This window comes from Lontra canadensis, unplaced genomic scaffold, assembly GCF_010015895.1.
Source record: "Lontra canadensis isolate GAN:19392208 unplaced genomic scaffold, GSC_riverotter_1.0 scaffold25, whole genome shotgun sequence".
NCBI lineage: Eukaryota > Metazoa > Chordata > Mammalia > Carnivora > Mustelidae > Lontra > Lontra canadensis.
This window is the reverse complement of record NW_022631019.1, coordinates 20,166,223-20,633,815: the sequence shown is the minus strand read 5'-3', so window position 1 is coordinate 20,633,815 and position 467,593 is coordinate 20,166,223. Positions and strand designations below refer to the sequence as shown.

The 467,593-nt window shown below is 44.0% G+C and overlaps 12 protein-coding genes and 2 non-coding genes across 33 annotated transcripts in view; 4 read left to right on the top strand and 10 right to left on the bottom strand.

Moving 5' to 3' along the window:
• Positions 1-19,347: 19,347 nt before the first annotated feature.
• On the bottom strand, positions 19,348-27,401 carry MED18 (mediator complex subunit 18). 8 transcript variants are annotated; one of them, XM_032863920.1, is made up of 3 exons: positions 27,249-27,401; positions 26,530-26,672; positions 19,348-20,249 (listed from the first exon to the last, which is right to left on the bottom strand). In XM_032863920.1, exons 2-3 carry the CDS (start codon positions 26,600-26,602, stop codon positions 19,696-19,698), a joined length of 627 nt encoding a protein of 208 aa, XP_032719811.1. In that variant the 5' UTR covers positions 26,603-26,672; positions 27,249-27,401; the 3' UTR covers positions 19,348-19,695. The 8 variants fall into 8 exon arrangements, with proteins under 8 accessions (XP_032719811.1, XP_032719813.1, XP_032719812.1 ...); XM_032863922.1 differs by having other exon boundaries at positions 26,530-26,688; positions 26,852-27,395; XM_032863921.1 differs by having other exon boundaries at positions 26,852-27,395.
• A 34,590-nt stretch (positions 27,402-61,991) lies between these two features.
• Positions 61,992-81,082, bottom strand: SESN2 (sestrin 2). Of its 3 annotated transcripts, none has more exons than XM_032863918.1 (10): positions 81,010-81,082; positions 70,521-70,586; positions 69,054-69,251; positions 68,349-68,531; positions 68,029-68,241; positions 67,331-67,481; positions 66,727-66,845; positions 66,173-66,363; positions 62,726-62,870; positions 61,992-62,146 (listed from the first exon to the last, which is right to left on the bottom strand). In XM_032863918.1, the coding sequence occupies exons 1-10, from the start codon at positions 81,061-81,063 to the stop codon at positions 62,060-62,062; spliced, it is 1,407 nt and encodes a 468-aa protein (XP_032719809.1). In that variant the 5' UTR covers positions 81,064-81,082; the 3' UTR covers positions 61,992-62,059. The 3 variants fall into 3 exon arrangements, with proteins under 3 accessions (XP_032719809.1, XP_032719808.1, XP_032719810.1); XM_032863917.1 differs by lacking the exon at positions 81,010-81,082 and adding an exon at positions 77,435-77,901; XM_032863919.1 differs by lacking the exons at positions 68,349-68,531; positions 81,010-81,082 and adding an exon at positions 77,435-77,901.
• Positions 81,083-100,503: 19,421 nt separating this feature from the next.
• On the bottom strand, positions 100,504-102,762 carry ATP5IF1 (ATP synthase inhibitory factor subunit 1). 2 transcript variants are annotated; one of them, XM_032863915.1, is made up of 3 exons: positions 102,607-102,756; positions 102,432-102,514; positions 100,504-100,760 (listed from the first exon to the last, which is right to left on the bottom strand). In XM_032863915.1, the coding sequence occupies exons 1-3, from the start codon at positions 102,691-102,693 to the stop codon at positions 100,616-100,618; spliced, it is 315 nt and encodes a 104-aa protein (XP_032719806.1). In that variant the 5' UTR covers positions 102,694-102,756; the 3' UTR covers positions 100,504-100,615. The 2 variants fall into 2 exon arrangements, with proteins under 2 accessions (XP_032719806.1, XP_032719807.1); XM_032863916.1 differs by having other exon boundaries at positions 100,724-100,760; positions 102,427-102,514; positions 102,607-102,762.
• Positions 102,763-105,169: 2,407 nt separating this feature from the next.
• On the top strand, positions 105,170-131,091 carry DNAJC8 (DnaJ heat shock protein family (Hsp40) member C8). 2 transcript variants are annotated; one of them, XM_032863914.1, is made up of 10 exons: positions 105,276-105,295; positions 107,961-108,062; positions 117,272-117,400; positions 118,326-118,382; positions 122,496-122,562; positions 123,077-123,171; positions 124,708-124,779; positions 127,918-128,009; positions 129,139-129,214; positions 130,265-131,091. In XM_032863914.1, the coding sequence occupies exons 3-10, from the start codon at positions 117,329-117,331 to the stop codon at positions 130,385-130,387; spliced, it is 654 nt and encodes a 217-aa protein (XP_032719805.1). In that variant the 5' UTR covers positions 105,276-105,295; positions 107,961-108,062; positions 117,272-117,328; the 3' UTR covers positions 130,388-131,091. The 2 variants fall into 2 exon arrangements, with proteins under 2 accessions (XP_032719804.1, XP_032719805.1); XM_032863913.1 differs by lacking the exon at positions 117,272-117,400 and having other exon boundaries at positions 105,170-105,295.
• On the bottom strand, positions 109,399-109,527 carry LOC116871419. The gene has a single exon (XR_004383390.1). It is a non-coding gene; the product is annotated as a small nucleolar RNA SNORA70 (small nucleolar RNA).
• A 42,365-nt stretch (positions 131,092-173,456) lies between the features above and the next one.
• PTAFR (platelet activating factor receptor) lies at positions 173,457-176,719 on the top strand. Its single transcript, XM_032863912.1, has one exon. The coding sequence runs from the start codon at positions 173,496-173,498 to the stop codon at positions 174,528-174,530; it is 1,035 nt and encodes a 344-aa protein (XP_032719803.1). The 5' UTR covers positions 173,457-173,495; the 3' UTR covers positions 174,531-176,719.
• A 43,293-nt stretch (positions 176,720-220,012) lies between these two features.
• EYA3 (EYA transcriptional coactivator and phosphatase 3) lies at positions 220,013-325,278 on the top strand. Of its 4 annotated transcripts, XM_032863908.1 has the most exons (18): positions 220,013-220,170; positions 259,101-259,201; positions 268,281-268,324; positions 272,342-272,421; positions 277,020-277,086; positions 279,586-279,722; positions 286,547-286,684; positions 292,585-292,670; positions 295,537-295,720; positions 297,711-297,847; positions 303,078-303,161; positions 304,626-304,715; positions 306,984-307,042; positions 309,585-309,745; positions 312,616-312,730; positions 313,789-313,910; positions 322,467-322,567; positions 324,558-325,278. In XM_032863908.1, the coding sequence occupies exons 2-18, from the start codon at positions 259,169-259,171 to the stop codon at positions 324,636-324,638; spliced, it is 1,719 nt and encodes a 572-aa protein (XP_032719799.1). In that variant the 5' UTR covers positions 220,013-220,170; positions 259,101-259,168; the 3' UTR covers positions 324,639-325,278. The 4 variants fall into 4 exon arrangements, with proteins under 4 accessions (XP_032719799.1, XP_032719800.1, XP_032719798.1 ...); XM_032863909.1 differs by lacking the exon at positions 259,101-259,201; XM_032863907.1 differs by lacking the exons at positions 220,013-220,170; positions 259,101-259,201 and adding an exon at positions 265,865-265,955.
• A 5,418-nt stretch (positions 325,279-330,696) lies between these two features.
• XKR8 (XK related 8) lies at positions 330,697-336,871 on the bottom strand. The gene is made up of 3 exons (XM_032863911.1): positions 336,481-336,871; positions 333,872-334,068; positions 330,697-332,284 (listed from the first exon to the last, which is right to left on the bottom strand). The coding sequence occupies exons 1-3, from the start codon at positions 336,771-336,773 to the stop codon at positions 331,572-331,574; spliced, it is 1,203 nt and encodes a 400-aa protein (XP_032719802.1). The 5' UTR covers positions 336,774-336,871; the 3' UTR covers positions 330,697-331,571.
• Positions 336,872-337,609: 738 nt separating this feature from the next.
• Positions 337,610-360,136, bottom strand: SMPDL3B (sphingomyelin phosphodiesterase acid like 3B). Its single transcript, XM_032863906.1, has 8 exons — positions 359,799-360,136; positions 350,132-350,345; positions 346,797-346,894; positions 342,673-342,816; positions 341,337-341,509; positions 340,576-340,756; positions 340,353-340,486; positions 337,610-337,975 (listed from the first exon to the last, which is right to left on the bottom strand). Exons 1-8 carry the CDS (start codon positions 359,857-359,859, stop codon positions 337,610-337,612), a joined length of 1,371 nt encoding a protein of 456 aa, XP_032719797.1. The 5' UTR covers positions 359,860-360,136.
• A 14,753-nt stretch (positions 360,137-374,889) lies between these two features.
• RPA2 (replication protein A2) lies at positions 374,890-391,409 on the top strand. The gene is made up of 9 exons (XM_032863905.1): positions 374,890-375,152; positions 375,394-375,500; positions 378,728-378,829; positions 378,960-379,073; positions 383,619-383,693; positions 384,355-384,471; positions 388,756-388,863; positions 389,059-389,153; positions 390,801-391,409. The coding sequence occupies exons 1-9, from the start codon at positions 375,143-375,145 to the stop codon at positions 390,883-390,885; spliced, it is 813 nt and encodes a 270-aa protein (XP_032719796.1). The 5' UTR covers positions 374,890-375,142; the 3' UTR covers positions 390,886-391,409.
• Positions 391,410-396,111: 4,702 nt separating this feature from the next.
• On the bottom strand, positions 396,112-412,279 carry THEMIS2 (thymocyte selection associated family member 2). Of its 4 annotated transcripts, none has more exons than XM_032863903.1 (6): positions 411,083-411,214; positions 409,792-409,932; positions 406,741-407,151; positions 400,328-401,406; positions 398,046-398,199; positions 396,112-397,488 (listed from the first exon to the last, which is right to left on the bottom strand). In XM_032863903.1, exons 3-6 carry the CDS (start codon positions 407,051-407,053, stop codon positions 397,433-397,435), a joined length of 1,602 nt encoding a protein of 533 aa, XP_032719794.1. In that variant the 5' UTR covers positions 407,054-407,151; positions 409,792-409,932; positions 411,083-411,214; the 3' UTR covers positions 396,112-397,432. The 4 variants fall into 4 exon arrangements, with proteins under 4 accessions (XP_032719794.1, XP_032719795.1, XP_032719793.1 ...); XM_032863901.1 differs by lacking the exon at positions 411,083-411,214 and adding an exon at positions 412,155-412,279 and having other exon boundaries at positions 396,118-397,488; XM_032863904.1 differs by lacking the exons at positions 400,328-401,406; positions 411,083-411,214 and adding an exon at positions 412,155-412,279 and having other exon boundaries at positions 396,114-397,488.
• A 20,572-nt stretch (positions 412,280-432,851) lies between these two features.
• Positions 432,852-451,674, bottom strand: PPP1R8 (protein phosphatase 1 regulatory subunit 8). Of its 3 annotated transcripts, XM_032863898.1 has the most exons (7): positions 451,539-451,670; positions 449,622-449,682; positions 444,307-444,460; positions 442,779-442,999; positions 441,048-441,192; positions 437,149-437,213; positions 432,852-434,310 (listed from the first exon to the last, which is right to left on the bottom strand). In XM_032863898.1, the coding sequence occupies exons 1-7, from the start codon at positions 451,592-451,594 to the stop codon at positions 433,957-433,959; spliced, it is 1,056 nt and encodes a 351-aa protein (XP_032719789.1). In that variant the 5' UTR covers positions 451,595-451,670; the 3' UTR covers positions 432,852-433,956. The 3 variants fall into 3 exon arrangements, with proteins under 3 accessions (XP_032719789.1, XP_032719790.1, XP_032719791.1); XM_032863899.1 differs by lacking the exons at positions 442,779-442,999; positions 444,307-444,460 and having other exon boundaries at positions 451,539-451,674; XM_032863900.1 differs by lacking the exons at positions 442,779-442,999; positions 449,622-449,682; positions 451,539-451,670 and adding an exon at positions 445,231-445,380.
• LOC116871429 lies at positions 447,993-448,158 on the bottom strand. Its single transcript, XR_004383399.1, has one exon.
• Positions 451,675-459,156: 7,482 nt separating the features above from the next.
• The window catches only part of STX12 (syntaxin 12), a 43,731-nt gene continuing 35,294 nt past the window's right edge, over positions 459,157-467,593 (bottom strand). Inside the window, exons 8-9 of the mRNA XM_032863897.1 lie at positions 462,190-462,272; positions 459,157-460,691 (exon numbers count right to left, since the gene is read on the bottom strand). Of these exons, the coding sequence (XP_032719788.1) occupies positions 460,599-460,691; positions 462,190-462,272 (176 nt within the window). The 3' untranslated portion in view covers positions 459,157-460,598. The remainder of the gene's footprint in view (positions 460,692-462,189; positions 462,273-467,593) is intronic.

The following is a 467,593-nucleotide window of genomic DNA, read 5'->3' as shown; positions in this document are numbered from 1 at the left end:
ATGACCTGAGCTGAAGGCAGAGGCTTAACCCACTGAGCCACCCAGGCACCCCTTCATAAACTATTCTTTTTCTGTCATTTAATTCTACTTAAATTTGCCGGTAAATTATCTTTAAATTTAATTAGAAACTAAAGCTCAGAATTTTTGGTATCAAGATATACTTCTTTTAATTCTTACTTTATATCAATGTAAGAAAGAAAAAAAAAACAACAACAAACAAAACTACTTCACAGAAGCCAGTGTCAAGCAAATAAGTGACCCCATTAAGTATGGGATACAAGCTGCACTTAGCAAACTGGAAGAAAAAAGTCCCCAGCAGGAGGCAGCCATCAGCCCTGAGCCATGTGAACACTCTGCGGTCAGGGAGGTATGTAGACTTATTCGAGATGTTCAGATATGGCCACAGGAGAAATCTGTGTAGCTAAAGAAGTGTCCAGAATTGGCTCTGTGACACATGGACTGGGAAGATCACTGCTGTGTTCAAACATATGGATATTTGCATTTCCCTCTGCTTATTTACCCTCTGTCTCAACATAAAAATGCAAGAAAAGGAACTAATATTTATCAAGTGCCACTTTGTGTATTGTATATTATTGTCTCAACAATTCATTTAGTACTATAGAAATGAGTTCAGAGAGGTAGAACTTCTATTACAGCAACTATAAAAAGTTACTTATTATAATTATCTTGTTACTAAATAATAACTATAGCTTCCATTTATTGAGTGCATGCGATGTGCCAGGCACTGTGAAGGGCACTTCTGCACTTCTCATCCATTACTTCATAACCTTGATGACAACCCTATGGTTCAGGGGCTATTACCCATTTTACAGAAAAAGAAACAGATGTTCAGGAGGTTAAACAACTTCCCAAGGCCACACAGTGAGCAAGCAGCATCTGTTCACGTGTCTGTCTCCCCACCAATCACTGTAAATTTCTTGAGAGCAAGCATTATGTCTTATCCATCTCTTATTCCTAGTCTCTAACACTGCCTGGCACGGAGTAGGCAGAATCCAGTAAACATTTGTCAACAAATGAAAAAGAAACAGTTTCCCAAGTTAAGTGGTAAAGCCACCATTGGGATTTACACCTTCTGCTTTCAAGTCTAGAGTGCTTTCCATAATTAAATCCTGATTAATCACTCACATGCTTCTTTTACTCTGGAAAATTCTATTAGACACTTTCCATGTGAGTATGATAGAGCAATTCCATTTCCCAGTCTTTATCTTAAAGAAATACGAGCACATGTGTTTAAGGATGTATTACTAGGGTATGAATTGCTAGTATTTCAGAAAAAAATTGAAAAATAAATGTCCATCAATGGAAGTATGATTAAATGGCATATCTATTCTATAGAATAGTGTACAACTTTAAAAAGAGTAAAGGCAGCCAGAGAAGGACATATACCATATGATTTCACTCATATGTGGAATTTAAGAAACAAAACAAGCAAAAGAGGGAAAAAAAGAGAGAGAAAGATAAATCAAGATACAGACTCTTGGGGCACCTGGCTGGCTCTGCCAGAAGAGTGTGATTCTTGGGGCGCCTGGGTGGCTCAGTGGGTTGGGCCTCTGCCTTCGGCTCAGGTCATGGTCTCAGGGTCCTGGGATCAAGCCCCGCGTCGGGCTCTCTGCTCAGCGGGGAGCCTGCTTCCTTCTCTCTCTCTGCCTGCCTCTCTGCCTACTTGTGATCTCTGTCAGGTAAATAAATAAAATCTTAAAAAAATAAAAAAGAGTGTGATTCTTGATCTTGGGGTGGTGAGTCTGAGCCCCACGTTGGGTGTGGAGATTACTAAAAAAAAAAAAAAAAAAAAAAAAAAAAATCCCAAAAAACAAAAAACAAAAAAACCAGACTCTTAACTATTGAGAACAAACTGATGGTTATTAGAGGGGAGGGGAAATGGGTGAAATAAGTGACGGGGATTAAGGAGTCCACTTGTAATGATGAGAACCAGGTGATGTATGGAAGTGTTGAATCACTATGTGCACACCTGAAACTTATATAACACTGTGCGTTAACTAACTGGAAATAAAAAAAATAAAAATAAAATAGAGGAAGGTAAACTTCTGATGGAGAAGAATGAACGTAAGATTGTATTAAGTAGAATAAACAGGTTTCAGAATGTTAAGTATAGCTTAGAGTGCATAACAATAATACTGGCTTCAATATTTGTTGTGTACCTTGTTTCAGGCACTCTCCGAAGTGCATTACACAGATTCCCATATTTCACTGAAACTAAGATATTGTTTATCGAATGCTTATAATTACTTGGACCTGTGCTAAACATTGATTTCAAAGATAAAGTCAATGGCTATAACTTCTCATAGATCTAATTTTCCTATCTATCCCCTCCCCTCCCCTCCCAATCCCACTAAAACTTCAGTAAAGAATTGCATTAAAGCATAAAAAATGGGAGAGGGGACAATAAATACAATAGAATTTTGGATGTGGAAAAGCAGATAAATGAGGGTTCTGGCAGACCCAACAATGCTGAATCCTGGACCAGGTGGGCTCAGTTGGAAGACCATGTGACTCTTGATCTTGGGGCTGTGAGTTGGAGCCCCACATTGGGTGTAGAAATTATTTAAAATCTTTTTAAAAGGATAAATACGTAATAATATAAAATAATAAAAATTTAAAAAAGAAAATTAGTGCACCAGCCAAGGAAGTGCAATAGCTGAATAAAAGTTCCATAAGAAAGATTATTTTAAAAAGAGTTGAGTTAATCATGAAATCATTTGAGAACATTTCCTAAAAGTTTCCAGATTATCCACTGTGTGCCCAGCACAATGAATGAGAATAGACCCACATTAAGACTCACCACTATGAAATATCAGAACTCCGTAAATAAAGACAAGATTCTATAAGCTTCTACAGAAAAAGAAAACTGGTCCCATATAGATCATGGATCAGAATGGCTTTGGCTTTTCAACAGCAACATGGAAGTAGAAGCAAAGGGAGGAATGTCTTCAAAATTCTGAAAGATGATTTTCATCCTAGGATACTATGCCTGGTTAAACCATAGACACCATCATTAAAACATGTGGATAAAGACATAATCAAATACATAAGGGGTTAAAATTTTTACCTCTTTTAAAAATTTTATTTATTTTAGTGATATTTGCACCCAACATGGGCTCAAACCCATGACCCCAAGATCAACAGTCAGCCAGGCATCCCTAAAATTTTTACCTCTAATGCATCCTTTCATGAGAAGCTACTGGCAGACATAGTCCACCAAAACTAGAGGTCCAACAAAGATAAAAGTTATGGGATTCAAGACACAGGAGAGCCAAGGCAGGGGAGAAGCAAAGGGAATTCCAAGAAGCAGGAAGGAACATTCTAGGATGACAACTGTGCTCCAGATGTAGAGGGCTACCTATCCAGATGGGAGCACTCTAACTCAAGAGAGACATACTGAAGACAGTTGCATTCAAGAACTCTCAAAGTTGAAAGTGTAGAGCCCAGGTGAGCGTGGCTCTGATTCTTACTTTCATTCAGCTTTTCTGGAGCAGTTGGTGATGAAGATCATATGCTCCCCAAACTGGGTAATAATGTAAGTGAAAAAGGGATAGTAATGCTGTAGCTTTGGGGCTAAAGATGCGGTTTCCAGCCTCTGGCCAGGCCAGTGCCCTCCTGCCCCCAGAATCATCCTGAAGAGCCAGTCTCTGAAAGGGGATGGGCTTCCTGACATCGATTATCAGAGTACTCAGACAGGAAACAGAGTCCAAAGGAACTGGGTCTGGTTTAAGTTACTGTAGAGACGGAGGGAGTCACCTTTCTAGGTCTTCCTCTCTTGAGTTACTCTTCACAGTTGAATCTGAAGGTCCTTAAAGGTCCTCTGGGACAAGAATTAATAATTAAATAGAATTAAATATCTCCTGTGCCACATGGAGGGATGATCAGAGGTGGGCAGGGAGACCTTCCTGTAGGAACCACCAACAGCAGATGACTGAGCGGTATATTGTAAACCAGATTATCTAGATTCTTCTGTTACTTGATATCACTGGCTTGAAAAGATAGGTGGGGAGGAAGGAAACATAGAAGAAAAGGAAACTTAGAGACATAAAAACCAAATGTAACATGTTGACCTCTTTTGGATCCTGACGCAAATGAACCAATCATAAAAGGACAATTAGGGAAATGTGAATAATAACTGAGTATCACGTGATATTAACTGGTGTTAATTTTGTTACATATAATAATGGTACGCTCTTGTTTAAATATTAAGTTAGAGATGCATACTAAAATATTTCAGCAAAGAATGGCATGCTATCTGGGATTTGTTTTAATATTCTCCAGGAGGGTGCCTGGGTGGTTCAGTTGGTTAAGCACCCGCATCTTGGATTGGGCTCAGGTCATGATCTCAGGGTGGTGAGTTGGAGCCTGGCATCTAGTTCTGCACGGGGAGTGGAGCCTGCTTAAGATTCTCTGTCTCCCTCTCCCTCTGCCCCTCCCCAGCCACTCACGTGTGCTCACTCTTTCTCTCTCTCTCACAAGAATAAAAAGTGTTGTGGGGACAGAGAGATGAAATAACATTGGTGAAGTTTTGGTAATTGCTGAAGCTGGGTGATTGGTAAATGGGGGTTTACTATACAATTCTTTCTTTTTTGGGGTATGTTTGTAAGTTTCCATGATATAATGTTCAAAAACAGGGGAACACAATCGGTGCAGAAAATTCATGAATACAGATAAGCAAAATGGAAAAAAATATTATGCATAATCCTACCATCCATTAACATTTTGTAGCTCTTTCCACTATATATACACACACGTATATATGTATTTTAAAATTGGGATCATACCTGATGTATTTAATATTCTTGTTTGCTACTTTATGTATCATGAACATTTCCCCATGGATTGCATTTTCTACAACAACATTCTACGTACACAGATTTATTCTACAGAGTTGTGTAGTACTCTATGATGTAATTGTTTTCTACTATTACTGTACAATATATTGGTTCTTTTGAGGTGTTACTTGAAATTATGAATAACACAGCAAAGGGTATCAGCCTTAATAGTTTTCCTGGAAAAATTTCCTAGAAGAGGAATGGTTGGGTCAGATCTTAGTTTACTTGTACAAATTAAAGGTGGAGGACTCACTGTCCTCCCAACCACCTCCTGCTTTCATTCATTCCCATTCTTCAACTACTTCATTTTTGAAATTGTACTCTTTTTTTTTAAAGATTATTTATTTATTTATTTATTTATTAGACAGACAGAGATCACAAGTAGGCAGAGAGGCAGGCAGAGAGAGAGGAAGGGAAGCAGGCTCCCTGCCAAGCAAAGAGCCTGATGTGGGGCTCGATCCCAGGACCCTGGGATCATGACCTGAGCCGAAAGTAGAGGCTTTAACCCACTGAGCCACCCAGGTGCCCCTCATCTTTATTTATTTTTATTTATTTTATTTATTTATTTGAGAGAGAGAGCATGGGGGGATGGGGTAAGGGAGGGGCAAAGAGAGAAGCAGACTCCCCGTTGAGTGTTGAGTCTGACAAGGCCCCCATCCCCAGACTCGGAGATCATGACCTGAGCCAAAGGCAGATGCTTAACCCACTGAGCCACCCAGGCGCCCCTGAAATTGTACTCACCTTCCAAGACCTACTTCTAACCCTGAAGTCCTTATGAAATATGTCCTCACTTCTCTAATTAGATTGCCAGTTCCTAGAAAGCAATAAAGAGGGGTCCAATTTTGCTTCCATCTGTAAGAGCTAATTTCCAAATGCCTGAAAATGATTTGCAGTTTTAGTGAATAGGGTTGCCAGGAATAGTGGTTCCTAAACCAAAGATCTTCACATTCACCTAGAGAGATTAATAAGGGAAAAATAGAGATTCCTGGGTCCACATCCCAAAGATTCTGATAGGGTGGGTGGGGGATATTCAGGTGATCATCAGGTGTAGCCAATGCAATTTTTGAATCACTTTATTTACTTACTATTGTTTCTACATTCTCTTTATTGGATTATTCATTATATCTTCTTGTTTCTTCAAGTGTCATTTATTTGAGTTCCTTCAGTATTTGCATCCTAGGTGACCCATGTCCATAAGATGTCTACAAATGCCGCTGAACTCTTTTTGTGTACAGAGTAGAGCTCTAAGTTCTTATCACCTGAGCCTCCTTGGGCCTCAAGGAATAAATCACTCCCAGGCTCCCAACTGCCAGGTCTTATCTGGTTAAATGATCCTGTCCTTGGAGATATCTCCTAAGAATCTTGACACAGATAAGGAGTATCCATTACACTTACCTGTTCCTACTTTGGCCACCAATGTCGCTGCCCAGGGAGGCTCTTTGGGTTCTTGGCCTGGGTTGGGACTTCACCAACTCTGATGTCCTTGCTAGTTTGTGTCCACCTCAGAATAACAGAGCAATTCTTCAAGATCCACATTGTAACAAAGACAATAATATCTATCTTGAAATATTGTTGTAAGAGTTTAAAACCCTTTTTTGAAATATAAGGGTGCTAGAGACCCCTTTCAAAAAAGGGTGCTAGAGACCCCTCTCCTCCACCTTTTCACATTCTGTCACCTGGGCCCCATAGCAGCTCTGTTTGAGACTTGGAATAAAACAGGAAAACAGTTTTTTTGTTTGTTTGTTTTTGTTTTTTTATGTATTTGACAGACTGACAGAGAGAGCACAAGCAGGGGGAGGGGTAGGCAGAGCTGAGCAGGGAGCCCCACGGGGGCTCAGTCCCAGGACTCAATCTCAGGACCCTGGGATCATGACCTGAGTCGAAGGCAGATGCTCAACCGACTGAGCCACCCTGGTGCCCCAGAAAACAGTTTTAATTTACAGTCCCTTATTCTATAGGACTCAGACATAGGCAGGTTCTCAATGCTAGGTAGGGGGACATTAGACTCTCTTCCCCCTGAAAGCCTTTCTGTTCCTCCCCAACAGTATAAGGTCACCAAATAAACTCATGCAAATGGTAGGAGCCCTACTGAGCAGCTGTTGAGTCTTAAGATACGTCTGAAGGCAAGCTTGGTTAAAATCCAGTTCCGCCTCTCACAGCTGTGACCTTGCCCATGTTTCTCTGAGATCCTCATTTTTCTCACCAGTAAAATGAAGACAATAATATCTATCTTGAAATATTGTTGTAAGAGTTTAAAACATGATAGTTTTTGTTTTTAGCACAGTGCCTACAACATAGTAAGTGCTTCATAAATGGGAGTGATGATTATTTCCTGTAGACCACCTGCCTTTTAAGGTACATCTATCTAATAAAGACTGACTTTCGGAAGTGGGCCCAATCTCTGGTCGGTCTGGGACCCCCAACAGTATTTTGAGTGATTCCTTAAACACAGGACACACCTGGTACCAACAAATGAATATTATTTACTTCAAGGTTGTCATCACCTTGGAGGCAGCGCGCTTATGCCCAGGAGGTTTCCACTCTCCAAACCTTTACTGGGACGCCCAATTCAGAAATAACTTCAGGGCCTATGACACAGGCTCTCTGCCAGCAAATCATCTTTGTTGTTGTTGTTGTTGTTTTTTGAGTGAGAGGGAGTGAGTGGTGGGAGAGGGGGGGCGTACAGAGGGAGAGGGAGAGAAAGAATCCTAAGCAGACTCCGTGCCCAAGTGCCCAGCACAGAGCCCAATGTGGGCCTTGATCCCACAATCCTGTGATAATGACCCGAGATGAAATCAAAAGTTGGAGGCTTAACTGACTGCCCCACCGAGGTGCCCTGCAAATCTTCTTCTTCCATAAAGACAAATTCCAGTTTTGAAGTAATCAGAAGTGGGGTGCCTGGATGGTTCAGTTGGTTAAGCATCTGCCTTCAGCTCAAGTCATGATCCCAGGGTCCTGGGACTGACTCCCGAGTTGGGCTCCTTGCTCAGTGGGAAGCCTGTGCTTCTCCCTCTACCTGCTGTTTCCCCTGCTCTCTGTCAAATAAATAAGTTTTTTACAAGTTTTTTATTATTATTATATAAAGTGTATTATTATTATTATTATTATTATTATTATTATTATATGTAGCTTTTCCCATGCATTCTCTTATTCTCTCAGCCTGGATTATCAGAAGTGGCACTGTTGAAATAAATATTTTTTTAAAAAGGCAGGGGGTGCCTGGGTGCCTCAGTCAGTTAGGCATCCAACTCTTGATTTCAGCTCAACTCATGATCTCAGAGTCATGAGATCAAGCCCTGCAAGGGGCTCTGAGCTGAGCATGGAGCCTTCTTAATTTTCTCTCACCCATGAGATCATAACTTGAGCCGAAATCAAGAGTCAGATACTTAATCAACTGAGCCACCCAAGTGCCCCAGAAGATTTATGATTCTTAATATTTACTTCCAAATTGCTTTCCAGTAGGTTTTTACTAATTTATAATGCCACTAGAAACACTTGAATAATACCCGTTTCACTACATCTTTAAAAAGCACTTAGTATTTAAAAAAAAAAACAAACCTGAAAAGCACTTAGTATCACAATTTTAATAAATTAGGAGGAAGAAAAATATTCCATCCAAACCAATTTTGAGGCCAATTGGTTTGACTTCTCCCATCCCCCCCAAAAATCCAAAAAATTATACGAATAGCAAAAATTTGTTAATAAGTGTGTGATTTCTCAAAATAAGTACTTTAAAGGGAGCCATTTATTTAGATGTTTATCTTGATATATTTGTGTGTGTGTGTGTGTGTGTGTTTTAATTAATCTCATCACTTCACATTCACACCTCCAAGGAAAAACATAGACATGATTTTAGTCAACCTGACAGAATACCAGTGTGATGACTCATATCCTGTTCACCTCTAAAGTTCAGTGTTGCTTCCATATTGCCGGGCCCCACTTTGCTAAGGACTTGCTACTGCCTAAGGGCATTCTGGATGCTGGGTCCATCTCTCCTCTAAGAAAAGGAGAGATCATCTTTTAAAGTGAAAGAAGACTAACCCCCTTTCATACTCTTATACCAGCCATACCAGCTAACAAGAAGGGCACAGACAGGGTAGAAAATTCTCATCACCCTGACTCCCCTACTAAAGAAATTGATCTTTTTTTTTTTTTTTTAAGATTCTATTTATTTATTTGAGAGAGAGAGAGAGAGAGTGGGAGCAGGAGGGAGGAACAGAGGGAGAGGGACAAGCAGACTCCCTGCTGAGCTCAGAGCCTGTTATGGGGCTTGATCCCACAACCCTGAGATCATGACATGAACTAAAACCAAGAGTTGGAGGCTCAACCAACTAAGCCACCCAGGCACCCTATGTGTTGTTTTGGTTTTAATTATCGTTTTTAAGTTACTCAAGCCATATATATTTATTGTAAAAAAAAAAAAAGGCAAAAACAGCTATAAAATATACCGTTATTTCCAACACCAAGAAGTAGCTCGTAACATTTTGAAGTATGTACTTTCATACCTTTTCCCCCATGTATATGTTTTGTAAGTAATAGCATATCATACACATTGTTTTTAAACTTTTTTCTCACATAATAATAATTACAGGTTATATCTATAAATGGGACAGGTATAATTCTAAATATTCTTATGCATAACTCATTTAATCCTCATGATAACTATAAGGAAGTCAATATTAATATTCCCATTTACTGATAAGGAGACTGAGGCAGAGAAATTAAGTAATTTGCTTAAAGTCACAAGTTAGTAAGTATCTGGATTATTTTTCCATGTCATTAAACTCATTACTACAATTTATTTTGCATGACTGCAAGATATCTCATTTGTGAATAAAGTATCATTTATCCCACCTCCTTTTATGAGACATCTAGATTATTTCCATTTTTTAGGCTATACACATCACTAAGATGACCAGATTTAATAATTTTTTTAAAAGATTATTTATTTATTTGACAAAGTGAGAGACAGAAAAATAGGGAACACAAGCAGAGGGAGTGGGAGAGGGAGAAGAAGTCCTGCTGAGCGGGGGGGCCTGATGTGGGCTTGATCCCAGGACCCCGGGATCATGACCTGAGCTGAAGACAGATGCTTAATGACTGAGCCACCCAGGTACCCCTAAGATGACCAGTTTTAAACTACATCTTTGTGCACATCCCTAGTTTTCTTTTCTTTTCTTTTTTAAAAGATTTTATTTATTTAGGGACGCCTGGGTGGCTCAGTGGGTTAAAGCCTCTGCCTTTGGCTTCGACTCTGCTCAGCAGGGTCCTGGGATCATGACCTGAGCGGAAGGCAGAGGCTTTAACCCACTGAGCCACCCAGGCGCCCCCCTAGTTATTTTCTTAGGCTAAACACTCTCAGGAACAGTTGCATCAATTTTTATTTCCTCCAAAAAGGTGCTCCTTTCTCTATGTTCTCCGTGACATTGAATGTTGTAAATTTTACCACACGGTAGCGGTTTTAAAATTCATTTTACCAGTTCTGAGAAATAAGTTCAAGCACTAAAACCTGAGTGATTTCTCTAGAGTGAAAAAGGCCAGGGTCTAACACCTCCCCCTTTCTATAATCTTCTCCTGTTTTTTACAGATGCTAAACCTTATGGCTTACACACCAAGTCATCATCTCAGAGGAATGAGGAGTGTTAACCTGGGACAAACCAGCTTACAGAGGCAAGATTCTTGTGGCATACAGCTCAGCATTCACTAAGTCATTCACTCATTTATTCAATAAATATTTGAAAGGTCATTACATGAGTAATACTAAGCTAGGCAAGGGTCATGGGGTTCACAGAAATAAAATAAAACATTGCTAAATAAAACCCTTAGCACATTACTTGATACTTATTAAATGATCAAGAAATCAGTAATTATGCCAGGCAGCATGCTAAATTCTCAGTGAGTGGTTATTTCATTTAAGCCCTACAACAACCTCTAGGAACTGGGTTCTTTTATCATTCCCATTTTGCAGATAAGAAAACTAAGGCCTAGAGAGGTCTACCCAGCTCGAGCAACATACTTATGCTGGAATTCACATTTGAACTCAAGACTCTAGAGTTTTAACCGTTATGTTATACTATAAAACCCAGTTCTTCCCTGTAAGAAGCATACAGTCATGTTAATAATACTGAAACAGAAAACAGCTAACAAGTATTAAGCACTCATATGCCAAGCACTTCATTACGTCTTTATGCATACTGATCATTTAATTCATATGACAATTCTATGAGGAATCCTTCCTTCTATGAATCCTGTTTTACAGATAAGAAAATAAACATTCTGAGAGTTTAACTAACTTGGCCAAGACACTACTAAATGGTAGCGCCAGAAGCCGAGATACATAAAGAATTACTATAGGGAGGGGCGCCTGGGTGGCTCAGTGGGTTAAAGCCTCTGCCTTCAGGTCAGGTCATGATCTCAGGGTCCTGGAATCAAGCCCCATGTCAGGCTCTGCTCAGCAGGGAGCCTGCTTCCTCCTCTCTCTCTGCCTCTCTGCCTACTTGTGCTCTCTCTGTCAAATAAATAAATAAAAATCTTTTTAAAAAAAGAAAAAAAGAATTACTATAGGGAGAACATCGTGAATTGTGAAACAAGTGATGCTACTTACTTACCATCAAACGTCAGAAGTCAGAGGAAATAGACTTTGTGACCTTCTTGTGGTCCAAGACAGAAAGGGAAAATCCTGGCAGCCGTCAGGCCCTGTGTTGAAAGCCTTTACTCAGGTTAGTTCACTGGATCTTCTACGTGATGAAGGTAGTCTCAGTTTGACAGATGAGGAAATAGATCTCGGGGTGGCGCAATACATGCAAGGTCACATAGCTAGTGAATGGCATGGCTAGAATTGGAACCTAGCTGTCACACCAGCCTGAGCCCTTAACCTTAACCACTCTCTTACATGCTTTCCATTGATCCTGTTTGTTTGTTTGTTTGTTTAAAGATTTTATTTATTTATTTAACAGAGATCACAAGTAGGCAGACAGGCAGGCAGAGAGAGAGAGAGGAGGAAGCAGGCTCCCCGCGGAACAGAGAGCCCGATGCGGGGTTCGATCCCAGGACCCTGAGATCATGACCTGAGCTAAAGGCAGAGGCTTTAACCCACTGAGCCACCCAGGCGCCCCTGTTTGTTTGTTTTGATCCCGCTTTTTGATTGTGCAGGAGGCACATAGGCAGAGAAGAGTGGGGAAGGCAAAGAGGAAAGGGTATTAAGAAAGATAATACTGGGTGGCTCAGTGGATTGAGCCTCTGCCTTTGGATCAGGTCATGATCTCAGGGTCCTGGGATCAAGCCCAGCATCAGGCTCTCTGCTTAGTGGGGAGCCTGCTTCCCACCACCCCCTGCCTGCCTCTCTGCCTACTTGTGATCTCTGTCTAATAAATGAATAAAATTTAAAAAAAAGGAAAAGAAAGATAATACATATGCAAGAGTGTTAAGGTATATCCAAGGAAAAGGAAGCAGACCTGCTTGGTCATTCATCTGGGGAAGGAGATCTTTGTTCATATAACTTTTATGACTATACAAACTGTATAAATGTCTGTTTCTGCCATTATAAATGGGAGCTATTAAAGACAGGGACTGTATCATAGCCATTGTTGTAACGCAGCATCTAGCATAGCGCTTAGCTTGTAGTTCCAGCAGAGAGGTTGGAAAAACAGGGAGTGGTCACTGCATAGATCTCTGCATGGTAATTAAGGTAGTCCACAATTCAAATATCCTAAACAAAATAATAGGTACTCAAATCCAACAGGGTATTTAAAAGATAATATCATGATGCTTTGGAGTGATCCCAGGAATACAAGGATGGCCCAATAGCAGAAAGTCTGTCAATATAATTCATCACATGGACAGACCAAAGAGTAAGAATCATGTAATTTTTCATCATACTTAACAGAGACATTTGGTGCAATAGCATTAAAAACAGGACAATGGGGCGTCTGGGTGGCTCGGTTGGTTGAGTGACTGCCTTTGGCTCAGGTCATGATCCCGGAGTCCCGGGATCGAGTCCTGCATGGGGCTCCCAGCTCCACCGGGAGCCTGCTTCTCTCTCTGACTTTCTCTCCATTCATGCTCTTTCTCACTGTCTCTCTCTCTCAAATAAATAAATAAAATCTTAAAAAAAATAATAAAATTAGGATGATGTAGTGGATGCTCATTATGACCACTAGTGTTGGCTAGAGTACTGAAGAGTCTGGCCAATTCTGTTAGACAAGAAAAAAGTGAAAGAGGTATGTACTCTTTCCGCTTGCCACTCTTGCCAATGATATGACAGTCTGTATGAAAAACACAAGATAATCAGCAAGCAAACTATCAAAACTATAAAAGACTTATCTTAAAAAAACTCAGGGTGCCTGGGTGGCTCAGTTGGTTGGGTGACTGCCTTCGGCTCGGGTCATGATCCTGGAGTCCCGGGATCAAATCCCACATCAGGCTCCCTGCCTGGGAGGGAGTCTGCTTCTCTCATTGACCTCTCTCCTCTCATGCTCTCTCTCTCTCTCTAATAAATAAATAAATAGGAAAGATATTTTTAAAAAAATCAATAGTTTTCTTTTATACCAGGAGTATTTACCTTAAAAATGTAATAAATAGATAACATGATTTATAATAGCAAATAAGCTAGTCTATGGAGAGGATCAGCAAACTTTTTCTGTAAACAGACAGATAGCAAATAGTTTCTGCTTTATGGGCCGTGTGATCTCTGTGGTGGCCACTCAGTTCTGTCATTGTAGTACAAAAGCAGTCATAGACAACATTTAAATGAATGTGGATATTCCAATAAAACTTTATTTACAAAACCAGACAGCAAGCTGACCTGCACAGGTGTAGTTTGCTGACTCCTGGTCTACAGAAATTGGCCTAAAAGCAATGCCCAAGAAGTTTAGTAAAAATTTTCTTCAGGGGTGCCTGGGTGGCACAGTTGGTTGGGCATCTGACTTTTGGTTTTGGCTTGGATTATGGTCTCAGAGTCTTGGGGGCATAGGATCGAGCCCCATGTGGGGCTCTGCACTCAGTGTGGAGTCTACCTGGGGCTCTTGCTCCTTCTGCCTCTCCCCCACTCTGCCTCTCCCTCCTGCTCTCTCTCTAAGAAATAAATCTTTAAAAAATTTTTTTTTCAACTCTATTCAGAGAAATGAAAACCTGAATAAATGTCATAAGTGGGAAAACCATAGCAGCCTAAAGATTTTATTCATTTGTTTAACAAATATTCAGAGTGACTACCAAAGGTCAGACATTGTTTTGAGTGCTAGGGACACAGCAGATAACAAAACAAAGCACTTTTCCTCATGAATCTTACATTCTAGAAGAGAAGCAGTAAGTAAATAATCTGAAGTTGGATAGTAATAAATGCTATGAAAAAAATTAATAAGATAGATAAGTGAGGTGAGCTACTGTGCTACTTAGGATGGTCAGGGAAGGCTTCTCTGACATTTTAGCAGAGATCTAAAAGAGGTGAAGGAAACCTGCCACAGTGAATTATGGGGAGGGTTTTCATGCAAAGATGTCAGTTCTCCCCTAAATTAATCTATATATAGTCAATGAAACTTCAATAAAAATTCTAGTAGTAATGGTGAGAAACGGAAACTTATTCTAAAATGACTATGAAAGAAATAAAAATAAAAATGATACAATAAAAAAATAAAGTGAATATGATAGAATAAAGGTCTACGAAAGCTAAGTCTATTTTGAGAGGGAAATAAAAGTCAGGCTACCTGTCCTACTGGTAGAACTGGCCCTACAACAAAGCCTCGGTAATAAAAACATTGTGTTGCTGGCACTGAAATGAAGAAAAAGACCAATGGAATAGAATGGAGAGTTTAGAAAGAAAGTATAGACAGGGGAACTTAATATATGATAAAGGTGGCTCACAAAGCATTAGAAAGACTATTTTTCAATGGTGATAGAAAAACGAATTCACTGTATGGAGGAAAAAAAATCTGGATTTTCACTTGAAATTATGTTAAAGGTAGATTCCGATGAAAGACTTGAGTGTCAGAAATTTAAACTATAAAGCTAAAAAGGAAAAACTGTTACCTCTGGGTAAATAAAGACTTTCTAAACGAGATTACAAATCATAAAGTCAAAATTTAGGGCATATGCTTAACTAACAATATCACATCACAGACAAAGTTAACAGGAAGGTGACAGACTGGGAGAAGGAACTGTGATGTTTAAAACAAACATGGAATGTCTAGAATATACACGTAATTTCTACCAACCAATAATAGAGGAAACCAAATAGAAAAACAGGCAAAGGATATAGGCACCTTAGTTTCACAGTGAGTTTCACATTGTATAGACTAAGAAGTCTATACAAAGTCATATATAAAAGGCATATTTATTTAAAAAAATTTTTAAGTACTCATTTATTTATTTTAAAGATTTTATTTATTTATTTGACATAGTTCACAAGTAGGCAGAGAGGCAGGCAGAAAGAGAGGAGGAAGCAGGCTCCCTGCAGAGCAGAGAGCCTGATACGGGGCTGGATCCCAGGACCCTGGAATCATGACCCGAGCCCAAGGCAGAGGCTTTAACCCACTGAGCCACCCAGACGCCCCTAAATTTTTTATTTTTTTATTAACATATAAGGTATTATTAGTCCCAGGGGTACAGATCTATGAATCGCCAGGTTTACACACTTCACAGCACTCACCATAGCACACACCTTCCCCAACGTCCATAACCCCACCAGCTCTCCCTACCCCCTTCCCCTGGCAACCCTCAGTTTGTTGTTGCGAGATTAAGAGTCTCTTATGGTTCGTCTCCCTCTCGATCCCATCTTGTTCCATTTATTCTTTTCCTACCCCCCAAATCCCCCACGTTGCCTCTCAACTTCCTCATATCAGGGAGATCATATGATAATTGCCTTTCTCTGATTGACTTATTTCGCTCAGCATAATACCCTCTAGTTCCATCCATGTTGCTGCAAATGGCAAGATTTCATTTCTTTTGATGGCTGCATAGTATTCCATTGTATATATATACCACATCTTCTTTATCCATTCATCTGTTGATGGACATGTAGGTTCTTTCCATAGTTTGGCTATTGTGGACATTGCTGCTATGAACATTTGGGTGCACGTGCCTAAAAGGCATATTTAAAAAGGCTCGAATTTGATTAGAACCAAGAAATGCAAATCAAAACAGCCAAAAGCTGCCACTTGATATCCTCCAAACTGGCACAGGTTATAAGGAGGATGTGGGTATGAGTTCTTAGGCACTGGTAATAGGAATGTGAAATAGCACAGCCCTTCTGAAAAGATACCTGGCAATGTTTGGCAGATCGAGCATGCCCACAGGTAGGTGGTTCAGAGGAATATTCCACCTCAATCTGTACATTTGCTTATTGTAGTACTTTTTATGGTAAAGAGAGTTGAGGGTAATCCAGGTTTCCATCCTCAAGGGACTGAATGGGCAAAAAACATGGATGGAGGCAAAGTGGAGATGTGACTGGCTTCCAGAGCAAGACAGTGGAAATTCAGGCTCCACCATTTACTAATTCTGACTTTGAACAACAGAAATAGAAAATTCGAGCAAGTTCTCTTTGTCTTCCTCTCATCAGTAAAATGGGAGTTAATAATATCTACCTCAGGGCTATTGGAAGAAGTATGTGAGTTAAAACATTTAAAGCACCTGCCAGAGTTAAGCACTACTCGAGTATTAATATTCCTGTTAGTATGAAAGCACATGTAAGTTAGAAGTTATGAGGTAGGTTTTTTTTTTTAAGATTTTATTTATTAACTTGACAGAGACAGTGAGAGAGGGAACACAAAAGGGGGAGTGGGAGAGGGAGAAGCACTCTCCCTGCCAAGCAGGGAGCCCAATGCGGGGCTCCATGTGAGGCTTGATGCAGGGCTCGATCCCAGGACCCTGAGACCATGACCTGACCCGAGCCGAAGGGACATGCTTAACGACTGAGCCACCCAGGCACCCCGAGGTAGGTTTATACATGGCAACAAGAGCATATCACAAAAGCAATGTTAATTTTTTAAAAGTGAAAAAAAAAAAAAAAGGCAACATGTATAGCACAGTGTCATTTGTGTGAAGTAAGTATGTGCATATAACTCTACATATTACCAGGCAGACAACAGAGACATACATTAAACATATCAAAATGGGAGGAAAGTGGGAGTGAGAGTAGAGTTTAGGAATAAAGGGGAAGAGTACAAAACCAGAAGGGGCCTTGCCTGAATCATTATGCTAATATGCCTGTGAAGAAAGGAACAGGATTTACCCATTTATGCAATCCACAACTGAGGGGGTGGGGGAAGCTATCTTGAAAACATTCAGGGGAAAGCCAAGAACAGGTTCCCAGAGCCAGAGAAATAACCAGCTCCCCAACTTGGAAGCCACCCCATCTTAGAATTTATCATCATGTGAGATCACTCCATCCTTACGGTTTAAGGCAGCTTGGGATGGCTTTTCTTTTTTTGGGGGGGGGGTGGCTTTTCTGTTACTTGTAGCCCAAAGCATCCTAACAGAATATTCATATCATCTTTTAAGCAATGCCAAAAACAACTGATTTGTCCAATGTAGCTCAACAGGGGTGTGATGTAAGTGGATATCCCAGAAAAAAATGAAAATTCTGAATAACCTAAAATTTTTTAGCAAACCAAACTCTCTCCAGTGTATTAACTCTAGAAGTATTAAAATGAGCTACAATCGATCCCACGAAGAACTGTTACTTAAAAAAAAAAAACAAAAAATATTGGGGCATCTGGGTGGCTCTGTTGGTTAAGTCTCTGACTTTGGTTCAGGTCATGGTCTTGGGGCTCTGGGATTGAGCCCCCCTATTAGGCTCCCTGCTCAGTGGGGGGTCTGCTTCTCCCTCTCCCTCTGTCGCTCACTCTAGCTCATGCACTCTCTCAAAAAAAAAAAAAAAAATCTTTAAAAAAAGAAAAAGAAAACTTGAGCACCTAGCTGGCTCAGTCGGTAGAGTGCACGGCTCTTGATCTTGGGGTCATGAGTTCAAGCCCCACATTAAGCATAGAGCTTACATAAAAAAATAAAAGAAAAAAAAAAAGAAAATTCAAACTAGTTACCATTTATCATCAAATGGGAAAAACAAGTTTTCATAGTCATACCCAGTTTTGGCAACATTTTTGGGAACCTCATTTACAGCTGGTGGGAGTGAAAACTGGGACATTTCTGGAAGGCATTTGGCAATGCATGGCAGAAGTCTTAAAATAGCGCTTACTGTTTGACTCAGCAGTTCCCTAGAATTTATCCTAAAGAATAGTCATAGATGTGAACAATGATTTTATTAAAAGCACTAGCATTACAGGATTTTTTTTTTTTTTTAAGATTTTATCCATTAATCTTAAGAGAGTGAGTGTGGCAGCAGGGGGAGAGGCAGAGGGAGAGAGATAATCTTAAGCAGATTCTGCCCCCAGCATGAAGGCCGCATGGGGCTCAGTCCCATGATCCCAAGATCACCACCTGAGCTGAAACTGAGTCACATGCTCAATAAACTGAGCCACCCAGGTACCCCTAGAGGATGTTTTTAAAAGCCAAAAATTAGGAACAAACTAAAAATTCCAAAGTAGGGGAATCAATGAGTTATGGAAAATCCACATGATGGGATACACATAGCAATTATAATTATCAATATTTACATACCATCTCTGCTAATTAGTATCTGTATAGCCCAGGAAAAGCTAATTAATCTCTGCCTCAATTCCCTATTTTAATGGGGTTTTTGTTTTTACAGAAGAGCACTATAGCTTAATGTCCTGAAAAGGTGATTAAACAAACAAACAAACAAACAAACAAAAAGAGAAGGGTATAAACTAATATTTTATAAAATAAATATATCTTGGGGCACCTGGGTGGCTCAGTTGTTAAGTGTCTGCCTTCGGCTTGGGTCATGATCTCAGGGTCCTGGGTTTGAGCCCCGCATCAGGCTCCCTGCATGGCGGGAAGCCTGCTTTCTCCCTCTCCCACTCCCCCTGCTTGTGCTCCCTCTCTCGGTATGTCTCTCTCTGTCAAATAAATAAAATCTTAAAAAAATCAATCAATTGGTTAATCAATCTCATATATATAAATTTATAAAATAAAGACTAAAAGGACATATAACAGAATATAGTATATCTTTTTGAATTATAGGATTACAGGTTTTCTTATTTTTGTCTGTATTTAAAAATTTTTTGGAGCACCTGGGTGGTTCAGCTGTTAAGCGTCTGCCTTCGGCTCAGGTCATGATCTCAGCGTCCTGGGATTGAGTCCCATATCAAGCTCCTTGCTCGGCGGAGAGCCTGTTTCTCCCTCTCCCACTCTCCCTGCCTGTGTTCCCTCTCTTGCTGTGTCTCTCTCTGTCAAATAAATAAATAAAATCTTTAAAAAAAATTTTTTTTTCAGTGAACGTGATACTTTGGTTAAAGGTAAAAACTATCAACCTCTATCAGAATTAAAACTAAAAACTGTCATTTTTTTTTTTTGGTTGTTCCAGCTGGTAGGGAATCCATCCCAAATTAGCAGGGTGATGAAGAATTGGAATCACAGATGTTTCTCTTCATAGCTTTTATTACCACACAGTACAAGCTCGCAGTCTTATACACAAACAGCAAAACAAGTAAAAGATTTTCCTTTCTAAAAGCTAATTTATTCCAGTTTCCCTTCCTTATACAGAAGGACTGGATAGAGTCTTGTTATCCTAAGTCTTTCATTTGGAAAGCCTGTCACAGAGGTGAACTTGCGACATGAGGAAAACTGTACAGAACCAATGAAGTCCTTATTGTCCTCCTTTCTGGGGGAAGAATGCCCGGCTGGCAGTGGTGAAATGGAGCCTTTATAACATCTTCTTTTTTGTAACAGGTGAGGTCAGGCCCCAGTGGCAGAGAGACTGTCTTAGTCACATGAGCCTCTTGGGGTCTATTTTCTCTAGGTGAACCAGAGGTTTCAGCTGCTCGGCAAAGTTCCTCATGTCATCAGAGACCATGTCCTGACCAGCTGGGGCAACAACACTTAGTTCCACAAGATAGGAAAGTGATAAGGCCTCGGTGCTGTCTGTGTTTCCTGGCACCAGGATGCGGAAGATCTTGTACACCATAATCTTCATGATACCCTTACGGAACAAGTGACCCTTGGCGACAAACTCATGGTCCATGCGGAAGCCCATTTCCATCAAGAAGTCAGTGAGGTTCTCAGATGTTGCAATGTCTACACAATTGCGCACCAGGGCATGGCGGTTCTTGTCTCCCATTTCTGGCTGTCCCAGGTAGCGCAGATGCCAGGGTGCTCCTCCCCTATCCATAGAACGCCGGGCCCTGAGAACAAATGGACTAGCCTGCTGGCCCTTAAGGAGGAATACCATCTCATGGTCAAGGAAAGTCTCGGGTTCCATATTGTCGCACAAACCACGAAGGCGGTGGATAAGGCTTTCCAAACTGTGATCTAGAACACTTCCTGAAGAAGGAAAGAGTATGGTTGAGTCCCATCTTTCATTTTGGGTACTGGGATTAGCAAAATATTGAAAAAACTTAAATGAAAAACCTCAATGGTTTAGTGCAATGTTTGTAAAGCATAGGTCCAATATATGAGATTTCAGAGGGGTTATGCTGCCACGGCAGCATATGAGAAAGTTTATGAAAAAGTTAACCCTCTTTCAGTTTTTTGCATTATCTTAGTTGGTACAGGAAAGCCTTTAGGCCTTCCCTAAAATGCTAATCGCCAGTGGGCTTTGGGCTCAGAGGCCTGAACAACCACAGTATCTATCTAGAATAATAATAACACTCCTGTCATTTACTTGAAAAGTTATCTTCTATTTCTAGCAACACAAGTTTTCTATCCATATTATAACATTTCCTTTTTATGTAACATATTTAAATACAAAGGAATGAAATGCTCCATAGAAATACACTGATCTTTGCTCTCATCTTGTTGATCTTCCTAGCGGCATCTGACATAGTTGTCAGATTATACCCACCTTGAAATCTACTCTTCCCTTGGCCTCTGGGACACAACTCTTCCCTTAGTTTTTTGCCTAACTCATTGACCATTCCTTTTAAGTTTACTTCGGTGGGTCTTTCTCATCTTCCCTAAACACTGGAGGATCCTAGGACTCAATCCTGGTCCTCTTTATCAACAATCTCTTCCTTCCAAAGTGAACTAATTTGGTGCTATGGCTTCAAATATCATTTACGCCCTGAGGACTCCTGTATTTATCTCATGAGCTATAGACTCATATATCCAACTGTCTCCTTTATCTTCGTGTGTTCATATCCGATTGCTGGCTTTTCCTCCACAATCTTACTCCTCCTGCAGTCTTCTCCATTACAGTAAATGCAAACTCTGTGCTTCCAGTGGCCCAGGCTCCAAACCATAGGATCATCCTGACTCCTTTCTTTCCCCCATATCCTACATCCAATCCGTAATTTTTAAAAAAATATGTGCAGAATCCAACCATGTTTCACTTCCTCATTCATTTCCATCTAGTCCAAATTTCCCTCATGTCTTACCTGGTTTTTGCAATAGCCTGCTTCTACCCTCGCCTGCTTCTTCTCTTCTGTACACAACAGCCAAGAGGTCTTTTTGAATATAAGGCAGATAAGAACAGTCCTCTGCTTAGGACCCTCCAATGGCTTCCCGTGTCATTCAGAATAAATCCTAAAGTCTTTACGATCGTCTACAAGGTCCTATACATTGTGGACTCTGCTACCAGTCCAACATCATTTCCTTCAACTATTTCCCTAGATCATTCTCTCCAGCTACAGTGATCTTCCTATTATTTCCTGAAAATGCCAACTACTTAAAAAAGTATTTCTCTTCAGAGTCTCTTTCCATAGTCCCAACACTTAGAAAATTTTTCTCACCGGTAGCTGCATGCCTCGCCCCATCACTTCCTTCAGGTCTTTGTTCAAGTGTCACTTTATCAGAGAGGTCTTTTCAGATCACCCTGAACAAGATAACACATGTCTCTCCAATCTCTTTCCACCTCCCTGCTTTAGTTTTCTTTAGCATTATCACCTCAATTCTTCAGTCATCTTTCAATATATCAGTTGTATACTGATACTTTATTCATCTTTCTCCCTCCACTGATGATACTCCAATGCTAGTAACGTATTCAAATATTTATTGACTAAATCTGTTAAAATAAATAAGACTATATATTGTTACTATGGTAAATATTGATAGTGAGATTCAAAGAACTGAATTTTTGAAAATGGGGAGTGTTGTAGGAAAAGCAACAGATCAGATCCCAGTAATCACAGGACAGAAGATCATGGGAGCAGAGAACAAGTCCTACATTCAATACATTGTACCCTACATTCAGGACAGTATCAGAGATGTGTTTGTTCATTCCTCAAACATCTTTTCTTAAATATTTTATTTATTTACTGGACAGAGGGAGTGGCAGCCAGAGGGAGAGGAGAAGCAGGCTGCCTTCTCAGCAGGAAACCCAGTGTGGGGCTCGATTCCAGGACCATGACCTGAGCCAAATACAGATGCTTAATGGACTGAGCCACCCAGAAGACCCCATTCCTCAAACATTTGTCAGTGTTGGTTCATTCAACCTATACTTCTTGAATGCTATTCTAGGCACTATGCTAGGAAGTAGGGGTCCATGCCCTAAGGGAGATTACAACTTAGTGGGGTAAACAAAAAATAAGTAAGTAAGCAAACGGTAATACAAGGAAATAAAAGGAAGATGCGATAGAGAACAACTGGTGGGGATGGAGAAGAGAAGACCTTTCTGAGGGGCTGGAGTCAAAGAAGGTCTCCCTAAGGGGATGCAACTAGGCTGAAAACTGAAGAATGAAAATGAGACGGTTCTGTGAAGAGCTGGAGAAAAGTGCTGGGCCAAGGGGATCTTCAAGGGCTAAGGCACAGAGGTAGGAAAGGGCTTGGGCAATTAAAGAAAATGGAAAGGTATCAGTGTTTGCGCGTGAAGTGCTCTGAGTGAGAAGGAAGATAGAACCAAGTGAGGATTTGCCTGGGCCACAGCAGTGCAGGCCTGACATACAGTTCATGGTGAAGGTGGTACTCTACCCAAAGGTCACTGGGCAACTATGTGCTCCGCACTTTATTGTCAACAAAACAGGGAAAGACATGACTGCATTTACATTTTCAGAGGCTCATTCCAGGAACACTGGTATGGACTCTTCAACAAGACACAGTCATGAGGCAAAAAAGTGTAGCTGAGGGGAGACTGGTCCAAATGAAGAGAGACTTTAAGAGAAACAATTATCAAATGTAATGCATAATACTTGATTGCATCCTGTTTAAAAAATACATTCTGGGCACAGTTGGGGAGAAACTTTTGAATATGGATTAGATGTTAGGTGATATTAAAATATATTATTAATTTTCTTAAGATAATAATGATGGTATTAAGGTTATGAAGAAAAATATCCTTGTTTTTTAGATAGGCTTACTGAAGAGTTTAGGAATAAAATGTTACGAGTCAGAAATTTTCTTTTCTTTTAAGATTTTATTTATTTGAGAGAGAGAGAGAGAATGAGAGGGGAGAGGTCAGAGGGAGAAGAAGACTCCCCGCTGAGCAGGGAGCCCAATGCAGGGTTTGATCCTGGAACTCCAGAATCACAACCTGAACCGAAGGCAATCGCTCAACCAACTGAGCCACCCAGGTGCCCGCAGAAATTTTCTTTAAGAACAGCAAAAGCGGGGAATGTGGCTGGCTCAGTCAGTGGAGCATGTGACTCTTGATATCAGACTTATAAGTCTGAGCCCAAGGTTGGGTGTAGAGATTACTTAAACATACAGTCTTGGGATGCCTGGGTGGCTCAGCTGGTTAAGCCACTGCTTTCAGCTCCAGTCATGATCCCAGGATCCTGGGATCGAGTCCCAAATCGGGCTCCTTGCTCGGCCAGGAGCCTGCTTCTCTTGTTGCCTCTGCCTGCCACTCTGCCTGTCTGTGTGTACTCTCTCTCTCACTGACAAATAAACGAATAAATAAAATCTTAAAAACAAAAACAAACAAAAACAAAAAACATACAGTCTTAAGGGGTGCCTAAGTGGCTCAGGCAGTTAAGCGTCCGATTCTTGATTTCGGCTCAAGTTATGATCTCAGGGTTCTGAGATCAAGTCCTGTTTCGGGCTCTGTGCTGGGAGTGGAGCCTGCTTAAGATTCTCTCTCTCGGGTTGCCTGGGTGGCTCAGTGGGTTAAGCCTCTGCCTTCGGCTCAGGTCATGATCCCAGGGTTCTGAGATACAGCCCCGCAGAGAGCCTGCTTCCCTTCCTCTCTTTCTCTGCCTGCCTCTCTGCCTACCTGTGATCTCTCTCTGTCAAATAAATAAATAAAATCTTAAAAAAAAAAAAAAAAGATTCTCTCTCTCCCTCTCCCTCCACCAACTTCCCGCCCCTCCCTCTCTTAAAAAAAAAACTTAAAAAAATAGTGAAAGAAAAAAGATGAAGCAAATATGGCAAAATGATACAAACTGAAATCTAGAGGATAGAAATGGACTGTTCACTATATTAGTTTGAATTTTTAAATAATAAAACAATTATTTAAAAAGATGACTACCTGGGACGCCTGGTAGGTCCCCTACAGCAGGTACTCCATAGTATTAATGATGTCTCCAGTGACGGGCAACATGGTGATCAGAGGTGCCGCCACACTGTTTAAGTTGAAGACAACAGAACTGGTTTAGGAGTCTTCAGTCAGGTAAAGCACAAGAAACACCTGGAGAAGTGCTACATTGTTACCAGGCTCAGTTGGTGGAGCATGTAACTCCTCCCCACTTTTTTTTTTCCTAAGATTTATTTGAGAGAGCACACATGGAGAGGGATAGGGGGAGAGGGAGAGAATCAGACTCTCCACTGAGCGCAGAGCCTGACATGAGGCTTGATCCCAAGACCCTGAGATCAGGACCCAAGCCAAAATCAGCAGTGAGACACTCAACAAACTGAACCACCCAGGCACCCCTAGAATGCAACTCTTGATCTGCGCATCCTGAGTTCAAGCCCCACGTTGGGGGCACAAAGTTTACTTTAAAAAAATAATAATAAATAAATAAAAAATAAAAAGATGACTACCTGTTGGTGTGGGAAGAGACAGAGATAATCAGAAGTAGAAACGATTTAATAAGTAAAAGGTTACTAAAATAGTTCAAGTCCCAGATGATAAACCAGTGTAGGGCATTGCCGATGGAGAAAATACGTATTTAAAATATATGTTGAGGGGCGCCTGGGTGGCTCAGTGGGTTAAAGCCTCTGCCTTCGGCTCACGTCATGATCCCAGAGTCCTGGGATCGAGCCCCGCATCGGGCTCTCTGCTCAGCAGGAAGCCTGCTTCTCCCTCTCTCTCTCTCTGCCTGCCTCTCTGCCTACTTGTGATCTCTGTCAAATAAATAAATAAAATCTTAAAAAAAAATAAAATATATGTTGAGGGGCACCTGGGTGGCTCAGTCAGTTAAGAGTCTACCTTCGGCTCAGGTCATGATCACAGGGTCCTGGGATCAAGCCTTGCGTCGAGCTTCCTGCTCAGTGGGGAGCCTGCCCTTCTCTCTCCCTCTGCTGCTTTGCCTGCTGTGCTTTCTCACTCTCTCTGTCAAATAAATAAATAAAATCTTAAAAAAATATATATGTTGGAAGTAAAATGAATATGACGACTTAGAGATGGACTAGATGTGGGGGTAAAGTGAAAAGCAGAGATTGACTCCTAAATGCTTGGCTCATGCAACTGGTGAATGACAGTGGCACTTACTGGGTTGGGAAAGACTGAAGAAGAGGTAGCTTAAGAAGTGAAAATTAATAACCTAATGTTGTTCATATTAAGTTACCAAATGGATGATCTGAATTAAAGTCTAAACTCTTGCACAAAACATTATCTGACCTCCTGAAAATCACTACTCTCTCTGGATCTTGAGTTCTCCTACCTGGGCAAGTTATTTTACCTGTTTTTTTTTTTTTTAATTTAGATTATTTTTATTTTATTTTAAAGATTTTATTTGAGAGAAAGAGACAGAGAGAATATGAGTGAGGGGGGAGAGGGAGAGGGAGAAGCAGAGAACTGAGCAGGGAACCCAATGTGGGGTTTGATTTCAGGACCCTGAGATCACAGCCTGAGCTGAAGGCAGATGTTCAAGGACCGAGCCACCCAGGCACCTCTCAAAGCAGGATTTTGAAGAGATATTTGCACCCCCATGTTTGCTGCAGCAATATTCATGATAACCAAGAGGTGAAAGCAACCCAAATGACAGATGAATAAAGAAAATGTAGTATATCCACACGATGAAATGTCATTCAGCTTTAAAGAGGGGGATCCAGTCACATGCTACAGTAGGAATGAACCTTGAGGACATTATGCTAAGTAAAACCAGTCAGTCATAAAAAGACTGCATGAGTCCACTCATATGAAATATATAAAGTAGTCAAAATCAGAAACAAAAAAGAAAGGTGATTGCTAAGAGCTGAAGGGCAGGGGGGCGGTGAGGAGAAGGAGCAATTAGTGTTCAAAGGGTATAGAGTTTCAGTTCTGCAAGATGAAAAAGTTCTAGAAATTAGTTATACAACAATGTGAATGTAATTAACACTACTGAACTGTACACTTAATTTAATGTGTTTGTGTCTGTGACCATAATTAACGTTTAAATTCTTTTTAAAAAGTTGTTATCTATTGAGTGCCAGAAATCATGCAGGCTGCCTCTGTATAACAGCCTCTCATCCCCACAGATGATGAACAGAGAGAGGAAAACAGGTCATCCAAGTTGCCTGGCTCACTTACCCTGCAGCAGGTACTCCATCATATTAATAGTGCCTCCAGTGACAGGCATCATGGTGACCGGAGGTGCCTCCATGCTGTCTGATTAAGTTGAAGACAACAGAACTGGTTTCAGAGTCCCCAGTCAAGTAAAGCAGAAGAAACACCTGGAGCAGTGTTACACTGTTAATACATTAGAAGGGCAGAGAAACAATCGATCTGCTTATGTCACTGGCCTTGATATCAAAAGTTTCATTCATCCATTCAAACTGTTTCAGTAACTACTATAGGCCAGTTTCAGGAACTGATACAGAAATATACAAAGGAGTCGTGGTCGTGGACTTACAGCACAATCTTCTAGTCTCAATATCTGAAATCTCAAAGTTTTCTGTGCAATCTTGAGGAAGTCGTCAAACCTGGGACTCAATGTCCTCCTTATAAAAAGGGGCCAACGATATTTAACCCCCAAGCCTTTGTGGCTCGGGCATGGAACAACATTCAGAACTAAGAGGTGACTTAAGAGACTTTGTCTACTCTTCCATCTATAGATGAAGACACTGGGACTCGGAGAGGGGCCCAAGGGCACACAGCAAGTCAGTGGCAGAGTTTGGATCAATCTAGAATCTAGGCGTTCCACCTCTCTGAAAATGCCTTTCAAAGAGAGCGAGGCGGCACCATGAAGTTTTTTTAAAAGAATGGTTTAGGTCCCCTTAAGCCAGCATCAAAGACGCGTACCCACTTACACTAGAAACACGCCTCCGAGCGCACTCTAGTCTCTTCTCGTAAAGTGGGTAATATATCCACCCCAGTACCTCGGAGATTTTAAACAATTAACCCCGAGCCCTAAAATTAAACCCCTCTGGAAAGTGCAACACCTCCTCCCCGTCTTTCCACTTCCGGCAAGAAGCGGACGTCACGTAAATCTTGACACCGGTGCCCTACGATGTAAGGGTGCCGAGAAGGGATAAAAATCTCCCTCTTTGCAGCCTCGCAAATAGAAGCGCATGCGCGAGACGTAATGCGAGACTGTATGGAAGATGGCGGCCTCCTTTGAAGGGTCTCCTGGGATTTACGAGGGGGCTTGAGGTCGTGGGCAGTCCTCTAGGAAAATACATTTTCAAGTTTGACGATCTGGAATGTTTTAGTCTAGGAAATCTCTTGAAATTGACAGGGGCAAAAGAAAGCCTGGGGAAGGGAGCAGTGGAAAACTGGGAAAAGAGAGGCTTACAAAACGGATTTTTTTTTGTTGGGGTACCTGAGGGTGAAAAGACACCGTTTACTGCGAAGCGTAATGTTCTGAACAATTAGAGAGTTCAGCAATACACTTAATATTTGTTCACTTTACCGTATATGTTTTACTTAATTTGAAAATATAGGGAGATAAATAAATCAATGTTTATTGAATGCTAATATTTGTCAAGTATATAAGCTGCGGACAAAGTGAAGACTAAAGTGAAGTGAATGAGATACTCTTCTGGAGTAAAAAAATTAAAGGGACACCAGAAACTCAGTGGCTAAGATAAACACTGTTTTAGTGCAGTATTTTACAAATTTAATGCAAAAAATGAACAATATATCAATTTTAAATTTGATCCTTACAGCAGCCCTATGAGTCAAGTAGAATTATTACCCTAATTTTACTGATGGGAAAACCCAGGCGAGTTGTTAAACAACATGCGAAGGAGAGGAGGGGCTCTAGTACCAATGTAAGCCATTGACTTCAGAACCCTCTGTCTTAATTACTGTACTGTACTGGCACTTCGAGCTCTAGTCCCTTTGCTGTAACCTTCCCTACCTCCCATTCATTTTTTTAAAAATATTGAACATTTTTTGGAAGTCTATAGACTGTTCTAGACATTTTGTTAGCTGTTAGCTCCATCTCTACCCTCAAAAGGGTTTATAGGTAAGTTGTTGGAATCAGAAGATTAAGCTGAGTCTGTACCATGTAATTTGATTCAATAGGAAAATGAGATATCAGGAACTCAACCCCTTTGGAAGCAAGCAGGACACTTGGTCCATCCTGGGGACATTAGTGAAGGATTCCAGGAAATGGTAATCAATGCCCACTTGAAGGATCAACAGATGTTAGATAAAGAAGGGAGAAAAGAGAAATTCAGGTGAAGGGAACCGCATGTTCAAAAGGATATGGAGTTAAATAGAATTAGGGTATAGAATCTGAGGTTAGGGGCTGAAATATTTAAATGAGTAAGGACCAGACCCTGGAGGACTTTTTGTGCTAGACTTAAAGAACATCTGTGAGTTTTAAAAAGATCACTCCGGCTGCAAGGTGGAGAAAAGCTTAAGAAAGGAGAACCTGGAGAAAGAAGACCAGTTTAGGAGCTTTGGCACAACTCCAGCTGAGAGATAATTATAGGACAAAAGACAGATTTTAAAAATATAGAAGAGAACGATTTGATGACTAACCAGAGCTAAAGATAGAAGGAGTCACAGGTGTCTAGATGTCTACCTTGGGTGGACATGGTAGTGCTTTTTTTTTTTTTTTTCCTGAGCTAGGAAACACAAAGCAGTGTGGGTGAGGCAGGAAAGATGAGTTCATATGCAGATATATTGAGCATGAGGTGTCTATGAAACACCCAGGTGCTGGTGCCCAGACAGAGTTCAAAGGAGAGAGAGAACTGAGCTGGAGGCAGCCCTTTCAGAGTCAGAGTCTCACAGATGGTAGCTAAAGACATGAGAATAAATGAGATCACCCTGAAAGAGTGTGTAGAACCTTGCACAGAACTCTGATAGTTATTAAGGCCACATATACCCCAGGACTTAGGATGTGCCCCCTGATCAGTCTGGTGATTCACAGTGTTGGGCAGAACAACAAGCTCTCAGTGCTATGATGATTGGAGGAGGTTGTAAAATTGCTGTTCCTCTTTTTTCCTATACAGACACTAACTTCAGAATGGAAAGTCCAGTGAATTATGGGTTTTTTGAGGCAACACGGTATTCATTCAAATTTTAGCTGATATTTCAAAGTAGAGTTAAATTAAAAAAAAAAGATGGATTGGAAATGGGTGAACAAAATGTAAAACTTGGACAAAGCCTAGGAGTTATAGGCATGGATTTTTCTGATAAGGATGTCATGACTAGGGGTGCCTGGGTGGCTCAGTGGGTTAGGCCTCTGCCTTCAGCTCGGGTCATGATCCCAGGGTCCTGGGATCAAGCCCTGAGTCGGGCTCTCTGCTCACCGGAAGCCTGCTTCCCACCCCCCGCCCCAACCTGCTGCTCTGCCTACTGGTGATCTCTGTCAGTCAAATAAATAAATAAAATCTAAAAAAGAAAAAAAAAGGATGTCATGACTAGACCCCAGAATGGAACTCACTTCTGTCCTCTGCCACTCTCCAGCTGTGCAGCCTTGGGCAACTCATTTCCTCTCTCTGGCCCTCAGCTTCCGTTTTGGTGAAACAGAGATAAAAATAGTACTTTTTAAGGTGGAATTTATAAAAATAGAATGAGATGTTTATGAAACACTGGGCATAGTGCCTGACTTATTGTAAGCAAGCAATAAATGGTAGCTATTATTGGTATTATATCTTGTATCTCATTTGTGCAAGCACATTCTGTCTTATTGGATATATTTGTGTATGCCTAATCTCCCTAGTACAAACTGTAAACATCCTGAAAGGAAGAATCATTATTTTCTGTACATATGTGCGTCTTAGGTTGGGCTGCTATAACAAAATGCCATTTACTGGGTGGTGTATAAACAACAGAAATTTATTTTTCATAGTTCTGGAGTCTGGAAGTATGACATTAGGGTATCAGCATGGTTGGGTTCTGGTGAGAGCCCACTTCTGGGTTGCCAGTTGATGACTTCTTGTATCCTTATGCAGTGAAGAGCTAAGCAAAGGAAACTTCTCAGGACCTTTATAAGAACACCAATTCCATTCATGAGGGCATTTCCATCATGACCTCCTCTAATACTAAGTATTCTTAGTACTATTTCCAAAGGCCCCTACTCCTAGTACTACTATCACAATAGAGGATAGGGTTTCAACATATGAATTTGGGGGGGGGGCACAAGCATAATGATGTACTTTATATGTAGTAGGTTTTCAAAAATTTTGTTGAACACATCACAGTAGCTACTGATTATTGAACTATTTCTCTACACAACAGCTTGACACTATATGTGTGTAGATATGCCAAATACTGCTAAAATATAGATATCACCATCTCCACGTTACAGAGGAGAAAAGGAAGTTCAGAGAGGTAATGTGATTGGCCCAAAGCCAAATGCCAGCAAATGGTAGAACTCATATTCAAATTCAGTTCTTTCTGACACCAAGCACGTCTTTCTATCGTGCTTCCTTCTGAATTCCTGGGCTTTTTCTCTACAGTGAGTTTCCCTAATATGTACAGTTAGTGGTCTCAGAGGAGGAGGAAAGTTCATACATTAATGCTTCCCAGACAGTCATTAGGCCGGACTCAAAGGATGAGGACCAGTTCTTGAGTAGTCTTCATCAGGACAATAGACAATCAATGTGAATTGCAAGCACACGTACCCATACAGAATTCCTTTATCAGCTCTCTAGAGTCGCCTGATGGGAATTAAGGTAGATCTACACCACCGTTACATGCAATGCTAGGCCTTCAAATTTAGTGTTATAAACTAATATTTGCCCAGGAGCGTCCTAACGTTTATTGGCTGCTTCTTATATGCATAGCCCTTTGGAAAAGCTGGAACCGTTGCTTTTCAACCGAATTAATTCCAACATCCTCATCAGTTCACGTCGCTCCTTTACTCCGAGTAAAATCCAAAGTCCTCCTATGCCTCCATGATCTGCCCCATCACCTGTTATCTCTTCGACCATATTCCAACCATCCCCATCTGTGCCTGCCCCTCACACCCACTCAGCTCTAGCCACGTTCTTCTGTCTTTTACTTGAACGTGTCAAGGATACTCCCATCTTAAGTCTTTTGCAATTGTTGCGCAGTCTACCCCCCCATTTCCTGCTGAATTTTTCTCCATTGCACATTTGACTAGGTGAATACTGCCTGCTTACCGATTTGTTTATGTCCCCCACCCCACCCCGTTAAAATCATAAGCTCCACAAAAGCAGGGGCCTTGCTTTATTAGCTGCAGTATCCCCAGATACGGGAATAATGCCTGGCACTGCACAGGCTCTTGATAAATACTGTTTTTGTTGACAGAATGAATAGTAGAGAAGTAGAGAACAGAGGTTAGCCGAGAGATTATTAAATGATTTTCTTGGTCTCCTATATTTAGTCGGCACTGGATTTGGGGTTGGGAAACCAAAATCCTTAAATTCCAGGCTGTTGTTGTCCAGTGTCCAGCCACAACCACATGTGGTTCTTAACCACTTGAAATCTAGCTAGTTAGAATGGAGACAGGCTGTACGTGTAAGATACACACTGGGTTGGGATGACTTTCTATGAAAAATATGTTCAATATCACAATATTTTTTAATCTTTTTATCACAGTATTTTTTTATTGATTACATGTTGGAATGATATTTTGGGTATTTAGGATTTGACATAATATGTTATTGAATTTAATTTCCACCTGTTTTGGGGCACCTGAGTGGCTCAGTCAATTAAGCATCAGACTTCGGCTCGGGTCATGATCTCAGCGTCCTGGGATCAAGCCCCTCATTGGGCTCCTTGCTCAGCAGGAGCTTCTCCCTCTCCCTCCACCTCTCTCCCTGCTTGTGCTCTCTTGCTCTCTCTGTCAAATAAATAACATCTTTTAAAAAATCCCACTTGTTTTTTATTACTTCTAAAAATGTGACTACTAGACTAATTTACATTATATATATGGCTAAAGTTATATTTCAATTGGATAGCACTGTTGTAGGATCTAGATTTGAAAGTGTGGCTTCAGAGCCAGATAGATCTAGACCTGAAACCTGGATATTGCTTATGTGGCCTTAGGCAAGTTATTCAACTTGTTAGGCCTCTGGCAGTGCCTGACACATACTGTGTGTTGTAGGTATGCAATGAATCAGAGTCATTATGAGGAGAATGGTTTAGGAATGGTTTAGGAACTGGGGAATGTTCAATTTGGAAAAAACTTGAGGAAGGTGGAATGTAACTTCTGTCTTCAGGTATATGAAATTAGGATAAGGCCAGCAAGGAGAGAGCGGAGAAGAAGACGAAGGGAGTATCTGACATTTATCGAGCATCAGAAACCAGAGACTTTATCCATATTTATCTCATTTAAATCTCACCGTACTTAAACCCATTTGATGGATGAAGGAGAAGTTAAGTTACTCGCTAATAACTGGTAGAGTCAGAATTAAAACTCAGAACTGTCTGCCTCCAGAGATCTTGCTTTTTGTCCTAAGCCACTCTGCTCTTAAGAAAAAGTTTGACTGGGTTCCATGAGTGGTTTAGTCAGTTCAGTGTCTGCCTTCAGCTCAGGTGAGAGTCAGGCTCTCTGCTCCGTGGGGAGTCCAATTCTCCCTCTGCCCTCTGCCTCTACCCCTGCTCATGCTCTCTCTCTCTCAAATAAATAAATAAAATCTTAAAAAAAAAGAAAAAGAAAAATTTGACTGATATTGTGTAGTCGCAGAGGACAGGACTAGAAACGCTGGGTGAAAGTTACAAGGAGACAGATTTCACCTCTGTATAAGGAGTACATACAGGCATCACAGTGCCGGTGTCCAGTAATGAAACGGACTACTTCGGTGAGAAGTCAAGTCCCTCTCAGCAGAAATATTGAAGCAGAGATTATGGTAGGAAGAATTCTTGGCTGGAGTGGGAGCTTGAACTATTCCATCGCCTTGATTCTTAGACCCTATCCATTCCAATTCACGGCTTTTCCTTAATAACAGAGTTCCAAGCAATTGAGAAACACTTCTATCTACATGTACAGATGTATTATAAGATAAAGCCTGATAAACAAGGACACAAAGTACCTCTTCAAGTTGAAAAATATGGTAGTTGAACCCTATGATTTCATAATTCATAGAGACACCTAGCCTTAGTAACACTTTGCCTTTGGATTTTTTTTCATATTATGAAAACAATAGCGTCGTTATTAATAGTAACCACCAACAGCAAACACCCAGTGACAAATAATAAATGATACAATTCCTGCTCTTCAGGAGTTTGGTTTGCTGAGAGTCCAATAAAACATCCCAGGTGATTTTGTGTGTAGTAATCTTCACTAGTTGCTGACTCAAGAACTCACCTCCCTACCCCACCCCTGTATGACAGGGAGCATCAAACACTTCATCTTCTTAATCTCAAGGCGGGGACCTAAGAAAGTTTGGTGCAGAAGGGTAATTGGCCTATTTACCTGCTTCTTTCCACTTAGCCCAGCCAACCTAACCCCGGTCTCTGGTTGACCAGGTGTTGAGGTGCCCCAAGGGGATAAGCTATAATAGTTAATGTATTACATGTATCCATAAAAGATTAAAGATTAGCCTTATTTTAGCTGAACTGTAACTGTCTGTTTGGGTTTTTCCCTCCCAGGTCTGTCTGGGGAAGTCAGTGTGGTTTCTGCCTGAGGATAATTAACCCACTGGGTCTCGAATTCCCTAGATGGAGGCCCTTTGATAGCTTTCCTTCAATGCATGGTTACTGGGTACCATACCAGACTCACTTTTTGTGAGTCTGGATTGCTCATTTACTCCTCGTACCAGCCTTCGGAAGCAAGTTGTGTTCTTCCAGTCCCATAGCTGCAAGAATTTTGAGTCTGCCATATGCTCTTTTTAGAAGTAAAATGATTTGTTTCTAGTCCCCTAAGATTTCATCATCATTAACCCCATCCTTGGGTCAAAGGGTCATATACCATCATCTGTGCTATCAATTCAAACATTTCCTGGAGGAGACTCTGTATACAGCCCAGAGGATATGAAGAAGCCCAAGGATACTCTGTGGAGAAGCAGAAGGGCATGGGTTGATGCACTCATGCTTAGGGTTTAAGATGGGTCCTGGAGGGACACCTGGGTGGCTCAGTGGGTTAAGCCAATGCCCTCGGCTTAGGTCATGATCCCTAGGTGCTGGGATCGAGTCCCACATGGGGCTCCTTGCTCGGCAGGGAGCCTGCCACTCTGCCTGCTTGTGTGCTCTCTCTCTCTCTCTGACAAATAAATAAAATCTTTTCTTTTTTTAAAGATTTTTATTTATTTATTTGACAGACAGAGATCACAAGTAGGCAGAGAGGCAGGCAGAGAGAGAGGAGGAAGCAGGCTCCCTGCTGAGCAGAGAGCCTGATGCGGGGCTCAATCCCTGGACCCTGGGATCATGACCTAAGCCAAAGGCAGAGGCTTTAACCCACTGAGCCACCCAGGTGCCCCCCAAAAAATCTTAAAAAAAAAAAAAAAGATGGGTCCTGGAGTCAGACAGTTTGGGTTGAAATTCGATCACTGGCAGGGTGCCTGGCTGGTTCCACTGATAGAGAATACAACTTGTGATCTCAGAGTCCTGGGTTTGAGCCCCACTTTGGGGGCAGAGTTTACTTAAAAAAATTTTTTTTAAAGATTTTATTTATTTATTTGACAGAGAGAGATCACAAGTAGACAGAGAGGCAGGCAGAGAGAGAGAGGGAAGCAGGCTCCCTGCTGAGCAGAGAGCCCGATGTGGGACTCTATCCCAGGACCCTGAGATCATGACCTGAGCTGAAGGCAGTGGCTTAACCCACTGAGCCACCCAGGCACCCCCACCAAAAAATTTTTTTTAAAATTTAAACTCTATCATTGTCTAGCCATGTAAGCTTGGGCAAATTACTTTGCCTCTGTGAACCTCATGTCCTCATCTCTTCAATGGAGAAAATACTAATACTTTCCTCTACAGTTGTTATGAGGATTGACTGATACACCTGGCAGATGTCGAGTATCATTGAAAATTACTATCATAGTGGGATTCGGACTCTATCAAACATGGGTTAACAGACAAACAGGGGTCACATCTGGACTCAGCTTCATACTGGTATGTGGCCTTGAGCTGTTACTTGATTTCTCTCAGTTCATTTCTTAATCTCTAAAACAAGGAAATAATCTACATGACAAGATTGCTATGAAGAGTATAGATGATATATACCCATAGAGATATGGGGTACCATTGCTTAGCATGTAATAGGTGTTTTCAGACACTGCCTTCAAGTAGTCTGGCTTAAAAAGAGAACTAATGAAGGGTGCCTGGGTGATTTGGTCAGTTAAGCATTTGACTCTTGATTTCGGCTCAGGTCATAGTCTCAGGGTCAGGGGATCAAGCCCTGTGTCAGGCTCCACACTGGGCATGGAACCTGCTTTAGAGTCTCTCTCTCTCTCTCTCTTTTAGAGAGGGAGGGGGAGGAGCAGAGAGAGAGAAAACTAATGAAAAGAAAATTTTAAGGAGAATTGGTGTGTCTCTGTATGGACATAACAAGATAAATCATGGCATAATTCAGTCAACACTTACTGTGCACCTGCTGTAGGCCAGGCATTGTTCTGGGCTCTTGGAATATAAGAATAAGCAGGACAGCCTAAATCCCTCCCCTGACAGAGTCTATGTTTTAGTTGAAAGAAATGATAAGGAATTGTGTTTGATTGGCTTTCCCCCTTGCTCTTAGGGTATTTTCTTCCCATTTCCTTGGGTGAAGGAGTGACAATGTTGCAATGACAAAAATCACCATGGCAGAGAAAAGCTGAGAATAAACAAAGGAGAAAGTGGGCACAGGGTCCTTTGTAATGACTAAATTAACCAGAGCTAATTCCCAACATCGTTGTCCTTCCTGCTTATTGACTGATCCCGTTTGTTTGTTTATAGTGAATGGAATTATTTCAGTTGGCAATTATGCACAAAAACCCCATAGAAAGCCCCACCTTGGCATTATCTGCAGATGCAAGAGTGGTTGAGGACAGCTCCCACTATAGTGAGAAAAAGAGAACTAGTGATAACCCTTAATGATTCACAAAAGCATGGCTATCCTCAGTTCAGCAAGTGCTTTTAATTCATTTCAGTCCATTCTGCCTCCATCAGTAGTAAGAGAAAGGAGGAAAGGCAGTGTAGCAAAGGACAAAGAGGCGGACATACCTCACCTAGGCTGAGATGCCAACTCCACCTCCTATCAGCTGGATGACCTCAAGCAGTGACATCCCCTCCTATGGCCATTGTGAAGATAAAAGGAAATGTGCAAGACACATCTAGCATAGTGGTATGTACTGTGACTGGGTTGCTGGCATTATGGCCCTCTCAATTTTATGGATATGGACATGGCTCAATGGAAATCATGAAAAAATTGTAAGCGAGAGCTGACACTTTCTGAGAAATCTCCAAGTTGGAAGAATTCTTCATCACTGTTGTCTGTTCTTCCCCCAGGAGAGGCAAGAGTGGGCTGTGCAAGGAATGGAGATCATGCCAAAGGGGGTGACTTAGGGAAAGATCTTCTCACATGAAATCATGGGCTCATAGACTCAAAAGTGAGCTTTCAGACTCATCAGTTCAGCTTCTACTCCATCTCCAGACAGAACAAATGGGGAAACCAAGGTCCAAGGAACAGAAGGGACTTGCCTAAATGACTCAGCATAGAACGGCAAGTCCAAAACAGTAGCTAGACTTTTCTCTTGAAATTTCCTTCTGAACTGAAGCTCTTTAGTCGTACAGACTTGTAGTAGATTCTTGACCCTGCCCTAACTAGCTGTGTGATAGAACATCTCAGGTGTTCGGCATCTGCATTTATAAAATGAAATAATATGATTGACTTCATTGGTTTGCTGTGAATATCAAATTATAGAGTGCACATAGAATGTATAATCATTTAAATATGTGTACATTTCCCATTTTACAGACGAGGAACTGAGACTTGCCAAAATTTCCCTTGGTTCTCTCTAGTCAAAGAGAGAGCCTAGATGAGTCGAAGAACCCTCTGGCTGAATATTGGGTGGGCATAGGGTGAGCCAAGATCTCCTTCTACCTGTCACCGTGGGCCACCTTTCTGTCCAGGAGCTCAGGAAGACACTAGCCACCCAGAGTGACCTTCCCTGATCCTGCCAGCTCAATGCACAAACAGGTTGTGAAACAGCTGGGCAGTGACTCAGCCTGGGGGCCTGTTGGGCTGGTCAGCGCGGGCAGGCTGGGGCTGTTTGGTTGAGCCTTGAAAGGACATCATGTCTAACAAACACATCGTCTGTCAAAGCCCTGATCAGGGTGCCAAGCAGAGACTGTGAACTCTGGTCCCTGAGGCGTCACGGATGACCGAACTGCAGTGCCTGGGTTGTATACATCTCCTGGGTTGTTATTCTGGCCTAACAACCACCCAGGGTCAATGCTAGGAAGAGGGGAACGTGTTAGGAATAGGAGCTCCTATTTCTCAAGAAGCAGTCTGATGTGGTGGCCAGGCCCTGAGCTTTTGGTATCCACATTATGCAGACTTTAGTTCAGATCCTGTCTCTGCAGCTTATTATCCTTGTGACCTTGGGCAGGTGGCTTACCCTTGGTAGACTTCAGTTTCCTTGTTCTATAAAATGCCCATTTTTGCAAGGTTGTGTTTTCAGAAAAAAAAGATGCAAATTTCCTGGGACATAGGAGGCTCTCCATAATTTTTTTTTTAAAGAGTTTGTTTATTTATTTGACACACACACACAGAGAGAGAGAGACAGTGAGTGAAGGAACACAAGGAGTGGGAGTGGGAGAGGGAGAGGCAGGCTTCCCACAGAGCAGGAAGCCTGATGCTAGGCTCGATCCCAGCACCCTGGGATCAGGACCTGAGCCAAAGGCAGGTGCTTAACGACTGAGACACCCAGGCGCCCTCTCCATAAATTGTTAATAAGATCCTGTGCCAAAATCTTCCTCTTTCTCTACTCTAAGTTAAAATTGTTCCTCCTGAACGATGGATTTTTATTGTAGAGGTACTTTCCTACTCAGCCACAAGTGGTAAAATAGCAATGAGTACAAAGTCCCACAGATCTATGCCCCAAGCCAGTTTTTTCATTGCTATTCAAATGATTACTGGATTCATTTCCTAATATTAGAAGAGCAAGAGACATTTGAACCTGTCAATGTTACCTTATATGGCAAGAGACTTTGTAGATGTGATTAAATTTAGGATATAGAGATGGAGAGATTATCCAGGTATGTCCTAAATATAAGCATAGGAATCCGTATAAGAAAGAAAATGAATAACTGACTACAAAAAAGGAATATTTGACTACAAAAAAGACAATGTGGTGACAAACTTAGGGGTCCGAGCGACAGCACTGCAAGCCAAGTAGTGGGAACAGCCACTAGAAGCTGGAAGAGACAAGAAATGAATTCTCTGGGGAGCCTCCAGAAAGGACCAGCTCTGCCCATAAGACTCATTTCTAAGGACTCCTGGCTGGCTCAGTCAGAAGAGTATGTGACTCTTGATCTTGGGGTCATGAGTTCAAGCCCCATGTTGGGTGTAGTGATTACTTAAAGAAGTAACAAATAACTTTAAAAAAAAAAAGGACTCATTTCTAACTCTGGCCTCCATAACTGTGAAAGAATACATTTCTATTGCTTCAAAGCACTAAATTTCTGATAATTTGTTACAACAGCAACAGGACACTAATCCAGGCTTGTGGTTGTCTTGTGAGTTGTGAAAAATAATTCTTGTGGTATATATTCACACCGTGGAATATCATTTGACAATAAAAGGGAAAGAAGTAAAACAAAATAATAAAATAAATAAAAAGGAAAAAAGTATTGACAATGTTATAGTGCATGGATATTAAGAACATTAAGCTAAGTGAAAGAAGTCAGTCACAAAAGGATTATTTATTGTATGGTTCCATTTATATAAAATGATTAGAATAGGCAAATCTAGAGGGACAGAAAGTAGATCAGTGGTTGCCCAGGCTGGGGGATGTGGGGACAGAGGGGTGATGGCAAAGAGGTGCAGGGTCGCTTTGGGGGTAATGACAACATCCTAAAATTAATCTTGGTATCATATGATCACACAACTCTGTGACTATACCAAATTATGTAATGTAATTCATGTGTGTAAGCCAAATCTCAATGAAATTGTTAAAAACTACACCAAGAAGCTAACATTTACTGAACACTTAGCAGACGTTGCTATAGTTTAAGTGCCTTCTCATTTAATTTGGGAATAATAATAATCATGTGGTAACAACTAACCGTAGCACTTGCTATATGTCAGGCACTATTTTTTTCTTAAAGATTTTATTTATTTGAGAGAGAGAGAGACAGAGCATGAGTGGGGGGTGGGGCAGGAAGGGTAGAGTGAGAGGGGGAGGGAGAAGTAGACACCCTACTGAGTGGGGAGCCTAATGACAGGCAGGACTCGATCCCAGGACCCTGAGATCATGACCTGAGCCAAAGGCAGCCACTTAACTACCTAGGTGCCCCACTTTTTAAAAGTCTTTTACACGCATTAATTCCTTTAATCCCCATATCAACCCAATAATGTAGATACTGATATGGCTCCGTCTGAAGATAAGAAAACTGGAGTACTGAGAACTTCAATAACTTGCCAAGGCCACACAGCTGTAAGGTAGTAGAACCAACACTTCATCCCAAGTCACTGGATTCCTGAGCCCAAGATCTTGACAGCTGGGTTTGCCCACACTAACACCTGCACCATGGGAGGTGGCCCCTTGGCTGGCTGATCTGATCAGCGGAACTTTCCAGTTCCCAACTCCAGTCCTTTGCACTGCTTAGCTGCACTTCCTGAATCTTCATGATAAATTCCCTTTTGTAGCTAAAGCTTAGCAGATCTCTGTTCTTTGCACCCCAAAGAGCCCTGATTCAGAAAATGGCAGACTCCACTCCCATCAGGGCAGAGCAGGGGTTTCCGGAGGACTTGGTGAGCACTGAGTGTGTTCTGACCTGACACCCAAGGGGACCAGAGACCATGAAAGACCTAGAGAAAAGACGAAGTGATTCAGCATCTCCCAGGGCCAGCCGCTCAGCAGCCCTCGCTGTATGTATCTCAATGTGTAAAGGCCCTTAATTAAAAATAAGTTATATTGTGCGGATTTTAAAAATGTCTGATTACTCAAGTTCATTTATAGGTAATAGTGTATGGCAGTTAAAACCCGGACCTCTGTGCTTTAGAAGACAGTTGAGCAGTTTCTTAAAAACTAAATGTACAACTACCATACAACCCACCAATGGCAAGCCTGTTCATTTATCCTGGAGAGTGGAAGACTTGTGTTAGGACAAAAACCTATGTTTAGAGTAGCTTTATTGGTAGTAACTATAAAGCGGAAACAACCCCCATGTCCTTAGTGAACAGTTACACTTGTGGTGTGTCTGTAGAATACCACGCAGCACAGAATACTACTCAGCAACGAAAAGGAATGACAAACTGATACAACAAAAACCTGAATGAATTTCCAAAGAATTATGCTACATGAAAAAAACCAATCCCAGAAGATTACACTTGGTACAATTCATTTATATAACATCCTTGAAATGACAACACTATAGAAATGGACATCAGATTATTAGTACCAGGCATTAAGGAGGGGTTGGAGGTGGAAGGGAACTAGATGTGGCTATAAACGGGCAACAGTGGGGAGCCTGGCTGGTTCAGTCTGTGGAGCACTATGACTCTCAGTCTTGGGGTTGTGAATTTGAGGTCCATGTTGGGTGTGGAGATTCTTTAAAAATCAAACCATGGGGTGACTGGCTGGCTCAGCTAGTTAAACATTCAACTCTTGGTTTTAGCTCAGGTCATGATCTCAGGGTTGTGAGATCAAGCCCCACGTCGGGCTCTGCATTCAATGGGGAGTCTGCTTACGATTCTCTCTCCCTGTCTCCCGCTGTCCCCTCCCCTGCACTCTCTCTCAATCTTTCTCTAAAATAAATAATAAATAAATAAAATATTTACAAATAAAATCTTAGGGTTGCCTGGGTGGCTCAGTGGCTTAAGCCTCTGCCTTTGGCTCAGGTCATGATCTCAGGGTCCTGGGATGGAGCCCCGCATTGGGCTCTCTGCTCAGCAAGGAGCCTGCTTCCCCCTCTCTCTGCCTACCTCTGCCTACTTGTAATCTCCCTCTCTGTCAAATAAATAAAAAAAATCTTTAAAAAAAAAAAAAGGGCAACATAAGGAATGGTGATGGAAATATTCTGTATATTGACTGTATCGATGTTGTGATACTGTACTATAGTTTTAAAAGATGTCATTGTTGGGAGAAACTGGGTAAAGGGTACATAGCCTCTCTTCGTTTCATATCTTTTTTTTTTTTAAAGATTTTGCTTATTTATTTGACAGACAGAGATCACAGGTAGGCAGAGAGGCAGGCAGAGAGAGAGAGAGAGAGAGAGGGAAGCAGGCTCCCCGCTGAGCAGACAGCCCAATGCGGGGTTCGATCCCAGGATCCTGACATCAGGGCCTGAGCCCAAGGCAGAGGCCCAACCCACTGAGCCACCCAGGTGCCCTCTTTGGTTCATATCTTAATGAATGAAATGTGTGTGAACCTATAATTATCTGGAAATTTTAAATTTCATTAAAAAAATCTTGGGCCCTGTGTTCAAATTATGCCTCCATTATTTTTTATTAGCTCTGTGACTTAGGATAGGTTACGTTTCCTCTTGCCTTCAGCTTTTACTTGTCTTACAGGTTTGTTATGATAAACAAATGATATTACACAATGCTAAGTATGCATTATAAATGCTAAGTACGGTACCTGGTGTACTGTAAGGACTCAATAAACATTAGTGTGATTACAAAAATATCAGAAAAATATTTTAAAGAACCATGAATTCCACCACCGTTCATACTTGTATCAATTTCAATTTTTTTAAAATATTTTATTTATTTATTTGACAGAGAGATAGAGAGCACAAGTAGGCAGAGCAGCAGGCAGAGGTAGAGGGAGAAGCAGGCTGTCCATTGAGCAGGAAGCCCGATGTGGGACTTGATCTCAGGACCCTGGGATCATGACCTGAGCCAAAGGCAGCTGCTCAACCAAGTGAGCCACACAGGCGCCCCTCAATTTCAATGTTTTTAGCTGCAAATGAAATAAAAAAAAACAACCACAGTGAAGTACCCCTTCAAGTGTGCCTGTAATAAAAAAGTCTGTAATTTATTTTATTTTATTTAAAAAAAATTTTTTTAAGGTTTTATTTATTCATTTTACTGAAAGGGAGAATACAGGCAGGGAGAGCAGCAGGCAGAGTGGGACAGAGAAGCAGGCTCTCTGCTGAGCTAGGAGCTGGATGTAGGACTCGATCCCAGGACCCTGGGATCACGGCCTGAGCCAAAGGCAGCTGCTTAATGAACTGAACCACCCAGGCATCCCAAAATGTCTGTAATTAAAAAAAAAAAAAAAAGGAAAATGTTGGTGAGAATGTAGAGAAACTGGAAACCATCATACATTGCCAGTGAGACTATATATCGTTTTCCCTCTGTGGAAAATAATTTGGCAGTTCCTTAAAAAGTTAAACATAGAACTACCCAATGACCCTGAAATTCCACTGCTGGATATGTACCCCAAATAACTGAAAACAAGCACTTAAACAAGTGCATGCACCCACACGTTCGTAGCAGTAATAGGCACAGAAACCAACAGGTGAAAACAGCCCAAATGCCCATCAGGGGGCAACTATATAAACAGATTGTGGTATATACATATAATAACATTTTATTCAGCCATAAAAATGCATGAAGTATTGAAACATGCTACAAAATAGATGAACCTCAAAACACATTATGCTAAGTGAGAGAAGCCAGACACAAAGGGCCAGATAGTGCATGATTCCATTTATATGAATTCCTCAGAATAGATAAATCCACTAAGACAGAACACAGAATGGTGATTCCAAGAGGCAAGGGGAAGGGGAAATGGGAGGAACCACTTAATGGGGAAGGGGTTTTACCCTGAAGTGATGGAAATATTTTGGAATGAGAGGAAAGTTTTTGCACAACATTGTGAATTTACCAAAGGCCACTGAACTAGGGCACTTAATGTGGTTGATTTTATGTTATATGAATTTCTTCTCAATAAAATTTTTAAAAAACAATAAGCTCTCAGAATTATTTAGGAAAAATCTATTATCTCTCGGATTATGGAGTCCTGAGGTAGAAAAGCTCTAGAATTGTGTATTCCAGTAGCTAGAAGATTTCATCAAGGACCCAGGTGCTTTCTATGTCTGTTTTTCCATTCTGAGCTTGTTAGCATTCCCCTCTCCATAGTGGGGAGACAGTGGCTACAGTTCCAAGTTCTGCATGCAGACGTAACACCTAGTCCCCTTAGACTGTAGTGGAACAAAGAAAGGATATCCATTCCCATAAGTAGCTCTCTCTTGTTTTAAAATATCTCAGTAAAAAGCTTTATTGAGATAATTCACATACCATACATTTCACCCATGGAAAATAGACAACGCAATGATTTGAAATATATCCACAGATTTGTATGACCATCATCACAGTCAATTTTGAACATTTTTCACCTCAAGAAGACATTTAGCACCCATAAGCCATCACTTCCCATTTTCCCCTAACATGCTCCCCCATCCCCAACCCTAGGCAACAACTAATCCTAAACTACTTTCTGTTCCTACAGATTTGTCTATTCTGGATATTTCAGGTAAATGGACTCATACAATAGTGGTCTCATGTGACTGACTTCTTTCACTTAATGTAATGTTTTTAAGGTTAATTCATGTCATAACATGTATTGGTACTTCCTCTGTTTATATTGATGAATTTCCATTATATGGATTTTCATTATCCATTCATCAGTTGATGGACACTTGGGTCATTTCCACTTATTAGCTATAACAAATGATGCTGCCATGGACCTTTGTGTATAAGGTTTTGTGTCAGTAGATATTTTCACTTCTCTCGGGTGTATAATGGAGAGTGCCATTGTTGGTCCATACGGTAACTCTGTGTCTTACCTTTTCAGTAGCTGCCATATTGTTTCCCCAAGTGACTGTACCATTTTATATTCCCACCAGCACTATATGAGGATTCCGATTTTTCACATTCTCTTCCATAAGTCTTTTTTTTAAACTAATAAGAAACATTTCCTGGAAGGCCTCCAAAAGACTCACCTTTCTGTCTTATTGCCCAGGACAATCATTCTGTTCTTGGCTGCCCTGAAAACAATTACTAGCATGACTGACTTAGAGTTAAGTTTTCAGCTAAGCTCTGGGTATGGACATCTTCCCTAAAAGGTAAATGCTTGAACAAACTTGGGGTTCAATGGACAAAAAAGAAAGAAAAAAGAGGACTTTGGGTACGTAACAATATTCTGTTATAATGTCTTTCAGCCCTGTTTCTTACAAACATATGAATATATGTAGGGAAAAAAAGAGGTCATACTATTTATATTATTTTGTAACTTGATTTATCACTTAATGATATACTAGATATGTCTTCCATATAATACATATTCATATGTAACATGATTTTAATGGCTGAATGACATTTGTGAGTGCTTTAAATTCTGTAACTTAGAGAAGCCATTCTAAGTTTGTCTTGGCACACTTACCATCAGATTCATAGAAGAATTTAAGTACCAGCTCAGAGAGAAAGAGATGGATGCTTGCAGAGACTAGTTTCTTGGATCCTCTGTCTCTTTAACTCCTGGCAAAAACTAAGGTGCCCCCTCTCCCGGAGAAGAGGGATCTGGTAGGTGCTCCCTTTACTTTCCTACACTCTCACTTCCATTCTCTTCACCCCCTAGGGATCTTGCTTCAGGAGTTGTCCAATCTCTTTCTTTTCTCTTCTTCTGGGCTGTTTCCCCACTCCCTTTCATGTGTCTTAGGGACTTATGTAGAACTCCCAAGAGTGACATTTGAGACCTGCCATAATTGTTCTTAATCAGAATTCTTCTGGTTGCAAGGGACAAAAAGCCAACCTCTTGTAACTGAAGAGGATGGGTAAACACTTCAGGCATGCCTGGATTTAGAGACTCAAAGACAATCATAAGGTGTGCCTGGGTGGCTCAGTCATTGTGCGTCTGCCTTCCGCTTGGGTCGTGGTCCCAGGGTGCTGGGATCGAGTCCTGCATCAGGCTCCCTGCTTGGGTGGGAAGCCTGCTTCTCCCTCTCCCACTCCCCCTGCTTGTGTTCCCTCTCTCACTGTGTCTCTCTCTGTCAAATAAATAAATAAAATTTAAAAAAAATATCATAAAATACTAGTGTCTCTCTAACTTGCTATCTCTCTGTCTTTCTCTCTCTCTTTAATCTATAAACTTGATTTTCCTTTCTCTTAGCTTCCGTGGTGAAACAGAGCTTCTTTATCCCCAAGAATTCCAACACAGGTGGTGGGGAGGGTTCTTGTTGATCCCTGTGGTTCTGTGTCCATCCTTGTACCAGTCACCGCTGTGTTCTTATTGGCTAGACCAGACTCGATCATACATCCACATCTGGATGTATAAAAGTGGGGGTCAGGTCTACCAGAACTATATAGAATGAGAGGAGGGTAGTGGTCTCTAAAACAAAACAGGAGCGTACTGTTCCCAAAACGCATGAGGGAGGCCAGGTGAGCGAGTAAACGGTGACATCCTTTCTAGGATATTTGGCATGGTATATGGTTTGTTCCCACCAGCGCAGCTATGGGGGCTGTTTAAAACTCAGTATCCAGGGGTGCTTGAGTGGCTCAGTAGGTTAAGCCTCTGCCTTTGGCTCAGGTCATGGTCTCAGGGTCCTGGGGTTGAGCCCCACATCAGGCTCTCTGCTCGGCGGGGAACCTGCTTCTCTTTTCTCTCTGCCTGCTTCTCTGCTTACTTGTGATCTCTCTCTCTCTGTCAAATAAATAAATAAAATCTTAAAAAAAAAACCCCAAAATTCAGTATCCATTCCGACCAGTTGCTGCCTATGCCCTTCTGGTTTCTAACTATTTTGAACATTACCCCTGCCATTCACACTGAATAATCTTGCTTTAATTTATTAACTTTCTCAGCAAGGTCATCTATTCCTTTCCCCATACGCACACATCCTACGGCCCCACCCAATGGTCACAGTTCTCAGGACGGTACTCTGAAGGAAGAGTCTGACTGTCTACTTTCAAGCCTACCCATCTTCAAAGACCACCAGTTTGGGACACCTGGATGGCTCAGTCAGTAATGTGTCTGTGTTTGGCTCAGGTCGTCATCCTGGGGTTCTGGAAGTGAGTCTCGCATCAGACTCCTTGCTCAGCGGGGAGCCTGCTTTTCCCTTCGCCCACAGCTCCCCCAGCTTGTGCTCTCATTCTCTCTGATTGATAACTAACTAACTAACAAAAATCTTTAAAAAAAAAGAAAAAAGACGACCGGTTTAATTACCATTTCCTCCATGAAGCCTTCCAGTCCACCCCCACTTAGAACTGATCTTTGAACCGCCCTATCCCACCTGAAAGTTCTTTATTAACATCTCTCTCATGGTCCCTTCACTTGGAATTAGACTGGAAACTGTCTTTACCTCCGTTATGAGACTCTAAGCTTGTTGAAGACAAGCTTCTTCATCTTTCTAGTTCCCAAAAGCCTGTTACAGTGATCCTCTGTCACTTAATTAGTCTCAGGACATTGGGCAAAGCCCTTGAGCTATTTGGTCCTTGGTTTATTCTTTTGTAAATGGGGTAATAATAGCCCCTACCTCACAGTTTTTTCCTGAGAACTGGAACACACACGTACATAATTTATTGAGCACATACTATGTATGTCAGAGTCATGATGTGCCTTATAGAGGGCAAATACTTCGTGCTGGCAGAGCTGGGACTCAAACATACTTTTCTAAATAGACTCTGCTCCTAACCATTATTCCAAATGGCATCCCGCATAGGAGAGGGATAGTGCCTTGGACACACAGGAATGCAATGTATGTTGCTAAATGCTTGATTCTGTTGAACTGAATCAGATTCCCTTGGCTGCACTTCCTCCTGCACTGTGGTCTGTCCCTTTTCAGTTCATCCTGCCTGTGCCATCAGACCACGTGACCAACCCCCCCCCACCCATGGTGGGGGGGGCGGGAGGGGAGGGCACTTAATTCCTGCTGACCTAGAATGTGTTTTCCCAGCACTTCTGTAAACTGGGAGGAGCCATGGGTTGTAAATCCTGGATCTGGGACAACCCAAAGGTCTTTGTTTGCAATAACCCAGACAACAGCTGGAACTCCAGCCTGGGGAGATGCTGCCTGGTGGGGGAGGGTAAATGTGTGAGTCTGCCCATCCTCCCTACACGGAGAAGTCCAAGGTCCAAGGCTGCAGGTCTCCTGTCTTGACCATACTGCTCACGTTTTGTGAATTTCTGGTAGTAAAACCACTTCTTCCCTGTAAAACCACTCTGCAATAGGCTTATGGCTAGTTATTTGTGAAAGGGACCATGGGGGATCTGGATCCACCGAACTTACACTCCTGCTCCTGGGAATATCTCTCCCCCAAAGTTATTTGTTTTCCATTTACCAAGCAGTTGATATGCGCCAAGTGTTGTGTTGAACATGTCATGTGCATGATTTAATTCAGGATTTTTCAGTCTCGGGACTATTAGCAGCTTGGACCAGAGACATCTTTGTTATAAGCAACTGTTTTGTGCATTGAGAATGTTCAGTAACCTCTCTGGCCTCTACCCACTGGATCCTAGTAGCACCCTCCCTTCTGTGACAACCGAAAAATGTCTCCAGACTTTACCAAATGTCCCGTGGGGCAAATCATCCGAGGGTGAGAAACCCTGTGGAATTTACTCCACAATACACCGTGGAGGGGAAAACAGATTGCAAAACAGACTGTTTAATATACTGCCATTTTGTTAGCATATTTAAGCATGGAAGGAAGATCTAGAAGAAAAATTCTACAAAAAAGTAACAGTAGCACTCTCCAGGGGTGGATTATTAGCAACTTTTATTATTTCTGCTTATCTGTATTTCCTGATTTTTTTCTATAATGAAAGCACCTCTTTTATTTGTTTCTTGTCTAGTTCCACAAAGAAATTTAGAGTTTACTTACAGGACATACATGTAATAAAATAGTGAATGATACTTTAAAAATTTTAATGGAACAGATTAAAGAAATCAGAAATAAACTCACATATGTTGAGTCCATCAATTTTCAAGAAAGGTAAGAAGACAGCTAAATGGAGAAAAGATAGTCTTTTTAGCAATAGTGCTGGAACAACTGGATATTTGAGGGAAAAAAAATGAACTTCTACCGCTACCTCACGTCATACACAAAAGTGAACATGAAATGAATCAGAGATCTAAGTGTTAAAGACAAAATTTCTGGGTCAAAAAAAAAAAACAACCAAAACCACAGGGCAACATTTCTGTCACCTTGGGTTAGGCAAGATTCCTTAGATAAAATACAAAATGTTTGAACATAAAAGAAAGTGATATATTGATCTTCATCAAAATTGCAGTCTTCTGGTCTTCTAGAGAATGAAAAGGCAAGCCACAGTCTGGGAGAAAATATTTCCAGTTCATTTATCTGACAAAATGTAAATCCAGAATACCTAGAATATATAAAGAACTCATATTACAGGGCACCTGGGTGGCTCAGTCAGCTAAACGTCTGCTTTCCACTCAGGTCATGATCTCAGAGTCCTGGGATCGAGCCCTTCCTGCACTGGCTCTCTGCTCAGTGGGAGCCTGCTTCTTCCTCTGTGCTTTCTCTGTCTCACAAATAAGTAAAATCTTTAAAAAAAAAAATCCTATCACTGAATAAGAAGAAAAACAACCCAATAAAGAAAATCAGCAAAAGATTTAAGAAGATATTCAGCAGATATACATGATATACATATAATCAAAACATATATGAAAAGATTCTCAATATCATTAGTCATCACAGAAACACAAAGTAAAAGTTATGAGCTGCTTGGGCACCTGGCTGGCTCAGTAGGAAGAGCGTGGGACTCCTGATCTTGTGGTCCTGAGTTTGAACCCCACGTTGGGTTACTTAAATAGATTAAATTTGGGGGGCACCTGGGTGGCTCAGTGGGTTAAAGCCTCTGCCTTTGGCTCAGGTCATGATCCCAGGGTCCTGGGATCGAGCCCCACATCGTGCTCTCTGCTCAAGCGGGGAGCCTGCTTCCTCCTGTTCTCTCTGCCTGCCTCTCTGCCTACTTGTGATCTCTGTCTGTCAAATAAATAAATAAAAATCTTAAAAAAAAATTAAATTTAGGGGGCACCCGGGTGGCTCAGTCAGTTAAGCATCTGCCTTCAGTTCAGGTCATGGTCCTGGAGTCCTAGAATAGAGCCCCATGTTGGGTATCCTTTTCAGCAGAGAGTCTGCTTCTCCCTCTCCTCCTGCTCCTTCTCTCTCTCTCTCTCTTGCTCACTTTCTCTCTCAACAAATAAAATCTTAAAAACACAAATATTAAACAAATAAGTAAAATTAAAAAAAATAGATAAAAATTAGGAGCTACTCTTCCACACCCATGAGAAAGACTTAAGTTACAAAGTCTGACCATACCAAGTGCTGACAATGAGGCTGAGCAACTGACACTCTTTTATGTTGCTGGTGGTACTACAAAATGAAACAGCTATTTTGAAAAATGATTTGGCAATTTCTTATAAAATTAGTTATACACTTACCACATGTCCCAACAATTTCACCCCCATGTTTTCACTCAAGAGAAATGAAAACTTATGCCTACACAAATAACTGCTTTATTCATAGCAGACAAACTTGCAGAAAACTCATATGTCCACCAACTGGGGAAGGAATAAACACATTGGGATATAGCTATACAATAGTGTTCTACTTGACAATAAAAAAAATGAACTGCTCATACAATATGATGAATTCACACAACATGATGAATATCAAAGACATTAGGCTAACTGAAGGAAGTCAACCACAAAAGTTCGAGAAAAGTCAAAACTACAGTGACAAAGCCTATCAGTGGTTGCTAGGGGATGGGGGTTGGGGGGAGGAACTGATAGTAAAAGAGCCCAAGGAAATTTTGTGGAGATATTAAAACATGTTGTATCATGATGGTGGTGATGATTACACGATGGCACACATGGTCAAAACTCAAAGAACTGTACCTGTAAAACCAGCAAATTTTATTTATTTATTTATTTATTTATTTATTTATTTATTTATTTATAAACATAGTTAATTTTCTTCTTCTTCTTTTTTTTTTTAGATTTTATTTATTTATTCGACAGACAGAGATCACAAGTAGGCAGAGAGGCGGGCACAGGGCAGGGGAGGGGGTGGGAAGCAGGCTCTCTGCTGAATAGAGACCCCTGATGCAGGGCTCGATCCCAGGACCCTGAGACCGTGACCCAAGCCGAAGGCAGAGGCTTAACCCACTGAGCCACCAGGCGCCCCAACTTTATTCTTCTTAAACCACAAAATAGAGTCTGCGGTTGTACAAACATCACTAGTTACAGTCCTGCCAACGGGTCCCAGCTGGGGCCAGCAAATTTTATCGTATGCAAATTACACCTTAAAAAGACTAAAAATTCTGTTGCTATGACATACCTATTAGAATGACTAAAATGAAAGAGACTGACTGTACCAAGTGTTGAAGAGGATGGGGAGCAACAGGTACTCTCGAATATTGTTGCTGAGAAGGTAGAAGGTTACAACCACTTTAGAGAACAGTTTGGCATTTTTTTTGTGAAGTTAAACATACATTTACCATACAACCCAGCAATTCCACTTCTAGGCATTTACCCAAAAGAAACACAAATATATGTCCACGAAAAGACTTAGAGTTGAATATTCATAGCAGCTTAATTTCCATAATTGGAAACAGGACAAATGTTCACTAACTGGTGAAGAGAAATGACTTGCGGTGCATTCACGCAGTGAAATAGCACTCAGCTACAAGAGGAATGACCTACTGATACAGAAAACTCATTGATAGACTTTTAAAAATGTTGCACTTTAAAAAAATGGGGCACCTGAGTGGGTCAGTTGGTTAAGTGTCTGCCTTCAGCTCAGGTCATGATCCCAGGGTCATGGGTCCAAGTCCCACATCGGGCTGCCCGCTCCGTGGGGAGTCTGCTTCTCCCTCTGCCTCTACCCCTCCCACCCCCCATGCATTCTCTCTTTCTCTCAAATAAATAAATAAAATCTTAAAAAGATAAAAATGTTATGCTGAGCAAAATAAAGAGTACATAAAAATATATATTATAGGGGCGCCTGGGTGGCTCAGTCGGCTAAGTGACAGACTCTAGGTGTTGGCTCAGGTGGGGATCTCCTGGTTGTGGGATTGAGCCCGGCTTCAGGCTCTGGGCTCATCACGGAGTCTGCTTCAGATTCTCTCTCCCTCTCTCTGCTCTTACCTCCACTCATGCTCTCTCTCAGTCTAAGATATATAAATAAATCTTTAAGGGAAAAAGTACATACTCTATAATTCCATTTATATGAAATTATAGGACAGGCTAAACTAATCTGTACTTGAATGCAAAACTAAAAGTATTGGCAAGATAGAGCCATTGAAGATATTTAAGCAGGGATCATCTGGGTGCCTCAGTTGATTACCTCTGCCCTGGGCTCAGACGCTGATCCTAGGGTTCTGGGATCAAGTCCCATGTCAGGCTCCTTGCTCAGCCAGGAGCTTGCTTCTCCCTCTGCTTCTTCCTGCTGCTCGTGCTCTCTCTATCTCTCTCTCTCAGATAAATAAATAAAATCTTCAAAAATATATTAAAAAAAGATATTTAAGTAAGAGAATAATGTATATAAGGCTATCTCTTAAGACTTAAAACTTGTTTGATATAATTACAACAAGAAAAGACAATTTGGTTTTCTTTTTCATATAATTTGTTGATATTTTTCGCATTTTAAAAAGTGTTTGGAGGGGCGCCTGGGTGGCTTAGTGGGTTAGGCCGCTGCCTTTGGCTCAGGTCATGATCTCAGGGTCCTGGGATCGAGTCCCACATCGGGCTCTCTGCTCAGTGGGGAGCCTGCTTCCCTCTCTCTCTCTGCCTGCCTCTCTGTCTACTTGTGATCTCTCTCTGTCAAATAAATAAATAAAATCTTAAAAAAAAAAGTAAAGGTGAAAAAAATAAAAATAAAGGTGAAATGAATACTTTAAAAAAAAAAAAGTGTTTGGAGGGACGCCTGGGTGGCTCAGTCGGTTAGGAGCTGCCTTCAGCTCAGGTCATGACCCCAGGGTCCTGGAATTAAGTCCCACATCAGGCTCATTGTTCAGTGCAGAGCCTGCTTCTCCCTCTGCCTATACCTCCCCCTGCTTATGCTCTCTCTCTTTGACAAAAAAATAAATAAAATCTTTTTTAAAAATTTTATACCTTTTTTTAAAAGATTTTATTTATTTATTTGACAGGCAAAGAAGCAGGCAGAGAGAGAGGAAGGGAAGTAGGCTCCCTGCCAAGCAGAGAGCTTGATGCAGGGCTCGATCCCAGGACTCTGGGATCATGACCTGAGCCAAAGGCAGAGGCTTTAACCCACTGAGCCACCCAGGCACCCCAAAAAATAAAATCTTTAAAAAAAAAAGTGTTTGGGGGCGCCTGGGTGGCTCAGTGGGTTAAAGCCGCTGCCTTCAGCTCAGGTCATGATCCCAGGGTTCTGGGATCGAGCCCCGCATCGGGCTCTCTGCTCAGCAGGGAGCCTGCTTCCTCCTCTCTCTCTGCCTGCCTCTCTGCCTACTTGTGATCTCTGTCTGTGAAATAAATAAATAAAATATTAAAAAAAAAAAGTGTTTGGGGAAAAAAAAGAGTTGCTATGATTTGGCCCAATAACATGGCCCAGGCATAATGTTTTAGCATTAACTATCTTCAATTTAGAGTGAACACTTCTCCTGCTTATTTACTATTTCTTTGTTTGATATGATTGTCTTCCTATTAGGAGACCCCAAAACAGAACTTGACCATTTTTCCTCATTTCTTCCTTCACTTAACATCTCTTTGAAATTACAGAATCATTCTTAATTTGTGTATCATGAAATTAAAGGAAGAGATCAGAAGAAAATGGATAATGACTATTGATCCCTAATGCTTTCTTTTAAAACATTTCTTTAGAAATATTTTATTTAAAATATTAAAATATTTAAATATTTCTTTAGAAATATTTAAATTAAAAACACTGCTTTGTAGATAAGTCATCATCTCTCAAGAAGCAATCAGGTTATCCATGTTATCTCTTATAACTTTGTAGGTAGAGTTTTTATTGACAAACTTTTCTCTAAATGGGCAAATTGTGATTATTTTAAATTATTGTCTCCAATTAGCTACTGTCAATTTATCTAATGACTTCTGTGTTCATTAGCAAATGCCCCCAAATGAAAATATTCTCTTAAGCCTAATGAAGTAATACATTTTTTGCACTTATGTTTTGGTTCTAGTGTTTGAATGTAGAACTTCATGATTTGCTAAGGAAAAAATGAGTGATTAAGGAAAGGAACCTGTAGTGATAGGAAGCAGAGAGTGGTTGTATGCGGAACACATGGAAGGGGTTTGGGGATTCGCTGCAAAGGGTCACACTGGAATGTGATTTGGGTGATCATTGCATAGGTGTGTGGTTTGCCAAAACTCATGGACCTGTGTGCATTTAAAACTTGTGTGTTTTATTGTATGCAAATTATACTTCCATAAGTTTGATTTGAAAGGAAAAATAAATCAGGGTAGGGAAGAGCAGATTAGAGGAGAATATCAACCAGAGGGGGAAGACTGTAGATCTCAGAGAGGTGGGAGCGTCTTGCTTTGACTAGTCCATGGCTTTGGCTCTGAGGTTTGCTTCTCCAAAATCTTATCTATCTGGGGCGCCTCGGTGGCTCAGTCAGTTAAGTGTCTGCCTTCTTCTCAGGTCATGATCCCAGGGTGCTGGGATGGAGTCCTGCATCAGGCTCCCTGCTCAGCAGGGAGTCTGCTTCTCCCTCTCCTTCTGCCCCTCTCCCTGCTGCTTGTGCTTGCACTCTCTCTCTCAAATAAATAAAATCTAAAAAACCAACAACAACAAGACAAAATCTTAGCTATTTTTAAGGCTTAGTTGAAATGCCGCTGTTCCTAGGAAGTTACCTTGGCTTCCCCAGCCCATGGTGATTTATCTTTGACATCAATGCTGATTCTGCATATTCATATTAAAAAAACCCTCCATCAGTGAATGTGATGCTTTCAGTTTATTAAATGCTTTCAGCCCATTATGTCAGCTGATTCTCACCTCACCACCAGTCAGGGCAGGGATTAATTTTTCCATTTAGAGTTGGAGAAACTAAGGCTCAGGAAGGGAAGTAACTTACCTAAATCTTACAACCACAAGTTAAACAGAACCTGAACTAGAACCCTGGCTTCCAGGACTTCTTCCCCTGGAGTCTAGAACTCTCACTAATTTGCTTGGGAAATTCCTGGACACTCTTAATATTGTTAGATCGCAGCTTCCACGGCTGTCAAATAGGTGAAATCCCTGCCCTTCCTATGTACTAGGCTTGTGGTTAGGATTGCCTTGAACATCATTGGCCGACAAATAAGTGCCAATAAATATTTAATGCAACTAACCAATATTTACTGAGCACTTAATCAGGCACTACGGTAGATAGTGGGGATAACCGGTGAAGGAGGGGATGGGTGGGAAAAGAGATGGCGGGGTAGAGTCAGGTTGAAGAATGGGAATCAGCTCAGAAGTCCAATGAGGTGATGTTCAAGGTGAAGAGTGAAGATTTAGAAGGAGCTAGGCACACGGTCTGGGAGAAGAGCATTCAGGTCTTTGGAATTCTAGATTACCTTGCATTTTGCAACTCCCCTTTCCCAGATGAGCAAACTGAGACTGTTAGTCTAAGCAAATGGCATTGACCCAATCCCTGTCTTCCAGTGAAGGGACCAAACAGGAACTCTATCAACATTTTCTCACTTGATCCTAACAACTATAATTTTCGATGGTAACGTCCCCATTTTATAGGTGAGGAAATGAAAGAAAATCATCAAATCTAATAGACGTACTTGGCTCTGTTTATTTATATGACTCTGTCTTGTTCCAGATGGACTTGCACTCAGATGGGAGCCTCATCTGTCTGGTTCCAAAGTCCAAGCTCTTTCCCCAACATCAGACTGACGCAGCGTGTCTGAGAGCTGGCAATGTAACAACCAGCCAGGCAGAGACAGCCAGAGCAGAGGCCAAGTCCAAAACATGGGGGAGGCTGTTATCTTTGGACCACCTCCCCTCCCCCTCTGGCCAGATCCAGCAGTAGATGAGGCATCCTGGTGGGTAGAAATCCATACTCCCCATATTTTATTTATTCAGGCCCCACTACCTGTGAGGTCCCGCTCTCAGCTCTAGAGATGAAGCCATGGACACACTAGACGAAAACTTCTGCTTCCACTGGCCTTGCAGTCAAATGGGGAGGTGGGTAAACAAACCACATGAATGATTCCCATACTAGACAGAAAAAAATGCCTTGGAAAAGCAGAAGGACTTGGTAAGCTTAGGTTAAAGAAGAAAGATGGGGGGTGCCTGGGTGGCTCAGTGGGTTAAGCCTCTGCCTTTGGCTCAGGTCATGATCTCAGGGTCCTGGGATCATGATCTCAGGGTCCTGGGATGGAGCCCCGCATCAGGCTCTCTGCTCAGCAGGGAGCCTGCTTCCTCCTCTCTCTCTGCCTGCCTGTTTGCCTACTTGTGATCTCCATCTGTCAAATAAATAAATAAAATATTAAAAAAAAAAAAAGAAGAAGAAAGATGGGATACTCAGGGTGGAGATGGGGAGCCAGAGAAACCTTTCTGGATGAGGGGACTTTTGAGTCTAGGTTTAATGATGCCCATCCGTCAAATGGAGCTAATAATAGGCTCTATTAGGCAGGGTTGTTGTGAGGCGAGTAAGGTCATGGTCGTGAAGTGCTTAGTGGAGTGCTTGGCACACAGGAAGTCCTAAATAAGTCTCACTACCTTCTCCTAATAAATATTATCTATGGTCGTAGTTCAGCCGCCATAACAAAAATACCTTAGACTGAGTGGCTTAAACTGCAGAAATCTCTTTCTCATGTTTCCGGAGTCTGGAAAGTCCAAGATCAAAGTACCAGTCAATTTGGTTTCCTGGTGAGACCCTTGTCCGGGTCATGTCCTCATGGGCCCCGGTGGGGAGCAAGTTCTCTCCAGTCTCTTCTAATTAGGGTGTTAATCCCACCATGGTGGGGCGGGGCACGCTCATGAACAAATTACCTCTTCAAATACCATCGTGCTGGAGATTAGGGTTTCAACATATGAATTGGAGGGGGACATGAATATTCAGTCCCTAACATCTTTTTTGTACTGCACGACAAAATCACCTCTGAAGACTTCTCATGGCCCCAATTCCAACAAGCCCAGGAAAGCCACACAGATCTGCCCCAGGCTTCCTTCTTAGCCTTGCCCTTCCTCACGTCCTCCCTGCTCCCCCGCCCCCGGTCCCAACCAGGATGCCTTCCTCCAGCTGGTCCAGATCTACCCCCAGGCTGCTTCCTCTGCCAGAAACCTTGGCACCACTCTCCTCTCTTGCCTCCCCTCCTTGGCCAGCCCTTCCTTACCCGTCAAGTCCAGGGTACTTCCCTGGGCGCTGCTGCGAGTGTGGCCGTCCCACGGCATACTCTCTCACACTCCCTGCACTTTTCTCTTCCCTCCAGCCAGACTCATCACAAACACTTGTGTGATATTTGTCTTTTCCACTGGACTTAGAGGCCCCCGAGGGCCAAGACTGCATCTGTCTCGTTCGTGGGCACAGCCAGCATCCGGTAATGTCTGGAACAAACTCAGCCCTTCATAACGTTGGCCTGGCTCCTCCTTGAAATGTGAGCTCAGATGTGCAGAACTGGGACAGAAGGGCAGGGTCCCCGCCACGCCGCCCCCAACCCCCCCCCCCACCAGCAGCGGTCAGAGGTGATTCAGACGTGAGGGTTAAGAATCTCGCAATCACCAACCGAGCTGTGGCTTCTCTCAGGAGCGGGGCAGACATGGAGAAGATGGGGTGCTCAGGCAGTGTCCTTAACCTTCTCCCCACAGACGGGAAGTGACTGGCCCAAGGTCTCCAGCTATGGGAGTGGGGATGGGAGTGAACATGTATTCTGGCCCTTTCATGCTGCAGCTGTTGCCTCCAACCTCAGGAAGAGAAGGTCGAGACAGGAAGTGGTGGGACTGACATAGGGTGGTGACAAACCACGACAAGGATCTGAAGGTTCAGGTTGTCTCCCCTCCCTGCTCTGTAGGCGGAGCCGACAAGTGGACAGACTGGCAGGTAGAAATTTGCACGCAGGAGGTTTATCAGGGATCAAAAGCAGGTGGCATGGGTCGGGCTGGGGCACAGCGTCAGCACTGGCCTCATAAAGGGAGCCCCAGAGCTGGGACAGTCGTTCAGAGTGGTTTCAAATGGAGGCATGTGGCCAGGCCTTTGTACACCCCTCTCCTGTTCATTGGTCATGGGAGGCCGACCGGACTGCCTGGCAGGGCTGGAACCATCAGTGAGGTCGCTCCCTTCAGTCTAGGGTGGTTCCCAGAGAGGGACCCCACAGAGATCCTGCAGCAATGGGGTGAGGGTACAGAATGTAACAAGGGCCGCCGTCTGGGCCGCACACTGCAGCAACCATTAGCAGGAGTGTCGATTAGCAGTTTTCTAACCGCTCCACGCAGCCCTCGGGTTCCGAGAAGGTGCAGCGGGTGAGAAACGGCTCTTCTTGGCTGTGTTTTGGTTTCTGCGAAGGTCCATCATGTTTCCTTGGAAGAAAAAGTTCTGCTGCTGGTTTAGAAAGGCTTCTATAACACCTCCCGTTTCTCCTTTGAGGCGCGGATCACAATTAGAATTTAAATAATTAGTTGTGTACTAATCCAATCTGTCTCTTCCTCGGGACAATAAATTCCCAAAGGGCAGGAACCATGCTTGTCTTGTTCGCTGCTCTATGTCCAGCACATTTACGTAATAGGGCACAAGATCTGTTGAATGAAAGGATGCTCCCAGCATCGGAATAACGGGAAAGTTGCTCAAGCTGCAAATGTCTCAGCTCTGCCTCCAAACACTGGTCCTCTAAGAGGTTCCAAGTTGCAAAAAGTTGGAGAACCACTTCATGCCACCTGTCCCAGGGCTCTGGTGAATGTTGAGAACTGCTGGAGTGCGCTCACCCAGCTCCTGCCTCTACCCAGTATCAGCAGTCCTCAATCCCAGCAGGACTTCAAAAACCAAACATAGACTCGAGCCCCAAGCAATCGTGAACGTACTCCAACCTGGACAGGTGTGCCTGGGTCTCGGATCACAAGATGCAGAACCTAAAACAGATTCATTTGATCCAACCTGAAGCCCAGAGTTTTTAATTCCACATGCAAATTAATTTGAACATACTTTTAAAAAATGCAGATTCAGGGCCTAAGGAGTTGGTGGGAGCGGGAAAAACAAGGATCTAGAATCAGACTGACAAGGGTTCAAATCCTAGGTTGGGTTATGTTGAGCAGATATCTCAATACTGAATGGCCCCCTGGTGCTAAGTGCCAGGCACCTATGCTGTGCTGGGTGTTTTTCATTATTTAATCCACACAACCCTCCTGTGCCCATAGGTATTGAGAACTGAACTAATTTGTTTATGGTTGAGACAGACATTAAAAATCAAAGCTGGAATTTGAACCTGGGTGTAACTGTTAAGTTGGTGTTCCGCAGACTTTCACTTGACGTTCCTTTTTCACATCTGTTCCCACCATGGGAACACCACTCCTTTCTCACTGGGTTGTGAAGATTGAGATATTAAATTTGAAAACATTTGGCAAGGGTGCCTGTGTGGCTCAGTCAGTCAAGGATCTGCCATTGGTTCAGGTCATGATCCCTGGGTCCTGGGATCAAGTCCTGCATTGGGCTCCCTGCTCAGTAGGGAGTTTGCTTCTCTCTCTGCCTTTCCCTCTGCTCGTGTGCACACTCTCTCTCTCAAATAAATAAAATCTTTTAAAAAAAATTTTAAAAAATGAAAACATTTGGCAAAAGTCATTCAGTAATGCAACCTGGAGAAGAACCGAAGACATATTGCCTCTATTTTTATGGCAGAGGAAACTTGAGGCCCTGTGAAACTAATCAACCCTCTCCCCTAATCCAGGGGTAGTAAGTGGCTAAGTCAGGACCAGAATCCAAGTTTTCTATTCCAGCCTGGTCTGTTCTCTCACATTCTCTCAAAAGACTTTAGAAGGAAGAACAAGCAGATAGAACACCACAAAAAATGAAGAGGGTAAAGGGAAAGGGAACATGGAGTTAATCAGGGGAGGCTTCCTGGAGGAGACCCAGTTTTCATTTTTTGACAGCAGTGTTTAGAGGAAGTGGGTGGCCAACAGAAGAGGTCTTGGTTCTTAGTCATAATGTGGTTTCCCTGATATGCTTACTAGAGTTCCCAGTGCCCAGAGAAGCTTGACCAAGATCACACAGCTACTAAATGGTGCTAGTACAATGAGGAGATCCCATTTAACCCTTCTCAGCTGGTTCTGTCTCCTTGGCACTGGAGAAGTGATGAGAAGCAAGGAAGCATACTGTGGTTGGGCAAGGCACACGCTGGGTTCCCAGAGATTCTCAAAAACCTCCCTCTGCAACAGGGGGACCCCATAGCGGGAAAAGCAGCAAGTTGAAATGCTGAGGCCTCAGGGTCAGGCAGACCCTGGTTGGAATCCCGGCTCCACCAATGAAGACCTATGTGGCCTCAGCACCTTCACTTTATACCCCTGGGTCTAAATTCTCTTGTACTTTCAGAAAAATAGCCTCCAAATACCCAGCCCAAGGCCAGGCTTAATAAGAAAAGTAACATGGCCGTTATTCTTCCGCAATGCTGGACCAGCCACAGATGAGTGGTGGCCTGGGCACCCGTGGGTCAGAATAGACTTCTAATACCAACCACTCCCAGAGCTGCAAACACTGGACACAAGTGCCCAGCAGGGTAGGGTAGCTGAGGTCAGGTCCGTGATACAACCCCAGCTCCCTGCTGATGCTAAGAGATGAACCATGACCTTTGCAAATGGAAAAACAGCCCGTTGACAAGAAGTACAAAACAAAACCTTGGTGAACTTTTATTTTTCATCATACAGAACTGGTAGCAAAGCCAAAGATTTCTGCACTTGAATACTAGATCCCCCTCCCGACCCACCCCGGGGGACATTTACAGAGTCATCATGTCCCTTCTAGACTCCAAACCCCAATGCTGGGGCCTCTTCCCTCCTGCCCAGGTTCACTGCAGGGAGGGCTCTGAGGCCCACAGGGGGTGCCGGTTGCTTCCCCATGCCTGCATGGGTGTGAAATGTGGCACACTGACCAGGCTCCTCTCCAACCCTTCTCCAGAGAGGAGGGTCAGAAGCAGCAGCAGCATGTCCCCTGCCTTTCTTCAGTCACCTCCCCGCTGGGCAGAGAGGAGGCACATACTGTCAGAAGAGGGGCAACGGACGTCATCATTCACAGCTTATTTGCTACAGAAAAGTGCCTGGGATCGGTCCTTGGCTGCTTCTGCCTCCAAGCAATCCACCTAAAATCAAGGCAGGGATGGAAACGGGGATGGGGGATGGGGTGGGGGGTTTGTCCTAGGAAGGCAGCTGGGAGAGACTGCCTGCAAGGCCGGGCTATCCCCAGAGGCCTCTTGAGATTCTGCAAGATTTACAGTTTGCTGCTGGCAGGTTGGCCTGAGCAGCCCAGAGTGGACTCAGACATCACAGGGAGTCCCGGCCCCCCGTTTGCAACTATCTATGCAGAGGTCGAAGAGGTTTGGCAACATAGCCATGGTCAGCTGGCCAGTTTGGGCAGGACCCAGACAAGAACCTTGGGGTCTCCTGACTCTGACCCTGAAGCCACCCAGAAAGGCTCACTTGGTGGACAAGGTCTGTGGCAGCGCCGTGGGAGACAGGAGAGTGGGGTGCCGGCCTCTGCAGGGCTGGCGCGGTTCTGGGGAGAACAGCTTTCTCCCGGCGCAGTTTTGGGGAGAACAGATTTCTCCCTGTCCTCCTCTCAGGCATTGACTGTGGCTATCGAGGTGAGGTCCCAAAGAACCTCCCCCAGAAAGAACCAGAAATAGAGCACTGGTAATACTCCCTTCTCTTCGGAAGGCAAAGGGACACATAGACACCCCAAACTCTCTAGAGATAATCTACTTTTTTGAGGGGCTTGGTTTCTCTTCTGGGGCCTCCTACCAGTAGGCAGGGGGGAAATGGGTAAGAGGGTGAAGGGGAGGTCAAAGGTCAAAGGTGCTAAACCAGGGTTAGGGCCACCCGGGAAAAGGGGTGTTCAGACTGCCTGTCAGAACAGGCTTTTGGGGAGCAGAACACACAGTCCCTCTGTGACACTGACTTTCACATTGATGGGTGAACGGCAAGGGAGAGGTTTCAAGATTTGGGAGCAAGGGAGGAGGAGGAAAGGCAAAGCTGCTTGGAGTGTCAGTCCCTGGAGGTACTTGTCCCTCTCCTCTTCGGCCCAGCCAGAGACTTCCCAGGCCAGGAAGGCCACAGAACTGGTGATGCCTGTGGCCCAGACTGCTGGGTACATGCATCTGAGCTCAGCTCATTTCCCTTCCTGAGCCTTCTGCCTCTGAGGTCAGGGGCAGGAAGGAGGGCATGGTCCCTGGGGATCTGCTAGTCCCCTTCCAGCTCCCAGGGGTAGAACTGTGATCCCAGAGTCAGTGCAATGATTCTGTCCATTCCAGTGAGAGAAAGGGAGGGTACGGCTCAGGGGCTGCATGTTGCACACAGGCCCACCTCCAGAGTGGGGTGGGAGGGCCTGGGACAGAGAGGGATCAGGTCCGTCTCCAGAGAAGTCCTTGCAGGGAGGAGGATGCCCCCAGGGGCAGCTGCTCGGGGCGCAGATCCTGCTCGCAGTCAGGTCATGTAGCGGGTGATGGCACGGAGGGCGTAGAGCAGGGCGGCCTGCATGCGGGCCTCCAGGAGCAGCAAGTTCACGTGGACCTGGGGCACAGACAAGGACCTGTGGGCAACTGCTGTCACTCCTGGCCATCCCCAACCTTCCCAGACCACCACGTGCCTGGACCACTCGCCTTTCCTTCTCTCCCATATAGACACCCTGATTGTTCCTAAGGCTCCGAGCACATTGGTACAATGGCAGCTGAGGAATTTCCAGCCCATTCATCCCCAGCCTGACTCATCTCTTTACCTCACAAAATGAAAAACAAGAGCTGGCCCTGGGCACTCATGTTCTCATCTCACCCTCACAGCAACCCCAAAATGCAGGCAGTGTTTGCTCTCACGGTAAAGATAACAAGCTTAGGGGGCAAAGTGACTGGCCCAAGGTCACCATGCTACTGAGTGATACAGTTTGGATTTGAACCCAGGTCCTCCTGGCTACCACTAAGGACCCCATGAGGCACAGTCCCATTTTATAGGTGAGTAAATGGAGTCGGAAACCACACAGTGGAGTAGGACTTGAAGCCAGGACGGTACACCCAGGCGTCCAAAGCAGCAGAAGGCTCTGTCTGGGTTACCATATCGGGTCCTGACCACCCCCACCCCCCACCCAACACACCGTACCTTCTCTGAGTGGCGGAAGTGCCTCCAGAAGAGGTTGTACATTCTTCGCGTGGTCTTCTCGGGGTAGCAGGCCACGGTCTTGATATAGACCTTGAGGTTCCGTTCCAGGAGCTGGTTTACCTCCCCGTAGTCATAGTCATCATATCTGCATGGAAAGGCCCCAAGAGCATCACTCTCCAAGTGACTCCTCTCCCCTACCCCCACCCTAGAGAAGGAGGAACAGAGTGTGGCAAGAAAAAGCAGAAAGTAGGAAGCAAGAAGGAGCTTGGTTCCTCTTAGAAAAATAGCTGATGTCATACATCGCAGGCCACTAGATTGGCCGGGGACCACTCCAAAGAATGTCGAGAATGAGCTGCTGTATTGAGTATGAGCTGTGTGCTGTATGGATGCGTACTCAGAGAATCCTCAGAAATACTAGATATGCTGTATACAGAACTATTACACATAATACACTGCTTTTATCAGGCCCATTTTATAGCTGAAAGGGAGATTCAGAGAAGTGAAGTCATTTGTCCTGGGAATGGAATTCAAACCTAGCGCTGCCCAACTCCAAGGTCATATTCACTATAGGAAAGGCCATGGATGGGACAGTACAAAGGATTTCCCTGGAGAAGGAAGAGAGAAAGAGAAAAGGAAGTGGTACTCATTTCACGGATGGGCAAACTAAGACCTGGAGAAGGTAATTAACTTGTTCTAAGTCAGAGAGCAAGTTGGTGACAAGTCTAGAAGCCACTTTGTCACTCTCCAGCCCAGTAAGCCAGTGAGTCATCAGAGATCTGTGTGGATGGAGAAGATTGGTGGAAAACTGGAGGACAGATTCAGTAGACAAAGGCACAGGAGTGAGGACCATGTTGGAGAATGTGGGGCGGGGGAGACCCTGACCTGTGAGCTGGGCAGAAGCAGCCTGGGCCACATTCTAAGATGCCTGTCTCTCCTCCAACTCCCCAGGACTGGAAAACTGTCAATGACCGGCAAGAGGACACTCAATTAAGCACAACTGAATCTACTCAGTGAAACAGAATTTACAGCTAGGAATACATAAACACACATTTTTCCACAGGGACATGGACCTTTCTAAAAATTTTGGACTTTTTTGATGCTTGGAATAAGCCATTAAATGAGAAAAGCCAGACCATGTGTTCATTAAAATATGCCCAGATTTGATTACATGAGTAAAATAAGTGAAATGAGGAGGGAGAAAAATCCTGTGTTTGTAAATTATGTCTTTTTTCATTATTTGTTTGTGGAAAAAAGATAGGAGAGAACTACTTGACAATAATAAGAGTAGGCAGGATCATGGATGATTTCTATTTCTTTTTCTTGTTATTTCTGTTTCCTTTTTTTTTTAATTTTTAAAAGATTTTATTTATTTATTTGACAGAGAGAGAAACCACAATTAGCAGAAAGGCAGGCAGAGGAAGAGAGGGGGGAAGCAGGCTCCCCGCTGAGCAGAGAGCCTGATGCAGGACTCAATTCCAGGACCCCAGGATCATGACCTGAGCTGAAGGCAGAGGCTCAACCCACTGCCACCCAGGCACCCCTGTTATTTCTGTTTTCTAAATTTACTATAAATCTAGTTGTTTCTCTTTGGAAACATCAAACATACATTTTAAAAAATGTAATAACCATCATAACTCCAACTACACAAAGCAACTACATTAGAGAGAAGAAAGCAACCGAGAAAGAATGTCACAGGATGTGGATGTGGTTGTGAAGTAGCTGAATTTGGGGAAAGGTTTTTTTTTTTTGGTTCCTTAATTCTTTGAATTTCCCACAATGTTATCAGTGAGATTTCTTCAAATAAAAAAAAAAAAAAATCGTTCTGGGGGCACCTGGGTGGCTCAGTCGGTTAAGCGTCCGACTCTTGATCTCAGCTCACGTCTTGATCTCAGGGTTGTGGGTTCAAGCCCTGCATTGGGCTCCACCCTGGGCATGGAGCCTACTTAAATAAATAAATAAACAAACAAATAAAATTGGGGGGGTGGTGCCTGGGTGGCTCAGTCAATTAAGCCTCTGACTCTTGATTTCAGCTCATGTCATGATTTCAGGGTTGTGGGACAGAGCTCCAGGTTGGGCTCACACTGGGCATGGTGCCTGCTTAAAGTTCTCTTTCTCCCCTTCCCTGCCCTCCAAAAAATAAATTTAAATTTTTTTAAAAAAATTGGTCTGTGTATATTCTTGACAAGTAATTTCACACTTAGGGCTCATCTACAAGGACTTAGTGTGAGGCTAGTCAGTGCACATGATGTTTTTAATAGTGAAAAACAATGAACTAGTTTTAACGGGAAAGTGGTTGAGTTAGGCTACATCCATAACGGAACACCACACAGTGGTTAAAAAGCATAAAGGAAGGGTACCTGGGTGGCTCAGTTCGTTAAGCATCTGCCTTTGACTCAGGTCATGCTCCCGGGCTCCTGGGAATGAATCCCACATCAGGTTCCCTGCTCAGTGGGGAACTTACTTCTTTCTCTGCCCCTGTCTTCCCCCCTGCTCATGCTCTCTCTTGTTCACTCCCTCTCTAAAATAAATAAATAAAATCTAAAAAAAAAAAAAAAAAAGCATAAAAAGATCTATTCATCCTGACAAGGAAGGCAGTTCACAATAGATTATTAGGTGAAAAAAAGCCAGTTGTAGAATATATCAAGCATGATTCTATCAATTTAAAAAATCTACTTAAAAAATCAGGAAACATGGGGCTCCTGGGTGGCTCAGTGGGTTAAGCCTGCATGGGGCTCTCTGCTCAGCAGGGGGCCTGCTTGCCCTTTCCCCTCTGCCTGCCTCCTTGCCTACTTGTGATCTCTCTGTCAAATAAATATATAAAAAACCTTTAGAAACAAAATCAAGAAACACTTAGGTAACGAAATGAAAATGTAATTAATCACACACTATCCAGAGACAACCATTATTAATTAACATTTTAGTGTGTAGCCTTCCACACATTTTCCATGTACACACACATTTTTAGCAAAAAAAAAAAAAAAAGGAGGGAAACAAAAGGAAGATTCTGGTCGGTAACCAGCTTTCTTTCTTCTCAATACATTTTGAACAATTTCCCATAGCAATATAAAGAGACCATTATTATAATTTGTAATAGCTGTATACTTCTTCACTGGGTGGATATAACGTTATTTAAAGTCTCCTACTGATGTGCATTTATGTTGTCCTTATTTACTGTAAGAGACGAAGTCCCATTTGGAATGGAAATACACTCTCCCTTCCCTCTCTCTCTCTCACTCTAGGGGGTGGGATTAAAGAGTTTCATCTCCAAGGTTCAAACAGTCCACACATCTAGTATCATTTATAATCAGCAACGAAATAAATTTGCTTTGAAAAACAGTATAGGCAAGAGGAAGGGAAAATGAAAGAACAAAATAGAAAAGGAAAGAAGCTCTTGAGCTCAGCCTGAGGACTTGTGCACATGCACTGGATGAGGGGCCGTGAGCTCACCTGATACCAAACACACAGTGGATGTAATTCCAGATGGCCCTGCGGAGCACGGACGTGTCCACCCCACTGTGCATGGCGATGGTGTTGTAGGTGAGGCTGTAGGCTGCCTGGAACTTCTCATCCAGCAGCTGCCCACCCTCTGGGTAAAGCCGCTGGATCAATGAATAGCCGTGGTCTTCCCAGGTGTAATCCTGAAAAATGTGGAAAGGGGTCAGGGAGTACAATCTTAGGGGCCCAAGTCTGGCCACAGGGACCCCATTCTCTGGAGCACAACTTTGCTCTCTATAACGTCCCTTTCCCGCCCCACAAATCTAACCTGCTGCTTGGTCTGGGCCTAAGAAGCCATGGAGAATCCACCTTGGTGATGGTCTTCTCCCTGTGATCAGGATCCCCTGAGCTTAGGGCACAGATGGGCCCTGTCATGATCTAGGGTCTTCTGTTTCCCTCATGGAATCTTGAAGGAGAAGGTGCCGGACTCTCCAACCACTCCACCCATCCAGCCCCTGCTTGTTTGTAAACCCAGAGTGATACCAAGAAGAGCCCGGAGGGCCTACCTGGGCACGGAAGGTGGGGGGCGCCTCAGCCCCTCGCCGGGTGAAGTCCTCATATCCAAACGTGGGGTCCTCCACAAAGCACAGCATGTCTGGGTGTGGAGAGGGCTCCAGGAAGTCAGCTAAGGATGTCAGAGAGAGGCCACAGTGAGGCAAAGGCATGGAGTACAGGGTACCTACTCGTGATTAATCACCTGGTGGCTGGAGGGAGATGAGGCAGGCCCATGGACCTGGGGATGAGGCCCCTGGTAATAGTAACAGCAACTCTGGCAACACTAGTCATTTGTGAAGCCATTTACTCTGTGCTAAGAGCTTTGCTTCCATTGTCCCATTTACCTCACAAACCAATTCTTCACATGGGAGGAGACGGAGGCCCTGAGATAGGAAGTAACTTATCAGGGGGTCACACTGCTAGAAGGGCTGACAGGTCACCATTCTCACCCAGATCTGACCCTAAAGCCCATGCTCGGAACCTCTTAGAAGAAGTGGTTGAGACACGGCCACCTTCAAAATATAAGCGTTGCCATGCACGGAGCTGCCTACTCCCCAGCAGAGATGGTGTCAGAAGGGGGAAGACCCTGGACCTGGGATGCCTGCAATCCTGTACCTGAGGGAGTCACCAGAAGGCTCTCTGACTTCTCCAGCTCAAAGCGGCTCTCCATCTCCTCCTGGGATGCTCCCTCATCCCGTAATAGGCTCTCCTGCAGCTGCCTCATGCGTTCCATCAAAGCTTCCACGTCCCGGGCAGCCTCAAAGCCCTGGAGGAGGGACCCAGCAGTGACCGTTTACTCCTCGACCCCAGGAAACCCCACACATCCTCCCCACAAGCCAGGCCTTCCTGAGTGATCGCAAAGGCCTACTGCCTCCTGAGGCAGCCATGGAGCTGGGCGGCTCGTGAGGCCTGTGTCTTCTAAAGCAAAGTTTAAGAAGATATGGGACAGGCCTGTCTTCTCTAAGCATCAACTTCCTGCACAGGAAAGGGATTGTTAAAGTATCTATAAATTTATATTAAAACAAACAAGGCCGCTTTATAGGATAAGAGGCAAACTTTGTATCTGTAAAGGGCTAATACCCAGGAGACGTTAAGCCTCTGACACAACATGCTGAGGGACCCACCATTTACTCCTCACCACCGCTGTGAAGTAGGGTTCTTTAGCCTCATTTCACAGATGAGGAAACGGAGTCTCAAAGTCAACTAACTTTTCTGAGGTCCCTCAGTGTGAGACAGGGAAGCAGTGGCTTTCATCTGAGGACCAGAGGCCATGCGAGCTTCCTCTCCCCACAAGACCTGGACCCATCACTTACCCCAGAGCTGTTCAGTGGGTCCCTGCTTGGGGGGCTGCTCTGCTCACTGGGGGGTGAAGGTGCCTGGGGGGCAGGGCTGCCTTCGGAGTCCCCCTCAGGGAGGATGCCACAGCCAAATACGAAGGAGGCCAGTGAGTGGCAGTGGGTGAGCAAGACCAGGGCCTGGATGAGCTCGGCCAGAGACCAGCTGTGCTCGCCTGTCTTCAGCAAGGCCTGGAGAGGAAAGAAGGGCAGACTTGCTCAATGCCTGTCCCTGGGCTAACTGCCTGACATGCCCCAGCCCGGCCCCCGTGCTCCCTGTGCCTCTCTGCCCACGGCACCTGGATGTGCTCCTTGGTGATGAGCCACGGCCGGTGTGCCAGCAACTTGTTGATCTCACTGAGCTTGCGTAGCTTCTCGGGGGCCCGGTGGAGACCAAGCAGCCACTCAGGGTCACCACCAGTCTGCAGAAACTCGGCCATGTGGGAACCCACCAGGTAGGAACACTGGTGGCGGGCAGCAGCCTGTGGAAAGGGTGGACAGAGCCTTGTTCGGGGTGGATACCCCATGGAGGGAAGAATCTCGGGCCTCACTATTGCCAGAGAGGCAGGACACTTAGGTCCTAACCCCAGCTGCACTAGTGTGCTGTCCTCCCGTGGGCAGGTCACCTGACTCTCTCATGCCTCAGTTTTCTGATTCTGACTAAAATGCCTCTCTCTGGGGCACCCGGGTGGCTCTGTTGATTAAGCATCCAACTCCTGATATCTGCTCAGGTCTTGATCTATCTCAGGGTCGTGAGTTCAAGCCCCACACTGGGCTCCATCCCGGGTGTGGAGCCTACTTAATTAAAAAAAAAAAAAAAAAAAAAGCCTCTCTTCAGAATCCAGAATTCTGTGGATGATCAGATAGTTAGGGCTTTCCTCTGCTCTGGGCAGCCTCTCCTCCCAGCCTCTGAAATGGGTTCAAGAAGCGCCCAGCAAAGAGACCTAAAAACCAAATCCCCCCACGTGGCCAACTGTACAAGGGCTGGGCTCTGAAAGGCTTACCATGATGGCAATGTAGTGGCGCCAGGAGCTGGCGAGGGGCCCATCTGTGTGTAGCAGGAGGTAGTGCAGGCGCCAGAAGCAGGTAAGGTAGTCAGGGTGCAGGCCCATCACCACAGCCAGGTTGTCCACCCGCCCCGAGGACATCAGTGCCTCAAGCCTCAGGTGCTGCTCCAGGCTCTCTGGTCCCTCCTGAAGGACCTGCCAAACCAAGGCGAGAGGGTGGGTTCCTGGCCCGCTCTCCGCACCAAAGAGACCAACGCACTCATTGTGTTGGGACTGTAAAAGCCAAGAAACCCAAAATGACCACCATGTCCAAAAAAAAAAAAAAGGAAAATAGGGGAGGAACAGATAATTCATTAAGTGATTTCCTTGCTCAGGTTACAGATCTAGCAAATGACAGAACGTGGATTCAAATCCAGATTACCAAAAAGGCCCATTTATTTCCTCCATTATAAAAGAGGACCGATTATTTACAAATGAAAAAATAAAATATGAGAACAATACTTGAGTTGAAAATTCTGGGCTAGATACAAATAATCAGCAGGTGGTTGTTTGCTTTCCATTTACAAAGGGTGGAGAGGGAACTGGGGGGGGGGTGTAGGTTAGACATTTGTTAACAGCTCATTAACTACCTGGCTACACATTTAGGAGAGCAAACAGGATGACAAAACAAAGCATTTATTTTTGTTCACCGAAGGCCAAAGAAATAGGAGGAAACTTATTTTTAGAATTTTCCTGGGCATGTATTTCAAAGGTGTCCCTGCCACCATCAACCCCATCCTAGAACGTCAGCTGACGGCAAGGATTTTTGTCTGACTTGTTCTTTGCTGTATCCCCAACACCTACAATAGTGCCTGACACAGATTAATCATTCAACAGATATCTGTTAAATAAATGAATGAATGATCTGACTCGGTGGATGAAAGGTATCTCTTGTATTAAGTGACAAAAATAAAGAATATGGCCATAACCCCCTCCTCCCCAAATGTTGTAAACCATGACCTTGGTTCTGTATGACAAGAAGTCCAAGAAACAGTGATAAATGTTAAGGAACAGTGATTACCTTTGTGGGAGGCAAGATTACAGGAGACTAGAGCTTTCTGAGGCATTAAAATTTTTCTTATAATGAATATAATATTACTCTTCAAGTTGAGAAAAAAATGTCATATATGTATAGTCGAGGAGCAACAGTTAACATAGACAGTTCTGTCTTTTTAAAGAATAGGCCTTGCTCTGGGGAATCAAAAGTTTGTTCATTACCTAGCTGCGTCATTATCACTTTATCTCTTTGAGCCTGTTTCTTCCCAGCAACGTCTGATACGCGTGCTTCAGAGAGCTGTTTGTGGGTTAAATGAGTCAGGAACATGAAGCTGCTATTTCAAGAGACAGGAAAAGACCTCCACCCACACAATGTCCCATGTCCTTTCTTCCCAAGAACCAAGAAGTCCTTACCCCCTCCACGCTTACCTCCTCTACCGGGATGAAGGCACTGGGCCCTCGGGGGCCTCGCCGAGCCCGACTTTCCCTCTGCTCCTAGAAGGAATCACATCACGGTTACTGGAGGTAGAAGGGAGGACTAGGAGTAGAGTTCTCTCTTCAGCTTTCTCCTTCTACCCAACAGGCCATGCTGAGCGTTTTTTGTTGTTGTTTTTAAATTTCAAAAAAAAAAAATTTTAAAGATTTATTTGACAGAGAGAGAGAGATCACAAGTAGGCAGAGCAGCAGGCAGAGAGAGAGGGAAGTAGGCTCCCCGATGAGCAGAGAGCCTGATGCGGGGTTCGATATCCCCAGACCCTGAGCCAAAGGCAGAGGGTTAACACACTGAGCCACCCAGGTGCCCTCACGCTGAGCTTTTAAAACCATCCTTTTGGTGCACCCTGCATGAAGGAGTCAGGTGGGAGATAACCACCTGCTGGCAGGTGGAGAAAGGGTAAGCAAGAAGGCTCACCCCACAGGCTGAGTTCTTCAGGAACTGGGAGCCCTAGTTTTGGGTGGGAGGAGCGTGGGGAAGGGAAATATACAGCCACCATGGTGCACATCTTTAGGAGGCCACCCTTTGAGAAGCCCTGGAGATCCCAAGAAACCCCCTCGTTTTGCATCCTGTAGCCAGATTAGCAAGCACCTTAGATTCCTATGGATCCTAATCGAAGCCCCAGCTGTCTTCTATGGTCACTTCTCTATCCCTCCCACCACCAGCACCTCATAGACTATAACCATCTCTTGTCTGGACCCCACCTCCACCCCCCAGCCAACAGTCTCACCCATGGTCTCCCTGCCCCCACTGCCTTGCCCTCTCCTACTGATACTCTCCCAAATTAATGAATAAAGAAAACATCCTGCCTGAACGACACCTCTAGAACGAGGAGCCCATGCAGTGAGTCCATGACACTGGTGGTTTCTAGGAGGGCAAACTTTCTGCAGCCAAAGGAATATTTCTTAAGTGCAAATTTGAGCAACCAGCTTAAAACCCTGCCTCTAGCTCCCATAACCTTCCAGGGAAATGAGAGTTTCAGGCCTACTGTGCTCCCACTGGTCACTCCTTTTGCAAAACTAACTCACAGTCTTCCAGGGTCTGGAAACCTTCTTCTGACCCTAGGCTGTGACCCTACAATTCCTGGTGCTTTTGCTTCTGAAAACATTGTCTTGCGATTGTCTGATTCAGGTCTCCCTACTGCCAGGTCACGTTTTGTGGAGAGTGGGGCCAGGTCATTCATGCCAACCTGTGAGGGTTGGTATGAGAAAGCAGAGAAAGCAGAGCAGAGTAGAGGGATTCAAAGCAGGGAACAGAAGGTTGCTGGTACAACTATTCTAATGCCTCTTTGGACACCATCAGTCACGTACTCACTAAATCTGCTCCTCGTCTGAGAAGTGGGGTTCAGAGAGGATGTTTTATTTATTCATTTGTTTTGGTTAACTGGGAAGGGGACTCTCAGTACTGGCCTCAGAAACAGTTTACCCAAACCAGAGTCACCCTCACTGAACACAGACAGTGTGCCCCTAACTCTCCCCTCCTCATTGGAAACGAGACTGAGTATCCATCCCCAGGTGTCCAGAGGCTAAAGATTATAATTGAACCTTCCTTCTCACCAGGCCAAAAGACCCCAGAGGGAGGCAGAACTCTGGGACTCTCAAAGACTACACAGAAAGAACAAAGGGATCTGGAAGTCCCAGGTCCTGGTACCAATTCTACTACTAACTTGCTGTGTGACTTTGAGAAAATGACCTAGACTCTCTGGGCCTTAATCTTGGACAGAGAAGGTAGCTGGGCTAATTGCTCAGGCCCCTTTCAGCCCACACTTCTGGGTGCTACCAGGGCTGGCTGGTCCAAGTCCAGCACAGAGATCCCAGCAATCTCCAAGTACTCATTCAGCGTCCCTCCTCCCTCACCAAAGAAAAAAAGGTTAACAGCTCTGTCTAGTGGGAGATAAGGACTGCTGACTCCACAACCCGGACCTCTCCCTCAGGGGACCTGAGGACAGATAGAAAACCACAGCCTGGGGAGGGCAGGAGACAGTTGGGGAGGGGGACCTGGAGGGCCCCCCAGGGTACTGGTGAAGCACAGGGAACAGCCTTGGGAACCCCTTCATACTTTAAAACTTGCCTCAGGACTGGTCAAGGCAAGGAACTGATACCTGTGGGTTTCCAGGTGATAGGTCTGGACCCACCATATTCAGTCCTGATGATGATGATGGTGATGATGGTAACAGCCATGATGATGATTGTAGAGTACATTTAAAAGATATAGGCTCGGGGTGCCTGGGTGGCTCAGTGGGTTAAGCCACTGCCTTCGGCTCAGGTCATGATCTCAGAATCCTGGGATCGAGCCCCACATCGGGCTCTCTGCTCAGCAGGGAGCCTGCTTCCTCCTCTCTCTCTGCCTGCCTCTCTGCCTGCTTGTGATCTCTCTGTCAAATAAATAAATAAAATCTTAAAAAAAATAAAATAAATAAATAAAAGATACAGGCTCTTGGCCTGGGATACCTGGGCCCATGGGTCAACTCCATACCTATTATCCGCTACCTATGGAGTCTATAGTTTCCTTACCAAATAATGGGGATAATAGTACCCACTTTCACTGGGCAGTCATGAGGATTTAATGAGATAATGCCCCATAGCCATTACCTCAGTACCTCTGTTGCCAGAACACTTAATAAAAGTCAGCAGTTGGCAATCGTTAACCTCCACCTCCTTGTAATTTCAAATAAGGGCTTTTCAGCAGGAGCAGCACAAAACCCCTTTGAGAAGCTTTTAAAAAGATGCCAGTGCCAAGGTCCCACCTCCAGCAATTCTAATTTAACTGGGTGGGGTCCAGCATCATTTATAGCCAGGGTGGAGGGCCCCTGTTTCCCACCCTTTATCGATCATTTTCTCAAGTGTAAGTCACCGTGCTAAGTGCTTTCCAGGTGGAACCAGAATTAATTTGTTCATTCAACAAATATTTTTGATGACTACAATGCAGGCAGCTAGAGAACAGGAATGAAAAGACAGTCTCAGCTTTCAGAGAATTTATGATCTAACGGAGAATGACAGATGATGAATAGGGTTTCAAAGCACAGATTGTATAAAGTAAATGAAATAGAGCAACGAGAGAGTGTATGATGGGGTGGGGGTGTACCATATATTAGTCTGAGGAGACAGGGAAAGCTACAGGGGAGGTAATCTTTGCGTTGATATCTAAATACCAAATATCTAAATGAGTTGATGAGAAGGCAGCAGGGCCCATAAAGATCTAGGGGGCCAGCATTCCAGCCAAAGGGAACAGAAAATACAAAATCCTGAAAGCAAGACCACATAGATTCCAATCCAGAGCTCCAATACCCTGAAAGCTTCTCTGACCCTGACACCCAGAACTTCAGGGGAAGCAGACAGGACAGGGTCCCACTGCCAAGAGATGATGCCTCCAAATCAGCCCTCTCCTATTACCTGGGGTCGGAAGTCATGACAGCCAATGGTAGGTAGCACCACTGATTACCATCAGCCAGGCATTTCACCTGCTCTTCGATGTCGGCCCGACTCCTCCTCCTAGGGCTCCCATTCTACGGATGATGATTAAGTCTCAGAGGGGTCAAGTCAGGCTTTGCACCTGTGGTTTATTACCAGGAGAAGCTCCTATTCCCTGCCCATGTTCCTGGGGATCCACGGCTCCCGGTCACGGCACCTGGATACTGTTTTTTTTCTCCCTTGGAGGGCACACACTGGATCTTCAGTAACAATGAAGTCAGACAATGCTGTCGGGAGCACTGAGCAGGGAAGGCTTCAGGCAAGTTGTAAAAAGAGGATAATCACCCCTCAAGCTCAGTGCCTGGCGCCTAATTTAGACACTCGCTCAATGTTATCTTTTATATTAGCTCGGGCATCTGCACACGGGTTCCATCTACTCTTCATCAGTTTTGGGGTGGGGGGGTGGGGGTCTCTATGTTGCACCCACGGAAGGATTAAGAGTCCAAAATTTAAGCACCAGCCCACAAGTGGCCAGCCTGAGATGTGAACTTGGTTCAGTTTGGCTTCCAAGGGTTCTGTCCACCACCCACAACAGTCTCTTGGAGCAGCCCCAGACTTTATTCTCGGTATCCTATCCAGAGCCTGCAACCCCCATCCCAGGACTCAGCTACACACACCTATAAAGTCCCACCGCCAGCTGGGAAGGGGCAGAGACTCCCAGCACTCCACTCCTCGGACAGCTGTCTGCAGAACTCAAGTACCTGCCTGAGTTTACACGGGAGAGGGAGACCCCGTAGCCCAAGCAGCCTGCTACCTCCAGCCTTGGAAGGAGAGGGGGTGATCAGAGCCATGGGCTGGGCCCTAGGCTAAGTGCTTTTACACAGATGATCTGGCTGATTTCTCACAACTACCCTGAGGGAAACAGGGCTTATTTTTCCTTCTTCAGAGAGAGCTCACTGAGGCTCCTTTGGAGTCCTGCTCCAGACGTGCACAGCTCATATCTGACTTTGAAGCACGCACAGGTCATGAGGGTCAGTTAAGCCAACAGGGGGTTAAGAGGAGCATTTACTAGGGGCGAAGAACCACTTTGGGGATGTGACCTACAGAGTGTTTCTAGTCTAGCACAGGAGACATGCAAAACGCTGATCACATGACTGTTACATTATAATTGGGATTAACGCTCCAGCCTCTGAGAAGAGGGACTGAAAGAAGGTATGTAGGAAGGACTTATTGGGTGGGGGAGGGAAAGCTTCCCTGAGGAAGTGATGTTTGAGGAAGTGATTCTAGAGCCCAAGAGGGCTCTAAATACATACTACCAGTCCTAGAGTCAAGTCCTGGAGTCCTTGACCCCTTTAGGTTAAGGGCATGTGGTGAAGTGATGGGACTTGAGGGGTCTATTTATCTGGGTGTCCCTTGGGCATCGGGCTCTGTTAAGTTCAGTGCCCTACTGTCTTCTAACGATTCTGCATAAAGCAGGCATCTTCCCAAGGTCCTCTTTTCCTTGAGAGAGAAGAGTTATGCGGAAAGGGTTCAGATATCACCATCTTTCCCTTGCTGACAGGTGGCTTCCATCTAAAGGCCACTCCCTTACAGCCTACCCAGACCACCTGGGGCACTCTCTTCTCCCCAGGCCACTTCCCAGAGAGGGATGGGCCAACTCTCCCCTCAGGCAAGAGGGACAGGTTCAGGCACCCCATTGTGACACACTCTGGGGAAAGGGAAATGACCACATTCTAACGATACCCAGCATCTCTGACTCAGTTACTGTGTTTCAGGCACTGTGCTTTAGCTTTTGCTTGTATCCTGTCATTTCTCCCAACAATCCTCAGAGATGCTATCAAATATCCATGGGAAGAAACTGCAGACGGGAGAAATGATCACTTGGGCCAGGTTACACAGAGAGTGAATGGGAGGACTGGGATATGAACCAGGCACCTCCCCTCTAGTGGCCAGGGATCCTCAGTGATGTGTCCCCCTTCACCAGAAAGAAATGGACTCCGAGTAAAGTGACTGGGTGCCACTGGGCAGAGAAATGACAGGAGTGGGTTTCATTCCTCCCCCTGGAGTTCTCAAACCATGATGTCCGGGAAGGGGTGTCTGGGTGGCTCAGGTCATGATGTCAGAGTCCTGGGATCAAGCCCTGCATTGGCCTCTCTGCTAAGCAAGGAGCCTGCTTCTCCCTCTCTCTCTGCCTGCCTGCTTGTGATCTCTCTCTCTCTCTGTCAAATAAATAAATATTTTTTTAAAAGTATTTTAAAAATTTAGAAACATGATGGGGAAGGATATACAAGCTCACAGAAAACCCAGGACATGAACCATCCACCGCTGGAGGTAAGACTTCCTAGAAACCAAGTGGCTCAGACAAGTCAGCGATTTTCCCAGGGTCACACAGTTAAGGACTAGCACTTGTAGCACTCCCAGGCCCAGCAATACACTTGCTCCAAGCTCCAGGACTGGAAACTAAAACAAGCAAACTCTCTGTAGTGCCAAGCACCCTAGGGAATCCTAGAGAAGCCCAGGCCAAAGAATGAGTTACTTGGTGGGACCAGTGACGGAAGTCTCTCCACAGCCCCTCCTGGGCCTCAATTTCCTCATCCTGGAAAACGAGGCTACAGCGTAGCTCCTATTTTGCTAGTTTAGTCCTGAGGACTCAGAAAAGGCAAAACCCGGAGACCGGCATCTGGTAGATGCTTAAGAAATGGTAAGATAGATGTGTCGGTGGTGGTGAGGGGGTTGGGGAGGAGGCAGGAGGTGTGTCAGATAAGGCCCAGCCCATTCCTAGCTTCACCGCGAAGAGTCCCTGCGAAACAAACTTCTGCGACCCCAGACCACTTAGTAGGGCGCAGCCTAATGCGCGCTGGCCGCGCCCAGAGTTTCTCTCCTTATCCCCCAGCTTCGTTCCGCCGCCAGAACGCCCGCGCTCCCCGGCTCCAAATCGGGGGTGCAGGTGTGGGTGGGGGGCGAGGTCTACCTTCCCTGGCACGTCCCAGGTGCCTCAGTGCCCGCACTGGGAGACTGGAATGGGGACGTATCCTAGAAAGAGTCCTCCGCGCGCCAGCCCCAGCCTAGAGGAAGGGAATCCGCGGAAGGGGGCGGGGAGGAGGAGTGGTCGGGCCGCAGCCGCCGGGATTTGCCTGGACTTGAAGATTCTCCCGTCAAGAGCCCAAACCTAGGATAACCTCGAGAAGGATCCCCTCTCATTGGCCAGGAGTCCGAGGGAGCCAAGGAAGGTTCCACAGCGCCGGGGGGAGGGGGCGGAGAGGGCCGAGACAGCCGGTTGATGCAACCCCATTCCTAGGTTACGCGCTCCGCTTCCCCTCCCCGAGCCCGGGCCGTTGTGGAGGGGTGGGGGGTGCTCACAGACTCAGGTCGGGACAGCCCGAAGCTCGGCTGCAGCTCGGGGCTCAAAGGAAGAGTGGCGTCGCTCGGCCGCTGCTTACCTCTCCGGCCCCGGGGCCGCCGCCGCCGCCGCCCGGGGCGAACGGCAGGTAGCCCTTCAGCTCTGCGCGGCACTCGGAGTCTGCAACGATCATGGTGTGTGCCAGGATCCGGCCACGGCTCGCCGGTGACCCGTGCACCCGAGGGGGTTTGGGACGGACGCACACAGGAAGCGGGGACTGGGGGCCGCTGGGGAGGTTCTAGAGCCCCGGGGTGTCTCTCGGGGTTCCAGAACACTCCGAAAGCCCAGAATCCGGACAGCGGCTTCTCCGCCGGACTCTCCCCTCCGCCGGCTTCTAGAACGGTGAATGGCCTCGGGAGCCTGGGATTGGCCTCGGCCCAGGGGTTTTCACGGCCCGGAGTGCCTCGGAAGTCCGCAGTGGCCACGGCTGCTCGCCAAACCAGCGCTCTTCAGCATCCCCGCCGCGGAACTGCCAGCGCTCGCCCGGCTCTGACACTAGCAGCGCCGCTCAGCCTGCTGCGGTCCCCGGGGGAGGGCGGGGACACAAAAGCCCCGCGCCGCAGCCAATCAGATGCCTGTTTCCCGGGGAGGCGGGGGCGACACTGTCCCCTGGAGCCGACGGCTCGGCCAATCGGCACCGGGAAGCGCCCGGGAACTCTGGGAGCTGTAGTCAGCCCCGGATGAATGCTGCAAACTTTTGCAAAAGGGGTTAGTCAGATTGTTGGCAGTATCAGCCGAGAGTGACAGCCAAGAGAGTCATTAGGGCTGCGTGATGAAACGGAACTTCACCGGGCTGGGCCGGTGAGCCGGGTGTGAAATCCCTCCCAAGTACGTTCTTCAGCTTTTCAGTTCCTGCAGGGACTGGTTAGGGTTAGGAGAGCTGGTGCTAAGTACAGAGCTGAACCCCAGATCTTTGGAGATTAGAGGGCACAGCCTTGTCCCCCTGGCCTCCGGGAGAGCTCCACCTTAAAATGTACCAGGCACGGGGAATCCATCTTAATGGTGAAGTCCCTGGAAAAGCCATTCATCGAAAGTTTCTTGGCAACCCCATGTCTAACCTCAATCCCTATGTCGCAGTTTCCTTTCGTTTGCTTCCTCGGGGCCTCCTCCAGTCTTGTCTTCCATCCCTGCCACTCCCTTTCTAGAAACTTTGAGACAAGGTGTTCTCCTGGGTCTTTTCTCACATCTCTCTCTCTCTCTCTCTCTCTGGCCACTCCTCCTCTGACTCCCTAGAACGTGGGTGTTCCCCAGTTTCTGTTTTTATCCCTCCTCTCTCCAGACACTCTGGCCCTCCCTGATCTCATCCACTTCCTGGCCTTCAGCGCTCCATCTGGGAGTAAGCTACTTCTACCAGCACCTCAGCACCTCAAAATGAATTCGTCTCCTTCCCACAGTCTCTTCCTTCAGTTTTTCTTCAGACCTCCACTTTTTGCTTCCATTTTAAAATCACTGTTTATCCTGGATAGAGAATCATGGGTGGGCTAGATGACCTCCAGTTTTCCCTCTTGAGGCTTTCTGAGACTAGGCTTAACCATTCTAAGGATGACCCTCTGATTTGGTCTCCTGCCTCCAGCTCTTGGAAGAGGGAAATGAATTTCACCCTCTGCTGGGCAACAAAGGCACTTGGGCTGGGGCTCTATTATAACATGTATCCTGCTCTACTTTATATTGTAATTTTCTGTGTACATGTCTTATCTGACCCTCTTGATTATAAGCTCCTTTAGGGCACAGTCCGTGTCTTGACCTCTTTGTCTCTGCCCTATGCCACCAAGGGTGTCCTGCTAATAATATGCCCTTGGTGACTGAATCTTTTCTTGAATTGAATTCCCCTCTAAATTAGCATATGTAAGACTCAGATTTCATTTTTTATTTGAAGATTTTATTTATTTTGAGAGAGAGAGAGAGAGAGAGCATGAGCAGGGGGAGGGGAAGAGGCAGAGGGACAGAGAGAATCTCAAGGAGACTCTGAGCGGAGTGTGGGGCCTGACATAGGGCTCCATCCCACACCCTGAGATCATGACCTCAGCTGAAATCAAGAGTCAGACACCCAACTAATTGAGCCACTCAAGTGCCCCCAGATTTCATGTTTAAAATCTACTCTGTAATGTCAATGTTTAAAGATTTATTTATTGATTTGAGAGAGAGAGGAGTAGCAGAGGAGTGGGAGAGAGAATCTCTAGCAGATTCCCTGCTGAGTGTGGAGCCTGACTCAGGGCTCAATCTCAGGACCCTGGGATCATGACCTGAGCCAAAATCAAGAGTCAGACACTCAACCGCCTGAGCCACTCAGGTGCCCCTGTAATGTCAATATTGAGATCAAAAAGTTTCACTGGCATCTCATCAGCTACAAAATAAAGGTCAAACCTCTAGATTGACATTTTATATCTGCCAAGATCTGCCTCAATCTACCCTTCCAGTCTTATCACCTGCCACATCCATGTTTCTTGTTTGGCCTTCAAACCTTTCTTCCAGTAGTTCTTTCTGCAAATCTCTGCCCACTGAAATCCTACCCAGCATTCAATGCTTTCATGCGTGTTTGTGGCCTGAATGAAGACTTCAAAATGCCACTTCCTACAGAAAGGTTGCTTTTTCAGCTCAGCTGAAAAAGAACTCTTCCACTCCTCCACTTCTTAACACATTGTTTCTACCTCTTTATACCACTGATCTCCAAATTTGATGCAGCCTTGTTATCATCTCGGTGTGTCTTACCCCTTCCTTCTAACTGACAATAGAATATGTTACTGATCACTTTTGCAAAGTGTGGAAATTTGAGCTCAGAAAGGTAGAGCTTCATGTCAAGGTTGTACCATATCTTCTTTTGACTGCACCAGGCTGTGTCAGAGCTCCTTTGAGGTAGTGTCTAACTGCCTTTGTATCCCCCATTAGCAGGCAGTGGGTCCTCAGCAAATATTTTTGAATTAATAAATGAGTGACTCCATAGAATAATCCCTTAGAATCTTCAAGAAAGCCACTAAATCATTCCCATGACTTCACATACCAAGTTAGTGATTTTGTGAAAAGGAAACACAAAGGATACTGATATTCTCAATTTGATGCACTTTTGTGACCCAATCTCCAAGGAAGGAAAGTTCAGAAAAGGCACAGATACTACCATTTACTGGGCTCCAACAACAGTCCAGGATACATCTAATATTTCATGTAACTCTGACCACAACCTGGTGAGGTGTGCTTTATGCCCATTTGACAGATGAGGAAACTGAGGCTCAAGAGGTTTGTCGGCCAGGATAGCTTAAGAATGTGTCAAGTAAGGATTTCAAACCCAGGCAGAAATGACTCCAAAGCAAAAACTATACACACCAAGGACGAGAGAAGGACCTGAATTGTAAGAAGCAGGCTGGCACAAGGGAAGAATGCAAAAAGCAGAATTACAATATATTAATTGAGCACACCCCTCTTTACAGGACAGCCTCCATGAAAAGCCAAGTCACCATCTGACAGTGGCTTAGAGCAATTGAAATTTGAGCAAAAGAATCCAGTGAGAAAATGAATCACTGAACCAGCTCCACTCAGAACAAATCTGCTGGTCAGGGCTCCCGCTTCTTCCCTCTCTCTTTTACTCAGTAAATATTTATTGGCAAGCTAGTGTAGACCCACCTCTGTCCTGGGCTCTGGAAATCCAGCAGGGAAGCCTCTTGCCCAGCAGGGCATGGCCTGGTGACACAGGCTGGGCTTACTCCTTCCCTCCCCCACACCTTGTATTTTTGGTTCAGTTAAGATCTCCACCTCCTGTTGCCATACTCACTCGACTCTTGCATCAGCTATGTTGAGGCCACTGATTGGCCAAAGCTTTTTTTTATTCTTCAATCACATTCCAGCCCTGAAGATACATCTAGATTGGATTTGAAATGTTTTTGAGGTTTCTTCAGCTTCAGACCCTCTCTCAGATTTTAACTCTAATGGGATTCTCATCTGTTCTGTGTTCATTCTTCCTGAGTTAATTTTCTAATCCCAAATTCTGGAATCACTCTGCTATAATCATCTTGTACCCTGACCATACCTGAGGCTGTGATTTATCACCCCATCTGTAATTTTGTGAGCTCTTTTTATTGTTTTCACCGCCCCTCCCCCACCCCCACTTCGGAATACAATTCCTGCCTTTGGGGAGCTTTCAGGAAAGAAACCTAACTCCGACTGGTTTGATAAATCAGACCCACCCTCCATGTCTCATTCACACATTTAATTACTCTGTAGGTAGGCATTGTGCTAGGTGCTTAGGAAGATTCTTCTGGCTGACAGGTCCTAAGCTGTGAAACCTTACAACCAAAAGTGCAATTGTCCTTAGGAGTTGTGCATTAGGGGGTAGGACCCCACAGACTCTAGGAAACGTAGCCAATTGTCTCCAAAGACCACTATCCAGGAGTCAGGCACCTAGGGTGCTAGTTTTTAGCTAGGCAATCCAAGTGACTTTGGGGTTCTTTTTTTTTTTTTTTTTTTTAGCTTTTACAATTTGTTTCCTCATCTGTAAAACAAAGGTACTGAAATGAGCTCCAACCCTTCAGAGCCACTGTCGAGAGAACTCGTGTTGGGCAATGAGCATACTTCAGTTTCATCAATTGTGTACTGTGGACAGAAACTATCAGATTTCAAAAACCTCACCCCTCTTAATAAATAAAACACAAAAACTGACCAGCTGGGTGGTTTGGGATAATTCCCGAAGAATTTCAGTTTGCTTTCGTCGGCTGAGTGAGCCCTCGGCGCCCCCTGCTGGCAACACTCTGCTACAGTTCAGAACGGACTGGGCAAAAGGATGGATTGAGGGTCACCCTCAAACCATTTTGAGTTTATAGGATCGTCAGGTCCCATGCCACCGCCTAAAGGTCCTGAAAAGAGTCCAAGCAACAGCTAAATAAAAATCGTGTGGTTGATGAGGATTCCTCCGATGCCAGCAGAGGCCAGACTCCCTAAAGACCTCCCAGCCTGAATGTACTTCCCGTCGTTTTGGCTTACTCTTTCATCTCACAGGCAGGAAGCTTGAGGGCCCCCAGAAAGTTGATCACAGGGCAGAGGCAGAACCTTTGTCAAGCCCCCACTGCAGGGCCACTTGCACCATTGTAGGTTACCCTGGGAGCCTCACATTCCCAGAAACAAAACAAAACAAAACAAAACTAAACTAAACTGATTTTACTCTTCTGTTCTCTCCCTCTTTCCCTTTCTCCTCCACTCCTAGAAGTCCTGCACTTCCCATTTTCAGACAGTCGCCCTGAGGTCTGTCCTTGGCCCTTGTCACCATCCTGTCCCATCTCTTCCTACTGAAAGACTTCTGTACCCACTCCCCCCAGAAAATAAGTTGGACTTGGAGTCAGGATATAGGGATTGAAGTTTCCAGTTCTAACCCTTTCTAGCTGTGTGAACCTAGGCAAGTCACTTCACTCCTCTGAAACTCAAGTTTCCTGCTGTATAAAATGGGGCAATCAAATTTACCTCGAGGTTGTTGTGAGGATGAGAGCTAATGCATACAAATTCCTTAACAACGCTTGACGCAGATCAAGTGCTCAATAAACTGTAATTATTATTATTTACGTGTTACTGTTCTTACTTTAAAATATCTGACTCAGAAACTGGCAGATAGTGGGTGCTCAAGAAAGGTGATCTAACCATTAAAATTTAAAACTCTGGAGCACAGAGACTGGCATTTAGCAGGAAGTGGACTAACGGTGGTTAGTATTTTGACCCAAACGCGCAGTAGTGTCACAATCCCACATTTTCGCTCAGCAGTTTTTTTCGCTCGGCAACAGGCTCCCCTTACGTAAACAGCGGCAACTAATGAGCAGGCAGATGGGCGGGGTTACATCGCAGCCAATAGCAGCGGCGGGCAGGCTGGGCGTAGGCGGGTTTCCTGGCTGGTTAAGGAAACTAAGCCCGGAGGCTGTTTGAGGGGCGGGGAGTATCTTCAAATCTCCTGACTCTGCCTATCAACTGAGCTGTGATTGGTGCAGGCCCTGCCTACCCGCCCCTCCCTCCATCCAGCCCTGGCTTCCTGCAAGGGGGCAGAGACAACTCTGTTTGCTTTCCGTTTCTTTCTTGTTTTCTCTTTCCTTTTCTTCTTTTTAATGAACGTTTGGTTTTAGTTTTCGTGTTTCCCCTTCAAATTGTAAGTGACATATGTTATTGCAAAAATTTTAGAAAATACAGAGAAGTATAAAGGTAAAAAAGAAATAATACGAAATGGTATGTTTTCCCTTTTTGATTTTTCAATGTTTTTTAGGCTTTCTGACTTAAAACTGGGATTACTCCTGATGGTGGTTCTATTGTGGTAAAAGCATAAAACTGGAAGCGATCAAAATGTCCTTCAAGGGTACTGATTAAAGTAAGATAATTTCGCCCACACAATGGAACAACTTGCAAAGAAACAGAAGGAGGTAGCTAGCTATGTGAAATCTGAAAAGGTGTGCAGGATTTAATGTTAAAACAAAAAACAATCTGCACAATGATAAATGTATAGAGTAATCTCATAGACATCTATATGAGTCACAGAGGCAAAAACTGTGGAAAGATAAACAGTTTGTAACACAGTATACAGTTGCCTCTGGGGTGCAGGGGGAATAGAGAAATGAAGATTCTTTATACACTTTTTAAAGTTTTTTATGACAAGATGTATTATGTCTATAACTTAAAAAAAAAATTCTTGATTAATTGATTGGTTAGTGAGGGGGAGCAGGAGGGACAGAGGGAGAGGGAGAGAGAATCTTAAGCAGACTCCCAGCAGGCTCCCAGACCAACCTGGAGGGCACCCCCCACCAACTCAGTGATGTATCTCACAACCCTGAGAACATGACCTGAGCTGAAATCAAGAATTGGACCTTAACCAAATGAGCCACCTAGGTGCTCCACCCTCCCCAAAATTCCTTTAAAGAGAGAGGGAGAAAACATCCTAAAAAGAAAGAAAGAAAGAAAAAGTGCTAATCCCACTACCAAGAGAGAACCAATGATAACATATTGGGTTTTATTCTTTGCATATGTTTATTACATATTATGTATTACTATTATATGTATATTCTGCCTTTTGTTTATGCTTATATTTGTAGTATATAAATTATTTATAGTAACATGGGTTGCTTTTTCCACTTGCTACATTTCACGATATTTTCATAATATTTAATATGCCTTAAACATAATTTAAAAAAGTTTTTTTTAAGAGTTTATTTATTTACTTGACAGAGAGAGAGGAGCACAAGCAGGGGAGAAGCAGGGGCAGAGGGAGAAGAAGGCTCCCCACTGAGCAGGGAGCCTGATGCTGGGCTCCATCCTGGGACCCAGGAATCATGACCTGAGTGGAAGGCAGATGCTCAACTGACTGAGCCACCCAGGTACTCCTCCTTAAACATAATTTTTAATGACTTTATTTGAGAGAGAGAGAGAGAGAGAGAGAGCAAGAGCGCTAGCAGGGTGGGAAGGGGAGGAGCAGAGGGAAAAGGAGAGAGAGAATCTCATGGAGCCTGATATGGGTCTTAATCCCACAATCCTGAGATTGTGACCTGGGCCAAAACCAACAGTCTGTTGCTCAAATAACTGAGCTATCCAGGGGCTCCTTTAATGAATTTTTTTTTTTTTTTAAGTAAGCCCTCTCTGCAATTGAAGTTTGAACTCATAAGCCCAAGACCAAGAGCTGCATGCTCTACCAACTGAGCCAGTCTGCACCCCAGACATAATTTTTTAAAAGATTTTATTTATTTATTTGAGAGGGAGAGGGAGAGCATGCACACAAGTGGGAGGGGCAGAGGGGGGAGAAGAAAGAAATTGAAGCTGACTCTGCACTTGAGCTTGGAGCCTACATGGGGCTCAATCTCACAAGTGAGATCATGACCTGAGATGAAACCAAGACCCAACTGACTGAGCCATCCAGGTGCCCCCAAACATAATTTTTTTTCCCCAAACATAATTTTTAATGGTTGCAGAATGCTTATGCGTGATATAATTCATTCCTTGATCTCTGCTGCTGGAAGATTAGGATTTTCATTCCAATTTTTCACTGTAATATATCAAGATGAGATAAAGCTCTTAGCATAAAAAGTGTTATATTTTATCCCTGATTCATTCCTTAGGTTAAATTTCTAGAAACAAATTCATGAGTTGAAGGTTATGAGCAAATATATTAATGACTCTTAATGCTAATTGTAAAAACTTCAAGAAGTTTATTTTTAACATTATTGATGCTTGTCTTAGCTCGGGCTGCCGTAACAAAATTTCATAGACAGGGTATCTAAACAATAGATATTTATTTTGTCACCATTCTGGAGGCGGAAGTCTGGATTAGCCTGCCAGCATGGTTGAGTTCTGGCTCTCAGATGGCCACCTTCTTGCCGTGTCCTTCCATGGCCATGAGCCAGCAAGTAAGCTCTCTGGAGTCTTATAAGGGCGCTTATCTCATCATGAGGACCCCACCCACACATCTTCATCTAAACCTAATTATTTTCCAAAGGACCCAATTCCAAATATCATTACATTACATTACATTACCAACACACAAATTTTGAGGGGATTTCGGTCCATAGTAATGTCTATGATGGAGCTATACTGCGATTCAGGCAGGAGTACAGAGCCGAACACTGCCAGGATCCAACAGGTGAGGAAGATGGAAATAAATATAAATTGCTCAGACAAGCAAAGAATCCTAACATAGTCTGTCCACATCACTACTGGACAAAACTCTTCATGGCCCTCATTGTTCAGGTTGTGTTTGGACATACAGTGGGTCATATTTGGTCTGCCGAAACACATTGTTCAGTCCTCTGGGCTTAACAAAAAATTGAATAAGTTGTTAAGCTTTAAAAGCTAGGAGATTTTTGTAAAATCCCCCAGTTGGGAATTACCTTAGGAAACAAGTAAGATATGTTAACAATGGGCCTCCATTCCTGGTGCCACCAGTAGGACTGAGTACCTGGGCTTGTCTCCTCCAGCTCTCACTTCCCATAACAGTAACACACAGACCACTTGACTCATTTATGTTACTAGCCTGGGAACCTGACTTTGAGACCTTAGGACAGGGTCAAGATTCCTTAACATGGCATTCAAGGCCTGTGATGGTTTTGTGCCTTCCCTTTCACCGTTACTTGCTTCTATTGTTCACTTTTGCCCAAACACACCTTATTCAAGGTTAAAGTTTAAGGTCGTGGCAGAGTGGGAATTAGAACCAGGGTTTCTCATCTCACTCTTTTAACTCCCTCATCTGGTTCTTTACTCATTAACTTGAGGTGTTTGTTTTTTATAAGACTAGGCCAAAGCAAGCCAGTTGGCATAAAACCAAATGGAATATAAAACAATAACAACAACAACAACAACAACAACAACAAATGGAATAGAATGTTCAGAGGTGGAAATTTTGCAACCAGATGTGCAATATCACCAGTGTCTTACTCCCTCACTCTGTTCCAGCTATACTGACTACTTTGCTTTGACCACGGTAAGCCACTCATGTCTCAAAGCCTTTGCCTTTGTTATTACACTTCAGCTTGAAATGTTCCATATCTTCATAGCTTATGCTATTATGTTTTTTCATAAATTTTATTTATTTTTAAATTTATTTATTTTTATTAACATATAATGTATTATTTGTTTCATGGATATAGAGGTCCATGATTATTCGGTCTTACACAATTCACAGCACTCACAATGGCACATACCCTCCCCAATGTCCATAACCCAACCAGCCCATCCCTCCCACCCCTCCTTCCCTCCAGCAACTCTCAGTTTGTTTCCTGAGATTAAGAGTTTCTTATGCTTTGTCTCTCTCTCTGGTTTCGTCTTGTTCCATTTTCCCCTCCCTTCCCCTATGATCCTCTGTCTTATTTCTCAAATTCCTCATATCAGTGAGATCATATGACAATTGTCTTTCTCTGATTGAATTATTTTGCTTAGCATAATACCCTCTAGTTCCAACCATGTCATTGCAAATGGCAAGATTTCGTGGATTTTTTTTTTTAAGATTTTGTTTATTTATTTGACAGAGAGACACAGTGAGAGAGGGAACACAAGCGGGGAGAGTGGGAGAGGGAGAAGCAGATTCCCCACTGAGCAAGGAGCCCAATGTGGGGCTCAATCCCAGGACCCTGGGATCATGAGCTGAGCTAAAGGCAGATACTTAATGACTGAGCCACCCAGGTGCCCCAAGATTTCAGGGGTTTTTTGATGGCTGCATAATATATCATTGTATATATACACCACATCTTCTTTATCCATTCATCTCTTGATGGACATCTAGGCTCTTTCCATAGTTTGGCTATTGTGGACATTGCTGCTATAAATATTCAGGTGTGCGTGCCCCTTCAGATCACTACATTTGTATCTTTAGTGTAAATACCCAGTAGTGCAATTGCTGGGTCATAGGGTAGCTCTATTTTCAACTTTTTGAGGAACCTCCATACTGTTTTCCAGAGTGGCTGCATCAGTTTGTACTCCCACCAACAGTGTAGGTGGGTTCCCCTTTCTCCACATCCTATTAATCATTTTTTAAAGTAATCTCTACACCCAACAAGGGACTAACTCATGATCACAAGATCAAGAGTCACATGATCTTTCAACTGAGCCAGCCAGGCACCCCTCTTATTATATTCTTTAGTCCCGTATCTTATTAGGACACTCTATAAAGTGACAACCTGATCTGATTATACTACATAAAATAGTTCAATCTCGGCCATTTTATATCCCCTTACCCTGTTTATTTTTCTTCCACAAACTTGTTTGTGTAGAACTTTCTTCTACAAACTTGTTTAATTTTTGCCTTTCTCACATTATGAAAACTCTAGGAAGGCAGGACTTTGTTTGGTTTTCTGTTGTATTCTAGAACCTAGCACAGTGCCTGGAATAAAAGAGGCATTCAATAACTGTTTGTTTTAATATATTAATGAATAAATAAGTGCATTATACACGCCTAGAAGAATCCTACTATTTCACAGACTAGGTGATTTTCAATTCATTACATCTTTCTCCCACAAGTTATGGAAACTTTGTTTTTAGGACTAGAGATACTGAGAATGGAATGAGAAAGTTAGAGGCACCAACTAGAGGAACACTTCTAGCATCGTCAGGAAACTGATGGCAGTGCCAGAATCTTCTGACATCAGTCTGTTTGGAAGGACGGAGGAAGATACACTAGGCATAAGAGCATAGGGATTAAGTTGATAAGAAACATTCAGAATGGATTTCATCAGGGTCTTTGAGTTAATGATCACGGTAGACAACTCTTAAGATGTTTCCCTGGCTTACAATCCAACTTATGGAAACTACTCCATATACAAGAGGGGACTATAGCCATGCTCTCCTGGCCCTGGCCCTTTAGACTAAGTGGGATTGTCTGACTCGAGCTGGGCCTGAGTCATTCCCAAGAGTTGGAAATTTGCAAAGTAGACTCTTTCTGGATCTAAGTCACAGTTCTGATCAACAGCTGTGTTAAAGAGCAGATTACTGTGGGTGCCGGGGTGGCTCAGTCACTTAAGTGACCAACTCTTGATTTCAGCTCAGGTCATGATCTCCTGGTTGTTGGATTGAGCTCCATGTCAGGCTCCATGCTCAGTGCAGGGTCTGCTTGAGATTCTCTCTCTCTCCCTCTCCTTCTGCCCCTCCCTCTACTCTCATGTGTGCGCTCCCTAAATAAAATCTTTTAAGAATGCAGATTGCTGGACCTTGCTTCAATATTCTAATTCATGAGACCTGAGGTAGAAGTTAGAATTTTTCCATTTTGGGGGTGCCTGGGTGGCTCAGTGGGTTAAGGCCTCTGCCTTCGGCTTGGATCGTGGTCCTAGGGTCCTGGGATTGAGCCCCACATCGGGCTCTCTGCTCGGCGGAGAGCCTGCTTCCCTTCCTCTCTCTCTGCCTGCCTCTCTGCCTACCTGTGATATCTGTCAAATAAATGAATAAAATCTTAAAAAAAAAAAAAGAATTTTTCCATTTTTAAAAAGCACCCCCAGTGATCAAAAATGTTAGAGCTGGGAGCTAGAGGAATTGTTCTGTCCACTAAAACAGCCACTAAACTGGCAAAAATGGTCAGAATAAACATTTTTGGAATGCTGGAATCTGATCAAATATGTATGGCAACCAGGAGACAGCTTAACAAAGATAGAGGCTGCTAAATTTCAGTGTTGAAAGAAATTTTTGTCAGGGGTACCTGGGTAGCTCAGTTGGTTAAGTGTCAACCTTCAGCTCAGGACATGATCCCAGGGTCCTGGGACGGAGTCCTGAGTCAGGCTCCCTGCTCAGTGGGGAGTCTGCTTCTCTCTTTCCTTGCCCCCAGCTCCTGCTCTCTCTCTCACACTCTCTCTTTCTCAAATAAATAAAACCTTTTAAAAAAGTAAAGAAGGGGCGCCTGGGTGGCTCAGTGGGTTAAGCCGCTGCCTTCGGCTCAGGTCATGATCTCAAGGTCCTGGGATCGAGTCCCGCATCGGGCTCTCTGCTCAGCGGGGAGCCTGCTTCCCTCTCTCTCTCTCTCTCTGCCTGCCTGTCTACTTGTGATCTCTCTCTGTGAAAATCAATAAATAAAATATTTAAAAAAAATAAAAAATAAAAAATAAAAAAGTAAAGAAATCTTATCAGGTACTGACTGATTGCTGAGATAACAGAATAGCGACATCAGGGACCACACATGACAAAGAATGCATTCCCTGTAAGGATAGTTTGGAAAAGCCACTAAACAAACAGACCACTAGAGGCCACACAGGTAATTATAGCTCAGCAAGAGAGGTGTGATGGTTAGTCTTATGTGTCAGCTTGTCTGGGTGCGTAACATTTGGTTAAACCTTATTCCTTCTGTGACTGTGAAGGTGTTTCTAGATAAGATAAACATTTGAATAGAAGACAAGCAAAGCAGATCAGCCTCTCTAATATGGAGGTGCCCCCAACCAACCGAGGGCCTGAATAAAACAAAAAGGTTGACCTTCACACAGATAAGAGGAAGTTTCCTCCTGCCTAGCTGCCCAGAGCCAAAACAGCAGTTTTGCCTGCCTTTGGTCTTGGATGAGAGATATACTACCCTGGGTCTCTAACTTGCTGATGCAGACACTGGGATTTGTCAGTCTTCATAATTGTGTGAGGCAATTCCTTGTAATAAACTTCTTTCCATATATATATATATAGAGAGAGAAAGACCCTATTGGTTCTGTTTCTCTGGAGAACCCTGAATAATATGGATTTTGGTACTGAGAGTGGTCCTAGAACAGAAATTTAAAGATGAGTTTCTGAATTGATTCTAGGGGTTCTGGAATTGGCTTTTCACTCATACTAGGCTTAAAGACACTAATGACTATTTCTAGTAGTAAAGATTGCACTGATAGTCCATGGTATGATCTGGCAATAGACATATGCAAAATACTACCACTAGATACTTTAAAGATTTTATTTATTTATTTGACAGACAGAGATCACAAGTAGGCAGAGAAGCAGGCAGAGAGAGAGGAGGAAGCAGGCTCCTTGCTGAGCAGAGAGCCCGACTCGGGGCTCGATCCCAGGACTCTGGGATCATGACCTGAGCCGAAGGCAGAGGCTTTAGCCCACTGAGCCACCCAGGTGCCCCCTCTAGGTACTTTTAATCAACTACTTATAAGCAGTAAAGATCTGAGTGACTGTAGATATGACACTTTTGAACTTTCCTGTCAAATTAAGAAATAAAATGAGGGGGCGCCAGGCTCTCTGCTCAGCGGGGAGCCTGCTTCCCCCTCTCTCTCTGCCTGCCTCTCTGCCTACTTGTGATCTCTGTCTGTCAAATAAATAAATTAAATCTTTAAAAAAAAATACAATGAGATTGGCTGGTTACCCCTAGTGTCACTGGACAATGTCGGGGGAGAAAGGGATGAGCGCGGGGATGCAAATTAACACATTCCCTGGTATCTAGTATGTAGCTATTGAGCTGGCAAATGCTTTTCTCTCCATACCTGTTGAGAAGAACCTCCAGAAACAGTTTGCTTTTAGCTGGTATGGTGGCTAATTTTTATGTATTGATTGGACTGGACCACAGGGTACCTGCATATTTGGCTAAACAATTTCTAGCTGAGTCTATGAGGGTGTTAGGGTGTTTCCAGGTGAGATTAGCATTTACTCAATACACTGAATCAAGCAGATTGCCCTTTCCCATGTGAATGAGCACCATCTAATCCACAGAAGTCCCAAAGAAAACAAAAAGGCAGAGGAAGGGAGAATTTTCTCTTTTCCCTGACTACTTAGCTTAGTTTGGACATAGGTCTTCTGTACTTAAACTAAAACTTACTCTTGGTTTTCCTGATTCTCAGGCCTTTGACTTCAGGCTAATACTACACTACTGGCTTTTCTGGGTCTCCAGTTTGCAAATGGCAGATCATGGGATTTCTCAGCCTCCATAACGGCCAAGCCAATTCTGTACATGCTATTGGTTCTGTTTCTCTGGAGAATCCTGACTACTATATACAGCTGGTCAGGCCAGCAATAGACCCTCACTGTTCTCCCTCAGGAATATACCAGTTCTCCAACTCTATGTCAAAATTTGATTCAAGGAAAATTGATCACTGTCTTAGCCCATTTGGGCTGCTATAACAAAATGCCATAGACTGGGTAGCTTATAAACAACAGAAATTTTTTTCTCACAGTTCTAGTGGCTCGAAGTCCAAGATCAGACAGTATGATTAGGTTCTGGTGAGCTCCCTTTTACGGGTTGCTGACTGTTGGACTTTTCATAGTATCCTCACCTGGCAGAAAGTGAGTGAGAGAGTTCTCTGGGGTCATGTTTATGAGGGCAGTAATCCTACTCTAATCACTTTCCAAAGGCCCCACCTTGTAATACCATCACATAAAGGGTTGTAATTTCAACATATGAATTTTGAGGGGTACGAACATTCAGGCCATTACAGTCACCTTTCCCTTCCATGAGCTATCACACTGGTCTATTACATTGATGACATTATGCTAATGAGACCTAGTGAGCAAGAAGTAGAAACTAATCTAGACTTATTGGTAAGACATTTGTGTGTGAGAGGGTGGGAAAAAAATCTGACCGAAATTCAAGAGCCTTCTACCTTTGAGAAATTTCTGGGGATCCAGTGACATGCGGCATGCTGTGGTAGCCCTTCTAAAATGAAGGGTAAGTTGTTTCATCTTTCCCTCCTACAACTAAAACGGAAGCATAACCCTTAGTAGGACTTTTTGTGGTTTGGAGGCAGTGCTCTTCATTTGAGTGTATTAGTCCAACCTGTGTGCTGAAAAACCTGACGAGCTGCTCATTATGAGTCGGGGTCAGAGCAAGAGAGAAGACCAGGCTCCTCCATTTGGGTCATACTTGGGTTATCCAGCAGATTCAATGGTGCCTAAAGTGTCAGTGGCATATGGGGAGGCTGTTTGGAATCTTTGGCAGGCCCATATAGATGAATTTTAGCGTAGGCCCTTAGGGTTTTGGAGCAAAACTCTGCTATCCTCTGCTGAAATTTCTCTCTTTTTGTGATATAGCTCTTGGCCTGCTCTTGGGCCTTAGCAGAAATGGAATGCTTAGTCATGGACCAACCAAATTACCATGATACCGGCAGGGCGCATCATGAACTGGCTATAAAGCTGGGCATGCACAGCAGCATCTTATCATCAAATGGAAGTGGCACAGATATATGATTGGGTCTGAGCAGACCCAGAAGGCACAAGTCAGTTACATGAAGTATCCCAAATGCCTGTGGTCCCACTCCGGTTACATGACTTTCTCTTTCCCCACCTGTATCTGTGGCTTCGTGTGGAGTTTCCTATAATCAGTTTACATAGAAAGAAAAGACTCAGGCCTCGTGTGTAAATGGTTCTGTGCAATATGTAGGCACCAACTGAAAGTGGACAGCAGTGGGACTATAGCCCCGTTCTGGGACATCATGAAGGTCAGCAATGAAGGAAAATACTCCCAGTGGGCTATACTTCAAAGTGAGCCCCAGGTTGCTCACTTTTTTTGGAAGAAGAAATAAGGCTAGACATGCAATTATATACTGGTTCCTGGGCTATGGCTAATGCTTTGGCTGGATATAAGGGATTTGGAAGGAATATGATTGGAAAATTGATGACAAGAGAATTTGGGGAAGAGGTATGTAGATAGACCTCTCTAAGTGGGCAAAAAAATGTGGAGATATTTTTGTCATATATGAATGCTCACCAAAGAGTAACCACAGCAAATGAAATGTTAATAATCAAGTGGACAGGGACGCCTGGGTGGCTCAGTGGGTTAAAGCCTCTGCCTTCAGCTCAGGTCATGATCCCAGTGTCCTGGGATCGAGCCCTCCATCGGGCTCTCTGCTTAGCAGGGAGCCTGCTTCCCCCTCTCTCTCTGCCTGCCTCTCTGCCTACTTGTGATCTCTGTCTGTCAAAAAAAAAAAAAAGAGTCACCTGTTTAAAAAAAAAAATCAAGTGGACAGGATGACCTATTATGTGGATACCAGACAACCTTTTTCTCCAGCCACCCCGTCATTACCTAATGGGCTCATCCACAAAGTGGCCATGGTAGCAAAGAGGGTTGATATGCCTGGTCTCAGCAATATGGACTTCCACTCACCAAGGCCAACCAGGCTACAGCTACTGTTAAGTGCCAAATCTGCTAGCAGTAATGACCAACACTGAGCTTCTGATATGACACCATTCCTCAGCGTTATCACCCAGTGGTGGTAGGTTTGTTACATTCCATCATGGAAGAAGCAGTGTTTGGTTCTCACTGGAATAGACACCCTGGATAACAAAGTTGTCTTCCTTGCATGCAATGCTTTTGCTAAAACCATCATCCATGGGTTTACAGAATGTGTTATGTACCATTATAATGTTCCACACAGCATTGCTTCTGGCCAAGGAGCTCACTTGGCAGCAAATGAAGTGTAGCGATGAGCCCATGTTAATGGAGTTCACTGATTTTACCATGTTCCCTACCATCCTGGAGCAGCTGGCTCGATAGGACAGTGGGATGGCCTTTTGAAGACTCAGTGCTAGCTGTGTGGCTCTATCTTGCAGGGAGGGGGCAAGGTTCTTCCAAAAGCTGTATATGCTCTGAGTCAGCAGGGCTCAATCTCATGACCCTGAGATCATGACTTGAGCTAAACCAAGAGTTGGATGCTTAACTGACTGAACCACCCAGATGCTCCTTGAATAGATGTCTCTTAAAGAAGGTATACAAATGGCCAATAAGCACACAAAAGATGCTCAGTATCGTTAGTCATCAAGGAAATGCAAATCAAAACCCTAATGTCATACTCTTTTACAACCACTAGACAGGTAGAATCAAAAGGCTGAAAATAACATATTTTGGTGAGGCTACAGGGAAATGGGAACTCTTGTATGTTGCCGATGGGAACATAAAAATGCTGCAGCTGCTGTGGGGAAAAAAGTTTGGCAGTTCCCCATAAGTTGAACATGGAATTGCCATATGACTCAGCAATTCCACTCCTAGGTATGTTTCCAGAAGAACTGAAAGCAGGTGTCCAAACAAGTACTCCTATGTGAATGTTTTAGCAGCACTATTCATAATAGCAAAAAAAAAAAAAAAAGAAAGAAAAAAAAAAGAAATGAGCCAAAGGGCCATCAACTGATGAATGGATAAGCAAGTACTCCATACCATGGAATATTACTCTGCCATAAAAAATGAATGGAGCACTAAAAATATGCTACATGGATGAACGCTGCAAACATTATGTTAAGTGAAAGAAGCCAGATTCAGAAGGTCACATCTGTGATTACATTTATGTGAAATGTTCAGAATAGGCAAGTTGTTAGAGTCAGAAAACAAGACTAGTAGTTAGGTGGATGGGGGGAATGAAGAGTGACTGTTTAATGGATATGGAATTTTTTTTAAAGATTTTATTTATTTATTTGACAGACAGAGATCACAAGTAGGCAGAGAGGCAGGCAGAGAGAGAGAGGAGGAAGCAGGCTCCCTGCTGAGCAGAGAGCCTGATGTGGGGCTCGATCCCAGGACCCTGGGATCATGACCCGAACCGAAGGCAGAGGCTTTAACCCACTGAGCCATCCAGGTGCCCTGGATATGGAATTTTTGAGGTGATGAAAATGTTTCAAAAGACTAGAGGTGATGTTTGTACAACATTATGAGTATACTAAATGCCACTGAATTTTATACTTTATATGGTTAATGATTAATTTTATGTGAATTTTACCTCAATTAAATAAGAGTGATGAGTAAGGGAATCTGTGGGGTCTTGGTAAGTGGAAGTCCGTATTGTGAGGTTGTGCCAGGTGGCACCAAGTGAAGCAGTGGCATGTGTGTCCCCGTGCTTCTTTGTTCCTTTGCCTGCTTGAAAACTTTTGGTTCATTTCTAATGCTTGAAGTTAAGACTTGTCAACGTGGGATACAAGTAGTTTAAGTGTTTTCTGCTCTAATAAAGGAGTCTACCTAAAAAGAAAAGAGAAAGGAGGAAGAGAGGGAGGGAGAGAGGATGGAAAGAGGGAAGGAGGAAGGAAGGACTGAGGAGTAGGACATAGCGAGGAAGCTTATAAGTGGCCAACCCAGCCCTCGGAAGATTGGTAGAAACTAGCACCCTACCGCCAATTCCTCCCCATCACTCCCGGCATCCTCCACATGAACAGGCTGAACTATTGTCAATTCCCAATAACTCGCGGTATCTCTCAATGCCAGACTTCTTCAAATGCTGTCACTCAGACTTGAATGTCACCCCATTCTTTTTACCTGGCCTGTTATACCTCTTCTATCATGAGGTCCCTTTGAATCCCAGGTCTGGGTGGAATGCCTGTCCAGGGTCCTTCTTCCAGAACTCTTCATTCACTCCCATTAGAACACTTCCCACATTATTTAACCACTTATTTTTCCCAATAGGCTATGGGTTCCACAAAGACAGGAGCTGTGGGATGCCTGTCTGGCCCAGTGGGGAGAACATGCAGCTCTTGGTCTCTGGGCCATGAGTTCAAGCACCATGTTGGGTGTACAGTTAAAAAAAAAAAAAGATAGGAGCTGTGATTGTTTCGTAGTTGTATTCTCACTGATACCAAGTGGCCAGCATATAGTAAATGCTAAAGAATATTTTTAATGAATACATTTTAAAAATCTGAACGTGGAATATGTAGATTATACAGCAATGCATATTCAAGAACAATGGAATGACCCAGGGTCCTCTTTATAGGAATTAAACAACAGGTGACCCAGAGTAGATGCCACCCTTAAACTAGAGTGCACTGCTTGATGAGCAGGGTATGGGCTGAATTTTAATCTTCCCTGGCCCCTTTAGTTAGGTGTCCTTATCCGGCAAACAACCTGCCCAGCCATATCAACCGATCCGTAGGGATCCTTTAAACCAGTGGGTCACAGCTCTGGTCACATATTGGAAAAGGGGGGGGCGCATTTTGAAAATACCCGAGTTCACACCTTGGTCTCAGAGATATTGGTCCTGAGACTTTGGCTTAAATTTAAAACTGTCAGGTATTTCGATGTGCTACCTGGGTTGGGAATTACAACTTCGGACTTTCTGATGTGAAAATTTCAAACTAGACTCCATCGCAAACGTGTGTTTGCATCATCTAGGCAAGCACTGACATACTGATAGGGTTCCTGATGCAACCAAAATGCTAATGCCAATGCCAACACTAACCAGTGGCACTTCTACATTTACTTCCTGGGGTTTTCACCATTACCACTCATTCCCAGATCAGGTGTGCCCCCAGCCTGTCCCACGTTTTCAGGGAAGAACTAATAATGGGCGGCTGAACCACTACACTGGGATTGCAACCTAAGTCTGTAGGAGCAGGAGCTTTTCTTTTTTCTTTCTTTCTTAAGATTTCTTTTATTTATTTGAGAGAGAGAGAAACAGCATGGGTGTGCGCAAGCAAGGGCGAAGGGGTAGAGGGAGATGCAGACTCCCCATTAAGCAGGGAGCCTGATGCAGAGCTCAATCCCAGGACTCTGGAATCATGACTGATCAAGACAGATGCTTAACTGCCCCTGTGGGAGCAGGAGCTTCAAAGGAAAAGTTCTTGCTCAGTAGAAACCTGGTTGTTTCACCTTGAGAAACTTCACAATTCCCTGCTTCGGTTACTTTGCTTATGAAATTGGGTGATGAGCATTAAGGAGGGCACGTGATGTGATGAGCACTGGGTGTTATATACAACTTATCAAATTACTGAACACTACATCTGAAACTAAATATGTACTATATGTTGGCTAATTGAATTTAAATAAATAAAAAAAAGAATGGCCTGGATCTGTTTGCCAGAAGTCTCATGAGGTTTAATGAGCAAGTAATTGTGACATATTCATAAATATATATTTTTGTGTATTTGTTAAATAACTTCCATAACTTCATTGTGTAAAATTCCACAGAAATCTTAAATCACTCCAATGATTTTGACACAGATGGTTATGAAGCTGCTTCAACAATCTGCTCTTGCAGTTGTCAGAGCTTCTCTGGTCCCTGCCTTTCCTGAGTTTTGTTTAAGTTTTCTTGAGATTCTGAGACAATAGCAACTGTTCTTTAAAAAAAATCTCTTTTTCTCCATTGTAAGCCAGACTGTGCTGGTTATCTGTTACTTGTAAACGAAAAGGATTTTATTCCAGGAAATAGTATGTTCTCAAATGTTAATATGGTTTGTACAATAATAATTTTTTTTTTAGATTTTATTTATTTATTTGACACAGAGAGATCACAACTAGGCAGAGAGGCAGGCAGAGAGAGAGAGAGGGAAGCAGGCTCCCTGCTGAACAGAAAGCCCGATGCGGGACTTGATCCCAGGACCCTGAGATCATGACCTGAGCCGAAGGCAGCGGCTTAACCCACTGAGCCACCCAGGTGCCCTGTACAAGAATAATCTTAATGTATCTTTTTATTCTGAAATAGCATTCACATGAAGAACTATATTATATGTATTTTTATAATAATCTGCTTCTATAAAAGTGTTCTATGCCCAAGAATGCCAGCAAATGTCATGAGAAACTATGTGAACAGTGTTCCTCAAACTTCAGTGGACTTTAGAATCACTTGGGGAAGCTTGTTAAACAGATTTCTGGGTTCAATCCTCAGTTTTAGCCATCTGTGATGGAGCCTGAGAACTTGCCTTTCCAAAAAGTTCCCAGGCAATGCTGATGCTACTGACTTGTGGGCGTTTAAGGACCCCTGCTATAGGGATCCCTGGGTGGCTCAGTTGGTTAAGCATCTGCCTTTGCTCAGGTCATGATCCTGGGGTCCTGGGATTAAGTCTTGCCTGGGGCTCTTTGCTCAGCAGGGAGCCTGCTTCTCCCTCTGTCTGTCATTCCCCCTGCTTGTGCTCTCTCTCTCTCTGGCAAACAAATAAAGTCTTAAAAAAAAAAAAAAACCCACAACAACCCTGCTGTAGTATTTTCCAAATTCCAAGAAACACCTGGGGAATCTTATGACCTGTGCTATGTGTCTGTGGTTACTGGTTTAAATCACATCAATTGAGGTGCCTGGGTGGCTCATCGGGTTAAGTCTTTGCCTTTGGCTCAGGTCCTAATCTCAGGGTCCTGGGTTCAAGCCCTACATCAGGCTCTCTGCTCAGCAGGGAGCCTGCTTCCCCATCTCTCTCTCTGCCTGCTGCTCTGCCTACTTGTGATCTCTGTTAAAGAAATAAATAAAATCTTAAAAAAAATCACATAAATTATTTTAGGATTTTAAAAAGATATATTTATTTTTTATTTTTAGATCTTATTTATTTGTCAGATTGAGAGAGAGTACAAGCAGGGGGAGAGGCAGGCAGAGCAGGAAGAGGGAGAAGCAGGCTCCCTGCCACGCAAGGAGCCTGATGTAGGACTTGATCCCGGGATCCTGGGATCATGACCTGATCCAAAGGCAGCCCCTTAACTGACTGAGCCACCCAGGCGTCCCTTCGAAAGATATATTTAAACAAATATATTTAAGAGATATTTTTATTTTTTTGTAAATATTTTATTTGACAGACAGAGATCACAACTAGGCTGAAGAGCAGGCAGAGAGAGAGGAGGAAGCAAGATCCCTGCCAAGCAGAGAGCCCGACTCGGGGCTTGATCCCAGGACCCCGGGATCATGACCTGAGCAGAAGGCAGAGGCTTCAACCCACTGAGCCACCCAGGCGCCCCGAGGAGGTATTTTTAAACTGTATTTTTAAATAATATTTGTATCTTGCTTTTATTATAGCAGGATAGAAAAAATTAACCACCAGTATGTCACAACAAAAAGACCATGAGTTACCACTTTCATGAGTTTAGGTCATCTTAAATTAAGCTGCTCCAAAAATTATTCATTTTATCTTCCTAAGAATTCAAGCTTACTCTTCATCTTCCACTTTTTGCTTGCTTTATTTGATCATTATTAGAGTGATTTTAATTTAAAATCGATCTCAAGAGCAAATGTTATACTCAGGAACATCCCTTCTAACAGATCTATTGTGGATTAGAAGTCATGAGAACACTATCCTCTATAAACTTAAGGGATTTTTTAAGGCTTTTAGTAGGGCCAGGTAGGGGGACGCTCACAAAAATGCAAAATGGAAGATGTTACTTGTTCAATTAAAAATTTTAACTTTTCAAACTTTGTACTGTTGTAAAGTTAAAAAAAGAAGGCATGTGACTTGTCATTATTTTTTGCACTCCATCTTTGAGGTAATCTTATTGCTGGCCACTTGAATCTCAGCATTCACATGTCAGGAGTGTCTATAAACTTTCCACTAGCTGCATCCACACTGGACATGTGTTTTGGAAACAGACATCTAGTATCTTGTTTGCAGGAGTAAGGTCAATGACTTGTCTGAACTTTTGTCAATGATCCTGAAGGCCTTTTTATAATGGGGTCTCACAATAAAGACTGAGCAGAGAGCCCGATGCGGGGCTTGACCCCAGGACCCTGAGACCATGACCGAGCGGCAGGCAGAGGCCTAACCCTCTGAGCCACCCAGGTGCCCCTGATTAATTTTTTAAAGATTTATTTATTTGAGAGAGAAAAAGAGAAAGCAAGAGAGTACGCATAAGTAGGAAGGCAGAGAGAGAGAGAATCTCAAGCAGACTCTGCCCTGAGCAGGGATCCTGAAGCGGGGCTCAATCCCACGACCTTGAGATCATGACCTGAGCCCAAATCAAGAGCTGGAGGCTAAACCAACTGAGCGGCCCCTATGTGATTCATTTTATAAGTCCAGTAGTACTTTCCAGAGGGTGGAAAAAGGCATTAGACACAATTCATTGATGACAATTTATTATAATCTGTTGGCAGCACAGATAGATATTAATAAAGCCAGAACTATGTTTCCACAGAAGTGGGCGATGATATTCTATGGGAACTGCACACATTTAATCATCGTCGTCTTTTAGATGTTTGATCTTCTTCTTGTGCCGCTCAATTTCTTTCTGCAGACGCTCAATTTCCTTTACATGATGGGTGATCTCCTCTTCATGGTGTTTCTTCAAGGCTGCCAGTTGTTCTTTAGTGCGTGCTCTACAAGGATACAGTGGCTCTGCATTAAATCCCAATCGTTAACCCACAGAGACCTCTAAGCATAACGTATGATACCTAGTGCAAAGAACAGGAGTCCCAATCCCACTAGAATCTGGTTGGTCATCCTCTTCTACCTGCTCAAGCCCCACTAGTGAAAGAATACTCCATCTTGAGATATATCCACCTTAAGAATGACCAAAATGATTCCATTTTCCTGGTGCCAGTGCCTGAAATTTCATTATTTATGAGTTATTCCTTTCAAATTTCTCTTTAGAAAACTCCAAAGAGGTGTAACATTAAGTCTCATATACCTTAGGATAGGAAGCACCCAGAGATCAGAATCCCTTTTTTTCGGGGTGGGGGTAGGGTGGGCAGAGCAAAAGGAGGGAAGGATGGACAAAAAAACATATCCTATCTCAATTTATCTAGGGCTTTCTTTGCCTAGGGAAATGCATGGCTCACTGTAAAGGTCAAAATGAAGGGGGAAAAGTACTTGGAAGTCCAATTTAGGTCTCAAGAAGGGACATTCAAATGTTGGTTTGGGCACATACCGGCCTCAGTTTTCCTTAAGTGTAAAATGTTGATGCCAAATTAGATGGTATCTAAGGGCTGTGCCTTGGTTCTCTGGTATGGCAGGCGCCATGCTGATCGTTCTTAAGAGTGAGCAATAGAGGGCAGAAGTTAAAAGCTAGACCAAAGCAAAAGAGGCAGAAGTGAGATTAGGTCCACACTGCTCCCCACTGTGGACAGAAGTCAGTAAATGATAATTTAGGGCTAGGAAAGAGTCCCTTGGGCAAACTGCTCTGTACTCTTATGCAGGAGAAATTTATCCAGTCCAGGGGTTGGGCTGGGCTGGGTTGGGCAGGGCAGGGCTAAAGTCTCCAAGAAGTAGGAGCGGAGGGTTCCAACTAGGAGCTGCTGCCTTGGTTGGAAGCACTCTGGCGGAACTGAAGACTTGGGGTCTAGAAGTGGCTGAGGATCTGGAGAGCCAGGGACTCCATGGGGAGGAGAAAATAGAGAGTAGAAGGGTTATGGGTGGTTGAAGGCTGAGGGAATCAGGCTCAGGGTGTTTTCAAGTATTGGGCAGTGGGACCTAGACATCTTGGAAAAATCTGGAAGCCATTTTACAAGACCGGGGAGAACTCCGTGGGTGGGCATGGTAAGTGATTCAGGAAGAGTTCTGGAGACCCGCGGGTGTAAATGGCTTGGGTTTGGGCCCCCAGAACTGTTCGGCAGCACACCGGGAACGCCCTATAGGTGGTGACAATCAAGACCTCAAGTGTTGGGGGTAATGGGTTCAGGGCCCGCTAGTTCTATTGGGGGACGGGCGCCCAAAGGACCAGGGAGGGACGGGTAGGGCTACTGGATTTTTTTTTTTTCCTTTTTAAAGATTTATTTACCTATGAGAGAGAGAGAGAGAGAGAGCGCGCGCGAGCGAGAGAGCGGTGGGGGAGGGGCAGAGGGAGAGAGAGAATCCCAAGCAAACTCCCCTCCTAGCACAGCGCCCGACCCCTGGCTCGATCCCACAACCCGAGATCACGACGGCAGCGGAAACCAAGAGTGGGCTGCTCAACCGACTAAGCCACCCAGGTGCCCGGACGATTATAAGTTTAAGAAGGATCGGAAGGCCCCGAGAGATCTGGACTGGAATCGCGGCTCCGTGGACCTCACCGGAAGTATCGTTCCTCTTCAGCTTGCTCTCTCTTTCCAAAGGCCCCACCTGCCTCCCGGATTGAGCCAGCGCTGGAGTCTGACTGCGGAGAGAGATGGGAACGTCGGTAAAGGTGCGAAGGGGAGATGGAACCCGCGCTCAGGGCTGGGGCTGCGGACACTACCGCCGGCGTACCCGTTCGGAGCTGAAGCCTCGGGCTTGCATGGCCCTAAAGCCCCCCACGCCCAGCCAAATCCGGGCCGCCGAAGTCGCGACAGCCATTGTTGTTGGTGCAGGACTTCTCCAGTCACCCGCGGTCGAGCCTCTCCGCAGGCGCTAATGACTCTGGGAGCTAGGCAGCCAATGGTTTCGATGGAGAGGCGGGATGAGCCCAGGAGTAGCGAATTAGGAAGTGGAGGAGGCGGGGTTCCTGCAGCTCGCAGCGAGTCCTGAGCGAGAGGCGGGCCTATTCTTAGCCAATCACTAGCAAGGTCCTTGGGGCCAAAGGCCTGGAGACTAATAATGGAGTTAGGGACGGTGTGAGAAATCCAAATCCGGGCTTTTGGATCCATCAGAGTGAGGACCCATCAGAGCGAGGCATCCCAAAGGAAGCCTTCCCTTTCCTGGACTACTAGCATCGATAAGATATCTAATGTAGGGGTTGGGGGAAGAGGGTATGTCCAGGATGCTCCAACTTAGCGTTCTGGGGAAAAATTTTTATAAGTGTATGTGTATGTAGTCTCTTAAGAGATGTCAGTGTTCTGTTGTTGCACTGACATTTCACTCAAGTCGCAGTTTAAAAGTCACTTCAGAAACAACCCCCGACCTCCTTAGTCATTCTATTACAGCTACGTTTTGTTCTTTCTCCCTCTCTCTTTGTGCTTTTCACCATTTGAAGAAGAGCTTTGGTCAAGTAGACACTGAATTAATATTTGTAAAATGTATTAATATGTAATTGAACAGGCTTGATCACTGGACGTTTGGCAATGTGATGTAATGAAGTGGAAAAAGCTTAAGTAGGAGTGTGGGGGAAGTTTTTGCCATGACCTTCCTTTCACCATCTAACAAATGTGAACAAGACCATAGTGATTATAGCCTTTTCCTAAGTCATTTTTTTTTTCTCTCTCTGGGCCCAGTTTTTCTTCCTTTAGATGAGAGCGTTAGGCCAGACTATCTTATTTGTGATTATAAAAATACCTTCTTTGCTTTCTATGAAATTGTAGAACCGTTTTTATTGATCATCTTTTGGTTGGAAAAATACCAGCCCTAGTTTGTATGACTTAAATGATAGGAAATGCCTGCAAGGCACATTTTCAAATGTTCGTGGCAGAAAACTTGGAAAAATACAAAAGCAGAAGGATAGAAATAATAATCACTTTTAAGCTCACTACCCAGTGGTAATAATTTCCTGTGTTTCTAGGTGATATTTAAGTGCCATTCTAGTTTCAGAAACTGATCTATTTTTCAGGAATTGCTGTTTCTTGATTATCTCCTAGACTAGGCACTCAAGGTAAGGTCTTACTGAGTTTGTGCAAAGGATTGTGTATGGGGCGCCTGGGTGGCTCAGTGGGTTAAAGCCTCCGCCTTCAGGCTCAGGTCATCCTGGGATCGAGCCCCACATCCCTCTCCGCTCAGCGAGAAGCCTGCTTCCTCCTATCTCTCTGCCTGCCTCTGCCTCTCTGCCTACTTGTGATCTTTGTCTGATAAATAAATAAATAAAATCTTAAAAAAAAAAAAAGGATTGTGTAGGCTCTAGGATTGGCTGTAATTAAAAAAAAAAAAAAAAAAAAAAGGAAAATAACCAGTGTTGGTGAGGATGAGGAAAACCTGTAACCCCCCATACATTGCTGGTGGGAATGTAAAATGGTACAGCTACTGTGGAAAATAGTTTGGCAGTGGCTTAAAAAGTTAAATACAGAATTAACATAAGACTCAGCAATTTCGGGGCGCCTGGGTGGCTCAGTGGATTAAGCCTCTGCCTTCGGCTCAGGTCATGATGTCAGGGTACTGCGGGCGATCAAGCCCCACATCGGGCTCTCTGCTCAGCAGGGAGCCTGCTTCCCTCTCTCTCTGCCTGCCTCTGCCTACTTGTGATATCTCTCTGTCAAATAAATAAATAAAATCTTAAAAAAAAAAAAAGACTCAGCAATTTCACTTCTAGGTATGTACACCCTGCCCTAAACTGACACTCAAATACATGTACACACGTTCATAGCAGCATCGTTCACAATAGCTAGAAGGTGGAAATAATCCAAATGTTTATCAATTGATGAATGAAAACAAATTGTGGTATATTTATGTAGCAGAATAACATTCAGACATAAAAAGTAATGAAAAAATAACACATACTATATTTTGGATGAACTTTGAAAACACTATGCTCAGTGAAAGAAGGCAGACACAAAAGATCACATATTGTATGATTGCATTTATGAGATGTCCAGAATAGGTAAAGCCATAGAGACAGAACACAGATTGCTGTAAGGGGTTGAGTATAAGGGGGAATGGGGAGGAACTACTTAATAGGTGTCAGGTAAACTTTTGGGGTGATGAAACTGTTTGGAACTACACAGAGTTTGGTGGATGCACAACACTGTGAGTGTAATAAGAGATACTGAATTATTCATTTTAATTATATGTTGTGTATATCTCACCTCAATTAAAAAAAGAGTAGTTAGAGATGTCTGGCTAGGTTGCGAACCCTTTAAGAGTCACAAGTAAGGGGCGGGGCTAGAGAGGCGGGTCTGTAAGTATCACAGGAGGCTGCGCTTGCGCAGGGGAGTCACGTGGTTGCTGGGCCGGGGAAATGGCGGCTCCAGGAGAAAGCGGGGCTTCGGCTGGCGGAGGGAGCACCGAGGAAGCATTTATGACCTTCTACAGTGAGGTGAACACCGAGTGAGGAGTAGTGGCCCCGGGGTGACTCCGTCCGGTCCTGCTTTCCCAGCGGGCAAAGGCGGTGGTCTTTCTGGCCTGGACCGTTGGGCGGCTCCTCCTGTCTGGCCTTCGGGGAGGCGGGGGGCTGGGGGTGTGTGTTAGTCTCTGCCTGATAGCTGCTTGGGGAATCCCTTGGGCATCGAAAAAGGGGCCAGGGTCCGACGTCTGCGGGTAGACGACGAGTGTGGCCAGCGAAGTGCCAGGGCGCGTGCAGAGGTCCCCAAGTCCGCGGAGTCAGAGCCTGGTAGGGGCTGGCAGAAGCTGGCGTTCTTGGGGGCGACTTAACTGTCTTGGGCCTCATTTTTGTTCTAAACGGAAGCACTCTTCCCTCTTAGTGCTCTGTAATGAGTTGTATTAGTGGTTATTTTTGCCATTCGCGAACGCCAGGCATTATGCATCATGCCAGGTAGGCATTATCTCTGTTTTATAGATGCTGAGGTTTGGGGAGGTGAAATAATTTGTTCTGGGTCCTAAAGCAAGTAACAGCTTGGTATCATGTTAGGACTGGAGTCAGTTTGGTCGAAGCCTCGATTACTGTTGCATTTCCAGGACCTAGGACATAGTGATTGCTTGGTAAATATTTGTTGAATAAGTGAAAGAAAAGCATACCATTTGGAGTCAGAGGACCTTGGATTGGATTTTTGAAAGGCAGTTAATTGGACTGTGGTTGAATTTTTTTCAAGGCATTTTTTCAGATTCTCCATTTCCACTTCTGTAAAGCGAAGAGAATATTAAAACGAGTTTTATGAAGGTTAAACGAGTTAGTGTTTCAGAAAGGGTCTAAGAGTTAAAGCTGAAGATGGACCTCTGTGAATTGGCATGGGTTTGAGGAATGGAATTTTGCCCCTCTAGGCTGTGAGCTACTCAGTTCAGCACTATGTCACATTTATCTTTTATCTTTTATTTTTAACAGTGTTTGTTACATAGTAGTTTCTCCAAAGTATTAAATTTAAAAATGGAGTTAGTACAACTTTTATAGTTTGTCCTTTTGAGATGCCCAGTTAACTTGAAAATATTGATAAACTGGTACCAAAATTTATTGACCTCTAATGACTGCTCTGCGGTTGCACAGGAAATTGTTTCACTTACCATCTCTTAGTTGAAGAGAGAAAGAAAAGAAAAAAGAAAAGCAATCCTGTTTGTTTGAATTGAATGAGAGAAAGTACCTAAAGGAGGACCCTTCAGTCATCATTCAATCAGTGTTATTGGGTACCTGACACGTACTAGTGTACTGTTTAGGTGCTAGAGGTATGTTGGTGGACAACAGAGAAAAATCCTGTTTTCTTAGAGCTTGCATTGTATAGAGAAGGATAAGCATAAGCAAACATGTACAATGTAGTGTCAGGTAGTGATAAGTGCTATGAGGAAAAATAAGTCTGAGAAAGGAGATAGAGTATGGGGAGTAGGGAGTGGCATGCTATCTTAAAGAAAGTGAAGAGGGAAGATACTGAGAAGGAATGGCTTTTTATGTTACTGAAATTATTTCCAAACTCCTTTTGGCCATAGGAATAAAGGTGGAATATAACATACCAGTGATACATTTTAACTAGTATTACAGCTTTGACAGTGGCGCCAAGGATGTTTACCTGGCACTGCTTGGTGCTTGTTCTCCTTAGCATTGTCTTTGGGTCAGGGGTTTTTCTTTTTCTTTTCCTTTTCCCTTTTCCTTTCTTTAAGATTTTATTTATTTATTTATTTGGGTGGGGAGGGGCAGAGAGAGGGAAAGAGAAAGAATCCCAAGCAAACTCTGCATTGAGTGCAGAATGGGACACAGGGCTTGATCCCAGGACCCTGAGATCATGATCCAAGTGGAAATCAAGAGTTGGGTCCCCAACCGATTGAGCACCTGGGCCAGGGATTTTCCTAACTCTATTTGAGTTTGGTAAGCAGAGTTACTTACCTCTCCCATATACTTTTTTTTTTCTTTTTTAAGATTTTATTTATTTATTTGACAGATCACAAGCAGGCAGAGGGGCAGGCAGAGAGGCCAGAGGAAGCAGGCTCCCTGCTGAGCAGAGAGCACGATGTGGGGCTCGATCCCAAGACCCTGGGATCACGACCTGAGCCGAAGGCAGAGGCTTTAATCCACTGAGCCACCCAGGCGCCCCTCCCATATACTTTTTTAATGCTGTTTTCAGTATGTATTTCAGTGTGATTGTATTTTTCTTAAATAAAAAGTTATAAATTAAATATGAACAGCACAGGTACATTTTCCATCATTACAGTGGAAGCTTTTTGAAAGTTGCGGCTGTGATATATTTATGTTTGAATATTCTTGGTTCCTCAAACTGTTGCAGTTAAAATTCTTGTTTGCAAGTTGAGTAGTTGGGAACAAGTCAGTTAACCTCTCTAAGTCTCAGTTTTCTTATCTGTAAAATGGGGATAATAGGAATATTTACTGTATAGGATGGTTGGGAGGAATAACTATGTGTCAAGTTTTTACATTTTTAGAATTCAGTAAATGATAGCTATTGTAATTATTCCCAAAACATTTGGCAAACTGTCTTCCACATGTAAACAAATGTTTGCTGAACATGTCAGTAGCTTCTTAAGATGACAATTCAGAGTTTATTATTGAACTTTACTAATAAAATTTTTATCTCCCTTCATTTTAGGTGAAACAGATAGAGAAGAGAGATTCAGTTCTAACATCCAAAAATCAGATTGAAAGATTGACCCGTCCTGGTTCTTCCTACTTCAATTTGAACCCATTTGAGGTGAGCTGTCTCATGTTGCTGCGGCTTTGTGATGGGGGAGCTTTGCATACCTGCAGACCGACTTACAGCAGAACACACAATTAATTTGTCTTATAGTTGGAACTGAGATTTGATGGTTTTATTGTGAGCAGAGGTTGAGAGGCATAATGTTAAGGAAAATGAGATGGTCTTTACCTTGTTACATATTCTCCATCTTCTACCAACCCAGATATATAGGTCTTCATTTTCAGATGTGAAGGGATAGCTAGCCTTGACAAATTTAGGATCTTGATTTAGTTTGCTTATTACAGCTTTTCTGTTTTACTGCAGTAATAAGTATTAAAAACTCAATGACCAAAAAATGATCATAAGGTTGTAGACAAGCAAATATACTTCTTGGGTTTCCTTAGTTTTCTTATTTTATTTATTTATTTATTTAATTAATTTATTTTTTAAAAGACTTTATTTATTTATTTGACAGACAGTGATCACAAGTAGGTAGAGAGGCAGGCAGAGAGTGAGAGAGAGGAGGAAGCAGGCTCCCTGCCGAGCAGAGAGCTCGACATGGGGCTCCATCCCAGGACCCTGGGATCATGACCGGAGCTGAAGGCAGAGGCTTTAACCCACTGAGCCACCCAGGCGCCCCATTTTATTTATTTTTAAAAGATTTTTATTTATTAGAGAGAGAGAGAGAGAGAAAGAGATAGCAAGAGAGAGCATGAGCCGAGAGGAGAGGGAGAAGCAGTTTCCCTGGGAGTAGGGAGCCAGATGTAGGGCTCAAGCCCAGGAATCTGGGGTCATGACCTGAGCCAAAGGCAGGTGCTTAACATCTTGAGCCACCGAGGTGGCCCTCGTTTTATTTTAAAACTTTTCTTAATTATGAAAGTAAACCATATTTCTTTTTTTTTTTAGATTTTATTTATTTATTTGTTTGTTTTTGACAGGAAGTAGGATATATGGGAGGGCATGAATAGGGAGGGGTCAGTGCCAAGGTTCTCATGAGTGCAGAGCCCTCCGTTTGTCCAAGGGACCACGATTAGGGACGTATTTGACCCCACAGCCATCTGGGATAAGCTGCTTTTCAGCCATCATGTCTTCAAATTTATCCACATTAAACTTAGTAAAACCCCACTTCTTGGAGATGTGGATCTTCTGGCGGCCAGGGAACTTGAACTTGGCCCTGCGTGGAGCCTGAATCTCTGCTCCTTGTTCTGCAACTTGCTGTGGATGGGCATGATGACTTGGCTAATGTGGACCCTGGCTTCTGTGCCCTGGGGCTTTCCGTAGCACCCTGCATACCTCTCTACAGCCTAGCTTGGAGATAGCATGAGGTCAGACCTCCATGTTCACTGGAAGGGACTGTCTCCAAGGTCCCTTAGGGAAACCCATACAATCAACAGGCTGAATAACCAAGGAGGCTACTGTTTGCAGCCGTGGCATACTGGACCTCTATGGAGAAAGAGCACAGTCAGCTTAATGGCTGGACAGATTTGTTTACTTAAAGATTTTATTTATTTATTTGTCAGAGAGAGAGAGGGCACAAGCAGGGGAAGTGGCAGTGGAAGAGGGAGAAGCAGGCCCTCCGCTGAGCAAGGAGCCCGATGTGGGACTTGATCCTAGGACCCAGGGACCATGACCTGAGCCAAAGACAGATGCTTAACCGACTGAGCCACCCTGGCATCCCAAGATTTTATTCATTTATTTGACAGAGAGAAAGAATACAAGCATGGGAGTGGCAGGTAGAGAGAGAGGAAGAATGATACGGGCTTCCATTCCGCTCAGGTCATGATCCCAGAGCTGAAGGCAAGTGCTTAACCAACTGAGCCACCCCGGTGCCCCAGTAAACCATATGTCTTATAAAGATTTGAAATATAAAGAAAGCAAGAAGGGGCACCTGGGTGGCTCAATGGGTTAAGCCTCTGCCTTCGGCGCAGGTCATGATCTCAGGGTTCTGGGATTGAGCCCCGCATTGGGCTCTTTGCTCAGTGGGGAGCCTGCTTCCCCCCGCCCCGCCTGCCTTTCTGCCTTCATGTGAACTCTGTCAAACAAATAAATACAATCTTAAAAAAAAAATTTTAAAGAAAGCAAGAATAATCACGTGTAATCCCACCTAAGAGAAATACCCACTCTTAATTGTTTATACATCAGGTATTTTAAATGTTTTATTCTAGGGGCACCTGGGTGGCTCAGTTGATTGGGCAACTAACTCTTGATACCAGCTCAAGTCTTGATCTCAAGGTCATGAGTTCAAGTCCCATGATGCTGGGCATGGAGCCTACTTAAAGAAAAAAACAAAGTTTTATTTTAAAACAAGGAGGATGATGCACTTCATTCTTAATATTTTAAATGCTGTACTATATAAAATACATATTTGTGTACATTTCTTTTTTATGATTGATTATTTTTTTAATAAAAGTTTATCCTTAAGCGTACAACAGGATTTAAGACAAAACTTCATTGCAGCTATAGGTAGCAACAGATGCTATGACAAGGAATCTAGATGTTTAAACAGGAATGGAATTAAAGATCATCATTGCCTCTGGCACAAGGAACAGCTTACTTTTTGCCAGTTTTTTTAATTCCACGTGTAGCTGGGGGGCCTTTACCTGTGGCCTTTGATTTTAGCTCCTCAGGTTTCTTTTGCTCCTCTTTCTGTTTCTGCTTGAATGCTGTATCTTCCTTGTCCATCTTTTTGTCCTATTTCTTGGGCTGCTTCGGGAGCTTTCTCTCCCCACCTTCACAGCTGGACATGGTGCCTGCCGCCCCTTCCCCAGACCTTGTTACTAGAAGCAGTAGATACATTTCTGAAAGTCTTTATAATTATTATTTAAGTAATTCCTTTATTGTAGGATATTTAAACTAGTTTCTAATAGCTTACCACTAAATTTTGGCATGAATATTGTTACAGCTTATAAAAACACTGAGTATTAAAAACCTTTTTTTTTTTTTTAAAGATTTTATTTATTTATTTTACAGAGATCACAAGTAGGCAGAGAGGCAGGCAGAGAGAGATAGGAGGAAGCGGGCTCCCCGCTGAGCAGAGAGCCCAATGCGGAGCTCGATCCCAGGGCCCTGGGATCATGACCTGAGCCGAAGGCAGAGGTTTTAACCCACTGAGCCACGCAGGCGCCCCAAGAGTTTTTATATTTTAAAACAATCTCAGATTTGTGGAAAGGGTAGGAGTGTACCGTGAAGACTTTCTTAGACTATCTGGTACTAAGTTGTCCATATTGCTGCCCTTTTGCCCTGCAGTACTTCGATGTATTTTTCCTATAGATGACACTCTCCTCCTGAAGCACAATATAACCATAAAAATCAGGAAACAAACACCGATAACATTGTTACCATGTAGTTCTCAGACCCCATTCAGTTTGCCTGTTGTCTCAGTAATGTCCTGTGTAGCAAAAGGATCCAGCCCAGAATCAACTGTTAAATTTAGTTGTCATGTCCCTTTAGCCTTCAGCCTGGAACAGTTCCTCAGCAATTCCTTAACTTTGGTGACCTTACTGTTTCTGAAGATTATAGGCTAGTTATTTTAGAGCATATCTCTCAATTTGAGTTTTGTTTGATGTTTCTTCAACTGGATTCAGTTTATGCTATGTTGGCAGGAGTATCACAGAAGTGATACTATATTCTTCTCTTTGCAACTTATAAAGTACATGATATTTCCATTAGCCTTATCCCATGACTAATGATGTTAACCGTACCACTTCAAGAGGTAACAGCTATATTTATTCATGAAGTTACTTTTATCCTTCTTTGTAATAACTATTTTATGGGGAGGTACTTTGAGACTCTGTAAATACCCTCTCCTTATCAGAGTTTCAATTTATTCATTTATTAGTATAGATTGAGGCTTTCCTATTTTATTCACTGTGTTATATTTTGATATTATTTATTTTATTGATCAGGTTGTCCCAAATTTGGTGAGTAGGTTACCTTTCAAGCCAGATCCTATCTTTCAAAATGTCTTCATCATTCTTTGATTACTAGGCACTCTTGTACTTTTCCTCACTCCGCCTAAAATAAATCGTTTTAGTGAGGAGCTCTGGTTCCTTTTAGTGAAGGATGTATTTAGAAGTCAAGATAGGGGTGCTAAGTGTACTCATTGCTGTTGGGAATGTCACTGCCCCTAGACCCTCTTGGTAGATAGGGCCAAGGATTGGGTGAGTGTGTGTGCATGTGTGTGCCCACACGCTGGTGCATTTGCATACATGTGTATATACATGTATTTGCATCCAATTTCAATCTAACACTACAGAGTTTATTCTTATTTTTTTCCCTTTCCATGCTTGTGGTTCCTTTTTGTAGTGATAATTTGAGCTCTCCTTATCATAAATATATATATATATATATATATATAAATTTTTTTTTTTTTTTTAATTTACTTAATCTCCGGGGTGCCTGGGTGGCTCAGTGGGTTAAAGCTTCTGCCTTCGGCTCCGGTCATGATCCTAGGGTCCTGGGATTGAGCCCCGCATCAGGCTTTCTGCTCAGCAGGGACCTGCTTTCTCTCCCTGCCTGCCTCTCTGCCTACTTGTAATCTCTGTCTGTCAAATAAATAAATAAAATCTTCAACAAAAATTTAATTGATCTTCCTATTTGCATCTGATCTCCCAGCTGCCATTCCCTCCCTCTTGTGAATGCCCTCCTCACCCTGCTTTATTCTGACACCAACACTAGGCTGCCTTACTGAGCAAAAACCCTTCCCACCATACCTGAGCTCAAAACTCCCATGCCAGCTTACCCTTCTATGTAGGTGCGTTCCTCACCCAGCCCAGGCTCCCTGTGCTTGCCCTCTACCCCTGGGGAGTCCAGCATCCTCCTCATCAAGCAGGCGTCTTCCTACCCTGCTCTGGGTTTGACACCCTGTGTTAGGCTAACTTCCTATGAGAACACCCTCCTCATCTTACTTGGGCTTTAACTGCATGCTCCAGGTCACCCCTGTGCGTGGAGGTATCTTCACTCTGCTCAGTTCCAACTTCCGCACCAGCCTACTTCGATACAAATGCTCTCTACATCCTGCTTGGGTTCTGACACCTCTTGTTGGGCTGCCTTCTTACAGTGGATGCCCTCCTACATGGAAACCCACCTCACCAAGCACAGGTTTCCCATGCCAGGCCATGCCTTTGTGAAGATGTTCTTGCTTGGGCTCCTGTACTCTGTGCCAGGCCACCTTCCCTTGTGGACCCTGCTCAGTCTCAAATACCCAGTGGCTCTGCTTCCATGTGGAAGCCTTGCTTATCCCCCTTGGGCTCTGATACCCTGTACTTGGCTACCTTCCCATGTTCAGTCTTACTGCTTAGGTATTAACACCTTATGCCAGGCTGCTTGTCCACTGAGGTGCCCTTCTTAACCCACTTTGTACCTCCATGTCTGGCTGCCCTTTTGTGTGGATACTCTTCTCACCTGTTTGTGCTCCACCACTGTGTGACTGGCCACTACTCCCTGTGTGGTCACCACTGTCTTCATCCCAGATGGGCTTTGGCACTGCTCTGGGAGATTTTGATGCCCCACCCAGAGAAGATGTCTACTAGTAGATGTCTAAGTGCCTGGCCTCACTTAATGTGTTTGTATTGTATTGCTCAGAAAGGGAAGGGGAAGATGGAAAGCTTAAAGAGTACTTTTGAGGGGCACCTGGCTGGCTCAGTTGGTAGAGCCTGCGACTCTTGATCTCAGGATTACGAGTTCGAGCCCCATGTTGGGTGTAGAGTTTACTTAAAAAATGAGCAAAATCTTTTATTTATTTATTTATTTAATTAATTTTATTTTTAAAGATTTAAATTTATTTATTTGACAGAGAGAGAGATCACAAGTAGGCAGAGAGGCAGGCAGAGAGAGAGGGAGAAGCAGGCTCCCTGCTGAGCAGAGATTGCTCGATTGCAGTACCCTGAGAACATAACCCGAGCCGAAGGCAGAGGCTTTAACCCACTGAGCCACCCAGGCACCCCATAAACAAAATCTTTTAAAAAAGTACTTTTGATTTGATTTTGGGAAGGGCATGGAGAAGATATTTGTTTGAGAAGTGATAAAGAATTTGATGGTACCTCCTTTTTGTTTAACCATACTCTTAAATTGTACGTAGTATCATGAAAAGGGGACATGTGATCATGTAACTTACCCATTTATTTGTTAAGGTAATTCATGTTTCCTCTGGAGATCTGATTGACAAGAAGTGACAGATTGCTGGGACCAGTATAAAGGCTTGGATTTTAATGCCCTACTAGTTACTGTGATTCTGGAAGTTACTGCCCCGTAGCTCCTGTCCTGATTATAGGAAGTATGTTTGAGTGTATATATACATTATGCATACATATACACACGTATGCATAATGTATACAGTTGACCCTTGAACAATGCAGGGATTAGGCATGTAAACCCTTGCACAGTCAAAAATCCATGTATAACTTTGGACTCCCCCAAAATTTAACTGCTGATAACTACTCTTGACCGGAAGCCTCACTGATAACATAAAACATCAGTTAACACATATTTTGTATGTTGTATGTATTAAATACTGTATTCCTATAATAAGCTAGATAAAAGAAAATATTAAAATCATAAAGGAAAATATATTTGTAGTAGTATACTGTATTTATTGAAAAGAAAGTCTGTATGTAAGTTGACCTACACAGTTCAAACCTGTGTTGTTCAAGGGTTGACTGCATGAGTGTGTGTGTGTGTGTATGTATTTGAATATATACATCTTCACACAAAGATATGCTAAGCTTGACACACTGGGGAAGATGGGACATTGTGTTTGAATGGGCAGGACTCCATGACTATCCATTAGAATATTTGTCTTTTCTATTTTCTACACATGTGCTGGCTTCTTTATAGGGTGGACTTCATTGGCATAGTCTTCTTATAAAGTTGCTTTTTTGACTCTAAGTCAGAACTTTAGGTGTTCCTGGTGACCCAGGAATTGAGTGACTTTGCTTCTCATGCCGCAACTATTGAGCCATCTGAATGAATCCGATTTTTCTAGAGAGGTAAGCCGCCTGGTCTTCTAGTAAGGAGAGTAATGCAGTCATGGCTGTCACCTCAGTTGTCAGCTGAATTGTGAATGGTCTTCCTAGACACTGTCTTACTGAGCAGCAGGCAGAAAAGGGAGGAAGGTAGACTGGGAGTCTGAGGGCTCTTCTCAGAAGTCCTTATACAGGGAGCATTTTTTTCCTTCCTGCCATCTCTGCAGCTCCCTATTTGGACACATGTCTAACCTTCAGCCATTACGCAAACATCTTTTTTTCTGCGCTCTGCAGTGATTCTTGGGTTGAGGGCCCTTCCCCACTTTCTTCCCAAAGCTTAGATGAACCTGTGTCCCTGCTCATTCCTATGCTTTTTGTGTTCCTTATTTTGATATAACTTAAAGACGCCAGCAGGGAGCATCACCGACTTTTATTTTTTTCTGTCTTATTAAGTACCTGGGAAGGAAAGGTATTTCTCTCGAAGAACTCTGGTACTTGCATGTTATTAACAGGTCATGGAGGTCAGATGGGACAGAGACTGGATTCCTGTTTGAAGCGGAAGATCCCAAGGGAGGCTGTTATAGATTGAATTCAGAAACTTGTATAAATGTCAGGCATTTTTGTTAATGTGAGATGATTAGTTAACCCTCTGAGGTATAAGACTGTAGATTCTTCATTGTAGTATCCCTAAAGCCTGAGACACAGTAGGAGGTCAGAAAACCTTCCAAGAATCTGAACAGATCTGTGGGCTTCCTAAGAACCATATCGGTAATGTGGCATTTATCTTGTTTGTTTGTTTTGTTTTGTTTTGTTTTTGTTTTTGTTTTTGTTTTTCCATTTATCATGTTTGGAAGAATTACTTATTACTTGTCTCTTCTCCCCCTGATGGATGTTAAACTCCGTGAGATTAGTAGCCCTTTGTGCTCCAAAAATTTGTACGGAGTGGGAAGCTGGCTTCAGAGAGGGTTGGGCCACAGGGATAGGCCCACTGTTTTCTTTGTATTTCCACATATGGCACCTCCAACTCTTAAAGATAGGAAAGGGGTTGGATTAGCTTTGAAGGCACCCAGTGAATATTTGTTGCCTGTGATCACATGTGCACTTGTGATAGAACTCTTGGAAAAATAACTTCAGGCTGGTATGTGTGTGTTTGTGCGTGTATATATACATACCTTCTTCATTTTTGCCAAATCATCTGAAAGTGAGCTGTAGACTTGTGAGGCTTCATGCCTAAATAATTTACACACATCTCAGAACAAGAACAAATCTCTGTGTAACCACAACACCATCACGACACCTAAGAAAAACATTAATTCATTAACATGATCATTCTAATGGAGTCCACACTCAAGCAGCCCCGTTTGTCCCCCAAATCTCAGTTATCGCTATTTTATTTGTTTAACTTGGGAACCAGTCAAGGTTTATGAATTGCCTTTTGGTATGGTTAGCTCTGGGCTGTAACTTTATTGGAGGCTTTTTTGGTGTGTCAAAGTGGGAAGTTTTCTTTCTCATTCATAATTGACACCTGGGGTCTGTTGGGTTTTGGTTTGCTCCAGTACATTTCTTTTCCCCAGAACCAAGGTAAGGTAAAATTCTCTTCTAAATATTTGTGTAGGTACAGCTATTTCCCTTTGTCTGTAAATCTTTTATGGCTGCATACTTCCTCTCGAGTGACTTTTCTCCCGATTCCTTTCTCCCTTGGGAAGTCATGAGCGGACACAGGGAATCTTGAAAATTCTTTGCTTTAAAGTTCTTCTTTTCCCTCACCCTGAATGCATGTCTGCCTAGCATTGGAGAGTGGGTATGCTTCTGTCATAACCTTCCAAAGTCTGGCAAATGCAGTGGTGTTCAGCTTCACTGTCTACCAATAACTTTATTACTATAGGTGGGCTGTTGGAATGTTTTGAAAGCTTGCAATAATCTTGACGTTACTTGTTACCAGGTTTTTAAAAAACACTGCAAGCATCTGACTGAGCTTGGTGGATTACTTTGCAGTTTAATTTCTAGTATGTATTTTTCCTTTCAAGGTTTATTTTCACTTTTTTCCTCTTTGCTGCTGCTCCCCCCCCGCCCCCCCCCCGCCACTACTAACTGATCCCTAGTTCTGCTAACTTCAAATGTACTTTTTTCTAAATGCCATCATTTCTTGCTGATGCTTCTCAGACTTGAAAAGATTCAGATCATTTGGGGATCTTGTTGTACTGAAGTGGGGCCTTCTCTTCTGAATTTCTAACAAACTCTTCTTACCCTCTGCCCTTTCAGGACCTTCCTCTGGCCTTGAATACCAAGTAAATAAATGCTAGGTGCTCTGTTGAATCCATGGACTACACTGTGAAATCATCTGCTTTAATTGTATATAACATTCCCTTCCCCCAAAGCACTTATTATATGGTAATTAAAAAATATGTTTTCCCTGTTTATTTATCTTTGCATTTCTAGTACATAGCAGTGTGTTCAGCAGATAGTAGCTACTATATAGATGTTTGAATGAATGTATGTATTTGTGGTGCTGGGGTGAGGATCTTTGATGAGGACTGTCTACACCAGCTTACCTAGGCTTGGAGAGGAATGATTAAATTTATTTTTAAAAATCAAGGTTCCTTGAAAAATACAGATGCTTCCATTTGGCTGTACCTCAGTTCTAATGAGTTGGAATTAGACTTTTCTAGAGTAGGGCCCAGGCATCACTCACAGGTCTTCACAGGCAATTCTGATGTTCACTCGACTGAGAGCCATTGGCCCATGTGATTTACAGATATAAAATGGAGCCCAGTAGACCTTTCTGGATTGAAAATCAGGGAGCCAGCCTGATTTTTCTCCCTATTGCATGTTTATGCTTTTCCCACATTTGCAAAGACAAGTAGGGGTGGGTAGGGGGATAATTTCCATAATGAACGAAGGGAAAATGCAACATGATCTGGAAACATGTCTCTGTGTATAAGGTAAATTCCGCTGATGGAATAAAAGTAGCTACTGTATTGAGAACCCTAAAGTGGTGTAACTATTATTCTGTTACTGATTTGCTCATTTATATTTCTTTTTAAAAATATTCTATTTTTAAAAAATAATCTCTACACGCAATATGGGGGTCGAACTCATGACCCCAAGAACAACAGTTGCATGTTCTACTGACTGAGCCAGTCGGGCACCCCTCATTTATATTTCTTGAGCATTTTTTAGAACTGTGTGCCAGGTACCGTTCTGGAATGCTGAGTACTGTTCTAGGTGGTGATTATAATATATACAATTACTCGATACCTGTTAAATTCATAAATTCTTTTAATCTCTTTTACAGTGTTGATTTTGATTCTTTCAGGTTCTTCAGATTGATCCTGAAGTTACAGATGAAGAAATAAAAAAGAGATTTCGACAGGTACAGTACTGTTCCCCTGTAATAGATGGAGTTTGATTTGGGAGTACAGTAAGCACATGATTCTCTTAGGTCTTCTATTATGACTTATGGGCCAAAATTTAATTTTTTTAAAAGATTTATTTATTATAGAGAGCATGCATGTGTAAAGGTGGCAGAGGGTGGCATGGAAGGGCAAAGGGAGAGGGAGAGAGACTCTCAAGCAGACTCCCCACTGAGTGGGGAGCCCGACACGGAGCTTGATCTCACAACCCTGAGTTCATGCCCTGAGCCGAAACAGAGTCGGACGCTTAACTGACGGAGCCACCCAGGTATCCCTTAGCTTTTCTTTCTTTACCCTTAAGGCTGTGTAACTCTTAAAAAAAAAACCAAAACAAAACACACCTCATAGTGACAAAATTCGTACATCACTTAAAGACCACGGCTTGCCTCTGACACTCACACTGCCGGCAGTGGTAGATTTGTTGGTAGGCTGTAAAGCCCGGCGACAGCTGCATTTAGAGACTTGGGAAGGTTACAGCAGGAGCGTGCCCACTCTCAAACTGAGGCATGTGGTTGGGAGTCAGAGCGCAGAATAGAACAAATTTGACTTCTGAATAGAATGAATTTTATATCCAAATGAATCTTTCCAGCCCCTTAATCAGGAGAAATATAATATAGAACAGTAGAACTTAATTCTCTGCCTTCCCAGGGAGAATATGTTAAATGATTTGTAACAGGGTTTGTTTTTTTTTTTTCTTTTTTTTTTTTTTTTAAATTTTATTTACTTATTTTTAGAGAGAGAACACACGCAAGCAGGCTGAGGGAGGGAGGAGCAGAGGGGGTAGGAGAGGGAGAGGAAGGATTCTCAAGCAGACTTACCCCTGAGCACAAACCCTGACTCAGGTCTCTATCTCAAGACCCTGGGACCTGAGCTGAAACTGAGAGTCAGATGCTGAACCACCCAGATGCCCTTCATAACAGTTTTTAAATTGTTTAAGATCTCCTTCCTCAGTTATTTTATCTTTTGCAAACTTAAATAAGTACCCAAGAGATACCTGGTTTCATACAGAGTGCTTTCTTCCCAGTCTGATGTTTCATAACCCGAGCTTACAAAATTTTATAGTAGCCTTTTAAAAAATGCTTCCAATTTTGATAGCTGAGTAATCTCCAGCCTTTTCTTCTAGGAGTTAAATAATCATACTCTTTGTAACCTGTCTTTACTAATTGGATTTTCTGTATATTTCATGTCTTTTTTTTTTTTTTAAACTTCACCCAACTTTTTTATATCTCTTATGTTCTTCATATTTTAAGAGGACCTAACCAGTGCTAAATATAATTCTCAGTTCCTGCAGGACATACTTTTTTTTTTTAAAAGATTTTATTTATTTATTTGACAGAGAGATCACAAGCCAGCAGAGAGGCAGGCAGAGAGAGAGGGGGAAGCAGGCTCCCTGCTGAGCAGAGAGCCCGATGTGGGGCTGGATCCCAGGACCCTGGGATCATGACCTGAGCAGCTTAATCCACTGAGCCACCCGGCGCCCAGGACATACTTGTTAATATCCAGTGTTGTGCCTGCTTCTTTGATACTGTAATTGCCCCCACTTTGCTGACTCATAATCATCTTCTGATCTACTATTAAGCCAAGATTTTTTTTTTTAAATATTTTATTTATTTATTTGACAGATAGAGATCACAAGTAGGCAGAGAGGCAGGCAGAGAGAGAGGAGGAAGCAGGCTCCCTGCCGAGCAGAGAGCCCCATGTGGGGCTCGATCCCATGACCCTGGGACCATGACCTGAGCTGAAGGCAGAGGCTTTAACCCACTGAGCCACCCAGGCGCCCCATAATTTCCTAGCTTTTTATAGAGTTCTACTCTGCACCTATATTCAGCTTTTTTTCTTTTTCTCTAAAATTTCAAGCTTCCTATTGTAATGCATTAGCAGTCTTTCCCAGTTTAATATAAACAAGCATTCAGATCCATAGTCAGAACAACTATTTATGTAGCTGTACAAAGAACTCAATAAGAGTTCTTAGTCATTAATATGATCTAATAGTTAAGAGTGTGAGCCTTCGGGGCACCTGGGTGGCTCAGTCAATTAAGCATCTGACTCTTGGTTTTGGTTCAGGTCATGATCTCAGGGTCGTGAGTTGGAGTCCCACATCAATCTCTGTGCTTAGCGGGTGGTCTGCTTCTCTCCCTTTCCCTCACTCCGCTCATGCATACATGTGTGCGCTCACACTCTCTTTCTCTCAAAGAAAGAAGAAAAAGTGTGGGCCCTACACCTGTTTGACTTGGGTTCCAGTCTTGGCCATAGCCTTTATAAGCAGTTTGAACAAGTTACTTTCAACCTTTCTGTGCCTGTTACCACATTTGTAAAATGCACATAATGATGATAATTATATGCTAACTGTTGTCAGTGTGTGTTAGACAGTATGTTAAGTTTCTTACTTGTATTTCATCCTTAAGAACCCAGTAAGACAGAGGTACCTGGTATTTTCCTGTTTACAGAGAAGGAAACTGGCACAGAGATAGGCTAGGAGAACTGCTCAAGGTCTTAGAGCCGGAAGATGACTGAAGTTGGAATTAGAGCTCAGGATTCTGGCTCTCCAGTAATCCTGGATTTAGCATTTGATTCCCACTTGTATCATTCCCCCAACACAGTCCCACTGTTCCAACTAGTTGATTTTGGTCTGTCAATGACAGTAGGTCAGTGATTCTTAATCCTGGCTGTCGGAAAATAACACCTTGGAGATTTTTGCTTTTTATTTTAACTTTTTTATTATAAAAAACTTAAATTATATTTTAAAAAGGAAGAGTAGAACAGTGAACACCCATATACTCATCATCTGTGTGTAACGGTTCACCCCATTAACTCTGTGTTTTTGGCTGAATTGTTGTAGGTTACAGACAACACGCTACTTTACCCCAAAAATGTCATCATGTGTCCCCCCAAGAAAAAAAAATTTCCTTGCATTTCTTACTTGTCATACCTAGCAAAATTAACACTCCAGTAGAGGTCTAGAAAGTACAGTTGCCAGAGACTCATCAGAGGTTCTGAGGGTAAAAAGTAGACCTGTGGGGCGCCTGGGTGGCTCAGTGGGTTAAGCCGCTGCCTTCGGCTCAGGTCATGATCTCAGGGTCCTGGGATCCAGCCCCGCATCGGGCTCTCTGCTCAGCAGGGAGCCTGCTTCCTCCTCTCTCTCTATCTGCCTCTCTGCCTGCTTGTGATCTCTCTCTGTCAAATAAAATCTTAAAAAAAAAAAAAAAGTAGCCCTATATTTTTAAAAAGCTTTACAGGGTTGTGGGCACCTGGGTGGCTCAGTCATTTGGGCATCCGACTCTTGATTTCTGCTTGGGTCATGATCTCAGGGTCGTGGGATCAGGCCCAGAAGGGTTCCACGCTCAGCAGGGAGCCTGTGTATCCCTCTCCTCCTGCTCCCTGCTCGTGTGCGCGCTCGCGCGCTCTCGCAAATAAATAAATAAATAAATAAATAAATAAATAAAATCTTAAGGAAAAAAGGCTTTACAGGGTTGGAGCGCAGCCAGAACTAAGAACCACTACTTTTTTTTTTCCCCAAAGATTTTATTTTATTTCCAGTTAATATACAGCATATATTAATTTCAGGTACAATATAGTGATTCAGCTCTTTCACGCATCACCTGGTACTCATTGCAGGGCGCTCCTTAGTCCCCATCTCCTGTTTAGCTCATCCCCCTGTACTCACTCCACCCCCCAACAAGAGAACCATCACTTAAAATTACAAGTTCTTTTAGGAAAGATCATGTCTCATATGTGCTTTAGCCTCTTCAGTGCTTGGTATAAGGGATGTGATAGGAACCGGGTGCTTCTCAGTTTCTCTTCTGCAACCTCATGGCGTCCTGCTGATGTGAGACTTTTATTTGTTCTTAAGTTTGTGATTAAAACCCTACATGTCTCTCAGCTGTGCATTGACCTTCTGGTGAATTTTAAGGACCAGTATTTCTGCACATTTTATGATATTTATTAAATTGTTGAAAAAGCTTCCAGCTGACCGTGTTTTTTTTCCATAACACCTTAGAGCTTTTGGCACAGTGCAGGTGAAGAGTGACTAAATGTTCCTCTCGTTGACAAACCTACCTTTCCTCTTATTTTAGTTATCCATATTGGTGCACCCTGACAAAAACCAAGACGATGCTGACAGAGCACAAAAGGCTTTTGAAGGTATTTGTAAATTTACCTGCTTCCAAGAACTGTTTTATCAATGCTAGGGACTAACTGTTCCTTGTCCTGGATCAAGAAAGGAATGTTACAGTTTTGTCTTCTGGTCATGAAGAAGCTGTGGTTTTCAGTAGAACAATTGTTCCAAAGCAGAATGTTGCTGTTTAAGAAATAGATCTTAACTTTGCTTTGTTAAAACTTTTACGTGCCAAGACTGTTACTACGTAGGATCATTTTTCTTTTTTGAACATAAAAAAAATAACTGGCAGTATTTTATCACTGAATTAAGTCTAGATGTGGTGTATTTAGTCTTGAGGGTATATTTAATTTTTTCCAAGGCTCGCAAGGAAAGTCATTGCTATAGTTGTATGTTTTTTAAATTAGTTTAACGACAATAAATAATGTAACAAAGTAGGGGATGCTTTTAGATGACACAAGTCCATTTTCACTGCCTGAGTATAGTTCAGACTTTCAGAGGGTGTTTGCAGAAACAGTTAATTTCAATGTTTTGCATTAGCTGTGGACAAAGCTTACAAGTTGCTACTGGATCAGGAACAAAAGAAGAGGGCCCTGGATGTAATTCAGGCAGGAAAAGAATACGTGGAACACACTGTAAGTATTTATAGTGCTGCCGTGTTTACAGGAAGTATTAGCAAGCCTTGGGCACCTTGCAGGAGGGTTAATGTTAACATAGCAATACCTACTGGCATAACTTTTGACCTCTTATCTGGTCTCCGAAAGTTTGCTGTGGTGCTCATGAATAGGGTGTGCCCTAGAGCTCAGGATGTGGAGTGGCTAGGAGGCTGCCCTTCCCTCTTTCCTTGCCAGCCCCAGGCTGCACAGAGAGGTCCTCTCTTGCCCTCTCCTCACAGTGTTGTCACATTACCCAGTTCTGAGAGTGGAAGAGTGGAGCAGCCATGATGAAGATTTTTATTCTTGTCTCTGTGAAGGGGTTGGAACGTGGGCTTGAGAAAGATTGGCAAGGGGTCGTGAGTAAATTTTTTTAAAAATAGGAGGAGGTGCGTATCTGTATTAATAATAGGGTTTGGGAAGGATTCAACTAAAATAAGTTCAGTTATAGTTGATTTTATTTTTTTGCATTGCCTAAATCTCCCTAGTGGTGGGAAGTGTTAAGATGGCTTATGTGAGGTAAGAAAGGTCTTTGTTTTAATTTTTTACTTGTTGGGCAAGAATTGTGAGCCCATTTGTAAGAGCTGTTTCAATTGGGAGTGAATATGAATGTGACCTTTTCTTTGAAGTGCTTTGGAATCTGAAACAGAACTGTATAACCAATAATAATAATAATGAGTCCAATTTAGATGAAGAAAATGAGTAAAAGGAGGAGAAAGATGGCCATAACTAGGCCTTGTTGGTCATACGTTGGAAGTGGTACCTATAGGCCAGATTTTGGTAGAAATCAGAAAAGGACCTGACAAATTCTCCTTAAATTCCTGTGGTAGTTACTTTTTCTCTGTATTTTGCCTATAAAGGAGCCATCCTCAGGCTTTTTGGCCACAAGGTGGCAGTAGGGTTGTTCTGAGCTTGGAAGGCGCTGGCTTTTCGCTGGAGCAGTAGTGTATGATTATTAGAGTAATGACATTCTTGTGTGAAGGAGTATATGTAATTTGTTTTTTAGGTCTCAGTGGTGGCCAACGCAATAAAAAAAATCAGTTAATATGATTGGTTTAAGGGGGTTTCACAGTGAAAATGATCAGTAATGCAGTTGTTGAAATACCAGAGAACCGTTAAGCTTAATGCCACAAATTTGGTAGCTTGTTCTAAAACTTGACAAATACATTTTCTTTGCTATAAACACAACTACCAGCTGCGAAAGAGAGTTGGATAATCTGTTCAATGTATCCAAGGCTTTTTGGCTCTGGCCTAGGATCTGATGAGTTGGGGACAAGTTCACTGCTGGTCCCCTCCCATCCTTCCTGGTGGATTGGATTTTAGATGAGGTTTAGAGGAAGGACCCCTGGTTCGTAGTTCTCCTTTGATTGCATTGTTGTTGTGGAGGGGGAGGGGCAGGGGCTCATTTTATTTCCACGTAAACCTTTGGTCATGTCTGTACCTGCAGAAGGTGCATGTGCCATTTTTGTTTAGCTCAATGGATAGTCTCAATTTTTTGATGAAAAACATTCTTTTTAGGTGAAAGAGAGAAAAAAGCAATTAAAGAAGGAAGGAAAACCTACAAATGTGGAGGAAGACGACCCTGAGCTGGTGAGTGAGATTTGGGAAAAGCCACGTTGTCCCCTGAGCTTGAGCCCACCGATTGCTGGGTTCAAGAGAGGGAAGCCTAAGGAGTGACGCATACGTGCTGGAAACATTTTGTTTTAACTTAAAATATTTAAATGTATGTCCCTGAACCTATTTTTAAGCCTCGCCCTGTTTTTTTGTCATAGGGCCATGGCCTTTTCCTTCAGTGTGTATCTGCTGATTGGCATTTGCCATTGACTTTATTTTGTAAAACACACACAGCATCAGCCATAGTTTGTATTTCTAATGCTTTTTTGCAGTACGTTGAAACTTAGGTATTTGCGAAACAAAACTTAGGTATTTGTGAAGCAAAACCCAAGAGCAAAATCCTAGCTGTATATGAGTCATTGGTTGTTTTGTTTTGTTTTTGCATAAAGAGGAACAATAGCTTCATTGCTTTGCCGGGTAAGGAGGCTGCAGCAAGCTAAGGCCTTCGGAAGTGCAAGCCCACCTGGATGATTTGTTTTCCAGTCTTTATTGGCTGTCTCAACCTGTACCTAATTTCACAGCAGTATTTTAATGTATTTTTTTATGATTATTTTTTCTTTTTAAAGATTTTATTTATTTATTAGTATGTGCACAAGCAGGAGAGCAGCAGGCAAGAGGGAGAAGCAGGCTCCCTGCTGAACAAGGAGCCCGATGCAGGACTCGATCCCAGGACCCTGAGATCATGACCTGAGCTGAAGGCAGACACTTAACCGACTGAGCCACCCAGGCATCCCCCAATGCCTATTTTTAGGGACTTAACATTTATTGAGTCTTTCTAAAGCATTCCACTTAGTTTTAAAAGGAAACCAGCATTTATTTGTATAACCATATTCATCAATTTCTGTGATATTTAAATCTCATAGTAGTTGTTGCAGCTGGCACAGAGCACTTTGGGAGTAACCACAAGTGACTCGAACTAGCTAGTGAACGGCTTTCCACCAGCCATGAGTGCTCACTGTGCTCCAGGTGATAATTTACAGAGAAACGGAGAACATTGCTTCATCCATTGGGTTTTGTTTTTTTTTTTTAAGATTTTAATTTATTTACTTGATGGACAGAGATCACAAATAGGCAGAGAGGCAGACAGAGGGGTGGGGAAGCGGGTTCTCCGCCAAGCAGAGAGCCTGATATGGGGCCCGATCCCAAGACCCTGAGATGGTGACCTGAGCTGGAGGCAGAGGCTTAACCCGCTGAGCCACCCAGGTGCCCCTACTTACCTTGGTTTTAAAGATTTATATGAGAGAAGCTGTCTTGCTAGGGAAGCTTGCCTACAACTCCTTGCTTCAGTGATTTTGCTGACAGTGACTGGCCCCGTCTTCTGTGTGGTAACACTGCTTGTGAATTGTGAGGTCACCTTTTGCACTAGCCACCTGTTTTGAATTTACTCTGTCCCAGTATTTCAGTTTTTTCTTCTCAGTCTTATTTTCTCTTCCCTTTCCTTTAATGATCTCTGGTCTTTTTTGAAGACCCTGTTATAAATACTCCTTGGTCCTCCTGAGTTTTTAAGAACCCTAACTTATAAGTTGTCTTTTTTTTTCCTCCCCTGATTATAAAGGAACACATGCTAATGATAGAACATTTGGAAAAAGCAGAAGAATATAAAGAATTCAGTCATCAGTAACCATCCGTCCAAGAGAGTTTGGAGCCTTTAAAGATACTGAAATACTCTTACAGATGCCTTCACTCCTTTGATGTTTGTCCTTATTAGGGACTGGGGTTTGTCAGTGTTGCTTTTATTGAGCAGTGGCTGGCAGATAACAGTATTAAAAAGAAGTGACAAATTCTGGGGCTCCTTTACTTCCCTTTCTCTTCGTATATTACTCTTTTTTTTTAAAGATTTTATTTATTTATTTGACAGAGATCACAAGTAGGCTGAGAGGCAGGCAGAGAGAGAGAAAGGAGGAAGCAGGCTCCCTGCTGAGCAGAGAGCCTGATGCGGGGTTCAATCCCAGGACCCTGGGATCATGATCTGAGCCGAAAGCAGAGGCTTTAACCCACTGAGCCACCCAGGCACCCCTGTATATTACTCTTTGCTCCAGTGTCTCTGCTTTTGGGATTCAGGCTCTGTGAAATCTGCATGATGGATTAGTTTCTATTTTTCTTTGTATTTTGGGGGGAAAAAGTTTTAAAGATAGTTCTGTTTTCTGTCTTACATTGTGTAATTTTTTTCCCCATCTGCGCATTACTTAGAGTATAAGTTCGACTGCATACAACTGAGACCCAAAATGATGGTGGTTTGAACAAGACAGTGATTTGTTTTCTGTCCTGTGTAATATAGTCTTTTTGGGAAGATGGCCTCTGGTACGGCAGCACTGGACCACGTGTCATCCAAGGACTCATTCTCCTCTCTGTGGCTCTGCCAACAAGGATGCCGCCCCCTCCTCACAGTCCAGAATGTGTCATCACCTCACCCATGTGCCAAACAGCAGAATAGAGGAAGGGGACAAGGAAGGATACATGTATTCCCTCTAAGAACATTCTAGGAAATTGCTGCATCATTTCTCTTTATGTCCCATTGGCTAAAACCTAAGTTACATGGCCACACCTAGTTATAAGGAAGCCTAGGAAATATGGGCTTCTATGTTGGGTGACCAGGTACCTAAAGATAAGGGATTTTACATGGAAGAAGAACAGATGATGGCGAGTGGGGGACACATAACTAATAGCTCTGACAGTTCCACTGTAGTCAGTAACTGACTCCTGAAATGGGTCTGCTTGGTAGCAACTTCTAGTACCTGGCTGGGAGCCTGGCACAGAGTAATTTATAAGATATTTGCAAAAAGAAAGAATGAAAGTTATTTTTTCGAGGTTCTTTGGAAGAAAGGGTCCTCCCACATGGTTGTGATAAGCAGGTAGAAGTTTTTTTCTCTTCAGAGTTTTTACACCAGAACAAGTTTCTTGCGTATCATCCTCATGGTGAAAGTGGAAAGATCTCCTAGGCGATTATGTTACTTATCTCCCAGGAGGGAGCATCATTAAGTAGTTCTCTCTGAAATCTTTCTTCCTTGCCGGTTCTAACATGCTTTTTGTCTGGGGCTCTGTCTACAAGTGCTTGATTCAAGTTACTGGTAAAATACTGACTTTTATTTTCTTTCGTTCTTAATTTTCTTGTAGTTCAAACAAGCAGTATATAAACAGACCATGAAACTCTTTGCCGAGCTGGAAATTAAAAGGAAAGAGAGAGAAGCCAAAGAGATGCATGAAAGGTATGCATCAGACTATTTATTTAATCCATCTAAATACCTAGATTAACCAAAATTGGTCTTTGGGATTTTCTTAATGAAGGATTTTTCTAATCAAGGAATTATATAGTATATCATTTAAGAAACTGTGTAAAATAGTTATCTGAAACAGCCAAACTTTGGAATCCCTAGGGTAAGAAATTGTCTCTGACTTTTGGAATATATTAGATAGACCTGTCCTTAGGTAGTTTTTAATCAAGAGTGCTGTGTGTTTTCTTCCTGATTTCCTGGAGTTTATAGCGTTATTTATTTATTTTTTAAAGATTTTATTTGTTTATTTGACAGAGACAGTGAGAGAGGGCATACAAGCAGGGGAGGTGGGAGAGGGAGAAGCAGGCTCCCCACTGGGCAGGGAGCCCAATGCGGGCTCAATCCCAGGACCCTGGTATCATGACCTGAGCCAAAGGCAGACGCTTAACAACTGAGCCACCCAGGCGCCCCTATATGCAGTTGCTGAGGCCAGAACCTTTTGTGTGACTAGTGGCTGCAGCTTTGGCGAGTCTGTAGTATTTACTGTGTAGTGTAATCCCTTACGGTATATTTATTGTCCCCAAGTATGATTTCCCTTGCTTATCAGAAATCTTGAGGTTAACTTGATTTATGTATTTTGTATTGTTGATTAGTGTTTAGCAGTAACCATGTTTTGCTAGTTGAGGTTGTGTGAAATGTCCTTGTTTTGGGTTTGGGTCTTGTCCAGAGATCCTCTTGAGTAAGAACCTCTGCTGTTGTTATGGTCATTCTACTGAAGTAGGCCGGCCTGGGTTCTCGAGACGGCTTTCTCCCAGACCAAACCCTGAACCTATAGACAGAGCCCATAACCTACGATTGGTGTTGGCTGGGCCTTGGCAACACGTCTGTCTGTGTAAGGAGGGTATTTATATCCTGCCCTGTAGCCCTGCCTGTGGTCCCATCTGTGTGCTTTAGATGAAACATTTGTGAAAAGGCTCTGAGCCTTCTCCAGACAGTCATTTTTTAGAGAACCCTAGGGAACTGATTTACTCTATATACTTGCTTCTGTGGGGAGATTGCTTAACCTGTATGGTTAAGAGGATCTCTAAGTATCACGTAAATACTCTGGTATGGTTCTTCCTAGGAAGCGACAAAGGGAAGAAGAGATTGAAGCTCAAGAAAAAGCCAAACGAGAAAGGGAGTGGCAGAAAAACTTTGAGGTAAGTTTCCAGGGTGGTTAGGGATTCTCATTCCAGACTAAGAAAACTTCCCAGCATAGAGACTTGGTTCCTGGGGCACTGCCGGGACTGACTGGGGCAGAGGAACAGAGAAAGAGGAGCAGGAGCTTTGGAGAACGAGTCCTAGCTCAGCTGCCTGTGCGCTCTCTGGCCTTGGCAAGGGCAGGGAGGGTCCCTGAACAGCATCTTAGAGATTATGGAACGCACAGCTGCCAAGTGGGCTCGAGAAAAATGCTTTGCCCGTTTAGATTAGGCAGTAGTCATGGAGTGGTGCCCTCCTTAAGAGGTCTGTTAGCAGCAACTCGAGGTTCTTGTTACCCTGATATCCCGGCTTTTGAACTTGACTCCTCTTTAATACCCTGGTTACATTTTTCAGGTACGCAGCCAGTTTCCTGAATTGAGCCATGTTCGGTGTCTTTTCTTCTGTAACATTCAGGTCTCAGGCTAGGGACTGGTTAACCAGAGTGGATGACTGTTTTCTGTCCCCCTGCTTGTATGCAGGGAGAGAGAATGAGTAGGTCTCCTGATAAGCCGGGAGAGACCCTAGTGGCCCTCTCAGCGTAACTGGCTGGTCACTGTGCTGGCTTTGAGCCTCTGTCCAAGGTTCGTGGGGCCGAAGGCAGGTGCGGTGGGAAGAGCGGCCGTGCTGCTGGCTGTGCGTATGACCTTGAGAAAGGGATCTGACCTCTGAACCGCAGGGTTGTCATTTGTGAAATGGTAGCAGCGCTGCGTGCGGCAGGCAGCTGGTTCGTGGGCCCTGGAAGTAGCAGCTGCTGACTCTCCAGCCCTGAGATCCCCAGCAGATGTTGTGATGATGTCATCCTCTTCTTCTAGCTCATAGCTGGTCCTGCTTGCTGCGGGTGGGATGCCACTTTTTGTGGGCCTGTGGCAGTGGGAGGAAAGTTCTGCTCTGTTCTACTCTTGGTTTATTCCAGGGGGCTGAGCCGGGCTGGGCTCTGGGGATGGCAGAGCAGGTCCAGGCCCATCTTCTCGTTCACTAGTTCCCTCATCCCAAACCTCCTTTGTGCTCAGGAAAGTCGAGATGGTCGTGTGGACAGCTGGCGAAACTTCCAAGCAAATACAAAGGGGAAGAAAGAGAAGAAAAATCGGACCTTCCTGAGACCACCGAAAGTAAAAATGGAGCAGCGTGAGTGACCAGCTGGGCTCACCACCACGGAACCTTCCCCCAGCGTCTCCCCTCCTGCTTTGAAGGACTCATTCTTTCCTCCCATTGCCACCCCAACATAGAGTAGTAGTTGCTTTTTGTCCATTTTGTTTTCAATACAATTTAATATCAATCAGAGTAATTCTTTTGTACATTGAAATGAGGGGCTCAGTTTAAAACGAAACCTTCCCCCACCCCCTACCCCTAGATCAACCAGGATTGGAAGGTGCCGCTGTGAGTGTTACCTTCTCTTCCCACAGCCTGTAACTTAATGTTTTGTACTTCACTGAATTGTGATGGTTAGAAACTTCGTGTATAGTTTGTGGAAATTATCCAATTAAACATATTGCTTAAAATGGTGTTGCCGTGACTTCAGAGACAAGCCTGGGCCCACCTTAGGAACCCCCTTCGCTTCAGTTGCTTGCTTCCAAGCGTGGCATCCTTTGAAGCCCCAGATCAGACCGGGAAGGCAGCGGGCACCCAGGGCAGCTGCTCAGTGCCCCGACCTCCTGCGGTGTTCGGCATGTGCTCTACCTTCTAACTGACCATTCTGCGTGGCATGAGGCTCCGAGCCACCCAAACCTGTTCACTTTCCAAAGAGCTAGCCATCTCCCACCCACTATTGTTGTGTCCTAGCCTGTCTGCATTCGTTAGCGGTCATATTCTGTACATGGAATAAATTTTTATACCCTAACCATCGATGTACTCTTCCTTAGGTACTACTCCAAGGGTGGGGCCCTTGGCCCGACTGAAATGCTCTGGAGTTCCACAGAGCTGCTCCTCACTGCTCCCTGCCACTTAATGGCTGTGCCTTCGTTTCTTCATCTACAAAATGGGAATATAGGTCAGTGTGGCAGTTTTCAGGGAGGGTCAGCGATGGCATATATAAGTTTGCCCTCGTGGTGCTCAGAGGGTGTTATTAATACACTGTTATGTGTAAAATGAGTTTGCTGATGATGTCAAGAATTAAGTGAAGTAATATATGAAAGCGCCCAGCTTGTAGTGTATTCTCAAACGTCCTGCTGGCTGTGAGACAGAATCCACTCCTGGGTGGGATACAAGGTGGAAAACAGAAGGATGACACCTAAACTGAAGACAGAGAAGCTGGGTGACTTAACTACATGTGACGCCATGTTTTGTAGATAAGCAAAGAGGTACAGTAATCACGAAGGCACACCGTCTTGTATTGAGACACTGCACGTTTGACTTGCTTCTCTGTGGGAGGGGACAGAAGCTGGGGTGTCTTGCTGTCCTTCTGAGTGCAGCTAAGCAGTCGACACCACAGATGAACCTGAGCACAGAGTGGGGGTGTGGCTCTAGCTGGAAGCGGACAGAGGTAGAGGGGGGCCCATACTCTGTCACCCTGCCGAGTGACACAGGTCCAGAGGGAATACAGACTCGTGTGTAGGGAGTAGCAGTGTCTTCTTGCAGCCAGGCCAAATGCAGCCCGCCTCACTCCCGGATGTGTGTGGACACACCCGTCCCTTCCTCGGGTTCTGTGGTTGTCCTGCTCCAACTGTTTTCGAAAGCTTCCGAGGGCTGGGCCTGGGCTTTGCCCCCAGGAAGCTTGTGCCAGCAATCAGTGGTGGGTGTCCTTGCATTCTACAGATAGGCTGGCGTAGAAATAAAATGTGAACTCCAAGGGGCCCTGCTGCCTGCCTCAGACTGCTGGGGCCCATGGGTGAGGGGGCAAGTGCAGAGATCATGAGAAGCACGTGTGTCCACTGTTCCGAGGAGGGTGCCTTTGGTCCTGTTCTTACCAGCCAAGGCATGTTTCCTGGAGGAAGTGACATTTCTTTTTTTTTAAGATTTTATTTATTAGAACGAGCAGGGGGGGAAGGAAGCATACTCTCCACTTGAGCAGGGAGCCCGATGTGGGACTCCATCCCAGGACCCTGGATCATGACCTGAGCCCAAGGCAGATGCAACCGACTGAGCCACCTAAGTGCCCCGGGAAGTGACGGGAAGTTACACGTCTGATGCATCCGTTAGGAATGTTTCCAGCTGCATGGAATAATTAGCATAAACAAGTAGGAGAGTATTTTGCTCACGAAGTCTGGTGGCAGGCAGTTCCCGGTCTCGGTCGCAGGCCCCACAGTGCTACCAAGGAACCAGTCTCTTCTGTGCTTCCCCTCCATTCTCTCAGCAGGCCTGTCATTTTATCTGTGCCTAATCTCATAGAAGGTTGTGGCAGCACCACATCTCATCCCAACTGCGAGCAGAAAGAAGTCATCCAGGAAGCAAAATTTCCCCCAAAACATGTCATTCTCTAGAAGATGAATCACATGGCTACCTCCAGCTGTAAATTTCGGAGAACGGTTAGGAAGAATGGGCAGGCTGCAGACCAGGAGTTGCCCCTCAGGAGCGGGCGCCTACTGTTCCCAGTGAAGTTTTGTTGGTGAGGAAGGAGGAAAGGGAGATGGACTGCCAGGGACTGCCAAGTGTCTGGCGCAGGTGGGCCGGGACTTGAGAAATGTTGTTTCAGGTGGAGGGAACAGTGTGCCAGCGGAGTCCGATGCTGTGCTTATGATGAAGTTCTAGAACCTAGGTGAGGTTCGGTGGGCTGAGGTCCGGAGCCAATGACCAAGAAAGAATTCTTGAGACATCTTTGGTGCAAAATGGTGGTTTATTAAAGCACGGGGACAGGACCCGTGGACAGGAATTGCTGCTGCCCGTTATCCTGAGGAGTGGCTGATTATATACACAGGAGTTGGGTAGGTGAGAACAAAGGGGGTGATGTTAGTCTCTAAGGAATTTTGGAAGCAAGGTCTCCAAGACCTTGAGGGGCTAGCTATTGTTGGGAGAAAGGTTATTTATTACTAGTAGTAAAAATCTTCTTGTGAGACCCTTTAGATGTATATCAATGGGCCATATGCTTGGGAATGATTCTTGACACTATCTTAGAGATCTAGAGATAAAGTTTCACATTTCTCCTATCAGGTGTCCTTGTTAGTGAGATTTGGGTTTAGAAGAAATTTAACTTTATGTAGGGCTTGAGGAACTGAGTTATTTGCTTCTGGAAATTGTGCTATTGATAAGGTAACTTCTTTGTTTGTAGATCCCTAGGACATTTGTAAACCAAGGGAGACTCCTGTCTTGTAGGATTGTGATTTCTGCAAGTTAACTATTTGTTTCTCGCTTATGGCAGTCAGGGGTGCCTGAGGAATGTCACACACATTACCGAGGGGAGCGGGTGGAGAGGGGGTGCAAGGTGCCAGCTTTTGCTTTGTCCTCAGCCAGCCTCCTGCTCCCTCATCACTTAGAAGTGTAGAAGTGGGCGGAAGTGAGGCCGGGGACCTCAGAAACTCCTGTGAAGGAATTTGGGTTTCAGCCATGACATCCTACATTCCCAAAGGCACTAAAGCCTCCCCATTTCCTTTCTGGCACACGGTAGAGGCAGACCCATTTGAAGATGGGCCGTGCTCCCTGCCCATTCCCATAAAACTGTTCAGTGTGATTGTTAGGGTGATGACCCGCCTGGGAGAGGGGTGTGCTTTGGGCAGTGAATTGAAACAGCAGGAGCCAAGATGTCTCCATCGCAGGGCTGTGGCTGTGGCAATTTCCCCAGACCCTTCATCTGTGAGCAGGTTAAGGGGCTATTGGGGCAAGAAAGGCTCACTGAAGGAGTGCCAGGGCCCAGAGAGAATGACAGGCTGGGGGAGCCACTTCTGTCCCTCCTGCAGTTTGCTGTGAATAATGGAGCAGAGAGCCACTCCGCCTCCTCACATCTCCCCCTGCTCGGACAACGGCTGCCTGTGGGACCACGGAGGTGAAACGGAAGGACCCAGACAGGGAGGGTTAGAATCCCGGCATGGGGGGTGCAGCTCAGCCTCAGCTTCCTCGGGGGTAGAGTGGGAATAGTGTATATATATATATATATAAAAATATATATATATGCATATATATATATATATGTATATATATATATATATTTTTTTTTTAAGATTGTATTGTATTTATTTGACAGAGATCACAAGCAGGCAGAGAAAGAGAGAGAGAGGAGGAAGCAGGCTCTCCACTAAGCAGAGAGCTCGATGTGGGGCTCGATCCCTGGGGACGCTGGGATGATGACCCCAGCTGAAGGCAGAGGCCTTAACCCATTGAGCAACCCAGGCGCCCCGGGAATAGTATCTTTAGAAAGAGTTGTGACCACCTAAATCATCAGTCGTTGCCCCCCAAACCCTCCCAATCACCCAAACCCTCCCACCCCTCCCCACCCTACCCCACCCCAGGGGCTGTGGCTCTCAGCCAGGCCCCACCTTCGAGCCTCTCGCTTGGCTTGGCTTCGCTAGGGCCCAGGAGGAGGTAGGAGGAGGTAGGGGGAGGTAGGAGTAAGCGTGGGAGGCTGCGGATGAGTCCTGGCCTGCAGCGAGGGTGGAGAGGTGCAGAAGGGAAGTAGGATCCACCCTTCTCCATTTCCTCCCTCTCCCTCCCCACACCGCCCCCACCCATCCTGGCACCCCTTGCTGGAGGTCATCCCTGCTTCTCCCCGTGAACTCAGGGAGCAGGGGGCCGTCTGACCCTGAGTGATGAGGCAGGAACTCCGAAAAGGGCTTGGAGGCACCTCAGTCAGTATCTGCTCTTCCATTCAGTAGCTTTGCAAATCCTCGAACATCATTTCACCTCTCTGGGCTTTAGCTTCCTCGTCTTTGATAAAGTGAGGGTCAAAATACTTTCTCCATTCCCGTTCTACTACTACGAAGTCTGGTGAGTTTCTGTGTCTTATAAGAAGAACAAAGCTTGTAAATGGAGGCAACAGGCCCGCATTTGGCTCTGGAGGGACTGTAGCCTAGAAACTTCTCTGAGCCTCCGCTTCCCGCCCCGTTGCCCTGAGAGTTAAGGAGATCAGGGCAACCGAATGCGTGGTGCCCAGAGGGCTGTCCTCCCTGCCCCTCCTCCAGCACGGCTGCCCCAGGGATCCGGAGCCAGAGCAGAGAATGGAGCACACCTGGGAAACTTGGTGAAAAGAAAGGCTCTGGCCTCTCTGAAGATTCCCAATAAGGATTCAGGGCTGGGGAGACGGACAGCTGGATCTCTGGAAGCTCCCTGTTCCCTGTTCCCTACGATTTCACGCACATGTGGAATATAAGAAACAACATAGGAACACAGCGGGAAAGAAAAGAGAGAGACGAACCATAATACAGACCCTTAACGATAGAGAACACGCTGAGGGGGTGCTGGAGGGGAGGTGGGTGGGTGTGGGTGGTTGGATGGGTGAGGGGTTTTCGGGATGTCACTCGTGATGAGCACTGGGTGTTGTAAGTGATGAATCACTACACCTGAAACTCACATATACTGTTGACTAACCGGAATTTAAATAAAAACTTGGAAGAAAAAAATAAATACAGAAGTAAAAAACAAAAAAACGGTCCGTCCACGTGAGGAAGTGGATGAGTGGAGGGTGGAAACGTGGGTTCTGTCAGGGATGCCAATGGCCTGGCGCTCTCCCTGTGCCTTGGTGGGGAGTAGGTGAGCGTAGCTGGAAAGTGCCTTTGGGTGCCAGAAGGAAGTCCCTGGCTTCTTCCGAAGTTCCTTCAAGCCTGCTCTGCAGGATGGGCTGTCCACCATGGAATCATTGGGTGCTTGTTAAAAATTCGTTTCCTGGGCCCCATCACCAGCACCGCTGGATCAGAATCAATCTCTTTCTCTCTTTTTTTAAAGATTTTTTTTTTTTTTTATTTGACAGAGATCACAAGTAGTCAGAGAGGCAGGCAGAGAGAGAGAGAGAAGAGGAATCAGGCTCTCCGCTGAGCAGAGAGCCCGATGTGAGGCTCCATCCCAGGACCCTGAGATCATGACCTGAGCTGAAGGCAGAGACTTGAACCCACTGAACCACCCAGGTACCCCTGGATCAGAATCTCTTAATGATTAATCTCTTAATCTCTGAGAAGCTGTTTTTGTTTAAACCTTCATTTTTAATACGTTCTTCAACTGAGTCTGATGTGGAGAGAGGATTTGACCCCCAGTTCTGGGACACAGGTTGAAACTTGGGTAAATGAAGTGATTTTCATTTACTGAGTTCTTGTTATAGGCCAGGCATCATATTAGGTATAAAGTAGGGAGTACTTGTGGCATCACCCAGCAGACTGAGGCTTGGAGATTCTCACTAGAGGCTTGAGTTGAAGACCAGAGGCAGCAAACCCCAGGCTAGTGGATTCTTAGAGTTGGTATTTGAGAATGTCTGTCCCCTAGTGCAATGGCCTAGTTTGCTTTTTGTCTGTGCCCGGATACTTTTGCTTCCTGCTAAGCCCAATCAGATATTTTGGTGGATGAGGTGGAGACAAGGAGTGACTTTCAGCACAGAGACCCACAGGGTTGAGGCACTTCTAGGCTTTTGACAGAACTTCGGTCTTCGGCCTTGGTCAGACGAGAGACTCCTCAGAACACGGATCTGTCTTCTCCTTCAGACTGGCGGCTCACAAGGGCAGTGATGGCTGTGTCTCCCTCTCAGAGGGGTGGATTCTTTTTTTTTTTTAAAGATTTTATTTATTTATTTATTTGTCAGAGACAGAGGGAGAGAGAGTGAGCGAGCACAGGCAGACAGAGAGGCAGGCAGAGGCAGAGGGAGAAGCAGGCTCCCCGCCGAGCAAGGAGCCCGATGTGGGACTCGATCCCAGGACGCTGGGATCATGACCTGAGCCGAAGGCAGCCGCTTAACCAACTGAGCCACCCAGGTGTCCCGAGGGGTGGATTCTTAAGGCAGAATTTCCTCTTTTCCAACAGACTGGGCATCCCTTAGGGCAAGTCTGTCTCCTCCTTGGTTGGGGGCATCGGTGGGCAGGCTCTGTCACACCCGTTGTACTGTGGCTCCCTGTGGGCACGGCTGGCTATGTGTCCCCTCAGATAGGGGTATCTTCTGAGAGGAGCTTTTGGTCTTTTCTGTCAGCTTGGGCTCACTGGAGTTGGGGCTGTGACCACTGAAACTCCTGAAACCACTGAAACATGGCTGACAAACCACTGAAACATGGCTCCTGAGGACAGGGCCATGTCCGCTCCCAGCCTCAGGCTGGGGGCTCCTGGGCAGGGTTGGAACCTTGTCTAGGTCAGTGCTCATCTCCCCCTCAGACAAGAGACTCAGTTTCTCTGCCAGCCTAAGCCCAACACTTAACTGCCAGAGAGGCTCCGTATCAGAGGGACCAGCCGAGGGTTGCTGGCTGAGCTGACGCGCCGGGAGACTCTCTGGCTAGGTGTGGGTATTCCCAGTGACTTCAGGGTGGGGCCCTCGCCCACGGACCTGGCTTCCTTACCTTATGTCCTGCCCAGCAGAGCCCGCAGGCAGACCTCCCCTAATTCTTCATTCGGCTGTTGACTGGGGATTGGAGCATAAAGTGAGTCACACCCCTGGGTCTGGGCCTGCCTTCTGCTTCTTTCCTATTCTCTACCCCAGTTCCTGAGTCTTCTGAGAAGCTGACCAGGAAACATGCTCTCAGTGGCCCCCATCTCTCCCTCAGCCTGCTGCCATCCCTTAGACCACTGTTTCTGCTGTTTCTCAGGTAAGATTCTGATGGCCTGGGTGCGAGGGTCAGGTTGGCTGCTTTGTCTAGCTGCCCCATAGAATCCTTAAGCCTGGTCAGGCCCTGGAGGGGTCCATAGACCTGGGTTATGTCTGACTTTCCTCCCACCAGCACACCCCCACAGACATACAACCCTCCTTCATCACCACAGACTCAGCACACATCCTTCTACTCCTCACAGACACTTAACACGCAACCACCACCAGACACAGCATTCACACACAGCACACGGAACACCCCCTCAGCACCCATGGACATAATTCATGGCCCTTTGCAAATGCCTAACACACAACAGACCCTTGACATCTACTGAGAGAAACCATGACCTTTCACTACACACAATGTACAAACTGTCACAACAACATGCTGTCCCCTCATGTGATGTGTATTGTCACCCACGGGATGAAACACAATCTTTACAGACAGACGACACACTTGGGGGCTGGCAGACATGACATAAACCTTCGAAGGACACAGAAAGCCAGACAGGAAAGACCCTCGGCTCACTTTCTGCAAACAAACCTCCTCCACACAGACACACAAACACCTGCCCTACACACACGCACGCACACACACACACAGAGGCAACCACAGGTATGTATCACAGAAACTCTCCTCACCCCTAAACCGGTCCCCAAGACCTTTGGGTGCTGCTGCTCAGTGGGGACAGGGGCTGGGGCCCTGTCAGCAACACCATCCCCACTTCTCACTTCCCACCTCAGGTCCTGCTTGCGTGTCGGGGATGGCGGGGGGGGCACAGACAGAAGAAGTGTTAGGGGTCCTGGCCACAGCGTAGAGCATGACGAGAGATGCCACTGTCCTAAAGGGCTGATTCCTGCTTCCTAATGGTCCCAGGATTCAGCTCAGCCTGGGAATGAGAAAAGCTGGCTAGCATTCATCCCATGACCATTGTGGGCCAGAGATCCCACTCCATGCTTGGACAAGCATTATCTTATTGAATGAAGCATTCATTACCTTTAACAAGTAGATGCTGTTATCCTCATTTTATAGCTATGTTTTGATAGATGCTTAGAGAGGTTAAGAAACTTGCCCAGTATGCCATGGCCAGGAGACAGCAATGGAATTTAGATATAGGTACATCTGACCCAAGAGTCCACCTCTCTTTAATTTATTATTATTTTTTTAGAGTGGGAGGGAGAGGGACAGAGGGAGAGAATCCCAAACATGCCTAGTGCAGAGCCTGATGCAGGGCTCAATCTCATGACCGTGAGATCATGACTTGATCGGAAATCAAGCTTAACCCACTGAGCCACTCAGGTGCCCCCTCTTTAATTAATTTTTAATTAACTTTTTATTGTTTAAAGAGGTAGCAAGTAAGCAAGTAAAGAGTTCCATAGCCCTGGCCACATCCCTGAGGCTTCCTTCTGGGCCCAATGAGGTGACCCTCTTACAAGCTGGGGGAGGGGAGAAGGTGTGCTGTGGCAGGTGGGCCCAGGCTGGAGAGGGAGCAGGTGGGGACTCAGCCTGATCAGGGGAGGGAGAAGGTGTAGGAGAAGAGGGAGGAGAATGGGGACTAGCTTCGAGGCACTGTCCTCTACAGACCTAGTATCCTTGGGAGGTTGGGGTTGTGGGCCTCACTTTACAGACAAGGGTCTCAGGCTCAGGGGGCCTGGCTGTTGAGTGGCAGAATGGGGATTCAAACTCCCAAAGTTTGAGGGAGGATGAATAAGAGAGAGAGTGCACACACATGAGCCAGAGAGAATCAGAGAGGGAAACTGAGGTTGTGGTAAAGAGGAAGAGAGGGAGGGGCGCCTGGGTGGCTCAGTGGGTTGATCCTCTGCCTTCGGCTCAGGTCGTGGTCTCAGGGTCCTGGGATCGAGTCCCGCATCGGGCTCTCTGCTCAGCAGGGAGCCTGCTTCCCCTCCTCTTTCTCTGCCTACTTGTGAACTCTGTCTGTCAAATAAATAAAATCTTAAAAAAAAAAAAATAAAAAAAAAAGAGGAAGAGGGGGTTCTGGGCTGCCAGGTGTGGGGGCTGGCATCCCAGAGAGGGGTCTTAAGGAACCTCCTGCTCAAGTTAGTTTTTGGCTCTCAGGGGCCTCTGGTTTTGTGATAACCTCCTTCCCCTACGCATGACACTTTCTCTAGTCTGTTCCTTTGCGATATATGTCTGTCCTCGTGCTTATACTCTCTGTCTTAGTTACTGGAACTTTCCAGTAAAACTCCATATACGATGTGGCATGTCTCTCGACTTACATATATAAATATGACAAATGCCTGTGTACCCACCACCGATTAAACAGGACGTACTGGTGTAATGGAAGCCTCCTGTGTCCCTCACCAGTCCTGCCCTCTCCCTTCTCCCCAGAGCCAATCATATCCTGGATTTGCTTTTATATATCGATGCATATATATTGTGTTCACCAGCAGTGATCAGGTTTTAAGAAATAACAGCATGCTGTGTTTATCCCTCTTCAGCTTGCTTTCTTCATTTAGCATTATGTTTATAGTTCATGTTATTACATGTGGCTCTGCCCATTTTAACATATGTGTAGGATTACATTGCAGAAATATACAAATGTATGTTTCCTTGTATTACTATTAATAATTAATATTATAAGCATATATAAATATAATATAATAAATAAAGTATCTATTATATGGATATAATTGTAATTAACAATTAATAAAATATTAATATTTCCAGTGTGTACCTAGGAAGGATGTGCACATTTTTAATTTTCTTATGAAATTAATTTCCAAAGTGGTGGTGCATTTGTATTATCTTTTTTAGTAGTGTGATAACAATTTCCATTGTTTTACATCCTCCCAAGGACTTAGAATTGCCAGACTTTAATTTTTTCTGATCTGGTATTTGTTTTTTTTTAATTTGAACTGATTTTCCAAAATGTTGATCAGATTTTTATGTTTCTTAGCCATTCAGGCTTTTTCTTCTGTGAATTGCCTACTCCTTTCTTGACCTGTTTTTCTATTGGTCTTGTCTCTAAGTGATTGACTTGAAGGAATTTATATTATATTATGCTTGAATGGGCGCCTGGGTGGCTCAGTCGTTAAGCGTATGCCTTTGGCTCAGGTCATGATCCCAGGGTCCTGGAATCGAGCCCCATATTGGGCTCCCTATTTAGTGGGGAGTCTGCTTCTCCCTCTGACCTTCCCCCCTCATGCTCTCTCTCACTTTCTCTCCCAAATAAGTAAATAAAATCTTAAGAAAACATATTATGTTGCAAATTCCTTGGTATATGTGTTGCAAATATTTTTTCCTGATCTGTGATTTCTCTTCTCCTCTTTTTTTTTTAAAGATTTTATTTATTTGATAGAGAGAAAGAGATCACAATTAGGCAGAGAAGCAGGCAGAGAGAGAGAGGCGGAAGCAGGCTCCCTGCTGAGCGGAGAGCCTGATTTTGGGGGGGGGGCTTGATCTCAGGTCCCTGAGATCATGACCTGAGCCAAAGGTAGAGGCTTAACCCACTGAGCCACCCAGGCACCCCTCTCCTCCTCTTTTTATCACATCTTTTGATGTACACAGTTTTAAACCATATGTGGTCAGATTTATCCAATATTTTTTCGTTATTTATAATTTTTGTGTCTTAATTTTAGAAAATTCCCCCTACCCTTATAAAGATATTGTCCTCTATTTTCTTCCAAAACTCTTTGTATTTTGCTTTTCATAGTTAGGTCTTTATGCCTGTTAGTGTGAGGTGGTGATCTAATTTCATTATTATTTTTCCCCTAGTGAATAGCCACTGATTTGCACCAATATCTACTCTTCTTTTATTGATCCATAATGGTAACCCTGTCATATGTCTGAAGTTTCCATATGTGTGCTCTCTATTTCCGGGACCTCTATTCTGTTTCTTCTGTCGCTTATCCCTCTGTTAATACCAGCCTGTCATAATACTACAACTTTATAATAAGACTTGACATGACAGGGAAAGTCCTATCATTTGTCCTTACTGTTCATATATTCTTTTTTTTTTTAAAGATTTTATTTATTTATTTATTTGACAGATAGAGATCACATGTAGGCAGAGAGGCGGGCAGAAAGAGAGAGAGGAGGAAGCAGGCTCCCCACTGAGCAGAGAGCCTGACATGGGGCTCGATCCCAGGACCCTGGGATCATGACCTGAGCTGAAGGCAGAGGCTTTAACCCACTGAGCCACCCAGGTGCCCCTGTTCATATGTTCTTATTCTGCAAACATTTCTTAGCTAGTCTTGAGTCTTTATTTTCCATTTGGAATTTGAGAACCAATAGAAAGAAACCTATTGGGATTTTTCTTTTCAAGTGCTTTACATATGCGATTTCTTTTCTTCTTCCTTCAGCTCTAGTGAGACATAACTGACAAATACAATTATAAGATATTTAAAGTGTACATCATGGAGGGGCGCCTCGGTGGCTCAGTCAGTTAAGCATCTGACTCCTGGTTTCAGCTGAGGTCATGATCTCAGGATTCTGAGATCAAGCCCCAAGTTGGCCTTGGCACTCACCGTGGAGTCTGCTTGTTCCTCCCCCTCTGCTCCTCCCACCTCTCTCTCTCATAAATAAATAAAATCTTTAAAAAAATAAAGCATAAATCATGGTAATTTTGTATATGGATACATTGTGAAAGGATCCCCACTACCTAGTCAATTAACACCTACTGAGATTTTGATTCCACTAGCACTGAATTTATAGATTAAATTGAGAACCTGGGGCGCCTGGGTGGCTCAGTCAGTTAAGCCTCTGCCTTTGGCTCAGGTCATGATCCCAGGGTCCTGGGATCGAGCCCTGCATAGGACTTCCTGCTCGGTGAGAAGCCTGCTTCTCCCTCTCCCACTCCCCCTGCTTGTGTTCTCTCTCTCACTGTGTCTCTCTCTGTCAAATAAATAAATAAAATCTTAAAAAAAAATAAATCGAGAACTTATATCTTTATGATATTGACAGTGCCATGAATGAATATGTTCTATCTATCTGTTCAACTACTTCTCGTTTATTTAGTTTTCAATGATTTTATAATTTCCTCCATCAAGATTTTGTACATCTTTGGCCAAAAAAAAAAAAAATTGCCAAGATAGGTTTCTTGCTATTACAAATTGTGTTTTCTTAAAAATGAGATTTTATGGGGACATTTGGGTGGCTCAGCTGGTTGCGTGTCTGACTCTTGATCTCAGCTCAGGTCTTGATCGCAGGGTTGTGAGTTCAAGCCCCACACTGGGCTCCATGCTGGGTGTGGAGCCCACTTAAAAAAAATGACATTATATGTTGATTGTTTAAGGTACATGATTGATTTTTATATATTGATTTTGTGTTCAGAAATCTTGTGGAAGGTTTTTGTTTTCCTTTGCAAACAATCACAGTGCCTGTGAAAATGACAGTTTTGCCTGTGCTTTCAATCTTCATCACCTTTTAAAAAATATTTCATATTCCTCATAACAGAATGAGCTACTCATGATGATTCCCAGGTTGCAGATTAGGAAACTGAAGCTTGAAGAGTAACTTGGCTTTTCAAGTTCACCCAGAGAGTTGGTGGCAGTCAGGTTGTGAACTCTAGTGTCCCTGATTCTAACGCCCATGCTCTTCTCCCCGTGAGACCCTTCCTCCCACATCAGCCTCCATTACAGATGAGGAAGAGACTGCTCACAGAAGCGAGGTGTCTGCATCACTCTGAGGGCAGGACAGATTGAGAGAGAAGAAGGAAGTTGACAAAACCTTTTGACAACTGTGCAGGACTGGATTAGCATTTAGGGAAACCGGGTCCTAATTCCAGCTCTGCCACTGACCAGCCATGATACCTTGGATAAGTCACTCGCTCTCTCTAACCTCATTCACTGGTCTAATAAGCTTTATCAAGGAGCACCGGCAATGTATCAGGCTGTATTCTAAGATAATGGGATACGATAATAAACAAATAAATTCCTGCTCTCAAGGAACTTACAATTTCGTTGGAAGATAGTTAATGAGCAAAGTAAATAACTAAAATACATGGTGTGTTACGTAAGTGCTGTGGAGAAGAAGTAGGAGCTGAGGTCAAGTCTTACTGGGCATTGTCGGCATTTTAAAGGATGTTGGCTTTTTTTCTTTTCTTTCTTTCTTTTTTTAAAAAGATTTTATTTATTTATTTGAGAGAGAGAGAGAGAGAGTGCATGCACACAAGCGGGGAGAGGGGCAGAGAGAGAAGCAGGCTTTCCACTGTGCAGGGAGAATGACTTGGGGCTCGATCCCAGGACCCTGGGATCATGACCTGAGCCGAAGGCAGAAGCTTTAACCCATTGAGTCACCCAGGCACCTCTACTTGCAGTATTTAATTTATCCCTTTAGTTACATACAGCAATTTATTATTTTGTACATTTTGCTTTTTTATGCTCCCAAATCTCATGAAACAAATTTATTCCAACTCTTTATGTGCCTTGTTGATGCCAGAGTCTTTATTGTTCTTATTCTTCTCTGTCACTCAACAGCGTTTTCCAGGTTACATCGTTTTCACTTTCATGTACATTGTATGAGACCCAGCGCCTGACACCCTAATAAGATGCCGTCGTAGAAAAATTACATCCCAGGACGCCACTGTCTGTTATGTAACATTGGGACAGTTTTTTTTCACCCCACTGTTGTTCTGATCTCTAAAATCCAAACAACGGCTGGACAGCTCTAAAAGACAGATGACAACACCCCCCCTTATAAAAGATTGAAAACACTTACTGATATAATGGATCCCACTGACCACCAGCCAGCCTCAACAATTGTCAATCCATTTTTCCACTAAGGTATGTCCTGTATTATTTTGAAGCAAATCCCAAGTATGTAATTTTATCTGTAAATATTTTGTATGTGTCTCTAAAAGGTAAGAATTCTTTTTAAGATAACTGTGAGCAAGGAACACTAATTGCTTAATCTAATTGAGTACCTGATAAATGTTAAAATTTTTGATTGTCTCATAAGTTTGCTTGCTTTCTCTTTCTCTCCCTTCCTTCCTTCCTTCCTTCCTTCCTCTCTTTCTCCCTTTGTCTCTTTCTCTCTGTGTCCCTCTCTCTTTGTCCTCCCCCCCCTTTTACAGTTTGTTTGAATCAAGATCCAAAAAAGGCTCACACAAAGCAACTCGTTGCTGTATTTCTTAATTCTCATTTAATCCATAGGTTCTTCCATCATCCTTCTTCTCCCTTAAAATTTATCTGTTGAAGAGGGGCGCCTGGGTGGCTCAGTGGGTTAAAGCCTCTGCCTTCAGCTCAGGTCATGATCCCAGGGTCCTGGGATCGAGCCCCACATCGGGCTCTCTGCTCAGCGGGAAGCCTGCTTCCTCCTCTCTCTGCCTGCCTCTCTGCCTACTTGTAATCTCTGTCAAATAAATAAATAAAATCTTTAAAAAAAAAAAAAAATTTATCTGTTGAAGAAACCAGATTGTTTGTCTTGTGCACTTTCTCTTCTCTGAGTCTGCCAAGTGTATCCCTATGATCTACTCTTTGGCTGTATTTCCTGTAAACTGGGGGTTGAACTCGCTCATTCTACTCCCTTGCCAATACTCTTTCATAGGTCATGGTGTGATTTGGGTGTGTTCAAACAGCAACTTTATTAGAAAGTTTTTCTTTTTTTAAAAGATTTTATTTATTTATTTGAGAGTGAGAGAGAAGGAGAGGGGAATCACAAACAGAGAGTAGGGGAAGAGGAGAGGGAGAGGCAGGCTTCCCACTGTGTAGGGAGCCCCAATGTGGGACTCGATCTCAGGACCCTGGGATCATGACCTGAGCTGAAGGCAGCTGCTTAACCGACTGAGCCACCCAGGTGCCCCCTAGAAAGGTTTTTTTTTTTTTTTTAAAGATTTTGTTTATTTATTTGACAGAGAGATCACAAATAGGCAGAGAGGCAGGCAGAGAGGGGCAGAGGCAGGCTTCCCGTTGAGCAGAGAGCCCGATGTGGGGCTTGATCCCAGGACCCTGGGATCATGACCTGAGCCGAAGGCAGAGGCTTAACCCACTGAGACACCCAGGTGCCCCTAGAAAGGTTTTTAAACACACAAAAAAAATGAGGCAGAAGAGTATAATAAATCCCTATACGCCTGTATTCATTTCCAATAGCTGCTGTCACAAATGACCACAAGCTTAGTGGCTTGAGACAATGCACATATATTTTCTTACGGTTCTGGAGGCCAGAAGTCAAAAACTGGTATCAGTGGAGAAGGAGTCCTCTGGACTGTGCTCCCTGCAGAGGCTCCAGGACTGAATTTGCTCCTCCCCTTTTCAGTGTCTGATGGCTGCTGGAACTCCTGGCTTGTGGCCATGTCATTCTGCCTCTGTGGCCACACTGCCTTCTCCTCTTCTGTCTGTAATCAAATTTTTCTTGGCTTCTCCCTCTCTCTTTTTTTAAAAGATTTATTTATTTATCGGAGGGAGAGAGAGAGAGAGAGGGAGAAAGACAGGGGGGGGGCACTCATGGGCAGGGGGAGGGGAAGATGGAGGGAATCCTCAAGCAGTTTCCTTGCTGAGCAGCAGCTGGACACGGGGCTCAATCCCACAACCCCAAGATCATGACCCCAGCTGAAATCAAGAGTCTGAGGCTTAACGGACTGAGTCACCCAGGCACCTCTTGGCTTCTTATTCCCATACTGGTGATCACATTAAGGCTCACTTGTGTTATCTAGGATAATCTCCCCATCTTAGGAACATTGATTGAATCACACCCGTAAAACATTTGCCATATAAAGTAACATCTACAGGCTCCAAGGACTGGGACCTGATACATTTGAGAGCCATTATTCAGCTGCTACAACACCCATCACCTCGATTTATTATTTTGCTCCATGATTTCCCTCCTGTCCTTCCTTCCATTTTTCCATCCTTCCTTCCTTTTTTCTATCCTTCCTTCTCCTTTCTCTTTCCCCCATTCCCGCCCTTTCCGTTGCCTTTTCTTTCTCTTTCTCCTTATTTTGCCGTAATAGTTTAAAGCAATTCCTCATAAACGTCATCTCTAGATATTTCCATATATATGGATAGTTGTTTATAGAAGCACACCACTCTTATCACTTCATACAATTAACAATAATTCCTTAGAATCATCTAAAATTCTGTCCATATTAAATTCTCCCTGATTTTCTCAACTATGTCTGTCCTGGATATTGTCTGTTTTCCCCTCCAGATCCCCTAACCACCCTTCTCCACCTTACTCTGTGCTCCTGGAGGCTGATCTGTATGGACTATATACCCATGTCCCTTGCTTCTGGTTGAACTCAGCCAAGGGCACGCGCCAGTAAGACATCAGAGGGTGGAAGGAGAGAGAGATCTGGGTATTTATTTCCCAGTTCCCTCTCGCCATCTCAAAGGGGACTGTGGCAACTTCCTATCCAAGGTCACACCTCCTGCCAGGCAGCCCTGTCTAAATAGCTATTCTTCCAGGAACTACCCGGTCTCTTGAACCTTTCAGATGATAAGAGCGCCCGCTCTTGGCAGCCTTGGTGTACTACACTATTCCTTGTGGTTCTCCAGCCCTTCCCTTATCTCTGTTAAGGACTCCCTTTGTCCTCAGATCACCCATTTGAAAGTGCGTCTCTTTTCAGGGCCCTAAATGATACTTATGTCTTTTTTTTTTTTTTTTTTTTACATTTTTCTTGTTCCCATTTATTCCCACTTCAGCACAGTGGTTAAGATCTAGAGTGGGTTATGAAGCCTGATTATCTAGGTTCAAATCCTAGTTTGCCAAGTATATGCTGTGTGGCTTTGGACAAGCTACTCAGTTTCTCTATGCCTCAATTTCCTTGTCTCTCAATTGGACCTAATAATAAATACACCGACTTAACAGGAATTGTAAAGCAATTACATAGGGTGCAACGGCCAGAAACACAATAAATGCCCCCCATGTGTTAAATAGCTCATGATTATTGTGGTTAGCACTTTTCTTATTCCTTGAACGCATTCCTCTTGAATCCCTTTCCACCGTGTTCTTGTGCGGGTGTGAATTTTTTGTTGTTTTTTAGTCCTTCATTCTGAAATAATCATAGATTCGTGAGAAGTTGCAGACTTCTCACGAATCTATGAATTACACTGAGGGAGTTCCTGACTCTTGATCTTGGGGTTGTGAGTTCGAACCCCACGTTGGATGTAGAGACTACTTAAAAGAAAAAAAAAAAGTACACAGCGGTCCCAAGTACCCTTACCTAGTTTCCCTCCAGGCTTGATTAGGCTCAGATTTAGGTATATTTTGAGTAGAACTGCTCGAATTTGCTAACAGAATGGATGTGGGTGCGACAGAAAGGAGGAGTAAAACGTTGATAATCTCTGCCTACCTTCCCTGTTTTTTGATCATCTCAAAAGAGGTACTGAAACATGCCTGAACATGCGTAAAGGCCGATTGGAAAACAGGCTGAACCCAGTAGTCCTGGATTTGAGACAAGTGTCCTTGGAGTCTGTGGTTAAATGGGAACTGGTGGAAGGTGGAGCCCCTCCCCCCACCAGGCTGACGTCTCTCATGGAGTGTGGTGGCTGGAGGGTAGCTGAGAAGGTGAAGCCAATTTGGGGAAAAAGGATCCAAGCTGGGGAACAGAACAACTAGGCCCTTAGCTTTTCAGTTCGAAGGTTAAATGCAATGACCATGTTCTCTCATGTCTCAGGGCACTGAAGACAAGTGATGCCTCTAAGGGAGCTGGGGAGGGATGATCAAAATTGGCCTCTTCACAGTCCCTCACAGGAGGCTTGGGCCACACACTGGGATGTGAGGAGAGTGTGCCTGGTAGATGAGCATAGAAAAGTGTGAGTGAACAGGCAGGAGGAAGGAAGGGACCAGCGGGTGTGAGTAAGGGGTGACAGCTTTGGGCACTTGAGTGTGTGAGTGTACGTGTGAATGGAAAGATGTGATTGTGAGTGGGTGTGTTTGCACGATAGTGTGCATTGAATGTATGTGACTGTGCAAGCATTAGACGTGTAAGAGGTTTGAGCTTTTCTGCCGTGTGTGATGGGGATGGAGCTGGGGTGGGGGCAGAATATTGGCTCTAGTCCTTCAGGGCTCAGGTACATGTAAAAAGTGATTTGGGGGCGCCTGGGTGGGTTGGTCAGTTAGGTGGACACCTAACTCTTGCTCTCAGCTCAGGTCTTGATCTCAGCATTGTGAATTCAAGCCCTGTATTGGGGTCTTAAAACTTAAAAAAAAAAGTGATTTGCCTTTTGAGATACATTTTTGTCAGTAGTGGGACCCCATTCAGCAGGAGGGGGCTAGCCCAGACATGCAGGGCAGAGCCGAGGCTGACCCCTGAACAGGGGGGTGTCAGGACTCTCTACCCCTGACTCGGCTTTGTACCTGCCTTGCACTGGGACCTGCTAGACCCCTTCCCTTTCTGCGTAGAAGGGAGTGGGACTGGCTGACACGTGAACACCTCGCTTTCGGAGGCACTGTTTCCTACAGTGCTTGGTGTCTGGTGGTGCTTAATCAATGTTTACTCGCTGAATGAAAGTCAGTCAATGGACTGGAAACTGAGGTGGGGGGCTCTGGCCCCTCCAGCACTGAGGCACACACACCAAGCCTCCCAAAAACTTTCTCCCACTCGCACTCCCTCACATTCACGAACTCACCTGCTTTCACCCACTCCATTGCCACCCCCTCCTTATTCACCCTCACTCACTCCTGGGGCCTCACAGGACGGCCACGCTCCTGCCTGGGGTCTTCTGATGCCTGGTGTCCCCCACAGTGCCCATGACTTACTGTTCCCACGGGATCCCCAGGCTCCTTGCTTCTGCATGACCAGGGCTGTCCAGCCCAGTCACCCGCAGACCACGGCATCTCTTCTAAGCTCCTCCCTTCTCATCCTTTTCTTTTTTTTTTTCTTCTTCCTCTTCTTCTTCTTTTTTTTTTTTTTCAATTTTATTTATTTGTTTGAGAGAAAGAGAGAGAGCACAAGTTGGGAGAGGCAGAGGGAGAAGCGGGCTGCCCACTGAGCAGGGAGCCTGATACGGGGCTGGATCCCAGGACCCTGGATCATGACCTGGGCTGAGGGCAGACACTTAACTGACTGAGCTACCCAGGTGCCCCCTCTTTTCATCTTTTTCACTTTCTCAATGTTTCTCCCTCCCCGCCCTCTCTCCTTTTCTTTCATTTTTTCTCTCATGCCCATACACAGACACACACACCAGGCACACACTCACGGCCTCATTGCGTTTGCTTCCAATTTCCTTGGTTTCTGGCCTCCGGTCTCCTCATTCCTCTCATGCTCTCTGTCTGTGTTTACATCTGTCTTTCTCCATGTGCCTTTCTCCCCCATCTCTCACTGCCTTCCTGGCTGTCCCCCTCTCTCCCTCTCTTGATTTCTCCTCTCTTTTCTCTTTTCCTTGCTTTCGTGCTCAATCCCTCTCTCTCTCTCTCTGTCTCTCTTGAGACTGTCTGCTCTGAATTTCTGCTTTCTCTCCTGTATCCCAGCTGCCTGGCCCACCCATTGCCCAGCCAGCCCCCGGCTCTGTGGGAACCCTCTGACCAGTGGTCAGGGCCCGGCCACCCAGCTTGGAGGTTCTTGGTGCCACCCGTTGGAGGAGCCCCAGGGTCATGGCATTTCCTCCCTGTGGGTGACTTGGCAGTGGTATGCTCTGTTTCCTCACTTCTGCAATTTCCAGATAGCGCCGAGGCTGGGTCTGCAGACAGACGGACACTGAGATCCTGCTGCTGTGGCCGCTCAGCCTTCCCTGATTCAGGTAAGGGGGGGTCCCAGCGCTGTCTAGGCGAGGAGAAGACGTGTGACAATGTCCTCAGGAGACCAAGGTTGTGCCCCTCACCTGCGCCTGAGCAAAGGGATGACTCTGTTCTGAAGGGACTATTTTGGCATTTTCCTCGGGTCCTGGGTCTTGTGTTTAGAAAGGATTCCTCGTGACCAAACTTGCCAGGAGACGCAGCTCCCCACTTTGGTTGTCTGAGGCCAGGGCCGTGCTGAAAGTGACCCCAGAGACCTCACGGGGTGCTGACAATGGTGATGGGGGTGCTATCTAGGACTCAGGAGCTGAATGCCATCTGCTTGACTAGCTACATGTGGTGTCTTGGTCCAGTCATGCTCCTTCTGCGGCTCAGTCTCCTGCATTGTCGATGGGGATAAGAAGTTCAGGGTCTGGTACAGGGCGGGGTTCTGAGGAGCTCATGCGGTGCCAAGTGTTCCTGAGGGGTGATGAAAATAACCAGGTTATTGGTACCAAGGGCCTGGTCTGCAGCAGGTTTCCTCCAGCATGTCCCAGCAGGGGAGGGACAGGGCACAGGGTGGTGGTCTCTCCTTGTCCCTGGCTGTCAGGAGGTTCAGGTGTACCACGGTCGCTGTCCAGATACTTGTCTCCCTGTGGAGAGTGAGGCAGTCAGCAGTCTCTCTTTGAGCATCCAGGCAGCTCTGATTTGGCTCTGAGCAGGCAGCTGTGTCCCAGGTACTTGGAGCATCTGTGCGTGTGTTCGTGCATGCGTGTGTGTGTGTGTAGGTGCTAGGGAAACAACAGAAAGAAATGTTCACTTTTAGGTACTGACAATGCAGCCAAAGAAAGAAGTCTGCTCTGGACGTGAGGAAATGGCCCTGGGCCAGAGGTGGGCCCCTTGGGATTGGCCGGATTTTGATATTAGCTCTTGTATAGGGCTGGGACCTTGGCAACTCAGGAGCCTCTCTTTCCGCTTTGGTAGCTGAGGGTTCCAAGTCTTGACCTTTGGGTGTGTGGGGGGATGATGAAGTAAGAGGCCGGGTGGGAAAATGCTTTGTCAGTCGTGAGATGCTGCACAAAGTGAACCAATGTGTTAGTACTGAGGTCGACACCATAACCCTCACTGTAGGTGCCTTAGGGACGAGGAATTTGTGTGGTTTGTTGTTTCATCCTTACCCTTAGCACAGTATTTGGTGAGCAGTCTAATCTTAGACTACGAATTGAACAGACAGATGATAAAGGAATATGCTGTACTTAAAAGAGAATGGACAGCAAGCCAGAGGCCCAGCATCTGGTCCCAGTTCTGCCCCCAATCTTGTTGTCGCCATGGGCAAATCTTTTCTCTTCTTTGGGCCTCAGTTTCTCCCTCTGCTCAAGGAAGGTTTGGGCAAGGGATTATGGTCCATGGCGCTAAGGACAAAATCAGCCTCCAGGACTGAGTTCCTGCATCTGATTGGGATCGGGGTGAGGGGTGTGATGAGAGGTCCTTTCTCGTTGTCCTTTTACAGGCCCGTCCTTTTACAGTCCTCCACAGGCCTGTGAACAAGGCCTCGTGGAGGAAAGGGGGTGCTTCTCTCTGTCAGCGGCAGTGCTCCTTCCCCCACCCGCATGAGTTTGGCCTGGGAGGGGGGCCACCAGCTGAGCAGCAGTGTGGGAGCTCGCTTTGACTGGTCCTGGGGGAGTGTGTCTGGGTTGGGCCCCATGGAAGGGCCAATGCTGGGGCCCCAGCACGGCCACCTCCCTGGCCAGCCCCCACTGGGCTCCTTGGCAGCAGTGTGGGTGGGGACAGAAGCTGCCGCTGTGTCTTTGCGTGAGCGTGTGCATGTGTGTCCGTGGCCGTGTGGGTGGTTCTGAGGCATTGGCCTCGGCCGTAGTCACATGGGCCTGGAACATGACCAACGTGCAGGAGGGTCTGGTACAGCCCAGCAGTTCCCAGAAGCAGAATCAACAACCAAACCAGCTGTGAGGTGGGTATACCTATCTGCCCTCATGTCTTCAGCCAAGGAGGATCCAAAGGCAGAGTGTGTGTGTGTGTGTGTGTGTGTGTGTGTGTGTGTGTGTGAGAGAGAGAGAGAGAGAGAGAGAGAGAGAGGGAGAGAGAATAGGTGGGGGGGAGGACCACTGCTCAGCAGTCCCCCCACCTTAGTTCTGTAGGAGGGGAACCCTGAGGGCGGATGGCAGCTTGTCAAACACCTGTGCCAGCCCCTTTCTGGTTTGTAAAGTCCGTTCCCATTTACCAAGGGCTTTACCGTTGGCAAACCCTTTATCACTCCTACCCATCTTGTTTTCTTTTTACAACAAGGCTTGAATGCTTGGAGTTGCCCTCCCCACACCCTCTGCAGCAATTCTGTCCCCCACTCCCCACCCCTCCAACACTCCCCCCTGCCCGGCCCCCATGGATTTGTCAGATACAGATCACAAGGCTCGAGCTGGAAAGAGACTCACTCGCTCAAGGTGGTGGGGGCCATGGCAGAGACCAGAGAACAGATCCTCCCATCCCAAGTCCTGTGGTTTCTCTTCAGCTCCCTCTGGCCGTGGCTGGTTTGGTGCACAGCTGTTTGGTTCACTCATTCATTCATTCAACAAACATTTTCTGAGGGGAGGGGAGGAGCCCACAGTTACTGAGCAATGATTACTTGCATAAACTCCTTCATTCTGTTCTTACGACTACCTGGTGAGGAAGGTTTTTGGATGCTGTTTTGCAAATGAGGAGAGGGAGATGCTGAGAGCCAAAGAACAGCGAGGGAAGAATAGAGCCCCATGTAGATCCTGGTTTAGGGGACTCCAAGGCCCAGGCCCTGTGCCCTGTTTTCTCTTGGGGCGGACCCAGCTACCCACGAGGGTACCAGCAGGATGCAGGAGTTCTCCGGGCTGGAAGGCGTAGTCCTTTGGTGTGATTCCTGAAGTAACGGAGGGGTAAGCCCATAGGAGGAAGTATCTGTCCACTCCCTCCTTCCTGCCCTGGCTTACTTCCCAGAAGCAAGGAGGAGGGAGGGGGAGGGGACTCACAGATACCATCTGGATATTTGGGAGCTGCAAGGAAAGAACCAGGCGAGGTTTAGGATCCCCAGACTCCACAGGGATGTCCTAGACCAGCTGAGCAGAGACCAAGTCTTGCCAAGGCCATATATATATCGCTGGGGTCAGGGAAGGGCCCTCTGTGAGAAGGGAGATTGGGAAAAATCTGATACCCAGGCTATTCCCACCTCAAGGGCCCTAGACCTTGTCCCTAACCTCTCCTAGACAAGGAATTCCATTTATCCACCCAGAAATGTGCCCGACATGGTGCTAGACTCCTTGTATTCAAAACTGTGGGACGCCCAGAATTCCCCAGAGGACAAAATACTTGCTCCCTCAATTTCCCCCTTAAATTCCTTTGCTTCTTGGAGAAATGGTAGTGAAAGCACTCCAGGAGGGGAATCTTCGAAGAGTATAGCCAGGCCAGGCCCTAAAAGCCAAGCAACAGCGGCGGTCAGAATAGGAGTAACTCATTGACGGGGCATCTTCTCTATGCTGAGCACTTTAAACGTTTACCTGCCTTCAACCTCTGGCTATCCTGTGAGGTCAGTGTTGATATTATTCTCATTTTGTACATGAGGAAAGTAGGACTCACAGAAAAGAAATGATTAAACTGTCGTGTTTGAGAGGACTCCGGAAATCTAAGGGCTAGGAGTGACTGAGGCTGGTGTGTGAGGGTTTGGAAGTGAAAGATGAAGGACAATGTGACTCTGGGGGTGTGTGTGTGTGTGTGTGTTTATTAGTAAATATATATTTCTTTCTTTTTTTTTGAGACAGAGAAAGCACATTCACGTGAGTGGTGGGGAGGGACAGAGAAGGAGGGGCGAGAGAATTCTAAGCAGGCTTCCATGCCCAGGACTGAGCCCAACACAGGGTTTGATCTCATGACCCTGAACTGAGATCATGACCTGAGCTGCAATAGATGGATGCTTAACAGACTGAGCCACCCAGATGCCCCATTAGTAAATATTCCTTGAGGGTTTGCTGTGGAGGAGGCCCTGTGGTCCATACTGGTGAAATGCCAGAAGTCTTGAACCCAGGGAATTCCCAACCTAGGAAAAAGAAAACAACGGCCGTTATAATGCAGTGCAATGTATTGTGTTATGGAAACCACAGGTGGCCCCTCTAACTGTTTGGGTGGAGAAGTAAGATTAACAGTAGCCAGCATTCCTTGAGCTTTGATAATGGATCAGGCATTTTCTATTTTATCCTTACAACAATCCTATGAAGTCTTCTTATCAACTGGTGGCATTTTGCCAACTGTCACTAGCTGCCATAAAAAGATGTGACTGGTCCCCGGAATCTTTCAGAGCTAATGATACATCTGGAAGCCTGATGTGGGTGGCTTTGGGTTGATGTGGGCTTGGTGTGAGCAGTCGCAATGACTGTGCTGCTACCTTTTTTAAAAGATTTTTTATTTGTTTATTAGAGAGAGAGAGAATGAGAGAGGAAGAGAGAGAGAGAGCACAAGCAGGGGGAGCAGCAGGCAGAAGGAGAAGCAGACTCCCTGCTGAGCAGGGAGCCCAATGTGGGACTCGATCCTGGGGCTCCAGGATCATAACCTGAGCTAAAGGCAGTTACTTAACCAACTGAGCCACCCAGGCACCCTCGTGCTGCTATTTTGAGAAACATTTGATCTGATATAATTAGCAAACTGGATTTCCTGTAGATACGCTTTTTTAGAGCTGTTGATTGTGAACACCTTGAATTGTGCTAAGCCCTTTACACACATTAGTCATTGAATATTCGTAGTACTCTGGGGAGATATGTGCTTAGAATATCACCAGTTCCATTCTCAAAGAAAGGACCTGAGGCTCAGAGACTGATGTGCTTGGCAATGGTCACAGCTAGGAGAAGATACAGGCTGAATTCGAACCCAGGTCTGCCTCACCAGAGTCCAGGGTCTTTAAACCGCTGTTCTTTTCAAACATTTTGTATCTTTTTCTCACTGGATGCTCACAAAAGCTCTGTGTATTTTTGCCCCCATTTTATAGATGAGGCCCAGAGAGGGTCAACAGCTTTACCAAAGTTGCGTAGTGGTAGGTCTTAAAGCTGAGTCCTATGATTTTATTTTATTTTATTTTTTTTAAAGATTTTATTTATTTGTCAGAGAGAGAGAGAGAGCACACAAGCAGGCAGAGGCAGAGAGAGAAGCAGTCTCCCTGCCAAGCAAGAAGCCTGATGCGGTACTCGATCCCAGGACCCTGGGATCATGACCTGAGCTGAAGGCAGCAGCTTAACTGACTGAGCCACCCAGGCGTCCCGAGCCCTGTGATTTTAAGTTAAGAACATACAATATACTTTCAAATCTACCATTGCTGGGGTCCATTAAGAAAAAAAAAATTTAAAGATTTTATTTATTTATTTGTTGGAGAGAGAGAGAGAGCACAAGCAAGGGGAGAGGCAAAGGGAGAGGGAGAAGCAGACTTCCCACAGAGCTGGGAGCCCAGCTCGGGTCTCAATCCCAGGACTTGGAGATCATGACCTGGCTGAAGGCAGACACTTAACCATCTGAGCCACCCAGGACAGGAGCCCCACCTTTTAAAAAATAGTGTATTTGTTTATTTGAAAGAGAGCACCAGAGAGTGAAAGAGAGAGAGAGAGCACAAGCAGGGTGAACAACAGGCAAAGGGAGAGGGAGAAGCAGGCTCCCTGCTGAGCAGAGAGCCCAATGCAGGACTCAGTCTCAGGACCCTGGGATCATGACCTGAGCCGAAGGCAGACGCTTCACCAACTGAGCCACCCAGGTATCCCACGAAAAAAAAATTTTTTTAACTGGGGTAAAAACACATGACTTAAATTTCCCTTCTTAACAATTTTTAAGCAAATATTATGGTACTATTAACTTTATGCACATTGTTGTACAGCAGGACTCTAGGATTTTCCATCTTGCCTGACTGAAACTCTATAGCCACTGAACAACAATTCCATTTCTCCTTCCCCCCCCAGTCCCTGGCAACAACCATTCTACTTTGCATTTCCTTCACTTTAATGACTTTAGTTACTTCATATAAGTGATGATTTTAGATGATGCTTCATATAACAACTCAGTATCTGCCTTTTGGTAATTGGCTTATTTGACTTAATCATATCCTCAAGGTTCATCTGTGCTGAAGCACGTGACAGGCTCTCCTTCCTTTTGAAGGCTGCATAGTGTTCCGTTATACATACACACCACGTGTCGTTTGTTCATCCGTCTGCTGACGGACATTTGGTGGCTCCCACCTCTCAGGATTGTGAATAGTGCTTCTATGACCGTTGGGTGTGGGAATATTTCTTCAAGATTCTGTTTTCAGTTCTTTTGGAAGTGGAGCCAGAAGTAAGATTTCTGGGTCACGTAGTAGTTCTATTTTTAATTTTCTGAGGAAACTGTACTGTTTTCCGTCCTGGCTGTATCATTTTATGTGCCCACCAACGTCCACATCCTTACTAGGACTTGTTTTCTCCTGCTTTTTTGATAGTGGTCATCCTACCAAGTGTGAGCCGCTATTTCACTGTGGTGCTCACGTACACTCCCCGGACGATGAGTGGCGTTGCCCATCTTTTCATGTGCTTGTTTACCATTTGCGTATCTCCTTTGGAGAAATCTGTTGAAGTCCTTTGCCCCTGTTAAAATCAGTTACTCTTATTTTGCTCTTATTGTTATTGTGTTGTTAGAGTTCTTTATATATTCTGGATATTAGCCTCTTATCCAGTATTTGGTTTGCAAATTTTTTCCCTTATTCTCTAGCCTGCCTTTTCCCCTGTTGACTGTTTGCTTTGCTACAGACGTTTTAAAGTTTGCTGTCCCCCCGTATGTCTATTTTTGCTTCTGTTTCTGGCATTCCTGGTGTTGTATCTGAGAAATTATGGCTCACTCCAGTGTTAGGAAGCTTTCCTTCTATGTTTCCTTGTGGAAGTTTTACATTTTCAGATCTTATTTTCTGATCTTTAATCTGTTTTTTAAAATTATATTTATTTATTTGAGAGAGATAATCAAAGAGAGAGAGCATGAGGGGAGGGGAGCCTCAGAGGGAGAAGCAGGCTTCCCGCTGAGCAGGGAGTCGGATGTGGGACTTGATTCCGGGACTTCAGGATCATGACCTGAGCCGAAGGCAGTGGCTTAACCAACTGAACCACCCAGGCGCCCCTTTAATCTGTTTTGAGTTAATTTTTGTGTATGGTTTAAGAGAAGTATCCATCTTCATTTTTTTGCGTGTGGATCTCCAGTTTTCCCCTCAGCACTTGTTTGGAGAGGCCCTTGGTTTCCCATTGGGTCATCTTGGCACTCTTGCCAAAGATCATTTGACCATATGTGAGGGGGGTTATTTCTGGGCTGTCTGTTGTTCCACTGGTCTGTATAACTCTCTCTTTATGTCCATACCGTGCTGTTTCGTAGTATGTTTTAAAATCACAAAGTATGAGGCCTCCAGCTTTGTTCTTCTTTCTCAAGAGTGTTTTGACTCTCTGGAGTCTTTCCAGATGAGATTCCAACTGAATTTTAGGATTTTGTTTTCTGCTTCTGCAAAAAATGTCACTGTGATTTTGACAGGGCTTTGAATCTATAGATGGCTTCTGGAAGTATGGACGCCGGAACACTATTGAGTCTTCCAGTCCATGAATGAGGATGTCTGTCCATTTATCTGTGTCTTCTGTGATTCCTTCCAGCAATACTTTTTAGCTTTCAGTGTACAAGTCATTAGCCTCCTTGGTTAAGTTAATTCCCAGTATTTTATCCTTTTTGATGCCATTATAAATGGAACTATAGTCTTAATTTCCTTTTCTCTTGGACCCATTTTTATTCTTTTAAGATTTTATTTATTTATTTGAGAGAAAGAAGACGTGCAACCCATTTTTATTCTTTTAAGGTTTTATTTATTTGTTTGAGAGAGAGAATGTGTGCGAGCAGGCGGAGGGGCAGAAGAACTAGCAGGCTCCCTGCCAAACATGGATCCCGACTTGGGGCTCTATCCCAGGACCCTGAGATCATGACCTGAGCTGAAGTCAGATGCTTAACCGACTGGAGCCACCCAGGTACCCCTCTCTGACCCATTTTTAAATCTTTATTTTACCAGAGAGGAAGTGGAGACTCAGAGTCATGGGGTGAGTTTAGTGTTTGAACCAGAAGTTGCTTCTAGCTCCAGCACTGCCTGGTAGGAGTGACAAGAATGCAGAGCAGACCCTCCCCTCCCTTTGCCCCATTCTTGTTCTCAGGTGATAGGATGGGTCTGGGAGTGGATAAGTTGGACAATGAGTGGTTGGCTTCCAGCAGGGGTCTTGGCTTATCTTAGGAGATAGGATGGGTCTCTATGGAGTTCAAAATCCCACCTGCTGCTTCTTAGCTGTGTGACTATGGACAAGTCTGTTTCCTTCTCTGGTTTCACTTTCTTCTCTGGAAAGATGGGGATGTTGTAAAACTCATCTCACGAGGCTGACTTGAGGGGGAAATGTATTCGTGGGTGTGTGGAGTGTGTATATTTAATCCAGCACCCTGAGCATAGGTAGGCTGACTGTGACACCCCTCCAGTCATGCCCTACACACAGGGCAAGGGGTTTTTGGATCCACATGTAAATGTCCATGTAGAGCCTATGTCCCTCCCTCAACCCACTTCTAGCCCGAGCTGTTTTGGTGATTGTACCCCAAGGCTTGCAGCCCTGCAGGGAGCTGCTGGTGCAGGAGATCTGTGTGAACTTGAATGTGAGCTTATAAATATTTAGACATTTGTACTTAAAAAAAAAAAAAAACCCCCACCTATTTATTTATTTATTTATTTGAGAGAGAGAGAGAGAGAGAGAGAGAGAGAGCGTGCACTCCGGGACAGAAGGAGAGGGAGAAAAGCAGACTCTCCACTGAGTGCTCAGCCCCTATGGGATGGGGGAGAGGTTGGGGGCCGGACAATCCCATGACCCAGGGAGGATGACCTAAGCCAAAACCAAGAGCCAGATGCTCAAACAACTGAGCCACCCTGGTGCCCTGGCATTTGTACTTATGACCCTGAATGGCCCCACAAATATTAGGAGCTGGGCTGACTGATAAACCCAACTTTCCAACCCATGGTCCACACTGGAGAAGTAACCAGCACATACTTCCTTTTGCTCAGATCCAAGTGGTCTGTCTCCTCTGACTTTTCGGCTGAGAATGGGAGACCATGTTCCCTGGAGGCATGGTGTTCCCAGGCAGTATAGGAATGGTAGGGGGTTGGGACTGAATGTTATGCAGGGTAGAGGATGGGATATCCAGAGGCAGAATTCTTCTGTCTCCATGAATATTTATATCTCCCTTTGCCTACCCCTTGTTTAGAGCTGGGCCTGGGCTGCTGCCCAGACTTGAGGCATCAGGGAACTGTGCCCTCGTGTAAGATTGATCGGTCTAAACTGCTGCTGACCTCTTTCCCTCCAAATGCTCATTCTTTTCCTGACCCATTGAAAGGTTTGTTGGTATTAGCATAAGACCCTGTCTGGAGCTGACAAGGAAGTCAGTATGTGGGTTAGAGCCCCTGGGACTGTGGTGACTATAGTCCCTTCCCCTGACTTCATATGGGTGAGCCAATGGGGAGAAGGAGGTTTGGCCATTGTGACTACTTTGCATGCTTATTTTTGGAACCACTGGTAGAACTATAAAACTTTATAGATGAAGAAACTGAGGCCCGGAGAGGTGAAGTCACCTGCCCAAGGTCACATAGCAAGTAAATGGCAGAGCCAGGTATGAACCCAGGTCTTTCTGACTCTAGAAATGGGTTGTTCTCCCCATCCTACTGTGCCTCTCTCAGAGAGACTGGGCATGTTTCCTTCACACCAGTGTCTGCTGAATAGTCTTCAGAGGTTTGACATTCATTCATTCATTCATTCACCAGTGTCAATGTCTGACACTGGAGATATAGAGATGAAAAAGATTTAGTCCCTGCCCTCTAGAAGCTCCAGACTTCTAGAAATGGCCATAGAAATCAGTAGTCATAACACATTGTATCAGCTGCTATACTGAGGAATATACCCAGTGCCATGGTGACCCAGAAGAGAAGGCAACTCATTCTGCCTGGGGCAATCAGGGAGGGCATTCTAGAGGAAGCATTCTTTAGATTGGGTCCTAAAGGAAGAGTAGGAGTTTGCTAGGTAAAGCAAGAGGCAGGAGACATTCTCAGTAGGTGGGACAGCAGCATGTGCAAAGGCACTGAGGTCTGAGAAGAAATGGATTTTTTAGAGAAGCGGCAGGAAGTTCAGTGTGGCTGGAATACAAGGCATGTAGTCCAAGGGGCTGGAGGGAGCTTGGATTTGATTCTGGGCAATGGGGAGCCATGGAAGGTGGTAGATTAGTCGAGTATGCAGCTGGGAGCGTGCTGAATCACAGCCCCTCTCCAACTTCAGCATCCCCACGAGTCCCCTGGGAATCTTGTGAAAATACAGATTCTGATGCAGCAGGTCTGGGGTAAAGTGTGAGAGTCTGTATTTCTAAGAAACCCAGCTGATGCTGCTGGTCTGAAGGTGACGATTTGAGTAGTGAGGCTGTAGAGGGCTCACTTGCTCATGGGGTGGTTGTTCTGGGGAGCGGCCAGCTCCTGGTGCTCTTCTGTCTCGGAGTAGATCAGGCTTCTCTCATCTTCTCGGGTCAGCCGTCCTGCAGCTGTCACAAAGAGGTCACAACAAGGTCAAAATTATTGGTAGTCAGCCATCTGTTGACTCAACAAACGCTTACCAAGCCCCTGTTCGGGCCACGGGTGTGCTGGAGACAGAGAGAGGAATTGGAAGTGCCACTTTGTGGCCCATTTCACCACCCTCTCTTGCCTCCAGAATGGGTTGTCTGTTTGTCCTTTGTCCCCTACTGTCTATTTTCTGTCCAGCAACCAGGGAGTTTGAGCACATTTCTCCCCTGCCTGACACAGTCCAGCGGCTCTCCAGTGCTCCTAAATAGAATTCCACCTCCTTATCACGCCTCGGGAGCCCTCTGGGGTCAGTTGCCCTCAGATCTCATCCAGTGCTTCCCGTTTCTCACTTCCCTAGGACCACATGAAGCTTACAGTTCCTTTAACACAACGAGTTTGTTCCTATCTTAGGATACAATGAACTACTCCCTCTGCAGACCCTCCGCACATGAGACACTTGACCTAGAATACTCTTCTTCCACATTTTCTCTTGACTTGTTCCTTTGGGCATTTTAGATTTCAGCCAGGATCAAATAGGGGTTTTTGCAGGACCCTAAAGCTTATATAATCTGGGGGACCCTCTTGAAGAAAAGCAACCAAATTGCAAATACACAAATACACAAGACCTAGGAAGGGGCCTTGAAGTTTAAGCTTCATTGACCTCATGGTAAATCTTACTTAAATCTTACTCTGGTTTTGTTTATAGGTCACCTCCTCCGAGAAGCCTTCCCTGATCACTCTATTTAAAGCAGCCCCTCATCCAAGCTTTGTCATGTCATTACTTTTATTTCTTTTATTGAATTCATCATGATTTGAAATTATTGTGTTCTTTTATCTCTCTATTTGTTTTGGTCTGTTTTCCTTGACTAGAATGTAACCTTCTCAAGAGCGGGAGTCCTGCCTGTTTTATTCCTGCAGTATCCCCAGCAAAGTGCCCAGCCCCCAGTGGGATAGCTGTCGGGTGAATGAATAGACGTGTCCTCTGCCCTCCAGGAGTTGCCATCTAGTGTGGTAAGAGGACACAAAGGCAATTTCAATGGTATAAGAAGCTGTAAGCTATGGGAACTCAGAGGATGAACACTTAACCCGGTCTAGGGGCAGAAAGCAGGGTGTGAGAGAGGCAGGGAGGCTTAGGAAGATCTAGCTGCAGGGAAAGAGGCCAGCACAGTCTTAAAGGGATCATTAGGCAGCCAGGCAGAGCCAGGAAGGGAAGCATGAACAAAGGCATAGAAATCTGAGCTCCCAGGCCCAGAAAAGACCCAGCTGGTTCCATTTTGGTTGATGTCAAAGGGTCACACGGATGCAAAGGGACAGCTGGGTGCTAAGTTTGGGATGGAGGTTAAGGGAGTGGGAGTTACGTGAAGACCAGGATCTGGGAAGACAGCAAACAGTGGGAAGAGCCGGGTGATGGGTACTAGAGGCACTCAGGGCAAGGCCTTGGGCAAACGCAGGGATTCTGCCCAAGACCCCCACACTGAATCTGACTCTATGTCTGGAAGGAAGAGGCCTAAGCTGGGCTTCCTGTGAGGGGCATGTAGACTGGGGAGGCTCTAGGCCCCGAAAGACCTGATTACGTATTGTTACAAGTTGGATTCACAGGGCAGCTGACTCTGAAATGGAAATTAGCATGTAGGCGTGCTTTTCCTGGACTGTTTTAAAGCAAAGTTGAGATACTGTATAATTCTACTATAAGTATTTCACTACGTGTATTTAATAGATAAGGAATTAAAACCTATAAAAATATAGAACCGTAATATCATTATCACACCTAACAAAATTAACACTGATTTCTTAATTCCAGCTAATACTGAGTCTGTTTGAGTTCTTCCAATTGTCTGAAAATTCGTTTTTACAGTTACTTTGTTTGAATCAGGATGCAAACAAGGTTCACAATTATTTGCTCAACTAAGCTTCTTTTTTTTTTTAAGATTTTATTTATTTATTTGACAGACAGAGATCACAATTAGGCAGAGAGGCAGGCAGAGAGAGAGGAGGAAGCAGGCCTCCTACTAAGCAGAGAGCCCGATGCGGGGCTTGATCCCAGGACCCTGGGATACTGACCTGAGCCGAAGGCAGAGGCTTCAACCCACTGAGTCACCCAGGCGCCCCAACTAAGCTTCTTGAATGAGAATTTAACATTCCCCCCTCCTTGCTTCTCCCTCATTCCTCAACTCGTGCTTTGGACGCTGCTCTCCCCATGACTGGAGCTGGATTTCTCTGTTGCCACATGCTGCTTTTGCTTTTCTTTTTTCATTTTTGAAGATTTTGTTTATTTATTTGAGAGAGAGGGAGTGTATGAGCAAGGGGAGGGGCAGAGGGAGAGGGAGAAACAGACTCCCCGCTGAATGGGGACCCCGACGTGGGGCTCAATCCCAGGACCCAGGGATCATGAACTGAGCTGTAGGCAGATGCTTAACGGACTGAGCCACCCAGGTTCACCTACTTTTCTGTCTGTATCATACTTGATCTCCCTGTGGCTTTTCATGCTGCTTGCTCCCACTTCCATGCACTGGAAATGTTCTCCAGCATGGCACTCCTACCTCTCTCTTCTGTCCCTGCCTGCTTCATAGGTTTCCTCTCCCCCTCTAAGTTCTCTGGGGAAATGTGGGGCTCTTCAGGGTTTAACTCTGGATCCTTTGGAATTTCAGGGCACCCCAGATGTGTCCCCAGCTGGATTCATCCCCTGCCATCCCCACACACTTCCTCCTCAGCATCACCTCCATGAAGATGGGTATCATCCCAGCCCCAATCATCTGGGCCAGAAACCTGGCAGTCCTTGACTCCTCCCTTTCTATCAACCCATCTCCCGTCCATCACCAAGTTCCATCCACTCAATCTCCCAAAAACTCTGACAACCATCCATTTCCCTCCATTTGCCCCTTCACGGTTCAAGCCTCCTTTGGCCCTGCAGACAACTGCAGTGTCTTGATGTTCTTTTCCTGCTTCTAGTCTGAAGCCCATCTGGTTCATTCTGTACACAGCGGTCAAAGTCCGCTTTCCCAAACCCGGATCCAGTGTTGTCCCTTTCCCGTCCCATACCCTTCCGTCACTCCCCATTCTCTACAAACTCCTTCGCCTAATATTCAAGACCTTTCTTGAGTTGACCAATATACATTTACTTTGTAGGCCCTATCTCTTCTCACCATCCCTCCTCTCCACCACACACACTTTAAGGTTTAGTAGACCAGGTGTCTCAAGTTCCCTGAGGACAAGGTCCAGTCTCTCTTCCTCTTCCAGGATTCTGCACACACTGTCCCTCTGCCTGGGGCTCCTCAGCTGGCTAACTCCTTCTTGTCCTTCTGCATAGGCAGGAGGTCACTCCTGATCCCCAGGTCTGAGTAGGGGCACCATCTCAGAATTACCCCGACTCCTGGAACCTCCACCATCATAACACTTGCCAGCTGTCTACTCCTGAATCTCTCTTTGGCAAAATAGGCTGCGAGCCATGGGAGAGCAGAGACTGTGTCTGTTCTCTGAGGCCCCAGCATTCTTTCCAGGGCCTGGAGCTGTGGGGGGCTTGTCCAGTGAGTACATGGGTGAGGGACCAAATGGGAGAGCTGGTTTCACCTGGGTGTGTGTGCCCCAATCACAGAGTGAGGAAAAAAATTTTAATTAATGCAAAAAAAAATTTATGATGAACAAAACACTACAATTTTCAATGAGGACAGGATCATAATAGTGCCAAGCAGACCCATTTTAGAACCTGGGGCAAAAAGAATATTGATTTCGATTTTTTTAAGATATTGCATTCAAATAGTATTTATCTTTTTTTTTTAAGATTTTATTTATTTATTTGACAGATCACAAGTAGGCGGAGAGGCAGGCAGAGAGAGAGGAGGAAGCAGGCTCCTCACTGAGCAGGGGGCCCGATGTGGGGCTCAACCCCAGGACCCTGGGATCATGACCTGAGCCGAAGGCAGAGGCTTAACCCACTGAGCCACCCAGGTGCCCCATAAATGGTATTTATCTTGATCACTGAGGTTTTCAGTGTCCCCTTATATTTTGCTCTTACATGAACTCCTCTACAAACCTTACCCCAGTCCTGGTCCTGGTGGGAAGGCTTTCTCAACAGGCCTGGACAGGCATGGCACAGGGGACAGGGCCCAAGCAGATGTCCTGGGTTGGATCCTCTGGCTGTAGACTCTTTCCAGTGGAGAGTTTCCCGCACCCCACTAAGCTGGAGCCTGAGCCCAAGAGGAAGGGACCTACTTAGGGGTAGCGTTGGATGGTGAGGATGGGAAAGGGTGTGACTTCCTCAAATACCCAGAGTGAACACCACGCACTGCCCAGCCATGGACTGCCTCCCCGCCTTTCTGAGGTCCCAGGGAGAGGATCCCCCAAGGCATTGAAGGCCCAAGAGGGGAAAGAAACAAGGCCAGTCCCAGAGAAATGGGCACTTCAGGCTCAAAGGAAAGACGAGGGGGCTGAGATTATGCAGCAATGATTTTATTTATTTATTTATTTTTAATTTAAGTTTTCAGTTTTAATTCCAGTATAGTTAGAATCCAGTGTTATATCAGTGTCTGGTGTACAATATAGTGATTCAACAACTCTACTTTATTCAGTATTCATCATGGTAAGTGCACTCTTAATCCCCATCACCTGTTTCACCCATCCCCCCAAGCCCCCCCTCTGGTAATCACCAGCATGGGCTCTATAGCTGAGAGTCTTCTTTGGTTTGTCTCTCTCTCTCTCTTTCTCTCTTTTTCTTTCCTCTTGTGGAGCAGAGACTTTAAAATCTTTTGGTCTTAGCACCTCCTTAAAAATTATTGAGGACCCCAGAGAGCTTTTGTTTACATGGGATATATCTATCAGTATTTTCTTTTTTTAAAAGATTTTATTTATTTATTTGAGAGAGAGCGACAGAGATAGCAACAGAGATAGCGAGAGAGAGCACGAACCAGGAGGAGAGGGAGAAGCAGGGCTGGATCGCAGGACCCTGGGATCATGACCGGAGCTGAAGGCAGACACTTAACCCACTGAGCCACCCAGGTGCCCCCCATCAGTATTTTTCATATTCAAAATTAAAACTAAGATTCTTGAAACATTTTTAAAAATACAAAACCCAGGGACGCCTGGGTGGCTCAGTTGGTTAGGCAGCTGCCTTCAGCTCAGGTCATGATCCCAGCGTCCTGGGATCGAGTCCCACATCGGCCTCCTTGCTCGTCAGGGAACCTGCTTCTCCCTCTGCCTCTGCCTGCCATTCTGTTTGCCTGTGCTCGCTCTCTCTCCCTCCCTCTCTCTCTGACAAATAAATAAATAAAATCTTTAAAAAAAAAAATACAAAACCCAGGGGCGCCTGGGTGGCTCAGTGGGTTAAACCTCTGCCTTCGTCATGATCTCAGGGTCCTGGGATCAAGCCCCACATTGGGCTGCCTGCTCAGCGGGGAGCCTGTTTCCCCCCTCTCTCTGCCTGCCTCTCTGTCGACTTGTGATCTATCTCTGTGTCAAATAAATAAACAAAATCTTTTTTTTTTTAAGATTTTATTTATTTATTTGACAGACAGAGATCACAAGTAGGCAGAGAAGCAGGCAGAGTGAGAGAGGGAAGCAGGCTCCCTGGGATCATGACCTGAGCTGAAGGCAGAGGCTTAACCCACTGAGCCACCCAGGCACCCCTAAATAAATAAAATCTTTAAAAAAATACAATACCCAGTAATAAGCTCATTCCATGTTAACACAAACAACATTGTTAGCAAAAAATTAGCTAACAATTTCAAAACAAATAATTTAGAGTGGCCTTGATTTAGATTTGGATGCAAATCTGTCTAATGATGGGTTTAATACAAGACAGCTAGATCTCATGTCTGCTTCTGCATTCCATCTATCCTGGTATGTTGTTTGGTTGGAGTACATGAAGATCTGCCTTTACACAGATGCATAATTATAGTGGGAGGGATATTTTAATGTCTTTTTCAGATATTAATGATGTTCTTCTTTGATACTACATCAAAGCTCCATAATGGTATTTCTAAAAAAAGCCAGTTGCAATGTGGAACCTCAGCCATACCAGAGAACCTTCTGTAATCCGGTGTGCAGCCGTGTTTTGATCTGTCTTGCCCTTTGATTCTTTTACCCATGCATAATTTTGAAACTGACCTTCCTCATTTGGAAAATACCGGTTCACTAAGTTAAGCAGAATTTCCAAACACGGACCTTTCACTGTAAAATTTTTTTCGTTAGTATCGCCACCAATCTCATCCGAAAATTCTTTAAGGATTGGGAAGCTGTCAAACTCATGCAGGCAGATACAGCTTTTCCGAAGATGCTAATTTTCTTCAAAGTTCGAATTTTATCATTGGCGATGAATATTGTTGTTTGTTTTCCTTGAGGCGATGGGCTCCCTTTGTTCATATCTGAGCAAACATGATACCCAAGTTTGGAAAACCATAGCGGGCCAGTCATTTTTTTTCAAGTGATAGTGATGATCTATAAAAAAGTTCAACTTACAGCTCAGTTGCTCAAGGGCTTTTCCTAGAGACAACCACTGACTTCAGTGTGCAGAAGCATTTCCCATTTTGACACCCAGAATATTAAAAAGATGGGCACTCAAGATTTAATAAAATTAATAATTCCCTTGTTTTATCAAGGAAATCAAATTCTTTTTTTTTCACTGAGTAGTGCCTGGCTGTGAAAAATACAGCTCTTACTCCCATTTGGTGCCTCTGCCTTGATTTGTGCTAAGGAGCCAGAGGTTTTCTTCACCCCTTACCATCAGCGCAAATGTCAACACAGTGAAAAGGGGAAATAATGTTTTGGTATTATTGTGATAATATATATATTTTTTAAGATTTTATTTATTTATTCAACAGAGAGAGACACAGTGAGAGAAGGAAGAGAAGCAGGGGGAGTGGGAGAGAGAGAAGCAGGCTTCCTGCCCACCAGGGAGCCCAATGAGGGGTTTGATCCCAGGACCCTGAGATCATGACCCGAGCCAAAGGCAGATGCTTAACCCATTGAGCCACCCAGGTGTCCCTATGACAATACTTTTGACCTCATGGATTCTCTGAAAGTTCTCAGGGATATTCCCTTCTCTTCCCTCATTTCTGTGGACCACCCTTTGAGAAGTATCATCCTAGAGCCTTGGGATCAAATGGCAGGACCACGTTTAGGAACGGAAAAGATCCCAGCCTAGTAGAAGTTAGCAATTTCACTGCTGTGGAAGCAGCATAAAACGATGTAATTCACAATGTGACTTGAGGCTGAGTTTTTTGTTCCAAAAGGAATCACAAATATTTATAGGAATAATGAAACCTACATTTATTTAATTTAGCATACACCACACTAAATGGGGCAAAGCACAAAAAGGTTCTCAGTCATCAAAATTCCAGTTAGAGCCAGTTGGTTCTCTTTTCCTTTTTCTTTTTTTTTTTTAATTTACATATTTGAGAGAGACAGAGAGAGAATGGAAAGGGAGAGGTCAGAGGGAGAAGCAGACTCCCCACCGAGCAGAGAGCCCGATGTGGGACTCGATCTGGGGAGTCCAGTATCATGACCTGAGCCGAAGGCAGTTGCTTAACCAACTTAGCCACCCAGCCGCCCCTCTTTTTCTTTTTAGTTGAAGTATAATTGATATACAATATTCTATTTGTTTTGTACAACATAGTGATTTGACAACTGTGTTCCGCTGTGCTTACCACAGGTGTAGCTACCATCGGTCACCCTATGACGTCATTCTAGTCCCATGGGCTATATTCCCTATGCTGCGCCTTTCATCCCTGTGACTTGTTCATTCCATGACTGGAAGCCTGTACCCCGCCTTCGCCCATTTTGCCCATCCCCACACCTCCCGCCCCTCTGGCAAGCATGGCTCGTGCCCTTTATTTATGGGTCTGTCTCTGCTTTTAGAGCCAGGTAGTTCTTTAAACTCACCTGTAAGAATCTAGAGGCTTCTTCCAGTGTTTCCTCTGCTCCAGAGCTCCCAAAGCGATCCTTGTAAACACCGAGGTCTCTCACCCACTCCGTTACTGGTTCATGGTGCTGGGAAGAGTGCTGAATAGACAAGGCCCTTGTTCTCTGGGGCTCACAGTCACGTGGGAGAGTGTTTGAACCACAGAAACACGACCAGGATCACAACTGGGCTAGGGTTTACAGAGAAGTACAGGGAGCTTGGAGGCAGGACTGGACCTGGCCTGGTGAGGGCCTCTCTGAAGGTAAGGTTTGAAGCACGAGCTAGAATGGCCGGGTAGAAATGGGGTGTGGTTGGGAAAGAGGGTTCAAAGCGTAGGCATGGGTGTAGCTTGCAGGCAGAGGCAGGAAAGGTCTGAGCATGTTTGAAGACCCACCAGGGAGCTCCATTTTGACTGGACCCTGGTGGGAAGAGAGCAGGAGATGAGGACAGAATGGGAGTAGAGGTCAGGGCCAGGGCCTCCAACGCGGTCCTTTTCTCAGTTTCTACACCGTGCTCTGCTCCTTCCTGCCTCCGTCTTGGACCCATGTAGATGCCTCTGCCTGGAACATTCTTCCTCTCTCAGGTCTCCAAGGAAATGTCGCCGCTTTTCTAAGTATATTTGTTTGTGTTCTCCAGATCAGCACCCCCTTTTATTTGTCTAGCAACTCTTGTTTGCTTACATCCTTTTTGTCCATCTGCCCTGTGAGACTCAGTTCCCCGAGTGCTGGCCGGTGCCGTCACGTTCACCCCGTAGCCTGTGTGGGCCGGCCATGTAGTTGGTGCTCAGAAATGTTTGCTGGTGGAATGTGTGAAGGAACAAACACACACAGAGCTGGGTTTGAGATCCTGGCTCCACCCTTTAACAGCTGTGTGACCTTGAACAATCACCAAACACCTGATACTGTTTCCTATTCTGTAAAATGGGGTTTTACTTCCTATCTCAGAGGGCTTTCGTGAGACTAGAATGAGGTAGTGCTCGGGGAGCACCTGGGTCCGAAGGAGCGTCTTAGTCCTAATTCTGTTCTCTTTTCACTGTTCTGGGACGTATGATGAGCCTTGGGCCTTGCTTAACCCCGTCTGGGTCTCCTGCCCTTCCATTCCCCCCACCCCTGCCAGCTGCAACACAAAATTCAGAGTGGCTTCTAGCTTCCTGTGCTGGCAACAGAGTGGGAGAAACAAGAGAGGAGGGAGCCACTGGTTTTGATGGAAAGTGAGTGGTGGTGAGGATGCTGTTGAAACAGACCAGATTGTGGGTAGTGGGATTAGGGTGAGTTTAATCTTCTTTTATATATATATATATATATATATATATATATATAGAGAGAGAGAGAGAGAGAGAGAGAGAGAGAGAGAGAATGGTGGTGGGGAGGGGCAAAGGGAGAAGGAAAATCTTTTTTTTTAATTAATTAATTTTTGAGAGAGAGAGAGAGAGCGTGCACACATGAGCGGGGGGGAGGAGCAGAGGGAGAGAGAGAATCCCAAGCAGACTCCACACCCTGGGCACAGCTTGACTCGGGGCTTGATCTCATGACCCTGAGATCATGACCTGAGCCAAAATCAAGCTGGACGCTTAACTGACTGAGCCACCCAGGTGCCCCTTTAATATACTTTTGTAAAGGCTTTTTGTTTTGAAATAATTTTAGGCTTCCAGAAAAGCTGCAAAATAGTACAAAGAGTGCATGTGTGCCCTTCGCTCCGCGTTCCCTAAGGTTAACAATGTACAAAACCATAATGCAATGATCAAAACCAGGAAATGAACATTGATATTATTTTAATTATAGACCTTATTTGAACTTTACCAGTTTTTCCACTAATGATCTTTTTTTGTTCTTGGATACAATCCAGGATCCCACATTGTATTTAGCTGCCATACGTTTCCTTAATATCCTCTGATCTATGGCAGTTCCTCAGTCTTTCTTTATTGCTCATGACCTTGACATTTTTGATCAGTCATTTTGTATAATGTCTCACAATTTGGGTCTGTCCGATGTTTTCTTGTGACTAAATTGAGATTATGCACTTCCTGCGAGAAAACCGCAGAAATGATGTTATAGCCTTTTCAGTGCATCATATCAAGGGTACCTGAGGTGGGTGTATGTCTTACTCATGATGAGTGCATCTTAATCATTTGATTTGATTAGACAATAATACTCAGCTTCTCCACTGTATACTTTTCTTCATCTTTTTCTTTTTTTTTTTTAAAGATTTTTTAAAAGATTCTATTTATTTATTTGTCAGAGAGAGAGAGAGAATGCACAAGCAGGGGGAGAAGCAGGCAGAGGGAGAAGCAGGTTCCCTGCTGAGCAGGGAGCCCGGCCTGGGGCTCGATCCCAGGACCCTGGGATTATGACCCAAGCCAAAGGCAGATGCCCAACCAACTGATGCCACCCAGGCATCCCTAAAAGATTTTTTTTTAAGATTTTATTTACTATTTGACAGAGACAGACACAGCGAGAGAGGGAACAGAAGCAGGGGAAGTGGGAGAGGGAGAAGCCGGCTTCCCGCTAAGCAGGGAGCACGACGCGAGGCTCGATCCCAGTACTCTGGGATCATGACCAGAGCCGAAGCCAGACACTCAATGATTCAGCCACCCAGGAACCCCAAAAGATTTTATTTTTAAGTAATCTCTACACCCAACATGGGGCTCAAACTTACAACCCCGAGATCAAGAGTTGCACGCTCCACCAAATGAACCAGCCAGGCGCCCCTATATTTTTCTTTTCATTAAATTCTTTCTTTTAATTGTTAAAGCAACAAATGCTTCCAAAAAGTTCAAAGGAAGCATGAAATAGGTAAACTTCCCACCAAGCCTATCTCACCGTCCCAAAGGTTACTTATCACTGTCTGCTCTTGAAGCTCTAGCCTTCTTGATCACTTTCTAGATGTCATATACACATATATATGCATATATAATCCCACAAATTTAAAAAATTTTTTTTTACTTAACAATATTATCCAGGGAAAACTTTCCATGTTAGTACAATCAGATATAACTCATTCTTTCTAAAAAAAAAAAAAAAACCAAAAACAAAAAAGCCAACTCATTCTTTCTAATGACTGGCTAGTATTTCATCTTTGGGTCACCCTAATGTAATGCTCTGTATTTTTTATATTTTGTATGAACATGTAAATAATAATAAATTTACTTAAAATAATAATAATAATAAAAAATATTACATAAATTATATAAAATAGAATATTTATTTTATGTATTATGTTTTCATGCATATAATAAATATATTTATTAAAGAAAATAAAATATTTTATAAAATAACATAATATTTATTTATTTATCTAAAAGTTTATTTATTTATTTATTTGACAGACCGAAATGACAAGTAGGCAGAGAGGCAGGCAGAGAGAGAGGGGGAGTCAGGCTCCCTGCCAAGCAGAGAGCCCAATGCGGGGCTTGATCCCAGGACCCTGGGATCCCAGGGTTCAGCCGAAGGCAGAGGCTTTAACCCACGGAGCCATGCAGATGCCCCTAAAATAACATAATATTTATTATTTTAAGAATATTCTACTCCCAATGTGGGGCTTTAACACACTGACCCTGAGATCAAAAGTCACATGCTCTAATGACTAAGCCAGCCAGGAACCCCCATAAATTATTTTTTAAAAATTTTTAAAGATTTTATTTATTTGTCAGAGAGAGCATGAGCAGGGGGTGTGGCAGGCAGAGGGAGAAGCAGGCTCCCTGCCAAGCAAAGAGGCCAATGTGGAACTCCATCCCAGGACCCTGGGATTGTAACCTGAGCTGAAGGCAGACGCTTAACTGACTGAGCCACCCAGGCATCCCCCGCCCCCATAAATTTTTTTTTCAAGATTTTATTTATTCATTTGACAGAGAGAAATCACAAGTAGGCAGAGAGGCAGGCAGAGAGAGAGGGAAGCAGGCTCCCCGCTGAGCAGAGAGCTCAATGCGGGGCTCCATCCCAGGACCCTGAGATCATGACCTGAGCCGAAGGCAGAGGCTTAACCCACTGAGCCACCCAGGCGCCCCCATAAATTATTTTTTAATATAGAACATCTACCATCAAAATTTACATTTCAAATTTCATCAACAGAAAAACATTTAAGTTGTTAGAAAAGTAAAAATTAAGTTAAAAATTAAAAATATTTTAATATAAATTTTCGTATATTCTATCATCAGGAATAGATTATTGAAAACCTTATGTGAAAATAAGCTACTAAATGGAAAGGTATATTTTAAAATGGAGCAAGAGAAAAGAAACTGAATTGCCATTGATTTCATTGAATCTCAGATGCCATTCATTTTAAAAACACACCATTGTTTTATGTAGAAAAAAATTCTGCCAATTAATTGGACGATACTGCCAAAATGTGCAAAATGAGTCTTGGGATTGATTAAATAAGACAGGCCCTTTTGACCCTTCATTAACCAGAATTCCTATGTGGTCTTCCAGGCAAAGGCAGGATTCTACGACCGGCTGCTCCTTCCAACCATGGAGATAGGGGCAAATAATTCCTCTCGCGTGGACTCTGAGTTCCGATATACCCTCTTCCCAATTGTTTACAGCATTATCTTTGTGCTGGGGGTCATGGCCAACAGCTATGTGCTGTGGGTCTTCGCCTGCCTGTATCCTTCCAAGAAATTCAACGAGATAAAGATCTTCATGGTGAACCTCACCATGGCTGACCTGCTCTTCTTGGTCACCCTGCCCCTGTGGATCATCTACTACCACAACCACGGCAACTGGATTCTCCCCAAATTCCTGTGCAACCTGGCTGGCTGTTTTTTCTTCATCAACACCTATTGCTCTGTGGCCTTCCTGGCTGTCATCACTTACAACCGTTTCCAGGCGGTGACCCGGCCTATCAGGACAGTTCAGGCCACCACCCGCAAGCGTGGCTTCTCTGTGTCCCTGGTCATCTGGGTGGCCATCGTGGCGGCGGCGTCCTACTTCTTCGTCCTGGACTCCACCAACGTGGTGCCCGACAAGACCGGCGCAGGCAACGTCACACGTTGCTTTGAGCATTACGAGAAGGGCAGTGTGCCCGTCCTCATCATCCATGTGTTCCTCGTGTTCAGCTTCTTCCTCGTCTTCCTCCTCATCTTCTTCTGCAACCTGGTCATCATCCACAGGCTGCTCAGGCAGCCGGTGCAGCTGCAGCAAAACGCGGAGGTCAAGCGCCGCGCTCTGTGGATGGTCTGCACGGTCCTGGCTGTGTTCATCATCTGCTTCGTGCCCCACCACCTCGTGCAGCTGCCCTGGACACTGGCTGAGCTGGGCTTCCAGAACAACAGCTTCCACCAGGCGATCAATGATGCCCACCAGGTCACCCTCTGCCTTCTTAGCACCAACTGTGTCTTGGACCCCATCATCTACTGTTTCCTCACCAAAAAGTTCCGCAAGCACCTCTCTGAGAAGTTCTACAGCATGCGCAGCAGCCGGAAGTGCTCCCGGGCCACCTCGGAGACTGGCACGGAAGTGATCATGCCGCTCAACCACCTCCCGGTCCCTTCCCTCAAAAAATAGTCGCTGACTATTGGGGCCAAGCCCAGAGCCTTCTCCTCTGTGGACATCGGGGGACTGACCTGGGGGATGAAGGGGTCTCTGTTGTGGTCTGGGTACAAGTGGCCCCTTCAGTATGGAGGCTACCTCGCCAAGGGGAGGGGGGTGATGGCAGGGCCAGATTGCGGGGAAATACAGGACTTGAAAGTGCCCCCTTCGGCCACATAGGGGCACACGTAGCATAACCTTGGCTTGCGACCTCATCCTGAATACCTGAGTCTGAGAGCTCTCCAGGGAATGTCAGGGCCGGGGGCAGACCTTGGGGGCAGATTCTGAGCCACCCTATTCACCCTCCCAAGGCAGCTGCCCTGAGTCAGTATAGACTGAAGTTTAGGGCAACTACTACCTTTGCTACTATAAAGGCAGAGAAGGGGTGTTGGGGAAAGGGATCCTCCCCTGGTTGTCTGGTGGTGTCTCCGGGGAAGACTTTTGAGCTAGGATAGTGCCATCTTGCCTCCATTCAGAGGCACAAGATCTTTGTAACATGTGACTCAGTGGAACCTTTTCCCACTCATCCAACAGCCTGTCCTGAATGGTGCCAGAGAAGGTAAGACATTCACAGGTCAAAAGGTAGGAGGGGGAGGTTGTCTCCGAAGGCAAATGTGTCTCTCTCCACAGGTCTTGCCTCAGGCTTCATTCATCAGCTCTGGGGGAGTGGGAGAGGCATGGTCACATCCATCTGTCTCAACAGTGGATCCTGATGAATTACCTCCTGCAGGGCAGGTCCCCACTCTGGGTGGGCAGAGACCCCCTTGAAGCTAGATTGGGGTCATCCGCAGCTCCACACTGCTCAGAGTTTCCATGAGAAAGCGCACCTGGGCGGAGAAGCACCTGTGTGGGCGGGGCCTCTAGAGTGGGAGGAGCCTGTCAGGTCTCACCTACCACTTAGCTTTCTGGGGCAGGGAGGTGGGCTGGCGGTGTGGGGAGCCCTCCTAATTTAGCTTCCACAAGGTGAGAAGAGCAGTTATAGTCCCAAGGGCCAGCAGGCACTTTGAATTTTGGGTGCAGAAGAGAGGTCTCTCTTCTCTTGAAGACCTCTAAATGCCTCTTTGTCATTTTTGGCAAATATATCCAGATGAGCTTTCCCTCACACCCTGAGCAACTGCAGTGTGAATCTGGTAGCCACAGACCCTCCTTGCTCGGAGAAGCCTTCCCTGGTTTCCGGAGCCCCGTAGTTCTTCTGAAACATCGTCCTCCCTTCCAGCCACGTCTCCATAAAGTGAGATCCTTGTTTCCTATTTTTCTTATCTACCGGGCTGATTCTGACAAATGCTTCCCCATGGGCCAGTAACCTGCTTGGGTCTGGGATAGTAGTTGAGGCTGAACTCAGCCTATGGTGACTAGGTGGAGATTGCAGCAGGACCGAGCTTTGGTGTCACACGGACCCAAGTTCAAGTCTTGGCTTTGTCACTTCCACCCAAGGGATTGTGAGCTGAATTTCCTACCTCATAGGGTTGTTAGGTGTCATGAATACTAAGACAGATACCTCTTGGTCATGGTGATTGCTCGTCCCAGATTCTCCCTTTTTCTGAGAATGCATTCCCCTTTACCCTCTGATAGGAGCTGAATGGATGAGACGTGGGGATCTGGCTCTAGTTGGGCCAGTCAAGTTCTCTGTCTCAGGAATAAGCAGCCAGGCTAAGAGGTGCTGTTTTGGGCTCTGCAGGTCACTAACCTGAAGACGTTCAAGTCTGGAGCTGTGACTGTGTGTGCCTGTGTTTACATGTGTGTGTCCATCTCTGTGTATGAGGTGGAGTGGGGGAGGGTGGATGACCTGCTCAGAGAGAAGATGGAAATGTGCAGAGCCAAGAAGAGACCAGAGGGAGACCAGAAGCCTGGAGAGTGGAGGGCAGGTGCTTCCGGGGCCTGCTGTCCTTTTCTTCCAGACCAGACCCTCTCAAAGCCCAAGATCTGCATTCCTTCCTTTGTGTCCTGTGAGATTCCCTCGTCGGGATGCATTCTTTTGTTTTGCTTAAGCCTATTTGAGTGACTATCTGTGACTTGCATCCCATCTCTGAATAAGATGAATGCTTAGATGCTAAAGCACCATGTTTCTTGCATTTTAGTCATTTGTGTACATACCTCCATACACGGTTTTTCAATATCCATGTGCCATCTGTATGTTTTCTTAATAAATATTTTCCCTAAATTGAGTCACTTTTTATCTATTTACCCAAATGTCCATTAACTGGTGAATGGATAATGAAGACGTGGTGTGTATATATACAATGGAATATTACTCAGCCATCAAAAAGGATGAAATCTTGCCATTTGCAATGAGGCAGATGGAGCTAGAGGTTGTTATGTTAAGTGAAATAAGTCTGAGAAAGACAAATACCATGTAATTTTACTCATATGTGGAATTTAAGAAACAAAATACGTGAACATATGGGAGGAGAAAAGAAAAAGAGGGAAACAAATCATAAACGACTCTTAATGACAGAAAACAAACAGGGTTGATGTGGGGAGGTGGTTGGGGGAGGGCTAGATTGGTGATTGGATATTAAGACGGGAACATGTAATGATGAGCACTGAGTGTTGTATGTAAGTGATGAATCATGGAATTCTACTCCAGAAACCAATAGTACACTGTATGTTAACTAAATAGAATTTAAATAAAAAGTTGAAAAAAATAAAGCTTTATTTAAAATGAGGCTTTATAACTAAATTAAAAATGAAAACCAGTGGCACCTGCCACACATAGAAAATGAACATAAAAATAAAATACAACTATTTTTTAAAAAGATTTTATTTATTTATTTTGAGAGAGAGAGAGAGAGCATGTGTGCTCGTGTGCATGGGGGCACATGAGCTGGGGGATGGGCAGAGGCAGAAGGAGAGCATCTCTAGCAGACTCCAGGCTGAGTGTGGAGCCCCACTTGGGGCTTGATTCCAAGACCCTGAGATCATGACCTGAGTGAAAACCAAAAGTTGGATGCTTAACTGACTGAGCCAACCAGGTGCCCCAGGGACCACCATTTTTATGTCTTAATTACTGTGGTTATCAAGGTTTATCCACTTCAGTGTCTGTCTTCCAGATCCGGGGGCAGTACCTGAATCTTAACCATCTATGTATCCACAATTTCTCACACAAGGTCTAGAGCTGAGATCTATCTGTCTCCAAAGCCTACTGCTTCCCCCAGGTGTAGCATCAATAGACATATTGACACATACATGCCCTTGCTTTGAAAGGGTTAAAGGAGGCAGTTGCCACCTCTGGGCCTGCGTGCTCTTCCACCTTGGAAGGATACTTTTGCTCTGACCACTGTTAAATGCTTGCTTATTTATGAAGAAGAAAAAAAAGAAGAGAGGGTTTAAGGAGACTCTTGAGAGACAGATGGGGAAGGAATTTAACACACATTTTGTCAAAGTTCCATGGCCATATTTTAAAAGAAATGTCAGGGAGTTTCAGAAGATCAGAACATTGTGGAGCTAGGAGGATCCAGTCCCTTCATCTCACAAAAGGAAACGTGGGACTCAGGAGGGCTAAGTGATCGAAGAAATTACACAGCACAAAGCTGCGGTAAACATGGAGCTGGCTGCTCGCCTGTGTCTTTTCCTTCTTGGTGACAGGATTATGGAAAAAGCTGAGTTGCAATTTTTTTTTTTTTTAAGATTTTATTTGTTTATTTGAGAGGGAGAGAGCATGCAAGAGAGCATGAGCGGGGTGGGGGAGGGGCAGAGGGAGAAGCAGGCTCCTTGCTGAGCAAGGAACCCGACGTGGGCCTCGATCCCAGAACCCTGAGATCATGACCTGAGCTGAAGGCAGACGCTTAACTGACTGAGCCACCCAGGCACCCCTGAGTTGTAATTCTTTTGATGAAATACCACCAATTAGGATTTCCAAGCCAACTTTCGTGTCAAGAAGGCCTCTTCCTGCCCTGACCTCAGTCTCACACCAGTGATCTCAGTTGGAGGGTGTTGATTGAAGCAAGATGTGGTCTCTCACCTCATTCAGAAGAGTCACAGACACAAGAATGGTAAGTGTAGGGCACAGTTGATGAGAACTGGGCGTATTTATGCTTGTTTTGACTCATCTATGTTATATTTGTCCTTGAGACTTAAAGCTACAAACAAATAGAACAGAACCCTCTTGTAAAACACCTGTTGGTTTTTTGTTTTTTGGGGTTTTTTTTGCAGGTGTAGTGTAGCTGAAATACAAATTTTGCTTCCCTTGACAACCTGCCAGCAAGTCATCCTTCCACCTACCCCATCACCCACCTAGTCATCCATCCATCCATCCATCCATCCATCCATCCATCCATCCAGGTATCCCAAAAAAAAAAAACCATATAGAGTACCTATTTTGCCCCAGTAACTATGCTAAGCACAGTTTTTACCTGTTGTCTTAATGAAACCTCACACTCCCCACTGAAAGGTAGCTGATTTTAACCCCCTAGAAATGAATAAAATAAAGACTGACGGAGTAAGACAGTGGCTGCCTCCTAGATACTCGGTACAAAAGGAAAGGGACTTCCTTTTTGTCGAGCCCAGATATTTGCTTGTCGCTTTCCTAAGTCTTATCTCAGTGAGTCCTTATAGCTTCTGTACAGAACTGATATTTTCATGCCCATTTTGCAGATGGGGAAATTGAGGCTTAGAGGGGTCCAGTGATTTGTAAGAGCTAGCGAGTGGTGGAATAATCTTCAAACCCAAGCTGCCTTAGTAGCTGTGGGTCCCTTGCCTTCTTTCCTCCCCTCTATGTGACTGTACCCTCACCCAAGTCCCTGTAAGCACTGTCCTGGCTTTGGTGTGCGCTGGGTTAGAGGTTCTTCAGGGCCACAGAAGCTGGTGAGGGCCCTGCCTTGCTGTTTCTAAGGCTCTTGTGCTCCCCGTTAAGGCTGAAGCCCTGAAACAAGGACTGTTTTCAGGGCCGAGACCCCTGGGATCCATTAAGGGCACTCCTGCCAGTAGATGATGTATATGAATGCAGTGTTTCAAAGAGCTTCTGAAACCAGAGTGTCATTGTCGCTCAAACTAGAAGGTGAATTCAGCAGTGACCTGGATCCTGCCATTTCTGTAAGAGGGACAGGGGTGACCACTTACTGTGTGCCAGCCACTGTGAGGAGAACTTCACGTCATCACCCAGGGATAAAACGGACTCTTCCCTCTGCCTGAATTACTTCTCTCCCCCGGTATCTATATGTCTGGCTCTCTCCCTCACTTCCTTCAAGACGCGCACATGTCCCCCTCTCGGTGAAGCCTGCCCTTGACCACTTTATTTAAAGCAGAAGATTCAAGAAAGAAGTGATTCTCAAGGCCACGCAGTAAGCAGCTGGGTCTGTCTGGCTGCAAAGACCATGCACTTTCCATTCGAGCGCACTGACCTTCGTAGGCTCCTCTCATGGCGTGGATGGTGTCCGTCTGTCTGTTCTCTGTATTCATAGGTCTGATCTGCCATTTGTCTATTCATTCTGTTAAGATTCCATCTATGAGTGGAATCATTTGGTATTTGTCTTTCTCAGTCTGTTTCACTTTGTTTAACACTCTCTAGGTCCACCCATGTTGTCGCGAATGGTACGACCTATTCCTCTTTGCTGGACGCCTCTCTTGTGCATTTTTCTCTCTGAATGTCTGTTACTTTCTGTCACCACCTTTCTTCAGTCTGACTCCCTACGACAGCTCAAGAGCGCTCAAAAAGTATCTTTAACTTTGTTTGCATCCTTGGAAAATGTAGTGTTATCCTCTGTGTGTATTCATTTGAAATTTACATGAAAGGCACAATTTAGATAAGTTGGGCTATGGACCTCCTTCTGTGTCTCCAAGTTGTCCCACTCAGCATCGTTTCCACAATTTCACTATGGTGAAGTGAGCACATTGGGTTCACTGTTGCAAACATCTGCTGGGCCCTCCATCGTGTGCATCTACGTTTTACTTACCTGTCCCCCTGGCGATGGATGGTTGGGTTGTCTCTCCCGCTTCCTTTACTATAAACAATGCTGTAAGGAGATCCTTCCAGACGCTCCCCCATGGACCAATGAGAACTTCTCTGGGATGAAAACCCAGGTGTGACATTGCTAGGGCAGAGGCTTCACACCTACCTAATTGGGCTTAGACCTGCCAAATCACTTCTAGAATGGCTACACGGGTCTACACTGACACCCAGAATTACAGGAGAGTTTCTATGTCTCCAAGTCCCCACACACACTCAGCATCGTTCCACTTCTAAATTGCTCGTAGGTTTTAAGTAAAATATCGTTTTGGGTTTGAATTTCTCTCAGATTATTAATGGGTCTCTAATCATGTACTCATTAGCCATCTGAATTCGAATTCATACCATTCTGCTTCCAAAGCCTGCCCAGTATCACATGGTGATCATTAAAGTGGCCTCTGGGACCACGTTGCCAGGGTTCAGTTTCTGTGACTTCCCCTGGTCTGTGATATTCACCTCTCTGGGCCTCTGTTTCCTCATCTGTAAAATGGGCATAATTTTATTATTGACATAATAGGATGGTTTTGAGGATTTAAAATTTCTTAGAATAGTGCCCAGCATGCAATAAGTACCTGCGAATGTCATGTCCTGTCTGGGTAGATTGTGTCATTCTTCACACAGGCTTTCTGTTCATTCCAGGTCATAACCTTGTTTCCCCACCCCTGCTCATAAAGTTCATATTGTGTAACCCTGAATTTTCCTCAGGAATGTGAAACCATAAAAGAGAAAACAGAATGTAACTTGTTTGGCTTTCTTATTTAACTTCGCAGGTTATTCTAACGGACTTTTAGAGGGCATTTTAAGAATTGTCACATGCATGAGTCAGGGGATTTTGGCATTCAGAAGGAAATGATGATTCAGTTCCTTAAAAGAAAGTGTGGGTGGGGCACCTGGGTGGCTTAGTGGGTTAAACCTCTGCCTTCAGCTCAGGTTTTGATCTCAGGGTGCCTGCTTTCCCCTCTCTCTCTCTGCCTGCCTCTGCCTACTTGCCATCTCTGTCACATAAATAAATAAAATCTAAAAAAAATAAAAAAGAAAGAAAGGGTGGGTCATCAAAGCACAGTATTAACAGAGTTAAAAGGCAGCCCACTGAAGGACAGACATTGTCTGCAAACCATGTATCTGATAGGGGATTTATATGCAGAATATAGAAAGAGCTCCTACAACTCAACAATAAAAAACTAAAACTCAATTAAAAATATGGGCAAAGGACTGAACAGACATTTTTCCAAAGAACACATACCAATGGCCAAGAAGCACATGAAAACATGCTCAACGTCACTCATCATTAGGGAAATGCAAATCAAAGCCACGGTGAGTTGAAAACAGGAAATAACAAGAGCTGGCAAGGAATGAAACTCAGGTGCCATGCTGGGGGGAAGGGAAAATGGCGCAGCTACCGTGGAAAACGGTACTCAGTTCCTCAAAAACTTAAACACGGAATTACCACATGACCCAGTAATTCCAGCTCTACCCAACTCTACCCCAAAAGAATTGAATGCAGGGACTCTAGCCCTAAGGTCCCTAGCAATAATATTCACGGCAGCCAAAGGTGGGAGCAACCCAGGGATCCATGAGGGATGAATGGATATATAAAAGGTGGTACACACATGCAAACGAATATGACTCAGCCTTAGAAGGGAAGGAAATTCTGACACACGCTACAACCTGAATGAACCTTGAAGACATTATGATGAAGGAGAGAAGCCAGACACAAAGGACAGACATTTGTATGATTCCACTTAGAGGAGGGGGCTAGAGTAGTCAAATTCAGAGACAGGAAGTGGAGTGACGAGCGCCATGGCTGAGAAAGGGAGGAATGGGAAGTTATTGTGTAGCAGGTATGGTGTTTCAGTTGGGGAGATGAAAAAGTTCTAGAGTTGGGTGGTTTGTGTGGTTTAGAACAATATGAATGTACTTAATGCCACTTTAAGTGAATACTTAAAAACTGACGAAATGGTAACTTTTATGTTGCCCGCCTCCCCACCCAGACTTTTTTTTTTTTTTTTTAAAGGGAGGACAAGGGCGCCTGGGTGGCTCAGTGGGTTAAGCCTCTGCCTTCGGCTCAGGTCATGATCCCAGGGTCCTGGGATGGAGCCCCACATCTGGCTCTCTGCTCTTGTGGGGAGCCTGCTTCCTTTCCTCTCTCTCTGCCTGCCTCTCTGCCTCCTTGTGATCTCTGTCAAATAAATAAAAAATCTTAAAAAAAAAAAAGTTTTCAATAGAGCCTTATGTTTGCTGTTCAGTGGTCCACTATGGCTGGCTGTCATGTTGGTAGCTTGAAATCAGCCCTGTTGGGAGTACTTATACCACAGAAATGAATGAGTGCTACAAATCTTTTGAACCTCGGCTCTGTCACTGGCTCTGTGATCCTGGGCAAGTCACTTCAGCTCCCCAGCCTCAGTTTCTTTCTCTGTAAAATGAGTCTAATAAATACCAGTTCCTTTCTCTTCCCCTTCCTTGCAAGAGGATAATTTGACACTTGGGATGGGGCGTTGGTTGTTCTTGGATGACAGGGTGCCTGAGTAGCCCAGGTAACTGCTGATACCCACCCCCTTCTCTTTAGCTGGCCACAATGCTGCGCTGGGCTGGTGTTGTCCAGAGAAAGCAACTGTCCAGAAATAATTCCACAGGCACTTATTATGTACCCCAGGGAGAGGAAGGGGAAGACTAGAAAGGAAGGAGGTAGCTATTGCTCTCCACAGTTCATTGTTTCATTGTTCATATTTGACCTTATGACTTGATAGTGGCTCCTCACATTATGGTTGTTTCACAACAAATGAACCTCAGCTACAGCAGCAGCCAAAATTCAGTCAGCAAGGCAAGATGTGGAGTGGGGAAGAATGTGGGCCTTGGAGTTAGAGCTAGACTTGTCTCCCAGTGCTGTCGCCACTGGCGGTTTGGTGTTAGGTAACTGTATGCCTATCACTGAGCCTCAGTTTCCCCACCTGTAAAAATGGAGATCATGACAATGACTGCACACATGTATTAGAAGTCTCGGGGGAGGTCATGGAGAGAAAACCATGTGACCTCTGTCAGGGACCATGACATGTGTCATCAGATGTGAGTGACTAACCGCAGCGACATTGTTGGTTGCCTAATACCTATTCTCTCCCTCTTCCAAAATAGAAGAACCCCAATTTTATTTGGCGTAACAGTGTATCTGGCCTAAAGATGGCATTTCCTTACAGCTAGGGGTAGCCTCGTGACTAAGTTCCGGCCAATGGGATGTTAATAAAAACAGTTGCTAAATCTGGAAATGCTGCTTCAAGAGAGTTGACTCCGCTAAGTGATCCCCTTCAGCATTTTCCTCCTTTTCCCTTCTGGCCTGGAATTTGGTGCCACAGCAGCCATCTTTGACCTTGAACGGATCTTGAAAGTAGAAACTATCGGGACGCCTGTGTGGCTCAGTCGGTTAAGCATCTGCCTTCGACTCAGGTCGTGATCCCAGGGTCCTGGGATCGAGCCCTGTGTCAGGCTCCCTGCTCAGCGAGGAGCCTGCTTCCCCCTCTCCATCTGCCTACTGTTTCCCCCTGCTTGTGCTCTCACTCTCTGTCAAATAAATAAATAAATTCTTAAGAAAAAATAGAAACTATTTGCTGAGATGGTAGAAAGAATGATATAAGGAGCCTGGGGCCATATTGGGGCGGTACTATTTCCCGCTGTCTATTGCCTACCTCTGGACCATTTTTATGGGAGAAAGAAAGAAAATTCTCTCTTGTTTAAGTCTCTGTTATTTGGGGTTTTCTTTATATGCAACTGAATCTAACCCATCCAGATATTACTGGTTGGAACATGGAAGACATAATTGGAGAGGGTCTGCCTCTTATCGAGCACCTGCTATGGGTTCGTATGATTTATACTTTTACGTAGTTTAAGTCTTCTTACTTGACGTCTCAGAAGCATTGGACTCTGTTGACCTTCCCCTTCGCAAAACTCTCTCATGCCCTGAGTTCCATGACCTCACATTCTTCCTGGTGTTTGCAGAGTCTCTTAAAAATTTTTTTTAAAAAATTTTTATTTGGGGATAGTCAATACACATTATTATATTAATTTCAGGGGTACAACTTACTGATTTGACAAATTTACACAACATGTTGTGCTCACCACAAGCGTGGCTCTCTTCTCTCCTGTTACGTTGCTTCTACAGTATCACTGATGTGTTCCTTATGCTGTGCCTTTTATTCCTGTGGTTTATTCATTCCGTTCCTGGAAGCCTGTATCTGCCACTCCCCTTCACCCGTGTTGCCCACGCCCGCGCCCCTCTGGCAACCATCAGTTTGTTCTCTCTGTTAGAGGTCTGATATGCTTTTTGCTTATTTATTCATTAGGTTGTGGTTTTTGGAGTTTGCTCATTGTGGAATCTAATTCCGTGATGAGGAGAATCATAGGGTATTTGTCTTTCTCTGTCTGACTTATTTCACTTAGCATGATATCCTCTAGGTGTACCCATGTTGTCTCAAATGGCATGATCTCCTTTTTTTATGGCTATGGAATATTCCATCATCTATATATGATGTGGTCTTTCTTGATTATCAAGGGACAGAAATCTCAACTTATGTGGGACAGAGGCAGAAGGAGAGGGTCTGCTCCCTATTTCTCTACTCTTGTGATTTTCATCAACTTTTCTGTTTTTTTTTTTTTTCTTTTACTCAAACTTGCCCTGTTCTCTTTCACTGGTTAATCATGGATATTCTGTGCAGTCTGGTGGATTACCTGTGACTCAACCCTCATATCCCTATAGACCCATTTTCAGCCTCCTGGACTAGATCATATTCTTTTTTCTGTCTGTTTAAGAAGCAGCTCCCTGCTGAGCAAGGATTCCGATGCAGAACTCGATCCCAGGACCCTGGGATCCCGACCTGAGCCGAAGGCAGACGCTTAACCGACCGGGCCACCCAGGTGTCCCTGCACAGGAGCATATTCTACCAATATAAACTCTCACTGCATTCCATTACAAACATTATAGGTGGTATATTTCACCTAAGTATGGCTAACACAATTCTGATTTCCCATCTACTTCTGTACACATTTGATTAATATTTGTTCTCCCCAACACAACAACCACCACTAATTTGTAAGCTCTAGCGGAGCAAGGGCCTTGTCTGTGTCTGTTCACCATTAAATCCCTAGCACTTTTTTTCAATAGGAATTTAATGTCTCTTACAAACATTGATGCATGTGCTCATTTTCGTATCTGGACACTGAGGCTCGTTCCAAGGTCATACAGGTCATACAAGCATCACGGGAGTAGACTGCAAATCTGCCTCCTAAAACTGCCTTTTACTCTTTTCACTCTACTGTCCTCTGAGATGGGGGAAGTGTTGGAATTGTACCACTTCTGGGTGTGCAGCTCTAGAAACCTTATCTGATTCCTGAATTCTTTGGAAAGGGATCTGAAAGTTCCTGTGCACTGTCAGACCCTCCTCTGGAAGATGGTGACGTAGAGATGAATCAACCCCAATCTCTCCCCTCAAAGTGCTCAAAATCTAGTCTGTTAGAGTTCTAGGTCAAGTCAATCAGTTTTAACCCAGTAAGATTTCCTCTCCTCGGACATTATCCTTACTACATTAGTTAGACTTTTTGGATGCGAGTAACCCAAATTGACTCTAGAATGGAACTTACTGGAAGAATATCAGATGGAGTCCAGAATTGAAAGGAAAGCAGGATAATCAGCCTCAGAAAACAGGAGGGCGGGCAACTAATGGAGCCAAGTTCACACTCCAAGAACTAGCTTGTGAGATCAATGCCATGGGCCCTGGCAATGCCACTGTCCCCACTGTGATTACTCCAGCTATCCTTCTGTCTCTGACAGTGCCCCTCAATATTCAAAGACATGAGTGAAGGATGCCTGGGTGGCTCAGTCAGTTGAGCGTCTGCCTTCGGCTCGGGTCATGATTCCAGGGTCCTGGGATTGAGTCCTGCATCAGGCTTCCTGCTGGGTGGGAAGTCTGCTTCTCCCTCTCCCACTCCCCCTGCTTGTATTCCCTCTCTTGCTGTCTCTCTCTCTCCATCAAATAAATAAATAAGATTTTTAAAACAAACAAAACAAAACAAAACACCCCCCCGCAAAAACCTGAGTGGAAGCATCCCACAAATCGAGCTTTGATTGGTTACTTGGCCTGATTCCAGCTGCCTGGATTCAGGGGAAGGAGGTAATTGTTCCTTTCAGGGAAGGATGGGAGTTGACGCTCAGAGCTCCTGACACTGTTGCCCTCATTTCCCTATGGTTATTGGGTGGCACAACGGTCAAAGGAACTCTTGAGAGGTCATCTATACATCACATCGCTGGACAATGATCAGCTGCTAAGTAGCAGGGCTGTGACCTGAATCTGAGTCTAGGTGGTGGAGTAGTAATTAAGGTTCTTTGTTGCAAGCAACAGACACCACCTCTGCCAATTTTCAGGGAAATTATTTCAGGGAATTTAAAAGGGAATTTATTGGAAGGATGTGGGCAGGGCTCAGAGAATTTGTGCGTAGCTGGAGAAGCAAGTCAGGGGACATACAGGAAGCCAAGGAGAGGTCAAGGGCCCAGGATTAGGTTGCAGATACATTTATCCCCAAGCGCTGCTTCTACCAGCACCATGAATGACCTCCAATAAGATCTCCTAGCTTGGCCACACTGTCTCAAAACTCAAAATTCTCAGGAGAAGGTGTTTGATGACATTAGTTTCCATTTTGGCCCTGTCCTCCAGGGCAAGAAGAAGCATATGGTTCCTTTAGTGAAATGGGTCATTTGGAGTTATTTTCCATCAACACCGCAAAGGAAATTAATGCATTGGAGGGAGGGCAGTATACCAGGTATCCATCATTGCAAGGACAGCCCATAGTAGACAATCACGTGCTTCAGAAGCTTGTAGCAATAAGCTCATACATCTGGTTGTCAGCTGGGCAGCTCTGATGCTCTCTGATGGTTGGACTTGTCCACGTGTGTGGAGGTTTGTGGGCGGCTGGTTGATCTAGTCTGATCTCTGGCTCTGTAGGCATGTTTTCATGGATAATGGCAGAGGCACAAGAGGGGCAAATCTTATCATACAAACAGTTTCTAAGGCCCAGCTTGTATCACATTTGCAGACACTCTATTGGCCAAAGCAACTCACATGACTAAGGCGAGCCTCAGAGTGAGGCAGCACTGCAAGCTTCCATGGCAAAGGGCGTGAATAGAGGGAAAGGGGAAGAATTGGTGCCATTTTTGCAATCCACCAAGGGAATGGTGTGTGCCACTATGAGGAGCCAGGAGCCAGTGTCTATGGCAGATACTGAATTCCAAGTTCTCCTCCCGTTCCACACCATCTGGTGCCCCAGGCAAAAATGCTTTTCTGTGGGATGGGACTCTGTTCCCATTCAATGGTATCCCCAGAGTGTCAGACTGGTGAGAGCAGGGATTTTTGTCTGTTTTTTTTTTTTTCACCACAGAATCCTGCTGCCTAGAACAGCACCTATTATGTATGAGGTGGTTGAATGAAAATTCCACTGTGAATCTACCTTACGTATCTCACCAAGGCTTTTTATTTTGGTGAGGAGCCTGTATGCTATGGAGGAAAGACTTAGATTGGAGACATACCAATCTGGATTAGAATCTGGGCTTTATCATTTACTATTGGTAAACTTGGGCAAATTCCTCAGTCTTCCCAAGCCCCGGTTTCCTATAGTGGAAATCTCTGGGGGTCACTTCTCAGCGCAATCTTTCCATTTTCTAGTAATTGTCCCTCACATCTTCACATGTGTAGTGTGATCAGGCTTCTAGTATTAGGTGACCCCGGACCCCTCTCTTGACCCTATCTCAACTGATCCAGGACGACGAATCTGACCCCAAAATGGGCCAACCTGAGCCTCTTCTCCAGGAATTTGGAATTCCAGTTTTAGCCTTGTTGACCTCTTAAATGGAGGAGATAGGAACTCAGGGGGTCGCTATGGCCATTTTCCGCTAGAGAGAGCTGGTCTATGGCAGGAGAGAGGAATAAAGCCATCATTCCAGATTATTTCTTAGGCCTAGCCAGTTGTCAGACAGCTAGGTAGGTAGCTAGGTAACCATTGCTGTGATGGTTTAGGGCATAGTCTCTTGTTTCAAACTACGTTGGTTGAGATTCTGGCTTTATCACTTATTAGCCATGTGACCCTAACTGAGGTATTGAACTTCTCTGTGCCCCGGTTCTCATCTGTAAAGTTGGAATGGTAGTAGGACCTACTTTATGGGGCTGCCATAATGATTAGATCAAAGGTCATAGAACAATGTCTCTATGGGGTGAGCACTAAGTGAGCACTACTTACCATTATTCATGTCCATGGATTTCAGGTCACATCCTTTGATCCTTAAACTTAATTCCCTACCTTTTCAGGAAAACCTCACTTCAGTGGATTGTTGATTCCAATGCAAAGAAGCTGAATGAACATCTTTTCACCTGTGCAATGGGGAAAGTTGAGAATTGGAGTACTTAGAGTGGTAGGGAGGGTTCAATGAGATGAACAAAACTCTTGGCACGCTGTAGATAGGTACTCGGTCTGCATGGTTCCTGTCCTTCCTGCCTCAGACTTCAACCATGTTCACTGCCTCACCTTGGCCAGATGGGGGCCAAGGGTGGGAGATGGTGCTCCTGGTGTGGGTGGTCTTGCTTACAGCTTGGTTTGGCCCCTTTCCAAGGTCAGTCTGACCTGCTCTGACAAAGTACTTGCAACCGCACATCTTCATCCTTCATTCTGTGCTCAGAGGAGTGAATCCGTGATCCTGAGGTGGTTCCTGATCCTGAGGTGGAATCCATGATTCCTTCGCTCAGGAAGACTTCATGTCTGGATGCACTCTAGATCTTCTCATTGCTAGGGAAGTGGCACAGGGCATAGCAGCCCTTGAGGGGAGGGGGCAGAGTGCTGAAACCACCCTTCATCATTTGTCCCCTGCTGGCACAATCCCTTTCCTGGTCCTTGGGAGCTACAAAGGAAAGGGGAAAGGCATGCCACTGGCTTAGGAGTTCAGAGGCAAGCGGCTTGGAGATGTGGACAGGAAATTCTTGATTCATGTGATAATATTCTGGGGTGGAGAACAAGTCCATGATGGGGAGGTTTTCTTCATCTGGGCTGGCTTCCTCAGCCTTCTAGCTCTTTCCTTTGAGGCCCCTTTTCTAAGTCCGCCCAGCCCAGCCCAGCCCCTGGGCCAAGCCCAGCAGGAGGTATGGGTAAGTGGGGTGGGAAGTTCTGGAGCCAGTTTTGTCTCCTGCATCCGTTTTTATCTGGACAAGCAGGAGGGTGATCTGCAGAGAGGAGGTAGCTGCTGTCATTGTCCCTCCCCTGCCCCTTCTCTCCTGTGAGGAAAACTGTTGTAGGCATGGAATAGTATTGGCAGATGATTCTGAAGACCCATAAATCTCTGGTCCCAAGATGTTGCCATGTTGGCCCAGTCCTGGGCTAGGATTCTGCTTCAGTTTCCCTACCTAGTTCTCCAGCTACACATGAACATAGCTTCAGACTTTCCATATTGCCTTCTTCTTAGCTCCACTAGTCAAGCATCTGCCCAGGCCACATCAAGTCCCCCACCTTCTCTTGGATCCCAAACTTGGGACTGCCTGACATCCTATCCAGGATGTGTCACCAGAGCTGGGTCACCCCTAGACCCATCTTGCCAACATCCTCCCTACCTCCACCAGCTCAACATTCCCGATGCCTGAGCTGACTGCTGTCATTATATTTTGAGTCTTTATCAAAGAGACAACCTGGGGAGGGAGTGTGGGTTCTAGAATCGGACCCTCTGGGCTAGGATTCTGGGATCATTTTCGCTAACTTGTATGACTTTGAGCTGGTCACCTCTTTCTGAGTCTCAATTTGCACACCTGTCTAGGAGTCTAATGATCCCCTACTTGGAGTTGGGAGGATTTCATGAAATGGCCTAGCCGTAACCCTTAGCATGTTCTGGAGGCTTGAGAAATGGCTGTCCACTGGCCCTCTTCCACATACCACTGCAGAAGGGAAAGGAGTTCTGGATCATCATTACTCTCTAATGACTAAAGTCATCCCTTCCCTGAAGCTTTTCATAAACTTATTATCAGATCAAGATATCGGCATTGTGCTGAGGGTTGGGCCTGGGAACAGGAAACTGCACTGGAGCAACAGGTCCCTGATGTCAGATTGGACAGAGACAGCAAAGCAGTGGTGGAGCATGTGACCCGGGAAACAGAGTGCCTGGGTTGAAATCCCAGCTTTAATTCTGTTGAGCCATTGGCAAACTACAGTACTTCCCGTACCCTCAGTTTTTCCCACCTGCTATATGAGGGGTAAATTAGCATGTGCTGCCTAGAAGCATTTTAAGGATTAAATGAGACAATCTGTGTCAAGTGCACAACATGGGACTTGCCACAAAGTCAGCACTAAAACATCTTTGACATATAGGTCATTTCCAAGTTTTTGCTACTTGATTTCCTCTTTATTTGATTTAATTAGGAGAAAATCCCGGGAGAAGAATTACTGTCTCCTAAAATACATCGGCAAATTGCTTTCAAAAGGGTTCTTCCAGTTACAATGTCACCAGCAAACTGTATAAATACTGGTTTTTTTTAATGTCTTCACCAGCACTGACCGTTTTAATTTTTTCAAGTTTTATATGAGATTTCTCATAATTAACTTAGTTTTTTTTTTTTAAGATTTTATTTATTTTTTTCACAGAGAGAGACACAGAGAGAGGAAACAAAAGCAGGGGGGGTGGAGAGGGAGAAGCAGGCTTCCTGCTGAGCAGGAAGCCCAATGCGGGCTCGATCCCAGGACCTCGGGATCATAACCTGAGTGGAAGGCAGCCACTTAACGACTGAGCCACCCAGGCACCCCGATTTAGTTTTTGTCCTCTTGACAACAAAGGTGAACAGGGTGTGTCAATATGTAAAAGTTTATTAGAATTAGGGAGGGCTACTTTTTCTTTGAAGAAGGAACTTAGAAAAAAACATACGCATGGTTGGTAAATATCTTGAAAATTGAGGATGTTCTTCTTCCTGTCAACTGCTGCTACTTCTCTTTTCTGAAACACCATTTCTATATATTTTGTTCAGTTCCCTCAGCTTCAATTGTAGGTCTGAAATGTGCAAAGGCCCCGAACGATGATGATGATTTAACAATTTTTGATGAAACTTCAGATCAATTTCTATATCTCTTTTTTAAAAAAGATTTTATTTATTTATTTGAGAGAGAGAACAAGAGGGGGGAGGGGAGAGGCAGAGGGAGAAGAAGAAACAGGTTCCTCCCTGAGCAAGTAGCCCTATGCCAGGCTCAATCCCAGGGATCCAGGATCACGGCCTGAGCTGAAGGCAGATGCTCAACTGACTGAGCCACCCAGGTGCCCCTCTATGTCCCTTTGAACATGCATTTTATCATGACAATTTTCTGATTCAGGAGAAACTTAAATTTCTCTACAAAATTATTGAAGGTGACCAGACTCAGTTTCTCCACCTGTAAAATGGAAGGGAGGTTGGGATGAAGCCATCTTAAAAGGGCCCTACCTTTGAAAGGGAGCCACTTCATGGGCCTGCCAAGACAAGCAAGAACTTGGTTGGTAAAACATGTCTTGGTGGGGGAAGGGGGCACCTGGGCGGCTCAGTCGGTTAAGTGTCAGGCTCTTGATTTCGGCTCAGGTCCTAATCTCAGGGTTGGAGATTGAGCCTTATGGCTGGGTCTATGCTGAGCATGGGGTTGCTTAAAATTCTCTCTCTCCCTCTACTCCTCCCCGCTCCCTGCATATACATGCCCTCTCGCTCTCTCTAAAACAAACACTTCTTAGAGGGAGGAGGAAGTAAGCCAAGACCAAGCAGCATCGTGGTTCTCAATGCCCTGCTTGTTCATCCCCCGAACCTGTGGAATGCAGGAAGCTAAGAATGCAAGAGAAGTGAAGAGGAGCCAGGGGAGACCAGAAGGTGAAGTTTCACTGTCCTCCACCCATAATCACGTGCATCCCTAGATATACAGGGAGGGGCTCTGAATATCCCACTCTCCAGGCTCTTGGAGTTCAAGCCAATTTTATGTAACTTCCCAAGAAAGACTGGTTTCCCCATCTCAGCAGCCCCTGGCTTTTTTGGTCTGCATTGAATTTATCATTTGCATTATTTTGCATTTGTCTTCTTTGGCATTTTTATTGGTTAATGTCTGTCTCCCATACTGGAATATAAACTCCGTGAAAGCAAGCCCTACATCCATCTATTCTCTGATATATCTCCGGTTTCTGGAAGATGTTGGGTGTTTAAGAAATATAAATGGAGGAAAAGGTGACCCCAGTGGGTTGGAGATGTGGGGGTCATGCAGGTTGACAACCTCGTGTAACATGTATTCATTTCCTTTATAAAAATGGTCCAGAACCATATGTAATTGGTAGAGGTGGGATTTGAACCAGGCAATCTGACTCCAGAGTCCATGTGCTTAACCATGATGCTTTGCAGCTTTGCAAAGGAAGACTGCAGCCATTAAATCCACGTGAATATTTATTGACATGGGAAAGAATATTTTCTGTGGGAAAATATTTACAACATGTTGGTGACGGAAAGAGACAGGCTTCACTATACAGCACTTACCACGCAAGGTTCTCGGGAGGATTAAATGGGTTAACACATGTAAAGCACCTAGAATGGTATCTAGGACTTGAAGTGCTTGTAGGAGTTGTCAAAGTAGCTCGTGAGCCCTCTCTCGTCTTCAGGATGGATTAGGGAGAAGTCGGCTCCGTGGGACACAGTGTGGAGAGGCTCCCGGATCGTGGAGAACAGCCTCCCTGGGCTGGAAATAGCGTGTATTATGCTTCTCTCTCTCTCTCTTGCTGTTCTGCGGGCGGGGGATAAGATGGTGGGAACAACAGGACAGACAAAGCTCTCTCCATCAAATTCTCCTCTTTCTACACTCTGCCTGCCTTTAAATACCACAGATCTGGCCCCGAGGTCCAAAAGTGGTAAAACAGGTCCTACCCTTTGCTTTTGTAACCTCTACCTAGGCGGTGACTTCACATTCACTTTGGGACATGGTATCTATATTCCAGCATCTATGAGGCAGGGACAGGCCCCATTTCCACATCCTATTACATGGCTGTAATTATTGCCTTGGGTTTTCTAGGACCCCTGGGTTCTCATCGTGAATTCTTCCCTCTTACTGGTTCGGGTGGGTTTCTCCTACTGGCACAGGTCCTAATGATCTCAGCCGGGATGGGGGCTCCTTCTGAAGTAGGCAGGAGTAAGAGGAATCAGAGCAGAGAGTTTGTGTCCAAATTCCGCCCAAGTTCAAAGGGCTGAAATGGGGTGGAAAAATGAAGACAAAGTTATGGGGCCGGAGCCACGGCCCCAGAGCCGAACTGCAACTGAAGAACAGGAGGCTGAATTCCAAGTGGGGCAGTATCCTGGGTGGTGACCCACTCCTGCTTTTCATGAGTTTACCTCTTAAACTCTGCAGCTTCAAAGTGCAAGGTCTGGGAGGGCAGCTATCATTACCTCTCCAGGCTTCCGGCCTTTGGCTTTTGCTGAATTATTTTCAGAGTGAAATTATAGAGTCACAGATTTGATTTGGTGTCTGCTACCAATGTCTTTGCCCAGAGTGGGGCCAATGAGCCCTGCCATTAGCCATGTGTGGGCATATCTTGGGGTACAAAAGGGCAGAGTTACAGACAAAGAAGTGCCCAGGAGGCCCCCCCACTCACCCCAGGCAACGTAATACCTTTTGGGGAAGGAACAGCTGCAGGAGAAGCAGATGAAGAACAAGCAAGCTGGAGAAGATGGGACACCCAGCCAGCAGGTGAGTATTCTAGATGTTTCTTTGGCTTCATTCTGCTGTGGATTCCTGACTTCCACTTCTTGATGATCCCCAGTTCCTGGCCTATGGGCTTTGCAAGTTCAACTTTTTCTAACCATATCTCCCTCCCCCTTTACCAGCTGGTTAGTCCTGTATGAAGAAAAGTTCATTGGCTCCTGCCAGTCTTTGCCTTTCCAGCCTGGAGTCACTCCTTTGAGCTCTTAAGCCCACTCTGAAAGAACTCTACTTAAAGGTGCAATCTGTCTGGGCACTCCATGCCATCATCTAGTCTCCTAACTCTTAATGAGACAGGGTGATGGAAAGGTTAAAAGCAAGAGCTGAAGCCAGACTGCCTGGGTTTAAACACTAGTGATGCCTCCTGCCTCCCCCGCCCATGTTATGAACCGGATAACTAGGACAAGCCATTTAATCTCCCTGGGTCTCTGTTTCCTCTTCTGTAAAATGGGGATGAAAATAATAACACCTAACTCATAGCATTGTAGGAAGGATTAAACCGAGTGGATGTCTGTAAAGCCAGGGACACTAAATGAACCACAGTGAGTTAGGTGGACAGTTCTGTACAATAAGGGTCACCCCACCCAAAATGCCATCAGAACTAGTTGAAAAACACTGGCTGAGAGCATGAGGCACAAATGCCTAGGTTAAGTCACTGACTTACCACTTAGTTTCATGATCTTAGACACTTCCTGAACCTTTCTGTGCCTCAGTTTACTCATCTGTAAAATAGGGCAATGAAATGAGCTGTAAAATAAGAACAATGATAGCTTCTCTCATAGGGGGTTGCCTTGAACCTTACATGAGTTAAAATATACAAAGCTTTGGGGCACTTGGGTGGCTCAGTTGGTTAAGCCTCTGACTCTTAATTTCTGCTCAAGTCATGATCTCAGGGTCGTGAGATGGAGCCCTGTATCTGGCCCTGCGTTCAGTAGGGAGTTTGCTCTCCCTCTTCCCCTCTCCCTCCCCCTGTGCATGCATGCCTTTGCTTGTGTATGTGTTCTCTCTCAAATAAATAAATAAATAGAACTTTAAAAAAATGTATACAAAGCTTTGAGGACAAGGCCTGGCACGCAATAGCCAAACATTTTGGCAAGTGTTACTATTTTCTGTTCCCCTTATCTGATGTTGTAGGCATAACAGGAGGCAGGATACCATATATCATAAGCATTTTTCCCATATCAGGAAATAAATCTTCTTTGACTGTTTCCTTTGAAATTTCTTCAGAAGAAAAGTTTTCCTTGGAAGGCTGTTAATTCCTATATGTGTGACTCATAAGAGAAAACACTTTCCTTAAGGCAGGGAAAATAAAACCGGTCGTGCCCTAGCTAGTGGTGAATTAAAGCAGCTTGAAGAGCCAAGGTGACTTAGGGATTGATATGCTGAAAATCAAAAAAACCATCGCACACACGAGCCTAAGCAAGAAAAACACACTGGAGAAGGGAAAGGGGGGGGGAAATCTGGATGAGCTCACAGACAGGAAGTAGACAGGTCTCATGAGGAACTAGAACCAGGAACTAGAAACTTCAAAATAGACCCAGACTCCACACACTCGCTCACCCCTCCCTCTGCACTGCCCTCCTCTGAGCCATCACCATCTCTTGGCTGGATCGTTGCGACATTTTCTCTGATTTTCCCCTAGTTCCCCACCAACCTGTTCTTCACACAGCAGCCGGAGTGATTTTTTTTTTTAAAAGACTTATTTTTTGGGGTGCCTGGGTGGCTCAGGGGGTTGGACATCCAACTCGTGATTTTGGCTGAGGTCATGATCTCAGGGTTGTAAGATCCACCCCCGCATAGAGCCACGTTAAGTGTGGAGTCGGCTTAAGATTCTCTCTCCCTCTTCCTCCCTGCCCCAGTTCCCATGCTGGCACACTCTTGTATGCATGCACGCTCTCTCTCTAAAATAAATAATCTTTTGAAAGAAGATTTATTTATTTACTTGAGAGAGAGCATGAGTGAGCATGGGGGAGGGGCAGGAGGAGAGGGAAAGAATTTTCAAGCAGACTCCCCTAGCTTAGAGCCAGATGTGGGGCCTGATCCCATGACCCATGAGATCATGAGCTGAGCCGACAACAGAATTGGATGCCCAACTGACCAAGCCACCTAGGCACCCCAGTCTTCTAAAGATGTAGTGATATTGTGTTTCTCTGCTCAAAACTTTTCAGTGGTTCTCCATCATACCCGAGGGCAGGACCGTGTCCCTCTTGTTCACTGCCGTATCCATGGGCATGGAACATAGTAGATGCTCAATAAATTTGTTAAATGACAGAATGGAAATGCACTAGGGTTCAAGGCAGAACCACTCTCTCCTCCCTCTGAGGCTAACTATTTCTTATCATTCTTTGTGGCTCCTTCCTGTCTTCTTGGCACACCCATTCATGTAGCACAAAATGGCTGTCCTAGCTCGATACTATGTCACCTCTCAGCTCCAGCTCCACCTGCTAACACATACCAGGGTCGTAATTCCAAATGTCCAGGAAAAAGAAGAAGTTTTGGTTCAGGTGAAGGGTCTGCCCCTGTCCATTTGGTCTTGGCTGGGAAGCCCACATGTATGGAAAAGGCATTTTCAGAGAAGAGGAGCCTGGGCTAGCCAATCAGCCCAAAAAATTGTTGAGCTGGACTCAGGTGTGGGGAATCCTCAGTTCTCAGGGAGTCCAGTACTAGGTTTGGGTGGGCAGTTTAACCTCATAGAGAAGATCCCAAATAGAATCCAGGATATGAAATGGATATAATCAATGAACTACTATTTTTTTAAAGATTTTATTTATTTATTTGAGAGACAGTGAGAGAGAGCATGAGTGAGGAAAAGGTCAGAGAGAGAAGCAGACTCCCTGTGGAGCTGGGAGCCCTATGCAGGACTCGATCCCGGGACTCCAGGATCATGACCTGAGCCGAAGGCAGTCGTCCAACCAACTGAGCCACCCAGGTGTCCCAATGAACTACTATTTTTATTGAACTATTGAACAATGTGCCAGGCACAATTCCAAGAACTGGATAGGTATCCATCCAATCTTCCCAACAGTGTTATGAACCAGGTCTTCTTATCCCCATTGAACAGATGGGGAAGAAGAGGCACAGAACGATTGTGGTGACAGAGCCAGAATTCTAACCAAACATTCCAACATCATGCTGCACCTGTTCCTTAATTACCTAAACAAGATAAGGATATAAGTCCCTTCATACACCAAGGAAAATGAGGCTCAGAGAGATAAAGCAGAACAAAGTACCAGGGTTACCTGGCTACAAACTAGCAAAGCCTTGATGGCAGTCATTCAGCAACTTGCTCCATCACCTAGCCCACTACAGGTTTTTTAAAAATAGCTTTGTTGAGATCTAATTAACATACCGTCCATTTCACCTGCTTCAAGTGTACAGTTCATGGTTTCTAGTATAGTCATGGATACATACATCCAACACCACAGTCATCTTGCCAACTATAATTTTACGGATCTCCCCATGCCAAAGAGGGAAGTGAATAACAAATAAGCATCTAGAGAGTAGTTGCAGAATGCAGGCTACTGCCTCAACCACTGTGAGAATGTTTCTGGAAACCCCCATGGGAATAACTGTGTTTCAGAAAGATGATGGCTTGTCGTGGTGCTATGGCACAGGGCAGAGCTGGGAGGAGGCAGGAAGAGGAAGCCCCCACCTCATGGAGACAGTGATGGTCCAAAGCTGAAACTCTGGCCTTTGGGACCTCCCTCGCCTATCCAGACAAACTCTTTTCTTGCCTCTCTCCTTTACTCTTTGGACAAACACCTGTAGTCCTTCAAGACTCAGTACAGTTATGTCCTCCTCCAGAAAGGTTTCCCTGATTCATGCTCCCTGGTTAGGCTAAATGCTCTGCCATGGTGCCTGCCGGGCATCTTTTCTTCACAATAGTTTAGCTCCTCTCCGTCTTGACTCCTCTGCCTCTGAGCAGTCCCCTCAGTGCTAAGTGCCTGGACTTTGTTTTTTGTTTTTTGTTTTTTGTTTTTAAGATTTTACTTATTTATTTGACAGAGAGACAGAAAGCACAAGCAGGGGGAGCGGCATGTAGAGGGAGAGGGAGAAGCAGGTTCCCTGCGGAGCAGGGAGCCTGATGTGGGGCTCAATCTCAGGACCCCAGGATCACCACCAAGCCAAAGGCAGACGCCCAACTGACCGAGTCACCCAGGTGTCCCATAAGTCCATGGACCTTTGGAACTAAAAAGACATAGATTTTAAGCCAGGGTCTGTCATGTCCTAGCTCTGTGACTTTTTTAAAAAGGCAAACTCTCACCCACAACGTGGGGCTCGAATACATGACCCAAGATCAACTGCCATGCTCCTGGGGTGCCTGAGTGACTCAACTAGTTATGTGTCTGACTTCGGCTCAGGTCACAGTCTCAGAGTCCTGGGGTCAAGCCTTGCATTGGGCTCCTGGCTCAGCAGAGAGTGCTTGTCGCACACCTTCTGTCCCTCCCCCTGCTTATGTGCTCTCTCTTTCTCTCTGTCTCTCGAATAAATAAATAAAATCTTAAAAAAAAAACCCAAAAGAGTGACATGCTCCACTGACTAAGCCACCTTCAGTTGGTCTCCAGCCGTCTCCCCCAGATTCCTGTGACGTTGGCAAGGGATAGCATGGCTGTGGGGCGACGACCTCTGGGTGGCCCAAGGAACGGTGTTTCTCACAGTTACTCTTGTTCCTCTGGTGCTGTGTTTTTCTCCCAGCCCCCCTCGGACACTTCTGGACACATTCCTGAGTCTCCCGTGCATCTGAGTGTCAGTAACACTCAGCAGATTCCACTGAGGTTTCGGCGAAACAGGACAAGGCCACCATCGTATGGGCACCAACTTGAAATGATCTAGAAGACATCACTCTTCTAAAATTTCATGGGCCATTACTGCCAAGAGGAATTTCTTTTTGGTTGTATCCCTCTTTGAGAATCAGCTCTCTCCTATCTCCTCCAGCCTCTCCCTGGCACCATTCCAGTTCCCAGCAGTCTACTCCCAAACCTCTCACACTCCATAACACAAAGGATTTTCTTCTCTGGACCAGACCCCAAGCTAAAGGTCAGGCTGAAGCTGGCCCACTGAACACTCATTAACACGCCCTTCATAACAAAGGACCAAGTACACTTGAAAATTACAGTGTTTTGGGGCGCCTGGGTGGCTCAGTCAGCTAAGCCACTGCCTTTCCTCAGGTCATGATCCCAGGGTCCTGGGATCGAGCCCCACATTAGGCTCCTTGCTCAGCGGAGAGCCTGCTTCCCCCTTCCCTCTGCTGTTCCTCCTGCTTGTGCACGCACTCTCTCTCTCTCTCTCCCCACCTCTCTCTGTCTAATAAATAAATAAAATCTTTTAAAAAATATTACAGGGTTTTTTTCCCCCTAACAAAATTAAATTCTTACGTTGGGGTCCCTTTCCCACCTGTTTTGGGGAAGCTCAAGAGAATATTATAAGACATAATTCTCCTGTCTCTAACAAACTTCCAGGAACTGTGGGAATTCCCACCCCCCGCCCCCTGCCAACTTCTAGCTACTGTAACTAGTTGCCCCTGTGTAAATACATATTGCTAATAACGATTTTATTTGAGAAATAATTCACATAACGCAAAACTTACCATTTTAAAGTACACAACTCGGTGGTTTTTAGGATATTCACTCACAAGCTTGTGCAACCATTGCTGCTGTCTAATTTCGGAACATTTTCATCATCCCCAAAAGAAACTCGGTACCCTCAGTAGTCACTTCCTATTTCTTCCTTCCCCCACTCCTAGCAGCCACTTTACAACTGATCTTAAGGGCAAACACTTAGTCGTTGACTATTAAGTATGATGTTAGCTGTGGGTTTTCTGTAGATGCCCCTTCTAGAGGATTCCCTTCTACTCTTACTTTGTTGAGGGCTTTTATCATGAAAGGGGGTTGGAGTCTGTCAAAAACTTTTTATGCACCTACAAGCATACCTTGGAGATACTGTGGCTTTGGTTCCAGACCATTGCAATAAAGCAAATATCGCAATAAAGTGAGTCAAATGAATTTTGGGGTTTCCCGGGGCATGTTACAGCTATGTTCATGCTATACTGTAACCTATTATGTGTGCAATAGCATTATGTCTAAAAAAGTACAGACCTCAATCAAAAAATATTTTGTTGTTAAAAGACACTAACCATCATCTGAGTTTTCAGTAAGTCATAATTTATTTATGTTACAAATATAATAAAAAAGGACAGTTTGAACTATTGAGAGAATTACCAGAATTGACACAGAGACATGAATGAGCAAATGCTGTTGTAAAAAACGGTGTCGACAGACTTGCTTGACATGGGGTTGCCACAAACCTGCAATTTATTTGAGAAATGCAATAAAGCAAAGAGTAATAAAACAGAATAAGCCTGATTTGAGACAATCATATTTTTGACCTTTATCCTATTAATATGGCATATTCTATTGAGTGCTCCGTAAATATTATTGTGATGTTTTTAACACATTTTAGGTTGCTCTGTTAAATCATCATCTTGGTTTAGGAGGTCAGGTAAGCCTCATTTTAAAGGAAATTTGATAGATGACAATCCAGACTATAGAACTGTAGGCTTGGTTACTTAAGTTAACAGATTTTTTTTTCCTTTTACAAAGTTTTCCTGAAGGAGAAAATTCATTATAAACATATAAAATATGATGCAAAAATGAGATGCTCAGGCTTTTTAGGAACTATCTTTAGTGTCAGTCCCTCTGGGCCTGAGAAAAACTGCAGCATACATGATGATGAGTTGTCTTGGTTGGTGCCCTAATTGCTCAAAATGGGCCTCACTGTAAAGTCTAAAGCCTCCTCAGGGATCCAAGAAGTCACCAAGGCAGGGGGGAAATTGATCACTGGCCTCTCAGAGGTGGGAGTCTCCTCTTTTTATTTTATTTTATTTTATTTTATTTTATTTTATTTTATTTTATTTTTTAGGAGTCTCCTCTGTTGGCAGGAAAATAGAATGAGGTTTGAATAAAAATAATGGTCCACAGGAGTCCACCTTCTCCCTCCTATTATTATTATGATTACTATTATCGTTATTATTTAATTCTCTCTTCTGGAACTTTCTGCCTCAAGAGGAAAAGTGGCTGCCGCAAATCTCACTCCAGATGGAGTTGTGCATTCAGCTTGGCCAGTTACCACTTTGAGGACATCTGTTTTTGTGTGTCCACCGTTCTTTCCTTTGGGGAACTTCCATCCACCCCACGTGATGCTCGCAGGGCTGCCAATCACAGGCCTCTACCTCCCTGACCACAGATGTGACTCAATTCTACGTCAACTAGAGTTTCTCAGGGTTTTGGAAGCTTGAGTGGAAGGGAGACATGTGGGGATGAAAGGTAGTTGGAGGTGAGTCATTTGATGTGTTTATTCTAAAGCACTGGTTCTCCTATGTGGTCCCTGGACCAACAGCATCAGCTTCTGGGAACTTGTCAGAAATACAAGTTCCCAGGCCCTATACCACATCTACTGAATTAGAAATTCTTTGGTAGGCCCCGGCAATCATCTGTATTGTTTTGTTTTGGTTGGTTCTAAGTGTATTGATTTTTTTTTTTTGTAATCTCTATACCTAATGTGGGGCTCAGGCTTATGACCCCAAAATCCAGAGCTGCAAACTCTTCCAACTGAGTCAACCAGGTGCCCCAGTAATCTGTGTTTTAACAAGCCCTCTGAATGATTTTGTCCTAGAGAATCTGGAAGTTTCTGCTAGTGGGATTCCCAGAGCTTAGCTGGATCTTTTCGGACAACATCTTGGGGTGAGGCTTACTTTGTTACTACAAGAAAGAAATCATGGATAATGGTAGACCACAAGCAAATTTTTTTTTTCACATTTTCTAACCCCAAGTCTTATATTCCAGTGTTGAAAGCTCCAGTGCCTTCAGGGAAGAGCAGGTGATGAAGTGAACAAAGCCATCTGGGTGGGAGACTAGGAGTAAGGTGACTGGGACTGGGACAAAGGTGGGCAAGACCATGTCTTGTCTAAAGGGGGCTGGTTACCTACCCAATATCCTTTCTCTCTCTTTTGCTAACAGACCTACCTCCAAGTTTGTTTGGGTGATTGTGTAACTTGGGATCATGATTTTCTAAGCTAATCATGAAGTTGCTGTTTCTAGTGTCCCCAGCCTCCCAAGCTGGGAGTGTCCATGTGACTCAACCAATGAGAGGGTTACAGAAATCTAGTGGGGGACTTCTGGGAAAGCTCTTGGTTTCCTAGTAAAGAGTTAGCCATGACTGGAGCCTCCCCTTACTTGTTCTTCCTGCTTTGAATGTGGGTGTGCTGCCTGGAGCTGGGCAGCCATCTTATGACTGCTAGGGCAGGGCAAGCATGAAGGGAAATGTCAGAACTACAGTGAGACAGAGCCTGAGAGAACAACGCCAGAGGCTGCCTGCTTCCAGACCTTCTGTTACATGGGAAAAACCAAAACCAAAAACACCTGTTTGTTGAAGCAGTTTAAAACTGGCTTATCTTCATAAGTTCATGGTCATTTGAAACTGAGTAAATCCTTCCAGACTTTTTTATGTGCATATTTACTTTGTAAAGGTATAAAATACATACACTTCTTTGCAACAACCTGCTTTCCAGATGTACAATAAATGATGTGCAGTATTGTACAACATTAAAATAATGTGTAATATTGTAAGCATCCTTCCCTGACATGTACTATTACTTAACACTTTTCATTTTAATGACTGAAGAATGTCCATTGTATGACTGTAGCATAATGCCTTTATGCAGTTTTTTTTTAAGATTTTTTATTTATTTATTTGACAGAGAGAGAGAGATCACAAGCAGGCAGAGAGGCAGGCAGAGAGAGAGGGGGAAGCAGGCTCCCTGCTGAGCAGAGAGCCCGATGCAGGCCTCAATCCCAGGACCCTGAGATCATGACCTGAGCTGAAGGCAGAGGCTTTAACCCACTGAGCCACCCAGGCACCCGCAGTTTGTTTGTTTTTTTTTTTTTAAATAATTGGACAGTCAGGTAGTTTATGGGTTTTTGTTTTGTTTTTTGTTTTTTTGAGGGGGAGATTTGCTCTTATAAACAATTCCAGAGAACATCCTGAAACTAACTTGTAAACTTCTGAACTTATCCTTGTAATTACATTCCTGATTATTTCCTTAACTTCTTAGAAATGAAATGACTAGATCAAAAGGTAATAAATAGCATGCTCTCTTAAGTAAAATGATACACTTGCCTTTGGTTCTGTTTCTGCTACTGTGAATAACCAGCCACTCATTTATTCATTATCCATTCACGTAAGAAGCCCAAGAGATGGTGTTAGGCGCCAAGTGGCACTAAATGGTGAGTCAAATAAGGTCCCTGTCTTCAAGAAGCTCATGATGGAATGGCAGAGACAGACAAGACAACAGGCATGACAAGATGGAGTGGAAGGAGTGACAGTTGTGGTAGGCAGCTTCTCACAGGGTTCCAAATGTTCCCCAACTCCTGGTGTTTGTGTCCTTGTATAATTTCCTGCCTGTGGTTATGGGCTGGACCCAGTGAGTTGCTTCTAGTGGATGAAATGTGACAAAAGTAATGAATGTCACGTCTGTGATTAGGTTAAGAAGGACTGTGATGTCCACAGAGAGTGCCGACACGCTCTCTTAGCCTTCTCATGAGCTCGCTTTGATGAAGCCAGCTGCCGGACTTGCTTGATGGAGAGGACTATGTGGCAAGGAACTGAGGGAGGCCTCTGGCCAGCAGCTCTTGAGGAACCGAATCCTGCCAACAGTACTGTGGGCTAGGAAACAGATCTTTTCTAGTTGAGCCTCAAGATGACCAAGGACTCAGCTAAACCATGCCTGACTGCTTGATCCACAGAAACTGTGAGAGGAGGAATCTGTGTGGTTTTAAACCAGTACATTTGGGGGAAATGTGTTATGCAGCAACGGATAACTCATGCACGAGGGGAGTGGCACAAACAAGCACAGCGTGTGACAGGTGTACCATGAGTGTGGGGCACCAACAGCCTGTCACAGGAGGGGCTATGTCTAGGAGGATGTTGAGAAGAGAGCAGGCTTGCATTGCAATCGGCAAGCGAAGAAAGCATCAGTTTGGGGAAGAAGGGAGGGAAGGCATTTCCAGGCCAAGTCTGCAGAACAGTGGAGCTTTGTGTCCATTTCCCACACCTGTTACCAGCTCACTTGCCACAACCTTGAGAGGCAGTTTTTAAAAATTTAATTCCAGTATAGTTCATACAGTGTTGTTACACATGTAACGACGTAGTGATTCAACAACTCTGTACATTACTCAGTGCTCATCACGATAAGTGTCCTCTTAGTCCCTGTCACCTATTTCATCCATCCCTCCACCCACCTCCCCTCTGGTAGCCATCTGTTTGATTAGTGGCGAATATAATGTGGAGTCACCAGATCTTAAGTTTCAAGGGCACCTCACCTGCTCAGAACCCTTCCAAAGCTGGGGCACCTGGTGGTTCAGTGGGTTAAAGCCTCTGCCTTCGGCTCAGGCCCTGATCCCAGGGTCCTGGGATAGAACCCTGCATTGGGCTCTCTGCTCAGCAGGGAGCCTGATTCCTCCTCTCCCTCTCTCTGCTTGCCTCTCTGCCTACAGGGATCTGCCTACAGATCTCTGTCTGTCAAATAAATAAATAAAATCTTAAAAAAAAATAAAAAACCCTTCCAAAGCCCAGGAAGGGCCCAGGTAGTTTTATATTAATAGTTTTGTATTCTTTTTCTTAAAGAGGTCTCATGACTTCTGGCCTCTGTCTCAATGGATCTGCCAAGACTTTTTCACTGTCCCTCACTTGGCTCTCTGTCTACAGCGTAGACTCACTAGCATATTTTTTTAAAAAGTTTTATTTGGCTCCGTTTCTTTGAAAATTGTTTCTTAGCAGCCTAACCTTCCCATCCTGCCTTCACTTCCTTAATCCAAGGGCCCTGTTCTTGAACTCTTTTAATCATCTTGACTACTGCTTTCGACATTTCTAAGAGTTTTCCTTTTCGGTAGTGGTGTCCGGAACGCATGTGTTTTTCTAAGTAGCAAATCTGGCTCCTGACCAAAGGGCATCTGAGCAGGGCCACTTCGGTGGAGCTGACTAAACTTCAGGGAGAGACTCTCTGCCTTGTTTACTCCCTGCCCCTCCTAACTTCAGAATGGAAAAAGTTTGGAGAACTAAAAGAGGGAGTAACTAAAAAGAAAGTAGAAGGGTCAACAGGACAGGGAGAGCTTTGCTCTTTCCTTAGGGGTAGAAACTCCCTGTTGGGAGGCTGAAGGCCATATTTCAAGATGGTGATGGTTTCCCAGAGGGAAGGAAACTGACACCACACATGCCCACTCTGTGTGGGCTTTCCCGCCATTATCTCATGGAATTCTCACTACATTTCTTCAGGTTAAAACCAAGACTCCCATTGTATAGCTAAAGAAACTGAAGATCAGAGGTGAGAGGCAGTGAGCAGGTCCAGGCCCAGCTAACTTGAGAGCCCATGACCTTGTCCCACCTCAGGACACCTCATCCTTTACTGGTTCTCTGAGGTGGCACATCACCTACACTAAAGTTCTAGATGAAAATTGGTGAGCATTGCAGCAAACTTCCACCTGGAAATAACTTTTATAAATAAAAATTTCAGGTAGGCTAAAGTCTTGTTTCTGGAAAATATGTCTAAAGGAAGAAGACCCACCAGTGCACTGAGAGCCATCCTAGGTTGGGATTCGTTTCTAGAGAGAGGGGGAAAAAATGATGAGAGAAGGCAGGAGATCTAAGCCCCAATCTAGAAAATTGGGATTGAGAGGCATGATGAAAGCCATGAAAATAACAAGCACTATTTAGCAAGTTCTTACAAAGGACCAGAACGCTTTCTACAGTTAGTGCATCTTAATCTCACAAGTCTACTAAAAAAGTAGGGTTAGCATTCCTACTTTAAGTTGGGAGCCTGAAGATGAAGAAATTTACACACAAGGAGTCAGTAGTGATGCAGGACTTGACCCTAGATGTGTCTGGCTCCAAAGCCATTGCTTTTAACCATTGGGCTTTACTACTTCCAGGAGAATTGGGGTGGGAGAAATCTAGTTCTTGTGAATGAAGTTAACATGGCAGAGTGGGGGTTAACAAGTGCCATAACTTGAGTGGGTGTGGCATCGGGGTGGCTAGGGTACCCCCAGATCTGGTGTTCTGGGGCAGCTGAGGGGACTCAGGAGACTCTTGGCAGCCAGCAGCTGAGCACTGTGGAAGAAGCTCTTGGGACCAGAGTGAGTGGAGAGAAGCAGAGTCTGTCAGTATCCATTGACTTCTCTCCATATTGGCTCAGGAATTTGATGGGTAGGGACTTAGGCCTCAGGGATGCTGCTATGAAGCTGGACCAGGAAGCTGGAGCTCGCTGGCCCTCCAGGTGCTTCTGCCTCAGAGCGCTGGAGCCTCACACCTGTGTTGGGATCCTGCCCCTCTTCCTTCTGGGACTTTAGCTTAGTGATTTAACAATCTTAAACATCAGTTTTCTGTGAAGTGGGGATAACCAGAGTATATATAGTCAAACAGTAAATGATAATTGGGTCACTGGGAGAATTCAGTGAGGTGATGGGTATGAAGGACTAACCCAGTGCCTGGGATCCTGGTAAATGGCAGGCATATTACTGTGAGATCCCATCCTCCATGGAGAAGGTGAGGCTTTTTCTACTTTCCACTTATTTTCACTCTCAATTCCTACTTTGGTAGGTGAGACTGTAGTTCGATGAGGGAATAAATTTAATGCCTTTTCCCTTTTTCCTTTGTTCAGACTCTAAAAGCTTTTCATTGGTTTTATGGTGCACAGCTCATTTCACAATTGTGATTTGTCTCTTGCCTGGAAGTTTTTGTTTTGTTTTGTTTTTTTGAGACACAGAGAGAGAGAGAACACAAGCAGGGAGGAGGGTCAGAGAGAGAGGGAGAAGAAGACTCTCTGCTGAGTAGGGAGCCCAGTGTGGGGCTCAAACCCAGGACCCTGAGATCACGACCTGAGCTGAAGGCAGATGCCCAACCTACTGAGCCACCCAGGCACCCCTTGCCTGGAAGATTTTTTTTTTTAAGAGTTTATTTATTTATTTGAGAGAGAGACAGCGAAAGAGAGCATGAGTGAGGAGAAGGTCAGAGAGAGAAGCAGACTCCCCATGGAGCTGGGAGCCCGATGCGGGACTCGATCCCGGGACTCCAGGATCATGACCTGAGCCGAAGGCAGTCGTCCAACCAACTGAGCCACCCAGGCTCCCAACCTGGAAGATTTTTAACTGTCATATAAAAGCAAGAGATTTTTTATGCTAGGAATTTTCTCTATACCATTTTTCTTTTTTAAAAAAATTAATTTTAAGTGATCTCTACACCCAACATGAGTCTCAAACTCATAACCCTCAGATCAAGAATCACATGTTCTTCCAACTGAATGCTCTAGGCACCCCATATGTCTCTTGTAGACAAAACATTGGATCAGCTGTGGTTCATTGGTTGAAAACATCAGTGACTAATTCTGGTCTTAATGACAACAACAACAACAACAACAACAACAACAACAACAACATGTTATTGGGAAGCTATGGAATAGCTCAATGAAGGGAAGGCTGACAATCAAGCCTTGGTGAAAAGATGCAAGGTAGCTCCAGGGATCTAGGTAGTAGGAAGTGATGAGCAGTTTCTCCAGGAACTATCCGATGTGCCTTATGTTGATCTACCCAAGGTTAAATTCTTCCATGAGACAGTTTGATTGACCTGAGTTGTGTTGTGTACCTAGCCCCCCTGTTCAGGGAAGGAAAGGGCACCTTGATTGAAATTCATAGTAAGGGAGCATACCCTGGGGGAGAGTAATGCTCAGAAGGTAGGTGGAGGTGCTGTTACTGGGAAAGGGGTGTGTACGCTGGGAGAACATGTGTCGTCTACCTATACTGTTCTCTCTGTCTTGAAATAACGAGATTAGGAATTTTTCAAGCGTTCTCAAATACGCAGAATTGTTGAAAGTATAAAACAACGAACACTCTTATGTCCATCTAAATTCGACAATCCTAACATCTGCTACATTTGCTTTAATTTTGCTCTGAATTTTTAAATTTGGGGAACTATTTGACAAGTGCAAACACTATGGCCCTTTACCCTTTAAATACTTCCTGTATCTCCTGAGGATAACACTGATCTCCTACGTAAACGCGATACCATTACCACGCCTTAAAAAGTTAATAAATATTCTATAATATCTTACAGAAAGTTCATGTTCAAATTTCCTTAACTGATAGAAGAATGCATTTTATAGTTTTTTTCTTTTTTCAAGTTAAAGATCAAATCAAAGTTCACTTGTTGCACCTGGTTTTGGGTCTCTTTATTCTTTTTTTTTCCTTTCTTTTTAAGATTTATTTATTATTTGAGAGAGAGAGAGAGCAGGGGCAGGGGGAACAGGCAGAGGGAGAGGGAGAGAGGGACTCCCAAGCAGACTCCCCATTGAGCCCGAGCCCAATTGGGTTTAATCTCAAGACTTGAGATCATGACCTGAGCTGAAACCAAGAGTAGGATGCTTAACTGAGCCACCAAGGTGTCCCTCTTTATTCTCTCTCTCTCTCTCTCTTTTTCAATATCTTGTTTATTTATTTGTCAGAAAGAGAGAGAGAGCACCAGAGAGAGAGCAAGTGAGTACAGGCAGGGGGAGCAGTGGACAAAGGAGAAGCAGGCTCTCTGCTGAGCAACGAGCCTGGTGCAGGACTCAATCCCAGAATCCTGGGATCATGACCTGAGCCAAAGGCAGACGCTTAACTGACTGAGCCACCCAGGTGCCCTCTTCTTTTTTCTCTTTTAATCTAGAGCACTTCCTCTACAATTTCAGATTTTTCATGACATCAACATTTTGAAGAGTCCAGACTATTTGTCTTGTGAAAAATTTTACATTGTTTTGTTTCCTTTGCATTGCTTTTGGGCGGGGGGACACTTTTTTTATTGTGGTAAAATATACATAACATAAAATTTACAGTCTTAGCCTTTTTTCTTTTTTAATTTTACCTTTTTAACATTCTTTAAGATTTTATTTTTATTTGAGAGGGAGGGAGAGGGAGAGAGAGCCCACAGTGGGAAAGGGAGAAGCAGACTCCCTGCTCAACGGGGAGCCCAAGGTAGGGCTCTATCCCACGACTCCGGGATCACAACCTGAGCTGAAGACAGATGCTTAATCGACTGAGCCAGCCAGCCAGATTTCCCTTTTAAACTTTATTTTATTTATTTATTTTAATGCAGGCTCCACACTGGGTGTGCAGATCAAGACCTGAGCTGAATGAGACCTTGAGTTGGATGCTTAACTGACCGAGCCACCCAGGCCCCTCCGTTTTAGCCATTTTTAAGTGTACAAGTCAGTGGTGCTACATATGTTGGTGGTGTCATAGAACCATCAGAACTATCTATTTTCAGAAGTTTTTCATCATCCCAAACAGAAACTGTATTAATATACAGTAACTCCCTATTTCCCCTTCCCCCAACTTCTAATAACTTCTATTCTACTTTCTGTCTCTGTGAATTTGCCTATTCTAGGTAATTCATCAAGTGGGATCATGCAATATTTGTCCTTTCATGTGTGGGTTATTTCAGTTGGTGTAATGTTTTCCAGGTTCATCCATGTTGTAGCATGTAACAGAATTTTATTCTCTATGTTGCTTTTTATTTTTTATTTATTTTTAAAGATTTATTTATTTATTTTAGAGGGAGAGAGAGTCAGGCAGTGGGGGGAAGGACAGAGGGAGAGGGAGAGTGAATCTGAAGCCGACTCCGCTTCCCGGGGAAGGCCTCACTCTCGTGACCCCAGGAACACGACCTGAGCAGAAACCAAGAGTTCGATGCCTAACTGACTGTCCCACCCAGGTGTCCCTCTGCATTGCTTTTTAAAATTAATCTGTCACTATATTTACCTTGACAGCACATAAACTAATTTTAACCTATTAGAGTCTTATATTTATTTTCTTAGAACTTTTTTCACAAAAAGGCATGTAGTTGGATGTATTACTAAATTTAAGAGAAACTGCCCAGACTTTTTAAAAAAGAATTTATTTATTTGTTTTAGAAAGACAGCACATGTGGAAGCAGCAGCGGGGGTGGGGGTGGCAGAGAAGGAGTGAAAGAATCTCAAGCAGACTCCTTGCTGAGTGAGTAGCCCAATGCAGAACTTGATCTCTTGACCCTGAGATCATGACCTGAGCTGAAACAAAGAATGGGACGCTTAACCAACTAAGCCACCCAGACACCTCTGCCCAGACTTCTCTACTGGTCAAGTTAATTAGATCTAACTCTGCAAGGTCATAATTAGTGGCTTAATTTATCACTAAACTAAGGGGAGCTTGGGTGGCTTAGTTGGGGGAACATCTGACTCTTGGTTTCAGCTCAGGTCATGGTGGCAAGGTTGTGGGATCGAGCTCCCCACTCAGTCTGGAGTCTGCTTGGGATTCTTTTGCCCTTCCTCTCCCTCCCCCTCTAATCCTTCCTGCAAATACTCTCTCTCTCAAATAAATAAATAAATAAATAAATAATTTTAAAGATTTTTTTTTTATTCGTTTATTTGACAGAGAGGGAGATCACAAGTAGACAGAGAGGCAGGCAGAGAGAGAGGGGGAAACAGGCTCCCCTCTGAGAAGAGAGCCGGATGTCGGGCTCGATCTCAGGACCGTGAGATCAGGACCTGAGCCGAAGGCAGAGGCTTAACCCACTGAGTCACCCAGGCACCCCAAATATTTTTTTTAAAAAGAAAAATTTTCACTAAGCTGGAATAAAATTAACCTTCTATAACAAACATAGTTTACAGCTTTAAGTGAGTAACCACTGTTTTCTTTTTTCTTTTCTTCTTTTTTAGAGAGCGAGAGAGAGAGGGCGTGAGCAAGGCGTGAGGGGCAGAGGGCAAGGAAGAGAGAGAATCCCAAGCAGGCTCCATGCTCAGCAAGAAGCCCAATGCTCAGCTTGATCCCACCATGGCTCTGAGATCAGGACCTGAGCACAAACCTGTGATACCCAGGCACCACCCCTTCTTATCTTTCTAAACAAAGGAGAATGGAATACCCAGGGCCTAGCATTCTCCAAAGCACTTGGATTAATGGCTTCTCACCTTCTTGAGTTTCCTTATAAAGATCAGTATTTTAGGGTATATTACAATTTTTTCCCGCATTTCTAAACTCATGAAAGCTTCATAGCATAGCTTCTATGTCTCCATTCTTTTCTGATTTTTTTTTAAAGATTTTATTTATTTATTTGACAGACAGAGATCACAAGCAGGCAGAGAGGCAGGCAGAGAGAGAGGAGGAAGCAGGCTCCCTGCTGAGCAGAGAGCCCGATGCGGGGCTTAATCCCAGGACCCCGAGATCATGACCTGAGCCGAAGGCAGTGGCTTAACCCACTGAGCCACCCAGGCGCCCCTCTTTTCTGATTTTTAATCATTTATATAAGTATGTATCTGAATAATTACAAGCACTTTACATATTTTTAATTCTCATACAGCTCTGTGAGATAAGGTCTTTTTCCCTTCCTCTTCCTCCTTCTTCTTCAATAAGTGTTTTTTAAAATCTCCATTTTATAGGTGAGAAATAAGAGGTACTGAGAGGTTATTTGACCTGTGTGGTGTCATCATATAACTATCAGTGGGAGAGCCAGCAAATTCTGGGAGAAGAGACATAATCTCTCTAAAGAGGCCTTGTTCTTAATCTCTACACATTCTCACTTTAGGAAGAAAGAAACAAACAGAAACAAAACAACCCCAGCAAATTTGCCTGACATGTATAACATAGAAATGAATAGTCTCCTTCATCCTTATCAGCAAGAATTAACTGTTTATGTTTTACGTTTAAATCTAACAGAATACAAATGCACAGATAATAGCATTCTTAGGGAGGACACAGACATAATTAAAAGCAAATATTAATCTATTCTCTGGCTGGCAGAAAACTTCCAAGAGGCTTGAGTTTGACTCATCTCTAGCCTAGAATAAGGGAAGGGGAAGGCTGGAATTGGACAGGGATAATGGTTGGGGATGACTCAGCTTGGTTATGGGCAACTGGCCAGGATCCCCATAGCAAGGGGTCACCTGAACAGGAGGGGAACCCAGAGTGGGAATAGGAGGTCAAAGTGGGTCACACTGATGTTAAATACAGTGAAAGCAGGGCAGAAACCAGGTATTCTAGATGAATCCAGCCAGAAAGGATGATTCAGTACCAGTAAGGGAAGGAGCTGGTCTCTGGGTATCTTGTTGCCCACTCACAATTATGTGGAATTTCAAGGCTGTGCCAAGACAGCTGCTATTGGACATCTGTGCAAGAAGATACTATCTCAAGTGTGTTAATTAAAATAGAAAGGCATCCTGGTAAAAGAGTGTTGGACATGGCAGGGATATGACCATGAGTGGGAGACAGGCACCCAGAAGTGGTTAAAGTGGGGGCTGTTGTAGATAGTACAAGAATGGGTATCACAATGGCCTAAGTCAGCAGTTCTTAAATTTTTTGATCTTAGGATCCCTTAACAGTCTTAAAAATTATTGTGAAGCCCAAAAGCTTTTGTTTAAATGGGGTATAGCTATGAATATTTGCTCTTGTACAAATTAAAACAGAAATTTTTAAAGTAAAGCACATATTTGAATACATATTCCTTAGCCATCAGAGCAATAACATGGGAAACTGCACCATACTTTTGGGAGAACAAGAGTGAAAAAGTGAAATACTGAATTAGTATTATTTTAAGATAATTTTTATTTCACTCACTCCCTAATAATGTCTTGGAGACTTCCATACTTGAAGAAACACTGGTCCAGATAATATGTAGCATCTTATATCTAGGTAGTCCTGTATAGTCTACAAAGCTCCTTGAATCGGGAAGAGTATTCTTATTCCCATTTTATTTTATTTTTATTTTTTTAAAGATTTTATTTATTCATTTTGACAGACAGAGATCACAAGCAGGCAGAGAGGCAGGCGGAGAGAGAGGAAGGGAAGCAGGCTCCCCGTCGAGCAGAGCCTGACGTGGGGCTCGATCCCAGGACCCTGGGATCATGACCTGAGCCAAAGGAAGAGCCTTTAACCCACTGAGCCACCCAGGCGCCCCTCTTATTCCCATCCTATAGCTGGAAAGCACACTGCTGTGGGAGCAGTGGAGGGACCCAGCAGAGGAGGGACCCTGCCTCTAAAGAGTTCCTGCTGAGATGGTGCCCTGGGAGCCTTCACTGCAGCAACTGAGTCTTCTAAGCTTCCAATGATTCCCAGGACTGGTCATGTTCACTCAGATGCTGGAAAGCTGTAGAACTGTCTGGAACTCCAGGCTATCTGGGGTGTGGGGGGGTGTTAAAGGCAAGGACATCAGGTGCTCAGATATCCATGTGAGGGACTCTAATATAGTCATCAGGCAAATATGGAAGGATTTACCTAGAAGGCAGAGATAGTGGGTACTGAGCATTTTCAATTTTAATGTTATCCCTTCTCAGTGTTCCCCACATGAAAGAAATCATTCTAGGTGTCTAAAGCAGAGAATTACTTTAGGAAAATAGATGTTTAGGAAACTATTGGAAAGTCTGAAGAAGAGAGCCTGGAGGCCAACTGGGGTGTTACTGATCTCAAGAACATACCTCTGTAACCAAGGTTCAGGAGTCGGAAAGCTAAGAATGGAGAACTGCCTTCCTGGTCTCTGTTGTTAACAACTACCTTTCTGACTCATGGAGCTGGAGATAGAAACTGAGATACTGCCACAGAAAACCCCCACATCTCTAGTGATGATCCTACTGACCAGTAGAAACAGCTAAGTGCAGGAAAATGGCCTCTTTCTCATTTCTCTTGTAAATTGGACCCAAGTGCCTCTAATTGGCAATACCTAGTTTTCATCCAGAGCCCTAGTGATCAGGGAGCCTGAGAGGTGCCGTCTTTAACCCTCCCACCTTCGCAGTATAGGAAGGCTCACTAGAGAGAAGTGGGAATGGATATTGAGCCCCAGCTGAACATGTGAAACACACAACATTTCTGACCACAGATTGGTTGGAATGTGAGTTCCACAAGGGCAGGAGTTCGGTCTGATTTGTTTTCTGCTGTGTTCTCAGAGCCTAGTATATTACAAAGTAGCTGCTAAATAAATAGGTAGCTGCACATCAAAATGAAGGTTTCCCCGGGAGCTCTTCTGGTGAACATCAGATGGCCTACAGAAGAGGCAATAGGTCTAAGTTACTCTGACAATGGCCGGGTCTATCTGCATGTCCTCTATGTCTGCTTTGACCAATAGGCTATGATGGACATGTTCCTGTGTCAGCAGAATACTCTCTAGCTCCATCCGTGTAACTGCAAATGGCAAAATTTCATTCTTTATTATGGATGAATAGTATCCACGCATGCGCGCGTGCGCGTATGTGCGTAACATCTTACACATCCATCAATCTACGGACACATGGTCTATTTCCATAATTTGGTTATCATAGCTACTGCTGCTATAAACATTGGGGTGTTTGTATCCCCTTGCATTAGTATTTTTGTATTTTTTGGATAAATACCTAGTAGTGTGATTGCTGGATCATAGGGTAGTTCTATATTACATTGCTCTTTGGAAAATATAGTATTGTGGCAAGAAACACATATCATAAAATTTACCATCTTAACCATTTTAAGTGTACAGTTAAGTGTATACTGAACAACAATTACCCCGTCTCCTCCCTGTAGTCCCTGGTTACCACTAGTCTACTTTCCATATTAATGAATTTAACAACTTTAGATACTTCATGTAGATGGAATCATATAGTATTTGTCCTTTTGTGAACGGCTTATTTCACTTAGCGTAATGTCCTTAAGGTCCATCCCTATTGTTTTTTGTTTTGTTTTGTTTTTAAAATATTTTTATCTATTTTTGTGAGAGAGAGAGAGAGAGAAAGAGAGAGCGAACTTGCCCATGCATGTGGCACATGACATGTGGGGAGGGACAGAGAGAGAAGCTGGCTTCCCGCTGAGTAAGGAGCCCGATGCAGACCCAATCCCAGGACCCTGGGATCATGATCTGAGCTGAAGGCACACACTTAACCGCTTGAGCTACCCACCCGCCCAAGATTCATCCCAATTGTTAACATATGACAGGATTTCCTTTTTAAGGCTCCATAGTGTTGTTATACATATATATCACATCTTGTTTATCCATTTGTCTGCTGATGAACACTTGGGGTACTTCCACTTCTTTGCTATTGTGACTAATGATGCTATGAATATGGCCATGCAAATATCCCTTTGAGACTCTGCTTTCAATTCTTTTGGATATACATTCAGAAATGGGAATGCTGGGTCATACAGTAATCCTTTTTTATCCCACCAACTATAGATTGCTTTTAGAGGTTCAACTGTCATGTGTATAATAAGATATTGTCTTAAACACAACAGAGAAGCGAACAGAAACAAAACTCAGACCATTGTGCTTCAGATATATCAGTGAGGAGAGTTTTAATTGAAAACTGTTAACAAAACACTGATCATACATTCATTGTGTGTTTTTAAAAATGGAGATGTATAACTTACAAATCTTATTTTTAGACACTTTCAGTGTGATTAGGCCTGTGTTTTGATTTGCATCTGTATTTGTTTAGAAAGATCTGGCTATAGAGGCACCTGGCTGGCTTAGTTGGAAGAGCATGCAACTCTTGATCTCAGGGTCATGTGTTTGAACCCCACATTGGGTGTAGAAATTACTTAAAAATAAATAAATAAACTTAAAAAAAAAAGACCTGGCTATAATATTTTTTAGCTACTTTATAGTTTTTAAAAAAGATTTTATTTATTTACTTGAGAGAGAGAGAGTGAGCACGAGCAGGGGCAGGGGCACAGGGAGAAGCAGACTCCCTGCCTGGGGGACCCCGATGTGGGGCTCGATCCCAGGACTCTGGGATCATGACCGGAGCCAAAGGCAGACCCTTTACTGACTGAGCCACCCAGGCATCCCAATTTTAGACTATTTTAATAGCCCTTCTTCTTTAATTAATTCTTTAATAGCATTTCTTAAATTTTGAATGAAATATTTGAAATATTTCAAATCTATAGAAAATAATGTAACAAATATCTACTTACACCCAACTCAAATAAAACCATATTTTATTGTGTATTTCGTTAGCTCTGTCCCCAAGAGTAGTGCAGTAGGTCAGGAAAACAAACAAACAAACAAACAGTAAACATTTCCACTTCTATTGACTGTGACAGCAAGTAAAGATTCATGAAATCAGAGAACAGAAACTAGTAAGTAAAATGAATTCATACATGGCTACGTAAACTCTTCCTGTAGTTTGAGAGAAATCATGGTCTCTGAAGTCACACAAACCTGGGTTCAAGTTCTTGGTTTGCTTCTTGCCAGTTGTGTGGTCTTGAGCAAGTTCCTTAACCTATCTTCTTTTTTTTTTTTTTAAAGATTTTGTTTATTTATTTAAAAGAGAAAGCGCACAAGAGCAGGGGTGGGGGAGGGGCAGAGGGAGAGGAAGTAGCAGACTCCCCACTGAGCAAGGAGCCTGACCTGAGCCTGATCCCAGGACCCCGGGATCATGACCCAAGCCAAAGGCAGACTCCCCAAACGACTGAGCCACCCTAGGCGCCCCTCAACCTCTCTTTGCCTCAGTTTTCTCATCTGTAAGATGGAGATAATCATAACACTTCCCAAGTTTGTTGGGATGATTGAAAAATAAATATGAACACATATATTTACTATGTACAGTAAGTGACAGTGCAAAGCGTCAATAAATATTGGTAATTATTTATTTTACTTATTGAGCACCTACTATACGCCAATCACTCTTCTAGTACTGAAAATTCAACAAGGGAGATAAAGACCCCTATAAGGGTGCCTGGGTGGCTTAGTTGTTGGGGGGGTCTGACTTTAGCTTGGTTCATGATCCCAGAGTCGTGGGATCAAGTCCCACATCAGGCTGGCTGCTCTGTGGGAAGCCTGTTTTCCTCCCCTCTGCCTGCCGCTCCCCCTGCTTGTGCGCGCACTCTGTCAAATGAATAAGTAAAATCTTTAAAAAAGAAAAGATCCCTGTGGCGCTTTCTTTCTAGTGATAGACATTAAACAAGGTAATTTCAGATACTAATAGGGACTCTGAGGAAAAGGTATGGGAAGGGGATGCAGGAACTACTTTAGACAGCAGACAAGAGATCACGGAAGGCCCGTGGGAAGTCTTCAGGGGTGAATTTAACTGAGTAGCAGAAAGAATTAGTCATTGGAAGGTTTGGAGAAAAGCAGGAACAGTATGTGCTTAGGCTCTGAGGTAAGAAAGCTTGGTTTGTACAGGAAGAAAGGAAAGGATGGCTGGAACTGTATGTAAGGGGAAGGGAGGCTAGGCATGACATCTGAGAGTTAGGGAGAACAGGTCAAGAAGTGCCTTGTGGACCATAGATTAGAGCTTAGATTTTATTCTTTTTTTTTTTTTTTTTTAGATTTTATTCTTAAGGGACTGTGATGATATTGGAGGGTTTTTACTGTTAGCAGGTACAACATTCTTTGCTCTCGGGAGGAATTTGTATATGCTTTTCTCTGGCCCTGTTTTAGAATTCCGTACATGCATATGGTTTAGGAAAAACTGTTCTGGGAGATAGCACTTTGGTTACTCATGGGCTCCCCCCAGTGGAACTGGTGGCTCAGCTTGCATGGTTTCACATGAGCGAAAGCAAAGTAAATGGGCAATTTATCTTTTCAGTCAACAAACAGTTATTGGGCACCTACAAAGTGCTTGGCTCTGTTTCGGTGCCGAAATACATCTGTGAACAAAACACAAACACCAGTGCCCTCCTGGAGCTTACATTTTGGGTGTGTATATGTGGGAGAAAGACATTTAACCAAACTGAGCAGCAAATTGTTGGATAGGATAATGTTATTTGAGAAAAAATAAGTGAGGAATTGGGCTAGGAGGTGCAGGGAGGGTGGTGGTGCCTCAGTTTTAAATACAGTGGCAGGGAAGTTCTCATGAAGAGGGTAACATGTGAACAAAAATGTAAGGAGGTGACAGGGTGAATGATCAGTTATCTGGGGGAAGAGCATTCCAGGCAGAGAGATCAGCAAGCAGAAGGGCCTGAGTTTATGTGCAGGTTTGAGGAACAGCAGGGAGGCCAATATGCCTTGAGATGGGGGGGGGGGACAATGGGGAGTAGATGAGGTTAGTAGTACTTTGGGGGAGTAGGGAGGTGTCCCATGTTGAGGGGTTTCTAGACCAGTTTAAAGACTTTTTTTTTTTTTCCTCACTTGAAAATAGTAGTCCAGGGGCGTCTGAGTGGCTCAGTCCATTAAGTAACTGCCTTCGGCTTGGGTCATGATCTCAGGGTCCTGGGATCAAGTCCTGCGCTGGGCTCAGTGGGGAGTCAGCTTCTCCTTCTCCCTCTGCCCTCTGCTTGTGTTCTCTCCGTTGCTCTTTCTATCTCAAAAAAATAAATAAGATCTTAAAAAAAGAAAAAAGGAGTCCATTGGAGAAGGGACATGGTCTGCTTAAAGTTTTTTTTTTTTAAGATTTTTATTTATTTATTTGACAGAGATCACAAGTAGGCAGAGAGGCAGGCAGAGAGAGAGGAAGGGAAGCAGGCTCCCTGCGGAGCAGAGAGCCTGATGTGGGGCTCGATCCCACGACCCTGGATCCTGACTGCACGGAAAGCAGAGGCTTTAACCCACTGAGTCACCCAGGCCCCCCTCTGCTTAAAGTTTTAACAGAAGCTTGCTGCCGGGTTAATAGATCAGGGAAAAGTAGGGTTTAAAAAAAGAGCAGTCACACATTGTGGCTTTTACCAAGAGAGGCAGTGAATGGTCAGATTCTGAACAAATTTTGATGGCAGGTTCTGAAGATCTCTCTGATGAATTCGATGTGGGGGTGCAAGAGAGGAGTCAAGGATCTTAGTAAATGACATTACTTAATAAATTGTTGTCATAGGAGGAGGTGATCAAAGAATATACAGCCAAAAACTTAGAAAAAAAAGTAATTTAGAGGTGCCTGGCTGGCTCAGTCGGTTGAGCATCCAACTCCTGATCTTAGCTCAGTTTTTTGATTTCAATGTGGAGAGTTCAAGCCCCACACTGGGCTCTACACCGGGAGTGGAGCCTAATTAAAAAAAAAGAAAAAGAAAAAAGTATTTTAGAGGTGTATCAAGCAGTTTAAAAATAGTGGGTAATTTTTCTGAATTTTGTGGTATTTGTTAAGTTTTTAAAATTTGTAATTTGTGATTTCTTTTCTCACCCCAAAGATTCATTTTTATACCTCATATTGTATTTGTAATTTTGGATTTTTTTTTTTTAAACAGGGCCCTCAAATTGAATAAATCTCAAGCCCCTGCAATACCTGAATTCAGTCTGGCTCCTTGCCCATATTTGGGCAGTAATTTAAAGTTAGCGAAGCATTAATACTGTTTCTGACATAAAATAATGGGCACGAAATAGAAGTCATTGTAAGATTAATACAATTTTAGAAATAAGCTAATATTGGGGATTGAAACACCACCCTGGACTCGCCTCCCTACCAGTGTCTTCCAGAATTTCTTACCCATTCTTCCTCCCACAGTTTTTCTAAATCTGTCACATACATCGGCATTTCTGCTCACGATCGCTTTGGGGAGGCAGGCATTACACGAGTCTAAAAAAAAAAACCGTCTAAAAATATGAATGCTAAAATATTCTTTATCCCGCCTGCTTGTGCTTCAGCTGCGCCACAACACCACCGCCCGCTGGCAACCAAGGACCACCTCTCCGCACTACCCACTTCCAGGCTCCCCTCGAGCCGTAACCAGGGGCGGGGCTCTCGGGAGGGTGGAGTGGGCGGGGTCTAGATCCCTCCTCGCCCCGCCCCGTGAGGCCTGACACATGCGCCCAGAGGCTTCTGGTGGAACGAGGTGTGGATTGTGCGGTGACCCTGGCCTCTGACTTCCGGTTCCTAGGGATGCGCATCCGGGTCACGCTAACGCCGCGGTTTCCTCCATCCGCTTGGTTCTGCTGTGAGTCTGGACCAGTACCCATGTCCTGCTTTGGGGCCTCTGCAGCCTTAGAGTGAGTCTCCGCCGAGACAGGGTCTGAATGTGGCCGGTCGAATGCAGCCTGTAGGGGGACGGGTCAGAAGTTCTGTCTTGGTCCCTGTGGGTGGGGGTTCCCTTTGCCTGTCCCTTGTCCCTGCAATGCTTCCCTCACTTCAGCCTTTTCCCTCGCCGGCCTCGCCTCATTCACCTCGCCTTAGCCTTGCCGGTCCCCGCGCACCTCTCGCCTGGCTGTTTCCCCATCTTCATCCGCCGGTTACAAGCCCGGGTTTCTTGCCCTTTGCCTCAGCGCTTCCCTCAGCACTGCCTCTCGCTTTCGCCCGGCTCTCCTGTTAGCACCTCCCTGGTATCTACCGTTCTTTCCCGAAGCAGGACGGCCCACCTGCTCATTGTGCTTCCCCTCCTCCCCTGCGAAACCGAGCCTATCTTTCTGGGGTCCTAGGTCCCGTCCCCCTACTTCCATCACCTTCGACCCCTATGTCTTCCTGGGACTAGTAGGTGACATTTGTGCTTCGCCTGGGGTTCTCCCGCCTTTTCTTAGCTAGAGGAGGGCTTAGCGAAAGTCCCAGTCTGGGCCGATTTATCCATCCTGGAGGAAGTTTTGCTTTGAGGCGTTGTGTTAGAGTCAACTCTGGTAGTTCTGTAGTTAGGGAACAACAAAGGCTTACCCAGTTCTTTCCTGGAGCACAGTTCGGGGGGCTCTCTCTGGAGAGGACTAACAGGTGGCAGGCACACGAAACTGCTAGAGATGGGGCTTGTGTGGTCTTGTTAACTGACAGGCCATGAGGACGTCCTGTCATTTTTGTGTTCTCTCTCCCGTGAGAATGGATGTGCACGGCTGAGGTAAAAGTGCAGATGTTCTTGGCACGATCACCTTTGTTTTCTGCATAGGCTTTACTTACAGGACAGTTGCTATGACAGAGGACAGAGTTTCTTGGGAGATTTTTAGCCCCAGATTTGTAAGCTTTTTGCCAAAAATTTTAGTATCACTGAAATTTTGTTTCCTGCTAAAGAATGCACAGTTAGTAATTTCAAAAGTACATTTTCTTTGCTTGAACTCAGTGTGCATATGTATCTTTATCCTTAAGTCTCATGAATTGTTTCTTTGTTTCTCCTGTATTGACAAGTTTTCTATTTTTCTTCCCATTTCTTCATAAGCCAGGCATTATACTACATTATTACTTCGACTATTATTATTTTACTTTTCTTTATTGTTTTCACTTTACTCTTTTTTTTTTTTTTAAGATTTATTTATTTGAGAGGTGGGGGGAGCAGAAGTAGGAAGGGCAGGGGGGAGGAGAGAATCTCAAGCAGACTCCCTGCTGAGATTGGAGTCTGCTTAGGATGCATTTCATGACTGAGATCAGACCTGAGCCAAACCAGGAGACACTTAACTGACTAGTCTTAAAACCATCTTTTTCTCATTTGAGACTTAGGTTTCTCTTAAATTTCTTAAATTTCTGTGATGGCTCTTAGTCACCTCTAAGATGAAGAGATTGGATTTCATAGTGATTTGTGTCCCATTTCTCAAATTTTGTGATCTGAGGTGTATTTTGAGACACAGGTTTGGATAATTTTTATTTTTTTTTTGTGATGTTTTTAGTGGTGTCTAGCATTTGATTGCAAATGTTTTTCTGTGAGCAGCTTCTGAAATATAAATTGTGCTCTGAAATTTAGTACTTAAGTGAACAGAATAAATATAGCTTTTAGTGTCTGCTTCACTTTTGACTGATGAGTTATAGAAAAGTTTCTCTCATTATATGATACATATACATATGCAAGCATAGCATAGACCTTGGCTCATTCCAGAATTGAGCTGCTCCCTTCAGCTATTTTTAGCAAAGGACTTTGGAGCGTGGCCATATTCGTCCTGGAAGCCACAGAGAAGGACCCTTCTGGTTGGCTTTCAGGCCTTACCTAACTGCTGAGGGAAGACCTTTTGAAAGCTCCTTACCCATACCTCTTCCCCAGCACCTATACTGGAAACTCTAGCTTCTGTTCATCCTGGCCTCATCATTTTGCATCCTTAAAAACTAATCCCAGTGAGAGTGAGTATGGGCTGGCTCTCTGTTTTCTCACCTCCAGGTTTGTAGACTTTTTTTTTAGCCAGGGGAATTCCATAGATAGACTTATATTTGGATTGATGCAAGGCCCTTTTTCAACCTTTTTCATTTCTGAACTTTTTATTTCTTGGGATGTCTAAGTCTAAACCTAGATGGATTTCTCAGTTTACAACTGGAGGGAACCATAGAGCTCAAACTTACCCCTTCATTTTACAAATAAGGAAATCAAGATTTTAAGAATTGGTGATTTTCCAAGGTCAGTTTTTACAAATAAAGAAGTTTTGTGCATGCACTCAGAAGTGGGTTTTAGTTCCCTCAAAGTTGTAGGTCAGAGGGCACAACATAGTATTTAGTGGTTCATTTCAATACATTTGTGTCACAGGAATGAGTTTTAGGATAAGAAATTTGTGACATAAAATTGAAGGCTGAAGTCATTTCGCCTTCAAAGATGGACTCTAGAAAGAAGTTGTGTTGTGCAGACGTAGAAGTTGAGAAGTCTTAGGGATTCTCTCTCTTTCTTCCAAAATCACTTTAGCTTATTATGATATAAATGCTGCGTAAAAGCCTTTACATGGAATGAACATCCTATGGTCTTGTTGGAGCAATTGTGTTCATGCTCCTGGTCTTCCTACCCAATACTAACAGACCTTCTAGTTACTGAAAAGCCTGCATGTCTTATCTAACTTCCAAACAAACAAACAAACAAACGAAAATATCACTAGAGATAGCTCAGTGTATGTTTGTAATGCTCAGGAGAGGAATTGTTGTCAGTTTTCTATAAAAATTTCTCTTTTAGTTTAGCAGTCTTAGCTTGTACGCCTGAGGGCTCAATTTAAAATAAATTTCTGCATATTAGCTTATGCCTACAAGGTTTTCTCTTTTTATTTGGCTTACTTATTTTTGAATGTTGTTCTTTATTTATTTTTTTTTTTCATTTTACTTGCTACTGTGCTTTTCTTACATGGTTAATTTTTATTCTTTTTTTTTTTTTTTAAAGATTTTATTTATTGATTTGACAGAGAGAGATCACAAGTAGACAGAGAGGCAGGCAGAGAGAGAGAGAGAGAGGGAAGCAGGCTCCCTGCTGAGCAGAGAGCCCGATGCGGGACTCGATCCCAGGACCCTGAGATCATGACCTGAGCCGAAGGCAGCGGCTTAACCCACTGAGCCACCCAGGCGCCCGTTAATTTTTATTCTTGAACCCTGGGATATATTTTAAGGAAATGTAGTTTTAAAAATTTGAGAAACAAAAGTACCCCTCTTCCATGTTCTTACCAGTTGTACCTTGCAGCGTGATGGTTTCCGTGATCTGCTTGAGCCACTTCATAACTTCATTCTTTTTGTTTTGCTTTCAGATAAAAAGCTGATAGAACTTTTTTGGTAGTTTGTCTAAAAGACTTCGTGTTCTGTATATAGCAGCAGGGTATTTTAACTGAAATGTATTTTAAATGGAGGAAGAATAGTTCAAAATAGTTAACATAGACTAGTTTAATAATAGAAATAATTCAAAGTATATTTAAGAATATTAGGAATAGTTTATTCTCCTTATACATTCATTTTTATCAAGGAGTTAATTTGGAATAAAGTTGAAAATAGTGGACTTTCCATCTGCTAATTAACTTAAAAATGCAGGTGCATGTTCTTATACAGAATATATGGCTTAAGCTGTGAATATGTTTTATTGACAGAGAACATAGTGAATAATGGAATGGCAACCACATCATCATCTCAATATTTTTATTTGGTCCCATCAACCTAAATTTTAGGGTATCTAATTATTAAATGTAAAAATAATGAGAGTATTTTCTTTGTTATTTATAGTATATTTAAAAAGTTATTGGAAATATGGGCTTCATAAAATTTATCTTTACTATTTTCTCCTTTTAAATATGTAGTAGTGTTTTGCTTTTTCTTTTTAAAGTAATCTCTGCACCCAACATAGGGCTGGAACTCACGACCCCGAGATCAAGAGTCATATACTCTACCAACTAAGCCAGCCAGGCATCCCTTTATTAGTATTTTAAATTAGAAAAGGAAAAGTGTAAATAGTGCTAGCCTTTCAACACCCATTGAAATAATAAAATTAGATTAAAAACTCTTAACAGAGTAGGAATAGTGGGAACATACTTCAACATAATAAAGACCATATATGACAAACGCATCACAAACATAGTCAACAGTGAAATAGTGAAAGCCTTTTTTTTCTAAAATCAGGAACAACGCAAGTATGCCCACTCTCACTGTATTTATTCAACATAGTATTGGAAGTCCTAGCCACAGCAGTTAGGCAGAAAAAGAAAAAAGAAATGTATCCTAATTGCTAAGAATAAGTTAAACTGTTACTATTTGCAGGTGACCTAATTCTGCATGTAGAAAACTTAAAGTTTCCATAGACAACTATTAGAATTAATGAATTAAGTAAATTTGCAAAATAAAATACCAGTATACAAAAATCTGCTGCATTTCTCACAATAATGATGAACTATTAGAAAGAGAAAACAGGGGCACCTGGGTGGCTCTGTTGTTAAGCGCCTGCCTTCAGCCAGATGGTGATCCCAGGGTCCTGGGATTGAGCCCGGCATCAGGCTCCCTGCTTGGTGAGAAGCCTGCTTCTCTCTCTCCCACTACCCCCTGCTTGTGTTCCCTCTCTCGCTATATCTCTCCGTCAAATAAATAAATAAAATCTTTAAAAAAAGAGAGAGAGAGAGAGAGAAAAAACAATCCCATTTACAATGGCATCAAAAAGAATAAAATGGGGGGCGCCTGGGTGGCTCAGTGGGTTGAAGCCTCTGCCCTTGGCTTGGGTCATGAACCCGGGGTCCTGGGATCGAGCCCCGCGTCAGCCCCGTCTGGCTCTCTGTTCGGTGGGGAGTCTGCTTCCCCCACCCCTCTCTCCCTGCTTGCCTCTCTGCCTACTTGTGATCTCTGTCAAATAAATAAATAAAATCTTAAAAAAAAAAAAAGAGTAAAATGTCTAGGAATAAATGTAACCAAGGAAATGAAAGATCTGTGCACAGAAAACTCTAAGAATTTAAAAATTGAAGACGACGCAAATAAATAGAAAGATAGTCCATGCTCATGTATTGGAAGAACTAATATTATTACAATGTCCATACCACCTGAAGCAATCTATAGGATCAGTGCACTTCCTTTCTAAATTCCAATGACATTTTTCATAGAACTGAAACAAGGAACTCTAACATTTGGGTGGAAAATTCAAAAAAAAAAGGGAAAAAGAAAAATTTAAAAAATAGTGCTGACTTACTGTAACTTAACAGATCCCCCCTAGGCAGTCAGTGCTTAATGTCTTAAAGATCTTACTATAGATTGTGTTGGATACACTTTAACTTATTAGCTTGGTTAATATTTGTACTAATTAGATTTGCTTTTATTTGCCTTAAAAAATAGTTAGCAGTAATCTTTGTAACACATGTCTTTTAGCAAATTTATTTTGGGTGCCTACTATGTACCATTTTAATAATATATATATAGGTTGTTCATGTGAACTAGGTAACATTAAGGCTGACATATACACTTAAATCCTAAATTTGGTTTTCTTTGTACATATTTGAATTAAACTATAAGATTTAATATAATGTCCATTATGGGGGGTAGCCAGAAAGAGCAGCAGCAGCAGCAGCAGCAGCAGGGGGGTAGAAAACATAATTAGAATTAAAATAAACCTTAGTCCTAAGTGTCACTTCTTACCGGTGACAATGGTAGATGATTTTTTAAGCTAGATTTTATGGTTTTCTGTTTTGAAAATACTTTGGTTTTTCATCATTAATTGAGTTTAAGGTTCTTGTGTTAATTTGCATCACAGTTTAATATAAAATCCTATTCTTTATAGGTACAATTAAATAAATTTCATTTGGGAAACTTCACAACTGAACTGTAAAAATGTAATGGTAAAACAGTAAACATTAAAGCAGCTTTACATAGCTCTTACTATGTGCTGGGAAGTATTCCAAGTGGTTTACATATATTAACTCTTTAATCTTTACAGCCCTGTTAAGTACTGTTCTTATCTCCATTTTACAATAGAGGAAGCCAGGGCAGAGAAGTTACATAACTTGCCCAAAGTAACAAAGCTAGTTAGCCAGAGAGCTGGATTTGAGTTTAGTCTCTCTGGCTTCAGAGTTCATGACCTTTTTGTACAGATTTCTACTAGTTTAGTGATTTCTTCCTTTGTAGGTTAAGGTTACCTTAGGGGTTTTACATGGTCTTTTTATCAATGCTGGCTTAAGGCAAATTGCAAACCCTGTATTTCCTATGTTTCTTAGAAGGCAAAAATCATGTATTAAGAAAGGAAAACAGGACCAGATCTTTCCCTCTTAAAAAATTACCTTGTTGGGGCACCTAGGTGGCTCAGTCAGTTAAGAGTCTACCTTTGGTTTGGGTCATGATCCCAGGGTCCTAGGATTGACCCCACATTGGGTTCCTGGCTCAGCAGGGAGTCTGCTTTTCCCTCTCCCTCTGCCATTCCCTCTGCTTGTGCTCTGTCAAACAAATAAAATCTTAAAAAAAAAAAATTATCTTATGGAAGTTGGTTACTTTTGAGTTTTTAAGAGAAAAGGTAATACATTTAATACAATACATTCTATATTATTAACATGTCTTACCTCTAGATCTTAATATTTTTCCTTTCTTTGATCTGCAAAATATTAAGCAAATTTATGTAATAGTCTCAAGCTCTGAAATCTTAGTGTCCCCAATATGAATTTAACAACTCTGAAATATGAAACAAAACTAAAACTGAAATTTCTGACTTAGTTATATCTTATTTTCAAATTTGGAAATTTGTGCAAAATTGTTTTTAGTTTTACTTAGAAAAGAGGAGAACTTTTGCAAATTAATTCCTTTGTAAATTGAAAAATGCAAATAGTAATTTAGAACATTATTAGTCATATTAATATTATTCTTTTGTTCTTTTATTATTCCCAAATATAAAAATTCTTGTGTGTCCTAAGGGAAGGAGATGATTTTACATCAGTTCAGGTGGTAGTTTAATGTAAGAGTCTGGGACTGAGATATGCAAAGTGATTCTTCTGAGTATTTTAAAAAAAATTGAGAATCACGAGATCTGGTTAATAGGAAAAAACTACAGTATTATTTCTGGTAAGAAAAGACACTTGTTTAGGGATACTGCTTATTTTATTTCTTACATATTAACTCCCATTTATTTATTCAGACATTAATTAAGTATACCATTTTTCATAGTCTTGATTTTTTTTCATTTTGGTGGGAAAATACTGTTATGGAGCTGAAAAGTCTAAGCTTTGTTGTGATAATTTACTTATTGGTATTTATAATATTTTTTACTTTGGTTTAAATGTTTAATTTTTATTTCAAAAACAACTCTTTTTTATATGTGGTTTGATAATCAGTTTATCTTCTAAAATTTCAGTAGTTTTTTTTTTTTCACCTGAAATTTAATAATGTAGCAATTATTGGATTTAGGAAAATTGTTTATTGCTATCAGCACTGTTACTATGGGAATAAATTAGAATGATTAGCTCTTAGGTGGAATTGAACTTTATTCTTTAGTTTCCATAGTAGTTGAAAAGATTTAGGTCAGATTCACCTGTTGTTCCTCCTTTTTTCAAAATAAGAGGGAATTTTAATTTAGCACAATGATGTTAATTTTTTCCCACTAGATGCGATAGTTTCTCTTTTTATTGATGGCGTAATCCAAAATAATGTGTGTATGATTTCATTTTTAGAAAATTTCAGAATTTAGAGAACACTGTAGGATAAAAAATGGTATATACATGACTTAGGAAAAAAGTGCCCTGGAAATCAGTGTGTTATTAATTCACTGAATTTTTCAAATCCGCTTTTACTTTTTACCAAATCTTTGTTGTCGATTCAGAATCCATGATTAGATAACAAGACCATGAACTCTGAATATGAGTTCTTGAGAGTGAGAATGAGAGCTTTTGCAAAGAAAAGAAGCCGTCTCTAGTATTCGCGTGGCATTTAATAGCTAGATGAACTGAAAATCTTTGTTTTGTCTCATTTCTGTGTATCTCCTGTTAGTATATATTTATTTAGTTTCGGTACCTCACATTCTGTGAAATTGTTGTCTATTTGGAATAACTCTGTTAAACTATTAATTCTTACGCAGATGGTTTCCTTTTCCTTTTTTGTTCTTTTTCAGAGGGTTGCTTTGAAAAAAACTGTAATTTAGAGAACCACCAAGACTCAATGTTATTTCCTGTGTAGTTTGAAGTGGATATTTTCCTCCTTTTCTCTGGCCAGTTTTTTATATTCTGATAAAGTGGCTTTCAAATTTTTTTAATCATGACTTACTATAAGATGCAGTTTTTCATTGTTACCGAGTCCGTATACACATATGTACATTATCCAGTACTTGTACATATTAATGTTTAAAAGTAAATAGGAGTTTTGTGAAACAGTATTATCCTTACTACTGGTAATGAATTGTAATATTTTTTATTCTATTTTGTTTTATTGTATTTCAAAACTGTTGGTCTCCACTAAGTTAGTAAGATAATATATTAATGCGTTTGGAAAGTTTGGAAAATGCAGTTTGGAAAATTCTAATGACTGCTAGATTTTTTCCAATATCATCTTTTTTGTAATTGAAATGTTTGGGTTTGTTATTTTCTTTCTCTGAAATGTATCTTGATTCTGTTAAGCTTTTGATCTAAGTATGCAGAACAATTGAGAGAGGGAGACCCTGTTGCCCTAATTGTCATTGCTGTCATCTATGTTTTACTTTGTCTAGGCACGTTAGTTTTAGAACCACAGTAATACGGAATCAGGAGCTTGAAAACGCTTGGTCATGGGCACCTGGGTGGCTCAGTGGTTTAAGCCTCTGCCTTCTGCTCGGGTCATGATCTCAGGGTCCTGGGATCGAGTCCCACGTCGGGCTCTCTGCTCATCAGGGAGTCTGCTTCCTTCTCTCTCTCTCTCTGCCTGCCTCTCTGCCTACTTGTGATCTCTCTCTCTGTCAAATAAACAAATAAAATCTTAAAAAAGAAAAACAAAAACGCTTGGTCACATGCAGCGCTTCTATCATTGGAATCCTTTGCTAGGTTCCAAATAATAGTCAAAGTTTAAGTTGATGAAGTTGCTTTTCACCAACTCTGCTCCTGCTCTTGGCGACTAGTCAAAAGGTTACAAAGCTGCTTTATTCTGCTTTCTTCTGGCTCCAGTCCAGTCTTTGTAAGCCAAAAAAGAGAACTGAGGAGTGTAGAAGTTTGCTTCTGTGTAGATGATCAGGTGAAAGTGATACGGCTGAAGAGTGGACTGCATGTATGTTTATGTATCGTCCGGACTCCTTTCCTGTAATCGCAAAGGGGAAAAGATAGTAGAGGTCCCAGCAGTTCCTAGCATATCGTAGCCATTAGAGTGAGGCCGTGTCAGCAGCATGCCCTACTGTTTATCACCACCACCTCCTAACACTTTATGTTCCAGGCACTGTTTAAAGCCTTTTTTTTTTTTTTTTTTTCACTTGGGGCGCCTGGGTAGCGCAGGCAGTTAAGCATCCAGCTTTTGGTTTCAGCTCAGGTTGTGACCTCAGTCAGGGTCATGAGATGGAGCCCTGTGTGGGGCTCCACACGCAGTAAGGAGTCTGCTGGAGATTCTCTCTCCCTTTCCCTCTGCCCCTTCCACTTGTGCTCATGTGCTTTCTCTCCCCCCACCTCTCTCTCTCAACATAAATAAAGAAATCTTAAAAAAATAATAAAGCACTTCACTTTATTCATTCATTCACTTGGGAAGCCTGGGAGAATGAGAACGAGAGGATAAAGAAGAACACTTGCCTCAGTATTATTATCTGGCTTGTGCATTCTGGCTACTTGTGAGTGTGGCATGGCATAGCGTGCGTTTTTAGCTTGGTCAGCTTTCTGAAGTCATCAGTGCTGCCTGTGATGTTCCGTATTGAATGGCACATAACTGTGGTTTGAGACCTAAGGCTTTGAGGCTCGGCTGTCTGGGCTTGAATTCCAGGTTGGTGACTTAATAGGTAAATAACCCTGGGCAAGTCCCTCTCTGTACTTTAGTTTTCCCATCTGTAAAATGGTGATAATAATAACTAGTACCTATCAAAGACTTACTGAGTGGATTAAATGAGTTATACATGTAAAGTACTTAGGACAGTGAGGCATAAAAAACATTCCATAAATGTTAGCTATTAATAACTCACAATGCACAGTTGGATCTCCTGAAAGTATTTGTGACCATGATGAGTTCTGTGTATTTGCTAACAGGAGTGATTGACATTCAATGTTTTATTGTCCTGGAGCTTAAAAACAGCTTTCCTTTCAAAGGACTTACAGGGAAAGTTCTCGTGTAGGATATTTGGACTCAAAGCCAAATGAGAAGGGCAAAGCTACAGGTCCAACGTATTTAATTTCTCATAGGAATCTCTTGTTACTTGGATCTTATCCTTAATAATTTTAATATTTTTCCCTTTGAAAAACTAAGGACAATTAGTTGCTGAATTGACTTTCACTCAAGACCAGATTTCTTTCCTGAATTTATCTTGTGTATAAAATATTTATTTTATTTTTCTTTAACAAATAGCTATATGATGTTTACTGTGGTGCTAGGCACTATCCTGAGAGCTTCACAAATATTAGCTCACTTAAATCTTTTAACAAAGACACTTGTTATTCCCTTTTTATGGATGATGTATGGATGGATGGATGAAGTAATTGAGGCACAGAAAAGTTAAATAACTAAACTCCCACACCTTTCATTAGTGTAGAGCTGGGATTTGAACCTAAGTAGTCTGGCTCCAGAGCTAATGCTTCAGGCTTGCCAAACCCGTCTCTTACAGAGGTAAATTATGTTGAAAAGAGTAAAATAAAAGAACAAGTGTTCAGACTTCACTATTATTGTGAAACTAATACGACACTGTATGTTAACTACATTGGAATTAAAATTTTAAAAATATGGAAAAAAATTCACTGTTCCTCACTCTGCTGAAATGACAGCACTGAATTTTTGGGTGATGAATTCTCAAAGGAGTAAATAAGCTTGGAGAAATAAAACAGTAATAAAAGAACTGAACCTAGATTTTATAGTTCTGACAGCTAAAGACATGCATTTCAAAAGACTTAGTTCTGTTAGTATAGTGTAAGATAAATTTTATGTGAATAATGGAGAGCTGATGTATAAATGTGTTATATATAGCTTTATAAGGTGTGATGTAAAGTTTTGACTTTTGAAAGTGGAAGAGGTAGGGTACAAGTTTTTCAGTATAACTGGAAACCGCATTTGTAGGATATTCATGTTGGAATAAACCATGTATCAGGCCATAGTACCTACAGAAAAAATTATGATTCTCTTAGAAATGTTAACTTCACAGATTAAAGGAGGATAAAGATAAAATTTTGGAGGTTTTGAGTTCCATGGAGTCTGGATCTCTACACATTAAATTCTTGAGCTTGTGACTGATAAGTTACTAAAAACAAGGAGAACTGGAAAGAACATAGAACTGTAGGATTATCGTTAAGCTCACTTTGACAAATATAATTCAGATTAACTCATTCCTTCTCAATACTTTTTACTGTGGTTTGGAATTTTTTTTTTTTTTTTAAGATTTTATTTATTTATTTGACAGACAGAGATCACAAGTAGGCAGAGAGGCAGACAGAGAGAGAGAGAGGAGGAAGCAGACTCTCTGCAGAGCAGAGAGCCCGATGTGGGGCTCGATTCCAGGACCCTGGGATCACGACCTGAGCCGAAGGCAGAGGCTTTAACCCACTGAGCCACCCAGGCACCCCATGGAATTTTTCTTATAGAACAGATCTCCTTATTTTATCAGAAGCTTGCGGGGATAAGTTTTCGTAATTTTTATTAAAGATTGTCTTATAAACACCTTCAAAGGATGATTTTCCGAGAAATAATATTAGAAATTTTAAGAACAGTTCTTCTTAGAGAATCTATTCCTGATCAAGTATTTTTCCTATTAAGAATTTAGTACAGGGGCGCCTGGGTGGCTCAGTGGGTTGAAGCCTCTGCCTTCGGCTCAGGTTGTGATCCCGGGGTCCTGGGATCAAGCCCCACATCAGGCTCTCTGCTCAGCAGGGAGCCTGCTTCCCTTCCTCTCTCTCTGCCTGCCTCTCTGCCTACTTGTGATCTCTGTCAAATAAATAAATAAAATCGTAAAAAAAAAAAAAGAATTTAGTACAGCCTAGGGGCCCCTACGTGCCTCATTTGGTTAAGCAACTATCTTCAGCTCAGGTTATGATCTGGAGTCCTGGGATCTAGTCCTGCCCTCATCAGGCTCTCTGCTCAGCAGAGAGTCTGCTTCTCCCTCTGACCATCGCCTTCTTGTGCTCTCTCTCTCAAATAAATAAAATATTAAAAAAAAAAAAGAATTTAGTACACTCTAAATGTATTTTTAAAAAATTCTTCTCAGTAAGTTCTGATAGTATTCTATTATTGTAAAGTTACTATAAATATTCCTACAGCTGACAATACCATAATATGTTGGTCAGTCATATCTCCCAAATAAAGTAACCAGAAGAATTCACCAGCTTTACCACAGTCAGTTGGCTGGGCTGTTTATTTATGGAAGGAGTTCACCAGCATGGTGAAGGCTTTTGTCTATCCACAGACAGTTCTGTGGATACCCAACTACACAGAAGGTGTAGTTGGTTAAAATTCCCCCCCACCCCCCCCAGAAATGTGAGTTGTGTTGATGCCTGAGTTGTGAGAACTAAAAGGCTTTCTTAGGGTGCCTTGAAAGACAGTCTGAAGGTAGATCAGCTGAGTATAGATCTGCTGGACTTTTGTGTCTACTTCAGCAGGACACTTGAGTACAAAGGACTCTGAGTAATATGTTAGATATGTTAGAAGTTTTTTGAAAGGTAATATATTGAGAAAAGTTACCATCAGTTGATGAGACTGGTGAATTTCTAAAAGATAAGAAACAATAAGATTGGATCAGTAGAGACTAGGAGAAGAAGTCACAGCTGAAGGTATATGTAGAAGTTTCAGAAATGGGGGCGCCTGGGTGGCTCAGTGGGTTAAAGCCCCTGCATTCAGCTCAGGTCATGATCCCAGGGTCCTGGGATCGAGCCCCATAATGGGCTCTCTGCTCGGCAGGGAGCCTGCTTCCCCCTCTCTCTGCCTGCCTCTCTGCCTACTTGTGATCTCTGTCTGTCAAATAAATAAATAAAATCTTTACAAAAAAAAAAAAGTTTCAGAAATGTATCAGACTCCAAGTAGACAATTATGAAGAAATGAAGGGTGCCTGGAGCATAGTGATTTTGAGCATTTGGTGTTTGTCCTCTGGTTAAAGCCTGGGAAAGTGCTTTCCAGACACATTGAGCAGTCTGCTTGTGGAGGGCATGTATTTCCCTATGGTCTACTCTCTGCATGGTGTTTAGTGTTTATTAATTAGATTATGTCATTCCTTTGTTTGAAATACCCATCGCCTTCCCAAACTCCGTATCATGTGTTACAAGACTGTGTGATCTTGCCCTTGCCTGCTTCTCCGTCTTTGTTTCCAGCTACTCATTCATTTGCTAACAATGGCCTTTTTGCTATTTCTCAAACATGCCAAGATGTTATCATTTCAGTTTCTTTTTTTTTCATAAATTTTATTTATTTGTCAGAGAGAGAGAACGCATGTGTGAGTGCACAAGCAGGGGGACCCGGCAGGCAGAGGGAGAAGCAGGCTCCCTGCTGAGCTAGGAGCCCGATGTAGAACTCAATCCCAGGACCCTGGGAACATGACCTGAGCTGAAGGCAGATGCTTAACTGACTGAACCACCCAGGTGCCCCTCCTTTCAGTTTCTTTTTACTTTTTTCCTTCTGAAACATCTTCCTTAGCATCTTCTTATAACTCTCTCCTTTTCATTATTCAGATCTCTGCTCAAATGTTACCACCTCAGAGAAGTTACCACCCTATCTGAAATAGCTCCCTTGTAGTCAGTCTCTATTCTTTGTGTTGTTTCCTGTGGTACTTACTACTTTGTGAAATTACCTATTTGTTCATCTTCCTGTTAGAATATAAGTCCCTTGAGGCTGGGGCCTTCGTGTTTATCACTGAATTTCCAATATCTAAACTAATGCCGGGCACATAATAGACATCCGATAAATATTTTATAAACGAATGAGTGAATCTTGAGATTAGAGAAAGAAGCATGAGGAGCCTGAAGTTGCAGAGGAAGCGAAAAGCAAAATGAGTAGTTAACTCCAGTGTTTCTCCCCAGGATAAAGCTTTGCTAGCTACTCTGAAAGTGAGAGTCTTGGCATAAGAGGCCAGATATATCCCTAATAATTTGTGATGTTCAGAAGAGACAGGGATTCATATCTAGAAAGCAGGTTACCGGCAGACCAGGCCTAACTGTGTATTTCTCCCCTCTTCATAATCAGTGGAAGTGAATATATATAACTAGAACCTACTTAAAACAACAGATGAACAAAGATTCTCATCCACTCTGAGGAAAAAAAAGTTGAGTTAAAACTCCAACTACAAAAATGAACTCTAGGGGCACCTGGGTGGCTCATTTGGTTAAGCGTCTGCCTTTGGCTCAGGGCCCTGTCAGGCTCCCTGCTTAGTGGGGAGTCTGCTTCCCCCTTACTCTTCCTCTGTGCTCTCTCTCAAATGAATAAATAAAATCTTTTAAAAACAGTGAACTCTAACAATCTAGATTTAATCATTTGAGGAAAATTGAAAGAAAGGAATGAAATGTAACTGACACTAAAGTCAATAGTGAATAGTATAAACCGAAGGAGATTTTAAAGATAAGCATTTTTAGTAATTTGAGGAAATAATGAAATAAATGTAATTGTTGAAATTTTAAAGAGAAATAGCAAATATAGCAAAATAATAAGTATAAAGGTTGGGTTAAGGGGCGCCCGGGGGCTCAGTCAGTTAAGTGTTCAACTCTTGATTTCGGCTCCGGTCACAATCCCAGGGTCATGAGATTGAGCGCTGTGCCGGGCTCCGTGCTGGGTGTGGAGCCAGTTGAAGATTCTCTCTCTCCTCAGCCCTCACCCCCATCCCACTCAGGCACGTTCTCTCTCTCTCTCTCAAAAAAAGAAAAAAGAGTGAAAGGAATTTCTCAGTTGAAAAGCAGGATGTCAGCAATAACAACAGTAAGAACCTCTGAAAGTTTTCTCCTTCATAAAAGCAATGAGAACACTGGCAGACATAGAACCAACTCTTCCAGAACTCTGAAAATTAACCATAGGTTTGCAGCAAACTGGGAACATTTATTCAAGAAAAATGGCCACATTTCAGGAAAACAGTGAACTTTGTAGCAGTTTAACTTGACCAAATGCCATCCTCCTCTCCAGTTCCACAGTAGCTTTGAAAACTAGTAGCCTCCAATCATGGTGAAAACTAGCAGCCTGGAAACCAACTGGAAGCGAAAGAACAAGATTGGTTCTTCAAAGCCCCATTCTCAGAGAATTGTCAGTTGAATTTGACCTGTCATTACTTGTTATTATTGACCTGTCCGGTAGTTCCTTACAGGACCTCATTTGCATACTTGAAGCCTCCCCCCCCTCCCCCAGGGTGTTCATTGAGAAAAATTTAGAGGCAATTATTGAACATCTCAGCTGCCTGTGGTAGTGAATAGCAGTTGGGGCAAACAGGCTAACCAAAAAAGCTTAAAAGGAAAAGCTGGGGAATAGATGTCCATAGGAGATCTGTAAAGCTTTGATGTGTTCCTGGGAATCTAGAATGCTGTTGTACAGATGTTGAGCAGTATGCATGTTTAGGAAGGACCTGAGAAAGCCCTAAACTCTCAGTTCTGGTTCATCTGGAGGCTCTGTGCCTGCAGATACCAAGGCTAAGCCAGAATTGTGAACTGACTGGCTGAGTGCTGAAGGTGTGCCCTAATATGTATAGAAAGCCCATCAGTAAGGACTGGGAGATTTATTGGTTCCAGGGGACTAGGGAAATCTATCTAATCATTCATTAGCTGACCATTAAACTAACAGCAGAGACCTCAGTGGCCACATACAACAAAAAATCCAGATTGTGTAGAATTTAGTTTCTCTATTTCCTTGTCCTATTTTCTATTCCTTACTGCTGCTTGAATAATAATTTACTTTTTATCTGTCTTCCTTCCAATTAGAACGTAATTGTATAAGATCAGGGACTCTTTGTGCACAGTGCTTTTTATCGCCAGTGCCTAGAACAATGCCTGGTACATAAAAATATTTTCTTTCTTCCTTCCTTCCTTTCTTCCTTCCTTTCTTTCTTTCTTTCTTTCTTTCTTTCTTTCTTTCTTTCTTTCTTTCTTTCAAGTAAGCCCTGTGCCCTTCATGGGGCATGATCCCAAGATCAAGAGTCGCATGCCCTACCGCCTAGGCCAGCCAAGTGTCCCTTAAATATTTCTTGAAATGATGAGTAAATGAATGACTCCAGTATTAATCCCCTTGAAGTCACTGTTTTTATTTCTTTATTTCATTTTAAATTTTATTTCATTTATTTAAGTAATGTCTGCTTAAGAAAAATTAAGTGGGTCTCAAACTCATCACCTTGAGTTTAAGAGCCGCATGTTCTTCCAGCTGAGCCAGTCAGGTGCCCCACTGTTCTTATTTTATTGTTGTGTATTTTATCTCTTTCATTCCTTTGCTGTTATTTTAATTTATTTTATTTTATTTTACATTTATTTGGCAGAGATCACAAGTAGGCAGAGAGGCAGGCAGAGAGAGGGGGGGAAGCAGGCTCCCCGCCAAGCAGAGAGCCTGATGTGGGGCTTGATTCTAGGATCGTGACCTGAGCTGAAGGCAGAGGCGTTAACCCACTGAGCCACCCAGGTGCCCCCCCCCCTATTATTTTAATGGGGTGGATATCTGGAGAGAGAGAGGATGTAAATGGGTATGCTTCATCAGCTCTCATGAACCAGAATGTTCTGATTACTGATTTTGATAATAGGAAGTTCATTGAGAATAAACTGATTTGGATGAGGTTTGGAAGGTTTTATGGTAGAAGTCATTCTAACGAAGAGAACGAAAGAACTACACACACGTGGGGCACCTGGGTGGCTCAGTCATTAAGTGTCTGCCTTCGGCTCAGGTCATGGTCCCAGGGTCCTGGGATCGAGCCTGGAATCTGGCTTCCTACTCAGAAGGAAGCCTGCTTCTCCCTCTCCCACTCCCCTTGCTTGTGCTCCCTCTCTCGCCTTGTCTCTCTCTGTCAAATAAATAAAATCTTTAAAAAAAAAAAAAAAGGACTACACACATGCATTATGGTGTAAAACCTTGTGCAAATAACCTTGACAGTCTGCATGAAATAGATATTTTAGAAAATGTTAACCAAATTTGACCCCAGAAGAAATTCAGGAGACTAATTATAAAGGGAATCAAAGTTATCAAAGGACCACTCCATAAAAACTGTTGGACCTAGATGTTTTTGTAGGTATATGTTACCTCAAATAGCCAAGGAATAGATAACTCTGTTTCAGAGCATGGATAGAGAAGGAAAGTTTATAGTTCTTTTAAGGAAGCCAATGAAATGTTGATTCTAGAGCTTCATGAACACCACAAAATAGGAAACTATGGAAGAATCTTACAGGTATCAATGTAAAAATCTTAAATTCAGTGCTAGAAAATAGAATTCAACAGTATGTTAAAATAATATTCTGTAATCCAACGGTTTTCTTTTCTTTTCTTTTTTTTTAAGATTTTGTTTATTTGAGAGAGAGATGGCGACAGACATAGTGAGAGAGACCATGAGCAGGGAGGAGAGGGAGAAGCAGGCTCCCCACTGAGCAGGGAGCCCAATGGGGGGGCTCAATCCCAGGACCCTGGGATCGAGCCCAATGGGGGGGCTCAATCCCAGGACCCTGGGATCATGACCTGAGCGGAATGCAGATGCTTGATTGACTGAGCCATCCAAGCGCCCCCCTTCCAAGGGTTTGATTTCTGAAATAAACGCATATATGGCTCAATATTAGAACATCTATTAACATGTTTTAATAGATGAGAGAAAAGCCAAATGAAAAACCATAGAAAAACCATCATTTGGAATGCCAAAAAAGCATTTGACCAAATTAATACCCGTTCCTGATAAATGTTCTTCATTTAATTAAAATCGATGAATTCCGATTTGACATGATTAAGGAAAATGTATTTCAAACCAAAATCAGTATCATACTTAGTAGTGGTATGGTAGAAGTATTCTCATTGATGTTAGAAACAGGAAAAGGATGCCCAACATTTAGTACTTAATATTATAGTAGAGGTATAGGGAGCCTGGATGGCTCAGTTGGTTAAGCTTCTGCCTCTGGCTCAGGTCATGATCCACGGGGAGCCTGCTTCTCCCCCTGCTTGTGCTCTTTCTCTGTCAAATAAATAAATAAATTTTTGTAGGTGTATAAACCAATATCATTAGGCAAGAAAATGATATAAAGAGGTTAATATTGGGAAAGAGAAAGGAAACTATTTTTATGCAGCTGGGGAAAATAGATTCAACAATCAACCATCTTACCAACCATCTTACCATCAACCAAATAGACGCAACAATCAACCATCTTACTGTTCTCATTATTAGAAAGAAGGAGACTTTGGTAAAATGGCAGTTTACAAAAGTACCGACCGGTACCAGTAGCTTTCCTACATATACAAAATAACTATTTTGGAAAATATAATGAAAAATGTAAAAAGCAAAAAGATAAAATAGGAACATAAATAGAGAGGGTCTACTAAGAGATATTTTAAAAAAGAATAACTGGAAATATATATTGTGCCTTTAGGTAGGAGAGCTTAATGTTATAAACTTAAATTTTTCCCTAAATTAAGTATTTAATGCAATTTAAATTAAAATATTATCAGTTTTTGAAAATTTGACAACATTGCTCTGGAGCTCATTTGTTTTTTAAATTTATTTTTTTTTTTAATTTGATGGAGAGAAAGAGAGTGCACAAGTAGCAGAGCTGCAGGCAGAAGGAGAGGGAGAAGCAGGCTCCCCGCCGAGCGGGAAACCCAATGTAGGGCTCAATCCCAAGACCCCAGGATCACGACCCAAGCAGAGCCGAAGGCAGACGCTTAACCGACTGAGACACTCAGCGCCCCTGGAGCTCATTTGGAAAGCGTAAAATCTGAGAAAGGAGAATGAAGACTACCCTTTCCAAGTATTAAAACATATGAAATTACTGGGAAAAAAAAAAAGCCTCTACAACGTGTTATGAAATTATAATAATGCAAGTTAAATCTGAGGAAGTACAAATAGATCAGCAGAACTGAACAGTTTATATACGGAAATTTAGTTTATTATAAAATTGACATTTCAGATAATTAGAGAAAAAGGCAACATTTACTAAGTGTTGGGGCAACTGGCTAAGCATTTAATAGGTGAAACAGAAATAACACCTAATGCTTAACAATTATTATGTATCTGTTATTATCATAAGCTCTTTACATTAATTAGCACATTTAACCCTCCTAACATCCTTGTGAGACAGATAATATTATTGCCCCCCATTCTATAGTTGAGGAGATCGATGCATACGGTAACAGCAATTAAGTGGCAGAAGGTAGGATTTGAATCTAGGCAGACAGCTTCCATGATCTGTTCTCTCTCTCTTTTTTTAAGATTTAATTTATTTATTTGAGAGAAAAAGAGAGAGAGAGAACACACTAAGCAGGTGGAGGAGCAGATCCCAGGACTCTGGGATCATGCATGACCTGAGCCGAAGGCGGAAGATTAACAGACTGAGCCACCGAGGTGCCTCCCATGATCTGTTCTCTTAATCACTATGCTATTATTGCCTCTCTAAACATATATGTAAGTAAGGAGATCTCCTTACTTCACTTATAAAGATAAATGACAAGGGGAAAGAAAATGTATAAGTGAAAAAGACTCATTTCCAAAATTTACAGTGTCCTCATTCCAAGTATTAAGAAAATGATCAACAATTCTATAAAAATTGAGCAAAAGATAGGAGTAGGCAGATTTACTAGAAAAAATGTCAAACATCTCAAAAAACTTATTTTCGGGGTGCCTGGGTGGCTCGGTGGGTTAAGACTCTGCCTTCGGCTCAGGTCATGATCGCAGGGTCCTTGGATCGAGCCCCACATCAGGCTCTCTGCTCATCGGGGAGCCTGCTTCCCTCTCTCTGCCTGCCTCTCTGCCTACTTGTGATCTCTCTCTGTCAAATAAATAACTAAAATCTTAAAAAAAAAAACAACTTGTTTTCACTTACAATTAGAGATATAAATCATGCAGTTTGAGATCATGTTTTACCTGCTGAATTAGGCAGACATTTAATTTAAAAAGATTGATGGTACTTGGTACTGGTTAAGGCACAGGGAAGTGGATATTAATGGTTGCAATCTTTTTGGGAGATGTCAGGGTTTTTTCAGTCTGGCAGATGTTAGGGTTCATGAAAGAAGCAGAACTACTTAGGAGAAAAAAATAGATATACACACACAAATATATACATGTGTGTGTAAGGCCTAAAAGTGCTTAATGTTGTGGGTAAAGAAGGCAATTTTCAGGTATCCTAAAAGGAATCTAGCACAGAGGGTGCAGTTAGCATCATCAGATCCTGCAGAAAATACAAGTAAGATATGGACCAACTACACCAAAATGAAAGGCTTTGGTACAGAGAAAGAAATCATCAACAAAACAAAAAGACAGCCTACTGAATGGGAGTGGATATTTGCAAATGATACTTTTAATAAGAGGTTAATATCTGGGGCACCTGGGTGGCTCAGTAGGTTAAAGCCTCTGCCTTTGGCTCCCGTCCTGAACCCAGGGTCCTGGGATAGGCCCCGCCTCGGGCTCTCTGCTCAGCGGGGAGCCTGCTTCCTCTCTCTCTCTGCCTGCCACTCTGCCTGCTGTGATCTCTGTCAAATAAATAAATAAAAATGTTTTAAAAAAAGAGGTTAATATCTAAAATATAAAAAGAACTATAAACTCAACACTAAATAATCACCTGATTTAAAAATGGGCAGAAGACCTGAATAGATGTTTTTCCAAAGAACACACTGAATAACAAATGTTGGCAAGGATGTGGAGAAAAAGAAACCCTCCCTCATGCAGACTTGGTGGGAGTGAAGATTGGTGCAGCCACTCTAGAAAAGAGTATGGAGGTTCCTCAAAAAATAAAAATAGAATTACCATGTGATTCAGTAATTCCACTACTGAGTAGTTATCCAAAAGAAAATGAAAACACTAATTATTCAGAAATATATATTCACCCCTATGTTTATTGCTATTTACAGTAGCCAAGCCCCGAAAGCAACCCAAGTGTCTGTTCATAGATAAAGAAGTAAAGAAGATAGAAAGTATGGTATGTGTACACACAGGTAGGAGTACTACTCAGGCATAAAAAGAAAAGAAAAGATCTTGCCATTTGCACCAATACGGGTGGACCTAGAGGGTATAATACTAAGGGAAGTAAGTCAGTCAGAGAAATACAAATACCATATGATTTCACTCATATGTGGAATTTAAAAAGCAAAACAAATGAACAAAGAGAAAAAAGACCAAAAAACCCGGACTCTTAAATGCAGAGAACAAGCAGGTGGTTGCCAGAGGGGAGATGGATGAGGAATGGTGAAATAAAGGGAAGTGAGACTTATCCTGATAAGCACTGAGTAACATACAGAATTGTTGAATCACTGTATTGTACACCTGAAACTAATATAACACTGTATGTTCATTATACTTCAATTTAAAAAAGAAAGAAAAATATAAAGAGCTTACTCTATAGGACATATACAGATGTGGACTGAGAAAAGACTATTAGTGAAAAATTAACTCTAATGTCCATAGAAAACGTTTTACAGTGGCATAGAAACCAGAATACAAATTAAAAGATTGGAGTTTTAAATTTTGACTTTTTTTTTCTTTTGCAGATTTGCAGTGGTTTCATAACTAAGAAATCCAGTAGACTGTGAATAGCCTGTGGAAGTGGTCCTACTTATATATTCTTCCACTCCTAGTGCATAGCAAGATACTTAAAAATGCAAAGGGGACTGACATTTTTAGGGTACCTTTATTTGTGTTAGGCACATGTATTGTACTAGGTTCTTTGAATCTAAGTATTCACTGAATTTTAAAATTGACTTTTTTTTTTTTAAGATTTTATTTATTTATTTGACAGAGATCACAAGTAGGCAGAGAGAGAGCAGGAAGCAGGCTCCCTACTTAGCAAAGAGCCCCATTCGGGGCTCAGTTCCAGGACCCTGAGATCCTGACCTGAGCTGAAGGCAGAGGCTTAACCCACTGAGCCAGCCAGGTGCCCCTGAAACATGTGTCTTATAAAGCAGGCTTGCTTAACAAGTTTTTGCATCCTTTTTGGTATTATACTTCTAAGTCCCTTAAATTTTTTTTGAAAACAGTGCTGTGCAATATTAACATCCATAATGACACTCCATAAATGATGATGTGGGCTTTTATGTGACTTTTCTCTTTTCAGACTTCCAACTAAAGAATTCTCTTTGAGGGCCACCTGGGTGGTTAGGTGGCTGCCTTTGGCTCGGGTCATGACATTGGGGTCCTGGGATCGAGCCCTGTGTTGGGCTCTTCCTTGGTCAGTAGCGAGTCTATTTCTCTCTCTCCCTCTGTTATCTCTCTCACTTTCTCTCTCTTGAATAAATAGATAAAATCGTAAAAAAATATTTTTTTTTTTCTCTTTGTTTTTGTCAGACTCATGTTTTCATGATATCATTGGGTTTGCAAAGCATTTTGCTATGTAGTAATTCTTCTGGCTTGATAAATGTGTATATGTTTTGCAGAGATGTTTGGTTCATTGCCTATCTCTTAAGTACCCCCTACTTTGTGTTTTTGTCTTTAAGTAAATATCAGTTTCTGTTTTTTTTTAAGATTTTATTTATTTATTTGACATAAGCAGGGGGAGGAGTAGAGGGAGAAGGAAGAAGCAGGCAGGTTCCTCATTGAGGAGGGAGCCTAAAGCAGGGCTCATTCCCAGGACCCTGGGATCATGATCTGAGCAGAAGGCAGATGTTTAACCAACTGAGACACCCAGGCACTCCAATCTTTTAATTTGTATTCTGGTTTCTATACCACTGTAAAACGTTTTCTATGGACATTAGAGTTAATTTTTCACTAATAGTCTTTTCTCAGTCCACATCTGTATATGTCCTATAGAGTAAGCTCTTTATATTTTTCTTTCCTTTTTAAATTGAAATATAATGAACATACAGTGTTATATTAGTTTCAGATGTATAATACAGTGATTCAGGTATCAGTTTCTTATTTTAGGTGTAATTGCTTCTGAATGATTGAATTGTTTAGATCTACCTTTAGTGGCTTAGCATAGGTGAAGAATTCTTCCACCACTCCAGTTTAGGTAGGGAAGGAGTGTCTGTTTGAGGGTAGTCATATTTAAAATTAAAAATTTATACAATTTGACCTTATTTAAGACATCTATGTAATGGAAAACTCTTCTGTTAAGATATCAAATAGTACTGCCATTTCATGTACTCATGAACTGTTCATTCAACTATGTTTATAATTTTCTTAACCAGCATTTCAGTCTGTGTACTCATAAATTATTGATCTAACTATATTTATAATTTTATTTGTATATATTAGTTACAGAATTTTAATCAGCTTTGTATATAATTTTTTCTAAAATGTAAATAGATCCTATTATAATTTTTGAGATATAATTCACATATAATAAATTCATATATTAAGTGTACAGTTCTGTGAGTTTTACAAATACATACAATCATGTAATGACCAATATAATCAAGATGGAGAATAGTTCCATCATCCCAATAAAGATCCTTTGTAACCCTGTGTAAGCAGTCCTGTCTCCCATCCCTAGCACCTGGCAACCACTGATATCTTTTCTGTCCTTATATAAAAATTGCCATATGAATGGAAGTATACAATATGTAGACACCTGACCTTGGCTTCTTCCACTTAGCATAATGGAGATTCATCTAAGTTGTTCCATGAATTGCTGCATAATATTCCATCCTATAAATATACAACAGTTGATTCATTTACCAGTTTGAAAGACATTTGTTTCCAGTTTTCACTGTATATGTGAACAAAGCCACTATATGCATTCAAGTACGGGTTTTTATGTGAACGTAAGTTTTCATTTAGGTGGATACTTCAGTGGGATTGCTGGGTCATATGGTAAACATATGTTTAGTTTATAAGAAACTACCAAACTCTGGGGCGCCTGGGTGGCTCAGTGGGTTAAAGCCTCTGCCTTCGGCTCAGGTCATGATCCCAGGGTCCTGGGATCGAGCCCCGCATCGGGCTCTCTGCTCAGCAGGGAGCCTGCTTCCTCCTCTCTCTCTCTGTCTCTTCTCTGCCTACTTGTGATCTCTGTCAAATAAATAAATTAAAAAAAAATTTTTTTTTAAAGAAACTGCTGAACTTTTCCACAGTGGCAGTATTGTACCTTTTTGCATTCATACTAGCAACGTATGAGAGTTGTAGTTGCTTTACATCCTTGTCAACACTTGGTATGGCCAGTTTTCCTTTGTTTATTGCAGCCATGCTAGTGTGTAGTGATAACCCTTTTTTTTTAAAGATAAGTTTTTTATTTTGGAATAATTATTTTGGTATAATTTTAATTTTGGAATAATATAATCCAGGCTTGAAAACAACATTGATCTCATTGTGTATCTGCATCAGAGCTCTTAGATGATCAGGTGCATTGTCAATGAGCAGTAATATTTTGAAAGGAATCTTTTTTTCTGTTCAGTAGGTCTCAGCAGTGGACCTAAAACATTCAGAATGCTGGGGCACCTGGGTGACTCAAGTTGGCTGAGCATCCAACTGTTGATTTATTTCGGCTCAGGTCGATCTCAGAGTCGTGAGATGAAGCCCAGACTGCTCCACATTTAGCATGGAGTCTGCTTGTCCCTCTCTCTCTGGTGCCTCTCCCCCAACACAACTTACGTTCACATTCTCTCCCTAAAATAAATAGAATCTTAAAAAAAAAATTTTTTTTTTCAGAAAACCACATTGTAAATTGATGTGCTGTCATCCAGGCTTTGTTGTTGCATTTACAGAGTGCAGGCACACTAGCTTTAGCATAATTCTTAAGGTCCCTGGCATTTTTGAAATGCAAGAGTCAGCCTCTCCTTTGAAGCTTTGAGGCCAGGTGTTGATTTCTTCTTTCCAGCTATGAAAGTCCTGGATGGCATCTTCTTCCAACTTAAGGCTGTTTCATCTGCATTTAAAATCTGATGTTTAGGGTAGCCACCTTCATCAGTATCTTATCTAGATCTTCTGGAGAACTTTATACAGCTTCTACATAAGCACTTGCTGCTTCACTAAGCGTTTTTATGAAACGGAGACGGCTTCTTTCTGTAAATTTCAGGAACCAGCCTCAGCTAGCTTCACATTTTTCTTCTGCAGCTTCCTCCCCTCTCTCTGCCTTCACAGAATTAAAGAGAGTTTGGGCCTTGCTCTGAATTAGGCTTTGGCTTAAGGGAATGTTGTGGCTGGTTTGATTTCTATCTAGACCAGACTCTTCCCATATTAGCAATGAGGCCGTTTTGCTTTCTTTTTCTTTTTTCTTTCTTTCTTTCTTTTTTTTTTTTTTAAGATTTGATTTTATTTGAGAGCGCAGAAATGGGAAAAGGGGCAGAGGGAGAAGCATACTCCCCGCTGAGGAGGGAGGCTCAATCCTAGAACTCTGGGATGATGACCTGAGCTGAAGGTTTAACCAACTGAGTCAGCCAGGCACCCCTGCTGTTTTTCTTTCTTATCACTTATGTGTTCACTGGAGCACACTTTTAAAAATTTCCTTCAAGAACTTTTCCTTTGCATTCACAACTTAGCTGTTTAGCACAAGAGGCCTAGCTTTCATTCTACCTTGGCTTTTGATAATGCTTTCCTCACTAAGTTCAATCTTTTCTAGCTTTTGATTTAAAGTGAGAGATATGCAAAAAAAAAAAAAAAGGATGAGATCTTGTGACAATATGGATGGACCTAGAGGATATTATGCTAAGTGAAATAAGTCAAACTGAGAAAGGAAAATAGCATATGATTTCACTCATATGTGGAATCTAAAAAACAAAACAACAAGAAGCAAAATCAGACATAAATACAGAGAACAAAGTTATGATTGTCAGAGAGAAGGATAAAATAGGTAAAGGGGAGTGGGAGATACAGGCTTCCAGTTACAGAAAGAGTAAGTCATGGGTATGAAAGACACAGCATAGGGAATATAGTTAATGATATTATAATAGCCTTGTATAGTGATAGATGGTAGCTACATTTGTGGTGAGCATAGTATAACTCATAGAGATCTTGAATCACCGTGTTGTATATCTGAAACTAATGTAACATTGGGTGCCAACTATACTCAAAAAAGATTTAAAAGAGGGCGCTTGGGTGGTTCAGTTGGTTAAGCAACTGCCTTCGGCTCTGGTCATGGTCCCGGAGTCCTGGGATCGAGTCCCACATCAGGATCCCAGCTCCATGGGGAGTCCGCTTCTCCCTCTCACCTTCTTAGCTCTCATGCTCTCTCTCACTCTCAAATAAATAAATAAAATCTTTTTAAAAAATTAAAAAGAGAAAGGAGACCTAATGAGATGGCACCCTATTGAGTCTGGCTAATTCAATAAATGGGTTACACTGAAAAAATAAAGTGAAAGGTGTGTGACTCTTCCTTTCACTTGAACATTTAGAGACCATTGTAGGATTATTAATTGACCTAATTTCAGTACTGTTGCGTTTCAGGGACTCGGGAGGCCAAGGAAAGGGCGAGAGATGGGGGAATTGCTGGTCAGTGGAGCAGTCAGAGCACACACAACATTTATGGATTAGGTTGGCCCATCTTGCATGGGCACGGTTCGTGGTGCCTTAGAACAGTTACAGTTAGTAACATCAGAAATTGCTGATTGCAGATCACTGCAACAAATGCAATAATAGTGAAAAAATTTGAAATATTGTCGGATTACCAAAATGTGGTACAGAGACGAAGTGAGCAAATGCTGTTGGGAAAATGGTACAAATAGACTTGCTCAATGCAGGGCTGTCACAGACCTTCAATTTGTAAAAATCAAGAGTCTGGAAAGTTCAGTAAAGTGAAGTGCAACAAAGCGAGGTATGCCCGTGCTTTATAGAGAAAAAGGAAGAAGTAGGGAGGGGCCGTTTTGAACAAAAGTCCATTGGAGGAGAGTGAGTTCTGGGCAGTGATGGTTTCTCACTGGCCGGGCTAGGAGGTTATCTTATATCTTACCAACCACTGCGGTAGTAGAGTAGGCTTCTTCTTTTTGGGGTCTATAGTTGGCAAGTTGGTAGGGCTTGAAAGCACCCCCTTTAAGGCCTTCCAACTCCATATATGAGGTTTCCTTTATTCATTTTCACACTTAGCAAAGATGGCATTTTTGACCTACCCAGATAATCCAGCATCATTTCCTCATCTAAAAATCTGTAATTACAATTGCAAAGACTCTTTTTTCCAAATAAGGTTACATGCGTTGGTTCTGGGGATTAAGGTGTTGATCTATCTTTTATCAGAAATCTGTTTTCTGTGTATATATGTGTTGGGCAAAGGGATTCTCTCTCTCTTTCCCTACCCCCCCCCCCGCTTTTCTTTTCTTTTTCTAACTTTATTTATTTATTTTTAGAGATTTTATTTATTTATTTGACAGACAGATCACAAGTAGGTAGAGAGGCAGGCGGGGGGGGAGGGGGCAGGCTCCCTGCCTATCAGAGAGCCCGATGCAGGGCCCAATCCCAGGACCCTGGGATCATGATCTGAACCGAAGGCAGAGGCTTTAACCCACTGAGCCACCCAGGTGCCCCATCTTTTTCGAACTTTAAACATTCATCTGTTAAGGGAGAGGAACCTGAGGGCTCCTAATTTCTAAATAAGTAGTACCTGTGCTGTGATCCCTTGTTATGGATGTGATTTAAAAATTTGATTTACAGTATTTCATTCCTTGCTTTTACTTGAAGGGAGCTTTTCAGTTAACACAGACTTCAAAATGATATTCTTCAGGTCAGTTAACAAAACCTTGTAAAGAATTAAAGTTGTGACTTAGGTATCTGTGGCTAGAAATGGGAAAAGTAAAGATTTGAATTTTTTGTGCCTCTAAACATATCAAAGTTTCTTAGTGAGCTGGTTTTCAGTAAATATATAGAGGAATCAAGAGCCTAGAAATTGTGCTTGATTGAACATGTGTTTATTGAATACCCAGAATGTGCCGTCAGATACTAAAAAGAAGAAAGTGGTCTCTGCCACTGTGGAATTTAAGATGAATATTCCGTAGGAATCTTAGGACCAACCAAAAGAAAATTAGTAGCTGTTTTCTTGGGGGGAAAATTATGCTCAGAGACAGAGACTGTCTTTGCCAGTAATTTATTTAACACAAATTATTTAACAATAATTTATTTAACATTGTGGGAATTATAATTTATAATAATATTTTATAAGCCAGTAGCATAGGATAATGTCTTACAATAAGCCAATAAAGAAACAACATACTGCAAACTAATAAATTAATTACCCTAGTGCTTCAGGCAAAGGGGAGATGAAAGAAACAAAGTCCACATTTAGTTGAAGTATACCTTTCTACAAGCTGGTCTTGGTAAGAGTCAGTCATTCCAACTAAAAGCTGGTTTTCAGCTGCTGCCTTAGGTCCCTTGCTGCCGGTGTATGTAGCTAGCAGACAGTAATACTGGTGTTGCAGTCAAGGTGGGTTGCTCTGAAGGGTGTTACTCCAGGAACCACTGCCTGTGACGAGTAGCCTCACCAAGGCCTGAACAGATGTGCCGTCTACTCCTGAGACTGAATGATTTTGAGACTACATGATTTTATTGCCCCTGCTGACCACAGGTGGTATGGCCATAGCATGAGCAAGCTTCTCAAGATCTTAAGAGGGATGGGGTGCTTAGGTGGCTCAGTTGGTTAAAGCCTTTGCCTTCGGCTCAGGTCATGATGCCAGGGTCCTGGGATCTGCCCTGCATCTGACTCTCTGCTCAGCGGGGAGCCTGCTTCCTCCTCTCTCTCTGCCTGCCTCTCTGCCTGCTTGGGATCTCTGTCTGTCAAATGAATAAATAAAAATCTTAAAAAACAAAAAACGATCTTAAGAGGGCTATGTAGATCTGCAAAGAATAGCCTTGCCCAGACTGAACACCATCGAGTTGGTCTAACCTCTTGGGTTTTTAAAGTTTAAAAGTCCATCACTTGCTGGACACCGTTGCTCTTACCATGGTATCAGTGATGTAAAGGTCCTCTCCATTGAAGGTGCGAAAGAAAACCCTAATACCCTAATACCCAACTTCAAAACAGGCTATTCAAAATAAGTTCATACCACAACTTTGTCCAAAACAAACTTTGAAAACATGGATTTGAAATTATAACAAGTCAGTATATAATAATGGTATTACCAGAATTGTTAACTGCCAGACTTATAGACCGTAGTCGAGATCAGAAGAGTTTTGAAGAATTCTTAATTATTAACAATAGAGAGAGAAATCTTTCATTAACAACATTGAGGTTTTTGTAAGTTAGGAAGTATTTTAATTTTCTAAAATCATAATGCTTATCTCTGAATAGAAATAGTAGAAGAATTTATTTTCATATACCTTGTAATTAAAATTACTTGTTTTGGGCGCCTGGGTGGCTCAGTGGGTTAAGCCTCTGCCTTCGGCTCAGGTCATGATCTCAGGGTCCTGGGATCGAGGCCCACATCGGGCTCTCTGCTCAGCGGGGAGCCTGCTTTCTCCTCTCTTTCTCTATGCCTGCCTCTCTGCCTACTTGTGATCTCTCTCTCTCTGTTTCAAATAAATAAAAATAAAATCTTTAAAAAAAATTACTTGTTTCATTAATCAGCCTGTACATTGTAAATTAAAGACCTATGGCTGTAAAGAGAAGTTAAACTGTTATTTTTGCTAGACTGCCCAGGAAGTTAAAAAGCAGCATAAAAAAAGAATCTTATTTTAGGATTTTGGGGTGGTCCTTAAGATGCCAGTTAACATATTGATAAAGTTTTGAATTTGTAAATTTAAAACATTTTAAAATTATACTATTATACCATGAAGTCAGAGTAATTTAACAGAATAGAGATTTAATGTAGGAAAAGGAATAAATAGCCTATGTTAATATTATGAATGTGGTTTTAAAAAAGGGAGTCAGTTACTCAATTCTACATGAAAGGAGAAAAGCTTCAGACAGAGTTCATAGTCTTGGGTCCTACTACTGGTTCTGCTGCTTAAGAGTCTTCATGAGGCAGTACCTTCCTCTCTTTGATTTTAGTTTACTCAGCTCTGAAATTGATTATCTCTAAAATCTATATGCCTTGTAGCATTTTATGTTACGTATTTTCTTGCATTCATAGAATGAGCATTTTCTCTCCAGTAGGGCAAAATCAAATGTGAAACATCTTCTGGTATCAAATTCTTTAGTGGAAGTTCAGTGCTTTTGTACAGAACAGTAAAATGAGCCAATTCTGTGCTTGCGTGCAGCGTCTAACTTCACTTCATTCTTATGAAGTGATAATGGAACAAAAATTTAATGAATCTTTCTGCCTGTAGTGCTGTCTTGAACTTCTTTAAGATTTGGGCTAAGGGAGGATCAATGCAATTTAAATTGCTTTTTCCTCAGAGTTTAAATTTTTTTTCCTGAGGAAAAAAAGTGGGACAAGAATGGAGGAGTTGTGTCCAATTTTAGCTTAATGTCTTGAGGAACGCTTTTTAAGGAGCATTTATAAAATAATGTGCATAAACATTTTACTATCCAAACCTTAAGACGTTGTCCCTTGGGATCTGCTTTTGACTCTTAACAAATTATATTTAAGCTGTTAGCATTATTCCATAATTAATTTAAAATCTTTTCTTTCACCTTATATTCTTTTTAATTTAATTTTTTCAGTGTTCCAAGATTCATTGTTTATGCACCCCACCCAGTGCTCCATGCCGTCCCAAGTCCAGGCCGTCCTTAATACCCACCACCACGCTCAGCCATCCTCCAAAACCCCCCCTCCCTTCCAAAACCATCAGCCTGTTTCTGAGAATCCACAGTCTTTCATGGTCTTTCACCTTTTATTTCTTATTTATTTTTTTTTTTAAGATTTTATTTATCTATTTGTCAGAGCAGGAGAGCACACACAAGCAGGGGGAGCAGCAGGCAGAGGGAGAAGCAGGCTCCCCTCTGAGCAGGAGGCCCGATTTGGGACCCTATCACACGACCCTGGGATTAGGACCTGAGCTGAAGGCAGATGCCTAGCTGGCTGAGCCACCCAGGTGTCCTGTCTTTTACCTTTTAAAGATTTTTTTTTTTTTTTATTTGACAGAGATCACAAGCAGGCAGGGAGGCAGACAGAGAGAGAGAGGGAAGAAGCAGGCTCTCCGCTGAGCAGAGAGCCCGATTTGGGGCTCGATCCCAGGACCCTGGGACCACGACCCAAGCTGAAGGCAGAGGCTTTAACCCACTGAGCCACCCAGGTGCCCCATGTCTTTCACCTTTTAAATGAGCTTACTGAAAATAGGCTACAGTTTCCGTCCCGTCCCCCCCACCCACCGCCCCGCCAAATATTTTATTTATTTATTTGACAGACAGAGATCACAAGTAGGCAGAGAGGCAGGCAGAGCGAGAAGAAGGGAAGCAGGCTCCCTGCCGAGCAGAGAGCCTGATGCGGGGCTCCATCCCAGGACCCTGGGACCATGACCCAAGCAGATGGCAGAGGCTTTAACCCACTGAGCCACCCAGGCGCCCCTACAGTTTCTGTTTTAATATAAGATATTCATTCATAGAATTACAGCATGGGTAAGCCATTCTCCACATGTTGTTTTCTGATTTTTCATTTCTCTGAACAAACTTACTCTTTTTTGGAATTAGAGTTAGCTTTTTACCCCCTGTTTAATTTTTGGGAAAAAAAATTAGGAAATTAATCAGGCCATGGGCAATTTTATGATCTATCTTATAGTCTAACCAGAGAACAGTCTGAAGATAACATGATTTTACAGCTGTGCCTGAATATTATCTTATAGCTCAGATAACACTCAATTTTGTTGTTTAGATTTATTTTTGGTATTTTCTTAGGTATGAAGTAGTATCTTAAATATATTAAAATTTATTCAGTTAGTAGTGAGAGGCTTTTTTCCCAAGTGCTGATTTGATCTTGGTGGTTAAACTGTTTGTGTCCTTTGATGGATGTGTATTTAGTTACTGTTTGCTACATAACAGATGATCAGTAATGTTGAATTGGGTGGGTTTATATTGCAGACATTAAGGTTTATCATAATTATTGCAGGTGTTGCTTCTATTATAGTCTTCCCTTTTAAATTTTTTTAAAAAGATTTTCTTTATTTGAGAAAGAGTGAGAGAAAGAGTGAGCACGAGAAGGGGAGTAGAGGGAGAGGGAGAAGCAGACTTCCTGCTGTGCAGGGAGCCCAATATGGGGCTCGATCCCAGGACCCTGGCCTCCTGACCTGAGCCGAAGGCAGACACTTAACCGACTGAGCCACCCAGATGCCCCATGTTATATTCTTTAAATCTTAGATTTGTTATTCCTTATTGCAGAAAGTATATTTTATATAATCACATCTGTTGGTTTATTTATGCTTTCTTCTTTTGCACACAATTTTTATCTCTTTTCCACAGATGAGATAAATATGCTTAATCTGCTTTCTCCAAAATTTCTTGAATGTTTTTTGTTTATTTAGAATTAATCAGTTTTGGGGCACCTGGGTGGCTCAGTGGTTTAAGCCTCTGCCTTTGGCTCAGGTCATGATCCCAGGGTCCTGGGATCGAGCCCCACATCGGGCTCTCTGCTCAGCAGGGAGCCTGTTTCCCTTCCTCTCTCTCTGCTTGCTTGTGATCTCTCTCTGTCAAATAAATAAATAAAAATCTTTAAAAAAAAATCAGTTTTTTCCACATTGATACTGTTTTTCTGGCAAAATATATATATATATATATATATATATTTTTTTTTTAAGATTTTATTTATTTATTTGACAGACAGAGATCACAAGTAGGTGGAGAGGCAGGCAGAGAGAGAGAGGAGGAAGCAGGCTGCCTGCTGAGCAGGGAGCCTGATGCAGGGCTCGATCCCAGGACCCTGAGACCATGACCTGAGCCGAAGGCAGAGGCTTAACCCACTGAGCCACCCAGGTGCCCCTCATGGGTCTTTTTATATCTTTTTATTATGGTAAATATATATAACAAAATTAACTATTCTAACCACTTTAAATATACCATTCAGTGGTATTAAGTACATTCACAGTGTTGTGCAACCATCACCATCATCCTCCAGCCTCTATATTTGGTATATTTCTGCCTTAACCTGAAACATTATTGCTGTTACTCTCAGTTAAATTGTTTAAATCTCTGAGTCCTAGTTGCCTTGTCCATAATATGAAGGTAACACTGTGCCTTAGGATCGTTGTGGAGATAAAACTTAAGTAAGACCAAAAAAAAAAAAACAAAAAAACTAGGTAAGACAATAAATGTAAAAATATTTGCTGTATTATATATGCTTGGTAAATGATTGCTCTTACCCTTCCCACTGTAATTGGTTTTAAAGGCTGTTGTAGGGTAAGTCTTACTTAATTCCCTCAATAATTCTCCACTCCTCCAAGATACTCATTGTTCTTTTTGCCTAATTTTCATAAGATATTTGTAGGTATTAGAATAAACCTTTGTTCTCTTCTTGTTTGAAACTAATATATATGTTCTATGGATTATGAAGGCCAAATTACTACATGCCCCCTGACACTACTAATAAGCAGTGTTCTGCAAGAGACCACAGAAATGTTTTCTTATATTTTGAAATCATTTTTCCTGATTCCTTTTATGATTTTGCCTTATAAGGCCTCTTAGTTTATAAATTAGAGTTTAAGAGGTATCTTTAGGTTTTATGTTTGATACTTTGGGTGTTAGGGTACTAGTTTCTGAATTCATTTAAGGATCTCCTTTAGAATAGATCTGTTATTGTTGAATAACAATACTTGAAGCAGTTGTCTTAAAGCTGCTAAAAGATGGTATTTTGCTTATTATTTTCATTCTTCAAGGCACACACATAATCGTATTTGAGGATACCATGGTGGACATTTACTAATTACATACTTTTAAATCCTAAAGTAATCCACGTTAATAATCTTTTTTTAAAAAGATTTTATTTATTTATTTGACAGAGAGGCAGGGAGAGAGAGGGGGAAGCAAGCTCCCCGCTGAGTGGAGAGCCCGATGTGGGGCTTGATCCCAGGACCCTGGGACCATGACCGGAGCTGAAGTCAGAGGCTTTAGCCCACTGAGCCACCCAGGCGCCCCAATCGACGTTAATAATCTTAAGTGATAATATACCACTTTTTTGATACTTCTTTTTAGATTACTTTTATTTATAACTATTATTGCTGAGATATATTTAATTTTGGGAAGGATGCTGTTCATTTTCCCCAGGGAAATTTCTTTAGCCTTTTATTTAGTGTGTTCTAAAAAAAAAAAAAATACACACAACACACACACACACACACACACACACACACACACACATATATGGCCTTGGAAGAAATATTAAGTAGACTTCTAAAATACAGTGTGGTCCATGATTAAATTTTTGAGCTACCTGTTTTCTCTTTAGAATTATATGAAAGATATTCAGTTAATCTATGCACACTTAGCCACATGAAAGTTCCCCTTCAAGGACCTACAATCCAAATGTTGTGCTCTATTTAGACACTTCTCTTGATGTTATAATTAGGAGTAGTGTATACTTTATTCTCTTTGAAAGCAATTTGATCTTTATTCTGTTCTTTATATGTGTGTATGTAGAATATATATATATTTTTTTTTTTCCCCCTTTCTGTACTTGAGAGCCGTAATAACATTGCAGTAACCTAGGTTTTTGTTTGTAGCCATTTACAGTTAAAGGTTGAATAGTATTTCAACTTGGTACAAAACAGAAATTATCAGGTAGGAATCTAATTAGAATTTTGAAGTAAAATATTTACTAATTATTTCCCTTCTAACATTTAATGATTAAAAAGAAAAATTATAGCTGCCATATTATAAAAGTTTCCTGCTTTATTTATGAACATGTGAAATCACAGTATTTAAATTTGTGACCTTTTTGAATCCAAACAGAATTCCTTATTTTTTCCTTGTCAGCATTTGCAGATAGGGAAAGTCTACAGAAATAATACCATTTCTGTTCTTGGTTGTAGATTTTCCTAGATTTCTGTCCATAAAGGCATATAGATACTGACAAACTGTCATAATAAAAAAGGTGTATTTAGAAATCAACAGTAAGAATTGAAACTAGAAAATTGTGAGAAGACATTACTATCCAAATGCTTAAAAGCACTTAAAAGATTAACTCACATGTTAATTACATGTTTTGTAATTTCACTGGCTGTTTGACTAAGTTATAAGTAACTGTATTCATTTAAGTTGCACTTAAAGAATTTACTTTATATAATGAGCTGTATTCATTAAGTGCACTTAAGTTGCACCTAAGAATCCACTTTTTACTTCTATGTCATTGTATTTTTGGGTATTTTAGAAGATGAGTTTCATTTGTAGAATAATGTCGGGTTACATTAATGGTTTACAAAAACCCACTTAGATTATTAAACTCTAGAACTAGTACATGAAAAAGAGAATACTAAGATTTGTATACTAATTCTGTACTTTTTAAATTATCAAATACTGGAGCACTGTTTGTGTTATACAATACTTTCATCTGGTTGCTAGTAAATGTGACTTGATTATAAGCATGTGCACTTATAGAAAATGGTATGAGATCTTAATATTAAAGTTTTAGCACATTGAAAAGTTCTAGGAATGTGACAAATACTTGAATTCTTGTATTTAGTAAGTCCCTATATTTCAGATTAGTCAAATTATAAATTATTAGAAAAATTTAAATTTGTAAATTTAAATTATTTGCAAATAAATTTCTTTTATATTATTTGTAAATTTGTAAGTTTGCAATTTTAGGCATTTTACATGTTGCCGATGGAATCCCAGAAGATGCTGTAATAAATCATGTGCTTTCCTTGTAAGATTGCTTTTGTTTGATTTTTTTTTTTTTTTAAAGATTTTATTTATTTATTTATTTATTTATCTGACAGAAAGAGCACAAGTAGGCAGAGCCAGTAGACAGGGAGAGGGAGAAGCAGGCTCAGGGAGCCCAATGTGGGACTTGATCCCAGGACTCTGGGATCATGACCCAAGCCAAAGGCAGATGCTTAACCAACTGAGCCACCCAGGCACCCCTGCTTTCGTTTGTTTTAAATGATCAAAATTGTTGGTGATCATTGATCAGTTACTTGATTTTTAAAATTTTTTTCCTAACTATAGAAATTATGCCCTTTTATTCCCCTAAATTGAAAAGCTGAGAAAATAAAGGTAATTTTTAAGATGGAAACAGTAGTGCTTATTTTCAAACAAGAAATAGGAGAAGAGGAAAGAATGTCTCCCAATTTTTCCCTTAAAGTTTTCTTGCAACTTACCATAGAATTTGTCTTAAGAAAAATGGAAAATTCCTTCTTTTCATTATAAAATCACTGTTATTTTGCCATATTTTTAGAAGACAAAATTCAAGATTTTAACATTTAGTTTTGTATGACTTGAGAATTTATTTCCCCATAATTAAGAGGAGTATTTTTACCTTGTAAAACCCATGATCCCTTTTGATCAATAAAAAAGGTGCCCCTTTAATGTTTATATTTTTAAATCAGTTAGTTCTTGTGTTTAAAATTAAAGCACATGTTATTGAGTATCCTTTTTTAAAACAAAATTTCTTACCTTCTTCTTGCCCAGAGGTAGATTTTATAAACCTTCCCCCATGAGAAGGAATATCCCTTCCCTCTCCCGTGCTGAGAATCTACTAATTAGAGATTGCAATGATAACGTATGGCTTTCAATTAAGTAAAACATGGAATACTATAACTTTTTGTTTAGGTGAGAGATGATCACACAAAAATCCAACAAATGAGTTATTAAAGGTATCACACTTCCCTCATGATTTGGCCCTATTTTGCTCCTTTGGGGATGAAATTATATATGTACATTAGTACATTTAGACAGTATTAAAAGCCCATAAAATAAAGACATTTCGATTTAAATCTAAGATAGGTAGAAGCTGATAAAACATAAAAATGTTTCATCTTTCACAGTTGTGAATCCGTTTCACGTCACATTGATTATGCTCTTCTGAGGAGAGCAAAACAAATTCAGGCAAGATAGCTCCTGTGGGCTTTAGTTACTGCGCCCTGTAATTCTGCAGCACCAGTTACCTGCGTCATGTAGTTGGAGAACTTGGCTTTTGGGGCTCTGTATGAGCTACACGTGAGTATTGATCACCAAGCGCTTCTGACCTTTAAACCTTTTTTCTTTTGACATCTAGGTCAGGGAAGGGAATAAAGCCACGGTAGAGCTGGGCTGTTCTGCCTCATATCACGTGTGTGTTCCCTCTTTTTCTCATTCTGGAGTGTGGCTGTAAAATAAAGTGTGTTGTATTGCATCGCTATAGAGCAAAAGAGGGGAGGGGTGATATGGCACAACTGAAGGTTTTCATTTCCCTTTTCATTTTTTTTTTAATTTTTAAATTTTTATTTATTTATTTGACAGAGAGATCACAAGTAGGCAGAGGCAGGCAGAGAGAGGGGGAAGCAGGCTTCCTGCTGAGCAGAGAGCCCGATAGGGGGCTTGATCCTAGGACCCTGGGATCATGACCTGAGCTGAAGGCAGAGGCTTAACCCACTGAGCCACCCAGTTGCCCTTTTTTTAAAAAAAATATTTATTTATTTATTTGACAGAGAGCAAGGTTTTTTTTAAATCTCTGTTCGTTACTTCAGCGATAAGGTTCTATACTCGATTTCGCTTTTATATGTTTAGTTACAGTGGTTAGTAGAAGTACAACAGGTGTGACCTTCATTAAAAGCATAAATGGTCACATCAGTTTTCGAGAAGTGTCATTTTCATTTGTGTTGAATAGTTACGGAGTTTTTGTTTTTATAATGTGTTTAGTTTAATGATATCTACGTATTTCTTGCCAGCAGGCCACAGTAGGAAGTTCATACCAGTAAATATGGCGATTTGAGTCCTCTATTTTTCTTTTTTAGTTTGAAAAATCAGGACAGGAAGAGCAGGGTCTGAGAAGGTAGAGTTTGCTTAAAAATTCACTAGATAGTGGGACTCCTGGGTGGCTCAGTCGTTTGGTGGCTCAGAGTTTGACTCTGGTCCTGATCTCAGGGTCCTGGAATCAAGCCCTGTATCAGTCTCAGCAGGAAGTCTGCTGCTCCTTCTCCCTCTGCTCCTCCCCACTGTGTGCACACACTCTTTTTCTCTCTTTCAAATGAAAAAAAATATTGACTAGGTAATACATTTAGTGGAGCTTATTATTTCAGAATAAAATTGGGTCTTAGTTTTACATAATTTTGCCTTCGTTCTAAAATTCAAGGTTTTGCTTTACTTATTTATTTGAATTACTAAAATAAATCCAGAAGAATTTTCTTTAAAATTAATTGCATATATACAGATAGTTGGTTGTAAAAGTATTTAATTGATATTCCAGTTTGTCCCATTTAAAGTGATTCAGTGTGTCTGTGTTAACAGTTATGTAAATGTTCCACATTCAAGCAGGTTAGATGTTATCATAACTTACTGACTTCCGAAGCTAGTTTTTATCATTTTTTAATGTAACAATAATCCTAAAATCATGTTTTAGTTATCTGCACATGGTTGTCATTATAAGATGTTTGGTGCATTAGGCACTATAGTAACCGGGTTTTAAGTACAGCAGAAGGGGTTCCACGTGTTGGCTTTTGCTAGGCAGTATAAAGGTCATTGTGTGCACCTATCTCGACTTGGTGCAGCATGTCAATTTTGAAAAGCCACGTGCAGGTTTGAGATTTTGAGATTGGGACTCACGTAGAAAGCTTGGAGTAACAAAAAGTTAAAAAAAATTATTCTCTGATGGCCTCAATGATAATGCCTTACGAGTTCATAAAGCTTTGAACCCCCCCTTTTTTAAACAGACAGTGAAGACTGCTGACAGACACTTGCAATCCAGCCACATAAACGTTAGGAAGGAATACTGGTCCTCATGGAAGAAGAGCAAGACTTACCAGAACAACCAGTAAGTGTCTCCTTTAACAGTGTAAAGTTCTTTTTTTTTTTTTAAATTTTTATTTATTTGACAGACAGAGATCACAAGCAGGCAGAGAGGCAGGCAAGGCAGGTGGGGGAAGTAGTCTCCCTGCTAAGCAGAGAGCCCGATGCAGGACTTGATCCCAGGACCCTGGGATCATGACCTGAGCTGAAGGCAGAGGCTTTAGCTTTAACCCACTGAGCCACCCAGGCGCCCCACTGTAAAGTTCTTTATAGAAAAGCTAATTGTAAAAGACTTTAAATATTACTCAGTTATACTAGAGATCCCAAATTAGAATAAAAATGAGAAGACTTCCTAATACTTCCCTTCTAAGAAAAGTGTTCTTGAATTCAGTTTTGTTAGCTTAATTCTAGAGAGTCTTTAGAAAATACAGTATTAACAAAGTATATATTGTATTTGGAAAATACAAAAGTACATATTGTATTTGGAAAATACAAAAAAAAATATTGTATTTGGAAATGTCATTAAAATAGAAAAAACACCAATGGCTATTCTTAAAGTTTTTAGAAAATTAAAGAGGACATCTGTTTACCAGTAAAACAGTATATATACCATTTCTGCCTGAAAACGTAGTTTTATCTTTACCTAAATTTCTCTGATTGACTTAATTAAAAAAAATAATTGAAGAAAAGTGTGATTTGACCCTTACCTAATTGTTAAAAACAGATAAGATCCTAGAGTCTAGGTTAGAGTCTTAATTTCTTTTGAATATTTAATATAAATAAATAAAAATTCGAAATGTCCCCAGGTGATACAGATTTGCCTTTGCCATGGCCTTTTGTTCGTTTTGCTCTTTCTGTATTTTGACTCTTAGCATTTAAAAAAGGAAAGCAGGGGCACCTGGCTGGCTCAGTCAGTGGAGCATCCAATTCTTGATCTCTGGTTTGTGAGTTCAAGCCCCACCATGGGCACGGTGCCTACTTAAAAAATAAATAAAATATAATAGGAAAACAATAGTAATCATTCTTTCGAGATACTTTTTTTTTTCTTTTTAAGATTTTATTTATTTATTTGACAGAGATACAGCGAGAAAGGGAACACAAGCCAGGGGAGAGGGAGAGGGAGAAGCAGGCCTCCGCTAAGCAGCGAGCCCAATGTGGGGCTCAATTACAGGACCCTGGGATCATGACCTGAGCTGAAGGCAGATGCTCAATGACTGAGACACCCAGGCGCCCCTCAAGATACTTTTATATTAAAGAATCTTTTCCTTTTGTGTTGTTTCTCTTTCTGAAGTTAGATAAATTCTAAGGCAATTTACTATCCTGAATGAGCCTCTTGCATTTCATAGTAAGAAAGAATGTAGAATAATAATATGTTTACATTTATGAAAATCCAACTTGGAAAAAAATTGAGTTTTGAAAGCAGATGATAGGGCATGTTTTTCATGTTCTAGATGTATTCTTTATATCACAGAAGGATGGGTACCGGCTTGCATCAAGTCCTTTAATACATTTTTAATATTTGTTTTTACATTGAGAGTACATGCTAATGATTACTTTGCCATTATTCTTTTAGCCCTCTTTCTTAAGGTAAGTATAAAACTAGAAAGAGCAGGACGCCTGGGTGGCTCAGTTGGTTAAGCATCTGCTTTCGGCTCAGGCCACAATCCGAGAATCTTGGGATCAAGTCCTGAATCAGGCTCCCTGCTCAGTAGGAAGTCTGCTTCTCGCTCTGCTTGCTGCTCTTTCTCTCGCTCTCTGACAAATAAAGAAAATCTTTTTTAATAAATAAAACTAGAAAGACATAAGCAATTGGTAAAATGACCTTGAAACATAGGAAGTGTCATCCCTTATCCCTGACCCATCAGGGATAATGGTAGATAATCAGGGAAATGGTAGAACTAAAAATCATCCTTAGCAGTGTTCTAGGATATATACTATGAGAACACATAGCTGAATTAGAGGCATTAAGTATGCCAAAGAAAATTATGTCATTGAGTTTTTCTGTAGCAAGACAGAAGTCTAGTCAGGAGGTCTAGTTTCAAGACTTATGTGCTGACACACTATTGAAATGGGTATTATTAGTTACTCCGTATTTATTGAAGGTAATGAGAATTGTGAGGCTGACCTGCTGGTGAGTCATCTTTTCTGCTCTGCTTCATTTCCCTGCTGTTCTGTTCAATTTCTATAACACAATGTGCAAAACCTGACTGTTACTTAAGAAGGTGAGAAATTAAAGCATTTTTTAAAAATTAAAGCATTTTAAAAACAAATTTTCTACTGACTGTAAATGGTAATTGTCACAGGGTGTCATTTATTTTGATTTGTGCCCGAGTCTTAATTTATAAAGGTAACTGAGTGACGACATGGGGGGGTCAGTGCCACTGAAAGAAAAGTTTAATGTTACTCATAGTCCTTAGATATGGAAAGCATGGCACACCACCCAGGGCCAGAGGGAAAAGCACCAGTCAGTTAGGAGGCAGGAAGGAGCAACGGGAATGCATAGGCCACGGGCCTTATTGGGGTTACCACAGGCAAGGGAAGGTAAACAAGGTTTAGTTTGTTTGAATAATTTCCAAGGGCTTTTGGGGCATTGCGGCTGTCAGTAGGTGTCTGGTATCTGCCTCTGGGTGGGATGATTAGAGCAGGGGAAATACTGACTTGGTGTGTATGTTGGAAAGGAGATGGATCAGAGTATGGGCCCTGCATCACAAGGGAGATGTACACAGCTTTGGTCTATAGTTTGTCCCTATGATGAATGGATGCCAAATAGACAAATACAGAGTCTAAGAAAACATGAATTTTTTTAAAAAACATGAATATTTATGAACTGTTAAAAATAGAGTAGGAAGAGTAAATATTGTACTTTGAGGAGAAAAGTATTCACAGGCTGTAGTAGAGGTCTAAAATTTGAGTAGAAAAAGTGGTTCTATCCCAAGTTGATGATAATAAATAAAACCGAGAATTTTAACCCTACCGTTACCTATATACATAGAGAGATGTTGCTGGTGGGCATTATTAGCTGGAGTTATGTTACTCTCATTAGCTCGTCTTGTTTCCTTCCTACTGAATTATCCCTTTCTTGTTTCTTTTTTTTCTTTCTTTCTTTTTTTTTTTTTTTTAGATTTTGTTTTTTTTTTTTTGACAGAGAGATCTCAAGTAGGCAGAGCAGCAGGCAGATGGAGGGGGGGAAACCTGGCTCTCTGCTCAGCAGGGAGCCAGGACCCTGGGATCATGACCTGAGCTGAAGGCAGAGGCTTTAACCCACTGAGCCACCCAGGTGCCCCAGCATACCTCAATTTTTTTAAAAAATATTTTTATTCCTGTGTGTATAAGCAAGGACCCAAGTTATTTCTAATGAGTTCTGTTCCTCCAGACTTGTAGCAGTTTTATCTCGTAAACCTAAAACTTTGAGATGTCAGTGCAGAGAGCCAGCATCGATCATCTGAAAAATCACAGAGTCATCCACAGAACATGGATATTCTGAATTCATGTACTGTGTTACTAGTATTCCCTTGCTCTGTTATGTTAAAAGCATAATTTTTTTTTTTTAAGCAGAGGCACAAATAGAAACCTGATTCACAAATTTGTCAGTGGTTCTTCTTTTTGTGTTATCTTTAGTCATAACATGCCCATAAGATGATGTCATTTTTTAAAATAACAGGTTTGAGATATAATTCACATATTCTTTTTAAAATGCAATTCAGTGGTTTTTAGTATAGTCACAGTGTTTTTCAGTCATCACCAGAATCCATTTTAAAACATTTTCATCATTCCCAAAAGAAGCTCCATACCCATTAGCAGTCACCCCCCAATTCCCCTATCCCCTGCAGCCCTAGGCAACTGCTAATCTAATTTCTGTCTAAAAATTTACTGATTTGTGGACATTTCATGTAAATGGAATCATACAGTTTGTGATTCTTTGTGACCGGCTTCCTCCACTTAGCCTAGTCTTTTCACACGGTTCATTTACTTTGAAACATGTCTCAGTACTTCATTCCCTTTTATTGCTAAATAATATTTTATGGATTTTTAAAATTTATGAGTCATCATTTAATTTATCATTATTTTATCATTTTATCCATTTATCCATTCATTCATGTTGTTTTTACTTTTGGGGTATTTTGAATAATGCTATTATGAACGGGGCGCCTGGGTGGCTCCCTGGGCTAAAGCCTCTGCCTTTGGCTCAGGTCATGATCCTAGGGTCCTGGGATCGAATCCCACATCGGGCTCTCTGCTCAGCAGGGAGTCTGCTTCCCTTCGTCTCTCTCTGCCTGCCTCTCTGCCTATTTGTGATCTCTCTCTGTCAAATAAATAAATAAGTAAATAATCTTTTTTAAAAATGCTGTTACGAACATCTATGGACATATGTTTTCATTTCTCTTGGTTATATAGCTAGGAATCAAATGGCTGGGTTATATGGTAATTCTATATTTAACCATTTGAGGAACTACTAAACTGTTTTCCAAGGTAGCTACACTATTTTACATTCTATTGATTTCTGGATTGTATTGTTTCAACCCATACTTCTGTAATCCAGTGAAATCTGTCTGTATCCTTTTGAGTTAGTTTACCTTCCTGGGGTACCAAGGCAGTGCATGTTTTCTATGTTTGATTTATAGAAGAGCATAATTGCCCAAGTCAAGGCAAATAATGGGACATGAAAGGTAAAAAATTAGCTGTGATACTTCACTCGGCATCAGGGAAATACAAATCAAAACCACAATGAGATACCACCTCACACCAGTCAGAATGGATAAAATTAACAAGCCAGGAAATGACAGATGCTGGCGAGGATGCGGAGAAAGGGGAACCCTCCTACACTGTTGGTGGGAATGCAAGCTGGTGCAACCACTCTGGAAAACGCATGGAGGTTCCTCAAAAAGTTGAAAATAGAGCTACCCTATGACCCAGCAATTGCACTACTGGGTATTTACCCTAAAGACACAAACGTAGTGATCTCAAGGGGCACGTGCACCCGAATGTTCATAGCAGCAATGTCCACAATAGCCAAACTATGGAAAGAACCTAGATGTCCATCAACAGATGAATGGATAAAGAGGATGTCGTGTATATATATACACAATGGAATACTATGCAGCCATTAAAAGAAATGAAATCTTGCCGTTTGCGACGGCGTGGATGGAACTAGAGGGTATTATGCTTAGCGAAATAAGTCAGTCGGAGAAAGACAACTATCATATGATTTCCCTGATATGAGGAAGTGGAGATGCAATGTGGGGCGTTTGGGGGGTAGGGAAAGAATAAATGAAACAAGATGGGATCAGGAGGGAGACAAACCATAAGAGACTCTTAATCTCACAAAACAAACTGAGGGTTGCTGGGTGGGGAGGGGCATAGGGAGAGGGTGGTGGGGTTATGGACATTGGGGAGGGTATGTGCTATGGTGAGTGCTGTGAAGTGTGTAAACCTGGCAGTTCACAGACCTGTAGCCCTGGGGCTAATAATACATTATATGTTTATAAAAAAATAAAAAATTAGCTGTGATAATAACATTTTCTTCCCCCCAAACTTTTTTTGTTTGGTAGATATGATTTTAGGTACATTTTCTCCATTTCTAGTATTACTTATACTTTGTACTGGGTTGGCACTGTACTAAATAAAAAGTAAAATAAAATTTGAAAGGCCTTATGGTGTGGGTGCCTGGGTGGCTCTGTTGGTTAAGTGGCTGCCTTCAGCTCAGGTCATGATCCTGGGGTCCTGGGATGGAGCCCCACGTTGGGCTTCCCTGCTCAGCGGGAATCTGCTTCTCCCTCTGTCGGCTCTCCACTTATGCTCTCTCTTGGTCTTTCTCTCTCCAAAAAAAAAAAAAAAAACCAAAAAACCTTTAAAAATAATAATTATTTTGTTTTATTTATTTTTTAAAAGATTTTATTTATTTATTTGACAGAGATCACAAATAGGCAGAGAGGCAAGCAGAGAGAGAGAGGAGAAAGCAGGCTCCCCTCCGAGCAGAGAGCCTGATGTGGGGCTCAATCCCAGGACCCTGGGATCATGACCTGAGCCAAAGGCAGAGGCTTTAACCCACTGAGCCACCCAGGCGCCCCAGAAAAATAATAATAATTTTTAAAGGCCCTCTGGTATAATTTTTAATTATAAAATTTAATTATAAAAATTTATATTTTTGTATAAAAATTTATTTTTATATAAAATGTTATATAATTATTAAAAATTTTTAATTATAAAAATAAATTTTTGCTCCAGTTCCCTTTTTTTTTTTTTAATGATTTTGTTTATTTATTTGACAGACAGAGATCACAAGTAGCCAGAGAGGTAGGCAGAGAGAGAGGAGGAAGCAGGTTCCCTGCTGAGCAGAAAGTCCAATGCAGGACTCCATCCCAAGACCCTGCAATCATGACGTGAGGATCATGACCTGAGTGGAAGGCAGAGGCTTAACTCACTGAGCCACCTAGGCACTCTTCCCTTTTCTTTTTTTGGAATTTCTTTTTTTTTTTTTTAACTTAATTTGTTATTCTGTGGTTCTAATAAAATTAAGATTATGATAAGTTAGATTCCTCAGTGCTCCAGTTTTCTTTGTATGGATGATTTAAAACTATATAGAGTGTTTTGGTTACCAGGTCACAGATACATTTCTTTGGTCATAAAGAGTCTTAGAGTGAGCTAAGCATAAATTCATCCCCACTGTTGGAAAATTACATTATCATCTGACCTAATGTAAATACTATCATCTTTAGGTGGGAAGGGCAGCACATTTTATGACAAAAGCATATATTTTGTCATTTGTGAAATTATGGCAGGCAAATAAACTAGATAATTTTATTTTCCTTAATGTCTAACCTTGCAATTTCCAGCCACAATGTCATCCATTATTATCTTAAGTAGCTCCTTTATGTCCCACCCCTTTCAGTGGGGTTACATAATACAGTTATAATAAGTTAAATGCTTTTGTCAAAGTCCATATATTATTCTAGGAGTATTCGATCTCCTGGTTGGTTTATGGTATCTTTTAATCACATAGAAGTTTTGAATTTTGTAATATCAAATCTGTTTTTTATTTTATGGATTTGGAATTCAATATGCCTAGTAAGAATTTATCTGCCTCAAAGGTTTTTGTTTTTCTTCATATGCTTCTGTAATTTTTTTAAATTTATAGGATTAAAAAAAATTTTTTTTAGTGACACATCATGTTACATTAATTTCAGATGAACGTAGTGATTTATCTACTCTATGTTGTGCTGTGCTCACCCCAAGTGTAGCTGCCATCTGTGACCATACAATGCTATTGCAGTGCAATTGTCTATATGCCCTATGGTGTGCCCGTTTTTCTTAGAGGGTTGTTTTTTTTTTTTTAAAGATTTCTTTATTTTAGACAGAGAGATAGAGAAGGAGAGAGAGAGAGTGCATGAGTGGGAGAAGCCAGAGTGGAGGGGCGGTGAACACGGAGCCTGCTGTGGGACTTGATCCCATTACCCTGAGTTCACGACCTGAGCCAAAACCAGGAATTGGACAGCCAGCCAACTATGCCACCCAGACACCCCAAGGGTTTTTTTTAATGCCCCCCTTTTCTTGATTTTCTCTTTATTTACCTATGAAAATTAAAGTAGCAGTAAATAATAACGTGTGTTGGTATGCCATAAGCAAGAAACCAAGAGTGGTTTTATTTATTTTGTCATGTTTTCTCATGAGGAATAGATGTCCATGAGAAATGTTACGGGCCTTGTATTTATCTTTTATTTATTATTTACCTTATCTAAGGAACTGCTAGACTGTTTACCAAAGTAACTATACTATCTTACATTCTATCAGTTTCTGGATTATATTGTTTGAATCCATACTTGTGAAGTTTGTCTGTATCCTTTGAGTTCATTTACCTGCCTTTAGTGCCAAGGTGGCACATGTGTCCTGATTTACAGGGGGACATAATTACCTGAATCAAGGGAAATAATGTCTGAGATGTTAAATTTATTCATATTAAATATTCATATTAAATAGATATATTCCCACCTGATATTTTTGTTTAAAATTATTTAACAGTGTTTCTGCCTTTTGTTGGCTTGAAATACTTTGAAGGACCTATAATTTTGTATGGCTAAGCATACTAAGCATGTTTCTACTATGACTAGTTATTCTAATCGAGAGCTCTAAAATCAGCTTCTTTGTAATATGAAAGCAGGGAAATCCACTAGCAGTGTTAAATGTTGATCTTCTGTTTGTGGATTCTTAACTATTTCAGTGGAAATGCTTTCAGCTCAGAAGGAATTAGAAAAGACAAAAATCTGGAATAAAATGATAGCATGCAGAATATTTTTAAAATTGCTCATAACCTGGGGCTCTTGGGTGTCTCAGTTGGTTAAGCATCTGACTCTTAGTTTTGGCTCAGGTTGTGATCTCATGGGTCATGGGATCGAGGTCAGCACTCCGCTTGAGTTTCCCTTTCCCTTCCCCTCTGCCCACCTCCCCCATCTCCTCCTTCCCTCTCTCTCAAAATAAATAAATAAGTAAAATCTTTTTTTAAAAAATTAAAGTCATTCCTATTTAATAAGTTAATGAGTAGATGATATTGAAATTGCCACAATTACTGTTGGATAATATAATTATGTGTCTGTTAAAATTTAAAACCAATTAGTTTGTATCCAAGTTTGGATATTTGATTCTGATAAAAATTTTTGTAAAGATTTTTATTTATTTTATTTATTTGGAAGAGAGAGAGAGAGTGTGTGTGCACACAAACGAGCACAACCAGGCTCCCTACTGAGCAGGGAGCCTGATGCGGAGCTCAATCCCAGGACCCTGGGATCATGACCCAAGCCAAAGGCATACGCTTAACTGACTGAGCCACCCAGGCGCCCCTCTGATAAACATTTTATCTTGAGTAAAAATCTGGTAAATATTTTACCTTGAACCTGAAAAACACTTTTTTCATTAAAAAGAAAAGAGCTCATGTGAAAACCAAGTCCATCTCTAACTAAAATAGAACAAAGGTTAATTAAATAAATCGAAGCAAAACAAAATGAAACAGTTACCTTGTAATTTATTAGTTAATATTAGCCTGCCATTTGAATGGCTTGATGATTTCAAGAGCAGATCACTATATTGATGTCTTTGTATAATTATTTTTGCAGGTAAAAAAAGCCAAGATGCAGGAATCAGGAGAGCAAACTTTAAGGTATGTAAAGTTGAATTTCTTTTTAATGATCTACTTACAGTCCTTTTTAGTATATGCTGATTAGTATAGGGGCGTGTTTTGGGTTGACTACTCTCTTTTTTAATTTTAGCATCTCAGACTTTGGTTTTTGTTTTTGTTTTTTTTAAAGATTTTATCTATTTATTTGACAGAGATCACAAGTAGGCAGAGAAGCAGGCAGAGAGAGAGGAAGGGAAGCAGGCTCCCTGCTGAGCAGAGAGCCCAATATGATCCCAGAATCCTGGGATCATGACCTGAACTGAAGGCAGAGGCTTTAACCCACTGAGCCACCCAGGCGCCCCATCAGACTTTATGTTTTGAAATTACTTGGTTTAAGATGAAAATTTCCTTCCAGTAGTTTGTCCTTGAAACAAATAAGCACTGATATTTTCTTATTCATTCATTATTTATTCAGTAATATGTACTGAACTCATGTTATCTACCAGGTCCTATGATATATGGAAGAGACATAACAGTATATATTCTCCAGTCAGATGTACAATAAACAGAATGGGAAGAATAAGCAGAAATAAGGGAAATGCAAGGGATTTGGTGTTAATTACCAAATGGATATGGGATGCCTTAGTCATTAGCTCCACTCCCTCTTGGACAAAAGGCAGCTTCTTTGCACCTAATGCTCTCACTTCCGCAATGCCATGGTTTTCTGCTTTCTACAGTTCTTACTTCCTGTTGTTTGTCTGTGAACCAGTAACTACATCACCTCTAACATCTTAATTTCCAGAACCTGACTATTTTAGTACCACACACTGCATTCTAGCTCATGTAGCTACTCCCACACTCCCATATGATATCTTCCTATGCACTTCCCATTACATGAGCTGTCATATTTTCACCTTAACCATTGACCCCTCCCACAGGAAAAAGACTTCCATATCTTTCTTATGCTGTTTAAATGATAAGATCTATTAATTTAATCAGTCCCTTACAAACATTTTGTGAGGGACTTCTCCTTTTAACTTCTCCTTTTCCCCTGTGGCATGCTTCCTTAGCAAAACCACAACCCTGGTCAAACCCAACTATCCACCCATTCCATGCTTATTTCCAATCACCTGAACTCTGTGATGGAAAAACACAAAACTGTACTGATCTGTTTTCATTTATAATTGCATCTCAAATGGGCACTTAAAGATTCTTGGTGGTCCATCTACCCTTCCCGGTGTGTTTTATTTTCTAGCCTCTAAAATTAACTTTCTTCCCCTCCCTTCCTCCTTACCTCCTGGTTCCTCCCCTTCCTTTCATCTTACCTCCCCTCCACTCTGTTCCCATTCACTCAGCTGGGGATCTTGTTCTCCCTAATTTCAAAGAGAAATTAGAAACAGTTTGATACTGCCTTGTTTGCCTGTCACCAAATCTACCAAATTTGATTTGACCAAATCTACCCATTTATCTACTTCTGTTTTGACCAAATCTACCCATTTATCTGCTTCTCTACAATATTCTCTTGAAATCAAGAGTCAGATGCTGAACTGACTGAGCCCCCTAGGTGTCCCATTAACACTCTTGCTTCTGTTGAATCTCTAAACAGTTAGTTGAATATGTAGGGGATTTTGCTATAACATAAGATTCTAGAACCATAGGTCTTTATACCATCGTATACCAGATTATACGAATAGACCTTCTAAGTTACAGGGTCTAGAAATAGTCTTTCATCAGTGGGTATAACAGTGAACCCCAGACTTATCCAGGTATACATAGGAGACAAAACAGTCATTGTAGTTGGAATATGAAGTTCTTGTCTAGTTTTATACCCATCTCCTGGGAATCCTGTTTAAGTAGGCATGACTAGAAGTCTGTATTTTTACCAATTATTTAGGTAATTATAATAATAGACAAGTTTGGGAAACATTGATATAACCGGTCAGTATGGTTTCTTCCCCTTACTCTTCAATTCCCATAGTCACACCTTGGTTAGTACATTAAATGCTATTCCAAAAATATATGCATTTGAGTAAATAGATAAACTTCACCTGGGCATTTAGCTTTAAAAATTAATTACAGAGGTGCCTAGCTGGCTCAGTTGGTAGAGCATGTGACTCTTGATCTCAGGTTCATGAGTTCACACCCCAGATTGGGCATGGAGCCTACTTAAGAAAAATAAGGGGCGTCTGGGTGTCTCAGTCCTTAATCGTCTGCCTTGGGCTCAGGTCATGTTCTCAGGGTCCTGGAATTGAGCCCCACATCGGGCTCCTTGCTCAGCGGGGAGACTTCTCACTCTCCCACTCCCCTAGCTTGTGTTCCCTCTCTCCTATGTCGCTGTCAAATAAATAAAATCTTTAAAAAGAAAGAAAGAAAGAAAGAAAAATAAATAAAAGTTAATTATAGGGACACCTGGCTGGTTCAGTCAGATGAGCGTGCAACTCTTGATCTCGGAGTTATGAGTTCAAATCCCTGCTGGGTGTAATGATTACTAAAGTAAATAAATAAACATTAAAAAAATAAAAGTTAATTATATCTGAGGAAAAACTGTTTGAAAATTCGGAATATACCAGGGGAAAAAAAATCTTGATTTCTCACTTGAATGTTAGAGGTCCATTCAGAAAAAATATGAGAGCTTTAAGGATTTTGATGCTGTGTACTTTTTATATAAGTAACATTTCTTTTAAAAATTTTGCTGTGTAGAAACTACTCTTACCTTTTATTAGTCTCATCTTTGAAGATATGTGGAGTCTGTGGTATGGTGTTGTCCACTTCTCCCTAGAGTATAAAATAGCAGAGCAGATTTCTTTCTAAGGAAAATGAATGTGGGAAGGATGCCTGGGCTAGGGTGAAGTTATAATATAATAATGGCTATGGTTATATTACATTTACTCTCTTCTAGTCTCTGAGTACTTTTCATATATTAACTCACTAATCCATGTAACAACCCTATGTGTTAGGCTCTGTTTTTGTCCCTCTTTGACAGCTGAAAGCAGGGTACAAAGAAGTTTAGCTCAAAGTCTTTAAGCTAGTTTTGGCAGAGTATAATATGAATGCAAGCAATCTGGCCACTATGCTATGCTGGTAACTGAAAGAATAACCAGAGAGTAGAAAGGAAGATAGAAAGGAAGAGGGAGGACACTGTGAGGGGTGAAAGTTAGTAAAATCTCCATTCCAGAATTTCAGTGAGAATTTTGCCATTAAAGTGTCTAACCTAATGATTTGTTCTCCCAGTTTATGTGATTTACCTTTTGGAATTTATCTGAATTCTCCTTATAACTTAAAAAAAGATACTGCTCAGGGGATATGATAGCAAATTTTTAAAAAAAATTTTAATTGGATGGGGCGCCTGGGTGGCTCAGCGGGTTAAAGCCTCTGCCTTTGGCTCAGGTCGTGATCCCAGGGTCCTGGGATCGAGCCCCGAGTCGGGCTCTCTGCTCGGCAGGGAACCTGCCTCCCTTCCTCTCTCTCTGCCTGCCTCTCTGTCTACTTGTGATCTCTTTCTGTCAAATAAATGAATAAAATCTTTAAAAAAAATTTTTTTTAATTGGAGAAAAAAGAGAAATACAATAAAATGAGCCATTTTAAGGTTCAGAACCCCCTTCTTGGAAGCAAGCATGTATAATTTGAAAAAAATTCTCAAGTAACTATGAGAACCACTGTCTGAAATCAGGAATCTCCCCATTTTACTCTGGAACTTTGGAAACAAAGTGACAGCGAAGTTTGGTTTGTTTGCTTATTTTTTGGTTGGGTTTTTTTTTTTTTTCTTTTTTACCCCAAGTTCTTTAGAAAAACTCTGACTTATCTCTGACTTAGCTGGAATTTCTGAGTGATAGGAAAACAGAAGGAGTCTTGGGATGTGAGAAGGAAGAGTGAAATGCTGAAGGTACCAGCCCCAGCCCTACCTCCAGGTAGCTGCTAAAAACCAAGAATAATGATACCATGAAGACTTACTTTGCCTCTTACTTGTGTAGCGTAGGAAGAGAAATGGGTTTGATGAAATCACTTTTAGCAACACATCAAGTCCATGAGGGGCTAATGTTTTCATTTTGGTTCTCTCAGTCAAGTGAGCAGCCCTGAAGTCAGTGATCAGAAACCTGAAACTTCAAGCCTTGCTTCAAACCTTACCATGTCAGAAGAAAGTAAGTACTGTATTCTGTGCACGATGAAAGAGGTATTCTTATAGATGGATGATGCTATTCTTCTATAATTGGTTTTCACTGATTGCCTTGTTTGTTTCTTATATCCAGAAGCCTTTCCTGTCCGTGTGTGTGTGTGTGTGTGTGTGTGTGTGTGTGTGTGTGTTTTCATCCTTGTGTTCTCATATATTTGACATACCAGCTGAGGAAGAAAATCGCATGGAATCCATTTACCTGAGGAGTCACACTTGGTGATTTTATTTTTGTTTTGTTTTGAAGTTGATGTTCTGGAAGTAATACTGCCTTCCTTGCAATCAGAAAAGTTTATGGGCCAACCTCTGACTGCTCCTCCAAAGACATTGCTGTTTCTCCACCTTTCTAACAACCAAATGACTCTACCTATCCATCTGTGCCAAAAAGAAAAGTAATCCCCTTAAGAGCCCCAAATTGAAGGACGCCTGGGTGGCTCAGTTGGTTACACGTCTGCCTGTGGTTTGGGTCATGATCCCAGGGTCCTGGGATTGAGTCCCACATCTGGCTCCTTGCTCAGCAGCGAGCCTGCTTCTCCCTCAGCCCTCTGCGCCCCCGGCTTGTGCTCTCTCTCTATCTCTCTCTCTGACAAATAAATAAATAAAATCTTCAAAAAAAAAAAGAGCCCAGAATTGATACTGGACGCTGGGGGAGATCCACCCCAATAAGATACATCCTCCACTTACCAACCTGCTTTCTCCTATAGAAAAGATAAATTTATAATGGACAAAATTTTATAGAGTGTTCTGGGTTTGTTTGGTTGGGGTTTTTTGTTTGTTTGGTTGTTTTCTTTTTTTGCGAAGATGTAAGTTTTCTCTAGCATACCCACATATGCCCCCAGGTTGCCTCCACAGGACAAATAGTCATCCCTGAAATTAAATATCAGTGCCCCTCCATATTTTACCACGTACTTTAAAAGAATAAATTTGTATAAGACACTTTTTTAAAAGACACTTGTTTAGGGGATTTTTTCTTCTCTTAAGGTGGTTATGCTTAACTTGACATACTTCCATGTATTAGAAAATGATGTCTTTAAAAAAAAAAAAAGGAAGGAAATAGTATATCTTGAACTCTGTATATTATTTCCTCAAAGGTACTAGTCTAGTGGTTCTCCAGCTCTTACAGTACTTAAGAATCTGGAATGCTTGTTTATAATGTAGAATTTTGGCCTCATTTTCAGAGATTATCATTCAATAGATCTGATGTGGATTGGAATGTATAAGAAGATAGGTGATTCTGATGCATATGAGAAACTGCCCACACTGTGGGAACTGCTCTAATCCGTGAAAAGTTTCTGATTTTTTTTGATGTCCCACTCATCCCCAAGAAAAAAACCCTATTTTTTAAATATATTCCAGGGCCAAGAAGTAAGTTGAGTCTTCTTGCTCCTTCCAGATATTTCTTTCTCTTTTTCCCCTTCGAAAACTCCAGTTCCTTTGAAGTACATATTTATGCCTCCCTTGCCTTTCTTTTTACCCTAAACTGAACTACTAGTCATTTTGCTCTTTAAAGACTAGGTCTTCTTTGTTTTCTTCTCCATCCAAACTCTTACTATTCTTGATGATTTCAAAATCCATGTAAATGACCTATCCAATACCTGTCATCATATCTGTCTGCCTTTATGTCCCTTTTCACTCCGCATGGATTCTATGGCTCTTTATTATAATTGTTCCCTTATAAATACCTTCAATACCTTTGCCTCTTGTACTCTCCTTGCTAAACCCCAGTCCTAATTTAATACAACTCTCCATCTTCCCTTTAAGTGCATTCACATAGCTAAACATTATTGGATAAATTATCTACCTGGCTGACTCACAAGGCCTCAAATAGGCACCCAGCATGTTTGGAAATCCTACTACATTTTGCTAATGAATTTTACCTTTTGATATTTCACAGAATACCATATCCTCACTCACCTTTCCTCATTCTTAACCGATGGCTCCATTGCAAATAGAACTTACCAGACAAAAAATAACCCTTATCCTCCCACCACCACCAAATCTTCAAGCCTACCTGTGTTTGTACCCATGTTTTCTTGCTTCATTCTTACCAGGACTAAAATAGTCCTAGTCTGTAGAAATGGTGCTCCTGTCAACAGTAAGACCTTTTATTTGGGCTCCATATCTAACCCTTTCTCACCTTCCCCAAGGGCTTTGGTATTGTTGTTAACTAAGACCATGCCTGTGTCATCAAATTCTTCTTCTCTTCTTAATCTTTCCTGTCAGTAAAGAGACATGACAGTATTTGCCATCTTAAAACAGAAACAAAACCCTCCTTTGGCTCCACATTCTCCACCAGTTATAGACCTTTCCTCTGTTCTATGACCCATTGGAACTTCTGGAAAGAGTTGCGCTTTCTTGTTTTCTTGCCTCCCATTCATTATTCAGTCCTCTCAAGTTTAACTTCGGTCACCACTCTTCCACTGAATTGCTCCTCTCAAGGTCATTAGTTACTTGCAGTTACTCTGAGAAGACTAGTTGTAGTGAACGTTTCTTCTCATATTCTGCCTCTCACCACTTTTCCTCCCACCTTTCTCTTCTGTTGGCCCTTCTTCCTCTGCCTGAACTCTGAATGTTAGGCCTCAGGATTTATTTCTAGTCCAGCATTCTTTCCTCTTTCTGCATCCTTTCATCCACTGCGTTACTTTAAATATTGTATATATTGTTGATGAATTCCAAATTTACATTTCCAGTTTGACTTCTACCCTGATTTCATTTGTGTATCCACCTGCTTGTTTGACACCACAACTTACATTTCTGAAAGGAAAGTCATACTTAAAATATGGGAAAGCTTTTGGGACACCTGGGTGGCTCAGTGGATTAAACGTCTGCCTTCAGCTTAGGTCATGATCCCAGGGTCCTAGGATCAAGTTCCTCTCTCTCTGCCTACTGCTCTCTCTGCTTATGTGGACGTGAGGGCTGTCTTTCGCTCTCTGACAAATAAATAAAATCCTTTTTAAAAAATGTGGGAATGCTTTTTATTCCCTTAGCCCCATCAAATCTCTTCTTTTCCCAAACTGCCCCATCTTTAGGAAGGGGTTTCACTATCCCTCCAGTTGCTCAAGCTGGAAATTATCCCATATTCCCCTGTTTTCCTCAGTCCTTACATACAGATCCGTCAGAATGTCCTGCTTTACCTTCAGAATGTATTTTAAGGTTGTGTCTCATCTTCACTGCTGCTATTCTAATATTACAGCAGATTATGCCTTGACTGTTTATAATCCTTTCACGGTTCCTAAGTACTGCAAAGATAAAGCCTTATTCATTCTACAAAGCAGTAAATATTGGTCTAAATCTCCTAGGATGTTTTGTCAATCTCTTCTCAAATTAAATCAGAGGAGGAGAAGGGTTTGGGTTTTTTTTTTAAAGTAGTTGTCAGCAGGGAAGGAACTGGATTCATGCAGAATCCAAATGAAGTTATGTTTTCTGTGATGGACGTGAAGACCCTTTAGACCTAATTGAGATCTCTTTCATTTTTGTCAAAATTATTATGGATGAATGTGATCTACAGATTTCCAGTAATTATTTTTAAAGACCTTGAACAATGGCAGTGGACAAGATGTCGATTTGTCTTACTATTGGCCATGAATTGCCAGCAGCTCATGTGCTCTTGACCAGAGTTCCCTTTGTAGATCAGACACTCAGGAAACCCAGCTAGAAGTAAAGTTAGTTGGTTTACTCTAAAACCCGACTAATAGTAGAACAACCACAGCCTCCTTCTCAGATGCTGAAGGAAGTTCTTGGACAATTCAGGGATCTGGTACAAGTTCTTTATGATACAACTCTGTCTACAGCATAGACTGAAGTAGTGCGTAATGAATAGGATTTCGCTACCCATCAGACTTGAGTTGAATATTTACAGATGAAGTCATGAGGGTTAAGCCTTCTCAGCATCTATTTCAGATGAAGTCATAGGGGTCAAGAGGACCCTAGCTGTGAAAGTCTCTTTACTTGATGGTTCATCAGAGCATCACATCAGTTCCTCAGATCTGTCTTTGCTTTGCCAGACTTGAAAGCCTTCACCACAAAGCTGAAAAAGTAGTAGTATGGAAGTGTACTTGCATCTTTTGCTGCACTGTACACAGCAGTAGCAACAATTTTCTAATAAAACTGGGTACTCCCACCCCAAATCTGTCTTCTTGCAAATCATTCTTACAGCTTTTTACTCAGATGAGTGGAAACACCCAGAGAATGAATAAGCTAACGAAATAGAATGCAATTTCTTAGATATGGATCTTGGTTTTTAAGTTTGCCTCTGAGCACAGTGAAAACTTAGGGTGTTGCTTCATCTGTGACTTTAGATCAGTAACAGATAAAGATAGAGATCGACTGGTACTAATCTTCAGCTCTTCCCCAAACCCCCCACATTCTGGCTTCTTCTACTGTCTCTAAAAGTCTCTAAACCCATTACTATAAGAGAGAGGGATTTTCTACTGCATAGTCTTTTTAAATTTCTCAGGTGCCATCTGTAATCTGGTATTTAGTTTGAAAGACTCTACAGTGAGATATGCAGTTTTCTCATTTCATTTTTGAAATGTTCTAACTTTTTACCTGATGATATCTTTCTTTCAGTTATGACATGCACCGATTACATCCCTCGCTCATCCAATGATTATACCTCACAAATGTATTCTGCAAAGTAAGTTCAATAATTATTTAAAAAATCTATATGCCTTTTCTCTAGGTTCATTTCAAAATTTAGTTTGATATTTAACTTAGTAAGTCGACATTTAACTTCATTTCACCTCTCATGTTTTCTGACCCTACTCTAATTTTTTTATTCCCTCTAAATGTAGAGTCTCTGTAACATGCTTTTGAAAAGTAGATGGTTGCCTGGAATAGATAACTGTTACACAGGAGCTTGCTGTAAATGAATAGCCACTGAAAATGAGAAATATTTTTCGTGATCAAAGCATATCACTGATTGACCTCTGATCATTCTCTCTTTCCTCTGCCTTGCTAGATCAGTAACACAGCTCAAGCCAGCCTCCTAGTGGGACTTCTCAGCCTAATCTCTGTTCAGTTTCTTGCTTTAGGAATGTCCTCAAAGTAGAATTTAGGCTTGAAGTTAGGCTTAGCAGGTTGAAGTCACTAAAAGGCAACATGCTTTGGGCCTTCAACAGGTAAGATCAGCATTTAAGATCCACAAGCTAATCATCTCCAAGATGAGCAGTACAGAACTGGGTGTATGCCAGACTACCAACCATCTGTTGATAAAGGGTGAACCTGTACATACATTGATAGATACATATGAGTGTATTTATTGAGGTTGGATGTATGCCCAGGTGCTTACATAGGCAGAACACCTGAAGGAATTGGTAACAGAGGTGACTGATACCTATGGGATGGTTCATAAAAAGAAAACTGGCATTTTTTCCCCCTTTTTGTGCTCATTTATACCTTTTGAATTTTTCATCAGTTAACAAAGAACTAAAAAGGTCAATTCAATAAGTTATCCAAATTCTCATCTAATATTTAACACTAATAGCATCTTTGACCCAGTCATTTTCACATGATTTCCTTCTGTGAAATGACTGAACCTATTCTCTGGGATCATTGTGAAGGAAATAAGAAAATAACTTTGAGCTATAAAAACACTACAGGAAAAAAGGATATTATGATCTTTAACATACCTGGAGATCAATCCATTTGAAGTCACTAAGATTTTAAATTATTCCCTTGTGAGTTGATTAACAGCTATGACCTGAGGTATTTCTTGGTTCAGATCTGGATAAGAAGAAAAGATGTGAACATGAGGCATATTTCAAATTCATCTGACTATTCAAAAAATAATTTACATACCTGTTGCATTCAGGACACCTTATTAGCTATACATTCAGTCTTAATTCAGACCTCTTTAGCACTTACGTGAATCATTGCATTATAGCTATTTTTTAACTGGACCTCTACTTCAACTTTCTCCCCCTTCTAACCCATTTTATAAAGCAGTGTCAAATTAATCTTTATTCAAGAACAGCTCTGATCTTGTCACTCTTTGCTCAACAATTTTAGTGACTCCCGATTGTTGCAGATTGTTCTGAACTCAGCCTGGAATTCAAGGTCTTTGCTGTCTTTCCTTCTTTTGCTACTCCCCTTCACTTCATGTATGTCCTTTGATATAATCTTTGCTTCTTATAGGCTTAAGCCCTTGTTTGCCTTCTTCTGTACCTTTACCAGAGTTTTTCTCTTTTCCTTGAATGCCCTTTCTTTCTTATTTCTGCACATCTTATCTGCTCAGCTCACATACTGCTTCTTTATAGCCTTCCTTCATTTTCCTTTCCCCCAAAGCTGAAAAAAATGTTTTCTCCTTCCTCGCAGTATTTTATTGTTCAGATTTATGTGGTACACAAAACGCTTGCGTTGTAAGTATACCATAACTCACCAAATAAAATAACTGGTATCTAAAAATTCAGTGCACAAAATGTGGGACCATTTTATTGCATGGATGAAATGACTGGGTCCTCTAGCTAAAGTCCCAGAAGTTTCACTGCTGAATTCAAATTCCCTAGCTAAACCTGATGTGGTTGGCTGCAACTAGTGACAGTATATTCTGGCTTAAACATCAGTGGGAAGATTCTGAGTCCTGTCTGGGACTTCTCAGATTTTATTATCTAGCCCCTGATTTGTAGGCTTGATCTGGGAATATTGGGGCCCACCGCTACTCCCCGTTCTTTGATGTGTAGTGGTTGCTTGCCTTTTCTCTACCAGCCTAACCCCTCTCTCAAGTCCTACTCTCTCTCTTAGAACTTGTTTGTCCCAGAGGGCTGGGTGAAGAATAAGAGCCAATTGTGAGTCCCATTCTGTCCAGTTTTCTGTTACTTTAGGGGTTCATTGTATATGTAGATAAATTTTATCTACAAGTTTGCATGTAGCATATTACAGATGGTTGTAGCATAGTAATTGGACATTGGGAGGATACTTGGAACTATTAAATTTCCCATAAAAATGTTTCTTAAGTGATAGTAGAACTTGGAAAGGAAAAATTAATTCTACCTTCTGACCATAGTAAGAGACATTTTATGTGGAAGGTTAGTCTCCTCATTGCTGATTTTTGCTTTTAGTGTTATTAGCTCTTCCCTCTATTTCTCATTAAAAATAAATCACATATGAAAGTTTTTATTTTCTTGAACTTTTATAGACCTTATGCACATATCCTCTCAGTTCCTGTGTCAGAAACTGCTTACCCTGGGCAGACTCCGTACCAGACACTACAGCAGTCTCAACCCTATGCTGTCTACCCTCAGGCAACCCAAACATATGGACTACCTCCTTTCGGTAAGGCATTCTATTATAAGCAGTTTCTAAGAGTGTTGATTTTATTCCCTAGAAACTTTGATCTTTCCCCAAATATCAAGTATGGCTAATCAGGAAGCTGAAAGATGATGGGTTGTTCTTTATAGAATGTCTACTCAGTTACAAGTGTGATAGATGTTGGGTGTGCAACTTTCCAACAGTATGTTTGATGCATATTAAATAAAATCATAACTTTCAATGCTCATTTGTGTATCTGCCAAAATTTAGCTATTTCCAGAAAGGTACTAAATCTTGACTGTAAAGCTTGGAATCTTTAAGTGTTGGGGGAAACTCTTTGAGGAATTACTATTACTTTCTTTATACAAAACACATTACCATGGTTAGATAAGCATAATAAATATATTTTGAGATGACTCATTTTCCTGCTAAAACTTGGTTATCTAAATATCCAGATAGAGTATGCCTTATAGTGTACTCTCCTTTTTTTTTTTTTTTTGGTCAATTTCTCCCTCTCTTTTTCTCCCTCTGCCTTGAACCGATCAGTTGTTGCTCTGCTGAACTAACAAGTTATCTTAGAATGAGGAGAATCCCCAATTTTATATAGCCCTATCTTTGTGTGTAGTTTGTTCTGTGGTGTTAGGTATGTTGGACATGAACTGTGAATTAGATTGATTTACTGGAAGTCAGTTTGAGACTCTGGGAGCACTTAATATCTGTGCTGATTTTTCTTTGTGTAAATTGATAGATATTTGCAGTATGCTTTATTGTCTCTTCCCTGGTTTCCTAGAACCAGTGTTAGAAAGTTGAGTGAGTACTGTATTATTTTCACATATGCAACATGTTAATAAAATTTTATCTCTGTAGCCTTTACTGAAACTAACTGGAAATTAGAAAGATCTTCTAAACGGATCGCCATAGATTCTGGATGTATTAGTGTTGCCTGCTTTTGGTTTCTACATTCTTGCTTTACCTGGCCCATTTGACTAGTCCCTTGTGACAGTGACAGCTCTCTTAGGTTTAGGCTTGTTAATATGCCTTGGCTCCTGGTAACTACTAGAAATAAAATGGGAAGTTATGTTTTAATGATAGTGATGGGTCCGTAATCAAAGGAACGAGACTGATACAAAGGGAAAGTCAAGCAAAGCTTTATTTTGTGCCAGGCATCGGGAATCAAACCGACCGTTCAGGCCGCCTCTTACAGAGAGGGCAACCACTCCCAGCCTCACAGACTAACTTTTATAGAGCAAAGGCCATGTGGTTGAGCCTGGCCACACACAGGTGGCCAGTGAGATTGTAGCACACAGAGAAAGCTGCACAGTCATGCTAGGTCACACACGGGTGGCCAATTGAATTACAGTTCACCCCATAGTAGCTATTTGAACTAGCCTACCACCTTGGTCAGGATTGGCGCCCAAAAGGCACCCAAAAGGTGGGGCCCACACTCCTTGGTAGCTAGGGAGACAGTATGCTCGCTTTACTGATTGGATGTCTTCACCTGGCCCAACTCATCCCTGCATTCGGGCTCTGTTACCTCCACCTGACCTGACCCCCCACCCCTTATATTTGGGCTGTGTTATCAGGGACTGGCCCACCATATTCTCCTGGTTTCCTGGACTTGCTTTTAAGTAAGTTCCCCTGGGGGGTGGGGGGCAGGGTCAGTTTAAGTTTTACTGCATAAACAACAAAATCACTGTTTAACCAGATGGAATCGCTCTGGCTAAATAGGCCCTTACGATAGTGGTGGTTGATAACTTCATGAAAGAAGACAAACAGAAATGCTCTTGTTCCCCCATTTGTATGTCCATACCTCCACACCTGTCAGTATCCGCCAGTATACTAAAATCTTAAATTTGTTATATATTTAACCAGCCGTGACTGAGCAATCCTTTTGGAAATGGAACTGTCCGTGAATATGTTTGTGCTTATTATATCTTTTTGCATATGTTAAAGTTAATTTTTCAATAGCTGACTAGTAAAAGCTAGCAAGTATAAAGTAAGTATTTTTATATTAGATTTTTGCCTTCTGTTTTGGTTGAAATTCATTGTTAGCAAACCCAGAGCTCTTTATGACATTGTTGAACAGTTGATCATTCCTGCTGTTCCGTATTGAATAAAACTCCTATTACATCTCTGATCTCAGATTATGGAAGACCTAACACAGTGCCATGTGCATATTATGGTATCTTTTATGATCACTACATTTCCCATGTATTAAAGAAAAAAAAATCTGTATAATAGGTCCTTGGTAAAAACTTGAAACTGTTTATATTGTAAAGAAGTATTGGTAATAGCAGGCTCTTTTATTAATCTGGTTTTGTTTAATATTTGGAAGTGAGGGAGACTTGTTTCATAAATTCCTCTCTCAGTATTTCAGAGAAAGAGAATCAGCTAAATCTGACTCTTAAGTAATATATGAAGCTTACTGGAGGGAGATTTAGGTTAGGGTAATGTGAATGAAAAATGTGGCATATTCTCAGAATTTATTAAGAAAATTATAGATATGGCCAGTTTTTTAAAAAGGGTGTTCACTCAAGTAGAAAATACTGTTTCTTTCTTCTTGTGAAGATTTGGCAATTTTATCTTAGTGCTGCCTATTAGCATTAAAACTAGATTAGCTAGTCTGGTATTTCATTTCAGATGTACACAGGGCTTCAGGAAATCTCTCATATCTAATGTTTATGAAGTGCTTTATATACCAAGCAGTATGCTGGGAACAAGTACCTCACACTTTTCATTATTGTCTTATTTAATCTTAGAACAGCCCTCGGGAGTAAGCAGTAGCATTATCCCTTTTTATAGATGAGGAAACAGGCTTAGAAGGATCAAATGATTAGCCTGAGGTCATACAATTAGGAAATGCCTGGGTTTAGAATTGAACCCGGATCTGTTTAATTCCAGAAGTGCTCCTAAATTTAGTCTGTGTCTCAGAGTTGAGTTTGAAATTAAAAAATATTCCTCCTCTTGATGAAAGGAGAAAAAAAACTAGAGGAAATCTAGGAGGCCTGTACTGTGAGCAGTCTGTAATGCTCACATGTAATGTGAGTAATGTAAAAGTAAAGAAATAGTGGTCATACTGTTTTTAAGAGCTCTGTAGAAATGTAGTGGAATGGCAGAAAGAGGAATGGAGGGTTAATTTCCAGTGATCTCAGTGAACATGTGGGAGGAAAGGGGCACCCACTTATTTTTAGGAGCTCATAAAAGATCACCTTAGCTGCCACTATTCTGGCTTCTTTTGAAAGAACTCTAATGTGAGTTGGAGATTTGGTAATACTAAAACCTCAAGGATGTTCATGCAATTTCCCCCAGCAAATCCACTTCTAGGGATTTATCCTATGGAACTAATTAGAGATACCTACGGATTTTCAAAATAAGACACTCATCACAGCATTATTTATAACAGCAAAAGATTGGAAACAGCCTACATTTTGAATTGAAAGCCATGTGTTAAATTTGCAGTGTATCTATAGAATGGGAAAGTTAGAAATCATATTCTTATAAATTCACATTCTTAAAGAATATTCAGCATCTTGAGAAAAGTTTATTATTAATTTAAAAGCAGTATGTAAAATTAAAAGCAATATAATATGCCAAGTTAGTGTTTTTTTAAAAATATCTACATAAAGAATAATTTGGAAGAAAAATGCGCATGTTGCTGTACAGGCATTATAGATTTGATCTCAGTTATCAGGGAACCATGCAAGGCAAGGACTTAGTTGCATTACGTGCTGGTTTCTGGTAACACAGTCCTCTACAAAAGCAAGAACTGCCTGTATTTTTTTTCTGTGCAAGGAGACTATGCACTTTTTTTTTTTTTTTACTTTCTATGTTTTCTTCATTTTCTATAATATACATCTACTCATTTTATAACAGGGAAATCTCAGATTAATTATTTAGTATTTGTAATAGCTCATCCCAGTGAGCTATCGAATCAACAAACCAAGATATTTTTCATGTGTTTTTTCCTGAGCATTGGCTTGTGCTTCAGTTCCTAACCAAATTAATTTTTCTCTAAAGATCCACTACTCTGATATATATTACTATAAATGGAAGTGCTCAGATTAGTTTGGTTAGTGACTAACCAAAGATGAAGTATTTGTGCTGAGAAACTTGGGTAGAGTTTGTGATAAGACCCCAGTGTGGGGCAGTAAGAGGATAGAGCTCAGAGACTGGCTTCATTTGCCATTCTTAGACCAGCTATTGTGCCACATCAGGCCCTTGGCTTAAAAGGCCTCGATAAGCTTGGTAGTTGTAGGGATAGAGCAGTGGACTGGGACTCAGGAGACCAGTGTTTGGTTTCATCTTCGCTATGGGCAGGATTGTGGTATACTCAGACCATTTGGTCATGCTGCCTGTGACTTGGAATTCTGGGAAGGGCACTTTTAAAGGAAGATTCTTACATGCTTTCAGAGCAAGGCTACCGTGATGCCAGAGGCAGTGTTCATGTGGTCTTTTATTCTTATCTTCATCGTAAAATAATTGTAATTTTAAATACCAACTTCTTGTTTCTGGTCAAAAACATTCAAAACTACTATAGTCCTTTTCCTATTTGCCTTGGACACTTTGCTCTGGTTTTTGGCCTTATAAGAAGGTCCAGTTCATAGACATTTTGCATTTTGAAACTGAATTACATTACTAAATAATGAGACTGGTGAAACATTTTCAGGGAATACTATTCTCATGAATAAGATTGTATTTTAGTACAGTGTAATCTGAATGTTTTCACAGATCCAACACCTCAGATTCAAAAGCTATTTAGAAAAAAAAAAAAATCACATCGATTACAATAAATCTGAAAGTTATTGTGACATTGAAATGGCAGTTTGCTAAAATGATACTCAACCACAAAGAATCATGGCTCTGATATTCAAATTTCACATAACTGTTAAAAAATAATATTTCCAAATATTTTTAGTGTTGAAATTTAGGTTTAGTTAGGGCTTTAGCTGTGGTAATAATAATAAACTAAGCACAGAACAGGGGCCAACCCTCCCAATGCATACTGTAGATGATGGTATTCTTCATTTTCCTCAAATAAGTTATTTCATATGTTTAATAGGTAAGAAAAGAATATGACTTTTTTTTTATGTTTTAAGAGTTTGGGACAAGGCAATTGCCACATCCCATGTCGATTTGAGATTTTTGCAGCTCCCTTCCATTTAGTAATCAACAAATTTTACAGATCTGAGTTGTACCTGGATATCTCAGTGCCCTGAGGAAGCAGAGGGCCCTATTGTCGGTGCATTATATTTCTATAAATTCAATATCAGATTAGAAGTAAATGAAATGAGTTAATACTGAATTTGGAGCTGTGGCTGACCTTGGTATTGATTTCTTACCTGGAATGTGATTGATGAACCTTCTTGGACCTGTTAGCTTCAGCTACACTGATCCACCAGCCATAGCTATTCAGAACACAGGAACAACCAGACAGTAAGATCTTTTTTTTTTTTTAAAGATTGTATTTATTTATTTATTTATTTATTTGAGAGAGAGGGAGGGAAAAGCAGATTCCCTGCTGAGCCAAGAGCACGATGTGGGCCTCAAACCCAGGACCCTGGGATCATGACCTGAGCCAAAGGCAGACACTTAACTGACTGAGCCACGCAGGCACCCCGTAAGATTTTTTATAGATAGATTTTTGCATAGCCAAAATTACCACTAAAACTGTTCACCATAAAGGACATCCTTAGGCTGTCGTGTAGAAGCAAAACTTCGTTTATAGTTTCCTAGTTTACTGCAAATGAACAAGGAGGTAAAGTGAGAAGCAAGAGATTGTCAAGAGACAGGTCACAGAGAAAAAATCAAAATGATGTAGAACTATAACTGAGTTGTATTTAGTACCAAGCAAATGTCTTCACATATTCCAGTAACCTCTGGGAGTGTCTCTGTAATATATATATAGCACAGCACACTATTAATCTTTGTGACAATAATTCTGAGAAAATCTAAAGGTACATTCACTATTTCCTTCCTGCAGAGAAGGCAGGAAAGGATATAAATCTATTTGAAAAAGATTGTCACTCAGGAGCATTGTGATAAAAATAAAATAAAAGTGAACAGCTATGATATCTATCAGTATGAGAAATTTATGTGTTCAGACATGGAAAGATGTCTTTCACAGGTGTTATGTGGAAAAGCAAATTATGAACAGTATGTATAATATCCCATTTTTATTAAAAAGAAAAAAGATTTGTAAATATGTAGAAGAAATCTAAGTGACTTCTGCAAACTGTTAATAGTGCTTAAGTCTGGATGCTGGGATTATATGTGACTTTATTTTTTCTAAGTTATATATTTCTGTAATATTTTTAATTTATAAAAATAAGCAAGTATGTCTTTCCTAATCAGAAGAAACAGGTAATAAAACAACCAGCTTAAGAAGGCAGAAAAGTACTCAATACATTTTAGAAAGTTTTGGTGCTTGTTTACTGGGTAAGTGAATTTTAAACTTATGTGGAATGTCTCCCACCTTGACAATGGATAAATGATTTGTCAGTGTACATGATCATCAGGCACTCTCTACAATAAACACTCCAGTTGGGTGTCAGTAGCTTTTTTTTCCTGAACCCTGATCAATCTCCTCAACCGTTGAAATGAACTTATATACATATCATTATTGGGGATTTTGACAAGATTTTTGTTTCTGTGGCCCCACTCCCCAGTTTTTGAAACTGTATTTGCTTGTGGTATATTAGGAGTGGGACAATCAGTGATTTTCTCTTACAAGCAAATTTATTTTTGTTCTAAGATTTAGGTTTTAAACCTACTGGCTGATATTTGAAAGCATAACCATGCTCCTCAGTCCCAGTGTATTGTTTGTAATTGGTCCAATTTATCTGATTCAGGTGCATTGTGGCCAGGTATGAAACCTGAAAGTGGTTTAATTCAGACTCCATCTCCAAGTCAACACAGTGTTCTTACCTGCACTACAGGGTTAACCACAAGCCAGCCAAGCCCAGCACATTATTCTTATCCCATTCAAGGTAAATAGGCATGGTTGTGTGTGTTTTATTATTGTTGTTTTTGTTGTTTTCAGTCTATCTGTATCTCCAAACAAATTGGGTAATACAGGAGCACTGTCTTGTAAAACAGAAGGGGGTGATATTTGCACTTGTGCATGCTTTTTGTGTTAGGCACCCAGAATTTGGGACTGTGGTTTCTAAGTAGTTTAGCCTTTAAATGTGAATTGTAATTCGTAGAACTTCAGCCTCTCCTTTTGCATGGTGTCCAGAAAACCTGTCTGATTTTGTTTTAGTCTGTTCTCAGTGGCACTTTGTCCTATAAATGAGCAGAAGACTCCCCATGGGGCAGAACTTTGCTGATTTCTTTTATGTGAAGTCCAGGTAGGGCAGAAGTGAGATGTGTGCTACATTTTTTTTGCTGCAGTGGTGTCATACCTCCGCCCCCACTTGCTGCTTCTTGGTGAGAGCATTTTTCCTTCTCAAAAAGTTCAGTCTTGTTTCTATTTCATGATAAAAAGCATATCCTTAAAGCTTGAACTCTGAACATCTTTGCCTTCCTGAGTTGTTCTTCTAAAAGGTTAGAATTATGACAGGACTATTAGGAATAAAGAGAGAGAAATTCAGAAGGCACTATGGGATTAATTCCCAGCCCTTCTAAATCTAACACAGGCAATTTGTCATTGCTCCAGATTGGAAATTAATGTCCATGTATCTGGCTTCTCATCTGCCTCCTTTCTCCTGATTTCTCCCAGCTTTAAAATTTTATTCCTCATAAAATAGGTGCTAGAGGAGTGAGGATGGGACAGCAAAAACTGGTCTGAGGTACTCTTAAGATACGAACTTTGGTGATAAAAAAGTGTTTTGATATAGATTATAGCAAATAAAATATTTTGCTACTCAGTTTTAATTGTTTTCATTTAAATGATTAAGAACTACTTCTGCTTGATCCATTTACCAGTTAGTAAATAATTAAGTCAGGATGTAAGCTGGGCAGTCAGACCTCAGAGCATGAGTGCAATATTTATGATTTTCGGTATTGAAATCATGATGTCAATATCAGCTCTCCCATAAGAGAGAACCTTTACGGACAAACAAGTAAGTTTATTTTTCCTCCCTTTTCTGGTTAACCTCTTGACACATTTTGTTGTTCGTTAGAACTTTGGCAGAGGGTAGAATTTAAGGCCGAAGGTAACCATCAAGTTATTAATTTTTGCCTTTATTCTAAAGAAACATTGATAGAATACAAATTGAAACAATTGGCTAAAATGAAATATGAGTATTGGCAGAATCAAATTACCTAGGTTGTCTGTTATCAATATCACTCTCCTTTCTCCCACCTTTAGTTTTACTTAGCATGGATAGTGAATGGCTGTCCAGGGCTGCTCTGTTCCCCCTGTATCCAGTCCCTCCATGGAAGAAAAGCAAGAAGAATTCTATCAGTTTTTGAAAAATGGTCAAAATAGCAGTGTCTCCTCATCGTACCCCAAAGCATTCTACAATTGATATATAGAGTTATCTAGAGTTGTCAAATCACTATGTTGTACACCTGAAGCTAATGTAATATGTGTCAACATATTGCAATTTCTTTAAAATGTATAATTTCAACCTAAAAAAAATTATACTTCTGGCTTGATCAACTCTGATCAAAGCCCTTTCTTCAGTTTATGCAATGCTTATGAAAGCCCTTCGGTTAAGTAAATCTGACTGCTTTATATCAATCTTTTCCTACAGTATAAATATGTGGCCCAGTCTCTGGTTATTTTCTTCAGTTGTGATGGTTTAAGTGGTTAATATTTAAGTGGTAAAATTAATTTCAGAAATTTCAAAACTAATTTTAACGTAATCTTGACTTTTAATGAATGTGTTTGTGCTTAATTTTGTTGGTAGCACATGATAGTCTTTTTTTATAGTCTTTCATTGATCAGGAGTTTTGTTTTGTTCTGTTTTTTAATAGACATTAGTTTTTAGATTAGTTTCAGATTTATAGACAAATTGAGAAGACAGTACAGAGAGTTACAGATCCCCCCATCTTGTATATAATTTCCCCTATTATTGACGTCTTATTTAGAATGGAACATTTATTTCAATTAATGAGCCCATATTGGTACATTATTATTACCTAAGTCCATAGTTTATTCATAGTTCCTTAGTTTTTACCTGATGTCCTTTTTTTTGTTCCAGGATTCCATCCAGGATACCACATTTCATTTAATTGTCATGTCTACTTGGGCTTCTCTTGACTATGCAGTTTTTCAGGGTTTTTTTGTTTTTGATGACCTTGACATGCTATACTTGAGTCCCACAAGTTACACAGGACTATACCTGTCTACAGGATAGACATGAATCCCACAAGTATTTATTGAGCATCACCTGCTCTGTGCCAGGTATTTTGCTAAATGTTGGAGATAAGAATAAGATAGTAAGATTCCGCCTTCTTGGAGCTTACAGATGAGTGGAAGAAACAGAAAACAAGCAAATAAATAATTAAATAGATTTTGAAAAGTTCTCAGAAAGAAAAAAAAACATGTTGCTGTGATTGGGAAAACAAGGAATTAGTTTTTTTTTTTTTTTTTATTTATTTTTTTTAATTAGGATGAAGGCGGGGGGGGGGGGGGGGGGGGGGGGGGAGGGGGAGAGAGAGATGGAGAGAGAGGATCTTAAGCAGGCTTCATGCTGAGTGTGGAGCCTGATGCAGGGCTTGATCTCACGACTCTGAGATCATGACCTGAGCCAGTCAAGAGTCGGATGCTTGACTGACTGAGCCACTCAGGCACACCAAGGAGTTAGTTTTAATAGAGGGGCCAAAGAGCATGCCTCTGAGGAAGTAGACGTGCTGAGCATGAGCCATCATGCTGGGAGGGCAAGAGGGACAGGCCAGGGAGAACAATCCAGGCGGAGCAAGCAACATTGCCAAGGTGCTCAAGTGAGAAAGAGCTCATCTTACTTTGAACAACTTGAAAGCCAGGTAGGCAAGGGTGGTAGAGGGAGACATGTATAAAGTTAAGACATGGGTAAAAAGTAAATCTTGTGCCAACTTATATATACCACTAACCTTTAGGTCAGCCTTCTGGCTTTGGGGCAGTGTCATTTAATTTGGCTGTGCCTCTCACAGTGCTATAACCACCGTCTTCTGATTAAAGCTGTCTGTGTATATTGACTATATTATTTGGACCTCTACTGGGGCATGGTTTTTTAAAACACACCTATGAGGAAACTACTGAGTCTCCTCTTTTCGTATGTATTGATTGGACCTCTAGTGGGGCATGGTTCTCAGAAGCTTTGTTTTTCTATTATTTCATGGCTCCGTTGTCAGAACAGGAGTGGAGACTATCCAAAAACAGTTGGGCGTGCCATTCGCATTTGGAGAGCAGATAGTCTTCAGATATGTATCAGTAGGATTGACCACTTGAGTTTTCTTTGATCCTCTAAGTTTGTATGTTTTGTTGCAATTTTATTGCTGCTGCTTTTGTTTCTTAAATCTGCAATCAAATATTATTTGTTGAGACATATATATGTGTGTATATATATATATGGGCAGAATGATAAGTACTAATTAGTACTTTTAGTCATAGTTATGTGTAGGGTAGGGTATACAGTGATGTGTGTGCCCTTTTAGGTGAGTTTGGCTTGGGTGCAATGATGGTTATAAGAGCCTAAAAAATTATGTATTTAATTGTTATCTCACTCCATCAATGCAGTCTGATCTCCATGAGAGCAGGGGACTTTGCCTTGTTCACTGCTCTATTCCTCAGTGACTGGAACAGTTTCTGGGTGCATAGTAGACCGTGGTTTGCTGAATGAATGAATATGGCACATATGAGAAAGGATTTGATTGGATTAGAGAAGGAAGTGTTACTGAACCCTATAAACTTTCTAGGTCAGCAGGCCAACATTTTCTGTAATAGAAGTCACTATTGCTGAAAGTAGTTTGTGATCTTTAGGAAGGTATGTATTAAAAATTCAGTATCAGCAACTAGCTAATCAAGTCATTAAACTTCCTAGTGGAGATAATAAGAGTATATGACCAGTTGTTTATAAGGTGTACCTTGTTACCTTTAGCCCAGTTCAGTAAGTGGTCTGAAAATTGTTAAATTTATAAAACCACTTTGTCAGTCAGAGTACCTTTTCCCCATGTATGTGAAGATATGAATGGGTTGTACTGCTAACCATTTATAAGTTAGTAAGAAGGTAGAACAGAATTAAAGGTAAATAGGAGGAAAAGAGGATTATATGCTAGAATAAAGACCGATGAAAAATTGAGCTAGAAATGGACTTTGCTAGGAGAAATAAACTTAAGAGATTAAGTAAATTATTCATTTTCTTTCCCACCTTAAATCACCTTATGTCCTGTGTGTTTTATTACTTGGCTACCTAGCATAATGTACTGGTAATAAAACCTGAAAGCCACTCAAAATCTTTACCCACAAGAATGATTAAAAACTACTTACAGAATCATCTAAGCCTGTGTATTGTACAGTAATTCCTTGTACTTCCCCATGGGGGGGAAATGGGTTAAGCCATGGTAAAGAAGAAAATGAATATTGGTAGGAAGAAAATACCATCTATGAGGTTATAAAATCTGTTTCATTCGGTTGTTATGTTTAAGAAAGTAAACTCTTTTAAGAGTCCTGTAGTTCCCCTGGGAGAAGAAGTATTGTAGAAAAAATCTCCCTGGATTGTCAGGAAATCTGAACCCTGGCTCATCCAGTTGGGAGATCTTAGATGCCATCGTGACTACCACTGGTTCCATGACAGTAGACAAATAACCTTAACTCTTCTTTGTCCCAAGTTATTCATCTGAAAGCTGGGGTTTTCTCTTCTAATCTCTTCTAGACTTTCTTCTAAGCAGAGTACCCTTGGGGAAAGGAATAAAGATTTCCCTGATTTTGATGAGTACTCTCATGTTTCTGCTTCATTTGTTCATCTGTTCTCTTCTTAATGGAGGTTTTCCTATTAACTTTACCTGTAAAGTACTTTGTTGCTAATGGGATAGGTAGTCAGATAGTCAGGTCTACCTGATGATGAATCCTTATGGCATGAGTGACTGCAGTGGGAACCAGGTCTAAGTGTGCTTGTGATAAATGAGGGAAAGGACCAGCTCAAGACCAATACCTTGTAGTCTCAGTTACTACACTGGTTCACCTGAAAAAAGTCACTTTAACAAATAGTAGTCACTGAAGATTTGACTAAAACCCTGGTGGAGTCTGTGGTAGAAGGATATGAAAAAAGTTAGCCCAAATTCCTTGTCCCAAGATAGGCAGGCTAAATAACTTACAGAGTATATTGTTACCTGGCCAGAATAATATTTAATATTTTCCAGGTTTTCCCAGGCTCACTGGTAAAATCATTAAATGCCAGATCATGTTTATTGATCTACAGTAATAATTCATGATTTGAGTAGAGCCCAAAAAGCAACTCCAAGCAGGTTTGGGGGAATCAGCTCTATTCCTCAAAGTTAATTATGTTGCATTAGGAGAGGCATCATTTGGGGCAAGTGGTAACAAATATCCCAGTCTAGGATTTACATGCAGATTTACCAGAGCTCTTGTGGTTTCTGCTGGTTGTCAGTCGGTCACATTGCAGGTGAGTCATCTTTCAAGGGCTGAGAAGATAGACTGGAGATTTGTTTAGCTTCTGATTCCATTGATTTCATTAGTATGAGCCAGTGCATTGTACATATGTCCTTCCTAGGACTTCAATAGGAAGAGTGGAAGACTCAAGTTGAAACAGAAAAATGAACTGTTTTATTTCTAATCAAGATTAAAGTACGGCGTGCAAAAGAGCAAAATCAGTATTTGTTTCCTTTGTGCAATGTTCTTTATCTCCTTGTAGATCTGTTTACATAAGACACAATATGTTTTCCATTTCTTCTAGGCTTTTACATGATATTTTTAACATCTTTCACACTCTCCATCCTATAGCTTCAAGCACAAATGCCAGCCTGATATCCACTTCATCTACAATTGCCAATATTCCAGCAGCAGCAGTTTCCAGCATCTCAAACCAGGTACAGTCTACTGCGTTCATCCTATTTGATATGGTTCATCAAGCTTGATTTTCTTCTCTTCACTCTCTGGTCAATTTGCTAATCTAAGAAACAACCAGAACTGGGACCCTGGATGGTTTCTCAGACTGCCCTCCAGTTTCTTTCATTACTATGCTGTCTGACTGATACAGCTCTATCTGCTCCCTTACCTACTTTGTGTGTCTGCCTCCTACCTTGTCCCTACTAGAATGTAAGCTCCGTGAGGATAGGGACTTACTTTTCTATTTTGTTCACTTATATATTCCCAGAGTTCAGAAAAAGCCTGGTTCTTTCTACTTTTTTATTTAGGCACTCATTTCTTCTTTGTGGTCTGGTCTCGATCACTGTTCCATTAATTCTTTATGTTTAGATCACTGGTAATAGCTTCAGTGTTTTAGGGGTTTTGTTTTTGGTGTTAGGTTTTTATTTGTTTTCTCTGCAGCAATGAAACTTTTCTCCGTGAATCTCTTTTTTGGCTATAGTTGACATTACTGTTCTGGTTCATCTTTTATGTTTGACTGTTTTTGCATTTCTTCATTCTTAGAGTTCGCAAATTACTGAGTTTCTACTATATACCTGGCACTCTTCCATGTTATTTATCTTTGCCTTTCCTAAGTTTTCTTTTTGATCCTGTTTTCTCTCATGGACAGTGTATGTAGTTTTCCACATGTTTATTATTTCATCCCCAGAAATGTTACATTCACAGGGTCCATTTACTACCTCCGAAATGAACATTCTAGTCCTGACTGCATGATTTCTACAGGCTTCCTGCTGATTGATGGCCATGTTTTTCTTTAATGTCTCGCTGTTTCCCTAAGTTTATCATATCAAAAGCCAGGCTTTCATTCCAACTTTTTTTGCTCGTTGTCCTTCAAAAGTAAAAAGCACTTTTCCCTATGACTTTTCAATTGTCAATGAGACCATTTTTAAATAAAGCTAGGCCTCAACCAAACCAGTTGTTTTCAGTTTTTTTCCCTCACCTATTCCTAATGTAGCCATTTCTAGAATTCTTTCTCTTCCATTTTTGCTATTATTTCCTATGTTTTGGTTCTTCCCCTTTAATCCTGAATTACTTCAGTTAACTGTTCATCTCATCCCCAGTTTTCCTCTGTACCTAACCATTTCCTAAAACGCTATCTGAGGGCACATTGCTGATTCAGTCAGTGGCGCATACAACTCTTGATCTTGGGGTCATGAGTTCAAGCCCCATGTTAGGGTTAGAGATTATTAAAAAAGATTTTTAAAAAGATTTTAAAACACTATCTGAATAATTTTCTCAAAAGTCTACTTTTATCCTGTCAATCATCTGCCCAGAGTCTTTCTGTATTTTTGTTGTTTTGATTTTGATAGTCACTGTTACCTGCCCACCCCCACACGCAAACTATACACCATGGCCTTAAAGAATCCAAGTCACATTCATAGGCTTGCATGACTCATTCAAGCCTGAAAGATCCTTTGTTTCAACCAGACTCAATATCTCTGGTCCCTTAATAAAACCTTTTTAGGCTCTATTCATGCTCTTATTTCCTCTGTCTGTTTAGCTCAGAAAGCTCTATCACAAGGATAGTTGTCTTCCTCTGTATTTCACTCACTGGACATATAATTTGCTGCCAATTTGTTGAAAATGTTGTCTTCTCCTGCTAGACTTTTAACTCCCTTGAGTTCAGCCAGTACAGCTTACTCTTTTCTTTAATGTTCCAGCTCATACCTAGACACATACCCTGACTGAGTTATATTTGGTTTATGGTAGATGCTCAGTATTCTTTATAATTGGTCTGGTTAATTAGCTTCTTCCTGCTGTTTACCAACATCAGTATCAGTTGAAATTTTTTAAGGTATGTATTTGAGCTATACATCATACACATTTTTTGCACAGCTTTATTAAGGTATAATTGATATATAATAATCTGCATACATTTAAATTGTAGTTTGATAAGATTTGACATGTATGTGCCCATGAAACCATTAAAAAGTTCCCTCTAATTTTCTTTCTTTTTTTTTTTTTTTAAGTAGACTCCATGCGCAGCATGGAGCCCAAAGTGGGGCTTGAGCCCATGATCCTGAGATCAAGACCTGAGCCAAGATCAAGAGTCAGAGACGCTTAATGGGCTGAGCCACCCAGGTGCCCCAATACTCAGTTTTTAAACTAGGAAACCTTAATGTAGGATATGTGCTTTTTTGTTTAAGCTCATCTGTACTTAGAAAGCACTAGCATCTAGTGAAGTTGCTTATAAACTTCTTAAAGAATAGAATCATCAGAAATTCTGTGCAGAAATTTACACAGAAATTCAGTACCTAAAATGGGGAAAAAAAAAAAAGAAAGAAAGAAAGCCATTAGAGTAGAAAAGGGACATTGTGTGTAGAGTGCATGGGACCCTTCTCTCTCAGCCTCTTGCTCATGGCAAAGATAGCCTCTGAGGTCTCTCCTCTTGACTCTTAGGTTGCCACAGAATGCATTTTGAAAATCATTGGTTTAGGTGGAAGCTATAGATGGGTAAATGAGAAGTCAAATAAATGTTTTAGGAAACTAACAATGAGTAAGAGGGACATGAAAGTGGGGCGCCTAGGTGGCTTGGTCATTAAGCATCTTCCTTTTGCTAAGTTCATGATCCCAGGGTCCTGGGATTGAGCCCCGTATCGGGCTTCCTGCTCAGCTGGAAACCTGCTTCTCCTTCTCACACTCCCCCTGCTTGTGTTCACTCTCTTGCTCTTGCTATGTCTCTCTCTGTCAAATAAAGAAATAAAATCTTTAAAAAAAAAAAGGGACAGAAAGTCTCTTGTATTGAAATCAGCGCTTTGCTCTTTTCTGAAAGTCTTGTTTTCCTCCCTTATTCCCCTTGGTCTACAGGACTATCCCACCTATACTATCCTTGGTCAGAGTCAGTACCAGACCTGCTACCCAAGCTCCAGCTTTGGAGTCGCGGGCCAGACTAACAGTGATACCGAGAGTACCACATTAGCCGCAGCCACATACCAGACGGAGAAGCCTAGTGTCATGGTACCTGCGCCGACAGCACAGAGACTTTCCTCTGGTAAGCACCGTACCTCTCAAGCCTTTGGCTTAAGGGCACTTCATTCAACATTATGGAATAGTAAAGATCATTTTGTTCTGGTCTGAGTCACTGTTACTGTGCTATTGGCTTTCCTTCTCAGGTGAGGAATATTTAAAAATTAGAACCAGACTATGTGCTGAGTCATTGGCAGGCTGAATGTAATAACTGATCCTGTGAACAGAAAAGCACCAAGAATGAGAAGACTGTGACAGCCATTCCGCCCTTCAGCTTTACTGTGTTTGTCATAGGGAACTTCAGAATCTTGGCACGTTTTGGCAAAGCTGAAGGACTCTAGTTTTAGTCAGTACGTATTGTGGATGCCTGCTACGGCCTCAGAGCAGTAGTCCTTAACTTTTTCTGTCATGGATCTCCAAGATCATGAGGAAAGCGATGGTCCTTCCCCTCTCAAGGAAATACATAATTAACCTACAAGTTTAAACCTGTACATTTAGGTTTGAAATGTGTCGATGAATTATGAAGTCCAGGTTAAAAAAAACCCTGACATAAAGGCTTTATACACACATTCAGTAAGTAAACATATGTATATCCTTTTTATTTGTCTCTATCATTCAGGAAAATTTAGTGGTTGGCTGTCACTTCATATAATTGGACGAAGGACTGTTTATTATTAGCACTGATACATTTTTAAAAGTAGTGTTCTGTCTCAACTAAAGCATCTTTTTGTGCACCTTCACTTGTCTTCTAAGGAAAGGATACTGCTTCAAATTTACATAACTTTGAAGTAGTTACACTTGTTGATGCCTTAGTTTTGAATTCATAGCTCTAAATATCTATTCTTCATAACAATTTTAACTTATTAATAATAGGGAATTTCAAACCTAGAAGTTATCAGAATAGTATAATGAACATCTTATGTATCCATCATCCATCTTCAACAATTAACTCGTATTTCAACTGTACTTAATCCAGTTCTCTCACCGAATTCCAGGCATTCTATGTCTATAAGATAAATATTTGCTAGTGAAACCACAATGCCATTCCCTCTGAAATAATTCAGCAGTAATTCCTTACATTATCATAAAATACTAAAAGGTATTATTTCTCATTTTCTCATAAATGTGAAGAGTTTTATTTTTCTTTTTTATTAGAGTTTTTAATTTATTAAAAATTAACCTATTTTATTTAGAGTTTATTTAAATTAGGATCAAAGTAAGGTTCATACATTGGGATTGATGGATATATACTTTCTCTTTTAACTTATAAATTCCCCTTTTTTTTAAAATTCTCTGATGTTACTGTATTTGTGAAGAAACTGGAGTGTTTATCTCATGCCATTTCCCAGTCTGAATTTTGCTGATTATCTCTGTATTGGATAGATCAACATGTCCTGCTGGCTTCTGTATTTTATTTTAAATTGGTAAATAGAACTAGAGTCATGGTTTTCAACTGAAGGTGTTTTTTTGCTTTGCCCTCTCCCGCATTCGCCTAAGACATTTGGCAGTGTATGGAAACATTTTTGGTTGTCACAGTGCGGGGGGAGTGCTACTGGCATCTAGTGGATAAAGGGCAAGGGTGCTGCTTAGCCAGTCATCCTATGATACATAGGACGTCGGCTCAACAAAAAAATTATCTGGCCCAAAATGTCAATCGTGCCAAGTCGAGAAACTCTGATATAGAAACTTAGCCAGATACAGGTTCAGGTTTTTGGGGGTTTTGTGTGTGTGTGTGTGTGTGTGTGTGTGTGTGTGTGAAACAACTTTATGGCTGTGTTCTTGCATTGAGAGGCAGGTATATAAATTCTATTATAACTCTCTGTTATATTAGGAGCTGTTGATGCTTGATGTTGGTGCCTAGGTATGCATTCCTAAACTGATCAGGCGAAGTTTGATTTTCCAGCCTTTATCACTGTAATATGGTTCTTACGGACATAAAGCATGCTGACCCTCTTCCAGCTCTGGTTCTTATAGCCTGTGACTACTGGCAATATATATCTCACTTTTCTTTCCAGGAGACCCTTCTTCAAGCCCATCTTTGTCCCAAACTACACCAAATAAAGATGCGGATGAGTCCAGAAAAAACATGACTGGCAAGAACCGGGGCAAAAGGAAAGCTGATGCCAGCTCTTCCCAGGACAGTGAATTGGAAGTATGGGAAGAAACTCATTTGAGTTACCTACATTTTTTTTTCTCATTTTTTAAGTTCATCGAACATACTTATCTGAAACTCATGGAGATACTGTAGTTCTGTGGCAGTAATGCCCCCCAACCCCCGCCCTGCCACCACCTGCGATTCTTGGTCAAGAGAAACGAAACCGTCCTAGTGAAGAGAGAAATGTAAAAACACATTTCTCCGAGCCCATAACTTGCCATATTACTTTCGGATGCTTTTCACCAAAGCATTGCAGAAGCTTTTTTGAATTTAGGTAGTCAAGTAACTTTTTATTTAGTTTGTTAGTTTGTTTAGTTTGCCAGAACAGTTTGTTCTCTGTGTTCAGAGCAGAATAGAAAGAACAGTTCCCTCATATTCAGAAAGCACAGGGTGTCGCAGATAATGTCATAGTGTTCTCCATTTAAAAATCTAAAAGTAAAATGAGAAGATGAGAGTGCTTTAGGCCAAGCTTCTGTGAAACGCATAACTTATTAATGAGATGAGTACTCACTTATTTTGTGGTTAAGCACTATAAGCATTTATTAGGGACATTGCATTTGGCTTCGTTATTAAAAAGATTAGAAAATCATACAAAATGCTAATAATAGTGGAGTTTTATATGCTTTTGTTTTGTATTTGATTTTTCTATAATATGAGCATTTAATGGGCAGGGGGATGCTGTATTTAAAAATGAGTTCATCAATAGGTATTAAGACATGAGTAAATTAAGGCTGTGTTTGGGGACTCTCTTTCCTTTTGTTCCTGACCAAAAAAAAAAAAAGGTTAAAAAAAAAAAAAAAAAAAAATCTAAGTCCTTTTACATTTTTTGGGAAAAACTGAGAACCAAGTTTTTTTAATAGTGGTAAAATATACGTAACATAAAATTTACCATTTCAACCATTTTTTAAGTGTGCAGTTCAGTGACATTAAGTACATTTACAATGCTGTTTGTTGCCACTATCTATTTCCAGAACTTTTTCATGATCCCAAACAAAAACTCTGCCTATTAAGGGATAACTCCCCATTCTCCCCTCCCACTAGCCCCTGGCAACCTCTATTCTACTTTCAGTTTCTCGGAATTTACCTATTCTGAGTATCTCGTGTAAGTGGAATGATAGAATATCTACCCTTTTGTGTGAGACTTCTTTTTTTTTTTTTTAATTTTATTTTTTATAAACATATACTTTTTTTTTCCCCAGGGGTACAGGTCTGTGAATCTCCAGGTTTACACACTTCACGGCACTCACCATAGCACACACCCTACCCAATGTCCATAACCCCAAGTGTGAGACTTCTTTCACTTAGCATCTTTTCAAGGCTCATCTGTGTTATATCATGTATAAGATCTTCATTTCCCTTTGTAGCTGAATAATATTCCATTGTATGTATATACCATGTTCTGTTTACTCATTCATTTGTTGATGGATACTAATGGTTTTTTCCACCTTTGAGTTATTGTGAATAATGCTGCTATGAACATTGTTATCCAGATATATATTTCTTTGAGTCTCTCTTTTCAGTTATTTTGGATATAAACTAAAGAGTAGAATTGCTAGATTATATGGTGATTCTGTGGTCAACTTTTTGAGGAAACAAAATGTTTTCCATAGTGGCTATATCATTTTACATTCCCACCAGCAATGCATGAGAGTTCTAATTTCTCCACATCCTCACCAACACTTATTATTCCCCACCCCCTTTTTTAAAAATAATAGCCATCCTAGGGGCGCCTGGGTGGCTCAGTGGGTTAAAGCTTCTGCCTTCAGCTCGGGTCATGATCTCAGGGTCCTGGGATGGAGCCCCCCATGGGGCGCTCTGCTCAGCAGGGAGTCTGCTTCCCCTTCTCTCGCTCTGCCTGCCTCTCTGCCTATTTGTGATCTCTGTCTGTCAAATAAATAAATTAAAATCTTTAAAAAAAAATAATAGCCATCCTAATAGATGTGAAATGGTTTTGATTTCTATTTCCTTAATGGCCAGTAACAGTGTTGAACATCTCTTCATGTATTTATTGGCCGTCTGTATATGTTCTTTGGAGAAATAGCTGGTCAAATCCTATGACCAGTTTTTAATTGGGTTGTTTGGTATTTTTTTGTTGAGTTTTAGGAATTCTTTATATATTCTAGATACTAATAACTTCTCAGATATCTGATGTGCAAATATTTTCTCCCATTCTGTGGATTTTTACTATCTTGATAGTATTCTTTGATGCACAAGTTTCACTTTTGTTGAAGTCCTGTTTTTCTTTTATTTGTTGTGCTTTAGTGTTAAAAAATACAAGGTTATAAAGGCATTTACCTATGTTTTCTTCTAAGAATTTTATTGTAGCTCATAAATTTAGGTCTTTGATTCATATTGAATTAATTTGGGGCGCCTGGGTGACTCAGTGGGTTAAGCCTCTGCCTCCAGCTCAGGTCATGATCTCAGGGTCCTGGATCGAGCCCCACATCGGGCTCTCTGCTCAGTGGGGAGCCTGCCTCTCCCTCTCTCTCTGCCTGCCTCTCTGCCTACTTGTGATCTCTCTCTCTCTCTGTCAAATAAATAAAATCTTTAAAAAAAAAAAACATATTGAATTAATTTTTTTCGTATGGAGTTAGTTTTTGTATATGGTATAAAGTAAGGGTCTAATTTCATTCTTTTGCACATGGATAACCAATTTTCCCAGCACCTTTTGTTGGAAATATTTTCCTTTCTCCCTTGAATGGTCTTAGCATCCTTGTAAAAAATTGACTGTATATGGGGACACCTGGGTGGCTCAGTCAGTTAAGTGTCTGCCTTTGGCTCGAGTCATGATCCCAGGGTCCTAGGATTGGGGCCTCTAATCCCATCAGGCTCTCTGCTCAGTGGGGAGTCTGCTTCTCCCTCTCCCTCTGTCCCCCCTCCCCCTACCCCAGCCCTGCACTCGTGCTCTGTCTCTTGCTCTGCTCTCTCTCAAATAAATAAATCTTTTTTTTTTTTTTAAATTGACCATACCTGGGATCGAGCCCCACATTGGTCTCCCTGCTCAGCAGGGAGCCTGCTTTTCCCCCCTCTCTCTCTCTGCCTGCCTCTCTGCCTACTTATGATCACTGTCTGTCAAATAAATAAATAAAATCTTTTTTAAAAAGATTGACTGTATATGTCAGGGTTTATTTCTTAGGAGTTATCTTGTCAATTTCATTGGTTTATGTGTGTTTCCTTTTGCAGGTACCACATTGTATTGATTACTGTAGCCTTGTAGTAAGTTTTGAAATCAGGAAGTGTGAGTCTTCCAACTTCATTCTTTTTCAAGATTATTTTGTCCTTTCAGGCTATGGAATATGAGATTCCATATGAATTTTAGGATGAGTTTTTCTTTAAAAAGCAATATTGAGATTTTGATAAGGATGCACTGAATTTGTAAATCATTTGGGTAGTATTGTCACTTTAACACTGTTAAGTCGTTCATCCATGAACATGGGATGTCTTTCTGTTTATTTAGATCTTGGAGCTTGAGCTCACAACCCTGAGATCATGACCTTAGCCAAAATCAAGAGTTGGTTGCTAAACCAACTGAACCACCCAGGCACCCCTTGGTTAAATTTATGCTTAAGTATTTTATTAGTTTTGATGCTATTGTAAATGGAATTGTTTTTTTTTTTAATTTCTTTGAGGATTAGTTGTTACAAGTATATAGAAATACAGCTCATTGCTGAATTCATTTATTAGCTCTAACAGTTTTTCGTGGATTCTTTAGGAATTCTTTAGAAAAATGATTTTTCTCTATATAAGATCATGTCATTTGTGAACAGAGATAATTTTATTTTTCCCGTTACAACTTGGGTACCTTTTTCTCCCCCCAATTCTTGCCACATTATTCTGGGACTTATGTTGAATAGAAGTGATGAAAACAGGCATACTTGTCCTATTCCTGATCTCAGGGATAAAGCTTCCAGTCTTGCACCATTGAGTAAGATATTAATTCTGGGTTTTTCATATACAATCTTTATCATGTGAGGAAATTCACTTCTACTCCTAGTTTACTGAGTGTTTTTATTATGAAAGTGTATTGAATTTGGTCAGATGCTCCTCCTGTATCAATCGAAATGACAATTGGGTTTTTACCCCCTGTTTTCTTAAGGTAGCATATCACACTGATTAATGTTGATCATTATGTATGTTGATCCATCCTTGCATTCTAAACAAATCCCGCAGGGTCATAACATACAGTCCTTTTAATATGCTGCTAGAATTTTGTTTGCTAGTATTTTTGTGGAGAACTTTTTGCTTTAATGTTCATAAGAGATATTGGTCTGCAGTTTTCTTGTAGTGTCTCTATTATCTGACCTTAGTATCGGGGTAATGCTGGCTTCATAGAATGACTTAGGAAGTATTCCTTCATCTTCAACTTTTTGGAAGAGTTAAAGAAGGATTGGTGTTACTTCTTTAAATGTTTGGTAGAATTTAACAGTGAAACCATCTGGTCCTGGGCTTTTCTTTCTTGGTATCTTTTTGATTACTGAGTTCAACCTCTGTTAAAGGTCTATTCAGATTTTCGTTTCTTTGATTACTGAGTTCAACCTCTGTTAAAGGTCTATTCAGATTTTCGTTTCTTCCTGAGTCCGTTTTGGCATTTTGTAAATTTCTAAGAAGTTGTCCATGTCCATCTAGGTTATTTGTTAGTATACAACTGTCCATAGTATTCTCTTGTAATTCTTTTTATTTCTGTAAAATTGATAATAACATCCCCATTTCCGTTTCTGATTTTACTAATTTGAGGCTTCTTTTTTTTCTTAACCTAGCTAAAAGTTGTCAATTGTGTAGATCTTTTCAAAGAACCAACTTTTGGTTTCATTGATTTTTTTTTTCTCTGTTATTTTTCTACTCTTGGATTTATTTATCTCCATTCTAACCTTTAGTCTTTCCTTCTGCTGGTTCGTTCCAGTTCCTTAAATTGGACAGTCGTGTTATTGATTAAAATCTTACTTCTTTTTGAAGGCATGCATTTTATAGCTATAAATTCTCCTCTTAGTACTGCTTTCACTGCAGCCTATAAATTTTGGTATGTTCTGTTTTCGTTTTCATTCATCTCAAGGTATTCCTAATTTCACTTGGGATCTTTTTCTTTGATCTGTTAGTTGTTTAAAATGGTGTTGTTTAATTTTCACATATTTGTGAATTTTTTAGTTTTCTTTCTTTTACGTATTTCTTGTTCCATTCCATTGTATTAAGAAAAGATGCTCACTCACTATTTTTTGTTTTCCTTCCTCAGCGGGTATTTCTCTGGGACTTGGATGAAACCATCATCATCTTTCACTCTCTTCTTACTGGATCCTATGCCCAGAAGTATGGAAAGGTAATTTGAGTCTTTCTTCCTTTGTTGTAGTGTCCTCCTCCTGACTATATGGGCAGGTAACCAAAATCACTTTTTTCTGCTACCTCTATCTTACCCTGTTGGCCTTTCTTTCGCTTTCCATGTAAAACTTCACCTGATGGCTTGTACCAGGCAGGCTACATGGTCAGGCAGTATTAATAAAGCTGGAGACTAGACCTAAGACCAGTGCTATGTAAGCTTAAGTTGTTGAAGACTACTATTTTATAAAGACTAAATATGGGAATGAAGCTCAAAACAGAATGGAGTCTTAGGATTATATATTCCAAAGACATATCTGTTAATGTTAAGTCACTTTTAATAGCCCAAACTGAGCGTTTTATTTAGCTGAGTATATGCCAGATATGTAAATTTAAAATATATGTAAAGTACAAAATATTTTTCTTACATAGATTACATACCTCCTTAAACTAAATATACCAAGCAGAATTTAATTTATTTAGTCATCAATATAAACAGAGTTTTGGGAGGGGGACGTTGTTTCTTTGTTTGTTTTAGATTGATTTATTTATTTGAGAGAGAGAGTGAGAAAGAGCACACACGCACGGGGTTGTGGAGGGAAGAAAGAAAGAGGAAAATCCAAGCAGACTTCACACCAAGAGTTGGGTGTTTAACCAGCTGCACCATCCAGGTACCCCTAAACATCAGCTTGAATAGAGGGATAAGCTATGTATTTCTACACTAAATTATCTCCAGGCTTCTATTTTTTGGTTTCTGTGAATAAATTTTATAAAAATATCTGCTTCCTTTGCTTTCTTACTATTTCCATTTATTTCTTATTATCATTAATGTTTCTGTTAGAAGTACTTTCCACAGGCTTTTAGTATCCAGGCTGGTAAGCTGACATTAGCTCATACACTGTATAAGCTGATTATAAAAGTATATAAAATAAGAGCATACAGAAGCCTAGATAGTTATTGAACAAACAAAATGTTTGTGAACATTTTGTGAAGTGAAGACCTGATGGTTCACTTTAAAGCTAAATGCATTGGTTTTCCTACAAATATTTTGACTTTTCAGCCTTCTTCACTTATTTCCTGACTGTTGAGATTGTCAGATAACTGACTTCCAGTATTTATACTCTCTGTGTGTGTGTGTGTGTGTGTGTTTGTGTGTCTGTGTCGGGGAGGCTGAAGGGAGATAATGGGTATTACAATAGTAATATTTTAGCAATAGTTAGCATTTCTTACAAAACAGGGAATTTCTGCTCAAAATGTTTTTTTTAAAGTGGGTTTAGTTTTCTAAAAACTGACTTCAGAAATTAACTTTGCATAATCCCAGATTCCTCTCACTGTGAATGAAATTGCATGAGTAATAGTTAGAAGCACTTTTGCAGGCCTTGACCCAGAATAACTCCGAAATACCTGAAGATTAGAACGAGTGCTGTTGGTACCAAATTAAACAAATTTTTCTCTCACTGTCTTCTAGGATCCAACAGTAGTGATTGGCTCAGGTTTAACAATGGAAGAGATGATTTTTGAGGTGGCTGATACACATCTATTTTTCAATGACTTAGAGGTAAGCATGTTAAAGTGTTCTGTGCTTCAGTGAAACATTTTGTTTGTTCAATAACTATCTAGCCTCTGCTTATGTATTGAGAGGAAATGTGGTGAGAAGGGGGGGTTGTGGAGAAGCCAGCTGGCCACTTAGGCTTTTATAGTCTTAGAAGAATAGTACCTTAGCTTGGTCATCAGTCTTGGTACTGGCCCTCAATTTTATTGGTTCAAAAATTTGATTTTTGTTAGCCTCTTTGGAAGTGATCTAGCTCTAGAGGAAATGCCAGCCCTTCACACAAAACAGTGAAATATAAACCAACATTCCTATTTATTCATCTGTCTTAAGTAACAAATAATAAGGTGGGTTTGACTCTGTACTCTTAATTATATCTTGACTATCTTTCGACTTTACCTTCTTAAAATATAATCTCTTGATTTGTCAGATCTATAAATGGCTATTCTGACTCATTATACTTTATATATGCTTATTATCCATGTATAGGTTCACCTTGATATCCAGAATCATTTTATAGTTAGATGCAAGGAAAACCAGGGACACAGAGAATATCTTGGTGAAGTTTTTTGTTTTTGACATTTGCGTTCACCTTTGAGGTGACCGTGGTATAGTGGCAAGAGCACAAGACTGGGAAGTCAAAAGACCAGAGTGTGAGTTCCAGGTTAGGAAAGTTACCTCCCCATTCTGGGCCTCAGTTAAGCAGTTATCCTACACAAGAAACTAGTAACAGTTGTTCAGTCTGGGGAAGGGGATATGTTGCTGGGACACAGAGGTGGGAAGGAGCGGACTTTTCACTTCATGCCCTTCTGAGTTTCAGACTGTGTACTACTTACGTAACCTAGTTTTTTAAAAACGGTGAAAATTGTAAGTTAAAAAACAAAATAGTGGGGTGCCTGGCTGGCTCAGTCAGAAGAGCACGCAACTCGACCTCAGGATTGTGAGTTCCAGTCCCACATGGGGTGTAAAGATTACTTAAAATAAATACAATTAATTAATTAAAAATAAGATAACCTTTCATAAACACAAAATAATCCTATTTCTTTTCAAATATAGTCTAGTTTTACTCAATGAACAGTTCTCCAACAAATTGAATTACCAGGGCTCTAAACTCCAGTACCTTTGTCTAACCTCCACAATGCTTTAATCTTCCTCAACTTCACATGTTGACATGTTAGGACATCATAGTTTTTACTCAGCAAACATTTACTGAAAACCTACTTTGTGCCAATAATTATTGCCAAATTGTATTTGTAATGATTTTCTAGACATAGACCTCACTCAGGACTGAAAGTTCTGTGAAGAATTTGACCTGAATATGTTCCTGCCCCCCAGGTCAGTGGTTCTCAACTTTAGGGGGCATAAGAATCACCTGGGAAGCTTGTTAAAAATGAAGATTCTAGGACTTCACACCCAGAAATTCTGATTGAAGTAGGTCTGGGGTGGACCCAAGAATATGCATTTTTAAAAAACTTCCCCAGGGGATTCTGATACAGGTGGACATCACAATATTGCCTTAGGTGGTATCAGAGGAGTGAATCTCTCAGTGTTAGGCAGTGGGTGGCATTTTATGTCCATAGTAGCTCAGGCTTGGTGGAAAGAACCTTGGATTCAAATTGGAAGACCCAGGCTTTTTCTAGTTCCTTTTTATCACTCACTAGTTATATGAATGCGGGTCACTCATTTCACCTCACTTTCGGAACATGAGGAGATTAACTTGGGTGACCACTTCTAATTCCTAAGTTTGGATTTACAGATTTCTGTTACAGTCATTCTCCGTTTTGATACCATACTCTACCAGCATCTGTTTCATCTGCAAAAACGTATTGGATACATGCTACATTAAGAGCGAGCACATGCTACACAAGGACTAGACTGGAGGGGTAAAGAGAAGCTGTAGGATACAGATTGTGCCACAGGAAGGCCACAGTGTATAACAGAACTTCACAGTCTGGCATAGAACATTGACATCCCTGACAGTGGAAAGAGCTTGTGTTTATACCCATGAGCTGTTGTGTTATACCCATGACTACTGAGAGAAGAGCATACTTGAGAGTTGGGCTGGGTAAGGAAGATTTCATGAAGACCGTGGGACCTGACTTAGGCCTTAAAAGAGGTTGGACAGCAGAGGGGTGAGAGTGGTCCTCAACACACAAGAGAGACTGTAAGGTATTTCATCATCTGCCATTGGTTGTGGTCTTTTTACAGTATGTCATGGTGGTGGTGGCACTTAATGCTCCCTGGACTGAAATAGTTTTTGGTTTTGTCTTTCAACAGGAGTGTGACCAGGTGCACGTGGAAGATGTGGCTTCTGATGACAATGGCCAGGACTTGAGGTGATAGAAGCAGTGATGTCTTAAACATAAGTATATACCTGTTAGGCACGAGACACTGTCTAGGTTCAGAGGAAAACAAAGACGAGTAAGACATGGCCCTAAAAGATCTCACAGTCTTAGCGGAGACCAAGAGGTAATGATGGACTGCCATGTGCGGAGGTGCCTGTAGAGAATGTGACGGAGCACACAGAAAAGAAAGTAATTCTGGTGGCCATGGTTGCCAGCGTTGGAGGGGCCTTCTCAGTGCAGTAGAATTTGAGTATGGCCTTGAAGAATGGGTAGCAATGATGGAATGATAAAAAAAAAAGGCTTCAAAGTAAAGGATATACTAGTTTCTCTTTGCCCAGATTTTCAGTCAGGAGGAGTGTGCTTCCAGACTGGTTAGTTTTAGATACAAATAAGCATAAGGCATTTTACCAGGGAAACTAACTGTGGGGTCTGTTGGTGTCAGGAGTAACCCTATCAGAGACAACCTTAAACATTGTGTCAGTGAACACTATACCAAGGGGATCTCGATGGCAAAATGCTTGCTTTGTGTCCTCATTTCTCTCTTGACTACTCTCTTTTTACCCAGTAGTCTTACTGAATAATCCAAAAATGTATCTAGCTTCTATTTAAAGACTTGCAGAAAAAAAGACTGTCACATTTTTTTCATGTTGATTTGTTTTCATGTTTCTCCCTTTTATAGGTTCTTCCCTGTGTCTACCCTAAAATTGTTTCCTCCATGAATTCTCAAACATAGAGCAGAACTGGAAGGATCTAATCCTGTAGGGCTGAGAAAGATTACGAGGTCCCACGTGAGAAGCAGCGTCCAGTCATGCACGTGGCTCACATGGCCACGGAGTGCACTGTACTAATGAGATTTTACTGGACCTTTTAGGAAAGTGCCTGGTCTGAAGCAGTTTATAATCCACTCTGAAGCCCAGAGTTTTTTCCCTCTTATACATGAGGCTAACCAGTAATTACCTAAATATCTTGACAGCTTTACTTTCTTAAAGTACTTACTGAACTCAGTTTTGACTTTTGATTGAACCAAGTTATCTCTAATTCTGTCAGTCATTTTTTTAAAATCTTTACTTAAGAAGTGTTCACCTCTCCCAGCCTGTTTAACTGTATTACTTATTTCTATGGCTGTGTAACAGATTCCCCCAAAACTTAGTAGCTTAAAACAATAAACATTTATCATTTCGTAATTTCTATAGGACCGGAACTTGAAAGTGACTTAGCGAGATAGTTTTGAATTAGGGTCTCTGAGATTAAAAATCAAGATACTGGCTGGAGCTTAAATCATCTGAAGGCTTGATGGGAGCTGGAGGACCTGCTTGCAGCTTCTCACACGTGGCTGATAACGGGACACCTCAGTTCCTCACTATGCATGCCTCTCTGGGGGGGCAGCTCAAGTGTTCTCATGACAGCTGACTTCTCTCAGAGCAAGTGCTCCAAGAGAGCAAGAGAAGCCTGTCTTTGTGGTCTGACACCATCACTTCTACCACATCCTGTTTACATTGAAATGCAGTCAATACCCATAAGGAGAGGAATTAGAAGAGAGAGTTATTAAAGAATTTGTGGACATTTTAAAGCCACCACTTTGACCCATGAAATTAATAAACCAGCTAACGTATGTCTGAAGAACATCTCCATTACACCTTGCAATTATTAATATTTGGGGTTATTTCTTCACACGTTTCTCCACATTACATAGTTGCCATGTGTGTCTGTGTCTGTGTCTGTGTCTGTGTACATAAAAATGTTATATTCTGGGTTTTGGGTTTTTGGTTTTTTTTAAAGATATTCTATCATTGGGGCTCCTGGGTGGCTCAATGGGTTAAGCCTCTGCCTTCAGCTAAGGTCATGATCTCAGGGTCCTCAGATCAAGCCCCGCATTGGGCTCTCTGCTCAGCAAGGAGTCTGCTTCCCTCTCTCTTTCTGCCTGCTTTTCTGCCTACTTGTGATCTCTCTCTCTGTCAAAAAAAACAAAACAAAACAAAACAAAACCACAATTTATTTAAAAAAAAAAAAAAAAGATACTCTATCATTAATGAAAAGATGCTCTATTCCCAAGACAACTTATAGGGGATGCTGGTGCTTGAATGGGCCCTAACCGCTCTTTCCCTCTCTCTCCCTCCTTTCTTTGATGGCAGTAATGGGGGTGAGGTAGACAACTAATGGAAGATAGATTCTGACACACAGAGATTAAGAGAGAAGTTTCTCAAAGCCTTTAGACTTTGGGGCTCCTGGGTGGCTCAGTTGATTGGGCGACTACCTTCGACTCAGGTCATGATCCTGGAATCCCAGGATCAAGTCCCGCATCGGTCTCCCTACTCAGTGGGGAGTCTGCTTCTCCTTGGGACCCTCTACGTCTCATGCTCTCTCTCTCTGTCTCTCTCTCTCTCAAATAAGTAAAATCTTAAAAAAAAAAAAAAAAAAGCCTTTAGACTTGATGTCAGATGCCAGGAATAGGACAGAGAATCCCAGGTAGGATCCAGCCCAAAACCCTGTACAGTTAAGATATTAATTTTCATCATCCTCTCTCTCTCTGCAGCAACTACAGTTTCTCAACAGATGGTTTCAGTGGATCAGGTGGCGGTAGCAGCCATGGTTCCTCTGTGGGTGTCCAGGGAGGTGTGGACTGGATGAGAAAACTGGCTTTCCGCTACCGAAAAGTGAGAGAAATCTATGATAAGCATAAAAGCAACGTGGGTGGTAAGTGTGTCATACAACAAGTCTGATATTCTGTTTCCCTCTTATTTCCTGTGTTCTTTTCCAGGGATTCCTCAGAACAGCGTAGCAACTGCTTAGGAATTGGGGCCACAATCACATTTTAACTTTGTATTTAAAAAAATGAGGTTTGACTGAAACTCTTTGAGGAGGAAACTCTGCATTTCTCATGGACTTCTCTTAGCAAAGCTTTGCAGAGTTCTCTTGTTCTTTTTAGATAAATACCTTTTTAAAGAAGTGTGTTTCAAAGATTATATCTGATTACGTATGTTTTATTCTGGAGTCACAGCTATTGTCAATACTAGTTAATAGGTTGCCATGTTTTTTGACTGATTTATGTAACTATCAAAACAAGTCAGGCAGAACTGGTGGCTAGATTTATAAAGGATGGAAAACTCAGTCCAGAATTAAAGGTTGGCAGTAGCCATATGTTGGACCTTGGAAATCCTGCCCCAAAATAACTCAAATATCAGGTGTCACTTTGCCTAAAATTGTGTTATTTAAGATTAATAAATTAGCCATAGATTGTTCAAATTAGAAGAGACATGAGAAATCTAATCTGAGGGGCGCCTAGGTGGCTCAGTCAGTTAAGTGTCTGCCTTCAATTCAGGTCATGATCCAGATCAAGCCCCACATCAGGCTCCCTGCTCAGCAGGAAGCCTGCTTCTCCCTCTCCTACTCCTCCTGCTTGTATTACCTCTCTTGCTAACTCTCTCTATGTCAAATAAATAAATAAAATCTTTTAAAAAGAGAAAGAAAAAAGCAAATTCATTATTAAAAAATATATATATAATCAGAATCCCTCATTTTGAATTCGAGAAAGCACACTTATCATGAGGGTGCTCAGGACAGCTTACCCACGGTCACAGCTGGAACCCAATCCCCTAACTCTTGGTCCAGTGCACTTTACATTCATGCAGCCCCCCCGCTTTTTCTAAGTATGAAAGATGTTTGTCTTTTTGTTTGTTTATTTATTTGTTTGTTTGTTTGTTTTTAAAAGTAAGCTCTGTGCCCAATAGGAGGCTTGAACTCATGAGCCGGAGGTCAAGAGTTAAGTGCTTACTGACAGGCACCCAAGCGCCCTGATGCAGTTCCTTTTTTACTGATGTACCTTAATGAGAAAAAAATTTTAAGCTCTGAACCATCACCCTCAAAACATGAAGTTTCAGGGATTCGATAAACTGTCTAGAGGTATATTACCCCAGATCCTGCTGCCGCACTGCGCTGCCTCACATTGTGCAATAGGGCTTCAAAGGTAATTTGGTTCATTGCTGTTAGAGCCCCCAGTATCAGATAAAAAGCACAGGCATCGGGACTTTGGGAATTTAATTTGCTTTTTTTAGAGTGCCCTTTTTATGGCCTGTTTTTTTCTCATGATTAAGAGCCAGCACTTTATTTGGGCAACTCCATCTTTTTGCTCTGCTCTCTCCACACATTAGCCTTTCTTTTGTTTTCATATACAGCCCAAGTGTCTGATCCTTTTTCTGTTTCTTGGGTGCCAGGACCTGGTTTCCTGAGGAAGGTGATATAACCCTCTGTGAGAATCCCCTGAGCCTGCCCTGGGGAACATATTAAAAGTAATGTCCACCTGTATTTTGTAAAATAGGAATTAACAGGGGCGCCTGGGTGGCTCAGTGGGTTAAAGCCTCTGCCTTTGGCTCAGGTCATGATTCCAGGGTTCTGGGATCGAGCCCCACATCGGGCTCTCTGCTCAGCGGAGAGCCTGCTTCCCTTCCTCTCTCTCTGCCTGCCTCTCTGCCTACTTGTGATCTCTGCCTGTCAAATAAATAAATAAAATCTTTTAAAAAAATTTAAAAAGGAATTAACAGAAATGCCACATCATATTGTTAGTCAAGTGTGTGACACGTGTACTTACCTGTAGGCCACACATGACCTAAAGGTGCTGGTTTTGTTGTTGTTTTATCAGAGACCTTGAGAGTCATGTAATTCTAGGCTTGCATTGTGAAACCATCAATCTGTAAACAAATTATATACCGTTCTCCTCACAGAAATGCCTTCTGTCTTTATGAAATATTTGTAATAGAATACATGATTTCTCTTTTACCTTCACTACAGAAAATACAGGGTCAGATTTATGGTTTCAATATTATAATTCAAATGGCTGATAACATGCTGCCATCAGATGAATTCTATTTTGTTCTATGCTTAATTGTCTGATCTTAAGCAGTGTTTTAGTCTCTTCTTAGCTGGAGTTGTTTCAGAAGTAGGTACAATACAAATAAATGACGTTCATGAAGTTGGTCATTCAGCCTGGAATCTCAGGTTGATGCGCTGTGAAGGGGTGAGAACCGCACAGTCACCATGGGAGCAGGGTATGGCAGAACAAAGACTTCGGCGGCCAAAAGCCACTAATTTGCTGTGTGACCTTAGGCAGCCCCCCTTTCCTCCCTGCGCTTTGGTTCTTTAGAGAGATTGGAAATGCTGCAGACTCTTCCAACTGTAACCCTCATTTCTCCCTCCTTGATTCTTGATGTCACATCTAAAACAGTGCAGCTCGAAGTATGGTCCACCCATCTGCCAGTCATGTTACTGGCTCTTGATGAAAGAGTGAGCTTTGGCAGAATGTCATCACAGTGTTTCTTTCAGCTGATTTTGTAGTGGTGGTTGTGGTCTCCCCCCACCCCCCGCCCAGCAAAACATTCTGAGGAGGAAAGTCAAAAAGGTATCTTAATTAAGGAGGCTACTCCAGGGTTTTACCAAGAAGAGAAACCTGTTAACTCATTGGAATATTTCAGTGACTCACACTATTTCTAAATTGAATTTAGAAGTTGCTTCCTGAGTGTCAGCAAGGATATACTGTCAGATGATAAATATGTCTGCTTTTATTCCCAAAGGCCTGCTCAGTCCCCAGAGAAAGGAAGCACTGCAGAGACTAAGAGCGGAAATTGAGGTTTTAACAGATTCCTGGTTAGGAACTGCGTTAAAGTCCTTACTTCTCATCCAGTCCAGGTATGGAAATGGTTCTCTTAGTTCTCATCCTCTCCTAGATGCATCTTTCCTACCCCAGTCCAGGATAGGCCACTCCCTAACACTGGTTTCAGATAGGGGTGAGAGGAGTCGAAAAGATGCAGGCAAACACTTGGGTTAGGTGGGAGGCAAGGTCATTCCGTGCTGACAGCACATGTTCCGATCTTCAGAGAATATGTATTTTTGAAAACCTTTTGTCTTTCCCCTTACTTTTGCTCACAGAACTAAAGTTCGGTAATCCATAATCTCCAGCCCAGGAATGGGCCTGGTCACATCAAAGAATCCCTGTAGGAGACACATCACATATCCTAAGTACAGGAAGCTCCAAAGAAATGTATCAAAGCCCCTTCAGGAAGGCAGGATTCAGAAGAAAAGGAAAATTTAAGCAATTTAAGATCTTCTGCTTGAAGCTTAGAATGGGAAATAAATATAGTCAAATACAGTCTACTATAGTACCGTTTTTGCTCCCTCCCTCGAAGCAGGAATTCCAGATACAACCTAGTAGAGCAAACAGTAAAACTGACACCAAGGGGTGGATATCCGTGAAGGTAAAGGACATGTGAAATTAACGTATATTCTGGAATCTATGTTGCCATTATGTGAAAGGCAAAGAGGATTTAAATCATACCTTATTAAAGGGCTGAGTTGCATTCTGATGAAATAGTGCTGTGACTGAGTCTTCGTTACTGGTTTTCTAGAGTGTGCTATCAGTGACGTGGGTTGGTGGTTTATTTGTAACAAGTGCAGTGAGCTAGAATGGTCAGAAAGGAAATGGGACAAGAATCAAGTTGTTAGCTCAGTGCCCATTAAATATATAGAATCTCTGTCCTTTAATATGGGAAATAAAGAAACCTGAAGTAATCAGAGCAATAACTGAACATGGCACTGAACAAGTATCAGGCCCTTTGCAGTTAGTTTTTATTAATTAGATTCTAAAGAGGTTTAGTTTTTAATAATTAGATTCTAAAGAATTCTTGCTCTCATATAGGTTTAGTTTCACTTTTTCCTTTTCTTTTCTTTTTGTTTTTTCTCCCTTCTAGAAAGAATTGTGTGAATGTTCTGATCACTACGACCCAGCTTGTTCCAGCTCTGGCCAAGGTTCTCCTGTATGGGCTAGGAGAAATATTTCCTATTGAAAACATCTATAGTGCTACCAAAATTGGTATGGTTTCAGTTCTGTTTCCTGTCACTTGCCTTACGTAATACTTCATAATTATGATGTACTTAATTACTTCTCAATCCCTTAATTAGACACTTTATATATATCTCTCTAATATTCACAGCAGTCTTTTCCTAATATTAGTGATGGGCCAGTTCAGGCTTAACAGTTGTGTAGCTTCCTCAAGGCTCCACAGCTAGTAAGTTAAATAAACCAGATTCAAATCCAGGTAGAACTTAAAGTTTATCATATTCTTTCCATTTATAATACATAATATGTAGCTTGAAAATCTACTTTTGCCTCATCCCAGATTTATTTTTATCTTCCAGAGAGAATGGTACAGTATAGTCTAATAGAAAAAGCACTAGATTAAAAATCAAAGACTAAACTGTATACTTAAAACTGTTTAAATTCCTCACACCCATTCAGATGGCTGCCGTCAAAAAAAGAAAAATAGGGGTACCTGGGTGGCTTAGTCAGTTAAGCATCTGCCTTCAGCTCATGTGATGATCCCAGGGTTTTGGGATCGAGCCCTGAGTTGGGCTTCCTGCTCAGTGGGCAGCCTGCTTCTCCTTCTCCCTCTGCCGCTCCCCCTTGCTTGTGCTCTCTCATTCTCTCTCTGTCAAATAAATAAATAAAATGGAAAAAAAAGAAATGGGGGGGGGGTTACCTGCCTGACTCAGTCAGTGGAGCATGCAACTCTTGATTTCGGCGTCATGAGTTCAAGCCCCACATTGGGTGTAGAGTTTACTTTAAAATAAAGTTTAAAAAAAAAATAAGAAAGAGAAAGAATAACAAGTGTTGACAAGGATGTGGATAAACTGGAGCCCTTCTGCCTTGTTGGTGGGAATATAAAGTGGTAGGACTACTGTGGAAAACAGTATGGTGATCCCTCAAAAAATGCAAAAAAGAAATATGATCAGCAATCCCACTTTTGGGTATATATCCAAAAGGATTAAAAGCAGGATCTCAAAAAAATATTTGCACACCCATGTTCATAGTAATGGTATTCACAATAGCCAAGAGGTGGAAGCAACTCAGATGTCCATCAAATGATGGATAAACAAGATATGGTATATATATACAGTGGGATATCATTGTGCCATAAGAGGGAAGAAAATACTGTCGTATACTACCACATGTGTCAGCCTTGAAGACATGATGCTAATGAAGTAAGACAGTCACAAAAAGGCAAATACTGTGAGTTTCTTAGTCAGACTCATAGAAACAAAGTAGAATGGTGATTAACAGAGGCTTAGAGAAAAGGGAGATAGGGAATTGTCGTTTAATGGGTATAGAATTTCAGCTTTGTACCATGGAATGTTTTAGAATAATGTGAGTATACTTAACACTGCTGAAATGTACATTTAAAAATGGTTAAGACGGCAGATTTTACAGTTTTTAGTAGAGCTTTTTGAAAAGAAAAATAGTAATAAGGACTAGAATTCAGGGCGCCTGGGTGGCTCAGTCAGTTAAGCATCTGCCTTTAGCTCAGGTCCTGATCCCGGGGTCCTGTGATCGAGGCCCACATGGAGCCCCGCATCGGGCCTGCTTCTCCCTCTCACTTTGCCCCTCCCCCTGCTTGTGCTGTCTCTCACCCTCTCTCTCTCATGAATAAATAACATCTTTAAAAAAGAAAAAAAGAACTAGAATTCAAGTCCTGTCTCCCCCACTTACTGGTTCTTACCTTAGGCAAATTACTTTATCTCCTGACCCTCAGGTTTCTCGTATAAAATGAGAAACTTCCAGAGAGGTTGTGAAACTCAAATGGGACTGTGTATCTGAAGGTACTATTTAACCCCTAAAAATGTATTCAGTACCAAGTATGGGAAAGAGTAGGTACTCAATAAATATTTGCTGAAATAATTAATTAATTAACTGGCACCAGGAAAGAGTAGGTACTCAATAAATATTTGCTGAAATAATTAATTAATTAACTGGCACCAACTTGTTCCACTAGGAAGGCAGCAAAGTGTGTCACTCTGCTTCTTGTGTGCTGCACATGGTCAGAAAAAGAGGACTCTGGCAGCCCTCTCCTCATCTCTCCAAACTCTTCCAGTTCCTACTTCCCTGTTGTTACCAAAGGAGACGGTCCTGGAGTTTGAAGATGAGCTGTGGTTATTCATTATTTTTTTTAAATCTACTACATACCTGTTGATCAGCTTTCTCCATAAAATGTTGGTCTAATTTTATATGTTTATACACACACACAGTGTGTGCTCATACCCCAGGACCTATGGAGGCAATAAGCCCACCAGGTCCTGTTGACATTTTTTTTCTTCATTCATTCACCAAGTATTTATTGGTCACCTTTATCTGCAAGACATTTTTCTAGGTACTGGGGATAGAGCAGTGATCAAAAAAGACAAAAATCCTTGCTCCTAGTGGGAAGAAGCAGTCAGTAAACAAGTAAGTTAAGGAAAACAAACCACATACATCAGATGATGGTAAGGGCTATAGCTAAAATTCAGGAAAAGAAGGCCATGTTTCAAGTAGGGTAGTTAGGTATGCCTCAAGGAAAAGCTTTCTCTCTCTCTCTCTTTCTTTCCCTCCTTCCTCCCTCCCTCCCTCCTTTGCTTCCTTCCTTCCTTCCTTCCTTCATTCCTTCCTTTTTTTGAAAAGTTAAGCAGAGACCTAACAGAAGTGAAGGAGTTAGCCATTAGCCTTTACCTGGAGAAAGAGCATGCCAAAGAGAGAGAACAGCCAGTGGAAGAGGTTGGAGGCGTGTTCAGGGAAGAGCAGGGAAGGAAGAATGTTGGAAAATAAAGTCACGAGAGAGCAAAGGAGAGGGTGGGGAGAGCCTGCAGGGCCTTGTAGATTATTTTAAAGACTTCAACTTTTATTCCAATGAAATGCTATTTTTAGGTTTTGAGCAGAAGACTGACAAGAAATGACTTGCCCATTAAATGGGATTTGTGTAGGAGCTTGAGGAGGATAGCTAAGAGGGAAATTGGGAGGTTATTGTAACAATACAGCATGAGATCCTGGATGGCTTGAAATAAGGTAGTAGTAATGGAGGTGGGGACGTAGTCATATATGACGATAGATATGTCTGTGATATATATAGGATATATTATGAAGGCATTATTTTGACAGGCATTGCTAGTAATTTGGATATGGGGTGTGAAAGAAAAAGAAGTTAAGGAAGAGTCCAAGGATTTTGGCCTAAAGCAGCTGAAAGGATGAAGATGCCATTTACTGAGATGGAGAAGGCCGTGGTAAGAAAGATTAAGGGTCTAGTTTTAGATGCTACGTTTGAAATAATTATTAGATAACCACGTGGAGATGTCAGGTAGGCAGTTGGATATCTGAATCTGGAAGTCAAGGGAGAGGTACTGGCTAGAGACAAATAATGGGAAGTCTTCGTGTGTGTGCGGTTATTAAAAATGACTGGACAAGTCATAAGAATGAATGCAGACAGAAGAATAGAGGTCTATGAACTTAGCCCTGAGTCCCTCTAATATTTAAATATTTGGATCTTAAGGTGGAACCAGCAGCAGTGTTAGAAGGAGAAGTATGTGAGGTAGGAAGAAAAATGAGAATGGTGTCTTAGAAGAAGACAAATGGAGAGTGTTGGACTCAGATTTTGCTAATGGGTCAGATACGATTGCTACGTGGAGGCCATTAATAAACTTGACATGCAGTTTGAGCAAAGTGATGGGAGTGACACCTAATTGGAATGGGCTTAAGAGAGACTGGAAAGAGAAGAGCTGGAGATGGTAACTATATGACACTTTAGATCAATTATAAAGAAGGACAAAGAAATGAAGTAGTAAGTGGAGGTCATATGGGCTCAAGAGAATTTTTGAATTTAAGAGAAATTTATACAAAGTTTATATGCAAGTGATAGTGATTCACTAGATGAGAAAGGATGATAGCTGTTGCCTCCTGTGTGTCTCACATTGTGAAGGTGCTAGGAATATAGCAGTGACAAAAATCCTCTGTCCTCATGGAACTGACCTTCACTTCTTGGTATGAGGGTAACTGGGTTACCCATATGAGGAGAAAAGCAGAATTGTATTCCTTTGTGCTATTTGCAGAAATAAGTTCCAGATGGGTAAAAAAAACTTAACATGAGAAGCAAAACTTTGATTTTTAGAAAAAAATACAGAAGAGTATCTATGGCCTTAAGGTAGAAGAGGATCTTATTTAAAAGTCAAAAAAAAACAGTTTTAAAAACAGCAACAACAAAATGATCATTTTAATTGGATGATGCTCTATTTTATATTGAGTGAAAATATAAAGTTGACAAAACAAACCAGACTGGTAGAAGATAACTTGCAACTCTTTTACTTGTTAATTTGTGTACGGAGTCTGTAAAGAACTGTAAATTATGAAGCAGCAAATAGCATTTTAGAAAAGTAGACAGAAACCCTGGAACAGTTTGTAGAAGAGGAAAATCAGAACACCAGTAAACATATGGCAAGTTCCTTAACCTCACCAATTAAGGACATGCAGATGTCCTTAAAGTATGATGCATTTCCTATTTATCAGATTAACAGGAATTTAAGTCTGGCAGTGCCAAAGTTGTCACGGAAATGGGAACACTTAACTCTGCCTATGGGATTAAAAATGGAGATAGCCTTTTTTTTTTTTTTTTTAAGATTTTATTTTTTAAATAATCTCTATACCCAACATAGGGCTTGAACCCACAACCCCAAGATCAGGAGTTGCATGCTCTACCATCTGAGCCAGCGATGCGCCCCTGGATATAGCCCTTTTTGGAGAATAGTTTGACAATGTGTAGTGGTTTGAGATGTGCATAACCCTATGATCAAGTAACTCCACTTTTAGATAAATACACTTTAGTACAAGGCTCTGCAGACTCTAACCCATGTGCCAGATTCTGTCCACTGCCTGTTTTTGTAAAGTTTTATTGAAACATAGCCATGTCAGTTCATTTCCATAGCTACTTTCACACTGTAGGAGCGGAGTCCAGTAGTTGCAACACAGCAAAACCTAGAATATTTATTGCCTGACTCTTTACACAGAAAGTTGGCCCACCCCTGCCCTTGAGTAATTTTCATGTGCACAAGGAGACATGTGAGGATTTTTTTGATGCCACATTGTTCATAATAGAATACAGTTGGAGACAGCCACTCTGTGAACCTGTCCATGAAAAGAAAGTAATCGCTGTATCCAAACAATGGGATGCTATATGACAGTAAAAAGCGAATGAACTAAAAGTACGTACATCCTTAAGGATTAATATGGGTGACGATATTCAACACAGAAACAGTGCAGGTAGATATGTAAGGTGTGTATCATTTATCTAAAGGTCAGAAGTGTTCACAACCATATACCATATATTGTTTATGGATATATACTCACAGAGAAAGGAAGGGTCAATGGGTACACAGGAAATCAAATCTGTAGTTTCTCATATTCTTTTTTTTTTATCTAAAGCAACTGAAAGTGTTAAAACATTCGACAAAAATGGAGCGGCAGTAGGTATACGGGAGTTTATTTTTATTCTCCTTTTTCTATATGTTGAATTATTTCATTTACAAGGGATTGGGGGAAACCCACCCCCCTTCATGTTTTGCTCTCGCGGCCACTGCCTCACTTTGTGTTTCATAAGAACCCAGCGCATGCACTAAGCTTTTCACTCCTGAAAGGTAGAAATTCTGTAGTGCTTGTTATAGTGAGTTCTGACACCCGAAGGCTCATCAGATTAATGGGAATTATTTTATTCCTTCTGACAATACATGTGTTTATTTGGTAACTATTCTCAATCTCATTTCATCCAGAGCTCATTTGCAAAGCTGTGGATGGGTACCTTGTACCTTGGTAACTACAATGAGAGACTTGAGGCTTTGCTTGTGAGATGGGAGCAAGGAGAAGAAATATTTGATTTCAGAGTTATGAATCTTTTAATGGCCACTCTGTTACCTTGGACATTAAAAAAGAATTCTCCAAATTGTTTCTGAAAATCTCAGAAGTGTTTTTGATAGGGGAAGCCCAGAAACCTAATATTCTCCAAAGGCTTAGTTGGTCTTGCAGTTAGATTCAGCTGTTTGATGTTTGGTAAGCTGAGTGATCATTGGCCATATCCTCCTGAATGGAAAGCTCATCTTCGGGATTGTTTGCAGAGTGTAAAATGGAGGAAGTTTATTTACCAACTGTACGGGAGTCATTTTTTTAATGTAGCTACTTCTTCACTGTGAGCTGTTAATAACTCTCTCTGTCTCGTAATCCTTTTAGAGGAGACATTCCTAAATGTGTTTCGTCCTTGACCATTACATGCCGTGACAATGAAAAACTTTTTATGTCCTTGTCCTCTAAATATGAGACATTCCTGGGTGGCTCAGTCGGTTAGGCGTCTACCTTCTGCTCAGGTCATAATCTAGGGATCAAGCCCTGCATCAGGTTCCCTGCTCAGTGGGCAGTCTGCTTCTCCCTCTCCCTGTGTCGCCCCCCAGCTTGTGCTCTCTCACTCCTTCTCTCTATCAAGTGATTTAATAAAATATTTTTTAAGTAAATAAATATGAAACATTCCCTTTGTTAGGCCTTAGGGGAAAAGTCTAAAATCTGACTGACTTAAGGTTATTTTCCATAGACCGATCATAAAGTAGATTGGGTCTGGCAGAGGTCGTCTTAGTTTATAGGCATGGAATTAGACAAACAACTCTTTAACACTTTGAACATAATAAGAATTTATTAGTTGAACTATTTAATATTTGAATTAGGGCTCAAGACATGGACTAGTCATCTGTTGAATCATTTATGAGATTAATATGTATTTATTCTGCAGACATTGACTGCACTGCCTGATTTGATTGTCGGGCATGATGATGCTATTGTAAAATGTTAGCACTGAAAGGGACCCAAATGCACCTGAGCCAAGCTTTTTATGACAAGGGGGAGACTAAAGCCCGAAGCGGACTAGGTGTCTGGTCCAGGTGACTCGCTCAGTGGGGTTGAGGTACCAGTTGGGCTAGGGATTTCAGAAACTTGCGGTTGCTCAGATGTGCCAAGCAGGACTTCTGGGTATGGGTGGATAGGTTCTTGTGGATTATCATGTTGTCGCAGATTCATGTTTATATATTTATTACAACAATCTTCCAGCAGATGGCAGTCAAGTGCCTTGAAGAAGAGGCACCTTTTTTCTTATTCACCGGAACCCCGGTGCTAAGTCACTGGATCTGGCAAGAAGAAAGGATGAGGTTAATGGAGAAGGATGAAGAAGGAAACAAAGTTAGGACCTTGCTTAACTGAAGAAGGTGGCAGAAACAGGGAAATAAAGTATAAGATGGTGAAGAAAGAGCAAGGGAAATAATTTCCCTTTTATTTATGTAAATAAAGTATCTTTTCCTACAGCAGTGTCATCTGTGCAAGTTGCTGGTGCGTTCCAGATGGGATTTGAATTTTGATACACTGCCATGTTTCTCAGCTGTCTGCAGTGGATTGGAATCACCCTTTCCCAAAGTCAGCTTCAGAGATCCATTATCTCAGTGCAGTTACAGCATTCAATAGATACTATAGATGTGACATTCTAGATATTCTGGTCTGATTTACTGCCATATTCATTGGTCTCTGGGGGCTGTTACCCCCCATGAAAGACCTAAGACCCAAGTCAGAACTGTTTCTGGAAAATGAAGAATTGGAAGAAAATGGCTGTTTGCCTGTTTCTTGTTACTAATACAAAATCAGAACCTTATGCTTCCACTTTTTTTCCCTACACTAAAACAGTTTCCCTCCGAAATTATCCTTTCATCATGGCAAGATAGCCACAGCCTTTTAAATTGGATCCTGGAGCCAAGAGTGTAGCTACTAGCTTGTTTGTGATCTGAGACAAGTAACTAATCCTTTCGATCCCATTTTCATCTTTACAATAGGGAATTGTACTCCTCTCACTGGATTATTTTGAGAGTTCATTAAAGGAATTACCTTTGTAAGCTATAAAATAGGGAGGTGGTATCCTAGCTTTCACACTGCCTAGACACCATTGCTTTCCATTTGTAAAAATTCCCCACACTGAGGGGGCGCCTGGGTGACTGGCAGTTAAGCTTCCAACTCTTCATCTCAGCTCAGATCTTTTTTTTTTTAAGATTTTATTTATTTATTTGACAGAGATCACAAGTAGGCGGAGAGGCAGGCTCCCTGCTGAGCAGAGCGCCCGATGCGATGCAGGGCTTGATCCCAGGACCCTAGGATCATGACCTAAGCCGAAGGCAGAGGCTTTAACCCACTGAGCCACCCAGGTGCCCCTCAGCTCAGATCTTGATCTCATGATTAGGAGTTCAAGCCTCCACTGGGTGTGGGCCTACTTAAAAAAAAAAAGAAAAGAAAAAAACCCACAACGCCCACACTTATTAAAATAAGAACCTAAAAAGCACAATGCTTAGAAAGTCTTGTCTTAATAGCACAATTCCACATTCTTTGGGCAGCAGGCCTGCTGGATCTCCAGCTGCCACCCGCACTCCCCGCCACACAAATTACATGGGCTGTCACTTGTTTCGTCTAAGCCTAGGCAGGTGAACCAGCAGCAGCTCTTTTCTTTAGTGTTGAAAAAAGGTAGGGGGAATGTCCTAATGGGAGATTTCTTTTTCTCATCAGGTAAGGAGAGCTGCTTCGAGAGAATTGTGTCTAGGTTTGGAAAGAAAGTCACATATGTAGTGATTGGAGACGGACGAGATGAAGAAATTGCAGCCAAACAGGTAACCATGGTAAAAAGAACAGTCCCTGTGGGAACGCATCAAGTAATTAGAAAAACGGTAAAAGTCAGAAATCGTAGCAATCTTGAGCATTTACAGTGTTTTCCCCTCTCTGTCCTATTTTTCTTTAAAGAAAGACGTTCATTTTTCCCCCAAATAGGGTTTTCCCTTAAGTCATTAGGTCTTTCCTTTCCCCCCTCCTCCCTGCCACTCAGAAATTTTTAAATCTTTGGGCCCTGCTGTAGGGCCCTCCATCATTAAACCGGATATGGACCCCATCTTCCATCTTCATCCCAAGAACTTGAGACTTCGCTACAAAAAGGTGAATTGATCTGACTTTTCCAGGCTTTAGATTCTCAAAAAGCCAGTGAAATTCGTTCAGATGAAGTCCTTCCTATCTTTGAGCCCAGAAAATACTGTTCTGCTGTTAACCTCCTCACTGCGCAGATCCCAACTCCAAGCCACCTCATCTCACTACAGGAAACCATAGATGAAAGAGTCTTGACTGTGGAATCTAAAATTAATTTGGGTCAGCTCTCCTCCCTTGATTAGCTGTGTGACTTTGGACAGTTTACTTTTCCTCTTGGAGTTTCCTCATCTGCGTTTATTAAATGGATCTACAGAAGTTCTTTTTCTATGCCCTAGTTTCCTTCCAGCAGCTCTGTTTCTTACGTTTGGAGGCGGAGGGTTGCCAGCTAGGACCAGCTGTCCTGGTTTTCTTCATCCAGTTAATGTAAAAACTTCAACTATTAATAAACTGTGAGATTGCTAATCGGGTGGCATTATTACCTCATTACATTTTCATTCACTATTTTATGTAGCAATTCAAGGACGTTTATCTTTTTTTTCAATGTGTTATCTTTGAGGCTTTGGTTCTGAAGTGCTTGTTGCCCTCTGGACGGGGAGAAGACACTAGTGGTTGGAGGCAACAGTGCTGCTTGGTTTGAGGAAGGGAGTCTGGGAGATAAAGAAGGATGACGTCATTAGCAGAGTAGGCGCCTCTCAGCTGCTTCCTGTGATCACCTACCGTAGCATGTACCCGTTGAAAGATGCCTTAGAGCTCCATCCATTTCAGCCTCTATGCTGCGAGGGACCTTTTCTGCAGCCCCTTTCCCAGAGGACTTTCTAGTCCTTGTTTGAATAAACCCAAGGATGGGGAGACTGCTGTGTGTCGTGTTCTATTGTGGGGTCACCCAAACTGTTAGGATGTTCCTCCTCCCATTGAACTAAAACTTGTATCTAACTTTCACATCCTGGTCGGAGTCCTGAGTACGATGTAACAAGTCTGTTTCCTGTTCTGTATATGAGAAGCCGTTTAAATACGTGTGAGCAGCATGCTTGTAAAACACTGAGCTTACTGCCAAAAGAACTGCTGTAAGACTTCGGTATTTTGGGTAACTTGGAACCAGTTAGAGCAAAACGATCAGTAAGGCTAACCCGCTTCAGCTTCACAGAACCTGGTCTCCCACACTTGGATTTTTTCAGATCCCTTCTTTAAAATGTGGTTTCCACAACAGCACACGGTATTCTGGACATGATTTTGACAACATGGTAAATGGGATTATTACTTCTTAGATCTGTGTATTCCGCATCTCAGTCGTGAACAAGATTTGCACTTTGTCGAAACGTAGAGAAACTTTGCCTGAAATTTGCACAAAACTAACCATCTGTAAGAAAATGTGATAGAGTAATAGTAATTTCTCACAAGGGTCATTTTATTTGATCCTGAGGACCCTATATAATGGCTAGAACAAGGATGTATCATAAAAGCACAGTTACCACGAAAGACCTGGCAAAAATCTCTTATATTTGTAAAGTGTCATGTAGTGTACAAAGTCCTTATACATATGACTTACTTTTAACAGCCCAGTAAGGTGGGCAGGAGAAGAGAGTGTTACCAAGTGTCTTGGGGAAAGGAAGAGGTATAGGGGTAAATATAAGCTCCCAAAAGAAGTTGGGTTAATCTGCTATGAACTGTCCCACTCTCTTCCAGCACAACATGCCTTTCTGGAGAATCACCAACCATGGAGATCTAGTGTCCCTCCACCAGGCTTTGGAGCTTGATTTTCTTTGAGAACTGGAATGAAGACCCTTCCCCATGAGCTCCTTTTCCCTCCTGAAAGGAGCTAGAGACCAGAACCATCTGGGAACTCTCTCTCTCTCTCTGTGTCTCTGTCTCCCTTTCTGTCTCTGTCTCTGTGTGTGTGTCTCTCTATTTCTCCATGGAATGCTGGCGAGAACACAATCAGAACCAACAGCTGCAAGGGACGAAGCTTATTTTTGCTAAGAGTGAGCTGCGGCCCCGTGTTCACCCTCGTGCAGAGGCAGGAGACGGTGGGATGGAGAGGACAGTAGACTCACCGCAGCGACAGTGCTTTTAATTCGTCTGGGTTTTGTTTCGTTTTATTTTGTTTCAAAAAATGAAGAAAAGAAAAGGCAATTCTTGGGGCAGAGTTGCACTCTTAGTTCGCGCCCAGTTTGAGAACTGCTCTGAACTTGCGGGAACAGGATACACGTGGCAGACTTTTGTGATACCATCTCTTGCGGTCTTTGTAATCTCCTTAGCTCTAGAACATATTCCCAGGGAATGTATATGTTATTTTTATAGTTAAGGGTCTGGTCTCTGAAGCAGGTTTTCCCTCCTTTCTTTTTCTAACAAGAAAGGGGTATGTAAAGTTTCCTTGGAAAATAGCAATTGAAATATCTAAAATACCTCTCTGTGACAGTAGCACCTCCTTTAGCTGCTCCGGTGGTCTGCTCTCGAGGGCGGTTTCCCTCCCGTTCTTCCATCTCCTAGTTTGCTGAACTGTGGGGCACTGGACACTGATAACCTTGAGACTTTGGAATTTCCCATCCAAGAAGCCTTAGTCCTCTCTCCAGTCCCTGTTTCCCTTCAACCAAATGGCACAACCCTAGAAACTCCCTCTCTTAAGATGTAAATTTCAAGCCTTCAGCTTGACTTTCATTCAAAGACTAAGTCCCAGAGGGCTTACCTCCCAACTGGAGGGAAAGGACTAAGGCTTCGTAGGAATTTCTGCTTCTTTGGCTCTTGAAACAAGAAAATTCCACCTTCTCTGGCAGAGAAGCACCCTTCCCCAGCAGAGGCTCACCCCTCCACCCTTCTCTTCCTTCTTAGTCACCAGTGCTAGACCCTTGCCCCTGCCCTGCCCTCTGTACGTCACATCCGCTCCATGCAGCTCTGGCCAGTCCCTCAGCTTTGGACCCAAGAAGTTAAATCAAGCCTAAGAACAGACTCGTAACTACATTTTGACTTCCTTTGAAGCCCTTAAGCCAAGAAAGGTATTTTGGGTATGTATTTACCCAAATCTCTTGCCTGGAACCGAAGAACAGATTGCTGTGATCAAAACCCACTTTTCCCATGGAACACTCTTTCTGCTTCTCAAATCCCATTCTAAAATGGGAAACCAGAAGGCCAGAAGGACTTTCCTGATTTAAATGAGGGTGTTGGGACCCTATTCCATGCCTGAAAATTTAACCCGGCGCTATATGCAGAAATATCTGTCACCCTGACCTCTAGGAAGATTGGTGGATGCCCGGCAGCTAATCCCAGCCTTAGAGCCCAGGTGTGTTTGCGGATGCTCCATCCCTCCAAGACGAATGTGGGCCCCTGCTTGGGCAGGATACACTTATTAGCGCTCAGGAAGTTGAGCCTCTCCCGGGCTGCCTGCAGAGGTGAACATGTCAGCCCCTCAGGCGTGCAGTCTGGGTCCTCAGGAGGAGGCGTCCCTTGACCACCCCCAGCTGTAATCGCTTACCCCCAGAGATTCTGTGTATCCATTTCTGGAGATGTTGCGGCACCGAGGGGCCAGGCTCCTCCTGATGCCAGGCCACCAAATGGCAGCAGAGGAAGACTGATAGACACATTCCTTGAGAACGGATTGAGAAAGTGCTCCATTCCTCACAGGTTTGGGGAAGGAGCTGGAGTCAGTGCTCATTACTTAGCTGTCTCTCCAACCTCGTCTCTTGACAGGTGGGGAAGAGATGAGGCGTGTAGTCGGAGGCCAACCTTCCACGGTCTGTGTAGAGCATAGTTGTCCACATGCTGCTCTGCCTTGCTTGATAATGGATCTTAGAAAGCTCCGTAATGGGCCTTTCTTCCAGGCCCCAAGCTCTTCCCCTACTAGCAGTATAACTGTGGGTTCCCTGAGCTGGACAGAGGCCACCTGGTTGGTGCTGCATGTCAGACTTGTGAGTCTGTGCAGTGGTCCCCCCGTCATGCACACAGGGCCACACACAAACACTTCCCTCTCCCTGCCTTTTGGGAGAAGCTCTCTATCCCTAGGAACTAGACTCCTCTTTCGATGGTGTTTCCCCCACCACCCCCCTGACTGTCTAGCCTGGGTCTTTGCAAAAGGAACTTGGAATTGGCTAAGAGAAGTGAGGAAGCTCTACGGAGCAGAGCACCTCTGCTTTCTTCTGGTTGTTGCTGCCCCCATTATGGAAAATGAGAGCTTCTTGATTCCTCTTTGCCAAAATGAGTTGTGCAGGGAACACAGCATTCTTTTACCCTGTGTTTTCTTCCTCCCCAGCACAAAGATCTGGAAAGGAAAGTAAGTGGGTAGCACTCTTGTAAGTTGAGGGCAAAAGGATATTTCTTTTTTTTTCTTCAAGGGTCATTTCTTCAAGGGGTCATTTCTTCAAGGGGAAGCCCTCTTTACTAGAAAGTGTCCCCATGAAGTCACCCACATGCTGAGTCTTTCCCCCAACCAGGCACTGTGGGTTCTGCCAGATGGGTCTGCATGTCTCATGGTGAGGACTGTCTCCAGTGCGGGATCTAGAGTTGTCAGATGTGTCCTGGGTTTAAGAGGTGGCTTGACTTTCGAATGTAAAACTGTGCCTTAGCATCACCCTGTCCAATGCCCCTGGGGCGGCTGGTGGTGTCCGGGAGAAAAGATGCCTGTTCCAGACTTCGATGCCTGTTTGGGCTTTTATTCGGTTTGGGATGTTCCTGTCTTCTGCTCTGCAAGTTGAGGGGCAAAGCTAGCGTGCCAGGAGACTTGTGCTGCGGCTTGTCCACAGTTTATACAAACTCACTTTTCAAGCTCCAGGTAGAATCTGATTGGCGAACTCTGGCTGCAGCACGTGGAACATCTAGACATTCGCTACGTTGAATGGGTGTCGGTGCCACTGAACCACGGGGCAGAGGCGGGGAGGGGCGGGGCCACGTTCTTTCTCTTCCTGGGAGAAGGACGGTCTAAGCCAAGGGTGGAGAGCTGGTGGGCCTTCCTCTCCTCACTCCTGTAGAAGGGGGACAGTAAGGAGCCTTCTTGAGCAGGCTTCTACTTCTTACCACCTTTTTCATTGGCTTCCTTTTTCATCCAAAACTTGGAACTCCCCAGATAGTCTCACTTATAAAGAAGCCAAATCTGAATTCTGGGATTCTAAAATATCTTAAACTATGAGAGAAAAATCTAGTTCTGACCCATCCCCAACTTGCAGGCCCTCTGTCCCTTCCTCTCCGATTTAGACTGCTCCAGCAAGCAAGGCTCCGTGGCTAGTCCCTAATGCACTGACGGGAGCCATCTCATTAAGGACAGCTTCTACTCAAAACATAACCCTCTGGACTTCAGATGCCTCATTTAGCAGGAAAAGGCATTGAGTGGATCGGATATATTTATGGGACTGCGGGCATTCGTGGCTGTGTAGAGTCCTTGACCATAATGTTATATGTAATGGGAACTATCTTATAAACTTGAAAAAATAAAGTTTTTATTTTCTATACAGTTTGCTCCTGTGTCTTTTCTAAGTAGGATCAGCCCAGTTGCCCAGCTAAGTAGGCTTCTGAGTAGGGCTTCATAAAAAAAGTCCGAAGAGCTCATTAGAAAGCTGGCACCCTTCAATAACCCAGTCATTAATTTCATTGAAAATAAAGACTAACCATTTGGTTTAAACAAATGTACATGGGGAAATAAAATAATATTTTAAAATAACTTGCAAGGGGAAAGTTTATTTCTTAATTGTTTCTAAAATCTGCTTTTTAAAGTTTAGGACTGGAATGATAAGAGGTTTCATTTGCTGTCAAATTGTGCTGAAATTTAATTATTAAAGAGAAATCAATACATTGCTGTGATGAGCTTACATGCAAAAGCAATAAAACTGACAATCTGATATTAAACCTCGCTTGATTTGGCCTCATTTCCTGTCACATCAACTACTTTTGCTCATTTCGTTTCTTCAGATTTGGGTCTGACTGTCCCTCACTGGTCTGGAAAACAGTTAAGAATCCCTTTGCCTTTTATTGCAATGAAGGAGGCCAGAATTCGGGCTAGCTTCCAAGTGCCACATGTGTCAGACTGTAAGATATATATTTTTTTCCAAATTAATTCCCTCTTAGAAAAGGGGGTTGCCTTGTATTTTAGGCATTAAATTTTTTAATCAGAAGGTACGTATTTTGAACCACATCATAGCTGAAGCAGACTTATTACATCTTTAACTTGGTTGTAAGTACAAATACTGGAGTATTACTTGCTTTTCAAGCCTTGGAGTAAACCTCCCTTCTCCCCTATAGTAAGTGTAACATCTGCGCATTTCTCAAAAACCTTTGGTTGGCAGGTAAAAATTAGTAATTCAGGGTGGTTTTATTCTTCAAAAACAAGTTTCTTGACCTTTAAAAAATTCTTGATGGGATCTTGAAGGAAATTTCTAATTGCAAGTCATGTCACTGCCATCTTTTTAAAACTCTTAATTCTATGAACTGTATATACAAATAAAGTGACTGCTTCGTTCCACAGATTTTAGGTGGTAGACCTTGTATGTTATTTCAATCTAATTACGTATTACCATTTGACAATTTCATTTAGCGATCACAGATGAGAGTTTAGCCAAAACATTAAGAATACACATCTTGAGGACTTTTTTCAGGAAAGTAGGGAATTGCCTAAAACACTGTGTCTTCTGTTTGGGCATATATAGCATCTCCCCTGAACCTAATCTCTTCATATGATAGGAAGCTTGGAAACCCTTAGGGCCTATGTCCAAAGCTAGGTCAGGCACTAAGCCTACCCTCTGGGTTCTCAACCCTTGATATTCTCAGTGACTTGAAAGAAACTATAATGATTTCACTTATGGATATGTCTATGGGTGTTTAAATGTATTCAATTAAAAGAACCATCCTTTTATAATACTGTATGTCAATTATACCTCAATTAAAAAAAAACCGGTTAGAAAAAAAAATGATCCTTTTTCTAAGGCCATTATATCTTATTAAGAGATGATGAAGATAATAATAAATGGTAGTTTTTACTGCCTTTTTTTGTTAAAATTAAGTCAGCAGCCATGTTGGCCGTTTTACTGGTCCATGAAATTCAAGTCTGGAAATCACTGGACGGGATGATCCTGGAGATCCATCCGGCCTTACCCTTCTACATCAAAAATCACCAGCATCATCTCCCCAGGGCTTCCACCCCCGACCCACCCACCTCTATCATCCTTGGCCCCAGGCCAGCACAGCTGCCAAAGCCTCCCACCAGGCCCTGCTGATCTCACCCTCCCCCCTTTAGGGCACAGAACTGGAACTCCCACCCACAACACGCATTCACCCTCTCCCTGTGCCCTTCCCTACTTTATCTTTTACACTAGCTCAGACAGTTTTACTTATCCTGTTTGGTCTCCCCTAAAATGAATAACAGAACAGAACTATCCTGGTTCCCCTCACACGGATGACTGCACCTTTTTCTTCTGTCTCCAGTGCCATTTTCCTGTTTCCTGGTTTCCCCAAACCACGTATCTTCCAGGGCAAGAGAAGTTGCTCTGGTCCCGCGGCCCACATCCACACCCCTACACTGCACTCCCAGCACTTGTACCATTCTTCCCCAGGGCTCTAGGGTTCACTTCCTGGTTCCAGAGGTGTTTGTGGCTCCTCCTGCCAAGCCCAGCAGCAAAGCTGGTTAACAGCACACACCAGAGTGGCTCCAGATCTGGGTTCTGATGCCCACCTGACGATAATCAACCCCACAACGGCTCACCAGATCCCAAAAGTTGGAAACAAGGCTGAGAACCTTCCCTCTTCTCTGGTCCCAGGACCCTTAGCAATTTCAAGGGTGGACTTCATGTCCCTGACCCTTCTTTCCAGGTGTCTTTGAACTCTGTAGATTTAATGACACAACTAGTTGGGAGGGTTTCATGAGGTTTTAATAATAATCTAATAATATTGTTAAACAAAAACAACACATACATGTCCTTCACTTGCAGAGACACATATGGACGCACGTTCTCTTCCTCTCACATAGACTCTGAGGTAGAAAGTGTACTGCCTAAAGTAGAAAAATACTCAACAGGCTGAGCCATGGCCCAGACCCCAAGGTCACAAGCACTTGGCTGAAAGATGGCCACTTGAGAGCAGGGCCAGAGGCTGGGCTGGGTGCACTGAGGCCTTGGGGAGGTGGACAGGGCCACTAGCTGGACATCCCTGGCTTCCAGCATGACCACCCACTCAGGAGTAGCTAGAGAGGGAAGTCTTGTTCCAGACTCCAAGGACAGAATATTCCTGCCACAGACAAGGCTCTCAGTAAACATCTGTTGGATGACCAGAATGACAGATAAGGCAGAGAGGAAGAATTCTGAACACAACCTGGAGATCCTGGGCCTTCTAGCCCAGGATCAGGGAACCAAGCCGTGGGACAGCACCTCCATCAATCATTTTGGAGATGGCTGGGGAGGCGAAAATACCATCTCTAGGAGCTCTGGGGTACCAACTCTTTCAGTTGGTGGGGATGGGATGGGGGAAGGGGCGGGGTCTCTTCTTTCCTTCCAAAGTGTCCTGTATGTAACTGGAGCCCCTGACTCTCCAGGGCCCAGCCGTTTGCATCTTGTTCTCATCCTCAAAGGCAGGCCTGAGTCTTTACTCAACTTGGGTCTCCAGGGCCTGTCACATCGGACATCGGGTGCTTCTGGAGGGAATCAAGGCCAATAGCAGCATCATTAGCTTATCCTCTGGATTCTACCAGTTGAGTCCATCCGTTCTGGGCCTGCTGGGTCTGGCCTCGCCTCAAAGGACCCCATTCACCTCTTCTTTCTGTGGCAAAGCAGCCTCCTCCTCCCTAACCCTAGGGAAGAAGTTCTGCGCCAACTGGGTCATGCGGCTGTTGTGAGGCAGCTGAAGGCCCTCGAGGGAGCGGAAGCCCCGGGTCCCATCCACCCGGTCAGGCTCCCAGCGGCAGCTCGGGTGCAGCCAGCGGTAGTAGGCCAGCCGCAGAGCCAGGCCCAGAAGGAAGCAGAGGCCGCTCGCGGGCAGCAACACGTGCAGTGGGATTCCGCTGGGCAGCCAGCTGGTGTGAGTCAACCAGGTGACTGCCACGAGGATGCTGTCGCTCAGGAGGAACACCAGGTGGATGGTGGCGCGGCCCTGGGTATGGCCCTCGGCCACGTTGAACCAGGAGAAATAGAGAATGGTGGCCACGGTGGCCCGGTACAGCCACTCGGAACGGGCATCTGGCATGAAGTCCGTGCCCTGCAGCCAGACCCACAGGAGCAGCACCAGCCAGAGAGCCAGGAAGTGCAGGGCCACGGAGTGGGGGAAGAGAGCAGAGAAGAGGGCCACGGCCAGGACCCGGGGCCACAGCAGCAGCAGGTTCCACAGGAAGTAGACCACAGAGGAGCCCAGCCCCAGGGGCGACTTGGAGGGGAGGCAGGTGCGCAAGGCCCGGTGGTAGTCGAGCAGCGCCCACGAGATGCCCACGAAGGACGTGCCGATGCTGACCCCTGTGGAGAGGAAGCGGGAACGGGTGAGCCTGCGTGGCACCCCCTAGAGGCCACGCATTCCACCAGGGCCCGCGGCCTCCCCAGGCAGGTGTGAGAGCTCCTGATGGCTGAAGGGAAGCTACAGCTAGAGAACATCCCTTCAAACAACCAAAAATGGACCTAGGGTCCGAGCATGGAGTCTGCCCTTCGCCGCAAGGCTTAACTTTTCAGGTGCTGCCAGGGCGAGACTCTTCCAGCATTGGTGGGGGGAGGGCTGTGTGACTTATGCACCCTCATCTGCACCCGCGTCACCCAGCATCTGAGGCCCCGGGGCCCTGGCCACACCCTGAGCATCTGCTCGGGCCCTGTAACCCTTCCTTTCCCAGAAGAGCTCAAGCCTTTCTGGGCACTGAAAATCAGTAACGCCGGTTCCCTGTCTGCAGTCTTGAAAACGGAAGCAGGAACTTCCACGGGTGGCAACCGGACTGTGGCGGAAGCCGCCCTCCAGGCCAGGAGAGCCTGCCCTGCCACACACATAGGACGTCCCAGTTCACACTGGGCCTTCACCTTGATTCTTCAACACTAGCAGTTTCGGGTGGGGATCCTCTCCCACCTCTTGGTTGCCCACCCTGGACTAGGAGCACCAGGACCTCCAGGGAGGGGTGCAAGCAGCACTGGAAGACCTCTAGAATGCTCACTCCCTGGCCCTTTCCCAGTCCATCAACAGATGTTTACTGGGCATCTGTTGTGGACCAGGAGGCCACCCCAACCCTGCAAGCAGATCTGGGGCAATGGCCCTTCTACCGCACAGGAGGTCTCGGCAGGGCTGCTATCCTCCCAGTTTGCCCAGCATGCTGCATTCGCTGACCTGGACAAGCTCAGCCCACAATACTGGGTAGGCCAGGAGCACGAGCCCCGGGAGCTAGAGTCACCCATCCTGACCCCACCCCACCCCGCAGGTGACCCGGTACACCTCACCCACTTCCCTCTGGAGTCTTAGCACACAGTCATTCTCTGTTGCCTTGTCTCTGAGCTCCTTCAGGGTATAAGACACTCTGCTCCCTTGGGGTCCCTAGCAGCCCCATACCTGGCACATAAGAGCCACTGATGGAAATGTTTACTAAGTAGAAAGTCAGGAAAATCTGTCTCTTCCCTCGCTCCCTGCCTCCCCTGCAGACAATGGAGACCATCCCCATAGTGGCCCCAATCCTAGATACCCACAGCCCTCAAACAAACAGAAGTGTGTGTCCCGGAGTGCCGTGTGCACCGGTCCAGATGCCTTCATCTCTGCACCTCGCTCCTCTCATGTCCAGTGGATGGAGCCAGCACCAGCCCCTAGGGCCACTGTGCATGGGAGCAGTGTGGTCGGCAAAGTGCTCTGCACGGTGCCAGCCCTACGGCAGCCACTCAACCCCCACGGCCGCCGCACTAGTCACTGGTCCTCACTCGGAAGGCTAAGGAGTAGCTTCCAGATTGAACACACATCTACCTAAGGGACATCCTCCTATTTTCCAAACAGCCTTTAGAAAAGAGTGAAAACCCTCCTGACATTCATCGGCAGCTCCCCCACACCGTAAAGGGGGGACCGGCCTCTGGCCCATCACTCACACTGGTAGGGCTCGGCCCGGCCGCTCTGCAACATGATGGCCAGCACCAGCGTGAGCTGTGGTGTCGTCTCCAAGAAGGTCTCGAAGAGCCGCAGCATGCTGATGTCCATGGTCAGGAAGTCGGCATAAGCCAGGTCAAACTCAGAGGGCGCCTCCTGCTGCCACACCAGGAGTCCCTGCTGCAGCCCCTGCACGCACCTAGGCAGGGCGGGTCCAGAGGCCCCCGGGGGCCTGGTTAGTGTGTGCTGCGTTCGGCCTCCCCTCTCCCACTGTGTAGATGGAGGCGGGCTCTAATCCTAGCTCATCACTCACATGCTGCGGGGCCTTGGGCACGAGTGACTTAACCTCACCCAACTCTTTCACTGTAGAATGGGGATGGGTACCAACTGCCACTGCTCGGACTGGCCAGGATGTCCCCGGGTCATCCCAAACCCTGTCCCATTTCCCCCTTACAACATCCCCACTTGACAGATGGGGACACAAAACCGAAGAGCTAAGGAATGGTAGAAACAGGATTTGGACCCAAAACTGTGTGAATTTCAAAGGCATGCGATGAAATTGCCCCAGGTGACAGTTCTCAATTTTTTTTTAGAAAGCCTAAGATTTTCTTACGACCCTGTGGGGGAAGGGGAGTTCCTGAGCACAGGCAACATAGGTCAGTCAGATTGTGCTGTAGAAAGATCTCTCTGGCTATGAAGGAGTGGAAGGGGAGGAGGGGTTAGATGGGAAGGACGGGTTCATTTAAGAGGACCGTCCAAAGTGATGGACATGGAGACAGACACAGAGTTCGGAGAGTCCAGAGGTTAGACAGTCAGGCCTGAGTGACCTGTTGACATGTGGGGAGTAGTGAAACGTGCACCACGATCTCCCCCACCCGGAACTGAACTCAGTTGGTCACTGGGAGGTGAGCCCACTCCCTAGAGCCAAGTCATTCACCAGATATTTACTGTCACTTCCCCTGGATGGACTTGACAGCACATTAAGGAGCAGGGGTGGCAGGCCCAGGTTGGGGCTCTCCCTCAGCAGGAGCCTCTGCCTGGGTCCCCTAAGGCCCCTGCCTCAGTCCAGTCAAAGGCAGGAACAGACACCCCATTTTCAAAACCAAAGTTCAGTAAAGGCTGTCTGCCTCCTGCTCAGCAGAAATGGGACAAGAGGGGCGCCTGGGTGGCTCCGGGGGTTAAGCCTCTGCCTTCGGCTCTGGTTGTGATCCCAGGGTCCTGGCTGGGATGGAGCCCGGCCATCGGACTCTCTGCTCAGCAGGGAGCCTGCTTCCCCCGCCCCCCCGCCTGCCTCTCTGCCTACTTGTGATCTCTGTCAAATAAATAAATAAAATCTTGGAAAAAAAAAAGAAAAGAAAGAAATGGGATGAGAGAGGAAGCATGACACAGTTACAGATTCAGGGCTCCTCAAGGCCGTCAGGACTCTAACAATTGCTCTCCTTCTGCCCACTGGCATTTTAAGGAGGCCCTTGCAGTCCCTCAGGCAAAACCGCAACACTCAAAGCTCCTCTTGTCCCCTCCTGGAGACTCAATGCAGCTTTGTCAAAGCAAGATCTGGAGAGAATCTGCAGAATGGATTCAAGAGCAGATCCTGGCTCCAGCCGCCCCATCCCAACCCAGAGCACAGAGTGTCCTGACTCCACCGCAAGACTCTCATCCCTTGATTTCAGCTTCTTCATCTCCAGCAGGCCCTGCGGTTCTGAGGAGTACCACCCACACAGACTTTCTGGAACCCAGCCTATGCCCAGCCCTGGCTGGCTCAGGGGACACGGCTGAGTCAGACCCCATCGTTGCACTCTTGCTTGCTCTGGGGACCAAAGGGTGGGGCGGGGAGAAGGAAACTGGGAAAGAGGGCTTGAGAGGACAAGCTCTGTTCTGAGGGTCAGGGCTGCCGACGCTCCAGGGTGACCCCGGTAATCAAGCCAGCTGACATTTGTTGAAGGCTTACTCTGCGCCGAAGCAATTCAATCCCTTATTTCTTTTAATCCCTACCAAACAGAAGCAGGTGCTACAACCATCCCCACTGGAACAACCAGTAAACTGAGACCCGGAGTGCTCAAAGGACTTGCCCAAGGAAGGCCCCACCCACAACAAAAAGGAACATTTTTTGTATGGAACAGGTCAGGGGTCGGCTGTTAGACTAGAGTCCACCAAGAGCCCAGAGCACCAAGCAAGGCACACTGGGCTCTTGCCTTTGCTCCCCACAACAGGCCAGCCAGTCAGACCTGTGTCTACACTCCTGTCGCCATTTCAGAGGAGGAAACTGAGGCAAAGATGACGCCACAGATGGTAAATTAGCTAGGACTGGAGCCGAGACAGGTCTGACTCCAAATCATGTGCCTCCTTTTCTTCTCTGGGCTTCAGTCTCTTCCCTAGAGCCACGGTGGTAGGGTATATGGGTTCTGAGGGCCGTCAGCCGGCCCCTCTTTCTTTACAGGCGGGGAGCTCACCTGTAAGCAGAAGTTCCCACAAAGGCTTAGCTTCCTCTCCTGGGTCCCGAGCTTCTCCTTCCCATCCCTCCACGGTGTCAGGGCTCCTACCGGGGCTAGTGGCGCGGCTGCAGGGGCCGCGGGCTCCGCCCCCCTCCCCCTTCCAAGGGCGTGGTGCTCACCTATACAGGTAGCCCAGCTGCACAAGGTGCAGCAGCGCCAGGCAGCGGCCCGGGGGCTTCGGCTCGTGCAAGCCGGCGGGGTCGGCGCGCAGCCAAACCCAGCTGAAGAGCTGCAGCGCGACAGAGGCGAGGCCCAGCAGCGCCAGCACCAGCGCGGCCCACAGGTAGCGGCCGCTGAGCACATACTGGCCCGCGGCCCACAGGTCGGCGCCCAGGTCGATCAGGAAGGCGGCGGTGCCCAAAAAGCCCAGGACCACGTCCCAGAGGAGCGCGGCGCGGGGTAACCAGGGCATGACCCGCCAGCCTCTCGTGTACCTTCTCCTCTAGGCTCGGACCCGCCTTCCCCGCCTGGGGTCGCCACCGCAGGAAGGAGGCCGGCGCAGGCCTAGGGGCCGCCCGGGACCCGGGCCTTCTGGGCGGGACTTCCCCGTCCCGCCCCGTCCGGGGAGGAGCAAGGCCAGCGGACCCCGCGGCTCCCGGCGCCCGCGGTCCCCACACGCCCCTGTAGGTCTGCGTCCCGGAAGGCCGCCCCCGGCTGCGGCCCAGCAACCTGCTCAGGGCACCAGCGAGCAGCCCCAGTGAGCCCCGAGGACCGCTAGGCCCGCAGACTGCCGGGCGCGGCCACACCGCCCTTCCGTGGCGCGGCCGCCGTCTAATTGCAATTGAGGCAAGAGAAGGCCCTAGACGACGGCAGTGGCTAAGGCCGTAGCGCCCGGGATTGGACCGCGATCCCTCGCGTCCGCGTTGTGTTCTGCACCCGGATTTAGGGACTTCGCAAACCGACTGTGCCTCGCGTGCGGGCGAGGGCGGGGGGGTGGGGGAACGGACGAGGACACGGGATCCCTCAGGCGTATCTTCCCTGTGGTTCATCTTACTCTGTTCAGTAACTGTTCAATCACTCTATGGGAGTCGCAGGAAACATATGAAAAGGGAAAACGCACAGAATGAGATGCTCGAGAAGCACTGTGTTTTGGAGAAAACTTGGGGGAAAATAATGTGCTGGGGACGGGGAAGGTCTTTGGCGCTTCATTTACTGCCCAGGCTGCTGCTCCACGCGGGTTCCCGCTGCAGACGCCGGGCCCGGGTGGCTGCAAGTCTCCGCGGACAAGCGGCCGGCGGGCGCCCGAGGTTAGGGCGCGAGCAGCGAGCGCAGTCCCAGGAGCGCCGCCAGCAGAAGCGCGGGCGCGGGCGCGGGCGCGGCGCCGGGGGCGCGCAGGCAGGCGGCGTAAGCGTCAAAGGCCACTTCGCGCAACGCGCACACGTGCTCGGCGCGGCAGGCCTGGTCGCAGGCCTCGCGGTCGTAGCCGACCGAGTTGTAGACGTAGTAGCGCTGCAGCGCCCCGGGATCGCCGGCGATGCGGCCCAGCGCCGCGTGCATGGAGTGGGCGCCTGCGTCGGGCACCCCGTAGGCCTTGGTCAGCCGGTACTCAAGCTCCCAGAGTGGAGTCCCTTGCGCGTTCGCCTGGCTCAGGTTCACGAAGTAGGTCACCACGTCCTGGAGAGAGGGCGTGAGGAGGGCCGGCCCTGAGCAGCAGGCAGTTTCCACCCAACCTCCAATCCTACACATTGCATTCCGCCCGCCCCCCACCCACCCGTCCCCCCCCCCGCCCGTCCCAGATTCTTTATAGCTCTAACAGTGACTGCTGTTAGAGAGCATTTCCTACTTATGGGGTATGCCTGGTATGCTAATGGGGTAACTGCCCGTATTACCCCGATTTCACAGATGAGGACACTGAGTCCTAAAGAGGTTAATTCCTTTGTCCAGGGTCCTACAGGTGTTCAGTGACAGAAGAGGGCTCAGTAAATATTTACAGAATTCATGGATAAAAAGCAACTTAAAGAAATGGCATGGAGTGCCTGGCTGAAAGAGGTTATGGAATTGTGGTTGACGACGGTTTGGGATACACCCAGGACTCCTAGGGCCAGATGCATCTTCGGAACTAGATTCTGGAAAGGCTTATCTGTCTGATGCTTTCCACTTAAATTTATCACTAGAAGTGGGGTAAGAGGAACTGCCATGTCTGGAGGGCAGCCTCCCCAGAGGCACATTATGTTATTCCATTTGGTCCTCTCCAAACCCTGTGAGGGACTGATACTCCCATTTCACAGATAAGCAGAGGCGGGAAGAGGTCAAAAATCTCATGAGTGGTGGAGCCAGGATTCAAACCCAGGCCTGTGTGACTCCCCTCCCTGAGAAGGCGTTTTGGGGGTGGGGGGGCGTGGGAACCAGCTGGTGACTCCTCTGCTAAGGCCCTCTGAGTGCCCATATGGACAACAGGCCACACTCTTGAAAGACCTCAGACGTCTCCTCCGTGCACACTTACTCTAGAGTCAAGGACCTCGGTTATCTGGTCCAGTCCCTGGCTTTAAATGTCCTCTCTCAAGCACCCAATTAAAAATCTCTATATCCACCTCTTCCTGGGCCTCCAACTTGAATACCCGGCTGCCTCTTTCCTGGGCATTTTCACTGGGACACCACTTAGACCTCCCCAAGTGAACAGGTCCCAAACCAGACTTCTGATCTTCCTCTGAAACGTGCTCCTCCCACGGTGATCCCAGTTCAGTAAAGGGCAGCTTCACCCCTCCAGGCGCTGAGGCCAAAGCCATGGCTCCTCTCTTTCTCTCTCGCCCTCATCCAGTCCCCCAAAACCCTGTCTCCTCTACCTTCAGCAAACATCCAGGATCTGGGGCTTCTCGCTGTCCCACCGCCACCCCCTAGCCTGTGCCAGTGTCACCTCTCAGTAGTAATTGTCACCTCCTACCTCACCCTTCCCCTAACCCCCACCCCTGTTTCTGCCCTTGCCCCCTACAGCCTGTTCTCTGCAAGGCTGGCTAGCCGGCGGTGGGGGGATTTTGTAAAATTGTGTAAGTCAGAATATTTCATCCTGCCCCAAACCCTCCACATCCAGCTGACAGGATCTGACCTCGTCCCTCCCACCCTCCGCCTGTGCCTCCCTCTGCAGCTACGACCTCCACGCTCCTCCCTGACACTCACCAAAAGCACAGTCCCACCCAGGGCCTCTGACTTGCCCTGTCCTCTGCCTTCCAAGTATGCCTGCATGGCTCCCTCCCTCCATCTACTCAGAACTCACATGTCACCCTATGGGTGAAATTCCATCCCACCTGCCTCACGGCACGCACGTGCGTGTGCACACACACCCAATAACGGTGACACCTGCCCCCTCACTCTTTGTCTTTAGCGCTTCTCTGCACATCACACTAAACGTTCCTTTTCATACTGTCTACTATAGGATAGGATACTACCGCGTGTGTCTCCTGTGAGAATGCCAGCTCCAGGACAGCAGTGACTTTGTCACCATTCACTTACGTATCTCCTGAGCTCAGCACAGGGCCCCGCTCATGGTAGGTGCTTACTTAGTACCTTTTGTTAAATTAAGGAATACTGTTTCTTCCATGTCAATAACAACAAGCCCAGCCCAGGAGATGAGGGGTTGCTCGGTGAGTCAGAGGTCTGCTCTGGCTGAGGCCTTGTCGGTGTAGGCATAAGGCGGGCAATAGGCATAAGGTCATGCTGTGGGAGGCCTTGAACACCAGGCCAAAGAGATCCAGCTTATCTTGTGGGCACTGGGGAGCCATGGAAGGTCTTAGAGCCTTCTGTAATGTGTAGTAGATGAGCTACAGCAGGGCACGGAGCTAGAGGTAGGGAGGCCGGGTAGGAAGCTATGATCTAGGCTGAACGGAGAATTGGGGACAAAGAATTATCTGAGTTTGTTGCAGGATCTGGAGTGGCTCGAGGGAACCAGAGCTCTAGAAGAGGGAGGATTAAGCTAGAAGGATCAGGCAAGGCGGTGATACATTCAGGTCCCTCCCCATCCTCCCCCTCCAGCCCCAGCAGACCCAGGGCTCCTGACCTGCAGGCTCAGTGTGGCTCGGTCGTATTCAAATACCCGGATGCCAGGATTGTTGGCCCCATTGACCACTCCAGGTAAGGTGGTTTTCCACGGGGTGACTCCAGGGGTAAGGAACAGGACACCGATGGGGGCACCTTTCAGGAGAGAGATCGCGGAACTGAGAGAGAGGCCGGCAAGAGGAGGAGGTGGGTATGGGCTGGCCGCTCTCCTCCGCGGCGAGTACCTGCGTCATCGTAGAACATCCGGAAGCTGTCAGTGTGGTGATGACCGAAGAACTGCCCTGCAATGACTCGATGGTGCTTCCGGACCACCTTCAGGTACTCCTTGTTGAAGCCCTCCCGGAACCACGCTTTGTTCCGCGTCTTCTCGAAGAAGCCCGGGGGCACGTGGCCAATTATGTACACCTGCACGGATGGGGTGACCAGAAGGGGCTCAGGGATGCCCTCCCCGACCCTTCACGTCCACCTCTCAACACCAGCCCCTCTCACCAGAGGCAAGCAGACAGGCTCCAAGATCCCCCGTCAAGCCCGCCCCCTGGCTGATGCCAGTGCTCTGAAGACCCAGCCATGATTTCTTTTTTTAAAAGATTTTATTTATTTATTTGACAGAGATCACAAGCAGGCAGAGAGGCAGACAGAGGAGGTGCAGGAAGAAGGCTCCCCGCTGAGCAGAGAGCCCGATGTGGGGCTCGATCCCACGACCCTGAGATCATGACCTGAGCCAAAGGCAGAGCCAGCCATGATTTTACCAGGTGTTTCCCACCTCTGTGCCTTCGCGCGTGCTAAGGCCGCCCCCCAGAGGACCCCTCTCTTTTTCCCAGTCTGTTGTGAGGCTGGAAAAAGAAGCCCCCTCCTGGCGCCAGGCTGCTGAAGGACCCTCAGGCATAGAGGCCCCTCAGGGGAGTGGCTGAGCTTGTGCAGAGGTGGGACACTGGCTCAGGAGGTGACCCCAGAGAGGGTAGCAGGTGGATGTGGGAGCCCTTACCATCTCCTTAGCTCGGGATGCACGGGTCAGCACGTCTTCCAGCCACCGGAACTGCTGCGCAGGGTCTGCCATGCCAGCCGTCTGCTCATTGTTGCTGTAGTACAGGTTGGTGTTGAGGACCACGATTCGCCCGGCCCCACTCGGGCCCGGCAACTTCTCAGTATAGAAGGCACCTATGGTGTCACAGCCAGGGAGAACCTGAAGAGTCCCCTGCCTCTGAGACACGTCTCCGTGCCCCCCCCCCCAACTTCGCTTCCACCGTCTCCTGTCCTGGCGTCCTCCCTTCCCGTCTTGCCCATGGGAGGACCACGGTGAGAAGACCAGAGGCTCTGCGGGCCCGCTGCCCCGGCTCCAGTCCTGGCTCCCGCACCTAGCTGTGCAGCCTGGGAACATTTTGACTTCACCGCTCTGTGCCTGGGTTTCTCCCTTTCTATAATGCGAAGAACAGTAAGATGTGTTTGTCCCTCCAGATCCACTGTCAACCCTGTTCACTCAACTCTGTCCTAGAAACTGATCTCCGGGGGTGCCCGAGTGGCTCAGTCATTAAGCATCTGCCTCAGGCTTGGGTCGTGATCTCAGGGTCCTGGGATCGAGCCCCACATTGGGGCCCTCCGTGGGAAGCCTGTTCTCCCTCTCCCATTCCCCATCTTGTGTTCCCTCTCTCGCTGTGTCTCTGTCAAAGAAATAAATAAAATCTTAAAAAAAATAAAAAGAAAGAAGGAAACTGATCTCCATGGACTACATCAACCAGTTTCTGGTTGGGTTTGACCCGCTGGGACTGAGGACAGGCAAGATAGCAGCCAGGGTCTCCTTGGACTGCTGTGTCTCTGGATCAGTGGCTCTCAGCCGCTGATTTTGTTCCCGGGGGAACATCTGGCAGCGTCTGGAGACATTTTGGGTTACGGCGATGGTGTCCCTCGTATCCCACATCCTTGACGGCCCCCACGATGATTATCCGACCCAAGATATCAGTAGCACCAAGGGTGGGAAATGCTGCCTGAACCAGAGGTTGCTTCCCCTTCCTTGTTTCCATTAGGAGTCTTGGAATGTGCCGAGAGTGGTGCCTGGCACACAGTAAATGCTCAGGAAATGGTCCGTTATGATCCTCCTTAGAGCCGCTGAGAGCACGGGCAGCGGAGTCAGCCCCAGAGTCTGCTCCCAACCCGGCTACCTCTGCGTTGACTGATTTTCACCAAGGGACTTGACATCTTCAAGCCTCTATCTCCTTATCTGTGTAATGGGGATAAAATCGGTACCTGTTTCCTGGGGTCTTGGTGAGGACAAAATTCGATGAAACCTGGGCAGACAAGAAAGTGTTTACAGTTGCAAAAAGTACCTTCTTTGAAGAGAGTGATGGATTCGTTACTGAGCCAGGGTCTCCACAGCTCTGCGACCTGACTGTAGATGTTGTTGCTCCCTGCTGGGAACTGGTTTTTGGGGTGAAAGTCATGATTTCCCAGAGCAGCGTAGACTTTGGTATCTGGAAGGAAAAAGAGACATGTAAACATGTTTATGGGAAAGCGCTCAGCAGAGCTGGTACTTTTCAGTCCACCACTGACCGTGGGAACCCGTGGGAAGAGCCGTAGCACAGATGAGGGAAATACAGAGATAAGCAGAAAACAGCATTCAGTAGAATCTGGCCAAACATGGCTCAGACCTGGGAAGGAAGAGCAGTGAGCTCCCTGACCCCAGTTCCTAACCCCATTCCCAGCAAAGGGTTTCCCGGTCGGAAGAAAGCATCAGAAGACGAGAAGACGTAAGCTAGAGGATCGAAATAATCTTCCCATCCCTTAGGAACCCCGTGGTAATGTAGAGCTTCTTGTTCTATTCCGTTCCAGGTCCACTTACTGTTAGGGAAGGGGTCTGGTTCCCTCTGGGAGCCTTAGGAGTTTGACAAATTACGTGATTCAACAGGTGTTTACTGAACACCTCGTGTGGGCCAATACACAGACCCCGGAACCAGGCACCCAGTCCCAGTCCCAGGGGCCTCGAAGTGCAGTAGGGTTGACAGGTATTCAGTAATCAGAGGTGGGAGGACTGTCACAGAAAAGGGAAGACCCACTGGCTGTGGGAATGTATGGGGTGGAGGTGGGGGTCAGAGGAGGGAGCGGCTTGTGAATGACGCTGGGGCGGGGGGCCTTCAGATGCATTTCCTCCTTGTGCATTTAGTTTACCTCTGTGTCTGTACTGTGCCAGTAGTAATTGCTCAGTAAGTGTTTGGCCAGAAACAACAACTCCTCTGAGCTCAGGGCAGAGTTCTGCCCTTATAGGAACTTGGCAGTCCCCAGGGCATGAGTGACCTTGAACCAATGAGGGAGGCAGGAGCCTCTAACTCCCACGTGGAGTTAGATGTTTTCACCAACTTAGATCTGGGAGGGCTGAAAGCCCCACAGAAGGAGGCGGTCATAAGGTTCCCATCAGGAATTGCTTGCCAACCCAGAAACCAGCCCTGTAACTGCCTGGAAAAAAACCTCACCTCTTCAACATAACTGCCGGCAGCCTAAGAATCCTTTTAGAGGGGCGCCTGGCCTCTGCCTTCTGCTCAGGTCATGATCTCAGGGTCCTGGGATTGAGCCCCACATCGGGCTCTCTGCTCAGCGGGGAGCTTGCTTGCCCCTCTCTCTCTGCCTGCCTCTCTGCCTACTTGTGATTTCGCTCTCTGTCAAATAAATAAAATAAAATCTTAAAAAAAAAAAAAAAGAATCCTTTTAGGGGGGTGCCTGGGTGGCTCAGTCCTTGTCTGCCTTTGTCTTGGGTCATGATCCTGGGGTCCTGGGATCAAGTCCTGCATCAGGCTCCCTGCTCAGAGAGGAGCCTGCTTCTCCCTCTGCCTACTGCTCCCCTACTGTGCTCTCTCTCTCTCTCTGTCAAATAAACAAATAAAATTAAAAAAAAAAAAAAGAAAAGAAAAGAGAGAGAGAGAGTCTGACTCTTGATTCTGCTCAAGTCACGATCTTGGGGCCACGCTCAGGGGAGTCTGCTTGAGATTTTGTCCCTCTCCCACCGCTACTCCCCTCTAAAATAAATAAATCTGAAAAAATATATAAAAAGATCCATTTAGGAAGAAACACAAAACCCTGGAATTCCAAGGACAGATGAGAAGGGAGGGACTCTCCCCTTTTCTTGCCGGGGCTTTGTGCCGGGCACTGTGAGAAACCCCTTATGAGCATAAGCTCCAATGAGGGCACGACCCGGCTTCTAGTCCACGGCCAAGTTCCCTCCTCCTAGAATGGCATCTTGCTCTTAGTGGATACTCAGTAAATATTTGTTAACTAGATGAGCGAGTGGATTACTCTACTGAATCCTTACAACATCCTTCTGGGCAGGTACCATGATTGTCCTCGCTCTGCGCAGACACGAAACGGAGTCTCCAGGGCACCGCCCAGCCGGAGCATTCGCAGGCGTTCCTGGCTCAGCCGTCCTGCAGAAGATGGGCGGCGTTCACAGTGACTGCCCGGGAACGCAGCTGGCACGTGGCAGGAAGAACATGTGACACGTGATGTGGACCCAGAAATCTCGAGCTTCCGTCCCTTCCTCCTTGCCAGCGAGTTGCCTGACTGCTCTGTGCTTCCGCGTATTAATCTACAAAGCGGAAAGTGTTCTGCTTCACCTGTGTTGCTGTAATTCTCAAATAAGATGATGTCTCCTTTTAATTCTTCTAGTATGTTCTTAGTTTAACATCTCTGCAGGTGCGCTGCGACTTCTCATGGAGGCCGGGCGCGTCATAAGCTAACAACATTTTTTTTTAAAGATTTTATTTATTTGATAGAGATCACAAGTAGGCAGGGCAGCAGGCAGAGGGGGGGGGGGGGGGAAGCAGGTTCCCCGCTGAGCAGAGAGCCCCATGACCCTGAGATTATGACCAGAGCTGAAGGCAGAGGCTTAACCCGCCGAGCCAACCAGGTGCCCCAACATTTTTTTTCTTAACAGTACATAAAATAATGATGTATCTCACAGTCGATGGCATGTTGGATATTAGGAAATTCAATAAATGTGCAAGTGTGTTTATAAACGAGAGACTCTTCTAATTTACCTTTGTATGTAAACTCATAGTTGTAAAGCATTTTCTTTAATATATTTTATTTATTTATTTGACAGAGAGCACAAGTAGGAGGAGCGTTAAGCAGAGGGAGAAGCAGGCTCCCCACTGGGAAAGGAGACTGATGCAGAGCTCAATCCCAGGACTCCAGGGTCATGACCTGAACCAAAGGCAGATGCTTAACCGGCTGAGCCACCCAGGTGCCCCTGTAAAGCATTTTCTTGTCCATTATTTCACTTGTATTCCAGAAGCCCCTCTGGAGTAGAGAAAAGGGTGCTCGGAGTCGGATTTCAGTTTGACTCCCTCCCCAGGAACTGACTAGCTTTGAGCCATCGGTGCCTTCCCTACACATCCAGACAACTGTGCATAAAATGACTCAGGTTGAGGGAAGGAGATGGGAAAGGAGGTTGCCTCGAGGACCGGTATGAGCTGGTGACAGCAGCTGCGAGCCCCTCCTGAGCCCCTCCTGGAGTGGTGGGTCAGATCAGTGCTCAAACAAGGATTTGTGTCCCCACCCTTCCCACATGACCTTGACCTGTTTACTTGACTCCAGGGCTCACATTTCTCAGCAGTAAAATGGAAGTAGCAGTAGCACATCTCTGCAGGAGCACCACAAGCATGAATGAGCTACAGCATATCGTATTCTTAGAGCAGTGCCTGACACTTAGCCCGCAATACATAGATCCATGCAGTTACTGCGGCTGCTAATACTTATTTTTATTATCATCAATCCTATCTGGGGCCTGGAGATCTGTGTCTAAGACCTTAGAGGATGCAGCTGTTCCAGAACCCCAAGGGGGTGGGTGTGGCGGTTAGTAGGCTGCTCTGACAGGTCCCCAGTGGGCAGCCTGAGAGCCTGATTCGGTCCCTGGCACCTTGGGTTCAGCACAGGTTGCTTAAAGACATCGTCTGGGGCCGTTAGATGGGGCATCAGGTCCCGCTCGCCCGTCAGGTCCCATGGGGCTGCTGCCATAAGCTCTCATGGGCTCTGCCTGCTTTCCTAGGCTCTGAAGTCCTTGCAAGCACCAAGAACAGCACCTGGGCTGGAAATCAGCATCTCCCAGAGGCCCCGGCAGCCAGGATGGTTGAAGGGCGGTGGATGGCAGCTCTGGGGCTGCAGCAGGATGTAGGGCTACATGTGAGTCCCTGGGAGACCTCCGGGAATGATGCCTTTCTATCACGGCAGGTGCTGAGAAGGGGCTGTAAGTCGCTGTAAAGCGGGCTCAGGCAGAAGGCCGAACGAGAAGTCAGGCATCTCCGTTCATAGGATTCTGCGTGGAAACACAGGGCAGGGGTGGCTCACGTTCCTCGATCGATCGCTATGAGACCTGGCCAGCGGCCAGCGTTGGGGCTGTTGCTGTCCCAACAGACACCTCCAGGGGTTTAGGCAATGCTTCGGGGGACAGATGGCAGGGGCTTACCTGGAAAGACATCTCTGATGAGCCTGGTCAGGCGCTCCACGATTCCCAGCACAGCGGCTTCTCCCAGCCTCTCATTGGGCACGTGAGGTGTGTCATCACTGCAAAACACCACGGAGCCCATTTGGTGCAGGCAGCTCAGGAGGGGGCCCGAGAGAAAGGAGGAACAGCTCAGCCATGAGAAAACTGGCCGTGGAGCCGGCCCTCTGTGAGGGGAGGGCCAGGCTGGAGCCGGGAGTCTAGGAGGACAGAGTTCAAACCTGGTCTCTGCCCGTGACCTGCTGTGGGTCCCTGGGCTGGCTGCTTAACCTCTCTGAGCCTCCATTATCTCATCTGTAAAATAGGGGTAATAATGGTACCTACTCCTAGAGTATTTCTGAGACTCTAATACATCTGGGAAAATGATATACATAAAATATAGACAAGCGGGACCACTCTTCCTTGTGAAGAGCATATTTCCCAGGTGGCTGTCCTCACTTGGGCTCCAATGAAACGCTTCTCCTTTCTTTTTAAAATAGATAAAAACAAAGGAAAATAAAAAGCAGAATAGTGGCTGCCAAGTTGCAATTATTATTATTATTATGTTAAGAGGGAAGCTTGGGGGTTCGAGTCCCACCTGCAAGTCCCCAGGGAGCTTGGGGTGGAAAAGCCGTCTCTGAGTCCTGCTCCATTCCCCAAGGGTTCTAGGGAGCTGGGAGCTGGCATCAGAGTTTAGAGTTCATCCTATGGCAGATCCAGGACCTGCCCTAGGACACTTTAGTCCACTGTTCTGCTGACCTAAATTCCTGGATCCAACTTAGAAATGGGGCACGTGGATGGCTCAGTCAGTTAAGCATCTGACTCTTGACTTCAGCTCAGGTCTTGATCTCAGGGTCATGAGTTCAAGTCCCACATTGGACTCCACACTGGGCATGAAGCCTACTTAAAAAAGACATACACAGCAAGGTGAGAGAGCAGGGGAGGAGAAAGGGAAAAGGTAAGAGCCCCAACAGTATAAAGCTTGAGGACCCAGCTGGACCCGACGGGGTGAGGCAACTGCTGCATCCATCCTCCCCCAGGAAGTTAATCAGTTTAGTAGTTGTGATACCGTTACCAGCAGCAAACCTGGCTTGCTTTGTTCCCCGGACTTTCTGTGTGTTGTACTCACATCCCCTAATTTGTTCTCCATGATAACCCTCCAACGTGGGTTCTGTTAGTCCTGTTTGACAGATAGAGAAACAAGGCACAGAGAGGTGGGGGATTCTCAAAGGGGTGGAGCCAGGGTTTGAACCCAGTCGGCCAGGCTCCAGAGTCTACACTTATACCCATTACTCCCTGATGTATCTCTGACTCTCCTTAGGGCCCCAGAAGGAGCCTAGCCACCTGCCCACCCCAGGGACAGGCCAGGGGGTCCAAGGACATCAGAACAAAACTCCTCTGCCCTTTATATTTCTAGTTTAATTAGGATCTAATTCTTTCTTCTAGAAAATACTCCCAGTTTCTACAGGTTACCCCTAAGGGATGGCAACTTGCCCCAAGAAGTCAAACTTTTTAGAAACTGAATTATAAAAGGTCCCAGAGGTCATCTCATTCAACATCATATATATCTGCAAGACCCCAGAGATTTCCCAGAAACATCATGTTTCTGTTAAAGGATAGTAAATTTCCCAAAGCAGTCGCCCTTCCCAGAGGGATCCCATCACATCTTTCAGAATATTCCTCCCGGGCCCCTCCTCGGAGAATCCAGAGGCTCCTGGAGCACAATCCGTCTTGGGAGCAGAGTTCAGGGTCAAAGCCTAAAGCTCACTCTCTTCTTAGACTGATTCCTGAGCTGCCCAGACCTCTCCTGAGAAACTGTCCCACTGTCCCTCCCTCCCTTCCTTCCTTCCTTCCTTCCTTCCTTCCTTCCTTCCTTCCTTCCTTCAAGATTTTATTTATTTATTTGTCAGAGAGAGAGAGAGGCACAAGCAGGGGGAGTGGCAGGCAGAGGGAGAAGCAGGCTCCCCACTCACCAGGGAGCCCAAAGTGGAACTTGATCCCAGGACCCCAGGATCATGACCTGAACCAAAGGCAGACGCTTAACCAACTGAGCCACCCAGGCACCCCGACACTGTGACATTTCTGAAGTGTCCATCCCTGTAGCCTCCTGTTGCCAACTACAGGGTCCATCTCAGGGTCATTCCCGGTCACTGCCACACCACACTGAGGGACAGCTGGGGACATCATGAGCTTAATCCCACCCTGTACAAGTGTCCAAGGAGGCTGGGAGAGGGAGCAGGAAGTCAGAGCAGTGGCCAGCCTTCCTCACCAGCCCCCTGCTTACCACTTCCTGTGAGATGGAGTTAGGTGCCCTGCAAAGCTCCCACATCTGCCAGTGAGCCTCCCTCCCAGCTGGGATACAGTGGTCCTCGGGCTTGTCACCCATAAGCCTGGGAACCCCTTGAAGGCCAGTCTGGGTTTGTATCATCTTGGTTCCCCAGTGTTGACCCAGGGCTGAGCGCAAGACAGGCTGCTCCACCGAGGGAGAGAGAAAGGAGCCAGGGAATGAAGGGTGGACCATGAGGGACAAGGACAGCCAGTTCTGAGGGAAGTTGGAGGACTTATGGCATGTCCTTGGATGAGAAGCAGAAATGGAATCTGGCTGAGGAGAAATCACCCACCCCACAAGCTGTCCTTCGGCAGAGCAGTGCTGTGACCAGTGAGAACCCCCCCCAGGCCAGGGCAGCCAGGACACTGGGTCCCAAAGCCAAGACCACTCTCAGCCCCCCTACCTTCTTCCTTCCTTGCACGTGGATCCCTAAACCCTGGTGGGAGTGGCCCCACTGTTCATCGCCCTGACTTAGAATCTGGGAGTCCTCAGGGCACCCAAGTGGCACCATCTGTTAAACCTCTGACTCTTGACTTTGGCTCAGGTCATGATCTCAGGGACATGGGATCAAGCCCCTTGTTGGGCTCTACACTCAGCGGGGAGTCTGCTGGGGTCTCTCCCTCTTCCTCTGCCTCTGACCCTCCCCCTGCTCTCCCTCTCGCTCTTTCTCTCTGCCTCTCTCTCTCTCTCAAATAAATACATAAATCTTAAAAAAAATAAAATAAAATCCGGGAGTTCTCCACATACCCAGATGTGCCCTGACTGTGTCCCCAGCCTCAGAGAGAGCTGTGTTCTACTAAGGTTAGGAGACAGAGTCAAGGGCATAGACTGCGGGATCAGCCAGGCCCACAGTTCCCTCAGGCTTCAGGTCCATCCTCTCTGAATCTGAGCCGGTGTGAGGACTAAGGGAGCTGGCCTGGGGAGGGAGCCAGGCCCACAGGTGGCACTCAGCAGGGGCCTGGTGAAGGATGGCTTTTGTGACTGCTCTCACCCCGTCCAGAGGATGAAGTCTGGCTCCGGCTTGATCTCCTTCATGGCATAGATGGAGGAGTTGATGAGGGCCCAGGGAGAGTCGCAGAGGTAGTCACCCCAGGGGCCTGCGTTGGGCACTGGCTGGGAGCCAGCTGATGGGCACACCTGGAGGGGGTCTTCGGATACCTTGTAGTCAGGGTCAAGGTGCAGGTCAGAGATGTGCCAGAATTTCCCTGCAGGGGAAAGGAGATCGTCTTTGATGCTGGTACCTCCCTGAGTCTGGATCGAGAGGAAGCCCAGCGGGGTCCTAGCTTGGGGAGAACAGGCTCCAAATGTGAGACACTTTCCTCAGAAGCCAGGGTTCACAGAGAAAGAGCCACAGGTCTGACTTGGCCCCACGAAGCCCTGAGAGGACCTATGACCTTTGACCCTCTCCATTTCCCCACCTCGAGGGACCCAGCAGCAGCAAGGGGATTGGGCTTCAGTGACCCTCAAAGAATCATTTGGATTCTAAGCAGCGTGCTTGTTTGAAAGCTAAGTTTGGGGAGTGTCATGGTGAAGGCTCTGGAGCCACCTACACGCTGTGTGACCTTGGGTGTGTCGCTTCACCTCTGGGAGCCCAGAACTAGAGCCACAGCTTCCAACCTAGGCTGGCTGAAATGTCAAAAATCTTTTGGCATGAGGAGCGCCTGCCTGGCTCACTCTGAGCAGCATTTGACTCTTGATCTCAGGGTTGTGAGTTCAAGCCCCATGTGGGGTATAAAGATTATTTAAAAAGAAAATCTTAAAAAAAAAAAAAAAAATCTCTTGGTGTGATCAAGAGAAAGGAATCCCAACAAAGAAACAGGCCACACAGGGTGGATTTGTCATCTGTACCCAGCAGGGGGCCGTGGATAAGTAGTTTCAACCATTCTTATTGACCACATTCGGCCTCTGCCCTAAATCCTGTGTTTTTGGCTAAGACCAGAGTGAGGCCTGGGATTTCCTCACCCTCCATCACTGCTGTCACTTCCTTCTACATTTCCTGTGTCACTCAGTGGCACAGTCATACACCCCAGCCCCGCCCCCAGACCAGGAAACCCAGCCTCCGCCAGGGAGCCCCAGGATTCCCAGGGCTGCTTTCAGGGATGGATAGCCACGGCACCACGCAAGCCACAGGACCCCCCGTGGGGCTCTAGGAGAGGTCCAAAGGTCAAGTCCAGCCCCTGATCCTCTCTCCAAAACTTCTCCTCACCTCTCCTTACCTAAGCCTCGTCCCAGGAGAGGATCAGAAGCTTGTTTACACTAAGATGCAAATGACTGATTAAGTCAGGATCCCTCCCAAGGTCATTACACAGTCACTGCAGCCTTGGAGGGGCAGTTGACCCTCAGACAATGCAGGTTAGGGGCACCAATGCCCACACAGTCAAAAATCTGTGCATAGGGGCACCTGGGTGGCTCAGTGGGTTGAAGCCTCTGCCTTCAGCTCAGGTCATGATCCAGGGGTCCTGGGATCGAGCCCCGCATCAGTCTCTCTGCTCAACGGGGAGCCTGCTTCCTCCTCCCTCTCTGCCTGCCTCTCTGCCCACTTGTGATCTCTGTCAAAAAAAAAAAAAAAAATCTGTGCATAACTTAGGACTCCCCCAAAACTAACTACTAATAGCCTACTGTTGACCAGAAGCCTTTACTGATAACATCAATAGTCAATAAGCACATATGTTGCATGTTATATGTGTTATATGCTGCATTTGTACAATAAAGTAAGCTAGAGTAAAAAATGTTATTAAGAAAAATCATAAGGGGGCGCCGGGGTGGCTCAGACGGTTAAACATCTGCCTTGGGCTCAGGTCATGGTCTCAGGGTCCTGGGATCAAGTCCCGGGTTGGGTTCCCTGCTCAGCAGGGAGTTGCTTCTCCCTCTACTCCTCCCCCTGCTACTGATCTCTCTCTCTCAAATAAATAAATAAAATCTTTAAAAAGAGAAAAAAGAAAACTCATAAGGAAGAGAAAATACATTGTAGTACTGTATTTATCAAAAAATCTGTATATAAGTGGACCTGTACAGTTCACACTTGTGTCCATCAGGGGTCAACTGTATTGATCATCATCCCCATTTTGCAGATAAGGACACTAAGGCTAAGGTCATGTTAACTAAGATCAATATGCCCGAGATCAGACAGCAAAATGGTGGAGGTCCCGTGGCTCTCGATTTTCTCCCAGAAAGATGTGATTGCTAAAGGCATAAAACCAGTGCCTTTTCTTTTTCTAAGTAGGCTTCACGCCCAGTATAGGGTTTGAACTCACTACCCTGTGATCCAGAGTTAGATGTTCTACCCACTGAGCCAACCAGGCGCCCCAAAAGGGTGCCTTTTTATTTTTGATATTTTTTTGTAGACAGTCTATGCCTGCATGTTTCTTTTTTACCCAAACTGAGAGTCTTTGTTTATAATTGGGGGAATTCAAACTTGTCATACAAATTGTGATCACTCTATGTGAAATTACTCCTACAGAGAAAATCCCAAGCCAGAGAAACTAACTGCCAGTAAATGGGCAGAGTTGGTAGGCTCTCCTGAGCCCGTGCATGGAGACTGGAAGGGAGTCACACCTGCTTCCAAGCCTGAGACCGGGCTGGCCAGGTCAGATAGAGTGAGAGGTCCTTTGCCCTTCTCTCTGGAATGCAGTCCCCTGGCTTCCTCTGAAGACCAAGCAAAGACCAGTCCCCTGCCTTGAGCAGGCTCTTCTTCAACGAACCATAAGCAGGAAGCAGTTCTGCCCCTTTGATGTCAGCCCTCCGAGAAGCCAGGGAACATTGCTTCACTCCAGAAACTCCTTGTCTGCTGACAGGCTCACATGTCGGCTGTCAGCGTCTCTTCCCACAAGCTCAGGTCTAGTCAGAGTGTAGAACTGAAACTCCTTCCAGCCTCCCCGGGATTCCTAGTGATACGTAAGCGCACGCTTGTGCGTGTGCGTGTGTTTGTGAGGTGCCCTTTATCCGCTCATCTCATTCATCTTTACAACCATTCTGTGAGGTGGAATTCTTATGCCCATTTCACAGATGAGGAAACCGAGTTTCAAACCCAGCCCTCTCTGGCTCCAGAGCTGAAGCACAAAGTTGACTCAGAGCCTCCAGAAGATGGCTTTTATAAAACACATATGTTATTCATAAAACAGTGGGAGCCACAGGCTTCTGTGGAATCAGTCACAGACTATGAGGAATTAAGCTCTAAAACATCATGGAGAAGGGGATGAGTCTAAGGACCCTGAGGAGGTGGGTTGTCTGGTTTCTAAAACAGGCTCTCCCTTGTGTTGGCTGAGGATTCTGGCAAGCCCGTTAGCCTTGCTGAGCCTCGGGGTGTTTGACATCTGGCCTGCTTGTCTGAGAGCAGCAAATAAGATGGTGGAGAGAACGGGCTGGTAGAGAAGAATCCCAGTACACCACAGCCCCTGGCAGCTACCCCTGGGACAGGAGAGACTGGGAAGGTGTGGTGCATCGGGCAGTGCAACACTTTACTCTGAGACCAGATGTCCTCAGACTTCCCTGTGCGTAAGCCTCACCCGGGGGTCTCATTAAAATTAAGAGCCTTTATAGGGGCGCCCAGGTAGCTCAGTGGGTTAAAGCCTCTGCTTTTGGCTTAGGTCATGGTTCCAGGGTCCTGGGATGGAGCCCCACATCGGGCTCTCTGCTCAGCGGGGAACCTGCTTCCTCCTCTCTCCCTGCCTGCCTCTCTGACTACTTGTAACCTCTGTCTGTTAAATAAATAAATAAAATCTTAAAAAAAAAAAAAAAAGAGCCTTTATAGATTCATGCTGCTTGAATCTTTTACAGTAAGAAAGTATTCGTGTGTTCCTTCAGTTTTAAGAGTAGGTATACCAATCTTAGCTGTCATTATTATTCATTAATTATTGAGAATATGAATAAATTGGGGCACCTGGGTGGCTCAGTTGGTTAAGCATCTGCCTTCAGCTCAGGTCATGATCCCAGGGTCCCGGGATAGAGCTGACATCAGGCTCCCTGCTCAGCGGGGAGTCTGTTTCTCCCTCTGCCTGCTGCTCCCCTGCTTGTGCTCTCTGACCAAAAAAAATATATATATATATTTTTTTAAAAAAAGAGAATATGAATAAATTTGGTATTAATTCCAGTGAGTAGTTGAGAGCACAAACCTGGGTTGGAATTCCAGCTCTGCTGCCCACTAGCTGTGGGACCATGAGCAATTCTGTGCCTCAGTTTACTCAGCTGTAAAAGGGGAACAACAGTGCCCCCTATCTCTTCCGGTTGATGTGAGGGTTAATTGAGATAACAGGAGATAATACCAAGGCACTCAGCATTACAAAGCAGCAGGTATGCTGAATCTGATCCCTGGGGGGGTCCTGCAAGTCCCCCCTTCACCATGGGAGGGAGACAGGATGTGGGGGGAGTGGCTACCACTTTTCTGCAGTCACCCCTGCATCCCCTCAGCTGCTGTCCTCTGCAGATAAAGTGCAGAGGGCTAGGACTTGAGAACAACGTGAAGACAGATCCTGTCTCCTCCTGGATGGCCCATCCTGAGCGGACTGCTGGTGGGTACAGTCCATCCTCCAGTTTAAATTCTGAGAGCTCAGTTGTTCTTCATCCCCGGGTAGGCAAAACAGTTTCCTAGTTTTCCTTCTCCATCACACGGGTCACCAGGCCTCCTTGTCCACTAAGGGACAACAAATATAGGACCCAGGGCCTTGTAGCTATGTAAGGCCCATGGAAATGTTTGAGAGCTGGAAAAAAAAGTGCATTTTTCCCAAGCTCAGCCATCAAAATCTATAATTCATTTGAAAAGCAATGATGTATTTAAAATTTATTAAAATCGTATAACGTGAGATCCTTTAACCCACTGAGCCACTCAGGCGCCCCTAATGTGAGATCCTTTAACTGTGATTCTTGATGGGGGCGGGAGACTTGCAAAAATAATTCCTAGAGCCTAAGAAGTTCTTCAGCTGAGTCTACTTTTATGATTGGAGACAAGAAGAGGAAGGCAGGAGGACACCTGCTATTAATTTAGCACCTACTGAATGCCAGAATCTGTGCCAAGCACTCTACTAATGACAGAATCAATGACATACATTCTAGTATTGTATCATTTTACAAATGAGGAAAGTGAACTAGTTAGTGGCAAACTTATGATTCAAATCGAGTCAGAAGAGAAAAGATCATGATGCACTTTACTTTGTCGCTAGCTAGCAGTGTGACCTTCGATGCTTATTTTTAAACTTTTTAAAAAAACATTTTATTTGTTTGTTTATTTGAGAGAGAAAAATGAGATAGTGACAGAGAACAGGAGCAAGGAGGAGAGGGAGAAGCAGGCTCCCCCTGAGCCCGACACGGGGCCTCTATTCCAGGACCCTAGAATCATGACCCCAGCAGAAGGCAGACGCTTAACCTACTGAGCCACCCAGGGCTCCCTGACCTGGGATTTTTTTTTTTTTTTTAATGGTCCTTTAAACTTTTACAGCACATTACAATGTATGTATGTGATCTCACTTAGCTATCGCATTTAAACTCTCCTCTACCTTATCCCTATCCTATTTTATAGTGACATAAGAGAGTCAAGGTCACATAGATACTAAAAGGTAGGACCCAGATTTTTTGGCTTAAGGCAGTGGGGTTGTTCTGGAAAGGACAAGTGTGGAATGTGGAATAAGGGAAATCTGGTTTTGAATCTAGGCTCCTCCACACTGGCAATGGCAAGCTGAATGAAAGATTGCCCCAACTAAGTCTCAGTTTCCTCATCTGTACAGTGGGGATCATGGTGCCAGTGGCAAAGGGGCGGATGTGTGGATGAAAGGAGCAATCTCACGTGCAGCAGCCCCACAGCTGTGTGGCAGACAAGCCAGCCCAAGTAATGCTTATTCCCTGGGCCAGTCTGCCCCGCGGGCCTCAGTTCTTCTCTTCCAAAGCCTCTGTTTCCTCGAGGGTAAGAGACGGGACTGTGCAAAGTTATCTGAAGGCCCTGCCAGTTCTAAGGCTCTGCGACTCCATGACTTTTTTCTATAATTGTGTGTAACCCACACCACAAGACGATCTGGTCGCTCTTTTAGTCCTTTGCATTTGACCTTGAGCAATCACCTCCCCTGTAAAGTGAGGCCTTCGGAAACACAGGACTCCCTGGTTCAAGCCGACATTTACTGACCCCCTGTGTTAAGCCCGCAGACGGCTCTCTCCTCATGACAGTCCCCCAGGTTCATTGTTGAGGGAAATGTTAGCCTACTGTGCTAACTCCCCATGCTAACCCCCGGGACAGGGTTTGGCTCTTTCTCTCTGGTTTGGAGGATAACCCGGGGCGGCAAGGGCCGTATGTGGGAGGAGAGGGAGCCCACTGGCTCTTATGTACCCGTACCCAAGATCTTGGCTGAGGAAGTGGAAGTCCAAAGGCCACAGGCATGACAGCTCTCTGCCGGGGGTCTCAACCTTCTGTACTTCGGGAAAGACTCAGAGTCTGAAAAAACTTACGGGTGCTATGGAATTCTTCTAAAATTTAATTTTGTTTTTATCAAGATGAAATCAGAGAGAAAGACAAACTCTAAGAGACTCTTAACCATAGGGAACAAACTGAGAGTGGCTGGAGGGGAGGGGAGTGGGGGTGTGGCGGGGGTGGGGGTGGATAGGCATGAAGGAGGGCACGGGATGTCAGGAGCAGGGCGTGTTACATGCACCTGATGAATCACTGACCTCTACCTCTGAAACTAACACTACACCATATGTTGATTTATTGAATTTAAATTTAAAAGAAGAAAATAAATAAAATTTAATTTCCTTTTAAAGTATAGATGTATACATTCCAGAAAGTCTGGAATAAAGAGAAAAAAAATAGTACCTATAAAACCCACCATCCCAGGGGCGCCTGGGTGGCTCAGAGGGTTAAGCCTCTGCCTTCAGCTCAGGTCATGATCTCAGGGTCCTGAGATTGAGCCCCACATGGTGCTCTCTGCTCAACAGGGAGCCTGCTTCCCCCTCTCTCTGCCTGCCTCTCTGCCTACTTGGGATCTCTCTCTCTCTCTCTCTGTCAAACAAATAAATAAAATCTTTAAAAAAAAGAACAAAACACCATCCCAAGAAGATCTTTCAAAGGGCATACTGGGTAAGGCAGCTGAGAACAGACTTGGTCCTTCTGCTTCCTAGCTGTGGGTCCCTGGGCAAGTGTTCTGCTTCCTCTGGCTCTCACTTGCCTCATCTGCAAAATGGGTATCATGGGAATAGTACCTGCTTTACAGGGACTATAAAAACCAAAAGAGGTTTTTCTTCTTTCATTTTTCAAGTGGGCCTGGCCCATCCTAAGTCTCAAAAAATAAATGTTCACCCTTCTTGGCTCTTTCCTTTGTCTGTTTCAGCGTTCCTTTGTTTGTTTTGACAGTATTATTTTATAAACAGGGTGAAGTTGTACAGCCTGGGTTCATGTCTCAACTCGGACACTTACTACATGTGTAACTTCGGGTAAGTTATTTCACTTCTCAGCGACCTTGATAATCCCCACTTGACAAGGCTGTTGTGAGGGTATAATGCACAAAAACTTAGTAATTGTCAGCATTGGTCTTGGTTTTGCTGTATCGCCTTGAACCTTTCCACAATCCATTGAGCTCTTCCCTTACTGCTGTCAGCATTTTTCATGACCGTAAATGATGCTCAATGAACATCCCGTGCATTTGTGGGGGAGGGATCCTTTTTAACCACCAGCCTCTGAGCTGGGGGCGCCCAGTGGCATTTGGATTTCCAAGAAAGCATAATTGAAAGTGAAAGAGTAAGAGAGTGGGAGGTCCTTTCAACCATTCCCACCCTTCTGCCAGACCGGCAGGGCCCTGGAGACCCTCAGTGGGGACTAGGGTCTGCCTCCTGGGTGGAAGGAGGATGGCCACTCAGCTTTCTCCCAGGCAGGTCGCCCTCATAGGGAATGACACACTCTCAGCGCTCATCCCAGCGGTATTTCCAAATTTGGGTCACAGCATTGGGAGCCCAGTCCCTCTTTGGCATTTTGCTCTGTCTCCTACCCCCAGGCACTGGTGCTCCTCCTTGCTGGCTTCTGAGATGCCCAGCTGCACGAGCAGAGCACTTGGCCGGAGCTCCCAGCCTCTCCTGGATAGTGTCCGAGGGCGTGCACTGACTACGGAAGCACCTAGAGACCACCAACTTTTGGGGTCCAGCCTGGAAAAACTGAGCCCCACAGAACAAGCAATGAGCAGAGCCCAGAGTCTGTCCCTCCCTCTTTCAGCCTCATTCCTAGAGCTACAGAAAGGGTGTTTGGGTTCTCTGTTAGGTCCCTTCCCAGGACTCCAGGAAAGGACAACCTAGGACAACCTAGGATCATTAAGGAGAACCATTAAGGGGTCCAGTCTGGCCACTGACTCCTTTTCCACCTCATGGAAATCTAACAGGCATCTCCAACTGGACACATCCATAATCAAACCGCCATCCCCTCCTCCTACACTTCAGCCAATGACAACTCTGTCCTCTCAGCTGGAGGCAAAGACCCAGGAGTCACCCTGGAGTCCTCCTGTTGCCCCACATCTGCCAACAAGTCTTGTCCAGAATCAGACCGTCTCCAACCCGCCATGCTCCTACCCTGACGAGCCTCCATTTCCTTTCACTAGAGGATGACAACAGCCTCCCCATGGGTTTGGCTGCTTCTCCTTGACCACAGTGGCTCAGGTCATGACCAATCACCACAGTACGCCCAGGGCTGAGGGAGTACCCAGGTCACGGAACTTCAAGTGCTAAGATTAGGTAAGTCTTGGGCGCACTGAGACATGTTGGTCACCCTGACTTTTACCTCATTATGGTCTCTTCTCAGTACATAGCCCAGGGGGCCTTTTCAAGCTTATTCGAATCAGATTACCCCACAGCTCTGCCTAAAAACTCTCTAATGATGTCGCACTCAACCCCGAGGCCTTACACCATCTACATGTTTATATGCGAGCTCACGCCAGCACCCCCCCCCCCCCCCCCATGACCCTCAACTTCATCTCTCCCATTCACCTTGCCTACTTTGCTCCAGCCACTCTGGCCCTGGGCTCGTCTTCACATGCATCCCCTGAGTGTCAGGTGTAGGGCCTGTGTGCTTTCTATGTTCTCTTACTGGAAAGTCCCCTGGATGTCCCCAGAGGGAGGGATGCTCCCTCCCTCAGGGCCTCAGGTCTCTACTCAAATGCCATTCACTCATCTTAAGCCCCCCCAACCCCCCACTCCCACCCCTTTCTTCTGCTTTATTAGTCTCCATAACACATATTACTCCTGGAATATCATGCATTTATTTGTTCAAGTGCCTTTGGGTCTGCTTCTCCCTAGTTGAAGGAATGCTTCCCTAGGACTGGAGCTTTGTTTCCTTTCTTTTCTGACACATTCTTTGTTCCTAGAAATAGGGTGTGGTATGCAGAAGGCCTTTAACCGGGTTGGTTGAATGAAGTCATGAATCTGCCTGCCACTTTCCACCTCTACCAGATAGCTGGCTCTTATGTACCCGCACGTCTTAGCGAAGTCGGTGTCCCTCCCCTGGCCAGCTCTGGCCTCCACTTAAGATCTTCAGGCTCAAAGAGCACCCCCACCACTCACCCACTCTCTCTCCCCGGGGCCTCCCTGCCCCAGCTTCCCACCTTGCTGTTTTTAGCAGCATTTCAGCTCCCCGTGAACCACTTCCAGGAGCCACCGACCCCAGGTTCACAGTACAAAACCAAAGCATTTGTGAGGCCTACCTTGTTCAGCTCTGGCGACTCCCCAGGGGGCCAGGAAAAGGAGCAGTTTGAGCAGCCTCATCTTTGGGGCTCACTTCCTGGGAGCCCCGGGCTTCTCCAGTTGCTAGGGCCAACACTGCAGGTTTCCTATCTGGATGCTCTTGGCCATGGGCTTGAGCAGAAGTTCCGGCCCGTTGCCCTGTGCGCCCAGTGATCCGAGGCACTGCCTCCTCTGGCTTTTCTTTGCCTAGCAGGGCGTGAGCTGGGCTGGCCCAAGGAGGGGCATCAGCCAGGCCTTTGAACTCTGAGGTGGAAAGCTGCACTCGTCCTGCCTGTTCTGCAAAGCACGTCGGTCCAGCCAGCAGCTAGATTCTCCAGGAACCTCGCCCAGCCCCTGTGACTGAGTGGCAAGTATCATCTACCTTCCTTGAGCTTTTACGTAGCCCCACCCACCCCCACAGAACCTATCGGCCTGGATGAAACGGAAGGACTCACTGCTAGTTGGCGCTCTAGACGCTCTCCACAAGCCAAGACTAGGTCACACATGCATTTATGCCAGGAGCCATGTGCCAAGGAGATGGAGGGACGGGGGCATCCCCTGCCTTCAAGAGGGACAGGGAAACCAAGGGACTGCCCTTTGGCACGTTAGAAAGTTTGACAAGCCCAGAGGAAGAATCTAACCTTTGAGGACAGGGAGGTAATGGGCCTAATCTCTTCTTTTATTATTTAAATTGCCAAACAGAAACAGAAGTAGACAGAATAAGATTATGAACCCTCAGCGCCCACATCCTCCAGTTACAGCAATCGGAATTTAGGGCCAAGCTACTCATTTGTACCCCACCCCAAATGGACTGGGTTATTCTAAGGCAAATTCCAGAGATCATATTGTTTTGCCCACAAATACTCTAGAAGATAAGGACTCTTTTTTTTTTTTTTCTAACAAGATGATAAAATAGTAATTCCTTACTATCACTGGGTAGATACTGACTTGGTCAATGTTTAAATGCTTAATTTGTTTAATATTTAAAGTCCCAATTGTATCATGATATTGTTTTGGTTTTGTTTTGTTATGTTATGTTTTGTTTTTTAAGATTTTATTTATTTATTTGACAGAGATCACAAGTAGGCAGAAAGGCAGGCAGGGAGAGAGGAGGAAGCAGGCTCCCCGCTGAGCAGAGAGCCCGATGCGGGGCTCGATCCCAGGACCCTGGGATCATGACCCGAGCGAAGGCAGAGGCTTTAACCCACTGAGCCACCCAGGTGCCCCATGTTTTTGTTTTTTTTTACAGTTGATTCATTGAGATCAGGTTCCAAACTGGGTCTGAGGCAGGCAGGCTGAGTCTGAGTACCCAGGGGAGAGTCCCCACCAGACCAGCCAAAGGTCCTTGGCTTCTTGCAGGGTAGAAATCAAATGCAAGCCAGAGAAAGTGAAAACAGAGTTTATTGAATCGTGAAGTGACAGGTAGAGAAGAGCAGACAGAGCGTCTGGGAGACTCAGAAAGGAATAGAGATGGAGTCTCGTTGTTGCTTGGGGCTAGAGGTTGTTATTAGAGAGGGGTCTAGGGGGGTGAGGTGTCTGGGTGGCTCAGTGGGTTAAAGCCTCTGCCTTCTGCTCAGGTCATGATCCCAGGATCCTGGAATCGAGCCCTGCATCGGACTCTCTGCTCAGTGAGAAGCCTGCCTCCCCCTCTCTCTCTGCCTGCCTCCCCCTCTCTCTCTGCCTGCCTCTCTGCCTGCTTCTCTGCCTACTTGTGATTTCTGTCTGTCAAATAAATAAATAAAATCTTTAAAAAAAAAACCTCAGAGAATGATTAACTTTCTCACTTCCCCTTTGAAGTGGGAACATCACTTCTTTGGCTTGTTCAGAGAAAAATTACAGATCATGAGTAAATGGGGTCCAACAGAAAAACAGCAGACACAAAGTCTTTCTAAAACAGAGTCCTTGCAGCTTTCCTACTTCAGGTCCACACATTCTAGTTGGCTGATAGATCTGTTAAGTTTCTCTTACTCTGTATCCTCCACCCCCTGCTCCCCGCTTTCCCCTTGTTCTTGTCAAAGGAACCTGGTTGTTTGTCCTATTACGTCTCCCACGTTCGGGAGGATCTGGCTGGTCACTTCTTGCCAGTGGTCATTTCAGGTGTTCCTCTGTCCCAAATACCCCCTGTTGACTGGTGGCTAGACCTAGAGGTTCAATGAACTTCTGGTTTGCTTTGTCGGCAAGAAGACGTCTCGGGTAGTCTTGTGTCACTCCTGTTACACCGCATCCCGAGGCATGTACACTGTATTGTTGATCCTGACATATAAGCAGCAGGTGGCCAGGAGAAGGAGGAAACAGGGCAGAAGTTGTCCCAGGCCCAAGGAACAACACCTGCTAAGACAGAGAGGCTGAAACATTCCAGGGAGCGGTGTTGGGCGATCGGGGAGTTTGGGGTCCTGAGCCTGGGAAGCAGGGAGGAGCCAGGTCATGCTCTGTTGCCAAGCTGAGAGTTGTGGGGAGCCATGGGAGAGTCTTAACTAGGGGAGAGACCCAGCCCAATTAACATCTTAGAAAGACTGCACCGGCTCTGTGGAAGGTGCTTTGCGGGGAGACCAGCAAGGAGGCCAAAGCAGAGAAGTCCTGGTAAAAAGCAGTGAGGGTCTACAATGGGGAATTAGTAAGTAGCAGTAGGGAAGAATGAAACAGACAATGGGCGGGGCCTCAGTTGGGGGGTGAATTTGTATTCTCCCTGAGTTTTGTTAAGTCCTGTTCCCAGCGGGTAGCAAAGATCCCTTCCCTTGGGGGAGCATGTGACCAGGGGGGAAGGCCACAGGTTCTTTTTTTTTTTTTTTTTTTAATCCATTTATTTGACAGAGAGAGATCACAAGTAGGCAGAGAGGCAGGCAGAGAGAGAGAGAGGGAAGCAGGCTCCCTGATGAGCAGAAAGCCCGATGCGGAACTCGATCCCAGGACCCCGAGATCACGACCTGAACCAAAGGCAGTAGCTTAATCCACTGAGCCACCCAGGTGCCCCAGGCCACAGGTTCTTGAAGACAGCGGGGCTTTTGTCCTCTGCCCTCCTAGAAGGGAGGAGAAGTGCTTCTCAGAGATGGGACAGCGGCCCAACCAGGACAGCAGACACAGGCTGCTGGGTGCCAAATGTGTCCAGACTGTTTCTAGCGGAGGAGCAGATCATCAGATAGGAGGTCCTTGGACATGTACTTGGGTTTAGTCAATATTGGCTGTCTATTGGCTTCTGGGTACTGGGGACACAGTGGTGAACAAAACAAAGCCTGTGTGCTCCCATAGAGCTCACATTCAGCAGCAGGAAGGACAGTACATAAATGAGTCAACGGGGCTCCCGACCTGGCAAAGCCCCAGGGGCTACAGTTGCTGCAGAACCTCGGGCTCCTTGAAACCGTACAAGCTCAGCCAGCGGATTTTCAAAAAGAAAACCATGGGAGTGCCTGGGTGGCTCAGTTGGTTGAGCATCTGACTCTCGACTTCAGCTCAGGTCATGATCTCAGGGTGGTGGGATCGAGCCCTTTGTCTGGCTCAGCTCGGGGTCTGCTGGAGAGTTCTCTCTCTCCCTCTCCCCCTACCCTTCACCCCGCTCAAGATTTCTCTCTCTAAATAAATAAATTAAATCTTTTTAAGAAAGAATTAAGAAACCCACAAGCCCAAAATGGAGCCAAGTCATTACACTGGGACTCAATCCCCAAACTAACTGCAATTTTAACTCCCCTCAAGTAGTCTTAAGTGGTCAGTCAGGAATTTTCTGGTTAGCACCAATGAGGTCATCTGTCACATGGGCCCTCTCTATCCCTCCCCACAAAGGAAGATGAGATAATCTGCGTGATCAGAGCTCCTGCTGTTCCCACTAAGGGAAAATGACCTTGCCTGAAATAATCCTTTCTTTTCCTCGGCTAATAACTTCCTTGCCCTACCCTCTTTCCTATTAAAAAACTTCCATTTTGCACACCTGCTCTGAACTCCTTGGTGGATGGGATGCTGCCAGATTCATGAGTCACTTAATGAAACCAATCAGTCCTTCAAATTTACTGGGTTGAATCTTTTTAAAGGGGCCACAAATAACTGAAGAGTAAAGTCCAGCCTGTGTTCAGGGCCCAGGGTCACCCCAAGGAGGAGGAGGGGATCATAATAACCGTCAAGAGTGAATTTCCCGCCAGGGCAGGAGGAAGAGGGCTCAGAGACTAAGTGCGTTGACTTAACAAAAATAAGGCGATGTGGCTTCTTGCTCCTGAGCCTACAGCCTAATTCAAAACCGCTGGGCAGTGTCCAGGTCACATGGAGGCATGCTTGGAAGGTAACCTACAGGACTGGTGGGGAAGGAGGGCAGGCAAGGGGTTAGGGTAGGTGGCTCTCCCTGGGCTGAGCAGGGAGCTGGTAACGACTAGGCTTGAAACTGGAACAAGGAGGAGAGGTCTGAGGGGGCCTGGGAGCTCCTTATAAACCCATCTCAGGGGCTGCTGGAGTCCCACTCAGCTTTTTGCTGGAGGCAGAGGCTTCTTTTATTTTTATTTATTTATTTGTTTGTTTGTTTATTTTAAAGATGGCTATTATTTTATTTGAGAGAGAGAGAAAGAGAGCATGTGTGCACAAGCATACGTAGGGGGAGGAGCAAAGGGAGAGGGAGAAGCAGGCTCCCCACTGAGCAGGGAGCCCCATGCAGGACTGCCTGCCTCCCTCCCATGGAAGGACCTCGAGATCATGACCTGAGCCCAAGTCAGATGCGTAACCAACTGAGCCACCTAGGTGCCCCAACAGAGGTTTCGTTTTGGTCAGTGTCCCCAGAAGGCCCTCATCACTGTCACCCCCTACTAACCTGTAAGGTGTCTATAAGTAGAAAGGGGCACCCCTCCAGGCCTTCGTGTGAATTAGAAAAAGATGCCTCCCTCCCAGACAGACACAGCCAGGGCTCAGAGTGGAGCAAGTGGGAGTGTGGATTTCAGCCCCCCTCAGCCTCTGCTGGACCTGGGTTTGCTGGAAGAGGTTAAGTGAGGCAGAGAAATCTCAAGGGTTAGGATTTTGCCTTCTTAAGTACAAACCAGCTCCTCTTCTTCATATTGGCCAAAGCTTTTTTTTTTTTTCTTTTTCTTGACAACTGTGATCTCCAGAAAATCCCCATCGCTCTTAGAGAAACAGTTTTTACACGCTACTGTGTAAAATCTCACCTCAGGGGGCACCTGGATGGCTCAGTGGGTTAAACCCTCTGCCTTCGGCTCAAGTCATGATCCCAGAGTCCTGGGATCGAGCCCCACATCAGGCTCTCTGCTTGGCAGGGAGTCTGCTTCCCCCTCTCTCTCTGCCTGCCTCTCTGCCTGCTTGTGATCTCTGTCTCACTTGTGATCTGTCTGTGGAATAAATAAAATCTTTATCCACTGTATATTAAAAAAAAAAAAATCTCACCTCAGTAGTGCCTGTAAGGCAAACAGCCTGGGAGCAAATCCCTTGGGGGTGTAGGGGCGGCCCTCAGGTGACTGATGCCCTTTGTCCAGGCCTCAGAGTTTCTGGGAAGCCAGGCTGTAGCTGTGGTTGTCTTGGGGTTCAAGTCCACAGAGTTCAAGAAGGTCAAGAGTAAGGCCATGATAACAGATACATGAAAAAGTGCTAACATCACTCGACATGAGGAAAATACAAATCAAAACCACAATGAGATACCACCTTACACCAATCAGAAATTAACCACTCAGGAAATGACAGATGTTGGCAAGGATGCGGAGAAAGGGGAACCCTCTTACACTGTTGGGGAGAATGCAAGCTGGTGCAGCCACGCTGGGAAACAGTATGGAGGTTCCTCAAAAAAGTTGAAAATAGAGCTACCCTACGACCCAGCTATTGCATTATTAGGGATTTGCCCCAAAGATACAAATCTAGTGAACTGAAGGGGCACCTGCACCCCATGTTTCTAGCAGCAATGTCCACATAGCCAATCTATGGAAAGAGCCCAGATGTCCACTGACAGATGAATGGATGAAGAAGATATGGTATATACGTACAATGGAATATTACTCAGTCATCAAAAAGAATGAAATCTTGCCATTTACAACGATGTGGATGGAATTAGAGAGTATTATGCTAGGCGAAGTAAGTCAATCAGACAAAGACAATTATCATTTGGTCTCAATCATATGTGGAATTTAAGACACAAAGCAGAGGATCATAGGGGAAGAGAGAAAAAAAAATCAAGACAAAATCCGAAAGGGAGGCAAACCATAAGAAACTCTTAATCATAGGAAACAAACTGAGGGTTGCTGGAGGTGAGGGGGAGGGGGGATAGGGTCACTGGGTGATCGACATTGAGGAGGGGACATGATGTAATGAGCACTGGGTGTTATATGCCACTGATCAATCACTGTTACCTCTGAACCTAACAATACATTATAGGTTAATTAATTGAATTTAAATAATATATATATATATATTATAATAAGTAAAATAAAAATGAACTTCTTTATTCATTAAATCAAAGATGCATTGTTAGAATTAAGAATTACTATTACTGTATCTCTGTAAGGTAATAAAATGATATTTCTTTTAAAATAAAAAAAAAAAAAAGAGTGAGGCCATGATAGAACCCATGAATTCTGACAGTCCAGTTACTCTGGAGCAAACATATTCCTTCATCTACTCATTGAGCACCAAGTGCTGGTGATACAATGATGGACAAAAACCGTTTACAGTTTGGGGCACCTGGGTGGCTCAGTCAGTTAAGCATCTGCCTTTGGCTCAGGTCATGATCCCAGGATCCTGGGATCAAGCCCTGCATCGGGCTCCCTGCTCAGCAGGGAGTCTGCTTGTCTCTCTCCCTCTGCCCCTTCCCACCACCTCCCTTGTGCTCTCTCTCAAATAAATAAATAAAAATCTTTTAAAAAATAGTTTACAGTTTACTGAGAGAAATGGGCTTTAGTAAAATTCATGCAGATTTCTGAGGAATTATAACTCTGGTGGTGCCCAGGTTGGGTGCCATTCTAAAGGACCTCAAACTGTTTCTGTAGGTCATGCGGGGGGGGTCACTGAAGGTTTGGAGCAAGGACATGAAAAGATCATAGAGTAACTCCTTCCATTTTCCCTTTGCAGCAGCAGTGCCTGACCCAAAAGAATGAATATCTCATGACAAACCCTGAGATGCCTCCAAGTATGCCATATAATTTGTGTCTGCTCTACGCTGAGCTTTTTGTGATGGTCGATTCTTAAAGATCCCAGAGAGAAATTCTGAAGTTGGCCGGACCTGAAAAACTCAGCATGACCAAATCTTCACTGAAGAGGCTTGCTTCTGCTCCTGAATTCCTGCCTGTTTCTCCTTGTCACCCAGATTCAAAACTAGCATCAGTACAAGGCTAGCATAGCTCTTGGCACTCAATAGGCACTAAAAAAACACGTGTTGAGTAAATGAATGGTGGAGTAATTAAGAATGAATGAAGAACAAACTAATAAATGGCAGGCCTCTTACCCCCTTTCCTTTCCTACGGTTTCTGCCTTGACTCTGCCTGTCTTTCTCACTCCCTGCCCTGGTGCAGGCCCACAGCATTGCTATCTTGGCAGTTTTCCCAGCCTCCTAGCAGATCACCCTGCCTCCAGTCTGCCAGTGAGATCATCTCAAAACCTAGAAGTGGTCATGTAAGTCGTCTGCTCCAAAACCTTCAGTGGCTCCCCAAGGCCAAGGGGGAAAAGTCAGGTTCTTAGCAGGACATCCAGATGGGGCACTGTGGACCCCTTTGTTGGTACCTCTCTTACCATCTGTCTTCTTGGGCACATTTCCTCTTCCTGAGGCACTGTTCAGAGTTGCAAATATTTTTGAGAAAAGTAATAGAAGCCCCTTTTACTTCTTTTGGTTTCAAAGTATTGAGTATTTGAGGATGAAGCACTAAGTACTGACTAGGCTGGCGGGATGGGCACAAAGGAAACACAGAAGGACAAGTGTTATGGTTAAGAGTTGGGCTTGGGAGTCACATGTGGCTGGATTCATTCCTGGCTCCTCTCTTTACTAGCTCTGTGACCTCAGGCTGATGGTTCCGTCTCACCTGAAACGGGCAGGCACAGCAGTGAACCACTAGAAGTTTACAAGAGCAAGGTCGAATTCATCCATAGGCCAGCCAGGCAGACTGGATGTGGGGCAGCTAGAGACCCCCGGCCAGGCTCCTCTGCAAGGACGACTAACCATCTTGGTTTGCCTGGGACTAGAAGGTGTCCCAGGACATGGTACTTTTGGTTTTAGAACTGGGGAAGTCCTGGGCAAACTGGGACTAGGGATCACCCTGTACCTTTGGCCCTTGCCAGCCTCGTATATTCAATCCAGGGTGCCATCCAAGCATAAGTTTGTACATGTGCCTGTGGTATGGGAAAGGCTGGAGGCTCGGTTTCCTCGTTTGTAAAATGAAAATGCCAAGAGTGGTTACATCATTTGGCTGTTGTGAAGATTAGGTGAATAAAGCAGGACCTTTTGATCCTGCCTTTTTGACCCAGAGGCACACCCAGATTCTATGTCTTTGCCAATCTGATGCCCCTCACTCCAAGAATACTACAAACAAAACCATCCACAAATTATCTGCCAGTGTAACAAATATAGGGTACAGTAGCACTCTATGTTAAATTGGAAAAATAAATGCAAACTCCTAACCTTAAAAAATAACCATTGTCGGGGCACCTGAGTGGCTCAGTTGGTTAAGCATCTGCCTTCAGTTCAGGTCATGATCTTGGGGTTCTGGGATAGAGCCCTGCATCAGGCTCCCTGCTCAGCGGGATCCTGCTTCTCCCTCTCCTTTTGCCTTTCCCCACCACTCATGATCTCTATTTCTCTCTCTCAGATGTTTAAATAAAAATCTTTTAAAAAGGGGCGCCTGGGTGGCTTAGTGGGTTAAGCTACTTCCTTTAGCTCAGGCCATGATCTCAGGGTCCTGGGATTGAGCCCTGCATCGGGCTTTCTGCTCAGCAGGGAGCCTGTTTCCCTCTCTCTCTGCCTGCCTCTCTGCTTACTTGTGATCTCTCTCTCTGTCAAATAAATAAATAAAATCTTTTAAAAAGATAACTACTGTCATTGCTGAGTGATTACTAAGAGGGCTCCAGGAACAGCAGCCCGGGTGCCCAGACCCTACCCACAGACAACACTCAAAAGCCTCAGGGGTGCTATTCTCCACCCAGAGGAGGGTGGGTCCTTTCTCCAAGCTAGGTCCTTAGCTTGGAGAAAGAAAAAGAATCAGGCTGCATAGCATTAGAACATGCTCTCCTGTTGCCAGAAAGCCAGAAGGCTATAAATAACATTAGCAGCACTGGCAGGACAGAGGGACCAGCCTTTCACTGGCCAAGATGTGACAACTGCAGCATCCATAGCAACATGATGATTATTTTATTACTGTTGCTGTCAAAGTTACTGGACAAGTTGAATCTGTGAAAGGCCATAAGTTCATGATGACAACCCCAACAGGAAAGTTCCAGATAGAAAAAGAGCACAAGGCGTGCCTGTGTGGCTCAGTGGGTTAAAGCCTCTGAGTCCTGGGATCAAGCCCCACATTGGGCTCTCTGCTCAGCAGGGAGCCTGCTTCCTCCTCTCTCTATCTCTGCCTGCCTTTCTGCCTACTTGTGATCTCTATCTGTCAAATAAATAAATAAAATCTTAAAAAAAAAGAAAAAGAGCACAAAAACTGGTTGAAATGCACAAGAATGGTGACTATTATAGGATATGTTTAACTTTTTACTTTTTTCCCCCCTCTTTTAAGTAAGCTCAACACCAAACCTGAGGCCTGAACTCAAAACCCTGAGATCAAGGGCCACATGCTCTACCTACCACCTGAGCCAGCCAAGCGCCCCATAACTTTTTAATCTAAATAAGTAATGTTAACCTATATGGATACTTTACTTCTTTATTAGCTAGATGCCTATTTATAAAGTATACATGTGTACTTGTTCCCACATGGATAAGGAAGCAATTCACAGGACAGTGAGGAGTCAAATCATTCAGACAAAGGGAACCTTGGGCAAAATCACTAAGTTGGTGAGGACTGAAAGAACCAATTAGCCAACCATCATCTCGTCCTGCTAACCCCACAGAATTCAATTCATTCCTCTTCTAGGAAGTGAAGCCTTCAAGTGGACCTATGAATATAACAAAATAACGTATTGATGGGAATATATGAACTTTCAAAAACCCGAAAGTCCTCATCAGTGTTATCAAACAAGACAATGAGTTGTATAATGGTGCCCAAGTGAGGCTGAAAGCCGATGATTTTGAGGAAAACATCAGGTTGCAAAACACTCAAACCTCTCTTAAAGTATGACTTCCATCCAAAGTCTTAAAGACACAACAAAAAGAAGTTTGTATGTGGCCTGCTGACAGTCCCCTTGGACCGCACAATCAAGTCTTGAGTCCTGACCAGAATGGACTGATGAAGGACCCAGATCCAATAACTTCCACTTCCACTGGACTAAGATGACATTTCTTTTTTTTTTTTTTCAGTCTGATGACATTTTTGAAAGCCCAGAGAGGAATAAAAACAGTCTTACAAGGATGCCTGGGTGGCTCAGTGGGTTAATGCCTCTGCCTTTGGCTCAGCTCATGGTCCTGGGGTCCTGGGATCTGGGATCGAGCCCCACATCAAGCTCTCTACTCAGTGGGGAGTGTGCTTCCTCCTCTCTGCCTGCCTCTCCGCCTACTTGTGAACTCTGTCTAATACAGAAATAAAATCCTAAAAAAGAAAAAAAGAAAACTGAAAATGGCTACTCTACCCAGTAAAATTATCTTAGACCAAAAAACCAAACAAACGAAAAGCAAAAGAAAGAGAATCACATGTTGTATATAACATTGAAAACTTCAAAAAGTGCCCTGAATCAAACTGTACTTAATAGAAATAATGAGTACCCATAAACTAAAGTAGCAGATCTGAAAAATTAGTAACATTTGGTATGGATCAAATTTGAATGATGAATTAAACACTCCTTATAAAATTTGTCCAGGAAAGAATTGACTCACACAAAAATGATTTTAGTAAAATTAGAAATGGAAAAAATTAGAAATGGGTAAATCTCGCCGTAGAGAAAACTGAACAGGAATTTAAGTCTAAATGAAAATTCATCATTGTTGGGACAGTTCTGATTAAAATATGTACACTTATAAAGTGGAGGCAAAATGATGTTAGAGGTTGAAATAGAAAGTCAAAAACATCAAGAGAGGGACACCTGGTTGGCTCAGCTGGAAGAGCATGTGACTCTTGATCTGAAGGTCATGAGTTTGAACCCACATGGAGTGCAGAGATTACCTAAATAAGTAAAACTTCATTAAAAAAAAAACAAGAAGATAATGCATATTAAGCATTTAACAGAGGTAATACATGTACATGGCATGTGGTACATGCTCAGTAAACACCAGAGTGGTCGGCTTCAAGGAGATACAAATCAAAACCACAATGAGATAGCACCTTACACCAGTCAGAATGGCTAAAATTAACAACTTAGGAAATGACAGATGTTGGTGATGATGCAGAGAAAGGAAAACCCTCTTACACTGTTGGGGGGAATGCAAGCTGGTGCAGCCACTCTGGAAAACAGTATGGAGGTTCCTCATAAAGTTGAAAATAGGGCTACCCTACTACCCAGCAATTGCACTATTAGGTATTTATCCAAAGGACACAATCACAAGGATTTGAAGGGGCACCTGTACCCCAATGTTTATAGCAGCAATGTCCACAGTAGCCAAACTATGGAAAGAGCCCACATGTTCATCGACAGATGAATGGATAAAGAAGAAGTGGTATTATAGGGCATCTGTGTGGCTCAGTTAGTTAAGTGACTGCCTTTGGCTCAGGTCATGATCCCGGAGTCCCAGGATCAAGTCCTGCAACGGGCTCCCAGCTCCACGGGAAGTCTACTTCTCCCTCTGACCTTCTCCCCTCTCGTGCTCTCTCTTTCTCAAATAAATAAGTAAAATCTTTTTTTTAAAAAGGAAGTGGTATTATATACAATGGAATATTACTCAGCGATCAAAAAGAACAAAATCTTGCCATTTGCAATGACGTGGATGGAACTAGAAGATATGCTGCATGAAATAAATCAGTCAGAGAAGGCCAAATATCTATGATTTCAGTCATATGTGCAATTTGAGAACAATTTGAACACAGAGGAAGGGAAGGAAAAATAAAATAAAACAAAAACAAAGAGGGAGACAAACCACAAAAGACTCTTAACTATGGGAAACAGACAGAGGGTTGCTGGAGGGGAGGTGCATGGGAGAGACAGGGTCACTGGGTGATGAGCATTAAGGAGGGCACTTAATAGAATGAGCACTGGGTGTTGTATGCAACTGATGAATCACTAGATTCTACCTCTAAAACAATAATACACCGTATGTTAATTAAATTTCATTTAAATTTTAAAAATTTTAAATAAATAAAAGCTGATTAGCCACCCCCCCCCCAAATAAATAAACACCAGGGCGGGGCTTTTTTTTTTAACTTGTGGTCAAAAACACATAACAATATTTACCATTTTACCCATTTTAAAATGTACAGTTCAGTGGCATTAACAACATTCACCTTGTGGTACAACCCTCACCACTACTCATCTGCAGAACTTTAAAAAAGAGAGAGTATAAGCACTGGGCTACGGAAAAACAAACACACACACACACACACACACACACACACACACAAAAGGCAAATACCTGTTATTTTAGTGCTGATTGAGAACTCTGCTCAGTATATTGGATCATCAAGCTCTTGAAAATACGTGGAAAAAAATCTTATTTTGATGTTTTGCATTGTGTAATATTTTAGTCAAGACACTTTGATTTCATTTATATTCTTTTGTATTTCTTTTCTCTTTTACTCTTTGAAAATACTTTATTATTATTGAAACCTCAAACAAACAGATACATAGGGCTACCAGCACTCCCATCCTGGATACGAGGTAGCTTCAGCCTTGGCATGCCTGTATAAGAAAATACTTGTTACACATCCTTGTCAACTCCCAGGGAGATCTTTAGCAGGAAGCAGAGGAAGCTTTGACTCTGAAGCTGTGATCATAAGTAAAAGATCACCCTAGGAGCTGATGCAGGCATAGTGATACAAATCCCTATGGAAAAGAGAGGTCAATGTGGGCTACAGGTTCCTGTATACCTGCCATGCCATAGTTTCCTTTATTTAATTTACTTATTAAAGTTTTATTTATTTATTTACTGAGAGAGAAAGCATAAGCAGGCGAATCAGCAGGTAGAGGGAGAAGGAAAAGTAGGCTCCCCGCTGAGCAGAGATTCCTCAGGAGGACCTCAATCCCAGGACCCTGAGATCATGACCTGGGCCAAATGCGCTTAACCTACTGAGCCACTCAGGCGCCCCATTTCCTTTATTTGTAAGAGTATGATTTTCTCAGCTGAATTTATATCTAACTGAACTCCAAATGAACCCAATTACCCCAAGTGAATTCACATCTTAAATTTCCCAGAATACTCTTAATGTCAAGTATTTTATCCGATATATCATAAATATGCTCTTATTTGTTAAGACTCTGTAAATTTCAGTCACCTTACACTTAATATAACAATGTACTCATGACATGCCTCAGGTTTCTGTCCTTGGCTATATCTTGTTTATTTCTCAGTGATGACTTGGAGGCTTACAGAATTTACACAGGTAAGAGGCGGCAGACATGCAGCATCTGACCCACAGATACCTTTTCTCTGGCCCACATGGTGTTTTTAAAATTTTAAAATTTACTTAAAAACATTTAAAACTCAGAAATTTTTACACAATAATCAAAATTTCTGGGGTCTGCTAAACATGTATCAGTGACAACACTGGACCCATATTTGTTGTCAGTTGCTATTTACCATTATGTTTGTGTAGTTGTTTTTCTCACTGTGGAGAAAAAAAAAAAGTTAAAAAAAAATTTTCCCTTTATTATCCAGCCCACTACATTAGCAATTTTCCTACCTGACCCCAGTTGTCAAGTTGAGTTTGTGTCCCAGTTCTGGGATGTTCAAGAAGGTACAGTGTCTACACTATTGGATAAAATCAGACTTCCTGGGCTTGAATGCAGACCTCCATCACTTAGCCTCTCTTTGCTTTGGGTGGCTCCCTTGTAAAACCGGGGCAGGGACAGTATTCACCGACCTCACAGGACTGAGTTGCTAAAGGTTTGTTTTTTTTTTTTTTTTAAGATTTTATTTATTTATTCATCTGACAGAGATCACAAGTAGGCAGAGAGGCAGGCAGAGAGAGAGGAGGAAGCAGGCTCCCGGCCGAGCAGAAAGCCCGATGAGGGGCTCGATCCCACGACCCTGAGATCATGACCTGAGCCGAAGGCAAAGGCTTTAACTCATTGAACCACCCAGGCGCCCCAATAGCTGCTGTTTTAGAAAAATAAAACGGCCCAGGAGCCTAGGGACCATATCTGTCTGTCTTACCGTTGAATCCCAGTGGCCAGCACAGAACTTGGAACAAAAGAGGCAGCAATAAAAACTTTTTTAATCAAAATAAGTGGGGTGTGAGGGGGGCCTAACAATCTGGCGATATTTAGAGGAAGGAGCTGACAGACGTGTTCTCCTCTCTACGGGAGGGACAGAACAATGTTACACGAAGAAGAGTTTAAACAATCAGGCATGCGGAACCCTACTAAATCAGGCAGAGGAGGCGGCAGGGGCGGGATGCGATCCTCAGATCTTCTAAAAGGCCGTTCTGGGGAGGAAGGTGTATTTCCTCCACAGCCTTACTGGGGAAAATCAGGACAAGGGAATGCTGACACAAGTACAGAACCGGGCTTTTTTTGGAAAGGAACTAGCAAACCCACGACCTGCCCTGAAAACAGCACGGTGACACCCCGGGTGCGAAAGCGCCGCACCGGACGGCGAAGCCGAGTCACCGAAGCAAGAATTCTGCTGCAGCTGTGTAGATTAAGGCGTCGTCTGATTGGCGAGAGTTTGGCGGGAATGGGGTACGCCAAACAAAGGAAGTGATGTAAGATGTCGCTCACTGACGGGGGTGGGATTATGCGGCCAGAGATTCGGAATTATCATTTTGATTGGCTGTTTTCTTGAGACACGGCCCTATCAGCCTCTCGCCGCTCCGTGCTTCCGCTTGCGCCTCTTGTTTTGCCCTTAGGAAAAATGGCCGCGGAGGCTTCCAGCCCCATCGGAAGCGGAGTGCGCGTTTTCACAAGCAGGGCCCGAGAAGACAGGAAAAAGCGTAAAGTTCCTGAGCATTGACTGGCTGAAGCAAGAAGCGTTCTGGACGCTGATTGGCTCCATTGTTCGCGGGAAGGAGTTTGTGGCACCAGCGGGAGGTGGATTTAACACTGCGGCCGCAGCAGGGTTCTGAGGAGTTGGACGAACCCGCCAGAAAGGCGTCTTCTGGACTTCTTTCCTGAGGGAGTCGGGACCAAGATGTGGTTTAGTAAGGATGAGAGTCACAAGGAGGATTTAGCAAGAGGGCAGGGGTCGGAGAGGCTTGCGGCGGTGCGAGTGGGGGAGGGACGGGGTGGCGAGGGGGTGGGGGGCCGGGGTTAATTAAGGTGGTGAGGGAGATTAGGGCTATGCTGGGAGTGGTTGGCGGTGGGGTGAAGTCTGAGGGGGCCTGTGGGGTGTTCTGAGGCTTGGAAAGCGGCACGGGCATTGATACTGTTGTTTAAAACCAGATGCATCTGAAAGCTACAGCAGCTCCTCCTTCGGCGGAGCGGGCGGCTACACGCAGTCCCCCGGGGGCTTCGGATCGCCGACACCTTCGCAGGCTGAAAAGAAATCAGTAGGTTGAAAGAGTATTCCGTTTTATTTCATTCTGTTCTGAAGTTCCTAACTCGTCCCCGAGAGAAAATTTATGCTGCGAAAGATGTCAAACATGAACTGATTGGATAATTACCAGTTACTGCCTTACCGAATCTTAGAATTAAGTGCTGTAGGTTTAAAAAAAGGACATTTCTCCTACTTTCACTTCCAACATTGAATTGGCTTTATTCTGAAATTTGCCTATGTAGCTAATGAATCAGTCTTGTGGAAAAACGGCTTTTGTTACTAGCCTATTTTGCATTCTTCATGTATTCGAAATTCTTTTTTTTTTTTTAATTAAATGTAATGAGGTGATAAAAAGCGGTGGGAAGAGCATGGTCTTGGAAGTCAGGTATATCTGTGTTCTACCATTACTCTGACACATAGGGTTTCGTTGGACAAATTTCTTAACATCAGGAATCAAATGAGATTGTTAATACATACCTTATAAAGTTATGAGACTGAATATTCTAATATATAGTATATATAAAGTGCCTGCCCTGTAGTCACTTTCAATAAATGGTCCCAGGTTTTATTTTTTAAGTTTGTATTTAAGTAATCTCTACACCCGACGTGAGTCTTGGACTCAGAACCCCGAGATCAGGTCATATGCTCTTCTGACTGAGCCAGCCAGACACCCCCGGTCCCAGATATTTTTGTTAAAAAGAACATGAGTGTTGGAACCAGGATAGATAGTGTATGGAATCCGCTTTTAAGTGGCAGTATCTTTAGTGCAGCGACTTGAACCTTGTGGCCCTTAGTTTTTCTCATCAGATAATGGTACTGGTACTACTTATATCACACAGTGGTGCTGAGAATTGATAAATAAGGTAATGTAATGTATAGGAAAGTTACTTGTTATTCACTCTTACAGAGGTGAGTTTGCATTTAACTGCTATTGATTTCATCTTTTAAATACAGATTGATTTGGCTACTCGTTAGGTGTCATTCATATGTAGTGTTAAGCTTCAGTATTAGCAGGTTCTGTATTTTTTGTACAGGTTGATAAGCTTTTACCTAAACTGGTTGTTTTTTTGTTTTTTTAAAGATTTTATTTATTTATTTGACAGACAGAGATCACAAGTAGGCAGAGAGGCAGGCAGAGAGAGAGGAAGGGAAGAAAGCAGGCTCCCTGCTGAGCAGAGAGCCTGATACGGGGCTCGATCCCAGGACCCTGGGATCATGACCTGAGTTGAAGGCAGAGGCTTAACCCACTGAGCCACCCAGGCGCCCCTTTTACCTAAACTGTTAATTCAAGGGTGTGTGTCAGTGGGAAAGAATTGATTGATAATTCCCATACATTTGGACATTGCTTTATATTTTTCATACAATTTATTTCGTATAATTCCATAATGTATTTATTGACTATTCCGTTGTACAACAGAGGGTCTGGGAGGTGAAGGGACTGCCTAAGCTTCTATAGCTAATAAGTAAGTGGAACTAGACAGTGCACACAGGATGCTGAGCAAATCCAAACTCTGGTAAGCAGCTTCTCTATTGCAGTTTTTCTTTTTTCCCAGGAAGACCAGGGAGGACTCTAGTACTCTTTGTCTTTCTTGAGGTTGTGAAGAAGAAAACAAAAGCTAGATCATTGGTTTTCATCTTTTCTAAGCTTAACTGTTTTCTTCATGCCAGTCAGTAGAGTTTTCCTCAGGATCCCTAACTTGGGCACTGTATTAAGACAGCATTTCAGAGAGTGATGATGGTTATAAGCTGGGACTCAACCTAGATCTTTTTGTTTTTAAATCTAGTCCCTTTTCCATAGTAAATTAGATAAATATGCTATCTAAAAGATTTCCTAGGGGTGTGTGGGTGGCTCAGTGGGTTAAAGCCTCTGCCTTCGGCTAGGGTCGTGATCTCAGGGTCCTGGGATTGAGTCCCGCATTGGGCTTTCTGCTCCGCGGGGAGCCTGCTTCCTCCTCTCTCTCTCTCTCTGCCTGCTTCTCTGCCTACTCAAATAAATAAATAAAATCTTTAAAGAAAAAAAAAAAAACAAAAACCTTCCAGCTTAATTGCCGCCTTTTGTGACTGTGCGCCGGTCATTGGCATGGGCATACTTTATACCATCCTGGCAGCACTCACCATTCAGAATTGGACTTCAGCAGAAGGAAATGTTGTAAGTATCGTGGACCTTCAGGGCAAAGCTGCAGCTGCTGAATCCATGAGTGCCAAGAGTCTGTTCCGTCTTACATGAAGAATAGCTGTTTGGTTGTTGATTTTTGACAAGAACTCTAATCTTTAATCCACCATGCCTTTTCTTCCTTGTGCTTATTTCCTAAATGAGTTTATGAGAGTGCATATTTACCCGTAGCCTGTAATGCCCGTGCCTTACTGTTTTTTTAGTGTTGATGTTTTCACACTTCAGGGTAGAGCCTGAATGCTACCTTTGAAAGTGCCAGTACGTTTTTCTGGGATCCTATGTAGTGTGTCTCACTCTGTAGTGTATCAAGACCAGGTTTGTTATTTACATTTGTGCCTCCATTAGGTAGGAGTGTCTTGAGGGCAAATCCTATTCCATTTTTCTCATCTTTATGCCATGAGACCAGCCCTGGCCAATGGTAGGTGACAGTAAGAGTTTACACTGTTGTTAGGCTGCTTTTGAATGGGATTTCAGTGTCCTTGGGTAGACATCATCTACCCAACGCATCGTGTCCTTTCCCTTTAGGACGTCCAGCATGGTCAATCCCTTATCCCATTTTCCCCAGGACTTCCATCTGATTGTCAGAGCATCTGTCCTTAAGAAAACTCTACCTCGACCTTTTGTTATATTTTATCATGGGACATAGGGCAACTCCAAAGTTCTGTCTCTGGCCATTTCTCACACCCTTTCCAAATACCATCTCCTGTCATTTGTGAACTAAACAGCCAGCTCCAGCTTGCCTTTGTCCTAAAACTGGAGTATAAGTTTTGTCCCGAAAGCAGGTCATCCTTCCTTATGTTGTCCCCACTCTGGCCTGCTCATTTTAGTGAATCCATAGTGCCACCAAACTTAACCCATTGATCAAGAGCTTTGGAGTCAGACACCCAGTTTGAGTTCTGAAGTGTGGTATTTGTTAGCTATATGATCTTGGTTTCCATCTCTGTGAAGCAAGAGTGATAAGATTCATTCTGAGGATTCAATGTTAATGATGTATGTCAAGTACTTGGCACATGAAAGGTGTCAGTGGGTGGTATTTTCTTAACTGAATTTATACATCTTCTTTTCAGAGAGCCCGAGCCCAGCACATTGTACCCTGTACCATATCTCAGCTGCTCTCTGCCACTCTGGTTGATGAAATGTTCAAAATTGGGAATGTTGAGATTTCACAGGTAAGTAAAACAGTTTGTGGAAGAGCCCCTTCCACATGTGAAGAATGAAATAAAAGTTACTCATTTAAAAAGTACATGAATGTTGTTTTAGTTTCCAGGAAAACCCAACTTTTCTTTCCTTTTGATCTAGGTCACTATTGTGGGTATAATCAGACATGCAGAGAAGGCCCCAACCAACATTGTGTACAAAATAGATGACATGACAGCGGCGCCCATGGATGTTCGCCAGTGGGTTGACACAGACGTAAGCAGTTATTTTTGAATTTAGGGTGGGGCCACTTTGGGACTCAAGATGTTGGACTTTTTTACTCTTTTTAATTTCTTAGTATAAGAATAATTTATAAGCAAGACACCAAAGCAGAAACCCTAAAATGAAAGGTTAACACATTTGAATTCATAAAAATTTTAAAATGTTCCAAACTTCACTATATATAAGCAAAGTTAAAAGGCAAGTGACAGGACACACTAGAATGTAAACTCTGTGAAAACAGGGTTTTGTTTTGTTTTTGTTTGTTTAGAGAAGGAAGGGGTGGTGGGACAGAGGCAGAAGGAGAGCGAGAATCTTAAGCAGGCTCCACGCAGGGCTCACTCTCACGACCCTGCGATCATGACCCGAGCCTAAATTAAGAGTGAGACACTTAACCGATTGAGCCACCCAGGCACCCTGCCATTTTTAATTTATTAAATTAGCATAGGAAAAAAAAAGAATGGCAGTGTCCACTTCTGATAAGAGTAGTAGCTAGGGGCGCCTGGGTAGCTTGGTAGGTTGAGTGTCTGCCTTCGGCTCAGGTCATGATCCCAGGGTTCTGGGATTGAGCTCCACATTGGGCTCCCTGCTCAGCCGAGAGCCTGCTTCTCCCTTTCCCTCTGCCTGCCGCTCTGCCTACTTGAGCTCTCTATCTCTCTGTCAAGTGAATAAATAGAATCTAAAAATGTATATATATATTCTTTAAAAAAAAAAAAAAAGGTAGTAGCTACCACAGTGCCTCTGGCACTTAGCAGGGACTTAACTAAATATTTGTTGAATGATTTGTCATGTTTGTCAAGGGAATTGGATGCCATCCTACCTTGATGGTTTGAGTATAAATTGATTAAGCTACCTCAAAAATCAGCTAATGATCAAAATCATCCGTCATAAGAATGTTGATCTAGCTCTTCTCTGCCAGAGGTTATGTTAAGGATATAATTAAAGATGTGTGCAAAGGGACACCTAAGTGGCTCAGTTGGTTAAGCATCTGCCTTCAGCTCCGGTCATGATCTTAGGGTCCTGGGATTGAGTCCCACATCGGGCTGCTTGCTCAGCGGGAAGCCTGCTTCTCCCTCTGCCTGCTGCTGCCCTTGCTTGTGCTCTCTGGCAAATAAATACAATCTTTAAAAAATAATAATAATAAAAGATGTGTGCAAAGATTCAGTTGTAAGAGTGTTGACCATAGCATTGTTTATAATAATGAAAAATTAAGAACAGTTTCAGGGGTGCCTGGGTGGCTCAGTTGGTTAAGTGTTAGACTCTTGGTTTAGTCTTAGGTCTTGATCTCAGGGTTGTGAGTTTGAGCACTGAGTTGTTCTCTGCACTTAGCAGGGAGTCTGCTTCCCTCACCCTCTCCATTTGCCCTTCCCCCACTTGAGTGCACTTTCTCTCTCAAATAAATCCTTTAAAAAAAAAAGGATGCCTGGGTGGCTCAGTGGGTTAAAGCCTCTGCCTTCGGCTCAGGTCATGATCCCAGCATCCTGGGATCAAGGCCTGCATCAGGCTCTCTGCTCAGCAGGGAGCCTGCTTCCTCCTCTCTCTCTGCCTGCCTCTCTGCCTACTTGTGATCTCTGTCTGTCAAATAACTAAAATCTTAAAAAAAAAAAAAACCTAAAAAAAACAATTTCAGGGGCGCCCAGGTGGCTCAGTTGGTTAATTGTCTCCCTTTGGCTTAGGTCATGGTCCTGCAGTGCCGAGATCAAGCCCCATATCAGGCTCCTTGTGGGGAGTGTGCTTCTCCCTGTGCCCCTCACCTGGTTTGTGTTCTTTCTCTCTCTCTCTCAAACTCTCAAATAAATCTTTTAAAAACAATAATTATTTTTATTTTTTTATTTTTATTTTTTTTTAAGATTTTATTTATTTATTTGACAGAGATCAAAAGTAGGCAGAGAGGCAGGGAGAGAGGGGGAAGCAGGCGTGCCGCTGAGCAGGGAGCCCGATGCAGGGCTTGATCCCAGGACCCTGAGATCATGACCTGGGCCGAAGGCAGAGGCTTTAACCCACTGAGCCACCCAGGCGCCCCAACAATAATTATTTTTAAAAAACAATTTCAAAATGCAAGCAATAGGGCCCTACTAAACCGTGGTATATTTATGATATATAATAGGTGATACAGAAATGTGTAACTGTCATGAAGTGTTTACCATAAACTTGAGAGCAAAAGAGCATATTACAAGATGGTATACGTGGTAAGATCCCATTTTTGTAAAGCAACATTATGTGAGTATCTGTGTAAACATGGAGATAAACTAAAAGGAAATCTATACTTTTTATCCTTTTTATTTTTAATTGGGTAAAAGACCTCTTGGTTTTTTATATATATATTTTAATATTTTATATATTTATTTGACAGAGATCACAAGTAGGCAGAGAGGCAGGCAGAGAGAGAGAGAGAGGGAAGCAGGCTCCCCACTGAGCAGAGAGCCGGTTGTGGGGTTCGATCCCAGGACTCTGAGATCATGACCTGAGCCAAAGGCAGGCTTAACCCACTGTGCCACCCAGGCACCCTGGTTTTTTATATTTTAAAAATACATTCATTATAGAAAATTTAGATCATAAATACTTTATATACTATTTTCACTTAAAAAGCACAAGTTGTCTATGGAGAAATAACTAGGTAGTTCTGCATTCTTTAATTTTTGCTTCTTGGAGAAATATGGAATAATTCATTCAATAATTATTACTGGAGTACCAATTTTGAATCAGACTGTGCTTGGTCCCTTGTATACAAAGAATGAGAAAGACCCAATCCTTGACATCAAGTGGGGAGGTAGATACTGTAATGCCTAATACTATATGAGCAAACAAAGTGTACCATGCTTACTTATAAAACATTTAAAAGTCACCTGAAATCCCATATTCCAGAGAGGACAATTAATTGCTCTAACAGGTTTTGTAAATATCTTTTCATACATTTCTGTCTGTATATCTGTACGTAGAGATGTATGCAGTCTTACATAAAGGATAAGATGATATATAATTTTATATATATATGAACATATATTTTTTTCTTTAAGATTTTATTTTTAAGTAATCTCTACACCCAACATGGGGCTTGAACTTACAACCCTGAGATCAAGAGCAGCATGCTCCACCGACTGAGCCAGCCAGGCACCCTTATACTTAAATTTTTTTTTTTTTAAGATTTTATTTATTTATTTGAGAGAAAGAGAGCATGGCAGGGGAGGGGCAAAGGGAGAGGCAGACTCCCCGCTAAGCAGGGAGCCCAACCCTGGGCTCAATCCCAGGACCACAAGATCATGACCTGAGCTGAAGGCAGATGCTTAACAACTGAGCCACCCAGGCGCCCCTATACTTAAACATTTTATGATCAGAAAAGAACTTTAAGACTTAGTTAATACATATTTGTTATAAATCATATGTACATATTTTAGAAAACTCAAAAAGACATGTTAAAATTAACAATAATCATCCTAGTTAACCATTGTTAACATTCTGGTGTGTCTTTTCCTCCACAAGGGAAATCAGCTTTTTTTCCCACGTGGCACCACAACTCTGACAATAAATAGAAATCTACATTATGAATTGCAATGGTGTGAAGTATCCCATTGTATGAATGCATGACTTGTTGGTTATTTAGGTTGTTTTCAGTTTTTTAGTATTTTAGACTATGCCATATGAATATTCACAAGGCTAAAATTTTTAAAAAATTTTATTAAGTAATCTCTACACCCACTGTGGGGCTCAAACTCAAGACCCTCAGATCAAGAGCTGCATTTAAAGGTAAATCTTGGGGCACCTGGGTGGCTCAGTCGGTTAAGCATCTGCCCGAAGGCAGGTCATGATCTCAGGGTCCTAGGATTGAGCCCTGCATTGGGATCCCTGTGCAGCGGGGAGCCTGCTTTGCCCTCTGCCCCTCCCCTTGCTTCGGTGTGTGCACTCCCTCTCTCTAACAAATAAAATCTTTAAAAATAAATAAATAAATACATCTAAATCCTAATGCAAGTTCTTAATTATTTCCTTAAAATCCTAAATGTTGAATTGCTGTGCTGATAAGTAGATCCACTGGAAAATTTTGTGCCCAACAGCAGTGAATAAGAGTGCATACTTGTTTGCTTTTTTGGCGGGGGGGTTTATTTATTTGTCAGAGGGAGAGAACGCATAAGCAAGAGGGAGCAGCAGGCAGAGGGACGGGGAGAACCAGACTCCCGCCAAGCAGGGAGCCAGATATGGACTCGATCCCAGAACCCTGGGATCATGACCCAAGCCAAAGGTAGATGCTTAACTGTCTGAGCCACCCATGCGCCCACTTGTTTGCTTTTTTGATGATGTATGTGACATAGAGCTTTGGAACTGGCAATTATTATTAGAGGTCTTTTTATTCGAATGCCTGATTTTTCTAAAAAGGTAAATTCTAAAAGGTAGGCAAACTAGTTAGTGCCACTTGAGGATCCGTTAGCACTCTTACTTTATAATGCTCTCTTTCTGTACATAATTTAGCAGGTTATTTTGTTTTTTTAGCAGTTTTAAAGTCTTACCAACATCCCTAAAACCTTCATGTGATATGTTTTTTTCTTTCAGGATGCCAGCAGTGAAAACACAGTGGTTCCTCCAGAGACATATGTGAAAGTGGCTGGCCATCTGAGATCTTTTCAGGTGAAGTAAGAAAAAATGATAGTTAAGTTATATTTGCATGAAGCAGTTTCTGGACTCATGCCTGAGTTTAGGATACTTAAGAGTGAACCAAGTCTTTCTGTTAAATGGGAATTAGATTGAAATTACTTCATTATTCTCTTCAAAGAGAAATAACAGGTTTTTTAACTTAATATAAAACTAACAGAGTTCTGTTAGTTCTGACTCAGTCAGAAGAGCATGCAACTCTTGATTTCCATGTTGAGTTCAAGCCCCACGTTCAGTGGAAAAATCACTTAAAAATAAAATCTTTAAACACACACACACACACACACACACACCCCTAATAGAATGGTAGAGAAAGAACAGGATCCCTGCCTATAATTGCCATCCACGGCATCCACTAAGGGGTAAAAGGGAGGACACCGGATTTGGAGTCAGGAGACTACTCTGCTTGGTTGTGTAACCTTGGGCAAGTTTTTGAACAACTCTGAGCTGGTTTTGTTTTTTTCCTCCCATTAATGACTATATTAGGATTAATCTTAAGTTAAAAATTTTAAGTATATAACACGTTTTTTCCATATTGGCAGAATATCATAACCAAGACAAGTGCCATAGTGTTTTGACCTAAGGTTGATTTGAATGTGCTTGTCCTTTATTCACGTTTTCCCCTTTATTTTATTAGAACAAAAAAAGCCTTGTAGCCTTTAAGATCATGCCTCTGGAGGATATGAATGAGTTCACCACCCACATTCTGGAAGTTGTCAATGCACACATGATCCTAAGCAAAGCTAACAGCCAGGTGAGCAACTTTACTCTCAGAATTTTTTCTCTTCTCTGGAAAAACATAGACAGCTTCTGTGCTCTGGCTTCGATTTTCTTGTTTTGAAGGTTGAGCCAGAAGAAAGTCCTCACTCAGTCCTCAGAGCATTTTCTTCATGAGCTTTGCCATGTTATTTTATTCCAAAGGAAGCACTCCTTTTTCTCTCAGAATTCCAAGTTCCTCTAACCCCACTGACTTGGAAGGCCGAAGCCTAAGACAGCCTTCACGTGTATACACATAACTAACTGTAGGCTGAGTGCTTGGCTCCAGGATTGTATTCAGAGAAATATCCCAACATGGACAGCATTTTACTGCTTTTCTTCTAACCTGTTGGCTAAATAGGAAAAATTATGCACCATTATTTTGTCCCTGAAGTTATCTTTCCTGCTTCATATTGAAAATTTTCAACATTATTTTCTACCGTGTAAATTCCTTTTGACCAGTCCCTCTAGGGCCACACGGAAGGTTTATTCTTATGTTAGAATGTCCTTAGATTGGGGTGCCTGGCTGGCTCAGTTGATATGGTAGAGCACGTCACTCTTGATCTCCAGATTGTGAATTCAAGCCCCATGTTGGATGTGGAGCCCACTTTTAAAAAAAGGCAAAAAAGGTCCTTAGATGATTCTGGTGCCCAGGTGAAGGATTATTGGTTACAGAGTAGGAAAGTGTAGAAAACCCATGAGCCACTAAGGATGCTATTGCATCCTGTTCTGTGCCATTTTGGTAAGCACTGGGGATACAGAGAAATCCATTCATTTATTCGTTCCTTTGAGAAATATTTATTGAGCCTGATGTGTACCAATCATTATTCTAGGCTCTTAGAAGGTTTCAACAAGGGAGTGACATGGTCTGATATTTAAAAAATTCACTTGGGCTGGGCTGCTGTATGGAGCGTAGATGATGAGGTACCAGGAATAACCACAGAATTAATCTGGGAATGGTAGCAGCAGCGGGTGTAAGGAGTGGTTGGCAGATGTAATTTGAAGGTAGAGCCGACAGGACTTCTCCGTGGGTTACATATAGGATATAAAGAGGAAGGATTCAAAAATGACTTTGGGGCTTGAGCAACTAAGTGAAGCTAACACATCTGGAGGGTAAAATCCAGAGTTCTGTTGGGACTTGCCAAGTGTGAGGTGCCAGGTAGATACCCAAGTGGAGAACAGAATGGATGGTTGAATATGTAGAGGGGGATCCAAGGGAGAGGTCGGGGCTAAAGGTGGAAATTCGGGAGTCATCCTGTAGGTGGTATTTAAAGCCTCGGATGAGATGAGATGACTGGGAATTAAGAGGTCAAAGACCTGAGCTCTGGGACACACTAACCTTTAGAAGTCTAGAGTAGAACAGAAGCCAGTGGAAGTAAAAATTGCCAGTTAGGCAGGAGGAAACCAGGAAATGTCATTCTGTAGAATATTCTGAAAAGACTATTTTAGGAAGGAGGGGGTCGTGATCAACTGTAGAATGCGGCCTTGAAGTCAAGGCAGGTAATGAGAGACGTCTGCCACTGGATTTGGAAACCTGGATCTTCACAAGGGAGGCTTCGGTAGAGGATGTGGGAAGTGGGTTAAAAAGAACAGAATTTGGGGCGCCTGTGTGGCTCAGTTGTTAAGCGTCCGCCTTTGGCTCAGGTCATGATCCTGGGGTCCTGGGATAGAGCCCCACGTCGCCTCTCTGCTTAGTGGGAAGCCTGCTTCTCCCTCTCCCACTCCTGCTTGCGTTCCCTCTCTCACTGTGACACTCTCTGTCAAATAAGTAAATAAATAATCTTTAAAAAAGAAAAGAAAAAGAACAGAACTAGGTAGAAAGTTTAGAGTGTTTATTTTATTGCCATACTTAATGACATATACATGTATGGATCACATATTTCATAAAAGTGATTTATAAAGTGAGAATGGATGATGAGGAAGTGGAAACCAGGCACAAAGACAGTTACACTGAGGAGTAAATAAAACACTCTTTCCTGCAAAGAGTTCGTATTTGAGCAGTGGAGATTCAGATCGCCTCAGCAGTGAAGGCAGGATAAGTGGCAAGCACAGGGTACCGTGGAACCACAGCAAAGGGTTTCTCACCTGACCTGGACATCAAGAAAGACCCCTTGGAGGAGGTGATGCCTAAACCAAGTCCTGAAAGATACGTGAGGTGTGGGGTTACCTGAAGCAGGACCCGAGGCCCTTTCAGCAGAGTATTTGGGTAAGAACTAGCCTTCAGTTCAGTATTACTGGATCATAAGATGTAAGACTTCTGTTTTACCAGCAGGCAGCGTGAAGGTATCTAGCTTGAAAACAAGAGACCATGACTGGTTTTTATTTATTACCTCAAAGCAATAGGCATTTAATGAGCATTTATTGAATGACTGCGTCTCCTCACTCGGTGGGATTTCTCCTAACAAGTTTCTGCAGTGCTTTTATATATGTTTTGGGTAGTTACATTTGACGTTCTATCATCCTTATTTATTCAGTTCAGTGGATAAAATATTGAGCACAGGTTGCACCAGGCACTGTAAAAATGGAGGGGCTTGTGGCAGAAAGTGCCAGGCGAGCAGTGTGCTGGCTGCTGTGAGAGGGAATGGGCCAAATGTTTGAGAGCCGAGGAGGAAGAACTTGGCTGACTCGGCTTGGGGCATGTTGGAAAGCTTTGCAAAGGCAGTAGCGATTAAGTTGGGCTGTGCCAGATGGGAAGTCAGTGTTTGCCCGGCAGGTGAGGGGCGGAGCATTCCAGACAGGGAACAACATGTTCGGGGCAGAGGCATGTTTGTAGCTGGCAAGAAGTCCAGGTGCAGCTGGGGAGTAAAGTGTGTCGGGAAGGAACAGTCAAGAATAAAGTAGAGATCTTGACATCTGTGATGGGTCTTGACTGTCTAGGTGTATATTATTTTCACAGACAGGGGGAGCCACCTGAAAGCTCTCCGACACAGGAGGGACATGATCTGAAGCTGTTACTGTTACCTGAAGTTGTCATCTGACGCAAAAACAGGAGTTGACTAGAGTAGGAGAGACTAGTGGCTGAGATGCCATCGGGAGGCCAGGCTGACGAGGATGGACTTGAGCTACCCTGAACTTGTGTGATAGGCTGTGGTGACAGACTGGGAAGTGAGAGAATGGGCCCAGGACTGAAGTCTACAGGATTGGGTTCGCTTTACTCGCTGAGGTGGGATAGAGCAGGGCAAGCAGGTTTAGGGAGGGTCATAATCTTACTCTGGAGTGTGTGAGAGCACGAGGTGGTGTATCCAGTCCATGGCTGGGAACAAGAATTTGTGGCCCGGGAGAAGGTCTGGGGTGGAATCCTGGGGGATCTGTCAGCCTTTTGGGGGATAGGTAGAGAGAAAGGCTGGTGAGGGATGCTGAGAAGATAATTTGAGAAGTAAGTGGAGAACCAGAAGAACTTGCCATCAAGAAACCTAGGGAGAGGTGGGTACATTTCAAGAGGAGTATGGTCAGCGTGTCTTTCTGAGAGGTAGTGTTAGGACCGAAAGGGACTGTTGGGTATATTGGTTGAAAAGTCATTGGTAACTTCGGTGAGAACCGTTTCCAAGGTATATTCAGGAAGAGTGCAAATACAGTGGGCTGGGGAGTGACTAAGAAGAAAGAAAATGGAGACAGGGATTATAATCTGTTGTTATTAAAAAGAAGAACAGAGAGTGATGGGAACTGGGTTTTTTTTTTTTCCTTTTGTCATGCTTCATGCCTAGGTGACAGTAAATGCTTGAATTGGGGGGCGGGGGTGTGAGTAAATGGGTGAACCCTTACCATGGTGAGCATCTGGTAATTTATAGAATTGTCAAATCACTATGTTGTACACCTGAAACTAACATATATAACATCGTGTGTCAATTATACTTCAATAATAAAATTTTTTTTAATAATAATAAAATCAGGAGCATGGTAGGAATTCCCCCAAATAAATAAATGAGTGAGCCAAGTGTATGTTTGAATAATAAAGCACCAAGGATATATACCATTATAGTAGATCTCCAGGTAATTTTCTTCTCGGTGCTATTTTTCCTCTGGTTCCCCTCAACAGCACAAAAACAAGAAGGATCTAGGAGGTACCTTTCTGGATGATATTATGTGCTTCAGAGAATCACTTTATCTTCCTTGGAAAGACTCTTTAATGATGATAGTTGTTCCTTCCAGTGTAAGCAATTGTTTTTGGGAAAACCGCTTAAATTATTTTTGTGAGCTGCTTACTAACATGCTATAACACAATACAAGGACTGTATTTAAATTGGTAAATTTTCTAATGCTGTGAACTTCTTTCTTAATGCAGCCCCCAGCAGGAAGAGCACCTATCAGCAATCCAGGAATGGGTGAAACAGGGATCTTCGGTGGGAATAGCTCCATACCAGCAAATGGCCTCACTGTGGCCCAAAACCAGGTAAACACTGAGTGTCTCCAGAAATCCCAAGACACAGACCGTCTTAAATTTGTTACTAAGGATGTTAGACTCATCCTTGATGAGTCTAAGGCTGTCTAAGGACCTGACTCATTTCTTTCTTATCAAAGGACTCGGGTTTACATAAGGGAGTTGATTTAGAGTAGTTGCTAAAATCTTTCTCCTTTGAATCTTCAGGTGCTGAATTTGATTAAGGCTTGTCCAAGACCTGAAGGACTGAACTTTCAGGATCTCAAGAACCAGCTCCAACACATGACTGTAGCCTCAATAAAGTGAGTATTTGGTTCCCATCAGCTAGGGCTCCAGAATTGTACCCATTTTACCTCACCAGGGTTTCCTCGTAATGAGAAGTTATTACACATAAAAATAAAACTGTCAGCTGCCATCTTTTTGACAGAAGGGGAGTTGTTCCGTCATGGAAAGATAGAAAAAGGACTCATAAAGGTGACGCTACCCATCACATCACCGATTCACTTGTTATTTAACAAATAATGATTCCCATTATGTGCAGGGGATATAATTTTGAGCAAAATTGACCGGATAAAATTTGACCTCTTGTGGAATTCCATTTGGAGGAGTAAGAGCCTTAGCTCCTGGTCCTCAGACGTATGGGCCCATTGGTGTTACTGTTTCCACTGTGGAGATGTGCATTTGGCCCTCTGGACCTGAAACGATTGGTCCTTCAAGCATCCTCTGATTCCATGTTAGACAAGCTGCTTCCTGATTCCAATGAACCAATCAAACAAGCTGAGTATTTTGGTGCCTTTGATAGTTACTTGTTACTGTAAATCTGTTGATATTCTAGGTTTACATAGAAAAGAAAGGCTTAGGTGTAATTTCATTTCCTGTTTTATAAAATGAAAAAGTTAATTCCTATCTCAGAGTTCCAGTGATGAAGAGGTACAGAAACACTGTCACAAAGGGGCGCCTGGGTGGCTCAGTGGGTTAAAGCCTCTGCCTTCAGCTCAGGTCATGATCCCAGGGTCCTGGGATTGAGCCCCGAGTCGGGCTCTCTGCTCGGCGGGGAGCCTGCTTCCTCCTCTCTCTCTGCCTGTCTCTCTGCCTACTTGTGATCTCTCTCCATCTGTGTCAAATAAATAAATAAAATCTTAAAAAAAAAAAAACCACTGTCACATAGTAGTTGCTCTATTACTGTTAGTAAACATTTTAGTAGTAGTTAGAAAATAGTTACTGTTAGCAAACATTATTAAATATGTTACACTGATCTTGAGGGTCTCGAAGGGTTTGAAGGCGACCTCCCATTTCTGGAAAAGACCTTTCTTAATGTCCTGCAACTTTGCTTCCCAGAGGGTTGGTGGGTGGGTAGGGAGAAGGAACTTTGAAAAATAGCTGTTTATGTTACGAGTTTCATGTGCAAGTTGGCTGCATTTTTATTTTTTTTTTTATTTTATTTTTTTTTTAAGATTTTATTTATTTATTTGACAGAGAGAGATCAGAAGTAGGCAGAGAGGCAGGCAGAGAGAGAGGGGGAAGCAGGCTCCCAGCGAAGCAGAGAGCCCAGTGTGGGACTCGATCCCAGGACCCTGAGATCATGACCTGAGCCAAAGGCAGAGGCTTAACTCACTGAGCCACCCAGGCGCCCAGGACTGCATTTTTAGATTATCGTTTTCATTTGCTTAGCCTGGCATTTGAGTTTGGCTCTATTTTCTTGCCTTTACACAGTCTGGGAGGAGGGTCCAAGGCAGCTCTAATAATCAGTGTCTCCGCGCATGATCTCACTTTTGCAGTTTTACTGCCTCTTCCTGGAAGAGCCCTCTGAGCAAAATGGCTGTGACTTCTTAGCTAAGGTAGAAAGCGGGAAGTGAGCAAAATCTGTGGTTGCCCATATCCAGAAGTCAGTTTCCTTTCTTCTTTGTCAGTTTGAAAATGAGCCTTTTCCCCCCTTTGTTTCTTTCTAGGCAAGCTGTGGATTTTCTCAGCAACGAGGGACACATCTATTCCACTGTGGACGATGATCATTTTAAATCCACAGATGCAGACTAACTGGATCTAATTGAGTTCCCGGGGCATTTTCCAGCTGGACTTGTTCTCATAGTATGTTTTCTCCCACTGTGCATTTGTTTGGCCAGTTGGCTTCTAGGGAGTAGGTTTCATCTAGAAAGGGTCTCACTTAGCATCCTTTTGAAACTTGCTACTCTTCTGGCTTTTTGTTTGTGGTTATTTTTGTTTCTTGAAGCTCAGTTTTGGACAGTTGATAAGAATGTAAACCTGGGTGGACTTTCTTAAAGAAGTTACAGATCGGGGCACCTGGGTGGCTCAGTCTGTTAAGCGTCTGCCTTCAGCTCGGGTCATGAGCCCAGGGTCCTGGGATCAAGCCCCAAGTCAGGCAGGGGTCTGCTTCTCCCTCTGCCCCTACGCCTGCTTATGCTCTCTCTCCCTTTGAGATAAGTAGATAAAATCTTTTAAAAATGAAAGAAGTTAGAGATCAGCTGTTTACAACATCAGCACAGATGGAAGTGGAAGAAACATGCTACCAAGGGAGTTGGGTGGTACTACTTACAGGATACGCAGGATCCTGTAATGTTCCCTGTGGAGAGAAGATGAGCAGGCCTGGGGCCTTCAGCAGGGAGCTAGCCGAGAAACCCACTAACCTCTGCCTGGTTTTGTTCCCACCCTTTGGTTGGTTATATGGTGTTATTTTCAGAATTGCACTTTCCTTTACCTGTCATGACTGCTTCCAAAAGTGTGTTTTTATGAACACGAAGTTCTGTGATGGCCTCGTGAGGGTAGAGGGGAGAAAGACTTTTGCTCGATTTTGTACCAAATAAGTACATCAGTATGTTTAATAATAAAAGCTCCGTTGTAGAATTTGTGAAGATGTTATTTTTCTTCCTAGGGTGGTATAATTACTACTTTATCTAACGTGTGTAGCATAGCTTGATTTGGGTTTGAAATCCTGGCTTTCCCCTTTTAGTTAGGATCTTGCGCAGGCTCCGTCAGTTCTGAGGGCCTCCCATTTCCTTATTTATGAAGACAGCTGTATCATTTCCTCATAGTTGGGAAAATTGAGTAAAATAATGTTTGCAAAGCATCTAGCATTGCCATTGGTAGAGGTTATAAAGTGGACCTTAATCTTGACTCTAGCAATATGTGGTCACGTAACTGAATTGGTAATATACCATTTGACCTCAAAATGAGACTAAGTGCGCCTGTGTGGCTCAGGTGGTTAAGCACCTGGCTTCTATTCAGGTTATGATCCCAGGGTCCTGGGATCAAGCCCCAAGTTGGGCGTCCTGCTCAGCAGGGAACCTGCCTGTCCCTCTCCTTTCTCCCTCCGCCCCTCCCTGTGCTCACGTGTGCATTCTCTCTCTCAAATAAATAAAATCTTTATTCAAAAAATCAAAGATGAGACCATTTAAAGGCCTACAGGCTTTGGCCAGCTTAATCAGTTCTGTTTCTTACGGGAGAGCAAACTACCTCGAAGATGTTTTTGACAACTCCAGAACGTAAGCTACGTTTTGAATAAAAGAACTGATTGTGAGGTAAGTTAATGAGGTGTAACATGCAAATAAAAATTCTATAACCACTTTAACTGTGTTTCAGAATGAAACCTACCAGCAGCCATTTGGAAAATGCCCCACCCTCTGGTTTCTAAAAGTGAACAAGTCTGGTTTTGTTTCTGTACGTACAGAATAGTTCCTATCTAGGGAGCTAGATGGTTGTTTAGAAGTCAGTCAACCAGGATGTTTATCTGCAAGTCTGTCCACTCTTGATTATTTTCTGAGAGAAAGGGCACTGGCTAAAAACAGGTTAAAAAATCATATATTTGGGGCGCCTGGGTGGCTCAGTGGGTTAAAGCCTCTGCCTTCGGCTTAGGTCATGATCCCAGGGTCCTGGGATGGAGCCCCACATCTGGCTCTCTGCTCAGCGGGGAGCCTGCTTCCTCCTCTCTCTCTGCCTGCTTCTCTGCCTACTTGTGATCTCTGTCTGCCAAATAAATAAATAAAATCTTAAAAAAAAAATCATATATTTGAGGGGTGCCTCGGCACAGTTGGTTAAGTGTCTAATGTGGTTTTGGCTCAGGTCATGATCTCAGGGTTGTGGGATTGAGCCCCGCATTGGGCTCTGCTCTGCATAGTTGGCTTGGGGTTCTGTCCTCCCTCCCCCTCCCCGCCTCGCGTGATTGCTTGTGCTCTCTCTCAAAATAAATAAATCTCTTTACAAAAACCACACATTTGGGGCGCCCTGGGTGGCTCAGTTGTTAGGTATCTGCCTTTGGCTCAGGTTGTGATCCCGGGGTGCTGGGATCGAGCCCCACATTGGGCTCCTTGCTCAGTGTGAAGCCTGCTTCTCCCTGTCCCACTCTTCCTGTTTGTGTTCTCTCTCTCTCGCTGCGTCTCTCTGTCAAATAAAATTTTTAAAAAACAGTATGATGGGGCGCCTGGGTGGCTTAGTGGGTTAAGCCGCTGCCTTCAGCTCAGGTCATGATCTCGGAGTCCTGGGATCGAGCCCCGCGTCGGGCTCTCTGCTCCACGAGGAGCCTGCTTCCTCCTCTCTCTCTGCCTGCCTCTCTGCCTGCTTGTGATCTCTCTATCAAATAAATAAAATCTTTAAAAAAAAAAAAAAAACAGTATGATTTGAATTTGGAATGCACAATAGGATACGTTCATGCATAGTTGACATCTCTAGTTATCCGACTAGCACTCACAAACGGGCAAGGCAATAGCAGTGATTCTGGGTAGAAGCCTTTTTTCCTTTTGATCTTGAAGCTGATGATTCAGCAATTACAAACTACTTAATAATTCAACAGGTATGTGTTGAATACCTACTGTGGCGGCCCACTGGTCACGCACTAGGAATACAGAGCAAAACAGGAGGTAAAGTCACTGGCGGTGCTGGTCCTGCGTTGCCTGTAGCACAGAGGTGCTCAGCCGTGCGGAATTCCCTGCCGTCCGGGCCTTTACGGCCCCACAGCCATGTGGCTTCTGAGCACAGGCAGGCCTCCTCCTTAGAACGAAACACCAGCCTTCTGGGTGACCACGCCCACCGGGATGTCAAGTACACAGTATTTTCTTTGCGCCTTTATTAAGACCGCAGGAACAGCCCGTGTTCTCAGAAACCCCCCAGGAGCACAGCCAAGCGATGAATCCAGCTTGTTCTGGGGAGAATCTCTAGGTATCCTGCCGCTTTCCTAACCGCGCAGGGAGAAGACTGAGGCACAAGACCGTCAGCTGTAAGCGAGAGGGAGCAGGGGACCACAGCCGGAAGGACTGTCGCTTCCTCAGTCCTGTATTTATTAGACACAAAATAGCAACAAAGGAGAAGAAAAGAAGGTTATACAGTAGCCGTCGTTCTAGCAGGTCAACAAGAAGGAATGTGAGTCATGTTGGTCACAAGACTTAGAGGTCAACGAGGTAAACGAGAAGAGTAAGGTGTGTGGTCCAGCAGCACGGATTTGCAGTTGAGCAAGCAGTTGAGCAAGCAAGCGTGCTGGAAGGGATTAGCTTAACAGCAGGCTTTCTGGGGAGACCACAAAAAAGGGAAGCAGGCAGCCTTCCCAGCTGCTCTGCTTCAAGGACCTTTTTCATCCTCTCCCCCAGAGGCCTGTGGCTGGTACATGTCTTTTCTCAAGGTCATCTTTAAGCATGCTTGCGTGACCAGCACAACTCATTAGTTAAAGTTATTTTGAACAGTATGTTATTCTGAGGGACAGTATCCTGGTGGGAAATTAGGCTCCTTGGTTACCAGTAGTACTTAATCAGCTTTAACTAGAGAAGAGCCAGTAAGAATTAGCATCTGATGTGGAAGAATAAATGGGGGGTTTGTCTTGTTTCTAAGATTTATTTAGTGGCGCCTGGGTGGCTCAGTGGGTTAAAGCCTCTGCCTTTGGCTCAGGTCATAATCCCAGGGTCCTGGGATCGAGCCCCGAATCAGGCTTCCCTGCTTGGTGGGAAGCCTGCTTTTCCCTCTCCGACTCCCTGCTTGTGTTGCCTCTCTCGCTGGTCTGTCAAATAAATAAAACCCTTAAAAGAGAAAGATGGATTTATTTATTTTGGGGAGTGTGCATGCATGTGTGTGAGCAGGGGCAGGGGCAGAGGGAGAGAAATCCTCAAGCAGATTCCCCACTGAGCGCAGAGCCCCATACAGGGCTTGATCCCAGGACCTCGAGATCAGCACCTGAGCCAACATCAGGAGTCAGATGCTTAACCAACTGAACCACCTAGGCGCCCCTGAATAGATGTTTTTTGTTTAAAAAAAAAAAAAAAAAACGTTGAGGAAGGGGTGTCTGGCTGGCTAAGTCAGTGGACCATGAGACTCTTAATCTTGGGGTCGTGAGTTTGGGCCCCACGTTGGGTGTAGAGATTACTTAAAAAAAAAAAACTAACTTGAAAATTCATTTGAGGGAGATTCAGAACTCGATCCACTTTTGAGTCAGCACCTCCAGTTCACGTTCATTTATTCAGCAGTTGTTGACACCTGGTACAGTGTCAGCATGTTCTCTACATCACAAAACATTCAAAAATAGAAATGAGAAAAGATAGGAAAAATAAATATGAAGGGATGAACTAATCTCTTCTGTTTCCCAGTGTACATCTTGTATGTTCCCAGGAGTGTGTGCTCGCCTTGGAGACTACCACCCAGGGGGAACCGCTAGCCCCACTCTAACACCCTCCCCACTGCCCAGTGGCTTAGTCCGGAGTTAAGACAAAAGTGCCCCACGGGCATTGTCTGCCTGTGGTCCCTGCTGCCCCCCACCGACCCCCAAGTCGCTATGATAAGCCACTCACAGTTGTGGTTTTCAAGCATGTTTTCCTTTTCAGCCCAGTTTTCCTAGCTATGAAATTGCTTGCTTCTCTTGCAGCATCGGGACACTCAGAAACACCCTTCTGTAGGAGCTGGTCGCCCTCTCTGGCCCCCTTTTGTGATCTTGCTCAATTTGGTGCCATAATTAAATGCAGATGTGGAAGTGAGAACTGTTGGCATTCTGCACATGAGCTTGGCGCTTGGGGTCCTGTGCCCAGGAGGAACTTTTTTCCATACTTATTGCTTGTCCCAGAGCACACTCTTCCTCAGGGTGCCCCCGTGCAGCTGAGCTGGTCTCTGGAGGCAGGCCTGGGAACTGGCCCGCAGCTTGTACTAGCTGCTTCGGCCTCACCTGGAGTGCTGGGGTGTGGGAGCCAGGAGGCCTAGGAAGGACATACTCAGGTGCACTCCCTCAAATCCTGGAGCTCCAGACTGACAGTCTTTCCATTCCCACGTCAGCCAGAAACTCTGGTTCCCTTTTTATCTATCTCTTGTCCTCTGCTGAGGACAAGAGATAGTGTGCGGTGTGCTTGGTTCTGTGACTGCCTCCATCTAGGAACCAAAACCCTGCCACTTCCAGGAAGTGAGGCCTGTGGTCTCACGGCAAGGAACAGGCCTGGACTGACCTTGGAAGCTGGGTTAGTGTCTGCATAGACCCAGGTTTATCTCCGTCACGCTGGGTGGGGAGGCCTTCCAACCAGTCCACACATGTCTCCACAGTCTACGAGCTCAGTATATTCCAGACACAGAAGGATTCCGTGATTGGGAGACTGTGGAGGTGGGGAAGGAACATAGGCCTCAGACACAGAGCTGCGCTATCTGGGTCAACGGTAACGATGCTAACATTTTTATTGAGTGTTTATTATGTGCCAGGCACTGCACTAGATATTACACCAAGATTATTGCATTTGATCCTTAGAACGATTCTGTGAGGTAGATAACCATTAGTTGTATTTTACAAATGAAGGAACTGAAGATTAGGTTAAAAGAACTTGCTCACAGCCACAGCCCAGATGGTGGTGAGCCCAGATGCTAACCCAGGCCCACGACTAGTCAGCCCTCCTGAAGTACCCCACCACTCAGGCTAGTTTTCTGACCTTAAAATCAGTGCGTTGTCTATCCAGAGAGTTGAGGATTTAGATAATGTTTAAAAAGGGTCTGGCACAGACCTCACTACATGATATCTGTTCCCATTTTTCCAGACACCCACGTGTCATTTTTATTCTATGGTTTTTGAGCAAAAAAATCTTGGATCGTCACGTACAACTATCATGTTCCTTCACAGGCGACCTAGTCCTGCTCTCTCAGAGGCTTAGGGTTCAGTGGCGGAGGAAGAGGGTGAGGGGGTGGCAAACAGAAGAAAAGGCTCTCAGTGCGGGGTGTTCCGGGTTGAGTCCCCTTTACCGAGAGGCAGGAGACGGTGCCACCACCATCAAGGTTGGTGATCTCAGATTCCTCTCTGTACCAACTCATGAGACACGAGCGTTGGGGACTCAGAACTGAACCGAACCCAGCTGCCTCCTCTACACACCAAAGCTCTGAGCTGAGAGAGGCGAGGGCGAGGTGCTGGCCCCAAACAAGCCAGCCCTCGGCGGCAGGAACCTGGAACATGAGGAAAACACTGGAACAATGTCCACCCCTTTTCACGTTGGTCTCCATGAAGCCATTTCCTGTCCACAGTCTGAGTTCAGTGAGCTCTTGTGTGAGGTCTTGTAAAGGCTTGTAACAGTTGACGGTCTCTGATTCCCTGAGACACAGCAGGTAAGAAGCAGGGCTGCTCCAGTATCTAAAGAGTATTCTGAAATTTCTCAACTATCTCTTCATAATCATGTTCGTCATCATCTACAAAAGAGTTCAAGTCAATGATGATCTTTGGCCTTAAGCAGGCTCCTGAGGTCCTTGCTAGATCATAACTACAAATTATTCTGTCTGAACACTGTATAAATACTCCCCTTGCCTGCCTCGGGGGGGCGGGTAGTATGTTGGAGATGAACTCATGTTCCTTGCCAGGACTCCAGAGCCCCTGGGGAAGGAACAATGGGGACCCCTTCTCTCTCTCTTTTTTTAAAGATTTATTTATCTGAGAGAGGGAGAGGGAGGAAGGGAGCACAGGTGGGTGGAGGGGTGGAGGGAGAGGGAGCTGAGCAGGGAGCCTGACACGGGGCTCGATCCCAGCACCCTGGAACCATAACCTGAGCTGAAGCCAGACGCTTAACCGACTGAGCCACCCAGGTGCCCCCAAGCCCATCCTTTAACTTAAAAGCCTCTCTGTCCAACTAGGACTGCAGAAGGTTCTGCTCAAGGGCAGGGCCTTGCCAAGGGATGGCCAGCACGAGCAGGAATAGGGCAAGGAGAGGAAAAGCAAGGACAAGGGTAAGCGGGGGTTAAAAGGGTCCCACCTGGATCCGTGATGGGCTTAGTGTGCCTGAGGCCCTTCCTGTGGGCAGCAACCTTGCTGTACATGCTTGCGCTGTCCTTGGCGCCCTGCGGCAGTGTCTTCATCTTGGCTTTGGGGAGCAGAGGAGCTTGCTGCCATTCTGAGACTTGATAAGACTGAGTGGGAGAAAAAGCAGAAGTCAGCAGGGTCCCAAGAAATGGGGCAGCAGAGTCCATGAAATATAATTTCCTTCCAAGGTCACTTCCTCAGCTCCCCTCTTGACTTCCTGTCCAGGGTAGGGCTTCCTGGGACCCCAAGTGTTTTTGTTTCTAGCGCATGAAATGGTCTTCGGCCGGGGAGACAGGCCAGGATGAGCGACAGAAGGGCTGGGGGCTAGAGACAGGGGTGCCCCAAGTTTCTCCATGGGGGCGGGGTTCAGTCAGCGTCCTTCACCTCTGCTGCTGAAGGGGTGACAAGCAGTCACAAAATCTCAAGACAGACTGCCCGAGCTGAGAGGGGTCCCAGAAGGAGGAGGACTTTTGTTGAACTCCCACTCAGGCCACAGGCACACCTGTTCGTTTCTCCTCAGGGGACCCTCCGAGGGGCTGTTTGAGCTCCCAGTGTACCCATGAGGAAACAGGCTCAGAGAGAGCACGCCATGTCATACCTCACACAGGACCGCAAGCTGGGCCGAGGTTCAGATGCAGAACCATGTCTGTGACCTCAAAAGTTCACGCTTTTTCTAGCCCACTACGCTTCGGAGAGCGCCCCTGCTCAGTGGGGGGAATACTGATGCCCAGAGAAGAAAAGTTGCAGGATCAAGGGCAGTGAGCAGGGACTGGGCCCCAAGTCACTTCCAACAGGAGCAAAGGCGGGGCCCGAGGTCTCAATTTTCTGTGCTGTGTTCGTTCTCTCCCATACTGTCAGGCCTGTGTTCTGTCAGCAACCAACTGCCCTCCCACCTCCACGGATGAAAGCCCCTCCTGCCTCCCCTTGCAGTACAAAATGCAAGTTTCCCCAAAGCCCCCCACAGCAATTTCCTTGCTACACTTTACAATGCGCTTTGGATGTGGTGAGGTGCCCGGGCTGGGCGGTCGGACCCAGCGTCAAACCCCAGGTCGCCCATTTGCTAGCTGTGTGATCTCAGGGCGGCTCATCTCCCGCTCTGTGCCTCTTGTCTGCTCACTGTAGAAAGAGCCCACCTTGCAGGGACATCAGGAGAGCCGTGCGGGGTGAGGCGCGGGCAGTGTCCGCCGCGGAGAAGACACCCAGCAGGCCGCGGCCCAGAAGCCAGCACTGACCTTATCCCCGGGGTCACTGCGAGAAAATGGGAGAGCAGAGGCCACAGAGCGAATGAACTGGGCCATAAGCAGGTCTTTCTGCTTCTGTCCCTGCTTCTTTCTCCATCCCTGGGACTCCGTTTGGGTCAGTTCAGCCCTCACCGACGCTGTCTGCCCCCTGCGAGCAGGTGGGGTCCCTGTCCTCAGACCCCTCACGGCACACTGGAAACTAGGTGTTGTCCCGCCTGCACCACCCCTACCCGCACCAGGCCACGTACCACAGGGCAGGGTGAACACAGAACGGGGAGGGCTGTCACCTCCAGAGGAAGCCTGAGCGGAGCCTTCCCCACTGAAAGGAGGAAGCACATTCTGGCAAAAGGCCCAGCACGTGTTAAAGTGCTGAGGCAGGGATCACGGCGCACTGAGTAGCTGTGGGAGCTTCTCAGCGGCTGAGTGCGGACCAGAGTGGGTGATGGAAGAGGGGTCTGGCAGCGGGAGATTGAAGTCAGCTTATAAAAGACCCTCCCCGGATGGCATGCTAAGGGGTCAACATTACACCCTGGCTGTGGGGAGCCACTGAAGGTTCAGAAGGCTCAGAGGACAGGGCCGAGGCCCATCAGTGACCAGGGAAGGGCTTGGGAGGCCATTCTGACAGCGGTTGGTATGGGAGGGGGGGTTGGAGGCTGCTGACACAGTTTAGGTGACAGCTGATGAACCGGCATGAGGGGATGACAGCAGGTAGAGCACGGTGAAGCCTCACGCTCCCGCTCAGGCCCCCCATGTCTGAACTGGGACTCTGGGCAAGTCTCAGGGTCTCCGAGTCCTCATGGTGTCGCCCATAAAATATGAATCCTCGTACCAGCAGCAGATGGTCAGCACTGAGTAAGAATGATGGGCGCGCGGCGTGTGAGCGTAGAAACTGCAAGCTCTGTACGACAGAGCTGTGACTCAGGACAAGGAACCGGCAGGACCCGCAGTGACCCCGGGCGGGTTCCCCTCCCCACCCGCTTTGGTATGTTGGTACCTGACCACTTTTGTTCTTGCCGCTTTGTTTCTTCTGCCCACTGAGGCCTTGACCTTTGGGGGGCCGCGGTGGGGGAGGCTGGTTCTCCAAGGCCGGTAACTGCCGGAGCGTATAGTAGAAGGCTTCCGTCAGCTCCTCCACGGTGGCGACCGGGGGAGGCCCAGCCGGCTGGACCAGCTGCTGCTCGGTCTCCACGACAGTCAGGTCCAGCCACCGGGGAGGGAGCTCGAAGCATATGTCAGGTTTAGAGTCGAAGCTGACCACCAAGAAGGGTTCCGTGATCTTCTCCTCCAGCCGCAGGCCTGGGAAGGAGGGCAGAGGGTCAGCAGGCTGGCTGCCGTCCTTGGCCACCACCTTGACTTCACAGGGCAGCGAAAACTGGGCAGTCAGGTCTCCCAGGCTGTAGCGCCGATTATCACTCATCTCCTCCACGAAACTACTGGAGATGTAGAGGGGCAGCAGGATCTGGTCTTCATTTTCTATCTCTTCATAATCTTCCTCCTCCTCCTCGTCCTCCTCGGCCTGGTCACTCAGCCGCTGACACACCAAGACATCTATGTCCTGGCCTCCAGCCCCGTGGGCCTGGCCGGGCCTCAGCACCTCCAGCCTGTCACCCACAGCCAGGGACGTGAGCCTAAGGGTCTCTAACCCTTCGACCTCACAGTCCTTTGTGGCCACGACCCGGAGCGGCTGGCCTGGCTGGAGGGCACCCAGGAGGTCACAGGCCGTGAGGAACTCTCTCGGCCGCCGCCGCAGCTTGCCCTGATAAGCCCCGGAGACCATGAAGTGTCTGGGCACCTTCCGGCCCTTGGTCGAGACCAGGATCCGCCAGGGCGGTGAGGCCAGGCCATGGACGCAGAGCTGCTGGCCTTTCTGCAAGGAGCCTGCCCACGGGCTGAGGAAGATGGGGGGCCCCGCCGGAACCTCCAGGATTTCCACGGACAGAGGGAAGGGGCCTCCCCGGGCCAGGGCCTCACTCAGCAGCAGAGGCTGGATAAAGTGGATGTGCTGAGAAGAGGCGGTGACGTCTTCCACATCGACCTCCAGGGTGGAGGGGATCTTGACGACGGTCCTGCGCACTGTGGGGAGGGGAGGTCAGCTCAGGGGGCACCCCGCACACCAGCCCAGGGGTGTCCCTGTACTCGCAGCGAAGAGGTCTCAGCTGACCTCCTCCCTGTCTGTTCCGCCAACCTTTTCCTATGGCATCAGATTCCTTGTTCACTCTTTTCCTTAACCTCTTTTCGAAAGCTATTATAGGAATTTTTATTTTATTTTATTTATTTATTTGACAGAGAGAGAAATCACAAGCAGGCAGACCGACAAGCAGAGAGAGAGAAGGAAGCAGGCTCTCGGCTGAGCAGAGAGCCCGATGTGGGGCTCAATCCCAGGACCCTGGGATCAAGGCCATGAGCCGAAGGCAGAGGCCCAATCCACTGAGCCACCCAGGTGACCCTATTATAGGAATTTTTAAACATTTACAAAAGTACAAGAGTATAGTGAACCCCCTATCAGCTAGCTTCAATATTTAATTCACGGCCCACCCTCTTTCATTCATATCCTGTCTGTTACCCTCCACGGGGTCATTTTGAATCAGAATAATCACATGTCATCTTGACCTTTCAGCATGTATCTCTCAGAGAATAGATGAAGTTAAAAACATAACCATAATGCCATTACTACATCTAGATAATAATTATTTGATAATTCATCAATAACACTAACTATCTAATTTGTCCAACCACTTTTTAAACTTTAATTGAATTTTGAATGTAATTTTATTTTATTTTTTAAATTTATTTATTTGACAGAGATCACAAGTAGTCAGAGAGAGAGGAAGAAGCAGGCTCCCTGCTGAGCAGAGAGCCTGATGCAGAGCTCGATCCCAGGACCCTGGGATCATGACCTGAGCCGAAGGCAGAGGCTTTAACCCACTGAGCCACCCAGGCACCCCTTGAATGTAATTTTATAAGCTACCTTGCCAAATCCTTTCTGCGTTTGTGTGTGTGTGTGTGTGTGTGTGTGTGTGTGTGTGTGTTTTAAGGTTTTATTTATTTATTTATTTGTCAGAGAGCGAGACCAAGAGTGAGAGAGAGAGAGAGAGCACACGCAAATGCACACAAAAGCAGGGGGAGTGGCAGGCAGAAGGAGGCTCCCTGTGCAGCACTTGATCCCAGGACACTGGGATCACAACCTGAGCTGAAGGCAGACATTTAACCAACTGAGCCACCCAGGAGTTCCTCCTTTCTGCATTTTAAATAAAGAGATAAAACCACATCAAGAGGGGCGCCTGGGTGGCTCAGTCAGTTAAATGTCCAACTGTTGATTTCGGCTCAGGTCATGATCTCAGGGTTATGAGATTGTGCCCCGAGTCCAGCTCCGGGCAGCGTGTGGAGCCTGCTTAAGATTCTCTCCCCACGGGTCGCCTGGGTGGCTCAGTGGGTTAAGCCGCTGCCTTCGGCTCAGGTCATGATCTCAGGTTCCTGGGATCGAGTCCCGCATCGGGCTCTCTGCTCAGCAGGGAGCCTGCTTCCCTCTCTCTCTCTCTGCCTGCCTCTCTGTCTAGTTGTGATCTCTCTCTGTCAAATAAATAAATAAATAAATCTTTAAAAAAAAAATATTCTCTCCCCACTTCCAATGCCCCACCCCACTCAGGCACACTCTCTCTCTCCCTAAAAAAAAAAAAGAAAAAATTAAAATTAAAATTAAGAAAAACACCGGTTGGGGCTCCTGAGTGGCTCATTTGGCTGAGCTTCCGACTCTTGGTTTCCACTCAGGTGGTGATCTCAGGGTCATGTGATCAAGCCCCAAGTCTGGCTCCTCACTCAGAGGCGAGTCGGCTCGGGATTCTCTCTCTCCCTCTCCCTCTGCCCCTCCCACTTGTGCACGCTCTCTCTCTCTCTCTCTCTCTCTAAAAAAAGTGAATGAATCTTTATTTTATTTTTTAAAATATTTTATTTATTTATTTGACAGAGAGAGATCACAAGTAGGCAGAGAGGCAGGCAGAGAGAGAGGGGGAAGCAGGCTCCCTTCCGAGCAGAGAGCCCGATGTGGAGCTCGATCCCAGGATGCTGAGATCATGACCTGAGCCAAAGGCAGATGCTCAATACACTGAGCCACCCAGGTGCCCCTGAATCTTGAATAAAAATAAAAATAAAAAACACTGGCTAATGACCTGGCAACTTGTTTCCTCTCTGGACATCAGCGAGTACCAGGTTTATAAATGCAAGAGGCGACTCTGTAAAGCGAATGTCCCTTATGTGTGAGCCATATGGGAGACAAGCGAGGAGCAACCTCCCCCCTCACAGAGGGAGAAACTGAGGCTGGGGTGGGGACAAGCCTCAGGCCACAGTGTTGGGATTTTTGCTCTGTGCGGGGCGAGCCAACGTCTGGTTGAAGCTGGGAGGTAGCCACAGGGGGTTCATTCTACGGTTCTGGTTTTCTTCTTTGAAGGATTTTATGAATTCCCAGAACTGCCTCATCACCCAGGGCAGACGCCGGACCCACCATTCAAAGCCCTGGTCCCCCAGACCGTGCTCTCTGAGTGCTATTTCCCACAAGACGCCAGGGCTCCCTGGGAAAGAGATAACTTCCTGGAGCGGAAACGTGCCACAGTCTGGAACCACTTAAACCAGAAAGCAAGAAAAATGTATTCAAGACCATTGCAGGTGTGTCAAAAGGCTCCCCTGGGGCCAAGGCTGAGATAAGGTGAGCACCAATAATGATGCCAGTGGGTTGGAACACTGAAAATATTGAGTTCACTGAATATTGAAAACACTGAAAATCTGTGAGTTCATAATGATGATTAAAAAAAAAAAAAAGAAACACCCTAAATAATCATCCTTGAAGAATGCTAGGGAGCCAACTCATTTTAAAAACTAGGAAACAGTGGGGGTGGGGGGTGCTCCTGGGAGGCTCAGTGGGTTAAAGCCTCTGCCTTCGGCCCAGGTCATGATCCCAGGGTCCTGGGATCGAGTCCCGAGTCAGGCTCTCTGCTCAGTGGGGAACCTGCTTCCCCCCTCTCTCTCTGTCTGCCTCTCTGCCTACTTGTGATCTCTGTCTGTCAAATAAATAAATAACATCTTAAAAACAACAACAACAACTAGGAAACGGGTGGCCCCTGGGTGGCTCTGTCAGTTTAGCGTCCAATTTGCGGTTTCAGCCCAGGCCATGATCCCAGGGATGTGAGATTGAGCCCTGAGTAAGGCTCTGTGAGGCTCTGCACTCAGCAAGGAGCCTGCTTGAGAGTCTCTCCCTCCCCTTCCACCCCTCCCCAACAAGCACACTCTCTCTCAAATAAATCTTTAAAAACAAAATAAAACCAAAACGAACTAGTAAACAAAGTATACATCTCTTAGGACGTTCCTCCCTATAGGCTGGAGGCAGCGAGCAGAGCAGGGCTCGAGAGCCAGGCAGAACCTGGCCAGGTCCGCCAGAGCAGAGGGAGAATGGTACCCCGGGACCCTGACTTACATAAACACAATGTCCCACTTTTCTCATGCTGGGGTGGTCGGGGCGGGGAGTTGCTTTTTATAGTCGGCTCCTGACTACCAGATGAAGAAGGAGCCCTAGGACTCAAATCACTATTGCAACAGCCACTCACATCACAGATGCCGGCCCAATGCTTTGCATCTGATCGACACCAAGGCTGGTGCTGCAAGTTAGGCTGGGAAAAGACACAGAGAGTGGGGGTGGAGGGGTGGACTCCTTGCCCCACACCTCCTGCAGCCATGAGAACCGCCTCCTGGGTCTGGTCAAACCTCTACAGATGTGTGGCAAAGAGCCAACAGCTGGCCTGAGGCTTTTATCCCTAGAAAAGCCTGCCTACAAGGCTGGTCCTCTGCTGGTGTCTGGGGATGTGGTTTAGCGTGTGTTCCCACCATCCTCTCACTGCTGGGGGTGGTTCCCGTCCTTAGCCTGTACAGTCAGGGATGCCGAACACATGCTCTCTGACTGAGGTCTAGAATTGGGGTGCGTGCTAAGCAGAGGGGACCTACGTGACCAGCCTCCAGTAAAAACCTCGGGCACTGAGTCTATGAGGTTCCCTGACAAATAACAGCTCACACGTGTTGCCACAGTTCAGTGCTAGAGGGACTCCGTGTGTCCTGTGTGACTCCACCAGGAGGCAACTCTTGTGTCCTTTTGCTGCAATAAATCACGGCTGCGAGTACAACCAGATGTCAAGTCCCATGAGGCCAATACAGGGGACAGACACCCACTGGCTCCATCGCAAGGACGCTGTCAACAAAATCCAAATGCGAGACAGCCTGCAGGACAAAGAGCCGAGTCCTTTCAACAGATAAATTATAAGAAAAATAAGAAAGGTGACCCTGTAGAGTAACAGATTTAAAAGGCCTGAAATCAACAGCAATCTTGTGCGTCTTGTCTGGATCCTGCTGTGAACATACTATAGGACAATTTAGGAGACAGGAGAGGAAGTACAAACACCAAATAGTGGTATAAGGAGTTATTGTTAATTTTTTTGGTGTGATGAGGGTATTGTGTGCCTGTTTAAAAAAATTATTTTTAGGAGCACATGGGTGGCTCAGTGGGTTAAGCCTCTGCCTTCGGCTCAGATCATGATCTCAGGATCCTGGGATCGAGCCCCGCATTGGGCTCTTTGCTCAGCCGGGAGGCCTGCTTCCCCCTTTCTCTCTGCCTGCCTCTCTGCCTGCTTGTGATCTCTCTCTCTATATCAAATAAATAAATAAAATCTTTAATAAATTATTGTTTTTAAAGACACACTGAAGTATTTATATGAGAAATGATGGGATACTTGGGGTTTGTTTTGAAATAATCAGGCAGAGTGGGGAGAGACGAAACAGGACAGATAGGTCCTGTAACTGTGATGTCAGGTGACGGGGTCCAGGAGGTCCTCAAACTCTGTCCTCCAGGGAAGAGGCCCCAGGGCACCCGTTCCGCCTCCGCTCCAGCTCGGCCTCCCAGCAGCCATAGTGGCCGGCTTCTACCTGTTTCACCAGCCCTGCTCAGCACGCTGCCCCCAGCCTGCCCTCAGACAGCCGATGAGACAGCTAGGGATTCACCCAATGTCCTTGTCACACAGACGCAGGGGCCCTTGAGGAACAATCTCTTCCTCCCCAGAGGCAGGAAAATCTGTTTCTCCTGAGCAAATGGTCAAGATTTTACTGTGTAGCTGTTGCTTTGTCCTAGTTGCTAGCAAGCTCATAATCCAACTTTTGCCTAATTTTATGAAGAGTGGGACCTCACTCTTAAGTTCCCTCATTTTCCTGTCTCCTTTTAGTAATGCCCCACTATCTGGGACTCTTTATTCTGTTATATTGTATGTACTGGGTAAGCGACCTGGTACTTGGGGTACCTTCCACCTGAGCAGCTTCCCAGGAGCCCCTCTCTCACCCCGTCAACCCTCCCCGCCACAATCCGCCCCAGCGACTCACTGTGCATGATGGCTTGGATCTCATACTGGGGCCTCAGGAGCAGGGACTGCCAAGGGAGTGTGGGGCAGGTGAAGAGGCGGTCGCTCAGGGCTGGATCCTGCAGGGCCTGGAGGAGGGGCCGAGGGGCGCCAGGCTCCCATTCCCAGAAGGGGCCCGTCTGGGACAGGGGCAGGTACAGAGTGAAGTGCTGGGTTTTGGTGTCCAGCACACAGCGGGCATGGTAGGTCCTATGATACTCCTCCACATCCTTGAGCAGGAGGGGCTGGTCCCTGGGCACCACCCTGGCCTCTGTGGTGATTTTGTGTGTCGACATGAAGCCAATGGGCAGCTTCCTGGAGCGCTGGGTTGCAGCAGAGAGCAGCTCCTCCAGGGTTTCGTAGCTCTGAGGGCCGGTGAGGGGGCTGAAGTGGCCTGTGGGGCACAGCAGAGGGTGTCAAGGTGGGACGGGCCCTTGTGGGTCCAGAGACACACATACCAGGCCCCGGTGGGCCACAGAGAACCCAGTCAGAATCCCCCGAAGACAAGTCCCAAGCATATGGACATCCAGGCCGCAGGGTTGAGGGACAAGCAGCAGCCAGTGACCATGTGTAAAGGGACAGTGACAAGTGGAAATGGGGACAGTTCCTCCTTACGCAGAGAAGCAAGAACTTAGAGGGACTGTCATCAGAGACAGAACAGGGATGTGTTTTCCCAAAGACACTGACAATGGCCACCTGTGCCTACCTCCTGAACCGTACCTACCTCCAATTCTGCCAACTTTGCTTCCATGTTCCTCACCACCACTCCAATCCCATATACCCAACACCGATCACCCCATGCTGGGGCAGCGCCACTGTTCCCCTCTCTCACAAACTAGACACCCAGGAGCTCCTAGCCAAATGACCTCTGACCACCACCCTTCACCCCACATCCTGTCTGCCAGTTCTGGTGGCCCAACTGTTCTTCCCCCATCCAACTTCTTCCCCTGTCCCTATTCATTCTTCTCCTGCCACTGTACTGGCCTAAAATAGCCCACATCCAGACATCGCTTCTGGTCCCCTCTGCAAGTTATCCCAAGTTACCCCAAGTTACCTCAAGGCCCCCCCTGTCTGTGTGACAAGGACTTTCTGCAAAGGTACCAGTCTAGACTCTTCAAGAAGCTGATGTCAAGATAAAAGCTAAAGATTTGTTTCAGCCTGAAGGAGATTAAGAAATCAATATGTGATCTGGGGGCACCTGGGGGACTCAGTTGCTTGAGCATCTGATTCTTGATGTCAGCTCAAGGTCGTGAGTTCAAGACCTGTGTTGGGCTCCATGTTCAGTGCGGAGCCTACTTTAAAAAAAAAAAAAAAAAGTGGCTCAGTTGGTTAAGCCTCCGACTCTTGATTTTGACTCAGGTCCTGAACTCAGGATTATGAGATCAAGCCCCACATCAGGCTCTGCAGTGGGTGTGGTGCCTGCTTAAGATTCTCTCCCCACCTTTACCCCCTCCCACCTCACATGCTCTCTCTATCTCTCTCTCTCACCAAAAAAAAAATAAATAATAATAATAATAATAAATAAAAAGGAGAAGGAAATTCCTATTTAAAAAAAAGAAAGAAATTGATGTGATTTGGGATTGGCTTCTGGATCAAGGGGAAACCGACTATAAAGGACATTTATTAGGTCAGTTGTTGGAATCTGAATAGACCAGGTTAGACAGAAGTATTATATCAATATTAAATCTTCTGAATTTGATTACTGAACTACAGTTTATGAACAAATGTCCTTGTACTTAGGAGTAATATTAGTAAATATAAGGAGTAATATTTAGGTATAAAGGGTTATCATGTCTGCAATTCATTCTCAAATATTGCAGGAAAAATATACACATACACATATGGTAATATTTGTTCATGAATGTGTGTGTGTGTGTGTGTGTGTGTGTGTGTGTGTAAAGAGGGAGAAAAAGAAATATAACAAAATATTGGTAAACTGGAAAACAACTGGTCAGTCTGGATAAAAGGTGTACCGTGGTTTTAGCAAGTCTTCTGTGAACTTGAACACATTTCAGAATAAAAAGGAAAAAACCCCAAAATACAAAATAAAGCATACTACTTCCGTATTTAAAACCCTCATTAGCTCTTCAGTGCTCTCAAAGACCAAACTATGCCCGTGGCCACCCAGAGCCCTCTGGGAATCGGCCTCCCACCTCCCTACCACCGCCTGCCTTCACCAGGAACCCAAAACCTTGCCTGTCCCACTCAGGCGATCACAGCTACAAAGAAGGAGCACTCAGACTACACCTGCTCTGGGCTGCGCCCCGTTCTAAGCTCTTCCTGCCAGGCAACTCATTTACTCCTCTCCTCAAGCCTGACTCCCCTGTTCTAGAGTACACTGAGGCACAGAGAGGAGCCAGGAAATGGCTAAGGCCACGGCACACAGCTGGCAGAGTGGGGCTTCCCAACCAGACTTCAGCGTCCCAGCCACCCCCCACCCCCGCCCGCCCAGCTCACGACAAGTGTCCTGCGGGAACCGAGCTCCGTCATTTCTGGAGCACCAGATATGCCCATGCTACTCCCTGTGTTACTCCCTCTGGAAGTCCTCCTTCCTGCTCAGGTGCCACCCCCTCCAGGAAGCCTGCCCAGACTCCTGAGGTGTTCTCCTCCTGCCAGGAACCCTCTCTAAACTCTGTGTCGACTCTTGCCCTCCTCTCGCTGTCACCCTCCCAGGTCATCCTGAGCTCCACACCCCCAGCCCCGAGCACACAACAGGTGTCAGTGAATGTGTGAGCAAACACAGAGACAGGCACATGGACAAAGATCTGGAACAAAGAGAGTCCCAGCCGAGAGGCAGATGTGACCAGAGAGATGGATATGGAGAGGGTGTGGCCACTCCAGGTTAAGGGCATCGTCAGATCCCTCAGAGGACATCGGGGCCTTGGGGCACAGCAGTGGGGGATGTGAGAGCACAGGGGCCAAACTTGAGGGTTGGTAGTGCATGCTGGGGCTGGAGGGGTCCGGTGAACTCAGGGTTGGCGGGGTGGGGGTGGGGGGGTTGTTGGTGGACAGGACACAGAGCTGTCTGCCTTACCACAGAAGTTGGGGGGGATTTCTATGGTCTGTCCTGTTCCTGGGTTCTCGCAGACCACCTTCTGGAGGCGAACCTGGGTGACCTTGATCAGGTCCCCTGTGGAGAGGCAGCACTCGTTCCCAGAGATCTCGTAGATGGAGCCTGCCAAGAGACAGATTCGGTTTCTGTGTGTCACAGGAGCCAAGTGCTAGCTGGCCTGCGCCCTGTTCCCCGACAGGCTGCGCTCTGCCTCCGCTCTGCACCGGTTCCTGCAGCCTGGAGCGGCCTCCCCTGTCCTTCCCTACCCAATGGCCTTTGGCTCAGCCACACTCAGGCCACAGGAACCCTGCCTGTGTCTTCCTTCAGCGATGGATGAACCCTCTGTGAGACACTTCTCTGGCCTTCTCCACACCCCCATGCCTCCTGAAAGGAGCTCACAGGCAGGGCAGGGCTGGTCCACCCCAGCATCACCGGCCCTGATGCAGGCCTCGCCACCAAGCCTGGGCTGAAGTCCTGGGCAAGTAAGCAATGCCCAAAGTCCCAGCTGCCACCGTACAGCTAGGGCCTCGGGCCCAGAGAAGGGCAGAGACTGCCTGGAGGTCACACACACAGCCTGACACCAGCACCAGTGCTTTCTTCTTCACGTGAGCTGTGTTTAAAGGAAACATGGGAGGAAGCGGAGGGCCACTGACAGGGTGGGCACAGGAGGCAGGTGTCTGGGCTGCCACCATCAAGCCAGTAGTCCCACTTAATGATTCTAAAGTGTCTAAAGCAGTGTCCGGAACATAAAAGGTGCTCGATAAAGATCTCCCCTCTCCCCCCGCCCACGGGCTGGACATACTCCGTCTGTGGACTCAGGACCCAACAGCGCATAGAGGTCAGCCTTGAGGCCAGCTGACCCCAGCCCTTCCAAGGCATCCCCAGCAGGGCTTTCAGAAGCTGATGATAATCCCACCTGCATACTGGAAAAATGCACATGGGCTCATAATCTGCAGTTTCATGGGGCGGCCCCGCAGGCCTGGTGTGAACAGCAGCTGGGGCACTGGGCATTGGGCACTGGACTGCCAATATGCTTTGCAGTGAAGACCTCTGGCTGTCCTCTGAGGGAGGACCTGCTCCCCACCCTAAAAATAATGAGCTGCGCCCAGGTGAGGCTGGGTGGTCCAAGGGAGCAGAATAGGGACTCCAGCCCCAGGCGCTTGTCTCTACAGCTGGAAGCCCTCATGACGCAGCTAACTGCTTCGGAGGGTGGGGCCCCTTCCTCTGCCCCAGGACTCCCACCACCTGGCCTCCTCCCCGGTTCTTCTCTCACCAAACGTCCACCACTTCCCACGCCCCGGGTCAGGCAGAATGAGGAAGCAGCAATTGTGACACTTGGTGGTCAGGGGATGATGTCAGCAGGAGCGCAAACACGAGAAGCGCCTGCAGGGAACCCCCAAAGGAAAGTCAGCCTTTGGACCCACATCTGCCAGATTCCCAAGAGTTCCTGGCCAAACCCAGTGGGCGGTGGCCGGTCCTGTCCCCTGTGTGGCCCTCCATATGTCGCCCCGTTGGTCTGGGCTACCCCCCTTGGAGCCTCAGAACACTTCCCCTGGAGCCTGCTGTGGCAAAGCAAGGGAAGAGAAAGAGGGAACAGATGCACAAGGGTACCCCTGCCCTAGTTTGCTTTCTCAGGAAGGAGCCTCTCCCCCTCCACCCAGTCTCCCAAGTTCTCTCTACTTCCGACGTCCCCACTCCTTCACCTCACCCTCTGAGCGGCTTCCCCACCCCTACACCGCCTGTCCGTCTCGCCCTTCTTGCTCCTTCAGGCAGCAGGAGCCGTTGAGCCCCTGCTCTGCACCCATTCCTGAGAACCAGGTAGGCAGATGTGCAGGTGCGCAAGGAGCAGAGAGCCGGGAAGGCTGCTGCGGGGAACAGCGGCGCACGCTGAGAACCGAGCTGAGAGATCAGGTCGCAAAGCTGAGGGCGAAGGTGGGCTGGAAGGACTGAATGAAGGCGCGTAGACAGGCGTCAAGGGGGCGGAGTGGGACGGCAGGCGGAGGAGGGGGCCGACCTGGCGCGAGCCCCTATGTTCCGCTTTCCCACGGTCAGACCTCCCGGGGTGCGCACCGCGGTTTCACCCCCGCTTGGCTCGGTTCCACCCACCTGAGTGTCTAAGCTCATTGACTTACCACCACCCTACGGGCAATCAGCTCTCTCCCATTCCACGAAAGCAAAAGCCGAGGCCCAGAGAGGTTGAGTGTGGCCCCAAGTCACACCTGGGCTTGGGCAGTGGCAGCGTAGCTGGGTTTCCCCGGTTTCCGTCGCCTGGGCAGCGCCCCTGCCCCACCACCCAGCGAGAGCCAGGCAGCGGCGGGGGCGGGGAGTCGCGGCCCCTCACTCACCCTGGAAGTAGACCCCCGAGCAGACCCGCAGCACACGCGGGAGGGAGGCGAGGTCCAAGGCGCAAACGAAGTCGTGCAGCGACACCGGCTCCATGGTCCTCACGGTTCGTTGGACTTAGACTGAGTGGCCGCTGCCCGCTCTCGGAGCCCGCAGCCCCGCCCCGCCCCGCCCCGCCGAGGTGGGCGGGGCCTCTCCATCTCCGGGCGAGGGGACCTTGCGGGTGCCGTCTGACCGCCTCGGTTTCCTCAACCCTAAAATGGGAAGCAGTGCCTACCTCTCACCTTGGCGGCGCGACGTCAAAGGTCTAGATCAGGGCCTGACGCCCAGAGGCTCTGACTAAATGTCCCCTCGTCCCCAATGGTCTGTGATGTATCCCGTGGTGGAGGAGGGGGCGCTGATGGAGATGAAGGAGAAGTCCCAGCTGCTCCCCACCTGCCCCTGTCGTTTCCCAGTTAGAAGGAGGAAACGCGGCCGGCCTGCTGTAGTTCTGGGTCTCACAGAAGACCTGTGCCCTGCACTCTGCGTCCGCGGAGAAGGATGCAGTGTCAGGTCTCCTGATTCCCTCTCCGGGACACTCGCAGTCCTCTACCGACGGGGAGCTCACCACCTTTCCAGGATGCTCATACCTGCTGGACATTTGTAGTTAAAATTTCTTCCTTGGGCTAGAGAGAAATCTGCTTAGGCGAGAGCCCTCTTGCTTGGTATCTAACTTTAAACAAATCACTGACTTCTCAGTTTCAGTTTCCTCATCTGTAAAATAGGGCAAAGAATATTTTCCTAGCTGGTTGTGAGGATTAAATGAGATCATTTAGGTATTGCGCAAAATTATTTCACTTTCTGTTGCCAGAAAAGTAATAGACTTCTAATCAGAAATAATAAAAGGTTTGGGGCGCCCCAGTGGCGCAGTCGATTGAGCCTCCAGCTCTTGGTTTGGGCTGAAGTCATGATCTCCCGTTGGAGAGAGATCTGAGCCCAGCCCGAAGAGGGGGGAGAGGCTTACCTGAGATGCTCTCTCTCCCTCAGCTTCTCCCCCCTGCTCTTTCTCTCACTCTAAAATAAATCTTTTTTTTTTAAGTAATAATAAATGTTTAAAATAAAAGGAATAAACCCTAATTAACCCTAATTAAAGACACTGACAAAAAAGGAATAAACCCTAATAACCCTAATTAAAGACACTGACAAAAAAATGACAAAAATAAAAAAAAATAAAGACACTGACAAAAAGGACATTCTTTACCACTACCCAAATATACTTACTACAAACACTTGGCTGTGTTTCTTTCAACCCTTTATTCTGTTTGTGTGCAGATTTTAAACTTTTTAAAATTTACACTAGAGTTGCAAAAATAGATTTCCCATACATCCCTCAGCTAGTTTTAAATTCCCCTAATGCTATCATCTCACATTACCTGGTCACATTTGTCAAAACTAAGAAACCAACATTGCTACATTAATGTTAACTAAATTGTAGACTTTATTTGGATTTTATCTGCTTTTTCTCTGATGTACTTTTCTGTTCCAGAATCTCACCCAGGAGTCCGTATTGCATTTAATCTTCATGTCTCCTGTGTGTGACCCGTTCTCAACCTTTCCCAGTTCTTCTTTTAAGCTTGACAGTCTTGAGAAGAACAGGTCAGGCATTTTGCAGAATGCCCCTCAAATGGGATTTTTTCTGATGCCCTCCTCATGATTAGACTGGGGCTTTGGTTTTTCCGGGGGGATACTACCAAGGTGATACGCCCTTCTCATCACTGCCTCTCCTAGGGGGCACATGACATGGGCACAGGACTTTTCACTGTGACGTTAACCCTGACGGCTTAGTTAAGGCGGTGTTTCTGGGTTTCTCCACTGGAAACGCTATTTCCACCATTCATACTCCAGTCCTTGGAAACAAGTCGCTAAGTGCAGCCCACCGTTAGGGAAAGCTAAGCCCCACTTCCCAGAGTGAGGAACATCCCAATAAATTATTGGGAGTCCTCTGTAAGAAAGATGTGTCTCTTCTCCCCCATTTATCTATTTATTCTGTTATTTATTTACATCAGTATGGAGTCATGGGTATTTACTTTACACCTTGACTTATAATCAATACTACATTATTTCTGTTGTTGCTCAAATCGTTCCAGCCTGGGGAGTTCCTTTGGGTTGGCACCGGGGTCACTTGGCCATGCCCTCCTGGTTTTGCATTCTCAGCCCTTCCTTACTGTCTAATGCTACAAGATGCTTCAGGCTCATCTGGTCTTTTTTCTGCCCCAGCCCCGCATGCAGCCATTTCTCCCAGAAGCCTGGTTCCTTTTATTGGAGAATGGCATTTGGAACCCACAATCTGTCGCAGAGTACACCATGCCACGGGGTTGCCTCTTAGTTTTGTCTTTTTCTTTCTTTGCATAAACATTACAGATGCGCTGCACACCCCATGACCCAGCTGACATCAGGTCCCGCCTTGACCTTCAAGGAGAGGTTCCTGAGTGATAACACTCAACAGAAAACTTTAAAATCCTCCCTTTCCTGGGGCACCTGGGTGGCTCAGTGGGTTAAACCTCTGCCTTCAGTTCAGGTCATGGTCTTGGGGTCCTGCGATCGAGGGAGCCTGCTTCTCTCTCTCTCTGCCTGCCTCTCTGCTTCCTTGTGATCTCTTTCTCTGTCAAATAAATGAATAAAATCTTTTTAAAAATTTTTTTAAAGATTTTATTTATTTAATTGACAGACACAGATCACAAGTAGGCAGAGAGGCAGGCAGAGAGAGAGAGGGAAGCAGGCTCCCCGCTGAGCAGAGAGCCCTATGCGGGGCTCTATCCCAGGACCCTGGGATCATGACCCAAGCTGAAGGCAGAGGCTTTAACCCACTGAGCCCACCCAGGTGCCCCTAAATGAATAAAATCTTAAAAGAAAAAAAAAAATCCTTCCTTTCCTTTGCCTTTATCTTTTCCCAGATTCCTGGGCACAGAAGTGGACCTACCAGATTAGCAGGCAAAAGCCTGTTACAATACAACACATTGAAACATTTCCTTGCCATTACAATTTTGCAGTTTTATATTTATATGTGTAATTGTTTATTTAATGTCTCCTCAGCAATTAGTCAGTTAGCTTCTGGAGGCGCCTGGATGGCTCAGTGGGTACAGCATGCAACTGTTAATCAGAGTCACGAGTTCGAGCCCCACATTGGGTGTGGGGCCTACTTAAAATAAAATAGAAAAAAAATTTTTTTTAATCCAGAACTTAAAAAAAAAGACCGTTGTCTTCTCGTGGTCAGAGGTTGGAGTAGCAGTCTGCTTTGTTCCCCAGTATAGTCCCAGCATATCACAGGGCCTGGCAAACAGTAGATGCTCAATAAACTACTGTTGTTAATGACTCACTGAATGAATGCGTGGAAAATGTTTCCTTGAGATAGATCCCCAAAGTGGAATTTCTGGGTCAAATGGTATGCTGGTGTTTGTAGCTTCTGTAGGCATATTTGTCATGCTGAAAGGTTGTTGAGCCTCCAATGGACCCAATAAGAAAAGGAAGGACTCTTGCAAGAGCTGAGAGGAGAGGTACACAGGTATGCCAGGGACCATGGGGCCACAGGCCAGGGAGGAGGATATGTGAAGCAGAGGGGCCATTTCTATGTTTCCAGAAACACTGGCAGGTGTGATTCTGTGGGCACCTACTCTGAGCAGGCTCAGTACAAACGTATGTTCAGTTATGCCTCCCCACAAGCAAGACAGACAGACATCATCATTCCCATTTCACAGGTGAGAAAACTGAGGCTCAGAAGAGGCTCAGAAAAGTATTGCCTGAGATCATGCAACAAGAAAGTGGAGGAAGCTAGGAACTTTCTTTTTAAGTTTTTATTTATTCATTTAAGTGATCTCTATACCCAGTGTGGTGCTCAGACTCACAACCCCAAGACCAAGAGCTGTGTGCTCTACCACCGAGCTGGCCAGGTGCCCCGAGGAGCCGAGGGCTTCTGAGGCAGGCTGGAGGAAACAGTGACAATTACTCATCTCTTCCCCAGAGGTTTCAGGGGACCAAGCAAGTCTGACAGATTTCTGCTCGGTTCGGGTTGGCCTAGAATTGCAGCAGAGGATGAAGAATAAAAAGACGAGCTTTGAAAATAGAGCTGGGCTCAAAGCCTGGCTCCACCACTTCTTAGCTGTGTGATCTTGGGCAAGTTCCTTAACCTCTCTGAGCCTCGGTCCCCTCTGTCCAGTGGGCGCTGGTGGGAGCAGGGTCTTGGTGGAAATGGTAGTGTGATGGGCCTAGGGCACGTGCCCGGCGCCCAATATCTATTCTTATGATTGTTTTTGGAGGGCCTCCTGTGCCTCTGCATTTTCTCAGAACCTCATCTCATTTACTTCTCTTAATTCCCTGCCTTCTAGTTTAGGAAAATGAGATTCCGAGTGGAAAACTCTCCTCCTTGCTGTTACACAGCATGCAAATGGAGGAAATGGGATTGGAAGCCGGTGCCTGGCCTGCGGTAGCCTTGGCCCCAGCCCTTGGCACTTTTCCCAGCCTGGGAGATCCTCAGGAGTTGAGTGGAGTGTGGAGAGGTCGGGGGCAGGGGCCTGGGGGAGAAATTGGGGGGAGGAGCAGGCAGGGGGAAGTGGGGAAGGCAGCCTGAGGAGAGGCCTGCCACAACCCAGAACTGGAGTTCCTCATTTCTTTAAGTCTCACAGTTTTCAGCATGGGAGGATGAGTGGCTCCAGGCTTCCTGTGGTCACAGCAGTAGGGTGATTCAGGGTGACTGGGGTTGGGGGGGTAGGGGTTGGGTCCCTGCCTGATTTGTTGGCACCAAACACTCTTGCACTTGGTACTTGGCCCTTCCAGGGGCAGGGTCCTCTCCAAGAGGGCAATGCAGCATCTGTCAGGGGTTTGTTAATAGCAACCTGTTGTCCCCTTATGTCCACCAGTGTGGCCCGCTAGCCACGGGGGCCGACGGAAAACACTGTAGCAGTCAGGAGGCTTCTGGTGCTGTGGGCTTCTGCCTCTTGGCACAGGCCCCGCTGGCTGCCCAGAGGTGGCCCCTTCCCAAGTCCCAAGGCTCTTGTGGGGTTCGGGGATGCCTGCCCGCACAATTACACACATGCTCATAGGTTCAGCCCCGGGGCCTGTCACCGTCCAGGTCAGCAGAGACAAGTTCCCAGAACTCACGGATGAAACCAGGACTGCTCACTGCACTGGGAGCCCCGGGGACTTGAAGAGCCATCTGTTGTCTTTTCCCTGTTTTCTAGATTTTCTAGGACATGGTTTGTAAAGGTAATATAAGCAGCTCCCTGCCAAGGATTCCCTGAGACCATGGCACAGGCCATCCTGGAGGGAGGCCCCCCACCGCCGCCGCCATTGTAGATTTCCACAAGGATGGAGGTACTGACTTCTGGAAATATGTCCTCAATGAAGACTTCACTTGACTGGTTGTGAAGCTTTGAAGGGCTGTCAGGCTCTGTGTGATGAGAAAGTCCTTCAAACCTTAACTTCTAGACCTTGTGAAGCAGGGGTAGGCGAAGGAGTTTTCACAGCCGCCAGTGTTGGGGGGAAAGAGGAGGAGGGGCAGGGCATGAGAGAGGGGAGAAGGATGAGGGGCAGAGAAAAAAGGAGGGGGAAGGAGAGGAGAGAAAGAAGGGGGCAGAGAAGGTGAGGGGAAGAGAGAAAGGAGAGGGGAGGGGAGGAAATATGAGAAGGGAAGGGAGAAGGGAGGAGACAGAGGATTGAGAGGTAGAGAGGGGGAGGATGGGGAGGGGAGGAGACTGGAGGAGAGAGGAGAGGGGAAGAAGGGAGGGAAAGCAGCTGCTGGGGAGGGCTGGGCAGGAGCTCCTCTGCCCGGGAACTGACTAGGTCTCAAATTGGGGGAGAGCCCAGGAAGCAACAGACCCAAAAGTGAAACCATCAAACTCCAGCCTGAGGAAGTGGGTTTGAGCCCAGAGAGCTTTCTGGCCCTGTACTTCCTAAGTGGGACCTGATGGAGGCCAGACCACCTGCTCCGCTCTGCTTGGAAGGGACCACAGCACCTGCTTGGCTGGTAGCAGAGGGAAGGACCGGGGCTCCCTTCTGGGGCAGGGATCAGGCTTTCTGGGCTAGAGGAGAGCAGCCTGGGTCTGCTGTCTCCTTTCAGCAGAAGTTAAATGAAAAGTGGTCTCTTTATCAAAATATTAAAAATAGAGTTACTGTATGATCCAGCAACCCCACTTCTGGTGTGTATACACCCAAAAGAATTGAAAGCAGGGACTCAAATAGCTATTCACACAACGATGCTCATGGTGGCGTTATTCATAATAACCAGGAGGTGGAAGAAATCCAAGTGTCCATCCGCAGATGAATGGACACACGTACAGTGGAATATTCTTCAGCCATAAAAAAGGATGAAATCCTGACACGTGCTTCAACAAGCATGAACCTTGAGGATATTATGCTCGGTGAAATAAGTCAGTCTAGGAGATACCTAGAGCAGCCAACTTCATAAAGAAGGTAAAATGTGGCTGCCAGGAGCTACAGGGAGGGAAAATAAGGAGCTGTTGTTTAACGAGATTGAGTTTCAGTTTTGCAAGATGGAAAAGTTCTGGGGATTGGCTGTATCACAGTGTGAATGTACTTAACATCACTAAGTCCGTAGTTAAAAATGGCTGGTGGGGGCGGGGGTGGGGATGTGGGGAGGGAGGGCCTGGGTGGCTCAGCAGGTTCAGCGTCAGACTCTTGATTTTTAGCTCAGGTCCTAATCTCTGGGTCCTGAGACTGAGCCCCACGTGGGGCTCCACGCTCAGTGCAGAGGCAGCTTGTCCCTCTCCCTCAGCTCCTCTCCTGCTCTCTCTCAAGTAAACAAATAAATAAAATCTTCAGGAAGAAAAATGGTTGAGATGGGCAGTATGTGGCTGGCTCAGTTGGAAGAGCATATGTCGCTTAATCTTGGGGCTGTGAGTTCAAGCCCCATGTTGGGTGTAGAGATTACTTAAAAAATTTTTTTTTAGGGATGCCTGGGTGGCCCAGTAGGTTAAGCATCTGACTCTTGATTTCGGCTCAGGTCATGATCTCAGGGTCATGAGATGGAGCCTGGCATTGGGCTCCACAGTGGAGCCTGCTTAAGATTCCCCCTTCTCCTCCCTCTGTCCCTTCCCACCACACACACATGCTCTAAATGAATATAGATAGACAGATAGATAGATAGATGATAGATAGATAAAATTTTTTAGATGGTTAAGATGGCAAATTTTATGTTATGTGTATTTTATCACAATCTTTAAAAAAATCATCTCTGTTTCTAAACCTAAATCCAATGGATAGCATCCTTTATTCTTATAAGTCTTTTTTTTTAATAAGTCTTTTTTTTTAAAGATTGTATTTATTTATTTGAAAGACAGAGATCCTAAGTAGGCAGAGAGGCAGGCAGAGAGAGAGTAAGAGAAGCAGGCTTCCTGCTGAGCTCAATCCCAAGAGCCTGGAATCATGACCTGAGCCAAAGGCAGAGGCTTTAACCCACTGAGCCACCCAGGCGCCCCTAGCATCATTTATTCTTCAACAGTGATCTGGCTGGTATTGAGGTACAGGTTGTAAGCACTGTTCCTCCCAAATGTGGAAGCATGGCTCCATGGTCTTGTAGTAACGTGTTTGCTGTTGGGAAGTCCAAGGTCATTCTTATCCTAGATCCCTTGAGTATGGAGGCTGGGAGTCTTCTCTCAGTCCCTGAGGCTCATTTCACACATTCAGCCATCTGTGGGTCTTCCATTCTTGCTTCTGGGCACCTATGGATATTTTTAATCTGGTAACTCACAACCCTCAGTTCCAGAAACTTCCTTGCTTTTCTGTTTGTTTGTTTTCTGGTTTTTTGTTTTGTTTTGTTTTTTCTTTCAGGAGCTCCTTTAAATATATGTTGTATCTTCTGGGCCACTTCTTTATCTCCTGCCCTCTCGTTCTATATTCTAGGAAATTTTTAGGAAATGTCAGACTTCATCTTCTAACCATTCTTCTACTTCTAATAGTTTCAGCTTTTATATTTGTAATTTACAAGAACTTCTTTAAAAGTGTATTTTTGAGGGGTGCCTGGCTGACTTGGTCAGTGGAGGGTGTAAGTCTGGAACTCAGGGTTGTGAGTTTAAGCCCCACATTGGGTGTGTAGAGATTACCTAAAAATAAAATCTAAAAAAAAAAATCGCATTTTTGATTCATTCTGGTCTTCATGAGTATTACATATCATGTGAGAAAGAGGGAGTTGCCAAGGATTGTCTTCTGCTTTGACCCACCCCTCCAAAGAAAAAGGCTTAGAAGTAACTAAGAGATGACATTTGTAACATAATTATCACAGACCAAGTTATCAATGAAGATAGCCAGTTACCATCACAGGCTTATTTTTGTTTTCTTTTTTTGTTTTAATTTTTTTTAAGGTTTTATTTATTGGACACAGAGAGAGAGAGAGAGAGAGATCACAAGTAGGCAGAGCAGCAGGCAGAGGGAGAGGGGGAAGCAGGCTCCCTGCTGAGCAGAGAGCCCAGTGTGGGGCCCGATTCCAGGACCCTGAGATCATGACCTGAGCCAAAGGCAGCCGCTTAACTGACTGAGCCCCCCAGGCGCCCTTATTTTTGTTTTCAATTAGCAATAATCGTGCCTCTAATAAACCTCATTGCCCATGATCCTGCCACTGTGCAAAGCTTCAGGCTTATTTTTGGATTTAAAGTTACGTCCACATAGGGGCGCCTGGGTGGCTCAGTGGGTTAAAGTTACATCCACAGAGTGTTGTACAATGCGAAATGGTCATCTTTCAAGATTCTCTTGTGCAGCGGCACCTGGGTGGCTCAGTCAGGTAAGCAGCCAACACTTTTTTTTTTTTTAAGATTTTATTTATTTATTTCAGAGAGAGAGAGTGTGTGCATGCATGAGTGAGGGGAGGGGCAGAGAGAGGGGCAGATGAGCTACGGAGCAGGAAGTCCCCTGGGGGGCCACTACCCTAGCCAAAGGCAGATGCCCAACTGACTGAGCCACTCAGGTGCCCCAAGCAGCTGACTCTTGATTTCAGCTCGGGTCATGATCTCCAAGGCCTGGGATCGAGTTCCTACCCACCCCCAGTTGGGTGCTGTGCCTCCTCTTTGCCTCTCCCCACAGCTTGTGCTCTCTCTTCTCTCTCTCTTCATAAATAAATAAGTAAATTTAAAAAAAAAAAAGACTCTCTTGTGCAAGGACAGATTTATATTAATAAAACTAACATGTTTTTAATGAACAAAATCAAATTCCTGTATTGGACAGGAAAACAAGATGAATACTTTTTTTTTTTAAGATGGATACTTTTATGAAAGTTCTTGTTTTGACCCCTATCGTGTCTGATCCTTAAGCTCATTTTTATGATGGAGTATAATAACTATTTCTGTTTCTACAGCTTCAGGACACAAAGGACAGGTACCTTCTCATCTTTCTGAGGCTTGTTTTCACAGTTCTTGTTCATTAGGAAGATTTTCATTCTTACAGCCAGACATTGGAATTTCATTGACCTAAGGAGGACAAGTCTTAGAACTAGAAAAAAAACACAATTATTTAATAATTCCATTATTCAACAATACTGGAATACAGAGCGTTTGATGCTTTTCTACAATAATATAGTTTGAGGTAACTTCCTAGAAGAATCTTCCTAGAAGGTAGTTTCTGTTTCTTGTTCTTCTCATCCTGTAAGTGTGTGTATATGGGTAGGGAGTGATTTTGGAGAAGAAAAGGGAAATAAGATGTCTCTACTTCGCATTCTTGGAAAGGTAAACCTGGAGCATTTTTCTAGATTGTATTGTACTTCTTCCCACCACAGGACCTTTGCATATGACATTCCCTCTGCCTAGGATACACATGACCTTCTTGCCTGGGTAACTGTGTAAGGTAACTGTGTAAGGAAAATCTTCCCAGGAAATTTCCTCCATCCCAACTAATTCCCTGTGACACCAGATGGGTGTCCTACCATTCAACTCAATTCTAACACTATCTACCCAGAGAGAGCTTCAGGGTAAGGGTTCAGTCCCACAGAACTGACCCCCTCCTTCACTTCACATGTCAGTTGAAAACCCAGGTCATCACTTGTGCTTCTGACCAATTGGCCATGGATTGGAAAACGACCCTCTCCTTAGGTTTGATTTATCTGTTAGAGTGGCTCACAGAACTCAGGGAAACACTTGCTTACACTTACCAGTTTATTAAAGGATGTGATAACGGATCCAGATGAGCACTCAGGTGAAGAGATATAAAGGACAAGGTGTGGGAAGGTCCCAAGTGCAGGAACTTCTATCCCTAAAGAGTTGGGGTACAACACTTTCCTGGTGTGGATGTGTTCACACCTTCCTGTACTATTGGGATTTTATGGAGGCTTCCCATAGGCCTGATCGGGTAGTAAGTCTGTTTCCAGCCCCTCTCCTTTCCTTGGAAAAGTGGGGGCCACAGAGGCTGAAAATTCTAAGCTGCTAGTCATGGTTTGGCCCCTCTGATGACCAGCCACCCTCCAGGAGTCATCCAGGAGCCCACCCAGAGTCCCCTCCATAGAACAAAGATGCTCCTAGTGCTCTTCTCACTAAGGAATTTTTTTTAAGTAATCTTTAGGCCCAGCCTGGGGCTTGAACACACAACCCTGAGATCAAGAGTCTCATGCTCCACTGACTGAGCCAGCCAGGTGCCTCCACTTAGGAATTTATAAGGGCTTAGGAGCCCTCTGTCAGGAACAGGATGTAGAGACCAAGATACAGATTTCCTAGTAACCTTTCCATCCTGGGTCTCAGCCTAAGCATCACATCCTCAAGAAGGCTTCCTCACCCTCCCACAGACAGGGTATGGTCCCTTAGATCACCCAGTACAGTACCAGGAACCCCTTCTCCACAGCCCTCCTCATGGTCACAATGTGACCTTTACTTGTGATTTCTTTTCTTAGCATCTCTTCCCTGGCAGGCTGTGTTGGGAAGGAAAAAATTCTCCTCTACCGTTCAAGATTTTCTGGTTTTCTGGATAGTCTAAGAACTAAATTGACAGGAGACAGATCAACAGAAAATCAAATGTAATCATTTTATCTATGGCAACACCATAAGAATATGAGACCCAGTCAGGCAGTTAAGGTCTATAGGCCATCAGGAGCTAAAAAGAAGGGCTTAGTAGTCTGGAACTTCAAAGAGAAGGAAGATAATTCACAGGAAGGTGAGAAAGAGTAAACGTTTGGTAAACAAAAGTTTGGGGGTGGGGGTGCCTACAGAAACAATGGGGCCTAGAGAGGAATTTTCACAAGCAGACTTTCCTAGGCTCCTCCCTGTCTACCACACCAGGTTTATATTATACTGTAGTTATCTTTGGTGATAGCTCCCTTCCTGAAACAGGTCTTCCATCAAAATCCTTTTTTTTTTTTTTTTATTTGACAGACAGATCACAAGTAGGCCGAGAGGCAGGCAGAGAGAGAGAGGAGGAAGCAGGCTCCCTGCAGAGCAGAGAGCCCAATGCGGGACTCGATCCCAGCACCCTGAGATCATGACCTGAGCCGAAGGCAGAGGCCTAACCCACTGAGCCACCCAGGCGCCCCATCAAAATCCTTTTAAAGAGTTGGGGGAGAGGCAAGAAGAAAAACTTCTTGAGTTTTCTGTTTCATAAAAATAATTAGCCTAGGGGCACCTGGGTGGCTTAGTGGGTTAGGCTTCTGCCTTTGGCTCAGGTCATGATCTCAGGGTCCTGGGATCGAGCCCCGCATCGGGCTCTCTGCTCAGCAGGGAGCTTGCTTCCCCCTCTCTCTCTGCCTGCTTGTGATCTCTCTCTCTCTCTCTCTCTCTGTCAAAAAAATAAACAAAATCTTAAAAAAAAAAAAATCAGCCTAAACTAATCCTCTTGCCACAGAGACACATTCTGTTTTGGCAGATTTTCTCCATGAGAGCTGGGCGTTTCTCTTCTTTGCCTATTTCCTAGCATTCCTTGAACAGATAATGGGAGGATTCTGGGATGGGATCAGCCCTCATTCCCCCAGCCCCCATGCCTTCCTCCAGATCCTGGGAGGATGACACTTTCTGGGGCAGAAGAAAGGGCTCCAGGGAGTCTGGAGTCCTGGGTTCTTGGCTTGTCACACAGCAGCCTCTTCCTTGTGACTTTGAGCCAAGGAATTGCCTGAGTCTAAAGCATGTGGCCTCACCACCATGATTCTCTTGGCCTGGCTTCCAGAGAGGGGCAAAACTTGCATTCATTGCAGTAAGTTCAGGAAAGCTGCGGTACCAAACTTGGCTGTGAGTGATACTCGGGCAACAACAGCTGCTGCTCACTCTTAGCCTCAGTTTCCCCAGCTGTAAGGAAAGGGGACTGAAGTAGGTCAGAGAACCCTCTCCCTCTCATTAGGATTTCTCCGTCTTCCTCAGCCCCAGGAACCTGTCGCACAGCACAGACACGGCCCCCAGCACTCTGGCTTGTGGTCCTCTTCCGGCTCCACTGGGTCTGCCCCATCTATCCCCTGCCAGGCAATGCACAAACTTGAATTTGCATATACATGAGGCCTTGAGAAGGTCCAGGAAGGGGAACTTGGCTCACCAAGCGCAGGCACTGTGCCAGCAGCTTTCTGTGCATTGTTTCATGAAGCCTGCAAATAGCCCGAGGGGCAAATGATCTTTTCATTTTACAGATGGGAAAACTGCCACCTAGAAAGGTAAAGCGGTATGTGCCAAGTCCTGCAGTCAGGAAGGGACTGAGCCAGGATCCCAGGTTCGAACCACCCCTCTACCCGGCTTGGAGAAGGGAAAGTCCCTTCCTCATCCTCTCTTGTGCGTCTCCACAGGAACCTGTGCCCTGCCTCTTCATCCCCTTATTTCCTCAAGGGTTTGGGAGTCTTGCGGAAATGTGACTTCAGATTGGTGATGTCTCTCTCCTCCCAGCACCAGTGGGAGGGCCACTGGGCTCAGGGCTGACGCCTTCTGGGGTCACAAGCGAAAGGACACAGCATCACGACTCATCCTGTTTCTTCTAGCTGGGAAGAACCTGAACCTACCCAGTGGGGCAGGATCCAAGGATCCAGGGAAGAAAGGGGGTTGGAAGAGCTTCATAACCATCTCTATTTCTGGGCCCCTGTGGGTTTGCTGGGAAATTGTGGTGAACGAGGCTTCCAGTCTCTGTCCTCTGGGCTCCCAGGTAGGGGAAAACCCAGCCGGTATGGGTTACACAAGCAGACCCTTCCGCACCCCGGGACCAGAGAAGGCTGCCCAGAGGAAGTGATGGGAGGTGGAGACTGAGTGAGAGAGATCAAGGGGGAGGGCAACAGGAAGGATACACACTGAGGAACTGAAAAGAAGTTTTCTGGTAGGAACAGGTCCTGCAAAGCTCCAGAAAGGAGTTTGGCCTTTAACCCAAAGGTTTTGGGAATGAGTCTCTGATTCACTGAATGAGGTGAATTGCACTTTAGCAAGATTGTGGTGGAGGTGAGCAAGAGGGCGTGGAAAGCAGGGACAGCTCTGAGGAGGCTGTTGCTGGGCTCAGAGGGCAGGGGGAAGGACCCACCAGGCCTGGCAGGCGAGGGGGCAGGAGGCAGACCAGAAAGTCATTTAGGAGGCAGCATGGTGGCGGGAGATGGAGCCCATGGGCTCTGGGTTAGAGCACTCGCCCTTTCCCACCTGGGTAGGGCTGCCTCCGGCTCAGGTGGGGGATGCGGGGGAGCTGGCGGCTGGGGCCATTGGAACGAGGAGGGACCGTGCCAGCCTGTGCCAGGCTCGCCCCCAGCCCTGCTGCCTGTGGACTGCCGATGGTGGCTGGACTTCCTCTGGTGACTGCCCACTTCAGCCCCGGTAATGTGCTTTCCCAGAACAACAGGGCCCGAGTCCCAGGGCCAGAGCACTCTCTCCACCTCCAGGTGGGGCTTTGGTTCCAGAGTGGCCACTGCTGCCTCTGTCTGGGGTGGTGCATCGCAGAACCTCCCACCCCTACTATCCCCCCCATCCCCCCCACTCTACCCCCCACTTTCGAAAGAAGCGGAAAGAAGCTTGAAGCAGCGAATTACTCATTAACAGAGACAGGAGCCCTCTGTCCCAGCAAGTGACCCCGAGCCCCAGACAGAAAGGAGGGAGAAGTAGGCCTCCCTCCGCCCTTTCCAGAAGCCCTTCCCGCTATGGCTTCTCTGGTAGAAGTCTTCGGAATCCCCCTCTGTGCCTTCAGTGTCATCTGCCAAGCCTGGTCTCCAGTCCAACCTTGAACTCCAGACGTGTGTTCTCCTCCGTGGTGAATGGGACCCGTACCCCCAGATGCCCAAACCAGACACCCAGGATTCACCCTGGGCTTTCTCCCTTCTCCCCAGACCCTGCCCCTTCTCTCCAGCTGCCAGTGACCTAGCTAAGGGCATTTCACCCTCCAGCAGGCACGCCCTTGGCCTTCCCAAGCTCACTTGCTCCCCAGCACAGTCCGCTGCCCCATGACCTGGCCTCTCACGTCCCGGCCTCTGACAGCTCTCAGCCTCGTCTCTTAGCTTGATTTTTCCAGAATCTCCTCTTCAGCCACCTTGAGGTGCTCATTCTCCTCCAATCTTGAAGTAACCCCTTGCCTCCCCAGGCTTCTCACACGTGCCAGAACATTCTCATAAAGCCCACTCTCATGCCTGGATCATGTCTGTTTACTCATCCAGTCCCGGCCCCTCCGGGCCCTTCCAGGGAAGCTTTCTCGATGGCCAGGCTGGTTAGCAGCTCCGTGGGCTCGCTCCTGGCCCGGCTCCCATTCCCTCACTCAACAAGTCTTACCCCGAGAGCCCAGGGAGGGCTGGGTTCTCGCCATTTTGAATAGGTCCAGGAACAAAATGGACAAACAATCCCTGCCCCGTGGTGGAGTTCACATTCAGATGGGGAGTTGGGGGAGACAGACCACAAACAGCACAGAGAAAGTCACTAAGGTGACCTAGTGTGGGACAAGGTGGGGAGAGGCAGGGGGAAACGGAGAAGGGGAGGGGGTAGGAGAGAGGGAGGTGGGCCGGCATTTGGGTGAAGACTTATTCAGTGCCCTCCAGCCACAGAAGGTTGGGAACACAGGACAGTTAGCAAGTTGGATTTATGACTCGGGAGCAAGGGACTGCAGGTTCCACGGGGATTACAGGTGACTCAGTGAGGGAGGGTTAGGAAGGCATTGCTGTAGGATTTGAGCTTGGGGTAGGGGATTTGGGGGCGCTGATGGAAGCAGGGCTTGACTCTAGATTGGATGCTTTCAGGAAACCAGGCCAATTCCACTCCTGGGGATCCTAATAAACTCTATCTAGAAGGACGGGAAACCCGGCCAAGGCCACAGCTGTCTTTGGTAAGAAGCAACACCCTCTCCTAGGAGCCGGCATAGGAGAGTGCGTTCCTTTCCAGGGTTTGCTGTAACAAATCACACACGCTGGATGGCTTATGGTGGCACTAATGTGGCCATTCCCAGGCCTGGAGACCGGAGGCTGGAAGGGCATATCAAGGTATTGGCAGGGTTGGTTTCTTCTGGAGGCTCTGGGAGAGAACCTGTCCCATGCCTCGCTCCTGGCTTCTGGGGGCTGCTGGCAATCCCTGGTATTCCTTGCCTTGTAGACACGTCATACCAATCTCTGTACCATCCTTGCGTGCCTCCCCCTCTGTGTGTCTCTCCTCCCTTCTGTTCCTTAGAAGGACATTTGTCATTGGATTCAGTGCTCATTCTAATCCAGGTGATCTCATTTCAAGATCCCTACCTTATCCTTTAATTACATGGCAAAGACTCTTTTTCCGAAGAAGGTCACATTCTGAGGTTCTGGGTGGACACACCTTTTGGAACCACAAGTCAACCCATCATAAAGATGGTGGTCCTTTTTGTGTCTGGGCTATGTTCATGTTTTGTCTGTGTTCAGACCTGGTTACAGAGTGGTCCTGTTTGTGTTCATCATCGACAGAGCGGGGCTTTTTCTGATGTCGATGTGCTGTGAAACTGTTCGATAAGAGAACACCAAGGCCCAGCGGTGAGTGCCAGGCCAGCTCCTAGAGGACAAGGCCTGCTTTCCTCTTTCACAACTTGAAGGCAGTGAGGGAGGGGGCCATGCTGACATCTGGGGAAGAGTCCTAGCCACAGGGGTAGGGTTGGGGGACCCGCAAGCACCCCCCAGGGTGGCCACATCAGTGTCAGCAAGGCGGGGAGAGGTAGGAAAGCTGAGAGATATTGGGGGCGGGGGCGGAGTAGGGCCAGAGTTGCAGTGGAAAGATTGGGTCTTCCTCTGGAGGTAAGGGGCAGCTTCTGGAGTATTCTAGGAGGAGCAGTGATTGTGACGTGACTGACCAGGGTATATAAGCAGGTGAGATTCTGATGGAGTGTTGGGGCTAAAGCCTGCCAGGAGTGGATGCAGGAGGGAGTGGAAGAGAGAAAGCTGATGCAGCAAGAGAAGATCATTCTTTCCAGGAGGTGGACAGCAAAGCCCAGCAGAGAAAGGGAAGGAAGCTGAGGTAGCTGGTGGGGAAAGGGAATCAAGAGAAGGTCTAGAGTGGTCTGAGCTTGAGTGCTCAGTAATGGGCCCAGGAGAGGGCAGGCTTGACCGTCAGTAGGAGGGCATAGCTGCAGGGAGGGCAGACAGGCTCTGGTACCCGGATGACGGCGTGGCTGGTGCAGGAAGGCGGAGGCAATGGCGGGCTGGGAGACCTGGGCAGCAGAGGCTCTCTCCTGAGAGTTCCTTGCACGGCTGCTCTGCTCATCTGCTTATAGGTGATGAGTAACCTTGTCCCCTGGCTAAGGTGCGATAGTGTGTGTGGTTCGGTCCCCCTGGCCTAGGGGTAGAGAGAGCCCAGCTGGAAGAAGACACCAGAGATGGAGACAGAAGGAGTAAAGAGGCCTCGTGTTACCTCCATTTTGACCCCAAACTTTCTAAGTTCCTTCCAGCTTACCTCTTTTTTTTTTTTTTTAAGATTTTATTTATTTATTTGACAGACAGAGATCACAAGTAGGCAGAGAGGCAGGCAGAGAGAGAGGAGGAGGCAGGCTCCCTGCTGAGCAGAGAGCCCGATGCGGGGCTCCATCCCAGGACTCTGGGATCATGACCTGAACCGAAGGCAGAGGCTTTAACCCACTGAACCATCCAGGCGCCCCTTTAGCTTATCTCTTAACTCAGGTGAAAGACTGAGCAGGCAAAGCCTAGCCTGAGGGAACCGGAACTACCCCTCAAGCAATAAGGACAGCCCTGAGCCAGCAAGACCCTGTGACCCCAAGACAATGGTGGACCTGACTGACCTTCACTGTCCCCCTGCTTGGACCCACTGGCCCCAGTCCCACATTCTCCTAATATAAGCCTGGCACTTTGGCACTTGGGAGAAAGTCTTTGGGACACTAGTCCCCTGTATTTCCGGTGTCGCCTCACTGAATAACCCCCCCCTTCCTAAAGATTTTATTTATTTATTTGAGAGAGAAAGAGAGAGAGAGCGAGCACAGAGGGAACATGAGAGAGAGAAGCAGACTCCCTGCTGAGCAGAGACCCTGATGTGGGGCTTGATCCCAGGACCAGAGTGGAAGGCAGCAGCTCAAGCCACTGAGCCACCCTGGAGCCCCAATAAATGCCTTTCTTGTTCTGCCACCGCTCGTCCCTCTGCTTTTGGATTTTGTCAGTGGTGAGTGGCCGAATCTGGTCTGTTTGGGGGCCCCGGAGCTGGATGCTCTTGAACCCCCGTGTCCTGGCCACAGTAGGACATCGAGAGGGAGAAAAATTAGAAAGGGCCCAGGCCCAAGCTCCAGTCTCTCACACACACCACCTGCCCGGACAGGGCAGCAACCCAGGTCAGGAGCTTCCTTGTGCCCTTCAGAGTCCAAAACACCAGGCCCAGGCTTGAATCCCTGCTCTACCACTTGCCAGCGTGTGACTCTCCCAGAGGCTCGAGTTCCCGGCTGTGAAATGGGGCTCTCCTGGCTTCCTCTCAGAGAATGAAGGGGAATAACATACACGAAGTGCGGGAAGGGTGCGCGCGACCAGGAGCCAGACCGGTCTCCTTCCTCTTGGCTTCTCCGACCCCACAGCCCTGGGAGGTCACGCTGGAACCACAGCGGCTCCAAGAATGGGAGCGGGGCCCCGCCTGCTGGCCGAGTTCGGAACTGCGCCTCCTCCGGGGTTCAGAGAGGGTTGCCTCCGAATCCAGGGGGACAATGGTTTCCGAATCCAGGGGGACAGACAATGCTCAGTAGGTGAGCACTCCAGAGCCTTCCTGCCACCCTCATCATATGCCGGGGACTTTAATCCACCTGACCCCTCTCCTCCTGCGTACCCTCCCTCTGCCACTTGAAAAAACATTTAAAAAAAAAAAAGAAGAGAAAAGAGAAGAAAAGAAAAGAAAAAAAGAAAAGGAAAGAAAGGAAAGGAAAGGAAAGGAAAGGAAAGGAAAGGAAAGGAAAGGAAAGGAAAGGAAAGGGGAAAAGATAAGATCAAAGGTCGCCCCTCTGAAGCGTTCCAGGACCCTCTCGCCTGAGGCCCATCTCCCATCCGAAGACAGAATTACTGGAAACTTTCTCTCCCTTATTCTTTCCACAGGTAGACTTACTTCTAGGTTTGCTAAACTGTGAGAGAAGGAGTGTTAGAACTGGCTTCAGGGAGACTCACCTGCGGTCAGGACAGCCATTTCTATCATTTGATTCCTGAAATCCCCCCCCCCACCCAAGGAAGCCTCCGTGACTCTAGGTGGCATGGGGCGAGATGCCTAAGCTCTGGATTTTCTAGTATTTCTATATGAGCATGTCTCTACTAACCCTTCCCTTTCTTCCTCTTCTTTTTTAAAGTAAGGAGGAAAAACACCTTTTGTGTTCTCGTGGTAACGCAAAACCTTCCAATTCCCCCGGGGAAAGCTTACAGGGTGGGATCTGGCCTCTGCCTTTCCGATTCCCTCCTCCCACTACGATTCCCTCCTCCCACTATGGGTCATTCCCATGTCCTTCTGGTTCCTCTGCCTGGAGAAGCTTGAATACACACTCCTCCTTATGGCAATTCCCTACTTTTCTTTAGTGCTCTGCTCCAATGTCATCTCCCTAGAGGCCTCCCTGACATCCCCCCCCCCATCTGTGCAGTCCTCACCCTGTCAGTCCTCATTCCACTAAAGCACTCAGCAGGTGACCGCCTCTTGCAGGCGGGGTGGTGCACTTCTGTGTGCCCAGCTCGCACATTTCCATCCCTACGAGTTGAAAGAAGTGGGTCCCCACTGCCATGGTTTGCTCACAAGCAAAATGAAGGATCCAGACAGGATCTCCTAAGTCCTTCGGACTCTAGAATTCTATGATTTGCAGATAATGGGCTTATTTTTGGCAAGCTGTCACCAAACAGCTGATCCTGAGCCAGGAACACCTGGGGAATGGGCCGCTTCCTGTCAACAGGTATCCTTCTCTGTGGGGTTCACCACCCTCTCCCGTCCTGGGGAAGGGAACAACGGTCATTCCCTCCCTCCTTAGCTGATGGTCCATGAGTGGACACGGGACTCCATGGAAACCTGCTTCTCTTGGAGTGGGTGTGTGTCCCAGGCGGGGGAGGCGCTGTGTTCCTCCGAAGAGTCACGCTCACTAGAGCGACAACCATCTGCAGATCCTGGTGGGGAACAGGAGGGGCTTAGGCACCTGTGGCCCATCTAGAGCCACATTAAGGGTGGGAGGCAACTGAGCCCCTTTCCGTGGTGCTCATCTCTGAGAAGTGCTAGGACATGACTGGAATGACTCAGAAGCATGGTGCGGAGGGGCCAGTTTCTCCACACACACACCTCCTTATGGCAGGAACTACCGGATTAAGCCGGTCCTGCTTCCACTGCAGTCAAACGGACCCTTACAGTATCTCGGCAGGCTTGGCTATTCTCTGCTGAGCCTTCTCTGAGACGACACTGCCATCCCCAACCCCCAACTAAAATTCTGAAACCAGCAAGGGTTTACTTTATCATCTCAACTACATCTAAACCCTTTAATGTAACTTCCAGTGAGTTGTCCAGTTTGGGAACTGTTTTTTTTTTAAACTTCTTAATCAACCTAGCCCCCAACCGAGCTGCAGGCTGCCCAGCACATCCACCACCTTCGCCCTGGAGGCTGTGGAAGCCCTTGCTCGAGCTCTGGATTCAGGCTGCAGTTTCGCTACAGTGGGATCAGGGGGAGGTTTGTCTTTTCTCTTTTCTCACCTGTAAAGTGGGGATAAAAACAGGCCCCTCCTTAGGGCTATGGAAATGAAATGACTTGTTGTGAATGGTGGGCAGGGTAGACAGGGGCTTGGTGAGGGGCTGTGACCAGCACGGACGGTCACCTTCACTAGAGGTGAAGGCGCCCTTCTAAGACGAGGACCCTCAGTTTTACAGAAGCCAGCCAAGAAGTCAGCTTCTTACACAGCTGGGATCTTACCGATCCCTCTTCCTCCACACTCCCGCCCCCAGTCTGCACTCTCAACCCAAGGGATCTGGCAGCCACTAGGCATCTTTAGCAAAGTCACTCCCCACATCTGAGGTCGCGGGTACAGACCTCCTCCCCAGGCGAGCGGCTGGAGCCAGAGCACGGGCAGCCAGGCTGGAGCAGTGCCTACCACGCACCGGTGGCCTGAGGCCAGGTCTCCCCGCGTCTGTCACGCAATTCTGCCTCCCGAAGAAGGGCAGCAGGCACCTCTTACCCCACTTTACTCAGTGAGGCTCCAGTCAGGGAACTGGAATCTCTAATGAGAATCTCGGCAGGGGGCATCTTTATCTATGGTCATAAAACAGGGCCAGAGCAGTGCTTCCCAAGCCCATCCTCTGCTGCTCCAACAGCAGCCAGAATTCCAGAATTCCATCGGCGACCCAGTCACAGCCGGCACGAATGACAAAAGGTACGTTTAATTTACAATGTAATAAAGGTTACAGGTAAAAAGCTACACATAAAGCGTGAAAAGGCCTATTACACAAATGTACAAATCTCTGTACAAAGCTCGTATCACTGTTTGCTACCTTCGTCTCCTAGGTTTGTTAGCTGGGCCCAGTCCTGGAGCTCTGGGTTATGAGAGCTCTCAGTGAAGGAGGGGAGAGCCGCTGAACCAACATTTAAAAATGTCCTCTTAAAGACATCAGTTATTTGCAAAGTAATCTTTTCCTTTTTAATGGAATTGCTGCTCTGACTGGTCATATCCTTAAAAAATTACCTTCACAACACACTTGAAAAGGAAAGCAAGGCTTTAGCGAGTGGAGGACAGTACTCTGGAATCAAACGAGAAACTTCAGGAAGTAGAGTACTCACTCAGGTGTGATGAGAGAAACAGGTAAAGTTCCAACAATACTGTAAGTTTAACTACCCATCCGTGTCTATGGCACTGGTCACAGATGAAGGAAAATCAGAATGTTCTCATTCCAACAGAAAGGACAAAAGCGAAAAAAGCCTAACTATTGGACCTCAAAACCAGTGACCTAGGCAAACATTTCTGAGTTGAAACCTTAGCTTAACCGAAGAATTCTAAACCCCCTTCTGATCGACCTGGAATCCATGGTAACCCCTTCGTTATCTGGGACTTGCAAGGAAAGTCAACAGAAATCAGGCTGCTGGACCCACAGGCTGCTGATGCCGCTCCCAGCGCCATGGCTCGAGATCCCACCCAAAGGCCTGGAATCTCCCCTCAGGGTACAGGACTTTTAAATCAAAATGACCCTAAAACGAGGGAGAACAGAAAAAGGAGGTCATGGAAGGCCTGGGAAAGAGCCAGGGCAGCCTACTTGGCAGGAAATATGAAACACTGCTCTACACTCGAAGTGTTCTGAAGACAGGTCTTTATGGGCTACTCCCCAGCTTTAATAGTACATGGTTAGGGCCCCAGGAGACATTCTGAAAGACGAGACCGCACACATGGAAAGTTTTCTCCCTAGTTCATTAGCTCCCCCCTCACCCTTCCACCCAATTCCCACCCAATCCCACCCTTCTCCATGACCAAAAATATCAAATCAGTAAGGAAGGTGTGGGCTTCTTGCCCGGCCAAGCCTCTTTTGCGTATTTCTTCTTCTTGGGTTCGTTGACGGCTTCGGGGTTATAGACCGCAGGGTTGGGTGCAGGGTTCATGTTCACTGCTGACGGCACGACGGGAGTCAAGTCCACGTCAGGGGCGAGGTTCGGGTACGGCATGGGCAAGCCCCCGATGAGTGCTGTCCCGTGGATGCCGTGTGGCTGGGAGCCGGCTTCACTGTGCGTGGGAGGCAGGCCCCCGTACAGTCCTCCACTGAAGGCAAAGTTCTGCATGCGCCTGCTCCCCGACTCCTCCAGGCCCAGGGAGCCAGGGCCTTCCACCCGCTTCTTCTGTGGTTCATAAGGAACAGAGGAAGCGAGAGGTGAGGCACAAGAGGGTGTTAGTTAGCCTTTTCTATTCCAGCCCTAGAAAACAGGGAGAAGGCCCCCAACCCTCTAGCTTGTTTTGTTTCCCAGACAACCTATTTTACTGTCCTAAAGTCTCAGGATTTGAAGAGACCAGGCGGTCATTGTCTAACACGATGGCTCCCAAACACCACTGCCCACAAAGGGTTCATCATCCTACATCACGCTGAGAAAAATGAAGACAATGTGTGAGCTTTTCATAAAGCAAACCTATCCAGTTTAAGTGACTACTCTTTGTCCTATAGTCATAGCCTTCCTCTCTTTTGATGTTAAAATACCCTTTTAGGAAGCAGAGGTGTTATTAGGTGTTAATAAGAATTTAAGTAAAAAGCTAGTATCTTCATACTGACAGCCCGATTTTTGAACATTACTCTGAGAGCAAAACAAATCTGTAGTGATGGAAAGTAGTCTACTGCATGCCTGGGACTGGGAGTGGGGGAAACTGACAGCAAGGGGGACATGGGGGAACTTTCTGGGGTTTCTAATCTATATAATTAGAATAATGGTGGCTACCCATGTGCACACATTTGTCAAAACTCAAACTATACACTTAAAATGTGTGTATTTTATTGTATGTAAATTATAATAAAACTGACAAAGAAGTAAAAATATCTGCTGGTTTTACGCCTTTTTTTTAAAGTAATCTCTACATCCAAAGTGGGGCTCAAAACTCACAACCCCAAGATTGAGTCACATACTCTACTGACTGAGTCAGCCAGGTGCCCCTTGCTGGTTTTGTATTTTTTTCTTAGCGGGGGAGGGGTACAGGGAGAGAAGGAATCTTAAGCAGGCTCCATGCCTGCACGGAGCCGGACGCAGGGCTCAATTCCACAGCCCTAAGATCATGACCTGATCCACAGTCAAGAGTACTCTTAACCAAATGAGCCACCCAGGAGCCCGTTTTTTTTTTTTTTTTAATTTACTTTTATTGGACAGTGAGAGAGAGAGCCCACAAGTAGGCAGAGAGGCAGGCAGAGAGAGAGGGGGAAGCAGGCTCCCCGCTGAGCAGAGAGCCCGATGCGGGGCTCGATCCCAGGACCCTGAGATCATGACCTGGGCCGAAGGCAGAGGCCTAACCCACTGAGCCACCCAGGAGACCCAGGAGACCCTGGTTTTATACTGGAATGATAAGAGAACATTCCAAAGGAAGAAGCAAAAAGAGAGAAGAGAGCTCTAGGAGAAATGTGACATAAATGCTACAGAGATGCAGAGAAACATTCCCTCTAGGACTTTTTCACATTTATGAACATTCACGAAAGATCCCCCTCAACCCTCTACCCCTTTTGGATTAAAAAAGACTAACCAAAAACCTGACATAGGTAATCATATAGTCTATTGCAGTCTGAAGATTTTTTTATTTTTTAAAGATTTTATTTATTTGACACCGAGAGAGAGACAGAGAAAGAGAGAGTGTGTGTGCACAAGGAGGGGGAGCAGCGAAGGGATAGGGAGATGCAGATTCCCCACTCAGCCAGGACCCTGGGATCATGACCTGAGCCAAAGGCAGACACCCAACCAACTAAGCCACCTAGGTGCCCCAAGACTTTTTTTTTTTTTTTAAAGTGGGCTCCAGGGGCGCCTGGGTGGCTCAGTGGGTTAAGCCTCTGCCTTCGGCTCAGGTCATGATCCCAGGGTCCTGGGATCGAGCCCCGCATCGGGCTCTCTGCTCAGCAGGGAGCCTGCTTCCCCCTCTCTCTCTCTGCCTGCCTCTCTGGCTGCTTGTGATCTCTGTCAAATAAATAAATAAAATCTTTTATTTATAAATAAATACATACATACATACATACATAAAAGCAGGCTCCACACCCACCATGGAACCAACTCAGGGCTTGAACTCACAACCAATCGTGAGATCAAGACCTGAGCTGAGATCAAGAGCTGGACACTTAGAACTGACTGAGCCACCCAGGCGCCCCGAAAGATCTTTTTTAAAAAAAGATTTTATTTGAGAGAGAGCAAGAGAAAGTGCAAGCACAAGCAGAGGGAATGGGAGAAGGAGAAGCAGACTCTCTATAAGCAGAGACCCAATGTGGGTCTCAATCCCTGGACCCTGGGATCATGACCTGAGCCGAAGGCAGATGCTTAACCACCTGGGCCATCCAGTCGCCCCTAAAGACTTTTTTTAAATAAAACTTTTTAAAATAAAACTTTCTATCACACCTCCGACCATCTTCCAATCACTTCTTGAACATCTCTAACATCTCACTACTTCAAGGGGCCATCTGCTCCCTTTGGACAGTCTGAGCAGTCACATAGTTCCTCCATGTGTTGAGCAATGAGACCATCTCTGTAACTTCTATCTCCTGGCTCTTCAACATATCCGACCTTTCAGCCTAATCCACATCTGGGCTGTCTTTCCTACCCACACCATTCCCAATCACAAAACAAAGGCACGGCCAAAGCTGGAGAGGCCATGCAGAAATGCAACAATACCTCTTCCTCACCGATTAGCTTACTTGGGAGTCAGAGGGCAAGGCTAAAGAAAAGTGGGTCTCTTTGCACCCTGCTGGGAGGTAAATTTACAGATTCCCAGTGTACCACAATTTACACGCAGCATCAAACTGGCCAGTCACCTGCAGTCTTTCTATAGCACTCCAGGATCCCCTAGATTCAGGTGGAATGAAAGTATTTCCACATGAAGAAAAGCAAAGAATGTGTTTTTTTAAAATTAAGCACACAATGAACACTTACCTATACATAAAAGAGTGGGTTTTTAAACCAGACTGTATGGCATTTCAAATACTGTTACAACATGCTTCCTACCTTGACTGGGACCACTGCAGTCTGCACCATGTTCCGGAAGCGACCGACTGAGGGATCCACATCCTCTGCAAAAGATAACAAGACTGGGTTAGTGTGATGCTCTGCTGGAAAGATTAAGGGAACAGGACCCACTGCAAACAAAGTAATCTTAACTCGTATCAAAACAGTAAAACACAGTGAACACTTCAAGTGCTTACTCAGTGCTGGCACTGTGTTAAACCCTCACAACCCTACGAGGTGGCACTACCAGTTAGCACCTAACAGACATGCTTGGGCCTGCAGGGGTGAAGTGCCTGGTCCAGTCACCCTGCTGGGGAGTGGAGGGACCAGGGTTCGCGCCCAAGTGGCCAGAAATCGGCCTGGGCTCTGGACCACTGCGCTGTACTGCCTTTCCCAAATTCTTTTCCATTCCATATACATCCCTCTTTGAAGGGAGAAACCAAAGAGCAGATTTTGTCAATCCCATGCTAGTGATAACACAATGACACGTGACACAGGGGAAGGGATCACACACCATATACCTTGCCAGTGCCTGCTCTTAGCAAACACCAGAAATAGGATTCAGGCTCAGGGCTTCCAAGTTAACCCGGCCTTGTGACCTGAACAACTGTATACAATCAAGACTTACTAAAGGAGCTGAAGCCCAAGTGTTCAGGCAGGGTGGAGAACAGCCCCCTTTTCACTGGGTACACACACACTACTGGCTCTAGCCTCATTCACTGCAGGAAGAAAGTGCTAAGACCAAGGAAGGGACATGCCTGCAGTAACTCTCTCATGCCTCATTTACTGGACATCAAGCATAGAAATAAAGAGCAAGATACTGTCCTGCCTTTAAGAAGTTCACAGCTGAAAAACATAGGCTACAACATAACGGAGGGGTGCAAGATAGCGTTCCTGGAGCACACAGGGGACAACTGGCCTGGATCACCTTGGATGAACAGGACCTTTCTCACCAAAGGCTGAGGGTGTAGAAAAAGGCGGGCAGACTTACTATCATTACTGAAAAAATAACTCCATGCGCCCTCTGTCTTAATATATGGGTGGGAAAGGAACTGTTTCCCTAATAGGGGCTGTACAGCTTATTTTAAATGCAAAGAGGGTGTCTGCTATTCAAAGAAAACACTCCTATGAATCCCTTTGAACAAAGATTCAGTATTTGAGTAATTAATCCCTGGTTTATTTAATAAGTCTGGTTTTTCACATATCACGATGCCTCCAAACAAGAGACCCTGAAACTGCGTTCACAACCAGTCTGCTCAGTGAATGAACAAATGAATGACTTCTATATAGAGGAAAGAAGGAAAGATACCCAGGCTCATTAGGAAAGAGACAAGGTTTCTAAGAAAAGCATTCTTCCTTACCTTTTTCCTCATCCCCATGGGAGCCCTGTTCCAACCATCCCTTCAGCAAGGCAAGCGACATGAAGCAGAAGAGCAGCTTGGGCTGGCTCATGGGGTATGCGCCCCACATGTGCAACAGGCCTGCAGAGGGGCAGGCTTGCTCTCTGGGGGACCCCGTCCTGTGCTGTGCTGGCTGAACAGTGCTAGGGCCTCTCACCCTCTCCTCATCTCTGGCCACTCCACTCCAAGAAAGAGGATACACCCATTCCATGAGATCTCTGCTCCTCGAAGCTCTCTGCTACTACGTCTACCTCTGGCACAGGAACGGTGGCATGGATAAAATGCAAAAGCAGGGCTTGATGACAGTGGGGATCATGGCTAACATTTGTCAGTGGCTTACTGAGTGCCGAGCGCTGATCTAAAGTATTTATACATGGATTAATCATTCAGCCTCCCCACCAATCCTGTGAGGCTGATATATGTTAAGTCACTTGGTCAAGGTCACAGAGCTTATACTAAGTGAAGAGGTCCATTTCAAACCCAGGTCCTCTTAACTGTTATGCTGGGCTCTGTCTGAATATACATTTCACTCCATGGAAATGATTTCTTCTTTTTAAAAAAATTTTTAAAAACGATTTATTTATTTGAGAGGAAGAGGGAGTGACAGCATAAACACAGGAGGGGAAGGGCAGACAGAGAGACAGAGAAAGAAACTCCAGCAGACTCCACGCTCAGCATAGAGCCCAACAAGGGGCTTGATCCCACAATCCTGAGAACACAACCTGAGCCAAATCCAAGAATGGGATGCTTAACTGACTGAGCCATTCAGGTGCCCCCCAGGGCAATAATTTTCAAGGAGAAAAACAGAGCAGACCAGACCCTGAGTTCTAAAGGGGATTTAAAAGACTGACTAGTCCAGGGGCACCTGGGTGGCTCAGTGGGTTAAGCCTCTGCCTTCGGCTTGGGTTGTGGTCTCAGGGTCCTGGGATCGAGCCCCATGTTGAGACCTCTGCTCAGCGGAGAGCCTGCTTCCCCCTCTCTCACTACCTGCCTCTCTGCCTGCTTGTGATCTCTCTGTCAAATAAATAAAATCTAAAAAAAAAAAAAAAAAAAGACTGACTAGTCCAGTGATTCCCAAATTGCTGGCTATTCATCAGTACAAAAAAGAGCTTGTTTTAAAACTATAAAATTTCTAGGTCCAACCCCTAGGAATTCTTATTCAATAGGTTCTGGGGCCCAGAAGTAAGTTTTCCCAACTGGTCACTCAGCCCCTGCCTGAACACTTCCACTGGGCACCCACTGCTTGGATAGTTACCCTCTACTTCACACACCAAACAGATGCCTGGATCTCTCATATGGTTCTTTTTGACTCTTCTTCTAAATATAAGAAGGATTTGTTGTTTCTTTTTATGCTGAGCCAAATACTTGCTATTCACTGGCTCTAGGTCTGCCTACTCCTTCCTTCCTAAGGTCAGCCCCGCAATATCCAACTACGGTGGCCGTGCCTCCTCAAGCATGGATCCCCCCATTCCCAGCATTTGGGGGACGTCTTCCACAGCTCTGCATCTCCTCCTCCCTCAAGAACTACACAACACGTTCGAGGGTTGAGGCTGTGCTTGCATTTGATAACCTGTCTGGGTGAGTTCTGCTCAGAACGCAGATGAGTGGGGTTACTGTCCCCTACTCTTCTATGAACTAAGCACTTGCTTAGTTTCCAGATGCCCCTGATGACTCATTCAATCAACTGAACTCGCTAGATCTTTTTCATGAGCTGTCACTGGGATGGATCCTCTCCACTGAAATAACTGGTATTTTTGAACCTAAATGCAGGACCTGAAAGTTATTCTCACTGTATTTCCTTTGGGAAGTAAAAGCAACTTATTAGTTTGGGATCCTTGTTTCTATCCATTGAGACTGATTTCTAACAAGGTTTTCAGAATCTCAAATTCATCCTCATTATACAAACGATACCTCCTGGCTCGATGTCATCTACCTACCAGGTACTTGACGTACAATTTGAGCCCAAGAAATGGACGTTGAATGATGGAACAAACTGTTGGAAGTGGTGGCCTTCCCATAAACAAGATGCTCTCATCTTGCTGACACTGCCGTACAAACTCTCTACACATTACTTCCTTACAGAGAAGCAAGTCTTTAGTGCACCTAATGGTGGTAACAGAAGGCTCTCCAATCTTAGAGTTACCACTCACACTAAGAATTCCACAAAGAAAGTAATGCTCTACTCTGAGGTAAAACACAACAAACAACTCTACTTCAGCCTCCACTGTGACACCGACCTACTAGATCAGGTGGGAATTAGAGCCTGGCTCTGTTTACTGAATTATATAGGCCCTTCCGCTATTTCTCTCACACTGCAACTGCATGATGCTTGAGGGCTGGAGGGCACACCATCAGTGACCTGTAAGAATTCTCATTCCTTAATATAGCACTGGTTATCCTACACCTTGTTGATCAACATTACAACCAGCCTACACATTGTGCACACTATTCTCAGAGGTCACAGCTTTGTCATCCGAAGAAGCTAGGAAGACACCTCACCTGGGTTGATGATCTCATCATCCTCACTGAAAGTCACCCTCGAGTTCTTCCTCTTCCTCTTTGGTCTCTGAATGTCAAGATTCCCCTCCTCAATGGTCAGGGTGGAAATCCGCTTGTTGTGGGCAGTGTTGAACTCTGTCAGGTTCTAGGCCAGGGTTCACACAAGACAGACAAGAGTCAGTACACAGGGAATCTGAAGAACATAGAGCTAAATAAAGGCAAGAAGGCTTTAGAAGCGAACATTTTAACTTCTCCAGGCAAACAAGTTTCTCTTTTGTATTCAGAAAAAACTCATTACTGGCCTTAGACTGCTACTATTAACAAGCCTCTTTCGACAAAATACGGAACATTCTGACTAGTGGGGCAGTGATGGTAAAAGGAGGTGAAGAACCTTGACTTGAGAACAGGTCATCTGTGCAAATATCCCTGAGGTGAGGTTCTGTTTTGGGGGGAAAAGACTATCATGTCTTCATGCTGAGAATCAAAGAACATGACTGGGAGGAACTCTACGAACTGCCTTAAAGTAATGAAACAGAGATGAGAGAGGGCAACCGACAGCATCTTTCCCAGCAGCTCCCCACTGAAGCTCAGAAGGACAGGGCCAGAGCACTTAATATTTGGCAGTAATAGTATGTCGCAACCCGGCCCTGTGTATGGCCCCATTTCTATTCATAACCACCCATCTATTTCAATGATTAACTTGGCCTCAGCACTGCTGCCTGCCTCTTCCCAATTCCCTGGACTTATTCCAATCTGCACTGCAGTCTGAGACACTCCAAAAGTCTTGAGAAGGAACACCCAGGGCAGACCTAACTAAACTTAAAAGACAGGGAAGCAGGGAAGCAACCTGGAGGAGAGATGGGCAAGAGTGACTCTCAGCAAGGTGCCCGGCTACGAGGCTACTTTTTTAGAACAAATAACTTCTAAATGATAAGATTTTTGTTGTGCTTTTTTTCCTAAGGGCCGGGAAACTGCCCTGATGAACAAGAGGTAAATGCATGAGGATGGTTGAGGACATGCTGGCATTTGGTCTACGTGCATAGACCAGTCACACCAGTGCAGTGACGGACATGTTAAGGACAACAGTCACATCATAAACCACTGGGGCTAGCCTCTAGAAAAGGACAACTTTAGCACTTTAAAATCACATCCTGTAAATTCACGGCCTTTGGGGGGCAGCTAGGTCCATAAGACCAAAAGCAATCTAGTTCTACTCAGAGATTCTTAGGCCTTTTGAACCATATCAAAAAAAGCAATGTAAATGAACAAAAGCTTCAGTCTCTCTAAGCCTATGCTGTCTAACAGAACTTCCTGAGTGACAGAAATGTTCTATATCATTGTCATTCAATATGGTAGTCGCTAGCCTCATGTTGACTACTGAGGACCAGAAATGTGGTTAGTAGCTACTACACTGGACAGGGCAACTCTAGAAAAGTCCAACTCCCAGCCTCGGCTTCTAACATCCAGTGATGGGGCACAGACTACCATGAAGGTCTGACAGGAACTCCTCTCAAGGTCCAGCTGGACAGAACCAAGCCCACACGGCGCAGCCGTCCCAGGTGCATCCTATCTAGCCACTCTGTATGGCAAAATGGCAGAGGCCCACCACTGCGCTCAAGAAAACTTCCTGATGCTAAGTCACTGGCATTTCGAGCTGCACAGAACAGCTACATACTGCAAAAACCAGAGTCCCCAAAGACAAAACACCACCACAGATGGACGCAGAATTACATCAAGCTCAGTCTCCTCCTCTGGAAGCCCCAGTAAGCCCTTGAGCTCATCGTCCTCTCCACCCATCTTCTCATCTCCCTTCACAGCTGATGGCAGTGTCTGAGGCTTCTCACGTAGAGTGTAGGCCCTTGTGGATGCGCCAAACGAGACAGTGGAATCGATGGGAATCTGCTGAGGCTTGTGAGGTTCCAACCGAATGTGACCCAAGAAAGTGCCGTGTGCTGGGAATAACCAAATCAGAAATATAAGAGAGAAAAACAGAAACAAAAACCAATCTGAGTTGTAGAAGGGCAAGTAGCTCCTCCCAGCACATCATTTTTGCTTTTTAAAATGAAAATAGCACTGGGTCCACTTTGCATCCCTTGTCATGGGTCACAATGAAAAGGACACTCTTCACTGAGTCTTGAATCTCTTCAGTGGATTTCTTACACATCTCCAGACCTGTCGTTACCCCATAGAACAAAGACCACAGCTCGCTCTCTGCTGCCAGATAGGTTTGGCTTCATTCTGGGTCCAGCAAGCATGGCACTAACCCAGCAACAGCCATGCCCCACAAGGCAGAAGACAGGCACTGCTGTGATCTGACCTCTCCAGCCCCAAGTGTAAGGAAAGTAAGAACTTCTGGCCTGGTAGCAGTTATGTTGGGGTTTTTCCAGGGCAACAAAGGACACTGGCTGAAACAGGTGCAATATGTATGCCAAGATAAACCAAAATTCTACTGGAGAGACTCAGTGTTTTCTCATGTCAGCGTTCTGCATGTTACAAAATGGAAAGAAAAGATGCGATAAATTTGCAAGTAAGTACTTACAAGACAAGGCTCTCCAAGGCCATTATATAAGCACACTGGGGTGTTTGTGTGTGTGTGTGTGTGTGTGTGTGTGTGTTAGGGGAGGGAAGAAAGAGTAGCACATGATCAGCCTAGGAGCAGACTTTACATTTTACACTATATTGATACGTGGGCAAAATGAACAAACTTCAGAGCCCCATGCAGTTAAGTCTCAAGTGCGTTTCTGGGATTATCTTTGGCAAAGATGAAAATCTTACTTGGACTGTGCTCATGGAATTAAAATTGTATTATTAGTAGAGCAAAATGCAGCTGGAATAAAGAACCCACTATAAAAAATTAAATTTTGCTCAAATAAGTATTTTTTAATGTCCTGCAATACTACTCTAATACATTAACGTAAGTTTCCACGGCTTCTGCTTAAACCAGACCACAATTTTATCGCAGTCCTATGAATACCTGAATACCCAGAGCCCCTGGTTCCTGGGTACGTTTTTTTGTTCTCTGTATATACCTATTGCCATTCCAGGAAATGATTCCCCAAAACGCTCTTCTCTCTCTAGTCATCAATTATTTCAGGAAAATGAGAGCTATCACAGAAAGAAAGAGCTGATTTAAAAACCAAACATAAGCTTCTTCCTTGATGAGCAATAAAACATGATTTCAAAACTGAAGAACCCAAAGAGCATTTGCACATTGCCCCAAAGGGAATGTGTGAAACAGGATGGGATGTGAGTTACTTACTACTGTTGAGATCTATTAGGAAAACTCTCTTCAGATGCTTGTGGTAGACCAAGGCAGCGTGGACCCGAGAGCAAGACTGGTGGTCAATGGTAAAGTCACACAAATCAGGGTTTCTCCCAAATAAGTAATACTTCTTCTCATCAATAATCAGTTTCTAAATAAATATTAAATTAAATATTACTTAAATCTTGTTTCAACAGGGTTCAGCAAAAATTCTTCCAATCTAGTAAGCAGAGACTCTTGAGTAGATAAAATTCCTTGCCGCGGTGAAAACAAAATTACTTCCCACTATTCTTCAAGATAAAAAGCTCAGAATAATATACTAGCATTTTTGGGGGGTGGATTGTAATTAATCTCCCCAAATGCAGTGGTTAAATATCTTGTGTTGGTACAAAAAGAACTTTTCTTAATTCTCTTAGATGAATGTAGCCCGTGGGAGTGGCTGTCTTCCACCCATTGGAAATTTAAGATTTTACTAGATCTTAGTTTTAGGTCAACCAGGAAACAAGAAGTACAAAGCATGACTACAAAGTAATGAGAATGCTATTCAGAAAACCTACATTCAGATGAATATTAACAACTGGTGAGGAAAGGAAAGGGGTGTAAACACCTATGGGTATTTTAATTGTACTGCCATAGCCCCAGAGTATTTTTGGAACCCTCTTTAGGAAGTACAATTACATTACATACCATGGTACGGGTATTTAAATCCAACTTCATTGGCCAAAAAAATTATTACTCTAAGTTAACTCTAAATAAGTATTTGCTATATCCAAACACAGAACTACTTCATGGGGCAAAGATTTTCTAGGTCTGGGTTAGAAGGGTATGGGGATTAATACTGACTGACAGACCATTTACTGCTAGGCATTTTAAGCATGAGCTCATCTATTTCTCAAAACAACTCTGTGAAACAAGTATCACCTCTATTGTTAAAGACAAGAACACAGATGGAAAGAGATGAAGTCACTCATCCAAGGTGGCCCAGCTGGTTAAGTAGCAGAGCTGGGATTTGAACTCAGGTGAGAATGACCTGCAATGCCAATATTGTAAAGAATGTGCCATTGTCTGAAACAATTCTAAGAGACGAGCTCTAGAACGTTTGTAGACACTGCTATGGCACGAAAAAGAACCCAAAACTATAAAATGACCCAATACAATACCATAAAAGGAGATTTCACAGACCAGCAAACTATTATTTAAAAAAAGCTATGAGGAGAGTAGGAGCTGATGTAGCACTGTTAACTTTTGGCTTTGCCAAATAAGGACATTAAAAAAAAACTGTCACCAATTAGTATCATCGTAATCATTTTATAAAAGAAGATCATTTCAACCTCAAATAAGAAGGAAGGATAAGGATAAAGGACATTGTTTGAGCCCATTTTAGCTTTATGGAACATTCACATTATTCTTACTTTTATTTACTTTTTTTAATCTTTATTTAAGTAATCCCTACACCCAATGTGCGGCTTGAACTCATGACCCCGAGATCAAGAGTGGCACGCTCCACCAACAGAGCCAGCCAGGCTCCCAATCCTTATCTTTCTTTTAACCTTGAATCAGTAAAGCCTTTGCTGGTTGGCTGTAGACTGGGTGGTTATAGATGAAGGACTCTGGATGAATTATACTTCTCCCAGTTCCAGAAGTCTGTAACTTGACCGCTCAAGGAAATGTTTGTGTTTTTCCTTTACACACGAGGTCTCCTTAGGCTCTAGTTCACATTTCACACTACACTCCTCCTAACATCCCCAAGAGAAGATAGCACGAAGCTGAGTAGAGAAATAGTCAAGTTAGTATGGTACCAGGTAGGACCCAAGAGGCTTAGATTTCCTTCCTGGCTGTATCACTGAACGCACAGTGGGCCACCATTCTCCCCCGTGCTTTAGTGTTCCCCTTGTGAATCCAGAAGTATATCCCCCACGGATACTGCAGCAACTGCACAGCACTTCGGTGCCATGCACTGTGCTAGGTTTCCTGCTGTGTCCCTTCATCTCCACAACCACTCTGTGCAGGGGGCAGATACTTTTATTCTTATTTTTGTGATGATGAAGTTGAGCCAAAAGAAAGTAATTAACATATTCAAGTTCAGGCAACTAAACACAGTAGTTGCCTCCTTATCTGCAGGGCACACGTTCCAAGACCACCAGCGGATGCCTGAAACCTCCTATAACACCAAACCTTACATCCTGTGTCTTTTCCTATACGTACATACCTGTGATAAAGTTTAATTTATTAATTAGGCACAGTAAGAGACTAACAACAATAAAAGAACAGCTGTAACAATATACTGCAATAAAAGTGAATGTGAATGTGGCAACTCTCTCAGAATATTTTATTGTACTATACTCACCCTTCTGGTGATGATGTGAATTGATAAAATGCCTATGTGATGAGATGAAGTGAGGTGAATGACAGAGACACTGACACAGCATCAGGCCACTACTGACCTCTGACAACATGTCAGGAGGATCAGCTGTGCCAGTAACTGAAATGGTGGGAAGCAAAACCATGGATAAGGGGGGATACTACTGATTTGTAAGCTGGATTAGAGATCCAGGTCCATCTTACTTCAGAGTCCAAGCTCTTTTAGCCACTACATTTCTTATTTTCTTCACTCTACCTACATCAAAAAAATGCACCATAAGGCAAGGAACATTTCAAGAAGTGAACAAGTACTATGGGTCACACTGTTAATTTTTCTTTTAACCATCACTTACCCAGTCTCTTCCAAGCTTATTCTTAAGGCTCAATTGGTTCAAGCTAGTCTAGGTATGTGGGTCACCTCTGGGAAACTCTGTCCAGCAGCACCCATCTGCTGCTGGCAGAGCCTGTGCAAGGTCCATACCGCTATGGAGCACTGAGACTGAACCACAGCCTGACAGCTCAATCAACCATCCCACGTCAGCACCAAGTTTTAAGGTTTAGGTTAAAAATAGGACATTGATTTATAACTGAGAGATCCTTGAAATTTCAACTTCTTGCTCTTTCCAGGTACTGTCTATGAGGGCTGAATCTCACAGCATTTTTCGTTTATATTTACATGCACACAGATTATGTATGCACAAAACTTCAATTTGCTAACTACAGTGCCCATAGGCTGGTCTCAAGGAAGTAATATGTAAGATCACCCACTCCTGGGTTCTAATGTAACAGTGACCAGATTTAGGTGTCTGGTCACCTAACCTGTATCTCCAGGTGGGGAAGGAGATACCAGGTTATCTCCTGGTAACCTGGTGGGGTGGGGGTGGGGAAGGAGAAAGGGTCTCCAAATTAAAAAGATATACATTCATTAGTAAAGGTATCTCAAGGGATGCCTGGGTGGCTCAGTGGGTTAAGTGTTTGCCTTTGGCTCAGTCATGATCCCAGGGTCCTGGGATTGAGCCCCCCATCGGGCTCCCTGTGCAGTGGTGAAGCCTGCTTCTCCCTCTCCCTCTGCCTGCCGTTTCCCCTGCTTGTGCTCTTTCCCTCTCTCTCTCTGTCAAGTAAACAAATAAAATCTTTAAAAAAAAAAAAAAAGGGTATCTCAATTACAGGAACGTTCAAATATATGGGGGTAATAGTATGTCTTAGAATCAAGGAAATGTGTTAATTCTTGAATGATACCAACTGAACAAAATAATGCATTGCTCTTTCAATAGTAACTAACACCACAATTTCTTGCCTAGCTATCGCTAGTAACACTATTCAGTTGTGCCTCTGAGTTATAACTCAGAGTGTGTCTTTACACACTGGGCTTAAAAGACTCATGGCTTTTGTTTTAATATTGCACTTCTTAAACCCAGCTATCACGACACATCACAAGCCTTTGACACAAGGCCAGGATACAGATAGCCCGGTTAGTATCAAGTGCCACCTAAACCCTTAAAAATAAGCACATCTTAGGTCTGTTCCCCTCAGAAACAATACAGTGATGCCTAAGGATTGTAACTTGACAATTGTGTGGCAACTCAGCATACCTGAGAGCACTGAAAGACAGAGAAGATGATCAGTTAGAAACCAGTAATCAGAGGGATGTTTGACAAATTAGTGCTTTGAAAATATAAATTATTTCACAAAGGAATGTGATTATTAGCTTTAAGGCTATGCCTCATGGTTTCTACTACCAACTAAAGATTTACTAAATTCTAGTATGAAAATAAATTCCTTTATGTCTTCACAGCTTCATGCTATTTAGCAACAATATTTTACATCTGTGGAATAGTCTGTAGTAAAAAAGACAGACATTTTAGCTAAATTATTTCCTTGAATAACCTGGGTGTTTTGTAACCTCTAAGATAGAAGAACTCAACACAAAAGGCCTCTATCAGTGACTGGCTAAGGGCATGATGAATTAAGAGCATTCATCACAAATCATGCCTTAATACTTTGCAAAACACCTGGGTCTCCTTCAGATCTCAGATGCCTTTTAACCACGGAACATCTTGATCTTTACTACACACACCAAAGAAAACCAACTACATCCAATAATGGGGCCTTGAACCTAAATTCTACCTAAGTAAGCAAACATAAAATTGTCTTAAGACATGGAGACTCACAACTCCATGGTCATAGGGGGCATAATCTCCATTTCTTGGTAAGTAAATGGCACCATAAGGATTAAAAAAATTTACAGAACCTAAGAGCTAATCAAAATTCATGTTCTCTTGAAGTTCCATGTGGTGTCCATTCTAAAGACTTGTATAAAAGCTGGAATTCTGCTAAACTTTTCCGGTATAGTACTTATTTCAATTATAGTCATGTAATTTTTGTGTGATTGTGTTTCCTACCATGTTTGTTTTGTTCACTATTGTAGTCCCTCCTCTGCTGAGCACAATGACTAGCGTACAGTAAGCATTCAATAAATGTTTTGAATGAATGAATGAGTTTCATCACCATGCCATTCTCTTTTCTGAGCAATCGTCTTAGCAAGGGCTTGGGCTTGAATTTTCAGCATAAAAGGAACTTAAAAGTGAAATGCAATCTACATCATTCACTTTCTTCTACAGTTACTGTGTATCTTACAACTTCCACACAACTCTATGTACTCAGAAAGACAGAATTCCCCAAGCCCAGTTTCATAGGGACCCATAAGCTTATGATCAATTAAAACCCTTCATTTGGAAGGTGAGAGAAGTCACAAAAAAATGAGTGTCTGTGGGAGATACCAGGTTTGAATGTGTTATATCACCATGTGCTTTTAATAGGAAAAAAAAAATCAGGATGAACGAAAGTAGCATTGGTGGAAAACAAAGCACAGGAGAGGGGGTGGAAAAGTGAGTCATTGGCAAAAATGTTTAGTGTGATGAGAAAAAAAAGGAAGACAAGTATTTCCATACCTCAATTAGCTTGTCTCCTTTGACTACATCCAGATGTAAACCAGGTGGGGGTTTACCTGCCCTGAAAAATAAGAGTGAGAACAGCATTTTCAGGATGAGTTTGTAAATGCCATTTACAATCACCATCCCATTCAACAATGCAGCCCTTCTACCAGCCTATAATTAGTTCATGTTCAAGCAGAAATGTCATCTACTTCACTGTTATTACAGCTCCTTTCTACATTTGACACTTCCCCAGTGATTCAATTGCTCTAAAACAGACTTTACTGGATCTGTATTTAGAGCAGCACCAAAGAAACCTATATTTTAACACTGGGTATCAACCTCAGAGAAAAAGCAGCACAGAGAGCCCAAGTACTACAGCTAGGGTAGTTTGGTTACTTGGGAGTTTGAATCTAAGATTTACCACTACCACTAATACCCTATAAAGGTAGAATAAATCAGTTGGTGATTGGGTCTGATCAAGATTAGTCTCATCACAGAATAAACAGAGGGCACTGTCCTGAGCTCTTGAGACCAAATCAGGGGTATATAATTATAGGGAGCTAGGGCAATCCAAATGCATGCCCATAAAACCAGGTACCAATAAATACAAAAGATGTTTGTCACTTTTGAACAGGCATGTTTAAGGAACTGTTCTCTATATTTCTTTTAACACCATTCATGGGGGATACATATACGTCAAAACACCAAACAGTGCCTGGTGCATACCAGACTCTGAGGAAATGGTAGGTGATCTCAATTAGTCTCTTCTAAGTTTAAGTCCTGGTCCAACTTTAAGTCCTGGTCCAAATCAGTGCAGCAAGGAACCAAAATAGGCATACAATTTGTAGACTGAAACAACTGGGTGCTACAAAAATGCAGAGGGACCTAGAAAACGGCCACCCTTTCACTTGCTTCTGGTCTTTGCTCCTTTTAAGTTTGAAGAAAGAACAATCTTGCCAGAGCCCCTACATTTGCACGTGCACACACACAATGCATCCTCATCCATCTAACTGAAGATGCAACACAGTCATCTCACAATCCTGCCCCCAACTCCTCTACCGTAGCTGAAAGACAGTGTATTGGACAAACGCTCATTTTTTACGGAAAACAGGGAAAGGAGTGTTAAATGTTATATCCACAACATCCTTTCTGAACTCCTACTATGTGCCTGGCTTAGGCCCAGGAGCTAGGAACAGGAAGATGAATCAGACAGCCCTTGCCCTTGAGGAGCTCACTATAAAGGGAAAGAGAAATAATGCATAAACTGTGATGAGCTACAGCAGAAACATTTCTCCCTCGGATGGGTCTCCTTGCAAGGCAATTCATATGTATTCATCTTGTACCCTGCTCAAATTAAATTACTCCATTGTTCCCAAGAGCTTGGGAAGGGTTGAAAGGGGTTCATCCCAACAACTACTGCCTGCCGGCTTCGAGGTGGGTCTGAGCCGTCCCTGCCCTCAGGGCGCTTCCAGTCTGCGGGAGACAGACAAGCACCGCAGAAGAGATGCAGCAACGACAGAGGAATGCGGGGCACTGAGCTTGGGCTGGGGCCGGGAAGCGGGCTCGTGCGCGCTCGGGACAGAAAGCAGGGGGGCAGGTACGGTGCTCCACAAGAGCACCAGGCACTCAGTCAGGAGTTGAGGTAAGTTCGGGGCCAAGGCCCCGAAGCGCCCCGGCAACCGGGTGATCGCCCAAGGGACTGCCTAAGCGAGCACCTCAGAGCCCCCCAAGTCTGGGTTTCCTCAGTTTCTGGGCCCGGGCTCCAGGCTCCGGGTTCCTCCACACGCCGCCCGGCCCGACGGGCAGTTCTCCCTCAATCAGTTCCAGCGTCTCTGAGCCGTTCGGCTTGCTGCGAGAAATGAGCCGCCCTGCCAGGCCGAGCCAAGCTGGGCCGGGCCAGGCGACTCTGGCCCTGGCCGCCCCGCCACTCACCAGGTCGGGCAGTCGAACAGCGGGAGGCTGGAGCCGGAGTTCGCGGCTGCCGCCATCTTGCGTCTCCCCCTCCCATTTGGCGGGCCCTAAGCACGCCGGGAAACTGGAAGACCCGAGAGGAGAGGCGGCATCCCAGCAGTCCATGCGTACGCACGCGCGCGGGTGCGCGCACGTACATCTACGCACGCGTAGGACGTGTCTAGCCGCCGTGGAGACTGGGATGTGGTTTTTAAGTTCCTTTTCGGTGTTTTGAGACAGCTGGCCTTCTCTGGAAGAGTCTTTGGAAGAGTCTCGGAGGGTAGGGCTTTCCTTGGCCGGGGAGTGTCTGAGGAAAGAGGCTTGTAAGGAGAGGTATCGGTCTACCCTGTGTTCTCTTCCAGACATGCCGCTGGGCTCTAAAGTCTTGGGACCCTGTCCTTGTGCTGGGCTTGCGCCATCAGCCTTTCCACCCCAATCTGGAGAGAAGCTAGAGGGCAGAATTCAGAGCATGGAGTGCTCAGTTTCTCTTCTAACGGCCCTTCTCCGCAGAGCCGCATGCATGCTACTACATCACCTTCCTAATCCAAATCTGGGTCAGAGGATTTCTGTAGATTATCTGGGAGGCTGCTTTAGGGGATCCTCTAGTTTGTTTATGAAAACTGGACAAACTGCAGCAGGGGGCGGATCCAATTTGAAGGCAGGCGTCCAAATCTTAAGTGTGCATGAATGAAATAGTCTAGCTGTGGCCCCTTTGGATTTTAAAATTTTGGTCATGGTAATAAAATAGTGCGAGGAAGCGTTAGGATTCAGGCCTGCCCTAGGCCTACGGCGGGCTGAAAGAGACCAAAAAATAGCAGGGCCTCTGATTGTAATGGCTTTATTGAATGCTTACTTGTCTGTGCAAGTATGTGTTCTATATGGGTCATCTCATTTAATCCTCACAACTCTGTTGAGATAAGTATAATGATTCCTGAGGGGAGACTCGGAGATTGAGTTACCCAGTCTCACCCTAGAACAAGTAGTGAGTGGGATTCCAACCTAAATCTGCCTGATGTCAAAGGCCATGCTCTTAAATCACCAGTGTCTCTCTTACTTAGGTGTTAGTACAATTACATTTATTATTAGCACACAGTTGATTCCCGACACTTTTTCATTTTTGTAGAAAACAGGAGAGGATTATCTGGCCATTTTTAAAGAAACCAACTGCAAAATTATTGTTCAGCCTAAAACAGGCCCTGCATAGCAAGTTATCTCTATAGTGGGGTTACTTCTTTTCTTCATTCTCTGCTGCTGGTGCTTTAGATTTTTAAATCAGACATCAGCCTGGTGTTTGCCCTTTTGACATTTCCAAGGCATCAAAATTTAACTGCAGCATAATATTAACTTGGATTTTTAAATTGCCAACTCTTAGGCAGGCAGGAGAATCACCTTTTCCTCTGGCCTTCAAAAGCACAGTAAACTTATACGGCAAGGATGCTAACTGATTGGAACACTTATCAAATGACCTGTTAATATCCTCTTTTCCAAACATGGGATTCCAGAGACCAGGCTGATGGGGAAAATACAAATTCTGAACTTAGTTTCAAGAAAACAGGCTGCGGCTCCTCCTTTGATCATGAGTACGTGATTCCTGAGAAGGAATTATTCTCAAGTGTTTTTTGAGTGTAACAGAAAAGAACAATGTACTTTTATCTACAGAGATTGTCCAGGCCTTCAAGTGTCCATGCCCTTTTCAGGCATATGGTGGTGTTGAAACCATTTCTAGCTAACAGTGACCTAATAACAAATGTCAGCTTTGCCTTTCAAATTCTCAGCTTCTGTGTGTGGTCCATTATTTGATCCCTTCTAGTGCTGACTATACACACAAGAAATCTAAAGCTACATTCTTACCCTTATGATTCTTTACTTCTTGGCCATGTTTCTAGTTTCCAACACAGCTGATAGTCATACTGGCTTCTGATTACATTAAAAATGTAATATTTACCTAGGCCTTATAAAGCAAAATGCTCTTTGTTTGGGCGCCAATGATGTCAGTATAGATCAGCAAACTGAAAGGCAGCAGTCCCTGAATTGGAAAGACTGATGGGCCAGCTGCCTTGGGATCTGGTGTCTCAACTAAGATTGATTTCTTCAACTTTGAGACCCCCTTAGAATAGAACCTAAAGACATTAAGGAGCATATTGATGTCAGAAAACTTTCTTAAAACCTTTTTGATTTATGAGTGAACGAATGGAGACGCAAAAAATTTCTCTGTGAATAGATAGTACAAAGCAGAGGCTTCATTTAGCAGGGTGGTGAATGAAAAGTTTTTCACAAGGTGCTGACCAAAGAAAAGATGGGCAGAAATTGCCACTACTCCAGATTTTTAGAGACCGCTACATGAAAGAGGAGGTGAGCAAAAGACAGTGTAGAGTGTCTCAAGGTGTGGTTTTAAGTCTGAGTGCTTGAGATCAAATCCTGGCTCTGTCCTTCCTAAATTCTGTGCCCACGGGCAGACAATGCTTCAGTTTACTATGCTTCAGTTTCCTTATCCATAAAAAGGTGACAAGAAATATACAAAACATTTTACATTTAGCATAGTAAGGTAGTAAGGGTTCAAATGTTATCCCACAAATGACCATGCACACGTAGAACACTTCCTGTAGCTTTAAATTCCTGTATTAGGCTGCCATTCCGAGCCTCAGCTTCTTCAGTTGTAAAGTGATGGGGCTAGTCTAGACGAGTGTTTCACAGACATTAGAGATGTCGTGGACCAGGGGGAAAAAAGTAATAAAGGGATGTCAACTTTTGTCAACTAAGGAGATTTAAAAATGAAGACTTCCGGGACGCCTGGGTGGCTCAGTTGGTTGGACGACTGCCTTCGGCTCAGGTCATGATCCCGGAGTCCCGGGATCGAGTCCCACATCGGGCTCCCAGCTCCATGGGGAGTCTGCTTCTCCCTCTGACTTTCTCCTCGCTCATGCTCTCTCTCACTGTCTCTCTCTCAAATAAATAAATAAAATCTTAAAAAAAAAAAAAAAGAAGACTTCCAACTGACATCACCTCCTATGTTTATAGTTTTGAAATATCCTTTTTAAAAAGGTGGAAGGTTGGGGTGCCTGGGTGGCTTAGTGGGTTAAGCCTCTGCCTCCACCTCAGGTCATGATCTCAGGGTCCTGGGGTCAAGCCCTGCATCGGGCTCTCTGCTCAGTGGGGAGCCTGCTTCCCCCGCCCCCTCTCTGCCTACTTGTGATTTTTCTCTCTGTCAAAGAAATGAATAAAATCTTAAAAAAAAAAAAAAGGTGGAAGGTCATTATCTCAAACTCAAAGATGGTACTTTAAAAAGCCCACTACTACAGGGGCACCTGGGTGGCTCAGTTGGCTAAGCTTTTGCCTTCAGCTCAGGTCATGATCCCCTGGAGCCCTGTGTTGGGCTCCATACTCAGCAAGCAGCCTGCTTCTCCGTCTCCCTCTGCAGTTACCCCTGCTTGTGCTCTCTCAAAAATAAAAAGCCCACTACATCATTTTTCTCATCACGGACTGGTAAAATCTTGGTCCATAATCAGAGTCCAACATTAAAAATTCTATTATTTCAAGTTTATCCCTTAAAAATCAAGTACCACATTGTCAATCAAATTTTATTTTGGATAAGTATTAAAATGAATTACTCAAACGGCCTGTAAGTACGATCAGGGATTGGGTATCAAAACCCTTCACACTATATCCTGGTTAAACGGAGAGTCTAAAATAGTTGTATTTCATAGCACTGAAAAACAGTACTGAAAAGTCCCATGAAATTTAGGGATACGCTTAACGTGTTTAGAAAAGCAGGGAGAAGTGGGTGATTCCTAGCCCTAGGAAATAGGATAGAATGAAATCTGAGTTGGGTTTTGATCTGCATTTAGTGATCAAAAGCAAAGACTTCAATCCTGTGACTAAGGATAACCTCTGAATAGGAAGGGGGGGAAAAAAAGAAAAAAAAAAGAGGGGCACCTGGGTGGCTAAGCCTCTGCCTTTAGCTCAGGTCATGATCTCAGTGTCCTGGGATTGAGCCCCACATCTGGGCTCTCTGCTCAGTGGGGAGCCTGCTTCCCTCTCTCTCTCTGCCTCCCTCTGCCTAATTGTGATCTCTCTGTGTCAAATAAATAAATAAAATCTTAAAAAAAAAAAAGAATGGAGGTGTTTGGATTTTCTAAAAGACTTTAAAGTAATCTCTACACTCAGTTTGGAGCTCAAACTCATGAGCCCAAGGTCAAGAGTCACATAGTCCACCAACTGAGCCAGCCAGGCACCCGTAAAAAAGAACGTTGTTTTAAGAACAAAAAGAACAAAGTTGGAAATATCATACTCCTAGATTCCAAACTATACTACAAAGCTATAGTAAGTGAAACAGTATGTTACTGGCACAAAAATAGACACATGAATCAATGTAACAGAGTAGAGAGCCCAAAGATAAACTAACTCTCATATGGTCAATTAATCTATGACAAAAGAGGCAAGAATATATAGTAGGGGAAAAGAGTCTCTTCAATAGGGACGCCTGGGTGGCTCAGTGGGTTAAAGCCTCTGCTTTCAGCTCAGGTCATGATCTCAGGGTCCTGGAATCGAGCCCCGCGTCGGGCTCTCTGCTCGGTGGAGAGCCTGCTTCCCCCTCTCCCTCTGCCTCTCTGCCTACTTGTGATCTCTGTCAAATAAATAAAATCTTAAAAAAAAAAAGTCTCTTCAATAAATGTAGGCAAAACGGGACAGCTACATACAAAACAATGAAACTGAACCACTCTTTTAAGTTATAGACTGTGGACTCTAAGAAACAAATTGAGGGTTTTGGAGGGGAGAGGGTTTGGGGGTTGGGTAAGGCTGGTGGTGGGTATTAAGGGGGGCACATATTGCATGGAGCACTGGGTGCAGTGCATAAACAATGAATCTTGGAACACTGAAAAAGAATAAAACTACAATATTAAAAAAAAAAGTCCGTGTTGCGGATGAAAAAAAAAAAAAAACCCACACACGCTAAGCCAAAGTGGTTAAAGACTTAAATATAAGACCTGAAACCATAAAACTCCTAGAAGAAAACAGGCAGGAAGCTTTTTGACACTGACCTTAGCAATAGTTTTTTTGGATCTGTCTCCTCAGGCAAAGACAACAAAAGCAAAAATAAATAGCACTGTATCGAACTAAAAGGCTTTTGTTCAGTGAAGGAAACCATCAATAAAACGGAAAGGCAACTTACTGAATGAGAGAAGATATTTGCTAATGATATATCCAATAAGGAGTTAACTTAAAGAACTCATGCAACGCAATATAAAAATTCAATTAAAAAATTGGCAGAGGACCTGAGTAGACATTTTTCCAAGACATCCAGATGGCCAATAGACACATGAAAAGATACTCAATGTCACTCATCATCAGGGAAATACAAAGCAAAACCACAATGAGATAGCACCTCACAGCTGTCAGAATGGCCAGTATCAAAAAGACAAGAAATAACAAGTGCTGGTGAGAATGTGGAGAAAAGGGAACACTTGTGCACTGTTGGTGAAATGTAAATTGGTACAGCCTCTATGGAAAGCAGTATGGAGTTTCCTTGAAAAATTGAAAATAGAAAAAAAAAACTACCATATGATCCAGTAATTCCACTTCCGGGTATTTATCTGAAGAAAATGGAAATACTAATTCAAAAAGACATATGCACTCCGATGTTCACTGCATTATTTACGATAGCCAAGGCATGGAAGCACCCCAAGTGTCCAGATAGATGAATGGATGAAGAAAATGTGATATATATATAATATTTCTCAGCCATAAAAAAGAAAGAAATATTGTTATTTGCAACAACATAGACAGACCTAGAGGGTATTATGCTAGATAAAATAGGTCAGAAAAGACAAATGCCATATGATTTCACTTATATGGAATCTAGAAAACAAAACAAATGAACAAAGAAAATAAAACAGAAACAGACTCTTATATACAAGAGACAAACTACTGGTTACCAGAGTGGGGAGGGGTCGGCGGCAGGCAAAATAAGTGAAGGGGATTCAGAGGTACAAACTTCCAGTTATAGAATAACTCATGGGGACATTATGTAACAGCATAGGTAATATCATCCATAATGTAAAAACTTTGGTGACAGATGGTGACAGGACTTCTGTGGTGACCATTTCATATTGTATATAGATATCAAATCACTATGTTGTATACCTGAAACTATGTAATACTGTATGCCGGTTATACTTCAATTGAAAAAATGAATGGAGGCGGCTTAGGGTGTTTAACTTTGCACTGATGCAATGTAATTCCAATTTGATATTGTTGCTCAATGGTATAAGGCAATGTGTATCACCACCCCTTAGGAGGTAAGACAAAACCTGCCCTGGGAGCATCAGTCTAGCAGCTACAAGTTCTTGTTCTAGAACATTCCCAAAGGAAAGGCCCACAATGACATTTCTACTTTACCCGATATAATACTATAGTTTTAATTTACTTGAAAAAAATGGTAGAACTGCTTAGTGCTTCCAGAAAATTCCATAAAGGAAGGAGAAAGGGGAAGAGAAAAGGAAAGAAATACCAAGGCAAATAGAATCCGTATGCTCAGACTAAACCCCTGTGGATCCTTATAATCAGAAAATGTTATAGAGGAGCCCCTAGGTGGCTCAGTGGGTTAAGTCTCTGCCTCCACCTCAGGTCATGATCTCAGGGTCCTGGGATTGAGCCCCACATAGGGATTTCTGCTCAGCAGGGAGCCTGCCTCCCCCTCTCTCTGCATGCCTCTCAGCCTACTTGTGAACTCTCTGTCAAATAAATAAATAAAATCTTTAAAAAAAATGTTATAACTAGAAGAGAGTTACTGGGAAAACTTAGGGCCTATAGGTTAAATGACTTACCCAAATACCTAGGGCAAGTTAATGGCAGAGCCAAGATTCTTCAGCCTTCTGTGCTCCGGTCTGGCTTTTGACCTCCAAACTAATGGCTCTCAACCATGGTTATACCTGAGAATTATCTAGAGCTTTTAAATGCCCAGTCTATACTCCAGACTAATTGAATTAAAATCTTGTGGCGGGGCACCGAGGTATCAGTATTTTTTTAGTTTCTAATGTGAAGCCATGGTTAAAAACCACTGTCCTCGACCATGGTGCCCCCTTCCCCCCAAAGACAAACAAAGCACAGATAAGGAGGATTCTGTGAACAGGTTTATTAAGATCATCTAGCAGAACCTCATGGCAACTACCCTAAACTCCAGGCCATTCGAATTCTAAGCCAAGGTCAAACTTGCTACCCACAACCACTATTACCACCACCACCACTGGATTACACAGTATTATAGAACAGAACTATGAATAGCTTCATTTAACCCAAACTGAAACCAATTTTCACAATCAGGAATTTTTGTCTGAAATGTTACAAATGATGTACCCAAGTCCAGCTGTAATTTTGGAGCTGAAGGGGCCATGATTGTGGAACCGAGGAATAAGCCCTGAAGCTGCTGCTTGGGCCACTGTGACACCCCAATTGGGTGTCATCCTGTTTTTCAAGGAGAGGGCAGCAGCAGCCCTTATTCCACCCCCAAACCAATCAACTGACCTCCAGTCTTCTTGCCAGGTTCAATTTTTCTCAGGACAGCAAATTACCTAATAGCTACCACAGGTTAACTCATAAAAACTTACTACAAAAGCTTTTAAAATGTTTATTTGTATTAAGGAGTGGAATGGTGCAAGAGTACAAAGAAACTTGGGCATCTGGGCCCTTGTTTCCCTACTATTCACATTAGTTTGGTAAAAAGGAGATTGACACTAAACAGAGTGGAAGAAATGAACATAAATATATCCAGGGTAGCCCAGTCCTCTAATTCACTAAAGGATGATCTGAAATCATTGGCCCAATTTACACTTATGTGTAAGCCTACAGAAATTATATTCCCTTTAACGGCTCTAGACCTGTGTGAAAAAGGGAAGTGGACAACATTTCTATTACAAGACAGCAATCTTTTATTGAAACATTTTTTTTGTCTAAAACTATGCATGGAGATTAATCTCTTGTTCATAAATTAGGATAAGTCTAACATCACTATTCCAAACCATCAGTATTTACAAAAATGAACCTTTTCTTCACTTTATCACAGGTTCACAGAACTAAATTTTAAACCAACTTCAATCTAGCTTTTAAAATCTTCCTGCCATCAAATGCCCAGCAACCCTTATGGGGAAGGGGCAGCCTTTTGACAGCAATATTCATCATTCACCAGGAATGTAGAACCACAAGTGAACAATAACAAAAAGTTTAAATCATTCCAAATAGTTCCTATTTGCTTTCCAAAAGCATGCTTTGTCTAATTCTCCCTTTCTATACAGACAGGGGGAGAGGGACCCCAGAGAGCATAATGTTAAATTAAATTAACCTCTTAAAAAAGTGAACAAGATGGTTTAGTGTGTGTGCAGATGAATGGCTATGGATGACACTAGCAGATAATAAGGTAAACTTTAAACCCCGTTAATGGGTACCTTGATGATTGGCCAGCTCAAATAGATACTTTTAATTGGGATTAAATGTGCCTTTTTTTTTTTTTTTACTTTCTCGTTAAATACGTTGCCAAAATCTTTCAAAGCAGATAGAGAATAGGCTTCTTTGAAATTCAAACTAAAATGTTAAATAATAAAAAGTATCAGCTTATTATATGGTTTCTGACAAATGTGCTGGCTGTCAGAAAGTAATTCCATCTCAGCGGCTAGAAAAAGGTGAATCTAGTATACACATAAAATGACAATATTACAAGACTGTAGTGTCACCTGTCAAAACAAGAATATCTAGAATGGAATTTTCAGTAAACACTTGGAGATGAAGGGCAACCAGAATACAAGAGAAAGCAAAATCCACATAAATTAATTCCTAATTTGAGAAATCAATAAAATGTATACATAAATTGATAAATACTGTCTCCACGGGTCACTAATTCCAAAGGACTAGTTAGTAGTTATTTTCTAACTAAATTATTACAGGACATTCTGGTGTATGCTCTCTTCTTGTGATCAGTTTGTTCTGGCAAGACTCCAGGAAGCAGGTGCCCTTGAAAACAGCTCAGCAGAAGGCGGCTCGGAGGCAATCACTTCATTTATAAATTCGCCAGATAATAAGTACCAAGATTACGATAATGACAGACAGGACAAGCACCAGGATACAGATCTTCTTGCGAGATTTTTTCTGAGGAGAAAAATATACAAAGAAGACACTCATGAGACAAGTAAAATTTTTGCTGAGACTCCAAGAGTGCTTCATAAATCTGCCTCCTCGTAATCCAGCATTAACTCTATCTGTGCACAAATATTCAGAGACCTTCCCCAAATCTCAACAGTTATCAGCACAAGGCAGTAGTGCCAGTTTTAATTCCAGATCCCCTAATACATTTCTGCAAAGGGATTGTTTATACCTATGCTGCTAGGCATTATTTGTAATAAAATAAGTTATTTGTGCATATGTGGGGTTTTTTTTTTTTAAGATTTTATTTATTTATTTGACAGAGATCACAAGTAGGCAGAGAGGCAGGCAGAGAGAGAAGAGGAAGCAGGCTCCCTGCCAGGCAGAGAGCCCGATGTGGGGCTTGATCCCAGGACCCCGGGATCACGACCCGAGCCAAAGGCAGAGGCTTTAACCCACTGAGCCATCCAGGCACCCCGTTGTGCATATGTATTTTAATAAAGGTTTTATACCAATTATAAAATTCTGTGTTCATCTTAAAAAATACAAAGAAAATAATTACCTACAGATAAAATTGCTGACATTTTTATTGTATTTTCTCATGATCTTTTATCTATGCATATTGTTATCTGACAGAATTGGGATCACACTGTATGTTTGACATTTTTCTCACTTACTATTTTAGCATAAAATTGTTGTTATTATAAACATCTCTTTTAATTCCCACATAATATTGAGTGGATGCCTATAATTTACTTCATATTTCCTTTACTGTCTGACACTAACATCATCACTCAGTTTTTAAAAGGAAACACTATTATTAAATACAAATTTCTTTAAGAACATTTCCAGGTAAAATACAACTATCCTAGGAACATGGAAAATGACTGAAATGCTGTTTACACCTAAAAAATCATACAGCACCAAATGGAGAGGAAATGAAAAGGACCTCATTTACAGTATTTGTACACTTGAGATAAAGACTCAGGTAAAAGTCACAAAACCAGCATTTCAGCTACTATGTAAAAAAAATATCACTTCATACAAAGTAGAACAATTAACTCCCATTTATTCATAGAAAAATGAGAACCCCCTCTTTATTCACAACTAGCAGTTAGAACTGATTTTATGTCCATCCTCTGTGGCCACAGTCAACATAAAGTATCCACAAAGTCTTACTTTGTACCTATTACTATACTAATTGAAACAAATTTTAGCTGTTCATAATATAAAATTAGCTTTATACCAGATTTAGGTAGCATGCCAGCTAATGGGGTTAGCTTTGTAGCTAAAAGGCTTCTGTATTAGTTTATTCAAGGACTGATGTCTTTTTGTAGATTTCTCTACAGAGGAAAATATTACAAATGGACCACCACATCAACTGCGACCACCGGCCTCCAGCTTAAACCTAAGCCAAAGGCTGCAGCTGTTCTCAGTGTGTCAATGAGCTGTGATGGCTCGTGAAGTCGGCAGCCCAGTGACTTTCCTGGGTATGTGCTCTTACCTGATAGTAAGCAGCTCGCTGTAACTGGTCAGTTGCTCTCTCTACATGTACCTCTGAGCTTTCCACATTGGCTTCTATGCTATCTGCAAAAAAAAAAAAAAAAAAAAAGGAGGGCAGTGGATGTTTTTACCAAATCAGATGTTTCAAGATTGCAAATTAAACACACTCTTTTTTTTTTTTGAAGAAAGAATTTCTTTTTTCTTTTTTTTTTTATAATTTTATTTTTTATAAACATATATATATATATATATATTTTTTTTTCCCCCCCAGGGGTACAGGTCTGTGAATCTCCACATTTACAAACTTCACAGCACTCACCATAGCACATACCCTACCCAATGTCCATAACCCCCCCTCCCAACCCCCCTCTGCCCAGCAACCCTCAGTTTGTTTTGTGAGATTAAGAGTCACTTATGGTTTGTCTCCCTCCCAATCCCAACTTGTTTCATTTACTCTTCTCCTACCACATTAACCCCCCCATGTTGCATCTCCTCTCCCTCATATCAGGGAGATCATATGATAGTTGTCTTTCTCTGATTGACTTATTTCGCTAAGCATGATACCCTCTAGTTCCATCCACGTTGTCGCAAATGGCAAGATTTCTTTTGATGGCTGCATAGTATTCCATTGTATATATATACCACATCTTCTTTATCCATTCGTCTGTTGATGGACATCTAGGTTCTTTCCATAGTTTGGCTATTGTAGACATTGCTGCTATAAACATTCGGGTGCACGTGCCCCTTCGGACCACTATGTTTGTATCTTTAGGGTAAATACCCAGCAGTGCAATTGCTGGGTCATAGGGTAGTTCTATTTTCAACATTTTGAGGAACCTCCATGCTGTTTTCCAGAGTGGTTGCACCAGCTTGCATTCCCACCAACAGTGTAGGAGGGTTCCCCTTTCTCCGCATCCTCGCCAGCATCTGTCATTTCCGGACTTGTTAATTTTAGCCATTCTGACTGGTGTGAGGTGGTATCTCATTGTGGTTTTGATTTGTATTTCCCTGATGCCGAGTGATATGGAGCACTTTTTCATGTGTCTGTTGGCCATCTGGATGTCTTCTTTGCAGAAATGTCTGTTCATGTCTTCTGCCCATTTCTTGATTGGATTATTTGTTCTTTGGGTGTTGAGTTTGCTAAGTTCTTTATAGATTTTGGACACTAGCCCTTTATCTGATATGTCGTTTGCAAATATCTTCTCCCATTCTGTCAGTTGTCTTTTGGTTTTGTGAACTGTTTCCTTTGCTGTGCAAAAGCTTTTGATCTTGATAAAATCCCAATAGTTCATTTTTGCCCTTGCTTCCCTTGCCTTTGGCGATGTTCCTAGGAAGATGTTGCTGCGGCTGAGGTCAAAGAGGTTGCTGCCTGTGTTCTCCTCAAGGATGTTGATGGATTCCTTCTCACATTGAGGTCCTTCATCCATTTTGAGTCTATTTTCGTGTGTGGTGTAAGGAAATGATCCAATTTCATTTTTCTGCATGTGGCTGTCCAATTTTCCCAACACCATTTATTGACGAGGCTGTCTTTTTTCCATTGGACATTCTTTCCTGCTTTGTCGATTAGTTGACCATAGAGTTGAGGGTCTATTTCTGGGCTCTCTATTCTGTTCCATTGATCTATGTGTCTGTTTTTGTGCCAGTACCATGCTGTCTTGATGATGACAGCTTTGTAATAGAGCTTGAAGTCCGGAATTGTGATGCCACCAACTCTGGCTTTCTTTTTCAATATTCCTTTGGCTATTCGCGGTCTTTTCTGGTTCCATATAAATTTTAGGATTATTTGTTCCATTTCTTTGAAAAAAATGGATGGTACTTTGATAGGAATTGCATTAAATGTGTAGATTGCTTTAGGTAGCATAGACATTTTCACAATATTTATTCTTCCAATCCAGGAGCATGGAACATTTTTCCATTTCTTTGTGTCTTCCTCAATTTCTTTTATGAGTACTTTATAGTTTTCTGTGTATAGATTCTTAGTCTCTTTGGTTAGGTTTATTCCTAGGTATCTTATAGTTTTGGGTGCAATTGTAAATGGGATGGACTCCTTAATTTCTCTTTCTTCTGTCTTGTTGTTGGTGTAGAGAAATGCGACTGATTTCTGTGCATTGATTTTATATCCTGACACATTACTGAATTCCTGTACAAGTTCTAGCAGTTTTGGAGTGGAGTCTTTTGGGTTTTCCACATATAGTATCATATCATCTGCGAAGAGTGATACTTTGACTTCTTCTTTGCCGATTTGGATGCCTTTAATTTCTTTTTGTTGTCTGATTGCTGAGGCTAGGACTTCTAGTACTATGTTGAATAGCAGTGGTGATAACGGACATCCCTGCCGTGTTCCTGACCTTAGCAGAAAAGCTTTCAGTTTTTCTCCATTGAGAATGATATTTGCGATGGGTTTTTCATAGATGGCTTTGATAATATTGAGGTATGTGCCCTCTATCCCTACACTTTGAAGAGTTTTGATCAGGAAGGGATGCTGTACTTTGTCAAATGCTTTTTCAGCATCTATGGAGAGTATCATATGGTTCCTGTTTTTTCTTTTATTAATGTGTTGTATCACATTGATTGATTTGCGGATGTTGAACCAACCTTGCAGCCCTGGAATAAATCCCACTTGGTCGTGGTGAATAATCCTTTTAATGTACTGTTGAATCCTATTGGCTAGTATTTTGGTGAGAATTTTTGCATCTGTGTTCATCAAGGATATTGGTCTGTAGTTCTCTTTTTTGATGGGATCCTTGTCTGGTTTGGGGATCAAGGTGATGCTGGCCTCATAAAATGAGTTTGGAAGTTTTCCTTCCATTTCTATTTTTTGGAACAGTCTCAGGAGAATAGGAATTAGTTCTTCTTTAAATGTTTGGTAGAATTCCCCCGGGAAGCCGTCTGGCCCTGGGCTTTTGTTTGTTTGGAGATTTTTGATGACTGTTTCAATCTCCTTACTGGTTATGGGTCTGTTCAGGCTTTCTATTTCTTCCTGGTTCAGTTGTGGTAGTTTATATGTCTCTAGGAATGCATCCATTTCTTCCAGATTGTCAAATTTGTTGGCATAGAGTTGCTCATTATATGTTCTTATAATTGTCTGTATTTCTTTGGTGTTAGTTGTGATCTCTCCTCTTTCATTCATGATTTTATTTATTTGGGTCCTTTCTCTTTTCTTTTTGATAAGTCTGGCCAGGGGCTTATCAATCTTATTAATTCTTTCAAAGAACCAGCTCCTAGTTTCGTTGATTTGTTCTATTGTTTTTTTGGTTTCTATTTCATTGATTTCTGCTCTGATCTTTATGATTTCTCTTCTCCTGCTGGGTTTAGGGTTTCTTTCTTGTTCTTTCTCCAGCTCCTTTAGGTGTAGGGTTAGGTTGTGTACCTGAGACCTTTCTTGTTTCTTGAGAAAGGCTTGTACCGCTATATATTTTCCTCTCAGGACTGCCTTTGTTGTGTCCCACAGATTTTGAACTGTTGTATTTTCATTATCATTTGTTTCCATGAATTTTTTCAATTCTTCTTTAATTTCCTGGTTGACCCATTCATTCTTTAGAAGGATGCTGTTTAGTCGCCATATATTTGGGTTCTTTCCAAATTTCCTCTTGCGATTGAGTTCTAGCTTCAGAGCATTGTGGTCTGAAAATATGCAGGGAATGATCCCAATTTTTTGATAACAGTTAAGACCTGATTTAGAACCAAGGATGTGATCTATTCTGGAGAATGTTCCAGGTGCACTAGAGAAGAATGTGTATTCTGTTGCTTTGGGATGAAATGTTCTGAATATATCTGTGATGTCCATCTGGTCCAGTGTGTCATTTAAGGCCTTTATTTCCTTGTTGATCTTTTGCTTGGATGATCTGTCCATTTCAGTGAGGGGAGTGTTAAAGTCCCCTACTATTATTGTATGATTGTCGATGTGTTTCTTTGATTTTGTTATTAATTGGTTTATATAGTTGGCTGCTCCCACGTTAGGGGCATAGATATTTACAATTGTTAGATCTTCTGTTGGACAGATCCTTTGAGTATGATATAGTGTCCATCTTCATCTCTTATTATAGTCTTTGGTTTAAAATCTAAGTGATCTGATATAAGGATTGCCACTCCTGCTTTCTTCTGATGTCCATTAGCATGGTAAATTCTTTTCCACCCCCTCACTTTAAATCTGAAAGTGTCTTCGGGTTTAAAATGAGTTTCTTGTATGCAACATATAGATGGGTTTTGTTTTTTTATCCATTCTGATACCCTGTGTCTTTTGATTGGGGCATTTAGCCCATTAACATTCAGGGTAACTATTGAGAGATATGAATTTAGTGCTATTGTATTGCCTGTAAGGTGACTGCTATTGTATATTGTTTCTGTTCCTTTCTGATCTACTACTTTTAGGTTCTCTCTTTGCTTAGAGGACCCCTTTCAATATTTCCTGTAGAGCTGGCTTGGTGTTTGCAAATTCTTTCAGTTTTTGTTTGTCCTGGAAGCTTTTAATCTCTCCTTCTATTTTCAATGATAGCCTAGCTGGATATAGTATTCTTGGCTGCATGTTTTTCTCGTTTAGTACTCTGAATATATCATGCCAGCTCTTTCTGGCCTGCCAGGTCTCTGTGGATAAGTCTGCTGTCAATCTAATATTTTTACCATTGTATGTTACAGACTTCTTCTCCCGGGCTGCTTTCAGGATTTTCTCTTTGTCACTAAGACTTGTAAATTTGACTATTAGGTGACGGGGTGTGGACCTATTCTTATTGATTTTGAGTGGGGTTCTCTGAACCTCCTGGATTTTGATGCTTGTTCCCTTTGCCATATTGGGGAAATTCTCTCCAATATACCTTCTGCTCCCCTCTCTCTTTCTTCTTCTTCTGGAATCCCAATTATTCTAATGTTGTTTCGTCTTATGGTGTCACTTATCTCTCGAATTCTGCCCTCGTGGTCCAGTAGTTGTTTGTCCCTCTTTTGTTCAGCTTCCTTATTCTCTGTCATTTGGTCTTCTATATCGCTAATTCTTTCTTCTGCCTCATTTATCCTAGCAGTGAGAGCCTCCATTTTTGATTGCACCTCATTAATAGTTTTTATTTCAACTTGATTAGATTTTAGTTCTTTTATTTCTGCAGAAAGGGCTTTTATATCTCCCGAGAGGGTTTCTCTAATATCTTCCATGCCTTTTTCGAGCCCAGCTAGAACCTTGAGAATAGTCATTCTGAACTCTAAATCTGACATATTACCAATGTCTGTATTGATTAGGTCCTTAGCCTTTGGTACTGCCTCTTGTTCTTTTTTTTGTGGTGAATTTTTCCGCCTTGTCATTTTGTCCAGATAAGAGTATATGAAGGAGTAAGTAAAATACTAAAAGGGTGGCAACAACCCCAGGAAAATATGCTTTAGCCAAATCAGAAGAGATCCCAAATCGTGAGGGGGGGGGGGGG

Excerpts from the sequence above, each read along its gene's own strand:
- DNAJC8 (XM_032863913.1), top strand. The coding sequence starts at position 105,218 with ATGGCGGCTCCAGGAGAAAGCGGGGCTTCGGCTGGCGGAGGGAGCACC. Across the intron at positions 124,780-127,917 it reads AGGAAGACGACCCTGAGCTG|TTCAAACAAGCAGTATATAA; the intron begins GTGAGTGAGATT and ends ATTTTCTTGTAG. Across the intron at positions 129,215-130,264 it reads AGTGGCAGAAAAACTTTGAG|GAAAGTCGAGATGGTCGTGT; the intron begins GTAAGTTTCCAG and ends CTTTGTGCTCAG.
- EYA3 (XM_032863907.1), top strand. The coding sequence starts at position 265,914 with ATGACAAAAGCATATATTTTGTCATTTGTGAAATTATGGCAG. Across the intron at positions 268,325-272,341 it reads TCAGGAGAGCAAACTTTAAG|TCAAGTGAGCAGCCCTGAAG; the intron begins GTATGTAAAGTT and ends TGGTTCTCTCAG. Across the intron at positions 272,422-277,019 it reads CCTTACCATGTCAGAAGAAA|TTATGACATGCACCGATTAC; the intron begins GTAAGTACTGTA and ends TCTTTCTTTCAG.
- ATP5IF1 (XM_032863915.1), bottom strand. The coding sequence starts at position 102,693 with ATGGCTGTCGCGACTTCGGCGGCCCGGATTTGGCTGGGCGTGGGGGGC. Across the intron at positions 102,515-102,606 it reads GAGGCTTCAGCTCCGAACGG|TCAGACTCCAGCGCTGGCTC; the intron begins GTACGCCGGCGG and ends CTCTCTCCGCAG. Across the intron at positions 100,761-102,431 it reads GAAGAGGAACGATACTTCCG|AGCACGCACTAAAGAACAAC; the intron begins GTGAGGTCCACG and ends GTATCCTTGTAG.
- RPA2 (XM_032863905.1), top strand. Across the intron at positions 379,074-383,618 it reads GCCAGTGGGTTGACACAGAC|GATGCCAGCAGTGAAAACAC; the intron begins GTAAGCAGTTAT and ends TTTTTCTTTCAG. Across the intron at positions 384,472-388,755 it reads TAAGCAAAGCTAACAGCCAG|CCCCCAGCAGGAAGAGCACC; the intron begins GTGAGCAACTTT and ends TTCTTAATGCAG.
- PTAFR (XM_032863912.1), top strand. The coding sequence starts at position 173,496 with ATGGAGATAGGGGCAAATAATTCCTCTCGCGTGGACTCTGAGTTCCGA.
- PPP1R8 (XM_032863898.1), bottom strand. The coding sequence starts at position 451,594 with ATGGCGGCAGCCGCGAACTCCGGCTCCAGCCTCCCGCTGTTCGACTGC. Across the intron at positions 441,193-442,778 it reads AGGAGGAGACTGAGCTTGAT|AACCTGACAGAGTTCAACAC; the intron begins GTAATTCTGCGT and ends ACCCTGGCCTAG. Across the intron at positions 437,214-441,047 it reads TGATGAGATCATCAACCCAG|AGGATGTGGATCCCTCAGTC; the intron begins GTGAGGTGTCTT and ends TATCTTTTGCAG.
- SMPDL3B (XM_032863906.1), bottom strand. The coding sequence starts at position 359,859 with ATGAGGCTGCTCAAACTGCTCCTTTTCCTGGCCCCCTGGGGAGTCGCC. Across the intron at positions 350,346-359,798 it reads AGTCGCCAGAGCTGAACAAG|GGAAATTCTGGCACATCTCT; the intron begins GTAGGCCTCACA and ends TTTCCCCTGCAG. Across the intron at positions 340,757-341,336 it reads CATCCCGAGCTAAGGAGATG|GTGTACATAATTGGCCACGT; the intron begins GTAAGGGCTCCC and ends CCATCCGTGCAG.
- THEMIS2 (XM_032863901.1), bottom strand. The coding sequence starts at position 412,248 with ATGGAGCCGGTGTCGCTGCACGACTTCGTTTGCGCCTTGGACCTCGCC. Across the intron at positions 401,407-406,740 it reads GATCCAAGCCATCATGCACA|TGCGCAGGACCGTCGTCAAG; the intron begins GTGAGTCGCTGG and ends CCCTCCCCACAG. Across the intron at positions 398,200-400,327 it reads GCAAGAACAAAAGTGGTCAG|TCTTATCAAGTCTCAGAATG; the intron begins GTACCAACATAC and ends TCTCCCACTCAG.
- XKR8 (XM_032863911.1), bottom strand. The coding sequence starts at position 336,773 with ATGCCCTGGTTACCCCGCGCCGCGCTCCTCTGGGACGTGGTCCTGGGC. Across the intron at positions 334,069-336,480 it reads CAGCTGGGCTACCTGTATAG|GTGCGTGCAGGGGCTGCAGC; the intron begins GTGAGCACCACG and ends CGCCCTGCCTAG. Across the intron at positions 332,285-333,871 it reads CCGGGCCGAGCCCTACCAGT|GGGTCAGCATCGGCACGTCC; the intron begins GTGAGTGATGGG and ends TCCTCTCCACAG.
- MED18 (XM_032863920.1), bottom strand. The coding sequence starts at position 26,602 with ATGGAGGCACCTCCGGTCACCATGATGCCTGTCACTGGAGGCACTATT. Across the intron at positions 20,250-26,529 it reads GATGGAGTACCTGCTGCAGG|GAAGTGTTCTAGATCACAGT; the intron begins GTAAGTGAGCCA and ends TTCCTTCTTCAG.
- SESN2 (XM_032863917.1), bottom strand. The coding sequence starts at position 77,527 with ATGATCGTTGCAGACTCCGAGTGCCGCGCAGAGCTGAAGGGCTACCTG. Across the intron at positions 70,587-77,434 it reads GCGGCCCCGGGGCCGGAGAG|GAGCAGAGGGAAAGTCGGGC; the intron begins GTAAGCAGCGGC and ends GATTCCTTCTAG. Across the intron at positions 66,846-67,330 it reads CCTTCTGGTGACTCCCTCAG|CTGACTTCCTGGAGCCCTCT; the intron begins GTACAGGATTGC and ends TGACATCCTTAG.